At 40.5% G+C, this 576,716-nt stretch overlaps 10 protein-coding genes and 1 long non-coding RNA gene across 15 annotated transcripts; 4 read left to right on the top strand and 7 right to left on the bottom strand.

Moving 5' to 3' along the window:
- Window positions 1–555: 555 nt before the first annotated feature.
- EEF1AKMT1 (EEF1A lysine methyltransferase 1) lies at window positions 556–23,188 on the bottom strand. Of its 3 annotated transcripts, XM_054272297.1 has the most exons (9): window positions 23,154–23,188; window positions 19,025–19,174; window positions 18,052–18,134; window positions 17,119–17,399; window positions 15,658–15,947; window positions 7,508–7,638; window positions 6,832–6,942; window positions 4,131–4,224; window positions 556–605 (listed from the first exon to the last, which is right to left on the bottom strand). In XM_054272297.1, exons 2-5 carry the CDS (start codon window positions 19,169–19,171, stop codon window positions 15,811–15,813), a joined length of 648 nt encoding a protein of 215 aa, XP_054128272.1. In that variant the 5' UTR covers window positions 19,172–19,174; window positions 23,154–23,188; the 3' UTR covers window positions 556–605; window positions 4,131–4,224; window positions 6,832–6,942; window positions 7,508–7,638; window positions 15,658–15,810. The 3 variants fall into 3 exon arrangements, with proteins under 3 accessions (XP_054128272.1, XP_054128271.1, XP_054128273.1); XM_054272296.1 differs by lacking the exon at window positions 556–605 and having other exon boundaries at window positions 2,691–4,224; XM_054272298.1 differs by lacking the exons at window positions 556–605; window positions 4,131–4,224; window positions 6,832–6,942; window positions 7,508–7,638 and adding an exon at window positions 13,415–13,791.
- IL17D (interleukin 17D) lies at window positions 1,181–11,954 on the top strand. Its single transcript, XM_054272299.1, has 3 exons — window positions 1,181–1,195; window positions 1,290–1,597; window positions 9,308–11,954. The coding sequence occupies exons 1-3, from the start codon at window positions 1,181–1,183 to the stop codon at window positions 9,621–9,623; spliced, it is 639 nt and encodes a 212-aa protein (XP_054128274.1). The 3' UTR covers window positions 9,624–11,954.
- Window positions 23,189–27,592: 4,404 nt separating the features above from the next.
- On the bottom strand, window positions 27,593–106,087 carry XPO4 (exportin 4). Its single transcript, XM_054272287.1, has 23 exons — window positions 106,007–106,087; window positions 85,080–85,185; window positions 81,482–81,623; window positions 81,093–81,231; window positions 69,231–69,347; window positions 68,295–68,448; window positions 60,166–60,278; window positions 57,597–57,754; window positions 57,163–57,337; window positions 53,549–53,725; window positions 51,552–51,694; window positions 51,292–51,437; window positions 49,790–49,967; window positions 48,276–48,435; window positions 46,534–46,703; window positions 45,410–45,584; window positions 44,035–44,328; window positions 42,955–43,135; window positions 41,407–41,525; window positions 40,374–40,504; window positions 39,490–39,607; window positions 38,164–38,256; window positions 27,593–35,178 (listed from the first exon to the last, which is right to left on the bottom strand). The coding sequence occupies exons 1-23, from the start codon at window positions 106,085–106,087 to the stop codon at window positions 34,981–34,983; spliced, it is 3,468 nt and encodes a 1,155-aa protein (XP_054128262.1). The 3' UTR covers window positions 27,593–34,980.
- Window positions 106,088–129,370: 23,283 nt separating this feature from the next.
- LATS2 (large tumor suppressor kinase 2) lies at window positions 129,371–176,963 on the bottom strand. Its single transcript, XM_054272288.1, has 8 exons — window positions 176,928–176,963; window positions 172,214–172,787; window positions 140,476–140,608; window positions 137,051–138,588; window positions 133,777–134,359; window positions 132,984–133,166; window positions 131,710–131,816; window positions 129,371–131,008 (listed from the first exon to the last, which is right to left on the bottom strand). Exons 2-8 carry the CDS (start codon window positions 172,550–172,552, stop codon window positions 130,514–130,516), a joined length of 3,378 nt encoding a protein of 1,125 aa, XP_054128263.1. The 5' UTR covers window positions 172,553–172,787; window positions 176,928–176,963; the 3' UTR covers window positions 129,371–130,513.
- Window positions 176,964–204,119: 27,156 nt separating this feature from the next.
- SAP18 (Sin3A associated protein 18) lies at window positions 204,120–207,202 on the top strand. Its single transcript, XM_054272300.1, has 4 exons — window positions 204,120–204,233; window positions 204,451–204,560; window positions 205,965–206,087; window positions 206,730–207,202. Exons 1-4 carry the CDS (start codon window positions 204,120–204,122, stop codon window positions 206,884–206,886), a joined length of 504 nt encoding a protein of 167 aa, XP_054128275.1. The 3' UTR covers window positions 206,887–207,202.
- A 7,078-nt stretch (window positions 207,203–214,280) lies between these two features.
- SKA3 (spindle and kinetochore associated complex subunit 3) lies at window positions 214,281–224,692 on the bottom strand. Its single transcript, XM_054272293.1, has 9 exons — window positions 224,590–224,692; window positions 222,937–223,001; window positions 221,891–222,056; window positions 219,591–220,014; window positions 217,840–217,943; window positions 216,935–217,119; window positions 216,520–216,732; window positions 216,264–216,382; window positions 214,281–215,453 (listed from the first exon to the last, which is right to left on the bottom strand). The coding sequence occupies exons 1-9, from the start codon at window positions 224,690–224,692 to the stop codon at window positions 215,420–215,422; spliced, it is 1,413 nt and encodes a 470-aa protein (XP_054128268.1). The 3' UTR covers window positions 214,281–215,419.
- Window positions 224,693–224,888: 196 nt separating this feature from the next.
- MRPL57 (mitochondrial ribosomal protein L57) lies at window positions 224,889–226,415 on the top strand. Of its 2 annotated transcripts, none has more exons than XM_054272301.1 (2): window positions 224,889–224,939; window positions 225,948–226,415. In XM_054272301.1, exon 2 carries the CDS (start codon window positions 225,953–225,955, stop codon window positions 226,262–226,264), a length of 312 nt encoding a protein of 103 aa, XP_054128276.1. In that variant the 5' UTR covers window positions 224,889–224,939; window positions 225,948–225,952; the 3' UTR covers window positions 226,265–226,415. The 2 variants fall into 2 exon arrangements, with proteins under 2 accessions (XP_054128276.1, XP_054128277.1); XM_054272302.1 differs by lacking the exon at window positions 224,889–224,939 and adding an exon at window positions 224,953–225,118.
- Window positions 226,416–226,519: 104 nt separating this feature from the next.
- Window positions 226,520–276,324, bottom strand: ZDHHC20 (zinc finger DHHC-type palmitoyltransferase 20). Of its 2 annotated transcripts, XM_054272294.1 has the most exons (13): window positions 276,179–276,324; window positions 258,485–258,511; window positions 253,521–253,615; window positions 249,398–249,518; window positions 247,964–248,033; window positions 246,814–246,846; window positions 245,913–246,033; window positions 239,526–239,658; window positions 237,795–237,921; window positions 236,462–236,551; window positions 235,279–235,379; window positions 234,808–234,885; window positions 226,520–232,653 (listed from the first exon to the last, which is right to left on the bottom strand). In XM_054272294.1, the coding sequence occupies exons 1-12, from the start codon at window positions 276,294–276,296 to the stop codon at window positions 234,848–234,850; spliced, it is 1,074 nt and encodes a 357-aa protein (XP_054128269.1). In that variant the 5' UTR covers window positions 276,297–276,324; the 3' UTR covers window positions 226,520–232,653; window positions 234,808–234,847. The 2 variants fall into 2 exon arrangements, with proteins under 2 accessions (XP_054128269.1, XP_054128270.1); XM_054272295.1 differs by lacking the exon at window positions 234,808–234,885.
- A 14,336-nt stretch (window positions 276,325–290,660) lies between these two features.
- MICU2 (mitochondrial calcium uptake 2) lies at window positions 290,661–422,627 on the bottom strand. Its single transcript, XM_054271808.1, has 12 exons — window positions 422,424–422,627; window positions 351,076–351,223; window positions 326,421–326,452; window positions 326,241–326,316; window positions 321,582–321,629; window positions 317,578–317,660; window positions 311,483–311,545; window positions 302,811–302,908; window positions 294,992–295,163; window positions 294,599–294,707; window positions 291,290–291,447; window positions 290,661–291,006 (listed from the first exon to the last, which is right to left on the bottom strand). The coding sequence occupies exons 1-12, from the start codon at window positions 422,625–422,627 to the stop codon at window positions 290,902–290,904; spliced, it is 1,296 nt and encodes a 431-aa protein (XP_054127783.1). The 3' UTR covers window positions 290,661–290,901.
- Window positions 422,628–444,386: 21,759 nt separating this feature from the next.
- LOC128934379 (uncharacterized) lies at window positions 444,387–446,238 on the bottom strand. The gene is made up of 2 exons (XR_008482850.1): window positions 446,153–446,238; window positions 444,387–444,779 (listed from the first exon to the last, which is right to left on the bottom strand). It is a non-coding gene; the product is annotated as an uncharacterized LOC128934379 (long non-coding RNA).
- Window positions 446,239–446,392: 154 nt separating this feature from the next.
- FGF9 (fibroblast growth factor 9) lies at window positions 446,393–473,897 on the top strand. The gene is made up of 3 exons (XM_054271711.1): window positions 446,393–447,695; window positions 454,135–454,238; window positions 472,826–473,897. Exons 1-3 carry the CDS (start codon window positions 447,419–447,421, stop codon window positions 473,069–473,071), a joined length of 627 nt encoding a protein of 208 aa, XP_054127686.1. The 5' UTR covers window positions 446,393–447,418; the 3' UTR covers window positions 473,072–473,897.
- The last annotated feature ends 102,819 nt before the right edge of the window (window positions 473,898–576,716 follow it).

Below are 576,716 nucleotides of genomic sequence, written 5' to 3' on the forward strand. Positions count from 1 at the left end.
TTTCAAATCCAGCCTGTTTGGTGAAGTTGATGTCTTGTATTTCTGTGGTACCAAGTTGGTTTTTCTCAGTCTTTGTATGATTTATGATCCCATTTTCCCTTACTCCTAACCAGTATTTTCATATTTAACTATCCTTATCCTAATGCCTCAATAGATGTGCAGGGCTTAATCAGAGAACACAAAATATTTGATTCAAGTGATGAATTCTGTTTCTGAAAGTCTGTTTTTAATGCACACCATTTCAGTGGACCACATCTTTTAGGAACCAGAATACTATTTATATCCTTATTTTTGTGGGTTGTGAGACCCACAGAGACCATTATTATAATGTATAATGTGTTTTTAAAAGTACAGAATAGGTGGAGAAGCCATTGGAGGTGAGACTCACCTCAACCTCCTTTAGGTAGGTACGATGCAAATTTCACTTCTTCTGAAGGGGCTTCTCTTGCAGCCAGCAGAGTGCCCCTGCCCTGCGTGTCTGCCCCAGGCTGTCTCGGCAGGAGGAACGGGAGGATCAGCCCCAGCCTTCATGCTGGACATCAACACCTCGGTGCCTGCTGGAGAAACGCCACAGCTGGGATGGAGAAAGGTGACAGAGGTGCTACCTGGAGTCGGGCAAGTCGGAAATCATAAACTCGTACGAGGGACAGTGCCAACTGCCCTAAAGTGACTGGGAGAGTCCGGGCTAGAGCAGTCCCTTCCCCAGCTGTAAATCCCCACATTTTTTCACATCTACCTTGACACTTTGGCTCCGACAGGGCCAAATCCCCCTGGCTCTGCCTCAGTCTCGAGCCCTGGCCCAGAGAGTGCCACTGGCGCTGGGGACATCGCGGCTCCTGCCCGTGCCGCCGGTGCGGTGGGAGGGAGAGCGGGGCTCCCGGCGGCAGCCCCGGTGGCTCGGTGGGGTGGCGGCGGCGGGCCCGGGGCCCGGATCCGTCCGTGCCCGCGGGGTGTCCCCGGGGCCGCGCTGGGATGCGGGACCGGCCCGCGCCCGGCGCCGAGCGCTCGCCGCCGCCGTGAGCGCCGCGGAACATGTTCCTGGCAGGCGAGACCAGGGGAGATGCAGTGAGGCGCGGGGCACTTTTCCAACAGCTCCTCCGCCGGGAGAGCCAGTGGCACGGCGCGGCGCCGCAGCCCGCCGCTCTCCCCGGCTCCCTGGAGGAGAGGCAGCCCGGGCGCCATGCAGCGAGGCAGGGTAAGGGGCTGCGGGCCGGGGGCTGCGGGCGGTGGCGGGCGGGCGGGCGCGGTCCCCGCTGTCCCCATCCCCGCTGACGGCGGCGTCCTTGCAGGTGCGGGCGCCGGCGGCGCTGCTGGCGCTGCTCTGCGCGGCGCTGCTCCCGCTCCGCCCGGAGGCCGCCAGGGCGCCCAAGCAGCGGCCGGCGCGGGCGCGGAGCTGCGGCGAGCGGCCCGAGGAGCTGCTGGAGCAGCTGTACGGGCGGCTGGCGGCGGGCATGCTCAGCGCCTTCCACCACACCCTGCAGCCCGAGCCGCCCGGCCGCCAGCACAACGCCAGCTGCCCCGCGGGGACACGGCCGCCCGCCGACAAGAGGGTCCGGCTCCCCGTGAACCTGCGCAGCGCATCGCCCTGGGCATACAGGTGACTCCGGGCGCCGGGGGAAGGGAGGTCCGGCCGCCTCGGGGGCCCGGGGGCTGAAGGGAGCCGGGGCGGGGTCCCCGCGCGGGACCGGGAGCGCACGGCTCCGCCGGCTTTGCCGGGGCGGCTCGGGAGGAGAGGGGCGGCCGCGGCTCCGGGCAGCAGCCGGGAAAGGCGCTGAAACACACGTCGAAGTAGGCGATAGAAGGTAATTATGTAAAAACAGCTTGTGTGAGGGCACAAGCTATGTCTAATGGGCAAAAAGAGAAATGAATGAGGTGGAGCAAGCCGTGAGATGGAGATCACACCCACATCCACACCCACCCGGGAGCACTGACCACCCTCAAAAAGTCACTTGGGCAAATTGTCACACGTGACAATCAATCAGTGGACCCTCAGCAAAGGACCACCACCACCAAAGAAACACCTCTTGACTGTGCAGCAACCACAAAGGGGCTCAAATGCTTTCCCAAAAATGTGACTACAGACACTGCTGTTTCAAAAATACTTCAGGATACAGTCTGTGTTCCAGTCACCCACCAACAGAGCCATATCCTCACCCACCAAACAGTCCCAAGGGCTCCATGTCCCCTTTGCTGTAGGACCATAGGCAAGGTTTGAGTACAGCAGTATTCTACACCTGTGCTTTCAACCTGTGCTTTGCAAACCTCCTTTCTCTCAGGTGGAAACAGGGACTGGCAGACTATTTTTAGGGGGCATAAAAACAATGAAGTAAAGTTAATTTGTTGTGAGGCAGGTTAATACACAAAACAAGGGCCTGCACTTCTATTGGAAGTCTGGAAAAGCTTGGAAACCACTGACCTAGTACACTAAACCCAGTGTGTGATCACATTCTCAGAAGACTATGAAGTCTTCTGGTGGTTTGAATAAGACTGAGTTCTGTTTACAGCTTTCTGTAAAGGACTGCAGACAACAGGGAGCTAAAACCTGCAAATTTAAAAGGAACTGACTTTCTTGCTACTTTTTATACATTATCCCTGGTATACACTTTGATGCAGTTCCTGTGTATTCAGCAAACAGTTATCTCCTTGTTGGGCTCTCCAATAAATATTTATTTTATGGCACGGGTTTTGCTTGCTTTTAGTGTAAGAAGTAATCCTACTGAGAGAAAGATGGTTTATTTGCTCAGTAAGCCTTTCATAAGCAAAGTATTTCTAGCAATACATTTTCTCTAAGAAAACTGAGGATTTTTAAGCTACCTAAGAGTGCACAAAGCGAGCAAAACACCTACCATTGGGCTCAGGTATTTTTTACAGTGGTTTTGCAAAATACTAGTGCTATCAGAAAATTCTTCCTCTGGTTTGAAAACAGTGCCTTTGTCCTTATGTCTCGTTGGGCAGGTATTTATTTTCAGTTGGAGCTCTGTATAGGCTTACTTTTTAACAGAGAAGCAGCTGCTTTTTGGGGCTTGGCTTGCAAAAGTAAATCCATTGTACTTTTCATCCAAGTGTTTTCAGACAGACCACTAACCATTCACATACAAGTAACTTGATGACATCTCCAAGCTAGGAATTTTAAAAGATAGCTGGGAAGAAGTATTACACCATTAAAAGCAAAATCTAAAATCCTATTCAGAGGGAAAAATGTTTCTCTAGGGTAAAGAAGCTGAGCACTCTGTCTAATTAACAGATCTCATTTACAGCTTTATTTTTGTGACTGCATTTTTACTGTATCATTGGCATGCAATGAGACAGCAACAGATACCTCAGGATGTGTAATTAAAGTGTAAAATATAAGACTGCTAAAGTGCATTAGCTATTACCACCTGCTATCTCATAGATTTTGAAGCTAGATACGAATATTTGTTTTGTTCTGTGGTCTTCAGCTGGATACCCTGTAAGCTCCTTAATCCTATTAGAGTTACTCCATATATTTGAGAGGGACACACAGCTCTCCATTAAAGACTGCAAGTAATGTTCCATTTGGCTTTGTCAATGGTTAACCAATTTCATTTATATAATCCCATCAATTTCTTCTCCATGGCTGGAGTGTTAATCTGAAGAGCTGCACACAGCTCTCTTCCTTACAGCACTTTCTCGACAAGCTTACTTGCATTTAATTCTTTTCCCTCATAAATTGCTCCCCTTCACAGATTCATTGCTGTCTCCTGAACTGCCTTCTGAATCACCAAAGTTGTTCTAGTGGTGAGTGCTCATAAATAAATCCACTGTAGGCAGACCCCTCTTGTATGCCCTGATAGGAAACTGCTCAAAGGCTGAATTTGACTACTTGAAATTTGCATCAAGGTGGCTGCCCCATTCCAGTGTCTCACACACATCCTGCTCTTTTCTGCACCTAAAGACTTACAGTGCAGTTCATTCCTGCTCTGTCCATAAAGGCTCTTTTTTCTTTTTGACATGCATTTTAATGCCTGAGATACCTCATGCTGTTTCTCTGTCTTCACTGGCGTTGCAGCATTTCCCATTGTTACCATCTGCAGATTTCATTAACATACTGTTTATACTGCCTATTCCAGGTCATTAATAATAAAGATATTAAGTCTGGCTCTACTTACCTTCTCCTGAATATCTCCCCAGGCACCTGCTCCCAGCTGTTTAATGCTGCTGCTTGTAATTCTTCTGTTCACATGACTGTTCAGTCCAAGTCAACTGGAATTTTTTCATATCAGCATTTATGAGAAAGAATCAAATATATTACTTAGAGAACTGTGTATAATGTTGACTCTACTGCATCATCTGTATCCCAAGCCTGTCATTCTGTTTAAGTGTGGAAGAATTAGGTTCGACTGGGTCAAAGCTCAGATAATCCTTGTGTGGCTTCTTTGCTTATCTTTGTTCTGTGCTTACTGTTTATTTTCCTTTACTTGGTCTTTTAATTTGGTTACACAAAAATCAAGACTTGCATCACTTTTGGCTTGCTGCAAACCAGAGATGCAGGAGTTGTACATGGACTGCACCTCAAATCCATCTGGCCCCTGACCCTGATGCTAGCAGGGTATACCAACAGGTAGTATTTAAGGCAAAAGTTATGGAGAAAATACTTGTTCATGTGTCTGATACTGAAATTCCATCCTGGTGGCCACAGGAGATCAGTATATAACTCAGGCACAGAGTTGAATCACGTGAATCACTCTTTGCTCTGCAGAGCTATAAAGAGACAGCAGAGTTCCCTGAAGTCAGTTGAGCACGCTGGATTTGCTCAGCAGTTCAGGAAGCTGGGCTACAAATTACCCAGCTTTTTAAAAAAGTAGAGCTACAGCAGGAGTTCTGCCCTGAAATCATCTGGCTGACTGTGTGCCAGATTGTGACATCTATCCAGGGGTTGCTTGTCCATTTAGCAGTATTACATGGACAGTCAATGAAATCCAGGGAGCCCGCTCGTACAAGGAGATCCCGGCATCGGCCACCTGGCTACTGCTGTGGGTCAGAGCTGCTTGACAACAATTAATGGAAGGGGTGGGCCTGCAGACCCTGCTGACAGCACAGGATGCTGCCCTTGTTCACATTTACAGAAGCCACAATCACGGTGAATCATTAGCAGGGCAAGCACAGCTCCACAGACGCACAGAAAAGTTGCTCATGGACAAGAGCCATTACAAAAAGGATTAATTTTAAATGTCTGCCTAAACTTTTGTGGGGGTCTGATCATAAAGCTCAGAGCAAACCTTGAAAAATCTGATCCTGCTGAAGTCAGCAGCACTTTTACAGGTAGTGCTAATTTGTGATTCCATTCATGGTGCTGCAGAGCACAGATGATATTCATTAACCAGCTGTATATATAAGCTCTATTTTTATTTTCTGATGTCTTAAGGCTACAATAACAATCATAACTAATTTGCAAACACACTTCTACGTGAGTTTAGCAAAATTTCTCTATGTGTATTCAAGAAGTCATCCATGTTTCTGAATTTCCAAATTCTGTGGCTTTTGTTTCTGCCTTTGGGGCCTAATCCTGCATCTACTAATGGTTAATTTACAAAGATTTAACTTTTATTGCCAGTGTTGCTCTGATGATGTTAGCCAAGTTAGCCAGTCCCTCTTCCAAACATTGCACAGCTTGTTTTTTTCTGTTTTGCAAAAATCAGTTTCAGTTTATAAGCATCCTTGGTTTAGTGCTCATTTACATAAATTCTTAATACAAGTAATACAGGCAAGTCATTTTTCACTGGTAAAAGCCAAGCTTGTCTGCAGTGTGTTTGAACAAAGTCATACAGGAGGGCTTCCCTTCAAATAATACTCCAGTCATTTTCTAGAAGTTTACCCAAGGCATTTTCCAGGATTTAACATTACCATATGGCACGGTGTGCCGGTCCCAAAGATGCAGCCAAGGGAAAGAATACAAGGGGATGCAGAGCTGCCATTCTTTTTGAGCTGAGCACATTTGTACAAGTCTTCAGAAAATCAGTTAGCATTGGGCTATTTCTACAGTAGTAATACCTATGTTGCTGCCTGAATATAAAATAAAGCATTACATGAACAAAAGAACACCTGCTATAGGGAAATAAATGTCTTGGCAAGGGGGGAAAAAAGCTGTTAGCTCTTAATCCTCTAAGTATTTCAGAGTGTGAAGGAAGGGGATGATGATCTGCTTATTGGACTTTTGATAACATCCAGCTGTTAGCCCAGTGCTAACAGTGATTTTTTGAAGAGTCGGCTCCTTGCCCCAGCACAGCATCTCACCCTGTGGAATCAGAAGCTTGGAAATTACGAAGTGACAATATTATTAAAAATACTACATGTAAAAGTAGCAGTACAGGAGAAGGCAGATTAAGTCTCTGCAAGAGTTTTACTTCTGACAGCAAGTCTTCTCTTGAGTTTCCAGGCTTAGTACATAAATGGCAGGAAGTTTGTTTTTCACTGGGAGCTCTCAAAGCGCTCGTAGGGTCAGAAGGAAAAGCAGCCGAGTCACACTTCATTAGCAGCTCCAGCTCAGCACAAACCTGCTGCTTGTTCCAGCAGATGGAACAGAGCAGCCCAGCACAGCTCCCTGCTCCTGTCACTTGGGAACAGCAGTGCTGGCAGGGCAGACTCAGCCTTCAGTGGTGACCTGAGTTCACAGGACACAGGCAATCCTCATCAAAGTGTCTGTGCTGGCTGGTTTGCAGCAGTGCCACAGCAAGTGACACAAGGCTGCAGGGGACGCTTCAGTACCAGGGGAAAGTTGCACTTCTCTGGGTCCCCACCACTCTTCCCAGCTCCATCCATCTCTTGGATGTAAAGAAAGACATAGCAGGAACTTGGAGCATGCAGTTTTACCTGATTAATTAATCCAATAGAAAATGTTTGCCCTCTTCCAGGAGATGTTAAAACATGACTTGAGGAGGTTGGTGTTTCTTAGTGGCTCTGACCCAAGCAGGTCTGGGTTGCCTAGAAAGACACAAATGAGGCTTTATTTATATGGCTTTTCTGCACAGGTTTGAGCTGAAGATGCAGAACCTTGTACATGGCTCCAAATTTTAGTGACATTTGAGTTCAGGTATTAATTTCAGGAGACATTACTTACAGGCTTCAGCCTTGAAGTTCTGGTCTGGATGCAAAACCACATCTATATTTTAAATTCATCATTAAGTTTGGATTCTCTCTGATTTGTTCCAGTCCTCACATGATGTATTAACATCGAACTTAGTAATGTAAGAGATTTTTTCCCTTGGAAAGTAGAAAATCATGCCACAACCACACCATCTTTCAAAAAACCCACCCCATTAATACGTGACTTTTTCCACATGGGAATCAGGAGGAGAAAGGTGGTTGTAGGCCATGATTCCAGTGACAGTGTTCTCCTGCTGTCAGTGAAACCTCCTGTGTTTGCATGCAGAAGCATGTTCATGCTTTCAGAAACATCATAAACCAGGTGCTAGAGATAATACAGTAGAGGAAATACCAATAACTTGACACATGGTGTGTTTAACAATCCACCACTGAAATTACTCACACTTGAGTTTGAAATGGGAATGTATCACAGTAGAAAGGCCTGTGTTCCCCTGCTCCCCTTTCTTCCCTTCTGCTGGCTACCAGACGTTTTATTTCACACTGGTGTGAGATCCTGTAACATGAAGGTATTTCCTGGGAAAATAAGCAAGTATAAATGGGAAAGAGAAGCACTGCAAAAAATATCTGCAACATCATAGATGTCATAGGTGTCTGGCTATTAGGGAACTGGTCAGATTTTTTTTTTTTTTGGTGACAAAAACAAAATCTTAAAATTGTGTGTGTGTATATATAAATTAAAAAAAAAAATCTATTTTCCTTGATGACAGGATAATAAAGTTTGTGTTTGGCAAAAGCTGTGATTCCAGATTTCCTTTAACCAGATAAACTGGCAATACTTCTGAAAAGGGCAGCTCCCTCTGTCCCTGCCTAAGCTGCCTGTTCACTCTGGCTTGTTGGTGAGAGCTCTGTGTACATTTGTGGCAGGACAGCTGACAGACCAAACCCCAGGTTCTGATGGAGTTACTCCTCAGCTGAATGAGTTCCTTGATCAATCCTGTGACCAGAAAAACACCAGTGTCAACCCAGGGGTGGGTGTGAGAGGGAGAGCCAGGCTGCCTGTTCTCACAAAGACAGATTTTGTTGACTAGCAATGACTGCAGTCACAGCCTGAGGCAGACCTAGGGTTCTGCCTCTTCCAAACCTGAAACCTTTTCTCATCTCAGAGACAGCCTGAAGAGATAAAAGGTGAACACTTTGATACCTGAGGAAGTGCTGCCAACCCTGGGAAACACAATTTAGAAATTGCTTTAAATCTATTAAGATTTAAGATCACTTTAAGATCTATTAAGAGATACCACCTGGAGAACTGCATCCAGCTCTGGGATCACACACAAGAAGGACGTGGACCTGTGAGAATGAGTCCACAGAAGGCCATGAAAACACTCCAAGGGATGGAGAACCTCTCCTATAAAGACAGGCTGAATCTTCCAGTATCTAAAAGAGCCCTGCAAGAGAACTGGAGAAGGACTCTTCACAAGGGCATGGAGTGACAGGACAAGGAATAATGGCATTAAATTGGAAGACAGCAGGTTTAGATCAGATACTGGGAAGAATTAAGAAGTGAGGGTGGTGAGACACTGCCCAGAGAAGCTGTGGGTGCCTCATCCCAGGAAGTTTATCTCAGTGTGGGCATGAAAATGTTGCTCTTCTGTGGTTAGAGGAAGATACAGTAGGCATGAACTAGAAAAGCAATACAGAATTCTGCTTTCAAGGGGAACGCACATTTATGACCCCAAATATACTAGGGAGAAAAACCTATTGCAGAAATAATAGTGCAATTCAATTTTATTTAAATTACTAAATTTTAAAACATCATGTCATGGCTTTAACAATAATAATGTTAACGAGGATTTGTACCAGTTTTTGAGGAACTCAAGGCAGATAAAAAGTTTAGAAATGCCCAAGTGTCCTTTTTAATGCTCTGTTTACCCATTTGGTCCAAAATGCAAAACTCATTCTGTTTAAACCCTTCAATTTCACAGTTCAGAAAGCCAGACACTTCCATGTGCACTGTAGGACCTAATCAGGTCTGTAACCTGTTCATGATTTTTTCTTTACATACACCTTACAAATTAGAAGCCAGACAGCAACAGCTACAGCTATTTTTCCTGGCGAAGACAAAAACCCCACGATATAATCATTATAATGCTATAATAATTATAATAACGTGTAAGACGATATAATTCCAGATGAATATATATGTTGTAGAGGTACTAATGAATCTTTATCTGCTTCCCTCTAGGATCTCCTATGATCCCACGAGATACCCCAAGTACATTCCCGAAGCCTACTGCCTGTGCAAAGGCTGCCTGATGGGGCTCTTTGGCGAGGAGAGCCTGCAGTTCCGCAGCACGCCGGTGTTCATGCCCGCCGTCATCCTGCGCCGCACGCCCGCCTGCGCCGGCGGCCGCTACGTCTACACCGAGGATTACATCACCATCCCCGTGGGCTGCACCTGCGTCCCCGAGCAGGAAAAGGAGGCAGAGAGCCTCAATTCCAGCATCGATAAGCAAGAAGTGAAGTTGCTGGTGGGCCAGAACAAGCCCTCATCGGAATGAAGAATGGATTAAAAGTCATGTTTCAGTACTGGCCTCGCATCATCACCTCACCACCTCAGGAAGCTGCACGGCAGCAGCAAACACGCTCACTCACCCTCTTTTCTGCTTAGTTATTTCGGACATAAGATGGAAAGTCCAGTCACTCAGATCATTAGAGATGGCAATTAATTCTATTTCTTTAGCTCATGTAAACTTGTTTAGTTCATTATTGCAAACTCCAAGTAGCTTTTTTTTCCCTTAGAGAAGAACAGAATTTTATCTTTGCTTATTCACAGCAAATGTTAGAAGATGATGTAACTGTAAGACATGGTGGCTATTACTATAGCAGGCTACTGGTTGTAGATATTTTTGAGGAATCCCTTATATTCTTTTAAGTACACTTGTATAAAAATCACACAGCTGCCCTACATGTGACAAATCAGCAGTTAAAAGGATAATTTCTCCAGCTGGGAGAGCCTCCCTTTATACTGCATAAGCTCCAAGCTTTGCCTCTGAGCTGTTACCTCTTTGGCTAATTTATACACTACAGCAAGGAAACCTTTGCTGAGTTGGAGTCATTCATGAAGCAATATTCTATGTGCTTGCTATTTTTAAACTTGCCAAATTGCTAAGGGTACAAAGGTGTTGAGAAAAAATATGCTAGAATACTGTAAAAATGCAGCAGATTTTCTTTATGTGGACTATGTCTAATTACAAAGAAAATATCAATTAGGAAAAACACAGTTTGTGTCCCAAGAATTCTGTATTTGACTTCATCCATCACTGACTGCTTAACTTCCTTGTGATAAAACTGTGTTCCATGCAGCTGCAAGGCCAAAACCTTTCTCATTTTAGGAGAGGAGATTCCCCATTAAAAAGTAAGTACCAAGGATCAGCTTTGCCTCAGGTGTGCTGCAGGTGAGTAAGCAGGCTAGGTCTTAACTTCCAGATCCTACAAGAGGTCATTGAGTTGAGTCCCAGCCAATCCAAAGTTGTTAAATCCAACTGATTTTTACAATTACTCTTACTCATTTCTCCTTATGCTACATGTAACAGATGATCACCACCTGCAAAAGCTGACCAGGCAGCCTTCCATCTGTGCAGCCTACTGCTGATGGAACTTGATGGCAGGCTCTCACCAGAAACCCTGCATACACAAAAACTTGCATTGCCAGAATAAGAGACTGAAGTTGACTCAGCCTAATGAATGAGAATCAGGAATGACCAGGCATGCCTTGCACAAATGTAATTCCTCAGAGGGCCACACTCACCAAAACAGATAAACCTCTGAATGCACAGCAGAGAATCTCTTTTACAGATGAAGGATCATGACTGCAATATCTTTACAGAATGAACATCATATGCAGCAATGTGTCTGCTACATCATGAATCTTGAAATTTGCCTTAATTCATAGCAGAGAAAGCCCCTACACTACATAAACACACTCTTCTTTGGAGTGTTGTTGGATGAAGAATGGAAAGACTATGAGCTAATCACAATTAACAAGTTGAAGACAAAATGAAAGTCATAGGACAACTCCATCATTATTGATTGGGCTCTGTCTGACTCAGTCTAGAGATATAACAGTATTTTTATAGCGCAATCTGTGAAACCTCTTACGAAGCCTAAAATAACTTTAAGAACTCCAGAAACAAATAAAGATTCCCATCAGAATGCCAGATTGAAGGTTCTAGCTGTGTTTTTTGTGCAGATGCTTTTCCTCAGTTTTCCTCGTCTTTAGATCTGTGTTTCCTCCAATTGTGATGCTTCTATCTCAAGGGGATTGTCAAAGGGATTCTGAGTTCAGAGATGCTCATAAAATGTTTATACTACTCAGAGAACAGCTAATTGCCTGGCTGCTGCCAGCAATTATAGGTAGTTACCTTTTCCCCAGAGAATGAAAATACTTGCAGCAGTTACAACCTCTTTTCCTTCCTTCTAATGTGGGGGAACTTCTCACCCTCTGAGCAGAGGGAAATGGTAATCAGAGGGGCTCAAAAGGGAGGCTGACCCACAAAACTGTAGAAACACTACTCTAGGTGATGTCTCAGTAGCCTGATCCCTTCCAGCTTCACCATTAGATTGTGAGGTTTTCTCCATATGAACACTTAAGGCAGCGTGAAGTTGAACCTTCAGACTCCACGGCATAGAAAGCAAAGTCTTCACCCTAACAGGCAATAAAATGACCCCAAACAACAGCAAAATGTCCAGCCATGCAGCACTTAATATTTAGTAGATACCCAGAGGGGCTACCAGCTAAGTCTGGCCAAACACTGCCCTCCAGCAGAACTCATTTTCTGCACTTTTGTTATACAAATTTGTCTGCAACAAATTAGTTATTAGAGAACATGGATATATATTTGCATTATGTGGAGAAAAAAAAAATCTCTTTTTTTTTATTGCAACTCTCTTGTCCTCCAGACATAAATTATGGAGTCATTTTGAGGTTTTCAAGTAACTAGAGCATGTTCGGGGAATTCCTGAGAGGTGCAAGCTAAAATCAGGTAAATGGAACATAATCCGTTTCTCCACTCCAGAAAAGTAGATGCTTTAGCTTATAGACAGCTTCAGAAAGTGGATGATTGAAGGTACTTGAGAACTGCAAAACCTCCATGGATCAATAGAGGGCTTGTGTTGGTGACCTCCTTCTCATCACACTGCAGCAAGAGCAGCAAGCTTCCATGGTTCAGGCATCTTTATGCTATTCTGTTCAGAAGCACATTTTCCCTTCTTAATCCTCCGTTTTCTGTGTGACAGACTTTTTAGCTGAGCCAATTTGCTTCCTGCTTCAGCTTTCCAGTTAGGTGTTTCTTAAAAGCTGTTTATGTTTCAGCATAAGCAACTGTTTGATATTTTGTTAGTGAGCAACTGTTTGTTAATACTTAACATCAAGAGCTATTAGCTACACAAACACTTGCTGGCCTTCAAAATATCCTTCTACATATCCTTTCTCTCCACATTACTCATGTGGGAAAGGTTGAGTGTTAAATGTAGTTTGCATTTGTTTGGAATTGTTTTTTTTTAATAAGGTCATCACATCATGGATTTATATCAGTTTCATTTCAAATGTGGTGTGCCATTTTCCAGCTTCCAGCCCTCTGGTTACAGCTGCCACAGCCTTGCCTTTAATTTGCATGGGGGAGGGAGTGTTCATTGGAGTTGCTTCAAGGCTTCACAAACTGTTGACAGAAGGAAGACATGAAATGCCTCACTGAACCAACTCCAGGCCAAATAAATGCAAACAATTCAAAGCTAGAACTATCTGGCAGCTGCAGCTGATTTGAGAAATTTTTTTGTTGTGCCAGGAAAATCTTTTCCTTCAACAAGGTTGTCCCTGGAATACATTAGGAGCCACAAAACACAGAACAATATCCTTGGTAATGAGATTATTTTCTTGTCTGTAGTATCGCTTAAGGTAGTTTGGAAAATTCCTATCATTCAGGAAGGCTGAGGAAAGCCTGAGATGCTAGTTTGGGTTTACTTGCCAGTCATCACCTGAAGGTGTCTGTCTGAACGGGTGAAGATCTACAGCTACACATAAACATGGAATTGCGTGGGGGAACATGAACATGAAAGCAGCAGGAAAAAAAGGGAAAAAGGCTGTGATGTGCTCAGGAAGTATAAACACCCATTAATCCTGCTGGCATGAGGGAACAGCCATAACTGCCTGGGCTAGGGTAGTTAAAGAGGCTGTAGCACATAAGACTGTGCAGTCATAAATGCCACTGGAAAAGGAGCACGGTGCTGACACTTCACCACAGTCTGTTCCAACAGGAAATCCATCCATGAGACACCCCCAGTAGTCAGTCACTACTTGACACTGACATTTTTATTCACAATCCTGTTACAGAAGAAAAGAGGGTTTTGCTGTCACGTACTATTTCTTAAAGTTACCATACCGGCACAAAACACAAATTCACTATGGATTTTTGTGACTTGTACCCTTCTCAGAAACAGCTACTTCCTTGGAATCAAGTAAGAAAAAAATAGTTTACCTCCCACCACTGATGAAGGCTGTAAATGCCACTAGTCAAGCTCTGCTTGGGCAGCTGCCTGCAGTCCCCAGGCTTTTAAGAGGGAGGCTGGTGGACAACGGGCTGCTCTGTTGAGTGCATCTGCACAGATTTCCACGCACCCTCAGTTCCGTAACCGTGCATCTTCACAGTGCCCCTTTTCAAGCAGTCTGACCTACATGTGAGAAGCAGCAGTGATTTTCTTGGAAGTGAACTTCTTGGTACCACTGAATGGTGCACTTTTATCTTTTTAAGAAATATCTCTGATGAAGTTAGTGAAGCTGACTTTTAACTCTGCTACGGAGAGCCCAATAATACACATTTACCAAAATGAAGCAAATAAAACAGCAAAATATGTGAGGTTTCAATTTGAACAGCACATTCTAATTTAGGGTGGCAGGGGAACAGTATAATTCCTTCTGGCAATCATACCAGTCCCACTTGAAGCCTCTATGCAGTTAAAAACAAAGTTTCATGAGTTACTTCATTATCTCCATCTGCTGGGTGTGCAAGACACTGAGGTAATGAACCAGTTTAAAGTACAGGTTAGTGCCAAGAGCTATGCAGTTACCACTCTGGTTTGCTTTATTTTCAAACTGGCCACATGGAAGTGATGATGTAGCCTCCCAGAAAACAACTAAACCCAGGTGTATTTCACCTGTGGACAGCCATTTTCAGGGGAATTCTGGCTCAGCAGCAAGGATGGCATCTGCTTTGAAAGGCAAGGCTGTATGGGCCCTGGCTCACACAGCAGAAAGGAGAGGCCCGTGCCTGTTCTCCCTGCGAGCATTTCCCTCCTGCACTTCCCCTGTTCTAACAACACCTGTGCCCAGCCTGACAGAAACCAAGGCATGTGCAAGAGGGAGAAAAGTGTTACCATGGAGCCCAGGAACACTGCATGCAGGGAAGAAGCAGCAGGTATAAAATGTGAGGAGGGAAAAGCCTTAGGAAGCAAACAGATCTCTTGGAAAATGGGGAGGAGAACTAGAGTGGATTGGGTGGGTGTTTAGGAACCACTTTTGTGTTCAGCTCAGACAACATCATTCTCTGAGCACTGAGAGAGGATTAGAATCCATCTACATTATTCCTGCTCAGCTGTTTACTCCACCAGATGGGAAATTCTGCATCCAAACAGCAGAAACATGAGTATTATCACTGCCTTATAAAAAGTCTCATCTCACAAGCTTAATTAGGCTTATTCCCACCACAAATAAATTTAGTACTTGATTTTATATGATTTGTCTTGTAGATGCAGCATTTCTGTTAACTTTTATATGGTATGACATACAAAGACAAGTGCTTGTGTTTTGTAGAGTGTTTTTAGAGATTATAAAAGTGTTGAGTGCTTTGAAATTTATGAACTAATCTCCACCCAAAAATACTTCAGTAGTGTAGTCAAAAGGCTAGTCAAAAGTGGCTTCAAAATTCCCAGTTATCAAAAATATCTACTTATGCAAAGCAAAGCCTTTCCAATGTATTACCTATTTTGACTGAAATACAAACCAAACCTTGAATATAAAATCTAACATTTTTCCATTTGAAACAGTGGGAGTTTATCAATATATTATTCCTCAGTGGCCTTGTAAGATTCAATGAATTTTAAGATGCTTCTATTCTACCGCTCTGCTGCTGTCTGTGGAACAGGAGAAAAAGATAAAATCAGGCAACTGGGGAAAAAAATCGTAACCATTCTTGTAACTTGACATACCTGCACATCCTCTTTAGTTTGATACTGAAATTATTAAAAGCAGGCATTATATTTAATCAGAGCCATTATGATTCAAGATTTAAAGGACATGTGTAGGTCACACTACTACAGAAGTATCACATTCTTTGGCAATGACGGTTCTGATGCCTGCAAGGCAAACACCTATGTGTTGTTATAAGCTAAATTCACTTCAAAGAGGTCACTGACGTGTTCTCATATAGTAAAAGCTACCAGTTAAAATTAAAGTCTAACAAAGAAGTTCCCATTATCCAGCACCTGCATTGCTTGGTCTGCATTTACCTAGTACAAAACACAGTAACTGCAAATGCTTACTCATTTAAAAGAGAGAGGCTATCATACTGTGTTGATTCCAGCTATGCCAGAGAACAGTACTCAGAGCTGACTATGTCAGCCCTCAGAAATGGGCATAACTGACAGCAAACAGAAAGAAGCTTGACTGACAAAGCTGTAGATTTGTAGATGATCTTAGGAGAATGAGTCCAGTCCAGAAGCATAGTTCACATAGCATCGAAATTCATTGGCTAAATTTCGTGAGTGTTTTGGAATAAACTTGCACATCTTCACACCAAGATGCTTTGCTGCCTGTTCCTCCATGACTGCACCTGCAGCAAAAATAATTGGTATTCAATAAGAAAAAACAGTAACAGAATGTTTGAACTTTTTTGATAGCTCCTCCCAAATGCATACTGAGACAGCCTGGTGTTTTTTAAGGAAGGCAGGCTTAAAGCAACTACACTCTCAGCCTTCCTTAACAACAGAATCTGTTGGGAAACTTAAAGTAAATCTAGAAGAATGGAAGACATCCCAAAGAAATGAATGTCCAAGAAATTTAATACAAATAAGTAGAAGGTATCAGTGCCATTTTTACAGAAACCAAACTTGAACTCAGTCTTCTTGCTACATTCCAAGGAAGTGAAATGGTAGGGAGCCGTGGGAAATGCAAACAGATTACATCTACTCTTTCACTTATATAAACCATGAAGTGACATTTGCAGCTACACACTGAGAAATCACTGCTTTGAGCAGTAAACTGAAGGACCACCTATCCATTCTAGGGAAAAACATCTGAGAACCACCCTTGTGTGTGACTGCCATGTGCACTTAAACCAAGGAGCAGGCTTTCTATGGCCACATTATTTTAATTTTCTTTCTTTTGCCTGCTTGGTTGCCTTCCCTCAAATTGTACATACAGAGGGGTTTTGACCTTTGCTTTTTGGAAAGGTTTCCTGGATGTCTTCAGATAACAATACAGTTTAAGAAAAGCCATGACTTGGGCAGACACACATCACTTCTCAAACAGCAAGTGCACCTTCCTAAAGAAGGACCCACAAGTACAGATATCTAGTTAGCTGGTTTCTGCCTTTATCACTGCTTTTTAATTCCTCCTGCTGTATTTCAGTGCCTAAGACATAAACAGTAAGTTGCACCTATGTTTGCCATTCCCAGACTTCAATCACTGCAATTATAGAGAGTGGCCCTTCTACAAGAAAAATTATATTTCTGGAATTTTCCTGGATGATCTTATAATTCTTCAAAAATTTAGTAAAATTCATAATGCTATAGGAAAAAAGTACTGACTTGAACTATTGAAACCCACTTCTGTTTAAAATAAAGGTTGAACTCAAGTACTCAAATAAAAGGCTTAGAACACATATTCCTCCTTAAATTGATGATAATTCAGCATTATTGAGTTACATTTGTCTCATGTAAGTTTGTCATTAGAAAGAGAGAAAAAAGCTACTTAAGGGGACCTAATATTTTTATTAGTTATACCTGTGCAAAGCAGAATCTTTCCTTTTGTCAGGTATTTGATGGTCTCTGCAGTCTTTTGAAGACATTCCTCAGACAGATAGGGTGGATCTGCTATTACGATGTCAAAACTGTGTGGCAGGAGATTTTCAGGTAAGTCCAAAGGGTGGTTGTAATCATAGAAGATAAACTCTTCTCCATACACAGAAAACCTTCTGTCATACTCCAGTATACACACAGAAAAATCCTCACCATCCTGTTCTTTCAGTTTCTGGTACACACTCGGTGCACTAACACATGCTATCCTGAAAAAACACACAATAACTTAAAATTGTAATTTTAACAGGCAAACAACAGCAACAAAACTCTACAGTCTTCTCAGCAGTCTTCAGAGAGGCTTTGGGAAAACATTTTAAACATTAGTACCTAAAATATAAAGTATTGTTCCTCCATTCTAACAATTAATTATCATAGTAACAAAGTTTTAATCATGAAAGTCATTACCTGTTCAACCCCATGCTACATAAAGATCTTAAGCTAAACTACAGAGAAAGTCTTGTTTCAGAAAAGCAAGGAAGTACACTCAAAAATGAAAAATTACTGTTTATAGAAGTAGGAAGAAAACCAAGTTTTTTCCATCTGTTCTACAGAAACATAATATAAAAACTAATTATAAGTCAATAGTGTGCTCTGAAGCACTTTGTATTTCTCAAAAAATTACAAAGATTCATAGTAAACTTTCACAAGGCACAGTCTACAACATTCAATGAAATGACAAGAGAAAGATCAGTATAAACTATTAACTAAATAACATCAAAGCAGTTCTGCAGTATCTCAGCTGAACAAAACTGAAGTACAATGAGTAATGAACTAAACTGCATGCTCTTGTCAACATAGCAGAAACAAAATATTTGCAGAGGAGACATGTTAAATCTTCAACACAATCATTAAACCTACCTGCCACCTTTTCCAGCTGCCAGAACTGCTTCCTTGGCCAGGCATGATGCAGTTTCATCACTGTACCAAAACTGGCTCAGTTGCTGAGGAAGATAATGCACAATTATAAACAACATCAAATCTTCTGGCTGTGCTAGGCAGAGTTATATGTGGTGAGTCATAACTCAAGAAATCCACAATCCACAGCAACTTCTCAGTTCACAACCTGTAAAGCTGGAAAGGTGGCTGTTTTCCTGACAGTCTTCCTACTTCTGTCATTTAGTGATATGCAGCAGGTACCTTACACTCTCTGTTTCCAAAACATGAACTGCAGTATCAGGAAAACCAAGAAATCCAAACCACTGACCGGGTATTTCAAAGCCAATGTGCAGATGCACATTATTTATGTGCTCTGAAATTGAGTTCCTTCAGCAGACGAGCAAAAAGGCCCTTGAAAAGTGACAGCATGGGAAGAAAGAAAAGGATAAGAAAACTAAATCAGAATGATCAGAAAAAGGAAGACCAAAAAAGCCCAACCCAGAGACAAATCAGAAATCAGTCTGTCACAAATAAAAAGAAGCAGCAAAACAGCCATCCATAAAAATAAAGAAATAAAACACACACACAAAAAAAAGTGAAAGGAAAGATCACTTGGTCTTGTTACACTACGTTTGTCTCAGACTCAGGGAAGAGTCTTTACTACTGTCACGTGCCAGGCTGGAGTTAAAATTTCCAGAAGGGACAGATGCTTCTGTTAGCAGCTTTATTCCCTCTCCATGTACTTTCAGTTTGTACCCCCCATGCACATGTGGAGCAAACAACTACATCCAGATTTAATACTAAAGCAAATCTCCCTACAGTGTTGCCATCCATGAATAGCAACATCTTGAGTGTTCCCCTCTTTAATTTCATTTCATTATCCAGCCACAAAAGAAACTTGGTCAGGGCTACTCCTCTCTCTGTGCTTCACTCACTGAAATTTATAGTTTCTTACCCAGTCTTCTTCTATTGAGCCAATGGAATATTGATTAAACCCTTGGGAGGTCTTCATGCCCTCTCTCTGCTGCTGTTCCAAATAGAACTCCTGGAGGGCAGCCAATGTATGGGATGAAAGCTGGGGAATGTCATCATCATCGTCCATTTTCTTAGATGTCAACAAGAAAAAAGAAATTAATTGAATTAACCCATTTCAATTGTGAATGTTTTTACAAACAGCATAATCTTATGAGGTTAAACAACTTCCAACAAGAATGCAGCTAATTAGGAAAACTAAAGAAAACTTATTCCTTCTACTTAAGCGCTCTTAAATCAGTGAGAGGCCAATTGGAAATAACAAGTCTCCACAGAGAATTCAGGAAGAGCAGCAACACTGTTCCCTTTCTATACAACATGGATTTGGCTTATGTTCTTACAGGGAAGTTGACATTAGAGCTTTTGGTTTCCTGTGGATCTGGAAAATCCTATAGAAATTATTCCCTTCCTTCCTAGAAATAATGATAGCTATTGGTCATTCCTTCCCATGTTCAAAAGCCACATAATTTTGACTCCAAATGAAGTAAACTAGCACTCTAGCTCAGCATGACCTGTTTTTAACCTCCATGCCATAAAAAGATTCGTCTAAATGTCACAAACCTACAAGGTGAAAAAAAGAAAAAAAAAAAGAAAACAAAAAGGCAGCCAAGAAGCTCCAAGACACGGTATGTACCAAGGGAGAAGTACAGCCATCTCAGAAAGCTCCCGGAGCGGGTTCTGCCAGGCAGCATCCCCGAGCCCTCTGTCCCAGGCAGCACAGCCGCCTCTCCCCGGGAACGGCGCCACCGCGGGGAACGGAGGTGCCGGAAAGGACCCAGCACGTGAAAAGAACTGGGGAAAACGGAGAAAGATCTCATCTCAATAAACCTTTTCCCTGCATCCAGCCTAAGGATCAGCACACGAGCAACGCCTTTAACAGAGCCTGGAGATGCAGGCAGGGATACGCCTGCATTATGCAGAAGTCACCGAGAACTCACCTGAACAGTGAGTGAACATTTTATGCGATTTCAAGGGGAGCTGCTCACGGCTCTTCTCCTCATTCCCTGAATGACAAGCAGAGCTCCAGAACTGGCAGTCTCCTCCCCTTCCACCCTTCCTTCTGCTCTAACAGAGCTTTCAAGATGAAGTTTCCTCAAAACAGCTTCCTCCTGCTTGCTGGAAAAATGGTACCTTACCCTGGCACTGGGAGATAACTCTGCCATTCCTCTGACACAGTACACACCTAAGGAAAGCACTTATCTGCAAAACCTGCCTTTTCCAGAGAATCATTTATTGGCTTGCTGGATTCTCAGGCCAGGCTGGCCAAACAGGGAACTGCTCACAGCCCAAAGATCCCCCTATGGCATCAGCCTCACACAAGAGAATTCTGGACTCAAGCTACTTAGTAAAACCAAATTTTTTTCCCCCTAGTTCTTCATTAAACAAAACAGACTTAAGACTTTTAGACTTTAAGACTTAACAGGCTTTAAGACTATTTACATTATTAAATTATGTATTATTTAAAGTATTTATTACAGAAATGACGGTAGGTATGTCCAGACAGATAACACAGTTTCTAGCCACAATGCTCTAACAATACACAACATTATGACCCATTTTAGGTCCTATACCACAATTTATTTTTGTTAGGACATCATAGAAATTTATAATCACTCCTTAACTCACAACAGTTTTTTAATTAACTGAATGATACATACAGTAATTTGGTCTGCTATTACCCCCTAAGCAAGAACACAACCATACTTTAAGAAACTGAAACAGGTTGAAAGCTTCATTTTTTAAATCAAAAGTTGAAATTTTTTGATTTTCTGTTCAGTGAGCCCATACTGGCATTTGCAAAGACTAAATCCATGCCCATGAATCGAAACCCTCACAGATGAAGTTGCTGCTGAAGAATTTGCCATTGTTTCAGAACATAAAAAGGCATACTGCCATAGACATCTTTTATCTATTAATAATTTTTAGTTGATTTTTTTAAACTCCTCCTTTTGGTTTGTAAATTAAAAGCCTTAGGAACCAAGAAGAAGTAATTAACCGTGAGGTGTTGCAAGGAGAGTAACTCAGAACATATGGTAGAAATATTACATACAGCTATTATAAATGCCTCCAAAATTCAATATATTTTTCTGAATGTATATACTGACTTGGGTTATTAGCATGAAGACATTCTCATGCTTAAGAACTACATCAGAAAACCCCTCAAGTGAGTTTATGTGTACAAGACTTGGAAATTCCTTCAAGGGAGACAATTCTACTGTTTGACATCCCTTCATTATCTCTTCCATTAAGTTCACTGCTCTCAAGCCCAGAAGCAACCGTGAAAGTTCCATGGGAGGATGGGAAGAAGCACAGAGGCCCAGAGTGCCTCTGGCACTTAGGGAATCTTTACACTCTTAATTCCCAAGGCCCCTGAGGCTCCAGCTGAGCAATCCCTGCTTGCCCCAGGCCCTGGGTCCCTCCACACGCAGACCACGCTCTGTCCTCACAGAGATGCTCTCTGGAAGCCACGCAGGGGGAAATCAGATGTCCAAGAACAGCTCAAGAACACTGCATCAGGTTTGGAAAATAAGACTCATGGTGAAGTTAAAGGTCCCCTGAAGGAAAACACCAGAAAAGGAGGTAAGCTCCCTCAGATAGAGTGGAACAGGAACAGACAGGGTAAAATGGGAAATTCGTGTTCATAGGGTAAAATGGCAAATGTGAATGCTACTGGTCCCTAAAGGGCCAGATCTACCCACAAAACAGGAAAAATGAGAGATGAATTACAGCCTGTGGCCTGCAGTGCAGCAGGTGGGATGAAGGGGGTGGAGATCCCTGCAGACTCCTTAGTCCCTTCCCCTGTGCACAGCTCAGTCTCTCTCTTACTAGCTGATGCACTGTTCAGGCAAATGTCATCACTACAGAGTGAAAGCTCTCCAAAGAAAACAAAAATTAAATTAAGAGAGATAAGAGCAGCACAGGAGACTTCAAGGCCTTGTCCACACAAAAATGTTGTATGTATTTAACAATAGTTTCTGGTGGTCATGTATGAAAGCCTATTTTTATACAGCCAAATTCTGAAACAGAGAAGAAAAATACTCAAAAGAAGCAGTATGGAAAAATTAACAGTCTTTGGTCCTCAGTACATTCATTTCACCTGCAGTTATGACCACATGGAGGTGATAAGAAAACATTAGGAAAGACTGCTAAAAAGCTATGGAATAGAAATACATCTGGAAAGCCATGCTGTTCATCGCTGGGAAGGAGGAAGAAGAGGACAGTGTTAGATCTTTTACCAAGAATATAAAAAGCACATGTGCAACTTCAGAAAAGATCTTATTCTAAGAGTAACCTTGATCAAAAGACAGAGAGCATGAAATGGAGTTAAATCTAGTTGTCTGTGTTTTTTCCAAGCTGCCCAAGTCAGTCTTTGAGACAAGCAGTTCATCATGCACGGTGTTTGCAGCACACACCGAGAAATGCTGGCCAGTGGTGTGCAACCCTAATGAAAATCACCTGGCAGGGGCTGCAATCACCTGCCTGGAGGTAGAGAAGTCCTGATCTGATACACTGGAAAGCAACTAAATGTCTGGACGTGTGCCCTGATACCTCAAAAGCCAGAATTTCACAATGTGTCAGTCACACAGAAACTTCATAGAAGAGAAGCTCTCAGAAGATTATCAAATACGCAGAAAATACAACGGATTAACAATGCAAAGTCAGGAGGCCTGATGGCTACTTCAAGCAAAAGGAAATGATGATGCGTCCTACGGAGGACAGGCTCGGGATCACCAGTCCCTCCTACACGTGGCTGAGGGGACATGGACGGTTCCCGGAAAAGGCCCTTTCCAGCTGTCCCCTCCCCCGTGGATCGCTTCGAGGGCACTCTGCGGCCACACAGAATCCCCGTGGGGGGCAGGGGGTGACCCCAGCCAGCCCATCTGCGCCCCGGCTGCCATCGCCCGCAGGGTGCAGCGGGGTCAGGCGGTGAGGGGGCGGTGTTGGGTGGGTGAGGGGGCTCCGCGCCGCCCCCCTCACGGCGGTCCCGGGCGGGCACGCGCGGGGCCTCCCGGCCACGCTCCCGCCCCGCGCGCGGCCCTCGCGCCACTCACCGCCCGCCGGCTCCCTCCGCGCGCGCGCAGCTCGCCCCAGGCCCCGCCCCCCGCGCGTGCCGCGCCGGCCGGGGACCGCGCGCCCCCTGCTGGACACGCCGGGCTTGGCGGAGCTCCCGGGCCCGCCCCCTCCGGCCCCTGCCCCGAGCGCGCCGGGGAATGGCGTCTGTGCCGGGGTGTGGGACGGGAGAGGCACGGGACAGAGCTGGGGGCCCAGACAGCCTCCGGCACCGGCCTGGCAGACCCGGAGAGCATCCCTCGAGTCAGACGGCAAGTGTTCAGGAGCCGCCAGTTCTGCCCTGCACCGCAGCCCAGCGCCCCAAACTGGTTTTCTACAGCTGTGTCTCCTGTCAAGGCTTTCCATTTCTATTCAGCATTGGCAGGCTGGAACGAGCTCCCTTTCTTGCATACAAACGGAAGTCGAGCCGATTCATAGATGCTTTCAAAACACACTGAGTTTTAAAATACCTTCCTTGTTTAACTTCATAAAATTATAGAAGGGTTTGTGTTGCAAGGGACTTTAAAGACCATCTAGTTTCAACCCCATTGCCATGGGCAGGAACACCTTCCACTGTCCCAGGTTGCTTCAAGCCCCATCCAGCCTGGCTTTGAACTCTTCCAGGGATGATCCACAGCTTCTCTGGGCAACCTGTTCCAGTGCCTCACCACTGTCACAGGAAAGAATTTCTTTCTAATATCTCATCTAAACATACTTCCTATCAGTTTGAAGTCATTCCCCCTTGTCCTGTCACTGTACACCCATGTAAAAAGTTTCTCTCAATCGTTTTTGGTAGGCTCCCTAGAGGTACTGAAAGACCACAGTTAGGTCACTCCAAATCCTTCTCTTTTCCAGGCTGAACAATCCCAATTCTCTTAACCTTCCCTCATGTGAGAGGTAGTCCCTGCCTCTAATCCCTGGTGTCCCTCCCTGGGACTTGCTCCGATGGGGCAATGTCCTCGTGCTGGGGACCCCAGAGCTGGAAGCAGTATTTCAGGTGGGGTCTCACTAAAGCAGAGGGGGAAAATTTAATCCACTATATCTTTCCCTTTGGTCATAAAAACTTCCCATTTTCCTGCTTCTCATGTGTAGGCACAACATGCTTATCTGGCATGTCTCATGATCTCACTGCCCCAAGACAAAAAGCTCACCCATTTTTCTCATTTCTTTATAAAGCTCGATGTTTGTAAAAGTCATGTGCATAGTGTTGTCTCTGTCACTCAATGACTCTCCTAGAATCCAACCCATAGGATGTTGCCCATCAGATTATTTAACCCAACAGCAGACTCTCCTCATGTTCTCCAGAGCCAGAATATCAGCAGTGAGCTGAGTAAGAAACTGCTGTTTTACCTACAGCCTGCTCAGTCTTCATCTGCCACAACATTTCACTGTGGCTGAACAGAAAGTCATGGGCTCAGCACTGGGCATTAATGAACAGAGCAGAACTACTGCTTTGGAAGACAGAAATACTAAATTAATGATAAAGTATTTTGCAGCACAGTTTACATAAGCAGCAGAGAATCAAATTTTCTTGTCACCACAGGATGTGGGAATTGGCCAATTTTTCCTTCAGATCCCCATATTTTTAACCTCCCAAACCTTGTGGGAACAAGGTTTTTCATGACAGTAGAGAACTGTGGGCATTTTCATCACTGAGCATTCAGTGCATTACCCACTTTGTCTTTGAAAGTTCTTGCCAAAAAGAGTCTTCATCCTAGCACAGGAGACTGTCTCATACGGTGGATATCCATATCTATTCATGCTACCAGCACTGCTGTAATTTAAAACAAACAAACCAACCCCTTTTCCCTGCATTGTGGAAAGTGACAAGTCTTGATATTGATACCTGTGTAGCATTACTGAGAGCAGCAAGAAATTGGTTTAGGTACTACAGTGAAGTAACACTTCAGTAATTGTCCTATTTCATGCATGTTTGTAAGGTATTTTACATGAAAAACATTCTGCACAGGGCTGATAATGAAAGTGGAAATGAGACAGGGATGACACACACTCTCAGTCCAGATTTCCCAGAGCAGCAGACTGCCCCTTGGCAAGCAATCCCTCCTCACCAGAAAGGTTAGACAGATCACATAAGGGCACATGGCTGTCTGGGGGCTTGGGGGTGGGCTGACAGGGTGACATTATTTAGGTTATGATATCAGATACTACTTGGCAGCAAGCACAGCCCTTGCTTGAATCCTGTTACAAGACAGTTCTAGAAGCAAAGCCCCAAAGGAGCTCAAGTGACCCTGTAGGAAGGAATAAAAACAGGTTATCTCTGGCTGCAATTTGGGATGTGAGGACAAATGAAACATAGACACAGGAATACCTGTAAAGTGCGTCTTGAAAGAAATTTCTTATTAATAACTGGGTTTTATTGCCCCCTAATATTTTTTGCAGATAGGTATTTCCAGTTAGGCTATCTCCCCTGTCCTTTCACTGACAGACCCATGTCACACAGCAGTGATACTGGTGTCCTTGAGACAAACCTGATGACATAGATCACTGCCTCTTCACTAATGCATTTGCTAGATCAGAAACAGTGTTTAAAAACAAAGTTCTAGCCTGGAAAGCAATAGCAACTTGTTACTCACAAGGCACTTCTGTTTTGGGGTTTGAGTTTTTATTTTTACTCTGTTGCATTTTTTCTCTACTAATGAAATTCCAGTTTTGTTCTCACTGTAGCACCACCCGCAGTCATATGAAAAAGTATAATCAGGTTTAATTAATATGAAAATAGATTATTAAATTCTACTTGTAGAATCTTTCCTGTTGCCATTAAGCCTAAAAAAACTTCTATTAACTTATTTACAAAAAAGCCCAAAAACCCCCACAAAAAAAACCCCTCAACATATTTAGGGCTGGCAAACCAACTGCACACTAATTTGGAAGGCAGCGAATGCTTTACAACCATACAAGGATAATTTCTAGTTATTAAAGATAATGGAAAACAGCAAAGTGAAAATATTCTACTTAGAAAACAACCTGCAACACCCCCTCTTTCTAAGCAAAGCTTGCTGCACATTTACTTTCACTCCCAAGCTGTTCCCCCTACAGATGGAGAAACAAATGTGTGTGGGGCCCCATGGGGTACCTGTGTGGGCCAGGTGCACCACAGCTTCCCAAGACCCTGTGGCACAATGGAAGGACAGACTGCCACTCAGCCTCTTCAAAGCTTGCAGTCACTCTATGAATTCAAGTACAGAAGTAAGCTTTAATATTTAAGTAGTTCATGGAGTCCCAACTCTTTCTCTATGGAGACAGAAATCTTAGAAACATGACAGTGATACAGGATCCCTGTGACTTCTTTCTATTTTGCCAGGCTTTGTGCATTCCTTGGAAGTAATTCAGGATCCACAGAGGGCCACAGCTTTCAGACAGAAAAATGCTCTACATAAGTGACCACTAGTCACTTAATACCACCTAGTGGTATTGGCATTTCAAACAGACTTTACAAGTATTTGAAAAAAGAAAACCCACCCAACCCTTCAACAGAATTACCAGTAACTATACTTCTGTACATTTTCACATCCCCACATATTTTACCAAGGCTTCTGATTTACACAGTTCTCTCTAAAAATGTCCTGAGATGCATCATAACATCCAACCATCATGGCATTGTTTGGCCCCGAAGCCTTGTCATGGTTGTTTTTGCTTTCCCCCCGCAAAGATGTAATCACTCTGCCATGACAAGAAGCAGGAAGGAAAATATATAAAATATATTTAGCAAAACCAGTAAAATTAAAGTGGAACAGAAAATGCAGTCAAGTAGCAAACATGTACAGCAGCAGCTTTTACAGTTTTCCCCTACACATACCTCTGCACTTATTTCACACACGCTCTTTAAGGAGAAGGAAGAAAATAGAAATCAGATAGTGTTACGAAAGAAAACATTTCTTTTCCTGAACGGTAAATGGGGTTTATTACTGCTTTCTGCTTTTGAAACTCCAATTCAGACTATATATATACCTCTAAGAAAAATAAGAGAAGGACACCCTTTTCTCTGTCCCTAAAGCAAAATTACACTGTCCTCCTTTTACAGACTATACTGGTATCTTAAATAGTTACACTCGCAGGATTTAGACATTATCTGGCCATCTTAAGAGATGCAGGTAACAAACATTTTAACCAAGATACAAAACAGGTATCCAATTTTTCCAGCTTTCCTGAGGCTGAGTGAATTGTTTAAATACATGTGCGCTTATCAAAATCCATGTTTACAGTACATTTTAACAGTAGTTTGTTAAGAAATCATGAAAGTGCATAACAGCCTAAAAGCAGGCAAAAAGTACTTCAGAAGAACAGTCTTTCCTTAAAGTGGCAGAAGAATATAAGCCTTCCCCAAAGTAGTGTTGATCTTGTGAGGACATCAGTGATCTTCCTAGAGATTCCACAGTGTGGTGGTGGGCTTTTGGCTTTGGGGTTTGTTTTTTTTTGTGAGTTACAACAATCATTTCAATGAACAAAAGACCACTAGTAGTATTGGTGCAGTTCCAAAACCAAAGCAAATGTCCTGACAGCTTATTAAACCAAGTTACCAGTGAAGCTTTCAAATCAATACTTGTGTGGGAGTCTAGCAATGACTTTCATTCAGGGAACACCGAACACAGAGATAGGAAGCAGTTTGAATATGCCACAAACCTAAACGCAGCATCCAAAACAGTAACTTAAAGCAAATCAAACATATTTGTCTTTACAACCATTAACAGTAGGCCAGACAGAGAGAGGAAGAAAAAGGGAAGTACATCACACCCACAGCTTCGCTTTACTCTAACTTGTAAAGGCAACAGCGTGTCAGGAAAATCAAATCCGATACCATCTAATAGATGTTAAAGTGAAAACAGCTGTTCCACAAGATTCAAATATAGGCAGCAGAAAAACTAGTAATGAATTATGTATCCGTCACAGTGGGTAGCTTCTTTGTTCTCTTTGGATATATAGATTTGTCTGGAATGTTTTCCAAAATAAAGAGGAATTTATTATTTATTTAACAAAACTTACAAGGATAGTATCACATTTCATTTCAGAATTCCAAAACAGTACTCTTTCCCCCAACAAATTTGTTGATAAAATGTCAGGCTTTTACTAATCCCTTTCAAGATGTCATGTTAAACATTATGTAATTACACTTTCAGATTGATCTGTTTTTCTTTCTCTGGATAAGATTGCAAAGTTATCACTTTCTTCTCGTTCTGCTTCCCTCTTCTAGTTCATGCACAACCTGCTCCTTGGTTGGCTGTCCAGGCAAATTCCACTCGGAGGGTTGTGCTTTTCTACTTCTCTGCTTGTAAGACATGGCAAATCACTGAATGAAGAAATCCACCACCAACTCCATCACTCACAACTGAAGCCAATGTAAGTTTCAAAAAGGCAAAATTGATGGGGTTTGTGTATACTTAGACAAACAAGTGTGAATAAAGGCCTTGTACCCAAATCATTCAAGTTTATTCCAGAACTCATATTTAAGGTAAAGCAGAATTGTTCCATTTTCTACATGAAAGACTCTTGGATACGCTGCTGTTAGTCTTACCAATTGCATTCAGGAATTTCCTCAAAATTATCTTAAATTTCTGTCCCTCTCCAAAATATTCACTGAACGAAACCATGCTAATATAAACATGTAACTGCATAATCTTACTTTTGAAACCAGTAAAATTCTAGTGATACATACAGCCAAGATATATAGCAAGCTGTCACTACCACAGTTGTTGCGTAGTTTTACTTTCAGGATTTGTGAAGCTTTTTTTTTTCCTTATCTAAATGATGTGAGTGCATGGAAGTAAGAGGGAGACACTAGAAAATAGCTGTAGTTTATTTAAATGTAATTGCACTATAGCACATTAGGAACTGCTGCCTGTAAGTGAACTTTTCTGATATCCATGAAGTAACATGCTGTTGTTAGATGCTCCTTACATAGGAACAGATCAGGAGCTTGGAGAACATTTCTGTGCCAGATACCATCATAAAAACTGTTTATATGAAATACACACACATACAAATTAAAGACTCAGAAATCAGTATTCCTTTTGAGTAGACAAATGCTACCAATAATAGTGACCAGAAAAGTCACTCTTAAAACTTCTTTTGGAAGATGGGGGAAAAGATTAATCTGATTATATATTCACAGTTATTTCTGGTAATTGCAGTCCAGTGTGAGATACTGCTGTGGCACCCCTAATCACACTTTCTGTTGATGGACAAACTCATGCCATAAGTGCTGATGTAAATTAAAGTTACTCCACCAACTTTTAACCTAATTACTGTGCATTCACTGTAGCCAAAGAGCAAAAGGTGTGGCCTAAGGTTTCATAACATTGCAATTTATGTTTCTACCGTAAGAAAATGCTTTTTCAGGGATTCAACACAGGTGAGATTTTAGAAAAATATTAAACAAGAATACACACAAATCACACGTGGCCAAAACAAAATAAAAAAGTCTTTAGTGGAAAACAATTTTATCCTCTTCCTGCTTATGGATCTTAATACACAAAGTGATCATTGCAAAATTGAAAATTTAGTCATGATAAGGCTTGATTACACAGCCATTTCCCAGGTCTTATTGCAATAAAACATGAAATACTTCTATGCAACTTCATATCTTCAACTGTACAGATAAAACAATACTTGAAATCAACTAGCACTTCAATCCCTGTGTTTTTAATATATAAGCTCAACACAGCATTGAATGACACATTTAAAATATTTACACACTTGACCAACAGCAGTACTAGCATTTATTGCCTTAAAACTGTATGTTCACTGCATGGAGGTTTCTTATTTTGCATAAAGAAAACAAATAATATAGGGTTGGTTTTTTTTTTCCTAATTGAAAATTCCAGAATGGTTTAATGGGGATTGAAATGTGTGGTGAATACTATTAGAGAGGTTTTTATCAATTTCAAGTGTCAAGCTGTAACAGATTGGAAAATTACATGGGTAGTAGTATCTTCCTCTGAGGTTGGAAGGGGCTTCCAAATCTGCTTAACAGCAGCTTAAAAGGACAGGAAAAGCAGGGTAGGGAATGGGAAGAAATGAAAAATCAGAATCAATTTTAATTCACTGAAGAGAAGGGAAAGCCAGAGGTATCTTACTTTTCAGTTTCTAGGGCCCCAAGAAATCTCATACTGAAAAAAGGGCTCTATAAGATAGCTGAGAATTTGAGGCTCTAGAGCAAAACACACTTCATGATTTGTTTCATGATCAGTACTAGAAAACATTAATCTAATTTACTGAAAACAGAGCACAAGCTACTCAAATGCAAATTTATGAGGGGCAGGGGAACAGGGGTGGCTCTTTAAATTTTAATTGTTATCATTAGGCTTTGGTTATACTTAGTGACTGGAACAGACATGGAAGAAACCTGTGGTATTTGTTCCTTGCAGAAAAATGTAAAGAAAACCAAAAGTAAACCAAACAAAACCCTACCACCACAAGCAGCACTTGTCACAAGCACAGGCACCAAAGCCTGAATAACCAGTAACTGTCCTCTCTCTATGAAGATCAGAACTGAGGCACACTGGTGGGGAATCTCACCTTATATAAGAAGAAGGCGCTATTTAAATTGGCTGTAATTGAAATAATGACAATTTTACAGCAAGCATTACTGTACTGCAGTAGATCAGTCCTGGGAATACTGCACCACTGCTGCCTCTACTGGGCTTTACCATTGTGAAAATCTTCTGTTTTCATTACAGTAAATCTTACACCTCACAAAACTAAAATTAAAGTATATAATATTTACATAGCATCTCAGATCCTCAAAGCATTTTATAGGCATAAGCTAATCCTCACAACATCCCTGTGAGGTAGGTAGGTGTTAATGCTATTTTAACAATAACACGGTTCTAGTGACTTGCCAACGGCCACAGAGGATCCTGTGAATAAACATTACAAAATTAGAGGAGCCTGGCTCCTACTCCTGCGCTTATATTCATCAAGCTACTTCCATAAAAAAACCCACCCCTTCTTATGTAATCACTTAACCAAACCTGAAATTACTTGAAGTGTTTTACAAGCAAAATGCTGCAAATTTGTACTTTTTAATAGTTTTACAGACCACAAATTAGAATTTGCCTTCCCTTTTAAAGAACTAGATTTTAAATGGACAACTGACTGCTTTGAACAAGCTTATTTTCTACAACTACATGGCTTAGACATAAAGGGATTTGCCCAGGTAAACACTGGGGCTTTAGTGAGCTCTTCTCACTATGAAAGCGATGACTCCAATTCAAACCCCTCTCTTTCAACTAGTAGGATTTGGACATGCTGAGAAAACAAGTTTCTCATTCCTGAGAAAAAAGATGAGCCCTTTACCATTAAATGGTGAAACACAAACCTCTGGGCAAAAAGTAGCAGATTCTGGTGGTAATTCAGTGAAGCTAATTAAGGCATAAATGCACATCAAAGTGGAAGTTTCATGCATCCAGTCCCCTTCTCCTGTCACTGTGTATCTGTGCTTTTAACAAGGTCTTCAATTTTATGATTGAACTCGATGCTTGTCAGTGTTCAAGACTACAGGTTGAACAAAATTATTATGCCAGCATTAGAACTAACTATTACAGTGGGGAAGGAGCTGGCAAAACAGAAAAGAAGCCAGTCTCAGAATGAAAACACTGGTCCAATAATCTGTTTCAGCAAGGAAAGTCTAGACAAATATATTTGTTACAATTGTATCATGCAGCATTTATAACTTGGTTTGAATTGCCTTTTTTCTTCCTTCAAAAAACAGGTGCATTTTTAGAACTATTATTCACTCTCCACAGTGAATGGAAAATTAATGCAATGATGCTATGGAACTTCCAGAACACTTTTGTCGAGTCATCTCTCAGTGTTCACTACAAACAGTCTGAGTCTTTCCTGTGGACCTCAATGTGCTTTCACACCCTGATTTACAACAACTGGATGTGTAGATGATCACAGAAAATTCTTTTTTTCTAATTTTTTTTGGTACAGAAAGGATACAGTAGTCAAATAGCTTTGATAGAAGCAGTCACCAGGAAGAGTATGAATGAACAGGACTTATTTCCAGAAACCTTTGCAACCATTTCACGGATGTCACTAAGTAGAGACATCTTAGCATTAAAAAGAAAAGGAAACATAAAATGGCATGGAAAGATCTCTGTTAAATATATGAGAATGAAAGGAAAATTAAAAAACAGGCAAGTGTAACATAAAGCAGGAAATTACAAAAAACCCCCAAACGCTTACTAGGACAGTTTTCCTTTAACATATATTATTTTTAAACAAGGGCAAAGGACATTTTTAAACCACCTTTAAAACTAGTCTTTGAAAGTGGGTGTTCATACTTTAGCTAAAGTCTTGATACTCAGAAATGCTGTGTGTTTCTGCTTGTTACAACACAATGGGCCTGAAAAGAAAAATAATGCATATGCACATTACTTTGCCCAGAATACAAACTCAATTTGTGCTCCCGTTCATCACAATATGCAAGAGATTCCAACCCTTTAAAGTTAATAAATATTTTTAAATAGTGAGCCAGTTTTAGGATTAATAAAACAATAGCGACAGAGCTAGTTATAAAAGAAAGGATGACTGAGTGTATCAGTTACTCAGTCAGACCCAAAACATGGAATATTTGCTATGATCTCTTTGAAGACTTCAGTCTAGATACCTGACATCAGGCACCTCATAACAAACCAGCAGCTCCTACTGCTGCTGATGTTCCCAGGCTTCAGCGCCCTTCATCTGAAAAAAATGAGGTTTCAGAACTTCTGCCCCATCCAACGTACTAACTCAGAAGAACCCCAAAAGAAGTTTCAAAAATAGCAAACCCGAATTTAAAAATAAAAACTCAGCCATCACAACAGTTTGAAACAGAATGATCTGCCAGGATCATTGTACTTTGTGCAAGTGCACAGTCAAGAAATCTTTTAAAGAAAAGCACTAGAGTTTAAAGAAAAAATTGAGAGCAATTCTCCTGTTCTAAAATGCTTTGCAAGTTATCTTAGAAATAAAATACTATCTGGGAAGGTACACTATTATCTAAGAAGTTTTATGGTCACTTTGTAATGTGTAAATCTTTCCTTGCCCAGTTTTCACATAAATTAAAAGTATAATAAAGAGATGGTATTTTTGGCCTTGTGGATCCATGCTTGAGACACTTACGGATTTAACTTACTAAAAAACCCCACCACCCCCCAAAAAAACTCCCACAGAAAACGAAAAAACAAAACACTGCCAAAAAACAAAACAAAACAAAAAAATATCAATCAAACAAACAAAAAATCCAACAAACCTTAGATCACTTATAGCACAGTATTAGAGGTTTGTGCCTGTTGTGAGATTCTGGCTATTGTGACTAATTTTGAGATGAATAGATGAATAGCTGAAGGATGGCACAGAATTGCAAACACAAAGCTATATGTAGCCATATAAAAGTGTATACCAGACTTTTTATATAAACTGTAAAAACACATGGGAAATACTTAACAGCATAATCTAGCAGAGATCTTAAACAGAAGGGCCCACGTCTGCCTCTGTGTATTTCCACAAAAATAATTTTACTAGACATGCAGCATTTGTGTTTGCTTCAGTTTCCTCTGGCTCATGACAAGAGACAAACCAGGCCTTGCTTTCATATTCATGTGCTGCTCTCCCTTGTTGGCTCTATATAATCAGGGCACTATATTCTGCTATGATAAAAGCTAAAGTGCTGATATAAAAACTAAGCAAGAGCAGAGCAGCTGGGAGAGCTCTGCAGAAGTGGGACTAGAATCAGCAAAAACCAAAAATCTCCTACAGCAGAGACCTCCCAATTACCCTTGCCCACTGGAGTCAAATAGACATGCTTGAGCAAAAGGGTTTGATGCTCCTGTGCTAGCATAATTGTTTTAGCTAATGCCCAACTTTACAAAGTTTGCCAGTAATTCACGCCTTTTGGGTTGTTATTGCTTCAGCAAACAGTTCAGTGTAGAAACACATTGCAGTTGCGTGCAACCCAGGTGAGAATCAAGACAGATACTGAAAGTAAAACTACACATGAACCTTGCATTAGACACTCATTCCAAAACAACACATCAACATGAAGGGCTGCAACAGGTACACAGCAGCTCAGTGCCAACATCCTAAACCAACTCTCAAGAGTCAAATCTTGCCTTAAAGTTCTTACCTAAAGTATATGAGCTTCTTTTTTTTTCTTTTAAATTAAGGCAATGAAATGGCTACAGTTCCTAAAGTTCATTTTCAGGGAACAAAAATATACATCTTTTTTTTTTTTCTCTGAACTTTAGGCAGCAGAACATAATGTAAAAACCTGCATTGCATTAAACCTGCAATGTCAGGTTGATGTAGAAAAACAGAACTAAACACAAGTTAAAATACCATTTGGTTTTTCTTCCTCATTGGAACACAAACTCAAACTTTAAGAGAGGAAAAATAAAGCTTAAAATCAGCTAAACTGTTAACAGCTTTATATGTATCTGCTTCACACTCTAACATGATTTTGGGTAGAAAAGAAATCTGTATGTTTACATGACCACTCATATTTTAAACCAGTGCAGGGGGAAAGGCACTGCATTTATTTCATTGTGCCCATATCTGTTTGCACATAAATGGAAAAAAACTCAATTCAGACTTTCTGTTCATTCTCTTCCACACCCAAGTATGACAGATTGCAGCTAACACATAATAGCAGAAGCTGATTCAAAGTTGACCTCTCCTATTCCGTGGTGTTATGTTCAAACTTCCAGGCTCTCTAGAATCTGAGATGGCTGCAAAGAACCCAGAGACAGGTACAAGATTTAGTCAGCATTCAGCATTTCTCAGTGCATTTTGCAGAAAGGGTCTAAATTAGGCATAGAGTTTTGTTGTTTATTTTACACAGAGAAGTCCACCAACATTTGCCATAAATTCTTCTAAACTCTTTAAGAAGGCCATCTTCTGCTTACGGTCCAGTGTAGGAGGAGTGCTGCTTGCAGTAAGCTTGTTGAAGGCATCTGCTAACCGCTGGTAAATTACTGGATCTTGTTGAGTTGATAGCAATGTTTCAACTAACTCTGAATATTCAGCCTGTTAAACAAACATTAAAAAAAAAAAGAGAAAGATACAATATATACAACTTCTCCCATCAGAATATGATCCAGAATAAAGGCTGGGACAGAAAACTATCAGTACCTCTTCACCTGTCCTCACAGCCTTTCACCTACCTCTAAACCAGATAAAATCCTTCAACCAGGATGAGTATTTTCTAAGGCTAAAGAAGTCTTCAAAGCAAGGCACAATGCTTTGCAGTGCAGAGTAAGATGAGAATTTTAAGGCAAATAGCCTTCTGGCTCTTCCTTAGCATAGGCTTATTCCTGCAGACTGGACTGTTTTTTCTTGATGCCTCTCCCACATTCCATGCCAACCATCTCCTCCCACAGGTTCTCCATTTTCTAGGGTTCCTTCCCTGGGACAGAGAGCTTAGATTCCTTTCCAAGAGTATCCTACTTATTCTCATGCTTATTTAGAGAGAAAAAAAAAAAAAGAAACACCTGAAGCAAGTCCAAAGGGACTGAGCTCTGGGAGCGCATGTGAAGGACACAGGAGTCAGAACAGCAGTTCCCTCCATTCTACCCATGAAGGGTTGGGTCAGGGTAGACACAATGAGAATTTATCACCTGTGGGTGGCATCACAGGGTCCTTTTCTTTTGCACGTTCACGAGTCCCTCTTTGAGGGATAAGGGCTGCTAACAAGAGCAAGGATCCATAGGACAAAAGCGGCTTAGCAATGTCTTTGCCAAAGGCTTGCCAAGCTGGCAGGAAGGGCTTTAAGGGGCTTGTTGAGGGATGGTGGTAACAACTTGCAGATGAGTAAAGAAACAGAGACTGAGAACATTAAGAACACAAATGTGATGGGTTTAAAAGTGCTCCTCAAAGGATGAAACAGGCTGAAAGGAGACCAACCTGAAATGCCTGTGTAGAAGTGTGTTCAACTTTGGAAACAGAAGGAGCTAGAGCTTCACATGCAGGCTCAGATCTGCAACATTACTGCAGGCACTGATATGTGGTGGGACAGGTGGCATGACTGGAGTGTTCCAAGGGACAGGCTTCCCAAGGAAGAGCTTGTTAGAGCTCTTCAGGGCAGAAGATGACAGAAGATTGACACTTCTGTGCACAGGCAGCTCAAATGAAAAATGGTTTTTCTACAGAGTGGGCAGCAATCTAGTTGAGTGCTTAGGAATCATGATCAGAGGAGAAGCAGTAAAGAGGACATCTTTTGGGGTGAGATCTCATTACAAATCCCCAGAACAGGGCTTTTAGTCATCTTAAAGCAACTTGAGGAAGTTTCCAGATCAGACTTACAAGAGATTATCTCCCTGACATTTGCTCACATACCAGATGGGCTACCCAGGGGTGTGACTTTGCATCTGCTATTCACAGCTAGTATGAGCTGGTCATGGATGTGGTAATTAATGCCAGCCTTTCAGTTATCATTAAATAGTGGAGTTAAAGATTCCCAGGAAAGCGAGGAAAGAGGGCAGCCAAGCACAGGACCTGGATGTCACCTGGATGTCATGAGACCAGATGTCACCTTCTTCAAGACTGGTAGGTGGGATCCTGTGGGAGTGAGCTCTGAAGACAAAAGGAACTCAGGAGAGCTGACAGGTCCTAAGGACAACCTCTTCCATCACAAGAACGGATACAGAGGAAAACAATAACACCACTGATTCAGCTAAGCAGGGACTTAATGACTGAACTCCAGCACAAGGGCAACACATGCAGGAAATAGAAGCAGGTTGAGCTAGAAAGGAGGACAGCAGAAACACTGTCCAGACAAGAACAATGACAGAAAAATAAAGATCAGCTAAAGCTGAATTTAGCAAAGGACAGCAAAGACAACAAAAGCAGCTTCTACCAGTACTTTAAGAGTAAAAGAAGGAAAAGGGAAAATATGCATTCTATTGCTGAATGGAATAGATGATTTAATGATAGTAGTCAAGAGGTAAGGCTGAAATAATCAATGCTTTCTTTTGCCTTGGTCTTCACTGACAGGTTTTACCAGAACTTTGTGAGAGACAGAGTCCAAGAAGGAGACGAACTGTGCATAGCAAAGAGGATCAACCCAGAGATCTCTTGAGAAATCTTGGTGCATGCAAGCTCATAAGACCTGACAATCTGTCCAACGGATCAGAAAGCTGGCTCATGTCATTTATTACTGGCTGCTGTCTATCATCTTCAAATTATTACGAAAATCATGAAGCAAGTACTCCTGGAAGTTATTTCTGGGCACGTGAAAGTCAAAAGATCCAAGGGAGTGGCCTGAGGTTGCGTCAGGGGAAGTTTATGTTGGGTATTAGGAAAAGGTTCCTCACCCAGAGGGTGTTTGGGCACTGGAACAGGCTCCCCAGGGAGTGGTCACAGCACCAGCCTGACAGAGTTCAAGAAGTGTTTGGACAATGCACTCAGGCACATGGTGTGATTCTTTGAGACGGTCCTGTGCAGGGCGAGGAGTTGGACTCGATGATCCTCATGGGTCCCTTCCAACTCAGCATATTCTGTGGTTCTGAGAACATCTACTGTGGATTTACCCAGGTAAATCATGCTTTACCAACCTGTCTTAGACAAAATGACTTACATCTATGGCTAAGACAAGTGCAGTAGATACCTAAGGTAAGAAGGTCTTCAGCAGCTGTGTACTGCACCCTTGCAACCAAGGTAGGATTTTATTGTCTTACTGGGTGAGAGCTCTCATCTGGACCTTGTCCTGTTAAATATTTTAGTCAGTGACCTGGAGGAGGAGGGGAAATACACTCTTCTCAGGTCTGGGGATGAAACGGGCAAGTGTAGCCAAGGGCAGGACTGACATTTAAAGACACTCAGCTGGAGCAGTGAGCTGACAGAGAATCGTGAAACTCAGCAAGGACAAATGCAAAGACCTGCAGCCAAAATAGGCTGACCTCCTGAGGATGCCCCCTTTCAACCCAAATGACTCCGTGATTTATCAGGTGCACAAGTAATAACCACTCTCCTTTAATAAATGACTTCTTTTCAGGGTGTGTCTGAATACCATACCTGGTGCAAACACACTAATGTGTAGAATGCTTCACCTGCTGCAGTTGTCATTTCTGTATTGTGCTTCTGAAGTACCAGCATATCAAAAACCATCTGAAATCAAAAAACAGAAGCAGTTGTGTAAGTGTAAACTTAACTTTCCACTTTATCAACATTTGTTGCTGAAGCTCATCTTCACTTCTGATAATAACAATGAACATTTATTACAAACATCCAAGGTTGTTGTTTGCTTTGTTGTCCCCATTTTTTATTTTTGGATTTAGGTACCAGAACTTTAGAAGCCCAGTCTCAGTTTAACAGCATAAATTCACATCTCAAACCAATGGAACCTGTTGTTGATTTATATATCAACTGTTCTTCAGAGAAACATGATATCACTTGTATTTTTCTCCAAAAGCTTCAGGTATACCAGAAAAAATAATGAAAAAAGCCTTTGCTCTTCCAGAATAAAATACAGAACTTTTCCTCAAGTTTTGGAGACTCCTATAGCTCACAGAAAGTCAAACAGGGAAGAGATTAGTAAAGAGGATTATTATAATTTTAAGTGGAAACTCAGTAATAAGGAATGAAACTATGTTAACTTAGAAGATACATAAAGACAAAATTATACTAATTTTTCATTCTCTCAGCTTGTCTGATGAAAGCATTTAATGAGAATCCTCAGAAATCCCAGTCAGTTTGGTAAGAAAAGATGTCTTAAGTAAAACTGAAACCTATTCAAAATCAGAAGACAAGCACACAGATTTCACAATTACTTTGCTGCCACTTAGTAAGAACCCAGTTGCTACCAGGTCACTCCAAAATTCATTAAAGTGGATGGTCCTAAAAGTAAAGTACTGAACGTGACACTGAATTAAGAAAATGCATAATTCATTAGATACACTGAATAACGGACAGCATTTCCTTTCTAGTTCCCAGCTATGCTCTTTTTCATGCCTCTTCTTTTAGTACTCTACCCAGCCTCCAGTTCACAGAATTCTGGAAGCCTTCTGTTCACAGCTTCACCAGGAACTGCTAAAACTGTCAATCTCAAGTGCAGAGCATGGATATAAAAATTCCATTCTGAGAGACTCAGGTCTTTTGTTTACTGGCAATAATAGATTCGTTCCCTCTACACCTCCATCCTCTTTTGTCTAGACTCTAGTCTGGAACCTTCAGTTCTTTATGCCCTCTTTCTTCTTAAACTGACACTTTTTTTTTTTCTAGGTAACAGGCTGTTTCTTACTATATGTATTATCCTGATTAATCTGGATATGATCACTGTTTGGCCTCTGGATGCTACTTTTATGCAAAAAACCAAAGTAACAAGAAACATAGATGCCTTACCTTAAGAAAGTGCCTTGTTGCTAGAAAAAGAGTTGAATCGGTTTCTTGTGATTTTGCACACTGTTCTGCTAACGGTGTTACAGCCTCCAGACAGAGCTGGCAAACCTCTGAGCTCATTCTGATAATTGATGTTAAAGAATTGAAGTCAAATTTCAATTAAATGGTGGTCAAACTACCCAGTTGTGACACTAGAAAGTATCTGAAATGCTTGTATGTTTCAAGGCTTCTTTTCACTACAAAGCTGCTAACTAAAAAAAATCAAATTAAAAAAATGCTAGGAAAAGGAGGGGGAAAGGATTCCAACTTCATTACTTTTTTTATTAGCTACATGCCCTAAGGTAACATAACCCTCTCTGACATAACATTTTCAGAAAGAGTCCCTTATGGTCAAGCTCATCTGTTTCTGACACGTGCCACAGATTAGTGAAAATGGTACTCCCATTATGAGAGGGAGAGCCCATTGGCACCCTGACAGGAAATGCTCTGGAGCCAGCCCAGTAGAACAACAGCAATGTTTTATATTACCAGCTGAGAGACTAATTCAGGAATGGCTTTGGGATACCAGCTGAAGGCTTATGAAGTTACACACTCTGAAATGAAGTAATGGAGGAGGCAGGAATGGCTGCCAGAAAAAACTTACATGCTAAGCTACTTAAAGGCTGCGCCCAAGCACCACAAGTCAGAGGCAATTCAGCTAATGCTGGAATCTCAGTGGACACTACAGTGAAACTCTCCATCCCCAGAGAGCAGAGTCAATTACTGATATATAATTATACACGCAGATATTGATAGGAAAAAGAAAAAAACAAGATATATTTAACAGGTCCTTATAAAAGCAACTTAGATTTTTTTTAAAAAACATTCCCAAGAGCTATAAAGGATACGATGACATCCCTAACTCCAGTGAGTACATTAGGCTCTTAAAGAGGTCCTCTGGAAGTTGTGGAATCTTCTCAGGGAATATCTCACATATGAAAGTGATTAATTTATAATATTGATTACACAGAGATGGAAACTGTCAAAAGAAAAGCATGGTATTTTTAGATTCAATCACGTAACTATTTTGGCATAATTTTCAACTGTACAAAGAGACAAGACTGATGATGTGCACTGAAGAAAAGAATTTCAGCAGGAAACTCGAGTCATTAGAATGGCTACAACTTTATATAAATACAAACACTGTGGCACAATAAAAGACGATTCCTAAAGATAAACAGTAGATAGTGGCAGTCTGGTACCTGCTCTACACAAATTAGAGGAGTTTTATTTTGGACACAGACAAATCTAATCCTGTGGGGTAAAAGCCTCGTGAACATTTGGAGCACAATTGAGGGGCTCCCAGGGTAGATCCCTCACTTTGGTCTGATCTAAAATGGATGTGGATCTTGTGCTCAGCAGGAGCTACTGGATGAGAAAGCATGTGGAGAGGGGACAGCTGAGACACCCTCCTGAAGTGTTGCCCTGCTTCCAAGTAAAACATGAACACAGTGCAGCAATGAAATGCTGCAGTCCCGTTGTTTCATATTTTACTGTTCTACTGGCAAGCTGCTCATGCCTATGATCGACAGCCATCTCTATTGTGGAAATTTATAGTTACTTTTAACCCCTATCACTATTTATGCTTCTTGTCACATTTCTGACACTATTAAAGAAAGGACTCCATAAGCCACATTTCAGGTTTGGCTGTTGATCTGCACAGACTTGCTTTTAGAAGTAAAGTTTTGTTTAGAACCTTCAAATATACATTTTCTCAGCTTACAGTATTTGTTTTCAAAGAGTATTTAGAACTACGGAACAGTTATTTACATTTATGAAGTCTAGAAAGCTCAGGTGGAATGCATAGAGGAACAAATTCTGGGGAATTCATTACTATAAAGCTTTCATATTCTAGCAGCTCTGTGTAAAAAATATACTTACTTTCAGCAGATCTTGTGACATTAGAGGCAGAACTAGATTAACCCCATATAAGACAACATCTGCTGCTGATACAGATCTATTTGTAACTTGCCCAGGCTCATGTCCTCTAAATACTTCATCTACAGAAAAGAAAAAAATATTTTGTATAAAAGGAAGATTAAACATATTGAAGGAACAGTCCCATTTCTTTATAATACAGGCATTTTTAAAAATAGGACTAGTCCCCTCTCTCCAAACAAAATTGTGAGGCACTGTATTAAAATAGAAACTTAGTGAGTGGAGGCTGTCACATCACTCTATATTTATATTCATTAGGACTAAGCGTTTCATAATCACTTGTACTGGATGGCATGCTAAACCAGAACACTTCAGATACTGAGGGCTCCCTTCCATTACAGAATATTGCATTGGTTTCTAGTGGTAGCTGTTTCATGCCTGCACACATAAACACAGACTGAGTAAAATATTATTGCATTTTTATACCTTTTATATATATTATATATTTACATATGCTTTAATATATTTTATGAACAGAAGGACAAAAAAAATGGGAGAGCTAACAGAGAAAGTTCCACAGTTAGGATGTTATCAACTTTTCTCCAGTTACAGGTTAAGGCTTACATTTCCCATCAACTGGCAATGACCTTACTTTTATAATTCCTGCATTGAGTCAGCAGCAGTATGTAGAAAATTCTCAACAGATTTGATCTCTGGGCATTGCATTTAGGTTTTTTTCACATTACTTTGTTTCATGGTAAGTGTTTTCCACACAAGTAACATCCAGATTTCCAAGCAAATACTTTACAAAGCACTGGGTTGTCCGTTCAATGGACAAAGTCTAAATCTGCTTCTGTACTCATGTTGTGCATGCATGATGAAAAAAAATGATGTACTGCATTTCTGAGTACAAGATTCTCTCTTTCAATATATACCTCAGAAAAGCAATGAATATCAAAACATGCTTGGTATCAAACTGAATCTGCCTTGTTATCTGCGCAAAGTGTATAGAACATGGTGAGATATGAACCATGCAAATGTAATTTGCAAGAACTGCAATTTTAAATGAAAGTAACGGGTTGGAATACAAGAAGGAACCCTTAAGTACACCCACAAACCATAAGGTATGTTCTGTGAAAGAGGAATACAGAAGACCCTCAATGATGGAATTTTAATGACTCAACATTTCACAAAAGTTGAATCCTGTACTAAGAAGACCACTCATCTGCTCTCTTGAGCTACTTTACTACTCCAACTTCTCTATACACTTTTTGTTATAAAACTGCTGGAACAACATATTCAGACTTGCAACATTCAGATTTCAAGCTGTTCCATATATCTATAATTTATTTTATGACAGCAATAATAATTTCAGATGTTAGAATATAGTGAAAAGTCCTTTTTTGCTACTTAAAATAGCAATTTCCATATCCTGACCTAGTCAAGCCTAAACTTCAGCTTTTACTTTACATGGACTGAACACAAACCCCAGAATGCTTCTTACAGTTTACAAAACAACATGTGGTTCATCAATTACCAATTCCTTAATACCTGTATCACTGAAATCTATGAATTCCTTTGATAGAAGATTGGTGAGAAGCTCCATAATAAGAAGGAGATCCTGATACTGGTCTTCTTCTGCTGTAACATCTATCCGTTGTCGACCTAGATTATTCTTGGAATATACCTGGAGCAGAGTTAGGCAGGCCTCATACAAGTTCATGGCTTTGGCCTATAAAACAATGTTACATAATAAGAAAACTTCCACATGCTAAAAGCTAAACATCTTGTTTTAAGATGGCATTACTTGGTAGACAATGCTTCACGATTTTCATTTCAGTGAATGATCACTTTTGTACCAATTGTACACAAAATCATCAAGGAAACAGCCACCTTAGACAATAAGAACACTTACAGCTATATATTGATGTGATACTGATTGAAAAAGCAAAAGATTAATTTTCTGAATTCCTCAGTTTTAACAAAAATCCAGACAAGACTGGTTTGGGACAGACTGACATATCTCACTAATCTCACAAACTAGATTACCAACAAAATCCCCTGGAACACACTTTAAAATATAGAAATTTAGAGCCACAAACAGTGTACTGTTTGTGTATACCCAGTTTGGAATGGGCAGGAACTCTTCCAAATTTGAAAACAAAATTAGCCAACAGTGCTAAGTGCAAGATGCAAGTGCAATGCACAAACTCACAATTTTAACTGTTAACTTCTTGGGATCTATTAATGCCTTGCCTAGGACTAAAGCAGTGTCTCTGTGGTAGGTAATTACCACATAGAATACTGCTGCAATTCTCCTGGACTAGACTTCAGAGAAGTTTGATATTGTTATAAAAAAGTACACAACATAGTCTGTCTTCTTCTGCCACCCATGCATAGAGTTAGACCAGTGATGAACTGTGGTTAAATTTACCAGTCTAAATGTCCTGCTTTTAATCTTTGCAAGTGTATGTTTTAAAACAAGGGAATCCTTTAGCAGATATGTCTATATAGTCTTTCTCTCTATAAAAATCACTACATTTTATTTTGTTTAAGGACTAGCACTGTATACACATTTACAAACATGCACACACACTCTGCCCCCCTCCTTCCCCTCCTGGCTGAATTTACCTCTCCAAGATAGCAAATTTGTTTATGTGCAACTTCAACAAAGACTTCTATTATGAGATTAACAGTCTCTGGTGTGTTTTTGTACACTTCCATTAATCCAATGCAATTATTAAGGAAGTCCATTAGGAAATTGAAGAGAATTGCTACGTTATCAATCTGGGTGGCCTCAGCAATGCCACAGAGTGCTTCTAATGTAGCAGTGATTTCCTGCTTCACTTCCTCCTCCTGGCAGATCTGCTGAAAGTTTTCCTGGTTTATCACATTCAAGAATCGCTGCTGAAGTGGCTGAAGAACCTTGAAATTTTCCAGAAAAGTCACATTAGGATAAACATACTATTATATGAGATATGAGGTTTAAATCACTTAGCAAACTGATTCTTGTACTGCCATGCCAAAAGCAATCACTTCCAGTTTCCAATGGCTCAGTTATGTCATTATCTGTCACATTAATGCAAGCAGAAGTGGTAGTGAGCAGTGCCTCTCACTGTCCATCATGACCTGCAGGCAGGTGTCAAAATGAGCACCTCCATGAATATTTTAGCTAATTTTGTAGTGTTTAAACAAATGACAATTACTTTCTCTGGCTCAAAGCATTTTATTCCCTTCAAATTCAGCATGAGGGGAAAAAATTGTTACAGCTTATTAATGAAACCATTAAGATTAATGCTCACAGTTATCTTTGCCACATTAAGATTCTCAATAGCAAAATCACTTTTGTCATCATCTGTATTTTCAATTTAGAAACTTGCACAAAAATAGTTGACTTTTTTTCCCCATTACTTCCACTGCATTGCAGTTTTACCTTAAATCTCTAATTTTGGGATCTGCCAATAAAAGCATGTTTTTATCAGAAGGTCAATGCTTCACAAAGTCAAATGGTGCTTCCTGATGCCATTTCAGCTACTTTCTAGCATCAGCCTTTCTGGTATTAACTATCTGAGCTTTAATGGTGCCAGGGCACAAAGAGCTGGTCAAGACTCTTCATTATGTTCCACATCAGCTTTTTATTTACTGTCATTATCATTAAGTGAGAACAGAATAAATCATAATACCATGAAATTAAAATGAAAGGAAGAAATGTCCCAGTGCAAGGGAAATTTTTAATCCTCCATATTAGTCTTTTTCAAACATCTTGCTCTACTGTCTGTCTCACAAATACTTCAATTAATTATTAGTGGTTTCTTTTTGGGTTGAGATATTTTAGATACAATTTAGATACAAGAGATACAAGTATTGACCATCAAACAGAGAATAATTTAAAAAATCTTCAGTATTAAATATCAAAATATGTTATACAAATTGATTTTGTGTCACTATAAAATTCCCTAAACTAACTGGCTTATATGGAGGCAACAGAAGTATCAAAATAGCTTACCTCTGTCCAGTATTGTTGCTTTGTTTCTGTATCCATATGAGCAAAACCTCCTAGAACTAAAGCTTTCATTAGTGTTCTCTGCACAGAACTAGACAAATAGTGAAGAGGAGGGCTTCGCCTTGCAAACTGTTTAGCTAAATTCCACCAGTTTTCACACTGAATAACTAAGTTTGCCCTAAAAGAGGGGAAAAAAAATTCATTAAAGACTTCACAAAATTGTATTAACAGAGCACATCAGGTTTCTAGCAGTTGCCAGAATTTTTTGTTGCTATATTTTTTTAATTCCTTTATTCTGAGGTTAAATTGCCTTGTGATTTTCATCTTACTTATGCCTCAGCTCTCAAATTTCTAAAATACATACTCTGAAAATAAATCAATCCATACAGGAGAAAAGCAGGAAAGTTCTTTAGTTTTACACACATACACACACAAGAGTTAATGGACATATTGCACAGATTAAAAGCTTAGTCTCATTACTTCATAATAAAATAAGCAATTTATTTCAAAACTAGCTCCTGTGGGGTTTAATTTTTTTAAAAAGAAAAATCCTCAAGCATTTTAAATCCTCATATTGGAACAGTCTTTCAGTAGACCGTGAATGTATGATTGCATGTATAATTGCATGTCAATTGACATAAATAAAGCATTCAACAACTTCCTGCTTCACAGTTTGCAATATCAAAGAAAACTTATTGAAATTTGGCTGAATCTACAAAATCCTGTATTTAAAAAAAAAATTTAGATTTACAAACACATTTCATACTGGCTTAGCCAGTATCTGAACTCCTAATCAAAAAAAATTAACAGCAACATAAAAATCCTTGCAATAAGAGTGGAGACCAGGAGAGTTTTCCTTTCTCACTGTTTAACAGTGAGACACAAAAGTAGGGAAGGAGAGTGCACTTCTAAACAGTAATAAAGATTAGGTGATGTTTTGTCAAATACAGGTCTCACTCCTCAGCTTGTCAGACAAGTTTGTGGTGGTTTTTTTGCAGTTATAGTATGTTACTAAAGTAATTTACAAAGGCATGAATATGAAGTGCCCTATATCTGGATTACTGTGGCCAAAAAACTTTAAAGGAAGCAAAAGAAACTTTTTGACTTCCAGAGGTATAGCAACTTACCGCTCTCTCCTTTCCACTAATGTTACTAGCAGTTGTACAGTATCATTTGCAAGGTCCTGCTCTGAACTCCACACTGCCAGGTTACTGATCACTTTTTCTAAAAGGTAACCCACAATCCACTGGGAACCCTCTGTATCAGCACCAAATGCTGTACTAAATGGCAGACTTATCTATAAGAAAAGCATTAAAATGAGTGAGTTTTACAGAAGCCAGAACCCAAAAGTGTATGGCAATCATTGTAAGCAAATTCTTTTCAGGCTGTCACTTCTTTCCTCCTTAAATTACACAAATGTTACATAGACAAAGGCAAAGAATATCTGTAAGAGAAAAATCTTTGCCAAATTTATCTTGTGATTTTAAGCACAACAGCTAAAACAAAGAAAAGTTTCAACGTCCTTACAAAAAAGGCTTGAGTACATCTAGCTTTTAAGGCCAGTGAAAGTTCAAAAGCTTTAATAATTATAAGATCCCAAAATCACCTCCCAAAAGTGTTTCCATGAATTCAAGACATAATTCCTCAAAATTCAGTGGTAAAAATTACTACTAATTCTTGATCTATACAGAAACTTGTAAAAATTAATTTTCACTTCAATTTATCTGCATCTGCTTTCTGCAGATGGTTCCTTCGATCTATACATCTTTTAGGAAACATGTCACACTCTGGTCCTGGCACATTAAAATATGCTTCCTTGAAATTGCCTGTTCTCCTACCTTCAAAGAAAGTTTCTCAAGAGTGAAATCCAAAGACTTTGTAGTAATTGTGCAGGAGCTTCCTGTTAGCACACCACTAACACTTCTACCTTTAAGAACTCATATACATGGCTGAGCATAAGCTTTAAATAGTAGTTTCAATCACTTTCACATGTCAACACAAACTAAATGTGTGCATTTCCTAGGCACTCTGTTTTGTTTCTTCACATTGTTTTTTACATGGATCTTGCCCAACCGGTACCTTTATGAATTCTTAGCTGTGCTATATGTATGAGCTGAATATTACAACTCCAAATATTTACAAGTCTGTGTGATACCTATTACTGTTAAGGAGAGGCCCCCTGAAGCGTTAGTATTCTTAGTTGCTTCAATAGTGGAAATAAAGGGGAGGAGGAGAAGACTTCTCAAAAATTAGAGCCAACAGGACCTCCTCAGGATGGGGGGCCTCTGTGAGCTAGCTGGATTACAGTTAGTTCAATAAGCAAAATCAGGATCAAGTTCTAATCATGATTAGTGCTGTCCAAGCACAGTAAGAAGTTGCCCTTTACAAAGAACACACTGTTGAAATCATGATATATACAATGAGAATGAGGAGAGAAAGTTGCATGACATTAGCTAATGTATACTACCTTGTCACAGTGTTAAATATCTAACTCAGAATCACGATCACGAGCAATCACTGTATTAGAGATGAAATGTAAAATCTGATGGACAGTCACGATTTATAACATCACTGCAGTGAGTTTCACTCACTGTGCAGCCCAGGAGTACTATGTTATTCTGATATGACAATGGCTACCAAAAAAAATCACATTTACAGCAAAATGTGCAAGAGTCCCACAAAAAGCTAAATTTCTAATTAGCAAATGAAAGAAAACATCAAATTTCAAACAATTTCCAAAATAAATCACAACCCATATAACAATAAAAATAATTTAAAATTTCACTTTTAAATAGCTATGCTGACATCTATATTCACAGGATATTATTGCTAATACTCACAAATAAATTCATAAAAGTTATATCCTTACCTGATCATACAACTTTTCATCTACTAGGAGGTAAGTTTTTGCCCAGCGCTTGAGGAACCATACAATATCTTTGCCCATCTGGGGGCTCAGGAGGTGTGTGAGATTTGCCCTTATTGCTCTAGATTCTACTTCTGACACTCTTAAAATAGCAGATAACAACCTGCAGATTTAAAATACAATGCACAGAGTGGTTTTTGGAGAAGCAATGCAACTACCAAAACCACTTTCATTTTTCACAAAATATGACAGAAGGATCAGGATAATACAAAGCACTTCAACTCTCATCAAGTAAAAAGCATACAAATTTATTGGTTTTGAAATGCACAGTGAGAGAGAGAGAGCGTGCGCAAGAGAGAGAGAGACTAGAGCAAATATCCTCCAAAAAGTTCCTTGCACTATGAAGTTTAATAAAGGGTTCTAATTGTGCAGTGTTTGTAGGGTGACACATACTAAAAAACAAATACAGAAATGACCAGTTATTTTTCTCTTGTTCATTACTGCTGGGAAATAGTCTGAAGTTGTAAAATCATGAGGTGATTGCATTAATACAAGCAGTCCATAAAACTACATTAAACTCTAGCTCTTGTAGTATGTCAATTCAATGTTGTAAGAATGTGTTGGTGCATAAGAAATTTAGGAGCTGACAGCAGACTATTTCTTGAAGACATTTCAGAGTTATTCATAAAGGGCTTCAAATCTCTCCTTATTTTGATCTGGTTTTATTCCCACCACTGAGACACTGCATCAAGAAATCCTGTTTGGTGGTCACTTCTTGAAATGGCCAATAGTAAAAGTGAGCAGTGTTCAACCTTCTAAACACTAGGCACATACATCATTGCTAATGAAGGTCCACTTTTTCTACCTTCTTCCCAGAAGAAAACATTTAATGAAGGCAACAACTAATCTTAGGTGAAGACTCCTCCATGTCAATTTAAGAGTGGAATGCAATCTTCTGAAGTGTGAGGATCCAAATTGAGGAGTCCTTTGTGAGCATCAGCCTTCTTGCAAAAGGAGAAGGGAAATCTCTCCTGCTTCTTTTATAGGCTGACAGTGATGTCTGTACATAACTGACAACAATTCCTCCTGCTCTGAGGATCAATTTTGCTGCTACTGCCAAGCTTGGGCAGTAACTCATATTCAAAGCAGAGAAGCTCACTGATGTTCTGGAAAGCATTTGCTTAAGCTGTGTATGTGCTGAAGAATTTTAGAATATATATTATGTAAAGATTTTGATCTGCCAACTTTTTTTTACTTCAGTAATTTTAGGGATTTTCTGTAAAAAAAATAGATCAAAGATGGGTTTTCAGTAGAAATACAAAAATCCATTTCTGTAAATTCCCAAGACTTTGGCTTATGATGCTTGTAAGGACTATTAGGTCAATCTTTCCTTTTTCAATGTTCAGTGTTTACATATTGCTTACTTTTCAAATTCACAGAAGTCCACTAAACATTCTAGGGGTTTTTTCCTCTGAAAAAGCATTTAACACAATTAATAGTACAAGATGCATCCTTACCTAATTACAGAATCAGTTCTGTTGTACCCTGGGATGGAAGAGGCCTTTTCTCCTGGAGATCCCAGAATCTGAAGTGTTGTATTGATGTCAACCTCAGCTGAATGTTTAATGGAATATTCCATCACTTCTGGAGGTATTAGCGGAGTCTCTCCCTGAGTATCATTAGCCAAGAGGTAGCCTTACATTAAAAAAGAAAGAGTGATCACAACTTTCTACCCTAGGTTAACTTATGGCTTTCTGATTAAAGAATCCATAGGCTTAACTTCAGACATCACACCACAATCAAATGTTTGTACAGACCCTGACTAACACTGCTTAAATGCATACAAGTTAATTAGAATCCTTAAAGCCATTCAGTAGGAAAAAACCTCCAGTGACAAGAAACCAAGACTGGAAAAAGAAACCACCAATTTAAAAACCAATAAAAAAGAGAAGTTTTGCTTCATGTAAAAGCACTACAGTCAATTCATCTACTTGGGGGAGGGACAAAACAACATTTTGTTGTCTCTTTTTTTTCTTCCTCTGCTACGTGGTAAAAAAAAGTCTTGTTTTACAGCTTCTGTGCTGAGTCCATATGATTTGGGACTTCTGTTTTGCTAACATCTCAAATCTGTGAGAGTCTTTCAGACTTCAAGTACCTGTGCTGTAATACAGTTTTCCTTGCCTAGCAACTTCAGATCAGTTGAAGCATGGGTTTTCATACAATACTCTGGTATCTAGATAATATTAATTCCAGCTTTAATTGCAGTTTTCAATATCTGATCTCAAAACCATCTGTGAGCTACAAACTCAATTATTATAAACAAATATTATAAATAAATATTATAAAATTTTTATAAACAAAAATATTATAAACACATTCATGTCAACATCTGAGAGCAACTGAAACACCAGATCTTAAAAAACGTCCCACAAATATTTCATACATTATACACTTCTCCAAGCAAAGTACAGATTTAGTTGTTACTGTATTTGCAAACTTAAGTAAAATTTCATCATCTAAAAATCAAACCCAAAAAGGCTCTAAATTCAAGAGGCTCTAAATTCCCTGAAACTTAACAAAATAGCGGGTCATGGATCATCAACACTGAGAAAGTCTGGAACTTACATGATTCTCTGTCACCATTACCCTGACCTTATGTTGGCTCCCTTATAAAGTCACGTGCTCCCAGCCACTGATACCACGAGCAGACTAATTTCTTGAATAAGTTGACAGATAACACAACTCAAACATCTATAACAAAATTAGTTGCAGAAATTTCCAACAGACATTGATGGAACCTTTACATGAGGTAATCATTAGAGATAATATTCCTATTATTCAAGGCAGATGATAGTAAAACAAGGACTTTGCAAGTCCTGTATACAAGACGAAATCATTGTAAGGGATAAAATGTATAGTCAATGGAGAGTAGTTGATACACAGGGATTTTTTTTTCCCTGGGGTGTTCCAGCTGCAATAAAACTACCAGAATAAGTACTATTTAAAGCTGTTCACTAACCTGTGACTAAAATAAGCCAATGAATATCCTCATACAGGTCATCAAGCACTTTATTGTCAATTGAACCTGATGCTGGTGAGGCAAGTAACTGCTGCTGATGTCTTTGCAACTGTCCATGGAGCCTTGTCACTCGGTCTTCTAACAAACTGTGGACAAAAAACAAAGTAGCTTTACTGTTTTTAAACAGTTTTGGCAAACTAGGCTTTTCCTATATGACTGCTTTATTGATTTGCATTCATGACTATTTTTTTTGTACTTACCTTGTGAGAAGAGGTATGCAGTGCTCTGCAGCAATCCTCCCCAGCATGCCTACACTGGCCAACTGGTCACAGAACTGGTCTCTGTCATCTTCCTGCAGCTCACTTATTTCTTCTTCTTCCCGAGAGGCCACACCATTGGCAGTCTTTGGTTATTTCAACAAAATTAGAAGCAACCGGTTAAAGTCATACTTGTTAAATTCATTATCGCCATGATTTTTTGCATTATTTTGGCTCTTTCTTACAAGACAATTTGCACTTATGAACAACAGATTTATACTAAATTAGATGCAGTGGAGTTAAAAAGAGTCAACACGGGTTCATATTGTTTTTAAATTAGCGTTTCACAAACTCATTACCAAAATGCCACATTCAGTTAATTTGCTAACATTAAATAGTTTTGAGTTGCCTGAGATCTTACATAAATCACATAATAGGCAGTATTTTTCATGATTAAATTAATGTTAGCCCTTTCATTAAAGTTTTCCCCTAACCTACTGTTTGACAGGAAATAGTAGTTTAAAAAGCACCACTAAATTTTTAAAAAAGTACATTAAAAGTAAATGCTATAAACTCAGAAAACAGCATACTAATTATCTTGATGATCTCAGTTTTATTTCTTGCTGATGCAGGAGCTGCACTATTCAATTTCTCAAAGCTTATCTTGGTTGCATTATAAAACTATTTAAATTATAATCAGATCTTATTCCTTGAAGAGATGAACCATGATATGCAGAAAACAATTATAAATATTAAAAGTGTTTCTTTCTAATCTATTAATCATAAAATTTATGCAAGTAACTAAGTAAAATACAGGAGGCGGAGAAAGCCATCAGTCGGCTTTGTTTCTATAGAGGCCCTGGAAAACTGAATCCACTCCTTATGCAAAGTGCTTTTAATTCATCTTTTCTTTATGTAACCCAGCAAATCATTCTCTTTTGGCAACTTCAAAGCTGCAGCTGTTTATTGAAGGGTGAGCCTCTGCTCTCAAAGCAGACACTGAAAGTTCCTGTTGCTGCTTTGATATAGAACAAGAAGCATTCTAAAATGCCAGCTGTGGCTTTTAAAGGTTACTCATGGGATAAATGACTTATCTCACAGAATGACATGAATCAACCTGTGTACACAAGTTATGTCAAGACCGCCTGATATGAATTCAAAGCTCTCTTGTGAAATATTTCTCTCAGTTTTGGCACTGTTATTACCATCTGTTACATATTGAGATAGCAGAATTATGTTTTACATAGTGTTTTTCAGAATGAGGTACCTCTGAGATCTTTGCACAGCTTCAAATTAAAGAGAGATTTTATACAGTTATTGAATTGAATCTGTGCAATAACTAATTCATCCAACATTCACATCCAACTCTCGGTATAGGAATCTATTTTAGTAAGATCCAGATTCCTGGCAAATGGACAAATCATCTTTCTTTTTCAATGGTTCAAGAGATACTTGTTATACTTGTAAATTTTCTCTAGACAGTCAACTGTTCAAAAACTCAACTGGAAATTTATTTTATCCAAAAAGAACACATATTCCATGTTTCTTCCACTTTGAGTGCAGTCAGTCTACATTTTTTTCAGATATTTATGCATGTCAGTTATATTTTGAAGATAGTGCATGGGAGGCAACAATCATAAAAAAGGCCCCCAATTTCACTGAGAATTTTAACTAAAATTCTAATTCAGAAGGAAGGTCAAAAATTAAGTCACTGTATCCATGGAAAGAACAAGATACACATTGATCTGAGTTACAGGTTTACTTTTCTTCCTTTTTTTTAAAGTGATTTCCAACTTTACATTACTTTAGCTTCCCTCCAGAATGAGAGAAATGAACGGGGAAATCACAACTGAGTAACAAGTTCAGTATTTTTTTTCATTTCTGAAATCATAAATGGCAATTCTATACTAGCTGCCTTGAGCTACAGAATATACAGACACTAAAAGACACAGGCCAGTTACTGTATGTTATCATCCAAAACTACTACCGTGAAGGCTTACCAAATTCCTTGTGCCATCAGGAGCAGCTAGATGGCACTGAATGTAGGAATTAAAGACTTGAACAGCATGTTGGGTAAAGAAACCTTTATGGAAATGCTTGTCATCTTGGACCAAAGTAAGCCAAGATTCCAGTAACTTATCATATGCCTCCATATATACCATGTCATCTTTGTCAAGCTGCAAGAGATGAAGAATAAACAAATAAAAAATCTTATTACTAAATAGCTAAACCTATAGAAACATACCTAGATTTATCATTATTTTACAGATGTTCTTCTACTGTTGAAACAAACAAAAAAAAAATCTAAGGATAGCTAAGAAAATATCAAAATGAACTGAAGCAAAGCATCAAAAAGGTCACTGCAGCTTTCATGACTGCTAGGCTTTAAAAACCTGTGTTTAGCTATTTCTCTTCATCTGATGTTGCATATATATTTATAGGTATTGCACTATCTATGAAATAAAGAGAGAGGAAAAACAATGATTCCAGGGAAAATCACTGCAAGATTATAAGTGTTCAAGAAACCTTATTGCAGGTTTGATGATGAATCCCAACTTCTCATTCTATGAACAAACCAAAACCCAATGAATTAGAACAGAATAAGCCTGCAGCTTTAATTACTCAGCGCATTTCAACAGATACTTCTTCTTTTTAATTATTCATGTGCTTCTACACAGCACATAAGTTGCCAAAGGAAATAACTTCTCTCAAAACCAAAGTCCAGAGCTGCAGGCAAATGAAAGAATCCAAAAAGCATTGGCCAAAGTGGCCATTTCTTTTAAAAAGTATTTTTAATTTAACTTTCAACTTTTTGTTTTGATGCAAAATTGAATGTTTGTAAACACACCCAACTTCAAAAAACTTCAGTGTGACTGTACAGATAAACATCCTACTAAGATGTTGTCTTCTCAAGTTTCATCCAACAGGATGGCTCATGGATGTTACCCTGAGATAGCGATGGTTAGTACAATGGATATTAAGGCCTTAATTATGCTCCAGACACAAGAATTCCTGACTTCCAGTGAAGATACAAACATGGCTGGATGAACAGGCAAGGAAAAGAAAACACTGGCTGGATGACTGATTAAGAGGAAAAACTGATAGCACATTGGAAGCATTCCAAGATAGCTTCACAGCATCCTTTTGTAACTGCAAAGTTGTCATATTTGCAGAAGTTAAAATATGGGACATACTGACGCAATTGTGAAAATAAAACCTGAAGACGACAAGGAGAGAGGCAAAATTCAACGCTAATTTAAGTCATAAATTTAGGAAAGATACCCCAACATACCTTTTGAAAACTCAGCTAAAGACACAAAAATTTATTGATAGTCATTTAGTCCTGAAGAATTGTGACATGTATGTAATATATTTACATCTATAACTTACATAAATGACTTTTAATATTTTTTAATAATTGAGAGTATTAACAATTAAACAGACATGTTTTTATGAAGAACAAAATACCATTAAATATAGCTAATTCATTTATTTGAAAAGGTAATAAAGAAGTTATCGCCATGAAGAAAAGTTATTTCTACACTTAGAGATATTCTCATAAGAAATCTAGGACTAATAAGTGCATCCATAAAATAAATGCCCAAACAGTAGAAAGATTTTATCCACATTGAACCAATCTGGATCTGAAGAAACCTTACTAAAACATCCCAATTCTTATTTCAGATTAGCTACTGCAGGGCTACTAAAGATGTCATACAGGCAAAGTGCCATGCTGTAGACTGGGAGCTGAATCATTCTGATGGATCAAAACTCAGATCTTCAAGAGAAGCAAGACAAACCCAGTAAATGTAAAGCAAAGATGCTTAATTCCTCTTAATTTCCTATCTGTGAAATAAAAAGAAATTTGTTACTTCTTCCTTCCTAGTTTGCTGACCCTTTAAGTAGAAACACCTTAAAAGTTTGTTCAGCAACAACAAGCTGCAAAGAGCTGGAAGTACAGCAGAGGGGAGCAAATTCAGAATGATCTCTGCTACCACATGATATTTGAAAAAGTATAATGAAACAAGAACAGTACATTAATATTGATTTTGAGAAAAACAAGCCTTTGATGACATTTTTATTGGACTTTTTATCCAACATCCTGTTCATACTCTTCACTAACAGCACATGAGCTCACGGAAAGCATCACTGCATGCATTCTGAAAGAAACTTGGGGAACACATTAGCCATGGCCAGGACATTCCTAAGCCAAAAGATTGTTTTCAGGGATGCAAAGTAGTACTTCAATAGGGACAGCACATGGTATTATTGCACCAGACAGTGGTACAATCTAGTGTAAGCTGTTGCTGAGAGATTGTTTTAAATGGCATCTTGTTGAGCACTATTTTCATTAAACATGATTGTATATTCCATTTCTCAAGTAACAAGGTGCTAACTGAAGAAACAACATCCCTTTAGTTCCTTTGAATTTAAAGGATAGCTGTCTATGGTTTTGATGGATCTTATAAAGGCTTCAGGAGCATTTCTAAATGTACTGGTGAACACTGGAATGAGTATTCAATATTCTACTAGAAAATCTCAAAAGCACACAAATTTTGACCAGTGAAGTTTGCAAAGGAGCTTTATTTTAGATTTTAAATTTAAACACTGATTTTCTGATTAAGAAATGAAAAAATGAAAAGTTTAAGTGAGCACTGGGCCAAATATAATGAATTTTAACTTTGCAGCAAAGACACGATCTAATGCTCTGCAATGAATGCTAATTAATACACCTGCACTCTCTGGTAAAGAACCACATCCATCAACTTTGTAACCAAATACTTCTATAACTATTTTCAAACTCATTCTGTCGCTACACCAAACTGTCAAAACAAAGAAAATCATCCTTTCTCATGATAGTGGGGAAATCTTTTAGTATCTTGATAGTCTCATTTTAAATCTATAGCCACTGCACATAAATATAGTTGAAGTGCAAGATTATTTACTTTAATTCTTACGTTATTTTCCTTAAACTATGTGGCCTTGGTAGTTTTTATTTTTAATGCAACTTTTAGGAGCAGAACACTTGGGTGATTCCAACTGCTCTTTAATGTTGCAACCAAAGTTTCAAAGAAAAAAATCCTTTTAATTCCTGTGCTAGATTTGTATGCACAAACACCATTTGAATTGTGTCAGCAATGAAGGTATGATCTCAACAGCTTAAGATGTTTGATGTTAACAACAGATCTTAACGGCTACACTCACTTAAATCAAACTCCTTACTCAGAACTCTAGGCAGCACTTAAGTTTCAGTCTGTCCATATGTTCATGTAGTCATTTTAAACTTTCAGAACTGCAGCTTGTTTGTTATCTAAAACAGCAAGTCAGCAATACTTTCAGACTTTAATATTTTAAATTAATCCATTCACTTAAAAAAATAAGATGCACTTTAAATCAAAATGAAGTTGGAAAGATGCATACAGTGTGTATTTATGTTCATTACATTGTGTGAAATAAAAAGAAAATCCTCTTGTATGTGATTGCAGAAATATCTAGGACAAAACCACTGAATTGACAACAGTTATTAACAAAATAGCCAAATTCTCATGTCACTTATGCTTATCACAAATAGAAGTGAAAAAGGCTACCCACTTTTTTGAGAGCAGCTACTTACCACTTCTTCCAAGGCAGCACTTCTTCCAAAAGAACAGGTGAGGTGTGCGAGGCAGTTAACAAATGAAGAGAAAAGTTCATTTGGAATGGCCGTTAAAATATTGCGAGGAAATACAGTTATCAGATTGCTGATAATACTGGAAATTCCCACTGCTTCAGAGTCTTCTATTTCAATTCTATAGATAGAAATAGCAGTTTTTTGCCATTAAGAAAATTATAAAAGGGAATTGGTTTTGTTGATACATTTTCAATAAATCTATTTCATAATAAGCACCACCTACTTTAATCTGCCCTTTCTCAATTTAAGCAATCCAACAGTAAGCACAAATTACATCCAGAAATAAGCAAGCCATACCACTTCTCCACACAGATATGCTACAGTCCAAACTAAAGATTAAAAGATGACATCTAAATTTAGAGAGCAGGCATACATACCCATTGATAGTATTCAGTAATCCCTCAATGAAGTGTGCCAGGTAATCAACTTGAGAACCTTCATCGGGAAAGACTGGCCCGTGCAAAGACGCCAGCTGTGCCAGGCACTGTAATGAATCTTGGGCCATATCTGTATCTTCTCTGATTTTTCGATGTACCTTTCAGGAAGTGAGGTAGTTAATAATACATGAAAACAGGGTGTTCTTACAACAGTCACATGGCTCTCAATCCAAAAGAGCACACACCAAAAAAAGCTTACTATAACTTCCACTCAGTCTGAAATACAAGAGTTTCTGCAACTCCCTAAACCATGGCAAACGTCAAGATCGTGACTTTGCTCACACAATCTCTAGCACTGAAACTAACATTTAGTTAAGGCTCACCTACATGTTGAAAATTGAACTGTCTATTGAATGTTATGTCTTAAAGAGTGAAACAGATGCCAGCCAGTCAGACATGCTGCTCCTTCTAAAAACAGCAATAATGACAGTCATCTCTATTATGCTAACTATGCCTAGGCTATAGAGTCTTGCTAAAGTTAGTCAACAAGTTCAATCAAGATTATATAGATGCTTCTTTAGCAGAAGTAAACACTGAAGACATGTACAAAAATGAATGCATCACTTCCTTGGCAACACCCTTATATTATACAAGGTCAACAGTAATCTTCCTGCATTTGTGCAAACTGTTATGTCATTATTTCTACTGTTGAGACTTTCTAGATTTGAATCTTAACTACTTCAGTAAACATATTCTCATATACTTATTTTAATCAGTCAAGTAGGGATTTAAAGAATTTTTTTAGCCTCATGCCTATTTTTTCACAGAAGGCATTGAATAAATAAACAAAAGAATATGAAGTAGCTTTTTCACACAAAAGTGAAATTTAAATTATTTCAGCAATATTATTTCAAAAAGTACAGTTAAAACACTAAGCACTTTTCTGTGGTGTTATATTTGCAAGTTCACCCAACTGATAACTAGTTGGATTAGCTGCACAGTTAATCCCTGAAAGATCAAACTAGCAGGAGAAATAAACCCTGCAACAGAAATATCCCTCCTAATATATGCCCCACACGAGGCTGAGATTAGAAATGAAGGCTCTCGCTCTAACAGAGCAATCCTGCCAACTTTTGCAAGGTTATTAAAATTTCTCAGATCGGATAAATGAATAAAAATTACTACAATTTACTTACATTACCTCAAACACCAAACTACTATTGCAAGCCTCAACCACTGCAAATCAGGAATCTAAAACCAGAACTGACAGCATACTGCCCTGGCTAGCATTCATTCAAAAATAATAAAATACAGGCAAGCCTTTGTTACTATTAAGCAAAATGCAAATGTATTAAAGCAAATCTGCATATTATCTTTTTTTTTTTTTAATCACAAATAAGTAATTGCAAACCAATCAAGGAAACATATGCAACTCTGACAACTTCATACTATTAAACATAGAAGAAGGGTTAACATGCAAGCCAAAAAGTTATTTGCATGTGGAGGTTCACAGCTGACAGTAGCAACTGTCTGGATAGTCTAGACAGCTGTTCAGATTGTGTGTAGCTGCTGAGAGTTCTGCCAGTGATTTTTTTTCACCTTTTCAAAACTGCTGGATAAACTTGTCATAACAAAAAAATAAAATAAAAATTAAGGTTTATCGAAAATTCTATCAAGTAAGGACGTGTATCCAAACACATACTGTCAAGCAGAACTGGAGACTTACATTTACATTGTCTTATAACAACTTTGCCCAAGTTTTGAGCACATTTCTCTGCTTTGCAAAAGTGAAAAAAAAGCCTGAGAATGCTGAATTCTCAGATCCCAAGAGACGTAACCTAAGTCAAATTGCATAGCAAATGAATTTATAAGCCAATATATATTGCTGCTGCAGTAAGTCTTAGCTGAGCGATGATTACAAACTTCTCCCAACAATTGTAAAAACAAAACAACACAATTCTATCCCTTTTTAACATTGTGGGGCTTTTACATTACAGAAATTGAGTACTACATTCCCCTTTCCCAACACCACCTCTTCCTTATTCCTTCTAACTTCCTCTACTTCAACCTTTGTGGATTTCCGTCGTGCTGAGGAAAGAGATGCAGAATTCTGTATGCTTAAAGTAGCTAGAAAACTGCAATCACATTACTTCTTTTTAGCCGTTCTGTTGAGCAAATGCTTTAACATCAGCAACCACACACTGCCCGTTTGATATTTTCTGAGAGCCGTTACACCTTATCTGAAACATTCACTACTCTACTAGTGCTCATCGTGCTTGCTTTTGTCTAATGAGTACATGTCCAGAAGAATTAAAGGTATAAAAGTTGAGATGACTTTAAACTTTTTTCTAGTGGTAGTGGTCACCAATTTAAAGCAATTAATAGGCAAAATACAAATTCAGTACCCTAGGAAAAAGACAATACTTCTGTCTGCTTAGATAAGCAAGCTGAAGTGAACAGAATCAATCCTACCTGATGCAAAAGGAAGAGTCCGACAACACAGTTTTAGAACAGGAAGGAGCTGCTTTCCCTGTGGTCTGGACTATGAAAGTTGAAGAAAGAAACTTACTGTAAAGAAAAGCTCCATAACTCTGCTGTCCAGGAGGGTCTCGCGCCAGGATTCTGTTGGCTTTAGCATCACATTTTGTGAGGATTCAAACATAGCTATATAATGTCTGCCCAGTTATCTGGTGTCAAGGTCAACAATAACATTCCTACTTGGCTTTAAAAAAATCCTAGATACAACAGGATCCATTCAGAAAGAATGTAATGGAAACAAACTTTAAGCCTCTTCACATACACAGCATAATTCATGCATGAGGCCAAGGAATAAAAGGTATTAAGTACTGAAAAAAAGAATGCTCCAGGAATGTTAGATAACAGTTTGATCATAATTATGAGACATACCATAGCGATACGATCACTTTGATAACCAGGGTGTCTAATGTGACACTGCGAGAAGGGAAAAAAGCAACCGCAATTAACAGGTGTTAAAATTTATGCAAAATAGGAAATCATTTTCTAAAAAATTTTCCTGGCAGCTTTTAAAAAGGTCTTACCATAGCTAAAGATAGCTCATTGAAATCTATATCCTATTTTTCTAAATAGCCAGATATGTTAGCCCTGCATGAATCTACATTTTCTAATCACACTGAGAAGAACAAAAGCACAAGTCAGCACAAGGCATTGTCGTATTCAACACGTTTGTAAGAGACGCTCATGAAAAATGTGCACGCTGTAAAGACACCATTTTGCTGCACTCATTTAAGCTCTCACCATGTATTTTGGCATAACTTAATTTACAAAATTCTGCCAATATTCTAGTACAGAAAAAACAGAGACATGAGAAAAAACATTTAAACAAACAGGTTCAATTATTTGTCAGTCTGATCACACAACTGTTTTAATTAAAAATTTTTGGAAGTACTTCTCTTTTTGACACCATCCATTTCAAGCAGTAAAACTGCTTTAACTTAGCAACTACTAATGTTTTATTTGTCTTTCTTAAACCCTACATTATCCTCTTTGATCCCTTTCTAACCCAACCGTCAGAGTAAGTAACAGCATGTTCAGCTGTACATAATTTACTTACTGGTGATGAACAGCATTACCTTTTGTAGTGTAAGTAATCCAGTACTACAAAATGTGTATAAGAAACTATTTCTATGTCTGGAATGAAATAAAATTTACAAAGGTATCATTAAAAACAGAATACCCTTTAAGCTTTGATGTGTTTTGTTTAAGGGAAAGAATATTTAAAGCAAGTAAGTAGTTTAATATGAAAAATTGTGTCACAAAGCAGGATGCACAATTTCAGTTTATTTATACTTGTCTTCTGAGTTCTGCCACAAAACAAAATTCCTAACAACACTGTGCAAAACTACATTCCAAATAAAGGGACTTTTCCCACAGTACAGTACCAACTGGACCTTCACCAGGGGTATGTGTCCAGGACTGCTGTCAGCACATTATACTGCATTAAGAACAATCAGGGGTTTTCACATTAGTGCAAAATAAAAGCAGATTCACAATTTTCAAGATTATCAGTGTGTGTTGAACTAACCAGATCTGCATTACTTCAGATGGGGAAAAACTAAGTGCCACAGAATTTTCTACTTTACTTCTATCTGAAACACTGATGTAGTTTAATTGATCAAATATGCTTTGGTTCTACCCATTAAAAAGAAAAAATTATATGTGCATGAAATTATCACATGCAAGCATCCTCTATCAGGAGTAATATTCTAAATTAAAACTAATTTTATCTGGCAAATAAGGCTGTGACTTTTTTCCTTTACATTTAGAATGTCTAAGTCAAAATGGTATTTTGAAATTGCTTACTGACAAGAATGTCCTTTTTTAATTTCAAAACTAATTTAGAAAAAAAACAGTATGAGGTTTTATGTGCTTCTTGGAGGAACATGAAAACCATGAAAAAAACCCCCAACAAATGTGTAGTTTTCCTCTCACTCACTAGCCTCTGTCTCAAGAAGGGACTGATAGGTGAAGATGAATATTAAAATATTTCATATCCTAAGGTAGTCATGAGGGATTATAATATTTTACTTCAGTGCTTCAACAAATTCCAGTATCTGATAATGAATCCCACAATCTTTTTCCCGAGAGAGGCAAGGCTTGTTCTTCCACAAAATAGCATGTTGGAACTCAAAAAACAAAGCTGAGATTTCTTCTACTAGAGCTCCATTTGTAAGTAAGTTTGTGCACAGAATTGAAACATCTCAGAAATGGAGGGAAAACTCCTGGAGTGCTAAGGTCTGAATATCTTTCTTAAAAGTAATTTTAATCACTTTACTTTTGTTGTTTGAAATATTTCTGGACTTTGTGCCAGTCATAGACTTGCATTTTAAAAATAAAAAACTGCATTGGAGAGGTACCTGCCCTCCAGTGTTATGTTAAATACTGATTTTATCTGAATTTATCTGAATTTTTAAGACCTTCTCTGGGTCTCTAGCTAGTGAGCCAAGCACATGGGATGAGTCTAAGGAGCAACTGCCTAAAACTGCTGCAGAGGCTTGCTGCCCCCTATGGAGAAATCCTTCACAGACCTTCCCATACCTTACACTCTCCACAAATACATCCAGCAACCAGGACAAGGAGCATATGCTTAAATATTAAACACAAGTATTCTAAACAGTCACGAGGATGAAACAATACTTTGTGTTGGAGACACTGGACTCAGATTGCAGGAACAGGAGTAGGAAGTGCAGGAACACCCAAGCTAATTTTAAACCTGGCTGATCCCAGAGCCATGCCAGTTCCAAGGCTCATGACCACCCATGTGGATTCTGCAGTTCTTGGTACATTCTGCTGCAGCTTATGATATGCAAGCTGATCACTTCCATAATACCTGGCACATAAAGCACCCATGCACATGTGGCTGCCACACAGATGTGGCTCAGGAGTCACACCTTTCCACTACACATCAGCTGCCATCACTGCAAAATCGGAAACTTATAAACCACTGGGGCAAGAAAACAGAATATCAGCTCCCCTTCCCCAAAAGGGTCATTCCTGGTCTCTTCCCCTCTTCTGATACTAATGTTGTTAAGATGTTCTATATTGTGAACTGATTACAGAATTCATTCAGGAAAAAGGAAATGATGAAAGACTGTTAAAAAGTTCAACATCTATATATACGTTTAGTGCAATTATGACAGAATTCAGGGGATCTTCCAATCTTCTTGGGTTTGCACAATGTTGTCTTAAAAAGTTGCTAGAAAGGACTGACAAGAAAATACAGTGTCCTAGAAATCATTTCTAACCATCAGGGATTTCAAAGCCAGGTCAGTTTGCACCTAGCAGTGGTAGGTGATATAAGTAAAATGCAGCTCTCTTAAATATAGCTGATTCAGTTACATTGAATTTTGTTCTATATCCCAATACATAGACAGGATAGTGCCCTATGCTTCATTTTTTCAGGTAAGAACAGACTGCTGCAGTAAATTCAGGATAATTCCAGGCTGCTAACAAACACAACGCCTATGGAAAGCAGCCATGGTGCTGAAGAAATCAATGTTGTCACTCCTTGGTACAGGTAGAATCATTGCTGCAGCTGTGCAACAAATCAAACCTGGGGCCAAAACCTGCTAACAAAACCCGACCACATTTATAGCCAGGTGGTTCCCTGCTCAGCATCATGTTCATGGGAGGTGATAAGGCAGGATGCTTTTCCAGCAGCAATGCCAACTTGAACCATTCCTCAAAATCAACCTTGAGTTTTCTGTGTCGTTTTCATGCGCTTCCATAATGCATAACAGATGCTACCGATCTGGGTTGGACTGAGCTCAAATCTTGGAAGTCTGCAGAACTATATGGTTCACAGAACCTCCCAGACAGGTGTCTCATTCTGGCTTGAAGTTTAAAAGACATTTTCAGAACAGAGATATTAACTGTGTGGCCAATGAACACAAAAATGTTCCGATCAGAACAAAAGCTTCAGTCAGTTCATACAACTGCCATGGCACCGACAATTCCAATGGAACGGCAATGATGGGTATTAGTAGAGTGCAAACCACTAAGTCTACATAACCTGCATTTTAAATCCCCTATACTACAATCACTTGAACATTTGCCAGCTTGCCTCCAAGCAAGTACAGGCACTAAATCCAAAACAAGAACTAAAGCTCAAGTATCTCTTTATTCATGTACTGTAATCCATACATTGAAGAATAAGGGATAAGTACTTTTATGACAGCTCCTAAAGACAGATTAGGAGATGGGAGACAGCTGCACACAATTCTTATCTTCTGTTCAAGAACTTTTACATTTGAGGACATTCAGCCAAAGTCCATTAGAATATGGCTGCCAGGAACAGAAAAATCCCAAAGTCAACAAGAGACATATCTCTGGAAATAAAATGATAGAAATTATAACTACATCCTGACTTCACAGGATGTGTATGCCCATGCCAAGGTGTATAAAAGTCCAACAACACTCAGCTTCTCAAATGGAGACTTTGGGTACTCACAATGTACTAAAAGTCACATTCCTGAAGGCACTTTTGTAAAGGAGAGGGTGGTACTTTTCAGTACTGATCATCTGTCCTTCCTTAATTAGTTGAAACATTAATTTAAGAAAAGATGCCATTAAAACTAGTTCCATACAAGTAAATAATATTTAACAATACTGTAGCAGTACTGAAAAAAGAAACTGTGCAGAAGCCAACATGCCACAAGATACTATCTCTGAAGCCTCCACAAACACCAGGTAAACTAATATCTCAAGGTGGCAGATAAAAATAACAATAGATGATTGCTGGAAAATGAAATAGGAGAAACTGGACATGACTGAAGGGAGGCCTCCTAGGTCACTGTGCCTTGTCCTTCCTACTGCAGGCACTACATCCCAAGATTATTTAAAAATACTGAGTTCCAACTTGAAATTAGGTAGAGTTTCTTCCTTTGTTGCTCTAATGAGGGGGTATTCCAGAATATCTTTCATGGTAGCAACAGACAATGCAGACTCACCACAACTTTTCTTACAATTGGTGGCAACACTGTCCAAAACTGCATTTAACAATGCAACATTTATAAAGTTGTCCTATAACAGGACAGAATTCTTGAGAAGTGGTATGTTTTGATTCAATTCTAACAACCTGGGGATTTGAATAACGTGCCACTTCGCAAGAGCCACCTTACAGTTGATGCACATTTATGCTATTTCCCTTTTTTGAAGATACAATAATCTTGCTAAATATTACATAAACATACCGCAGATTTCTGTGATGCTGCAGGAAATGCTGAGAATCAATACTATCTTGCCAGGGGAAATACCAACTAAAGGAAAAAAGATATACCTGAGAATACAATGGATCATTTTACTCCATGCTTCAGGTATTAAATTTATACCCATTGTTTCAGCATATGTACTGTCAAGATTTGGAAAGAGGACACCAAAAGGACTCTAACCAATCAATCAACACAGCAATTCTTACATTCTTATGTAATGTGCTATCTATTTAGAAACTACAGCTAAGTTTCACTGTCCATGAGCTAACAATCAACAGTTAAAGAGGTCATCTTAAGGAAAACAGATTTATGCCACAATACAATCAACATGGCACTGTAAATCCCAAGAGTTACTGAATCTTTGGCAGCTAATACCAATTTTTCTAATAGATGACTGAGGATGTTCCAACTTCTGTGAACACAGGTTGATATATTTAAAAATAAAGAAGACCCAAGCTGGTGCTGTAATTCTTTCAGCAAAATGAAGCAACCAATAGTAGAAAACAAAAAGATGGTATCAGTGGATCAGAAATTACAAAAATATTTGAAATTGATCCATTAAGAGCATTTAGATCCATCCGATATCCAGAAATGGCCAGAACTTGTTTAAGAGCTGTAGTACCTAAAGTAAGCCAAATAGCAGAAAATATTATTAATCTTAGCAGTAGTATTGCTTGCTTTGGTATTTCTAGTAACATTTATTTACTAGCACTTAAATCACTTGATATTATATAGATGTATAAAGGAAAGCTGGAATTCCAAGGCTCCACATTTTGCATGCGTCCATCTCTACCTGGCTCCACTAAGGTGCAAACATTAGCCAAGGACAAAGGAGCTCATGAAGAACTACAGCCTTCACTTTTGAACGATACCAAGATCCCAGACACACCAAGGGGTTAGAAGTGATTAAGAACAACAGTGCAGAGAAGGAGCCAGGGGTGATGGTTGATGAAAAACTCAACATGGGCCGACAATGTGCTCAGACAACTGCATCCTGCGCTGCATCAAAAGGTTGAAGGAGGAGATTTCTCCCTATATTCTTTTCCTGTGATACCCCACCTGGAGTACTGACTTCAGTTCTGGTGTCCCCAGCATAGGAAGGACTCAATGGAATTGATGGAGTATGTGCAGAGGAGGCCACGCAGTTGACAGGAGACTGGAGCACCTGCCCTCTGAAGACAGGCTGAGAAAGCTGGGGCTGTTGAGCCTGCAGAAGAGAAGGTTGTGTGGAGATCTTGGAGCAACCTTCCAGTGTCTGAAGGGAGCCTACAGGGAAGGTGGAGAGGGATTCCTTCTCAGGAACCGCAGTGACAGGACAAGGAGTAATAGGCATAGACTGAGAGAAAATTCAGGTTAGATATTAGGAAGAAATTCCTTCCTGTGAGGATGATGAGGCACTGGAACAGGTTGCCCAGAGAAGCTGTGGATACCCCAGCCCTGGAAGTGTTCAAGGCCAAGTTGGATGGTGCTCTGAGCAGCCTGGTCTAGTGGAAGGTGTCCCTGCCCATGGCAGTGGGGTAGGAAATGGATAATATTTAAGATCCCTTCCAACCCTTTATCGTTCTATGATTCTGTGTTTAGGACTGCATCAGAAGTTTGTGCAGAGCCAGACTTAAATACAGAGGGAACCACCACTGCACAATACAAGAGCATTTCCTTTCTATTTGAAATCCCAAATCCACTTCCAAAGACTTTTATAAGGTGCAATAATTTGACTACAGCCTCCATTTTATAGGCACACTGGCTAAATTCCTCTCTGAACCCCTGCCAAATCACTTCAGGGATGAATAGAAATGGGATATTTACTTTTAATCCATGGAACCTTTCTTAAAGCCAATATAACTGGCATTCTGCTTTACAGATGTGAACCAAGGAATATCCAGTTTCCAATAAATTTACTTTTGCTGCCTGCTGCATAATGAACAGACTAAAAGAAAGCAAAAATCCACAGGTATCACCTTCTGACTGCCACACCAGGAAAGCAAATAAAATCCTTCACAGTGGATTTGAGGGCAACATCAAGATTCCTGTGGCATGTATAACTTGGTAGCAATTTCAGAAGTTTTAAGAAAAAAAGTTTATAAACCAGCTTAAAAGTTTGCTGAGCTTCTTAAAGGTAGTCTGGCTACTAAAACAGGTGCTATAATGATTTACTACACATGCTGTCTAAAACCTCTACTGAATAAAGAGTGTGATTGAGTATTTCTACAATATTTGTCTTGCTCATTTTTTTGGACTGAGCATTTTTATATATTTTTTCTTCTCTCCTTCACTAAGAGCCTTTCTTATTCCCATTCCCTCCTCTACTTTCCAACTCCACCTTTCTCTAGACCAATGAACAGCAGATACCACAAAAATATCTAAATGGAAGGAATGGCACCTGTGTAAAATGAAGTTGACATTTCTTTCCTCAGCTACCAAATACTTTTTTCAGGCTGAAGATATTCCATCTTCTAGTATATGCCATGTTCTTTTATGGGGAGTTGGTTCTCCTGCATGAACATGCATATTCCTGCATGATGGGGCACTTGCCTGTCCCTACCTCTTCTCTAAGGGGAAAAAGTAGGACAGATCAGATCTCTGCACAAAAATTGAACTGGGCTTAGACTCTTCACCATATGGTTCTACACTGAAGCAGCATATTGTACATTTCCTGTTCCCTGCACCAACCAGACAGACCATAAACCTGTAAAAGGTGGGTGCTCTGTGCGTTTTCTCTTCTATGCAAAATACTTTTGGACTTTAATGAAGACCAACAGCAGCTTCTGTAGGTAAGCATCTCTTAGCGAGCATGGTGGAGACAAAAAGCACTAACAGAAGAAAACATAAATCAATGGCTAAACACAAAGCTTCTAAGTTCAATGCTTTACTCTCCTTGCAAAGACTTTACTCCTCACCCAAGATGTGACCCAAGTCAAGGGAAACAAAGGGCCTGACGTGAAAAGGATATAATTTGGAGGAAGGAAGTTCCAGCTTAAGACCTGATTGGCTAGTGCAAGATAACGCTGAAACACTGAAGACATCTGAGCATTGAGGTTTTCACGTCTGCTGAATTCCTGAAGTACCTCTATTGTAAGCATGAAGATCTGTCGCAGATCATCCTCCTACAGTCAGGACGAACACAATACATTCAGTATCTCAGTCATTAATGAAATATTGATCAACAAGAAATAGTTTTCCAGAGAGAATAAAAATTTCCAGTTTCACCCTGTTTTCATTAAAATATAGGAAATAGTCTGAAATTGCCAGTGAGAATCCCCCCTTTCATCAAAATTAATTGATTATATTTGCAAAAACTATGAAAAAAATCCTCACATAAATACTGGCCGCTAAAAGATAAAAAACCAATATGTTTTTAATAAGTGGTGGAGAAAAGAGTTGGTCTTTGGCATGAAAAAAAGTTGGTAAGTTGTTCCACAACAGTCAGTTTAAAGCAATGCCTTCACATAAACATTTCTGACTGGCCAAACAATACATCTGAGACAACCAGACTACACCATCTGCAATAATATTTTTAAATACATACATAGCTCTCCTTGGCTTTAAACCAAAGCTATATTTAAGACTATCATTGTTCCACAGAGTATTCGTTTTGTTTGCAATTGGTAGCCAAGGAATTAAAGAGCCCAACGGCATAAAGATCTGTAGCTCTACATTCATAAAATGGGCACAAAGGGGTTGCACCTTTTTGATACAAATTTTTAAAAAATACATTACCAATTTTCCTGAAGCAGCCAGTATCTGGATTATTTGCAGTATTTTCCCTATTAAATGCTCTTAGGGACACAGTGTACCTGACTGCACTTGGCACAACAAAGTATTTTTGCTTCCACATGTTTAAATTTTAGAAAGAGAGGTATCATATATCAATACAGAACTAGTTTACCTGAAATATACGTTTACAGTTACCATGGAACTCCATGCTTAGTCCAATGTTGCTGGTTTTACTTGAACTTGAGAACTCGCTCAACAACGCCGTTAGAATGGAACAGGCCAAAGTTTGCTATAAAAAAGACAAGGGGGAATAACATAACTAAAAGATGTCCAGTAATGTAATAGCACCTATAGTGTCCTTCATTTTTCTATTAGCATTTTAATACAACTACTACTTCAGTTCCTTCTAACACAAACTAGAACAAGTCAAACTTTCAGGAAAATAGATCCTTGGATGAACCATTTCTGGAATCATCAGGGCTCCATCCTTAAAAAAGAAATTTGAGTATTTGAGCAATATAAAAGCTGGCATCTGTGTGATTGTCATTACAAATGAAATCAACTTATTGCAAACGATTTCCCAGCCTTGCCAATTACTTTGTCTTCCTGTGCACAGACCTTTACAGGTATTAGTTCCAGGGAAGATTCACTGTCCACTTATTTCTATTGATGCAAGAGTTCAGGTCCCTCGGAAGTTTGTTTCAGCCCTTCTTTGCACTTGCTACACTTACCATGTTGGTATTTGATCATGATTAACTTTATAGCACCAAAAGTGATACAAGTTTGTCAGAAACAACTGCAATAACAATGTCTACCACGTCTTTTCCCTCTCTCCCCCTAAAAAAAAAAAATAGGAGAGGAATTCACAGAAAGCACTGATACTTGAAAGGTCTTGGATACCTCCCTCCAAAGCACCACATTGACATGCCTCAGAAAAAACCCTTAAAACTACTCTATTAAAATTATGTCTCTGAAGTGATACAAAAATTGGTGAGAAAAAGGCATGTTAATTTTAGAGAGACAGATTCATGAAGACTAAAAGTTTTAAGTATCTTTTTCATACTCAAAATTTAATATAAGGTAAATGAAATGTTCATCTAAAACATTTACTTAAAAGCCAACTTTCTGTATGAAACACATGGCTCCAGTTTTTGTTGCTGTTTCCTGAAATATATAAAAAAAGCTTTTTTTCCTGATGCCAAAGTCCAAAAACCATCATCACCAGTTTTAATATCTTTTAACTGATCCTTACACACAAAGGGGATCAAGTACTGCACACTGGAGATGCAAGTAGTACTTCAGACTTGTGCCTACACTGTTGTAACAAGCACAATAGAAAGTGTATACTGCTGAAATGAAAAGACTTTTTGTTAAGGAGATGTTCTTTACAAAAAGCTCCAAAATTACTGGCTATCCTCCCAGACTGTTTGGAGCCAAGGTGCCAGGGATGGACAGAGAGATAGGAATTGTTAAAGGGTCATGCATGCCAGCAAGTGTCCAGGGGTTAAACAGAAATATGCACACTACCTCTGAACACCCGAAAGATTAAAGTGGAGATGATACTATTTATGCAAGCTCATACAACAGCTGAGACCAGTGCCATCCACCCACCAACTGCAACATCTTTGTTCAGAAATGCCTCTGAAGTCAGTACCTTGACCCCCCCAGACAACTAGTTATCTTAGTCAGTAAACACTAAATTAACATTCTTACTTGCTAAATAAGTTCCAGACAGAGCAAACATTGTGGCTTTGTGATAATACACAGGTTTTCTCTTCCACTATGGAAGAGCATATTGTGCATATTGCTTATGCACAATAAAGCTGCATAAGCACAGCAGACCAGCATATTGCTGATAATTTGCTAAATAAAAGCATTCCTATTTTAAAGAAATTATTTTTTTCAAGTGGACTATTTCTCATTTACAGTCAGCTCTGCCAAACAACACATATCACAAAAAGCATTTAGCCAATGAAAACCAGCACCATGATTTAAACTACTCCAGTGAAAGTGCAACTTTATCATTTACATACTAGAAGTATTTCTAATTACCTCAAATATTTCACAATTCAAATTTCAAATTTCTGTGCAAGGTATTCACACAAATAATTTTTTTAGTTAAAGGAAATACAGATCTGATCTAATATTAAAAAAAAGGCAGTCTAGACTAGTATAGAGTATTAAATCCAACATTAAAAGTTCCATATGAAAAGAATTATGCTGTTAAAAAAAAAAGAACTACTAAGAAAAACCCCACAAGTCTGACTTTAGAAGAATGCTTCAGATCAGAATACATGTTTTTAAAGAAATAATGCAAAGTTTTCTCACATGACTCTCTAAATAGCTTAAAATACAAATTTTTATTTGATGCTTAAATTACTGACTCACATTTTTCAGCTCAAAGCAGCCATGACATAAGGACATCACTAGCTGCAATTACAAATCTGTACACTTTGATGCTCTGCAACATACCCTGATTACCAAGTGGCATCAGCAGTTCCAACAGTACAACGACCAGGCAAAAACTAAACTGCTTCTGCTTTAGCATGCTAATGCCCTGACACCAAGCCACCATCCAGACCACCACAGGACAAGCAGGGCAGCAATGCAGACTACCCATCATTTGCAGTTGGTTGCCAATTACTGGAAAATCAATCAGCAAGTTCAAACAGTCAGGAACAACAGGAAAAAAGTTTGCTCCCACTGTGATTACAAATACTTAATATTAGCTGAAATAGCACCTTCCCCTTTCTCCAGTTTGTTAATATGTATATAATAACTTATCCTTTCTCCTTGCAGAGTAATGTGCTAGTGCATGGTAAAAGTGTGTTACGGATTTTTATTTTGGTGTGCTTTTCTCCTGATTTCAAGGAAAAAATTAAAAGAAAGGTTAAATTTCATCACTGATGGCAAAGACATCTTTTTGAAAGTGTAAAGAGCAATGGGTACAGGTAGGCTGGCTGAATCTGCTAAGCAGCTTGAGCAGTGGCCTATCCCCCGATTTCAATGAGAGCAAGTTCAGATAGTTCTGGGACATCAGAACCTGCTCTGAGCATGACAGAAGGAAAATGATGTTACTAGATTTACAGACCTTATTCTATCCAGCAGGCTAGCTCACAGCAAATACCAGGGCACACTGCACCCCTCTGCTTTACTCCCTCCTACTGAATTCCCTCAACTTCCTTAACTTGGTATTTCAATATGGGGCAAATCCTTGGTATTTCAATGGGGCAAATCCTGCCCCATTCCCTCACTATCCCTGGGGCCTCATGTGCAATATTTGCACATCCATCCGCTTCTGTTGCCATCTGCACCTGCATCTGCCATCTGCACCTGCATCTGCCATCTACACCCTTGTCAAGTATTTGCACAAAGCTTTGCAAAACCACCACTGCTTCCCAAAACTGCCATAAGGCTACAGGAATTTATACAGACTATTGTCCACAGCAGTAGGATGGCCATTTTCATGAGTATTAACAAATTATTAGCTTAAAAGAATACTTGCCCGGCCAGCTATTAAACTTTCCTGAATACACAATAATATTTCAGAAACTCTGGAATAAGGCTCAAGTAAATTTTACTAGAAATAAAATTTTATTTTCATAAAGTAATTTTACTGAAGGTTAACTACTAATATTTTGAATTTCATTTTTTTAATATACAGATACATTTGGAGTGAAGACACTAAGTACCTCAACATAAATATTATCAGAAGAAAGATTTCAAAAATCTGAAAACCAACAATTTCAGAGAAACCAATGCTGGTGTGCTATTAAAACTAAAACTATTAGAACTAAAATTTCTTCTTCTTACACATAAGAAAATTGAATTCACCTAACACAAAATTCTAGGGTGGAGGGTTCTGGGGGCTTTTGTGTTTTGTTTTTGGGTTTTTTTGTTTGGTTGTTTTTTTGGTTTTTGGGTTTTTTTGTTTTTTTGGTTTTTTTTTTCTTCTGTTTTTTGGGGGTTTTTTTTGTTGATGGTTTTGGTGTGGTTTTGGCTGGTTGGTTTGTTCATTTGTTTTCTGGTGGGGATTTGTTGGTACTTGTTTAAAGTTTTTTTTTTCAGGTTTTTGCCACACCACAGAAGAGATTAACAATGCAAGTTAGTAATACCACACTGTAATAAGTAGAAAATGCACGTGACTCTGGGCATCATATTAAAAGCCAGATCTGAATGTCTATTGTGCAGCAATGCCATTAACTTCATACCAGTAAGAGTACACCTCTGAACCTAGTTTGACTCACTCCCTAGCAATTTCACTAGTTCTGCCACAAGTACATACCCAAACAATAAGCCCATCTAACAAAATAAAATCCTTCTCTTGCTGAGAGAGAGAGCATTGCCTCTGAGAATAGCTTGGCACTCACCCCAGTTAGCTTTATTACCAGGAATAAACTTTATGAAAGATCGCTATACATAAAACAGACTCTCAGCTGCTCAAACAGAAGATCAATGGGACTTGTGATAAGAGATTAACTTGGCAATCAGACACCCAGTAGTAACATCGTTTTAGTGGTTTTCTTTTCAACTGACTTTAATAAAACACAGACATTACAGAAAGACCATATGTCATTTTAACAATAAACAGCATTTATATATCATTCGTAAAACTCAGATGCAAAAGGTAAATTACAACTTATTCCTCCAAACGGAATGTCCCCTATAAAAGAAGCTAAAGCCATAATGTTTAAAGGGATTTCACACTTGTGCCTGGGCTGCCCATGGAATAAATGAAGTGCTTAATTTGAGGGTAGTTAGGTTACAGAGCATCTGAAAGGAAGAAGAGTTCAAATACAGCCTAGGAAAAAATGGACATGTGGTACATCAGCTCTGCAGCAATAAAGCCAACAGACAAAGCAGAATGAACTCTAATACCAAAACAGTTTCCTTGTTTTGAATTCAGAGCAGAGATACAGTTAGGTTGTCAAGAGATTTGATTAAAGAATTCATTTTACTACAAAATCTATGCTATCATGCAGTGCCTTCTGCAAGTATAATTTACACCTGAAGAAAAAGCAGTAAGCATATTTAAAAGAAGGAAGACTTTGCCTGAATAGAGCAAATCAAAACATCTACCCTTTACATTATATCACTGCCAGCCTGAATATGCATTTAGAGGACTTTTTGTCTCCACGTGTATAAAGTAAACTCTGTTACTGAAACCAAAGGGAAGCCATGTGAAGATTTAATAGCATTCCTAAACTATTTAAATTTAACTTGCACAAGAGCAGGAAGAATCAAAGAATAAATGTATCAGAAGCAGAATTTGCTGTGTTGCTCTTAGGTGACAGAATTCTGTAGTGAGAATGTAACAAAAGCAATTTTACTAACTAAGTTGTTTAAAGCATGGCTTTCCTTATAAAGGCAATAACAGTCGTCTTCTCTAGCTTCCTTGAATAAGCACAGCTGTTTTTGCTAACATTTTCAGAGTATCTAAATCTCCAGAACATAAGGTGCAACTCCAAATTGGAAGGTTAAAATGATGGCCAGAGGGCCAAAAGAAATACCTTTAAGTACATAGAATAACTGGAGCCACTCCAACTTTTCAACTTGGGAGTATTTCAAGATGGGTGGGGGACCCAAGAGCTGAAGTAGTGGTTCCCAACCAAAAAAACCAAAACCTATTTTGAAGAAATATAAGCAAGCACCAGGACCCACTGATTTTTATCTGTTCCTTCCCAAATGAGACAACTGGTGGAAAAAAACTATAGAGCAGGGATATGCTGATAGGAATAGGACCCACAGCTGCAGCTCTGTGCTGTCAGCAGTAAGGGACTGGTTGGGCAGTGCCCTCCTTTCCTCTCATTCCCTTTCTGGCATTGTGCAAAGACAGATGAGCAGCACCAGGTTAGCACATCAGAGTTACAGCAGAACACTAAGCAAGACCTTGCTTTCCCTTCCTTGGGGGGAACCAGCCAAACCAAAGGAAACCCCCAGGGTGAGCTGAGAAAGAAAAAGCCAATTCCCCTGTGAATCACCATGGGCCAGAGGAAGATGATCTTGTGGCATGTGAAGCATGCAGACTTTGGACAAAGAAAGAAGGGAAGCAGCAGCCTCTACTAATAATGGAAGAGGTCCAGGCAGAGTTTGCTGGAGCACAGGGTGCAAAACATGCTTTTCTTTGTTTCTCTGGAGACAGGCAAAGTTGCAAAGCAGAAAACAGGAGGAGGAAAAAAATAAAAAGTAATCTCATAAAAGAAGTTGAAGGCCTGAAAACCATTTATAAAGGTAACATATCCTTCTCCAGGTTCTTGTCTGAATGCCACCAGTTGGATCTTCACCCCTACCACAGCTGCGCGAACAAATACAGGACTTTCAATTAAACTCAAAATAATGAATAGTTAGACTAGCCATGCAGCTCACCATCAGCAGCACCCAGCTTGAATATACACCATCCCAACAAGTGCTCTTTGGTGGATAGGTGTCCTCCCTCCCCCCACTTTTCCCAGTACTCATTCCTGGTCTTTCTTGCCTGGCTCTGCCTGCCATACTGCCAGCTATGTCAAATGAGCTGCATTACATGGCTGTGTTCCACAGCAGATCTGCCCCAAAAAAAAAAAAAAAAAAAAAAAAAAGAGGCTGTGAGGGAGAAGAGGCTGTTTCTAAGCAGACTAACACAAAGATCCAGTATGTTACTGAACACATTTATTCTGAATGTACCTTTCAGAGGAAGAATGACTAAACACCAAGCAGCTACGGTCAACAAATGTCTTAAAGAGACTTTTCCCCTCAAGCCTGCTTACCTGTGTGACACCACTGTAATTAAAAAAATACATGGTATAACACATGGAAAGGCTTAATTTCTTCCTTCCCAGTGAGTGTGTGATATCACAGGTGAGGGACTCCACAAGTACAAAGCTCATGAGATGAAAAAATTGAGGAAAGAAAGGGTTTGGGATGCCATACATAGAACAGGGGATGTACATCTCACCACTTGGAACACATCTCCTCACTTCCCAGCCCTGTCATTGGAACTGTGGCTCTAGTGTAAATGTAACTGGGGAGTTATCAATTTCTAGTAGTTATTAGGCAGCTAAGCTGGAGACTTGCATCTCTGGTAAAGCCAGCTCCCTTTCAACAGTAAAATCTGAAAACTGCAAAAGCATCCTGATTAATTCAACTACTAAAAAGCCACTTACGTTTTAAAGTTCTCTTACATTTCTATCACTGAGTTTTAGCCTCACATGTGGAGTAGTTTCTAGATCCTTTAAATTCCCAAACCAATCTTTAACACACTAACTTAGGCCTTTATCTAACTTATCAGCTTAAATATCCTGGTTCACCCTCTACTTTTTTAGACTCAACATGTCTCAAAGGCAATGAGGTACACAGAACAAGGTAACAATTTTATTAGACTAGAAGACACAACTTGGGGTGGATAATACATATGTTTTTGTCAAAATGTGAAAGTCAGGAGAGCCTCTCCAACTCCTACCCTACCACATGAAGCAGTAACAGCTAGACAGGCCTCCAGAACTATAATTCTGGAATTTAAAGAGTAGAAACAAGAATTGCAAATGCTAAATAAATATAACTAGTTATCCAGGCAGCCATTATAATGGACAGATTAACCTCAATGAAGATGAATGCCTAGAGTTTTGCTTATTAGTATTTCACACCGCTCACATGAAATCCATTCACAGCACATCCCTCAGAAGCTTTAGGTAATCTGAAGCTGCTGGATCTTCTCTCTAGCCCAATTAGGAACATCGAGAAACAGAACAACAGATTTACAAATGTTGCAAGAAAAGGGACTGTTAGGATTCCAGAGCTTTTCCACTGAGTCTTGACAAGTCTTCTTCCATGTACAAAAAAATACGTAGGCTTCAGATATAGAACTTTATATTAAAATACATTCAAAAAACCAGCTTCTGTTGCTTCCCAGTCCCATGTCAAGTCTATAGCAGCTGGATCCCCCTGCATCTGCCTACACATATACTGGAAGAAATCAAGGTGTGATCCATATCTTGGTCTGGTTTTAAACAAAATCTGATTGTGTTCACATGCAGACCAGATCTTCCTCCTGGGAGTCAGTCACTTAGCTGCCAGGATTCCTGTCCTTCTGGCAGGGACGAAGGACAAATGAAATCCTTCAGCTATGCAAAAGCAGAATATTTTAACACAAGAAAAGGCCAAGAAATTGAAGGCATTTATAGTTGAGAACTTGGCCTACGCAGTTCTCCAAAATCTTGAAATTAGTGATAGAAAACATGTATTTAGAATTGTAAGACTGGCTCATGATACTGTGTCTGCTGCCAGAAACTTTGTCCCCCAGAGAAATGAAGATTTTGAAAAGAGATCCTGAAATTGCTGTTAGAGGGAGATTACAGATCATCCTTCGTTCTCCATCTCCAGAGGGATGGCTTGTATTCATAATACAGGAAGAATCAGAAAAAACAAAACCAAGAACTCTAAAGCTAATCTTTGTGCTCCTAGAGGATTACTACCTAAACTCAGTTACAAATAAATAGGCAGCCAGACTAAAAGTTTGCTTTCCCTTCTCATACAAAGGTTTCTTCAGTGAGATTCATAAAGCAGCAAATGGCAGAGAAGCAGCAGCAGAAGCCAACACTGCAGTTCTAAACCTGGCTCTAACCATGCATCCTTCCCATCCCCAAAGTGTTAACTCTCCTTAGTGTCCTGTAATTTCCTTAACATGTACACTGTGTTCCACTATTATAAGATTACTCAATACTAAAGCAATTTTATTACTCTCATCACAATTCCTCTCCTTACCTTCCAATCTCCTCCTTATTTTTTCATTCTCAACAGTCTTGCTTATATGTCAGTTTGCCACTACATACCTTCATGTCCTAGCCTCAAAACACATCCATCTCTGAAGATCTTTTTAACTAGTAGTTAAAAAGTTGAGGTACTAAGCACATCAAATCCTGCAAAAGGACACAAGCAACAGACGCTACCATCTACATTCACTGCCCTCCTTATTACCCCAACTATCAAGACTTGATCCTGACAAGATATTACTCAAAAGTCCCAAAGATTTCATGGAGCAGGACTGGCTGATGATCACAAAGTTAGTACAGAAGTCTGACAGAAATTGGGTGAAGGGCTGCAGGGAATGGAAAAGATTCAGCAGCTACATTATTCTTGTAAGGTAAAGATGGATCAAGAAGCTTCACAGCCAATAGGGAAGAAAAGGCAAGCAAGAAGCAGACAAGAGAATGCTTTGCTTTTTAAAAATAGACTTTCTCTCAACTACAAACTGCTGTAGAAAGACATCACCTCAAAACACTCTGAGTTGGAAGAGACCCACCCACAAGGATCAAGTCCAACTCTTAAGTGAATGGCCCATATGGGGATCCAACCCACAACCTTGCTGTAATTAGTATCATGCTCTAACCAATTATCAGCAGCTAAGAGCTGCTGATTGCTCTTGTTTGAGAGCTTTAAAGTTTTTAAATACAAAGTGACCTGCTGCTGACTTCATGTGTAGTGAACCTCAGGCAGGACGATGCAAATGGGTAAGCAGAAGGTCAGAACAGACGGCTGAGAAGGATACAGAAAGGACAAAAAGACTGGAAAAAGAATTAGGAGTCACAAAGGTATGATAGACTTCTGCAACTTGAGTGTACAAGGAGGCAAGAGTGCATATCACACCATGGGAAAGATGTCAAAAAAATTGAATGATTCCTTCCACAGAGAAGCAGAGAGGACTGGAAAACATCAGCTGACCTCTTTGAATACCTACATCCTAGCCTCTTCCGTGATTTGAATGGAGGCCTGTATTTAGAAGTAACTAATATAAATGAATCTCCAGAAGCACCTGTGACAGTGCATGGCACTGTCCTGACAGCAAATCTCAAATCTTGAAAGCACCACTCCTTTCAGGATGTGGCTTCACACCATACCCTGAGCACCCTTAGCTGAGACTCCCCACAGCAGCAAGGCAACTGCACCACTGGGGTCCCACACGGCCCCTCAGGCATGGCTGAATGCTACAGGGACACTAGTAAAGAAACAAAACCACCCAACCATATTTGAAAAGATAACTAAAATAATAAAAAATTCATTGTATGAGTTATTTCATACAACCTTTCAAAGTTGTTACATATTTATACAAGAGGCATGTCTTGACTCCCTTCAGAAAGCAGTTTTAGCAGGTAGCATGCTGAAACACCATTTTATTACTGCTTATTATTGCACATGTCAGTCCTGGGTGCCAGTACCAGTCTCTTCTGCAGCTAAGTCTCAGAAGATTACAACAACATTTTCATGAATGAGAACTGGCTTATAATATAAACTGTCACACATACATGGGAGCTTGTGCTTATAACCAGTTTGCCAAAGACTACCAACCATACACTGTGCCATACAGAAAAGACATTTCAGCAGCATCTCATCTTTTATTTTTTGCTAGTAAGTCTTACTAGCACACTCGAATAGAAAACATTATATATCCTAGACATTTGCAATACCATTCTTAAAACTTGAGCACAAATATTTTGCAAAAACTGTGGAGAAATTCATACTCATGAAGAGGGGGAAGTAAAAGGAAAATTAAATAAAGGGAAATGAAAAACTGAGTTCAATTTGGCAGTGAGCTGAACTTGGAGAAGAGTGCCCCAGGCAGAGCTCCTCTGCAACGTGCTCTGCTCTGCAGCATGCCCAGGACAATATGCTTGGAGCAGGCAGTCTTAGCCTGCTGTAAGCTGTGGTCAGCGCAGTGTGTCTGTGGACAGTGCATGCACAAAATACAACTGCACAAGCTGGACTGTGCATTCCTTACTTCAAAGTCCACGTTTCTATTTATGTCACTTTTGTAGCTTTATGCAAAGATTCTACAAACTACATAAGCATAAAGTGTCATGCATAAAACTTGAAAACCTCAGCTGTAACTACATTGTAATAACCAGGCTATGTTTCCTGGAAAAAAGCACTAACTCAGTTCTTCTTAACAAATCCCCTTTTCTATCTGAATTATGCAGAATCAAAAGGCTAAAATGGTTTCCTTAAGGTAAATAACTGTGAAATTAAGTTTTACAAGACTAAATGAAATTTCCATACCCTGGAGTGATATTACTTGTTGCTCAGAGGTGACACACTATTTTTAGGACCATGACACGAGCTGGATTACTTCTAGTGCACTTTGATTGAATTTTCAGAGTTAAACATTTGCCACTCCCATCTATCTAGTACAACTGCTGCTCTAAATGCTCAGCAGTGTCATGAGCCAGTTCTCTCAAGGTTTTTTTTTGAGAAAAGCTTCAGTTAAAGTTTCAGCATGGAATCTATATACTCTTTGATTTTCATCTGGTAGGAGAAAAAATCACCTCTCTTTAAGCTCTAGTTACATGCCTCTATTATGACCTATTCTAAACTTATCCCCTGGCATAGCAAACGGAATTTCACCAAATGCACAGATAGATATTGGACACCTTGTTTCCACTTTGAGCTCAGTATCGAAGGTAACACTTACCCCTAGTAGTATGACATTAAATCAAGAATAAGTTTTGTATTTCCATTCCATGTTTTACTTCCTCACACCCCTTTCTCTCCACCTACTGTCTCCCAAAGAGCAGCAGAGGCCTATGCCTCCTGCTCGCAGTCCATTTCGACAGCTGAGCCGCAGCAAAGTGCAGCACTGCACAGATGGAAGGGGAACAGAGTGTGCAAAGAACCTCCCAGCTAATGGAAGAATCTGTTTTAGATCTTGCTATGAAATTAAGGAAAACCAGTGGAAAAAAGAAAACAAACAAATAATTTCTTAAAAACACACCAAAAAAAAAATCAAAACAAACCACCAACCCACAACTATGGCACTTAAAGCAGCTATTCAGAAAAACATTCCCTAAAAATATGGTCTCCTTGTATACCAAAGTATGTATACACATACTACCCTTTGTCCCAAAGCATTAAAAAAAATCTCCAATTTGGTAAATTATTGGATAGCTACCAACTTAATGACTAATTGTATAAGCAAAGTATAAAATATTTTATAGCCACTAAGTATATAATGTAAGCTGCTGATAGAGACTGCTTAACTTCTGAAGAAAAAAAAGTAAGTACTTACCACAGTGGGGTTACCACTGCTGATCAGCTGGCTGACTTCATGAAAAATGCTTTTGCAGTCGATTGATTTGTCTAATGATCCCCGTTTCACTATCACCGCTACCGCTAATAAAATCTGCTCCCGAACATACTTTTGGAGGCTGTAAACAACATTGCACATATATAATTGCAAGTCATTCTGGACATCAATGCTCAATAAAATTTTAAACACATTTCTCTTTCAAATATCTTGTGTGAATTCCTACGGGAAAGCTGACAGAAGTTAACTGCTAAGACTAGAAGACAAATTATTCTTAAAATGATCTTGCACTGCTACTGAGGGAAACAAAAATGATAACCCAGATTTTATGCAGAATCCTAGATGTTCAGAGGTGTGTTTTCCATACTTACTTAGGCCTTTGTAAGACATAGGTTAGAAGGAATGTTCGCAGTGACTCAATGCTAGCCTTTTCCAAGAGAATCCATTCTCTTACAACTGCTTCCATTATCGCTGTGGCAGCTTGAAAAAGGACATAGTCCACTTTACTAGTTTCTGTGGGAAAAAACAAACACAACTTGAGTATCAGAAGACATGTATTCAGCTTGACTGTGTTTCCAACAAAAAAAAAATGGAACTTACTATCATTTATTATTAAATAGAATATTGTTGCTATGAAAACGGAGAAGGAATATACAACTCAAAAGGGGGAGAAATAATCAATAACCCAATTATCAAATTGTCTGGTATTATTCAAGTTAATGACCTAGGAGAAAAGTTGTCTGTGCTAGAAGGCTGGTTTAAAGAACAGGAATAAGAATGCTAACACAATTGGGGAATAAAATAAACAAGATAACAGATTTAGTTCAAATAGTCTAATTAATAAAAGTGATTAATCTTACAGGCATGTCAAAGTGGGAAATGTCTGTGTCTGCCTTTGAAACAAATAGTATATAAAAGTACATGCATTTCATAGGTAATAAAAAGAAGCAAATTCACTTACACTTAAAAGTAACATTTCCAAGCAAAAATTTTACACCATCCATGGTGTATTTAAAGTGTTCTACATCATGTTCAAGTTTCCAGATTTATTTTGAGTTAACCAGAATGTAATTTCTGACCACAGTGTCAGGAAATCCATTTGCCATTATTATCTAAATATGGGATTACTATATATACAGATGCACTAATGAAAGTATAGAAGTATATTACAGAGAAAGGTTAACAGTTTGGGTGATTACAAAATACAATTTAAAGAGAAATGTCAGAATATTAATAAAATTTCTATGATGCTAGAAAGCTACAGAGACATTTTTGTTGTTGTTCCTTAGCTTTTAAAATTTTTAACTTGGAAATAGCAGGTAATATCTCAGAAGCCAGTTTCAAAACATTCTGAGCTCTGCAGAAAGAATTTTTAGAAAGGGTGCAGCTACTGAGTGGCAAAAGCATAAAATATGAAATAAAATTCCCAAACAAGAAGCGGAGTTTGAGCTATAGTGGTTGACCTGCCAGGACTAGAAAAACTATGTTTGAAAAAACCTCAATCATGAGATGAAGGGCTTTAAAATACTACAAAACAAACTCTCCTGTCCCAATTACATGCACACAAGTTTATAATATAATTTCCTTTATATACAAGTTCTATATCAAAGATAGCAACTAATATGCTAAAATATTTTAAAGTAATTTAATCAGGCTCCAAATCTAAACCCACAGAGGTAAACAGGCTTAAATAAAAATAAACCATGTTTAAATCTACTTAGCTTAATTTGGAAAACTAAGTAACCACTTAAATAAAAGATTAATGTGTATGTCTAACACATATAAAAACAAATTGAATTAATCCTGCATGGGAATTTTAATTCTGGCACTTGTTACTTCGGGCCTTTTCTAGTTGTACAAAGCTCAAACACACACACAAAGAGAGAGACTGTAATTAAAAAGGACGGCATTTCCCCTTTGCCTGAGTCCCGCAGCCGCACAACTGCGATCGCTGCCGCGCAGAGCTGCAGCCCCTGGTGTGAGCCTGTCACCAGCCAGGGCAGCACCATCCTCCACTGAACTTACTGAAGAAAGGAAGGACAAGCAGTGCCTTGTGCTTCCTGGCTTCAACCCCAGGTTTCTAAAGAACAACATCGTAATGGCTGTTCTCTTTTCCCATATGCTCACCTTCTCCATTATTCTCCCTGTGTCATTCCCACACCCTTCTTTCCATAAATGATATGATCCTTCTTATCTCTCTCTGCCTCCATTCCAGTTCCTGTCTTGACCATTTTTTTCCTGTTTCTTTTTAAAACCATCTGCTTGGTCCTCTGGTTCCAGCCCATCCTTCCTGCACACATCCCTTCAGTACACTTCAAGTCTTTTATTTTTCATCATGAACAGCTTGTTTTCCTTCCTGGTTCCTGATTTCACAATCCCTGCCTCTTCTTCCTCAACTCCCAAATCTTAACTATCTGTTCTTTCTGTCCATACTGTACAGATGCTTACTGAGGAAGCACAAAGTTTTGAAAAATCCTTAAGTTCCAGGTCTCAGCATCACAACTGCTTAGATTTCCATGAAAAACCTGCCCCATGTGGAAACATGCTGGATTTTCAATGGTGGCAGCATATGAACAGCTGAAGGATGTAATATAGCTAAACATCCAGAAAGTATTATAATCAGCATCATATTCCCTTCAACCAGCCACATTTAAGATGCCATGAGATTTCATTATTTATTTCTGATTGATGATGAATACATCCTTAGATCCAAATGGTCTGCCAACAAATTTACTTAAGGATGTTTTTACCCACCTTAGTTTCTCTAAAAATCAAGTGAAAACAAGAAGCATCAATTTTGCTTACCCATCAAGCAAAAAGTGTGATTGCAGCTTTCCAAACCAGATGGAGTACTTCCATAATATACTAAACCCAGAAGAATCTCATTTTTAGAGAAATATTTTGGTGTGGGGTGGGTGTAGGAAAGGAAGCACACCCTGATCTACATATCACAGTGTAACATAGCAGTAGGTCTGCAATACTGACATCATAATATTCCTGAATTCTAAGTCTCTAATTCAGTAAATTTATAAATAACTGTTAAAAAAATACTGCAGAATTAATTAAGTATGAAAAGAATATTTTCAACATAATTATAATATTTCTCTGTTCATTCTGGCAAATTCTTTAAAAGAAAGTTGCTTTTTGTGGTTTTGGCATGTGCTTTTTCATGCAAACTTTGAGGTTTCCCTCGTCAGGTCTCAGAGTCAGTTTTCATTGAAATTTCCCCTCACCTGTCCCCAGCACTCACATCAATACTACAGTGCTGAGCAGCAATCTTACATCTTTACTGCCCCTGTAATTTTCAGATCCAGCTGCCTTTGTAGAGTCTCTGTAGCACCTGTAAAAATATTTCTCTTTTATAAATAGCTACCCAATAACATTTAGAGCATTTTAGAGCACTAAAATCAGAGAAATTTCTGATGAAGGGTGGTATCTGCCTCTTTCCTTTCTCCACAGGTATAATCACACAAAATTTCAAATCAATACTGTCTTGCTTGTACCAGGTGAACAGATACTTTTCTAGCTTTTTCCTCCTTTCCTCCAGCTGGGCTGTCAACAGCAACTAAGCTGTTCAACTAGAAATAAACTCTCACTTCAGCACTAATGCAAAATCTGGTAGAAGTGCATAAAATTGCATCGTTGGCTGATTTAATGGTAAGCAAGCACAAAGTCAAGCAACCACACTACTGGCAGCTGCACAAACTGCACAGATTAGACAGTATTACAATAATCATGTTGCAGAGGAAATCTATTAAATCAGTTTAGGAACTTAGCTACATTAAGTTACGCCTTACAGCTTTAAAACTCACAGAAATAAAAAAAAGGATAGTAAGAGGCTTCACCCTCCATCAAAAAGTCCCAGTCATTAAAATCAAAACTGATGTTCAGAGCCCCAGCTACAAAAGAACAGCACAGTTCCAGTTATAAAAGAATGTACACACCTAAAATTCATTTATTGAAACTTACCCAGAATATGTTTGCAAACAGCAAATGGTGATTTTGATTTTCTAAATGATAGGAATATGTGTTCAGCATGTTGGCGTTGCTCATTGTTGACCATGGAAGGTGGTGCCTGAAAGAAAAAAAAAGTTATTCAAGCACTGATCAAAAATATACTAAAAGCAATGTCATATGAATGTCATGAATGTCAAACACATAAATGTTTGCCTTGTTAAATACCAAAACCCAGTATCTCTTGGCGAAACTGCTTGCTTTCAGGCATTACCTCTTCTTATCTAGCACTCTGCATTACATTGCATGCACATAGGTGTGAATATCGAGGTATCAGGCAGAGTGAATAATTTAAGTACAGTTTCCTAACAATGTTTCTGAAGAAAGTTAGAAGTCAGCTCTAAATTCAAACCAAATCTTTTTCTACTCAGACCAAAAATACCACTGCACATCACTAAATGCTGCCAAGCACACTCACAGTCCTGGAAGCAAAGCATTATTTTTTCTTTAGCTCTACAATTGTTTTAAAATATGTAGTTGTACAATAAATCCTGGGTTTTAAAAATTACTACAGATACATTCTAAAATAAAGTATATGCCAGGTACATACTACCCTCTAGTGTTCAATATTAAAATTGACATCCTGAGGACTGGTGTGATTGATGAGACAAGTTGGGAATGGCTATGGTGGTTCCTCAGCTTACATCCATCCCTACATACACCCATCCTATTACATCCTGGGCACCTTGGCTGCTCAGGTAACACCTGCTGCTCTCCTGTTAAAAGCCAGCTCCAGGGAGGTTTCTACCCAAAGATCAGCTCGAGGTAAAGCATGAAACCACGCAATAACCTGGACTCCTGTGAGGTGCCTACAGAGCACAGAGGAGCTGCCTGCACTGCAGCCTCACCTCACTGCACAACCCCAACACCCCACACTGCCCTACAAGGCAAAAACAGCCATGCAGAAAGTATCAGCAGCTCACAGCACCACACTGCTCTCCACTTCTGCCACTAATATTCTCTGACTTCGGCTTTTTGGGATTTATCTGAACTGCACAGGCTGCAAATACAAGATATAACAAGCTTAGCATGAGATACTCTAATGCAGGGCATTGATATCACAAACAGGGTAAGCAAAACTGATGCCAACCTTTAAGAAAGGAACATGCACATGTGTAGGAAGATCACATCCTAACTGCAGAGCAGGATCAAGGTAACAGCATAGGTTACTGAACTTCAGTTGAACTTCCAAACTCCACATTCCAGCCCTGTCCCCAGCAGTTTGAGAAGATCATGTGTGCCACCTATCTTTCAGTCAAGGTTTATATTCACTGCTTTGGGAATAAAAGCATCAAGACCAATGCTTTTAACATAAGTGAAATATTTTCCAGTAAATAAACCACAAGAAATCTGATTGAACAGGTATTTCTGTGAAGTAACCTCAACTCTCCTGCATGCAGCAGGAGCTGTTCCTAATGGGAAAAGCTGTTTGTGTTTCCTGCAGTGTGAAGGACCATCCTCCTCTGCATGGATTCTAGCTACATTCACTGCAACAGAACCAGCTGTACAGAATGCCAGAAGAATATTTGTAGCAGGTCATCAAACATGCAGGAATGACCCACACAGCAACAGCTTGATATACACTTCAGTCAGAGCTGTGGCAAATAAATCAAACCAACTGAAAATAAAAAGGTAGTTCTCACTTTTTTCCCTCCACTGTATGGGCAAGCATTTGTGAAAATGCACAGAGAACCAGACTGGGGAAGTGATTACCAAAAATCATCCCAGATTTTTTCACCTGGATCAGTTCCCCAGCCTGGTTCACCATAAAAACAAAAAAGCCTAAACCAGCACAGTATGGGACATATTGGGTGGTGACAGCTTGCTTTTTTCCAGCACCAGTTATCATTTTAGGTGCATTTAATCTACAGCCTCTTTTGCTGTGCAGTGCCTGGAAGTAGTTTTAAGTCTCAAGGAACACACAACTCTGCCCAATGTATTTCATGAGAACTAAGAATCAAATTTTTTAGACAAGTGACTTATTTTCATAACATTCTGGTACCAAAAGGAGAGGTCCTCCTACTCCTTTCTTGGTCCCGCCTGCACGGTCTTGTTACCTCTTTCCATGATACTTTCTATCAACGAGTCCACAAAAGAAAAAGAGATAGAGGGGAAATCCAGGGGCAAGGGGAATGAACATTTTGTTACTCTAATAAGCATCAAAAAGCCAGACAAGTGCCAGAGCCAGTGCAATGATGGGGAGAAAAGGAGTGGAGTGACATTTCCCTCTCAACACTACTGACCTTGCAGTTCACAGCTCTGCAGTCTCTTGAAGCCTCACTAATTATAGCCATGTTAGAAAGAATCCTTTGGGTGTGATGAAGTATAACATTTTGCAAGCCCAAGGTCATTAATAGTCACATCCTTAAAGCAAGAAGACCAAATCAGGGCTACCTGATCCAAACTCATTTTGCATTAACACATTATATTTAAGTTTGCCATACAGAGATCCTATCTATTTTCACTGTCAGGGATATCAGCTGCAAATTATGGCACCACTAAAAAAACAACCAAGGAAGTTTTATGGGAAATACTTCCTTTATGTTTATAATAACTAGAAAGTAGATTTCTTGTTTTATGTTATTTCAGGTCTTCTACTTCTCTGAAGTCCAGTTACAGAGGACATTTGACACCTTGGAACGGCATACAGCACATCATATTCCTACATTAATTTTTAAAATTACAATAACTTCATAATACATTGCAAACTTCAACTCTCAAAACAGTCCAGAGCGGACAAGTGCAACAGTAAAGGTTTGAACTGTACTGCAAAGCCACCAGAGGGAGCTTAAAGATCACAGTCAACTGCCTTCACTGCATTCAGACAATATTTATCTGTACAATGAAAGTAAGTCCAGTTAGTTTTTGCTTTAAAGAAAAGGCCAGCATATACATATTCTGTGCAAATTTAACATTGTAAGAATACTGGCTCACTGAGCCCAAGAGCCCTGTACCCTGGTGCCCAGCACCTCCTTGGCACAATAGGGTTAGAAACATACCCTCATATCCATCATGTTTGGAAAGTCCCCTAGAGCATGCCCATTCACTGGGTTCTTTCTAATTGTCTCCTTCAAACTCTTCTCTACTATCCAACTTACAAGGAATTAAATAAAACACAGTAAGGTAATGAGCAGGTTCTTTTGGCATGCTGAAACCATTTGCAGCTATATCACTTTCCTTTCTATACTGTCTGACATTACTTCTAACCATCCATGCTCTTTTGTCCTGCAAGCTACCTATAAAAGCTTCTTCTGGACAATGATCATCCTTCTGATTTTAGCATAACAAGCTACTGCCCCATAAGAAGAGGGTTCCTATGTGACACAGCATTATAAATAAAATTACAACCTTTCAACTACCAAAGCTGGATGGATACAGAAAATGACCAGAAGCAGCAATGCCCAGAAAAAGGATCCAGCAGGACTACTGTTTCAAATGGCAGCTATCCACTCAAAGGAAAGGGAAACTGAAAAAAGAGAAGATTAGAAACAGTGTAGCAGACTTGCACTAACACTTGCAAGACCGCTAACCTTAGCTGAAAGCCTGGACAACTCCTAAGAAAGAAATGTAACTGCAGAAGATGGGAGATCAACTACCAGGGAAAGTACACACTCTACTAGGAAACATCTGTTGATGTACATGAGGGAGGAATAAGGGCTTTGGGATTTTCTTTTATTTTCAATAGGAGTAGTTAGATGTATACAGATGTATTCAGAAACACCTGCTTTATACAAGCATTTCCTACCTCAGCAACACATGTTTTTAAAATACAGTGTAATTATGACTTACTTGCCAGGATGGAAAGTGCCAAGAAGTTAAAGTAATAGATACAAAAAAAAAAAAAAAAAATAACAAAGGAAGTAAACATGTTGCAAATACAAGATATCCATTAGGACTAAAGCTGAAGTCACTCCGTATTTGCCACTAACTGGTTGAAGCAGTAACACCACATCCACATTAGAAGGCAGCTTTTTTAGCTCCTTCCTCTTATCTGAAAACACCTTTTCCTTTAAAAAAAAAAATAAATGCATCAAATTCCACCCTCCCAAGTGATTCTGTTCAGGCAGTTTCATGTAAATCATCACAGATATACAAAATACAACTTTTTTTGATCATATATTAGAAGTTACATTATTTTCTTAGTGGTTTTAGATTACAGAATAGAATTGCAGAATCACATAATGGTTGGAAGGGACCTTTAAAGGCCATCTAGTCCAACCCCCTACCAGGGGCAGAGACACTTTCACCTTCCACCCAACCAAGGTACTCAGCCCTATCCAATTTGGCCTTCAACATTTCCAAGGATGGGGCATCCACAACTTCTCTGGGCAACAATTGCCAGTGCTTCACCACCCACACTGCAAAAAAATTGTATCTTCTTACAAGGCCAATACAAAAAAGACTGAATTGGCTTCTGACTATGAATCTCGACCTCTTCAATACCTTCAACACCTTGTTGAAGGCGATTGTTTAGTAGTTTCTTCTAATATCAATGTGGGTTCCAAAGAATATTTTACTTATTGCTTACCTAAGACACTGATAGTATCTTAGAAGTAACAACTTCTACCATTCAAGTGACAACATTATTCTGAAAATCAATAACGGAGTAGTTTTTTATTTAAATATTAGTTACCAGCTTGCACTGGTACTTCTGCATCAAAATTTTACTAAGAAAAATCCTGGCCACAATCAAATATAAACATAACTAAGGATGGGATGAGCAGCATTCATTCCTTGCAGGAAAAAAAAACCCAACTTGCTAAGTCAAAATTTGATTTTTCCACTTTTGCTGTGGCAAAACAGCACTGAATACAACCAAAGTCAGCATCTTCCTACAATTACACTGGGGGAAATCTGCAAATTAGCATGTCACAAAGAACACTCACGCACTCCTCCAGACTTCACTGCTTGGGAGAACACAGAGAGAGTACACTGGAGTGTTTTAAGCTGACACCCACAGTATTCCCACCTACCAAAAAGGTCCCCTATGAACAGCACAGCCTAAACACTAGGAGGATTATGGAAAGGCAAACATCCCTACTAAGAGAACTTTCTTGGTTTAAAAAAAAAATAAAAATCAAATTGCTTGTACCTGCTAGCACGAAAGCCAAGTAGGAGCCCCTCTTGCCAAAGGCAATGTTTATGTCTGCAAGTGAAGTACATTACAAACTTGACAAGAGTAGAAACAAAAATCTGATACTTTTACTGAAGTGTGACTTCATAAAATTCACCACAAACTCTTCAAACTGAGCTTCCAAATATGTAGGGGAATTATGACTTTCTTGCAGTCAAAAGGTACAATAAAACTGTTCCCAAACTCTGGTCTGTGGGCCACCCTTGGCTTATGAAAACCCAGTTCAATACACTCTTGTTCTTCAGAATGGTGTCTAGACTCTGTGCTGCAGAGAGCCTGGGAAACCCAGGGGGAAGAGATCTGGTTCTCTGTCAGTATACAAGGATAAGCAAAAGCCACCACAGATGGCAATGGCACTGCTGGGTCTGGACTTTGCTGACAGCCACCATCAGGCAAGACATGCTCAGAAAAGCAGGAATAAAGGAAGCCCAGATGGTTTGCCAACATGTCTCAGCAGGCAGGGAAGCCAAGTAATAGTGAGGCATATGCAAAGGAGAAAGATCATGAGTGAACTTGAGAACCATGTGCAGGGCAACACCATGTGATGGTGATAACATAGCTGAGGAGTACAGGCAACAAATAGAAGGAAAAAAGGAAAAAAAGGGAGAAAACAACACGGGGCAAGGAATAATTTTTAACTAGCACACATACTGCATTTAGGACAGCTAAATATATTACTCCACCCATGTAAGCAATTGTTACAGTTGCAACATAACTAAATAATCAAAGGTCATTCAATTTAAAATTAATGTACTTCTCTACCAAGATGACCAAAACCCACTAAAACCAGACTTCTATATCTTAATTAACAAAAATACCTTGAAATAATTACTCCCCAAAATAGTTCTGCTGTACAACCAATTTATACAAAAGAATCAGATTCAGAATAAGGAGATTTATAAGTTTAACCAAAGTCATATCAAGCAACATGCCCCAAGACTGAATTACCCTGACTTCTATGAAGTCAAGCCATAACAAGTTTCCACTCCAGTTTTAGCAGTAACACTTTTCAAGTGTTTCACATAAGCTTCTTTCCCTACAATATATCACAGCACACTCAAAAACTGTCACTTATCTTATGAAAGTAGCTAATTGAAGAGATTAAATGTAGAGGTCAGGCACAGAGAACTGGACAATTAGCCACACTTCGTTCTTAGATATTCACCCTACTTCTCTAGCAGACACCGATACCTAATGATGCAAGGTGTCTTGTTCTCTCATGAAGCAGATGCCACAAGCCAACAATTCAGGCTAGATGAAGATGCTCAGCTCTGCAATTGCTTTGCAAGTAGATCAGACGTTCCAGCTTTGGGCACAAGGCCAGAAGGAATTTAAGACAACTGATAACAACAACAGCTTCTGCTGTCCCAGTTTGGATCAGTCACGACATGACTGCCTAGCTTTGAGTAATAATTACTACAAAAAACTCAGCTGGCACAAAAAACATGTCCAACTACGTTCCAATGACTTCCTTTACACTTATTATTTTGAATAATCATTTAAATTACAGCAGTGACTCAGTCTCCAATTCAAAAGATACTCAAGATTATTTGTGAAGATTGGTAAGAAAGATGCAATAAATAACTTCCAACCAGAACTGCACTAGAGACAACATGGTGAAGATTTAAGACTTTCTGAACAAAAACTTCCTTTGATAAAAAAGTCTTCTCCAAAAGTAATTATTACTTGAATTATTTAAACCCCAGAGTGCCCAGTATTTTTCAGTATATATTTGGAACAAATGTGTGACTGCTGGAGGAATTGCCTCCTACACACCTACTCACTCACATCTTGCTTTCATGCAGAAATTTAACAATAGGGAAAAAAGACTTATTTTTTCCTCATCAACTTTTGCTTTATATTTTGAAGCTGAGATATGTTATTAAGTCTTTTGCAAGTAAATCAGAAGACAAATTGCAGTTTGTAATGAGCTATTCTCAGTTTAGTAATGTTCTTGTATAAGATACTATATATATATACACACATATATATACATATATATATATACATACACACATTAATGGACTAAAGAGCCAAGTAAATCATTACCATCAATAACAAAACATTTTCTGAGATAAGACTTCTCTCCAAGGCAAGCAACAAACACTACTGAGGCTTTGCTTTTCAATTAACAATTTCATCTACAAATATAGACTATTACAGGCTCTCCACTGAAACTACCCTTCATTTATGTGCACAACACAGCTAAATCTGAGAAATATCCCATCATGGATATTTAGCCTACAGTAGTCTGGCTGTTGACAGTGAGAAGATGAATACTGACATGAGGCTACAGTTCAGACCCTTAAATTATGCCTTAATATAAAAAATTAAATGTTATTTATTTTCTAATCTCTACATTCACTGTTCTAACATTTCAAAGCACAAATGAGGTCTGACGTGCAGTTCTGTTTGGCAAAATAACTTTTCTAAAACATCTGACTGACTGATGGCAATGGGAAAATCCACATGGTCCCTTGCAGCCAGTAAGATCCAACAAAGCAACAAGAATTCAATCCATGTATGCCAGAGAAAGTTCAAGCAAGACAGAAAATGTGACTCACTATGTAAGAGGACAAAGGTAAGAAAAACACCCTAACTACACAGAAGAGTTACAGAAAATCTCCATGTTCCAAACCCAAACCTTTTAAAAGCATTTAATGTTAACAAATAAAATCAATCCGCTTTGACTTCAGTAAAAATGGCACATCACAACTGTACTAGCACAGGAAAAATGTGTTACTAAAGGGTACAAAAAGTCAAAGTGCCCTTACAACAACTGTATTCAAACCTCAAGTCCTGCTCTCCTGTTTCCTCACGTTTCCTTTCATTCATTAATTTCAAAATCTTCCTATTGAGAGAGGGGAGATTCAGCAGAAAATAACCCCCCATGCATTCTAGCTACTCCTCAGGTATCACAGGGCTGGTGGTGGCTGGCCTTAAATTCTGAATGATACCAAATTTGGCAACCTGACCATCTCCTGGAGCTGGGAGGACCATGGCCTCCTTATCCTGAAGCAAGAAAGAGAAGAGTTGGCAGAAATGAACCAAATTTCTCCCTCAGCTCCCACCAACTGCAGCTGCTTCTCTCTTTCCCCACAAGGAGGCATGGAAGACACACGGGTAATAGGTGGAAAGGAGGCCCAGCACCAACACACAACATTATCCTCACTGCAGGGTGGACTATCCCCTGGCAGGACCTGGTTCTCCAGCAAGAGACAGGATCCTAGCCTATCCACAGCCTCTAAAATCCTAATTGCAACTCGATCATATGATTCAAGTGGCTCACCTCTGTATTGCTCATTTCTGTGCCTATAAGACAGCACAGACACCACTTTAAAAATGTGCCAGGATAGTACACAGTGAATTTCAATAGAAAGATTGAAGTAAAGAAAGAACCATTGTGATCACTCTTCTACTAGACAGGAGATCATAATAACGCTGGTAATGGCAATACTCGTTTTCCAAAGTTCATAACTTGAGATGTACACAATATACCCATTTATCAGGCTCACTACACATCAAATACAGTCAGCATCTGCTCTCCCTCAGCAAAAGAAACTTTCATACTGTGTGTGAAGAAGTGTCTTATACTATCCTTTTTTTTCCTATTGTCCAATTTCAAATTATACTTTCTGAAAGAACAGCTATAACCATCCATTGCTGTAAGGGCGGCATTACTTTTACTTGCATGTAGCCTTCTACAGTGAGCATGTGCAGCGGAGTGAGACATCACAGGGGTAACCTCCATGCACCTCAGACCCCAAAACACAAGGCAAAAGCCATCATTACATAAAATATTTAAACTGAGATAGTCATAAATTTTGATTTCTGAGCGTTTTAGGCTTTGACTCCTATCAAAAGGGCATTTCCTCCCACCAAGCTAATAAAGAAAGGCAGGCACACAAGGCAGCCAGTTTTCCTGCCAAAATTCAGAGTTCAGCACTTCCTCCGCCATCAATCTTGTTAAAATGTCAAAACCATTTTGTCCTATCATAGTTATTTAGTAAGAGTTGATTAAAAGCAAGATAAGGAAGTTTCTAAATTTTTTCTATATTTGATGTGGAAAACTCCTTTGGTTTACTGTACTTTCAAAATGGCATGGCCTAAAACCCCTGCCTTTATTAATGGCTTTTAACTGTTAAGGCACTAATGAAAACTTACACACACAAGTCAAACACACACAAAGTACAATATTTGAATCATGTAAGAAAACAGAATAAGATACAGACAGATACAAGGTACAGACAAGAAATCAAGGTATAGCAAAAAAGAGGAGCAGAATAGAGGCCAGAGGAGGAAGTTCATAACCTGCATTAGGTGGAAGATAAAGTCAAGAGAATTTGTGAAATTGAAATTAATTTTGTGAAAAGAATAACATCTTTCGCTCAAACCCAGGAAAAATTATGAACTTTCACTGAACACACCTCGAGAAAGGTTCTTCCCACGTTTGCCCATACTGGGAAACAGCGAAAATCCATCTAGAATGTTACATACTTGAGACAGTAAGATGTTTTCTACTTTTACCTTGTTTTCCCACTTTGTTCCACTCTTGCAAATACAGCCTGAATCATGATACTGAAGTTACACACGTCTGTATTCATCCTTTGATATACAGAAGCAGACACATGACACATATTTTGAGAAAACTTCTTCTAAACATGAGTGTTCTATGATAAAGTTGGGGTTTTTTTAATCCCTACAGAAATGTTTTGGGATTTCATTTAGAAGATGCAATTTTAGGACTCCCTTATAGTGAGTGCCTGAGCTCACACTAAGAAACCTGCACAAATTAGCCAAGTCTCAAGTTCTGAACAGTCAAACGGCTCCACACATTCAGGCTCCACTGAAAAAATGATCATGAAGAAATGTGGTCATAATCATATATTTTATTCTCAGCCCTCTTAGAGGGAATATTACTGTAAAATGAACAGAAGACTAGCTCCAGAAACAATATTGTTATTTCTCTTGATATTAGAATTTAATATTTATATATTCCCCACTAAACAATTCATTATTCTGAAGCTACCCAACATCTGTTCCTAATCCCACTTAAAGCAACTTCACAAAATAAAGGGTTTGCAGCTTACTCTCCCTAATTCTCTCAGGAAGAAGCACATTTGTTTTTGTGCTTGGGCTTTGGTGCTTGCTGTTGACAGGTGAGGAAAGCACTATTCATATTCTTGTCACCAGAAAGGAGTGTGCCTGTTTTGCAAGCTTATTTGCACATTTCCTCAATAACAATGCAAGATGTAGTCATCTGGGAAGCTACCAAGACCATGGTTGAAAGAGAAGTCAAATAGCAGCAACATTATTGGCAAAATAAACAGTAGATGCCAGTGGCCCAAGAGATGAAAAAGCTAAACTAAATGTGAACAGTTAAGATCTTGATGAAAAACAAAACAAAAACAAAATTATGATGTAGAAAAAACGCAAAGCTCTTTTTGCACCTAAGATGAGTGAAGGTTAATGTAATAGTTTTCAGCCACGGCTTCAACGACACCCAACTCACCTTTAAGGCACCTAGAATCAAACCAGCAGCTAGCTGCACAGCGGGAACACATTCCTTCCCCCCCACAGGGCTGCAGTGCTGTGCAACAGAGACACAGGCTAGAGATGCTGTGGAGATTCCTCATGAAATCTACCAGTGACACATGTGTAAAATGTGGCTTTCGATGAGGGGTGTCACATAAGAGGAAACCAACTGAGCTGCAAGGTGAAACCCAGAGCAGGCAGGCGGGGTCTGCCAGCACCAACAGCACCTGTGTGAAGTCATGGCAAGATGAGTGAGCGACATGAGTAAGGGACCGTGTGAATGCCAGGACGTCCAATACAAGACCAAGGTGTGGCAGATCAGTTTTGGGGAAGTTCACAACAAAACCTTGAAGAGCACCTATTTGCAGAACCAAACAAAATAATCAAAAGGAGAAGAACCTTTGCTGGTTGCCCAAGGCAGAGAAGTGACACATGTAGATGATGACACTAGTGAGAGGATGACACTTAACCTCACATCACCAGCTTGAACACCTTCCAGCCATCCCCAGACAGGCAGTGCACAGAGATAGGACTCCTCTTGTGCTGCCACAACACACAGGTGGCAGTTCTGCTGTAACTCATCAATGAGCCAGCATGGTTTGTGCTTGTACAATTGTTTCTGCTGCTTATTAGCTCTGACACTGTTTGCACACCATCACTAATGCCACAATTAATGCCAGTTGGAACACTGCTTCACAGTAATAAAGGATGGTACAACTGAGTGTTGGTTGTCATCCAACTGCACCACTGTTCCTCATGCAGACCAATGCTTTAGTCCCAGAGCCACAGGCACAAGTCAATGCACCAGCCTCTGGAGTACACACAGCTACTGCATTTGCACACTCTGTGTTAATGATGCTGCAACATATTTTTTGAATTCTGCACACTGCCCCTGCCCTCCTTCACACACTTTTGGAGTAAAAACCTATGCAGCCAGGATATTTACTTGTGATGTCAAAGAGTAAAATTCAAGGTCCTTCCAAAGCAGCCTGAAGAAGAGATAGAACATGCCTCAGTCACGTCCTTGTGTCTTAAAAACTATCAAATTATGCTTTTCCAAAAAACTTGAAATACAAAAAGTTGAGGAACATACCACTCACTCCAATGCAATACCACGTGGCTTTTCTGCAGCTCTTCAAATGAGCAGATTTCAAAATACACTTGTGAAGGATGCTGGTTTTATTATTTTCCATCATTACAACAGGATTCCAGTCTAAGTTGACAGTAACAAAGAGGGGCTGCCTCTCCAGAACTCCAAGGCTGTGGTGCTTGGAGATCTTCCATTCCTTGCAGCCATGTTAACTCCTCTCCACTCGCAGACACACATTATTACCCTGTTATAGCTTTGGCAACTGGCAAGTCCTTCTGACAGTCAGTCCAGCTCACTAACCCAGCAGATAATCAATCCAGCAAAAAGACAAGTAATGTTTTTTCTCTGCCACTCAGTGTTAGGCTGGTTTAAGCTCCTGTGAAAATATAGCCTATGTCACACTTAGAAGTTTGAAGAAGCAGATGTTCTTCACCTTCGCCAAGCTTTTGAAATCCCAGAGCTTGCCACCATAAACTGTAAAATTCCATGGCAAGACACCTTTCTGCACTTTGCTGATTTCACAGCCACAGATTAATTATACAAAGCCTTCAAGAGGCCCTGGCATAAGGCATATTTCCAACACTACCACAGCTGTGCCTCTAGCATTTTGCACAGCTGCACATAAAACAGCTGGCCTGAATGACAACAGAGTGAAATTCAAAATTTCAGCACAAATCATGATATACCTTTAGCCTTTCTTCGTATTCACTTTTGTAGTTCTATAAATTTTGAATTTGGTAGGCACCACTGAACCAACTTATCTGACTTACAAAGTAACAAAAGCAAAACCCATTATTCACTTGCTCCTACATTAACTTAAATAACTTTTAAATGTATTTTCTACTAAAAAATAAAATCAGTTTTGATTTGAAAAGAAAGAGAATTATATATGCTGCTTCCTAAGTGGTTTAACAACATAATTTGACCAAACTTCTTCAAGGAGCATAGGCAAGCTTTCTCATCTCAGTCAAGATAGTAGAATTGTCTCTAATGCAACACAGTGAAAATTACTTTTAATTAAAAGACACTTTTCTCTCTGAATTCACTACCCAATCTAGCTCACTGCACAACCACTCAGGTGGGTGTACTATTATCCTACGTTTTGGCAGAGCCAAAGACAGCACTGTACAGCAGCCACTCATTATGTCTCTGAAGTAGGAAAGTTTGGGGTTTTCCTTTTTTTGGAAAATGGGAAAGGGGAAGAAGAGGGACTATTTAAAGTATATCCTCTTGTCAGTTTTCCTTCATTCCCTAAAATCCCTATTTTAACAACTACTCCCTGTTCAACAAGATGTTTGGGACTTCCAAGTCCAAAGGACCAATGTCTCCTACAGCTCAGATCTGACACTTCTCCTTGTATGCCACATCTCCCAGCACATATGTGGGTTTATGCCGCTCATACACCCCACTACACATCAAAATTGCAGAGATCTTATGTACACCTAATTCAGACAGACTTTTTAGAGTCAAAACACTGTCAGAAACTGATGAAAAGGAGTATTTTACTTATCTGCTTGTGACAGGATCAGCTCAACTTAATAATCAGGAGGATTTCTGCCCCCTCTCCATAGGGAAAGCTGTTAATTAACTAATGAACACAGATTAGCATAACAACGATAAGACTCTTAGGAAGCAGGTTAAAGGGAAAACAGCAGTAGGTAGTGCCTGAAGAAGAATAATCCAGATGGAGTTATGGACTAATGAAGCTCCCCAGCAGATGAATGTAGACGCAAGCACACAGTATTTACATTGATTACTCAGAACAAAACATAGAAATAGGCCAATGCAATGGTGACATGTCAAATGGGTGTGAAACATATTGATTCAAAAAGACTGTGAAACAGTCAGGGGAAATAAACTCTAAGCACGCATAATCCCATTTCACTAGATTTTAATTTCATCAAACACAATGTTTACTTTTCAAAGATATCAGAATTTCTATCAGTTCTCACTTCTCTAATCTCAACTCTTCACTTCAGTACAGATAAGCTCCATGCACATTTGGTCTTGGCTCCCAGTTAAGAGTTTCACTAGCACGATGCACACGGCATGCGCATTTATCTCCCAGGCTGTAATCTCAACTGTGTGCCTGTAAAATGCACCAACCATACCAGCTCTTAAGCAAAAGAAGAAAAAGATATACATATATATGATGGACTCTTAAGTTATTTAGTACTGTTCCGAAAAATTATCTGAACAACTTGGGTATGGTTCTCTGAAAACATCACCTTGCTGCTCTGAAGCAATTAAGAAAAGTACAATGTTAAGTACTATTGGGGAAGGAATACAGAAAAACATCAAAAATTTACAACCATCTAAAATCCTCAAGTACCTACATCACAGAATTCTGGTCAGTTCATTCAAAAACAGTTTCATAAATCTAAAAAAAAACAGAGGGATGATCTGATGTATGGGGGAACATCTCATATGACAAAATGACAAGACCCTTCAGTTTAGCTAAGAGATGACTGGAGGATGAAATAAGATAGAGAATTATACAAAATCACAATGGATACTGTAGAAGAAAAATAAGAACATGCTATAGTTATTTCCCATAATTTCAGAATGAATAAAATTATGAACCAACAGGCTTCACTCAAAGAACTATATTGTTTTTTTCTAAAAATATTTGTAAATCTCATTACACTCAGAAAAGCATGTAATATATATGCATAAAGACTAAATAATATATATAAAAACTAGAAGGAAAGAAAAGGCATTCCAAAAGCAACTGGACCCATTTGTGGGCAAAAAACAATGACAACACCTCAAACTTTTGAAATTGCTAATTCAAATAATGTAAAGTGTCCACTAGTAAAAGAATCATCTTTACCTTTCAGACCTCTCTAAATCAGCAGCTACAGGCACCCACCAGAAAAAAACCCCATCTGAGCAGAAATTTTCCCAATTCTAGCCATAATATAGCACACATCCTGCTTGTTTCATGGGTGACAGCTTGGAGGACTTTCCAAATCTTCTCAGCATTGGAATGATTCATTTGTCTGACTTCTTACAACAGGCAACCTGCCATAACAAAAGCAGAGCTACTCCATCTCTCCCTTTCACCCTTACTATGAGCCATGCTTCAGTCTGAAAAATTGCCTCACAATGAAGACATATTGCAACAAGAAACTGAACATCCTTGTGGAATAAGGATTGTCATGGCCTTTGTGGAGAACAGGCTAGCTGGTTATGTCAAGATGTGAGATAATGGAGAATTGATGAGGCTGATTGAGCAAAACCACAAGCTGGGCCACTTGCTCATCTTGTGCCTGGGCTTGAGCAAGGCTTAGCAACTGAATGTTGCCTGGGCTGAAGCAGAGGCCCCAGAGCCCAGTGTTGTCTCAGCAAAGTGCTGAAGAACCTACATCTCTGTGCCAGCCCTCAGCCTCCTTCACTGTGCACAACAAGCCTTGGTTTAGATCTGTTCCTCTGAGGAGACAATGATGGGAATACAGACCTGGTGAAGGTCAGAGGGCCACCAGTGCTGCCTCAGCCCTGTGGAGGAGCACACTGACGTACCACACTTCTGTGCTGTCTTTTCCAGCCACAAGATAGTTAGCTCAGTTTTATGAAGGTAACCAAAGACCCTCATTCACCCCTTGTTTATATATTAAAAGCCACACCTACCAATAAGAAAATAAGAAAACAGATATTCCCCCACCCTACATCTATGATGGCAGCAACAGGCAGCCAATGATTTTTAACTGTAGGCATTCATCCATTTGTCCAAGAAGTATAAAACCAATATTTGAAATCCTTCATTATGGAAGGACAAGAATACAACCCCATTCTACAGACAAGTCAATGGGTTTGCTCCTTGCCCCAAGGCAGGCACAACTCTGTGGTAAGATTTTTTTCTCTAACTGCCTTGGAGGTCACCTGGGAAGACCTGTGCACAGAGCTATGCACTTGTATTTTGTAGGCCTAGTGCAGTTATCAGCAATCTAACAAAAACTTATAATCTGCTGCTTCAAAAAACAGCCTGATCATGATTCTGCAACTACAAAAGTTCTTATTCAAAGTGACCGGACTTTAGTGCCTAAGTGGTTATAAATGAGAAATTACGCCTGTCTGTACCCAGCCCCTCTGATCTCTGAGGACTAGCTAGAAGGCAAGCGGGTTTATTTCCTGACAATTTCATACACTTACCACAACAGGTCTGGTCTCCACAAAAGGTAGGTCAAAAAGAGGCAACCATATAAACTGCCAAGCTTGATGGTATAAACAATCTGATCCTACTAACATGCTCCCTTATGCTCTTACTCTGTAAGCTTATTAGAACATCTGAAAGTGAAGTTTCTAGGACCACTGTCAGACCACCCAACTTTAGCCTGAAATCTGCCCTAGAATACCAGGATAAATCACAAACTAAGTGGTACCCTGAGAAGGTGGTGATGTGAGAATCCACATCACCCCACATACACACCCAACACCCACCCTTTGAAACAGACCACAGTCAAAACAGAACATTTACAAACTTTTAAAGAATGGAATTCTTCTGCAAAATCACAGAATCACAAGGCTGGAAGAGACCTTCAAGATCATTGAGTCCAATCCATGCCCTAACACCTCAACTAAACCATGGCACCCAGTGCCACATCCAGTCTTTTCATAAAACACATCCAGGGATGATGACTCCACCACGCTCCCAGGCAGACAATTCCAGTACTTGATCACTCTTTCTGTAAAGATATTTTACCTAATATCCAACCTATATTTCCCTTGGTGCAGCTTAAGACTGTGTCCTCTCATTCTGTCAGTTGCTGCCTTTACCCAAATGTTCTTTGAGCTTTCCAAGAGCCACACCACACAGAATAGCCTAACAAAAACCTCTGAACCTACTTCGCTCAACCCCCTGCCCAAAAAGAACTAATTTTAAAGTTAGATTGGGTTGTTCAGGGACTTGTTCAGTCAAGTATTAAATATCTCCAAAGATAGGAGATCCTACAGCCTCCCTACACAGCCTGCTCCACTGCCTTCACTAATCAAACTTAATGTGATTTTTTTTTGTCTTCTCTCCAGCTGGAATGTTCCCTTCTGAAACTTGTAACCTCTTCTCCTTTCAGTGTTCAGCTCTAAGTGAAGTCTGGCATTTCTAATATCAGGAGAGTCAGAGTTAGCAAGTAAATTGTACAGTGGAGGTATATTGCACACTTGAGCCAACCTGACAACTCACCACTAGCAGGGGCAGACCAGCTCTGTACGTGTCCAACAATCTAATTTCAGTGCCCCTGTGCTAGCTCTGCAACCTAAATGGCTGCACAGATAGCCAATACATCTTGCTAACCTGACAGAAATCCATTCCCTTGTTTAATTCCTATGTCATCTCAGCAATATTAATATCTTCTGCACAGGGTCACAAGGGAGAAAGCAGAGCTGCAGGTAAGAACACAGCACCTCTTTTTGGAGGGAGGTGGGGTGAACAAATAATAACCTGTGAATTTACATTTAGGTGTCAGAGAATATCATATGCTAGAAAATTTCAACCTGCTTTAATAAACTCTCAGCAATAACTAAGTGGTGTTAGGCATGTTTCCTACTTCATTCTCTCACGTCTGGGATGAAATTTACATTTCTTTCCTTAATAATACAACCTATGCCTTCTCTAATTGATGAAGGCAGCTATTAAAAAAGTGCTTAACTAGTACTAATTATATTTGTCATTAATTATCACCTAAGCTAAACAGAACATAAAAGATAGGAGATACAGGATCAGGGGACACCATGCCAGTAGGAAACAGAGGAGGAGCAAATTAAATCAGGTCATACAGATGTTGGTGTATGGTCTTTACCAAGCCAAAGTCACACAGGCCAAACATGGACACCAGCCTGTGGCACTGAGAAACTTCACAGCAAAGCATTCATGGGGATCTTACTTCAGGTGAACACCATGCAACTTTACTAGAAAGTTAATTTTTATATCTCAAATACTTTTATACATATTACAGCACCAGCCTGCCAAATCATATTTGGCAGCTAACGACAAGATAAGTTTCATCTTTTAATAAAAATTTGTCAATTTAAATTGACAAATTCCAATCCTTTCTCAAATTAAGCCTTTTGAATGTGAGCTACCTAGAATCTGTTGAAAGGCATTAGTGGTAACAAGGGAAAAGCATTTACATGAAGCTGTAGAAGAGCTTGGTGAGAGAGAAGATTGAACATTTCCAGGTTTTAAACATGGCACGCCATGGTTTGTAAAGTCCATAAAGATCAGCAATTTAGGAGATCAGGACATGGGTGTTCTTTATCTGATATCTAAAAAGTAATTTTTCAAAGGTAAACTCAATTAACCCAGAGCAATGAAAAAAAAATTATGAAAATACTTCTCAAAGATTTAGAGAGCTCACAGTAATCCATGCTTATCCTCAAGGAAAGTTAATTAAACACATTCAGGTCTTTTTATTAGCATGCCATTATTTTCCTCAAAGCTTAGTACTTCTATTTGAAATCAAGGCAAGCATCAAGTAAACCACCACCACTCCCTGCTCTGTATTTTGAAATGCTGAAAATCCTTTGATGCATCCCTAGCCATCCATATTTTGCAAGGATTGCCACTGTCTCAGCTGCAACAGACTGTAACACGAAAACCTTGCTGAATCCCCCACAGCTCCCTGCCCAGTTAAAACCTTCTGCCATCTACTGTCAGACCATTCACAGCTCTGCCCTTTCCCACTGCTTCAGGTAAGGCTCCACTGCAAGGCGGCTGACTCATGACCTCCAACAGTAGCAGCAGGTTCATCACCCTTCACAAGTCCTCAGATTTTTACATAAACACCTTTCTAAGTGATCCCAGCAGGTTGCTTGATCAGTTCACCCCTCCTATCTACCACACAGAGATAACTTCCCATCCTCATCCCTAAGAGGACCTTTACCAAACAGTGCAGCCCCCTGGCTAAATGAAATTCAGATCATCACTGTCCAGGTGCAGTCCTGAAACACAATCAGGCCCTTCTTTTTGCACAGACAGAACAGGAGCAGAGCTCATAACTCTTTCAGTCCCTGGGGTCTTATGTACACCTTTGTGAAGCACCTGCTGAGCTGCACTCCTCTCCTGCATCCCTCCTAAGATTCAGTGATTTCTGAGAAGGAACACAGGGCAATAACCCTAAACAGTTCTCACAGCTCTTCCACGGCCAACCCTGTTTAAAGCCTGGTTCTGAGTCCTCACCCTCACAGAGAGCACTAGTGAATATCTCTGTTTCATGCAGCTTCCTCGGTAAGAGCCATCTAACTAGTTCTTCTCAGGTTAGTGTTGTCTATGAAACTTCCAAAATCAGCTGTGGAAAAGAAATAAAAGAAGAAAAAGCTAAATATCACAAGTCAGGTTTCATACAGTCAGAGGCTGTAGGGAGAAAGGATCCTTGTTGAATTTCTACCCGACATCCATGCGCTTGCAGACCCAAGATATATTTTTACCAGCAAGTTCAGCAACTATTCTTCAACAGAATCACAAACATTTCCATAAGAGGCTTGCACCTTTTCACTGTATTAAAGTTTTTATTTAATTCAACTCCACAGTAAGCTGCTTTTCCCTCTCTGTGCTAGCCGGCTATGCTAGAGAAACAATGCCCACAAGAAGTTACCTTTAGTCTTCAAGCACAGATGCAAGACTTTGGAGATGCCACTGCACATGCCAGTGGTTTGATACTGAAAATACTTAACCATCAGCTTGGTTCCACACCCCTGTTCTGTTACACAGTAATACTTTCTACCAATTTTCCTTTCCAAGTCAAACTCTCCTAGTAATTACTGCATTTGTGTTATTTGTAAAACAGAGATACACAGACCTTACCAGAACATCTAACAATCCACACAGACATGTTTTGTAGAGCATGCACAAACTAAAATCAGCTCAAAGCTTGAAGCACATCACTAGTGGCATACTTTGTGAAGTATTCTTCTAAAAGGACTAGTGCTTGCTGCCAAGCTACTTATCTTTACTGTCCTGCTTGGAAACAGTCAGTGTTTTTACTTGCAAGGAGTAATACACATGACTAAAGATTATCACCTCTCACTTTACAGTCGGGCTATTTCAGTGAGACCTTAAAACACAATCGTTCAGGCTCTGGCCATTGGTTACTTATTGATACCAGAAAAAAATTGCTGGTATTTATTTGGTTCTTTTGAAATCCCATTAATAGCCACACCTTACAAACTTTATTATTGTCAGAACCACTTTTTGGTAAGATAAATTCTGTAGGGAAAGCTAGAAGATGTACTAGAAGATCTGCAATAAAGACCTGTAAACTATACCAGCCAACACAGAACTTTTCATTCAAACAAGTCTTTTACAAGCAGAAACCTAGGATGCTTTAGCACCAGTGGTCACTATCAGTACCCAGCTCCATCACATTTCTGATCTTTGCCATATTGGCTTTCTTTTCCACGCAGTTATGAAAACAAGATAACACGCAGACATCAGGGACAGTTAATTGATTATCAAACAGATCAAGTGCGAAGCACGACTAATGCCTTTGCTTCAACGCGGCAGCACCGTGAGCCTCTGGCTCCTGGGTGCCCCTCCACTTAAAGGAAAACTCTGGAACCGGATCGCGCCACTCCCGAGGCCGCTTCCACGCTGCCCAGGGTGCCTCGCTGTCCCCGCTGGGCAGGGGACGGGCGCGTCCTCCCGCCGCTCCTCCGCCGCCGCGGGAGTGCCCCGGGCCCCGGCCCCGGGAGAGGGCAGGGAGAGTTGCTCACTGGCAACTTGGGCGAGGGTCAGGGCGGGGGACGGTGGCGTGCGTGGGCTGGGGACGGGCAGCCGGCCGGCGGGGCGGGCAGCACGGGCAGCCGGCACAGCCTGCCCGGGGCGACGGGAGCGGGCGGCACATGGAGGAGCGGCGCGGCGTGCGCGGCGGGGCCGGCCCCGGCTGCGGAGCCACAGGGACGAGCCGGAGCGGCGGCGGAGGGACAGGAAGGGAGGGAGGGAGCCCGCTCGAAAGGGGAGAAGGACGGGGCGGCGGAGGCGGCGCGCCCCGGCGGGCTGCGCCCCGAGCTCCGCGCCCGAGGGGCGAGGGCAGCGGGAACGGAGGCGGGGAGGGGAGAGGGGTCCGGCGTGGGCGCGCCCTCAGGGGCGAGGCGGCGCTCCGGGCGCGGCCGTACCGCCGCCCGCCTCACCATGAGCACTTTGGCCGCGTTCTCCAGCTGGGCGATCACCTCGGGGGCGCCCCCCGCCGCCGCGGCCGCCGCCGCCATCATGGTCTCTCTTCAATGACGCGCCATGCGCTGCATTCTGGGGCGAGGCGGCCGCGCGGCCAATCCCGGCCCGGCCCGGCCCCGCCGCGGAAGCGAAGCGGCAGCGCCGCCGCAGCACCGCCAGCGCCGGGCGGGGACTGCGCCCGCCCCGCGCGCCTCCCTCCGCCCGCCCGGCTCCGCCCGTCAGGCCCCGCCCCGCCCGGCCCGGCCCGGCCCGGCCCGGCCCGGCCCGCAGAACGCGGCGGGACCTCCCGAGCCGCGGGGCGGGGCCGCCGCTCCCCGCCGGGCCCAGGTCGCCGCACCTGCCCGGCCCGCAGTTTGTTAGGGGTGGAAGGAACCGCTGGAGATCACCCGGTTACACCCCATGCCAAGAAGGCAGGGTCAGCTGGAGCAGGTTGCGCAGGAAGGCGTCCGGGTGGATTTGGAGTGTCTCCAGAAAGGGAGGCTCCACAGCCATCCTGGGCAGCCGGTTCCAGTGTTCTGCCACTCTCCGTGGAAAGAAGTCCTTCCTCGTATTGAGGTGGAACTCTTTGTGGTCAAGTGTGGCCATTGCTCCTCGTCCTGTCGCTGGGCACCACTGAAGAGAGCCTGGCACCATCCCCTTGGCACTCTCCCTGCCATGCACTTCTTGTGCTTCCCAAGGAGCTCAGGTGCCAGCGCGGCCGCAGGCGCTGGTTGCTGGCAGTCTCTTGTGCATTACAGTGCATGCAGATCTGTGGTGGGATGCGAAGCTGAGTTTGTAAAATATAGTTTACAAAGTGGTGGGGAGGGGAGAGAGCGGTCAGCATCTTTGCAAATGAACTGGTTTACAGCAGACAAAACAAACCAAAACAAAAAAAAATTTAAAACACAACAACAACAACAAAAAAAACCCCAACAATGTTTAAAACTGTTCTAAAATGCACTTTTTTCCACATAAATCCACCTAGAGCTCCCTTCATGTTATTGGCTGTGAGTCACCAGACAGTGTCAGCTCTAAAAGATGTGCTGAACAGAACACTGTTGCACAGCCACAGGAGCAAAAGGACTCTCAGATTATTCCTTCAGTTACATTTCATTTTGGTTAAAGAGTTGGCCTTTTAAACAAGTCTGATGGTTTCTACTTCAGTTTGCACACTGGAGCAGACTTGGAGCTTTGATACCTTCGGATGAAGCCAAAATGGAAGATCTGCAATTGCCAGGGAGTGTTCAGTGCATAGGTCCAGGCCAGAGCACGTCCCTCACAGCGCAGAGCACTGAGCACCATCAGCTGTGTGTTCCCTGAACCCGCTGCACCACTCTGCTCCTAGCAGAGCCAGGTGCTTCCAGCCACAGTTCTCTCAGCCTTGGGGAGGCATTCGCTGACCTCAAATGCTGAATTTATGCAAGGTTTGGAATTTATCAGCTAACTGAGCCGGCTGATAGCAGTGTTGAGTGCTTGTGGACTGTTCACATAATCCGAGTGCCAATGGACAATGTTTCCATGCAGATGATACAATGTAATAGCCAAAGTGGAAGAAAGAGTTGAGGAAATGAATGACAACAAGAAATCCATCTTTCCTGTTCCAAAGAAAAATGCAAGGATTTTTCTCCTAAGAAACGACAGCTTTCAATGCTGAAGAGGGCATGGCCATGCTTATTACTAAACAAGTTTAAAAGTAGCAATAGAACCATGTAAATTACTGATTTTGGGGCTTACCTAGGAAGTAGATGTAGATCATGCATTTCAGGATAACATTAATCTTCAAAGCTGAAGAATGTGGGGAGATCAGCAGGGCTGCACTGAAAGAAGGGCTCAACAAACAGAAAACTGAACAACAGTCAGACATGGAGCAGTTCAAAGGTAGTGAGAGTGTGACAAGACACTTAAGTCCTGGAGTGTGTTTACTGGACAAACATTGCAATGTACCATGAGTCTCACTCTAAAGAACAGAAACCAGAGCTAAAGTCTTAGAAGAATAGAATACTCTGAAAGGTATTTAAATACCTTAGAATACCCTGAAAGGTATTTAAAAAACCCCTATTTTGTAGAATTCTCTGTTCAGTAAAGGACTACTTCAGTAGAGTACTTCTGTACTTGTAACTTGTAATCAAAATGAGATTCTTCGACAGCTGTTTCAGCATGCTCAAAGGTCCTTCATTCTCCTGTGGCCTTGTGTGTTTAGCAGCACACTTGAATAGCCATGAAAGCAATAGAAATAGAACAGTTTTCTTCAGGTTGGGAGGACTCAAGAGGATTCTACATACACCTTCTGTTTCTTCAGCCTTCTGATCAAGTTGCTTAGGACTTTGTTTAGCGAGGTCTTGAAAACCTCAGAGAATGGAGAGTGAATAACTCTCAGGGCAACCTTGTCAATGCTTGATTGGTGTCAGAGTGACCTCTTTCCCCCCTTAAATCAGAATGTCCTCATGTGTCTGTTACTTCTCACCTTGCTGCTGTGCACCACAGTAGAGACTGTTTATGCATTTTCTTGACAATCTCAGGTACTGGAAGGAAACTCTTGGGTTCCCTTTCAAGCTTTCTGACTGAATGCAATGCTCTCAGCCTTTCCTCACAGATGCTCCCACCCCCACGCCAACTTGACTGCCCTCAGCTGTACTCACTGCAATTTGTCAACTTCTTTCTCATAGTGCTGGCCCCAGAGTGCAATGTGGTTTTTCAGACATGATATAACAAGTGCTGAGTAAAAAGGACTGGTAGTTCTTTTGATCTATTGGCTGCATGCCTGTAAAAACAACCTAAAGTGCCTCTGTAGAGGTAGCCTTACTCACCACTGTGGTGTTCTGCTCACTTACGTTTAGCTGGGTTCCTGTCAGGCCAAGGGAAGTGCGTGGCTGGGCCTTAACTGCCTTGACATCCTCACCTGGGATTTCAGCATGTGCAGGGCTGTAGGTTTGCCTGTGCCAAGCCCAGTTCCTCTCATCATGGCTCTCATCAGTTGTCCTTCTTCAATATGCAATATATAGCCTTGTCTCCAACTCTTTCTGCTGCATGGAGTTTTACTCTTACTCTGCCTTCTACTCTTTCTGGCTTCACTTTCTATCTGGACTCTGGAAATGACTCATTATCTTGCCTTGTCTTGGACTCTCAAGAAGACCTGTCACCACTCCAGTCCTATCCAAATCCTTTGGAACTGCACCCTGATTGATGAGAGCAGAGCCCTGCTGTCCTGTGGTCAACCTCGGCTTATTCATCCTCATGGAGAGGCCTGCTTATGCTGTCCTTGTCACAGTCCACCAGGACCTCCAGATTCCTTCTTTGGTCAGACTTCAGTCTATACTGCTGTGGTTGTTATTCCATTTTAGGTAAGGTGTGACACCACAGGATCCATCTGCCAGTCTGTGAATACGCATAGTGGTTTGATGAATCTGTACCTATCCCTTCTGCCCTGAAGTTTGCCTATTTGGGCACACTTTAGCATGTTCATTAAATCCACTCCTCTTTCACAAGTGGTATAATTTGTGCAGACAAAACCATGCATTTTACCATATGATCATCAGATATATCTCGTCTTCATTTTGAGTGGGAGGATGGAGTGGAGTAATCCTCAGTAAAAATAACATGTTCAAGTAGTCACATTTTCTCTCAGCTATATTACAATCTTAATGTTCTCTTGGCTAGTCTTAGAAAAGCTGATTGTTCATTTATCTTGTCAGAGTGAATGCTGAAGCTATTTCTGCTGTTGGCTAAAAAAGATGCATCACATTGTTCCTTCAAGCTTTCCTCTTTTGTGGTGCTAATCCTCTTAAAATAGTTCAAACTTTTGAAGTCATTGCCAGAAAGACTGTTGTTGGTAGTGGAGCCCGGGCTTCCTGCTCTAGCAGTCCTTTTCTACCTTGTTTTCTCCCACAGCTGAAACCAGCCACAAAGTGCCGATTTGGGCTAAAGACTAAAACATTAAGGAAAATGAATCAACAGTTGGTTGTTCAAACCAGTCATGAATTTGGGTTTGTTTTGAATGTGTTAATCAGTCCTATGCACACATACAATAAAACTAGCAAAGATCTGCTGTAGTCAGAGCATCTGACAAAGTCTAGTGCAAGGGAATAGAAGTGGCTGAGCAGTGAGTTACATGAGGTAAGGAAATCACCGTCAGTAGGGAAATGGATGACTAGTACAAAAGCACAATGACAATTGCAAGCATGCAAGTGGCAAGCTTGGTGTGGAATTAATCTTTCATCATTGGTTAGGTAGAAGCTTTAGAAACCATCCTCTCTATCTTGTCTATCCTGTCTATCAGGACATGCATCTTGATTTATTTTCTGTGATTGATTTCCTTAGATGTTCCTAAGGTTGATTTCCAGCAGTGTTCAAGAGATCTCTGCCTACATAGCCTGCACTTGTTTTTTTCTCAGTAGACCTCCTTTCTCTGGCTGGAACATGCAATTTGCTCCCTTTCCAGGCTCATTTTTCCTAACCTTGACTGCATGGGTTTCTGCAACAATTCCTGCAATAAATTCTGTACATAAATTGCAAATAGGTTCCGCAATGAATTCCTGCAATACTTCCTGACTTATCACTGTTTTTTCATCAGCACCTAGAATAAGTCTGTTCAGAGTAGCGGTTCCAGTACTCACTATTCCACTTGTGGTAGTCTGTGATGCTCATCACCAATGACACAGAAGGTCTCTCACCAGACACTTCAAAACAATTCAGATTAAGCTCTTCAGACAACCTGGCTAGACTTCCATACAAATGGCCTCAGTCAAGTTACCTGGACACAGTAAGTCACAATTCCCCTCTGGAGGAAAAGCTTCTACCAAAATTACTGTAAGCAAGTTTGATAGCACTGCCCAGTGCTGTTGGTCACTCGCTCTCAGTTTATTTCTTACAACACAACAGAAAGCAGTGCTGCAAAGCTGGATTCAAGTAATTAATTTCAAGTCCTCAGTTTTGTTAAGAATGGCATTTGACAAGGAGTGCAATGTGTCATACACGAGTTTAACAGGGAAGAGGCAAAATATTGGGTCTTTACATGAGCAACCTCCATGTTGTAAAATTGGGTCTTACTGGAAGCAAGATTCAAACCAATTATTAACCACATTACACAGAAAAAGATACATGGGCTAAGAATGAGGTTATAGAGAATTGGTGTGCAGTGTAGCTGTGTGTGTGCAGAGCTTGTGACACTGTCAGAGCAGTGAAGAGTCACCATGGCCAGGAGCAGCCACTGCACATGCCAAGCATCAGTTGAGTACCACAGCAACAGCCTGCAGAGGGGAGAATGTCAGACACAGAAATTACTGAGCCACACTCAATATGTCAAACTAATATTCTGCCCAAGAATTGAGGCACACACCTCGCACTTGAATTGGCTTTTCACAAGCAAGACCTTGCATTGCAATAGATTGACACTGGATGGCAAAATGTCAGTAGAGTTAAAAAATGTAAGCTAGGTGGGCAGTTCTACTACATACAGACTTCTGGCATCTCGTGATACTCATTCCTGTATTTGAAGCTGCAACAGTAAGAGCTTAAGCATTGTTTAAAGCAAGTGAGTGCATTAATTGTTTTACAGGAAACCTGCTGTATTTTGGTTTGTATCTATTTACATTCTGTTTCCTCCTGACTCCACTTGTCTGGCAACCACTGTGTTGGGGTTGGCACTGCAGTGTGAGAAGGGGGGAGCTCAACAGAACAGGCACTAAGTTTAGCTATTTTGACCTTTGGAGTTAAATTTAGGATTTATGACTGGTTGATCAGAATATGTTGCTTATGATTCACACTTGGAAGTTTATCAGTGATAGCTTGCACTAAGTATTTGGAAAATATGTGTGCTTTCCTCACACAGCCTCTGTGCTGCCACTGCCATGGACTTGTGGAGTATTTGGGAACACTTTCCTAGTACACTAGATGGTAGGATGATAACTTAAGCTAGTCTGTTTCAACTTGGCTGTAGCAAACACTTAAAAGTCTTCATGCAGCAGGTATCTATGTTGAAGGACAAAAATGCCAGCTCAGATTGACAGCTGACTGCCTCTTTCATCTCAAGGCTGTTGTTAAGGCAAACTTACCAACCCAAAAGGGATCAATGTAGCACCAGTGTATTTTAGGCTACTGTCTCTAGACACTTGTTTCATGTAAGTGTCATTCACTTAAGATTGAGTCATTTTTGATTAGCATAGGCTAGAGTACTGATGCTTTAGTCTCTCCTCTGAAATTGTTCTGTTTTGACCCTGCTCTAAAGATGCCTGCTTCCTACTCCTATTAGTTTATTCCTCAGGTCATCTGCTTAAGAGGGGACTTATCCTTCCTTTCAATAACTTACACGTCACAGTCAAATTGTCACTGATCCTGCATAAAAAGCAAGCACCTAGGTGGAACTCCTCAGCAATACCCTTAGGTAAGACTTACCACCTTAGTACTAAGGGATTCATGGGCCCAATTTGGATGTGTGACTCTCCCTTGTATGTTGTATAGGTACAAAACAGTGGGGTCTGGAGAAGCTGACAGGTGAAATAAAATATCTGTGGTAGTTTACAGAAGGTGCCAATGAAGCTGTTATAGCTTAACTCACACACGTGCACACCCACAGGCTTGTTTTACTTGTGCTTGGAAATGCTGCCATACTACTCTGGAGGTTTCCCTTAAGGAGGTCTGACACAAACTTTTGCTCAAAAATGTTCCTCCTGAAAGCAGAAATATCATAAAGTACTCACAAGTTGGTTCACCATCTAGCCATTTCCTATTTTGAAGGCAATCCATGGAAAGCAAGCTAACTGCTCAGCTGACCAATCCTCTGTACAGCCACCGTAAGTGTGTGCCATGTAATGAAACAATTGCAGTAGAGAAAGCAAGGTCCAGTAGTTAGCTGCACCCAGGCTATCTGAAGGTGGCTACCTTCTGAAGTTGCTGCAGAAATACGCAGCAGGACTCTCTTTAATTTTGTTCCATATACAGAAGAGGCATGTTGTAGAAATACCTGCTGACAAATTCTCCAGTAGCTGAGGGTCCATGGGCAGAATGATCATTGCATAGAGCCATTTTACTGCTCAGTTTGGGTCTGTAGTTTGCACCAGATCCCTGAAAAACTTTTCCTATGAATGAGGAGATTTTTCATCTTTGGCAGCTCCAAAATAAACTTGGATTTTCAAAGAATTTCTTTCTTCCCTTGAATTGTATGGATGGAACATGGCAGTGTACCTTAGATGGAGATTCCTGGATGACAAGTTTGTATGAGCTGTGGCCATCACTCTTACCTGCCAAGTTTGCTCTGGGGATAACAAATGGCACCCTGGTTTTGAATCCCTGAAAATCTTGCCTGGATTTTTCACATCCCTGCTGCCTCCTGCAACACATCACAGCACTGCACTGTTAGAAATGAACTCTGCTTGTTAGCCCCACATGGATTTGACTGTTTTATTGAAAAAATTAATATTCATTTTCATGGCGTGTTGAGACATTAGAAAGATCCTTTAGTAAGCCAAATTATACCCAGATAGTCCAAAACATTTGGTAGCCTTATCAGAGACTAGTATTAGATTAGTATCCATTAGTAGTGGATAGCTGATATGACCAGAACTATGACAGCCTAAAAAAGTCAAACAGGAAAAAAAATGTTGTCTATGTGGCCTATGCATTTCAGCATAGAGTTATTCTACAAACAAGAATAATCATGGCCAGCCCCTTAACCCTCCAGCACTGCAGCTGATTTAGGAGATGGATTCACATAATGGCTGGGGTTGAAAACGAGTACTTTAAGCAGTATTAATCATGAAGATTTTATGAGCCAATGCACTGTCAGAATGTGCTTCAACTCCTTGAAGCCATCACAGCTTTCGTGTGTCACAACTTCCATGTTCTTTCCCACTTAGCAGAGTATTAAAGGAATGCATAGCAAAAATGATTTAAACCATGATTTCATTATCAGTTGTCCATGTGTAATGTTGTCAATGAAGTTACATTCACATGATTATGCAGATAAATTCAGGTGAAGTTGCATTTGTTTCTTCAGATAAAGGTTTTGATTTATTTGACCACACAGCAGTTTTATTTTGTAATTACATTTACATCGGCCAGAAAAGCAAATACATAATAATCTGGTTATCCATAAAGAAATTGAAATATTACATTATGATATAAAGTATTACATCTCATAGATAAGCAGCCTTGACTTGTCAAAGGCATATTTGTAATAAACAGATGAAATTTCCTGGAAACACAACTTCCCAAACTAGGTCTGTTAAAATTGCCACTGCTTGCAAATATTTTGGTGAATAAAGGAAAACATAATAGTGAATTGATTAAATAATCTTTTTTTTTTAATGAGCTCCTGGTCTCATAGGTGCAAAACCTTGAGACCTATTCCAGGTATAATTCCCATGGAAGCCTGTGCACAGGGCAAGATTAGAAGTGAAAGCTGATGCCCTGTAATCAATGTGTGATCTGCTCCAAAAGAAAAACAGTAATGTGGAGACTGATGACTCTTGACAGGCCAGACTATACTAACAGATTTTCCTGCAGTGACTGAGCTACTTTCAATAGGATTACACTGACATTTTTCAGCAAGAGTAACACTTCTGGCAGTTCCCACCCTGCCCAGCCTGCCACTGTCATTCCATTCCCTGCCCTTCCTTGTGCTCCTCCCCTGTGCTGGCATGACTGTCCGTGTCACCATGAGTTGAAGTGGCTCAGAAAATCAATCCAGTTAAAATTAGCAGCCAGTGTTTCACTGGGTTGTTTTTTGGCCTAAGTTCTCTGCTCTCAGTGTGCTGACCAGTGTCTCACTTATGCCAGCACAACCAAGGGGACATGGCAGGAAATCCACCAGGCAGCATTTGGATCCTGCCATTGCTTCACTTCCATTGCCTCCAGCACTGTTCTGGCACAAGCATTTGTGAGGCTGCACACTGACCCTTGCTGGGCAGCTTTCCTAACAAAACCCAAAAAACAAACCAAAGTAATCCCTCCAGGTTTACTTTCAGCAAGATTAATTCCCTACTCTTGAAGGTCCTGTGGTCACAAAAACCTCTATCCCAGGAAGAGAATGACATAGGGCTGAAAAGTCAATGGAAAGAGTGAGCACGTATTCAGATAGTGCAGTTCCTGAATGCCACATCACAGCTTTGGGAGCCCAGCAGTCTTATAAGTAGCCTAGTCTGCCCCCCAAATAATGCCCATTGAGGAAAGAACAATAACAATCTCATAATAGAGATAGATTTTGTATCTTATGTATTTTAAAACTTGCCTTCCTAAATACCATGGGTTTGACAGAATCACTCTTACTCCTCATGGGTTGAATTGGGTTGGCCTGGAGATTTGGGGGGGATTGGTAGCACACTTCATTATGAATTCACTATATGAAAAAATTCCAGCTTAAAACCAGCTTAAACTAAAAAAACCTAACAAAACTTAATGAATGAACAACCAATGTCAGGTTTAAATATTGAGAGTAATTCTCCTCTGCAATCAAAAACAGTAGGCAAGGGTCCTGCCTTGGTAAATGGAAGGTGGCAATCCTAATTTATAATCAGTATCTACACATGATTTCTATATGCTGTGATAGTTTACCTTAAAACTTAAAATTTCAAAAACAATTTGATAATGTATTGATAATTTGCCATAAGGAAAATATTCCCAATTAGGAGTTTAACTGCAGAAGACAAGATCATTTGTTGCTTTACTCATCTTCAGAAGTAGAAGTTCTCCCCGTGCAAGTCACCTGCTTCACATTATTCTTAGCTGAAGTGTCTGCCAGCACATTTTTCAGTAATTTTACATAATGTGTCACTTGAAAGTGAGCATCAGAGTAAACAGTCTTGCCTAAATGACTAGAGCACCTGAGATAAACAGTTCTGTTAGCCTCAAGGAGAATAGTATTGATGATTTACTCAGAGGATGGTTTTCCTCAAATTCTAATTGTCCAACGGGCCAGGGGGACTGTGTTTTCAGGGTGTCACAGTAAAATGCAGAGAAACAAGACAATTCTAAGGCTTAGAAGTGACATTTTGTGTGCAGAAATACTGACTAAAAATTGCCCTTTACCTTGTCTTGGAGAAAATGGTGTCATCCAAATGAACTTTTGGTACAGATAAAGGAGGGAGAAATGCCACACGTATAACAAGATCATGCTGAGTTAGATCTGGTCAGTTCATGTTGGCATTCAAAGGACTTTTGCATTGAACAAAATGCTGAAGGAAGTTTCTGTTGGGATGTTGGGACAGTAAGTGTGGCAGGAGTCAGATTAAAACTGTGTTTACTCTTTCTATGGCTGCTGTTTTGAATCTCTCCATTCTTTAAAGCTGTTAGTACAGAATTTGTTTTATTTGCTACCATCAGTATAACTTACTGTCAGCAACTGCATTTAAAAACATCCCCTCCAGAATAATCTAAGTAAAATATGCATTAGTGCTCATGTGTTGGAAAATGGGAAGAAACACAACACAACAGGCAATAGCAGGTCCGTGGGATCCAGCAAAGGGACATGACAACAGTTCAAGCAATACAATGTCCCCTGACCTGCTCCTTTGCTAGCTGTAGTTATGACATCAGGATGTGTCTGAAAAATAAAACAAAGAATGGAAGAAGAAAAGCAAGGGCATTGTTTTGGACTGGCTGAACTCTGAAGCGGAAGGCCAAGGTGATTAAGGCAAATAAACGATGGGACTGTGTTTATTAGGCAGGAAATGGTTATGACTAAATTGTCAGGAAATGCGCTGGAGGCTGATGTACCAACTCCAACACAGCTGGATGTATCAGTCATATTTTCTCAGTGTTGTTGAAATAATGGAATAATCATGGCATCTGCATTAACTTTGGGAGTAAGCAATTTCATTTCTTTTCAGCCACTCTTGCAACTGCATCCACCTTCATTTAGAAGGGGTGAACCTGGTTTCTCTGTTGGAAATGTTTTGGTGAAGATGGTGCTCATGAAACAGGACTGGCCACCTCTGTCACAGAGGGTGTTTGGAGAGATGGCAGCTGCAATGTGTCACATTGTGAAATGGCAAGAGCAAGCAGGAGAGGCATGAGGAACACCCAAGAGACCTCTTCAACATCTGTCACTGCTGGAGGCAGCTTCTTAAGAAATGCCACAACACTCTTTGGAGGGAAGTGGGGTCCCAGAGGCACCCACTTTCTCTCTATTTCATTTTTGGCAAAATGCTCCCTTCTGTGCTGGCAGCAGCCATGTAGCTTCCCAGCTGATCAACATCATCCTCGACTGGAGGACTCTTCTGGAAACCACAGCACCATTCAGCCTCCATGACCTGTTTAAGTCAGGACTGTATCCAGGCACTGCTAGTAAACTTTTCCATGGACAACCTGAGGCTGCCTAAGAGAATACCAGCTGCCTATGCTTGGATCCCATCCCTCCATTCCTCATATCTTCTTTCCAAGTACGACATTATTGCACCTATTCCAGGGGTGCTGTATATTTGCAGTGGAGGCAGAAGAGCTGGTCTAACACAACTAGAGGCAAAAGAAAGATTGTCTTCTCTGTCCAACTTGAGCAGTGGTCCTCTGCACACTCCTCCTCACCTGATGCAGTTCTCCCTGTCATCAATCTCTTCTTTTACATAAGCACAGATGGAAAAGTTGTTGGATGAGGACAATGACCTCTAAACTGAGATCCAGATTGGAAAAGAGCAGGGTAGGTCTGACCCACCAAGCAATAGTCCCCAGAGTAACACAGTGATTCATCCAGTTTCTCTGGCATGAAAGATGACCTTTCTGGGGGCTTTTTTTCTAATATACTGGAACTACTCTTCAAATATTTTGCTGTCACTTGTTATTTGAAGCAGTGTTGACATTATAGCCAACTCAATGAATAGATACTTTTTTGAAAACTGAGTATTAAAAATTACATAGGTAAGTGCCCCTTGTTAGACACTAATATTAATTAGGCCTGCAGTGAGAACAATATACACATAATACATAATGTAGTTAAAATTCAAGGTTTCATTAGTGTAAAGCAAGATGTTAAAGCGAAATAAGAACTCTTTTTATTGGGTTTCATATTTGGAAAATTTCAGAAGATCAGAAGTTTGTTGCTGGCTACAGCATGGTGTAACTTCATTGTAAGCTCCTTGTGAGGTGACAGCTATTTTGGCTCTGCATCAAAGAACACTGAATGTGTGCACATGTCTGCACTTGGGCCAAAAAATGCAGCAATGGAGCATCTCCATTACATTTTCCAAAGTTTGGAGGTCTGGCAGCACCCTGTTCCCTTCCTCGACTTGCTGTACAGCAGCCTGCTGTGCTCTGCTTCGGCATCAGGATGATGCCCTGACTGTGGCAGCCTGTGTTTAGCAGATTTCTTAGTCTTGTTTTAGCATATCTGTGGGGTTGTCATAACTATGGCATTTATTTTAAAGAGCATTATTGGACACCATTTTTAAAACTCCCAGGCCATTAAATTTAAAATGAGAGAAGTTTCAAAAATCTACCTCAAAGAGAAAAAATCTGTTTTTCTTTGCAGCCCAGCTCACCTTCTGACTGGGGTCAGACTGTTGCTCATCCCTGTTGTCAAGCCCTTGCCCAATATGTGCCTACTGGAAAATGTCATCTTCACTTTTGGGTCTCTAAAATACCATCAGTATTGCAGAAAGATTGGGGGTGGCTCAAGTTATTTCTTTTAACCTAAGGGCATCTCCTGATGGACTGTTTTAAAATGACAACATGAGTGCATTACCACAAGATGGCCTTTACAAACCAAAGCTTTGGCTTCCATTTCCTACAGCATCTGGGGATTATTATTATCACTGCATTTTACTCCACAAAATGGTTTTCCAATGTGGCAAGCCTGTGGGTTGTGATTACCCTTGGGCTCCACACTAAACAATGAGTTCTCCTCTCTGCCCAGTGCATGAGGGCGTAGACACCATGAACATAAATTTTTGCACAGCTAACTTGGTTGTAGTTATGTGAACAATTATATGTGAAAATTATGTGAAATAATATCTAAAGGGATCACATTGAGAATGAGATTTCAACACAGAATCAGCAGGTCCCTCCAAGGTGGTGTCTGAGGCATTCTGTGAGAAGACAGTCCAGCAGCAGGGATGAGCTCCATGCAGGACATTCATGCTGAGAGATTAAATTAAATTTCCAGAACATTTTTCCTGTCCTTGGCTGCTGGAGTGGGAACATTTAGATCAGCAGTTATTAAGGTTAGCACTTAATCTAGTGAGTTCATGGGGTGCTCTCAGCTCTCATTAGCATCAGCAGATGCTGAGGACATCCAGACCTCAGCCTTAAAAATCACCAAGAGTAGATCAACAAAGGGGACATTGGTGCCTGAACTTGTGGTGTCACCTCAAAGTACACAGCCAGGTCACATAAATAATTCTTATTAGAAGCTTATAATAAATGCAACCCTTTGTTGAGAGAACCACCAGAGACAACCAGATTTGGCAATTTTGGCCTAGAGAAAAAACCCAACACCTATGTCGCCCATTTGGCACCTGTGACCAGAGCTCTGCATCTGTTTGGGGGCAAGAGACACTCAAATTTCAACTTTCTCACCTGTGAACACACAGGAGGCTGCTTTTGCTTGAGTGTAGGCAGTGGCCTCATGGCTGGAGGTAGGAAAGGGCTCAGGGTCTTGGACCTTGCAACCCCTGGAGCCAAAAGTTTCTCTTACCTCTCTTGTGACAGTCCAATTCATCGGAGCACTGGCTGTCATATAGTGGAAGCTCTCTTGATTTCACATGTTAAAGATGTTTTATTTTGTAAAAATAGCAAGATCAAGCTAGAGAGGGACCAACTGTCTCCAGTTAACAAGGCAGTCCTTTAAAAGATGAATTTATGTATGCACTTACAAAAAAAATCTCTTGCAGAAAACTCACATAAAATTATACAAGTTATACAGCAGCATCTACCTTCAGATATGGAATAAAGAAACTGAAAAATCCTGTACTGCACTGGAGTACCTCAATGAGACACAATTAGCCACCCTTTTCCTTAGAGATACCAGAACATGTTTAACAAAATAGTCTGTCCTGGTCAGGTAAGCATCCCTTGTCTACAGTGAGAATCTTGTTTTGTGCTAGCCTGGCATCAGCTTGAAGAAGGATTCTCAGCAACCTGTAAGGAGTGGAGGAAAGTTTGGTGTTTAAGCATCTTCACACCATTGAATTCAGAGACTCCATGGGATTTGGACTTGGGATGGGGGTCACAGTTTGTGACAGCTGTGCAGCAACCAGAGAGTTGCCAGGGCTATCTAAAAGAAAGAGAGGCAACTAAGAAATCAAAGGCTTGTAAATACTTTTTTGGAATTGTGTTTCAGCTTCTTCCACAGATTTGATATGTGATACACCCATTTTTCAAGCCACTGCTTGAGAGTCTGTTAGGGAGAGGGAAGGGAAGATAATCCTAGTGACAAGCCTTTGCAACCCCTCTGCTTAGCCTCAGTGCTACAAGTGAAGCCAAAAGCAAGGGCAGGCTGCAGAGACCACAGAACAATGCGTTCTCTGAACCTGCATCTTCCTTGTTTCACTTTCTGTCCATTGAAAGGAAGAGTGGCAGAGGAAGGAAAGTGTGCCACCCAGGCACAGGCATTTTCCCCCAAAATCTCCCCTGATTCCAGACTGGTCACATCTTGCTTCTTCTCACTGATCAGCTATAGCTGCCTGTGCAGGGATTTAAAGGGAAATGTTTCACCTTTGACTCATATCCCAGGATTTAAAAATAATCTAGAAGCTGATTTGCAAAGGCACAGGTGTTCTTTAATGTCTTTGCCCTGAGCTTCAAACATCCTTTCCTGCCTCTACATTTCTCCTGCTTTGGTCTCGGGACATTTACTTGTATCTTCTCTGACAGATTCTGGTTATTCCCCTTGTGACCACTTAACTGCTGTTAGTCACTTTAAAAATAAATACAGACACTAGGGGAAAGAATCTTAATAGAAGCACAATATGTTCATGTGCATATAAGTACCTATTAACTCTGGGCTTCCCAGCACAAGAGCAAACCATCTGAAAATCAGGCTGCAGAGACTGGATAAATCTACACTATTCTCCCTGGTATTCTGCAAGCAATTAAAACTCATTTAAAACTCAGCCTGCAATCTGAGTTTGTGATCCACAGTGTCCTGCAGCACAGAGTGGTTCAGTGCCCACAGGAACTGTAGAAGAAGAACAGAGGGACAAAGAAACCACCACTAATTGCATAAATCCTTCATAGGCAAAGTCACTGTTGATTGTAAAGTACAAACAGCACGTGGAATTTGGGTATTCAAGGATATTATGCAGTGTACAGAACCATTTCACCCCTGTGCTCCCGACGCAGAGTTAATTCCGTGTCTGTCGGTGGTAGAGCATCCCGGCAGAGACCAGCAGTAATTATCCTACCCAAAAGAGGGCAGCAGTTAAACTTCTACGGCGCAGTTCCTGTTATTTTCAAAAATGGTTTTTAGAAATGACAAATGTTGTTTCAAGTAGCTCAATGACTGGGAATTGTGCCAGACCCTGACAGTAGAAGCTGTTATTTTATTGATATTTCTCAAAAGGAAGTCAAGTCTGATTATCCATGTTGACACTCAGAAAATGCAAAGTAACATTTAAATTCATAATAAAGGGATGAGGATGCTTTCTGTAAGAGTGAGGATGTTAATCATTTAATTTAAGTCAGTCATTGAGCTGCAAAGTGAATTTCAATGTATCAGAAAAGAGCAGACGGAACCAGAGGTCTGCAATCTGTTTCAGAAAGTTTCCTTTCTGCCCCTTGAGCTCCAGCTGCTGTCACTGGGGTTGTTCAGTTGATGTCTGTGCCACACCATGACTTGTCCTTCCCACAAAGTGACTCCTAAGTCCACTCATCAGTGCTGTTTTCTTCTTTTTGCTACCTACAGCAATGCTTTGTGGTTCAAGCTTTTCCCTACTGCTACTCAGCTGCTAGAAAAGAGTTTTTCTTCCAGATAAACTGCTTTTCATCTTATTGATTGGTTCTTTTTTTTTCTTTTTTTTTCTGTTGTTGAGGCTTCCACCTTCTGGCCAGGGGAGCCTTCAGAAGCTCCTTGCCATCCTTGGCCCAGAACCCCAGAGATCCGAGGCTGGAAGGGGTCCTGCATATCCAGCCTCCTGTGCTGAACTCAGAGCAGGCAGCATAAGGTCACTTCAAGGTGTCTTACAGGAACCAAAGCAGGAATGTGCTGGAAGCAATTTACTCTGCTTTGGCAAAACCATGAATTAAATCCACTGATTCTTGAGCAAGCTGTTATAAAACACTCCAAGCTATTGCCACACTGAGCAATTAGAATTTTTGCAGCTTGCCACCAGGCTTCTCACCCTGTGAAGGAGATCTTGAAGTGGGCTGAATGCAAACACAAGAGTAAAGCACTGCAGAGAGAGGCACTGCTGTCAGGGTTGCTCAGCAGGCTGCCTCCAGTCACCTCCAACCTGCTTGAGGTTCTTCATTTTGCTTTGACTTTGAGTTACAGGCTTCAAGGTTGTGACTATATTAACTACCAAGGTCAAGTGCAAGGCTGTTAGGAATATGGAATTGGCTTTGGCTAGGGAGCTACATAAGGCAGGGGTTGGTCTTGATTGCTATGTGGAATTTGAGTTCTTTGAGTCAAAGAACACCAGGAGGCCCCTCCATCAAACAGCAGCAGTTTATGGGGACATGAAATATGGAGGCACCCCAGAATATTTTTCCTTGTGGGCATCACATGCCACTCTTAACCTGGTACCTGTGAGGCAGCAGATGTGCCATGCTTAGCTGTGACAGTAAAGACATAGGCTTGGCTATCACCCTGGTGACTCCATGTCCCCCAGATGTGTCCTTCTGTAGCAGCAAGATGACAAATCTCCTAGGCCATGACAATCCACGCTGCTTTGCTACTCCCTGGCCCTGTGTCAGGCTGTCCCAACTAGTGGGGACAGAAAAACATCCCTAGGGGATGGGACACTAGTCCACTAGTGCCACTAGGATGGGCACAAACATTTGGGTACCACTTGGCTTTAGGAGTGAAGCACTGCTGTGCTTCTGCCACTGCAGGTGTAAGAATTCCTGCCCTCGCACCACGCTCGCCCCTGTTCATCTGCTCTGGCCCTGAAACCTGCCAGCCCTAAAATGCTTTCACATCAATACCTCTTGTCATCTACACTATTCTTTACCTTCCACTGGGAAAGCTGCCAAGCACATCTGGGCTATGGTTCCTTTTGAAAATAGCACAAACAAGACATTCCTGCATTGCTGCAAACATGGAGCCACTTGGGACACCAATTCCAGCCACCACTGTTCCCCTGACTCAGCCACAGTAGAAAAGAATACTTCCAAATCAGCAAACCATAGCATTTCAACAAACTAAAGGAAACTGCACAGCAGTGTCAGTGCCTCAGCTACAGGCTGGGGTAAATAACCTTGGCTTGTTCTCCTCTGGCACTTCACAGAGCGATGCTTCCCAGCGATTGGCTTGGCCACGGGATGGGCTGTGTAGAGCAGGGCCAGCAGCTTGGCCAGCCCCCACTCAGGCTGTGGTGCTGCTCTCTGTGCTCCTGGTCTGTCCCCAGCATGGGACACCCTGCACTGATGGCACTGCAGGTACTGGCTCCCACCACCACATCCTCAGAACTCTTCCTGCTGTGATTCCCATCCCTAGCCCTGGCTGGAATATGGATTAAACTTCAGAAGAGGGCAAGAAGATTGATAACATCAGAGCTCCATGCGGGATGAGCCTGTCAGTTAAGTTCATTTTAATTTCAGATATTAGTTGGATTTGTTTGACCTCCTTTGTTATTTTTAGAGCTAGTTTAAGTTGGCAGGTCCTGCTATGTGGGAAATTGAATGTTAAAACAATCCTTCAGGCCTAAATTGGAATGCACAGTTGGAAATTTCCAAGAAATTGTATTTCCAAAATCTGTTCTGGAAACTTCAAAATGACATAGTCCCAGTAGTTCATTTTAATGTTTGCAATTCTGAATATAGTGTGTTAAATACAAAATATAAGCCCTTTGCCTTTTTACTACATTTTTTGGCTTGATTTCTTTGGAAACAAAATATTTTTACCATGTTTTTGATATATGATTGTAAATGCGCTGGTAAGTTCTGCCAAAATATTTCCATTTTGTCAAACCAATATTTTCCTATGTGAAGTATTTTCTTTGGGGGAAGAAAACCCACTATGGATTTGAATTCACCTCCTTCTGCCCAGGGATTTGGTCTCCAGCATCACAAATAGAGTTCCCTGAGGGGAACAGCCTGTCCCCAGCCAATCCCTGGGAATGGAAAGACAACTTCCTTCTGGGAGATACTTTTATTTAGATAATTCTTCCAGAATTAAGCATTCTGGGGGGCAGAGCACTGACATGTGTCAGTGTGACAGTCCCTCTGCACAGCAGGGACAAGGCACACATTGACAAGATGGATACAGAGAAGGCATTATTGCTCCTCTTGGTGACATGCCATGGGTGTCCCACCACATTTGCAGCAGATCATCATCATCATCATTCCTATCAGTGCTCTGCCATTTATCTAGCACTTCTGCCTGTGAAAAGGTGCCTGATCTGTGGCAGTCACCTCATTCACCTATGGCTGTGCAGGTGCACATTTTCTGAAATGGGCTCCTTTGAGGTGAGAGTTGTGTTCTGGCTGTGCACAGCTCTGCTCAGTGGTGGGCAAAGGCTGGGGAACAGCGAGGGTGATCTGTGCCCCAACACCTCAACAGCTGCAGAATCCTCCATGCAGCCCTTTAGCCATGCCTTCTTTCAGGACCTTTTGGCTGGCACTGTCTGACCACGCCTTCCTGTAGCTGCGGTACAACACTCCATGGTGACATGAGGCTTCTGTGCAGGGCCACGATGCCAAGAAACACCACAGAACCCCCAGAGCCAGGCTCCCAAGGGCTTGGAGACCAGCACATGTGGTTGGTGACAGCCATCTTCCATTCCACTCAGCCTCAGGCCCTTGTGTTGGGGGGGGATGTGTCACCTCTGGAGGCTTTTCCTGGACAAAAGTCTGGCTGGCCAGTCCCAGTGCGGGCTGCAGCCCACGGTGAGTCAGAGGTTGGACTGCAGATCTCCAAAGTCTCTGCCAACTGTGGCATTTCTGTGCTTCTATTATCTATTCACTCCTGGTCCCAACCAAAGCAGATCCAGCTGTAAAGCCAGCCTTGATACCCACTGCTCTTCCTGCCAGTCCCTGGTCAGTTTGGCTACCTGCAGTCTCCCTGGTTTCCACCCAAATGAGTTCCTCCTATAAAAAACCCCTTCCTTTTGTTGAGTTCTGTCATGACATCAGCGTAAACCACACTCTACACAGGTGCTTTTGAAGCTGAATTTTGAGTTTTCTTACCTGTTAGATTTCATGCCTAGAAAACCACACCAAAAAACCTCTTACCCATCCTTCAATGTTGAGGCAAAGCCAAACATATAAATAGCTGGAGAACATACCTGTGAAGTATTGGACAACTGAGCTTTTCATAAGAAGGTGCCAATGCACACTTTTGTCCTTGTGCCAAGGTCCCAGTAGCAAAGTTAGACACATAAAAGGTAAATGTGTGTTCCCTCCTTTCCTTTTTACTGGTTGCACTATTGAGCACGATCAGGTCTCTTTTTAGTGAAATTAACTGCTTTGAAATTGGCATCAGATCAGTAAAAGCCACAGGCAGTTGCTGAGCTGAGCTTACTGCTGCTATTAAGGCCAAAAGTGACCAATGCCATGGAAAGCAGCTGTCAAGAAGACAGAGTAATTCATCAGAGCATGAGGCCACCACGAGAGCCTGAGGAGAGGCTGCCCTCAGGAGCAGTGATTTCACTTGCAGACTTTGCATTACTAAAGCTATATTGCATTACTTTAGTGGGATAACTGTTCCATGTTACCGGGTGACCTGCAGATCCTTCTCCTTTCTAGTTCAGTTTCCCCTCTGGCCACAGAAAGCTATCAGGGCTCCCTTTGGAAAGGAGTATGATTGTGCAGCCAACTGTTGCCCTGAAGAAAGAAAGGAAAAAACCTCAGCCATAGCTGCCCAGCAGCATAAAAGCAGGACGAAAAAAAGCACTATAACTTAGAACAAGCATATTTCTGGGACAGTTGATGTGGCCTTCACAGGAACAGCCAGTTTAGGGGAAAAGCTTTCCATCTGTGGCTACACTTTGTGGCACTTGGCTGGGCAAACCAGCAGCCTCGGGGTGAGCTGTGGCTGTGCTTTGCTCCAAAGCAGCCCAGGGACAGAGGTGGTGTGGGAGCAGGGCAGCAGTGCAATGTACCCTTCCCTGTAGAGCAGCATCCAAAGCTGCAGGCCTGGCTCCCTGAGGACTCTCTCCTGTCCAGCAGGACCCCCTGGAAAGGCTGCTGTGTGCTCCCAACAAGGGCCAGACCAACAGGAGGTGCCAAGAATGTTCTGCCCAGCACGTGCACCCACACAGGGTAACCACTGCATGCTGCAGCAAGGCTGGACCATCTTTAAAATCCTTTTCCTGGCTGCCACTCACGGCCTAAGAGGATCAGCTATCTCCCTTGGCCCACCTGTACCTCTTGCACATTCAATTTCCCCATTCCTTACAACGGCTAAGTACCTGGGGCTTTCTTGGGGGATGGGGATGAGATGGGCTGTGCCTTTATCTTTTGACCCCCACTGAAGTTTGAGAAACACTTAAGACCACTCAAGGTCTGCTTAATGAAGCCCCATTTTCTTCACACATTTAAAAAATAATAGGTGCTGTCACAGGTATTTTTCATCTCACAGCACTAAAGTTAAGGCACTTCTGAAACCATGAGAGCTGCAAGTCAGCCCATCCATCAGTCTGTTCAAATTTCTGTTGTCCATGTCACCAGGCTCCAGTTTCTTCTGCAAGGCCTGGAGCTACTGCTGCATTTGCAGAAGGTGACCCCAGCTTTATGGATCAGATCCTCAGTTGTTTTGGTAAGATGGAACCCAGGACTCCGTTTTTACAAAAAGCTGTCCACTGTTCATTCACTGCTCAGAACAGAAACACGGAGTAGGCACAGTTTCCATGTTCTTAGCTGCAGCAGATTGCTCTGCCAGGAAAAACATTTTTACACTTTTTTTGGGGTGTGTGTGTGTGAATGGTTGCTATTTCTACATTATCTATTCTTAAGATTATTTCCTGTAGGAAAGATTTATTATTTTTAATTCCAATAGTAAATTTAGTAACAGTTGCCATTTCTGCATTTTGGGATAGGACCAAATTATATGTTCTAAATTCCTCTTCTCCTTGCAGTTTCTCTAGGAAATCTTTTAAGGCAGTTATTTCATACCTCAAAAATTACAGGGAAAAGAATTTTCTTGTGCTCGTGAGACCAATTTTCCATCCAGTTCCAGGCTATCGCCTGCTTCCTGCATAGCCTCATTCTTCCATTTCCATTTAAAAGTCAAATGCTTCTCTCCCTCATTTAGCTTTCATGTTGCTCAAGCTAGGCAACTGGTTTTAACTTCCACTGCCAGTTCTTTTGCATCCAACTAGGAATAATTTGCTTCTCAAGAATCTGCTGCTCAGCAAAACTGGCCCTGCTGAAGAGTACCGGTATGAAAGGTTTGTAGACACTCCTTTCTGTTACTGGCAGCCCTGCTATATAAATTTTTCTGGTTTTTTTGTTTGCTTTGTTTTTTGTTTTTTTTTTTTTTTGAGGAAGGGGTATTTTAATACCAACCCTGAATTTTTATAATTTCTGAAAAGAAGATCCTTGATTTTGCAGGAAGTTCAGCAGAAACAAGAGTTAGAGCCAGCCTCAGAAAGTGGCACAAGGTTTACTTGTCCAAATTTTATAAAAATGACTCCCAAGTTGCTGTTTACCTCTGAAATGTCTGCAAAGGATGAGAGGCTTCCACAGACAGTGCCTGATAAACTTGAAAGATTGGTTTTTCAAATTAGTTCCATAGGTGAAAGGGGAGTTGGCTTCTGTTCCCTGCAGCATAGATTGTAAATCAGTAATGGTGGAAGCACCTGTTTCCTTCTGGGCTGGCTTCTCTTGTTTTGCTTAGTTGCAGATATTCTGTATGTGCAGGTGAATTATTTACATTTTAGAAATGAATCAGAGGCAACAGCCAGAGGGGGCAAGCCAGGGTTGTGGCTGCCCTGGCAGCACCACCACTGCACAGGAAGTGACTGTGTTCAGTTTTATCTATTTCATTCCATATCTATTCCACTGACCTGCTCACTCCAAATCAAGTTCTATCTGGAATCCTGCTCCTTATTCTTAAGGGCCGTTGAGGACAGAAGAAATAGCCTGAAGGTACCCTGAGATTCCACATCAAATGCTGCAGGAGAGATAAGATTTGGATCTTACATTTGTAGCTCAACCCCATCAATAACATTACTGAAAGAAATTCACTAAAACTGCTCCCTTAAAGGAGGACTGAGTAACACATAAACACATTGTAGATTTTGATTCAGGTTTTTAATAAATTCTGCCAGTAGAAGCTTTCAAAGGCAATGATATATCAATAAATAACAGTTAAATTGAGTTCCTGAGAAAGAACCTACCACATGAAAGAATGTCAGATAGATGTAAATAACAAAAAAATGGCATTACTATATAAAAAAGCAGTAATACTGAATCTTACATAAACTGTCACAACACAAGCACTGCATACCTCAGAACATTCCTTTCATACAAATGTAAACAAATACACAATCATTTTTGTTTAGTTTAGGCTGATGAATTCATATGTTGTTGCTTAGATATCTAAACAATGGATAGGATAGGATATGCTAAAACATTAAGGAATAACATGTGGAATAATATACGGAAAAAATAATGAAGTTCCAGATTTAAAAATAAAATAAAGCAAAAACACATTAAAGGAGTGTTTTCATCAAATGTTATTAGGTCAATCACTTTAAATAGGACCGTTACACTAATCTGAATTATGGATTTTTGTGTGTGTTTACTTATTTAGTTATATATAATATATATGCAAATATGTATGGCTTAATTATCTTTAGTATTCTGATATCATCTTGAATAATTCTTACTTATACATACAAGAAAAATGCATATTTTAACATAGTTAAAAACTGATATTTCAAAGTATGCCTATAATTTGACAGAAATGAAGGCCTATTGTGCTCCATCACAGCAACATTTTAACTCTAGACAACGGGACAGAATGACCTACCAAATATGCCAACATTTTCCAATGTCAGTGCCTAAAACACTAGATGTTAAATGGATACACATGTGGGGTCTGATGTCTGGAAAGCCACATACCTCCAGGTTCCATAGGTGTCTGTGGAGCTGCAGGCACCCAGCCTCAGCCTCGCTGCACATGGGACCTCGGCGCGTTATGGGAGCCCTGCGCCGGGAGGTCCTCCAGTCTGGATGCTGCGCTGCCTCTGCCAGCTGGGGCCACGGCCTCTGTGCTGCTCCCTGCCTGAGCCACGGCCTCTGTGCTGCTCCCTGCTTGAGCCATGGCCACTGTGCTGCTCCCTGCTTGAGCCAGCCCCATCCAGGCTCTCCCCACAAATCTGCTCCGTTGTAATGTTCTGGCTGCTGATCCACGTTGGGAAATGCGTGTGCCCGTGACATGTGCTTGCTAAAACCATCTATTACATCAGACCACAACATCACTACTCAGGTATAACCTTTGCAATCTGTTTTACAAAATTAATATTGGATACAATCATAAGAGGAAGCCATCCACACAATACATTATCAACACACGGTTTAAAATGGTCTAATTTTAGACCCTTAGAAAAATGAATCCACAGGACCTGCCTGTGAATGGCAAGAAAAGGCCATTTCAAATAGAAAACCACTGCTCATGCAACATTCTTCACACACTAGACAATGAAATCACACCCAAGTTGCCACTTGCTCACACTTTCTATTACACTCCAATAAGCAGAAGGAAATAAAGCAGCTTTAAGGTTATGTCACAATTTTGAAATGTGGAAAATACATATAATAAACAAAAATCACGGTGTGAATACAATGGCATCAGTAAATTTAGAAAATTAGAGAGCAGTTTTCTTTTTTTCATTTTTCTTCTTCTTTTTTTTTCTTTCTTACATTATTGCACAGACCTTTCATCACATGTTCTTCAGCTTTATGCATCTTCCTAAATGTGAAGTAAGTGCTATGGATAAAATAAAAATGTAGAAAAGAAGAACAGCAGCATGATTTGTCAAAGTTAATCCCTATAATTTAGTAGGAAAAAAACCCTGCTATAAACAAAATATAAGTGCTCTTTACTCATTTAAAAAACAATGCTGACAGTTGCAGAAGTCTGTAAGTGTTAATCTGAGTAAGGGGGATGCTGACCTCAAATAAAATAGGCCAGAAATGACAGACTGCTGGCCTTGCAGATTTTGGTGAAGACCAGGATTTCAAGTGTAATTATCAACAAAGTTATTTACAGTAGAACTGACCTGAACTTTCAAGAGTGCCATCTTTAGGACCTGGCCCTGCAAGCTTCTTTTACTCCCCAGGATGTCTCCAGCCTCAGCTGAAGGTACACAAGTGCTGCAGGATCAGCTCCTAAAGGATCAGTTAAAGGCCCTATTGGATTTGAGATTAGTCTTATCTAGAGTACTCTATACAATAATTTACACATATACAGGCTGACAAGCTCCAGTCTGATCTACCACACCTTGGTCTTCTACATCAGACTTCTCAGACTGGCAAACTTCCATTCCAGAAGGTTTGGGATACCTGAACGGATACCCGTTGTCATCAAAGAATCTTCGGAAAGTAAACTCATAAAAAGCATGTTCTGTGTGTTTGTTGTTGGAAGAGGCTAGCGGATCCCAGGTCCTGGTGCTGTCACCACTAGCATCACTCCAAGGACTTTCTTCTTCAACTGGATCAAAATTTGAAGTGTCCATTGGATGGCTGATCTTTGGAACATAGGGAGCTGGCTGCCTACGGATATCGGTAGAGAAGTCCATAGAGTGAAAGAAAGAATGGGCTTTAATATCATCTGCTCCATTTCTTCCAAGCCTGTCCTCAGCAGCACAGCAGAGCTTTGTGATCAGATCAGTTGCCTCAGGACTCAGCTTGATCTGTGAGGGAATGTGCAGCGTGCTTTCCCAATTTATCACCTGCAGGTAACAAAGGTATTAAGGAACTTCTGATCTGGAAACAGAACTCTTCCAATGGCCAACATGAACTGTACAGGAGTGCACACCTAACGAGTCATCTCACAGTCTGCACAGTTCACAGCTTCAAGATTGCATTTCCTGTTAGTAATTACTCTAATGAACCAGAAAAACATTGTTGGCTAGCAGACAAAAAGAACAATACCATTTGTTAAAAAGGCAAATTCCTTCCTGAATATTCCAATAGTCAGATTTGAGAACATAATCAGTTTACACAAAGGAATTACTTCTCTTTGTCTCCAAAATATAAACTAGGAAAAGTGGTCACAAGACAGATCCTCTCTAAATAAGACCTATCATTGCTCAATTGTGAAACACTTGTATTGCCAACTGCAATTGTCACTGGCATATCAGGTACTAATAGGCACCCTAAGGAATTAAACGGATGAACTTATGCTTGAGAAATCACAATTCTGCTAAGAAGACTCATAAAACTAATATCTATCTCTGCAGCTGGACAAGTCAGTTCTAGTTGATATTCAGTGTCTTCATTTACTGGCAAAAGATGTGTGCTTGCACAGAACTATTTAAAATCAGGCTTTTTTAACCATTACTCCTTTCCCTAGCAAAAGAAAGGGGAGTAGGTCTGGAAAGGGAAGGGTTAAAATTTTGCTACCATAAACTGGAACTTTGCTTCAACTTACCTTCAGCTGGGTTTCTGTGGGTGTAGGAGCCAGGAAAGGAGGCTGTCCCACTAACATCTCAAAAAGGATGACACCAACACTCCACCAGTCACAGAGCTGAGTGTATCCTGAAAGGCAAGTCAAAAGGTTGATCTCCACTAGCTAAGGGGAATGTGTATAGACCTGCTTGCAATTAAGTATTAAAACATACAGCACAAACTTCTGCCTTTTCTCAGACAAAAGGTTTGTGACTTCTGCTTGCTGACCTACATTACTGCTGTTTACTTCTAGTAAAGATCTAATCCTACTGTCCATGAACCCTTCTGAATAAATTCTCAACAAAAGTGAGTCTTGACACTGTCATTAAAAAGAAAGAAGGAGGGTTTTTTTGTGCCCAATCCCACAGCAGCACAAACTGAACCTCAAATAACAAAAATGTTCAGCAACTGATGTCCACCTTAGGTTCAGTGGAGATGACTCCACAACTTTGAAAAGCTGCTGAAAGACACAGACTGGCTCTACAGACAGAAGAAAGCCACAGACAACTCTCTGAGCAAGCTACAAGCAAAGGAACAACTTTAATCACTTAAGTGCTGTGACAAGACCAATAAGCTGTATGCTTAAGATCTGGAAAAAAAAAAAATTACACTGACTTCAATGAAATTTGTGTAATCAAATGATGTAGGTTCCAATGCAAAACGTCTGTTAGAGAAGATCAGGCTTAGGATCTAGTTTGCAGACAACTCTGAACACCTAATCTCTTTGTTACAGTGACCATGTCAGTCCTGCAGGGATAGTCACCAAGTACTGTCCAAATTCCTCAAGCTAACATTTTGAATGTAGGGTGTCCAGAGTAAATTGTGGAAAACTTCCTGTTGGGTTCCACAGGCTCTGGCTGGGAATATGGAGGACATATTTCCACAAGTTTACGTAATCCACGCTGAAGTGGCCCATCTGAATCAGTGATCCAGAATGTCAGCTGGTTACTCACTGGTCTGTGTAAACTTGATAGGGGTCAGAGTTGTACTCCATGAGTACAGATAATTTGCTTTATACTTGAAAAATATCACTGTTAAAATTATCCAACACGTTTATAAGAAGCCTCACTCAAAGGCCTCAGAGTGTGGACACACAAAGTATGGCCACCCCTAGTGTGGTGATGCTATACACTGGAGCATCAGGAGTTCTCCTTAATCTAACTGTTTGTGGCCTTCAGAATGGTAATCTTCCAAAGCAGCAAGCTTATTCAAGGAAAAAAAATTAGCAAAACAGGACAAAAATACAGGTTTACCTACCTTTACGAAGCAGGACTTCAGGAGCAATGTAATTAGGGGTTCCAACTAATGAGTGGGCCAGACATCTCTGGTGCTGCTTCTTAGCTCTTTGTTCCAACGTCTTCAGCCTATCTCCACATCGACAGTTGGACACATCATCCCAAAGATCACTGGGCTCCATGCTGTCTTGTCTGATGTGGCTCCCTTTCATATGGGAGAGAAAGTTCACATTTGTGATCATAAAACTTGACACACAAAGAGAGTTTTTACTCAGATCCAGAGCCATTTTCTACTCTCATTGAAGAATGGCATTTGAACTTTAAACATTAAAGCCCTCCCATTCTGAATTGGTTTTCCATACAAAATGTCCAAAATATCTCTGTCTCAACACAAGGAAGTATAGTTCCATATGGAGGACACAGAACTATGGAGTATACTTAAGTTAGCTACACCAATTGTTTATATCCTCTTTGCCAACAGACACCAGAACTCAACAGCACATACAGGAGACATATGGACTACTCCAAATCTGTGATTAAATTATTTCCCCAGCAAAAGAGACCCTCCCAACAAGTATAAACTGAAAAATTACTGCTTCTGCAGTGGGCAGCCACATTACTGACAGGGTTTTGAACAGTATTGGAAACAAAAGAACTGGAAACAAGCTAATTGAGTGAGTCAGAGAGAGACAGACACATTATATTGCCATTGACTGTTTGTCTAGTTTCCTGATCTGGTGTTCCTGCCAACAAGTAGGTGCTTGTTTCAAAACAAATAACACAATAGCGTCCTAGAAAAAGGGTAAAAATATTACCTTTCTGATAGTATTTTGAATTGTGAGTCCACCTGAATCCAGTACACAGTCCAAAGTCAGTCAGTTTGATATGCCCATCGAGGTCTATCAGAATGTTGTCAGGCTTGATGTCTCGATGAATAAATCCCATTTTGTGCACACTCTCTATGGCCAAAGTGAGCTCTGCAATATAAAATCTAGCCAGACGCTCTGGGAAGACCTCCATCCGAATCAGCAGGCTCATCATATCCCCACCAGGGATGTAGTCCATCACAAAGTACAAATTGTCTTTATCTTGGAAGGAGTAATAGAGTTTAACCACCCACTCATTGTCTGCCTCAGCAAGTATGTCCCTCTCTGCTTTGACATGAGCCACCTGATTCCGGTTCAGCACGTCCTTCTTCCGCAGAGTCTTCATGGCATACAGGGCATGGGTGTCCACTTTGCAGGCCAGGCACACCTCTCCAAATGCACCAATACCCAGAGTCTTGATTTTCACAAACATAGATTTGTCCATTTTGGCCCTTTTGAGTCTGTTGTAGTTGGACTCCTTCTGGTAGAGAATTTTCCTCATTTGTTCCTGTTCTGCTTCACAGAGGCCTGCCTTTACAAAGGAAAACAAACCACAAGAGCTATACTGTTATATTCATAGCAAGAGAAAAACAAATGAGCATTCCCAAAACACATTTCTCAGAAAAAATAACCCAGAACCAGAAAAGATATATCTGTGAGGGATATACTCTCTTGTCTGTCAAGGTATTTCTGAAAACTCACTGTGCCCAAAGTTGTTGCCTGAATTTCCAATATCTGAGATTGGTATGCCTGTCTCTTTTGGCTGAACAAGAAGGCATAGGGCAAAATTGTCAGAGAGGGGAATACAACATAACAAACCTGACCTTGGGATATGGTTTACACCTTTCAAATGTGCACTTTGCCACTGCACTCCACCATATGTATGTGCACTTAAGCCCAGCTTAATTTAAACCTTAAATTAAAACTTAAACCTATGTGCAGCAGTTCACTTTGTTCATGGTTTCCCCACGGCAACTCACATTAGCAGTTCCTACCTTGGGTGCTGTTTGTTTGGTTTTGTGTTGTAATTAAAAAGCTGCTTTTGACCTACACATTCCCAAGTGCCTTGGAACCTCCTTCAGAAATTTTGTTTCTTCCTGTGCCATAAACATCCTCCACTCTCAAGGTTTTAGATCTCCTGAGCATCTGTTCTATAAACTTCTCTTTTTCCCCTCCCAAAATAGGTACCTAAAATCCTCAGCTCTGGTCTCCCCTCAGCCACTGCAGCCCAGACCCTGGTGCTATTTCCCTCCTAAATGTATCATTTTCCCTCTGCACCCAAGCTGTAGAACAGCTGGCCTGTCCACCTCCCGTCTCCAGAGAGCCTCCCAGTAACTGCAAATAACATTTCACATCGCTGTAGGGAGAAACCTCCTGGAAAAGAAAGAAGCAGGTGGATCCAAGCAGATTTCCCCCACCTTTCAAGACAGAGCCTGCAGAGCACCAACTCTGCCAACTTCAGTGTCTAGCCCTCTGCTGAGAACCACTGGTGGCCTCCACCAGCAGAAACCCCAGGCTCCTTTGACAACTCACTCTTGCAGCATGCTCTTTTCTTTCTGCACACCCCAGACCCAAAATCCTGAATTAATTGGCATCAACTGAACTGCTTCTGAGAGAAAGATCAGTGCCTGGTGAGAAGGGGCCATTGGGAGGGTGAAGGAGCTGAAGCTCACTGATTAGCAGGCTAGAAACCCAAGCATACACCCACAGGGCTGCTGCTTAGGCTGATTTAATTTCACATCCGTAGTCTAGGTATTTAAAGATGAATGTGGGCAGCCAGACTATGCAATGAGATCCTCACAGTATAAATTAAATCTCTATGGATAAAGGATGGGGTAAGTCTACAGAAACTAGCAGAACAGGTAGGATGAAGTTTCAGACTGAAGGAAAAAGCCAAATCAAAACAAGAAATACTGTTTTTGAAATGAAAGATAACTACATCAATCCATAATAGAGGAAACATTTACTTTTTAGGGTAAAATAATGAGTGTGCTCTGTTCTTGCTAATTCTAGAATAATGCAATATTAAGATAGCAAAAATCTCCTGCATGTGTATTTTCAGTCAGTGATAAGGTTTCTAGGGAAAGGAGTTGTTTTTGTTTACACCTGAATTACCTCTGAGTGAAGGAAAGCTGAAGAGTTAGAAGAGAAGAACTAGTACAATTAGATCCTGTTATACCTCTCTAGAAATCATTCCCTATCTCAGTCTCAGGAAAATACTCAAGCAACACAATATAACCTGTACTTGCAGTGAGGACAAGCTATTAACTGTCAGTAAAATGCCAATGTTTCAAGAGATTTTCCAAGAATATTCTCTTAATTCTAACCTCAGTAAACAAACTCCTGAGTTTTCTGGTGCAATGTGAGCATCGAATCAATTGTCTCTGGAAACTGACTGTGCTAGGGAAGATTGGGTAGTTAATTATTACCCATTATGTGTTAATGACAGCTTTTCTTAGAGCTTATCCTTTAATGCAAAAGTAGACTAATCATATTCCAGTCATGCCTAGGAAGAAAAAACCCCTCTTCCTCTTTCAGAAGTAAAAATTAAAAACACAACTGCCAGACCAATCATCAGAGCTTGGCAGCTTTGTTTTAAGCAGCACTATCAGAGAGTCAGCTTAGATTTGAGAGCTGCAGTTAGGCATGAAAGAAGTTCTATCACCCAAAATGCATCTCCCTGAGACCTGCCTCTAGAATGAGTTCTGGCAATGGTCCCAAAATCAGTTCAAGTCAGTCCAATATGGTTACCTGCATGACATTATCACTTATATGTGTTCAACAGACAACTTCCAGTCAAGTAGTACACAGTCATCTGAAAATATGGCACAGCGACTGCCAAGCTGAACCATGGCTTTGGTGAATGGGCAGCAATCATGGAACAGCGAGGAGGAACTTGAGCAAAGAGTTTTGCAAGAGCTGCCAAAGCACTGCCAGAATTATCTCAGCCTCAAGCCAGCATTTGAAGTTCTTACCTATAATATGGGGTTTTTTTGCCTCATTTTACTTTTCTGGTATGAACAAATATCATTTCACATCTCAAGTTTTTCAAACAGCGTCCCAGACCTGCATCCACACTTTTAAGGGGATACAGTCTGGTATAGGGAGGTGTCTGATACCTACTACTTCAGCGGATTCTGCCTTTACAATTTTTTTTACAAATTAAAAATAGCAAGAATCAATTTGACCCTACTAGATTTTACAATAACAAAACAAGAATTACTTTTGCCATTTCTTGCTCCAATTGTAACCTTCTGTTAATTTTCTGCTGGTAGGTCTTTATGACATTCTCTACATGTTGCTCCATGTAGAACTTGAAGGCAAAAGGTGAGTAGCTCTTTATCCGGGATTCTCGCTTTTCCTCATCTTTGCCATTTTTTCGCACAGGCACCGGAGACGTCTGAATCTGCTTTTTATCTTTGCTTGGTTTTTCAGCTTTAGTGCTCTTGCTGCTTTTGTCATTTCTCTCACTGCTCTCTTCAGCCTTGTTGCCTGTTGAAGTGGGGACCACACGCAGAGTCTGCTCCACGCCCGTGCACAGGCAGTTGATATCAAACTGCTCAGAGGTGCCAGGAAGGAACAAATGCTTGGGATAGGGCGGAGGTGGACAGCGCAGCTCCTGGTTACCGTAATCCACGTCGAGCTGGTAGGCATTAGCTGCTCCAGGCGGCGGCACGTGCTGCTCCATGATCTCCAGGCCATCCACAGCCGGTGCCTGTGCCGGCAGCCACGCAGGGTGGGACGGTCCCACCGCAGTCTGAGGCTCTGGTCTCATCACGCGCATGCTCTTCACTGGCTGCAGGATATGAGCTGACGTGACTGCCGTGATTGTGTTTGGAGACGTGATGGAAGGATCGGGTTTTCCTGGAGGAACCTGTCTCATAGACACTGTCACTTGCGGCTGTTGCTGGTGGTTGTTGAAGGAGTTTGTTCTGCTTGGCACTGCGGCATCAGGTCTGAAGGATACATGTTGCCGTGGAGATGTTTCTATTCCTGGGTTTTGTACAGAATCTCTGCGTGATGGTGTTGCTGCCTGCCACTGCTGAACTTGAGGATTATTCATGTCATAGAGGTCCATGTTTAGGCTATTTCTAGATGGAGTCAATAGATTTTGTGGTGGACTGTCTGAAAAATCATTAGCAAAGGCTGGACCTCTGGATATCACATGCATTTGATGAGAAGAAGGACTTGTCTGCTTGTGGTGAGAATGTGAGATATACAGGCTTGCTGGTGCCTGCTGAAATGCATGACCAGTGTTGTTCTGAACAACTGCCCCTTTATTTGGGAGATTGGCATATCCCCCCTCCTGCTGCATCTTGTTTTGGAAGGATGGACTCCGCTGAACACCATATCCCATAGGTTCCCCCTGCACCATCATGTGCTGCCTGGTGTAATGCTGGCTGTTGCAGCCATGGGATGCCTGCAGCTGCAGGGCCTGACTGCTGTGATTAGCCACTGGATAATTAATCACAGAAGACTCCATATTTGCAGGGTATGCTTTCTGCTGATGGCTTGTTGGTGTGCTGTGAGTGCCTACTCCAGAGGGTCGCTGTACAGGAGCAGTCATAGCTGAAGACTGAGAAGTAGAGATTAAATAGTCCATGTATGGCCTGGGAACCTCAGCAAGCATATTTGCACCTTCTGCTCCAAAGCCTGACCCTTCATAGGCTGCATTACTGATCTGATGGTAGGACGGAAAAGATTCATTTGATCCTTCAAAGCTTGGCCTGCGGGTTACATTATTTGGCACAATACCCTTTCCTTTATAAAAAGAATACAGAAGAACGTTAGGAAACAATTCAGGTGAACCAATTACTTTGTATTACTCATAAATCTATACATACATACACACACACATATATACACTGCTCAGGGAGTATGTGTTTAAAAACACCTTTCAAAACCCAAATTAAACACTCTGAACATTTAAAGTTATAGGTGCCAAGTATACCTACTGATAACGGTGCCAGATCACAATAATGCTCATGCCAGGAATCATCAAGGAGTCCTATCAAATCATGAAAATAGAAACACAAATTCCCTAACTATGAACTCATCAGACTACTCTACAGCCTGTTTCTTAAAGCTGGACCAGTATTAGCAGTCATTGCTCTCAGACAGGAGGAAGCTACAGAGCAGAGTGTTAAATACAACAACAGGAGACAAAAAGCTCCTGGAAGGACTTTCTATACAACTTAAAGTCAATATTGCTATAAACTACTAGGCCATCACAGAGTCCATCTTCTGCACAGTGAGCCACCTGCTCACACTGGTTTTCTGTTTACATCTCTCTCTTCCATCATTCTCAAAAATCCCTCTTTCCTTCTCCTTCATTTAAACAAAGGCATCATACAGTTTGTCCTGTATTCCTTCCAATGTGTTGGACACTGAGTACCCCTTCACATTACTCATCTTCCATCTGTTGGGAAGGAAAATCTTTCAGGGTGTCAACATATTAATCTTAGCTTGAAGAATGTGCAGAGACAAGACAGCAGCATTCCTACAATGGAAGTGTTAACAGCACTTTTCATCAGTTCTTTGATCTGAGGACAAATTGCAGGTGTATAAAGCACTGGCTGTGCTAAAAAGACAAGGGAAGACTCTGTGCTGCTGTTATGTTTTTGTTCCCCTTCTGCTTCTTTAGCTCTCACAAATTACAGGACTTGGCCCATTTATGCCTAGACCATTTCCTTTTAAAATCCTGACTTAAGAATAGCCATACTGACATACTAACAGGCTTGAACAGTGCATTACAATTATATACAGCCAGCAGTACAGCACACCCCAGCTGAGCACAGCTGCTGACTCCTCACCTTGACACACAAGCCCTGCTGCCACAGGGGCACAGGGACGCATAGGGACGTGCAGAGTAGTAAGAGAGGTTTCTGCACTCTCTCTGCACAGTGTGTGTGCACCACACTAAATGATACCCTCATAAAGAATGAAATGTTTTGAAATGGAATCAGGCTGAACAAATAACCAGAGATCTTTGAAGTGAAATCTATAATTGGCAGCTCTTTCTCCTGTGATAACACAAGGCCAGCGTTACTGAGGCTGTTCTTACAACAGCACCCCTGACAGCTCACCTGCTGGGACACAGTGAGGTGCACTGAATGAGGCTGTAGCAATCCTAAGCATCTTAAGAAGTGGCTACCCTGGCTTGGAAGTGGGAGGCAGCTAGTAAAACCCATTTGTCATCTCTGTCAGCAGGATTCATCCTGAGCCTTAGGGGCAAGTTGACTTTGCTTTCCCTTATCAGAGGCCACAAAGCAATGTAGCAGCAATAACTGTCCTTCTTTGGGACGCATATCTCAGCTGCGCAAATAATCTTGATGTCAAGAGAGATATAATGTCCACCTCCTAGATTTGCACAGCAGTAAGTCTGTTCTGGTCCAATAGGGGAATATTTGGACTTGAACAACAGATTTCTGTTTGAGAAGGTGGACTATGAAAGTGTACACAGAAAACTCTTTGGAAGCAGGTGAGCTGTACTGAGGTTCCAGCCCAGCTGGCCTTGCAAGCTGGCACTGTGTCCTGACTGCTGTGGAACACTGCTGTCCAACACTTCTCCCCAGCAGTGATCCTACTTTAAAAACTAGCTTATTGCAAGAAAGAAGAACACAATTAAAAAAAAAAAATCATGCTTACCTGGTGAGGTTTGCTTAATTACACGTACTATCTGTTCATTTCTGGGATCCAAGTAGCTCATCTTACTGATGTACTCCAGGGCTGCCTCAATACTTCTGCTCCCTGTCTGCTTCAGTGCCCGGACAGCCATCTCCTGCAAAGCACACAAGAATTGAATCACGTTGTGACAAAACCCAAGCACTGCAAGCTGAAGAGCAGTAAGTGTTCTTACATTAATAGGAGCATTTTAAACATCAGATCACAGCTGCCTGAAGCCAAATGGACTCGTATTTTCAAACCATTTACATGCCTTACACAACTCAAAAATCATAAGAAGAAAGTAACAAAACATACAACCTACCCAGATTCTAGCAATTAAAGAAGCACCAAATTAAAATGTGTATTTCAAGAGCCCTTAAAACAATCTTTGAATAAGGTATGGAAAAGCCAGCATAATTTCACACTGGACGAAATGTAATGTAATGTAATGTAATGTAATGTAATGTAATGAAAATTTAGCTGTTAGTATTTGAGAGCATGTCTCTTAGTCACACCTGAACACAGTAAAAACTTTATCCTTTCACAAATACCACAAAGAAGCTAATTAGGCAGGGGTTGATTTCTGCTCACTAGAGTCCACAGGGAAGAAAAATTGCTGTTTTCAGTACAGCTGGGACATCATCCACTATTTGTTTGGGAAATGACTGGGCATCCCAAACTGAAAGCTACACTGTCAGTCTTTTTAGCTGTATTTTATTAACAACTATGGTTAGCAGTAGTTGCTGCTGCTAAAACTACTGTAGTTGTTAGCAGCAACAACTACTGCTACTTGTTGATAGCAGTACTTGTTGCTACAGCTCCTAGCAGTTTGTTTGTACTTGTACTTGTAGCTCGGTTATATTAAACACCTTTCAATGACTCAAGCACCATGTGGTTGCAAAGCAAAATTCACAAATCCTCATGAGGCTCCATGGTGTTTTCTGAAATGAAGGAGAAATTGAAATCCAGAGCTTTAATGTCGAATTTCACTCACAGAACTTCACCCATCAAAAAGCTGGATACCTACTCAAAAGTAGTTGCTGAGCATCTTTCTATAATCACCTCCAAAGGGCAAATCATAAAATAGGTATAAGAGGAGATAAACCCTAGTGACTTAGTTACATGATTAGAGAACTAACTTGAACTAAACTTCCAGCTCCTAGATGGCTGATCCCGAAAGAAATGAATGCTACCACCAAGGATTTGCCTGCAAATGTCAGTATCCTATTCTCTTGCCACTTTATTACTATTTTTAGGGGAATTCTGTCATGACAACCTGCCCAGCGAGTGCTGAATCAGAGGGAGGTCGTGCCTCCCTGGCTCGGCTGCCCGGTTGCAGATGTGGAGCCGGGTTGGCACTGGAGCACGGCTCTCCCAAGGGTCACTTCTGGGCTCTGGCTGGCAGTCGGGAACTCCAGCTGGAGCAAAGGGCAGCTTTGCTACTCTGTACACTCAAATACCCACTAATTGTTTACTCAGCAAGGGAGGCCCATCTCAGATGACACCAATTCACACTTAGCACAGAGCCACATGCTGGCACTCGGCATCTTGTTTTGTTTTACTCAGACCCCTCCTACTGCCCCCAAAATGGCAGCAGTTCCTTCATTAGTCAGAGGTTCTGCTTGCGGAATAGCTATAGCAAGCTGAATGTTTTTCATACAATTTATGACTCATAATTCATAGAAAGGCAATAGTTGGTTTCACATTTCCTATAGCTGAAATACTTCACTGGCATCAACATATTACTAAGGACAATTTTAAATCATGAGAAAAATATTATGTATGAAGGAAAGAATTTCCCATAATGTTTTCTCCTCTTTCTTTTTTTCTTCTTGTGGATACATTTCTAAAGTATTAGCAAATGCACATCTTAGTGCTCACCATTCTCATCATCCAGGGACACTGGGCTTTACAGCCCTGTTCCACATGGCTGCTAACATCCTCTGTCCCATTTACAGCAGCTGGATCTAGCCTTAGGTCACAAGTCTAAGTTTCCTAAATTAAATGTTCTCTATAAGCACATTTGGGCTGGTTTGGATGTTGGGTAACAATTGTATTAATGATTAATAAAACAGCCCACATGGTCCATTTCTCCCTCTCTGATCTGTGCTGGCTGTATATAATTCAAAGGGGCTAAAATAGGAGAAATGTTATAATCTCTGAAAGCATACTGTAACTTTCTCCTCTTTTGCCATTATCTGTGTCTGAAAAGCAAAAGTAAAAACAACACTGGTCTTCCTGAAACTGCATGTTCTACCTTCAGCACAGTTTTAGGGGACTCACATTTAAACTTCAGCAGGAATAATGTGATGGAACAGGCACAACACATTCCACTGAGCACAGCTGGATAACCTAAGAAGGCAGCAAGAGCTTGGGACCAGCAGGTGTGTCAGTGGCAATCTCACCCTTGCAAGGCCCCAGTGCAACAGCAGCCCTGTGCTCCAGCTCCCCACTTTCACTAGGTCAGCTCCCACCCTCCAAAGGGTTTCCTCCTGACACACCCTGTTTGCTCAGCATTTACATTACTGCTCAAGAAAATATAAGTAGGGAAAACATGAAGTAAGGAAAGGTAACAAAAGGAAAAATGTTTTCCTCAGAGGCAAATCACAGATAATCACATTTCTCCACCCAGGAGATAAATCCTTCTAGGGTGATACTCAAGGAGAGTGGAGGACAACAAGCAGCTGGCATTTGTCCTCTTCTGCATCATTCTTCCTATTGCCACTGTCCATGCCCACAGCTCTCTTCTCTCTGGCAATCACCTGAAAAGAGCTCCATTACCCCAGCACCTTTTCCTTAGAGACAGAAGACATGCTGATGTGTGGCTGAGGATCACAGAGAGTGTGCTCTGCCTGAGGTGGCTGCTGGCTCCTGAGGCACGGGGCCCTTCTCCTTTCTATGTGCAACACAGGGATGAGCTCTGAGAGCAAGGGAGCATGGCTGGCATGAGGCAGCAAAGGGCTGGCCTCCAGGAGCCTGCTGAAGGGGAACTTGGCTCCCTGCTGGCAGCTGGGGCTGGGGTCTGGGCTGCATTTGCCAGAAATCAATATAAGGACTGTTTTGAAGTTGAGGAAGAAGGGCAGAAGATGGATTAAACAATTATACTCGTTGGAAAGCAGAGGCTTAAGTGAGATGGAGAGTGTTTGTGAGAAGCAGCAGAATGGCTCTAAAAGGGGGGAAATCAATGCCAAAATCTTGCAAATCAATACATAGACAGTGGAAGGGCTGAGGAAATGAGGACAGACACTGGGCGAGGATAAAAGCGCCCAGTTAGAGTGACACAGATGGAGCTGTCTTGATTTTATACCACTGGAAGGTAAGTACACTTCAGAAAGAGAAGGGAAAAAAAGGAACCAGGAACGAGCCAGGGGGAAAAAAGCACTTGGAGCTTCAGCCAACTCCAAAACACTCAAGTAGGCACAGGATCAAATCCAGCTTCCACTGAGGTCAACAAAGATTTCCATTAACTGCAAGGTACACTGCATCGGGCCCTCTGCTTCAGATTGTTTCCCTTTCACGAGGCCAAGTGCTGTTAGCCCAGCATGGGTTGAGAAACTTGGCTGCTGGCTGGGCTCTGCTGCCCCACAGCAGCTGCCAGGCCCACGGAGAAACACCAGCCCCTGGCAGTGTGCACAGAAACCACGAGAGAACAGAGTGCTCCCAGCCCCAGCCCATTCTCTATTCCCTTTGGAGGATTCAAACTTCTCTCCATGCAGGGCTTTTATGCACCTTTTTGCTTCCAGACATCACTAACTATGGATGAAAAAATCAACCAGAAAAAGTAAAGGTGAAGAGCTACAGGGGGAAAAATGCGCATTTACAGTTAACTCTACCAAAGCTGTAATTAATTGAACAGCTGCAATATTAAAATGAGGTTTCAGTGGTCAGCTATGGTTCTGGACAGATCTAGTGGAAAACCAAAGTCAGGCCATGAACCACAAAAGAGACTGAGGAAATTGCAGTATCCCAAATTTGTGGACTCAAATAAAAAAAGAGGAGGGTGGAGTTTCCCAGCTTATTCCTACAGTGGGCTACCTAAACCTGACTGCTGCATGGTCCACATGCTCTCTGTTATTTCCCCAGTCTTACACTGGTAGATGGCAGCCTTCCAACAGATTTCAAGATTTTGCTAGAAGGGAGGCCACCTTTGAGCTCAGATGCTCAATAGGAGAAATCCTTGTTTGATGGTAAACAGATATTTGGATTTGTGCACATAAAGACTTCATCTCACTCTGTGCTCTGCAGGCAGTGTGAAAGGCTTTCCCCATTTTACCCTCCTGCCTGGCTGCACTCCACCAGCATTGGCAGAGGTTTGCGTTCTTGCTGTACTACAGGGTTGTCCAGCAACATTTTTCATTCAGAAAGCTCCTCGTTGCCAAGATGTATTTATCATCCAAGTGAAGATTGCACAAGAGGTTACAATAAGTGAGACTTTTTCCCAAGAACATTGTGTCTGAAGGAGACAATAGGTCCTCCAAAATTTGGCAAGGGTAATTAATTGCTAGCAACAACAAAAATTAATTACTTGCTTTCCATTCACCAAGAAGGATGGCAGACAGATGCAGGAAACAGATACAGGTTCCCTGCAAAATGAAAAAAAATAAAGCTCATGCCAAAAGAGATGATCCAGCATTGATTACAAGCCTTTCTGCGATAGCCCCCCATTGCAGGATTTTTCATTCATGATTTTAAACATGCAAAACCCAAGCAGTTCAGGAAACAATGTGTACAATGTACTCTATCAGAACTGCTGCAGCCCCACAGAACAGAGAAACATATTTTGCAATATCCTGTCTCTATAATTATTCTCTAGTTGGACACTTCATCCAATTTTGTACTCGACTTTTGTTTTGCCTGTTTTCAGGTTGCTAACATCAGGGGCTAAATTTTGCACATAAATTCCCATGCCTACCATAACCTTGATTAAAATATTCTAGCTACATAATTAAGATATTATCCTGAGTGTCATTAGTACTTTTCAGTTTTAGTGCATCAGAAAAGCAGGAGGAAATTAGCAGAGGCAGAAACCTACTGAGTGCTGCAGCACTGCTTAGTCCATTCTGAAACGATGTGATCCATTCAGAAACTAATGGATATCTGCCCCACGATTAGTTAGGGCTGTTTTCTGCCCCAGCTGCTCCTGTTACAAACTCCTCCAAGCTATCCTGCTTAGGCAATGATAAACCTCCCTCCCAGCCTAAATTATGCAGGGTCACTTTACTGCCTCCGATTTTAGTTTTGATTGTCTTTTCACAGCAGTTCTGCTGTTACCTACAAAGTGAGCCCCCTTCGTCCTAAGGGATTTTCACAGCTTGGCCTCCAGGGCTGAATTTCTTTTCTTCTGTTAAATGGGAATTTCGTTCCCTTTACTGGTGTAGTAGCCCATCTCTGTATCAAGAAAGATCAGACAGGGACATGATTTTGATAAGAGGTGGACACACCATTCTTGATGACATGCCAACAGTGGTGGAAAAGTCATCCTTGTGGTAAAGTCACTTGGGGCTTTAATCCTGGCTTTTAGCCCTTACAGCATTTCTACCTTTTGTGCTCCTGAATTATTTTTAATTCTGCTAGCACTTCAGCTCTGAAGGTCATCCATTCTTTTGGCTGGATGTTTTAGCTCTGCTTTGCACTGACTATGCATTCCCACCTCACACTGTCAGAGTGCTTCCTTCCTTCTTTTTTTTCTCCTCATACCAGGCTTACCAGGGGTTAAAGTATGCAGAAGAGACACACTGTAGTACATAAAACTAGGCAGACAGAAAAAGATATAGACACCTCACAAAATGTAAGATTCACTAAATTAAATCACATCAACACAGGAAAAAAATACATGACTGTGAATTAGGAAAGGGAAATTGCAGATAAGGAACAACTTTAACCAGATGTTTTTTATACACATTTTCAAGGGATATTTGCAGAACTAACAAAGGGAGTGTGTGCAAAAGACACAGGGAGGATTTTATAAATGATACAGGGCTCTGGTAAAGGTCCTATCAGAAGAAAAACAAATAAAAATAAATCTAATGTGACAGTCATTGCTATGCCACTGCTCATTCTGTTTGCCTTCCAACACTTTCAGTCTTTATTTAGCCAGTCACCTACAGAAGACTGGTATATTTACTACTCTGTTTGTACAGCACCCAGTACAATGGGGTCCTGTTAATGTGTTTATACAATATACAGCAGGATAACTTACTATTAAAATAAGGTAATTAAATCCAGGCCAAAACTTGCAACTTGGAGTACTAGGCAAAAAGATGATGGAGGGTGGAAGTGTCAGTTCTGCTGGGTTGGGTCCCAGCACAGAAACCCTTGTATCATGATCACCACAAACCAACTCTAAAATTAATTGCCTTAATCCTCAAAGCCACAGAATATGACACATCCCACAGAATCACTACAGTTGCAAAAGACTTCCACTCAGTCCAACTTTTGACCAAACATCACCACATCAACTAGACCCAGGGATGGTGACTCCACCACCTCCCTGGGCAGTCCACTCCAATGCTTAATCACCTTTTCTGTGAATAAATTCTTCCTGATGTCCAAATATATTCCTTCCATAGCTCTATTTGCTATTGCTATGGAAAGAATCAGACAAAATAAAACAACAGTAACTAGATCATCTGGTTCCTTTTTTTCATTTACAAAACCTTTCTTTTGGGGATTAATGTGTTTCTAATACAATTTAGGATTTAAAACAACTCTGGATGGTTAAAAATCAAACAAATGAACCAGACAAGCGATACTAATATTTGAAATCTATCACTTTAGTTTTTGTATTTTATTAGTCCTAGAGTGAATAGAAAGTTCTCCCACAAGTATCACAGAAAAGATGTTTTTACTGTTTTTTCTCAGCTGCTTCTCCTTAAGTTGATGACTAACCAAAACTATTTATGTTCTTCCAAGACAAGACAAAAGTGCTGTATAGATTTAGCAGCAGGATAACAGCTACCATAACACCTTCACCATCTTATGAAGGATAAAAGAGAAAAAAAACCAGAGCTGAGAACAGCAACTGGAAATATGACATAACTTCTCGTCAGATGTCTCAAAAGATACTAGTTATATCAAAATACTTTTTAACAGTATGCAACTTATACTTACTAGCAGCATAGAACTACTAATTTTATTTTTTTTCCTGGTATTGGTTTGTTCTTTTAACTAAGTCTGTATATTCCACTCCCCCACCACAGCTCATTACAAGACACACTGTGTTTGGCCATGGGCATTTCACAGGGGACACCTCCCATTTTATACTACAGTCCTTGTGCTCCACGAGTTGTTCAAATACAACTCTTCCCCTGAAAAGGAGAGATATGAACTTCAGGCCATAAGCCAATCCACAGTCCCAAAGTTAAGACATTTGGAAATAAACCAAGCACGGCTGCTCAACATATTTCCAAACAAATGCCTGTAAAATGAACAAAGTATTTATAACAAGGCATCTCCAGACAAAGAGTGCATATGTAAACACTTCAAGAAGCTCTGATGAACAATTCAAGAGGTGCAATCTGTTTAAAGAGTAAACACACATGCACTGCTATGTCCATTTTCAAATCCAACCAGAAAATTTCATCAAACAACTCCTGTTGATGCCCCAGAGAGTCTGTGTATGTACTGACACACATACAGGTATTACATAATGTCTGCACATCTGTATAGATTATTTCCTTTTAAATAATCTAATTTCAAGTGAGCTCCCTAAAAGCAATATGTAAAAATAAAGAAGACTCTTATTTGTGTCACCAGTCTGATAAAACAAGTAATTCAATTATATTTGCATATACACTTATTGGACCATTTCTGGAAGCACAACAGGCACTCTGGAGAAGATTTGGAAAGGGGGAGGCTGAAGAAAGCTGGAAGAGGTCCTGCTCCAGGCAACAAAGCTGCACTCTGCACAAAGCTCAAGTGCCATGAAAGAACAAACAGGCAAGGAAAGAGAGACCACAACATTAGGAACAATAATAAAGTGAGTGAAAATAACTAAGAGCCACCATGAATACCATGAATACCACTTTTCTTTTCTTCCTTTCTTTCAAGTAGTCTGGAAAGGAAAACCAGACCTGAGCTGCTCTCTTCCAGCCAGGACACAGGCATGAGAGGAAGAGGAGCAGGGTGCAGAGAGCTTGATCACAGAGGCAACTTAATAGATAGACCTGAGGAGCACTGACAAATAACCTGTTCTCCCTGTCCACACCAGCCTTGAAAAAAGCACATTTGTGTCTGAAAAGCTGATGGCACAAGCCCTCTTTTCCCAAATATTTGGTGAAAGGAGGGATATTGTAAACTTAAAACAAGATCTGTGGTGATTTGCTGCCTACCTCAAAGGCTGTAATGCCCCTTTCTGAAGGCACCTGCTTGCTCCCCCAGCTTTTCAAAGAGCACACACTCCTGATTTAACAATCATATTTGGCTAACAGTAATAGGCAATATTAGTAGTTCCCTGAGTACAGAAAATTCCCCTTCTGGAAAACACACTGCTTCAGATCTCACATCAGCAGAGAGTTGTAAGGAGCGAGCACACAGCATTCCATTTTGAACACATGTAGTACTTGAGAACTATCTATATTCCAAAATTCACAGGGATCAGGTTTACATTAATGATAGAATAAAGGTGGGGGGAAAAAAAGTGTATTTGTACATCTGCTGTGCTTGAATTATCCCCTAAATGCACCAAATCCTTTCTACCGTGATGGCACCCTGAAGCCTTCTGCATTGGGCTGAGCTCTACACAGATGCAAGAGAACAATCCTATTTTGAAATGGATTTCTAATTTAAAACAGAGCAAACAATTGCATATAGAGCCATAACTGTTCCTCATTACTCTTTAAGTATGCTCATTGGAGAGCTATTTAAACTATTTAGAGTTCAGATCTAAGCAAATGACCCATGTCAGTCCATCAACAGACAGAAAGTTGGACAAATCTCTCCCAACCCTTCCTTAGCACTGGAGCAGGAGCACTATTATGTGCTAATTCACAAACCTTACAGTGAGAGAAATCATGTTCTAAGCAGCATTTACAAATTACTGCACTGGCAGGTTTACATTACAGAGCAGCATGGAGGAGCTTTGCTTACTTCATGCGTGAGTGAATGCACATGCACGCACGTGCAGCTGTGTACATAACTCCTTTCCAAAGATCCTACTTCCCTGAAACCCTCTCAGTTTGGGTACAAAACAGGGAACTTCCCACCCTCTGGACACAGTCTGGTAGCAGTTTCAGCCTGGGCTCCAGTTGACTTCTGTCTGGCAGCCACTGTAGAGACCTGTAATCCATCACTCAGTGTTTCAGCCACATGCCTTGCATTAACCAGTGTGGCTTAAAAGCTTCTCCTGATCCCACAAGGCAAGGCACAGCACTATTCATCCACACCTTTAGTATTGCAAAGGTAAGGTACATTCTACAACAGCTTTAAAACCCTGAGGAAAAGGAAACAGAGGGCAATTAGTAAACAAGTTCAGGTGTAAGCTCATGAATTGTCTCAAACCAAGCACCACTATAGTCTCCTGTAATGTTCACTGAAACCCCCTTCCAGGTTCCTGTTCACATTTTTTAGTAACTTACGGGTGTGATTGCACTCATCATCCCCTTTTCATACCAAGCCAAGCACTGGGCAAACTCTGAGATTTACAACTAACTCAAAGAACAAGAGTCATCTACCTGGTATTCCAAAGCAAATCCTTTCTACATGGCACAGAAGTCCAAGCCAGTGGAGAGTATTTTACCAAGCCTCTCAATTTGAATTTGCATTACTAAAATGTTGAATGCCACACCTCTCATCTCCCTGTTTTCTACTTTCTTTATCCAGCAGTAAAGCAGTTGAGCTGGTGTAAAGAGAAGCAAACAACCATTACAGCAGCAGCGCTGAGCAGCAGAGTTTGCCAAAAGCTAATAGCAGACAACATCAGGTGTTACAGCCTTTATAACTAGGAGGAAGGTATGCACGGGGCAAGAATCTTCAAATTCTTGGTTCAAAAACCCCACCACCATTTGGTTTGAAACTTTCCTCTGGATTGGCATGATTTACATCCAGAAAGCAACAATGAATCCAGAAACTCAATTTAAAGAGAGAATTTCGCTTGAAAAGACAAGACCAGTAACACACACAGGAAGTATTTTATCAACACTTCTTCATAAAGCACATTGAAGTAATTAGCAGAGCAGGAAAGGTGCTGTGCATGTCACCAATGCAATCAGAAAGTTTTCCTACCCAAGAGAATGAGTAGACTTCAGCCAGACTATTTCCTCCACTTTGGCCCTTGTCTGACTAAGCCCAACGAAACATGCAAATTCAGCCAAGAGTGCTGATATTAATACCAAAGTAAGTACTAATTTGAGGGTATTAATAACACTGCAGCACCCAGCAAAGAATCTATACAAGTTACTGGAGAAAAAAATCATAGCAAGCTGCCTTCAAGAGTTTATTGATTGCACTGGAATCTCACTAAGTCTCAACACACATAGAACATAGCAAAGAGCCTTGCTCAGAAGGCATCTTCAAAGTTGAGGTAGAATTGAGCCCAGCCTTGAGAGAAAGGTGCAGCACACACCAGAACAACACAGTTGTTTCCAGAAGGGTGCTCCAGGACAGCTTCACTGCCAGTCCTGTGCCAGGATCCTCATGTATGAAATCTGGCCATGAATAAGAAATGAACCTCCTACTCTGCACTCTGGGAGTCCAAATGAGGGTCCCAACACTCAAGGTGTGCAATCTTAAAAGATAAAAACCAAAACCCCACCTATTCCTGACGCAATGCATTTTAAATTACTAAATACATTAAGATAGCAAATTCCTGCAAAAGCAACACCTTGCTGTGCAAAAGCCAGCTGTTATTTAAGTCTACTCTTGGAATTGGGGTCTTTCATGTTCTTTCTCTCAAGCGGGATATTTTGTGGTTTTTTTTTTTTTTTTTGTATTTACTTTTGGATATTTTGTGCAATTACACTTATTAGCAACCAGAGCATATTTGCTGCAAGATCAGCAGGCAATCCATGCCCTCCTCTAGACCTCCTTTTCACATCCTGAGCTGCGAGAATGGTGGCACGACCCCTTCCTGCTAGCACACGCATCTCCCCCTCTTTTCTTCTCTTCTTTTTTTTTCTCTTTTTGTCAGAGACAGCAGTTTCTTACTCTGTCAGGGTGAGTAAATCAAGCTGGATAGAATAGCAATTCAATGAAGGTTTCATGATGAGCTTATTCCTCTTCATTAGCAGCAAGTGATGTGTTTGCTAATTTTATTGCTCACGCATTAGCAAAAACACGTTTGGCTGGCATTACATTTACAATATGCTATTTGTGTATTAAAGCATTTCTTTTCAGTGGCCACAGACACCAAGATGAGGGCTTCCTATTGCTTTTCTCTATACTAAAAAGATACATATATATTGAGTTATGTAGAAAACAGGATTTTCACAGATATTCACAGACTTTACAAATTATTTTTAGACACATTGGATATGAGGAACTTGTAAACAGGATATTTAGACTCAGCAAGATGAGTGAGGAAGTTTGCTGTCCAGGAATAAAGCCGCAAAGCATACAAAAGAATTGTGTCAAAGACTGGAAATTGTTTTTGTGCTGCCAGAGACAGTTGTTACCCACAAAGTTACATAGTGCTACAAATTTGCAATGTATCAGTACTTTTATGGCATTTCTCCATATTCAACTCTACATGTTGAATTTTGTACCTCTTCCTGTTAACAGTGCCTCTGCCATTTTTAATGAGTGCTACCTACTTAAGGCATTACAAATTTTCTTTTACTTCAAAAGACTTTAACACTTAAAGAGTGATATTCCTCTACCTGCTTTTTCTTGTAGGTGGTTTGTTCAGTTTTAAACCATTAGAACTTTGAAGCATTGTTTTAAAGCCTCCAAGGCAAGGAAAATTCAAGTGAAGGCAGCAAACTTAAACTGTCCGTTAATATTCAAGGTCAAGGACTAACAATTTTTCAAACAAGGTTCCAGAGTACTTTTGATATGGCCTTTAAAAGTTTATGAGAGTTTGGCTCCCCTACTTTTTCTTTGGGGAACACTTTAAAAGAACTTATAAAACCTCCAGGATATCTGGCTGGAATGCATTACCAGTGAACTGTTCTCTCCTTTGAGGATTTGTACCACAATGGGACCCCAACAGACAGCAAACAGTAATGCAGAGTCTAAAATAAAGAATATATCTGAGAAACACAGCTCTGCTGTGAGACAAATGAAGGCTACTTTCTCTCTCAGCCTCCCAGTGCAACACAGCACACCTCATGTGACTGAAGCAACATCTGTGTTTTATCTTGAGATAGGATTCCTCATATTTTTCTGTAGAGACACTTACACACACACAGAACCCAAGTGCTGTCCAAGGCAACTTGCCCTGTATTTATTGTTCAGAATAGGAAGAGGGAAAACTTGTACATAAAATACTATTTTTAAAATTTTTCTTGGCATTTAGAATTTCATGTGTTAATTGTAATGCTATCTTTCTTTTTTTTCCCCCCAAATTCTCATTCAAAAACATAAAAAGGCATTCGTTCAGTTTTTAACATTTTAAAATCAATATGCTCAATCCAGTAATGCAATATACACTACAGCACTAGGGATCTCATTAGACATTTTCCAGAAGTCTCCATGCAGCTCTTGACTAAGTTTCATTTACTCTATAAAATACATATATATAACTACAGCTCCAAAAGTAAGAACTGTTAAACAGCACTGACTGGCATTTAATGATTTTCAAGGCTACAAAAATATCTCTTTGTACTAAACGCCTCATACGACTCAAAGTTACCATAGCTTTCTGCAGTTGCAAGACAAAACTCTCAAATCTACCAATGCTAGAGGCAAAAAAAGAAAAAAAGAAAGAAAAAAAACCCCTCAGTCAGATAAAATATCTTAAGGTCCGGCTTTTTACATGTAAAGCAGCCGCAGCAAAATTATTCACATTCTTAGCACATAGCTGACCAGGACAAGATTCCACAGAGAGGTAAACAATTCCCCCAAGAGAGCAGCTGCATCTTCTTCAGACTGGGAGCTACAGGAGGGGGAGGGAGAAATGCCCACTGAGGTCCCCAAAAGTGGTGAGAAACACGAAGAAAAGACTACTTCTGCTGGGTGATAATGCTTCACTCCACTGCTCCTTTACTGAGCTTCATGAGAACAGAGAAGTGTTGAAATAAGTAAACAAATAAATAAATAAATAAATGAAAAATAAATTGAAGCCATTTAGTAACACAGGCTTTAATTAGTGTCCTAGAAGAACACTGTAAGCAGGAATCCAAGTTCAGTTCAACACAGAGGAGTAGGGGATAAATATTAGATAGTGTTGAACAGAATGGAAAGGAACTGAAACAGCTAAGTCATCCAGCTTTGCTTTTATTGTGCAATTATTTTCAAAAGTACACATGACAGTATAAAACTACTTCTTTCTAGGTATCCACATTATCTCTGAAATTGTCCTTTTTAAAATTGTTTCTTTTTCTTTAACAGTATCTTTACTCACTTCACCTCACTGTTACTTCTGATGGCTACCAGCCAAGTGGCACACTTCAATAGTCAAGACACAGTCCTGAAGAAGCATCTTTCTCACCCTGCTCCATTTACATGCAAAAGCTGTGAGATGTATTTTGGCTTGTTGTAAGCAAAGAAATCCTCTGGGAAGATTTTCCTCAATGCCATCCCCTTTCTCAGAAACCTGCCATGAGCCATCAATGAGCCATCTACAGCAATGTAGAAAACAACCACATCACTACATTTAGCATTCAAAACTTACTATTCACATACCTGTTCCAGCTGCAAGTGTGTTGGCAGAAAACTATTTCTGTCTTGTCCCTGGCTGCCTTTCACTTCTCCCTGTGCCCAACTATCCCCTGCTTCCCTCTTGCCTGACCACACTTGCCACCAGAGCCAGCTGGGTTAGCACAGACCGGTGATCCAGCTGTTGAAGCATTTTGCCCCACGACAGCTAGGGTTAACTCCAGCAGCAGCTCAGCTGGGGCAGTAAGACCTCACCAGAAGAGCAGAGGAGGAGTAAGATAACACCGCATGGAGCAGATGGGCCTCCCTGGAGCACAGCTGGAAGGAGGAGAGCATGTGAGTGCAAGGCTGAGCTTTCTCTCGGCATTTCCCCTGATGGTGGCTGACAGCCAAGGCAGCTGCCACCACTCTCTACTTCTCTGCTGCTTTCTGTGCCTCCCCCTGTCATATCCCTCAATTGTGCTCATGCCCCTCCCATCATCCCCAAAAACTTATTTTTAACCTGGATCACTTCTCTGATCTGTCACTGCTCAGCTCCACAAACACTGTGCTGGCACAGCTCGCAAGAAGGAACTGGGGAGAAGCAAGAGGGAACATGGGTGGCTCTGGCAGCAACAACAAAAGCTGCTCTCCTGGAAACCCAGCCCAGGAGTCTCCTCTACTTCCTTCACACCAGCCTACAAACTTCCCAGGTGAAAGGAATATGCTTGTGATAGCTCAGATCATAAGGTTTGTTTTGGTTTTTTTTTTCTTTTTGCCTGTGTGCTGCGTTAAGTGCTGTATTTTGTATGTTGGTATCATACTAAGTTTAACAAGCTAATCCCTCCCTTACTTGTGCAGTTATCACCTAATATTTCAAGGCAAAACTAGGACATTTTTCAAAAATACATTTGATCATTTAAAAAGATATAGCCAAGGGGAAACAGTCTTACATGACAGGCTATAAATCAACATGTTAGACGAGTAATTTTAAACCACAGAAGAAGGAAAAAAAATCTCACTGTATCAAGCCAATAAAAACCTTCTAACTCTCCACAATATATTGGACCTATTCCACAACAACTATATTTCTTATGAAAATACAGTATTTTGAACTCTAGAGAAGTCTGAACCTCATTAAACTGAAACAAAGGAGAGAGAGGAAAACAGAGCAGAGGACATGATTCTACTCACCTTCAAAACTGAAGTCTGAGGAGGGAGTTTGAGAAGGTTCAAACAGATATATTCTCTTGAATAAGTCACTTAGTGTTGACACATTTGCTTAGTAGTTCCCAGTGATGCTGGCAGGGGATCACTATTCCTCACCTCTCTCCTTCAAGCCTTTACTCAAACTTCTAGGAGACTCTTATTTTCCAATGCTTTCAACCTATATAATTTGATAGGAGAACTGCCAATTGTTTTTCATGCTTCATTACTACTATTAAGTTCAATACTTGGCCCAGTATCATTTTGATAAATGTTCACCAATGACACAAAGCTGGGAGGAGTGGCCAACACCCCAGAGGTCTGTGCAGTCCTTCAGAAGGACTTTGACAGGTTGGAGTGAAGGGCAGAGAGGAACTGTCTGGAATTCAACAAAGGCAAATGCAGAGTTCTACACCTGGGGAGGAATAACCCCAGGCACCAGCACAGGCTGGGGGTGACCTGCTGGAAAGCAGCTCTGTGGAGAAGGACCTGGGGGTCCTGGTGGACACCAAGCTGTCCATGAGCCAGCAGTGTCCTCGTGGCCAAGAGGGCCAGTGGGATCCTGGGATGAAGAGCAGTGCCAGCAGGCAGAGGGAGGAGATCCTGCTCCTCTACTCTGTCCTGGTGAGGCACATCGGGAATGCTGTGTCCAGGTCTGGGCTCCTCAGTACAAGAAAGACACAGAGCTCCCAGACGGGGACCAGCAGAGGGTTACAAAGATGATTACGGTGGTGAAGCATCTCTCCTGAGTACAGGCTGAGGGAGCTGGGCGGTTCGGCCTCAACAAGAGGAAACAGAGGGGACCTCAACAATGTATATAAATGTATAAAGGGAGGGTGTCAAGAGGTTGGATCCAGGCTCTTCTCAGTGGTGCCAAGAAATAGGACAACAGGCAACAGGCAGAAACTGATGCACAGAAGTTCCACTTGAACATGAGGAGGAAGTACTTCACTGTGCGGGTGACTGAGCACTGGAACAGATTGCCCAGAGAGGCTGTGGAGCCTCCCTCGCTGGAGATATTCAAGGACCACCTGGACACAATCCTGTGCCACGTGCTCTAGGATGGCCCTGCTTGAGCAGGGAAGTTGAACCGGATGACCCACTGTGGTCCCATCCAATGTGACCCATTCAGCAGTTCTGTCAAATTCTTATCATCATCATTGTTATTATTAGAGCCCATACTCAGCTGCACAAATACTATTTAAAGGCAGCAGTGTTTCTTCTAAGATCTTTAAGGGTGCAAAACATTAAGAAAACAAAAAGAGACAAGCGATCACTTTCCTTCCTTGAGGAAACATATTCTTAAACTTGAGGTCTACAGCAAAACCACAATGAGCAATATTCTTTTTGAGTATTTCAGCAGCAGAATGAAAACTGGCCCATGCTTCAATGGGATAACGAGCACAACACTACACGGCATGGGAGGGAGAATTAGTAAGGCAGAGTTTTGGAAACTAAGACTCAACAATGTGCAGTAGTGCACAGGTGAATGTTTTGATTTCTGCATGAAGTAAAAATAATTCAGTTTCTCCGCACCTGTTTGACAAAGCTGCCAAAGGTAAGGACGTACGCCTGGTTAGGCAATCAAATTTCAACTTTCTAAACTTGCCCTCAGAGAACTGGGTGGAGACAGTCCTCCTACTGATTGCTAATCTGCAAGCATGTTGCCAAGTACTGTTAAATATGTCCCTGCATCAGACCACACTGTAGGTTCATGGGAAGATCTGTGTTTGTATTCTTCAAACATGCCAAGCACAAAACAAAGCTAAGCCTCCATGGTGATGATACATGGAGATGGTCCCCTGTATTTTGATGATCAGGTTCACTCTACACTGAGAGGTCATCTTAGGGTAGTTTCTACAGTTCCAGAGAAATGGTCTTTCCACAATTCCACTTGGGCTTCCAGCTGTGTGCACACTGCCTTGGACAGTGCTGTGAGATGCAGAATCACAGATGCAGTTGCTCCTGAACAGCAGTGTTCAAGCAGTGCTTCCAAGGCCACCATCTGCTTCCTGTAACAGGCATTGTAACTGTGTATTCCTCTTCTCCAAGACATCCATCAGCATTTAAAATTCTTGGCATTATGGTTAATTACTTTTAATCAAGCTCTGCAGTGTCTGCCACCACCTTCAGAGACTAACCAGAGGCCAATGACAGGCAGGCTCAGAAGTATGTGCATACATATATATATACACACACACATATATACAAAACTATGTGTGAAAACCTGAATTCAGGCATGTTTTTCCACAAATGAAATGTGTAGGATTTATGTTTCAGAACATGCAATAGCTGAGATTTTTGGAACTATCCAAAGTACTGCCTTGCAAAAGAAAACAGTAATACAGCCATAGTAGTTCCATATGTAGCCCATTACTTGAGTGACTATAATGAGTCTTATATAATATTTTTAATAGTCGGTTTTTAGCTTGCAGCTTTTCTCTGCAAAAGTTTAGAGCCAGGAAACTAGAGCAGAAGTACCCTAAACATCTGACAGCCGAAATTTTAAATAGGATCTATGTGCTAAAAGCCAAATGAGCTTTCAGTGAGTATTACAATGCTCCCATCTAAGCAATCTCTCCGCCAAGGGACTTTGCATTCTTTCCAACCTGAAGTGTATGGACTGGGCCATCCCATCAGCTGACTACTCATTTACTCCTGCCCTGAACATCAAGCCTTTTTTTCAGTCCAACCTCAAGGTGTCCTCTTGTAGAAAGTTAAATAAGAAGACAGTAAGAACGACAGAGATCTCTATGCGAACAATAAAAGCACTGAACATCATTATCCTTTCATCTTTTCTGCATTGCAGCCTTCTCACATTTCTACCCTAGAAAAATCAATCCAGCTTGTAATGTCTTCTGGGTAGAGACCTCATTTTTTACAGCAATGTTGCACCAAACAGCTTTACTCCAATGTCAGGGTGAAATGGCTTTTTATTTGATTATCACTGCAATGCAAATGTGAAATCCAAAGCGAATAGCAAAACTCTTGTTAGCCATTTACACTGGTAATACCATCCATACCACACTGAGGTTTTACCAGTTTCTAACATGCAGGTCATAAACCAAAGATCTTGTTCTGCTATGAAAGGTATGATCATTTTTTTTTGTAATGTCATTATAAATGCTTGGTAAATTCTGTGAACACTGATAGCATAATTAAGAGAGGAAAGAAGGAAAATACCAGGTAAGCTACAAATTACAAGAATATCGTGGCTGGTTATTACAACTGGTTATTCAGTCGTGCATGTAATCTGAAATCCAAGTTACCAATATTAAAGAGATTTGAACATACCTCATTTAAGGCCAAAATCTGTGCCAAACCCTAAGTCTAAGTAAATGGACTTAGCATGTGTGTGTACTGGTGAAACAGGAGGACTCTTTTATTGCTCAAAATAGGCAGCAAAACTCTGGCCCGATGAAATCACTAGGAATTTTACAGCTGATTCCAGTGAGGGCAGAAATTCAGCTCAAGAATCTTCATATTCTAGCATAGTGGGGCTGGGGGTACGATCCCAGTCTACATGCATAGTGGATCTGAAATCCCAAACACATTCCTCTTCTTTCACATTTCTTTCACAAAACTTCCTCATCTCACTGCATTCTGCACAGGGGTGCTCAGAAAACAGACAGGTTCTGAGCAGATTGTGCAGGCAAAAAGTCACTTTTTGTCTTCTGACCCAAGCAACCAACGTGGACCCCCTGTTGTTGCAGGCAGGGTCTGAGGAAGGAGGACACTGTTACTCAGTAGCTGATGAAACTAAAAGGCCTTCCCCACCCCCCTGCAGCACTTCCTGCAATGCTCCATACACTAAAAGTCATATAACACTGCAAGCTGGATCACAGCTCAGTGCATTCCACTGCACTTTGTCACGCTTCCCTGACCGATACTACGCCAAAAATTACTAGCTTTAACAGTTCTCTGGTGAATAAAAGAGCTTTTGCAACTCTGAAACAGAACTGAGTTTTTAATTCATGTTAAATCTGCTTTTCTGTTCTGAAGGAACATTTTTAACGCTGCCTGTAAATCCCCTTCTGTGCTCTTTTTACTTCTGTAGTGACTTTTGTGAAGCTAAAGGAAAAATTCAAGCTGACTAATTTTAAAAGCCTTAAAAGGATTTCTAGAATACGCCTGAAGGAAGTAAAAATATGACCTAGCAAAAGACAAAGATGAAAAAGATCCACATCACATTCATATAAATTTAGAAATACATGGCCATAAGATTCACAAGAAAGCTACCATAGACAACAAAGTCCAAAGTACAGCTGACAGCTGAGCACAATCTTGGAACAATACAGGACTGCTCCTGCAAACATCTACTCAGATACTCTTGCAATATAGAACTATGCCCTAAGAAACTTTCCTTTGTAATCTTTTATGCAAAACTCATGCCTACAGTTACCAAAACAACCTGATTGTGAGAAAACTGTAAAACAAACACGAGCACTTAACAGAATAAAATGCTCATTATGGCAATGCTTGACTCCTCTCCAAAATACCAGCATGATGCATGTGTACCCAAAAAAGGGATCCTGCCTCCCTCCAAGCCAGTTAACTTTGCTCAGCAGACCAAGAACTGTTGTCTGCTCCAGCCCATTTTTGGAACAGTGGGTTTCACTATCCAACCCCATCTCCAGGCTGACCTGGAAACATGCCTGCCCTGATTTCTCCTTGCATATGGAAACAATAAAGCTATTTTTACATGAAAAGCAAATCCTTTATTTTCTTAAAAACAAGAACAACCTTTGCAACAAGCACAGAAGCCAGGCGTTTCAAGTACAGGAGGGTGTTACCTGAAAGTACAAAAAGCAATTAAGCCCTGTGGAACAGAGCATGTGGGCAGAATGAGGGGTTAAGCACGACTTTGGACAGCAAGCAAACAAGAAACTGAAAAGAGGGTGGGAGGGAGGAATGCAAGGTAACCTGGAGCTCTTCAATTCAGTAAACTGAGAAGGTGGGGAAAGCACCTCTGCAGTGACCCCCACTAGAGCCAGGAGCAGGCACACACTGGGGGAACTCTGGTGGGAACCCCACACTGCTCCCCCTGATGCGCAGGGAGCAGCTCAGGCTCAGGCTGCTGCTTCTCCCACCCTGCAGAGTGGAAGAGAAGGGCTTTCCCAACACCTGAGCATGATCCTTTCAAGCCAGATATGCCAGTTAAAACAACCAGTTTACTATTAATGGTTGAGCTCAGCACCACCACCTTTGAGACCCAACTGCCATTGCCCCTCAAGTAAATGTCAAATATCATCTCTGCTCACACACCCAGTTCCTGCTTTTTAGCAGGAGCTTCATCCTTGTTATGCTTCCCATTGGCCCTCAGCATTGTCAGATAACACTCTCCTGTCAGAGTTTAAACTTCAACAGCAATACTTCCTCCCTCTATCCATTAGCTGCCATGATTTGTGAGTCAAAAAAAAAAAAAAAAAAAAAGAAAAGAAAAAAAGCCTCTTCTCAGACTGGGAAATCACAAAACTACTATGTGAATGTGGCAAAACAAACTAGCTCTCTGTTTAGGGGCAGGAGTTTCCCCAAATTCATAGGCTCAACAGTTTCTGTGCAAGGAGGGCTCCACTAGTTTGACTCGTGGCTTTGTCTGAAGCCAGGCAATGGTCCTGCTTCTCTAAGTTCATGGGAGAGAGGAAGAGAAGGAAGTTAATGCATGGCAGAAACTAAAACAACTGGCCTGCTCCAGCTAGATGGAGATGCTGTGCTGGTGCTACAGCTGTTGCTGTTTGCTGTGTAGGGCAGGGTGAAGACTGAGTTCATACTCCACTACACAGTGGTGAGCTTGGGAGCACAAACCCTCTGACCCAAAGCAAGAAATAGTTATTTGAAAAGAACCAAAAAATCCTGCTAGGCATGTAGCACTGCTATTTGCTCAGAATAGTGCTCCTGGAGGTGCTGAACACGTAGCAGAACACTCTGACCCTGCCAGGAATCTGGGAGAAGGCAGCTCTGCCTGCAAAGCAGAGCTGTGTCCCAGACTCTCCCTCCTGAGCAGTGGTGCTCCAGGCTCAGGGGACAGCAGATTCTCCCTGGCAGCAAATCTGAGCACCCATTTCTGCCTGAGTGAGGAGCAGGGCCTGCAACAGCAAGTTCTCAACCTCCACCAGTTTCTAACACTTTGAAATCACTGAGAAGTTCCTGCAAAAATCTGTTGCAAATGATTTTACAGTATTACAAAGTAATACTGAAAAAATACTTTTTCTAGTTACTTTCATGTGGTTAAGAGCCCTGAAGGTTCACTTCTCAGCAAACAGAGAGATGAGGGGCGGGGGGAGGCACACCAACGCAAATGAAAATTCTTGCGGTTTGCTTTCAAATTTGTTGGCACTTCCCAGTAAGGTCCTCTTGTAGCATGGGCAGCTGGCTTGCCACGTGTCCTGGCTGACACTGAGACTTTTGCCCACTTGTAGACTCCTAGGCTCCAGGTCTTCAATTTGCACTGCTGAACGATGCACCAGTAGCTTCTCTCCACTATTTGCACAATTGCAACACCACACATTTCACAGCTTTGTCATAAAACACCTTCCAGAAAGCACTCAATGGACATAGTGCTTGCATTAAAGACCATAATAAAAAGATTTTCTAAACAGAAGGGCGGGCCAACATGCAAGAAATGATCACAGGAAGGAGATGGAAGTGAGTTTCCAGCATAGCAACTGCTGAAGAAACATTCCACCCTGCTCCAGCACGCAGCCAGCAGGTTGCTACCGATGTCTGGGCAGCACAGATCACATGGGCAATCAGGGGATCATCTAAAATACAGAGATCATCTGAAATAGAATCAAACTGTGCTGCACAACCAGAAAAAACAGGCTCCACCAAGGTGTAATGCATATTGTTTGGAGCACTCATTTGGAGCCAAGACAAAACCAGCCCAATATGGAGAGAATTTATCTTGATTCAAAGATCTCTGTCTTTTGACCACAACTTTTTATATTTTTAATTGATACAACCAGATTTTTTTTTTAATGGGGATACCCCACACAAATTAATATTTCAAAGATTCCAATTACATTGATTGAATGGGATTTTATGCATCTTTATCAGGCTGACATCTGGCAGGATGATGGAATGAACACAGCAACTGTGGCAATGCTGGAAGAAAAGCATGAATGGGACAGGTGGCTGGTTTAAGCATAGCCTATGAATCCCTGCCACTGAATGGAAGAAAAGACGCAGAAATGAAAACACACAGGGTGTGCTGGCAAAGTCACATTACAGTTGCATCTATAATTCTTTAACATGTCACACCAATTTTTTTATATTTAAGACTGAAGTCTATAAAAGAGTTATTCCTTAGTAGTTTGCAATTATGAAAAAAAAAAATAAACTCATTTAGGGTATTCAGAGGCACACAGAGAAAGGCCCATAGGAGGTGTTGGATATTAGTCATTCAAACCAATGGAGCAGAAAAAGCAGTGCAATAGGACAACAGGTAAAGAAAGGAAGGTATAGACTTGAAGAGGCTGGAAGATAAGAACTGATACAGGGGGAGAACAAAACAAAACAAACAGGGAGGGAATGAAGCTGCAGATCAGCAACAGTGATCTCTAAGTTTCAGCTGACATTTGTTTTGAAATAACCCCCATCCAACAGATTCAAATAGTGGATAAAATCCAAACGTAGCCATACAAAGACTTTTACAGGAGTAATTTTACATTGCTAGCTCTCCTTCTAAAGTCAGTCTCTTTAAAGGGCAGAAACTTAACCATATTATCACCCAGTAGCAGCAGCCTTCTTTCTAACATTTTATGCATGTAAGGTGCCAGACCTTTGCAGGCTTTGGATTAAATGAGTAATTTACAAACCTTGTGTTAGAGTAATGAAGGATACAGAAAAGGAGGATAATGAAGGGTATAGAAAACAGTTGCAAAATGTTTGGTCATTCAAGCAGTATACATTTAAATCCCACCATTTTCCCAATTCCCACTGTGTTTGTATTTCTCTAAGTGCATAACTGACTGTGTGTGTCACAGTAAGTTTCACACATACACTGATAACAGTTAAAGACAAAGCAATGGCACAGGACAGAGTTATTTCCACAGACTGTCCTTGCCATGGCCATTACCTGATTCACAAAGTTACAGGTACATAGTGTTCTTCAGCTTCAGCCTTCTGAAAATTAACTGACCTAGAAATAATTTTTTTAAAGTATTTTCATATCCTCTCTCATTCTTTTTATCCTTCACCTCCCTAAGGAAATATTTTTAATTACTTGGATTCACTCAAAATGAAGAGCACAAGTTTCTCATCAGGAAAAATCCATCTCTTACACTGCAGGGAAGCAGAACATAGCCTCAAACATTAGAATATTGTTTCCTTAGACTGAAAAAGAAATCCTCAATGCAGTACCAAATCCTGTGGATTAAGTTCTTCACAAACAGCTGGCACTGTGCAGATACTGCAGTCTATATCCCAACACATATATGCACACATGCACTGCTTGTACGAAACCAAATTTCTGTGTGTCCATTTGTAACCCAGAAGTTCCTTGTGAACTGCCAGTGACTGCCCAGATGGCAGGACAAGTCCATTAGGAACAAACCAGTTTTGCTGTGCTGCAGCCATAGCTGGGAGACTCCACCCAGATCAGAACTGACAGAACCACCTCCACAGAAGCTGCCCAGTAACATAAAATCAAAAATATTCCTATCAGCAGCAGTATTTTGGGTGACATGCAGCAGATGTGTAGAGCAGGCAGACAGCAAGAGTTTGACTGACTGACTTTCACCAGGCTTTTATTAAAGCATCTTCTGGAGATGGGAAACTGGGATCCCTCTCAAGCCTGGACAACATGAGACTGCTACTGCTAGGATGAGACCACAGACCACAATGCCACAGCAACTTCAGCCTCTAATTTGGTAATCAGAAGCATTGGTAAATTTAATTTTTTCCCCCCAAAAAATTGGGAATGATAAAAACTTAGAAATAAGGGCCAGCATTTCCCACTCTAAGCCTCAGCTCCAAGCAACATAAAAACGTCAGATCTAATCTACACTCACAATTAGGTTATGAACATAAGCAGAAGGAATGAAAGAAGTTAGATGTATTTCACATGCTATACACATAACCTACCTAAGTTTAAAGCCCAAGTTAACACAAACATTTGTAGCTTTAAGTAAAAAATGATCATGTGTCTGTTCCTGCTTGATTTTACTAGTGCAAATGGCATTTATTCCAGCAGTACTTGACTGTGGAACATCTACTCTATAGCTAGAGTAGCTATAGCCACAGGCAGCTGTAATACACTCAGAATTCTTGCCAAGGTCAAAGAAAGGAAAACCTGGGTCTAACCAGCTGTTTCTTAAGAGTGATTCAAGGCAATGGTGGGGAATTAATGGACATATCCACTACATGAAAAAAACAGCAGCTGGCACCACCAAGTAAAAAGATTTGAAGGGCTCTTTCACATCTCTCTTCACCTACTTCAGACAGCACTGCATACAAGCATTTGCAAGTCAGAGACAGGCAGCACCCAAGAAGCAAAGAGTGCAAGTACTGAAGCCTGATTTATGGAAGATTAGGGGGACACATGGAAACACACATGGCACATGGACATTCTATAGGAGTTGACAACACAAGCAGCTGCCAAGCAGAATTTGAATGCTGGGCCCATGGGAGCACCAACAAGCTGTGGTCTGCTTGAGATGGGGCTACAGCAAGAAAAAACTGAGGAAAAACAAATGTAGTTGTATGTTATTTTATGTCTATTTGCCCATGCTTTAGGAAAAAGAAAATCATTTTTTAAGAAAATCACTCCACAGAAGTATGGCACACACTTGAGTATCACGTGAAAGGACTTTTTATTTTCATTGTACTGATATTTAATTAACAGCTTTAACATAAGATTTTAATAAGTTTGGTAACTACTAAAAAACATTGGTATGTTGAATTGAGTTCTAAATGCACACCTTGACCTACCCCTAAAGACAACAGCATGCAAAAGTCTTGTATCAAGTCCTTCCGCTGAATCTCTAAGTTTAAAAGTGCCATTCAATTTCTTTAAGAAAGAAAAGAACCGCCACAGACCAGCAAAAACCACCCCACATTCCCCTTCCAATGCAGAGATGCTATTTTTCAGTCTCAGTATAAAATATAAAATCACATTGGTTCCTATCAGATACTAAAGCTGAAAGAGCAGCAGAGATTTAGGCTGAGAACAACATGAAAAATGCAAAAGGAACTGTTACACCCTACTACTATTGTGATATCAGCTTCCTGTTAGAATAATAATGGCAATCTTCACCTTTGGTCACAAGGGCTTTTTATTCAGAGACTGAAGTAAATGCTTATGCAGATTTTTTAGTGACTGTGAAGAAGTCATTTCCTTTCTCACACAAAAAAAAAAAAAATTAAAATCCATAGCTCAAAATTCTACTGGCAATTAAATTTTAATAAATACAGTTTAAGTATCCAGTGCAAGTTAATCCAGTACCCTGTTATAGCAAGATACAATTTTATATTTTTACATTAACTCCCAAGCTTCTAGAATGTTTATCTCATATGAGGAATAGGAAAGTTTAAGATAACTCAAGATTCACATTTATCTACAGCTGAAGTCTAGCATCTGATTCCTGTCATTTCAAACACAATCCTACTACCACGATGTAATTTATTCTACAGTTTGATAAAGAAGAAAAAAGACTAACAAGAATTAAGGGCAGAGTTTAAAATATTCTTCTTGAGTGCAATATAACTGCCCAGCTGCCAAATCTTGTCATGCAAAGGAGAACACACCATCATTTACAACTGTTAATAAATATTTCCACCACCACAAAAACTCAAGGGAAAATACTTTTCTCCCTTCTGCAGGACAAGCATATTCCAAGCCATGCTCATACAGAACAACACCAAGAGCACCTTCTCAAATACATTGTGGGAGCTGTGTCCTGACACAGAGAATCTAAGTATGCTCACTAAGGCAGTACCATCAAGAAGTGACAGAAACATTGGAAGATTGGAGACAAGAGAAAGGGCTTAGGAGAGAAAGGTGTCAGAAGCTATCAGCTGAAGAGCAATCTCCACCTCCTGCTTTCAGCCCCTGGAAAGCTATGACTCACTTTTTTTCTGAAGAACTCAAATGACTTAGGTTGCTAACCTCAGGCATATTAGTGGGGAAACACATTCCGTTACATGCTTTGATGGAAGAACACTGCATTACACTGGAAATCTCTCAGAAAGACTGAAAAAGGGAGGTTAGAAAGAAAAAAGTGTAGGAAAAGGTTATGAAACAAGCCCTTAATACACCTAGTAAAGAGAAGGCAGAGTGAACAACTTACTTTGAAATGGTGGATGCAAACGGAACACCCAAGAGACTGCTGGCCTGAATTATCAGATCTATTTCAGTTGCTATAATAAAACCCTTCTCCTGCATTCAGCAGTGAGTGCCCTCATTTGAACATCCCTTTTTTCCTCCCTGTAACATAAAATACTTCTACAAGCAGCACAGCTTGTAATGACTTGCACCACATTAGCTCAGCTGGTGAGAGCATGGTGCTAACAACACCAAAGGCACAGGTTAGATCCCTGTATGGGCTACTCACTTAAGGGCTGGACTTGATGATCCCTGTGGATTCCTTCCAATCCAAAAATATTCTGTGATCCTCACCTTTAAAGTATGTCCCACAGAATAACCCAGGCAATCTTGTAACAGCTCAGTCATTTTTCATTAACCAAACAATCTGGACTGAAAACATCCAGAAGATGACTAAGATGTTCATCCTTGAGGTTTTTGGTAAATAGCTGGGCAGGCAAAACTCCTAACACAGGTAAAGTTTACTCAAGCAAACACAAAGTTTTGTTACAGGACAGGCCAGTGTTATGAAATTAGTTCTCTTACTTGCTATTACAATTTTTGCTGTCCTTCATCTTGAAGGCAAGCTGTCTCTTTAGACATGTCCTCTTAACAAATACATCACAACAGATATTTTACTACAGCAAAGCTTCAGCAAGTCTGTTATCAAAACAAAACTCTACACTGTATCTGCTTCCTGTCATCACTCCAACATTATGGTGAAAAGTCCTAGTGCTCAGTAACACACTTCTTGATGGCACATGGATCATAGGTGGACAAGCATGACCTATACAGAACAGGAAGAACAGAATACTAGTTTTACATGCTAAATGCAAAAAAAAAAAAAAAGGACCTTTTGCCGAAACTCTATTTGGCAGAACAGAATTTCCCTCGCTTAAAGAACTGCAAATATTTGTTCAAATTGAGAGAAATACTTTATCCCCCATTTTCAAAACCTGAAACCAATCAGCATTCCCAAATCAGGGTAGAATCTCTGCCAAACGGGTTCAATAAAAAGAAGGCAAGCCATGATGAAGAGACTGAAAGAATCCTGGAATGCAACGAGGAATTTAAGGAAAAAAAAAAAAAAGAAAGCAACCAAAACCCCCACCCCACTTCTACAAACTGAATCTCATTAATTCAGCATAACACTGATGACAAAGTAGTCAATTTGATATTCTTACACACATTATTACACCATTCCATTTTATTGAAAGACACTACAATTAGTGGAAAGATCTTGCCCTTCAAAATACTCTGATATTGGCACGAGGAGGGCACATGTTTTACTCCAAATATTTATAAAAGCCTCTGGAGAAAATGAAGCATAAGAACTTCCCCACTTCACATATTCATAGCTGTACAGCAGATAGCATGTTACTGGCAGTATGTAGCCTGTAAAAAATCCTAAAACGTGATTTTTTCTTAAAAATAGCTGCCCAAACAAACCATGTCTAGAAATCTTCGCCCAGAAAAGGCACCCTTTGCTCAAAGGAAAGTTTGCTTGAGGGGAAGAAAAAAAAAGCCCACAAAAGTGACAAGTGTGTAACATTCCACAGTTCATCTAGAACTGCTGCAGCCCACTCTAAATTACAATGTCAGTGGCTGTTTATGCTCTAAGGAAGTACAGTAAGTACAGTACAGCCCATTCAGGTTGTTGGAATGCCACTGATCATACACTCAATTGCATCTATTCATTAGAAACACTCAGTCCACAACAGCAGCTGCTTTTACCACCACACCCCAAACACCACCCAGTTGCCCCAGGTTTACCAGCCCACAGGGCAGATACCCCACACTCTTGTCCCCCTACAGTGACTGCAAGTTATCCTTCCAAGCCCAAGGACTTCTATTTACTAAAGAATGGCATATTAGGTGTGCTTTTGGTTTCAAGCTTTTACAAAGGAAAAGGTCTGGTCTTTTACAGTCATGCTCTGTGAGTTTCAAAACTATTTAGGCTGCACTAATTATTTTTGATTGAAACTCACTAAGTAATTACTGTTGAAAAGATGACTTAAACAAACAACAGACAAGTTGCTCCATTTGTTTCAGAAAAACAATGACTAATTATGTGTGTTATTTTGGTTTCTATCTCCTAAAAACAAGAAATTATGTAATCGTGGCTTCTTTCAGGTGAACAGTGAAGTCCCCATTAGGTTTAGGGGATGAGATTTCACTATAAAACCAAAAACTACACAATGGCTGAAAAATAGAAATCTTTCTGGAAGAAAACAGGTCAACAAAAACACTGGCAACTTCCTAACCAATTAAAAAAAAAAGTCTGTTTTCCTATGTAACACCTATGCTGACTGCAACCGAAAGACATGAGAATTTGATATTTACTTCATGAATTACACTGCATTTCATATACTTGTTAAGTCCATCAAGTGGTTTATAATGAACCTCCTGGCTGTGTGGGACTTCACAGAACAAGAGTAAAGTAATAAAATGTTATGTTTCATTTTTATTTAATAAAACTAATTTCTATTTAATCTTAAAACTTAAGAGTCACTTTAGGCAGAACAGGGAGGTACAAACCCCAGTAAGCAACATCTCTAGTAGGATGTAAAATGGTCATTTTTAAAATCTATCCATGCTACAGATATGTGGAGCTAGTAAGAGCATTAAATAGAAGTAACCTTTTTCTAGCCTCTAAAATTATTTTCCTTTTTAATTGTCACTACTTCTCTTCACCCTTCCAAAAGCCAAAATTGTGACTTAATAAACAGACTGAAGAAGAATCCTGATCCTTGCATGGTGTTCACCACATTTCCCACAAGGTTAGTGTTAATATTCAGTGCTCCATCCAGGACACCAAAAATCATCAGCTCAAACCCAGCTGGAAAATGGAGTTCCAATCAGATCAGAGTGTTATAGCCCTCTACTCCTTCTTCACAGCCTCCTAGAATGCTCATGAACAGAGCTTATGACAAACTGCCAGACACTTCAGGATGCTTGCAGCACCTGTACAGCTGATTTGTGTACCATGAAGCAGGATCAGGAGGAGTAAAATGTTGTATTCTGCAGGCTTGCTCTAGTGGAAGGCTCAAGTAGAACATTAGCTGTTCATGGACTGAAATCCTTAACCTCAAAACAGCTTCTCATGGCTTTTGAAAGGGGAAGGTTGGTTGTGGGCTTCAATGCCCATTTACCAACCTCACACAAGCACTGGGTTCAGAGGTAAATAAAAACATCCCCAAAGAAACTGAAGCTGCCTTCACTTCTCTGGTAAATCAGAGATCTGTGGCTGCCCACAGGACTACAGAAGATGTCCATGTGGCAGGCATTCAAAGGCTGTGATTCACAAGCAGGGACAGAGCAGCTTGGGATCACTGATTTAAAACACATCATGATACGAAAGAGTTCAGCGTCTGATTCAGAACAGCTCAGGCACCAGGGGGAAGAGAAGAATCTAGAGGCAGCAATCAGGTCTGTCACCCTACACTATGCCATCTCCAAGGTCAGATAACATTCACATCATCTCAAGAAGCTCCACTCATTCATACCCTCCAGGACAGTGAATCTTTATGTGGTCTGGACTCACCCCAGGAAACTCAGCACTTTTATTCACAGGATTCCAGTCTTGAAACCTTTATTTGGACCTTACCCAAATGTGACCCTGGTTAAGCATAGACCTGAGTGCCAAACACACCTAAAGAATAGGCCCAATAATGCCATTGCCAGGCAACAAGTCATAGCTAGGGAGAAACAACAAATGGGAGGATGGAAGAATCATGGTCAATGAGGAGGGGCAAAAAAAAGCCCAACCAAAAATGTGAGCAAAATTTAAGGAGCAAAAATCTCCACATCAGAGTCAGAACTGAGTTCAATGCTCTAGAAGCAGCAATACCATTGTATGAACATTGAAGTCAAAATAGCTGAATATATAAAAAAAATTACACACATACTTCATTACACTGCTTTGAATACCAAGACATTTTAACAGGTGTTCAGGTATTTCTGGTTTATACATTGGCTTAACATTTCTGTGCTGTAGTGTGCTCAAAGTACTTTCCAAGATTTCAGCCCAACAAGCCAAGTTCTATGTGTGAACGATTTGTCCCTGTAACCTACCAAATGTGCATTTCCAATCCAGAATCCAGCTGTGCTCATTTAACCTCGGCTCATATGAACAGGGAGTGTTCCCATCCTAAACAGCTAGGGAAATTTAGAGGCTAGAGTTCTAAAAAACACTGTTTTCGTGATGTACTAGAGATCAGAGAAAATCTTTAGTTCCTCCAGTTAAATAATTCAGTACAGAATCTTGGTACACTGGACTAGGAAGTGTTTAGTTCTTCTGCAGCACTTCTTATTAGATATGCAATCTACTCTAGCTCTGATTATCTTGTGTAACATAAACTCTTTGGCATAGAAACAGCACTAATTAATATTTATATGGCTCCAGGGAAATGCATACTCTTATACTGTTTATAATAATGCTTGATGTTAGTTTTGTTATACAGAATCAGAGTATAGTCTAGGAGAGTAAACAGACTCACATTCTGCCATTAGTGAATGGGGGCTAAGTTTTGAAATCAAGGAGATGCTGCTGAATGCACTTTGGTTTTAAATCTCTCCAATTTGTATCAAGGACTATAAATGGAAATGTTTCAGCTTGTCAATAACTTCTATTCAATCATACAGGGGAAAAAGTGCTCCTACAACACTCAGAATCTGAACCCAAACCAGCATTTTTTCTCTAAAAAGCCAAATTTTGAACTACTCCTGGACAGGGGTGAAAGTTGACACCGACAATGGAAGCGCAAGCAAGATGAATGCAGCTCAACACAAAAAGAATGTGTTCAATGCGAAAAGTCTTTGAATTAAGAATATATTCTAGCATCAATCCCAGGATGACAAAAATAAAAAGCATCTCTACACCAAGTCTTTGATCTGAGCAGGGCTACCACCTCCTAATAGAAGCAGAGAAAGCAAAGAAAAGGTGTGGACAGAATCACTGCAGTCAGCTGAACATCTATCCAAGCCCTCCTGCTTCTGGCCAGCAGCAAGTGAGAGTCTTCAAATACCAGATATTGTGTCTATAATTTCTTACAGTTTTTTCTGACAGTGAGCTGGGCTTAGATGTGCTAGACAAAATTGCACCCTATTACTCACAACTAAGGCTTCTTACTAAGCATTGCAGGGAAAATGAAGAAACAAAAAAGAAAAAAGAAGAAAAGAAAGCTAATAAAAAAGACAAGCTACCTTTTTCAGTCTCATTTATCAACTGGGGAAACCATAGAATAATCATAGAAGAATCCTAGAGGTGACCATGACTGTCTTTAACATAAACAAACCCCACACTAGTCACATCTGTCCCCAGTAAGTCCATCTATTCTGTTGCTCATAGAGAAATATGACTGCCAGAAGAATCAGTGCATTTCCATGATTTTGACAGCCACCATCAAAATCCTTTCTTCAGCCCAGAGTATGAACTTGTTTTGACAGCAGTGCCAATCCTCCCTCCCAGTTCACACGTACCTGATCACAACCTGCATTCACCAGCTCCTGGAGCATCTGCCTGTTGACTTCCACGGCTGCTGAGGTGCTGGACTCATTAGCAAAGGGCAGCAGGGAATATCTGATTTCTCGCAGAGCTTTCTGATATGGTCCAAACTTGGGCGTTTGTCTCATCTGCTGCTGCCTTGCAGCATCCTTCCCTATTAAAATCTTAGGGTCCAGAGAAGTTTCACTGCCTGCTCCAATAGGCAGTCCCTGACCTGAAGATTTGGATGGCTGCTTTAAACCTTCTCGAATCTCTTGCAACCTTTGTCTGCTGTTTCCAGAATACGTCGTAGCAGGAAAAGTCTTTGGCCTCATTGTTGATCCAGTTTTCTCTGAGCATAAATACAGCTTTATTCTTTGTTTCTTTTAAATTATTTCAAAAAGTGTCACTTGATGGTATCAATTTCTTGTAAACATAATCCTTCACAAAGAAGAAAAGGCAAAACTCTCTCAAGAGATTTCTGCCAATGTTTTACTTCTGCTCACAATCTTCACATTTCCTATGGAAAATGATAATCTGTGGAATCATCATTTTGCAGACTGACAGTGACTGAAAAAAAAAACCCAGAAAGTACATTCAGTTAAGAAGATATTGTAAATGCCTCTGAAGGGACAGCATGACAATTAATCAAGTGAAAATGAATCAGTTGAACCTCTTAAGCTGTCACAGTTGGATACCCTTTAATGATTTTCACTTTATCTGTTTTCAGCAGTATTCTAGAACATTTTCTCAACATTAATAAATAACTCATTTTTCTTGTAAGTCTAATCTTCAAAATAAATTAAAATAAAACTCCTAAAAACCAAGGCTTAAAAAAATTATTTAAGAATTTTACAGTACCTAATTGTGACAAGTTTCCTATCCAATTGCATAACTGAATTCTGGACAAGCCTATCCTATTTCATAAATAGGGAAGAGTACGCTTATGAAATGTTTTTCCCCCACTTAAGATTTTGTTTGTTTTACACTAGCTGAGCACAGTTTCAGAAGTTTATGAAAAAGATTTATAATGGAAATATTGATGACTCTAACCATAGCAACTTCTAGTATTTTAATAACAAGGCAAATAACAGAAAGACAAGATATTTTGCCTTTCCACGTGAATAACTTAGCAAAGTCCGAAGGTAGCAGTGCTCACCAGAACTGCAAGGAAGAGGGGAGGAAAACAAAGAAGAGAGGAAAGGGTATATTGATATTTCATTAGCTGTGCCTTATAGGAAAGAAAGGGAAAAGATGGGTAAATGGAGCTACACAGTAAGAGCAGAAGATGAAGAACCAGATCATGCAGCATCCCAACACAGAAAAAGAAGACTTTGAGACAGCTTTATGTTCTCTGCTGCACGTCAGCTCTTCTGCAGAGAACACCTATGCAGCACAGCTGAGCAACTGTAAAACTTGTGATCTCCATGCAGCAGAGGTTACAACAAGAACCCTGCCTTAAGTAAATCTTTAAGCATCACCATAACACAATCATGGAATAATGGTGCATTTGGAACAGGATTAAAAGACAGCCTCATCAGAAATGCAACCTTGCTATTGATGCTGGTTATGCAAGTTGGCTTCTGCTGCTGCCGTTTGCACTTGCAAAGTGACTCCTGAATGGTGCTCCAGCCACCTTGCTGGTGAGGGAAGAATTCCATTCAGTTGTTTCCAAATTGCAAATACAGAGGATGGTAACACACTGTATGTTTCTTCCAGTACCCAGAAGTCAATTGGATTTTTTTTAAAAGTGCTTCACTTTTGATCCTAGGACATTTATCACTGAAAAGGATTTCTCAGGGAAGTACTGTTCTTTATTTTCCTATGCTCATACTAAAAATTCTTTTTGTTGTGATAGCTGTAGCACTTCCCAAAACCCAACCATTTCCATGCATTACCATCACTTCTCACTGCCAAGCAAACAGCTTACTGCTGTGAAGCCCAACAGAATCAGGACACATACACCTCTGAAGCCCACCATGACTTCCTCATCAGGACAGAGTCCACTTCGAGCTTTCCTCTACCAAGGTCTCAAATGCAACACTGCAGTCAGACCCCAGACTCTTCTATGATGGTTCCCCAGACTGAAATGCAGGAGCACAGATTAATCGCTTGAGATTAACCCAAGTCAACCTTTTTCTGTTAGGATTTAAATGCTCCATTAACTAAAAAACACCCATAATGTGTTTGAGGTCTTGAGCTCCTCCATTCTCCACTCTCTCCATGAACACCCTGCAAAGCTAACTCACAGAGAAGTGACAGCAACATTTGCCAATTGTTTTAAGGGAAGTGCTAAAGCTGTTCACCCAGATATTTATGTTCCCACAAACCAGCTATTGGTCAGTAACAGTTCAAGCTTTCATTGTCTCAAGTGAAGACAAAAGCAACTGCAGGATCTCAAAAAGAAATTTTTTTCTACTTGGACAGAATATAGCAAAAGATAACACACAGGCTTGGTAAAAAATAAAACACAATAGTATTGCAGCTTTCTTTGGATTACATCATAACTAGCTAGTGTTTAGAAGATACAGAGCAATTAATTGGTTGATAATTTTCTTTCTTTTCCTGACAGCAGCAGGCACCATATGGCTTGGTTTAGGCATCTGGGTTGTTCTTCCTTTTCAGTCCCTGTGCCAGTCCTCAGGCCTGGGACATGCTGGGAGAGCTTGCAAGCCCCCCACCTTTTTGCAGCAAAAGACTGCTTTCCCACTTACACACATGCTTCACATAAAGAACTTCTGTGACCTTTAGCCTCAGCTCGAGTCTAATGATGCTGGGTCAAGCCAGCTGGCAACTTCCTCAGCTTACATTTACAACACTGCTTAAAGCAGAAACCATCCATACTGTCGTTCAGGCAGTATGGATGAGAGCAGCAACAGCACTAAGTATTGGAGCTAACTGCAAACCTGTTTCATATTTTGCAGGGGTTTTTTTTAAACTAAATATGTAAGATAAGCAAAAAAAAAAAAGGAACATTAAATATTACAGATGATTTACAAGGAAAGACAAGCTGCTGGCTTTTTTCATATCTTCCTGTGATTTGCATTTTTCAGAAAAAAAACCCCATAAAGTGGTTGTATGCTTTAAAAGGTATGTAATGTGTCTCATTCTTTCTAAGCATTTCTAACTGTACATCTGGATTTGGATAATTTCAAATCCTTCTAATCTGCACCCTGCCTGTAGCATGGATGTAACGACAGCCTTCCTGCCATCAGAAGAAATTATTTTTGAGTTGTTAGCCATTCTGACTGAACAGTCCTAAGGTCTTTTCCAAAATGTTACATGTTCTGTACTAATTAGAAGCTTGTCCATTATCCTTCAAGATAATGGACACTTCAAGCAGGTGCAACATTAATTACATCAAGTTAAACAATTTTTGAGTAACTGATTCTTTTGTTTCATTTGAGAAATACCAATAGCTACTCTGTCAGCAACCAAACAATTGATCAATGACACACTGAAATTATATGTTGATGTCTGTTTTCCCAGCAGCAACATCTCTTCACTCTCCTGTTTCTTCATTCACCAACAGGCTGCAGTGACTCTGTGAAGCTGGGACACAGGCAAGAAACTAAAGCTCACCCAAGCTGGTGAGATGTTTCCCTGCAACTGTGCAGGCACTGGAGTGAGCTGAACTTGAAATTGCTGCAGTGTAGGAAGGAGTAAAGTTTTAAGAAACTGCTACAACTTCCTTGCCTCTCTCAATTTACAAGTATGTCTTTGAGGGCTTTTTTAGAACACCAATTCAAGGAAGCGGGGACTGTTCAGCTCTTATTGGAGGTCTACAATAAATGGCGGGGGAAGTGTTTCAGGAATTTCATTATTATACAAACCGTGTTTCTCTTTATAAGTGGGCACATCGTGGAAGTGAAGAAAAGTGGAAAGGGAATTTTCCCTAAAACGATTCCACTTCTCCTGCTAACAGTACTATCCAAAAGTGACTCTGTGCCCGTGTCCCACTGCCAGCCACAAGCAGCGGCCCAACGCAGGGTTCTGGGGAACAGCTCACCTTCCTTCAGCAGCCCGGCAGTGCCTGACCGCAAAGCCCGGACACTCCAAACGAGCCCTTTCTGCGTCATTTGGGCGAGTGCCTTTCCCGAGGAAAGGGCTATTTCAACACGCACTCCGCTCACGAGGCAGCGGAGAGGGTGGCGAGCTGCTGGTTTTTGGCAGTGACCTTCAGCTGACTGGGAACCGCGGGCCCCGCCGCAGCCACACGGGACCCCGCGGGCCCTGCCTGCCCCCGGCCGCTGCCCGGGGCCCTCGCTCCCTGCGGCACCGAGCCCGCGGGGTCTGCCCCGCCGGATCGCCCCCACCCCGTGCCGCCGGGAGCCCCTTCTCCCCCCACTCCTTTCGTGGGCAGAAAGCTCCCAAAATAAACTCCGGCCATTTATTAGCAGCTCCGGCCAGCTGGGGCAGAGGCCTCGGGCAGGCGGACCCCCACCCCGCTCCGCCGGAGCTGCGCTGCGCTGTCACACGAGTGTCCGGAAAATGTCGGAGGGTGCGGGCAGGGCGCCCGGGCGGCCCCCACGGGGGGACTCGCACACGGGACGCTCGCTCTGCCTTCGAGAACCGACCCGGCTCCGCTCGCCCGCACCCCTCGATTCCCCACAGGACTTTCCCTTCCGCGCAGAGCAGTTTTGGGGGATGGGGAGCGCTCCCACCCGGAGCTGAGGGGGAGCCCGCGCCGCCCGCACCCGCTCCGCTCACCTCCCCGGGGTGCCCGGCGCCGCCGCTCGCCCTCCGCGGGTCGGCACGGCGCGGCTCAGCAGCGGCGGCGGCCGCGGCGGCGCGGGCCGCTCTCCATCTTCCCCCTTGGCCGTCCCGGGCGCCGAGTGCGGGGCGCAGTCGGGACATTCGCTACATTGTTGGCATTCCATTCGCGCCACGTGACCCCGCGGCGCCCGCGTCATTCCACTCCCCTCCCGGCGCATTCCAGCGGGGGGAGGGGCTTCCAGGGCGGGAAGGGCCGGGAAGGGCTGGCGCGCCCTCAGGGACCGGGTTGGCGGGGGCCGCTGCCCCCCGCCCGCCGGCCCTCTCGGGGCGCCCGTCCGTCGTGTACAGGCAGGAGTGACACTTCTTCCCCTCACAAAACACACTCAGCGTCACAGCAACTCCTCGCTGGGTCCTGGCGGGAGAGGGTGGCACTGCCTCCACTTGTTGAGGCGAAATGAGCCGGGATACAACCATGGAATAGCTTGGGTAGGAAGGGACCTTAAAAGGCCATCAAGTTTCAACCCCCTGTCCATGGAGGGCACCTTCCACTAACCCAGGTTGCTTAGAGCCCCATCCAACCTAGCCTCGGACACTTCCAGGGATGAGGCATCCACAGCTTCCCTGGGAAGGATAGGTGGGTTGGAAGTGCTCTTCCCCATGCACCAAACTCACTTAGATTGAAAGGTCTGTGCTGATAACCATTATTCCTACCAGTTTCCATGCTGGACTAACCAGGCACACAAAGTTGCAGCATTTCCAATGCCTACTTGGGGTTTTCTTTTAATTCCTAGTTTGCTTTGGGTGTTTTTTTTTTCTTTTTGTTTGTTTGTTTGTTTGTTTTGAGGGGGAGTTACTTGTTTTTTCATGTTGTTTCATAATGGTGAGGAGACGAGGGAGCTATGAGGTATCAGAGGACAGACAGGGAATTCACATCTGGAACGAAAATGCAGAACCAAGCTGCAAAGAATATTTGGATGCAAAGTTCATATTTGACCTTATTATGGATGGCAGTACCTGGAACCAGATTCATAGACTCACTAAGACTGGAAAAGATCTCTGAGATCATCGAGTCCAACCATTAACCCAGCACCGACCGCAAAATCACATCCCCAAATGCCACATCCATGTACCTTTTGAACACTTCCAGGAGTAGTGACCACTTCCCTGGACAGCCTATTCCAATGCCCAACCACCCTTTCAGAGAATATCTTTTTCCTAAGATGCAATCTAAACCTCCCCTGGCACTACTTGAGGGCATTTCCACTTGTCCTGCTGCTTGTTACCTGGGAGAAGAGACAGACCCCCAGCTCACTGAACCTCATTTCATGTAATATTACAAAGTGATAATGTCCACCTATGAACCTGTTTTTCATGAAAGCAGGAATAATATAATTTTAGATATCTCTGTGATTTTTAATAAAGACAATTGACAATGAGAATAATGAAATAATCCCCCTGCTCCCAAATACAGTAATGTTCAGATCTGGGAGGCTGGCTCTGACCCCTCAGCGTGACAGATACGCATGCTAGTCATAACCAGGGGGTATTCATACAGAGTAAAAACCATAAGAAAACAAAACTTTTTTATATATAGGCATATATCTTTAGATCATTAACATGGAAGAAGCCTGCAGTCCTGAAATTCTTCAAAATTCTTAAAATCCTGTTGCACAGCTGAGAGGTGCTCATTGTAGGGTTGCTGTGTTTGGCAGGGAAAACGTCAGTCTTGCAAACTGTTAAGACACATTTAATCATGCGACGAGCCCCAGTGTCTTCCACTGGACTGCAAGCACGTACAAAGAGGAGTCTGTGCATAACTGTCTTTCCAGGATGGGAGCTATATTTACAGCCTTTTCCAAGCCAGGGAGACTATTTTTGTAAGTAATATACTCATGGGCAGTCCTATCTCAGGACATTTCTCTGAGCTTGTTTATTGGAATTTTTTTTCAATGTCTTCCATGCAAAACTGTCAATAGTGCCTATGCATGAATAATGCTTCTAAAAAATAGTGCTTATAAAAGTGCTGGTTTGGGAAGATAATAGAATGCTGCATTTCATGAGAAAAATGCAGCCTGGTGCATAGAAATTGTTTAGCATCTCATCTGAAGGTATTCAGTTACTGTATATAAATTGCTGTCAGAATTTCAATAGTGCCATTGACTGGAATATATTGTCAGGCAGGGTCGGGGGGGAAAGACTAAGCCTCTCACTCTGGAAAGCTAAAGATAAAGAAATCCATTAGGTTCAGACCAGATTCCAGTGTTGGCAGAATATAGCAGGAAAATGTGGGTCATTTGCAATCTTCAAATACCTGCAAAACTGAAGTAAATTTTAAATGATATGACAGATGCAGTACGGCTTCATTTTCTGAATTACTGCTGTGCTTATCCGATGAAGCATAGCAACGCGATTGCCCAAACCAGACATTGCTCAATGGTTTGAGACCTTTTCCCAACAAAGTTCAGGCTGGTTTAAAGGAACAGCATCAAGATAAAAATTGCTTACTCTGTGCTATAATACTCTTTTGTAAGATTTGCTTGTTAACTGCTTTCTTAAATCTAAGTAAAACAGATCTTTTAATTTACTTTTCTCCTTTGGAATTGTTTGTTTTCCTATTGCATTTGGATCCATCTGGGAATGAGACTCAGCTGCACTATTTTGCTTCCTGGTTCCAGCCAGCTGTGCTTTCTGAATTTCATGTATCTGCACAGAGCTCCTGGGATAGAATTCTCACCTGAGAACAGCAAGTACAGGTGAGATGGGTTGCATCCGTCCTCTAGAAAGTGCCCACATTCAGCTACTGCACCACAGATGTAGATACTCTGTAGACTGTTTCTGCTTTTACCCTTTTAGAAACCCAAACTAATGGAAATCATGTTCCTCAGAAATATGAGGGAAATTGAAGTCAGCTAGGTTGATACAACAACTTGGTTAAAACATTATTTGATCTTTGCAGGTTTTTGGAGATCACCGTGAGAGTAATCTCTTTGGAAATTACTGTCAAGTCTTTCTTCCCAGCCATCTTCTCCCCAGTAAGGCATCTCCAGAAGGAAAGATGCTCCATAAAAAGAAAAATACTGTCTGGGCTGTGCTGAGCAGCAAGTCTGTTCCCAGACTAGACTATGAGATACTAATCGACCATGAGTAAGGGTTATTGTATTTATTCATGGCTCTGCTTCAGGGAGTGATGCTGCTGGGTCTGTGGTGATTACAGCACTCACCTGCTGACTTGCCTGAGCAGCTATCTTGCTGTGTGGGCAAGTGGGAAGGACCACAGATCCACTATTTCACATTCTTTCTCCTTCCACCCACCTGCAACAACGAGGGAGGTGGGAGCTCCATGCCGCTCCATCCTGACATCTGATGCTGTGTGTTGCCTCATCCCCTCCTTGTACTCTTGTTTCACTGTTTGCTGGGCCACAGTGTCTCTTTCTAAACTATTGTATTTGGAACCAATTAGCAAATCATAGTGCTAAAAATACTCCTAACAACCAAGTAATTAGGATGTGGGTGGATGAACTTTTTCTTTACACAGTACAAATTGCCAATAAAAGCTTGAACCCGTTCAGAGAACTTGATAATATTCCTAAAGCAGGAATATTATCAATAATACCTAGTTCTCTGCTAGTTTTTTTCAAAAAGAGGGACACACACATGTGAAATAATAGTGAACACGTGAACACGTGTGTATGAGCATACATACACAAGGAATTTGCTGACAATGGCATCCTGTTTAGAACAACAGTGACATGTTTAGAACAAACCAGTGTGATGTAACATGAATCATGAGCAAGGAAAAAGGACTTTACAATGTCACTGAAATTTTCATGTTTCAACACATTGATTTTCTTTGCAGAATGATACTGGAGAATCATTATTCTCAAATCACCAATGTAAAAACAGTTTGAAACAGCAGTTCTGGGTTCTTCCAGCACAGTACAGACAATACAGCCTATATGTGAATATAATATACATGTTTAACCCTGATGCAAAATTGCATTTCTGGTGGTCAAAATTAGGCTCAGTGCTTCAATAATTGAGTAGGTTAAAAAAATAAACTATAACCAAATTCTAAGTATGGTTTAGGTATGCTTTTTTTCCCCCCTTAAGAGTATGCCTACTCGATGTATCACAGCACTCTTTTGGAGTGGCAAAGATGCAGTGAATGTGAGACCGGTACTTCAGAAATTAATTTTATTTCAGCACAAAGTAGTGAAATTGGACAAATCTAACTGTGAAACTGTCTCAGCTTGCACACAGACTGGTTAACTGGGTAAGGCATTCAGGATGCTCAGACTGCCTTTACAGCACTCACAGGTTCAAAAGGTTCAAAACTCTGAATTTCACAAGGACCCACGTTCCTATGTACTCTGCTCCCAGCCCCAGACTTTGTATCAATTATTGACTGCAGCTGGAGCCCAGCAGAGCCCAAGAGGAATGTCGGGACTTTGTGTGGAATTTCACCAGTGTGAGCCAGTTGTGCTCTCCATTTGGAACTGAATTGCCGAGCAGTTGCACCCTCCATTTGGAATTGAATTGCTGAAGTGTTCAAGTCTCTGCAATCAACTTGATGGCATCACTTTATTCAGATGCAGTGCAGATTGCTTTTGAACAACACTGCCACCCAATTCAGAAATTTTGTAAGCTTTTAGGCTGTGCCCTTCTGATCCTGGAGAAAAAGAGAAGGGTAATGCAGGACATGTGAAGCCCTGGTAACAGGTCTGGGCATCCAGCAACCATCAGTCTAGCCTGCAATTATCTTTTCATCGAAGGCCTGGCACAGCAGCATCTCCCAGCATAACAATACCCCCACCACAGCTTTGTCCTTCCTGCCACATGCTCTGAATGATTCACACTCTGGACAGAAGGAAAAGGTGTGGGAGGAACACATGCGTATTCAAAGCCCTTGGCTTGCTGCAGAAAATGAGGGACTGCTGAGGAAAAGGGTAGTTTCCCAAAATGTCTGTGTGGGGGGAAAAAAAATAAAGGAGTTGTGGGGAACCCTTATCCTGAGGGAACAAATGAGGCACTTTTGAATTTCCAGAGCAACTGGTACAGAGGTAAGGATTTGGGACTAGGATACTCCTAACAGAGCACAGCATGCAAAGGCAGCACCAGAGCACATGGGGAGGAATGAGCCTGTGGAATGCCCCATGCCCCATGCCCAAACACATACACACACCCACCAATGAAAGGGCATTTTGCAGCTGTAAGGAACTATCCAAAGCTTCAGAAGGTTGATACACCACTGAAATGTTTCATGTTGATCTGAGTGAGGGGGTGGTAGCCAGGTCCGTAGAGCCACAGAGAACATAGATCAGCTTTTTTTCCACTCCTTGTCCCTTTTGGGACTGACAGCAAGCTGTTTCACTTCTCCACCTGAACTTCTCTGCCTGTAAGGAGAGAAGGGTAATTCCCATATTTTGGAAAGGCTAAGAAATCTCTGGATAAATAGCTCTTTCTGTGACCGATCAGTATGTTAAATTGATGTCTCAAAGCCCAGCATCAGAATTCAGCATTAATGTAAAGGAAAGCTGTGTTCATTTCTCCGATCATTTGCTGTATCTGTTTAGAAGGCCTGATGTTAAAGCCCTGTGCAGCTCTATCCATGAGTAACTCACACACAGGGAAAGATCCAAGTCTTGTTTAAAGATCTGATCCCATTAGATTAGACCCTGGAATTAGATAGAAATTACTCATGTGACAGACTGCAATTTACTCATATGAAGCCAAAAATAGCATTTAACAAAACTTTACTGAAAATGGTATTTTCAGTTACTTGCTTGCAATTAATGCCTGATCACTAAAGCTAAGTGTCACCAAAAGCACCTTCTAGGAAGGCACCTTCTCCACACCTCAGCAGAGAAATCTGATGGATAATTGTCAAGGAGACAAAAAGTAGTAGTCACAGCAGGGAATGCACACAGCTCACATTCTCAGGGTTAGTTAGGAACCCATGTCCATTTGCTTACAAACCAGACTGAGTCATAGGCATTTAACCACAATTAATCCTAACCCTTCCCAGAGCAAAAAACCAAAACCATCTCAGCAGGCCTTAAGGTGTACAATTCTTAGAAACTTATCAAGATCCTTCTTGTCCTAAGAAAGAACAAATAGGTATGGCTAGAGAGAATAAATACGTTAACAAGGGAGTTCAGCAGTGAGGGCTGGCAGTCCAGTGCCCTTGGAAGATAACACTAGATGGATTATAACCATCTCACCTTACCAACATAGAAATGGTTCTCCCAGCTAAAGGCTTGAATGGAGTCACAAGTTAGCACATTTAATAGGCTGCCTTATCAAAAACCTTACAAGGAAAAGTGGTACTTCAGAAAAGGACAAGGAAGTGCCAGATTAGATATCAGTTGAACATACTTTGGGTTCCCAGCATAATGTGTGGTTTGGACTACACGTGGGTCTCAGAGGAAACCATTCCTCTTGAGATGTTGCTGGATCTGACAGAGTCAGAGGAAAAGGAGGGAAATATAACTGGAAGATTATAAAAAAAAATAGTGGCCATGGTAATGAGCCTTGGATCAGATCTTTGAACAAGCCTTGGATCTTTCCCTGTAAGCCTTGTTATTATGACTAAGTCAGCTCTAAAGGGAAAAAATAACAGCAGTGAATTTCAACTGATTAAATGCTGAGAGAAACTGGACATGGATCAGGGTAAAGGAAGTAATGGAATAGAAAAAGCGGCAGTGGCATATGTTAAGAAGCACTATTAATGTGCATTCAAAGACAATTAAAATAATAGTACAGATGGGTAAGGAAGTACATGGATAAGAAAGACACACTTCAGAAGAAGAGAATTAGACAGATTACAGACTGATATCTGCAACATAATGCATAAGAAAATGCACAAGCAAAAAGGAGTGAGTTGATATAAAACATGGAAGTCGAACTGTAAGAGACTGAACTATGTGCACTCAAATAATCCAGAAACACTGAATAAGACTTCTGTGGAAACAGAGGTAGAGGTAGACGCCAGCTATAGAAGTAGAAAAAACTTATTTCTAACTATTTTTAATAAGTCTGCTTTTGCATCAAAGAGTGAGAGAAGTAGGTGATAGAAGTAACCATAAATTTAAAAAAAAAACAGAATTAAGATGCTGATGCAAGGTAATCACATGTGTGGAACATCTACTTAGCGAGAACACCACAGAGAGGCACAGGGAAAATATCAAATTATCTTGCTATATGGGATGGTGCACCAGAAGGCTGCAATTGCTACCAAAAAACCCCAAACCCATAATAATGAACCACCTCTTCAGAGCAGAGATTACATCTCTGCAGATAAGATGGACAGACGAGTTGAAGAGAGAAGCAAGGCTAGGCTGCATGAACATCCACTAGGAACACTACAATTCAGTGGCAAAGCCAGGAACAGAATCCTCATCTGCCAAACAACAGTCACCAACTAGATCATATTGTCACTAAAAAAGAAACAAAATTTCAAAAGGATGCAAAATACAAAGAGTCAGAGGGGATGCCCAATTTCTCTGTTGCAGGCTATTGCCCAGGTAAAAAGCTCTGAGGCAAACCTGTAAGGCTTAGGTCTTGCCCTAGGTACTCTGCAGAAATTCAGATCCTCGCTGCTTAGCGTCTCTTTGACACAGTAATTTTCCAGTAGTGCTGTAAGCCTCTTGCTTCATCTCATTTTCCTAAGTAAACTGGCATTTCACAGTGACTGTGCCAATGGAGCTGGCCTTCCCTTGGCATACCTGCCACATCTGCATGGCAGCGTGGAGCTGCCCAGGGGTTGCTGCTGGCTCATGGCTTCTCCTGGGCTTGCAGAACTCTCCTGTTCAAGGTCTGCCCTCAGCAGGGCAGGCTCTCAGCGCTCCTGCTGAGCCCAGCACTGAGCCACCACGTTTCTTGTGCTGTAAGAGAGGGCCTGAGAGCTGAGCAGTTGTGTGATGCAGTTGTGAGGGGCAGGGCTCCTGTGGAAGCCTTCACTGTTTGGATTGCCTGCAGGAAGGAAGTGGGATAACATACAACTTGGCAAGGCATCTCATAGCAGTACAAGAAGCTCCAGTCAACAAACCTCACATATTTTCTTGAGGGAGAAATAATGACACTGAGTAGGGGAAAAACTACAGTCACACCTCTGTGTACTCTGGAAGTCAAAATCCTGTGTGCTTTGCACTTGTTTACACAGCTTTATCAGCAAAGAAGGATACCAGAAAACCAAGAGAAGTATTTGCTATTGTCTGTGAGGTGAGAGACTTGCACGAATAAAATAACTTGGCCTGACCCGTTTGTATAATCACAAGCAGGATGGAAAGATAGGGATTAAGTATCACATGGCCTTGACAATAGAAACATGAAATTGCACATTGAGACTTGTCATCCACATGTGCCATACATCCATATAAAAGAGAAAGTTTTATTGAAATTGGGTTCAGGATTACAGTCTCTAAAAAGTTGTTGAGGAAAATTCTGAGCAGACCCCTGTGTAGGTCTATTGGGTTTGCTTGGCAAGGCTTCGGTACTGGGGGACTACAGGGATGGCTTGTCTGAGAAGCTTCCAGAAGCTGCCCCAATGTCTGACACAGCCAATGCCAGCCGACTCCAAGATGGACCTGTCCACTGCTGGCTACGGCTGAGCCCATCAGGGTTATTGATAATGCCTCTGGGATAGCAGACTTAAAATGGGGTGGAAAAAAGCTGCACAGCAGCAGCCAGAAAGTGAGAAAACATGAGAGCAACCACACTGCAGGCATGCAGTTCAGTGATGGAGGGGCAGGAGGTGCTCCAGGCACTGGAGATGACATTCCCCTGCAGCCTCGGTGCAGGCCTTGGGGAGGCAGCTGTGCCCCCGGAGATTCTGAGAGGAGCAGAAATCTATCTGCAGCCATGGAAGAGCCCAGATTACAACAGGGGGAATGCATGAAGGAGGCTGTGACCCCATGGGAAGCCCATGCTGGAGCAGGCTCCTGGCAGGACTGGTGAATCTGTGGAGAGGAGCTCATGCTGGAGTGGGTTTGCTGACAGGACTTGTGACACCATGGGGGACCCATGTTGGAGAACTCAGTGCTAAGAACTGCAGCCTGTGGGAAGGACTGACGTTGAAGAAGTTCATGGAGAATTGTCTCCTGTGGGAGGGACCCCACACTGGAGCAGGGGAGCAGTGTGACAAGCCTCCTCCTGAGGAGGAAGAAGCAGCAGAGACACATGTGGTGAACTGACTGCAGCCCCCATTGCCTGTCCCCCTGCACCACTGTGGGGGAGGAGGTAGAGAATTCAGGAGTGGATTCAGGAAGGGAGGGGTGACAGAAAGGTGTTTTAAGAATTAGTTTTTATTTCTTATTATACTACTCTGATTTGATTGATAATAAATTAATTTTCCCCAAGTTGAGTCTGTTTTGCCCAAGACTAACTGGTGAGTCCTTTGCCTCCCTGTCATTAACTCAACCCATGAGCTTTTTGTTTTATTTTCTTTCCCCTGTCCAGCTGAGAATGGCAGCAACAAAAGCAGCTTTGGTGGGCACCAGGCATCCAGTCAGAGTCAATCCACCACAGCAGGAGACTGAAAAATCCTTGGCTCTCCATCATGCTTTGCTAGAGTATCATCACAGAATAATATACATGGAAACAGCATAGAAACTGAAAGAGTTTCCCCTGCAAAACCCTTCACCACGTGTTCCTGTTTGATGACTATCATTATCACCGCGTGTCTCCTAGTCTTCCACACAGTCTTTCAACCCACATCTATTCTGAATTAACTTCCCACACCAGCCTCTGCTTTTAGCTCACTTCAGGAATACAAAGTTCCATGTCTAAAAAGCATCACAGCAGTCCTAAACATGCTTTCAACTTTCTAGCTACTTTCTTTCAGTCTCTGCTCTACCTTACGTTTACATACTCTGCTAGAGCTCATAAAAACTCCAGGATGAAAGAAGGAAGGCTCTGAATGTTCGGGGGTAGTAAACTGTAAGTTGGATAATATGTGATTTGCAAATAATTAAAATACAGATTTTGGTTATAATGAATCTGTAACTTAAATGAGTAAAGTTTTCTTTAAGTTTTGGAATGTGATAAACACGTGAATAAGAATATTACTATACTGTAAATCAAAGTGAATAGAAACACAAAAGTCACAACCAATTGTTTTAAAGCAGCATCTTATGACAGCATGCAAAACAACTCAAGTGGTCCTTGCTTTTCTATCCCCATGATTACAAATCATAGGTCTGGGTTGCAAGGGACCTTAAAGATCATCTAGTTCCAACCCCCCGCCATTGAGACAGGGACACCTTCCACTAGACCAGGTTGCTCCAAGTCTCATCCAGCCTGACCTTTAACACTTCCAGGGATGGAGCATTCGCAGCTTCTCTGAAAAATCTGTGGCAGTGTCTCACCATTCACAGGGAAGAATTTCTTCCTTATATCTAATCTAAACTTGCCCTCTGCCAGTTTAAAACCACTCCCCATTGTCCTGTCACTACATGCCTTCATAAAAAATCTCTCCAGCTCTCATATGGCCCCCTTCAGGTACTGGAAGCCTGCTCTAAGGTCTCTCCAGAGCATTCTCCAGGCTGAACAATCCCAACTTTCATAAGCTGTCTTCATAGGAGAGGTGCTACAGCACTCTGATCATCTTCTTCATGATCCTCTAATGGACCCACTCCATTGTTACACTGGGGACTCCAGAGCTGGATGCAGCACTGCAGGTGGAGTCTCACAACAGCAGAAGAGGGGGACAGAATCCTGTCCCTCCCACTGCTGCCCACACTGCTTTGGATGCAGCCCAGGATGCAGTTGGCTTTCTGGGATATGAGAGCACACTGCCAAAACACGCCCAGGAGTGCTGCTTGTCAACCAGCACCCCTAAATCCTTCTGCTCAGTGCTGCCCTTAATCCATCCTCCATGCAGCCTGTATTTGTGCTTGGGATTGCTCTGATGCAGGTGCAGGGCAAGTGCAGGTACACTTGGCCTTTTTGAGCTCCACGCAGTTCACATGGGCCCACCTCTCAAGCCTGTCAAGGTTTCTCTGCATAACATCCCTTCCCTCCAGCTTGTCAATCACACTACACAACTTGACGTCCCTGGCAAACTTGCTGAGGGTGCACTCTATGCCACATCACTGACAAAGCTGTTAAACAGCACCAGTCACCAATCCCTGAGGAATGCCACTTCTCATTTGTCTCCCCTTGGACATTAAGCTGTTGACCACAACTCTTTGAGTGTGACCATCCAGCCAATTCCCAACCTATTAAGTGGTCCACCCATCAAATCCGTGTCTCCGCATTTTAGAAATGAGGATGTCACATGGGACAATGTCAAACGTCTTGCACAAGTCCAGGTGGATTATATCTGTTGCTCTTCCTTTATCCACTACTATTGTAACCCTGTTGTAGAAGGCCATCAAATTTGTCAGGGTTGATTTGCCCTTAGTGAAGCCATGTTAGCTGCCACCATTCACCTCATTTTCCATGTGCCTTAGCATAGTTCCCAGGAGGATCTGCTCTGTGATCTTGCTGGGCACAGAGATAAGATTATCATGCCTGTAGTTTCCTGGGTCTTCCTTTTTTCCCTTTTTAAAAGTCTTCTCTGTGCTCTGGCTGTTTTTTGCTTCAAGTAGTGCACTTAATGCACAGTTTTCCACCATGCTCCCTTTATCCTAACAAGAGCAGTCTAATTGCTCTTCTGTCTATTTCCACTTCTCAAAGATTCACATATAAGTCCAGATACTCAAATGCTCTCTGCAGTGCCAAGCCCTTGGTGCATAGGGAGCAAGAGGGCAGGCTCTGGCTATGACATGAATTTCAATGCACACCAGGTCTGTTTAGCCATCCTCCGTGTACACAGTGATATGGGTGTACAAATTTGGAGATTACTTTTTAAACCTTGTGCAATGTTGTGAAATGCAAGCAAAGACTGTGTTTGTATGCAACAAGTGTTTTCTTGGCCACTTGGAATTTCAGTTACTGCTCCTCATGACCATTTGAAACATCAGGCTGAACCCTCATCTTGACAAATGAGAGAAGGTGTGTGCCCAGAGTGGGTGACACAAAATGTGTAGGTGGAGATTTTTTGTCTGGTGGCCCCTGAAACACTGCTGATTGTTCCATGTTCCTCCCCTGAATGATCGCACTTGATCATTTCTGCCTGCACCTTTCTAGAGGGTAAATGATCTTCTATTCTGTTCATGACTATTCAGTTGTAGATCCCTGTGACTTTTAAAATTTCTTCTCCGGAAGCTCTTGCTACTATTACATATTAATTATTGTTTTTGTTTTTGTTTGATATAAAAGTATCAGTTCTCTCAAATCTGATTTCTGTAATTCCTCTATTTTTTTCTGGGTTCAGGGAGGGTTTTTTAAAAATTTTCTTTCCTTTTCACATTACTGGTCTCTCATGAAAGGCCTAATCTGAAGCATTTCATTTCTGTCTCAGTACTTCTTCTTGAAGTGGTCCTTGCTTTTCTATCACCATGACTACAGTTCTTTATGCTCTGGCCATTACCTGCTTTAGCTACTGAAATTCACTGACAGCTTCTCTTTCAGGTTTTTGTACTCCCTTGAGCTTAACCAAAAATTTGTTAATCTACCTTCTCGTCCCCTACACTTGAAGGATCCCATCTCACTTCTTATCCTTGTTATTGGCTCCCTTCCTCCTCACTCTCCAAAGGTTTTCCTTTGTCCCTGTTCCCTCTCTTGCTTCCTGAGTGCCTTCTGATATTATCCTCTCTCAGTACCTCTTGTCTTCTCCCAGCCTCTGTTTCATAGGCTGCCTTCATTTTGGAAACTGAGTGAGCTGAAGTAATGCCAGTTTTACAGGGAGAACTCATGCACAGAACCCTTGACCCCTCCTCGCCTATGAGGTCCATGGCAGATTAGGAAAGAAACCACTCAGTGTTTCTGAGTCACATCCACATTCAGCTCAGGAGTTCCCTTCTCCAATTAGACCTGCTGCCCTGGTGATTCCTCATCTCTGCAGGATCCCTTTTTTCCTGGAGACAATTGCCTTGTGTTTTTTCTTGATCAAATTCAGAGTTTGACTCTGAATTCTTTGGGAACTACTTCAATGGTTTTTGCACTTGCAAAGCAAGTTCAAAATGTTTTTGTACTTGCAAAGCAGTTCACCTTTATAGTGCCACATAAATGTTTTCCCCATCCTAATTATAGTAGCCAGTGGCTCAGACATGCTGTACTGTACTTGGGGAGGAAGCAGAGAGAATTCTGTGCATTGCACAGAGGAAATTGACAGACTGTTTGCTCGCTAATTGAATGAAACATTTCACTGACTTCAGCTTGAGCAATATAAAACTGTCTTGAATAGCCTAAATGTGCCTCTGTTAAAATTTCAGATAAGATCTCCTGCCAGAACTGTGATGCTGCCTTGGTAACAGTGATGGCCAGGGTAAAGTGTTGGCTCCGAAGCATGGGAACAGAAAGCATGACCCTATCTATTTCCTCATCTTCTGGAATTTAAGGGACAAATATTCTTAGAAAACTCTTCATCTTTTAAAGGATGAAAAATCTTCATTATTTTTCTGGATTTATTGTTGTAACAGGTTCAGAGAGCCTTGGTCCTCCTTCCACTATATTAGCACAGCACTGACTGGAGGAATGGCTGCTCCTGTCTTGAACTGGGAGAGCTCCCATGGGACCACAGTGTGTTAATCCCATGTAGCACCCGACTGTCTCTTTGACTGTCTTTTTCTCAGAAATACGCAATTTGGTTAAGTATGGATCAGCCTTGGTCCACATAATTTTGTAGCCAGTCTCAGCAGAACCAGAGCCAATGGGTGAATATCAAGTACATTTATTCAGGTGGTACTTTAATAATTTACAATAAAGCTGAAAAGTGTCAAAATGATTTGTACTGACATCAGGTCTTTGGTCACTGCCGGTCTGTTCAGCTGCCCAGAGAGGCTGCAAAGCCTCCATAAATGGGGATTTGCAAAATCTGACTGGACATTGTCCTGAGAAATCTGCTCTAGGTGATACTGCTTGAGTAGAGGTTTGCACTAGGTCACATCAAGGAGTCCCTTCCAACCCCAGGTATTCTGTTACTCAGTGAGCTAAGCTCTTCCAGTTTTGTATCACCTACAGTCCATATGTTCCTTTCAGGCAGCAAAGAGAACTCCTGCACAGGATGCAAAGCCCTTTGTCTGAAATCAGACAGAGGGTGGGGGAGGAGGACCCCTGTTCATCCTGTAAAGAAAGCCTAGATGGAGAATTGTTCTTTCCCTAACCTTATTCTCCTTATTCACGTATTTTGTGAGTAACACCCGGGAACCCAGAGAACAAGAGGCTGAATTTATTCATAGTCTGAGCATTATGAAAGCACCCTCTGAGGCAGTTTCCTCTCGTGCTGCCACACCATTGAAGGCAGCCCTGACCTTCGGGGACCACCCTCTTCAGGAATGGAGGGTTATTCAGCCTGCATCCTGTTTAAGAACCACACACCCCTCCTGAGTACCGGCTCACCGCTGGAGCACGGGCCTCGCCATCTGTTTCAGTGTTCCCACTGTGGAGCAGCACTCCTGAAGTCACCAGCTGTGAGAGTGTGACCCACTCCTCCTGGTGCTAGGTCAGAACTGAGCTCCCTCTGGGTGTACACAGCTATAGCAAGACTGATCCCACAAACCAGGTAGAGGTGTCAGCAACTTGGATGGCATCAGCAGGAAAACACACCCTTGGGATATAGCCTTGCATACCATTTAACCTTAGCTGAATACATGTAGGAAACTGATCTGGCTCCCTCAATTCTTATTCAAGATAATCCCTTTGAAGTCCTTGTATTATGCAGGCAGGGCCAGCTTGGCATTTTTGCCAAGTCGGTGAAACATTTTGACATCAACTGCTTTCCTCTTCCCCAAAACAACAACTGGCTCTTGTTCTACTTATTTTAATCCTGAAAAAACACTTCATTGCATTTCCGTCTTGCTCTGCATTACTATGAGGGAACACCATTGCTGCCACAGTTTCTCTCGTGCATGAATACACAGACTCACTGCATTCAAATCTCCCTTTTCTCAGTGTCCAGCCCCAAGTTTCTGCACTGAGTGTCACACTAGGAATGTGTGAGGCTGGAGAAGGAGAGAGCAGGCTGCAGAGCAGAGAACAGACTGTGCTTGCCATTCTTCATGCTGCAGAGAGTCAAACTAGTATTTCTTATGGGAAATAAGGCAGTGAGGTATCTAGTTTAGGCTGATTTCACTATGGCAGATACTTTTCTAGTCTTAAAAACTCCAGTGCGAAGATTCCTCACATTTCTTTTTGGAAGCTTGGTCCAGTGTTTCTTGATGTGTTGGAGGCTCTGACTTGGGGCCACCCTCTGTCCAGATTTGCTAGATATTTTCTTTTGCTAGATATTTTCTTTTTCTGCCCATAAAATTTGCCTGCGCAGATGTTTGAGGATTGTCTGTACTGCAGCTTGGATAGGAAGGCTACACATGTGGAAAACCTGAACATATCCCCAGGACCTGTGGTGACCTATTGTACAATCAGTGTACAGGAAACCAGACCAGGAAGCACTGATCTTATTCTATGAATGGGATGTGGTTGCTTGGTGAATACACAGTACATTCAGTGTCCCAAAAGTGTGGGATTCACTACATATAAGCAACATATCTGATTACAGAACCAGAGAGCAGTACTGGATTCAGTGCCTCGGCACTGCAGAGCATGACAGAAACATACTGAGCAGCACACTGAAACTGGGACCCTAAAGACACACAGCAACAATTATGTGATGCTGAGGTTATTAGACACCAACACTTCTGCAGTATCTTGGGCCCTGCTTTGAGTTGCAGCTATCCTTTGTGGCCTGGCCCAGCCCTCCTAGGCCTCCACCTTCTCATTCTTCCCCAATTATTTACTTCCACCCATATTAGGTTCAGTAAGTACCAAATATATTTTGGGAGGAGACGCTGAACAGAAGCACAGGAGCCCTGTGCTGGCTGCAGGACATGACACAGTCACATTTACCCTGATCATCCAGAGGTGCACTGCAGGTGAGGAGTGGCAGGGCACTGGTGTGAAGAGCAGGGGGAAATCAAATACTGGGCAGCAGTACTTCCTTCTTGTATTCCACCACTCCTCACTGTCATGCTTTTATACTGACACAGCTGTTTGCATGACCACAGGATGATCTAGAAAAAGGGGAATTCCACACTAAATAATGTTTTGGGTTTTACTTGGGTTGTTTTTACTTCAGCCAACAGCAATTGTGCTGGTCTCATTGAAGCTGCCAATTGACTGTCTCTGAGCAGAGGAGTGCAGCAGGCCAAAAGTCCCTTAGATCAGCGGTGTACAGAAGATCACAAATGAGGGGGCACAGTAGCAGTGCCTGTCCAGCTTCTTCATTCCCCCTCTGCCATGTCCCCTTACTCTTGTCATCTCCTCCACTGATACTTGGGTGTATTGTGCAGTGCCACAGGAGGCTGCTTGGCAAACCAGCCCAGGCAACCAATCCAGCTGCAAAAGAATCCATTAGAATAGAACTAAACCAGACCATTTTCAGTGCCACCCTTTCCTCAGTGGGGTCCACTGCACAGGTGGAGAGGAGCAATGAAGGGATGGCTTGGTTCACCCTGTGCTCCTGCCTAAGAAGTCCTTCTATGACCCTCAGCCTTTGCTGTGTGAAACAATAGCCCAAACATAGGCACTTTCCTTGCATCTAAACTAACTGTATTCTCATATTTTGTTTCTCAGCACAATCTTCCATTCTGAAGGGATTTTTCATGAAATTTCATGAAAATTCACATTGTTTTGTTAGCAAATAAACTCATGTTTGACACAACATCCACCATGTCTGCCAGATTGGCAGGGGTTTTCTTTCTCTGCTCTGGCTCTTTTCCTCCTTGTTTTATTTCTCCCTTCCAGTACTCTCTTAATTTAGACTGGACCCTCTTGTAACAGCAAGTCAGTGACTTGCTTTGGGCAAAACAATTTGTACACTAGATTTATTGTCTTCCTGCTTGGATGTCCATCTTGTAATGTCTTCCACATCCAAACCCATCCAAGTTTCTTTCTCTCTTTTTTCCTCTGGACTTTGAGCTTAGTGTTTTGAAGGAAGTTGATCAAACTGAGCATTCTTGTGAATTTAAGCTTGGTTGCCAAGAATGTAAATGATTCATCCCCCTGTAAGGAAAAGTGCTGGCAATAAAACATTCTCCATTCCCCCTTTTTACATGCAAAATACTGTTACTGCTCAAAACAGCAGATCTTTTTACTTAGAACAAAGTGTTACCCTATTAATTGAACAACAACTAGAATTCTTAAAATATCTTTAAGCTCTATTCTTAGAAGGAAATATTGCCAGCAGAGGCCTTGAAAGTGATGAGATATAAATTACAAGCACTAGTAAAGCACAACAAAACAGTACTTTGCCTCATATCCTTCGTATTGTTATCTTACCCAAATTCCAGCAGTTTTTCCTTTATGTTTTGTGTTGTGGATATTTTAAGAACCCTTCAGGGAAATACAAGATAATTTCAGGGGAGAAATGTGTTATTTCCTTGCATGAGGACAGTGCAGGAGCTGAAACAGCTATGCAGTGAGAGGAGTTTAACATCCCAGCTTGTTCCCAGTGGTGGTGCTGGTGTGGCTGGACAGGAGCACACCTTGGCTCAAACTCCCCAGGGACCTGCCATAGCCACATTCCCTGTGCAGGGACACCCTGCCTGTGCCATGCCTTTCTCATTCCTCTTCTGCTACAGCACTACAGCAAGTGAAGATTTTCACATGTTCATCAAATATTGAGTCTGATGCTCTGCACACTCCTCCCCCAGAAGACAGAGGGCTTTGTTTACAATCTGGCATTAAAAGAAAAGGTGGTTTGGGATTACATATGCATTGGTACAGTCAGGAAAGCAGGATTCATTTTTTCTGAAAGTCTTTTAAAAGCTATAACATTAGCAAAAGACACCATTGCTATTTGTCATAGTTTTGGCTTTGCTCCTGGCTGGGCCAGGAAATGGTGTGCACAAAGTATAATTCCCATGTTTCAGCAATGCCCCTGCAGACTTGCTCCAACAGTGACACACAGGTAGGGCAAATAACAGTTGCACCTGATATTTTTCAATCTTGCCAAGGACCAACTGCTTTCAACTACCTTTCCCCACCTATTATCTCTGCCAGCTAGCCAGTGATGAAGCCACTCACAGTCCTGGTGGCTAGAATAATGGGATTGCTGTCCCAGCAAGAAGCCAAGACTCATTCAGGCAGTCTGAAGAAACTGTAAACTCCCCTGCAGTTCAGTTGTCAGAATGTGTACAGAGCTAATGGAGCTGTATAGCTCACAGCCCACAAGAGAGCAGGAGGAGGATGAACTTTGGAGCTCCCAGGAGCAGGTGCACAGCCCATTCTTATTTGCCTTCCATCACTAACACCACCAAAAATTACCAGCTTAAGACAAGAGGCTCAAAGAATGTGGGATGAAAAAGCATTCACCAATATCCAGGCATCCCTGAATGCAAATGCAGTAGGAACTTCTCCACGACTGACCAAAAACGTTATCTGCCATCTAAACATAAAAACTTGTAATGCCTTTCCTAGCCAAGTAATTTGCATCAGCTGGCCAGAGCTCAAAGAACAGCTACAGCTATGTTAGCACAAATACAGAAACCTTCCCACTTCGTTTGCAGCCCGAGGTGGACAGATGCTCATGAATCTCTCATTCTGACTGGTCTTCATGGATTCTAATCAGAAACCAATTAATAACTTTGACAGTGTATTTATTACCTTATCTTTGGCCATGGCTAAAATTCTTTCTGAATCTCATTCATGTGACTGTTTGAAGCATGTTTGAGCAGCAGCTCCATATTTTTTTGGGTGAAGCCAGACCCAAGTCTGAGAGACTCAGACAGACTGCTGAACTTCATTTTAAGATCTAGCCCATACAGCAGAACCTGCATGCAATAATTTAGCAATAACTGTGCCCTGTGTTCTTAATATTTCACTTTGAAATTTTCAAACCTGCGTGCTTAGCAATTGCTCACCTCTAACAGGCAGAGGAATTTATCCATGTCTCTGGGAACAGAATAAGTGTACTTTTCATATTCAAGAGTTTCAATTCCTTTCATATAATGGGGCTTTCTTTTTCCAATATTTGTGGTTTTTGAATTTGAAAATTCTGAGATCTCTTTTTAAAGGTAATTCTGAGTTATTATCACTCTTTATCTTTAAGAACTCTGAACACCTGCATTAAATTGGTGTATCAGCTGGTAATTATTATGCCTTTACATTCCTTAAGCCCAAATAAAATAAAATCTTGCCTCACATTGCAGATATCTAATCTAAGGGGTGTAAAAATGCCATTTCTCCTGCTCTTCTATGCCCTGAAGTTTTATAGAAATTATTCTGAATTATCCTTAGATTTGTAACAGGCATAACAAAACATAAAGCTAACTGTAAAGAAGTGTTGACCCAAGATTTTTTGCCTATCCACATCTTTTGAAATAGTTTATATCCTCCCCCTTTCTTAATTTGCAAGAATTTTCCCTTTAGCAAGTCTGTGAGGCACTTATTTTTTTGAGAGCTGTGCCTTCTCACACAACTTGTGAACACAAACAAAGAGTGCTGCTCACAGCAATCTGAAATGTCACAGTCTGTCATGCTGTCACATAACTTGTCACATTGTACAGCTCGTCATTTGAAAGCACCAGGTTATGGACAGATGTCATCTTCTGACTCCAAGTGAACCATGGCAAGAAGGATGCCTTTTATCACCATCCCCTCTGGCCCACTGATGTGCCAGCACAGCTGCTTGTGTGAACCCTTCCTCACCCAATCCAGGCAAGAGCAGCAGGATTTTTGTACACTCTTTACAAAAATCTCTTAGCCTTTGCTAAGCTGTTTCATTGCAACAACTCTATGGGGAGCTCTTCATGACCAGCTCTGCCAAGAGAACTGATAGGGAAGGATCAGCAAGAAATGTAAAAGCACCGATTTCTTCTGCCAGTACCCTGGGCACTGTGTGCACTTCTTCCCATGCCCTTACAATCACTCATCTACAACTCCAGCTTCATTGCTCTGCAGCAAAACTTCCCACATTTGTAATTTCCCCAGTACCTACTGCCATGTGAAAAATGGCATATAATACAGCTGATAACTATTGTTATGAGAGATTATTCTTTCTTGGCCTAAGGAATAGGCATGCACAAATTTTCTAGGAACTTTTGAAGCAATTCTGCCTTGCATTGTGCCTACAGCGCATTCTGTTTTACTGGCACTATTCTGCCACTACCTTTAGGATTATTTCAGTGTTTCCACTAAGCACTGTGTCTCTGAGGAGCTTATGGTAACCAGGCTATCAGAATTCATTCTGGACTCAATCATCACATATTGTAAACTCCCAGTGATGGACATTCCTTTCTTTTAAAAATATTGTTAGAGTTAATTGATATTGCATAGCATTCAGTAAAGAATTTGGTTTTATATTGAATTATTCAAAATGTTGTGGATAATTTATTGCAGCCAGAACATTTTCGTCATAAGTGGCCATTCAGAAAAAGCAAAATAAATGAAAAAGAGAAAGAGAATTGTGTTTTCTGACCTTCTCCTTGAGCCACAAAAGGTATTTCTGCAGGGCAGCTGAGCTGTCTCAGGTTGCTGAGGCTTTGCTTTGTGCTTGACAAGGCCGGCCACATGGAACTACTTATTTTGGAGAAGGGTTTTGCTTGACTCTTTATGACAATGTTTCTGGAGCCAGGACACACGTAATGGCTTGCACAACATCATCCTTTCTTAGGAAGGATACCCACTGCTCTCATAAACCTTCCGTGGGGCTCTGTGAGCCCCAGGAGGAAGCCAGAATAAACATGCCTCCCACTGGGGCTGCCCAGAGAGGACTAACTTGTCAGCAGTTCCCTCATCATTGCAGAATCAGTGCAAAATGCCACAGACACAGGAGGTTTTTTCTGTTAGGATCCATCATACTGGGGTAGAAAACAGGGAGGGAAATACCTGTTCTCAGCGTGCAGGACACATCTTTATCCATTTACTGTTTTCAGCAGAACAGTGTGTGCCACAGACTGGAAACTTCTAAGAGTCTATGGCAAGATGAAGAGAAGTGTAGCCAGGGAGCTGCATATAAATGATGTGTATGTTTGTACACTCAGTTGGAGTTTTGCTCTTCAGGAAAAAAAAGCTTAAGTACTTTAATATGACTCTTCCATGGGAAGGGGAAATAACAAATATTTGGGGGAAGATACTGAAATAACCATCAACCTAATCTATTAACACTTACTCATGGAAATGTTCCCACCAAACCATGAACAGGAATGTGTCTATTTGATGGAGACACTCACCCCCTTCTCAGACTTTTGTGTTGTGTTCAAGGATAGGATCACATTAATCCAGGAAGCAGACAAGGAAGGGATTTGTCTGCACAGGAAATGTGGAAGACAATATTAAGAACATCTCTTCCAGCTGCTGATGTTGTGAGGGAATGCACTGGCTTTGCCATGCAGCCCCAGTGTCCCCAGGGAAAGTCGATTCACTCAGAGGGCAGCAGCAGCATCTGCAACTGGGAAAGCACCAGCAATGAAAGTGACCTTCACACTGGCTTGGTTTCTCACCACTGCTTCCAATAGTGGAGCTGACCCAGTGAAGGCAAACCAGGGAGCACAGGCAGGGACCCACACTGCTGACCTAACTATCTGCGCTGAATTACAGGCTGACCAACTTCCAGTGTTGTAGTCCTCTCCATAAAACACATCTCATACACAATTTTAAAAATTTCCACTGATTGAAATGACAACCCATTTGTTCCTCCCTCACAGTGTATGAACGTTTCTGTACTGAGGTAATTTCAGACAAACAGTAGGGGGGAAATCAGGAATCTATGGTAGAGTATTACCCAAGTTATGAAAGCAGTTTATTACTCTATTGTGTGTCTGAAATTTCTGGAATATTGTAGCAGATGTATTTTATAGAGAAATGACAACACGTTTTAATGAAATCCAGGTTTAGATTCTGGCAACATTTCTTCCTTCATTTTATATTTTGTAACCAAGTCTACAACTCCACCAGGAAAAATCAATAGAATATTTAGCACACCTCACCATCTCACCTTAACGGGTATTTGTATAGAGAAGAAAATACCTCTATGTGACAGACCAAGAGCTACTTTTTCTTTACTTGAAACTGAAGTCTGTTTTCCTCTGCTGACAACTACAAGCTCCAGTTTGTTCTGATCTGCCCCAGGTGAAATTCAAGCAGTCATTACAATTTTTTGCTGGATCTCTTTTGCATAAGCTGTACTCTCCAGCTGATTTAGATTGTGAGCAGTTTTGCACTGGATCAGCCTGAAGTGCTGTGGCTTTCCAGCTCCCTCCTCACTGCTCAGTGGATGCAGGCAGGGTCACATCCTGCATCCTCCATCACTGCCCATTGTGGGGAGCAGCACCCTAAGGAAAACAAGATAGATCACCACTACTCCCAGCTCCTGTGCTCAGGCCTGTGGCAGAGCTCAGGAGCTGTGTGGACATCCTTCTAAATCCCTCACATGCCCAGGTGCCCAATATTAGTCTCAGCTGACTGCAGATAAATTGCAGAGTTTTTTGGGTTTTTTTTTTTTAATACTACTGTTCAATCCACTGTATTTGCTTTATGAGAATATTTCTAACAGGACTAAGCGTTTCTCACAAATTTTATTTCTTTCTCATGCGGATGCTGCAGGTTTCTGACAAACTGCTGTTGGTATCTAAAATGAACAGAAGTAACAGAAATATGAGTGGTAATGCTTATCTGCCTAATACATTATTCCTTGAATATTTTTTTCTGAAACTGAAAAAAAACCATCCTGAGAATACTCTTTTAGGAAACACCTGATGTGGAATAGCAGAATGGCAGAATTCTAACATTTGGCAACATCACAAACCACTTCCAGCTTTAATGAAGGTCTGACACTGGCGGGTATGAGGCAGCGTGTTTACAAGGCACGGCAGCGGCTCTGCCTCACACACACCGCCTGTGTGCCTGGAGCGAGCACAAACCTGCACAGCCTGACTGCTGCTGCTGTCACTTTAGCAGTGAAACCATTCTGCAATGTTGTAGAACAGTAAATCACCTTCAAAGCATTTTTATTAGCTTTTGGTCCTTCTGATGACTTTGCAGGAAAAAAAAAGAAGAGAAAAACATACATGTACTTTATATACAAATAGAGATTCCTCCCAGGTAGCTAAATCTTGATGCTCCTGAATCAGGGTGCTGCCTCGGGGTCTCTGTAGTCTTTATGCATCCAGTGCCAGAGTTCTTTTCTACATCACAGCCCCACCAGTCTGTCCTGCACTGACTCACTCACTTGCTGCCTCACAGGCAGGTTGAAGAGGACCACAGAAGTCCAAGAGTTACAGTGCATTTTGTGAGCCCAAACCATCTAAATTCAACATAGGGAACATAAACTGAAGTTTATATGAAAACAGTGTAACACTAGTGCTGCTAGAAGCACTAGGCTTCTTGAAATTCACACCAACTTTGGTACAAAACACAGGAAATTAAAACATTGTAGTGAAATCTACTGCACACGGAGCATTCTGAACATAAAAACACACACATGATATCACCATGAGACAAAATGTAGGAAATACCATTGATTGCATTTGCAAAGAAGTTGTGCTTGTGCTCTTCATCCACCAGTTAAAGCTGGTTTGCAGTAGAAGCTCCATCAAATTTGAGACTTTGCTCTCTCAATTGATTGTTAAAATGTTTGAAAGTTGGTTGTGCTGTTGCCAGAATAGGGTAGTTGAACTTTCCACAATCAAGATAAAGACCAAGTCCTCTATCAAACAGGTTTTATGGGATACACATACAACTAAGAAAAATTAAGGGGCTGTATGTAGTCCTCGTTAGAAAGAACTCAGAAACACAGCCAATAAGCCAGAAGTCCTGGGAGCCTTGGGAACCTGGAAGCAGTATGCTGCTGAGGCTAACTCAGCTTCGTTGAACTCAGATTTTATACACTCATGGCTCTGAAAAGTGTGGAGTTCTTTATTCTGGTCATGCTATAATTCTTCTAGTGTCTGGGAGGTTTGCCTCCGTGGCTTATATCCCAGGCTCAGCTACACCATTACTTCCTGTACCTTCCCAAGGACATTTGTTATTTGCTACAATCCTTCCATTCTGCCTAGAAAGTTTTAAGCTACCCCGTATCAACTGCTCCTTTAGTTTTTCCCTTTCAGTCACAAGTTACAGTAAATGTTTTGTAGGCCAGTGAGCTCCTTGACCCACAGTGCTCCTCTCTAAGAGGCTGTAGCAGCTTTGCCCAGTCCCATGTGCTAGTGGCACCAAGTCCCTGTCTCATTCATGCCTGTCTCAGATGCCTCAACAAACAACTCACAGTTTGCTATTTAAATAACCACTTCCTTAAGAACATGTGTTAACAATCCATGAAGGGGTGTTTCATGCTTCCAAACCACTCGTCTCCTGTTCTACAGGCATTCACAGCTGGAAAAGTTCTAGTCATATTTTGGGTCTTTTCACAACAAAGGCTGGAGACTTGCTCCTGTGCACAGTCTTACCCTGCCTCACTACCTCGGCGAGGATCTTTCATTTTCCTTACATTGTACCCTATATATATATTATATATATATATATATATATATATATATACACACACGTGTTTGCATGTACAGACATTTTGTGCATAGCACACAGTGTCCCTGAAGAAGCAGAGGAGACCTCTTGCCCCCCAAAACCTAAGGATAAATGAAGGGAGGGTGAAGCAATCAACCATCCTGCTACCTCTGAAGGGACATGCCCTACTCCAGTCCCATTCTCTCCCTCTGCCTCCCAGCTGCTCCTGGACATGTACTTCCACTTGCCTTGCACCAGGTCTAGCAATCGTGGAATCAGTTTAGAAGGCATCAAGTGAAATTAACTGACAGAGAACCAGCCCACACTAGAAAGTTTTCTCTTAAATTGGGGAACTTAGCTTGGATTTGGAAGATCTAGTGAGTCATGCCTGGCAGAAGGGAGGGAAAAACCTATCATGTGACTAAGGACAAGCAGCGGGAGCGAAATCACCCTCCTCTGGCAAAAGCAAGCAAAGGACCAACTCCAGTACCTCTGAGACCTGTGGGACCCCATTTGTGATGTTATGCCTTGTTTAACCACACAGCCCCATCCTGAGGAAAACCCACACCCTGCAGCCACATCACTGCATTATCATTTCCAAATAATTTTCAACTTTTGCTTCCAAACACGTGACACAAGAATCTAAGATTTTAGACTTAAAATAAAATGTAAAAAGCATAATAAATTAATGCTTTAATTTACTTAAAACTTAGGCCCACCAGTGTCATTTTCCACACAAATAATGTACTCCAAAAGTTCTAGCAGAAGGAACTACTCAAATTTGTGCTTTATTTGTTACAGCTGTTCTCTTACAATACTTGACATAAATTCCTTTGTTTCAGAAATGGTAGTTCACACACTGAGCCCAAAGTGCGTATTATCATGGCAGAGATAATTAATTTTAGCAGAGTAATAGACTGAATTGTTGCCTGGGAAATCAAATTCCACAAATGGTGGTAAGGCTGACTCATTGCCTATGGTAACAAAATGATATGCTGTAACTTAATGTAGATTAAAAACTGTACAACACTATCCAGACTACTACAAAAGGAAGTTAATAAAAATTGAGGGTGAACTGTAGAAGGTTGCTGGCTCTCTTATCTTGTATTTCATGAGTCATAAATCAACATTTTAAACCAAGTACTGTTGATTATATTAGAGTGAAATGCAAGAGCTTTTTTTTTTGTAGTATGGACTCATAACCCTTTTTCTTCTTTTGATATACACATAAACATAATATGTGAAGATATTTTTATATTATTTATCTCCCTTTATATTTTTATAATATTTTTCTCCCCTAAATATTTTTTTCAATAAATAATATCATTGAAACGTGTTTGGAAGAGTGAAATCAAACCCCATCACCCTTAGAGCACAGGTACTTCAACACTTACAACACCTTAACAAGGGTGTTGTCAGAGCAAACCTCAGCTTCCTGGAAGGATTTGGAGCTGTGCACCCCATTTCCAGCATTCCCAGTGCTCCCAGTGACTCCACTCAGGGCTGAGCCTCAGTTTGTGGCTCCTCCCTAAAGGATGCTTTTTGTATCCTTAGAATACTTCCTTCTGGTGCTGGATTTACATACGGGACAGCAGCCCAAACGCACCCCGAGCCTCCTGACATTGCACGACGGGGACCCTGAGACACAGCTCCGGTGGCGCACGGGCCGTGCTCTGCCGCAAGCACCGACAGAGAGCTGTGGGAGGAGCTCAGGCACACCGCAGTAATACAGCATCACACACGGCTGAACGGGGTGCTTAAGGGATGGAAGCATGTGTGCTATAAGGACAGGCTGAGGAAGCTGGGACTGTTCACAGAGACGGCTCACTGTGCGGGAATACCTGGCGGGTGGGAACACACAGCCAGGCTTCTCAGCGATGTCCCGCCACAGAACCAGAGGCAAAGGGCACAAACTGACATAAGAAGTGGGTTTTTTTTCTCTTCTTTTTAACTGCAAAGGCGACTGAGCACTGAGCAGGTTGCCCAGCGATCTCCATCCTTGGGCATACTCAGAACCCACGCAGCCCCTGTTGATCCTGCTTTGAGCCGGGCTTTGGAGCGAGCAGCCTCTCCCAGAGCTCCCTTCCAGCCTCAGCAAATCTTTGAGTCCCTCATATGTGATTATTTTGCACCTGCAAGCACGCTTCTGCTTAATTTTACAGAGAAACTTTGTTTTACTCTCAAAATGAGAAATAAATTCAGAGGAAACAATCCAAGTGCAAATCCTGTGAAAACAACTGAGCCCCTCTGCACCTACCGCTATAAGTAACAAGCAACTCTAGACATTTTTAAAAAGCTATCACAAAACCACATATTTTGTATTCTTTTATAGATATTATATATTCCTGCTTGTTTTGTAAGACACAAACCACAGACTCAATTTTAATCTAATGGAAGATTTCACTTGTGGGGAAAAAAAAACCCCGTAAGCGGGAAGCGTATGCATTTGACCTTTCCCTGAATGTAATATTGAGGGAAGCTAGATTCTAAATCGATTTCCCGCTAGTTTATTTCACCCTGCCGCTACTTCCAGCGGCGGACTGCGCTCTTTATCCCTATGGGAGACCCGCGGCTCCCTGAGGGCAGGGCGGTGCCTCACGCCCGGGGGAGGAGCCCCGCCGGGGCCGCCCCCGCCCCTGCTCTCGCGAGATGGGCGGTGCGCGGCGCGACATCCGGGAGCGGAGCGGCAAGATGGCGGTGGAGTCGCGGGTGACGCAGGAGGAGATCAAGAAGGAGCCGGAGAAGCCAATCGACCGCGAGAAGGTGCCCGGAGTGCGGGTTGCTGGTGCCGCGCCGCTTCACCGGCCGCTCCAGCGCGGACAGCGGGGGTGGGGGGAGTGGCGAGCGTCTAGTGACGGCGTGAGGCCTCCGCGGGTGGGGGGGGGGAGGGCGTGGCAAACGGCTCCTGATCCTGATCCCCTCCCCTGCGGCTCCTCGCTCCCATCCCCACGCTCATTCTCGCTCCCGCCTCGCCCCGCAGACGTGCCCGCTGCTGCTGCGCGTCTTCACCACCAACAATGGGCGTCACCACCGCATGGACGAGTTCTCCCGCGGCAACGTGCCCTCCAGCGAGCTGCAGATCTACACCTGGTGAGTGACGGCGCCTCTGCGCCTGGCCGTGCCGCGGGGCCTCGCCTGGGCCCCCGGCGCCTGAGGGAGTTGTGCCGGCTCCGGTCGGAAAACTCCGGGGAGTTTTGGCCGCCGCCGGTGTGGAGCGGCTCTGGCTGTGCCCTGGCTGCTGAGAGGGGGCATCTTCCGAAGCTCAGCTTTGTGCAGCGGTGAGCGCTCAGCCGCCGAGACTTAGTGCGGCTCAAGTGCCCAATTACTGCTGCATGTAATCCGTGGCTTGTGCTGTGGCGATGGTCATCGCAACACAGCTACTCGATGCAGAGGTTCTCCTGTAATGCGTATATATTGTTCCAACCGTCCCGTTTATCCAGTAGAAGCAGCTGTCGCAGAAGGCTTGAAATGTTGTGTGAATGGTTTGTTGGTTTAACTCAGACCCTTCTGAGAGTGGAGTAATGAGTTTTCTTTTTGCGTGGTAAGGTAGCAGTGCTTTAACAGAGAGCCGCTCTTTATCACTGTCAGGTTTATTTTGGAGAACTGCCTTAGTCTCCATTGCAAACATGTTAGGTTTTGTTTGTAATATTTTGAAGAATGCCTTTGAAAAGGAATTATGCTGCTTTTTAAACCCTTCATGATGTTTGCCAGAGTTTTAACTCATACGTTGCGTAGTTGAATAAATCCAGTTTTGTGGCTACCAAAGCATACAGTTCTAAATTACTTCTAAGTGGGATTTATGGACTCTGTCCAGGCTGTTGGTGGTGTCTGAGTTGTTTCCCATCTGCAGAAGTCAGAATGGGCATTGTGTGTCAACACACTGCTCCTTGGTTGCCTGAAGCTCAGAGCGAGTGCACAGTCTGTATAATTGGAGACTCTTCTCCTGCACTGACTGAGTACTTTTGTTCTTGAAATTCTAGACATGAGCTTTAGCCCTGCTCTGGTTGAAGGCTGGGTAAAGGAGTGCTGCCTGCTAGGGCAGAAACGGAAAGCTATTTTATTTTTCTGCTTTTCTTACATTTCCTCTAATAGTTAGTAACGTTACTTTAATACAGATGTCAGCTTAGGTGAGGAAACTCTTAACACTGTGGCTTGTATGAATGTATTTAAAAATAAAAAGGCTCCTGCTGTTTAAATGGTAACTCTTCAGAGAGACCTGGAGATGCAGATGTTGAAATGTATACAGAGATGAAGAGATTAATTCTGAATATCACAGAGAATCAGACATGTTTGCACTAGAGCATGTTGCCTCCAGTGTGCTGTAAGTGGTGAATTCTCCCAGGTGTTACAGTCAGTAACTGTGGACATAGGAAATGCCAAGGCAAAGAAACATATGGGTAGGTTGTAGCAATATATTGATTCTATGTTAAATATTTTGGGAAGCTTTTTTTCTGTTTCTTTGAGAGTATGAAACGCTGTGGTTTTTTTGTTTAGGATGGATGCAACTCTGAAGGAGCTGACCAGCTTGGTGAAAGAAGTTTACCCAGAAGCACGGAAGAAGGGCACACATTTCAACTTTGCAATTGTTTTTACAGATCTCAAGAGGCCTGGCTATAGGTAAATGGCATTTCTTCTCTGAGTTAATAGAATACTTTGGACACCAGAACAGTAAATTATCCTTCATTAACACTGATTTAAAGTTCAGAACCTGCATACCAAACTTCTGAAGCTCTTTATGATGACTGCTACAATCTCTAAATTGTGCTTGGTGACCATCCCTGTTAATGTGTTCCCGAGACTATGAGCCTGTGTGCTTGAAGGCTTTGGTTTGTATTGGCAGCTGGAACATGGCCCTCCAACTTGAGATAATGCTTTGTTCCTGGTAGGCACCTGAGTTACAGCAGTGATCTTGTAGCCGGTGTTTCTCTTCCAGAATGGCATGAGCTAATCTTTGTCAGCAGCCAGTGGATGTACCCTGCTTTGGAATCTGGTGGGGTATTGTGCATTGTCTGTATGGCAGGGGGTAAGGGGTTCTCACTAGTATTTAACATAAGAGGGTAGAAGGCTCCCCTGTGCTGTCAGACAGAGCAGTTGGTGCACCCAGGATTGCAGAACACCCCAGTGTTCTGAGTACACAGCCACGTTTGTGCAGTGCAGGGAATGGCATGGGAAGGGAGTTATGAGCAGTGCAGTTCCTGTTTGGACATCTGGAGAGATTGGCCCCTGATAACTAACTTGCCTTTCCTCTGCCACTCACAGGGTGAAGGAGATCGGCAGCACCATGTCGGGCAGGAAGGGCACAGATGATTCCATGACATTGCAGTCTCAGAAATTCCAGATAGGAGACTACTTGGATATAGCAATTACTCCTCCGAATCGTGCACCACCCCCATCAAGCCGCATGAGACCTTACTAGAGTCTTGCTTCTCTTTGTATGATTATGTGTTCTGTTTACTCCTACTTGCTGTTCTAAAGCAGGCTTATTTTTTTGCTTTTATTGCTAAGCACCTGAAGACATAGCTGAGCATTGTAGAAGAAATTTAACTTTTAAACTTTTAGTTTGTTTAGAAGAAACCCCTTCAGCAGTGCCATCATCCTATCCCTGATTGTTATAGTTTGAGTAGTAAATTAGTGTGTCCAGTGTTCTAAAGAATTCCATGAAATATGACCAGGAGGATTACAGGTGTTCTGAAGTTCTGTCTTGTTTGGAATAAAAATTGATGTTAATCCTTTGACTGTTTAGTGGTGTATCAATGCTCAAGGCTGCTCTGTGTTAGATGTTACTAATGGTGCTGGGGGGTGTTGAGCAGTGTAGAATCTGAAAATAGAGGAAGGGGTTGCTCAGGTCTTAGTTGTCCATGAGGCAGCTGGAAGATTGGTGTGTGGTGTTGCCTGGTGCCTTAAAAAGCAGGATGAAGAAGGGGTGACCTGTGTCTCAGCAAAGTGGTGTTCGGTGTTTGACTCCCTCTGTCACTGCAGGGGGAGAGGCTGAGATGTGCAGGTGCCTCTCGTCTTCCAGCAGGGTCCAGCTGTCCTTGGCTGACTGGGAGCATCCAGCTGGTCTGGGCAGGACCACGTGCTTGGTTTTTGCACCTTGAGCCCCTGTGTGCTAAGAGCAAGGCAAGGGCAGGAGTAGAAGCAGTAACTCATTAGAATCTCCACCTTCCTTGCCTAAGGCCTGAGCAGAGGCTAGGACTGCAGTAAATGTTCCTGTCTGGTGAGGACAAGGTGTGCTTTGTGTCATGAACTGGGATCTGTATAGCTTTGTTTTTTTCCCTCCCATGAGTCCCTTGGTTCAGTATAGCCTGAGGGAGTTCTGCCCTTGGCTTAACCCTCTTCTGTCCCCCTTCTCTGCGTTCTGTTAGGGAGCTGCAATTTCACCCTTCGTGAATGTCTCTCATTGGCAGAGTCGCCTACGTCTGAGTTACTTCTCCCCTAAGACTGTAAAGTGCTCCCCACCTTTTTTTAAAGAGAGCTCAAGAAAAGACACTTATAAATGCTGCTTATTAAGGACTGAGCCTGGAAGTGGCAGTGGAGCTGATTTATTGTTGCCAGAGTTGGCATGGGCGGGATGGTTTTTTTTGTGGTGCAGTCACCTGTGGTGTGAGGCAGTGGTGCCCTAAATACTGATGGTGTGAGAAACCCTTGTGTTGGAACAGCTCAGGGACTTGTGTTAGCAGGGACAAGCTTGCTCACATTTGGGACACTTGACAGACCTGGACACAGAAAAGCAAAGGCCACTGCTAAGTGGCTCAGGGGCTAAGACTGCCCCAGGGCATCATTTGTCCTGCAAAATGCATGCGGTGAGTAACCAGCATATAATTACAGAATTGCAAAGCTCCCACCAAAGGGAAGGACAGACCTGCCATTAGAGGTACACAGGAATATGGGCATTTCCTCAGTTTTGTGTCCTGGGTTTTGCTTTAATTGCATTTAAGGATAATTCTTAAATGTAGTCACTATAAAAGGCAACAGCAGCAACGGAGCCTGTGTCTGTGACTCAGCTGCTCTGGGAAGCGACTTGACTTTGCTGCTGGAATGGGAGACATGGCCAGGGAATGCTGGTTCCTGCCCAGCTGGCAGAGAAAAAGAACATCTACTGGCTTTCTATGTGGTGGCCCATGAAGGAAAATCACCAGGAAATGCAAGTGCAGAACTGCCTTCAGTAGCAAATACTTCATTCAGCTTGTTTGGTTGAGGAGTTTACCTTTCCTTGACTGCCATGAATGTATAAATGTCAGCTGATCTCTTCCCCAGCTGTTTCAGGATAAACATCTCTTGGATCTCTTGCTCACAAAACACAGAAAGGTAATGTGGAGGTGCAGAGTTTATTCTTATGGGAAAAGACACTTGAGAGAAGAATGTTGTTCAGGTTAGGGGCTTCCTATATCAATATATATCAGCTGGCAATCCAAGCTGAGGGCAGCAGCTGTGTATGCAGACAGCACCAGTGTACAACCATCCAGATGTGGCAAGAGATGAAAGGGAAGTGAAAGCTGTCACCAGCTGAGCTCCTTGTGCACAGGAGGGCATTCAGTCCCAGTAACTGGTTGAGTTTGTCTCTGAATGTTGCTATAAAAGCTGAGGAATGATATCAGTCCCTAAAGAGAGCAAAATATGTAGAGCAGTGTGGTTTGGGGAAATTGAAACATGGTCATCATCAGTGAACAGTCCGTAGGCTCAGGAAGTGGTGTAGACAGCACTGTATCCAAATTTGTCAATCCAGAGGATTTGCTTTGCAGGCAGTAATTTGATGAGGAATTTTTGCCCCTCATGAAGGCAGCTGGATAAGGTGCTCTCCTTTTTTTTTTTTTTTCTTGGATCCTAAAGGCCTGAGACATAGCTTATATATCTGCACTCCTCCAAAGCCTTTTGTTTCCCAGCTGAGTAAGGCAAAGAACTAGGACGACAGATCTCCAGAAAAGGTTTCCTGACTTTGACACTTCTCAGAGGTAATCCCTTCCCTGCCCAGCAGCCCAGACAGCTCTTGCCTCCTGCCCATGCCCTGCCAGGAATACCACACCTACCCCCACCTCCTTTGCATTGTAGAAGAAGTTTAACTTTTAAACATTAACTTTTATTTTGTTTAGAAGAAACCCCTTCTCCCTGTCCTTTCTCAGAGGGCCGTTTTACTTTCCCTCTAACCAGGGACAAACATCCAGATCATTCCTGCAGGTCTCCAGCCTGTGCTCCCTGGCCTCTGGCTGCAGCTGCAAGCCTGGTGAGCTGTGCTCCCTGGCAGGGCCAGAAGCATTCCACATCCTGCCTGTGGGGTGCAGCACAGTCATATAGACCCAGCTACAGAACCAGGGTAACTTCCCTTAATTTCTTTTTTACCCTCGGTACCACCTACTGAAGGCTGCTCTGCTCCCAGAGATGGGACTTCTTCCTCCTCCTGTGTCCCTTCTGGTGTGTCTTTCCTGCCTCTAGGTTTGGCTTGTCATGAAGGACTCTCTGCTGTGCTTCCCCAAACAAACTTGGCTCTTAGTTCTAATTTTCCCACCTCGTTTTGTGCACCTAAACCAATGCTTTTTTTCAATCTAATAAACAGAAAAGAAGGTATATCAAAAATACTTTTTTTTTCTCACCAAAAATCCCCACACCATCAACCTTGTCACACTTTACATAAATATTGATGCAACTGTTGATCATTAGCCAGGCTTTCAGTTATCATGGGGAGGAAAAAAGATTCTTTTCCACATGCTCAGGCCTTAATTAAGTTTTCACAGACACCTTCTGATTTCATCAACCCTCCAGTGCAAGCACCTACAAGTGTGTATACACACATATGTACGTGGGTCCACAAACAGGGACTACAGCATCAGAAAGCCAGCTCCTTTCCTGTAGCAGCAGCACAAGCCTGATGTAAGTTCTACAACACTTTTGGGAGAGGTCCTGGTGTGGAGGTTAATTCCCTTCTTAATTTAAAGAGTGAGGACATCTCACACATTTTTTTAATAACCTGGGCAGCACCAGACATAGTCCTCCCTCTGTGTTTGCTATCTGACTGGAGCAGTTGTGGAGAATTAAATTTTACTGTACAGCTCTGGTCAAAAGCAGAAACACTGGGATGCAGCAGGAACATACTAAGCATTATCAGCCAGTTCTCACTTTTGCAATGGAAGACAGGAAAAATGAGGAGGTCTCTGAAATCCTGTTGTGTCAGAGCAGGTAAATGATGACAGCTAGGGTAGTATTCAAAGAAAAGCACTATAAGTAACGCAACAGATAAGGTTCTACCTGCCTAAACCAAAACAATTCAATTATCTGCTGTTGTCTAAGCCCTTGTGTCTGGACTTGGTGCAACTCAGATGGGTTAAAAACAAGAGTTATCAGTTCCCCTTGAGGAATATGCCTTGCAAAACAGCCATATGGTGTTGTGCACCTGGCCACAAACACCTGTCGGTGGTGAGGAGTGCCTGGCTGGCACACTGGGGCAAGGCGTTAACTGCCTAAGGGCTGGCTTCAGAGGGCCTGGGGTGTTTGGGACCCTCTGTGGAGTATTTCCAGTCTCACAATTATGGAGGAACAGCCTTAGGCAACCTTACCAAAGCAGCCGGACAGACAGGATTCACCCAGCCAGGGAAGGAGGACATCCTGGCTCCCACGCCTGTCCTTTCCCTTCTCATGCCTCAACAACCATCAATGCCTTTGCAGGCAGGCAGTGATTTGGGTCAATGCACAGTCTCTGAACAATTTAATCCTGGAAAACAGTAATTAGTTCCTGGTGGTTGGGCAAGCAGGAATGGATTTCCCTGCAGTCACAACTGCTGTGATGCAACCAACAGCCTATGGTGTGGGACCTGCAGCTGGGGGAGGAAAGGTGGGAACATGCAGAAGGCTCTTGATTGGTTTACAATAATTTCAGAAGCAATCATTAGAGAATGTAACCCCAGGGCTTTAAGCCAAGAATACAATATTCTAAAAATTATGGAAGCATCTGAACACCTTCCTGCTGAGTATTCTGCAAACTATGCTTTCCTTGGCCCCTCCTCAGGATAAATGCCTGTGTGACAGAGCATCTTATTCCACAGACCTTTTCCCATGCAGACACATTTGTGCTACTTTTTTTTAAAACTCTTCAACTTGATTTAGGCAAGACAGGTTCAAAGAAATTCCTGGATCTGGTCAGCTCCTGCTATGATGTCAACTGCCCCTTTGTAAAAGTAGGTATTAGTGTAAGAGAAGCATAAGGTTTTACATTTAAGTTGATATAGGCAGCATGAGCCAATGTCTTCCTGGCAGAAAATTGTGCTCCAGTGAACTAACACACATGTGATTCCATAGTGTGGCCACTGGATATTGTCTTTGCTCCTTATAAACATCACACTATCTGTATTATTGTCCCATGGGGAACAACAAGGTACTCCCAAAACAGAAGGTAGATCCAACACCAGCTACAGCTGTTGATGGAGCACATGCAACCACCATGGGTGCTGGAACATTTGAATAGTGACAAGTGAGAACAAAGCAAATGTGACATTTTACAGGAAATTTAAAGAAGCCAGGGTACGTTAAAAAAACAAGGAAGCCTGGACTCCAGTTATTGTTCCAGTGGTTAATAAAATCTTCAATAAAAGCACAATGGGAATCCCTGGAAGTAATCCTTGTCAATTATCCCTTTGACAACCATCTGGGAAGTTTCAGTTCACGGAGAGACCTACAATTGTGTTCAACCTCAGGCAAAGTATTTCCCAGATAAGAAAGCACTGACCGCCTTATTAAGGGGCTCCTGGGCAGAACATGTTGAGATGCTCCTTTCACAACAAATGGGATTAGAGGGAGAAGCTTCTGTTAGCTGACACATTTGATATACTTTAAAAAAAGAAAAAGAAAAAATATTAAGAACTAGAGCAAATGAAGGAAAAGGCTATGATTTTTTTTGTTACCTCTCAGATGTTTTTGAATACTGAAGAGCAATTTTGTGCTGGGTTCAATCTTTTCTGAGAGCAGGCACTGCTAGATGTGATCTCCCTTCTCACCCTTCCCTTACATCTAATCCAGCACTCACATGGGCAAAAGGCAAAAGCTGAGCTTGAGATTACTGCTGGGAAGGACAAACAAGATGAGAAGACAAAAATAATTAGCCTTTCTGTGTCTTGGCAAATGAAGAAATCTATTGTAAAACCATACAACCCTTAAATTCTGTGCAAGGGAATGGTGAAACAGCCTCTAGTGGAAGCAGCCCCCAGTTAAACTAAATAAAGCACAACACAAAACTGTACTCTGGCACCTTTGCTTGTTTCAGGTGATGACTGGTTGGGTCTGTGGGAGATGGGTCTCTCACAGACCCACTCTGTTTGCTACTTACATAGCTACTGTTTATCCAACCTTACAGGCCAATGCTGTTAAAGAGATTCACCCCACAACAAACAAACTTGCAAAATTTATTTTGCGTCATTCCCACTTTGACAGGTTGTTAACTTCACAGTGCAGCTGGATGAGCCTAAGAGGAATTTTACCCTCCTCCAGCCCCATGGCTGCATCCTTGGCTGTTCCAGTATATCAGACAGCCACACACCCACCTGTCCCACCCTCCATGCTACAGCAGGATTGCATCCAGGTGGGTTTTCACTGTTTCCACAGAAGGAGACTCCACTGCCTGTCTAAGCAGCCTGTTGCAGTGCTTACACTTTCACTGCTGTCATTTCCCATTACTCAAACTACTGTTTAGGACATCCTGAAACCTAAAAGAGTTTCAAAGGTGAAGTACAAAAAACTTAGATAAAATCATGGCAGCAAAAAAAAAAAAAACTATCTCAGAGCCATGCTTTGCCTATAAAAAAAGAATACAAATACAACCAACAATATTACTTGTATTGGAGTAATACTGAAGGCAAGAAATACAAAATTGATGCATACAACTTCATTTCTTGATTCCAAAAAGTCTCATCCGTGTATCATGTCACAACAGCTTGAGTAGACCAGAAGACTAAGATTTCAATTGTTATATTGAAGATAATTATTAATTAATAATGTGTAGCAGAAAATTTAATAGGCAAGCAAAATTATGCAAGTGCCTTGCAGTGAGAAACCCAGCACTGCAAGGTACAGCTCCACACTTCCCTAACGGAGGAAAGCACAGTGGAGTGCTGAGTTGTTCTCAAGTTTGGGGAAAAGACTTCTCTAAGCCCTTTTGTGAATTTCATTAGTTGAAGGCAGGGGGAATACAGCAAGGCCTGTAGTAGTGCTGCTTGTTCCATTTCAAATTAAAAGGCTATCTGGCTTGCTGCAGGGCAAGAAAGAGACTGCAGGCTGTGAAATCCCTCCTGTTTAGTGCTGGTAAGTCTGTCTGGTTGAAACCCACTTGCTCTGCAGCAAGAATACTTTGTACCTTTCCAAGGCCATGAAATTCCAGGACCAGCATTCACCCCACTGGTTTTTAATCTGTGAAAAAGCTGGAAGCAGGTGTGGCCTTCACTCTTGGAGGAGGATGGGTAGAACAAATAAGTGTTCTTACAGCAGACACCAAGCATTTGAGACAGATTTATTTAGTATCCAAAAGTGTTAATTAAGCTCAGAGACCGACACATTAATATATACAAAATTTTAAACAGAAACTAGCATTTTCAAAGACAGGGTGCTCAGGTCAGAACTAGTAGAAAATCACTGTCTCCCATTAATTTGATGTACACTTATCCTGGAAAATAACTGTAATAGCAAGGAAAAGGCACCTTTACTTGTTAAGTTTTAACCAGGACAAGTCTAAACAAATGAAGAAATACTTGTGGGCTTCTCTAGATGTTTGCATATCTTGAAGACTTAAAAAAAATGTGGAGCTGAGTTCAAAAAACATGCACTTATCCCATCTCCTGTGATAGTCTCTCCCTTCTCACGTGTTGCATGTTTGCCCTCACATAAATGACAGAATTTCAGTCATCAAATGGAAGACAAATCGTAAAAACAGTCCTGGAGTCACTTAGAGGAACAGCTGACACTGGAAACAGCAAACTGGCTCCAAATAAGGATATGGAGCTGGGTTTTCTGGTGGAAAACTATAAAAGTGCTGGTAGAAAAAAAATCGTAATTCCTATGACTACCAAAAGAGTTCCAAACAGCTCTGAGAACTTCAGCTTGGTCAGCTACTACAGGGTTAGATGTGCACATTTAGAAACGACACCAGCACTGAAGAGAATACACATGGCAGCAGCAGGAGAGGAAGCAATCACCTACAGGCCTGCCACCAAATTCTTCCAAGCAGCTGAAGATACACATAACCAGTAACAATTGCACATTTCAAAGGACTCACAGTAGAACCGGAGTCACCTTCCAGAGCTACAAAGAAACCAGATGCATAGCACCTGATACTATGTTGATGCATAAAGGAAGAAGCTGCATGGGAAATGCCTGTCTGCCAGAGAGGTAACAGTCTGGTGCAGGGATGTGTCAGATGCATCTTAGCACTGCAGAAAGGACTAAAAGCACAGAACTGCTTTAAACAGTAAAGCAGGAATTACTCTTCCAATACAAAACAAATTTACTTGTTTCTGTTGAAGATATCAAATACTGTTGGAGCACCAGACTTCAGCCCTGAAAGGATGCAGAGTCACTGGAACAGTGATATCCAGAGATATCCACTTTTGAAAGCAATATACTGGACTTTCCTTTTATTGCAGTCTAACTGCACTCTCTACAGCCTACTGCAAATGCAATCCTACACAACAAACAACTGAAGCACCACCTTGTACATGGATTTCCATTCCTCTTTGAAGTGCAATATATTTACAACCCCTCATTTTGCCAATAATGTCAATAGAGTATTAAGCACAAGCTGTTAGTTCAAACAAGTACATCCACATCATGGATAAAGAATTGTTCTCCATTAAAAAAGCCTGTTCTCGGTATGGCTCTTTCTTCCCACCAGTGTTTCCTTTTGCTTTTTGAACTTGTTATGATTTGGTGATAAGATCCATGAATGTGAAAGTTTCAACATGGTCTTCAGTTTCATTTCAGATGTTTGTCTTGAAAACTCCACAATATCCTCTAAAAATATACCCAGACATGTTCATGAGCTTATTTAAATCATATTTTGAATTAGCAGAACACAGAAATATTGAAAATGTGTCTTTTTTGTCTTGACAACAAAAAATGAAGGGTCATCTAAAGTGAGATGACTCAGATTGATTCCAACTCCCAAGTATAGTAAGATATCAACTTCTATCAGTGTCACTCTGGGTTGTTGTTCCTTACATGTTCCTTGTACCTCCTATTTAAATAATCTTTACAGACCCTAAGTTTATCAGATAATCAACAAGCATTATATTACACTGAATCAGGAATATGTATGCTTTGATAAAGTTGTGATAAAAACTTCCTTATATTCAAACTGATGGTGTTCTTTATAAAACTATAACTCAGTTCTTCTAAGATTACTCATACGTATTGTAGCTTTTCATTTCAAGTATTTTGCCTTTACCAAAACAAGTTTGAAATCAATTCTCACTTAGATACTTTTCACCAAATTCTTTTGTTGTATTGCCTAAGTTTACCCAGAAAGAACTCACTGGTGTTTTCGTTGCCACAAAGCAAAGTATTCCTACAGATAAACCTACAGTAAAAATCTGCCTTTTTTTTTTTATTTGGGAGGATCCAAACACACCACCAGCTATAATATTTGTTCTTTACAAACGGGCAGTTATATACCATGCCAAACCCAGTTATTTAGTCAGAGAAACAAGAGCTGTTTTGATAGTTGAATAGCAAGCAACTATGAGTATTTCTAAGTGCATTAGTGCCTCTTTGTACCTCCTACAAATTAAATTACTTAACCAAATTTGTGAAGTGTAATCATACCTGTTCTCTTTGTTGCTGTAATCAGTGGAACCACTTTCATATCTTGTACTATTTCCTGCCTTGGTCTCCATTTCCTTGGCTTTAGAAGAGTCTGCCTTATGATTATATTGGAAAAGCATCTATAGGAAACATTAAACAGGAATAAAAAGGATTACCTAAGAACTCAAACCAGATGGATTATAGATAGAACTAGGCTCTTTTAATTCTAGTATTTTGATATTAAAATTTGTTAGGGAAAAAAAGCGTATTAGCTAACCTTTAGAACATCATCTGGTATCCTTGTTATTTCTGGAGGTGGAGGAGTTCTGAGTAAATGGTCATAGTGTTCCAGTTTGGGAGGGGAAGGGTCCCCAGTATGTTTAAGATACTCATGAGAGCTTGCAGCAAAAGGAATTCTTTCTTCTTTGTATGGTACATCTTTTGCTTCATTCTTTGTCACTGACTCAAGCTTTGCCCCTGGTGTTACCTGCTGCGGCAAAAGAAGTATTAAACACCTTCAGTTAATTTACTTATGTTAGGTAAAGTATTTAGTAAATGTTCTTACATAATTACTATTAGAAAGAACTTTAATAGTGTAATAAGAAAAAATAGTATTGGAAAAGAACCCCAAACTGACATTTTAAAATCTGCTTATGGCCAAGTGTGTGAAAATGTACATAACTGCTATTTACTACCTTAGCTTCTGCTTTTAGCCATCTTGTTTGAAAATCTGGACTCTGTGGTGTTGCTGCATGACTGGAAAGAGGCAGTTCCTTGGTCTCTGGTGACCTTGATAATACTGTATTATTTGTTTTGGAAGAGTCCTTCACATCAGGAGTACAGAACACAAATATCATAGGAGAAGCCATCCAGTCAGCTGCTGCCATCAAGGGTGAGTGAAATAAAATTAAAAATATGTATGTACACACACACACATATATATATAACTACTACCAGTTCCAGTTTCATTTTCTAAAACATGTGTATCCTTTTAGTTGATATTTTGCTTGATCCATCCAAATTACAGTATTCCTTAAAGGCAGGTAATGCAAAGTAGTCATTCTAGTCCCACTACAGAATATAACTGAAGAAGCCCAACTTAAATCAGCATTGCTTTACCTTCTCATTTACCCAATTGTCACCATGTTGTTCTCAAGATTTTTAAAATAACCTATTTCTCCTCTCAAAGAAGTTTTAGCATTAATTTTGACAGTCTTAAATTACTGTCTTGCTAGCCCATTTCTTTCCTGTCTTTAAACAGATCCAATAGGTATTCTCAGGAAAAAAAAGCTAAGTTGGCAAAATAGTATTTTTATTTCAAACATGGATAAGCTGCAGTTACAAAATTATTAATTCCTCTGTATAATTCTAATTGGATAGGAGTACAAGAATGAGAAACAATTTGTAGGAAGTAAGAAACTTTCCCATAGAAGCCACCAACATTTTTGGGACATTATTACTCATAAAATGACCTGCCTTGAATTAAACATATTTAACCAGAAAAACAATTAAAGTTAATCAATGTGTTTACAATACACTTGCACATGCATTCTGTAAAAATGCATATGTATATTAATTTAACAGATTTTTTACTTACCATTCTCTGCTCTCTTACTTGATTTTGATGCAGGAGTAACCATGATTTCCTTGATGGTCATTTCTGGCAAATTCCCTCCATTATCATCTCCTCTTTTAACAAACCTGAAAACCAAATCCCCAATTAGCTCTCAAGTATGAAGAAGTCACAATTAAAGGAATATTGCCAACCTAATCACTTTTCTAGTATTAATTTATGAATAAGCAAGTAAAAAAAAAGTTTTCTCAAATATGAATTGTTTATATAGATTTTTCCAGGTGTGATTCTACTGCAATTTGTGGTATGCAAATGTTCAGTCCAGCCACAAATGATCAAATATACTGAGGTTTCAGTCCAAGGCATAAAGAAAAAACCAAACCTAAACCAGATGTCCAGGGTACAACAGATGCCACAGATGATCAATTCTGTGTTAGGGGTTTTATTGTGAATCGCCTGATGACTATGAAATTATATAGAACAAGAGGAAATCTTTTCTGCTTTTAAACTAATAAGGGTCTTGTGAGCAGGAAAAGATTTTAAATTGAATTTTTAAGTATAAATAAAATTGTTTATCTTAATCAAATACTATACAGCTTTCAAGTAATTTTAGTAATTACATAACTATTTAGAAGGAGAGATCCCAAAATTATTTTAAAATAAAATTTGGTGATTTCAAAGTGTCAAGCTATTTAATATCGATTCCATAACACTGGAAATTTTTAAAATTATTTTTTCGTATCCAAGATTTTCTAGTGAAAAAATGGCATATACAGTTAAGAGAATACTAGGCAAAAAGTGGAAACTTACCTAACCTACATACAAATCTGTGTCTTTAAAGAAAGTTATTTAAAATGTTTAAAAAGTAATCTTAACTATCATAACCAGATTTAGATCTTCTCTACAAAATGTCTAAGCTGCAAAACAACCCCACAACCCCTATAAATAGTATAGGCTGTATATTTTACTTAGATGAACACATCTCAAACTTTGGGTTAAATAAAAAAGTAACTTTTCAAGTCAGTTTTGTCTTTGAAGTCATAGAGGTAGTTGAAATAATATAATTTTTAGTTTTTACAAGGAGTAGAACCAGTAGAATTTTTAAAGTGGTTTTCGTGCATATGATCCTTGTTTTCAAAACAATTTCTCCAAATATCAAATATTTAGGTAAATTTAAAATGGAACATATTGCTACAACTAACTATAATAACATGACCTATTAACTATGTTCATGACCTAACTGCTGCAATTATTTTCCTTTATAATCAGAACAGTAAAAATCTAGAGAAGTCTTTTCAACAGAAGACTGGAGCAAAAGGAACAAACTGTAAGGTGGGGCTTATGTTAGAGACAATACAGCGCTTCTAAAAATTTACTGAATGCTTTACAAACTGTTTTCTGTTTATATTAATAAAGCTTCTGCAACCTTTACAGTGGCTGTGTAGTATCTATGGCAGAAAGCCCAGGCTCAAACCTTTGGTTAAGGAAAACAGATCACATTGTATTTTTCTCTTTGTAAATGCATTGTGTGTGGAAGATTCTTATGGTGCAGTCAAGGCAAGGAGCACAGCAGATGTATTTCATGTCAGCATCTGGCACTGCAATGGGTACGTGAAAAGATGTATAGGGAGTTAAATGACACAGGACCCAGCAGCTGAGAGATAACAATCACCCACCTCAAGACAAAAGAAGGGCAATAGGAACAAGAAATTAGTACAGCAAGAAGAAAATACAGAAGATTCAGTAGAGAAATAATCTGAATTCCAGCAACTTACTTTTTGATAGCCTGAGAAGTTTTCCGAATAAGCGACATGGTATAATCTTCATTCATACACACGGTATGTTCACTAATGCCAAAGTGCTCGAGCTTCGGTGTCACGCACTCGTAGTCATCCATCTTCAGCTTACATTTGGGTGTTCTGGGCCAAGCCCGAGGCGTTGGCACTCTCAGTGGAGTGTCACTCTTGGCCTTTAGCTGGCGTGCACTGGAGCTGTGCCGTGCCCTCAGGGCGCCCCAGGGCCGGGAGAAGGCGTACTGCGAGAGCCCGTAATCGGAGAGCTGCGGGCTGCGCAGCGGGTCTGCGGGCAGCGCCGCCTCCTCTGCAGGAGCACAGAGCTGAGGCACAGCATTTGCTTTTTCTTCATCAGATTTATTCTGGGCACACATTGCCGATTCACTCTTAGCTTCATCCTCCTCTTCTTTTTAAGGGAAGAAATGAAAAAAAAATTGTGTCAGAAATTGTGACACTTCCTCAGTATTCATTTTTTTTTACTTAAAATAGATTTCTTCTTTCACTTTAAAGTACTGAACCTGAAGCCACACTCATATGGCTAAGCTATATTTATAAGTCACACATTTACTGAGTTTCACTCTATTGGTAAATATTATTTCTAGAGAAAATGAAATTCAAAGCTTTTTGCCTAAGTGTATTTTTCTCCCTGCATGGAGATGAAAAGGTTTTTGGGGAAAGAGCAAAGGCTGCATACAGTACTAAAATGCTCAGAAATTCTTCAGAAAAACAGTGTTGAGGAAAGGTTATGAAGCAGTAACTAAAAAGTTGTGAAAGGGGACAGCTTTTTCAGTAACAATAGTTCACTGCAGAAATATGTAAACGCGTAATTTGTACATTTTTGAAGTTAGATAAAGCAAAACACCCCAAAATGTTTGTGAATTTCTGCATGATGTAGTAAGTAAAGGACAATGAATATGGTGAAGGGTCTGGAGCACAAGTGCTGTGAGGGGCAGCTGAGGGAGCTGGGGGTGTTCAGCCTGGAGAGAAGGAGGCTCAGGGGGACCTCATCACTCTCTGCAGCTGCCTGACAGGAGGGTGCAGCCAGGTGGGGATTGGTCTCTTCTGCCAGGCAACAAGTGATGGGACCAGAAGACACAGTCTTAAGCTGCACCAGGAAGATTCAGGTTGGATGTTAGCAAGAATTTTTTCACAGAAAGGGTAATTAGACATTGGAATGACTTCCCAGGGAGGTGGTGGAGTCACTGTCCCTGGAGGTGTTTAAGGAAGGACTGGACATGGCACTCAGTGCCGTGGTCTGCTTGACTTGGTGGTGTTCAGCCACAGGTTGAACTTGGTGATTCAGAGGTCTTTTCCAACTTAATTGATTCTGTGAAGTGGGCAGGGGGAGGGAGGCTATTTAAAGTAATATACCTTCTGGTGTGCAGTGGTATTGTCTCTTCAGATACACTTAGCTTAAAAATACAACTTAAAAATATAATTTAACCTGTAGGTCTGTTTGGAGACTTCTTTAAAGGCAAAGAGTATAGGAAGAAAGGTACTATAAAAAAAATCAGAGCTTTCTGCCCTCTCTGTGTAAAACAGCTATAGGAGCTTCACTTGGACATCAATATGGTTCACAACCATAATTTTGTTTTGTGTAATGACTGGATAATGCTCAGAGCAAGTTAAGACTATGTCAAAAGCTTTTCTTTCCTGACTGGGCCCTTGGTACCAAAAGGGGTATGAGCAGTATTGACAAGTGTAGTACTTTAACTCATTGGGCACATCTGGATTTTTCAGACAGTTCTATGTGCATTTTCTGTCTGGATTAAGGACCTCCTTCCCCTCCAATGATCAAGGTGCTACTGCTTGTCACATGCCACCTAATTCCTGAGCATTCTTGTCCCATTTGTGCTGTGAAACAGGCACTTTAAGATTTTCTCTAGGGTGACTTAAGTAATGAAACCATCACATGTGAATACAAACCAACTGAGGTGCATCTACAATAGTTCCTCATGCATGAGAAGCTGAAGCAGAAGTCTCTGGGTTATCAAAACATGCTTGCTAACGTGTTTTCTGAATATAATTATTACTGAAAAAACCCCAAAATCCAACATACACTAACCTAAAGGCATGCCAGAAAATCTAATCCCAAGTGTTTGTGTTTTGGTTTATTCTCACAGCACCAGTCACAACAAAATCTACCATCTGGCTATTATTATAAAGCAAATAACATGGGTGTACTTGATCTCCTAATTAATAGAAGTATACACATAGCTAAAGAGAAACATTTTATAAAAATGATACTTTTCTTCACATACTGTATTGACAAGAAACATTACCTGTAGAGTCTTTGACATGTGGTTTGTAGCCATATTTCTGGAACAGCTCTCTTATTTTTCCAAGATCTGCTGCATTTCTTTGCATCAAGATTTCACTTGCCTTCATAAATTCATGAACTGCTTTTTTTTCAGAGCAGATCTTACCAAGACTGGCACTAATATCTTCCTTTGGGGACAGAGAAGGAAACAAAGAAATACTGGTTTTCAAATCATCACATGGTAGTGTACACATGAAGCATTTTGGGAGTAAGTATTCAACTGCAATTCAGATGAAGATAAGCAGTGAATTCAGGTCTTTTCTATACCTGAAAACCATCAGGTATATATACCTACAGAACACCAGGAATACACAGAGCCCAAGTGTATGGAATCTTATAAAAGTAACTGTGATGACAGTTCACAGTGTGATAACTGCTTACTGGTAACCTTGCCAAGGAATTATATGCTTCTACTCCAGAAAAATATGAGGTAACAGCAATTAGTCTGGACTCTTACTCCATATATACAAACAATAAGTGCAGAGCAGAAGGTAAATCTTACTTTTAGATCACTCAATTATTTCTATATTGCTCATTTCTATAACCCATTTTTTCGGCTTCTGTATAAGAAATAGACAACATTATTCACAAGTTTAACTGAATGGCTGAAGGTACTGAAACTTCTGTGAAGATTGATTTTATTCTAAAGGCTGGTCATGGAAAACAAGCAAGCTTCTCTTTTGTTGGGAGCTGTTCTTCCTGGATCATTCTCCTCATACCTTGGCACTGCTCCAACTTCCTTGTAACCTTTGTTCCCTGCTTACCTGAGTGACAGCAGTGACTGCAAACTGAGAAACATTGCTAAACCTTCTTCGGGTCACCCACAAGTTTTTGGGCATTACCCCGATATCCATGGCCATTAAAAGGACTTAGATGTAAGTGAGTAAAAATAAGGGTTATAAGTACTGACTAACAAAGTTGAATTGTGGCTTAATGACCAAAACAGAACCATAAGTTTATGGAACATGCACACACATGTAATTTCTCAAGAAGGAAGCAAGTTGTTACCTTCTGAGTCTTGATTTCTCCACTGAGGTCATGCAGGACTGTGAGCGGAGATTCATCTTCATAGTCTTTGAGATGAATGTTCACATAAAAGAGTTTAGAAAATAAAAGAGGTGTCTTAGTGTTTTAGCATGAAAGTAACATTCTACAAGGCAATTTCCTGCACTAGCAGATGAGCTGTCAATGTGCACTCACTGGCACTGAGCTGTGAATGGCCATGAGCTGTCAGTGTGCTCCCACAGCCCAGAGAGCCAAACGTGTCCTGGGCTGCATCCAGTGTGGGCAGCAGGGCCAGGGAGGGGATTCTGCCCCTCTGCTCTGCTCAGAGCCACCTGCAGGGCTGCATCAGCTCTGGGGCACCAGCACAGGGAGGACAGGGACCTGCTGGAGTTGGTACAGAGGAGGGACACCAGGATGATCAGAGGGATGGATCTCTCAGCCTTCCCTCTCCTGCAAGGAAAGGGCGAGAGAATTGGGATTGTTCAGCCTGAAAGAGAGACTTCTTCAGGATGAACTAATTGCAGCCTTACAGTACCTGAAGGGAGCTCACAACAAAGAGGACTTTTTTTACAAAGGCATGTAGTGACAGGACAAGGGGGAATGGATTCAAACTAAGAGAGAGAAGATTCAGATTAGATATTAGGAGAAGTTCTTTGCTGTGAGAATGCTGAGGCTCTGGAACAGGTTGCCCAGAGAAGCTGTGGAGGCCCCATCTCTGGAAGTGTCGATGCTCAGGCTGGATGGGGCTCTGAGCAACTTGGTCTAGTGGAAGGTGTCCCTGCCCATGGCAGGGGGCTGGAATGAGGTGATCTTTAAGGTTCATCCCAACTCAAACCATTCTGTGTTTCTATAATTTTAGAGATGTTGGACTCATAACCTAGAGAGAGTCAATACAGACAAAACTAAAGAGAACTAGTTCCTGTCAGGCACTTCACACAGCAAAAAACGGCACTTTGTACAGCGTGTTAAACTCCACAGAGAAACTGCCCAGGCTTTCACCTTAATGTTGCAGCTAATACTGTATGTAACAGATACTGATAAAGCAAGTGGGTCCCCGGGCTGTCAAGAATTACTTGTATTAAAATTTTATCCCTAAAGAGGTTAGATGAAATCGGAAAAAAAGTGATATAGAGACCAGTGAAAAACAAATCTCAGCAGAAAATTGAATTCCTCCATTGTATTTACACGTGGGCAGATGCACTGCTCACTTACACAACGCAATTTTTTTTTATTGAAAGCAAGGCTAATGCAAGTAGTGTAAAGGAGGGCACCCGCTACGTGACAAGACATAACACAGAGATAAACACAATTAGAAGCCTGAACTATCTGTCCAGAGAGAGAACACGCCCCGCAAAAGTCTTCCTATATCGATCCACGAAAAGAAGTAGAATCAAGAACATGACTCTCATTTCATCCCATTCCTCCTGGTTTTCTCCGTGATAAAAAAACGCAGCCACACACCCACAAAGGAGCTCAGCGAGACAACGAGACGAGGAGGAGCCCAAACAATTCCCAGCCGAGCAATTCCCAGGCTGACCTCCGGGCCCACGGCCGGCGCTCCCAGAGGAGCACGGGGGCAGTGGCAGGCGGGAGCGCGAATCCCGCAAGGAGGAGCGGCTGGGAACCCCTCAGGCCCAGCGTGCGGGCTGCTCTTACCGGCGTCCTCCCGGCGCATGGCCCGCTCCAGCTGCTCCACCTCCTTCTCCACCGTGACGGCCAGCTCCCGCAGCTTGTCGAAGAAGCCCCCGATCACATCCATGGCTGCGGGCGGGGGAAGCGGAGCGCGGGGGAAGCGGGAGCGGGGCGGCCCCGAGCGAAGCCGAACCCAACCGGGCCGGTCAGGGCCACGCGCGCCGCTGAGGGGCTTCAAACTGCCGCCAACGCGAGCCCCATTGGCTCCGCTGGGCCCCGCCCGCCGCCGCCGCCTCTCGCGAGAGCCGCTCCCCGCCCGCCCGCCCGCCGCCATCTTGGCTCCTCCGCGGGGCCGCCGCTGCCGGATCTTCCCGGTGAGTAAGGCCGGGAGGGGAGCTGGGGACTGGGGCAGCCGTGCCCGCGCTGATCCCCGCGGCTTCGCTTCAAATCGGGCCAGAGAGTGGGACTCCGGCATACAGCTGCACCGTGGGAACGGGGTGGGTTGGCTTCTGTTAGCGGCAGCGCTGGTTTGTGCCGTGCTAGAGGTGCGTGGGTGACTGACTTGGTCACGGCTGACAGGGTTCGTGGAGGGTTTGGAGAGCTCTGAGGTACATGGTGTGGTTCCTGGGGATGTCGGGGGCAGGGCCGGTTGGACTCGATCATCCTTGTGGGTCCCTTCCAACTCCGCGTGTTCTGTGATTCCATAAAGCTGATGAAATCCCGTGTGGCGTGAAACGTGGGCATTAGCGGGTGTGGGACTAATGAGCAGCTTAACAAAGCGTTTGTGTAAAGTTTGAACGTCATTCGGCCTTTCCTGCCCCTTGCACCCTGCGTGCTGTGGCAGGGTCTGTCGGTGCTTTCCGCTTACGACACTTGGTCTAATTCAGGATACAGATTTCCCTCGGTCAGGATCCGAGACTAGGTCATTACATACTAATAAGCTTATGGAGAGACTGTAGTCCAAAACCTCATGCTGAGTAAAGGCCTGATTTGGATCGAGAAGACAGAGCTGGAAATACTGTTTTGACAACTATTTGAAGAAGGCATGAGCGAAGTGAATCTTTCACTCTTGAGTATCTGTGACTGGATTTTTCTTAAATAATGTATGGAGGGTATGCTTTAATTGCAGTGTAAAAATAACTGAATAAATTCTTAAGTTACATAGATTTTAATTTCCCTTTTCTGCTTCTGAAGTTTCCAGTCTATCTGGCCTTGTGCTGCCTGCTGTGTGTGATGGTTACCAGGCTCTGAGCCTGAACCTTCAAACCAGCCAGCTAAAAGGCAGTGGAGTGAGTGCAGAGCTTTTAATCTTCCTTGTCAAAGTTGTATTTTTCTCCATAAGGTAATAAGTGTTTATTTTATATTTCTGTTTATGTTTTAAGGCAAAATGTTTTTAACAACAGTGTTACTGCGGAAGAGAATTCCTGGAAAACAATGGATTGGGAAGTACAGGCGACCAAGACAGGTTACCATTTCCATGAAGCAAGCAATGATCCGAAGGTTGGAAATTGAAGCAGAGAATGAATATTGGCTCAGCCAGCCTTACCTGACACAGGAACAGGAATACAAACACAACACGGAAGAGAGACGTGCCAAGTGGGAAGCTTTCAAAAGCCTGAAACAAGCCAAGTTTCCTGAGCACAGATACATCAGCGATCATTTAAACCACTTAAATGTGACAAAGAAGTGGACATGTTGAGTAACACAGCATATTTATATTTGGCACATGTTGTGCACTGCCCTGGCATCTGCTCTCATACCTGTTATGGTATTTCACTGTAATTAGCATGGGTCACAAATAAGATGTTGCTGTGGTGTACAAATACTACATTAAAAGTATTCCTCTGGAACAGCCTATGTTTTATTATTATTGCTTTGTTGGAGAAGTTCTTTGCATGCCTCTGTACCATCTGCCCACCCTCTGGTCTTCAGGGCTTAAATAGCAAGTTACCAGGTGCAGTGGTGGCGATTTACAGATAACCTAGTTTAGCTCCAGTTATCTATAACCTAGCTAGCTTCAGTGATTGCCTTCTGAAAGCCTGGAGAACACTCCTGCTGTGTTGAGAGGGTGCTGCTGGTACTGGCCACGTGGCTTGGGCTGGTCACTCTCCCTTCCTCAGGGATTGTTCTGTGTACACCAGGTACTTGAGACACGACTGTAACACTTGCCATCAGGTATGCAAGGACCAAGGGGAACTAGAACTGCAGAGACAAGGGGATGAGGCTGGAATTCATGGAATGTTATAAAATGTTCCATTTTTAAAAAAACTTTCTGGAAAGAATTGTTGATCTTAACTGCCAGTGTCATTGTCATGTCAGTGTCAGCTTGGCTGTTACAGCTCTCTTACACAGATTGTTCCTGATCTAAAAGGAACATGGCTGATTCCTGTTTGAGCAGTTGACTTCTAAGTCAGGCTTAGAAGTGGAGGAATAAGATTTAGCCACAAGTCAGGCTTTTTATTTCCCCACAAGACCCAGTGACCTGGAAGATGTGTCAGGAGTGAGTGTAATCTTAGGTTTGTTGCAGCTGGAGTGTAAAAACCAGAGCGATGGTGCAGTGTTGCCCTGGTAGGCAGTTTTTCTCAGTGATCTAATAACACAGATGCTACAGCTGAGCACTTTTCAGATTCTTTCACATACTTTTATTAAGTTGATGTTGCATTCACTGATGAATTCAAGTGCCAAGTCCATTCATATAACTTTGGAAAAGAGGCTTAAAATGGTACTTTTTTATTAAACATTAATTATACTTCAGAGAAGTATGAACAGGTCTGAACACTGATGTACAAAATCTTGAATGCACTTCCATTGGTTATAAATGGCTTAAGAGAACTTTATGGAAAAGTATACATATGGGGAAATTGCAAATACAATTAAAACATGAAGGAACTTCCAGGCAAAGCAATGTGATTTTGTATTTATTCATTTATAAAAGCCCGTTTCAAAAAGTTACTTCAAGTATTAAACTATAAATGGCAGCGTTTTCTCTGTGCATAGGATGAGTCCTATCTGTAACATACAAAAAAATACAATAAGTGCATCATTGTTACAGGTATCTTTTACACATCCCAAACTTAAATGCAGCTCATTCCAAGTTTAGGCAGCGCAATTAAAAATAACTTTGTGGAAGCAGAATAGCTGAGACATTGTGATTAGTGCAAATGTTGATGACCCTTGCTGACAAATACAAAAAGAATGCAGAGATAAGAGGGATGTTTCATTCATCTAAGTTAAAAATGGAACAGACTTAACAGGAGGAATGCTGCCTCTCTCTGGGATAACTTCATGATTGTAAATCATCATTCAGGAAGATTTAAGTTTCCCACAATAAAGCTGATAACAGGATAAGGGACAGGAGGAATCCCAGAGGACCATGCTAAGCGTCTTTAAGATGTCAGCTAAGCAGTGTAAACGGAAGGGAATCAGCATGTCACTCTCAATGCTTTGGTGACAAAGTAATCCAAATTCTTCATCTCTGACACATCTGCTTGACTGCTGAGCATGAGCTCTCTGTTTCTGAGGACAGGGTGTAGGAAGAAAGATGGGGAAAGCTCCCAAAACCAAAGCAAGTGATCCTGTAAACATTATCAGACTTCACTACCTCATGGAAACAAATTCAAGTAATGGCTTCAGAAAACAAATGGCCAAACACCGGTTTTAATCCGCATTAAAACAAACTACTTGTAGCTTCATGATATTTCACAAGTTACATAATTAAGAAAAATGTGTATAAAAAGCTCTATATACAAAATAAATTGATAGAAATGAGTGTAACAAATGTGTTCAGTACTAAATCCCTTCACGTGCAGCTGCTCTCTTTGGTGCCACTTAGGGATAGAAGAGCCTCTGAAGCTGCACACATTGCTGTTTTTTAGGTACTGTGAAAAGACATGTTTGTGAGCTAAAAGTAACTGCTCTTTGGAACCTCTCTAAATGCACACCCAAATCCCCCAGTCAGACACAATTTTAGAGGGTGTCCTTGGAGAACATACACCAGAAACTCAAAGCTGTTGTGGTTTTGTCGTTATTTAACTTTTAAATAAAAATCTGGTCAGTTGGTGCTCCAGATCCAGGCAGATTTGGTCAATCTGTGTTGGAGCCAGCACATCTTGGTAAATCTGCCAGACATTAATACTGCTGCAAACACTGCAGTTTTCCTCCTCTTGGGGCTCTGCTTAGCTACAACTGGACCATACTCCAGTCAGATCATGAAGTCTTTGTGTGCATCCTCAGTGGTATTGAAATTCGTCCCAACCCAAAAAAATGATTTATAATTAATAAAGAAGAACCACACAAGACCAAAGGAAAGAAACAGTACCTGAAAACTGTGAGTATTCAGCACTCTGGAGAACAGGACCAGTGTGTAAGAACAGCATACCAAGAGTAGCTTGGTACTTGCAAATTCCACACTCAAGAGGCAGCTTTAACAAAAATATTACCATGATTTCCACTTAAATCACTAAAAATAGAAGTACCCAAGCTTCCTCTAAAGTAACACTCAGATTATTTAAAATGGAGGTTTTTAATCACATCTGACTTATATCAATACAGTCTCAATACTGTAGGAAGTCAATTAATGTCAAATCAATTAATACTCCTCTTCCTGCCTTCCTCCCATAATACGCCTTTGGTAGGCACAGCAATGATGTGTGTGTTGCACACTCTGTGAGTAAATAACAGTCAGAAAAAAACAGTATTGTGTAGTTTTAAGTAATTTCTATTTGTGGATTTTCCTGCCTCATATTCAAAGGGACAGGTTTTTTCGAGACATTTCAGAAAAATGAAATCCTCCCCTGCATCAGGCTTCTGTTTTCACACTGTGAATTTAAAGCCATTTAAAAAATTTTTTTGAGTGTATGTAGATTTTTTTCAAAGAGAAAAGCAGAAAGAAACAAGCAAGCAGTTTCTAATCACAGCCAATATCAACTACCCTACAATAACTACTACATATTGCTTGTAGTAGTCATTACTTTACTGGATCTAAAAGCTTAAGGGCTGCATTTCTAATGGCAACTTAGGTATTTTCAAGACTCCCTGATACAGAGTAGGCTAAAGCACAAAACCAGCGTTTACAATACAGCCCAACACCCTAAACAGTTGTTTTCTCAGGATCCATCCCCCTTCTGATCTCCTGACCATGAGCCAAAAGTACCCCCTTCCTGCAGCCCCTGCCTCTGCTAGCAGGGACACACATATGGCTGCTTGCAGCCCAGCAGCCAAAGAACCACCCTGCTCCCTCATGGACTTCTGGCACGGCACAGCCCAGCCTAGGGAGCACTCAGCACAGAATCCAAAGGCAGAGGATGTCATCCTGGCTGCCTTAGCCATGATACCTCCCCCAAAGGCCAGGCCTGCCAGGAAAACCTAACCCCTCCATCCCACTGGCTGGCATGCCCTTAGGGTTCAGCAGTACAACTCCCTTAGAGAACTTAATTCCTTTAAATCAGTCTGGGGTTTCTCTTAGTCCCCAGTTCCCCAGGCAAAAAAACCCAAAAGGAGTTGGGGGTGGTGAATGCAGGAGAATCATCTTTCAATCATTTGACTACATTTTGTATTTGTGAGAGTGACTTTCAGTAATACCTGCTTTTATACCAACAGTAACTCTGGCCTCAGGATTATCCTAAACCCACTGCTCTCCTCTTCTTACCTCAAATATGAGGAAAAATCTGGGACAAAATATTCCTGTGATCTGCATAAATACTTAGAATTGTCAGTTCTTCATGAAAAGCCACAAAAATGTCCAGATACACAAAGAAGTGGTTTCAGAAGAGCAGCACTTGCTAGAAAATGCACATGGAGATAGCACAGTTTGTTTACTTGCAGTTTTTCCTGTAGATTCACTATCCTGACTAAAGAAATCAAACAAGTTCTCCTGATGTTGGCCTACAGGATACATACATTCATGGCAGGGGCATATGAAGCACTTTGGGGAGCAGGTGGGGGCAGCAAAGACCATATTGCCGAGTTCAGTGATACTTAGGATTCTGACATACATTTTGCTTATACTTCTGCTAGATGATGCCTGTGCATGGATGTATTATTTCCGCTATAATACATGGATGCAGTAAAAGCCAGATGAAATCCCAGGCCCTCCATGACAGTTCCACCAGTGTTTGGGGCTGCAAATTTTGGTGTTCAGAACAAGCCATTTGAAGATGCAGTCTTCCTTCTCTGTTATCTTCCCCAAGAAATTTTGCTGGTGCGATACTGCTGAGAGCTTATGTTAACATGGGCACTTCTCACTTAACATTTGAGAAGAAAAAGCAAAACCTTTCAGATCAATGTGTAGCAAATGCTTTTGTAAGTTTTGGAATTAGCAAATGCAAAATTTCTTGTACAAAGTTTGAAGAAACATTCTGCAACTTTTATAAAACATGCAACTTTGGACCATTGTTTCTGTCTCAAGAATATCCAACAGTGAAATCATAAGTTCTCAAAGAGTTCTTGTTCCAGAAGATTAATATTTAAGAAAAATTTATTATATCCAAAGACAAAAAATACTTATTTTAAACCTTACAGTATACTAGATACCTTAGTATTTCCATCATAAACATATTTAACTCAAGTAGCAATCAGTCTGGGAGACAAACCAAACAGGTTTTCTTTTGGACTAGATCATCAATTTGACTACTACCTTCAGTCTGTATCAAAAGGGCTCATGTCTCTTTGTAATCAGCAGCAGCTGAACATCAGAAATCTTACAGACAGAAAAATAATATTTGCCACTTTTTCCAGGTGCAAAATTCCAATACCACTGAAAGATGAGTTAGCCGTCTTCTCTGTAGAGAAGTGAGGAAAAAAAGCCCCCATGTTGTTTGCTGTAGGTCTTGAGCCAAGAATGGGATGGACTTGATTCCTCACACAGGAAACACATTTTGCCTTTTGTAAGCAGGTACATTGCTGCACAAAGCCATCAGTCTTTAGCAATTTCAGCATCACTTAAACTGGACTTGAAAGTGGGAGACTAAAGGATGCAATTTTTCAGTGTGCTAACACATATCTATGATCTAACACTAATCTTAAGTACCTGATATTTGTATTTCAGAACCAATAAAACCTTGGGCCTTTATTAAAAAGATAAAACAAAAGTATAAAACAGTATTTATAAACCATCAAGAGTCCCATGGAAAAAGCAGTACTCTGCTGGTTCTGTCTCTAGAAACACACAACTGCAATATGATTTTTCTCAGGGGTACTTGACCGTTTTGTTGCTGCCTTACACAGAACACAGCAAACAGTAACAGAAAATGTAAGAACTGTTAATTCCTTTTTGGACTGTCTTTTCCTTGTATGCTGACTGACAATTGCTGGAAAGTAATAATCCATCTTTTTTTCAACTAAAACCCAAGTTTTCTTCTTTGAGCTCTGTCCTTGGTATAGTTAAATAAATCAAGTTAAAATTATGAGGAAGCTCAATCTTATAGCAAAAAAGCAACACCCAAGTTAAAGGCTTTTATGTTGTTGGCATTGCCTAGCTCCAAAGCACAGCTAGTAGAAGGAAACCTCAGTCCCAAAAGACTTGGAGAGCTGTGATCATGGGGTAGACTGGTTAATAGGAAGAGAGGAGAAGACATCATCCAGTCCCTTCCCCAACATCTGGCATCTGAACTATGTATACTCCCACTTCAGACTTGCTGACCATGCTCTAGTCTGATTTTCTTTTTCTTCCTTTTCCTTTTTTCTTTCCTTCTGTACTCTGGAGACCTGCTATGGAAGTGACTTCTGCAGTGCCTAAGGTATGAAGTTTGCCCGTGAGGAGGTAAGAGTCTCTGCAATCTACCCCCACCACTGCAGCATAAAAGAAATGCATAGTTCCCACTCTGGACCTTGTGCATCCAAGCAGGGCACTTCTGGATCTGGCCCTTTGGTAGCAGTATATAATTCAGTGTTGCATAAATGCACATTAAGAATCTTAAGGCATCTGTCTTAACTTCCCTGCTCTGCAATAGTGCTTACAAGAATCCATTGTACTGTGCAGAAACTTGAATTTCTTGTCTCTTCCTAAAATGTTCATGTTCCATTTTTTCCTGCTCAACTTCTTCCAAACAAAATTAAGTAATATTCAAGCTCAAAATGGGTTGCAGAAACCTAGTGAAACAAAAAAAGGTAATTAATAGAATTATCCAATTAGCTTTGAACAAACAAATCATAGTGCATTACACAAATGCACCTGGGTAATATGATTTACAGACTTCTGATTAAGGCAAGTAGTTAAAGCAATTGTAGCTCAGAAATAGCCTTCTGGGAGGGTGTGAGTTTTTATTTCATACTTCTTATGTTTGGGAAGTTTATCAGTGCTAAGAACATAAATCCATCACCACTGATCTGCATCTAAAGTATTCTGGATCCCTGACTGGCAATTCAATTTTTGAATTAAACTGATAGATGTGAGGACACAAATGGTATTTGCCTAGGTGAAGCTGGGGGACTGGCCTTCTTCTGCAAATCAAGCTCTGTACACCAGAATCAGCCATGACTTTGCTTCTCCTGTGTGTTATGGGCCCAAAATTCCAAAATACAACTATTGCCTTGTTACAGGGATTTATGGAAGTGCATTGAACAGATCCTGGATCTCACAGCTACTGTGTAGTTGCTTAGAAATGCAGGACTGGAATGAACCATCTTGGCCTAAACTGTGATCAAATCCCACTGAACTCAGAATGGTTCAAACATTGTGTTACTGAGTTAATTTAAGGTAACACATACCCAAATGCTTTTGCATTGGGTGCAATTATGCACTGTTATTTATACAATTTTTAAAACTAGTGTAGTTTGGGCAAATATAACACAAAGTACAAATTCTTCCTTTATTAATCTGGCCTCATTTTAGGAAGAGAGGGAGGATAGAAAAGAAATTAATCTCAAACTATTACCAATTAATTGTCTAGCTTAAAACAGTCACCTATGCTCCCTCTCTAGGTCAGTGGAAAGAAAGATTAGGACCTTTCTGTAATACCCTATCAAAGGCTGCTGGGATGAGCTGCTCTCAGAAACTTCTATTCTGCTCCATGAAGAACAGAAAAGCCTTCGTGACCTATTTAGATCAGATTAGGTTTTATATAGCTGGAGGCTGAAAGGAACCCCTTGCTTGGGATATTCTTTAGCACATTTATATAACATTAGGAAAAGTTGGAAAGGGGAAACTTACCATTGGTGAGTTCTCATGGTTGAGTAGGTTTTTCAGAAGTTGCGACTAACTAGTCTAATCTTGGTTTTGTATGAGTTTACACTGAGCACTCTGACCAACATGAGGCCAAGCATCACACCATCACCCACAAAGGCCTTGTAGAAAGATTTTTTTTTTCCTTAAAAAAAAACCAACTCCCTCCCAAAACTATAATTTTAGGTCAGAAGGCTCCTTAAAAAAATAAAAGGAAAGGAAACAATAGTAATCCTAAAATTACTGAGCTTACCAAATTCAAATGTAGTGTTTTATTTCTGATAAAAATGTGAATTACTTGCAAAAACATCACCTCCACCACAAAAACCACAACAACCAAAAGAAAAAAAAAAAAAGAGGCAATAATGACTCAGCTATAGCTTTTACAGCTGTTAGTTGACCAAATAAGATTTGTTTGTCTTCCAGACAGAAAAACTTAATGGTAACTTATAAGCTCACCACAGTAGAAAGCCAACATAAATGAAGTCTAATTTAGTCATTGGAAATACACCAAAAGAACTTTCATATATGCACCAGAAGGTGCTGTATTTCCTATATGCAAAGCGCACACAGGGCACTTTAATGCAAGAAACATTCCAGAAGATCACTGTCAATTCCAAATGTGACAGAGCAGTCTGTATGCAGAGACCTGTATTCACTTACTGATCTTCCTTCCTCAGGCACATGCAGCTTCCTAAAGAGCAGAACATGGCCCACCAATATATGACTAAGAAAAAGACATTTAAGGAGCTCTTCCTCAAGACAGCGTTTCATCTCAGAATTGCATTTAGCGTCAGATTCTTTTCCTTGGTCAGGTAACAAATCCAGCACTACCCACTTTAATCTGAATTACAGGATTAGTCTGACTCATCCCAGGCCTAGCCAACCCATGTTTCCTGCATTACAGCATTACTGCCATTCTTGTCTTCTCAACAGCCACTCTGAATTTTGTTTATACTTTGTTATTACCCATCCGACATCAGAGGACTCTTCTGCATTCCGTGACTAGTTGATTTTTGATTTTGAGATGTCAACTTTATTCATACATGTACAGAAATAGCAATCAATTATGTTAGTCTTACCTGTTTCTCATTGAGATGGTTGGTTAGTAATTAGCTGAGATCAACTTTCCAATGAAACTATAATATGCTTTTTTGCACCTAGAATGTGAGAGAATCTCAATTATGTGTTTTTGCAGATCTGCATAACAAATAGCAAAGATTTCAAACCAGAAAGCACATTGACCATGTTGTGCCTACTTTTACAAAAATATTTTCCTCCCCCTTACCAAACATAAAAGATCCTAAATCTCAGAACTGAAGTGCAAAAGTGGAATTATTTATCCATATACCATCCACTACCATAACAGAAATAATTTTGGAGCAGAACATGAGATGCAAGTTAGCCTTAATTCTAAACATCCTGACTCTATTCCATGGAACACATTTTCTTCTATATCACTCCAGCCAATTCCTAAGGACTTTCTAGGTGTCAAAAATTAAAAAAAAAAAAAAAAAAAAAAAGGAAAAGTGAACCACAAACAAAACCACTACCTGATTTCACATTTTCCTCTTCAGGGCCAGTTTCCACCCACTGACAATCACCAGATAGCAACCGATTTTGTGATTCACTGAGTGGTCGAGTGGTGACAGAGCTGAAAAGTAAGCAAAGTCAACAGGAATTCTGTAATACCAGTAGCAGCATCAGACATTCCTAGAATAGTGAAGTTATTTAAAAGCAAAGTGAATAACAAAAAATCCTACAGTGCCAACTGGAAATGGCTGCCTGCCCCCAGCCCTAATTCCTCTGCAGGCTTGTTCCAGTCATCAGTCTAAAATAAACCCCTACCTGACACAGACCACTCACTTCTAATGGAAAAAACCCACAGACTGAGACACAAGAAATGACACCCTGACAATAACACTGCCACATAGCTAAAAAGAAAAACTATGCAGTTCCATCTGGAAGAGCAGCCAAATGCTATTTTATCCCATGCAAATGCCAGGCCCTTCTTCTGAACAATCTTCTGAATGTAAAAGGATACTTTGCTGTTTGCACAAGGGTCCTGTTCTTGTGTAAATTCCACGGGTTATGTTGCACTGGAAGTAACTTCTCTGTATTGCCTTTGAATCCTCTAATGCCTGGTAACTCAGGTTACTGCTGTTGGCAACAACCTTCAGCTTACAAATTCATTAAACTATGCAGAAGACTTCTGAGGTGGCAAATGTAAACAGAAACTGCATACAGAGACTCTTGTCACTTTGAAAATACATTGAAGATACAAAACATGCAAATTTGAGAAGGATAAAAAGTAATGAGCTAAAAATCCCGGCATGAGAGATCTACTTCTCTTGCAAAACGTCTCAGCATTACTTGCTTAAGCATGCTTGAGGAGATGAAATACAAATAATACCTTGTCTTTCAGAAAAAAAAACCCAAACCAAGCAAGTAAACATTTTTTTTTCCAATGGACAATTATTCAGTCTTCCCAAGGACTTTTTTGATTGTTGCTAAGAGCCAGTAAGCTCTCTTACTTTCTTTATTACTTCTTCCTTAGAGTCTTATGTTACAACAAACCAAGACATAGTCAAGTTTTCAGTCTTAATCTTCGCTGAAGACTTACAAACTTACTCTGAAGTGACAAGAAGCATAAAGAATTCAAAAACTAACTTTGAAACTTTTTTCTCTAGATAAGTATGAAACAGTACAAAATCAGTATTTAAGTGCTATAGCTACCTTTTGGCAGGTTCATTTTGGCTTGAGACTGCAAGTTGTTCTGGATCCATAATCACCAAACGAGTTGGGAAAGTACATCCATCTCCCAAACTAAATGAGAAACAAAGACTCAAATCACTGTTGGTAGCTGACTTAAGTGAACTGAACAAGGACCAAAGGAAGAGGCAAAGGCTACAGGGTCAAATCAATTAGCTGAGCACAGTGCTGAACTCCAGACTTTAGCAAGGCAGTTCTACCACTAAATTAGAAGATCAGTTAATTAAATCTTGGAGCTCAATTGATTCCCACTCTATCACTGAGTATGGATTGCTGTGCACAAGCACAAGTGTGTGGATTTCAGAAACACAGATGTATTTCAGTAGACTGTAGCCCTACTCTTCCCCCAAACCAGCATGCACACATGGCAAGACTCTCTGATATTTACAACCTCAGAAGCTGTATAATAAATAACATTCTGGTGGCCATGCTTTCCCTTTCACTCATAATTTTGAAATTAGCTAAGCCTTCTTTTAAAGTTTATCAGGATAAAATGGGGTAGCAAAACACATCGAGCCATCTACCGTGGAGCTTACGTCTTTAAATCGGTAGTTGAGCAAACAGCTGAGTCAACTTAAGCTGCTGGTATAGCATAACCTCTGCAGTTTGATACCAAGACCTCAGCTTCACAAACAGGTTCAGTAACATTTTTATCTGATACACAGACCCCCAAGAGCAGTGTTGAAACACAGTTCCTACTCCATTCTGCGGAAATCTGGTAGTGGTTGGAGTGTACAGCACATCAGCCTTGCTTCATAAGGCTTGTCTGCAACTCCCTAATGCTGGCTCAGCTGACATTTTAATTCCAGCATTTTTAATCATATCAGATTTTTCCACTCCTGTTTCTTATTTACATGCAATTTCTTAGATGGCTTTTGAATCCTAAAGTGTCATCTACAGCAAAAGGAAAGCTGTCAAGCTTTTCCAGGGCCAAGAGAGGGTGTTTTTAAGCTGATGTTGTTAGGATGCAGCTGTTTGAGCTCCTCTGAGTTGCTGATTTCTGCTCTATAATCACTGAGACTACCATCAAAAGGTGTACAATTTTTGCAATATGCTTCTCAAAGCTTTTCAAACTTCTGCATTTAAAAGGCTCTTGTCAACAAGCTCTGTCTTTGAATGAAAATCCTGTGTGGAGTTTGATCGTTTTCTCTTGCACATTTTCCCTGCACCAGTATTTATTGTACTGGATATACAAGTTGGCTTTTCAGCTGTGCTTTATTTTTTAGTAGAAAAGGAATCACGGTGGAAGTCATGGAATCAATTAATTCCCTAATTCATTACTGTTCAGACTGAATACCTGGTAAAGATAGGAAGTAACCAATACTTCTTTTCATCTCCAAAAACCTCCCTTAGATTTTTGCTGCATCCAAGAGAAAAGCCATTTTTATCAGGACCATTTCGAAATGTGGGTGCACGGAATGTTTCTGTAAAATAAAAACATGCAATTCTTTAAACCACTAAGGAGTCAGGGAGCATGAAGAAACAAACCCAAACTTCTCTGCTGTGGAGCCAGTTTTGGGCAAGGTGAGGTGTTCTTGATGTATATGTTATGGGGGGGGGGGAATTTAAAAAATCTCAAGTAATCAGAGGGAAAAAAATATCACAGAGTTGGTGAAAAATGAGAAAATCAGGTAAGGAGGACAGTAGGACAGTCACCTTGTCAACTTTCTCTCTTTACATTTAACAAAGTCTGAGATAAAGCTAAGTACCATCAGCATGCCAAAGATACCCACATACATCCCTTATTCCTTGGTGACTTGCTCTCTCTTCAGCCTTCTTTGAGCAGACAACTTTCTCTTTTAGGAGTAATTTACCATAAGCACTGCTGGACCTAAGCCCATACAAAAGAGGTTTTTCCACATCTGCCAAATTAGGAAGCTGAATTAACAGCATCCCGTGCTATCAGTGGAAGATGAAATCTATTACATTAGAAACAGACACACCATGAACTATAGCAAGCCACCACCATTTTTGTACTCAGTCCAGTTATGCCCTTGACCAAGAACTGAGAGGAATCATTGCTCCCCCTCCATACCAATATCTTGTCTTTTAAGATCATGATACAGAAAGCAGATAAAGAACTGTGTGGCCAATTATGACCACTGACTTTTGGGTAAGGAATATGTTGAAGTTTTCTTCAAAGCTAAAAAGAAACTGTGAATATTCCTTACCTGTAGATATGTCAAAGAAAAATAATTCAAATAACACTCCTATCAACCAATCAAGAAATTCTAATGAAAAAATTCTAGTCAAAAATTATTTTACTTTTAATCAACTCACTTATTTTTGAGGTTAGAAATTTAAATTCCAATGAAAGATATAAGATTTTGACTTACTCAGTTGTAGAAATACTCATCAGTCTCTGTCCCCCCACACACTGCAAAAACCACTCTCAAGTGTTTCCTAGCAAGAACTTCAAATACTTTAATTAAATGCACATAGCTTGTTTGTGCTGATCAATGCATGATCAATTTAAAATGTTTAGGCATAAAAATATGGGAATCTCTTATTATCTAGGAAATGTGCATCAGTGTTTTCACTTTTATCACACTCTTACAAGCCACTTCCTAATAATAATGTTGGTTTTTTTTGACAGGATTTAAGAATATTTGTTTGCATCTAGTTCAAAATGTAGTACATGTTCATGTACAGCAGAGCCTCTGACTTGGTAGGGGATACCCAGCTACTCTAAGTATCAGAGCAACAGAGTGATGAGTAGCAATTGGGTTACATCACACTTTAAATTCACAACAAAAATGCATGGTGCCACAGAGGTCTCAAAAATACAAACAAAAGAAATGAACAGTCATCATGAATCTGAATGCTTGGCTCCAGCAGAGGATCCCCCACAGGCTTCACCTTCCCTTTTGTTTCACCTTTAATTACTTCCACTAAATATGCTTTTTATTGCACAATATTGAAAAAAATCAATATGAATATATGTGATGACATATCACGTAGGCCCCACATTCTCATTGAATTGTCATTTTTCTGGACCAGGAAAAGTTTCATATCCCAATGGACTGACCTATAGTTGATCTGTTTTTGCCAACTAGCCAGCAGTGGTAGCTGAAGAGTGACAGAATGCTGATGAAGAACATGGCTGCCACAAAGAAAAGGAACAGTACGTGGAACTTTGCATGGGTATCTGGCAATTCATTCTGGGGAGAAAGAGAGAAAGAGATTAATATGTTAACACTTCCCAGCAACTAAGGCACTATTGTTGCTGAACATTTCCTGCCACACCCAGACTGCTATAGGTCTTTCACCTCAGTTTTCACCAAGAAAGAAAAGCAGCAGCTTTTCCTTTCACGTCATGTTAAACTGGAAAAGGACAGCATTTAAATCTCATGGGTACCCCTTCCCCCAGTTTAGTACTGTGAGTGCACTTGTTCATCCATGCTTTTCAAATGCATAGTAGGGGGCAAGGCAAAACATTTTCTATACCAGAAAATCTTAACTGTGCAGCCACAGACAAAGAGACATGGGGAAAATATGTCCAAAGCCACCTCCTCTGAAGGGGAAAAAAGTGCAATTCCTGCCACAAGGTAGTAATAATATGTATCTAATTCCCAGCTGGTATAATGAACATAAAAGGTAAATGGCTGTCATGAACAAGTCCTAAACAAGACATGGGATAGATCTTCAATTTTTGATCACCTCTAATGTTTAAGCAACAACAAGCATGTACCTAGCAAAACAAATTTGCCACGTCTGACCAGGTAGAAGTGAATCACCAGAAATCTATGTGGAAAACAACAATTTCAGTATAACCACCATAAAGAAAACAATTCCCACCCATATGAGATTGTCAATTCCACCCCAAACTATTTTCAGACTTTCAAAAGGCCAATGGGATTTGTAATAATACTATTCCAGCTCCATATCCTCAAAATCACAGCACTTTCAAGCAGCTGACCTTTAACAACATTATGAAAGCAGAGAGGCTATTTTTACTCAGCTATTTACTTAGCATTACTGCCACTACTTTTTTCCATTAGTGCATTCAGTACACCCATTTATCTACGGCTGACTTTCTTTTTTAAGCTAAAGCACATTTCAATTAAGATCAAGTGCACACAGGTATATCCATTTCCCTGTACATGGCTTATATATTTACAGACAACAGATTACTAGTCTCCTTCCTTCTGTGATGATGTGAATACCTGCCATGAATGACTGGACTAGAAAAATTGTAGTAGGAACCACATTTAAACATTGACAGCAATATTGTATTTTACCTTTGGACAATTCTCTGCAGCTTTCCTGCGGCAAAGCTTTGCGCAAAGAAAGACAATTTATTAAACACTAGTATTATGTTAAGACAGGGTGTTTGAAAACAGCACAGGCTTTGCTAAGAACAAAATGGTCGGTGTGCAAATGTGCTCTTGGATGTGCCAATTTCCAAAGCACATCAGCAGCTTTAGCCCCTGTTCTCCAAGAAAATGAAGAAGTATGCAAGAGCCCACTACTAACTTCCAAGGCATGAAATCTTCTACTGAAGCATAGATGTACTGGAATTCAGATTGTGACTGGATCACTTTCAAGTGGTTGCTCAGCTTGGTCAGCATGACTACACCAATTTCCTTCTTTGCTAGTTGTTTCCATCACAAATAAGAGTTATGTGAATATTCTGTATGATGAAACCATTCACAAAGGTGTGAAAAGCTCAGAATACTCCTGAGGTATCAAGTAATGGTTTATTAATTAAAAATCTTTCTTACTTCAGAATATATCCATTACCATTAGACATAGTTTCAGCCAAAACCATAAAAAATAAATTGCCATTCTTTGCACAATTTTCTTCATTTAAAAGAGATCAGATAACAAATCAGTACAGTTTTTCTTCTTCCTAATTTTCTTCAATACAGAGCAGTTTGTAGGATGTATCTTTAGTATAACACCTGAAATTGAACCAGTGCTTGAGAAAACAAAGGAAGAAACAGGAAAGCTGGGTTCAAATTAGCTTTTAAATTCTAAACTTTATACCTAAAGAGTGGTATCTTGGCTAAGATGCCAACACTTAACTGATCTGTTGTAGGTAAGATGTATGGCTTTTAAATTCCATTAATATGTGCAAAAAGCTTAGGGAGAGCCCAAGCATCTACATTAGAGTCAGGCAGATATACACAGCATTTTCCAAAGTGCTGGCTGCCATCAGATAATTCTACAGTAAGCAAATGACAGCAGAGTGCAGCTCTCTAAACTGCCATTTAAGTTCAGCTTCCTTTTTACTGGCCATTTTGTTACTTATTTACTGACAATTCGTGCAACAGTCCTCTTCCACCTGCAGTGATCCACTGAAATACAGCCTAGCAAAATACTCCAGTTGCTGCCTATTCCTAAGCTTCAAGTTGAAGCAAGAGTAACTCTTTCTACCTCAGAGCACACTGCAGTGTTCCCCAGCTGCCCAACTGATTTTTGTAACTTGAATTCCTATGACTCTTTAAAAATTACATATTTAAACAAAATAATTCTCTACAAGGAATTCTCAGGAGCTTATTCTGATGCTAAAAGAGCAGCAGCAGCTTAGTCTTCGTGTGTTCTGTGGGTCAGAAAATCTAGGTTTATTTCACTTGCATCTTCCTAAACCAGCAGCTCTAAAACCTGGAGGATTTTTTGAATTATGCACGAATAATCTGCATGATCCCCAGGGAGCATTTACCTCTTCTGACTACCCAGCTTCAGCCACTGGTTGTAACTTCCTGAATGAGAGTTGCAGAACTGAAGCATCTTTCAAAAAAGGCCAATTCTTTACTGGAGAGAAGCATGCAGACTTTGAGTGTGTATAACAAGCTTATTCACAGTGGTGTTCCAGCAGCAGTCCACATGCCCCCCTCATGTGAAAAGAGAGTGAAACTTCAGACATTGGTTATTTAAGATCGTTAGGCTCAGCAGCAGCACAGGAGCAGGTGAGAGCTGCAGAGTTTACAAAAGGAAGCAATTTGCACAACACAGTCTGAACTATTTAGCACACAATAGGCTGAAGCCAGTCACTATTCAAGAGTCCGCTACAAACTCTTTCACAAAGTCATTTGATTGGTATCAGGTCATAAGACCCCTCAAACAAAAAAGTGCTGTCTGAGCTTGATTTGTTCCTCATTTTTCAGTAGATGGGTCTAGCTTAATCTTTGAAAAAAACATCTGGTCTACATCCTTAGTATAGGCAGAAGGAATGAGTTCTAACTAATGATGTGGAACCACTCCTTTTTTTTAACCCCCCTATTATTAATACAACCAAAGTTTTGCAGAATCATGTGCTATCCACCCAGGACATGTATCGCATCCTTTATTTAGCTATACTCAGGATTGAAAATTAATCTGGAGGACAGTGAAAGACACTGCAAATGACTGGAAAACATAATGGTTTCAAGGAGGTGGCAGTGCAGCAAGAATAGGAGTAGACACAAATATAAGCTGGGAAGCACCACCATGCACTGTGTAAACAAGGCATCAAGCACTGGGCGTCCAGCCAGTGCTGGTGTTTGTGTCAAAGACATTTGGTTAAACTGGCATTTTATCTTTAACAACCTCTGAGGTAGAAATAAAAATGTCATGAATATAGAAAAAGCAGTTATGAGTATAAATAAAGAAATCAGTAACATTCCCTTATCTACAAAACAGATTTTAACATCAGCATCAGGGTGCAAGCCTGTGGTAAACATTTCCAGCCAGCGTAGTTGTTCCAGTATTGTATGCACAGAATCAAGACCTTTCTTCAGCACTTCTGCACAGAGCATGAAATGTGCTGTGTAAAAGTCTTGCACGTGCAAGTGAGAAATACAAAGGTTTTCTTCCAAAGAAGAATTTGGTAGGTGTGCATGTCTCACAATGTTCCAAGTATCTGCGTAGGAGCAGCATGTCTCTATGCAAGTATTATCAACAGTGCAAAACAATGGATTGCTACATTTGTGTACTTAGCACATACACCTCCACAACCTCATAACAACTTCTTCCCCCAGGCTACATTCCCCAAGAACAGCCCATACTTTTTCCAACACTGGATGTATCCAGCACTTTGTTGCACAGTTTCTGAAAAACATCTGTGAGGAAGCAAAAAATAAGCACTGCCTTCTGAAGGTAAATTGTAACATTTCCTGTAGTCAAGCTTTGGGAGGAAACAACAACCTTGATTTGCTCAGTTTTAGAGCATGGTGCTAATAACACCAAGCTTGTGGGTTTTTAATTCCCATATGGGCAGTTTACTGAAGAGTTGGATTCGATGATCCTTGAGGGTCCCTTCCAATTCAAAATATTCACTGGTTCTGTGCATCTAGACAGCCTTGACAGAAAATGTCCAAACAGCAATCTGTCTGATGCTGTAGCAGACAAAGCTGAGGATTAGCAATATACTGAAGCAATCTACAGACAGCATGTGTCAGCAGCATTCTGCTTTGGTTTGCATACAGATGTACAGAGAACCTTCCAAGAGAGCACTTGCCTAAAAGCTTATGTACAAGAGACATACAAAAATTTGCAATGATTATGGAGCTGCCACCTCTTTCTGGAAATATACTTTAATAAGTCAGTTATAAGCTCAGAAGTGTCTTAGCTTTGTGAAGTGGGTGACTTAATATGAGTAGTGAGTCAGAGACCTATTCTGCTGATAAGATCAGGGCATTGCCAGATTCAGTACAGGAAGTATCCGGAATTGAAAGCAAGTACACAATTATATTGTCTATTGTTACATTTCAGAAGTACTCCATTCTTGCAGGAAACATTTTTAACAACTGAATCAATAATAAAAAAAATCATCCCTCTTAAGTTTACTTCCTCTGCTTGAGAGTCCACTTCACCATTGTGTCCGATGAGCTTTGGAAGAGTCCTGCTGCAAATGTTGATATTAAATATTTGTTCATTGTAGGCAGTTGTCCTATGGCCTTTTTTGTTGCACTAACAACTATAAAGTAATGTAGCAAAGCAAATTCTTTTCTCTTTTCTTTGCTCTAGCACTGACTGGTAAATATGTGAGACCACATCTACAGCTTCCTTAGAAATTGCATACAAAGCACTGGAAAGCAGCCAGGCAGATGTTTGGAAATGGCACATTCACAGATTGAAAATTTAACTATTTTACGGCCAAGCAAGACTGAACAGCGGAATCAGACCATTTAATTTGAAATATCTTTTAAGACCCAGCTATGACTGCTAAACACATTTATGGCTTTCATCTCACAGTACTGACAGCTCATTTCCCACATGGCTCATTGCTCTCCAGTGACAGGCTGCTATACAGAAGTCACAGGTTAAGAGGAACACAGTACTTTGGCATATCAGACCCACAAGTTTAGATGAACACAAACTTCTTTGCACAGTTTATCTTAACTAATGCCAACTGTCTCAAAGTACAGCTATTTTGAATACATGATCAAGCCTCTCTTACCCTGACATGGCAGCAACCTTTTGTTCCAATAAAGCAAATATCAGTATCTACCGCTGCAGATAATTCCTACTTTTTCCCAGTTACTCTGACAGCAGCCAGCATTTAAGAAATATGTGGTATTATTTACCCAAAGATGTGATTGAGACCCTTCCACTTGCGGTAACTTTTCGCATGCTCATTAATGGAAATGGATTAAGGGAATTATGCCACTAACACTTCAGCCTAGAGACAGGAAGGCACACTACAAGTTTTTCTAGATGAAAGGGAACAACTACAGAAGGCACTGTGTTCAGCCTGGATGTGACTGGAACAAAACTGATAGGTGCAATATAACACTGACATACAAGGATGGTTGCCTTCACATAAATGTTATTAAACATACTAAGATGGATGTATGTGTATTACCCATTTGACAACCCATAACAGTTGCAAGGAAGATGTATAGCATTAATACTGTACATATCCCAGCATTCTACTCATACCAGACCATAAAAGCCACTAAAATGAAGTTCAAACATGCCTATGTAGGGACTCCAAAACAAAGCTCAGATAGTTCCCAACAAATTAATCTGCCTTAGTTGGCAGCAGATTATCCATAGATAAGTCTGGGAAGATACAAAATTGTTATTTATATTTCATATTTGTCAGTATTTATTATATACACACATATATATAGATATAATCATACATATACATAATTGTTTGATAGGGTCTGTTCCTTCTTTACCTACATAGCTGTATCTCATAGTCTCATAAAAACCTGAGCTGTGCCACTCAATTTTGATGGAGCAGAGAAATTGCAGTGTCCTCATCAAAAGTCCTTCACCCAGTTACTCATCCCGGGCAGCGTAATACATTTACTTCATCAAAATTCATAAGGTTCTCCTGCTTCAGTCACTTTGATTGATGCCATTAATGATAGCGAACCACAGAACAGAGTAAATGGTGAGTGACAACATGCTGATGCAGCCTTCAATAACACATGCAGGATTAAACAAATGAACAAAAACCAAAAAAAGCCTTAGAACTTACTGTCCAAAACTTTATGAAGTACTGCAAGACTGTAGCAGCAACAAACAAACAGTACAGTAAGGAATACATTAAAAACAGGAGGAAGAATTTGTAGTTAGAAAATCCCACACAATTATTCACCCTAGAAGGAGGGGAAAGAGAAAAAAGTTACTAAGGTATACAAAAATTAAAACAAACAAAAAACCCACAATACATTGCAGAGCAAAATGTGTATGATGTCAGTGGTATGTCCAAAACACTCCAGCACCAGTGTTTCAGAATCAATTTAAGCCACTATTTTGAAGGAAATTTCTCAGGCTGAATGATCTGGGCCTCTCACATCAATTTTGCCCCCCGTGATTCTGTAGGACAGGACATGAGCTGGCAAAGCATTACAATACAGACAGTCCATACAGGAAGCAATTCCCAGTACAAACTAACTGCAGGGCACCACAGAAAGTAACAGGAACCTCACCATCAACTTCAGTGCATCTGCTGGGTTACAAAACCACCTCTAAGTCAACTACTGGTAGCAATGCTCTTCACAGTGATAGCAGATAATATTTTTACTGACTACCAGCGAACACAAACTGCAGAAGAGTCTGAGTGCGTCATACACATCACCTAAAATCCAGAAATTACTCTCCCATTGCAGTGGTATCTCCTCTCCTGCTGACACCAACAGAGTAAACAAAAGAAAAAAATGGATTTTCTCACAGGTCTCGTTAATGTCAAGGTTTCTCTATATGAGGAGAAACTGCATGATTTGGACTACTGGGATTACAACTTTAACACTGCATCACACATTTATTCCCATATATTAAAGAACTTCTGTGGAAATCAAGGTTTACTCCAGAAGTTCATTTTTGAAGCAGCATCTAATTAATCATTCTAATACTGATTTTTAAAAAAATAAACTTACCATGGACAGTGGTGGTCCATTTTTAATACACATCTGAAAGAGAAAATTTCCAGCAAGTTAAGACAAAAAATAAGTTTTCTTTCCAAGACACGTAACTTTAGCTTCTACAGTTTTGGGTGTTGTCTTTTATTGATTGATTTTTTTCAAGTATTTTGCCCTACTGTATCTTTTTCAAGCCCTTCTCAAGCATACAAATTCTCTATATTAGAGCAGCTGTTCTTTTACCCAAAAGAACTGATTGAAATTCAGAAGAGTTATGAGGAGAGTTTCTTAAATTAGCATGAGGAGTATTACTGAGCAACACCATGCAGCAGTTCATTAAGCCACACCAGTTTTATGTGTGTGCAGAAAAAACAAATCCAAAGGGTCTGTCAGGGTTGTGTGGATAAGGTGTGTTAGCCTGGCATTCACTTCAACTAAGTCTACCTTAGGGTTATTTTTTCCACCATTTTGTTTGCTGCTTGTCTTTTTTTTTTTTTTTTTAAGTTAATGGAGGAAAAGATCAGCACAAAGGGCAATTTGAATAGTTCACAAGCCACTTTAATCCAATTTTAAAGTAAACACAGTTACTGGACATTTCAGACACAGAGACATTCATTGTATTTGCTAACAAATTTGATTTTAGCCAAAAGATGTGTATTAGGTTCTTCAGTTAACGAGATTTCCTCAAGCTCAGCCTACTGAAGTCTCATGCATAGCCTCAGCCTTCAGTGCCTGTGCAGACTCCTCAGATGATTCACAATGAAAACAGGGGATAGCAATGATGTTTTTGAAATGTTAAAGGCATGTGACTCTACTGCCAATTTTTGAGATAAACATTTTTAGCAGAACACATCTGTTTCAAAGCTACAGAAACAAGATACAATGAAACAGTTGAATAATAAGCTTCAGCTGGTGCTAGTATCTCAGACCTACCTTTCTTTACTTCCAATCCATATGATTTTTTATTTGTTAATTAATCTATTTTTTAATATAAGCTTTGTTTTACAAAGCTACAAGCAGTTTTCCTAAAAAGTTCTGCCACTTTAGACAATAGGGCTGTACCATAATATTGCACCAACAGAAGGAACTGACCCACTGAAGACATGAACACACTAAAGAGATGATTGCAGGAAAGAGAAAATCTGTAATTCCAGATTCAGACACTTACACGTCACAGGCAGAACAGTGGTGGCAGCGGTCAGGTTTGATCAGCTGGCATCGATCACAGTATCTGATTGCTGTATTTAAGTGCAAGGGTCAGGTCAGTAGAATTCATCTCATTTTATGAAAGCTTTCCCCCTTAACATGAACTGAATCTTAAAAGAGCTTCCTGCCCTCCCCTGCCACACATGTTCTCGCAGAATGTCACACACCTTATCTCATATCATATGCAGTTTTGATTTTTTAAGGAATGTAACATATTAAAGTATTCAAAAGTACCTCTTACTACTCTACTGATTCCATTTTCATTTACTCTTTGACTCCCAAGTCTTCCTGTCCTTCATCCTTTGGCACTGATCCCCTTTTCACCTCTGCACAGGGTACTAAGGCATCTCATTGTGAAACTACATTCTTTCAGCAAGTCAGCCTTCTGCACTGGCTTTCACCATCCACTTCACCAAACAATGATCTAGGAGAGTGTTCAGTAAGTCAGTTCTATCTCATCTTTCCTGGATATCTTTAAACAGACCTTCAGGTTTTTCTCAATGGAAATAAGACACCAGCACAGGCAGTTTGAAAGCAGGAGGAAAGCCAACGTGTACAGCTAAACAGAACTGATAAGAGCTAGCAACAGCTTCCCAGACCACTCCAGGAACTTAAGACTGGGACTCTCTTATATGGAGGCCTGTATTTAAAAGAGCCAGGTGTCCTTAGACTTTCTTTGGAAAAGTCACAGTAAACTTCAGCAATGGTTATTCTGAGAAGTTTATATTTTTGGAAACTCTACAGGGTTGTTAGTTTCAAGAAAGAGAAAAAGATAAATGCCCATATAAAAGCTACAGATTTTTAAAGAACGTACATATACATAAGACAGCACTTTCACAGCTCATTCATCTATAAATTGGAATAAAATGCCTACATATATTAAAAGCAAATCCAGAAACAGTTCATAGCTAGATTTGTACTGAATTGCAGATGAGAATGAAACAATACTTATTTGTTTTTAAATTGCAAAAGCCTGTTAAGATCTTAAGTATATTTCTCCTCACACTGAATCAAAACAGCTCAAAAAGAAAAAGAAAAAATTTAAGTGAGGATAAAAGTGATTATAAAATTGAACAACACATTTGATTTTCCCTTTTTCAAGCTATCTTAGCTATATTTGTTTGCTGTGTTTATTTTTAATTGCCACAGCTGGAGATAACTGCTATCATCTCTCTTCCTGCTAGAAGATATTTTTCTTCTTTAATTTCAAGTAATGGCTTTATGTTGAGAACCCCAGAAAAAGGCCTGCTCTTTCTCTCAGAGGGATTAAACACTAGGACAAACAAAGAACAAAACATCATGGCTTTTGCAATATGTGCTTAATAAATTATTGATTCAATGGCAACAAATGAATAAACAGCAACTTGAAGAGCATAGAATTATCTTTATATCTCACCTCTCGATGCTGTTGTCGTATAGATAGGCAAGTCTTTGGCAGCTCTTCTTAAAATCTCCTGCTGGATTTCTGGTCTCGTTTCTTTTTCATATTGTTCTTTATCAAGTTTTGTCAAGCAGAACTAAGAAGGATGTAGAAAATGGATAGGATGGGAAAGATTAACTATTTCTTTGTTTTCCAGGAAAAGACCCTTTGGATGTTCCCATCCACTGACCCAAAAGCACCATGTAAACAAAAAAAAGAATGCTGCAGGAATTACAGGGGATCTTTAGAACTCCTAAGTTTCTGGATGTATTCTGGATGTATTTAATTTCTGGATGTATTTTCAAGAAAATAATCTTTATCTCTGTTCCATTATCTATAGTATTTTCTCTCCAACACAAGGGAACACAGAGACTCAGAGTGAGTTTTAAGGTACAAGCCTTCCTTTAATTCATGGTAAGCATAATTTAAGCAAACTGTGAACAAGAGGAAGGTGCAACAGTCCTTTGCTGCTACAAGGCACTGAAGTTCTCTTACCCCACTTCCTCTCTAACATACAGAGGGGTACAAACCAGATGGAGGGAAAAAAAGGCAGGCAGGGGGTGTGGTGAGCTTCACAGCCCCACACAGAAGCTGGAAGAGTTTAACTGGATTTTTAACTCAGGAGTAGTCAACACTAGTCTCAAAATTCTTAAGTTGTAGTGAAAGCACCTTAAGCAAAGCCTGTACAGTTTGGGAGTGTCCTACAATTCTGAGTAAAGCCTAGCAAGCATTCCTGTTGAAACATCACTGAAATGTAAGCCTTTACCAGAAAATCCTGGAGAGTTTTTACTCATCTGTGAAACACTTAGTTTGGTATCCGCTGAAACAGTATTTCCCAGTAAGCCCCACAAAACCCAGCGTGCTGACGAGGCTCTGTGCAGTGGGGGCTGAAATGACGATTTTCTTTGGTATTTTTCTGTTCCAAAGCACTTCTAAACTCTGAGCTTCCTGCATGGACTACAAGAGCTCTCTTTATGAGCACACATAGACAAAGCATTCATGGTAGAGAGTGGAAAATGCTATGTGTGCAGCTGGAACAAAAACTGGCTTAGTGTGGTTTAGTATGATCGTATTTTCCTACCAAAAACATGTGCATGATTAGTTCACATGGATTCTCCTCTCATCCTGTACTTTTTCCTCTTTTGGATTACAGTCAGCTGGCAAGCAACAATGAAGACTCCACTTACAGCAAGGAGGAAGCAGTAAGACATTGCTGCAATTTCTCTGTGCTATTTCCTAACACAGAATGCAAGCAAGATGCCTCACAGCTCACAGAATCTAGTTAAGCCTCCTGTCACATGTAGCACCATCCCAGTTATTGCGCCTACACACCCTTCGAGGGTGAAACATGAAACATGTCTAAATAATACCCTTTTAAATAACCAGACACTAGAACTAATCTATGTAAAGGGTGAAATTAAAGTTTAACATTTCAGCCATCACTAAGAGTTTGACCTAATTATTTAAATTTAACCACTCAGATCGATATTTATTCAAGCATGAAAACTGGAGACGCTCACATCAAAAGTTTAAGGCAGATGTGAAGCATCATTCCAGCAAACAGTAGTGCAATACACCTTAGGCGACCCAGGTATCCATGACCTGCAATCAAGCAGAGGTTGCAGGAAAAATGAGCACCCCCTCTAGATGACATTTCAAGGCAAACCATTAGTGCATAGAAAAGGAAAACAATAAAAATATTTAAAGCTTTTTAAATTTGTCCATGTAACATCATTGTATTACTCTAAAAATCCTGGATAGGATTTTGGTTTTCCAAAAAGCTGCATTTCTCTTCTAATTTCAGAACTTAATAGGGCTAAGAGACCACAGTCTCTCAGGACAATAGCAGGATATGTTCAAAGGCATCCAAAGTTGTCTGTTACCACACAGCAAACAGAATTCCCAATGAGGTTCCAGCAGTTCTTATTGAAAACAGAAAGAATCCCTTTGTTTCCTTCCTCTTTCTGGATCTTGTATAATGCTGATTGTTCTTTCTTAGGACAAATGCACAGGGATTACACTAAGACAACAGCAGCTGCAGAATCTTTTTTTTAGTTCAATAGTAAGATCACAGGATGCTATTTGTTTTGCAAGAATAGCCAATTTGAATGATTAAAACTATATACATTTACACTCTCACACAATGGAGACATACTGAAGTCATGGTTGTTTTTAAGTATAAACAGCATAAATTACTCACTAGTACATGAACAGAAGGGATTTGCCCAGAAACAGAAAAGGTGGTGCTGGGCTTTAAATTCGGTTGATTTTTTGCTTTTTAAAATTTTTTTGAGTGTGGTTTTCTGTTGTTCTGGTGGGATAGGTTTTTTGAGGTTTTTTTGTCCTTTTTCATTTAAACCTAGCTGTAGAAGAAAATTTTATTAAATCTGATCTCTCTCCACAGTAAATATACAAAAAATTCATTACGTGCCATATGCCCAAGCCATTCCTTTTGCTTGCTGAATACAAAAAGCCTGCTACATCATCACTGTAACTACAGGAAAAGTATTGTCAGAATAAGTTTGCTATTAATGAAGAATTCAAGAAGACGGTAAAAGTTACTAGGCATTAGCATTAAAAGGAGCTCTAGTTCATATAGCTTTATAAAACCTTATAGAATAACATCATTTCAACTACGTTCTAACTAGTTAACCTGCTTAACTCAACCATTTTCCTGCAAAACCACTGCAGAAAAAGCAAAACCAAATTACCCTGAAGACAAGCCCCTTTGAATTTTTAGGTTTACCAATTCATAGACTCATGTAGGTTGGAAAACATCTAAGGTCATCAAGCCCAGCCTTAAACCTAGCACTGCCAAGTCCACCACTAAACCACATCCCCAAATGCCACATCTATAAATGTTTTAAAACCTCCAGGGATGGGGATACAACCACTCCTCTGGGCAGCCTGTTCCAGTGATTGTGACAACAAGTGAAGAAATTCTTCCTAATATCTGATCTAGACCTCCCCGGTGCAATTTGAGTCCATTTCCTCTTGTCCTGTCACTTGTTACCTGGGAGAAGAGGCTGACCCCACCTGGCTACACTCTCCTTTCAGATAGTTACAGACAGCAGGAAGGTCCCCCCAAGCCTCATTTTCTCCAGGCTGAACACCCCCAGCTCCCTCAGCTGCTCCTCACAGGATTTGTACTCCAGACCAACAGCTTGTGCTCCATCTTCAACAGCTGCATTTAGACTTTCTGCTTAGCTAAACAGCAGAATAGTGTTTAGCTTTTACACTTCATATTCTACAGCTTTAACACACAGATCTCTAAGCTATAATTAAGCACTACAGAGCAGTGTTGCTTTTTCTTCAAAACATGGGAATAACTTGTCTCAAGAATGTTTAAGGTTGACAGTAGCACTGAATGTCAGTCTTGCTGAAAACAGAATAAAAATTCAACCTCCACAGAGCAACCAACACCTCAAACAGTTTAGACAGTTTAAAAGCTTTGTAAAAACAAGGAAGAGAAGTGCAATATTTTAAATTCAGTGCCTGTATTTAATCCTTACATACACACACATTAGAGAAAATGGAAAACAAGGTAATCCATCTCAGGCTTATTGGAATTAATACAGTTCTTTTTCAAAACAAAACTTCATCATGCATTCTTTCACTATTATATAAAGCTTCTTTATGTAGTCACATCTCAGTGCTCCTAAACCTTAACCCATTGACTAATAAGTGGGTTCAGTCCTCCAGGTCATAAGTATACATTGCATTGTTACCCTTTCTTATTCAAACAACAGTTAAAACTGCCTAAAAAGGAAACATAAAAATGTTGTCACTGTACTTCATTTATCATTTTTAAAAATTCCAAGTTTCAAGCAAGTCACTTCATAGCATAGCACTGTACAAGACTGCCAAACTTGTGATGATTTAAACACACATTTTGTATAAGGAAATGTCATTACACAAAACATATGGTATTTTAAGATTAACTTGATCATTTTCATTCATGATACACTGTCATGCTGTTCTATTTTAGACAATGAGAAGGCAAAGGTGAATCATGCAGTACTGCAAACAAATTTCATCACTGAAAACAGTTCAGCTATTTATAAAAAAGGCATTGACATTTTCATAACATTATACTTACCTCATTAGAGGGGGTTGCAGGAGATGTGAAAATTGTCTTCCCATAGGACCATACAAACATGACAAATGACAGATGAAAAACTACAAGGTAGACAACTGCAATAAAATACAAATCAGAATTTGGTGAATATAGCTGAAAAGAACAACAAAAAAAAACCAACCCTGATCTTTGAGGAGGGCTAAGCAACTACACTTAGCACTCTAGAACTGCTCACTTAAAAATTAGATGAACACCTATCCTCCCTCCCCAAATGTTATAGCTGCTCTTCCTCAAGGAAATAATGTTTTTATTATAGATTACAAAGTGACCTTGAATGCTTCCAGGGATGGAGCATCCACAACTTCTCTGGGCAACCTTTGCTGCTGCCACAATAAAGAACTTCTTTCTAATACCTAATTTATACCTGCCCTCTTTCAGTTTGAAATCATTCTCCCCTTGTCCTATTATTCCGTGTCCCTGTTACAAGTCTCTCCCCAGGACTCCTGTAGTCCCCCCTGCAGGTACTGGAAGGTGCTATTAGGTCTCCCTGGAGACTTCTCCAGGATATTAAGCCCCAGCTCCCTTAGGCTGTCTTCAGCTGGACAGATGCTTCATTCCTCTGATCATCTTTGTAGCCTCCTCTGTACCAACTCCAGCAGGTCCCTGTCCTCCCTGTGCTGGTGCCCCAGAGCTGATGCAGCCCTGCAGGTGGGCTCTGAGCAGAGCAGAGGGGCAGAATCCCCTCCCTGGCCCTGCTGCCCACTCTGCTTTGGATGCAGCCCAGGACACCACTGGCTTTCAGGGCTGTGAGCTCATGCTGCTGAGCCATGTAGGGCTTCTCATCAACTAACACCTCCATGTCTTTCTCCCCAGATTGGATTGCTTCTCAATCTAGTCTCTGCCCAGCCTGTACTTGTGCTTGGGATTGTCCTGACTCATGTGCAGGACCTTGCTGAACTTTCCAAAGTAGATTTTGAAGGAGAAAACAAATCGACAAAACCCACCCCCCCAAAAACCAACCAAACAAAATTCACCACCAAAAATAAGGGCCCCACAAAACAAAACCACATCCTTCCCCCAAACAAAAAACCAACAAAAAAACCCCCAAACCCCAGAACTGAACACAGCCTCACAGCCTCACTTCTGGCATGTAAGTGACTAACCTTTCTGGATAAAGATGATGCAGTAATTCTGTTCTAGATTATCAGAAAGTAATTGATTGTTTACTGACCTACGTAATTCCATTTAATTTCTACTTCTAACAGAAACAGCACAGTACTGTGCCATTACAGAAGGCACTGGTCATGAATGACAGTTAAAATCCCCAAACAGGGTTTGGAGAGTACTGCACTCGAGTCATGCCAGATGTGAGTTAAAGATTTTCTTGCTATCTTTCAAATCATCTGAGAAATACAAACTGGAAAAGTCCTATTACACACAGTGGCAATAAAATGCAGCCGGGTTTAGGAGGCAGCTCAATAAATTTTCTAATGAGTATGCATGATATCACTGTCTTAAAGACCAGAAATGCAGACCTTATGACCCAGGAAGCTCCTTCCAATCTTGTTTCCTCTAATGGTTTCTTTTATCACTTGTCAAGATGAAACAGATCAGTTGTGCCAGAACAGCAAGTCTTAGAGAAGTCATATTAAATATTTATATTATCTTCAGTTGCAATCAAAGTAGGAAATTTGACCTACTTTTCTGTACAGATAGAGTCCTTTAAGAAGGTGTATGATATACTTGATGGATAGCAAAAAAGGCTCAAAACTTTGGGAACCTCCAACAGCTCAGAAAATGTTTGTGCACAGTGACAGAAGACATGGCTTTAATTTATGAAGCCATTTAATTTAAAGAAAATCTTTCAGGATTTTCACTGTTTATTGCAATGAAAACAAACAAATTGCATTTGAGATTTTGTTAGAGAATTATTCTTTTTACCTTTGCCTCTGATTCCTCCAACCTCAGAGGCAGACTTGACAAATTTTCAGCTGTGGAGCTGATTGAAAATGCCAGAAACAAAACCCTTTTCTAAAGCCATCCTAAATCAGTCACTTGATAGGAAAGGACTTGTGTATTACTGTAGTAGGCACTGCATTATTAGAAGTTGTCTGTTATGAAAAACATACTCTACATTCAAACACTATGTGATTAAGCAACTAAAGAATGAGCAAATGGTTTGGAAGAGAGGAAAAAAAATACATAAAACTGGAGTGGAATCAGTGGCACAAATCAGAACTTTGGTGGAGAAGAGAGCAAGAGAAATTGAATAGAAGGAAAGAGGAAATGAGATACAGGGAAGGGCAAGGCACAGCAAAACTAACTTACATAGTAAACAGTTCTCTCTGTCCATAAAAATCACACCAGAATTCAGATTCTTTTGAAGGATTATTTTTAGTGCACACACAATGAGTCAAACAGCAGAACCTCAAAGCTTTGTCACAGGCTGTAAATGTCCCTAAAACCCACAGAATAACAGGGACCACAGCTGGCTGTGTCAAGGGTACAGATCTGTGCCAGAGCTACCAGTATTTATTAGATAGAGGCAGCTATTAAAGTGCTCTTCGTGTCACTGAGCTCTTGCAATCTGTCACCATCATTAAAAGCCAAGGGCTACTAGTCAGTAGCCAGTGATGGGCACCACCCAGGGAAAGACCCTGCAGTTGGCAGTGCAGAGTGGCTTAACTCTAAATAAATTCTTGCTTCTTTTCCTACTCCCATGCTGCCTTTCCTACTGTGATTACACATAAATGTCCTGTCAATGCTCCCCAGGAAATGAGAGGGAGGGAAGATGCCATTTTTAACAGCTTTACTTTAGCAGTCCATCTACCCACCACTTCGGGTATCAGCAGCTCTCTACAGACTACTCCCTGAAGCATCTTGCATCTGTTTCCAGAACAAATGTAAACTGGGTTTATTCCTAGTCAGCTCATTTTCTTGTAATTACAAGCTAGATGGAAAATATAAAAAAAAACCCCAACCCCAGTATCTGCCAGTTTATCCAGACTCAGAGTTACAAGGAACTGGCTAGACTAAGGCAACCCAGGATTCTCGGTGCCATGCTGTGACCTAGTGAAGTCAGTTCTCTTTAAAGGCACTGATGCATACTATGCCAAATTTATGGCCTCAAGAAGACAATGTCTTAAGACATGCTCTCAGAATCCTCTTAAAATATGCTAAGCTCTCCTAAGATTTGCCCTTAACATTCTTTTCTGAATCATTCTTAATACTACTTTCAAGACAGGGTCAGATGGCAGAGAGGCAATAATATATAACAGTGGTAGATTACATTGTTAACAGAGATTCAGAGTTGACTTTATTCCTCTGTCCTAATGGATATAAAACTAGACAAGAATATAAAATTACAAAGCAAAAATGAGCCTTAACAAGTTGAAGGAATCACCACTAATTAAATCAAAAGTTGCCATTATATTCAAATCCTTTTACTGCAGTATGTATTACACTGAAATACGGAGCAAAATACATTTGCTAAGATGCACATTATTGATTCACATAGCAATGTTTCTGGTATTTTGTTCTTTCAACTCCTCTGATGGTGATTCCTGGTTATCATGAGCTGGCTTATAAGAACTTTAGAAAACTAAAGCCACCTTTCTTCTCAAATCAAAGAAGACTTCACATGTCATTTTCAAATCAACTTTCATGGTTGATAAATTCATGCATACAGGATGCCTATGACATGATTCAGAATGGGAGGTGCAAGCAGCATGCAGGTGACAGCTGTTAAGAGCCTAACAGGTTCCAGTGATAGTATCACTCTCATTAATTAATCTTGCATTTTCCTTCTCTGGTAGGTTTAGAAGAACCTGATCCAGTTAGATAGGTGCTGCATTTGCGATAGTGATCTGACTATGCAACACAAACATTGCTCTGCCAGACTTCCTTAACTGATACATGAATCTTGCCTTTCAGGAAGCAATTGGAAAGGAAAATTTATTCATCTACAGGTCAACAGCAAGTACAGCAGCACCTTGCAGAATTTTGTGAAGTCAAGGTAAAGCCCAGCTGTAAAATGGGATGAAAAAATCCAGTGTAACACAAGCTCACAACTTGAACGGCTTACAGTTTATTTTGAAGATTTTCCTATTCTTTCAGCTCTTCATTAGAAATTAAACAACAAATTCCATCAAGATTCCTTCTTTTTACAGTGTTCTGGTAAACATTCACCAGGAAGAAAACTGATAGATTAGCTTCTAGTTTTGTGCTCTTTTGCAAAATTTTTAAGAGATGAGATTTTACCAGTCTGAAACAGCCCTCTGTGGATTGTTGAAGTGCAAATCTGTGCTTAATCTACCACTCATGTTTCCCTATAAACCGTAATGAACTCCCAAATATCCCAGCAACAATATACTAGAATTTTTTTTGTTAGTTTTTATCTCTGTCACTGTGTACTACTACCCACTGTGGCATGTACTTGCTAAAGCCAATATGAAGATTAAAATTTCTCAAAACAAGGCCTCAAACACTTGACCTGGAAATTTAAAATTATAATGTGTAGCCACTTTTGAAATGGTTGTGTTTTGCACAATTCTAACTACTCCTTAAGAATGGAGTTCTGAAGAATTTGGTAAGCTGTTTGGAAAATATTAAGCAGTACAACAAAAATTCACCCTCTTCCAGAAGTCTCCCAGGTCACAGGCCTAAATAGAAAATGGAATTGTGTATGTGCTGCAGTTCCTTCTCTCTTCTCCTTTTTCTGTTCTTAGTAGGTACCCATTTAAAAATAAATGCAAACTTAAATCATAGTTGCATTACTTGCATTAGTCACAGATCTTGTCATCATCCCAAGTTTGTGGTATTAGAAACAAAACAGACTCAACTGTACAATATTTACCTTGTTTCTTAGCACTAATCTACTCACCACACAGAGCTCACACATAAAGGAGTACATTTAAACTCTATGTTCCTTAGGATTTGCATGCAAAGCAGCTATTCACATCTTCATAAAAACTTTAAAAAATTACCTTTTTCAACAGTTGAAGAAATGGTAACTGGAAGAGAAAAAAAAAAGTTAGGTAAATTTGTATATAATGAAATAATTGGCTACAAGTGAGATATACAAAGTTGCTGACTTGTTCCAAAGCATACTTTAGGTGTCAGGAGAGTTTCCCCACCCAACACCGGGGTAAAACAGGAGTCAATATTCCTCCTGCCAGCCTTGATGCTTGGCGAGTTACTGGAAGAGCTGAAGGGATGCAGTTCCCTGGGCTAATGAAGCGAGCACACTCCACAGACAATAATTAGTCAGAATTTATGCCCATTCCCCTTCCTATATGCACCTAACTCATTTTTCTGAGTCAACAGCTAGGCCAACAGGTGTACCACTGGAAAGCAGAAAACAAAATTAAAAGTTCTTACTTTTCCTGTGAAACTGTTACTCTCAACTTTCTTCCTTAAGTTTTCCTCCCCCCCCCACTTCTCTCTTCCTGTCACATACTATTTTTTGCCTTTTTTCCCCCCTGACCTGAATTCTTCATACATAGTTAAAATCTCTCCACCTCCTCATCTCCTTTTACGCCAACAGCAAATTCCATTGTTCAAATCTACCTTGTACACTGCCTGACTAGTACATCTTCCTGCCCTCAGGCTTCTCCAAAACCTTCACACTCAGTTTATCGGTTCAGGGATGATGCTGAACAGAGAGCTGCTGGACTTGTTGGTTGCTGTGTTCATATCACTCCCCTTGCTGGATTTCTTCCTTGGACACTGAATTACTGAAATTCACTTAGGAAAGGATCCTTCCTGACTCCATCTTAAAGCTTCTGGTCACCAGTATGAGCAAAATCCTAACAGGGCACACTGTGCCTCCTGCAGTTTAGCTCACTACATATTTCTTCCCCTCTCCCAGCTCTGACATTTCTACTGTCATTAACTTGTGCAACAATTCAAAAAAGCTTTTTCCAGATGCACACTAGACTGTTACATCTGCAGGGCTTGAGTATGCATTGCAGACTTCTTTCTGAAGGGCAGCTTTGTTACAGAGGTGGCATTTGTCACTTCTGAAGGGCAGCTTGTTACAGAGGTGGCATTTGTCACTTAGCTGTAGATACCTACAGGGAAAGGGTCTATGACTGCATTATGCACCTGTGCCTCTTTTCATGGCCAGCAAGAGGCATAATGACATGATACCTCAGTGTATAGATGATCCCTTTTTGTTCAAGCATGTTTTTGGGTTTTTTCCTTCTTTCTTGCCCGCATACCTTTCCATTGAATATCCACCCTCTGTACACAGAAGCCTCTGCAAAGTTAATGGAAAAGGTTCTGATTCCTTCCATCTAAAGGAGGAAGAAATTACCATTTGGGATAGAAAAATGCTGCCTTCAAACTCAAGGAGGTCAATCCTAAAGAACAGCTTCATTTCACATTAGTTATGCATACTTGCACAGCCTGCTCCCATGTTTCTGCCTGAAACTCCACTGCATGCTTCAGAAGCCAAATAATTTTTAAAGCAAATCCTGTGAGTGTTTTTGCTTAAAATTTTACCAATGTGTTATTGCTCCAGTTAAAATGTTTTCAACAATGCAAGGAGAAGATAAAAGTTATTTTAAAAGTCAGAGGTAAAATAAGCTTGCAAAGTATGTTTGTTTAACTTAAAAAAATACTAAAATTACTTTAGATTTAGCTTTATCCTTGGCTCCTCACATCTTAAGTAAACACCTTTGCACACATTCATTCATAAACATCTAATTCCTTGGACAAGAAATATAAAAAGTTCTTAATTATCCTCTGTTGGGGGTGGGAGAACATAGTTATCTATAAAACTTCAGGATATCTGGATATAATTGTCATTAAAGTACTCCTTAATTTGTAGCCTAATTTCTGCTCTCAGCATGAAACAAAGCTGTGAGCCAAATCTGATGTTTGAAGACTCAAAATAATGAACAGGTTTTGCATGCAAAACCAAGGAAAAAAACAAGATAGTATTTTATCACGTGGGACTTCATCAAAAAGATCCCTAAATAACCTTCAAAAAATTAATTAAGCTTCACAGCACCAGGGAGATAATTTCTCTTTCATACATAGGTCCCTTAGGTTAGAATGCAGTTATTAGACTGTGTAGAACAATTTTCATTTGAGAAACTCCTGCAGTTTGAGGTAAAAGCCAACATGGAAATGCTTGTGATTTTCATCCTGCCTTAATATCCTCCAATGAAATAAAACATGTCCTGTTCTCTTCTGTCTCAGAGGCTCATGCAAGTTAATGTTACTGTTTCAATCCTTTTCACAGTTCTAATGTCCATTAGCAAGTAGATTTAATGAACAGCAACTCTACTAGTCCAAATCCACTCAGCAGATGGCACATGAACAGCTTTAGGATCTTTATACTACAAAGCAAAGCCTTTCTTCACATAAGTTAACAGTCAATCTTTATGTAAAAAAGACTTTTAAGTATTTGTTAGGCCAGCCATCTAACAAGAAGCTCTGTACCATGGTGAAATCAATTCTTGCTTTTGAGCTCTACATCAGGGGAAAACACCTCACAGAACATGACATTGCCATTGTGGGCCCCATCCCTGGCCTGTAGTTACAAGTTTGCTCCCTATCACTTTTCTCCTTTGCTGCTTGTGATGTTTAGATGGCTGCCAGCTTCTGCTAAATTAGTGCCACTTTCACTTCAAACGTTTTTGAAATACGGTTTCTTGTTAGGGACATGGGATGGGGGAAAAATCCCAAGGCAGCACTGCCTTTTCACTTACTGATTTTTTCAAAAACAAAATAAATACTGCTTATGATTTATATGTTAACCTCAGGTTGCAACAGCACTATACACTAGATAGATGCATCAGCCAAAGTTAGTGCCTTAAGCACTGCAATCAACACAAACTGCCCATGATTCACAAACATAAGTGGTGTAAAACAGCTGCTCTTTTGAAGATTTTGAAATATATTGCCATATCAGTCTATTGCTCAGCTATAAAAGGAAAAATATTCTTTGGGTTTGCTTCTTAGCATTAAGTTCCTGGTTTTGTGAGAAGACTTATGAAGTTGTAGAAAGATATTGCCAGGGAAGGATGAAACGTGACCAGACAGTGAAAGCTGCAGTTTACTTCAATGCAAAGAGCTCAGAAGCAGGCACTTGAACACTCAGGCAAATGGAGTTTTCCCTATGGCCTCAGAATTTCAAAGGATTCAACCTCTCAGTGCTACAGCACCAGGGGAGTTGAACAAATTGGACAAATCTTGTCTGTCTGACTGCAGCACAGAGCTTTATCTTGGCTATCTCAGGGTTTCCAAAATCCTTCTAAGGAAGGAGTGCAGCAAACCTCCTTGTAAAGAGAGGTAGACAGGCCTACACTGAATTTCATGCTGCTGCAGCTTGCTCAAAAATGTACAGGTGCAACACGTTGTCAGCTGGTCCATTGAGCACCTTACACACTGGACTTCCCAACATTTTGGGGTCCCTCCAGGATGAAGCACACAATTTGAAGTATGCGGAATCCCTTTCTATAGAATACTACCTCTAAAATACACCATACAGCCTATATTAGGCTGAATTCAAATGTACTTTATAACTCTGTCCACTAAGGGGACAAGCACAAATTGCACATTTGACTTTCACAGAGGAAAAAGTTGTCTTAGTTTTGATTTAGACACCTAGCATCACCCCTGGCAACAAAGATACTCTTTCCTTTATGACCCCAGTGGTTGGTGACACTTTCCTAGATACTCTTCCTCACATTGTTGTCTGTTATCTTTCATCTCACCTAAGTCACAAGAATGAAAGAGGCAGGAGCCTACAGCTTTATCACAGGAAACAATCCTGCAGACACAGGGACATCATTAGCTGTGTAACAAATGAAACTGGGGGAAAATGTCACTTGTTGGAAGCATTCCTCTTGGAGTGTGAAGTGATAGAAATGTCAACTTCAGAAAGCTTTGGAGCACTTTTTAAGCTGCTTCAAGGAAACCTCTCAGAATATCTCATCTCTAAAGGAAAAGTGTTAGGGAGCTGGTTTGCTTTTAGTTTCAGGCTTATTTTCAGGGTTGCTATGACGTGTTCATGCATCTTCCAACTTACTGCGTAATAGGAAAAAACCAAATCTCTCTATTCTGAGGCAAAGAGGTGCCATGTACTCCCAAGACCTTGCAAGAGGCATGCTAAAAGACATTTGTCTTCAAGCTTGGAATAAACTCTCCCCTCCCCAGTCACATTTTCCTACTCCCCTAAAAGGCATGTTCCAACCATAGCTAGATAAGTTTCTTGCAGAGGAAGAAAATCAACTCCAGCCAATATAGAAGTATAGCAAAGGACAAGAACTGATCTTGTTACTGAAGTGCTATGCTTATTTCCACATCCACGCCCACGACAGCTCTGAGCAGGAGTCACACTTCGGTTATTCCAGCCATTCCACAAATTTCAAAGTAACATTCACATTTTGGCTGGCATTCCTTAAGGGTGGGAAGAAGTAGAGATAAAAGTGCAATTGCATCCCTTCACTAGTTGCACAGCCTTAGCTTTTCTCAGCTTTTCATGAAAAGAGGTACAAACAAATAACTAAACATACCTATACTTACCCATGCACATTTATACACACAGACTCATATATTTCCAGAAGTTACCAGTACTGAAATTCAACAGAAACCCCTGCAGGCACTGCCCTGTCTGCAAAGGCAAGCACCACTGACATCATCTCATTGTTTAATTTGTTCAGAAAATGGCATTTTATTGAAAGTGTAACTTGGATTTATGGTTACATAATTTCCATTTGCAAAAGCAGACCCTAATCAGTTACAAGAAGCTGACAGAAACACTATTTACTGATACAAGCAGGACAATGAGTAAATTTCCATAAGCAAATACTCATTTGGCTTCTGTTACAGGGCAGCAACAGAACATGAAGACCTTAGCACTTCTCCACTGTTCTCTAAAAGCCTTAATTCTGTGACCTTCCCACACTGAGATATTTCTTATTTCCCAGCTGGCAGACACACACTAGGTGCTCTCCTCCCTTAACAGCCCAGAGTTGTTTTAGAAAAATGATTCAAGATGACTAAGTTGACAGCATCATGTAGCCAAAAGCCAAAGCAGGAAGATGTTGCCAGGTTCCTGCTAAAAGGCTATGGGGGTCCAGGAATCACACATTTAACTGTCACCATGAATGCTCTTTGCAGAATTTTGAGCCATATAAGCTTAGCATTGTATTATCTTCATACTGTACTAGACTGATGTATTTCAACTTCAGATATCCAGGAATAGGACACAATAGGTTTCTCCACTCCCAGCATACTGCCAGGGGATTCAGAAACATTTTATAGAATGGTGCTGCGGGAGATGTGGCTCCTTTGTGCTGAGCCAGCACCAAGAGTCACATTGCCACACCATGTGCCTCAGCAGCAGCACTGCCTGGGGCTGGTCTGCAGCACGGCTGCACCATCAGCCACGTCTGACACGATGCTTGTCTCAGAGGTGTGACCTGTGGTGGACAACTCTTGCTGCAAGGGTGTATAGTTACCCCTCTTAACCATCTACCCACTCCCCTGTGGCAGACAGAGAAAAAGTGAGAGCTCACACCTGAGCCACCAATGAAGTCGGTAGCTAGCACACCACAAGTCTGTGTGATCACAAACAGCAGGGGTGCAGGGTGAAGGGGGAATGGCAGCGAGGGACCTCTCACTGTCCTGGGTCACACACAGCCATGAGAGGGGAAAGAAATGCTGTCAGGGCCACCGATGCCTTAAAGCATGAGCCAGAGCCCAAACTCCTCACACTTCCTGTGCTCAGCAGGAGCACTTGAGATACTTACTGCCTTGTGACTTCAAATGATCACAAGATGATGCCTTCAAAGGCACTGCAGGTACTGAGTATGTGTGAGAATCTGGGGTGGGAGGAAATAGGAGGAAGAAAATGCAGAAAATGCAGGCAGGGAAGAAATACTGGCTCAAAGGGGGATGCTCTGTTTTACAACCACATTTCCTACACTCGTGATTGCCATGCCCATCAGTACAGGATTCACAGAAGCATTATCACAGGGACAGGCAAAATGAATTCATATTTCAAACAAGGCAGTTCAACTTGCACTGCAGAATGTTTCTGTTACTTGTTACCAGCTATCATTATGATTTGTTTTATGGTTTAAACAATATGAACATGATTCTTTCACTAGAACAAGTAATTGAGAGCAGCTGGAGGCTGGCTGCCCAGAAAATGCTCTCTTATCACAATAATAAAGCAACTTTTTATTTAACCAAGGTCTTTTCAGCCTCAATACAGAGTACATGCATAAATACAACCAGTCTACAGCAGAAATTAGCATAAGCAATGCAAGATACTTCTTGGGTACTGAGTTACATTGAGCAATGAATTTAGCTATGACAACTGGGAAGATTTCTGCCACGTATTGTGGGAACAGTAAATTCCATGCTACCACTTACATAGTTCAAAAACATAGCTACAAAGGCAGCTGACTTCTGGAACCCACAAAATCCTACAGATGGCTCCTTACCGCTGCATCTACAAAATATTCTTGAAAGTTATACCAAAGGTCTCCTAATGGTCTTCTCAACAAGGGCGCCTGCACTTCTCAAATGATTTCAAACCCAAGAGTTACACTTGGTCAGCATGCAGAAGAAAGTGTGGCCAGGTCTTAACCTCAGTCCCACACTTGCATAGGGGGGACTATGCACCAACTACTGTGTATTAAGAGAGGTATCAGCCCAAATTACTAAAGGATTTTTCTAAATATGAAGTTAGCACTCAGCTGCAGCAATGCACCTGGTCTGCTGGCCCTGAAAAGCCCCATTCCCCAAGAAGCACTACTCACTTTCAATTTACCATAATTGCTCAAAACCCCCTAATGTGACTTGATTTTCTTGGGCTATTTAATTACTCTTGACGCTGCTCATTCTATTTGCATTTTGATGGGTTTAAAACCCTGGAATTACTTCTACACACTTTCTTCAGCTGGTTACTCATATTACTGGACTTCATTCAATTTTTTACCAAAAATTCTGCTTTATCATAACAGTAACAGCTTTATTGCTCAGCAGCATGGAAGTGCTGTGCATAAATTGCTTCCAATATTGTCTTTAAGCTATCAGACAGAGCCAAAAGAAAGCCTGGTTTCTTCTCAAAAGACAAAGAGAGCTCTTACTTGCATCAGTCAGTGAGCTGTGCTCTCTCTGGCACATCAGCGAACAGGAAAAAGCAGAATTGACAAAAAGGCAGGGAAACTCAGAAGCATCTGAATGGAGCTAGCTAATGTCCACACCACTAATTAATTACATTTGCATTTGAAGGAAAGGTATTTATCCTCGGGCTGGCCAGATCAAGCTCAGAGTAACACTACACTCAAGCATCTACACATGTGAAAATGCTTGTTGTGTTAGGAATAACTCCAGTAGTTCTGTAGCTGACACTACTAGGATAATTGCAAGAGATAGCAGTGACAAACAGGATAATCAGCTGGTGTTGGCAAACACGGTGCTGTACAGAGCTGTCTTACACACCCTGCACAAGATCAGGTGCTCTGCAGATAATACCAGAAACTGTCAGTAGATATAAAGTAAAAACCAAAGCAAGCAAAAATCCCCTCCAACCAACATATATTTTCATAACAGTACTTTTCAAGTCATTAACAATCTGCCAACTCTTTTTGATGAAAACAACACCAATATGCAGTTTGTGACTGTCAGTCAATACCTGCCTTGAATAAAGGTCACTTAAAGCTGACAGCCTTATGGCTGAGGACATTACTAGTAAATCCATTTACTTCTACACCAGACAGATGAAAATAAGCAAGTCTTCATTTATCTATTCCACACAGCTGGCAGGAGAGCAGAGGTGTCAGCTCATGGAGAACAAAAATTCCAGACACAGCTGCTGTGACCTGCAGACCTGAACCCTCACCCAGCAGTGAGAATGGTCAGCAGCCAAGAGGAACCTGCTTTGCTAATCAGGCTTCTTTTTCATGTTTGGCTTCAGACTCTTCTAAAATCAGTTTCCTTGCTTACCCACTGGCCCAGCTTGCAACAAGTGTTTCCTGAAATGTGAGGATAAAATCTCCTTGCAAAACTCTGTGGATAAAGATCTCCTTGTAAATCTCCTTACAAAGCATTAGGCACTCTGTTTGCTGAGAGGAGGATTTTGCTGTCACCAAGTTCACTGAGTAATGGAAGAAATCAAACTGCCCATCAAGCTGACCTCCCCTCATGCATTGTGTCACTGGATTCCCTAAGTGAAGTTTCAAGTTTGCAATGCTGGTCAGGTTTGACTGGTATTTGCCACCTGAGCTTAAATATGGACCTGCCTATGTTAAGAGTTTCAGCCAACAGTGCACTGACAACAGAGCAGCCAGTAATGTAATCTACATGGATTCCCATCAAGATATTAATAAGCCAAGCTCCTGGATTCAGCCCTTTAAGGAACTTTGTACTGAAAAACATGTCATGTAAAAACAAGTATATTAGTTGTGGGAGAGTACTGATGGGGAACTCCTGTCTTCAACAAACTGGACTTGTAAATATTAATAAATATTAAGCACTTTCAAAATTATAAAACTATTTATGAAATAAACAAAGGTTTAAAGATGTCTCATGGTGATTTAGGGAATCTGTTCATATATGGGTTATCAAGTTGATTGGTAGCAAATGCTGGCATCTTTTGATGCTGGAGGCTTTGCTGATTGTTCTTGTTGTAAAACAAAATGTTATACATTAAACCTTACTTAGACTGAGACATCCTGAGACAAAGCTTGACAAGCTAAATCTACACCCTCTAGCTGCTTTGCAAAAAGGAAGAAATGATGGCAACTCCCTAGAAACATAAAAAAAGATCCAGGTGCTGCAGAGGGAAAAATCCACTAGTAATAAAAGGATAGAAAGTTTTGGATAGAGGACAAGGTCAGAAGGACACCATTTTGATGCAGGTCTCATTTAAGTACCAGATTACTTAGGAATATGAAAAAGTGAAAGCACAAAGACTGTATGAGCCACTGCAAAGGGATTTTTGGATACTCCAGAAGATCTAGACTGAATCTTTGATAGTAGTCCAGAGCTAACAGAGAGGCAAGCATACAAAAGAGCACAGCCTAACATCCACGATCTCTCATTCAGTAACTATTGCTTCCAGCAAATAAATAAACCAAAAAAATCCTCTGAGTTCACCTGCCTGCTGACAGTTCACCACATATTCTTGAAAAGCATAAAGTCAGGACTCCAAGAACGTTAACTGAAATACTGTAAATCCTAATGCAATATGAGCCAAGGGGAGAACAGTTCTGCCTACTGCTCCTCAGAGATGCATTAGGGCTCCCAGGGAAAAGCACTGGAGGTAACAGCAGGGCTGGCATGCTGCCTAACAAGAAACAAGCAGGGCTTGAGGCATGCATGGCTCCTACTGAGAGAATTAACTTCTGTCACCTTCCTAGGCTATCACCCGCCATAGCAACACAGTTGCAAGCACATCTTTGCTTGCAGGTGAAGTACTGGAGTGGGGCACTCTGGTGGGAACCAATGTTTGTGATGTCCAAGAAATGACTGCTGCTTGCAGCACAAAAGTCAGCAACCCCAGTGAGTTGTAGGAAGTTAGAGCAGGAGAGTGGTTGCTTCTGAAGACCAACAACTAGGTGTGATTGGCCCAGACCCTTAAACCTGTTGTCATCACTTGGGATGGGGGCAGGGTGTGCATCTGCTTGACTGAAGCCTCCAGAGAGGCGCGCAGCAAGAGGAGAGCACTGTCACTGTCACAAATCCTGAGGCATGGAAGCACAGCTCCTGAGGCCCTGCATGTACCTGAAAGCTCTCCCAGATCATTGCTTCTGCTCACAAAGAGATTCCCACTTCCACTCTTAACTTGGCAATAGGATTCTACAAGTGTGGGAAGTAGTGAGAAACATAGGATATTTACAGCTTTCAGGATGTTAACAGAAAATAGCCACACAAAAGAGAAAAACATAACTGAATCTAGTGGTCAATGGTCTTCAGGCTTTCCACTGTCAAAATTTATGATTTGTCTAAATTATTAATTATTACAGAAGTTCAAGCCTACTCTCTGCACTGCTTGCTGCTTTAGCTTTATCTCAGTAGGTATCTACCATGGAACACAGCCATAGTATCACTGTATGCAATTACAAAGCTGAAGTCGAACTTTTAAAAAATACAATTATTTAAACTCCCCAACATGAAATTTAAGAAGCAGCAGATTAAATAGATAAAATATACACACACAAAACATCCCCACAGAAATCCTATGCATAGATTGCATCCTGTTTCAGATACTGTAAAAAAGTCATATGAGTGTTGGTCACATAGGATTTTGCAAAACGGAACAGAAACCACATTGCTCCAAGAGCTCTGCTCCAAGTTTTGGTCTCCTTTGCAATGTTCAGGGTAAATCTGCAGGTCACAAACCAACAGATGTAAAATCCTTCAATCAATCACAAAGCAATGTACACTTCCTTTCTCTCTTTTTTAAAATCCAAACTTGACAAAGCTAAAAGGAATGACTACTTGTCATGAAGAATGATATAGTAACAGGTTCTCTGCATTCACACCCATGACAAGGCAGTAGATGAGGCACTTAAGTTTTAAGTCCACCACACACAACTGCAAACCAGCTTATAAAATAACTATGTGTTTAGGTCTCCTCAAACAAATAATGTCTGTTTCTTTCAAGGTTATTTAAATTTAATCTAAACTTTGTTTCATTCTCTCTGCACTGGCAGCTTGCCTAATCCTAGATGAATTTCTTCAAGCTCTAAATTTTTTTTGTCACAAAGAGGTTTAAAAAATGCAAAAAAAACCCACAAAACAAACCCCAAACAGCTATCACTGCACCTAGCACTTCACAAGAGATGCATAAAAATTTCCCACACTGGAGACAAACACACATGGAGATGCACAAGTGAAATATCACAAACAAAGGATTGCTGCTTTGAAACCCTCTCTCTGTACACCACCATATGATTGAAATGGTTCCATGTTGCACATTTAAGATAATGCTGCATCATGTACAGCATCAGAGAGACTGCTGCAGGAACTGCAAAGGCAAAGCATGCTGCTCTTGTGATCTGCTTGTCTTTGACAATCTCACAAGAGAATTTTAAGAGTCAGAAGAAAAGATGAAGAAGGAATGGATGAGCCATTTGGTTGTTTGAGAAAAAAGGAAAAGCAGAGGCATGAAATGCTGCAGAGGGGGAACTTGACTTCTAGCAAAGATAAGGGAAGATGGTTAAAGATTAGGTATTCCACTGAAGATTGTGGGGAGGAAGGAAAGCAGAAGAGTGGGAAAAATCTGGCTTTTTTGTTTCTTGATGCGGGAGAGAAGGAGTTAAGCACATCCCACAGAAAACAGTTTAGTGACAGCAGAAGGAGGAATATTGGGGAAGTGGCTAAAAGAACAAATCCCATTATCTCTTTTATAACTGAATCACACCTTGGTGGAGATTCAGCTTACACAAAAAAAAAAGTGGTCTGTGCTTACTTTCCAAATGTTTCTGTTACATTTTATACATTCTAATGAGAAAAAACTGTATACTCATCCTATTACATGTAGATTATGCACCAGCTGGAAGAAGTTAATGACTGAGATCAAAACTCCATAAAAGCTGTTTCAGGAACCTACAGTTTGTAACACTTGTAAGAAAAGTACATGTTAAACCAGCATAAAATCTTACAGTTGTAAGAAACTGTTTAACAAAGTGATGCACTGAATGGGTGAAAAATCAGTGGCATGAACCCTCAGCATTAACAGGCACAATTTTAGGCAGACAATTAGAATCTATCTTACTCCCATTTTCCACCACAGTCTCAAGTTCCAAGAGTAAAAGCAGGTCCAGTGCCATCCAAGCATTTCAACTATCGCAGGTATACGAGAACTCAGCTCTGAAACCCATCTTTAAACCCTGTAAATTCTTTGATTATGAAAAGCATATGAAATTAACTCATAAAAATATGAGTCAGTAGAGAACAAAGTTTTAATTATTGAAATTTCAACAGACAGAAGAACCTGAAGTTCACTGTATGGAGAGGGTCAATGACCTCAAAGTAATGTCTGCTGAAAATATATGCTTGAAATTCTGGTCCTTTTATCCACAGCGTCTTGCAGGAAAACAGAGACTCCCAAGTGACGAAGGAACATAAAAGTCCTGATTAAAAATGAAAGTGACATTTAGATCACTGTTCTAACTCTAGAGGCATACAGAAATCTCCTACTGCTGTTACCAGAGAGAAAACTGAGAGAAGTTATTTTCCATAATATTAAATGCTCAGGGTATCCAAGTCCTTTCAAAGCAAGAAGCAAAGCTTTATAGTCCACATCTAGAAGGCAATCAGGAAGCACTGCAGCAGTGAGTGACCATGGCTACAAGAAAGGAAAACAGGAAGAGCTCCTGCTTTAGCTCACACACTTGCTCAGCTCCTTGCTTTCCCTAAGCCCCTTCTCTACCCTACTCCAAACCCATCCTGCCCACGGAGCAGTTTCAGACAATGCTGAGGCTCGCAGTAGGTCTCACACAAAGCATGCACCACTAAGTTTCATCAAAGCTGTTGGACAGCAGAGGAGACAAGCCCAAACTCCCTGCTGGCAGAGCTGCTCTGAGCCCAGCTGCTCATTTTCTGCCTAGTCCCCTGAGCAAGCTGGGCAGCACCGAACTGGTCACTGCACCACACTGCTTGCTGACCAGATAGTAATTAGAGATCAAGGAAAGATGCCAGCTGCTGCAGAGCTGTCAGGAATGGTTTAGCAGATGCAGGGGCTGGGGCGGGCACTGCAGATAGAGGGCTGGGAGGGAGAAGAGGGATGGAGTCCTTCTGATGGCAGAACAAAGAGCAGATACAAGATAACTCTTCAAGAAACCAGGCTGTTGCACTTGGAACAATTTTTTCATTAGAGGACTGCCAAGCGAGCAGATTGCATTTTAATGTAAAAGGCACATGTCCACCTGTCCCTATAAACTAGTATGACCAATACAGTGCAAGGCACCATAGAAGATAATCTTCCTCCTCGGCTGAGCATTTAGTTTTCCAATAATCTGTATCCAGTCTGACCACCTCAACAGGAATTCTAATTATAATAACAGAAAAGGTTCTCATTTAAGATGATAATATGCATGCTTATGCTGAGAGATTACAACAAAATTAAGTGTATGCAGAGTGGTTCAATTTCTGTATTTTCAAATTCATGAGAGGCACGTAAACATAGTTAACTAACCAATGATCTAACCTGTTTAATTTGCTTTCCTTTTCTTGACAGGTGACCCTCTTTTCCTACGGGAATGCCTTTTACATGCTTAACATGCAAACGTTGTACCCCAGTGCTGATACTTCAGCTTTTCTGTAGGTTGAAATCAGAACTGCTGTTGGTATCACCTTGCCATTGCCTGAGAGATATGGCATTAGCATTTTCAGTAGAGATTTCTTTCAGAGGAGGCAGATGGAATTACCTTCTCTCTGTTTATGCAACAGACTCTTCAGATGGGGAGTGTTACAAGGGATCACCATGTGCTTCTCATAAGGGCCGTGCTTTGGGGAAATCAGAGCTGGCTCCCTACTGACAAGAGACATTGCAGTCTCCTGGAACGGCAAGGAGTATAATTTGTACTACTAACACGAAGTTATGCATTCTAAAGTACAAACTTCTTTGTTTGCCAGGATTTCAGACACCCTAGACATTACACTGTATCAAAAAAAGCAAACCTTCTGCAACTAGATGTGATGAAAAGAATACACAACTAGTTTCTCCCATAGCTTTCAAAATCAGAGTTTTCCATACTTTGCAGACCCTGAGGCATGAAAACACTCATTCATTCACAAGCCTACTAAACATGTAAAAAAGTCATTATCCTGAAAACTCCTGGCTCAAGAGAAGAGTCAGGACTGTGATTTTCAGAAAATGCAGTCCTCAGTATAGAAGTAAAAAGCTAACCTGATCAGGATTTTTTGCCGTTTTGTTTCTTTTTAGTAACTCCAGTCATAACACTTTAGTTAGGGGCTGCAGACAACTCAAAGTTAACAAACTCCTCTTTTTCTCAGTGCAAGACTGCACTGCCAAAGTCTGGAAGTGTTTTTTAGCAGAAGGGCTGCCTGTAAGAAATGAGCTGACTTCACGCACCAACTACACGTGGCAAAACAGTGTCTTGTGACCACCCTCAAACCAATCTGCACTACAGCCCACCACCTACAAAAACGTTTGGGATAGATAATAAGATCCAAGCCAGTCATAAATGAAAGCAAACCACGAGAGAAGCATTTCACTCTTTCTGAGCATCTGAGGGATGTGGTAAGCAAACACAATTGGTCCAATTCAGCAGCAGCATAATATAGCCATTGTTTACCAAAGCAATGATGTTAAAAGCAAAACATGTTTTGATAAGATGCAGGAACACATGAAATGGTTTCAAACTAACAAAAAGCTATTTTACAACATCCTTTAAGCACTGCTAGGTGTGTTTTCTTGCAAACAGAGCTCTGGGCAAGTTACGTGTGAAAAGAAGAAATAATCTAGTTAGAAAGTGTTCAGTCAGCGTTTTCTACTTCAAAACATTTTAAAAAGCCCTCTGAGACCTGTCTTCAGTCTTTTGTAGTTCCTTCAGTTACACATATGCACTGGATTTTTACACTATGCTGACATTCCCTCAACTTACACACATTTGGCTGTTTTCACCTTTCCAATTAGCTTAACAGCTAATTTACTTGATGGATCACAACTACACAGCAATAGTGGTCAAAACAGGCCCGTGTTCAACATCTTCAGAGAGACAGAATGATACTGGCAGTTCCCATGGGAGGAAAACAATAGACAAGCTCATGAGCCTCCTTTCATCTTATCCACACCAGTCCTCCTTGGTGTTCACAGCCAGTGTGTAAGTAATATAATTTAGGGTTACAGAAGAGGCATAATCCAGTAAATACATACTAGGAGTGAGTTATAGAGAAGCCTGAGTCCATCAGACACCACATTGAGCAATATGTGAGCACCCCATCAGAGGAGGGTGGGGCAAGCAGCACAGAGAAGCAAAACTGAAAGGAAAAGGGTGAGGTGACGAAAGCAGCAGCCCCAACTTCACCATCTTCTCCTTTAGGATGCTACACTAAGCCTGGCTTCCCACTTGATCTATTAACTGAATATATGTTCAACCTTTAATAAATGACCAAGGACTACAAGGAAAAAAAAACAAACAACCAAACCAGGAAGAAGTAATAATTGGGAAAATACAGGATTTCCCTCTTCCTGTTTCCTTGTTACTATCACATCTGAATAGCTACTGATTTTTTTTTAGAATAAACTTTGAAAAAACACTGATGGCTGTGGGGTTTCAATTTCTCTTTTACCCAGTATTTACTTGAAATTTTCTATTATGTCTCCTCATTTCTAAAGCTTCCCTTCCTCCATCTCTCTTTCCCTTAGCAGGCACAGATCAGCCTCTCACCAAAGCCATATCCCTGCTTCTGCACCGGCAAAGGCCAGCGTTGCCTCATGCATCAGCTGTGTGCTGGAGGCACATCCTTGCTCTTCCTCTAGCACACAGTGCTGTCCTTCCCAAAACAAACAGAACATAGGGAACACCAGCAGAAAGAAAAACTACCTGCCAAGACAAACAGAAAACCTTGTATTTTGCTCTAAATCCTCTCAATCCTGGTTTGAACTCAACCGCAGAGTAAAACCACGCAAAGGAAAAAATCCACAATGCCAAAAGGACCCAAACACAAAATCTCCTTCCTCTCACTTGGTGAGATGACTTTTTCTCAGGAGTGTAAACAAAATTCAACAGAGATTAAAAATAAACAACAAAAACCAAAACCCTCCAAACTCTCAACAGAAAAAAACTCACAAGACAAATAAAATCCTTGGTCATCGGCCATGATTTAGACAAGTAACAACTGAAAAATTCAGTGGCAGCAACAGAAGTCAGTAAATATTTTGCTCATTAAATGACACTTTTTCTTAAAAGCCTATATGCACAGACATTAATAGAGTGATTTGTGAGCAAAAAGTGCCAGTCTTTTAGAAACCAGAAGACTTAGAGACACAGAAGCTCTTGCTTCAACAGGAGCCAATCTTCTCAACAATTTTCACACAAGTGAAACCTTAATGAACTCAGAAGAGCTCTTTTCAGCTTCTCTATGTTCATGATAGACAAATCATTCACAGCACCTAGTCCTGACCCATTCTGTGATCAAGACACAAAGCTGGGACTCAGAGCTTGAGGCTCTGTTCCCAATTCAAGCAGAGACCACCTGTTCGACCCTAGGCAAGCCTCTTAATCCCTGAGTTTTTGTTCTTTGTTTAAAAATAGCCCTAATCTGCCTTTTGTCATACTAATCAGACTGTAGTGGGTACAGAAAACTTGTAAAATGTGAGTCTATAACCTCCCACAGCCCCTTTCAGGACTACTGTTACAGCTACCCATGCTCACACCTCCAGTAGACTGACTCAAATTTGTTTTCAAATGTTTATACTTTTAAGCATGATTTCCGAGAAAACCTATTTATTCACATAGACAACTGCACAATAGTTATTTGGCAAATTTGGATAGTTGCAAATATGTCAGTGTATCTCATATCAACATTTCACTTAGTACCCCAACAAGCACTATTTTACAACTATGTCTCTACTATTGGAAGTTCAAATAACATTTGTGACAGTGGTCCATGCTCCAGTCTAGATCTCCAAATACAAAAGGCTGAGAAACAACATCAGCATACAGAAAAGTTATCCAAAATACTAAGTCATCACAGAAAAAACCAAAGTGATTATTGTTAATGGAAGGCTGTATAGACCAGTTTACCCAGATACAAAGTACATGCAAACATTTTTTTTCCTAGCTAGGGATATCAAAGCATGTAGTTTACACAAATAAGAAGTAGTACCAGGACCTACAGACACTAGACAGACCTATATGTAGCCTAAAATAGTTCTTAGTACTTTCGAGGTTCTTTCTCATTTCAGCTTCCTTACTTAAACACGCCAAACGCTCAATAACCCGTTCCTTAGTTTTCCTATGCTGCTTCCAAGTTTCAGCAATCCTGATGAATACTGCACACCACAGTTCCCCTCCATTTACCCTGCCCAGGGAAAGCCAACATCCTCCCGAACGGAACTTTCCTCCTGAAGACAGCAAAGGGTAAATATCGCCCTGATCGACATCGGCTGCAAGTCAGATTTATATAAAGACGAGCCCTTGTCCAGAAAGCCTGGATACGGCCTGACAAAACCCCCTAAGACCTAAATCCTTTCCCCAGCCCGCTTAAGTTGGATGTTTCCAGCCTCATAATGCTTCACCGGCACCGGGCTTCTGAATGAAAAGGAGGGAGGGGAACCCCCTATACACCCTTAAGGAGTTATTTGATACATCAGACGGATGAACAACAGTAAAATAGAGGGGAAACTCCTCACGAGGAGACACGAGGGGCTGAGCTCTCGAGAAGTCCCTGTCCCCAGACTGAGCACCCTGGGCCTCCTCCTCTCCCCGGAACCTCCACAGGCGGCCCCGGGCCGGGACCCCGCCACCAGGAGGCACCTGAGGGCGGGAGGACAACAGGTAAAGCCGGCTCAGAGGGAGCGCCCGAGGCAGGGTTTCCTTCCGCCGCCCGAGCGAAAGCCTGAGGCGGGCGCAGGGACAAGCGAGCCCGCCGGAGCGCAGGGGAGGAGGCGGCCGGCGGAGGGTCCTGCCCGCCCGGCCGGCAGCTCCCGGCGCCCGCGACCCTCCCGGTCCACTCACACACACACAGCTCCACCACGTAGGCGTAGTAGGACCAGGCCACGACCAGGGCGATGAAGGCCACGGGCACCCAGGCCAGCACCTTCTGGCAGCACTTGAGGACGTGGGACGGCGCCATCTTCCCTGCCGGGCACCGCGGCAGCGCCGGCGCTGCGACGGGCGGGCGGCGGCTGCAGCTCCGGCCGCCGCTGCGGAGCCGGCCCCGGGCGGGCCCTGGGCGGGCCGCAGTGGGCGGGACAGGGGCGGCCCCAGCGCCCGCCACCGCCCCCTTCTCGGGGCGCCGGAACGCCTCTGGATCGCAGAACGGTAAGGGACGGAAGGGACCTCTGGAGATGATCCGGTCCAACCTCCCTTGCCAAAGCACGGTCATCTAGAGCAGGTGACACAGGAACGCGTCCAGGTGAGTTTGGAATCTCTCCAGAGAGGAAGGCTCTATGACCTGCCAGGGTAGCTCTGCCCATCCTCCAAGGAAAGTTCTTCCTCATGTTGAGGTGCAACTTGTGTTTTAGTTTATGGCTATTGCTCCTCGTCCTGTCACTGGGCACCACTGAAAAGAGCCCGGCACCATCCCCTTGCCACCTGCCTTGGTGATGCATTTATATGCATTGACGAGATTTCCACCCAGCCTTCTCCTCTCTAGACTAAACAGGCCCAGCTCCTGGAGTCTCTCCTCATAAGAGAGATGCTCCAGATCCTTGATTATCCTTAGAGGGTCCTCAACTGGACCCTCTCCAGTAACAACTTGTACTGAGGAGCCCAGAAGGGGACACAGCGCTCCAGATGTGGCCTCAACGGGGCTGAGTCGTGGGGAGGATCCCCTCTTTCGCCCTGCTGGCCATATTCTTCCCGATGCATCCATCGCCATTGCACCTCGGGGGACCCTCCGCCTCTCTCTGTTCGCACGGGCGAGATCCTCCTCCAACCATAAAACCTGCTCTTAAGCCTCCAACTTTTCCCCTTTTCCTGTCCTGGCCGGACTGTCGGTGTCGGGCAGGAAGGCGGTGGGACAGCTCCGGGCCGTGCTGCTGCCTGCCCCTGCTCGCCGAGCACTGACACCGCTCACCAGCCTGTTGGGTGCCGCAAAGGGAACTTTAAAATGACTTACTGCGCTTTGTTTCACCGGCTGTTCCTGAGCGGCGCCGAGCGCCTGACAGCTGCGGCCACACCGCGGCCTCGGCCGGGCACCGCCGCCGGCGCTGCCTTGCGGGGCTCGGCCTCCGGAGCGCCGGAAATCTTTAGCCTTACTCTGGCATTGCTGTGGGTGGGATGCCGAGGTCGGAACGGCCCGCGCCATGGTAAAATTCCCATCTCCCCGCCGAGCCAGAGGGTGCTCGCGCCAGGAGCGCGTCCCTGGCCCCTGGCGGCTCCCGCGGCGCTCCGGCGCCATCTGGCGGCAGCAAGAGGGGCCTCCCGAGCCGAGGGAAACGGAGCAGACAGCGTCCATAGGGAACTGACAGCATCCATAGGGAACAACCAGCATCCCATCCACAGGGTACAGACAGTATTCCATCCCTAGGGAACAGCCAGCATCCATAGGGAACTGACAGCATCCACAGGGAACAGACGGCATCTTAACAGCTGACAATGAGGGAACATGCTGGCCAAATACCCAAGACACGGCCTCTGTATGTGTGGCAATGTGTGTGTGTGTGTGTGTTCAGCTGGGTATCAGAGCAGAGGAATGAAGCAGCGACCTGTGGCCCTGCTGTACAGAGCAGGGACATGTGCCCAGGGATCAGGGAAAGATTATCAGTCTGGGATCTGAACTTTGGGTACGGGCATGCTTGTGCACACTGTGTAGAGGAGATGATCAGGATGGTGGGGAAGGGGATTGTAAGACTGCATGCAGTAATGCAAGGGCTGCAAAAGAAAGGGACTGCAGGAGAGGGAGAGAGCTGGGGTAAGAATTTGGTGCGGCCCATTCCTAACAGAGAGATGTACAGCAAGGGAAGAGTGACTGGTTACATGGACAGCATCTTGGTTGTGACATCTAGTCACTCTGACAAGAAGTACTGACAAGGATGGAGCAGTCTGGATTTAAGGTGAACTAGGACAGTTTCGATCTGATGTGCTGGTTAGCACATCAGGGATATAGCTAAAGTATTCCAGTTCCTCTAACCTTCATTAATTGTAGCACTTGGGGACATGCTTGAGTAGTGAAGATGGCAGTGCTGGGTTAGCAATTTGATTTTATGAACTTAGAGGTCTTTTCCTATTGAAGTGAAGGGGAGAGCGACCATCCTGGTAATGCATCGAAGTCCGACTTTATTGATCAATCAATCACCTTAAATAACAGTGCTAACGAACGCCATGAATATTCTGTAATCCAATGTCATGATAGGCTAACAGAGAAATTTCTAACCACTCCCTTTGTTTTAGAATACCTACAATTGTTTATTAAAGACAGAAACCAAAACAGAAACCAGAAACTAAAACAGAAACTAGTGTTCCCAAAACCTCTACATCTGTTCTCAGGATAACAGGCCTTCCCAAGGACGGTGTTCTGCTTGCCATGGGAAGACAAGCTGAGAACTTTATTGTTTATAGAATGATGCCTGAGAGAGTCTAATTGTTTATACAAGTCAGAAGGCTGAGAACTGTTAGAAACGGCCTTACTTTTCCCTTATACTTTTCTCTCAATTTTATGTCTCATGGCCTTTTCTTTAAGTCATTCTCCGACATTTCCCCCGTTTTTTCTTTTTAAGAAAGGAGGTTAGTTTGCAGGTTTTTTCTATTATCTTACTATTTTTTGAATGCAACAAGGTAAGATAATGGTGAAGTTTTTCCTCATAGAAACTCTCGTGGAGGAGGCATTACCAGATGTCAAGAGAAGTGCAGACCCCGCTCTGCCAGGGCTCAGCTGCACCAAAGGCCTGAGGATAAACAGGACACTTAGTGTCAGAAATGTGATCTTGTGGAGAAGGATCAGAACCTGTGCTCAGAGGTGGAAAAATGATGACTTGCTTAAATAACAAGATCCACCCTGCGCCTGGGCTGGTATTCCATTCCAGGCTCTATCCCCACAAACCAAAAATATCCCTGTGGGTAATTTCCTAGGTGTCATAATAGTAGAGCCTTTACACTGGTTATAAAGCTGTTTAGACACTATTTCCAGACTTAGAGATGAATCCAGAGCAGCCCATGTCTGTTTATGTTGACTCATCCTTTGGAAATTTAGAGTAATCACAGCTGAACTGCAATTATCTAATGCTTGATTGGGATCTGTTCTTATAGGGCCTACAACAGAATGTTGTGTTAAAGGCACCAGTTTTCTACACCTTATTGAGGCTATATATGATGTACTTTGATCTTTAACCTTTTTCAAAATACACTGTACCTCCCATCGATAATAAGCTAAGATTTTTGCTCATGAGATTTATAAAGGTCTGAAGATGAAGCAGTGTTTAGCCTTGTCTAATTCCGTAGTGCCTGCTCCCAATTATGTTCCCAGATGTGCCTATAATTACAGGTGTGGCACCATAAATGAAAAAGTAACAACTGATCACAACTCCCACAAAACAGTGCAACCCAAGCAGCACAATTTAGGCTGTGATATTCAAAACAGTCCTCTTTTGCCAGTCCTCGTATATGTAAAGATGATAATGATTCAATAATGTCAATCAGTTCTCTGGTCGTCCGGCAACGGCTGTTAAGGCCTTATCAGGCATTGCACAACAGGTGGTAATTGGACTAAGAAAAGAAAGCTGTTAACTGTTTTCATTCATGCGAACCTGGAGAGAAGGTGAAAAAGCCTGAAAATGATTCTTTCTGTCCTTGAAGTTATCACATCCACCTTTTTTCATGAGCTTCCCAGAAATGTTCAAAGTCAGTTTTCAGTTTGTAATCCTTTAGTCATTTGGCTCAAATGGCATCAACTGGGTGATTCTCAGTCCTTTGTTAATTTGGAGTGGTTTAAAAGTAGTATGCATTTAAAGCACTTAAAATATTTAACTTAACAGACTTATTTGCAAATCATGTAAAATCACTTAAATCTAATTCAAACTTAACAGAATCTAACTTAACTTACTTAATAATACTTAGCAAAAATTAATTTTCTTCAAATCCCACACAACTCAAACCTATATATAATTTAAACTTAAAAGACCTCGAACCCAACCGAAAACAAGCTCAACAAACTTAACCTTAACATTTAATGGCACTTAATTGATAACCCAACTTAAACTACTTAATAACAGATAAAACTTACCATAGAAATAATATATGGCATTCACTATAACTCACTCACGGGCCCGATTCCAAAGCACTCAACCAAAACAACCTTTCTCACGTCTTTGCTGCAGCATTTATACCAAAAACACACTCACAACATCTCACTCATACAATCAATCCAACACATCTCAACATTTTTAAACTTTTCAAAGCACAGCTTTAAAGTCTAATGTTCCACCGGCCCAGCCATCCGGGCTTCTGATGTTCAAAGTCTCTGGTAATACAGGTGTTTCCAAGACAGCATAACCAATGCCGAGCCAAATCGGCCTTTACGCTGATTTCTGCTTTACAGTCTGTGCTGGGGAGAACAAAAGATCTTTACCAACTTAGGTGAAAAACATCCTGACAGCAATAGTCCTTGGTGTTGTTTGTTTAGTTTCACTAGTCTTTTAATTGCAATAGGAATCTTTTCTTTTGTTGACAAGAGTCACAGTTATTACGGCTGTTAGATCTTAAACTGTAGCTTTTGCCGGCTACGGGGCAGAGGGAGAAACGCTCCCGCTCGAAAAAGCACTCTGAAGTCGGAATCCGCTAAGGAGTGTGTAACTAGCCCTGAAAATGGATGGCGCTGGACACTCATCAGAGCCCAGAAAAGATGTTGGTCGATCTAAACAGCAGGACGAAAACTATCAATGCACAGCATGATTGCTCCTCCATCACCTGCTCTCTGATGTCCAGTCACTGTTCCCAAGCAGCAACTGGCCGCCCGTGGACATCTGGCCCCCAGTTCACACATGAGGGCGATGCGGCTCCGGTCGCTCCCCCCGCGGCGCTCTTTGTTCACTTCCGGCGCGGCGCGGCTTGGTTTCTGCGGCGGCGGCTCCGCTCTCGGGGCGGCGCGGCTCGGCTCCTGCGGCGGCGGCTTCTTCGGTGCTTGGCATTCCCGGCGCAAGCGGCCCGTGCCTTCGCAGCATTTCGTGCGGCCCTCTTTATTTGATGTTGCAAACGCAGCGGACGTTTGAAGAGGTGCAAAAGCGGCTAACACCTGACTCTGAGAGGACCTTGCCTGTTCTTGCAAACCTATTCCTATCTGTTTAAGTGCATCTACCACAAAAGCCTGCTGGCCAGTAGGAATGAGCGCCATCCTCTCTAATGCTTCCTCGATAGTCCAATTTGCACCTAAGGTGTTAAGTATATTTCTAGTAGCAGAGTTACAGTTTTGAATACAACACTGTTTAAGGAGAGCCTCGCGCATAAATTCTGCTACTCCGGCTCTCTCAATTGCAGCCGCAGCTCTATCAACAAAAGCGCCAAAGGTCTCATCTTTGCCTTGCTTAATTCCCATATACACTGGTACCCCTCCTGGTTCCTTTACCTTATCTATCGCGAGTCTGACTAACCGCATTGCCTCCCGGCACTTTTCTTGACCTATTAAAACTTGTGCATCAGTACGAAGAAAAGGTCCCAGCCCCATAAGCTCATTAATAGTGATACCATGCAAGGGATCCCCCGGCTGTCTTTGAACTGCCACACACTCATTAGCTAAAGCTTGCCAGTGGGCGTTAAACAGCAATTGTTGATGTTGAGTAAAAATTAATTTAACTATCCCACGACAATCATTAACAAGAAGGATACTGGTGTCAAAAATATAATCGAGCATTTGCTTAGCTGGTTCACTCTTAAAGCCAAACTGACTAACAGTAGCTCGCAACTGAGATAACAGCTTCCAGTCAAGAGCGCTAATTGTGGCTTGAAAACCTCCTCCAGGCTGGGGGTTAAAGACAACCGGACAAGCCAATTCTCGAGCCGAACTTATCAGCTCTTGATCTCCCTTGTCAATTGCATCTTTGGCCAAGGCAGCCCACGCGTCCCGTCTTTCCCTCGCAATCGCCGCCGCCAAGCCGATTTCCGACCCAGGGACCGGCTGATCGCTTATCGGGAACGGAGAACACGTATCTGGCCCCAGCTGCTGAGACGCAGCAGGTACGGGAGAGTCAGAGGTGCTCTGTGTAGCCTGCGGCAAAGCAGACAACAAGGCACCCCGCGGAGCTTGGCTCGTTAGGGGGGGCTGCGCGGCGGGCAGCGAGGCGGACTGCGCCTGGCTCATAGTGTGACTCATAGCCTGGCTTTCCGAGGGAGGCGGTGAAGCAGGTAATAAAACTGTCCGCGTCGCGGGACCAAGAGGAATTCCCGCGTTCTTATCAAATTCCCTATCTTGATCGCATTCTTTGTTACGATCGTAAGCGGCAGTAGCCTGGTGAGCAGCCCTTTTTTCAGCTTGAATCCGCAACAGTTCGGTGTTAACGACCCGCCATAATTTACCCCACTTCTTAGCAGTTTTATCATCATCTAACGTAGCCTGCCACAATAAATCATCAAATTTACGCCACTCAGACAATTCGTGAACTGTGTGAGGATTTATAAAGATCCCCCTTTCTAGGCCATACGCTAAAAGGCCTGGTAATTCTTTCTGTAAATCTAGTCCCTTAATTTGCCGTTTTTGCAAAAGGGTAATAAAAAGTTCATATGCGGCTTGCCTTTCCATACCTATGTGCGCACGTTGCAGCTCTTCAAATCAAGGTCGCGGCCGCATGTCTCGGACGAGCCTATCTGTATAGTCGCTCGCAGCGCGGCGCGGGCCGGCGGGTTACCCTCCGCTTTGTCCTCCGCGCTTCTTCGCCGTTCCGGCTGCAGTTTCGATCTTACGGAACCCGAACCTGTCTTCACTTCGCGTGGCGTTCGCTTCCCCGTGGTGTTCGCTATCACGGTCGGAGGTCACCATATATTGAAGTGAAGGGGAGAGCGACCATCCTGGTAATGCATCGAAGTCCGACTTTATTGATCAATCAATCACCTTAAATAACAGTGCTAACGAACGCCATGAATATTCTGTAATCCAATGTCATGATAGGCTAACAGAGAAATTTCTAACCACTCCCTTTGTTTTAGAATACCTACAATTGTTTATTAAAGACAGAAACCAAAACAGAAACCAGAAACTAAAACAGAAACTAGTGTTCCCAAAACCTCTACATCTGTTCTCAGGATAACAGGCCTTCCCAAGGACGGTGTTCTGCTTGCCATGGGAAGACAAGCTGAGAACTTTATTGTTTATAGAATGATGCCTGAGAGAGTCTAATTGTTTATACAAGTCAGAAGGCTGAGAACTGTTAGAAACGGCCTTACTTTTCCCTTATACTTTTCTCTCAATTTTATGTCTCATGGCCTTTTCTTTAAGTCATTCTCCGACATTTTCCAACCCTAATGATTCCATGATTCTGTTTCTTAAGAGTATCAAAACATGCCACAATTGCTGGCATGTGCTTTACCTCAAGATCTCATGGGACTGTTAACACTTGGCCTCAAGACAATGGGAAAGCATTTAAATTCTTGGTGTCAAAATAGTATTTGTTAATAATGCTTTTAGAAGGACCTGAGTTTGATACTTCTATGCACTTTTAATAATTTAATTGCTGGGTTAGTTTCTTAGTAGTGTATTCAGTGAAGAAACATTGTACTTCCAAGCCTTCAGGAATTTAAGAAGGGACCTGGACCTGGGAAGCAAAGTTACAAACAAATTTTACCAATAATGTCCTGCATGTTACTGTGGCTGTAACTGACTCCTGCTGTTACTGTGCATTGACCATCCTCTTGGCTGTGCTTCCACCAACTTTTCTTACAAAATCCCATTCACAATAAACACAATTCCTAACATGAAGACTAAGGACTACAGCCATGAATAAAAACGTTTAGCCAGCAAATAGTTCACTATGCTAGGGAAGACATGAGGGGATCCAACATGATCCTCCCTATCCCAGTCTTCCCTGCTGACACAAAACTGCAGTTTCACCCACAGAGGTATCAGTGGAGCCATGTGTGCTGACACTCCCCCCTTTTAGCAGGTCCATACTGAGCTGCAGGAACAGCCACATGTGGTTCGGATGCAGTCTGACGCTGACAAAGCTGGAAGCTGTGACACAGCCAGTGTTTCAGTTCTGGGTCAGACAGATGCCTTGGGCAGGATGGAAGGCCAGTGGCTGCAGTATAAACCTTGGACAGGACAAACTCTATCAGCTACAATCCAGCAGCATTTCCTTGCAGCATTTCCAGAATGACAGGAACTGAAGCGAGACTGAATTAAACAAGGGCAACACCAAGGTTGTGAGGTGGCAGAGAGGGATTATTTATCCCCAGACAGTGCCCCCCACTGAGGAGTTTTGCTGCACAAGAAGCCCCTTGGCACAGCTGGCAGGAACTATCATCTTCCACTCCTGAAAGCCACCTGGGAAGTCTCTACAAGGACCTCTTGAGAAGAAATCAGCTCCTTGAATAGAAGTCATGCAGGATGGAAGGAAGCTCTGCTAGGAATTGCTGAACTTGTTTGGCTTCAAATGGCTGCAGTGCAGCTTATGCAAACTTTGCTGCCTCATTTGTGGGGAGGGACAAGAAATGACACGTGGAGCAGATTCTGGGAAGGTGTAGAGCAACTCAGAATGTCATGTTGTGGGAATAGCTGCTCACCATACTCTCACTGGATCCCATGACTGTCAAATATTGAAAAACAAAAGGCATCTCCTGTCCATTTTCACAGCACACCTCCACTTCTGGCTGCCCACCTGCTTTAGTCACATTGAAAAATGTGTAAGAGAAGTGAAACATTTCCCTTTGCAGCCTCAGCACCAGTTAGGGTCTGCTGCAGTCCTCCAGATGTTTGTTGGTCCCAGAGCAAGGCCCTGCAAACATTCTTGTTACTCAGAACTTCTCTCTTTACTATTTAGAGGTTATAATCTCCAACAATTTCATTTCCTTTTTGCTTCTGTATTTTTTTCCTCTCAAAGTAGCTCATCTTAAACTCCAGGAGCATGCAATCCCAAGGCAGAAGAAACCAAACTTCTTAGATGAAGACTGATGAAAAATCATAATTTATCTCATTTATTCCTTGTAATATGAGACAAATCAAAGTTTTGGAGGCTTTGAATTCCTGATTTACACTTAAACACAACAGAGATTATGTAAATTGTTTGCTCTTCACATTCTAGTACAGATCATGTAATCTTGTGCACACCAACTACCAGGGATTACTATCCCTTTTTTGGACTGAATCAAATTTATAAATTGTAAGGACGCATTTTTGGTCAAACAGCATTTTAAAAAACCTACTTTCAGCCATATTTATTCAGTTCTTGCTTACCTAGCATCCTTTTGTTCAATGATATTCATGTTTGCTTAATTTTTAATTTATTCTAATAGCTCTTCTGTTTCTTCTTTTGACTTCAGGACTTATAATTTAGTCTTCTTTTCTAAAGATTAGTGGCAAAGCATTGTATTTTGGTATCCTTTCTTTTCAACAGCAAATGTCATCTTCCACCCTGTGACTCATTTGGCATTGCTCTACGAATTACCTTCTGTGCATTATTTAAGTGATGTACACCACTTTTTCAGTAATGTCTGCTCATTCCAACAGAATCAGTTTCAAAGTAGATTAAACCACAGTAAGAGGCCACATAATTTAAATCAAAAAATCTGTATCCTGAAAAAAGAAGAAAATTTTAAAACACTTTATTGGAAAGTCTTAAATGAAAACAATTGGTTTTCTTTGGGGTGGTTTAGAGCCAGTTGCTCCATGGGCTGACATTAAAGCTGAGAAATTTTCCCTAGAGCAGTGGACTTGAGGCACAGTGTTGTGGTAGAATTCCTCTGTAGAACATCCTTTCTCCAGGAAAGTGCTTGTGGCATTCACAAAGTACAGGCTTAGTCCAGAGAGGCTCATCTTCTGTGCTCCCTTTGCAGTCCATGGAGAAAGGCCAGGCCCTCCAAGGCTGTTTCAAAGCAGTGAGCTTGCATCTGAAATCCCATGAGAAAAACTCTCACACATTCCTCTGGATTACCTATGGAATATTCCTCCTTCTATCTTTTCAAACCTGTGTGTCTGAAATCTGGCCAACACAAACCCAGTCATGAACAGTGTTCTGCAAGGTGTTGTGTCCATTCTCCCACAGCCTGGTGCCTTCCCATGTTACTTCCACCACTCACTCAGCCTGGAAAGGCAGGCCAGCCTTCTGCCAGAGGCAGAAGTGAATAACAGATTCATTTAAAACAGACTTCCAAGATCACCAAGTCCAGCCATAAATCCAGCACTGCCATGTCTACCACCACTAAACCATGTCCCCAGGTGCCACATCTACACATCTTTTCAACACCTCCAGGGATGGTGACACAACTGCCTCCATGGACAGCTTATCCCCAGTGCTTGACAACCCTTTATCTGAAGTTTTTTTCCCCTAGCATTCAATCTAAACTCACAATGGGCACACAGGTGAGGAAAACCATGGTCTTTTACTCCTCAGGGCATGAGATGCTGTGGCAGAGCCCCTGCAGGTGTGAGCAGTGCTGAGCAGGTTCCCTGCAATGTTGGCGTGCAGGAACAGCAGCCCAGGACAGCAAGCAGAGCTCTGCACTAGGGCACTCCAATTAATGAACTGGAAACATCATTAACTAAGCCAACATCAGCCTAATGGGAAATCTGTCTCCACATATGCTGTATGATTTTTTTTATTATTGAGCCAGCTAGGAACTGTTTAATAAACAAAGCCAACGGGAAACATTCAAATAAATGAGTGAAGAGACACACACTTGTTTGCTGATTAATTTAGTGCATGCTCAAGTCTCTCAGGTTTTCTGTTCTGCAAAGGGCTTTCAGCTTCTTGTTGGATGATATCTCCAGCTTCTGCAGCAGGAGCTTCTGTGGCCAGCTGGGCACTAGAAGAGTGTGTCTACATCTGCCATCTTGATGCTTCCCTTGTGACCAACTGCATTACAGGAGCTGTTTCTTGGGGCAACTTGGATCTCACTAATAATGACCACAACATCATTTGGGCACGTATTTTCTGTTTAGAATGACTGAAGGCTTTTTTCTGCATTGGAGTAGTTTCCTGAACCAGCTGTGATTGTTTTACAGGAAAAAATAAAGCTGAAGGTATGAGGCATGCTTGCCCTTTTTCTGGGAGAACTCCAGCATGAGAAGAAAACTCATTTTAAATTTTGATGTACACTTATTGATCCATTTCTATGTTTTAGTCCAAGTATGGTCATTATACCTGAAATTTATACTTCCTCTAAGCAACGTGATTGTTCCCATTCTTGCCCTTAACTGGGCAGTGATCCTTTTTATGTCATATGCATTGAACATGTGAAGTGCCATGAAACTACAGTCCATGGCCTGGTTGTTTGTCTGCTATGCAGAACATGTACTCCTCATTGTTGCCTGTTTTGATAAAACCTGCCAGCTTGGTTTGAACCCAAAGGGACTTCTGCTTTTAGAAAGAGGCTTGTACAAACTGAGACACCAGAATTAATTTCTAGAAACAATCAATGAGTTTCGATTACTTCTAGTATATCACACTGCATTTTTGCCTTTGCTTCATTTGGAAATGAAAAATAAATGGCTATTAGACATTATCTTAAAGTAAACAAACAAAGAAATGCAAGAAGTGCTATGGGGATACAACAACTAAAATTCTGTAAAGCAGTTACACACTGTAGGTGACTGCACTTGCTTTTGTGTATCCTTTTGATATGTTATATCAATTTTTGATACTTTTGCAATGTGCAATGTGTTCATTTTTATTCTATGCAAAATTCAGATGCAATGTAGATGAAAAAATTGATTTTATTTAGCTTTTCTATACATTCCTGTTCAGAGGAAGAGTTCTTTATGTTAAAACAAATCACAATTGATATATTTAGACTGGTAGCTGGCATAAGCCTTAACTAAATTGTGTTAAGTAATGCTCACAGCAAGCTGCAAATATCATACAGTGACTAAAAGGAACTAAAGCATCAAACACTTAAACTATAATGAATTTCTTAAAAAACAGGGTGTATCTAAATACATAAATATCTCTTTTAATCTAAGATATTAAAAATGAGAAATTACTTTAAGACTGTTTTACAAACCGTTTTAGTTGACAAATAACAATAAACTTACAAATTAAATGCAGAGTCTGATTCTTCAAGTCTGGTGGACAAGTTATCCCTGGCCTTTAAAGGAGTTCCTTCCTGGCTGCACTTTCAGGATTACTTCTGAAAATTATTCATAAGTCTGTTTTAATTTCCAATCAATCTTTTTTTTCTTTTTACTATAGACACAAAACAAAATTCATATCAAACCCAAGCATATCCCTTTGCTTTTCCTCTGAACTTGAAATTAAAGCTTTTGCTAGAAAATAAAACTTGAAATCCCTGAAAGCAGATACTGCTGATTGCACAAACCCAGATAGAAATGAGCACTGAGGAATTAAACTTCTAGATACACTAAAGCTAAATGAGTTGATTTTTCCAAAAGAAAACCAAACAGCTTGTAATAAGGAAGTAATTAGTAAACAGAAGAAACCACAAAAGCAATAAAAAACATCATAAACCTATTAACTTCACACAGAATAAAATGCTAGGGAATAATTTCCACTCCAAAGTAAAAATGATATGCCAAAATATTAACAGCAACAAATAAAAGGCAGCCTTGCATTAAAGCCAGAGCTGGCACAAAGCACACTGGGTGAACACATACACACTTGTGTGCCAGGGCAGCTCTTCCTCAATAGCGTCATTTTTTGGCTAATTCGGGAAGTGCAGCTGGCTGTGGTACTGTGGTGCCAGTCCCACTGCCCCACCTTTGCTCCCACCATGAGAAGCAACAAACAATTTCCAAATACACAAAGAAAACCAGCACCTGCTATCCTGCTGCCCACATAGCACTGCATGAGCTCAGTTTGAGGCATTTACTTCATTTGGATTTTTTCCTGGGGAAAAAGAGATCCTTGATGGTCACTGGTGCATGATCTTCCAGATAGTCTCAGGACATCCCCACAGGCATGATCTTGTTCTGGGTGCATGTGCATGACAGCACTACCAGCATTTTCTCTTTAACACTTTAGATTAAAGCTCCAAGCTGAGGCCACGAGGGAGGAGTTGCTTTGCTGGTCTCTCACTGTGTTCCCTAGGAGCCACTGTGCCGAGGCTCAGGCAGGAGGGCTTGTCCTCAGCACAAACATGACAGCTACTGACACATCAAACGCATTCTCAGTAATCTCAGTATTTCTTAGGAGGGACCTTTAGCGTTTCCTGATGCATTCTCTCCTGTCCCTGCACCAAGTGAGAGCTGCCCTGATGTCTTACCTATCATGGAAATTGCCCCTCTTCTTACAAACCCCAAAGAAACGACAACCAAGCACCACACGTTGAGCTTTGAAGCAAACACAGCTGATGTAATGCAACAAACGGATGGATAGTTCCTCACTGAGTGGTTTCTTTGTTATTTTTTTGAGACATTTCCCTAGTCCATGTTTTGAGTCTATTAACTCTATTACCACAAACCTATCCTGAAAGGCTAAGCTTTCACTCCAGCCAAGACAAGTCAGACAATTGAGAGTGGGAAAGAGGACAGGCTTTACAGATAAGTCTATCTCCTATATATATGGCCAACTAGGAAGAGTGATCTGGACTTGGCTTTTGGCTCCTGGGATTGTAAGAAAAACAAAACATGTAACATGCACATCAGTGTACATAGAGGTGCACCTTATCTTATTGCAAAAAAATGTTCATCTGTAATTTCTAAGTGTTAGTCTTGATTTGTTCCTCTTTTTAGTGTTCAAGATCTTAGGTCTAACTTTGCATTTGGAGTGATATTTGTATTTGGTTTTTTATTGGACATACCTCAACAATGGCTTATTATAACCTTGATTTCCTGAGATACTTCAGGTTTTCCTGTCACAACTTTTAGTGAGATAAAACAACTATTTGTTACACATTCATCTTCTGCAATATAACTAACGCGAAATAGTAATGAGTCAAATTGTAGCTACCACTGTGTTTGATAGAATGAGGATTTTTTTCTTCCCATTTATACTATGTGGAAGAGGTCTGAGACACTCAATACACACTCATTGATCAATGTACAACTTTTAAACCCTGCATCAAGCCCATCAGTCCTATATTTTTCCAGTTTAATAATAACACCATGAGGGCAGACAAACCAGACATCTACACAGGAACTGGTGGAATCAAGCATCAGGAACCAGCACATGAGCCGATCCCCATAACAAGGTGTGAATTTTCCTTTTTGATTTAGGATAACTTGGTTTAAAATGTGTTGTGCAAGTGATTTTGCCTTGTGGACCTCTGCCCTTGCTGGAGAAGGAGAGCTGCTGTGTGGGTGGCTGAGATGATGTTCACTCCTTCAACAGGAGATGATACTGCTGTGATGTTCGTGCCTGGGGCCATGATTCAATCCTGTGCATCCTGTATCCTACAGAGCAGTAAACAACACTATTCCCCAGAACAAGAGTACTTTGGTATGGAGGCCAAAAGCGACACCAGTTCTGTAAACCAAACTGATTGCACTGTAATGATTATAAAATAATTGCATTGGAGTCTGGGTTAACTAAACTTTAACTATAGCTAAAAAAAAGGAGCATTTTTGATTTAGTTATTATGTAAACAGGACAGACAAACTCCCCTAATGAAAAACCACTTAAGCAAAAGAAAAATGGACTGCTTTAAAAAGGACTTTTCCCAGTTTGCTTCCAAAGTTCTTTGACTTCTTTAATGCTTTCTTTTTTCACACACTTCCAGAAACCTTGAATGCCTTGCTGCTGTGGTACCTGTTAATAAAGTTAAAGTGTGTTTAGCATTTACACAAAAAAGACTCCTATTCCCAGACTGTGTAAATACAATATATAATGTGCTGCTGCTTCCATAGTTCACATGTGTAATAACAAATTCTTAGTGGCAGCACTCATCCCAGATTCATCCCAGTAAGGACTACTCAGTTTAAAAGATATATATTTTTCTATTCATTAACTCTACCTGTGTTTCTACAAGCATTTACAAGAGAGTTGTAGAAATCATCTGTGATATTTACAAACAATTATGTCAGCGTGTTACCCTCAAGCCTCGATGAATTCGGTTCCTCAGGACTCCAAGAAACTCGCTGTGGCTGAGGCAGTCATCTCCATCTAGATCAAAAATCTTGAAGATGGTATCCAAAACATTATCTGACAGATCCTGTCCTGTTGCCACCTTCACTGCTCTCTTGAACTCAGCTAATAAAGACAAAATATTACATCACAAGTGACTGAACTTGCAAAGAAAACAGAAAGCTTATAAACAGCAGGATTCTGTCCAATTTACAATGGCTTGTGGGCATCCTAACTGGAGAATTTGGGATGTGTAAACTAGTAAACTACTAGGAGGACTCAGTTCATGTGTTCTTCTGTCACTGTCATATTTCCTGAAAAATCCCTTCGCCAGGATTTCTCCTGGGAAGTTGAGAAGCCTCAGAGAAAAAGGAAAATAATATAATCTCATTGCTTCTCCCTGTTTTGCTGCTTTGGAATGTGGTTGGAGAGTGTTTATACAACAGGTAGTTGTTTGATTGGTTTCATGTGAATTGTTTTGACTTAATGACCAACCACTGTCCAGCTGTGTTGGGACTCTGAGGAGTCAGTCATGAGTTTTTAATTAGTTAAGCCTTCTGTCTGTATTGTTAATTTTAATTGTTAAGCCTTCTGTCTGTATCCTTTCTCTATTCTTTAGTATAGTTTTAGTATAGCATTCTTTAATATAGTAACATAAAATAATAAATTAGCCTTCTAAGAACATAGAGTTAGATTCTCAATTCCTCCTTCACCCTGGGGATCCAGAAAATACCACATGCTTCTTCTTTTGTAACACTATTCATTTTATCATAAGCTTTAGCAAGGCACTGCTTCTCAAGCAACAGTACAAGTGATAATTTTTGCTAGAAATAGATGAAAATTTACATACTTTTGGCTCTTTCCTGTTCATACAAATGGTATTTGCCTCACTATCCTCTCATTAGAAACCTTACCATTTTATATCAAGCCAGCTTCATGACAATTCATTCTACATGAAAACTCTTCTTCTCAGAGAACTGCAGGTTATATGCTCCACCTCAACTAACAATCTCCTCAGCAACTCTGCAGAAACACAGACCATCAAATGGTCAATGCACTGCTTCCAGTACATGGCTTTATATATCTGCAGTTCTGGTTTTGAGAGAAGCTGGCTAGCTCATCTTAAATGATGTTGAGTTACTGAGGATTTGTGGCAGAAAAAACTGCCATACCTCTCTGGAGGTGTACTTTCATCTTCAGCTCTTTTTCCTTCTCTCTTTACACCACCACGTGCAGTATAGAAACACCCACTAGCCCCTCTTTTTGTCCTGTGGTGCACAGAATTTGGAGTTTTGGCTCAAGAGAGATGAGGAAGTGTGTGGGGCTGCCACAAAACAGCAGCTCGTAAGAGTGGAAGGATTACTGTTTATTGTAGCAAGCACAGTCACAACACATGAATTGGATGCATTTTTGAAGGCATCATGGAAGTGTGAATTTCAAAAAGGAACTGGAAGTTAATGAAGTGTAGCAGTATTGTAGACTATTACAGAAAGTCGTCCAATGAAGTCATAAATGCAATATTAACGTGGTTCTGCTCTCATAAACAAGTGCTGTTTATAAATAGTGTTATAAATATGATTATTTCTGAAGCTTACTAGAGGGAACAGCATTCCTGACATAGCTCTCATCTTCGTCTCTTTCAACAATTCCTGTATAAATGTAGTTGATTATTTCACAGTTGGTTTAAATATAATTAAGTTAAAAATCCTTCTGTATAAGGATATATCACAACTTGAAAAAGACATAAAACATGGGATGTTTATAGTAGTCTTAATTTTGTCTTTGGAAAGATGTTAACTGTTTCATCTTTTGAAGCTGAATTTAAATCCAGACATGGCACTATCATTTCTTTGAATGTAACATCAATAAAAGCAGATCTTCTACAACAGTGGGGCATAACAATTTTCAAGCAAAGAAGGCCCACCTTATCAGAGAGAAAAGATGAGTTGTGAATTAGAAGAAAAAGAAATCTAGAATAAAAGGAACGACTAAAAGAATGTCTAATATTTAGATAAATGTTCATATGTGTGTGAATACCCATGATAATGTCCACATCATCATGCAAACACCAGGAGAAAGAACTCAGCCAGATTCAGGAGAGAATTAGACATACAGGCATGTAACATCTGTGAGTTACCTCAGCAGCTGGCTGATTTTGATTACAGTGGGGGTCAGCACAAAAACAGACTAATGTAATGAAAGTCACAAGTTGCAAATCCCCCAGTTTTCTTTGGTTCAAACCCCATCCAAACATATATCTTTCAAGAATATGTATTTCTCTTTCCATCTTGTCACATTTTTCATCTTTTTTCACATGAGCCCATCAAATATTAATTTCAATGAATGTTAATATCTCTTTAAATTTCCTTAGGAACTTTTTAATAATGTTGCTATTTTGAAATAACTTATGAGACTTGTCCTTCAAGAGTAACAACTAACTACAACCTCAGGATTAAAACAAAAAGCATTTGTATGTCCATAAAACTTTTGATTCATTGCTCCTCTTTCTCCTATATGGGAAGGAAGCAACTCCCCTCCTTGAAATCTTTATTTTAAACCCCACTTTATGACATTGTTTCTTTTTAATAGACATAACTGCATAACGCAATCTCCTCAGCACAAGGAGAACATGGAGTGAGTCCAGAGGAGGGCCACAAAAATTATGTAGTAATTTTTGGGATGGAGCACCTCTTCAGTGAAGAAAGGCCAAGAGAGTTGGGGTTGTTCAGCCTGGAGAAGAGATACCTTAGGGCAGATTTTATTGTGGACTTTGACTATATCAAGGGAGCTTATAAGAGAGTTTTTACCAATGCCTGTAGTGACAGGAAATGCAAAATGCTTTCAAAGTGAAAAAGGGTAGATTTAGACTGGACATAAGGAAGAAACTTACAAAGTTGTGGCTGTCTCATCACTGAAAATGTACAAGGTCTGTTTGGGTGGAGATTTGAGCAACCTAATCCAGTGACAGAGTTCCCTGCCTATGGCAGAAGGTTTGGAAAAATGACCTTTAAAGGTCCCTTCCAACCCAAACTATTTTATGATTTATTAGTCTGCTGTCATTAATCCACATATGACAGCACATTAGAACTTTGAAATGAAAACATTTTGGAAACTTTATATTATTATTTTTTAATGAAATAGAACTAAGTCCAAATACGAGCAGTATAATATTTTTGGATTTCACTGTGGTACTTTGGGATAATAATTTACATTATTTCGTAATTAAAATAATTTTTTTCCTTTAAAAAAACGCACATGAAAGATGTACAGCACTTACCCCGCTTAACAGGACGATTGGCTACAGTAAACATCTGCATGGCGATGGAAAAGTCTTCCAGATTATTTGTAAACTTGCAGAAAGTCTTGAATTCTTCCAAACTGATGTTCTAGAGTATCAAAGAATTCAGATTATATATAATGAATATACATTCAAATCCCTATTATTCTATGTCATTAAATCTCGTGGGGCTTAGTGTTTAGATGTGACTGCCCACTCATTATTGATATTTGTATTTCTCAGCTGGACAATTATCATTGCTCTTACCTGTATACAATTCAAGGGCTGCAATACTTCATTTGGCAACTGGTTATCTCATTAGATACCCACATTCAAATGAAAACCTGTGCACAGAAAGGAGGAAGGAAAACAAAGTATACTTTGGGTACCAACCTCTCCTGCTTCGATTCTGTCTTTCACATTCTGCCAGTAAATTTCATTGTTTTCCTCATCAGTGAAGTACAGCAACCATGCCGCAAAGTCTTCTTTTCTCATGACGTTCAAACCCTTTGAAAACTTGATGAATTCCATTTCTTGGACTTCTGTTTGAAGATTTTCCATGAATCTAAGTGTAAACAGATATTATCCACCACTTGATACTTCCATCCCCGTATCACCACTGCTACCTTAGCTACCAAGTGCCACAGACACCAGCTCTGAGCCAGAGACACTGTCGACATTGCTGCTTAAAACAAATAAACCCCACAGGTTTAATTCCCCCCACTCTCGCGGATGTTTCCAAGGCTGCATTCCCACAAGGACACCAGCAGGACGCGCTCTCGGCCTGCACAGGCGGATGCTGCCAGCAGAACTTAGGGATGCATTGGACATCTCGGTTTTACTCGCGTTTAAAAATGCGCAGATAAGGAGATCAAAAAATGGGTAAGGCAGCAGCATAATGAATGAATGAATGAATGAACGAAAAAGGACTGGGGAACTGAAGGTCTGACACATGATTTATGAGGTTTCATATTAAAAAGAGAGGAATGACAAGATTGCACAGCGCCTAAAAAGATGAGGCAGTAATAATCACAAAGTGAAAGAGGAAACTTGAATTCATTGCTGTAGGAGAAGATGACTGAAAGTATCAAAGATTATAACTACATACAGAGGTTTGGTGAATCAGTTCTGTGGTCACTAGAGGATAGATCAGAGAGGATTACAATTGACTTGTACAGAGTTAAGAAGAGCACAGAAAATGTTGCAGGGCTTTGGGAAGGTAAGAGCTGTCTGAAAAAGGAAAGAGTCAACATCAAAGGATTTAGGAGGCACCCATTCTTTTGGGAAAGAAAGAAAAAAGTATTACAAAAAGCAAATAATAACCTGAAGGTACAGAGCTGTAATTTTGAGTTGTAGCTTCAAGTTTTTTCAGTTTGGTCTATATGGCTAGTATTAATTTTGTAAAAGTTAACACAGACAATACAGTGTGATCCATTCGATATTTTCCACTTCAGAAATGGGGCAATCCACAAACAAGAGGTGATTTTAAAATAAAGGCTAAATCCAGTGGTGCTTGCCAGAATCCCCTCCACATTGCTAAAGAACCCTTCTTTATTGAGTTGCAGAAATTATTGACAAGAGGGAATGAAATACTCCTATATTAGGACAAAGCAATTAATTGGAGAAGAGGACAGCTAAGGGTCTGCATAGCCAATATCAGCAGAGGTTCATTTGCTCATCAGTGTTTGCCTGGCCTCACTGGGTTTGAATTCTTTCCCTTGAAATTACAGCATTTGAGTCCACATAGCTATCTTTAGCTCTTTAATGAGATCACTTGGACAATTAGTAGCTTGAAGCTCTGTGAAGTCTATAAGGGGTTAGCTAAAGACTGCTCTTGAAGCATAAGCTCTCTCTTGTATTTTCCCCTCTAACAGGTAGAGCTGCACATGCAAATAAAGGACCAACAAATGCTTCACAGCTCAGGACATGCAGGTAAATGAAAGCCTGATAATGAGGTGAATTTAAGTTTCAGGCTGGGGCTGAGTTAGGGTAATACGGAGGAGGGGTACAAAATGCTGTCACATTTCGTATGTGCCTTTTTCTGGTCTAGTAAAGGGGATTCTTCAGTATAGCCAAACACTAAGATTTTCCTCCACAGTCCACCTTAAGGACTGACACACTTTCAATTCCCCCAGCTCTCTCTCTCAGAAATGGATGAAAGACCAAAGGACCAGGTAGTGCAACCAGTGTGACTGGGCAGCCCTTTGTCTTGCAGAGTGGCAAGAGCTGCCCTGCTCAGCTTGCAAAGCACTGTCTGTTTTCAGGCCCAGCTCCTGTCTTTGCAACTCACAAGGAGACTGCTGCCTCTGGCCAGCATCACAGCCAGCATGTGCCAGGGAGATCAGCCCTGGCACAAGCAGCCCTGCCGCACCCACGGCCCCCAACAGTTTCCCCAGGTCTTGGGCAGGGAGGTCAAGGTGCAGAGGGAGAGAACAGCATGGATCTGGCATGTAGATCAGGCATGGAGCCAGCCCAGCAGAGACTGAGTAGGGCCACTTGGCTGCATTTTGAGAGTGGCCATCACAGGCAAGGAGGAGATGCTATTTGGGATGTGTGGTTTGCTGTGGGCTGGAAGGCACGGCCAAGACCGTGCAGAACAATTTCTTTGACTGTAGTTTCTAACTCATGTAACGTCTGGTCCGGAGGAGGAGAAGTTGCTGAAAATGAGGTCACTCACAGAAATATGCCTAAAATTTGGATGCAGAGAAATGAGACAACATGTGTTTTATTTTCTTGGATTTTTATCTATGAAAGGACATATTTTGCAACAGACTTAAGGTCTTGAGAATTGAGCTATTTATCTTGGGGAGAAAGCTCTCAGTCATTTGCTTTACTGGTTGCTAGCCATAGGCAACGACACAGAAACAGATTCTTCCATCTTTTCTGAATATTGTACTTCCTTAAGCAGACAAGCCATGGTGATCTGCCTTCTAGTCATACCCAATAAGGCAGATCAATCATTCCAACATGATGAGGAAGGAGCCCACCAAGCTGCACACATCAGCCTGCTGAAAGGGGCGGCAAAGCCAGAGCAGACAGTGAAGGGTTTGGCTGCAGCATTTTCAGTGTGTTCTTGCTTCTGCACCCTCTTCTAATTGAAGTTCATTTCAACTTGTAGGCTTGCTCCTGGCAAGCCAGAGTGGGAAGATTTCCTGCCATATCAAATCCTACTTGGAGCAGTAGCTGAAATGTGCAATTTAAAATTTATGTGATAGTTTCCCATATAACAAAAATTAAAATACTGTGAATCATCGCATCAGCATTCTAGGTCACTCTTATTCCCAGATGTGAGAGTTAAAAATCCTAATGAGGTTTTTTTAAAAGTAAAAGTTATTAAAAGTTATTAAAAATAACTTTCTGGTTAGGAAGTAAAACTTGATACATAAATGTCAAGACACCACTAGGGATACTTGCTTTTGTATCTTCTGGATCACAGTGCAATGTGTTTCAGCTGTGAAGTCCTCAAAATGTATCCAGATACTAGGAAAAACAAGCACAGGAATAAAATTCCTGCTCTCTCAAAGTCAGTGGGATCTTGGCTGGGGACTTGGTAGGGAGTCAGAATTCAAGTACAGGAAAAGGATTCTGATTGTAGATATGTTCTACAATTAAAAAATTATTACACTGGGAATACTCTTAAGCTATAGTAGGTTGAAAAAGAAAGAAAGCTCTAAGTTTCCAAGTAACAAAAAGGAAAGGTAAACCATAAATTTATAAGACGGGAAAAGGCCAGGAATAGAGAGCACTTTCTTTAAGACAGCCCACTTTATCCACACTCTCTAAAACACCCACGTTGAAGGCCAGTGGCCAAATTTGTTATCGTGATACAACAGCATCCAGAAACCTTATCAGGATTTATCCCTCATTTTGAAATGGGCTCTAGTATAGAAAGAGGGAGTCTCCCAAGGCTTTTGGCAACTCAGCTTTAATAGTGCTAACCCACCACAAATAGTAGTGAAAATGTAATAAAAGAGGGGAGATCTCAGGAATGCAGCTATCCCCCCCTCCAAGTGGAGAATTCTTCATGGCACACAAAGAAGGAGATTGAAACACTAAAGGAAATATTGGGGAAAGTTTTTTTCCACCTGACCAGTTCCTGTCACACGGATTTATAGGAAGGAATCTAACAACAAAAATAGTGGTGGATATACCAACACAGCATTTGCACCGTGCTTTGGTTCCTCTTTGGACACCAAAATCTTTTTGAAGAATTGATAACCCTCTCTGTACCAGAATACTGTGGCAAACCAGCTGCAGCTTGCCTTTTTGCAATCTGACTTTCAAACCAGAATACAGAAAATCTAATAAAGGTAACCTTTAGAAAACATTTAGATCTATGCTTGTAAATTCAGGCTTGCAAGAATTAAGACAGTTAATCAATATCACAATTTTCAGAATTGCAAGCAAAACCCTGTTTGATTTACTGTCCTTAGCATTTCCAAACCAAAAAACTCACTTTCATTTTTAAGTGTTCTATAGAAACTAACCACACTACTCTTTTGCTAAGCTCACACGAAAGGAAGAAAAATATTTTTCTCAAGCTCTTTACTAAATATTTGGGAAATATTCAGATTGAGTTATGGCAGGAATATCATGAAGCCAGATTTTGTTGCTGTTCTTCCTTTCCTCACTGCCTGATCTTGGCTATAACTGATGTAATCTCTATGTATTATGACTCTCAATGCACACATATAGATAAAAGTGTAGGAACAGAGACAAGCAATCATATTCTATTTCTGCAAAGCAATTCCAAATCCCCAGATGAAAATCACTGAAAATATATAAGCTGTCATCACAGCAAAAGCACAGCATGCTGGCTGATGATGACACCTGAAAGAGATCCTGCATCCATGCACTGGCACACACACCACAGCCTCCCCAAAAATGTCAGCACTAGCAGTGGGGTCCAGCCTGGATCATTTTGGCTTCTTAAATGAAAGGTTCCAAATAAAATGTATCAAGCAATTCAAAATACTGAAGGAAAGAAACGGGACAAGTAGGTAAAAGGCATGATCTCTGTATGGTTATACAATTTGTCCCCTTCAATCTAAACAGAAATTAAAAAAAGAACCATAATTAAAGAATATTTCTGGTAAAAAAATTCTATTAATTGATGAAACAAGAAGCAAGAAATCAGGTAAGAGAATGACATAAACTGGATTGAAACATTAACTTTCCTCATACTATTAAAAGAGGCCCATTGTTTAACCATACTGGGAAGTACATTTTTTGTAAGACATCCCAGAAAAAATACAACAATCAGAGAGTTTTTTTAATATCCTTTCCATACTGTCTGCACTTTTTTTTTTCCTTCAAGGAGAATGTAAGAGATTTAAGCTTGCTTGGGGACAGATTACAGAAAAAATCACAGCAGTCAAACTGTTTAGGGAGTGAAATACTGTCTCCTCTTTTATTTGGGATTAGACATACTTAAACAAGATCAGTAAGGGACTTTTTTCAGGGGAAAACAACCCCCAGTGTCTGTCAGGAAGAAATATTTCCTATAGCTAGAAAAGTAAATAGTTTTCTACTCTAGAATAAAAGACAGCACATTTGATGTAGTTGGAAATAAAAGCACAAGTTAGATTTTTTTTAAAGAAAAGACTAAAATTATTTCTATATTAAAAACCAGGAGAAATCCATACTAAGGAATAAAAAAGTCTTGAATTCTGGGGACGTTCTCTAAGAAAGGACCTGGTATTAGAAGATGACATTATCGTTGAGGTGTAAAACTGAGTGGTGTCATTTGAAACAGAAACTTGTTCAGATCTTCTGAGAAGAAAGACAGCTTCCTGTATTAAATCTACCCTCTTTGTTACATGATTTTAGGCTTACTGCATATTCTTCTATATTTCCCTAAAAAAGATTACAGGAGAATACTCTTCTAGATGTACTTGACTAAGAGGCCACATCTTTAGTAGTAATATACACAAACATACTCCAGAAATTTATATTTCCTAACATTTGCTAGAGAAACATTTGGTTTTGAAATTGTAAATTCTAATTAATAATTACTATAATGTCCTTATATTAAGGACAATACACTAATAAGAACTCATCTAGCAGTCTGGAGCTGAACATGCGTTCCCTGAGTCCTACCTTAAGAAGCCTGAAGATCTCTGAAAGAACTTTTACATTTGATAAAAACACTGCCTGAGGATTGTCTGTGTGTGTATCAATACCTGGGATTGCACAAGAAGCAAGCACCAGCTGGAGACAGATTCATATCTGACCATATTCCCTCCCTATTCTCAGTGTGCCTCCTGTGTTCAGGGCAGTAGGAAAAGAGGCACAAGAACTGGTTTACATCAGCCTCACACTGCTCCAAGAGATGTAGAGAGTTTCCATTTTCTTTGTGCCATCTGAATGCAAAGAAAGGAGAACAGTTTGGCGAATTAATTGCCCTGGTATATTGACTGTGGCTGTCTGACATCTTTAAAATGTTTGGACTGTGGGCTAAAAGGCTTGGATAATGCTGGTGTGCATGTAGATACAGATGGTTGCACACTTACAAAAGGATTTTTTAATGCCAGACAAACTGAAAAGAGGGAGCATGAGGAAAATATAAGTAGGTAATGAGATAAGAACAGTGGTCTCAGCTTTCAGAATTCCCATATAAGTACAGTGAAATTTCACAATGAAAGCATTACTGTTTTTTGGGCTGAATTATTTTTATATTTTTAGTGGGTTTTCCCTTTTTTTTTTCTTTTGGTTGGTTTGGGTTTTTTTTGTTTTTTTTTAGTTTTAAGGACTCTGAAGCACAGCAAGATCTGTGCATTTAACTAATGTGACGAGTTTTAGTGTGTCCTAATCAAACATAATCACCTCTATTTTCTACTAGGTACTACACTGATCAATGGAAAAGCTTTCTAGGCAAGAACTTGGAAAATGATAAAAGCATTTACCATCATTATTTTTGCTTTTGAGAATGATCTATGTCTCTACAGCTCATCAGTCATCTCTTGTAAAAACAATGTGGCACTTTGATCAAACAGCCAACAATAGCTTCCCGCAGAAGGTAAAGTGTTATGAGAGGCCATCAGATAGAAATCACATTTTCTCTGAACAATAGGAACCCAGAAATGATGTGCTTGATTTACTTGCAAATAAAATCATGTGAAAGGTGATATCCTCGCAGAGGTTAAGAAGACAGCGATCCTTTTATTCACCTTTCTGCGTGTTAAACAAACTGCAGCGTGACGTGGCAGCTGAGATGGAGTGTCTACGCAGTGATAAAGAGGCACATTCCAGCCCCACGAAACATAACTGCCACTGTTGAAAAATTACCTGCATTAAACCTTACACTTATCCCACAAATTTTAAGAGCAAGATGTGGGAGTTTGATTTTGATTACAGGCCTCTATCTGTGTGGCAGGCAAAGGTCTTTAACCCATGTGTTCTGAATGTACAAGGTACATAGTTTCATCAATGTCATGCCTCATTGGGTCAATGTAGGATTTTATCTAAAACCTGAGGCTTTTCAGTTTACACTGTATATGCAAACACAACCTTTTACTGGTGCTCTCTGCCTTTTGTTTCATTGAGAGGATCTATGGTATTTATAGAAAAGGGAGCTGGAGACATCTTAGACTTATTTTACTCACTTAGATTCCTATTGAGCTGAGGTCTTCAAAAGGGAAAGGCTGTTTATTTGAAGACTGGTATGTACCAGAGCCACTGGAGCCAAACACTTTTTAGTCTACTGATTGCAAAAACATTCATTTTTAAGAGGGCTGCCACACATTCTCCACTTCTGAATGCAAACTGAAGCAAAACACATTATTCTACTTTATTTTTGCAGTCTGTCAATGACTGATTATTTTTGTAAAAAGGTAATACTGATAGATAATCTTCTCTTGATGCCATGCTACAGTATGTGTGTCAAGACTCAAACAGGTATCTGCACAGTCTCATTGCAAAAGTAGTCCAAATGGTAAAGGAAAAGGCACTGGGAAAGTTTCAACAGAAGCTGGAATTTGAAGCAAGTGGAGAAGTTGCCTGTAGCTTACTATGACAGCTGTAATAGGAAAGGAAGTATTTCAACTCAGAAAATGTTTTTTAGTTGATTGGAAGTAACTTTTTCTGTGACTTGGTTGTTGCTTAATTTTCTGATTGACTCAGTGTGATGTCAGATAAATGCCTGAGTTGGGGTAAAGCACAGGGGTAAGGAACAGGACTAGCTCCTGCTATGCTTGCCTAGCTGAAAAAATACCTGAAAAACTCGGAAAAGCGAAGTTTTTCCTTTCCTTGTTTTCCAAAGAAATGTACCAGCAACACAGTATTAACACCACAGCTGTCCAGTTCTGTTTCCTATAAAACAAAAAAACCTATATGATTGTTATGCTTTGCATGATCATTAATATTCACCATTAATCTAAAAATATTTATTTGAACTAGAATTTTCCTAAAGATACTTGAAATTTAATTATTGTTCCCAAAGCTATCAGACAGGATCTCAGAGCTGAAAAACTCTTCCACATTAACTGCTAACAGTGTGTTATAAGTTCTGCTTCTAAATACTCTATATGAAAGATAAGAACAATTTCCAACCACCATCAGTGCATTTTATTATAATATTTTATTATTTTTATTATTAAAATGGAGAAGGTTGCAAGTTAAATATTTAAGAGACTTTATTCTTAGGTGAATAGAAGGCTTAAATAAAGTCAGTATCTGTAAGGAAGTTTTTAGTTAGGTATTTCTAACATCTTACAGCCATTTAAAAACATTCATGATAGTCTAATGAATGAAGCTAGGAAAACCAACACTGATAATGCTCTATTATATTATGGTCTTACAAGGCTACTGGGAAATTTTCAGGGTTAGTGACTTTTCTTAAATATTTTTAAAATCTGAAGAAGAAATTTCTGCACAGAAGGGATACACACTATTCCAATTCAAGCTTTAACAAGCCTAAACCACACATAATGCTGGATTTCTGCTCTATGCTTCTTTCAGCAACAGCATACTGGCATTTCTTTGAACACAACAAAACACTATGCAACATGAAGAGAGAATTTTTTTTAAGTCTGAAGGGATTTCAGCATACTATTCTTATGACATCTAAATAGCCTCTGTGTCTTTTATCTGGTTGAAGAGGTAAGATGAAAGACAAGAGTCTATTCATAAGATTTAATACTAATGGTTATTTAGCTTTCAGCATCATCAATAACAAGTCCCATTAGTCCCCCATGTTCCATGCTTACTGCATACATGACATAGTTATTTTATAGTTAAAGCAGAAACGTTCCTCATTTCTACTACAAGCCACAGTTCACCAAATGCCAGTGATATGAGTTATGTATTAGTGAACCTAGAAAAAAAACACTTTCCAAGTCATATGCAAACTGCACTTACTGAACTTTTATCATTTAATTGCAGGCAAAGAATATTTAAATACCCACAAGATCCATCCTTCTGAAGTTTAAACACTTCAGATTACTGTGAAGACTGATGCATAAACATTGGTATATGCTTTTTTGAAAGCCAAAAGTCAAACATTCATGTATGCTTATTTGAAATTCAAACCCAAACTATTTATATCAGAATACAAAGTTTTTTAAAGACAGAGAGAAGAATCCACATATCCCTCACTGTAGCTAGATTGTAATCTGCTTTTTGTGGGTTTTGCTTACACGTTTAAAGGACACTTGAAAAATGCAAGGAATAAATTTGCTAATGTAATTTTAAAAACTGAACTCATGATTACACTAATTAATGCTTCTAATTTAATTACTCCATATTATAATAAGTGCTGTATGAAAACAAACTGAAAAGTGAGGTTTAAAATAACCTTTTCAAAACTAAGTCTGTGACAGTGAAAGTTTTTTTCTTCTATTAACATTCTTCTAGTTACAAGCTAGAAGAAGGCAGGCAAACAATACCTACCTCATCTTATCTAAGATGACAAAGCCTATCCCAGGATTTATAACAAATATGCACCTACTTGCTGGCTACCTTCTTTATCAGTTGAAATTCCACAGAGAAACTGGCAGATGTCCAAACACTATGTTAGTGAGAGTTAAATATATTTTAGAACTACAAAACAGTACATTTCTTTAAAGCACAGAATGCAATAGGAGACCACAGAGACTACACCTTAAGGGTGAAATTAAAAAAAAAATTGTTTTTCCTAGAGTTAATGCTATTAAATTAAAGTACATGTTAGTACATAATTCCTTTTTGTCCACAGAATCATTAGGAGCTTTTGCTGCTGATCTGTATAAATTAGTACCGACAAGACAAATCCTTGTTAGAAGATAATGAGAATTCTATTAATATTTCCAACACCTTGCCCTCGTGAGCTTGGTACACTTGGAATGTGTCTCTTGGCAATAAGAATGAAATGGTAATCCAATCCCAGGCTGTAAAGCAGACCAGACTGGTAGATTTGAGTCACTATCTAAACTGAAAGTTTGCATTCTGGTCTATCTGGCTACTTCAGGGCCTGGGACGGTGCACCACAGAACCATTTTGATCTGTACATTTTACACAGAGTGGAAAGAGGATCCCAGTGGTCTGAGCTTCATCTTGATACAAGCACAGGGTGGGGCAGAGACATGTACCACAAGTGGGGAACTCAGACATGTTCCAGAATCCCAAAGACCACACAATCTGATGCCACACAAGTCTATGAACTAATGAACATGTGTGTACATATTACAAACATAGGCTAATTTTCCTAGAGTAATGTTAACACCTCCTACACTTTCAAAAGTATCATGAACTGCTGAATTATGCAATTATTCCTTTTTAAGCAAGATCAGATAACACAAGTTATTTCCTTATTACATTACATAGGCTGTTAACATAAGAGGCCTGATGCTGCAAACACTGAGTCATGAGCAAAGACCTACCTAATCCTGTAGCTCCCCACTGAGCTTTTGACATTTAGGACCTGATACTGCAGCAAGTACCAACAAGTGTCACTGAGAAGAAACTTATTGCACAGTGAGATGGGATTTTCAGAATAATGTACCTAACTGACTTCCAAAACTCATCTGAAATGTTAATAGACTTACTGTCTCTAAATTCTTACCACCTTTCCTTGCAGAATTTTGCCTGAGGCACGACTGGAGAGCATTCATCACGATTAAAATCTGCAATTCCTGTTTCATGTTCTCTTGGTGGTTCCTGAGATGGTATTTGCTGTGCAATATCTTACTTCACTAGAAATTGTAAAAATAATATGTATTTTGGATCAAATGTTTTTTTTAGTTAAGACAGAAGGAGAGTGAGTAGATGGAAGAACGGGCAAAGAAGTGAGGTTGGGCAAGGAGGACAATACCTTAGTTTCTCTCTGCTAGTGATGTTCCAAATATTTCCAAAGGTAAGACTAAATATTTGCAAATTTTTCTGAGTCCACTGCTCTGCAATCCTCTTTGTTTTTAAGCTGCTAGTTCAGTCAACTCACCATGCCAGGCTGCTATCCCAGCCTAGCTTCACACACCGCTAAAGAGAATTCGAGCTTTCTGTCATTTTGAGAGTCTCCCAGATGCTGGAATATATCCTAGGACTCAGTTCTGGTAAGAAGGTTTAAAAGATGTGTCCATTATGAAACTAATCCTAACAGTTACAGTCAGTCAAAAGAACTGTAAGCAGGCCAGCTAGTGGGACCAGGAGATACAGATCTCCAAAAGCAGTTCTTTTTAGCAAAGCCCAGACAGTCTCTAGTGGGCCCCAGAATAAAAGTGTGTTCTTTGTGATAAATCAATTTTCATCCTAATGTAAATCCATACTGAAGTTTTTAATGTTTTGCAATGCACGTTCTTACTAGGTAGGATTCAAGAATACCTCAGGTCTGATGCAGAAGGGCTGAAATGTGCACAGATGACTCTACAGAGGATATAGCAGACAATATTTCAGAAGTCTCACAGAACATCTTCTAAAGAATAAACAGCATCCAATAACACCCATAACTCCTATTAGTGGGAGGATCAGCTCTTTTGTTAATGACAACTAATGTCATGGAATCACTCTGCTGTACACTTAGGCCTTTTGTAATGAAGAACATGTAAATTCATGGACATCCTCAGGTTTCAGTGCATCACCCACAGCTCTGCATCAAGTCACATAAGGAGGTACAAAATAAAAATGGTTTCCAGCTGGTGGGGCTAAAACTAATCTAGGAGGAGATGCTGCAGGAAAAACTTTAAGCCCCAAATAGAAACAGGTTGAACCATGCCTTGTTCCAAGAGGGTTGGCTGTGCCAAGAGTTGGGGAATGGCACTGCTGCACTGTAAAGCCCGAGGCTGCCTGACCCATGCCCTGCTGGCAGACTGGGAAAGCAGCTCCTGCCCACACTGGAGACAGCTCCTCACAGGAAGCCAGGCCCTGCCCCTCTGTTGTGGCACACTTAAAAAATGTAACTGCACCAAAACAAGAGATTCCATGACAAGGACTCCCTTCAGGAGGTGTGATGTGCAATGAAGCCCACTCTTTTGGGGGCAGAACTGGCCTCGAAGGCCGAGCACATCCATCCTCAGCACACACAAACCCTCTTGCCCTCAGTGCTGAAAATGGCTCCTGTGGCCTGTCACCAGCTCCCCAGCCAGCCCCTGCTCAAATATGGTTCCTTCTCTCTTGAGGTTACAATGTCATCAGATCATATGTAAAAAGAAAATAATTTCCTTGTCCATGAGGTAGAAAATGACCCAGCACTTTTTCAATAATCTAACATTTTGGTATCAGACAGTTTGGTTCTGTAGGGGGTTTACCTGTCTGGAGAACTTTCTTTAAAGCACATCATGCTGCTTCTTGGTTTGAAGTATCTAAAAGCTTTTCAACAGAATTCAATGTTAAATTGCTGACACAAAACATACATATTTATGTTGGAAAAGATAGGTCAAGAAAAAATGTGCATTCCATCCAAACTGAGAGGTTACAAGATTAATGACTGACTCTTTGGGGAGGGATATTAATTTTAGTCTTGGACTAGATTCTTGTAAAAATCTGATGTGTTGCACCCCTTTCATAGAGTACTGCTGCACTAAAAGAGCACAGCCCCCAGCCACCACCTTCCTTCAGTTTTAAGCAGTCTTTAGTTATAGTGAGCTATGCAGACTTAGAAGCACTGAGTAGAAAACTTTAAACCAGGTAGAGATTCTAGGGAGCAGGTGGGCAAGTTATGATGACTTGCACAGTTCCTGTGGTTGAGGAGATGCATCACAATTCTGCAGTGTCTGAAGGTCCAAGTGTAAAACCTTGCCTTGACCAGGTAAACAGAGAGAAATGTGTGAATTACTATTGTAATTTACTTCTTTTAGAACCACAGGAAAGAAAAAAAGAGAGAAGTAGACAGTCTAAAATAACTTATACTCAAATAATATGAAATTGTTCATGTGTGAGTCTAAAAGTACACTGCATATAGTCAGACAATTTCAGTTCATAAGTTTTCTGTTTAAAAGAGATGAGTAGCTCTGTCCCTAACTATTAGTTAAATATTAAAAAAAAATCCCCAATCATACTTTTCACACTTTGTATGAAAATATATTCACTAGGGATTCCAGAAGCATATCTTTAATAATTTGGAAATGAGATAATTCACGTATTTCACAACACTCATTTCATTTCAAGAACAAATACAGAACACTGTGTTGTCATTCCTTTTCTAACAGTAGCTAAAAGTAATTTATAAGTTTACCCATTACATAAAGCATATTAAATGAGAGGTATTGAAAGTACTTGGTAACTCATTAATCTAAACTGAAAGGCCTGAGAGCAAAGTCCCTGATCTAGACAGCTGGTCTGTCCAGTAGCTATTTGCCACCATCAGCATTGTTTTCACAGCCAGGACACTAAAGCACCTTACACTGTTCGAGTATCCTTTAAAGGAACTCACAGCAGGAACATAAGCAACAGGAGCTGCTCACCAGGCAACACCTTTTCAAAAGAAACAAAATCTTCTAGATCATGCACTTTCCTACTGTAATCTACATCACTTCCAGGCAAGGAGTTTGGCTCTCCTCTTCCATGAACCATGGTCATGGGTTCAGCTGGATGTTCCATATGAAGATCAGTTCTGTCAGGAAGCCAGACGGAGAATTTCCTCTGGCCTATGGGGAGCGTGTTTGAGCTGAGGCAGTCACTGCTTTTTGTTGACTTCTGTACCATTTTCTCCAGTCTGATTAGAAAAACCAGACTCCAGTGTTTTAAGTCTGCCTGCAGCTCTCCTTCACTGTGTGCACCTCTGCTACAAGACTGCCAGACTGCCTGCTCTGCAAAATCCAGCATGGAACTTCCCAAAAGATGGAGCCAGTTAAGGCTGGGCAGATTTTTTTTTTGCTTTTCTTCCAGCATCAATTATAATATTGGAATAAGAAAAGTCCTCAATTGAAATACATGTATCTGGATAAACAATTCCACAGTAATCCCATTCAAGGGCCAATACTGGTGGTGAAAATTTGAATTTTAGATGTGTAAGTCAAAGCGTCTGTAAAAAGGCAGAGATAGAAGCACCCTGGGAGAACAGCAAACTGATTTTTCTTTTCCTTATATAGTAACTTGATGAGTATTAAATGGTATCACCAGAAAGTAAATAAATGACTGGGACTTTTGTCTACACAGGGAACACACCTGCATATACCTGCTGCTTAAACAAAGCTGCAGACTACCATTTAAACTGTATTTTCCTAGGTTGGTGACATTTGCCATCTGGTATCAGAGACTGGGTTTACTTTGACAAAAACAGCAAACTCATATGCAAATTGAGAAAAAGTTGTGGAAATAAAGAACCATTCCAAACACCAAAATTCTGCTGCAATATCTCAACTTGCAAAAAACATAGTAAACTATGTCAACCATAGTCAACCATATTTTTATGCTTTGTCTATTTTTCTTAAGGTAATACTATGATTTACCATAATTATAAAACATAAAGGGTAAAAATATATCCAATGACTACACTGTATAGTCAGATTCACTGCTTACAATGATAATCAATTTCTTTGGTGAGAAACTGAAACAGGAAGAAAATAAAAATTAAGAGAAATGTGATAATTTGGATTTTGCCACTAGAAATATAGAGACTACAATGATTTCAAGTTAGCTGTATTCCCCTAAGCTATTTAATTCTTTCATACTAGAATTCCATTTATAATCTTCTATGAAACTGTATTGAATAGCATTTTCTGGCTACAGTAACTTCAGAGTTTTCTCAATGGAAAACTCTGAAACAAACTTTGAAGCAAGACAAAAACAAAGTAGAGACATTCCAGCTCAGGTATTTAATTAGCTCACAATAAGCTTATGTGTTTATAACTAATCTGTCCAACTGTATCAAAGTTTCTCTGGAAATTTTATACTATAGCTGTGCATTCATGCAGAATAAAGATCTTTTTTCTTTCACTGTCATGGCATTTTCTTTCACTGTCATGGCATTAAGGAGCAGACAACCCCATTAATCCTAGCTATTTTAATCTGGTGATTGATGACAAGATTCAAGAAATGAAATGGCTGTTTGTCAATCAAACAACTCTTAACTCAACTTTGAATATACACTGAGGGAGGAAAACTTTTGTGAATAAGAAGACTTTTGTGAATCAGTTTATACCTAATAAATTTTAAGGGTGTCAGCAATAGCCACTTCCACTTTTTCCTCAGGCATGCGAAAAAATAAAGAACATGAGTAACTCTTTGTAGAAACTGCTGATGCATGATTTACAAAGCAGACGTCTGTACAAATTCCTTATTGAATGCTTCCAATGTGAGCAGCCACTGCCTCATGCCCAGTGCAAACCGAAAGTTTACAGCTGACAGCAAGTTGCTGATGTAAGCAGCATCTTTTAGTAATAGATGGAAACAATCCAGCTGTATTCTTCCCTTCTTTAGAATCACAGAGTCATTTAGACTGGAGAAGATCTCTAGATTATTGGGTCCAACCATTAAGCCAGTACTGTCAAGTCCATCACTAAACCTGTCTCTATGCACCACATACACATGTGTTTTGAACTCTTTCAGGGATGGTGATTCCACCATTTCCCCAGGCAGCCTGCTCCAGTGCTTGACCAATGTCAGTGAAAATTTTTTTCTAATATCCAATCTAAGTGTCCCCTGGTGCAACTTGATGCCATTTTTGCTTGTTCCATCAGTTGTTAAATGGTTCATCAGCTTCTTCTGTGGTGTTTTAGTATACTCAGGATTCCCCTCTCTGTTTTCAGTCTCACTCAACGTCACCCAGCACTCTGTGCTGACCACAGAGACAAGATTACACTCTACTTGAGAAGAAGGGTGGTTGCAGGTGGGTGGATTCAGGGGAAAACAAAAGAAAGCAGGAACTTACCTGTCTCTTTCATTGATGAGATCTATTTACTATTTGCTAGTGGATTGCAAAACAGTGAAACTTCTTTTCCAGCGGGACGATCATACTCTAGGATTGTTTCTTCTAGTCTGCATCTACACTGCCTCTTTCTGGAAGTGGACTTAACTAAAATAATCCTTGCCTTTGTCACCTCAATGACAATAATCACATTTCAAACCAACTCAGAATGAGCTGATATCGCTGCAACAGCAGCATTTAGGTAAGCTTAAGCTATAGATTTCCATTTGGAAAGCCTTCTATTCTCGTATGGCAATATGGAGCTCTTCCTGAGATTTTCATAAATACAAGAGAGTTGCTTTAAAGGAGAGGCTCACAGAAACCAACCAAGTGAATACACAGTCATAAAACACACTGATTCCACCCACTTCATCAGAAGCCTCAGAAATTACAAACATTTTTCTTCCCCATTTGTCAACTGTTAGAGAGCAGTTGACAAATCATGCCCTTTCATTTAATTAAAGCACTAATACTTAGGCTTATATACTTATCTAAAAACTGAAAAAATAACAAAGTTCATGGGAAACACTACAATGTTTTTGTAAGGAAAATGTATCTCTATTTCATACCCGAAGTACAGTTTCATCTCCAGCTGCTTTCAAGTCATCTTCCTTCCCAATGATTCTCTGTAGCTGTATTTGTTGAAACATGAGAAAAGAACAGGAAAATTACAATCTTGATCTTATAAGAGCCTACTTTTTCTGAACCGTGATTTAATTGCACCTTTTCTTAATTATACATTTCTGCAAGGTTCTCTAGTCATGACAAAATATTTGCATACTTGACAATATTTTGCTATTCAGACACACTTTTCCCTAGGAATGTCTTATCTACTGTGATTAATATAACCAAACATTAATCTATCTCTTGCAGCCCAGTGCTTACTCTATTTTTAGAGGAGATTTTCCAGCACCAGAAGCTTAGTTTTCACTTCAGAAGATTTTGAAAGTCTGGGGTATAGCATCAAGTATCATTCCAGAAATAAAAATTATCCTGATTTTCATGCTGTGGTTCTAGATAGTTTTACATAGTTCTGTTACAAACGTGATCTTCTGGACATGAAAAACATACCTGTTCAAATGAGGTACTATACAACTAACAATAAAGAATAATTTTATTAAATAAGAAAACATTTTTTCAGAACTGGCATTATGCAGAATGTGGTTTGAGATTTCCCCTCCACCCTTGGAAAAAATTAATCTTGACTGTATTAGCTAAGAAGATTTTTAGAATTACTGAAATGACTCACATTTCAAAACATAACTTCCACTGTCCCAAATAAAGTTTTAAGGTAATATAAGCTGTGCATTAATTTTCAGTACCTCAAGTATATCAGAGCTGCAAGGTTTCTTTGACTGTATTTCAGCTTCAGAGATGAACACTGCCACAAGAATGAGTGATTTAATATAGCACAAAGTACACCTACCTTTCAGATGTTTGCATGAATCCTCAAAAGGACAGCAGAAATGAAAGAACAAGGGACTTAATACATTTCAGGTAGAGATATGGAATTACACCGATCACTCTGGATTTGGAGACTTTAAACGATGTTTTTAAAGCTCAAGAATTTCAAAACTGCTGGTTTGCTTCTCAGGCATTTCTGACTGATTCCTCAACCTGCTCATTAAAACCTGGGAAAAGTTCATTACCAAATTTCCACAGTAATTATTCTGGGGAGTTTTTAGATTTCTCCTTTGTTGTTAGTTTTGTTTTTGTTGTGTTTCTTTTTTTTTCTTTTTTGTTCTTCAGAGAAGCAGTATGGGCTTGTAAACAATAAGAAAAACATGCTATCAATTTGTGTTGCCAAAAGTCATCCCTTGACCTTCAAATTTTGAGTAATTAACCTGTTCTGGGTTTATTTGGGGTTTTTTTTATCCTCAATTTTTTAGTTTCTTAGGATGCTTACTTTCTATTATTAGTTTTAAACTGCACGTCTTGATAGCATTTACCAAAATAAATGCTATAAAATAAGGCAATTAAATGCCATTTGTTCCTCCAAATTATCCTAATTTTTGATCATTTACAAAACAAATGACTACTACAGTAAAAGCATTGTAAATTTCTTCATAGCGTAATAGCATTATACAGCTGTGGGTAAAACCACAACTTCTTGTCCATATTCTCACTGAGAAATTATGTTTTTTTTTAACCTGAAAAATCAATCACTTGATCACACATAAGGAATACAACTGCAAAACCTTTCCAAACAGGAGTAAAGTTGTATTTTTCTCTTTTAGATTTTATTTCTAAAGGACTCTTAAAAAAATCTGCAGAGTAGATTGCAGTAGCAGAGGCTACTGAAGAGCACAGACACAGCATAATTATTTTCACACATATTCTGAAAGGTTTCACTTATTGTTTTCTTATACAGTATGTAAATTCTTAGAGTGCTTGAAACTATTTCCAGAAGTCTGTTGATTTTTTTTCAGCATAGTGCAGCAACTACTCACAGAGGGAGAAGAATTCTGCCCTCAAGAAATGGACTCCTCCATGTAATATTTATTTGTATTTAATATTTATATCTGCTCACCACTCACTATAATAATGTCTGATTCAAAGATAATGAGACCTATTATGCACAAGTAAAGCCTCTACTAAAGACAGAAGTAATCTGTTCTGAACAGCCTTTCTGGCAAAAAGACTACATCAGTCTTAAAAAAAAAAAAAGAAAGAAAGAAAAAAAGTTGGTTTTGCATCTTCCAGTTGCTTGAGAGAGATCAGTGCTTGTGGATGCTCTGTGCCACAGCTGCTGAGTGTTGGGTGCTGGCTCATTCAGCCCTAGATGAAGCTCTACAAGTATTTTGTGGTATCTGCTCTCCAGCAGGTGTGTGTAAGATGGTCTGTTCAGGAAGTCTAATACAGCTCTTGCATGTGCCATCAGAGCTACTCTGCCTTTATTCCCAATAGTTTTGAACTGTCATTAATTTTACTTAGACATCTTTAATCACGACAGATTTAGAGAGTCAGGGAAATTCCTTACTTGCTGGGGATTTTGGGAACTTTGGTAGCCTTATTCTTGGTGGGAGGTCTCAGATTAATGCGCATGGGTTATGATGTGTCTGGAAATCCCCCTCACCAAGTCTCAAGTGAATGTCTTGGAAGTGCAGAGTTCATGGAAGTCTCTTGCTGTCCTCACAGAGATGCAGATAACATGGCTCTGAGAAATGATTCTGCTCTCTGGCAGGGGCTGATTAAAGGGTGGCAACTAACATCTGTGAACATGCCATTTCTACCTTGTCTTCTTCACCCTGGAGTTGCAGGGCAAAGCAACAAAACTCTCTTGGGCCTAATACTGAAACGTCTCTTGTACTGTGAGTGTTTACCACTGAAATGTGGACAAAGCAGAATTACACTGGCTTCAACACAAAGAAATAGGAGGAGAGAGAACAAGAGTATCTCTGTGAAGGGAGAGACTTTTACTGGAAATTAGGGAAATGTGCACTGAAATGGAAAGGCTACAGAGGACAAGATAAACTCCCTTGTTAAAAACATTCAATCGCATTCAAGGACTCCTTTTCCAAATATCCATTTTTGTCAGCAGAGAACACTGGGAAATTCTGCACCTCGCACTCCTGAAGTGCCTGATCCATACAGGTTTGAACAGCCTATATCCCACCATATAATGCAGGCACTGAGGGCTGGGGTTGGAGTTTCTGCTTGTCACTCATTTCCCCTTTCTGAATGACCTGCTTGACACATCTTGTGCCTGTTCATCCAGGAACATGGGAGAATTGAGATATACACAATTCAAAGAATGATGGACATTTTGCAGACCAAAAGGGAAGTTCTTACCTCGAAGACTCTACAGTCTAGATCAGCAGTCAGACTCTACAGTCAGACATCACAGACATACATAGATGTCTAAACAGTAGAGAATGGTGGGAAATGGGGAACACAAGAGGCGACAAAGCAAGAGAAAATCAGCAATGAAATTTCTTTTCCCACTGTGCACTGCCTACAGACACTGCCTCCTGCTTACTGCTTATTCACTATTCTTTTCCACTGCATTTTCCTTATTTCCTGATGTTATTGTCAAATATAGTGTGGAAATCACTACAGACTAGTTCAGATGTATTTTGCTAGGATGAAAACTGGGACAAGACAAACGACAGATTTGCCACACATTTACTGGTTTATTAGCTATCTAGAAACTTTCTATGATGCATACAGAACTGAAGTATAGAGATTAACACATACACACTTATTTCCACATTCTTACATTCCAAAAATTTTATTTTTAAACCTAATCTATACAGTGTTGCTTGAAAATAGCCTCCTCTGTAAATATTATGAAAACAGTCATGAGAGAAAACTCATCCTCTAACTTGCATCCTATGGGACTTCTTTGAATTTAATGATTCTTCAGTGTTGACAGAGTGATTTATATGGGTGTCCTTTTACCACTCTATATTATTTTATCAATACAGCCCAAAAAGGAAATGCAAAGTAACAATCTAACTAGAATAATTTACATATAACTTGATTGCCTCTACAGAAATCAAATTATTTTTAATGATTTATAGAATGTTTTCACCTCTACATTTGATCACTCTCTGTTGTTTACACTGGCTGATTCAATTAGAATTACCTGAAATGGGTAATGATATTAAATACATAACATATTGCACATCTCCCCAAAAGAGCAGTGTAAGAATCTCCTTATTTGCTTAACTCACAGTACTTTTTAAAAGAAAGTACTGCTAATGTGACATTTTGGTGCAGAGGCACTACAAGCTGAACATGTTCACTAGTGTTCATGGAGTTTTTTTTGCTTGTAACATACTGTTTTGCAGCTGAATAATACAGCCATAACAGACTTATTTTGGTAATTGGGGAACTGCTAATCTGATAACAATTCACTATGATTGTGCCTGGTTTAGTAAGTTAAAAATACAGGCTTTACTAGAATTTGATTTCTTTTTAATCAGCAAAATAATTAACACAAACAGAATAAATTCTTCAAAATTAAAAGATCTTGTGTAGCAACAAATGGGTGTAGGGCTGCGCTACTTTTGGAGGGGGTAGAGTTAATTTCCTTCACAGTGGCTGGTGTGGGAGAGTGTTTTAGATTTGTGCTGAGCAGGCGGCTGATAACACAGAGATGTTTTTGTTGTTGCTGAGCAGGGCTCACACAGAGCCAGGGCCTTTTCTGCTTTTGCACTGCCATGCTGGGGAGGGGCTGGGGGTGCTTGGGAAGCTGGGAGGGGACACAGCCAGGACAGGTGACCCCAAGTGACCAAAGGACATTCCAGACCATCTGACATCATGCTCAGTGCTTAAAGCAGGGTAAAGGAGGAAGAGGGGGACATTTGCAGTGATGGCTTTTGTCTTCCCAAGTCGCCATTACACGTGGCGGGTCCCTGCTCTCCAGGGGATGGCTGAACACTGCCTGCCCATGGGAAGCAGTGAATTCCTTGTTCTGCTTTGCTTGTGTGCATGGCTTTGGCTTTGCCTATTAAAATGTCTTTATCTCAGTCCCTGATTCTCTCCCTGATTCAGCTGGTGGGGGAAAGAACAAGCAGCTGCCTGGGGCTTGGCTGCTGGCTGGGGTTACACCACGCCAAAGGTATCTGCAGGTTCAGTTAGGGGCTTCTGGGAACACTGTCTTGGAAAATTACCTAATTTGAAGTATTATCTTCAAATAGTACTACTAAGTCTAGAAGTATTTTTGCAACATTTTAGAATAAAGTATGACTCATCAATTGTAACCTTGCTAAGAGACAATTCACTGAAATAAAGGTGATAAGTGCAAAACACGTGAACAGCTATTCTATTATTAATTCAGAGTTTAAGGCTATGAAATTCACCTAAATAAATTTTTGCTAATTTCTCTATCAACAGGTCCATCTTTAAAAGTTTTAGATTTTAAGGTTCTCTAGAGATGTGAGTTCATGTTCAACTTTAACATCACTCTAGTGACTGAAAATATTTTGAATTGTAGTAGCCATGTCACCTTCTTATAAAATCGTCTCTCCACTTACCTCCAATACAAATTAAAGATCTGAAATAAATTGAGGGATTCTATTAAAAATTATGATTGTTAATTCTGCATTCAACTTTTGACAAGAGGTACTTAGTTAGTCTCCTGTTAAATACTTAAAAGTAGAAAAAGCTACATAATTAAAGTTGAAAAAGCTATATAATTAAAGCCTATTCTTCTTCCTAACTTCAGAGCAAGATTTTCTTAGTTTTTAAAGTATCTACCTTTCTCCCCATAGTTTAGATATAATATGGGAAAAAACCTGCTGTTTCTTTTCAAAGTGTGAATTGATAAAAATCTTTCTGCAACAGCAAGCAAAATTAATAAAGACCAAAAGAGGATGGGGAATTAAAGACATTATTCAACATATTAAGAAAACAAAAGACTCCTCCAGATGATTATTTAAATTAGCTCATGAGATTAAGGGATATACACTAATTCCTACCTTTCCAGTAGCAGATATTTACTTACAATTCTATGGTAACATTTATACAAGTGGATTCAATTATGATAAGTACTTCTATCAAAATACCTCAGTATGTGCTCCTTTCATATAAAACATTTTATTAAGCATGTGATGATAGACTGGACTGAAAAATAGGCTTGATGATTTTAATGAATCTTCATTGAGCAAATATAACCCATGGATCTATTTAAAATTAAAACCTATGTAAATACACCTACCTTAAAGAATTCTTTCTTTTCAACTTGTTCATTGCCATCTGCATCCAACATTTTAAAGGCAATCTGAAGTCCAGTCTGGGGTTCTGCAACAAATTGCAAAAGAACTTTATTGAAAATATCACACACTTACACTAGAACTCAAATACCAAATGTAAAATGAGCATTGACTCCGGTTCAGTTCTCCATTGCTATGTACACACATGGTATTTCCAGTGAACCATACACACCTCTTCCAGTACAAGCAAACTGTTTAAACACTTTTTTACCATCATTTCAAGGGATAATTAATGCAATGGCAAATTAAGAAATGCCAGCACTGCCTAAGTACAAGCCATGAAAGTCCATCTGAACCCAACAAAAACACTGTATCTCTTACTGGCCAGGTCTTAAGATGTTTCCAAAGAATGTCTCTAAAATCCCATGTCACTTATGCAGTCTAGCTTTGCCTTTTTTATAAGAGCTCCTTTTCAGGTGAGAAGAGTGGAAAACTCCTTCTGGCCATTTTTGACAAAAGCATGTTTTGTGTGACTCCCATCAAGATGATTTTTTTTAGGAATTCTACACAATTTTACCCTGCACTTCCAACCCTGAGTGCATGTTTATTTTCAACACAAAAATGTAATGAGTTCTGAATCTTGAGGACTCTATAAAAGCATGGTGTGTTTCGAGCTCCTCTCCACAATTTCCTGATCTTAATTTGCTTACAGGATGTGGCCTTCAGCATTGGCAAGCCCACACAGGAGCAGCATGCTGCTGAATTTTAGCTACAGTTCACTGTGGTAGCAACCCCTTATCCCAGTAATCTCTGGAGGAGGTGAATCAATGCCACAACCCAGTCATGTCAGGCATGGACTTATTGTCTCTGGAATATACTGATGCTTCCAAGAACAATGCTGGACTCATGAGGGCAGCAAAGTCGTATCTCTAAAAAACTCCAATGCCTTCAGAATTTGGCTTCTTGAAATATATTCTTCTAGTTGCATTCTGTAAAGTTTTAAATCTTGCTTTTTTAAAAGAGACTTTTTCTGCAAAGGGAACAAGTTAAAGAGATATCCCATTCCTTTCACGTCATGATAAGATGGTTAAAGAAAGTATTATTTTTATATTTTAGAAATAACTACATCTTCAGCAGTCAACTAATACTCTGTGTGAAGCAATCTTGTGATGCAGGGGTATTTTATAAATACCACTGCAATCTGCACAGCAGTGCTTGCCCCAGCAACTGGGTTGATTTAATACTCAAAACTGGCTTCCTTTCCATGGAAATGCCACATGCTAAATTTGTGTTACTAGTATAAAAGCAAGAAAAGGCTATCCAATAATATATTTAGAGAATAAAAGTAATTGATGTATTTAATACCAATTCATACCATCTGTGTTCCAATTTTCAGATAAGAGAGCTGTTAGTGAAAATATAGACCTAAAGCTGCTTATACTGTTTAGAGATGACATACTTATCTGATATGATGTAACCCCAAAGGTATGTGTTTGTAAAATAAGCATAGTTCAAAGACTACCACAGATATATTTGTATTTAATTAGAATCAGGCAAAATTCCAAAATCTGAACAGAAGTGCTTCATCCTGGCTGTGAGTCCAGGTTAGACCTAGGTGCTTCCTCTCCTAATATTCCTGCATTGACCAAGCTGTCAACTTGTGTGACTGGGTAATTGAAACAAAGCTCTAAGTAAAGGTGACAACTTCAGTTCCTGGGCTTCTTCACCAGGCAGGGCTCCATTAACTACTGCTAGAAATGAAATTTAATACAGCACTGGAGGAAAAAAGGCAGTGAAAACAAAAAACGCATAGAAAAGAGAAAAGAAGGTCATGGGGGAAAAAATAAAGCCTTTGTCTGTCACAGAATTACATTTTCCAGTTCAGTGTTTTTACAGACTCTGATTTTGTATGACAGGCAGCATGGTCTTGTCAGCAGCATGGAACCAGGAGTCTGATGACTCTTTCTCCATTTCCCTATTGCTCAGTTGGTGACTTGGAAGTAATTTAAATATTGATGCCTGCTTTAAGAAATCTCACATTAATACTCACTAGTGAGAGAGACAGGTTGTGTAACTCGGGGCTAACTGGCAGGAGATACTTGTTAGGCAAAGATAGAAGCACTAACACTTGTTGACATTTGCTTTCAAACTGATCAGTATGATAACCCTCTGTGTAGTCAAAGCAGCAACATTACCACTGCATTTTCATCCTGCATTAAAAGGTGCCTATGTTTTTGCAGTTTAATACATTCCCATATAAATTCAGTGAAAAACAATGTTATTTGATTTTCTGGAGAAGTGGAACAACTTTCTCTGATACTGCTTCAATTTTCTAATTGTTTCAGCCAATAACTGAGCATGAATTCACTTTCAGCCGCCATAAATTTCTAAAGAAATAGAATCTTTGGCACCTATTCCTGCAACTTTAAGGTACTCTTCTGAAGTAATAATTTGGCTGTTGTGGTTGTCCTTTTTTAATATAAATTCATATTTTATGAGTTGCAATAAATATTTTAAAATCGGTATCCTACCTGGGCTGAACTCCTGTCTCTGATTTTAAAAGCCACCTGAACACATGGTATAACTCATTCTCAAGCAGTGTGTAGCACGGGACAGTCATCACTGCTGAAGCAGTGCATTTGTATGTTAAAGCTTAATGCATATCTATATATATATATATATAATTTAATACTGTGTACTAGTCAAGGTTTCCAAAGAGATTATCCACCTTTCATACTGTGCAACAGGAATTAATGCAGTTCTCCTGAGGAACGAGATGAGCTGCAGAAGAGCCACTTGAATTGTGCAAAGGTGCATAATAATGACAGGCTGGACATACTCTCTCCACCCTGTGGAGACCAACATTACTTGTTCATACTACACCATGAGAGGGTGGATTTCCAGAGCAAGGAAAATTTGTCAATTTATTTAAGGCCAAGCCATGGACCTTGCAGCCATAGAAGTGATGAGGGTCACACGATAGAGATGCCTCTACAGTTGGTCAGAAAAGAAGTGACTGCTTCCTTCTCTCCTTTCCCCATGCACTGATACAATAAATCTATTATGCCTGGCTTTGTCCCTTGCTGAAAAAGTTAAGACTTGTATAAGTCAGTCAAACAAGACTGCATGTGGACTATTCTGTGGACTGTTCCATGGACATGCATATGGACTTCACTACTGCTCTCGGGGTCTTGCCATGTAATGCTCATTGGCACATCTCAAATCTCGATATTTTTAAGCATCACCTACACAGCAGAACAAAACAGGGGGTGGCAAGTATGGCACAGAGTAAGTACCAGACAATCCCAGGTCACTTCCATGCACAAAATCAAAAAATGCCTGTTGCTTGTAGATAAAGCAAGTAAGAAACAAAAGTTGTTTTAAAAAAAAGTGCCTGAGAGATAAAGGAAGCAAGCAAAGGAGGGGGGCTGAAATACATATAATACTTGGAAGAAATAAAGCCAAAAGGAACAGAGGATAAAGGGACTTTAAAGTCAGACAAAAAGACACTGAAGAATTCTGCTGTTTATGTATTGCATCCATTGCAAATCTGAACACAATAAAAACAGGCAACGACCTCTGAGACACTACAGCAGTTTTTCACACCCCTGCATGAGCTATATTGCAAATGCCTCATTGTCCAAAATGATTAAAACTACTATACAGAAGGAAAATTATTCATCTTCCCATCCAGTTCTTCTTCCCCTTATTATGTCCTTCTGAAATCAAAATCTCCCCCCTCTCAAAGGATTTCAAAAGACTTTTCTGATCCCATAGTGCAGGAAGTGCCACGATTTTTGAAGTATTGTTATGGGCCAGTGACGACACTGATGTCCATTTATATTAATGCACTGTCACCCTATTTACAACAGGTTTTTTTTGTTTTACTATAATGTAGAAATTTAGGAGTTAAAAAATATCAGAAGAAAAGTTCCTGGTAAACTGTTAGTAGCTGAGTATTTGTACCTATATATTTTAATATATATATATTTTTATATATAATACTTACTTGTAAGAATTGTCAGCAAAAACAGATACTCTGCATAAGAAATCAACCCTGGAAAAAAAGTTTAAAAATTATTTGTGGAAAACCCCAAAAACTTACAGCAAAATTTGAGAGATTAAATCTTAAAAATATAAAAAATGTAGTTTGACATTTTATTAAATACCTGTATTAAAGTAAGCCAAGTTACTACTTAATAAAATTTTCACTTCTGTTTTTAGTACTCTGAAGTAAAATTCCCTAACCCCAGACTCATCAATGTTCATGTCTAACCAAGAAAGTAAGGTTTATTTGGAATTAACAAAAGGCCTACACTAAATCTTTGGATTCTCACTGAAAACATTCAATGTTTATATAAAAGGCAAATAAATTAAATGTGCTTTGTCACATTTAGTACCTGGGAGGAGAACTACTCTAACATTAGCCTGAAGGATCAAAGTCCTCCATCCTTTGGCAGGCTCGCAAAAGGCGGAGAATAGCTTCCCTCTAATTCTCAAGGGAACATGGCAACACACAAAGCTGCCAAACTGCTAGATTGTGCTGATAGTACTGCTGGGCCCTGTGCCAAGAGGAGGCTTCTTATTTTTTTTTTTAAATAGGAACATGTCCTTTCTACAAGGTGAAAGTATTTTCCCCTCTTTTGAAGGAAAATTCCAGTGTTTTCTTTTGAAATACCGCCTTAAGTGAAAAGCCTGAACAAACACAAAGATGTGATAGCGTCAAAATAGAGTGTGCAAGCTAAAGATAGAGAGTGCAGAATGAGGGTGGCTAAATAACAGAATCTGAACCATCTGCCCTGCAATAATGTTTGGGGAAAAAATGTAAAGGGCTTTTTTATAAATCACTTTTCAAAATAACTGAGCTACTTTTAACTTGTGAGCTAAACATTGTATAATGCTGAAGCTGCTTAAAATAATGAAGTTCAAACATGCCTATCTGTGCAAAGATAAACTATTTTTGTAATTTATATTTAGTTAATTGATAGATAAGGAACCCACTTAAGTTTCAGTGATAAACAATTAGCTTCTGATAAACTACTAGGCAGAAGCAACAGCATTTGTATTTGACCTCAGATAGTGACTTAACACTTCTAAGTACCAGAGCTCAGAAATATTAAATTGCTAAATGCAAGAGTCTGAAAATATAAGAACAAATCTTAGCTAAAGGGAGGTCTAATTCTGATCCTGTTGCCAACACACTCTGGTTCCGTATCTCAGCTTTCCTCTCCATCAAAATAGGACTATTTACCCTATCATCCTACATGAATGGTGTAAATCAGCACAGTACTACAATCATACAATACATAGTGGAAATAAAAAATACTTTGATCTCAAAGACATAGTCTTGCTTATAAGTTTTAGCATTTCTGTCATTGCAAGAATGCAAATTGCTATCTTAATTGCTGTAAAACTTGGGAGTTGTATTCTTAAATGAAGCATCTAGGTTTTCTACAGGTTTGAAATCAAATAAACAGAGAAAGCACTCCTGTCCCAATTTTTTTAGCTTATATGCCTAAGACAAGATTAAAAAAGGAAAAAGGGGTAGAAACAAATAGGTGGCGAAAAGAATCAAGCAAATAATGTGATAAGTAGTGATCAAGATTCCTAATTTTGCTTTGTGTGGGACACAGCAAAAGAATGTTTAAAGGAAGAATTTTAAGGAAGACAAGGAGGTAACTTCTCAGGTCTGTACAGAAAACACCTCCCGGTCAAGGACTGCAGTGGTGTCAGCACAAAGACCCCTGACTGAAAATGTAACCACCAAGCAATAAAGGATGGCATTACTGGGCAGGGAGAAGCGGGACTCTGCTCCTCTGCACGGGAGAGTCTAAGGAAAACCTGGAAGCTGAAGACAAGTGATTTATGCTAGGTAAAACAGAACAAGGAGAGCCCAGTGTGGGGATGCAAAATAAGAGATGAGACACTCAAAGAAGTTGTGGGAAAAAAATGTGTTTATCAAAACTTTTGAAAGGATATTAACATGGCAGATTATGGTTGTAAAAGTCTGAGAAAAAATAAAGTTGTAATAATTGAGATACAAAATACTGAGCCCCTGGAGAGTTTTAGCTTTATAGCTAAACAGGGATCATTATACCTTATAAAATTTTGCAGAAAGAATCTGCAAAATTTTTACAGAGATGGCAAGATGTGAAGAAAAGATCAGTTTGAAGACGACACCCTGCTGATTGGCTCAGGGGAAAAGCATCTGAATTAAAGAGGGCTGGAAAGTAAAACTTTGCAAGAAATGGCAGGAGTTTTCATCATCTTACTGTAATCTAACTGAAAAGTTGCTACAGTGAAATTGGTAAAAATGTAAATATAATAAAAAGGTGTAGAAATATTCTGGGTTATTCTTTAAAATCTGACTTAATGCTCTAAGGAAAATTCATAGTCTGCCTGATATTTTCTGGAAGACTGATTGAACTGAAATAATTTATCATAAGATTTTTTTAATTTGTGGACTAATTTCCATTAAAAAGTTACTTCAATTTTATTGTCCTGCATGCAGTGAGTGGGCAACTTACCTCATTCATAAAGTAAATGAAATATTTTGGTAATTTTCTTTTTTATTCTACAGTAATCATTACAAAGGTACTCAAATTAAAAGACGTAAAGCAGCAAATTTTAAAAACTCAAAATAACCCACTGAAAATTAAATTCATATCCAAGCAAAATTTAAAAGAGAAAAGCTTTACACACTGTTGAATGACTCAGCATACTTGCAGCCAAGAATGTGAAGTTTGCATTGGCAAAATACTGTCATTTTCTAAAGCTAAAGGAACCTTCCCTAACCCTCCCTAGAAATATCTGTCCTCAAACTTACTAACAAATGCTGACAGTACAATATTCTTATTGCTGAATAAATCATAAGTATACCTACAAAATATGACACAGATTTTAAAACTGCCCACTAGAAGGCAGAATCCCCTAGCACTACATTTTACAAACCAGACTGATGGCAGTTTTCTGTCTCCTTGACATTTAAATAACAATTTGAAGGTAGTTAAAATAACCTAAGCTAAACAGTTGGACAGGGGTAGATTAATTATTCTGGTAGTTGTAAAAGCATAAATATTTTTATTTTTAAACTGTGATAATAATGCATCTCAAAGCAAAAGCATCAAAGTCACTAAACAGGCATCATGACCAAAAATTGTAAAAACCCTTGAGTGTTGTGGGGACCTATGGATGACTGCACTGAATATTTTTGCCTCATCTCAAACTCCTACCTGGCCTTTGAAGGACTGAGATTCAAACACACAGTGCTAAGCTAGGGCAGATCTTTGCCAGAATGCAGGAGACACCAACTCTGAGTGTATCACTGAGCCCACTTTGTGCCAAGCACTGAGCTGGGAGAGGTGCAATAGGAGGAGGCTGCATTGATTTGCTGTTTTCAGTTTCTCTTTGTGGATTCCAGGTTTTCCCAGGCAGCATGCTCTGGGGATTTGCAGTGTCCATAACTAGAAAAAGAAAGGCCCTAAAAAGCAGGTAAAGAGAGAGAATATCCAAAAATTCAAGACTGAGAATACTTTAAGCTAAATCCTAGGAAAGCATGTGATGATTGGAAAAGGCAGGGAATGACTTTACAAAATCCAGCCTCTCCTGGGATAGGAAAAAATTGTAATTTGTTCAGAGATGTTTCAGGGCTTTTGCAGTATGCTTTCAGGGGCAGACTGACAAGCAAGGCACCCAGCTAGAGACCTTTGGAGGTCTGCACAAGGATGTAAGAAATGAAATGCAGGCAAAAGAGGCTGTGAGACTGAAGGGTAGGTGAAATGCTGCAGGCTGAGACTGAGGGCTGCTCTCTTGGCACGAGCTTCCAGCCCTGTCTGAGGATCTGCTGTGCATGGAGAGAGCATGGCTCATGCTGGCCAAGGAACTGCAGCAGTGCAACAGCAGCTTTATTTTCCAGAAACATCCACAGGATAAGAGATTCAGGCTGAACTGTATGATACAGAAATTTTGTGAATAGGCGCTGTCGGTCTTTCTCATTAGTTTGGGAATTTTGGTCTTTTGTTACTGTGAAATGGTTAATTGCTCATCTATTTGGTTTTCTTGATCCTCTTGTTTGTTTTCTCTCTTCAATTAATTTATGTTAATGAGATGTTTATTTGGTGTTCTTTAATCCCCTGTTGTTACACTAACAATATCCCCACTCTTAGTTTTCTCTTTATGTAGTTCAGTATGAAGTGGAAATGCTGGGTGAAAAGAAAACAAAGCACATCAACACTGTGAAGGGTCACAGAGCTCCCAAAGAGGGAGAAATAAGCTCAACTGCTCTTGAAATCAGGGATACCAACTTAATGTAAGTAGGTACAAGTTTTATTCGTAGTTTCCATGCATTTAAGTTATATAGAGGAACAGTCAGGTTACTAACAAAAAGTCTTAAAAGTCCATTTTGTGTTCAAGTCATCCCTTTAACCCTTTCCTCTTCCAAGTAGGCTTTTCAGTTTCTTTCATGTCTCCTCCTGCACCTAAGAAGGCTTTCAACTCCCAGCCTCTTTACTCTGTCTTGTATAACTGAGAGATTTGCCAAGGAGGCAGCTACTGGCTAGATGAGAATGAAATAAAATCCATGAAAACCTCTTTAAAAATACATTCAACACATACCATATAATGAGATAAAAAGCAAGATTTATTTTTCATTATCAAACGTGCTCATTACCTTTATCACCAAGCTCTCTAAAAAAGGTTGGTCCTGGTTTAGCTTTGGCAACATACAGCAGTGCAGCATCTACCTCCTTTAAAGACACAAACAAGAAAATATAAAGCCAGTTTTGAAAGAGAGTTAATCACTTCAGTAACAGAAAGTTCTTTTGAAGAAGGAAAGGAACATTTTGCTTACCTTTTTTGTCAGTTTCTTGGCTGAGGCTTTGCCTATAATAAAAAAAAAATCATCATCATTCAATAACAAACTGACTTTGAACTTTGATCAGGTTCTGTGGCATTTCTTCAGATTTTTATGGGAAAATACTAAGTAATATGAAACAGAATATTTCGCAACAGACAGTTTGTTTCTAATTCCCATAATGATCATGAAAGGACAAGATTTAAAAATAATATGAGCAGTCTGTTCAAATGTTATCTCGGCCTAGATTAAAGCACAGCCCACTTTCATATTGATGACCAACTTACTAGTATGACTTCGCATACTGTGAGCCACAAATGTCACACAGATTCCAAAGCAAGACTACACAGCAAGACACAGCTGTAGTATTTACAGAGGGATTTCCATGCACACTAGAGTCCTCTAAGTGAAGGCTGAGTATGTGAAAGCTAAGAAAAACTAAAAAAAATTTAAAATGTTGATGCTTCTATTGAGCAGAAGTAAATGGAACAATTCTGCTTTCTGAAAGAGCATCAGACAAAAATCATGCAAACTGCTAAGTGTTTCTTAGCAGGTTCAAGTGTACACACTCAAACAGGGGAGCCACAGGCAGTATAGGTTATGCTCCTGTGCAAATCACACGTTTGAGGAGCTGCAATGTATCTGTAGGTATGTATATAGCTGCAGTATCAAGAGTGGAACATTCCAGCTGGTTAGACAGGGATCACAGAAACTCTATGGTCAGGGACCAGCAGGAGCTGTGCACGTCCCTTCTCAGTCTATCTCATCAGCATTTCTCATACAATTCTCCAAACCCTGTTGTCCTTCACTCTTACCTCTCTCACCCCATCAGGCTCTTCCTTCATCACCTTTTCCTCTGGATTCCCGCCAGCCATTCCCTCCTATCTATTCACACTGAGTAAGCACAAACTGAGCCACTTGGATGTGCTCTGTGGACTGGTGCCCCTGTGTGCAGCAGCCTGCTTTGCTCCACACTGTCTCCAAGGCTACTTTGCTGCTTCACAGGCATTTTGCATCCAAAGGGTCACCAGTGCAGCACCACTATCTGGAAATGGGCATGATGGAGGCAGCCTGGTGGGCAGCTGTCAACAAACATCGACCAAGCATTTTCACAGGCCCATAATTTGGCCAGATGAAGGTGCTTTGTCAGTAAAATAGTGAATTTCCACAGCGCTAGCAAATGGTACGCCCAGCTGCAAGGGGTCTCCACTGGCAACTTTTGGCTTGGAACATCTCAACCAGCAATAGCTCATTTTTCAGCACAGGCAAACCAGTACCCTGGCCTCTGCTCCCTCAATTAGCAGTAACAGTTTTGCCGATAAATTCCTCTCCTCACATCCCCTCCCCCAAATCAGCCTAAGGCAGACACCTGGCACATAACATTTCAACACAAATGTTTAAGTTTGACAAAAGTTATAAGCAACTAAAATTAGGGTTTTAATACTGGAGTGTTGAGTGACCCCAGCAACAGGTGCTGCCAGTACCACCTGTTACTGTGGATGAATACATTTTTGTGCAATGCCTATACATACATTTACACCCATAGACACACACATCTATAAAGCTTCATAGGTAGAGCTTACCTTTTAAGTAAAACAATGCATGAAATCCTCTACTTTGCTTCATTTGAGACAAAAGAAGTCAGACTAATAACATACTGGGAAAAGCAGCAACAATAGCTACATCCAGTAAGGCTGAGTCTTGAGCAGCGTGATACAACACCACAGTTACATCTAACACTGCTGCAAAGCATTTTCATGAATGGCTGTTAAGCAAATTAAGTGATTTAGATCTCAGCTTTGAAATGTCACTGCTTCTGTACAGCACATTTCAATGTGAAACTGAACTGAAACTGTTTTTTTGGCCGTGTCAGACCCACCTAGAGACCAGCCTTATGGAAGGAATGAATCAGGCAGTAGGTCTGCAAAAAAAGAGTATTTGAAAGAAAGGGAAAACCACCCTGCAATGTTTTTCACTCTACATGCTCCTTGTACTTGATGTCTGCACTCAAGCCAGCCATATACCCTTATCTGGTTAACAGCAGCCCCATTCCTTTGATTCTCCTGGTGATCCCAAGAACATGGCATCTGGATCAGCACCTGCTACCACAGCAGTGTACTGGAGAGCAGCCTTTTGCCAGCATCCAGGAGGATGATGAAGAGAGACAAGCTGAACTTTGTGAGCTGGAAAAGCAAAGGCATGGATAAGTGACGCAAGGTAAGGAGAAAGCACTGGGAGCTACAGCTGAGACAACAGCCAGCCAAGTTTGTGAGGCTGTACACTTGCTTGAGTGTTTTTGTGTTTCTCTTTGTGCTGCATTCAGCACAACAACGCTGAAACTCCTCATCTACACGGTTTTGGGGAACAACATATCCTCACTGAGAATTATCAGATCTTGATAAAAATTACAAAAGGGAAGGGAAGTCTGTTGTAGATGTACAGACTCTTCACCAGGCAGCACTTACAACTACAACTGCCTAGAGCTCACAGAAATGGCTGTGGCAGCATTCAACATCTGCCCTCCCGCATCCAGCCACAGGCACCCTCCAGAGGACATTTAAGATGCTGACATGTTGACTGACCTCTTTCAGAGGCGAAAAGACAGTAACAGCAATGATACAGAGATGCTCATGCTACCCTCACATGGGGGAAAGGACTGCTAGAGCAAAAGAAGTCTTTGCTGAGTGGCAGAAGAGGGAGAGAAGAGTCCCAAACACCCCAGGATGTGGTGAGAGGCAGCACCAGCTGGGTCAGAATTGGTCCTTGCAGCAACTGGATGAGAGGCAGCTGCTACAGTAAGACAGGAAAAAAGGCAGGAGGGAAAGGGACAGATTGAGAGAGAAACAAAGAGATTTCTACTTTTCAAAGCAGTAAACACAGTAAAGTAATAAATATGGACTCCTTTAATGGTGCTCTTCTCACGTGGGCAGATGTCAGCAAGCATATGTACTGGAGGGTGGGAATCTTTTGGAAAAAACACCCTGACACTAGGGACAGTAGTGTTATCTTTCATACTGGGATTTGTGTAAGATATTAGAATACAATCTTACAATAATATAATAAATTAAACTGTAGAATGAGTTTCCTCCAATAATTATTTTAATGTTTTCTAAGAATTACATCCAGTTATATTTCATTGGTACTGTCACCGTATAAAATAATGTGTGAAGACTCAAATCTCTGTTTTCACCAGGACACATACATCTTGAATGCTAATTTAGCTCTTGGTGCTTATTTTCTCAATTTATTTACTTCTTAGCAGTGAGAACCCTTTAAATACCAAAAAGGAAAGCTCTATTAATATAAAATGTACAGCCCTCTGACGAATCAGGTTTTTTAAGACCTTGTCTAAAATAATTAGGAGAATGTTAACTTTGCTCTGCAGAAGATGCACTACAAAGGCTTGAACAATTTTCTTACCCAGCTTGTACACTGAAGAAAATAAGTGCCTCTTTCTTCCTATGAATTAAATATTGGTGCTGTGATTCCTCACACATGACTACAAATACATCAGGATCTTAGTTTCTCTCTGAGGACTACAGGCAATAGATGCAATTATTAGGGAATATTTAATCTAAAAAGTAAAAGATCTGCATGATTTAATTTTCTTTAGTTTTATTATTTTACTTTGATAGATTCTTACTAATTGGAAAATTAATGACATAGTACAAAACTTGTTTGTAGCAGTTAGAGTCTTACTTTGATATGAAAGAAAAGAAACTTGGAATTTTTATTGTTTTGAACTTGATTAAATGAGAACTTTTTTTTCCCTACAGACCTGCCACAACTATGCTGGAATGCTGGTTTAAAGGACAGTGAGTATTTTCAAGGGTCTCTACATATTTTACAGATGCAATCATCTAATTTTCACCACCTACAGCATATCCATTAAACAATGAGGTACAGAGGCTCTTTTCATGGACAAAAAGGCATTTTAACTTTTTCAGTTGTATGAATACTGAGTCTGCTTATAAACACACCAATTCTGTGCTGTTAGCCAAGAAAGTTACTTGACAACTGTAATTAAGAAAACACTGCCAAGAGCAGCTCCATCAGTCTTCATTTGCCCTCGGCAAACCTGGGTATTTTGTCACTTACATTTCTTACAACAGAAGTGTTTTCATCATTTGTGGGTTTTTTTCACTAAGATGTAGAACGGACCCGACATCAGTGTCAGGATTACTGTTGGGAAAGGGCTGAACTGAACAAGGCTGGACTTGCACACACACAGTAACACCGTTTTACACCTGTAGAGTTAAGGACCGGCTTAGATCTGACAAAAGATGTTTAGATTCAAAGAATGAGCAAAATCACAAATATCAACAACTCTAACAACAATAATCAAAGGACAAAGTAAAAGTAGTTACTACTACTTGCAAGAAAACATGATTTTATATGTCTGCAACATTGCCTTATTATTGTAATATGGAAATTTAATTTAAATTTTGAATCAATCTTTCTCCACAGCCTGAAATTCAAATGTGAACAGTATAAAATAGGTATCCTTTCCTAGAAGAACAAACTCCTGTCCTCTTCATCAGTAAAGTCACTAAGAAGGTTTGACCCGAATCTCTTTTTAGCTCTATTTCAAACAGACAAAATTACAAAAATAAAAGAAAAATTGACCTTCCAGCTTTTTAATTTTGGATGGCATTCATTACTATCTTTGCTGAATATTGACCTTGCAGGTTCAAGGTCATACTGAGGAGCTATAAAACCATTTGTTTTTTTATGAAAAATTAGGATGAGAATAGCATTAAGTATATTCACAATTGAAACAAACTCTCATTCTCCAAAATGATAAGTGAAACAAACCTTTTAAATGTGATGGGTTTTCAGCACAGTCCTAATTTGAGGATCAGGGCATTTTAAAAACCACACCCACTGTATGCAGCTCATGCTGTGGCCTTTACAGCAGAGCCCACCCTGCAGCCTTGCCTGCCATGGGAATGAGGATTTGCATTTTTTCCTTTTAACTGGCTGCCAGCTTTCACGCAAGCTGAACTCTGAGAATCCTGCACCAGAGAGCTGGGTTAGATAAGAGTTGTATATGTTGATTTCCTTGGGGAAATGATGTTAAAATTTCTGTTTAAATTAGCCTGAAATAGAAGATCTTTGACATTCAATAGCTTGTATTTCATTCTCAGCTCTCTTAGATAATTTTAATGATACTGGACAAGTATGTTATATTAACAAAGTGTGCCTTTTTAACCTACCTTATTTTTGTTCTCATTCTTTAAAGCTCTTCTGTACATTTATAAAGTACTTACTGCTAATGAAACCAATAAAGGAGAAAAATTCAAGCTAGTAATTATTTCTTTATGGCCTCCTTTTGAAATACTGGTGATATTGAAGATAAATGAAAGAGAGCAAAAAAAATTAGGCTTTTTGAGAGCATGACAAACCAAGTGGTCAGATTGCTATACTAGCTCCTGGCAAACCAATATCTGAATAATAAATGAGCATGCAATTTAAATGAATTAAGAATCTACTTCAGCTAGAAAGCTTTTACTGAACTACTGCATTGCTCCATTGAAAGATAATTGATAAAAGTAATTTAAATCACATGAATTAGTAAATTGAACCACCTGAATTGAATTCAAGTATGCCCACTGGAAAAGGCAATTTGCAATAATAGAAGCTTCTGCTATGCTTTACAAAACAAGCTTTGCATCTGTCCTTCTCTACTTAAAGCAACTGTTCCTCTGAGGAAACAAGAAATACCAAGCGCTGGGATGGGGCCAGCACTGGCAAATCTCCATTTCAGAAGAGCACTTGCATCAGAGCAAGTCAATACCAGGAGGTTTCTCAGTGAGTCAGGCAGCCCGGGGTAAAAAGGGTGGGATGCTGATGCACGGAGGAAACATCAAAGGATGACACAGTCTTTTAGGAAACTGAAACAGACAAAAGAATTAAGATAAGCAAGTTTTCAAAACCTCTTAAAGAGACCATGGCACCAAGTCACCAGGAGTTCCAAAATAACCAAAGGCACCAGGGTAAAAGCAGATGCTGTGGTGCCTACCACAGTGCTTGCAAACAGCTCAGTCCTCACTGGAACTGTAGCAGGAGTCTGTGGGAATGGCAGGGAGAGCAGGGGAACGTGTTCTCCTTAGATTTTATCCAGGTAAAATGACAAGCTCCCAGATCCACTCTCTTTCTAAGAACGTATCCGAGCTGCAGACAAGGAAAAGATGAGAATGTGTTCAAACTTCCAAGCTTACCACAAGACTTGTACTGCAAGGACATACAGGATACAGAAAGTCACCTCTCCCAAACAACTGGAGCAGTCTCACAGGCCTGTAAGGGCAGCTCTGCAGAGGGAGCACGTGAAGCAAGCTAAGACTGCATGTGAAACACACAAGCAGCAAGAAGCCAAGCAGAGAGCACAACTGCAGCTGAGCATTTCCCCAGCAGGAGAGGCTGCCAGTCCTCTGGGCAGGCAGAGCTCAGCACTGGGGGGAGCATCTGGAAAAAAAAAAGTGTCATGTGAAATGCAAGTTCTCAAACTCCCAAATAAGCACCTCATGCTTGGTTCCTCTGGCTTCATTTAGGTGTCTAAAAATTAGGTGCCTAAATCTGAGTTAGTGATCTCTGTGGTGCTTTGCTGTAACTATGATGGTGTGAGGACATACCCAGAAAAAGATTTATAATTAACTCTGAAATCTGCTGCTCCTATTTCAGATGTGAGGAAGAGCTCATATGCCCAAAAGCTTGTCTAATTTTTCCAACTTAGAGCAACTGGTCTAATAAAAGATATTATCTCTTTCTGCAAACTTCTCCTGACTAATGACCTTAGGCTGCCTTTACAGTCAAGGGAGAGAAACAGAGAAAGGACTATTTATTCCAGGTTGAGACAGGTGTCCAATGCAGGTCTTGCACTTACCAGTTTCCTTTTAATAAAGAAATGCTACAATTACTTCCTCTGACCGGACATTCAGCTTTTATATATGTGAGTTGGCCAAGTGAGTGCTTCTACATGCAACCAGATAACTCACACTGTGACTGCTTTCTGTATTTGTTACATCTGTAATCTGTTTTTTCCAACCTCCTATCTAGCAGCCTGATGTTAGCAGTGCTAAGGGCATGTATTCTGTTTTAATAAAAACTTAATCAGATGCAAGGACAAAGTTTACTACAGTTTAAGAGATGGAATGGCTGCACAATTGCAGCAATAAAGTCTTATAAAGGACAACTAAGATTACCTGGAAGGAGCTGTACCCATAATATATATTTCTGAGACCAGAAGGGTAGAGAACAATTTCTGCAACTTACAGAGAACACTATGCAGTTCAGACTTTTGGGATTGATGGCATTTCCAGACTCTGAACAAAACCATAGTCCTTCCCACAAAGAGCAGGCAAGCAGAACCACAATCCCCAAAAATTCCTGTTACAATGTTTAAGACTGTAATCAGTGTTATCTAGCAAAGCGAACAGCATAAGCTAGACTATGCCTTCCAGAAGATTCAATTAAGAAACTTTGATCCAACTCTGAAATAAAGAAGGTTTAATTTGTGAATCATCACTCTCCTTAAGTCATCATCTCCTATTGTTAACAACACCTAGATTTTAAATACTACAGTGTCAGAGCACATTCTAGATTAGGATACTAACGTCAGATGAAGATAAACTATTATGACAGCCTCCTAGCACTAGAGGTGTAGTTCTGTTTCTCTCCTAGGGAGCATTGGAAGTCATGATCCCTGGCCTAAGGGTTCTGCAATCTACTTTATGGCTAGAGAAGATTATGATAGAAGAACAAATAAAGAGAGGTAAGGACACCAGCAGTGAAAGGACACAGTTAAAAATCTGACTGCATACACAACTTGATCAAATTGCATCTTAATTATAAGCAGAAATTTGGATTCAGAATGAAAATGTGGGCAAATCATCCCAAAATGAAAATGAAGGAATAAAAGGTCAACATCCTAACAAAGCCAGAAACTGATTCTTATCTCACTATGCAAAACTTGATTTAAGCTTATGTGCTCAATATAAAGGCCCCATTACCACACTAGCAACTACTCCTTTTGTTTCATTCAGCCACTTCCTTTACCATATGTATTCTGAAGATCTTCCCTGTCATGACAAACTGTTACTTTTCACATGCATCTTACGAAGTGCAAACCCCCCCCTCCATAACCAGTTAAAGACTAAGCACAAGAATATTAAAGATTCCTTATTACAAATTGGGTTCTCTCGCTGGAAAACATAACTGAGGTGCCACGTGGAGAATTCATCCATTGTGTGAGAATGTACCATTAGGATAAAGCTACCTTACTAACCCTGGAATAAGAAAAAAGAGGGCATGTCAGAGAGGACCATCTTTTCCACTTTTTTGCTCTGATGCAATTTATCCTCTAAGCACAAACAGCAAGTCATTTCAAACTATGTCAAATTATATGAAGTAACTGTAGGGTTTATTAGTCTTTGATATGTACTGAATACTCCAACATAAAAGAATTACAGATAACAATGCCAGAAATAACCACATGGGTCAACCACTTTGTCCTATTGCTCCCAATGGACTTTGGCTCAGGCATTATCTCAGTTTAGGTGCACAAAAATACATGTTCACACATCTGAAAGATGGTATAAATACTAAAATTAGTTTGGAAAATGGCCTCAAGTTGCACAAGGGGAGGTTTAGACTGGAAACATTTTTTTACTGAAAGGGTTGTCAAGCATTGGAAGAGGCTGGCCAGGGAAGTTGTGGAGGCACCATACCTGGAGGTACTTAAAAGACATGTGAATGTGTTCTTAGGGACATGGTTTAGTGGTGGACTACATAGAGTTAGGTTAGTCATTGGATTTGACGATTTTAAAAATCCTTTTAACGTTAATAATTCTATGATTCCATGATTTGGCTTCAAAATACAATGGAATCACTAAGGTTGGTAAAGACCTCTAGGATCATTGAGTCTGGCTGTTAATGCAGCACTGCCAGGTCTGCCAGTAAACTGTGTCCCCAAGTGCCACATCCACAAGTCTTCCGGTCGCTTTCAGGGATGGTGATTTTACTGCTTTTCTGGGCAGCCTGTTACAATGTCTGACCACCCACTGGCTGAAGAATTTTTCCCTAGAACCCAGCCTAAACCTTCCTTGGTGCAATCTGAGGCCTTTTCCTCTCATCCTGTCACTTTTTACCTGGGAGAACAGGCCGACCCCCACCTGGCTGCACCCTCCTGTCAGGCAGCTGCAGAGAGTGATGAGGGCCCCCTGAGCCTCCTTCTCTCCAGGCTGAACACCCCCAGCTCCCTCAGCTGCCCCTCACAGCACTTGTGCTCCAGACCCTTCCCCAGCCCCGTTGCCCTTCCCTGGACACGCTCCAGCCCCTCAATGTCTCTCTGGCACTGAGGGGCCCAGAACTGAGCACAGGATTGGAGCTGTGGCCTCAGCAGTGCTGGGTACAGGGGGACGGTCCCTGCCCTGCTCCTGCTGGCCACACCTGGCTGATCCAGGCCAGGATGCCATCGGCCTTCTGGGCCACCTGGGCACACTCTGGATCATGTTCAGCTGCTGCTGACCATCATCCCCAGATCCTTTTCCACCAGGCAGCTTCCCAGACAGCTTTCCCCAGCCTGCAGCACTGCCTGGGGTTGTTGTGACCCCAGTGCAGAACCTGGCACTTGGCCTTGCTGAACATCATACAATTGGCCCTGGCCCTATGGACCAGCCTGTCCAGATCCCTCTGCAGAGCCTTCCTGCCCTCCAGCAAATCAATATTCCCACCCAACTTGGTGTCATCAGCAAACTGACTGAGAGTGCACTTGATCCCCTCAGCCAGATTATCCATAAAGATATTAAACAGGGCTGGCCCAAATACTGATCCCTGGGGAACACCACGTTGTGCCCAGTCCCCAGCTGCATGTAACTCCATTCAGCACCACTCTCTGGGCTTGGCCATCCAGACAGTTTTTTACCCAGTGAATAGTGCACCCACTCAAGCCGTAAGCAGCCAGCTTCTCCAGGAGAATGCTGAGGGAAACAGTGTCAGAGGCTTTTCCAAAGTCTAAGTAGACAACACCCATAGCCTTTCCCTCAGCCACTGGTGAAATGAATTCATCTCCTTTGTTTGTGAAATAGTTAGCTTCTTAAACTTATTCTTCCAAATAGAAACTTTAGGATATTGTAGATATTGCTTACTCCTAGTGGAACAGAAAGAAAAAAAAATCTAATTATTTACTAATGAAGTAATTTTAAATTTTAAAAGTAAAACTAGAAATATTAAGTGAAAAAGTTTTATTTATTAATGGCATCAGCATGAAAAATGTGCTGGCTACTGTAATTCTCTTCAGATAAAGGACATTTATTGTGCTTGTGTCCAAGCAGTAAATAGCTGACATATCAGTGCATCTAGGCACTTCAAATTACTGCAGTGGGTAAGCAACCAGGAGCATTGACATTTCACATAAATTGCATGGGTTCTCAAGAGTACTGTAAATATAAATAGTACTTAGGTCCAGTTTATGTAGAAGCTTACTTTTTTTTACTGGTTTTCCTGTTTCACCCTATCACATATCAAAATTATTTACACCATCATTAATACTTCCTCTTTTGTTATGTTTTGTATTTTTTTAAAAAGATTTATTTCTACAACAGCAACATGCAGTAAAAGGTCTTAGAAATATTGCAAAAAATACTCAAAGGGGTGACAGCTGATTAGAAAAGTATAATGAAATTTTCCTAGAAATATCAGTTTGGGAAACTGTCATTCATCATATTATAGCAGTCCCTAGTCAGACCTTTAGAAGAAAAAAAAACAGAGAAAGAGGTGGCTGATGTTTTTCTATACTGCTGTTGCAAAATCTGGAACTCTCAACAGCAGGATGTCTGATTCTATTGCTGCACTATTCTAATGATGGTGGTAATCATAATTCATTCTCCTAGTGCCTTGTCCTTCCATCAAATCTTTAGATATTGAGGTCTTCAGGGCTGCCTTATATCCCCCACAGAGCAAACACATCCTTTTGAACATCTTATTGTTCTTATTTCCTTCCCACTGGTAACACTCTAGGAAATTTATCTAGGCAGCACCTTTCTGGTGACTGTGAAAGATGGTCTCAGGAGTTTCTGAGAAGCTTGTGGGAAAACCCATGAAGTGGGGTTCCCCCATGTTTAAGGGAAATTCCCTCACTCACAGAATAGCTGAAGTTGGAAGGGAGCTCTGGAGGTTATTGCAGTAACTACAATGTCCTTATCTTCTCACAATGACAAGAGGAAAAAGCTCAAAGCAAGGTCAGTCAGGATCTGTTGCCCAAGACCATGTTCAATTTGGTCTAGTATATGTCTGCAGACATTTGTTTCTAGAAGGGTTATGAACAAAAGACATCTCTCTAATTTAATACAGTCACCTAACCAATCCTTCCAAAAAGAAAATATCCATTTATGTGCTTTTGTAACACACACTAACATCAAAAACATGCAAGAGTTGGTAGGTTTCATAGGCAGATTTTGGGTTTTTCCCCCTTGCTTATACTAAGGGCAACAACATTCTCATGCAGTGAAGGCTGTAGCCTGGCTTCCATTCTCACTGACAACCTACAATACAGTATTTTTGCCTTATTAGTTGAGGCATGAGAGTAGTAAGCACTGGATTTAACAGTGAATTGGGGCATTTTACTGAAAGGAAACAATTCTATATTGGTAATTTCATTAATGTGAAATGTGTGTTTAAGCTTAAGGGCCAGGACATTTAGTCTTACTGTCCAGAGCACAATAAACACCTAAAATTCAAACCCTTATTATGCTTCTCTTCCAGAACAAAAGCCCCATTCATGAAAATACAATTTACAGTGACTAGCTGTCCGAGGGCATTGCTTTTGAGTTCAGAGAACAATTACTTTGTAAATTATAACCAATACAGATTCTATTTAGGAATGAAAGGATTAAGTGAACACCCACTGGATGGTGTGCAATTACTGTATGGGGTGACTGTGCTAGTTACACCTCCTATTCACCTTTGCAGCAGACTTTTCTTGAAGAAACAACAAATACATTTGTATTAGAGGACAAAAAGGGGATGAAATAATTCTCTTAACTGAAAATTTGGAAAGGCTTTAGTAAATTAATTACCATCTGTGTTAAATGTCAGTAAGAGGAATTTCTAAAAGATATGACAAATATAAGCAAAAGAAACCACACAAGGTTGCTTTGGGTTCCACTTGCTACTAGTCAACAGTTTTACACCAAAAACCTTGTCTTTTTGCAATTGATGATATTATCTGTTTGTCCTCCACCTTCCCAAATTCTGCTGACATCATCCATTGAAAGATAAGGGCTCATAAACACTCACCAAAGAAACACATCCATTTTGCAATTAGTTTTATTAAAAGGATGAACTGAATTATTGGATGCCTACTCTAGCAGAACCTAATGCATCCCTTTCTTTTTCAACAGAAGCTGAATAATTGCAACTAATCCCCATTAATGTTAGTGAACCTGCTTAAGGAAGGAGAAGGGAAAAAAGAAAGAAAATAACAAAACTGCTATTTTAAGGGAAGAGACTTTTGGCATAGGTGCAGTATTGTAGCACTTCAGATGTTTTAGACTCCTGGGAATGACAAGGATGATAATGGTAAAGGGAATTGCTATTCAGAGCTGAATTAAGATAATACTGTCATTGCAGAATTTCCAGAAGGAACCTTTTCCTTTATAAGGCTCTGAAGTGCAACCTTACATGAAAATTTTAGGAAGGCCATTGTAGTGCAGATGACATCCCAGTGATGACATTACTTTTTCCAACTGCCATTGTGGAAAGGTAAGGACATTCTAATAACCATGTTCAGGAATTTTCATACAGAAGACACTGTCTACTGCTTTGAGCATTTACTGATCCTGCACAGACCTACTTCACTATTTCCACAGCTCACCAGGTTCAAGCATTATTGCAATCTCTACTTTTTCTCTCCTTCTTTCTTCTCTCGTTTAATTGGAGTTCCTTTCAGTGGCTGACTTGCTCTCCTTCAGTTGATGGTCCACATCATTCTCACCTTTATCTTTAAATTAGCCTGGAGTTTCTTTCCACTTCTAAGATTAGCTCATTCTGTTATTAGCACACAGAAAATCTCCAAGCAAACCAGTAACAGCCCCTGCTGAGTCTGACTTGTTTATACACCATTAACATCTGCCACATAGCAATTAACAGATGTTTGGAAAGCTTTCCTACAGCGGGGCTCCAAGGGTATGTAAATGATAACAGAATGCTTCTGGTTTTTAAGCTATGGAAGGTTTAACCTATTTTTGCCATGCAAAAAGCTCAGTGAAGAGATTCTGTTAGGTTTTTTAAGTTTCTCAGAACAGCAGAGTGAAGACTGTTACATAAAACTAATTTTATTGCCTTTATCCAGTAGACATCGTGGTAATGGAAAGAGGAGCAGGATCATGAAAAGTCTGAGAACTCCCCTGAGACTGGAAAGAGCTAAAGTTAAAGAGAAATCATAGAAGAGCTTAAAAACAGGTGTTAATAATACCTTATTACACTGGTCAAAACAGTTTGGTAAATGTGCAACTCAGAAAAAAAATAATACTGCTAATAGTATGTTTAAAATGATTGACATGATGTTCATCAGCCTTCTATAGCAGTAGAAACAAAAAGTCTTGTGCATCAACTAGAGTACCTCCTCTACACTAAAGAATGAACTTTGCAGACTGAATTTAGAGAAGAAAAGATTATCCACCACTTGACCCTTTGACTTCAAACTCCTCACACAATAAAGAAAAAATCTTTCAGAAAGAAAAAAAAAATCTAGACAAAGAAGATCACGAGTTTCTTTCAAAAAACAAGTTGTTATTTTCTAGAACTGTCTTATTTCCTCAGGGAAAAAAAAAATGTTTCTCTCCCTGAATTCAAATAATCTGATGAAGCAAACCTCTGAAACACATTTGGCTTTTCTCTAGTTTTTATTTTACAGTCAGATTTTCTGAAGAACTCTGACCATATTAAGCACCAGAGGAAACATTGTAATACGTCAAGACAGAAATAGAACAGAAATATTTATTCAGTACATATAATTAAGAAGGCAAATCCAAATGCAGAGTACACTTTACATCAAAATTCCCACTACTGTCTCATTTAACTTTCAGCAGCTTTCAGTATACTGGGCTTCTGTTTCCACCACTTCCAATTATCTTTGTGTTGTCTCTTTCCTCTGACAATACTAATTTCTTCTCCAAGAGCAATTTTGGACTGAAAAAAAGAACAATTTTTTCCTTTCCCTGAGCAGAAGTCTACCTTACCTGGGGGCATCAAGCCCTTGACTGTACATGACCTCCTAAGAGGCTGTTCTTTGCCAGACCTCTCTTTTTCTGTTTTAATCACTATGCAATGATTATGCCAAAAATTTCCTCACCTAAGGATGCAGAAAATAATTTGCTCTATCCCAGTATCCTCAGCTTGGCAGACACATGGAGGTACAAATGAGGACCAGAGCACCTTTGGTGCTGGAAGCTGTTCTGCACGTAGTGACTGTGAGTACAGCACAGGCTGCATGCATTTCAGCATTTTGCTAAAGTGAGCATTGCTTTGAACCATTTTTCTCCTCAACTAAAGCTGCAGTCTGACATTCAGAAATTTCAGCAACAGCCTTAATTTAAGAAGTTCCTGACTTTCATCCTCAGACCACAGTGATTGATAGCAGATTGCGCTGTGAGCCAGGGAGCGATGCTGGCTTTACACAGATAAATCAGACTCAGAAAAGCATGGAATAAAGATGCTACAAGAAGCTGTGGAATGGATGGTCTCACAGAGACAAAGAAGATAAAAATAAACTCAGGTTTGCTAATCTAACAAGACCAGGGCTGAATGGTAGCTTAATTATCCATAATGTATCACAGAGCTCAGGTTCAAAAGAAGAAAATTCACTATTTTAGGAAATGGGAAATGTGAGCATAAGAGCAAGAGGGTTTATACAGACAGTGACTACTTTTAGAGTAGGGATATCAGCAGAGTTTTTAAGCAATAGAGATATTGTGTCACTGTTTTCCAAATATAAGCAGTGGTTAAAAATGATGTTAAATTGAGGATGAAAAAAAATGTATGAGGTCTATATTTTAAGTTTGTTTTATTTTAAACTGCTGAAATAGGATCTGACTTACAGAACATATATGATAAAAAAACTCATATATGATAAATAAATATCTTCCTATTTTGAAACACTTAGCTATGAAATGTTAAAGACAAGTACTAAGTCATGAAGTATTTCACTAATAGAGGATGCAAATCCATAAAAATACATTATGAGATATTAGATGTTAACTTAGGTTAGCAGCGGCAATAAAGATGGTTGCTCTTACAATGGTTTGACTAAGCAGATATCCTTTCTCCTCTTTACAGAAATAGTGGACACAAAGAATAGCAACTGTCCTCTTGAAATGAACATTTATTTTAGCAGCAAAGGAGAGAGATTGAAACAACAAATGAATCAAATTTTAAATGGGCTTTTTATAATTCTCACAGTTGGTACAAATAAAAAGCAAACAATGGACAGTTTTCTTCTAGTGAAAGTGTAGAGTAATTTATGTTGCCCAGTGTACTTTTAAAATGACCATACTGGTTTAAAAGACCCTCTCACTTTTTCAGCAGTACAGACTGCCTTTACCACCATACAGCTGGCAAAAAATGTTTCTCCTTAGCCAATTTAAGGAAAGCCAGAGAAGTAGATGAAACTTTTGAGCATTAGATTTTATAGTTTTTCCCAAGAAACTGATAGTGAAGCAGAAGGAAGCTCTCACATTCTAAGTCACCAACAAATCCACAGAAAAGAAATAAATGCTATTTTCAGGGTGTGAGTGACACACAAACACAAGTACACCTCTTCCCCAGAAGAAACAAAAATGGAAAAAAAACCCCAACATTTGGAGAGGAGCAGAAAAGGAGAAAAGTCCTCTGTGTACTGCAACTGGCACTATTCCCTAGTGGGATACGTGACTGACTATGAGCTTGCCAACACCAATGCAGCAGTAAAATTTCACTGTCTCAGTAGTTCCAGAAGTATTGGCACAAAGGACATGCATTCAAGACTTGAAAAGAAGGCTGGCGCCTGGGAAAACGAGCTGCATCATTCTGAAGACTTCAAACATCAGTCCTGAAAGACAACTGGAATAAACTGAAAAACATCAAAAGGTAGCTGTCTTGGCCATGTCTTCTATTTAAATTCCATGCAAGGAGCCCATTTCAGAATTTTTATTAAGTTAAGTATGATTGCAGCTCTTGGTAAACAAAGTTGCTGGACACTGGCATTTTATGTATACTAATCAGCTGAAAAAAACAGCTAGAAAAACCAAGAATTGCCAGGTAGGATGGATTTGTACCTATCAGCAATGCTGAACTACTTATTGTCTGGTAAGAAGCAAGGCAGGATTTGTTAGAAAATGTAGTATTTTTCGTTAGCTGCGTCTGTAAAATCCTTTCACTTTCAGGCTTTTCCAGGTCTGAGAGGAAAGATATTTAAAAAAAGATGCAGCCAGCAGAATGATCAGGTGCTTGCCAGCAGTATGGATATGGATGATGGTGTGAGGACCTGAGCTCTCTGAGGGACTGGACAACACTGGATGACTGATTTGATTACTAAGAATTGTCTCTTGTCTGCATTCTCCTCTGCAGTAACAAAGCTGGTGACCCAAGGGAGGCACTGCCATACAAGCAGGTGGCTCGAACAAGAGGAACCTGTGTGTTTTACACATGGAAAAACGTCTTTGAACTCAGTATTTGCTTTTGTTTCACAGCAGATGAGGAAGGCTACTGAGCACAATCAGTGCTATAACCCATTGCAGGTGCAAGGCTGGGGAGTGAAAAACAGAGCATAACCTGGCCAGTTTCTCACTTAGGGAATCAGTGCCAGTGTTTTCCAAACAGGGAGCAATGGAACTTCTCAACAGTGCCCCTGGAGACGCCAGCTGTTTGGCAAGTAAGGACAGCTCCTCTCACCTACCAAAGCAGGCTGAACACCTTGCCTGCTGCTACTGCCTAGAAGCAAAGTGATTGATACTCTGTGGTTCTACCCTAGGCATTTTTAAAAAACTCATAACGTAACATTTTTTATGAGAACAAGCAGGAGAAAAATAATAGTCTGTATCAAGGTTAGTCAAAAAAGAATAAATCATATGACTAATTCAATAAGAATTCAGCACTGGCTAAGGAAAAGCACAGAACCATCACTACCAAAAGAGTTACAAACAACTGAAAATATGAGGCTAGAATGCATGCTAGATTTTGGCAGGAGTCTGACCTGCACTCCTGGCACCTGCTATCATCCGTCAGTGGTCTGCAGATCCTCATCAGTTCTTAAATAACTGAATGCAAGCCAAGGAATTTTAAAACCAGACTGGACTTCTTAGGTATAAACCAATACCTGTCTGTGTTGAGGACATAGGTTGCAAGAAATTAAAATACACTTAAGAGTGAAAAAATTCATTGAAACTGTTTTCACACTACATCTGTTAAGACTTAATTGTCAGTTAAGCAGGATGTTTCAGAACTGATTAAGTTCCACTGAATTATTAAAAAAAATACTGAAGTAATCTGTCAAAAAGTATTTGGAACCTGTGGGAGAACAAATCCCAAAGATATTTTCTGTGGTATGTTGACAGTATGTTATAAAAGTAGTTGAAACAGTCTGTAGTGTTCAAAAAAAATAAAAAAAAAATCTTTAAAGATAGGAAAAATATTCAGAGACCAAGAATGATTGTATGAGCTCTTGAAATGTGCCCATATGTATAAAAAAAGTGACTTCTCTGTTAAGTATTTCAAATATCACATTAGCATGTCACAAAACTGGAATACTTGACTAGAGCAGAAACTGTTGCAAGACTTCTGAAATTCTAAGGCAGATGATGTTTATACAACAAGCAGACTCCTGTTATTAATAACCAGATCTTTCCATTACTTGCACTACAAGCATTCTGTACGAGCACAATATACTTTCATTCGTTTCAGGGAATCTGTTTTCCATTCAGATGCCATTAAATAACCGATAACTTTCACACTTTAAATAACTAAATCCTTCAAGATGTGCATTGAGACCACTTGCCTCTTGCTCACAACTCTGCTGAAGCCTGATCGCTTTTATTATTGCTACTATTTTTGTGCTGAGTTTTGTACTGAGTTTTTATAAATTGCTTTCATTCATTGAGAAGCTGTAATTTATCTTCTCATTGAACTGTTTTTCTGAAAGGTAAATAGCTATTAATGTATTTTCAAATCATCTTGCCCAAGTTTTTACCTAAACAGTAAGCATTGCAGTCAATTGAGGTAAGAACTCTCAATCGACATCTCTCTTCAGCCAGTCATCAATGCCACAAAGGGAAAAGTAGGAATCAATCATAACAGAGACATGAGTTCAATGCAACCTTACTGTTGTCTCACACAGACATACCTGCAAACATACAAATGTAATTAATACAATGCCAGTATAAATTTAAGGGGCAAAAATATATTTTCCTATTTAACTGTACAAGGAATGTATCTCCGGTACCTTCAACATGGTTGAAGGTAGGAAAATAGAACTGAAGGGAAAAAAACCCCATATTTTCCCTCTGAAATTATATGCTAAAACATGTTCCTTTTTAAGTGATTTTGCTCCATGGTTCCCTTTTATCCTGCTCTCCCATCTGACCATGCACACTTCCTTGCTGCTGCAGCCATAGGGCTACAGTGCTGGAAGCCAGCACTCACCAAATGCCTCTGCTCTCAGCACTGCTCCCCTTCAGCTGTTTTCTGGACTCTCAATCAAATACACTTTTCTGAAATATGGGAGCAAACAAATAAGTTGGTACAGATGCCAATGGTTAATACACCAAAAAAGAAGCCTGGCCAGTAGAGCAGATTTGAATGCTGCAGGAGGGAACACTGCATTTCTCCTCAAGAACACCATCTTTGATTCTGTTGTGTAGTGCCTTCTGGTGCAACTATCATGAAAGTGGATTAGTGTTTATTTTGAGTTCACAACAAAACATATAGGCATAATAGCCACAAATACACATTATCAAGATCATAGGAATTTCTGCCATATTTCTAAACAAATAACTATTTATCATGAAATTAGTTTTTAGATAAACATACAGCCTATGTATATTAGTTATCAGAATTAACATCTAATTGATGAGGACAAAAGAAAAAGCAAAATACTCCCTTATTTAGTTTAATTAATTACCAACAACTGGCTGAGGCACAACATTAGATCTAAAACAATTTAGTATTTTATGCACAACACCTATTTTAATATTCTACTTGGGCACTTAAGGGAAAGTGAAAGTAAGTTACTTTGAAGACTTTGACTGGGTGGTGGTAGGATTTCCTAAAGCTTTTTGAGTGATGAAGAACCCACAGTGTGGGAGACATTTTCAGCAATCAATGTTTATCTTTGCTTTTTTGTTCAGTTCCTTAATAGGAAGAGTATTTTCCTTTACTCACAACTCCACTTTAAGCAATGATGAATATGAAGCTTTGGCTAGAAATGGCCGATTTTGTTTCATTTTCTAAAGTTCGAAAGAGATTAATCTAATGACCTTAAACCATCACGTTTTTTCTTTGCATTTATCTTCACTTTAGCTTCCATCTACCACTGGGCAAGGGGTCATCTTTGTCATGTGTACTCAGCTTGCAGAGTTCTTTACTGTGTTTGGGGGATTTGAGCAACAATGACATATCTGTACTAAAAAACCACTAAATGTAGAGATAGAAAACAAATTTTTGTTAACACATTAGAAATTGGAGAAAATTGAATTCAGCTCCCAGCTGTTTCAATGGCTCCCCATGCAACACTTCGATCCCCACTTCCCATATAAAGCTTCTCCATTTATACAAGCTTCAATCTTATTCTTTGACTCTGAACCCCAGATTTTAGATCTGACACTGATGCGTGACTCACATCAGTCTCATTAGCTATCGCCTATGAAATTCAGGTCAAAATGAAGACACTGAAGTACAGGCATCTGAACCCCTGCCAAAGGCAAAAAACTCAAGACCCAAAAATAAAAAGACTGACTCAGCTCATTCCAAAGTGCTCATCTACTGCCTGGTCCCTCTTGGCCCTCCTAACACCACTGACTGCACCAGCACTGACCTCAACTAAGGACAATGGAGAACTCAATTTTTCAGGTACCACAGCCTTGCACTGTGTCCTTTCCTCAGATTCCCTCACAGCCATGACCACGCTGATGCTGTGACAGGAAGCCACACATCATATCAAGGCTGCAAACACAAAACAACTTTGCACCAACTGTGCCCCCACAGAAAGCTTAACCAACTTGAACAACTTCTCCAAGGGAACTTAGAACACACTTATCCTCACTGACAGACAGGACTTTGCCATGGAAATACTGCCTCTGGTACCCTGGTACTGTGGAACACAGGAAGATCATCTCTTTTACTGCAGCTGAATGAATGAAGATGCTACAACACATTAAATCTGGACTGAGCAGAGAAAGAAGGATCAAGATCTTTATTTAGCAAGTGTCAATTGTTATCAGACAAGGTAACCTGAAGGTTTGTCTTCTGCCTGGAAGAGGAATAATCTTCTCCAGAAAAAAATGAACATAAGCACAGTTCAGATTCAATGCATTGCAACATCTTCATTTCCTGAAGGACTCTTACAGTCCTTTTCAAAGACCAATACATATTTTCTTGTATGTTCTGCAACAGCACATCAACGGTGGTATTTCCATGGAGCTCTAACACAGCATTAGTTGTCTAATCTGGAATATGAGCCTAAGTATGCACAACTGTCTAAGATACAAATTTTACATGAAGGGTCTCTCGAAAATGCTCCGGCACTGCAGTGAAAATTCAGTGTAAATCAGCAGAATTTTATCCTCCCCGTACCTGTGATGTTAAATGCCAGAATTCGGATGCAACGCAGCAAGTTTATATTATTTGTATTAGATATTACTAGACATTGTGAAGTATTTTTACATCACAGTAAGAACAGTAACAGGGAACACGTTTTCACTAAACTATTGTTGCGTCAGGTATGAATGCATCGGGTACATGAACATCCCACAGATTACCCAGAAGAATTTGGCTTGTTTTGCAATGGTTTGCCACACATCCCTGAGGTAACAGTTTTAACACAAGATTACATGGCATATAGCCATGAATCCAAAATCCCCAATGGTGCATTCAGAATGCACTGAACTAACTGGTAGAAAAAATGCTGCCATATTAGTTTTGCACTGGCACAAATGCTGCACCACACTACCACACCTCATTTACTGTTTGTCACTGTTTATAAAGAGGTGGCTGCTTCCTTTCATAAAATAACTAACAGTAATAGAACAAGGCACATGTTTACAGAGTAACTTGATGTTAGAAGCACTGCCTCTAAAAGCAAGCAAATTTTTTTTGGACGGTGTCTTTATTTTTTTATAGAGCTCTTTGCTTTGTCAATATGCATAACAAAAAGTCTGTCAGGAGACTTTGCATTTGTTATCAGCTCATCCTCCTCACATGGCAGTACTGTAAATATTTTTCTTCATTTTCACCCTCCCAGTAAATAACTTTGAAGGTGTGATTTAATTAACAGGAATGCAAACATTTCACAACTTTTGCCTATTTTAAAGAAAATGAGCAATAGAGAAACCCATGCACCAGGAAATAAATGACCAGAGGTAGTGAGCTAAGGTCTACCAGGCAGGGTTCAAGATCACTTATGCTGGATGACAGCTGATATATTTGCTGTACAATTCATCCATTTTCTTATCTGGTAAAGTGTTCCACAATAAATTATAATTTATTGACTCTTTTGCAACCTTTTCAAAGGCCACACCTAAGATTTTTGCTTCAGCAATAAATTCCACCCAACTGTGTACAGGAATTCACTTGACAATCTGCACATAGCTGAAATATTTTGGTATTTTTTAATGCTAGCACCAACAATTCTTCTGGTTTACACAACACCACATTTACTTTCTACTAAATTTGACTATATTTAAAAAATAAAAGGAAATTTCAAAGTAATTCTCCAGTGACAACCACCCATGAGCAAAAAAACCTCAGGCTGGCTGGCCAGCCAATGTCTCCTATTCTCAATTCAGATGTGTTTTTCATCCCTCCTGTTGCTTGCCTTTTTCCCTTGTGGGAGTGTTTATCTCTGAAGAGGGACAGATCAACCTCAGCAGTATTTAATGATGTACATAACTAAACTGCTCATGAGGCTGGCCATATGTTTCTGCATATTGTCTGTAAAAAGTACAGCAGAAACAAAACTTTAGAACGGCCCTATGTCTTCCATATTACCATAAACAGCTTTCAATTGGAAAACTCCTAGCAAATATTTATGAAGATGAATGGTTACTGCCAGGGTGCTTCAGATTTTGCTGGAAGGTTTGGATTTTTTTACTTATTAGCAATTAATAAAAAATAGGTAGAGAATAACCAAATCATTAAAGCTTGAAGTTCAGCGTTGTAAGACTCACCATATGCATGCGGGATCACATGTTAAAATTGCATCTAAGTATGCAGTAAGTGAAGAGCTTTCTAGGATAAGTGTTGTCATACCTTTCTCCTTTCTAAAGGCACTGTTCAGGGGGAAAGAGAATTACTTTATTATATAAGCAGAAAGCTTCCAAAATAACTGCTGCTTTGCGATTAAGTTCACTATCTTGACCTACTCTGAATATATCATGACAGACACTTGAAACAGGTCTGTTTATTTTCCTCATATGAAATTCTTTGAAACACAATTAATAAAACCACTTCCTTTAAAATACTTCAAGTGCCATATTTCTCTGCTATCAAAGTCTGTGTCTGTTTGCAGTCACATAAAAATGTAAATTTCCAAGCAAGAGAAATCAAGAGAATTGCTTTCCACTGTGTTTATGCTACTGGCCAAAAACCCATACCAAGGGCAGTTAAAAAAATATTTAGGAACATTAGATTCAAGCGTCAACATTTTTCTATCAAGCATCTATGATGACTGCTGCAAGCCTGACCTCAATTTGAAATGCTAAATATGCATTAGAGCAAAGGTTTTTTTCTTGTCATTATTTATTCGCTTCTGTTTAGTGCTATTTCCTACTCATATTAGCAAAGCAACTGAAATTAACTTGGCTGCATTACAAATAAATATCACCCCATACCACTTCATTAAAAATCTGCATGTGTACTGTTATACTTGGAGTAACCAATTAATATGGATGAATGGCTAGTACTGAAAAACATTTATCTCTCTAACCTTGTCTTCAGACACAACTGTCTGAAAACCACACCTTAAAAAGTAACATTTTCTGTACACACTGTCTTTCAGGCTGGAAAACTCAAAATAAGTTCCCTTTCATGTTTTTAACTTAATGATTTAAGTTTTGAGGGGGAACGAAGTCTAACACCCATACAATTAAAACACAGCATTTTTAAAAATCTCCATGACTCTCAAGGTCATAAAGTTCTTCTAAGGATTTATATTCAGCTTTGTGTAATATTAGAAGCTTTGTGTCAGCAGTGAATTCATGTATCCTTATCACCTACAGATTTTTGGCAGATACTGGAAAACTTCTTTTATTACCAATAATTCTATCTAATAATAATTGTCCTATTTGACTACTTGCAGCTCTTTTAAACTGCTTTCTGCCCTAGATTTTCGACAGGCTTCAATCAAAGTGCTTTCTGGTCTCTTTCTTTCTCCCTGTCTCTCAAACCCTCTCACAGGGCCTTGAATTCCTTTCAGGATTTCCAGTTCAATACTACCAAGTCACTAGAGCATTTGCTGGGAGGGGGGCAGAGCATCCCAGGCTTTGAATGGCTTTTGCTGGACAACATGTTCTCCTGGTCAGCATGTGCAGATTGCAGCAAACAACTACTAAAGCTGGGATTTCTCCCTCTTTCCCTCAGCAGGTGAACTAACAGAGTATTTGTCCTCTAAGTGACAATCCTCTCTGGAAACTGGAAAACTTAACTTTTCAAAAGAAAAAAAAATTGGGAAAACTATAAAACCCAATTTTTTGAGGAAAAAAAGCATATATCATTAAAAACATAATGGTATAATGGAAATAACAGAAGAAGATACAAAGATGAAAGAACCTTAAGGAATGGGAGAGAATTAATGAAACCAGAAAATCTGCAGAAAAGGAAAACAACCCATGCACTTTTTATTTGTGTGTTGTTCCTATCTTCTCCTCAGAAAGTACACTTTTAAAAGTTCTTCTTGAAAAGACACTTGTGATTTTGATTTGTTCTTAACTAGGTTATGTAAAAATCAAAGAAGATTTAAAACCAAAAATGTAGAACTGAACTCTGGGCTCTATTATTCTCATTTAACTCATTCCCATCACTGCCTCCTCTAAGAAAAAAGGTCACAGAATTACTTGCTGGTGAAGTGGATAGAAGATAACAGGACCAGGAATGGTATGAACACTATTATAATACATTCATTCTATTTTCTGTGGCATGTAAGCAATTGAGGAACTACATACTGATCAGTCATGTAAATTATGCAGAGATGTCATCAGCAAGTCAGCAGATTTCTAAATCATCAGCCTCACTTCACTTGTGTAAAGGGTGGCGGTGTCTGTGAGAATCCATATGGGCAACATTGAAAAATTGGCTTCTGCTGATTTATGTAACATAAAGGATCTTATCCCAGTGATTTGCAAATGACATCTCTAAGGGGACCAGCAAGATTCTTCTCCTTCACAAATACAATGACAAGAAAACAACTTACGTTCAACTTGATCGAACATTACTGAGAACAAGAAATCTCTTGGTGTCATGTAATATTCTCCTTCATATTCCAACGATGCAAAATGCATGAAGCGGTGCTTTCGAAGACACAGCCTTTCATCCACATCTGCATGAATGACATCTTCCTTCTGAAAAAGAGAAAAAGTCCACTGCATTTGTAGACCAAAGATGTAATTAGAAAAAACCTTATACCCAATCTTAACCAACCTCAGTATTTTGTGGGTAGCCACAACAAAAAGCTACCAGCAGTAAAAGCTTTTATGGCACAGTCTTAAAGAATGACATGCTTACATGATAGTCAAAGTACTTTTTGGCTTCACTGAGAGCACGTGAACCAAATTAATGGCTCAATGTCACCTAAGGCTGATCCTGCTTTCCACTCCCCTGCTCTCAGCCATGTCTCCTGCACCTCCTTGTTTGCCAGCTGTGCTACTTGGGCTCTTGCTGAGCCAAATACAGCTTGAAAACTCAACAAAAACCTAAACCCACCAAACAGTAAATAGATTTTGCCAGGTTAGTGGCTGGCTCAGCAAAGGCTGAAATGTGCTGAGTATCCATGCAAATGAGCTATTCCTGAAGTTAAGTTTTGAACTACGAAGCAACTCCTAAGATGGGAGAATAATGATATTCTAGTTTAAATATAGGCCTGTCTTTCAGAGAAGTCAAAAAATGGGAAAAGCAATGAAAACACCAACAAAAGAGTCAGAGATTATACCACCAAAACCAAAGATTCAACTAGTCAAGCAAACAAAAAATCTCCAACTAGACCTGCTCCTCATTAATATTGAGACACTCAGGATGAAAACCACAAGAGTTGGCAATACTCTGATGAGTAGCACCAGCACTTACTGGCAGCAAAAGAGGACATGGACCCAGTGAAACAGAGGTATTTATACTTCAGGATTTCAGAGATGGTAAGTGATAACAGGAAAATGAGAAACTCTAAGATTCAGAACACACACGGTGTGTATTTGAACATTAATCATGAACAATTACTGTCACATATTATATATTATTGTATTTCCAAACAGAAGGCTTCAACTTGCCATTTAATCCCATGCCTTGCAGCTCTGTGTTAGCATTAAGGACTTGTTAAAGTATTTCACTGAATGACAGGCAACAAGCACCTGTTACAGTCAATCTGAGTTTTCCCTTGTAGCATGTTTGCCTCAAACCTCAGGTTTCAATGCAGGGTGGGATCCCTTCAACCAACAACAAGAAAAAACCAATACTCATAATAATTTAGATTTAAAACAGTCATATTCTGATATGTAAGGAAAATATGGGCTAACTCTAAGTATCTGAAGCCAAGACTTGCTTTGGTTTAGAGAGAACTGCTTTAAGCTTTTTACAGTATAGAGCTCTATCATGGCCTACAATCCAAGCGCACTGCTGCTGTTCAGACCTGCATGTTCTGGAAAATACTGCTTAAAAACAAATCAAATGTAGCAACAAATGTAGCTTTATTCTTTTTAAAACTTTAGGGGACAAGTGACTCCATAATTGCTTAGTTAACAAGACTCAACAAATCTCAAATGAGTATTTCACGGTTGCTGGGTATTAACATGCTGCATTCTTATTAAAATCACATCCTTCTCACAGTAACGAAAGCAATTTTTCCCCAATGGCAAATTTTTAAAAAAAGTTCAAAATGGTTTCACAGTTGTCCTTTAACCAAAATTATGTAATGAAAAGCAATCTTTCTGCATAAATACAAAAAAAATACTTTAGACAAGAAGTAAAAAGCAAATTCTAATGTTCAAACCAACTGGATTTTCAAGTTTCATAAGTCTTGCAGTATTTATCTGAATTCTGTCTAAAGCTAAATTTGTTACTGATAACAGAACACTGAATTTCAGAAGTCAACAATTTTAACTGAAATCCATAGGTACCAGTTTTGGTCACCACCATATAAGAAAGGTATTAAGCTGTTAAGAGAGTGTCCAAAGGAGGGCAACAAAGATGGAGAAGGGCCTTGAGGAAAAGTCGTAGGTGGAGAGGCTTAGGTCCCTTGGTCTGTTCAGCCTGGAGAAGAGAAGACTGAGGGGAAATCTCATTGCAGTCTGCAGCTTCTTTGTGAGGGGAAGAGGAGGGGCAGGCACTGATCTCTTCTCTGTGGTGACCAGCGACAGGACCTGAGGGAATGGCCTGAAGCTGTGTCAGGGGAGGTTCAGGTTGGGTATTAGGAGAAGGTTCCTCACCCAGAGGGTGGTTGGGCACTGGAAGAGGCTCCCCAGGGAAGAGGTCACAGCACCAGCCTGGCAGAGTTCCAGGATCATTTGGACAGTGTGCTCAGGCCCATGGTGTGACTCTTGGGGTGTTCTGTGGAGTGCTAGGACTTGGACTTGAAGATCCTAATGGATCCCTTCAAACTCAGCTTGTTCTGTGATTCTGTGTTCACATGTTCACATATTAACTCTGAAGGGTGCCTTGTATTTGGAAAGGAACCTATTCCCATCAGAATTACAATAATGTGATTGTGGACTCATCAAACCCTTTTCTTTTTGTGAAACTGGCATTCCTGATTTGTAAAACAGCCGTGGCTAACTTCTTATGAACATCAGCTTCAAAACTAGCACAAATGAGAACGAAACAGGACGGAATAAATCAGCTGTGCCATCTCCTACTTTTTTTTCTAAGCTTTTGCAAAATTCCTGACATCCTGTCACTATTAAGGAAATTTGTCATCTGCAAAGAACACCCTTCAGGACATGAGCATGAGCTCAGCTAGAGCAGCTACCACCTCATTTAAAAGCTCATTCACCATTAATTTCTTCACCAATACATATCTCTCCAAGTCTTCAATAAGCAGGGATGCCAGACCCACCAAAGACAGCTGGTAAAGGATAGAAATACATGGGAAGAAGTAGGAAGCTCCTGTTTTTTGAAAAAAAAAAAAAAACAACCAAAAAGCCAACTTATAAGCATAACTCCTATTTGTTCTTAGAAGAGATAAATGTTTGAATAACTATTCTAATCATTATTCCAAGTGCCTAACCAAAGATTAAATAAAAATTATGTTTTGAAGAAAAGGCTGATTCAATCACTTAAAATTAAGATTGATCTTCTTTTGAAGTACTGATCTAATGAGTGCAGAGGGAAGCAAGCTCTTTCTTCACAATTCAGTATCCTTCCCACTTCAATTAAATCCTGACTAATTTCTAAGTAGTTTTTCCTGAGTCATCCAATGAGTCCTTCAGATAAAAAAGATTTGACACTCTTGACATTTTAAAAAATACTGTGAAAGCTCATTTTGCTCATAAAAATGCATGTATTGGACAAAAAGCAGAGTTTTACCACAAAATGAGTTTCAAGTAAAGACAGGTATACTGTAAAAAATAATTATGTAAGAAATAATTATGTATTTAAGGCTGAACCTCAGATATTAAGGTATCTGTAATCTAACACCTAAGCAGTTTCCAACAGTGCAAGCTCAAGGCAAGCTGGATACAAAAATTTAAATTTCTGAGGCACAATGGGTGAGAAGAATCTATTACTACTACTACAAGATTCTTGTAAGCATAGTTTAAAATAACTCTGGGGTTGACTTGGGCTTTTTTCTGCCTCTAACAGTGCCATACAGGAGAAATCCAACCACAAAGAGCTCCGTGGCTTTAGCGGTAGGGCTTGGGCTGAAATTCCACGCTCAGCTTGTTGTTCTGTGTGTGGGTCCAGCTGGGCCTTCAAACACTGGGTGTTCCCATGTGCTCCACAGTAGCCCCACAACCAAGATAATTGAGAATGAAATTTTAGCTTTAACTTGGAATTTATATGCCTCTGTGGTCTTATGTCAAGCCTCCAGTGCCAATTTCAGAATGTGCATGATAAAGCTATGATAGCTGATGGTAAATTAGAATTGAATGACATGAAAAGGGCTCCAGGAGGATGCTGTGCAGGTGACATGGCAATGGATCAGTAGCTGACCAGCCACTGGCATCTACAAGCATTACCAAAGACTGTGGTTTCCTTCCCAGCTTCCTGCACAGAGAAATGCCTAAGAACAACAACATTACTTCAAACAATTAATTTTCATGTTGACATAATTAATCTATTTATCAGTCAGTCTCCTAAACTTAAGATGCTATTAAAGAATTCATGGTGTTCATGGCGTTCACTCTTTGGCTTGTGGTTTTGTGATTTGTTTTTGTTTTTTATTTTTTTAAAATAAATTAAATATCAATGAAGGGTTACATAAATAAAACTTTGATAACCCTTACCTGTGTTTTTAGTGACACTGCTGATCACTGTGATATGATTTTTGGTAACACTAATTCTGTATCTATTAAAAATCTAAGTCATTCTTAAGTACAAACTCAAATACATGCTGCTGATTATTCAAGAGAAAATATTTTAAAATATCATATGCACTTATCTCCCCCTTCAATTTAAAATTATGCCTTCCCCTCTAATTAATTTTACTTTTTGTCCCTTTGCACAGCATTTGGTGTTTTAATGCACCTGTGCCTTTCAAGTTTTCTATCTTAATATTTTCTGCTTATAAGATAGAATACACTTTCCAGTTAATTTTTTCCAATATAATTTTTTTTTCTTTACTCCTTTCCATACAATCTACTTATTTTGTCTCTTTGTATCCTTTCATTGTCTTTCTTTCTTCTATTACCTACATAGCTTCCTTTCTTTTTCCTTCGGAAAAAAATGAAATTAAGATGCCATTTTTTCTCCCTCATCTGAAAAGAGGACCAATATTTTTTTCTTCCTCTAATCTGAAAGAATTAACTTGTTACACTCATTTTACCTGCTACAAGAATAACTAAACCAATGTGGGCACGTAATTAACATCCAGTTGGAGCCAGCCGGATCTCTGGGAGCCTCAGGTTTGGAGCCATTAATTCACACCAGATCTACAGAAGGATTTAGCAACTCTGTATCAAATTTCTGTAGGACCGATGAAAACGTTGCAGTTAACTAGTGTCATTATTGTATCTCCATTTCAATCCAATCCATTCTGCAATGACTAAAATAACAAAAAATGTAACTCGACTTCCAACTCTGCTGCACATGTTAACATACCCAACACGCATGCTGAATGCACAGAGGAATAATGCTCAGAGCTGAATGTTTCAGTTTCATATGATGCAATAATTGACAGATGAAAAAGAGTTTTGACAAGAAATCCATTTGACAGAAATATGTGACTTACAAAAAGCTCAAAATCATAATATTTAAGAAAGCTTGTAAAAGTATGTGCAAAAGTAGTTGGTACTTTTACTATAAAGGAAGCGAGCCATGTCTTGATCAAATGCACCAGTTACCAAAACCAACACCAAGTTAAAGAAATAAGATCAGAACCAAAATGTTCTGATGATGTGAATTGATCTGTATTGCTCTTTTAAACATTATGTTTTCTGAGCTTGCAAATCAAACTTAGCTTGGACACGAAGTAAACGTGTGGGGAGGGCTCAGGAGGAAAGCACAGAACTCATACAGAGAATATATTTCTCTGGAAATCAATTCCAAATTCCAAGTATTTGAGTGACTGAAACTGAACAAGCAACTACCTTTCTAAAAGCTCTAACAGTCATGAAATCCCTAAATATGAAAAGGGCAAGAGATTAAAAATATCTTCTCAGGAGCCACTTCTGAGACAGAGAACAGACTGCTAAAGTAAGGACAAGCAAAGAATGAGAATGCAAAAGTCTAATGTCTGGCTGCTCTTAATGGCTGTATATAAACACTTGAAAATTAGAAGAAGCCCTTTCTTTGCACTAACAGGTGCCACTCCCCTCCTTTCTTTCAAATAGCTGCTCAGTCAGTTCTGCTGTGCTGGTACTAATTAGTGACGGTTATGTTTGAAGCAGCAGCTGAGGAGTTTATTTGCATCTAAACCCCTGCCATTTCTGGTTTTAATTTTTCTCTCCCTCCCCTTGTATTTCACTGAGTTCAGACTAAATTGTGCACACAGAGCAACTGTTATGAGCACCCATATCAAATGGAGAATTAACTCAAACATGAGGATAATAGAGAAAACAGTCTCAGTTTATGAGGGTTTTTAATTTCAGCATTTAATTCTAGAATTTCTACCTTACCAGAGCTCATTTTTAAACATAAGCTTAAAACAAAGTAGGAAACTAGCACATTTCCCCTAACAGAATATAAGAAAGGCAGATAAGGTACCCAAGCTCTAACAAGCTGGGGAACCAGTTAATTAATTTAACAAACCATACATTTTCACCTCTACTTGCAAGTTATCACACCAGCCTCCTTACACATTCCCCTACTGAGGCTGACACACCTCTCACACACACTGGGGCAGAAGTACTAAATACATACAGAGTGGCAGGGGGACCACACTGATGCCTCAAAGACAACACATCCAGAAACGTGTCCATACAACTCTCTGGGAGAGCTCATTACATTGTATTTGACAGTCAGTAGACTTGGGTGAAAAATGTGTCACATCTTCTCACTGATCTTTCTCAGTCAATCACTTCACATTAAAGAGCAGTTAAAATGTGAAGACACAAATACATTTATCTTTAAAAGTAAGAGGAGTTAGGTATTTTTGAAATAAAATGTGTGGATGTGTTAACAATACACACTGTGTACTGTTTGAAAGATACTATGTGTGGTGCTTTATTGTGTGCCTTTAAAATCATAAAATCATAGAACAGATTGAGTGGGAAGGGACTTTATAATCATCTAGTTCCAATCCTCAGCCATGGGCAGAAACACCTCCCACCAGACCAGGTTGCTCTAAGCCTCATCCAGCCCACCCATGAACATTTCCAGGGAAGGAGCATCCACAGCTTCTCTGGACAACCTGTGCTGCCGCTTCACCACCCTCACAGCAAAGAATTGCCTCTTAATATCTAATCTAAATCTGCGCTCTCTCATCTTAGAACCATCACCCCTTGTCACATGTCCTTGTAAAAAGTCCCTCTCCAGCTGCTTCACAGGAGGAGTGCTCCAGCACTTCGACCATCTTTGTATCCCTCCATTGGAGTGACTCCAGCAGGTCCATGTCCTTCTTACATTGGAGGCCCTAGAGATGGATGCAACTCTTCACATGGAGTCTCATGAGAGTGAAGGGGCAGAAATCCTTGACCTGATGATCAAGCTTGTTTTGAAATGCCATAATATCTTTATTTTATCTCCTCCTTCTCAATTCAAATGATGTATGGAGTGTCTCTCCGCACACCTTCTCAGAAGGAGCTGGGAAAGCCTCTAAGCCATCTGATTTTGCTTACCCTGAGCTTGCAGATCTTTGGGATTTTCAAGCTGATAGGACTTTACCTCTTAAGTGCACTTTTGCTGCAGAAGGAAACCATATGCCCTTTCAAATAACTGCCTCCTTTGACTGGGTAACTCAGACAGAGGCTGTACTTCATCTGTTCTGAACTACATCAAGAGATAATCCATTTATTACATGAGATTCAGTTTTAACTGCACACCCTTGAGAATGGGACTATATATGCCTGAGTCTGAGAAGTGCAACTTCAAACTGTTGGAAGTTTTGCAGTCCAACTCATGCCAGCTGCATGGTGCCATATATTTACCCGATGATTTACAGCTTTAAAAGGTTTTTACTGTCATAGTGCTTGGTCCTGCAACTGCACAGACAGGGAAAAAACGTTAACTGCTTTAATAGTAGGTGGTTGAATGCTAGACAACTTTTGTTCTGAACATGACAAATTCTGGACTCAGTGCCCATATGGAAGAATTTAAAGGAGTAAATATTTAATGCTGGATGTAGGGACCTAGGTAGAAGAACCTAAGGGAAGGCATGTTTAAAACCTAGACTGGGAGAAGATAACAAAAAGAGAAGGCAACTTTCCAATAGGTAAACAAAACAGTACAGACGAAACTCTGAGAATAAAGGAGCTAGATTTGATGCAGCAGACAGTCAAGTTACACAGTAAAAAGCAAAGTGGTTACATTTTCAAGTGGGTTTTTTTTTTGTAATTAAACAAACGTATTGCATTAGCATGTAATGGTTGTGAATATTTAAATATATCCACATTCATGTATGAATAAAAGGGACTAGAAACAAGATGGCTATTCTAATCTGTGTAATGGCTGAGCAAGAAGTGGTAAATACAATGGAATGGGAACTAAGATAGTAGGAAGTTTAGAGATAATTTGAGATAAAAAAAGAACAGAAATACACCAGAATTTGTCTCACAAGCTTTTTAAAACTCCAGACTGCCTCTGTCAATGGTTACATACACTTTCAAGAGTTCTGTATGCCCTAGGTTTGCAACAATGTGCCAAAAATATTCCCTCAAAGTCTCTCCACCACCATGATATTTTACACACAAAGTATGTGCTTCAAGGGAAACACGGTGAAAGAAACTGCCTCTCTCTCATCAGAGAACACTGTCACTTGAGTGTTTTTGAAACACATTTCAGAATATCCATCTTTTTTTTAAAAGTAGTTTAAGCACTACTCTTAACATGTTTGCACATCCAAAATGTTTTAAACAGTGGCTGATAGCACAGTGCCTCCAACAAGAGTAGATATAGAAGAGCCTTGGATTGCTGTATCACTCCCTAAAACACGTTGTGTGCCACTATAATCACACAAATACCTTTAATTTTTAACCTAGGTACTTCGTACTTGCTCTGCCAGGGACTTTTCACCATGACACTGAGACAGCATTACCAGAAATACACCCGGTGCTGCAGTTGCCAACCAGGCTACCATGGTGCTGATCAAAACCAACCCTGCAGCAGCAGAACCTATGGATTTAAAACCACTTCTCTACCAAAGACAAGCTCCCCCCAAGTGGAAATACCCTGTGACTTCATCTTCCTGGACTAAGAGCTATGTTTCTGTATAGAAGAGTAAACAACTCAAACCAAACCAAACAGAAGATGTACATAAGGCCTAAAAACACTTATACGACACTATCGAAGAATGAAAAAAAAATTAGAATCTTAAATATCCAACTATAATACATGCTATCTGCCATCAGTTTCTGTAAATGAGTGCTTCTATTTAGCCAATCTGCAAAGACTTTAAAAGAAACTTATAGCTATTATGAATTTATCAAAATTTCAGTGTTTCCCTTTTGGAAGAGTCTGAAAACTCAGTTTAAAAATGTCATGATTCTTGGAAGAAAGTTCTGCTGGCTCAACTGAGACAGAAACCTTTAGTTTATTCTTCATGTAAAGCATGAGCTACAGGGTTGTGCTTTAAGGCTCTTGTTTTAATCCACACGTGTATTTAACAGTGTTACAAGTCACTGTACATTATACCATTAAGCAAGCCAGTTGTACACACTCTTAGGATGGCTTACTACAGAAAAACCACATAAAACTCAGTAAATACTGGTAAAGGAATTACAAGTTTTACAGTTCGTGGTTTTTTTTTTAATAAAAAACAAGTAAAAAACACCCAGCCCTCCAGTAAAATTAAAACACAACAGAAGAGGCCATTGTAATGACACAAGCATTTTTTATAAATATTCTGAAATTTAGGAAAAAAAAATCACTGTCAAAAATGAAGAAGATCCCAAATAGCAGGCAATACTCAAAACATACAAGTCTTGAAGAAAAAATATCTAAAAATCCTAGATGTGGCAGATTGCTGGAAAGACAGGAAAATTGTGTTCAGAAAGTGTCAGAATCCCCTTCTGCGATAATGTGAACATTACAGAGCTAACCACATTACTCCTTCCCCCAGAAGCTTGAAAACTCTCTGGAAGTGTGTGAAGGGAAAGTTAAGTTTTCTAAGCTTTTCTCCAGACCTTTTTAAAAAAAAAATCTTTCAAGATAAAGACACACACAAATTCAAGGGGAAAAAACCCCGAAACAAAAGAAGGACAGATCTATACACTCCAGGTTCTTCTGCATAAAGAACAAAATGGAAAACAAAAGGAATCCCTACCTGAAAGTCACAATATACTTTTTACTCTTGAAGAATTCTATCAGATTTTACCCCCATGATTAGCTATGCTATACCAAGACATTTTCTCAGTTCTCAGAGAGTCTGGTACTTAAAAAGGTGCTGTAACTGAAGGGGAGTTAACTGATTAGGTTGCCATAGAAAAGACTACCACCACCAAACCTCCTAAAGCATTCAACAGCAGCTGGGAAGTGTGAAATTCCTCAGTTTATTTCAGTGAACTAACACTGTTAGATAAAACTTCCAGAGTAGCAAATTAATCAGAGAATAACAACTTGTAAAGAAAAGAAAATAGAATATCTTTAAAGCTTTTCTTTCTGTCTTTTTTCCTCCTTTATTTATTAAACATTTAGTCACACAAGTGAAAAATGGTTAACAAGTTAAGCTCTTTAGAAGAGTGGTCAGAGCTATGCTCAGAGGATTTAGCAGGTCCCAGGAGGTACCAAAACAAATATCCATATGTCCTGTAAGATTAATACAACAATAACAACAAAGTCATTGCAACCACAAGAAATGTTTATACTGTAATTAAGTTGTAAAATTATATTTATTTCTCCATAAAGCTGCTGACTTCCCTTCTAAACAAATGATTTGTTTTCTGTAGGAGTCACTGACCTTGTGACAATGTCATGTGTAAAACCTGAATGTCTTAAAATTCACTATATTTTCCAATGGCTTAGGCATATTTTTCATAGACTTGCTTATTTTTTTAAACTTTCTACCTATGCAGAATTTTTCTTCTACAGCATTTCCACTTGATACAGAAATTACATATGGAAAGTCTGGATGAAAAGAGACAGCTAAAGCAATTCCACTGCACCACTTTTTCAGAAAAACAGAACCCACAGTGAAAGCTTTATCTAAAACAAGTAATAAAATAATAAAATAATTAATTTACTAATGAAATATTTTCACCAACATTAGTTTGTAAAAAATTCACAATAAATTCAAAATATTTGAAAAAATAACTCTGAAATTTAGAATTTCCCCCATTCAAAAGAACATATTTACTTTGATCTAAGTATACATAATTTAATCAAAAAATTTGTGTAATAGTTGAAGTTTTCAATAGATTGCAAAATGCATAACACACAAAACTGGCAAGGATAATCTTCAAAATTCTAGCACATTGCTGTGTAGATCAGAATATTTAAAATCAGCTTTTGACAGCCCCTAATATAATATCCACAGAGAGCTCAACAGATGAGATATAGTTAAGGGCACCAGCAGAGGGTAACAGAAGTTTGAATTCATTAAATAAATGAAATTTACACATTATATTTGCAAAGAGGTCTTACTACGTTTAAACTGGACATCAAGGAGATGATTGTTCAGAATACTTGATTTACATCAGAGAAATTCAAAAGGTCACTTTTCCATTTAGAATTATCAAGAGTTATCCTAAAAGTCAAATTCAGCATCAGACTCTGTGAATAGACTAACACTGACAAATATTTATTTTAATTGGAGCTATTAGAGAGTGTAAAACCAGTGTATTCCTGATAACAGCAGAGTTGTATTGACCCTTCATTTTTTACCAGTGTTTATAAATTCCATTCTCTAATTTTGTACTTTTCTTCTATAATGAAAGTTCAAGTATGTTTTTTCAATCCTCCCTTCAAAGTCCATCACTGCTGCACCCTCAGTGAGACTGCAAGGTCACAACTAGCACCAAAATTTTCTTCTCTGCAGCATCTGAATCTAGGAAAACCCCATATCTAGTGGGTCATCCACTTCTCTGTGCTACATTCCTCTGTACCAGAGATAAAGTTGTTTTCAGCCATCCTGGCTGCACCTTAAACAGCTTTTGCAGAGGTTGTAGTACCATTTAAACAGGTCAGCAAGCATGTGCTGATTTTCTTTTTCAAGACCTCCGTATCAGTTAGCAGTGTTGCTTCATTTATCAAATCTGCCATACTCTTGGAAGCAGACTGTGCTATAGCACAAACCTTACATTTCTTTGGGAGGTCCAAAACTCTATCTGATGTAATTCTCTCTTCTCTTCTTCAAAATTTTTAAGATTATCTCAAACTTCTCTCGTGAAATAGTTTTGACTGTGACATTTAATTCAAGAAGGATGACATTATGTAAAACCCAGACTGAGCCAAATAAATGCTTTGTTCAAACTCTTTTTCTCTCGTCAAAAAATGACTTCTCAGACATCCTAAGACCTCAGCTATGTGCACATTTTTTCAAGAGAGACTGTCCATTTGTAAATGTTTACAACACTAACTAAAAGTAATGCATGTTAGTCTTCTCCTGCTCTGCTGGAGAAGGTTCACTAGCCACCAGAATAATTTAAGGTCTGAAAGCACAAATGGATGACTTGATTTCTAGCTGATACTAATCACCAAGCACAGACCACAGGTTCATTCTGGGGGCAACACTGAAGGCAGTGGAGAGATGAGCAAAAACCAGTTACAGGGTGGTTCTCACTGTGCTTAGGAAAAAACCTTGCTCATTTTGAAAGACATTGAAAGAGAAATGCATATTTTTTAGGTCTCCACTGCATCTAGGGCATGGGCTCTGTCAAGCTCAAACTCTGCTTGCCATCATGTCCAATGAGACACGCAGCCTTTGGGGAGCCCCTGCAGTGAAAAACGGGGCCCCAGGGCACCCCTTACTGCCAAGAGACATATTCATTTAAAGCAATTACACTGATACCCTGCTCCTAAGTGCAGAAAAAGTGCTTTAGCATCCCTTTGCCCAAGGCTCCACAGCCCTGACTTGGCAGTCAATTTTGTGACCTGTTAGCAGATCTATAGATTTCAAAAGCACTTCTATTCAGAAAAGCAAGTAAATGCACACATACACTGCTCATGTTCAGAACTGAACTCGTGCACGTGTCTAGTCCTATCTTGAAAGTATTTGGAAAACATTTAAGGTTGAATTAGGTCACAAATGATCTCAGAAGTCAGGAGGAATGACTGTGCTGGGTCAGACCAAAGGTCCACCTCATCCAACATGATTTCTCTTTCCTTATGGTGTGTGGCTGCAAGGTCAGAGCAACTCAGTGAGTTGGACATAGTACTAAAAATCCAACGGCAGCGTGTATGCATCAATTCAAGCATTGGGCAGAAGCAAATGCTTAGGAAGGAATAAAAATATTCTCTCAGTATTAATTTATTTTGAGCTCAGGGACATCCTGAGCTGGATGTGGTTTCTTTCTATGTATTTAACAACTCTTGGCTATGTAAGTGCCCTTGGCATTTACCCAACATCTCCTTGAGTCCACGCAAACTTCTAGCGCTTTAATGACTTTTGGCATGGAGTTTCACACATCTATTGCCTATTCTGAATAACTGCACAATGCATAATAGACCCTGGGAATATTAAGGTCATGTCAAATTGTATGCTAGTTTTGTGACTGAAGCAAACTTAAATATAATTGATTATTTCTCTCTCTAGTATAGATGTTTAGCACACTTCAGTCTCACAGTAGAAGTGAAAAAAATATCCTAAGTACAGTTTCCATATCAGTTCATAAACTGCATTAAATAATAAGATGATATCACCACAATCTTTTTCATTAATGACTTTTCCAGGGATATAAAACTTTACTTCTAGGAGCAAATGCTATTCTTTATTTCACTAACCAGCCCTTCAAAAATTCTTTTACAGGCCACCTCTTAAGTCTTTTCTTATCCATTTTAATAAACATTACTTAATAGCTCTGCACACTGCCAAAATCCATTATCTTAAGCTGTAAATTGATAGCTGGAAAAAAATGCTTTAACTTCAGGCTGAATATAAGCATTGTGCTTGCTATATATTTTGTTTTCTGCAAAACTGCAGCTGCACATTTCAAATTAAACTATACATGGTTTTACTCAAAACTGATCTAGTTTCTCACACTTCACTGATCTCATCAATCCAGCTAGAACAGTTTTATTATTGCCAAACTGTTTTTAAGGTAACATCTGAAGCTCTTCAGATCTAGGTCTAACAATTATGCATGTCACTCTTTAGATCCTGGAAACAATATGAACTGATGTTATCAAAAGTGGGTCAAAAGCAATATGGTTGAAAATCAGATTCTCTTTAATTAGTAAAGATAAACATTTTATAATACATCTTTGGGATATATTTTTTTTCCAGAATTCAAACACTAATTGGGAGGGGTGTTAATAACAGAATACATTTCTGGTGTCTAAACTGCAGAGATTTCACTGACTTCAGAAAGATCAGGTTCTTCAGTGAGGTGACTTTGATGATGGAAACAAAAAGGGAAGTAAAACTGAAAGTAACAGATATGTCAAGAAGCCATGATCTATGAGGGAAAACTAAAGAGAGATGCAGATATCAAGGCTGATACTCAATTTTGAAGTCCTTCAAGTTCTGCTTCTGAATACTGTCAGGAGCCACCTAAATTAATGAGAGGCTATTTTCCAACTTGCACTAAATTGCACTAAATTGCCACTCAGAGTTCACAGCAGAAGCAGTACTGCCACTCACACTGGTTTAATTTGCTGTCTACAAAGCTCCCAGGCTTCATAACTCCCCTTGGAAGCTCCTCCACTCCCTTGGTAATGTATATGTAATGTACATGGAATTTGGGTGCCTGCCTCAGAGGCAGTCTGTTGCAGCCTCATGACTATCTACCTAAAAAGTAAAATCATGACTGGTCTCTGTTGCATGCCTCCTCAGAAGTCCTGAGAGAGACATGGCCTCAGCACATTAAATCCAAAGTTTACAGAAGAACTGTCCTCACTGTTGCAACTATGTGACAACAGAGAAGAGGCAGCAGGGACTAAGTAACTCCAAAATTTTCAAAGCAGGTATCAAAATGGAAATGGCTTCCTGGAGAAGTTAGCAATTTACACCAAATTTGATAAATTGCTTTCTCAAACTTCAGTCCAGTGACCCACTGCATTTGGTTTAGATTCAAAGATGCAGACAGCTAATTTTCTCCACAGAACTGAAGTCCACAGAGTTCTCTGTCATTTAATCACATGCTGTCTTACTGCTCCTTCAGCAGCTAGCCAGACATTATAGCTAAGCATCCCCCTCAGCCAAGTGCTGAATCATGAAAAAGAGAGACTTTTATTACTTAAAATCATTTAATTACTTTAGCAAATTTTTCATCTTAAGTATAATTTTGCCACTTACACAAACTGTAAATGCCATGGAAGAACCAGGACTGACAAAACAGCAAATCTCTAAAATATTTCCAAACTTGTGGCAAACTCTGAATGTGCATCATTATCTTGACATGACACTGCAGAAGCACTAGATTGGCAGCCTTATATCCTAGCTGCAGGTCTCTGAAATTCAGAAAAGTGCTAGCAGAATGAACACATTATTATTCCTAATACACAACATGAAGAATCTGGGTGCTCCCCAATGTACTTTAAACTAGCCTTAGCAGACAAAAAAAGCATAATTCATAGATAAAAACCATGTGCCCTCCTCACTACAAGTTGTAGTAAGTCTGAAAACTATGATCATTCAAGTTGCAAACCTTTGAGAGGGGTGGAAAGGGAAACAGCTTTATCTGCCTGCCTTCAAATTTAAAAGCCTCAATCAAAAATTTATCTCATTTGTCATTTCCATTAATTCTTTTTATGAAGTCTATAGAATTTATGTATATTTTGTATTCCAACAGACTTTCTGAAATAATAATATACTCCAGATCCTTACCACTTTTATATGCAGTTCTATTTCCTCATATTTAAGATTACTTCCAATTTTCAGTCTTGGACAAAGAGAAGGATATATATCTGTTTTCCTAGATCATCTTCCCTAATCTTTACATAACACAAAATATTTATCTCTGTTACTGCTTTTTCACTCTTTCCCAGACATTATATTTCTTGTGTGGCACGCTGACCAGTACTCTACACAGTATTCCAGATGGAGCCTAACACTCCTGTAACCGTATCGCCTCTTATTTTGTATTTTATCCCTCTGATACAACCTAGTTACTTTCTTGCAGCTGTGCATAAGCCCCATGGTTTCAATGATTTTTCCACAATAACCTTCAAATCCTTTTCCTAGTCAGTGTGCTGAATGATTGTTCCATTGCAGCACACACTGCGTTTCCTTTGGTTTCTTGCTCCCAGACTAATTATTTTACATTTTTCCACAGTGAACCACGTTTGCCAGCTGCTGGCCCAGTCACCTAAACAGTTCTAAATCCTTTTATATCTGATTGTATCGTTCCTAATTCACTGCTCTGAATTTTACTACAAGAAGGGTGATGGGGAGGATAAATCTCTGCACACAAATATACATTAGTTATATGAGGGCCATATGCATGTGATCAGTATAATTAATCATATGGTTTTGCAATCTATCAGGCAGCTTTGCCCACCTTACTTGCATTTTTCCAATAATCCATCTCTGCTGGGACTACTTGGATCACTCCACACTTCTGAGCAGCTTCATACAGCTGCCATAAAAAACTCCTGCCACAAAACCCCCTTTTACTTTCCCAAATGTAATCCTGCCACTTCAAATCACACTTACCTGAAGTTCAATATACAACCTTGAATAACCAGCAATATTCTGTCTAGGATCTGGGACAGGTTGATGGCTTCTTTCTGTGAGCCCTTGAAGATGGAGTTGGGAACCAGGTTCACCAAATATGCACAAACTCTACCTATCTAAGCATGCAGCCAACAGATGTTTCCAGATTCTATTTGCAAGAAAACTACCAGAGCTTCATATAATAGCACTATGTTTTGCAAGACAATTTTTAGTAATTTTTCAAATATTGTAATTTTCCTTTCTAATTATTGATGCAACATTAAAGGAGTCTCTGCTCATCTCATGCCAACAGCAAATCAAGGACATAGACCACTCAGTGTGCATACGAGGAGAGGGTAGATAAATCATGTAAGGTGCTACCACTCATACAGCCTAGTCTTTAGGCACAGAAGTTGCTCCTTCTTTAAAGGAAGTCCTAAACTGCCACTTCCTTGTGAATTTTTAAACTCTGAAAGCATGATGCAGTTTTCACTGCAAGAAGTATTCCCACTTCCAAGCTTTAGGAGTTACAACTCATAATTTAAATGACACCCTACCACCTTCTACCTCAATGGGCAAGTTACTGAACTCATCTAGTAGCTGGAAGCCTCCAGCATCATTATATAATCATGCTTTTCTTTCCTTGTAAAAGAACAAAGCATTTGCTCCTCTTCAGGCTATCAAGTCAGAAAACATTTTAGGACTGGCTATTCTCTGTGCTGGCAGCTCAGAGAATGCTTTAACAGAACTTGCAGGTTTCCATGATTTCTTCCACCCCATCCTTATTCTCTGCCTTTAATTTCTCTTTCATAAAACAGTATCACTGTTGAGACTATCAAAGACACATTTTACAGAACCACAGATTGTATGTTTGTGATGCCATTCCTGTGGCATTACAAGAAAATTACTTGTCAAACCCCAAACCTGATGTAAACTTGGACTGATTTGCTGACAAAACCAGTGTGGGACATGAATTAGCTTTGAAGACTGCATGCAATGGAGAATCAGCTTTTGGCAACATGCTAGTTCTACCTACACTACAGAAATGCTGCAGAATAATCACCAACTCCCAAATTAAATGTGCTCTGCTTTTTATTTATAACAATACGAAATGGCAGGCTGTGCTTAAACAGACCAAAATAAAATGACTTTCAGGTTTTAGTTGAATTATTACTTCTAGCTTCTGCCAGAAATCCATCAAGGCTACAGAATCTTACTCTAATGCTTGTCAATTTGTCTGATATTTGATGAAGCAGTTTTCTGCTACATTTTTATTAATTTCAGGTAGATTTTGGTTAGTTGTTTTTTCAGTTTTTTTTTTTAAACACGGGAAAACATGAACCAACACTTCAATGTTTTATTAGAAACCACTAAGTATAAGTTATCTTCAAACAGAAGTTGTTCAACCAATGAACAGAGCTGTTCATTGACTCACTGACTTCCCCTTTACACTCTGTTTACAAACTGCAAAGACCATTTCCTATGGCAGGGGCACTGAAGTGTGTCATTTGTGCCACTTTTTAAAGTACTTAGGGTATTAAATAAAGTTCAAGAATTTCCCAAAAGGAGTTAAAAGCCATACTGAGGCAAAAGTCACACTAGTGAAAGATAAATAAAAATTCATTTCTCAGAAGATGAAGCACAAGGAAAGGAGATGGAGTCACTAACTTCTGGCCACTGCAGCATACAAGAAGAAATGAGTTTATCTGCTATTAGCTTAAATTTCTCTTTGCATGTCAAACAACAGTTAAGCAAGGTCACCTCAGACGACAGACAAGTCATTAGCTCAAAGCCCACGGAGTATTGCTCACCACTCACTGTCTATGTGCTTGTGACAAACTCCCAGATCCAGAATAAAAAGTAAGAACTCAGTTACCCCTGACTCCTCCTGACTGCAATAGAGAATGATGGGTATCTCACTCCTCATAGTATTTGGACATCTGAAATTTGATTTCTCCTCTGAGAAATCTATGTCTGCCTTAACTCCTTCCCAGCCAAGTTTTGTAAGAAATGAGGCACAGCACAGCAGTTGGCAATAATAGTAATACATAAGCTATAGCTCACATTAACAACTCCAACTGCCTGGGAAAGGCAGACAATCTTTGTGGATTAAAATGAAAATAGCAAGCACAATCACCTTCTTGTCATAAACCAGGAAAAAGAATAGACAACAGCTAATACCCAAACCACAGCAACCACAGCAGTTGTAGCTCTGCAGACAGAGAAGAAAATGGGAATGCCTATTCCAACTTACTCCTGCATTAAAAACTAGTTTTGTTACTCTTTATGGAAATGTGAGAATACATCCTAGAAGCACTACTCAGTTTTAGATATGTTTGGTCAAAACCCAAAGGAATTGTATCAAGAACTAATATTGCTCTCTACCTTTCTAATCCCACAGTTGTAAGAAACACCAGAAACTCCTGCATTAACTCCTACTTTCACTATCCAGAGAAAAACATTTTTGATGTTTCTGAATTTTTATTTTTACGTATTTTTAAGGACATATACATGGTATATTTTCTAAAAGTCTAAATATATAAACCCCATATATTGACCACTATGGTTATTTTGGTTAAAATTAAATAGTAGATCATTCTTTCTTTTGTAAATCAAATGCTTGATCATAAATATAACCTATGTCTCTGACTAGAAGGCTGCCTTCATTTGCATTATTTGACACAATTATTCTGGAACTCAGCATAAATACAACTCTATAATGACAATCAGATGTGACTCCAAGCAATGTGCTGGATGACTCAATGTTCCATTTTTGACTGCACTGCTAGAAGAGTGAGCATGACCCATCACACCACTGCAAAAACACACCTCAGCAGAACACACAGATGATGATTGTCCTTCCAAACACAGAGATGTCAGTGGACTAACACAACTGCAGCCTGCTATTGCCCCCAAAAGCACTGCACCCTGCAGGAGAATCCAGGCACACTGCAAGACACTGGGTTGCACCAGCCCACAGTCATTTTGTAGTTAGGAGCAAAGGAGCTGTGCAGACTTCAAGCTCCATGTATGACTGACTTAGGGGATTTTTTTTTTGCTGTTGGGCAAGAGCACTGCAATGATACCTGCAAATGCAGTGACAATATTTTGCTATTATACCTATGTCAATATAAAAAAAAATGCACTTACAGGTTATTTGGTAAGGGAATTTGGAAGTGCTTTAAACAGGATGCTGTTGAAAGCAAAAAACCTGCTTTGAAACACCTCGCTTGCCAAAAGAGCAAGGTAGCTTCTACCAAGCCCCTAAAAGTAGACCCAACTTCATCAGACCATTGAAGCACATATTAGGATGTACCATAATCATTACTGTAAATAGCAAATTTTAACTTTTAGCTCACCTAAGACAATGACAATGCATCTTCAAATTTCAGAACCTGACAGAAAGCATGCCTTCCTCCAAGGTCCCAAGAGACAAAGCTAAGATGGATATGCTTATCGTCTTTAAATTTCTTTCTGTAGCCAGAAATTGGTGAAAACTGAACAGGAACTCCTTCTGTATCTAGCATAATACATTGCCAGCACATCTCTGTCTTAAAAACTTCCACACAGTACAGAAAACTTCACACAGAACCAAATGAGAACAGTTATAGTAGATCATGGAGGTGGTGAGGGAAGGGGGGAGAGGAGATATCTCCATATATCTCCATTCCACCTTCTGAAGCATTTTTAGCAAAAAGAGAAAAAGAAGAAAAATTAAACAGTGGATAGCAATAGAAAAATTAGAAACATTAACTAATAGGAGTGGAAAGGACCTCTAAGACCTTTGCTTATCTTTTTCATGAGCTACTAGGTGCATCTGAAGAAAACATGGACAAGTGGGGGAGTTTACATGTGTTCAAAGCACAATTATCTTGTCTGATCAAGCCTAGGGCTCCGGGGACTTCATAACGAAAAACCATTGGAGTCATTATTGGACTTGCACTCTCCCTGGTTCCTTTGATCAGTAAGCACATACTTATCAGCCACACTTACATGCTCAGCATTCAGCACTTCATTTAAATGACTACAAGAAACCAACCATTCTTGGAGGTACATGCTTTCAGAAAATCTAGAAAAATGGAAGATAAGCACAGCACTGCTTATGTTTATATTTGGACACTTTCTTCACAGTCATACAAGACTCAAATGAATTGCACAAAGTTTCTGCATTACCTGTGGAAAAAATGCTGACTCTTCAGCTGAAAAGACAGAGATGGTGTTACACCACATCTTTTGCAATAAATTACTACAAAAAATGCAATAAACATTTCACTATTTGAAGACATTAACAAGCCATGACACGGTAGCTTTTAAACTTCATTTAAAAGAACCTTATCTGGAGGAATAAACAATACTTTACAAACTCTAACAGTACTGGAACTGGAAAATAAATCCCAGATAACCCTCACAAGAGGTGATGTAAGAAGTGACTAGGGTAAAGGAAACCTGCTGAGGAAGAAAGAAAGATCAGCTACCAGAAGTGGTATCAGGACATTTTCAGAAAGAGATTGCTACAAGACTCTTGGCCTCAACACACAGCTTACACCAATGCTAGGGAGTGAGATGTTTTAACACAGAACAATAAGCTGTATATTCTCAATTTGTTGGCATCAAGGTAGACCATTTAAGTGTTGAATTAATTCAATTACCATAATACTGAAGGGCCCAACCTGACACACGTAGACCATTTGAAGTGTGTTGCCAAAGCTTTTTTCACACTGGCAGCTACAACCCACCAACAGTCAGGGTAAGTCCAGGTGTGTGAGCTTGTAGTTCTGAATTTGAAGTGTAGGATGTTGATGGGATGGAGTAATAAGCCCCTCCTGCAGATGTCCACAGAGCAGTGCAAAGACAGAGATGACTCCTAAATCCACTAGTACCTGTGCTTTCATTGACATGAATTTTGGGAACCCTTCATGTAGTGAAGTATCTACTTTACAGGATGCTGGCAGGTTTAATATTTTCATGCAGCAAAAAGGAAAGCAAACATTTCTCATACATTGCAACAAAGAATTTCACTCTGTGATAGGAAAAGTAACAGCAGACTTGTTTGTGAGAGATACAACCTCAGGAATGAGTGCTGAGAATGTGAAAACCAATTTTTTTGAGTTTTACCACTAGTAGTTTGAGAACAGACACAAAATAAGTCAGACACTGAAGAGATCCTGCTACAATCCCAGTTATATATTACATTTATTGAAGAACAGTTACTTTATTAAATTGTTATACAACCAAAGAAAACCCCATAAATTTTATGCTAGCAAAGAGTTAAATCTTCAAGTACAATCTGACAATGCAGTAACAATGCAGGAAGTGTCAAATAAGCAAGCACAATCTGGAAGTAAATTTGAAGCTAATCCCTTCCCTGAGCATCTGTTAGCTAGAGGAGCCGTGATCCTGCCTCAAAAGGTGGTCCACCCTGGAATGCCAAGGAGATCAAAGTCCCTTTTGTCCCAATTACACCTGATGGCTATCATGATGCTATACTGTGTGCAAGCAAAACTTCAAAGCAGTCTTAAGGGCTTTTACTATTCCCCTCACACTCCCAAATAAATTTAACAAAATTCATTGTGTTAGCTAGTTTTGATTACCTCTGGACTTCTCTGAGAATACAAATGGAACAGCTTCATGTAACACCTTATCTGCACAAACCTTTACAATGCCCAGACTGCACTATGCTGATTTTTTTCTCTATCCATCTCCCTGCTTAGGAACTATCCTGTCATCTGACTTCTTGAAGTAGGGTTTCCCTGTGATGCTGTCTAAAGCTTTAGCACAACTTTCCTATTAGAGAAAGGGAGACATTATCTGTGTAGTATTTTGAAATATCAGAATCCAACACAAGTTGCCATTTTTTTAAACACAGCACATACAGCCAAAGTGCCTCACTGTTCCTTTTTAGTTGCAAACATTCAAGCTAAGAGAAAGTCAATAGCTATTTTCTGATTGGCCAAGTGAACAAGCTGAAACATAAAGATTTGAACTTCTACTTAATACTTGATTTTATTTTTTTAACATGAAAACAAGAATGTATTCAATTTCATCACAATAATCTTCTAGGTATGTTCAAACTGCAACAGGTGCTTTATTTACAAGTAGAAAATAGGTTGAGAGAGAAGAAAATTTAGGAGGGAGGAGATTAAATCCTGGAAAAATAGCAGGATGAGAAGAAAAAAGTGCATGCTAAACACAACAGCATGAAAAAAATCCCTTAATTAGCACTAGAAAAGCATATTGCATGGATTTTACAAATATAATTAGATGAACTTAGATAATATGACATCGGACTGAAATGATATTCAGTAAAACAATTTACTTATCTTCCATTTATCACAAAGTCATTTGGAAAATATTTTTTGAACATAGAAATGTTGTTTCTGTTGCTAAAAAGATTCAAGATTTGTGGCTTCCTTGTGAAGCATTGCTCCATTCAACTTCAAGAGGAAGCTCAAGCTGACCCCAGGCAAGGTTGGTTCAGGGCTGCTTGTCCTGAATGATCTGAAATTTCCAGTAGTTCCAAGTGGCGAGTAATTTAGATTAATTATGGAAAAGGTGCTGTACCTTTTTTTTAAACTGCTATAAAAGCAGGAATGTACTGTCTTTGGATACTAAAAGCAGACTCCTTTACTCAAGAGAAAAGAAAACAATGTTATAAATATCTACTATATTGAATATATAATATTTTATGTCTTATATGTTAAATATAATGAAAAATGAAAATCCATTATTTTCCAGATTAATTGAGCTTTCGTTACTAGCAGTTATATAAAAGTCAGATGTTTTACCAGCTTCTGAGGGCCCAGTTACCAACCATTAAGTACTATCTAAATGACTGTATAGTTTGGCTAATTAAAATTTGAGCCATTTAACAAAACTCTTACCAAATCAGCATAATATTCTCCCTGAAGAATACAGGAAGCTAAACATGGGTGAAGAACATTACCTATTTTTCAAACACACTACAAAAGGAAAATTGATAGGCAGATGAAGATCTAGCTTGGAAAGTTAAAAAAAAAAAAATTAAAAGTCAGACCTATGTGCCTGATAGACACCACTGTGCTCCAAGCAATTAATATCCTTTCCTCTCTTCCTGGCAAATAATTTTCTACCTGGGAATTGTTAGCACTGTTTTCACACACTACCATTACTTAAAAGAACAATGTGAACATTATGCTTTAGCAGGATAAAAACTTAACCAAACTACAAAACCCGACAATTAACCAACTGTATATGTGATATATTCTTTGGTAAAGCAGAGAAAAATATTTTGCTGGTCATCAACAGTAAAGTGAATTTCCACACAGATCAATCACTTCACATCTTCAAAACTGAAAGTTGGCTTTCTGAATGTCTGATAGAAGGTATTTAATTTAAATATTAAGTGTAAACTTAGCTCTTGAAAAAGAGAATATGTCAACGTTAATGATACAGTACAATTCAAGAAATTTAAATTCTCTAAGAATTGGGACAAAATACACCTCACTACAGCAGAAGCTATTTTGTAATTTGACATTTCAGAACAGCAGCCTGTAAAAAGTGGATGGAAACTTTCTACAAACACAGCATGTCATTTAAAATGAACCAAAATGGGACACCGATTAAAGTCTACATCCAGAAGTAGATTTGTGATTTAGCTCATCTCAGCAGGAGTCATCTAAAGACCAGAAGGCAATTGTGCAAGCCCACACAACTTGTTCTCAAAAGACAAATTTCGGGCAAAAGCCACAGATCGGTCTTTATAACTCACTCAAATTGCTAATGGGATATTACAGCTTTCCTTATTTTCAGCAACCTAAAGCAACACAGTTACTTGAGTTACATGGCAAATTAGAAGCATAAAGATCCCTCAGCTAACAGTAATTTTTTAATACATCAAAGCACATTTTTAACCATAGACACTTCAATTCTGCACAGAGGGAATGAAGCTGCAGGTGACAGATCACCTACCTCCCTTTCCTCAAGGCACTCTTCTTCAGTGCAGACATCAGCTAGAGAACAAATTGAAACCACAACATTTGTTTTTGGGACTATGAAGGTGTGCAAGACTTCTTTCTGTGGCTAAGACAAGGAGAACTGATTTCAATCTACAACATAAAATATCTAAAATGTATGGTAAAAAAGCCTTTTACTTATACTAACATTTATGTCTGTACCATGTTTTATTTTAAAATAAAATTGTGTCAGTGAAGTCCTTTTATCCTTCTGTCATTAAGAGTTAAAACTTTTGGGCTGGTGCCTTGCATACATTTCAAGTATGTTATGACTACCGTGCTATTTGACTACACAGGGATTATATGGGAATTATTAGAGGAAGTTTGATCTTTAAAGAAAATGCACATACTCAATCACCTTTGTAGAACTGATTTTCAAGGTTCATGTGGATTTCTTTTCTTTAGACAATTTTCAACGTATTGATCGTGAGAGATTCACAGTAATGATCTGGCATAACTAACTTTAATAAATTTTACATTTCAGCTTACAGTTACAATTACACTAGAAAATAGTCTTCTTTTTTTGTTTATGGTGGAAGAGCAAATGCAACACACTATTTAAAGTACTATTCATCATGATTTTACAGTATGTCGATGGTTTACTTTCTGCTACCGGGTTGCAAAAATTAGTGGAAGGGAAATGAACACTATTTATTTATTTCACCTTTAAGATAATGTTCAGCTAATTGTCATCTGTAACCAAAAAAATTAGACAATAATTTAAAAAAAAAGGAAAAGTGCATTTAAATTTGCCAATAACAAAGCTCTTAAAAAACAATGTCTTGTATATTCCAGCCCAATTTATAGGAATTGGATTATCGTAATTTTTTTTTTGCAGCCATTGGTCACTTACTCCCTCCACTGCACCAACATAGTGTAAGAGTGATGGGATTATGTAAAAGGAACCCTTGGCCCCAGCTAGAGATTAAGTAGTCAGGTCACACTCTTTCTATCCTGCCACCTTGAAAAATATTTCAAAGCCATTGTAAATCCATGCTAGGGTTTTAAATACAGAGAGTTTTCAAAAGCCATCTGCAAAAGAAACCATGCTAGAAATAAGACAGCTAGCCATTTTTAAAAATTCTGTGATTAATAATCTTTAGCCACTCACAAAAGGTTTCAGATATACTCAACTCTATCAGCTATTTACAAAATTATTTTAACAAAAAAATCAGTACTTAATCTAAAACTATAAGCAAAAATCCAATACGACAGATGAAAAAAGTAAAATACCAGTAAACAGTGCTCACAAAATCATTAAAACACCAATAAATAGTTATTGGCATATGATAATACAGTGCTCTCACAAACTAACATACTTCAGCAAAACAGTTTAGGGAGGCAAACTTTTCTTTGTAATGGAGAGGTTCAAACATTATGGTTCAAACATTCAGGATGTGTTAAGAGTTGCTCACAAGGACCTTGCCAATACACAGCCAAGTGGTTGTAACCATCTCCTTCAGAAATCCCTGAAGAGCATTGTAAATAAAATGATCTGAAAGTCCATACAACACTGCCTGTCTTAGCTACCTTACTCAATTAGTTGACAGTACAAGTATTGCTAACAGTGACTTCATGAAATAACTTTGAGGGTTCATGACAAAACAAAGCTCAGTGAAGATCACTCCACTCAGAAATATTTTCATGTCCTTGCTGTTCCCCTTGCTGCTTCTTGGACTGCTGCTGTGCACACAGACAGACATATGGCTGTTTCAGAAACATCAGTGATAAAGAGGCAGTTTCAAACTGAAACTGTCAAAACACAGTGTGTCAGCCTGGTCCAGCAAATACATTTACTTGTAAAATGCAGCATGCTGCAAATAAGCATGACTTCTACTCCTGCCTCTGAGGGGAGTGTCTCTTCTGGGAGACCAAAAGTCATCTGCAGTCACTCTAGTTTTGACAAGTGAAGGCTACACCACAAAAGGTTGTCCAAAATACCTCTTTCGCCATGCACATAATACGCAATGGCTCACCACTGCCACAGGGTGTCACAAGTTTAATAAAGTTTAACAGAATTCAAAATGTTGCAAGGGAGGATGCAGGGAGAGTCCAATTACAGCTTAACAGAGGCTATTACTTTGGTTAACAGCATCAGCAGCTGGGAAATTTGTTATAAATTTTAATGATCAACAGCAGCTACAAGCAGGTCTGGGGGAAGTGAAATGACTACACTTCACAACAGCTATCCACTTGAACCAGTTACTTCTAAATAAAATATCCTAAATGTCTTGCTCCTAACTCAACTTTTGTGCCTATTTAGTCTGGAAATTGTTACCATGCAAAATAATAGGAAATCCTTCTTCAGAGTAACCACAATTTCTTACTTTCAGAGGTCAAAAATAAATGAATAAGTCATGTATTCATTTAACTATTAATACTTTTGAAGCTATGTACTTCTGCAAAGTGATCATAATTGGGTTTGATGCCGCTCCTTTCTTGGAACAGATACTTTTCATTTGGTAACATGGAAGCAAGAGAATATCAGGGGGAGGAATGTGGGAGGACAAGGAGGAGATGAAATGTGCTCAGATGGGTGAATTTTAATTTGGAAGAAAACACCCCACACACCCAGTTTGGGATTTTCATATATATGTGTGTGCACACAAACACAAACACACACGCACACTCTACTCCGTGTGTACTGCATTTTATGTATGTACATACACACAAACACACAGCAGGAACTTTCAATACAGGGTATCATTTTATCACTTTAATATTTAAAGCAATAGTACAATTACTTATCAAATTATTATAGTTTTTCAAGTTTCTTGTGAGTGTGCTCCCAACTCCATGGCAACCCTTCACCCCATTTTCCAAAGCAATTCAGCAGGACTGTTGGTTTACACAGAGCTTCACCAACTAATCTAATGCTTGTGTGCAATCATAGCTCCCTAAATCTTAGAAAAGTAAATGTCAAAGAGGCTGCAAATGCATTTTAAATTCGTCTATTTTCAGTCATTAACTTATTTTGTACTTAGCTTTGTAAACATTGATGTTTGATGATGACATTTCAGTTGAGAAGTCTTGAGGGCAGCAGTTTATAGGAATACCACACACTTTGCCAGGATCCCATTTCTGCTTTTTAATACTGCAAAGGCAGCCTATTGCTACAGAATGTGAAGAGAACACAAGAACTTAAACACCTTTGACCCTGCATCTCCAACCTAACAGAATCACAATACAGGTACTCGGTAGATCATGGCAGATCAAAACATTTAAACACATGTAAAACTTGTTTAAGTCTCTTTCCATTTGACAAAACACTTAAGTCTGCTCAGCCCTACAGACACACTTATGCTCACTTTAACCAGAATTTAAGCGGACAGGGATTAAGCACAATTTGAAGATCTCTTTTTCATAAAAGTTTTTTAGCATGCTTTCTTAGCTGAGTTGTTTCATCACATTTGAAAACAAAGTATAAAAATGATGTGCTGTATATGCATACAGCTTGGTCTCTCTCAATGACACAGCACAGAAGAAATTCCTAGGCCATTTCTGCATTTTTCCCATATTCTGAATTCCAAAGTTAGGTCAGGAAGCATGGCTTCCTGATTTGGCTTTCTGCTTTTTTATATTTGATCTTCAAAGTGGCTGTAGAAGTTAAATTTTGTCCCACCTGCCATTTTCTGCTAGCTAGCCTCTGCTAATTTTTCTCTTCTGTAAACCAGGTGATGCTAGTATAATTCAGAAAATTCAGATGAAGTCAGTGGATTTATCCTGGTTATAGATCATGGAACATATTTAATTTTTATTAATGTATAAAAAAATTACAAGCCTGGCTGATTTTGAAGTAGTGCTCTGAGACTACTAAGCATCAATCTTAGCTCCAACATACACATTTGGACAAGCAGCAATGTTTTCATTTTTAAATATATATACACATACACCTAGGTACAGAAAACAGAAAAATAGTCCTAATATTCTTAAAAATTGAACACGTGGTAAACTGATGGAGGATTTTTAAATAAATACTGTAAGCCACTATCTGATTCAAGAAAATGGCTTTTACTTACATATTCTGCAATTACATTAATGAATTACCATTCTGAATTATAAACCTGTTTCTCATTAATGTCAAAAATATGTAAGTAAGAATTTCAAGATTTTTCATAGCTGCAAGACATAGTTTTTTGTCACTCTATGACAGCTTTCTGCTGATGAAGCAGCTATTTTACTCTGTGAAGTTAAAACGAAATGCTCTTCCTTTGGTGCAGTTTTGAACAAGCCAATGATGTGATCACACTTGTGTCACTAAGCTTTTCCTATAAAATACATGATGGGAGTTGGTTTTTTTTTGTTTGTGGTTTTTTTGTTTGTTTTTTTTTGTGTGGTTTCTTGTTGTTGTTGTTGTTGGTTGGTTGGTTGGTTGGGTTTTTGTTTGTTTTTTCTTGGGTTTTTTTTGTAGTTTGAAACAGATTTAGGAAAAGTATTGCACATTCCTGGAACAAGAAAACATTTGCTACCATGCAGTAAAACACTTCTCTCCTTCACTGTCCTAAGACTAAGAAAAGTAACATAATGAAAAACTCCCTGAATGCCCAGAAATGTACCAAAGCTATGTGTAACACAGACAGACTCCACATCTCTAATGTCAGAAATGCCAGATCACTGTCTTTTTGTTTTAGTTTTCCAGGGGGGTTGAAAAATCCTGACAGGAAAACGCTGTAACAAAAGATGTTTGCAGCATGGCCAGAAGGGAATACATTCCCTCCCCCCTAACAATAAATAATGTCTTCCTCCAAATCATAACCTTAATCCAAATATTGGACTGACAGCTTCCACAAAGAAGTAAGAATAGATATAAAATAATGACTTTTTAATCTCCCAAGGAAGCACAACACAACTGAAGAAAGCCAAAAACAGAAAGTCAGGCCATCAAGGTGGTGATTGTTCACATTTACAGTGATCTTTCCCCAGATTCTCTAAAGACCATAAACTAATGGAACATTAGCAATTGTTGTAGTGTGATGTAGTATTATTCCAATAAGCAATGGCCTATTAGAAATATCTGAGTGAGAAAGGATCTAGTGACTTGCAAAGACCAATGTAAACATATCATTTAGGGAAATTTTTTTTACTTCTTTCATATTTACACTTCCTAGAAAGAGCTTATCTTCTATGTTTCTAATTTTTCCTCAACTTAAGGGCTGTAATTTTTCATGCCCTTTTTTGAAAAGCTTCCATAATTTGAACCACCTAAAGGCAGACATCAGAAGGCATATATTGGACTTTTATTCCTTCCTTCACTGAGAACTGCCACTTTTCCATGATGAGGAGAATGCAATTACATTATTATTATTATTATTATTATTATTATTATTATTATTATTATTATTTTCTAATCAGCATTATGGTATCTAAAACTTTTAATAATCAAGCTGATACAGGAATGCTCACAGAAAGGAAATAAACAGCACATGAGAAACAGTAATATGATCATAAGTTCTACTTCAAATCAGAAGAAAAGCTTTGGCATTCACTTAAAGGGAAAGCATAATAAATCAAAAAGCCCTCTTACTCCATCAGTTCATCTAAACAAAATATGTGAAATTAAGAATGTGTATTAACTGTTCTTTTCAATTCAACATTTACTTCAAAATGGAACAACATCCATGAAACGGCACAAACAATACAATAACTGTTTACATGATATTTGTAAAAGAGCAAGCCAAGGTATTAAGTCTTTTATGACAGCAAAGACTTAATGAAGTTCCTTTTAAGAACTATTTTTAAAAATAAAATAAAAGTATAAATAAGAAAACCCTCAAAAATAAATCACTGAAGAGATTTCAGCTTCCCACCCCAAAACACTCTTGCTGTTGAGTCAGACAGCTTTTACAGGGAGGATACAGACCTTCCCTTTGAGGAAAAAAGGAAAGAATGCCAATAATTAGCCACCCAGGAGGCAACTGTTTCACAATATTTTTGTTACTGCATGGATTCCATTGTGATAGGATTTGTGAAGACTTACAAGCAGCCTTGGAATATAGCTTCTAATTCAGCAATTCTGGCTTGCTATAAGTAACCCTCATTTGTTTGTCAGAAATCATCAAGGTTGTTATGTTTTGCTTGATGCTTTCAAAGGGCACAGAAAAGCTAGGATTTTATTTGTGGTACAGTCTGAGAATTTGAGTTAAAACCAGTAATTATATAATGCTGTGCCGGCTTCCATTTAATGAGGCAAATTTGTTATTGTTTTAAAAAGCAGAATGGAATACTTACACCTGATTTAAAACTTGCAGATACAAGTAACTGAGTAAAATTAGAATTGTGAAAGCTGATTTTTAAAAGACCTAAATATGTAAGTCCAGATGTAAAAAAGTCATAAGAATTTGCCAGGATTCTATCCAAAGATGCTATCAAATGTAAATAAGAGAATTACAGAAGAGTTGAAATGACAGAGATGAATATTGTGGTTTCTTTCTGGAACAATGAAAACTTCTTCTCATAACCAAAACAAGTAAAAGATGCTCTGAAAAGACTATTATCAGTATATTTTTACAGTATCTAGAATCACAGTCTGAAAACAAAACACTGACATCAAAGCATGAGAAAGCCAATTTAGAGCCTACTGGAAAAGTCACAGAGCAATTTTCATACCAAAGTTTATGCTTCTAGAACAGAACAGGATTTTAATTTAAACAAAGAAAACCTAACCCTTTTCTTAATGATCTCAACAGGAAAGGCAGGGACAGAGCAGGTGAGACAACCACACCAATCCGTCCATAATTAGTTAGGTGTTTCTCCATGGCATGCATATTACTGAGACAATGCACAACAGCCATGGGAAGTTTCCTGTCTTTTTTCTCAGCAGGTTCCAGCGTGAAAGTGCCAACAATACATTGTACATATATTTAACTTGTTAAATTTTGCTGGATTATCCATTTAGTACTCTAACACTTCACCATATGAATGTTCTGAAATAAATCACATTGTGGTTTTGCACAATTTCATTTAAAATCTTTAATTGAATTTAAAAAATTTAAAACCGTGACACATTTTAGAAGAAAATTTCACATAACCTGAAATTCTCCATTGTATATTATAGTTAGTTTCAACTTATGCATTTATCTGCTCCAGAACAAGTATTTTGACTTTTTAAAAATCAGTACACTCAAGAGAAACCAAACGATATATCAACTGTAAAACTTCATGCCTAGAACTCTACGAGGATCAAATGAATCCTAATTCAAATCAACTTTTATTGCACTTTCTCTACTATTCATCTGCATCTGTAATGCAAATACACATGTATCATTACAGAAAATACAGTAAAAAGAAAAAGCACAAAATTTGAATTAGTACACATTTAATTTTACTCATCAAATCCACAGCTATCTGAAGCAATAGAAATGGATTACTACTAACTCACAATTGGTAAGTAAGCCATATTTCAGCTCCTGCTAGTCCCTTAAGTACACGCTTTCTGTTCTCAGCCTTAAAACAATTAAGGCTTCCCTGGCAAAGAATAATTTCATTCCTTCCACTGGTCCAGGGACTGCAGCAGTCTTCATCCAACTGATATGATATAATAAGCTGGTCTGACTTAGAGCAATCATTATCTTTTGGAAGGAACTGATTTACTACAACTGTAGCCACTGGCCTAACCATACTCTCAGAGTTAGAACAGAAGTCATTATTTGAAGCAAAAGTGCTTTAGAGAACACAAATATTCTGTCATTTCCAGATGAAAACATCCCCATCTCAAATAAAGATGTTATTACACTTTAAACAAACACAGGGCTTTGACATCCATCAAATTAATGACTCAAAAAACCACACTAACAAAAAGAGGCAAAGAAATCCAGAACTAGTATAGGCTCCAAGAGAGAGAGCAAGTTGAAAGAAAATTTCTGCCATCTATAAATCTAACATAACTGCAGTTAAATATTTGAAAAAAAGGTAATTTATTGCACTATTCTAGTTCTAATCTACATACACTTGTTCCAATTACTACAAAAAAAAATTTGTCAACACATCTAGATTAGTGTTACAATTATTAAAAATTAAAATTAAGTCTTTAAGCAAAGTGACTATTCTGCACACAGGAATTCCAACTCTTCCTTCACCTCAAGGCATCTTCCCAGTTATTAACAAGTAGCAGCACCTCAACAGAGTCAGAGGACAATGGAAATAATCAGTTTTAATAGAGAACATTAATATCATACCATATAAACCAATTTAGGAAGAAACCATACAAAAATTTCATGGCTGTCAAACACTTCAGATTTACAGGGCAGCATTTCTTCCAAACACCGAAAATCTTATTAAAGTATACTTCTCAATTTCTACTCCAATCTCTATCAAGAATTAACTATGCTTTAATTTGAAATGGCTCCACTCAAAGCCACGAAACAAGTTCTGGTTTATATACTGGAATTAAAAAGAAATCCCACAAGCTCATTCACCTCAGACTAAAGACTCAGGAAAAAAGAATTTTCAGATTTTTTTCCTACAACATAGTGATTTCAGGGAATTGACAGGCAAATCAAATTCTCTACAGCAAGACTACTTGGAAGACCCAAATAAATTATTAACCATTCCTCCAAAGCACTCGTTGCTGAGTCTGAGCTGAAGAATTGCAGCAGTATGGTGTCTGGCTAGGAAGCCACGCTCTGTGCTTCTGTCCTGCAAATCACATCATCTTGGCAAAAAGGTGGCAGCTGGCACAGCTGGAAGGGTCCTGGCTTTGCTCAGCCCCAGAGGAGGTTCAGGAACTTTGCCTCATATTCCCACCTCTGTTGGGTGGTGAGGGAGATGCTTCAGGCAAAAACTCAACCTGGCTTAGAATGTCAGAGTGAGTGAGAATCTCCATTCTCACAGATCTGGAGCATTGAGAGTCATGAAAGAAGTTTAGAATTAACTGGGTAAGCAAAGGAGGAAAGCAAATAAATATCAGAAACAGAAAGGGAAATACTGAGCTTAAACAAGGGCATAATTTTATGGCTACAGACTGTGGGTTTAAGAAAACATCAATTGTCATCTGGTTAGCAGTGAAATCTGCCAGTGGGACTGAAATGGTGATAATTTTCAGCAAGCACCAGCACTTCAAGAATAGCAGTGATTTTGAGCAGATATCTGGGCCCAAGAAACAGATTAAAATCAGTCTGTCCAGGAGAGCTGAACTCACAATGTTAGCTGGAGAAAAGACAATGCATTGAGCCATCTGGAGCATGGCTCTACCACTTGTGAGAGAAGAACAGGCCACATCTCTTTTCATTCCACTGCAGTTGGAAATGCCACTTAAAAGCTACACATAAAATTCAAAGATGGATCTCAATGGTGTGGAAAGGAGGGAAATTAAAAATCTTTAAGTAACTGATCAGCATGAACCATACTTAGAGAACCCTCCCAGAGATCAGCATTTCCTCACTTCTGAGACTGTAAGAGAAATATTCATTCATGGGTCACTAATAATGTCACATTTACTTGAAAATAAAAACAAGGTAATGATCAGCACATATTCAAGAGAGAGAGTGGTTTTACAGGTAAGGTAGAAAAATGTGCACCTTTGGCATGTATCGAACACACACAGTATGCAAGGTCTTCTAAACTTTTACTGAAGTTTTAAGGCTGCAGCAATCCTGTGGTGCTGGAAAAAATTCGTTTAAAACCTACAGGCATCTACTTTTATAACTACTAAATCACAGGACTGTTATTCAATTTCTATCCTAAGTTCTGCTCTCATCACAGCCCACAGGGGTTTGAAATTCTACTGAATTGCACTTCTTGACAGAAAAGATGAAGTTACTTCAGTAGCATCTTGTTTCTCTACTATGACTTTTCACTTGAATCTTCTGAAGATATTTTAAAGTATTGGCAGCATGGGCAGAACTTGAAACACTCTTTGAGGATTTGCACTTTTAAAATTTTATTTAAATAATATCCCATGTAGGCGTTCAGAAATTTTAGCCAACCTTTTTAGCTTACCAAAATGTGACCTCTGAAATGAAACACTTACATAACTGGTTTTATAACAATGAGATTATTCCTTTAATAGCAGAAGAAACTACAGACTTGCCAAATCCTTTTCCCCAATATAGCTATAGCAGTTCTAGGGGCAGGCATGACATCAGTAGGAAGAAGGGCATATAACAGGTCAGGAGTGACACCGGCGTGGGAGGAGGGAATCCCTCAGCCTTGAATTAGCACAGACCCCCAGAAAGAGAACTTGCAGCCCCTCCAGCCCAAACAGAAAGGAAATGTCTGAATCATCAGAGAGTCCTCCCACAAGGGAGTTTGTCCTTGAGGGCAGAATTAATGAAAAAGACTTCATGAACTGGAAAGACAATTAAAAAAAAAGTGGTAGATTTCTGCACTGCAGGACAAGCAAATATGCCTTCAGAATTCAAAAGGATGCCCACAAGAGGCAGAGGGCCACCTCATGCCACCAGCAAACACTGCCATGGAACCACACTGCAGCATTTACAGAAATCATTTGAGAACTTCTGAATGTCAGACTCAACTTTCAAACTAAAAAGGAGATATGAAAAATGAAAGAAAATATATATTTAGGTCAGGATAAACAGGAATTATACTATTTTTTTTCATTTTGTTTCACTCATCTTTATGTATAAGAGAATGACAAGCTTCATCAGGTGGCTTTGCAGTGCAGGAGCAGCCAATTCTTGCACTGCATTTCATGGACTCCCAACATTAGACATGTAATGCAGCTCAGTGAAAGGTGCTCTGCGAGAGTACTTCACCTCCCATCAAATCAGAGCTGTGAACTTCACATCAGAGATCAAAATTACACGTCACTATCAAACTTTGCAGTAATTTCATAGACATGGAGAATGCAGCAGGTCTAAAAATACAGTAATTATTTCTAAACTGGAAAGTTTAAAACCTGATACCAGTACAGAAATACAGCCTTTAGTAAAATCTGTTGTTCTCTCTCTGAAACAAGACTTTTTCTGTTTCTTTGCAACATAGAAAGTCGAAAGAAGGATTTGTTATAAATTTTCACAGTACGTGGCAGCAACAGATGATTGTAAAAGAGGCTTCAGCACTGAAAATTTGATGTCTCGTGTAGAGACACCATAAAACAGACAGGAATCAATTAAATTAAATTATTTAATTAACAGCAATTTGTTCTACAACAGTTTAAAATATGAATGAGACAACCAGCTGCTAAACAGAACAACTCATTAAATAATTTAACTGGATTCATTATTTTCTACTTTTGATGTCATTTACTTGTATGACACATAAGTCTGTGATTTACAGTCCAGGCAGAAATTAATTTTGTCATCTGCCTCCATTTTTTCTAAAATTATTACTTTGTTTCTAGCTGGAAGTGTTTTATAAACACTCAGCTTATGATTATTTTCAAGTACTAGGAAAGGCAAACTGGCTCCAGTGCTTCCAGAAGGGGATCAGTATGTACAGTGTGATCAAATACTTATTGAAAAAAAATCCCAGGGAGGTTTTAAGTGGGATGTGCCCATACTGCAATTCTATTATACAGGGACAAGAAAACATAAGACAACCTCTCATTCATGCAGGACAAACAGTGCACCAAAAGCACAAATTATGCCTAATTACAGGGTATAACTCTGTCATCTTTCTTTTTATAACCCAGCCATTTACACACTTTGATTTTTACTTCCATTTGGGTTTATTAACATCAAAGCTTTGTCATCACTTATCTGTTTCTACAGACTTTTTTACCTGAGGCAATAAATAAAAACTTCTTTGCATTTCAGCTTTTCGGATGCAAGGAAGGCTTAGTCTACATTGTTCTTATGATGTTTCATGCTTATTAAACTTTTGTATGTTATAAAGTTTATTGCCCTTGGCATACCAATCTTAAATGTACTATAATTAAACTGACTCTCATTGCGCATAAATGCATTAGCACTAACCTATGATAAATTTTATTCTTACTGTTCTCATGTAATTATACCGTCTTGCATAAAAGTGTAACGGACAATTTAGTCTAATGCATTGTTTAGCTTTTTGTCAAACATAAAATGGCAATGAATTTTTAATTAGTATATATGGGTTTTCTTCTCTGTAGAGATTACAGCAAAAAACCCCACACAGATGACCATCCTTGAAGAAAAGGAGAATGTAAAGACTGTCTAAAAGGCTATATGTTTTTGTATGTTTTTAATTTTTTAAACAGCTCTGTTACAAAAAATAGTTTAGACAGTCATGCTGAAAAGATACCTCTCAAATTAAAATCAGAGAAAGATGAGGACAGATGAAAGCTATGATTATACAAACATAAATATATTGTTTAAAACTCATCTGAAGAGAACAACTGCTTGGATTCAAATTCCTGCTCAAGTATTAAAGGGATATTTCAAAATAAATGTCTCTTGAAGCAAATACATTATATTTGAATCAAGAGAAGACTTTATCACTTTCACTGTCCAATATGAATAAGATCTCTAATCTAGAGCAATCTTTTAATGTTATTTTTACTCCTCCCCCGTCTCCCCATTACAATGAAGAAAAGATTTCCTCACTTTTCTTCTCAAAGGAGAATTCAAGTAGGGTGTAGTGTAAATGTAACTGCTGATGTTATCTCACTTCTACTTGTATACTTCTGTTCAGGGCAGTCATTCAATCAGAAACTTCTTGAAAAATACAGGCTAAAGAAACAATATTTAAAAAAAAATTTCCACCTTACTCACATAAGTAGAGAAATCTATAGCTTTGTATCTTTAACCAGCTCTTCAAAGCCTAGCAATGACAAAAATTCAAAGCCTTCTCATAAAATCTACTTAATTATTTTATTAATTGCAATTCCAAAAGATTTCCCTAACATCTCCTTTGAGTTTTTCTTGATAGTTTCAACAGCTGTTACTTATCAAAGGCTACTATCAACAAAAGCAATTATTTCTTTATTTCTTCTGCAACAGTCTTTTACCTATTAGAAAACCACACTCTTTTTTCTCCGCTGTTTTTCCTTCCACAGGCTAAACAAATGAAGCATCCTCTAAGGGATTCCTCCCATCTTCTGATCACCTGTGATGCCTCTGTTCAGCCTCAAGGCGGTTCAAGTTTGCTTTGCAACATCTATTCCCAAGAAGAAAACAGTGTTCAAGCAAAGATTTCAATAAAGGTTTAACTTTGCTTCTTTAATTGGCTGAACTTCTACCCGTACATCCCAGTGACAGGATTATCTCTTGATACAGTATAGTGCTAGCAAATGAAAATTCCTATCAAGTCCTTTTCTGAAGGACTGCTAAGATTTATTCACGGGCGTCATGTCTTCTCATCTTCACTGGATCTCTCCTACTCATGTGCAGATTATTTTTCCAGTTTTGCAAGATCTTTCTGAAATACAGTCTTGTTCTCCAGTCTTTCTCGAGGTTTGTGTCATCTGAAGAGTGATTCCAGCTACCGTTAAGTACATCAGGTAAAAAAACCAAAAGGGAATCAGCCTCCAGGCAGGTCTGTGCAAAACTGCTCAATATACCTTTTCATTTTGAGAGCAATACATTGACAATAATCAACAGAAATACGAATCCAATAAATTTTGCACTTACTGTACACCAATTTCTCCTACATCACATATTTCTGCATTAGTTATAAAAATGTTACAAATGTTACTTGTGTCTTTAAACTTATGGATTTAAATGAAGTAAAAATATATGATAAAAATAGAAACAAAGCTACTGCTTTGTTTCTATTGACAAGTGCAACTGTTTGATCATACCAAAAGAATTAACTAATTTAACATTATTTAGTCTTTGTAAGCCCATGCTAGGAATTGTTCATCTCTTCATTATCTTGCGCATAAATAAAAACTGTTTAACAGATTTTATTTTTTAGAACATCAGTATTAGGATAGCTGAACCCTCCCTCCTCGACTCCTCTCCCCACTTTGACAACTGGTACATTTATCCTTCCCAGTCCTCCAGTATTTAATCCACCCTGAACCAAATTTCAGAGATAAGGCTGCTATAAGATATCTTAGGAGGTGATCTGTTAATGCAAATAGCAAATGTGTGCAGCACTGTCCCCAGATGAGTTAGAGGACATAGTTTTACCCTCCCTTCTCATGTTTCCTATATAGGCACCAACTGGAAAAAAAAAATCTCAAGAAAGGCAACTTGGAAGGCAGAACTTTTCCAAGAAGCAGCCTATTTGCCTCCATACCCTCAAGAAAACCACTGCAAAAACACTGCATTAATTTGAAGTAATCTAAACTTGGTCATCTCCTTGTCTTTTATGATGCATCTCACCTGCATCTGTATTACTAGCAATTTTTTTTTTTCATTTAAGTATCTTCTGGAAATAAAAAAAAACTGGTAAGGTAAATCCAAGGGGATTACAATCACCTGCACCACCTTTCCCACTTCAGTTTCAGCACCAGTAGCCTACAGTTATGTAGCAAGGGCGTTGGGATACACACAATTCTGGTAGGAGCGCATCAATATCTGAACTTGGCTTCCACTTTGAAGGTGTTTACACATATAGAAACTTTCTACCTTTTCTAGTCTGTCTTATTGTACTTTCCTAATCTAAAACTGAGACAAAAAATTTCACTTCAATTTTGAGGTGCTTATTTTTCCTTTATGTTTGGAGTCATAGAATAGCTCAAGTTAGAAGAGATCTTTTAAAGGTCACATCCGAGTCCACCTCCTCTGCTGTGAGCAGGGACATCTTTAACCTCATCAGGTTGCTCAGAGCCTCACCCAACCTGACCTTGATTGGATGTTTCCAGAGATGGGCCATCATCAGGCCTCTCTGGGCAACCTGTTCCAGCGTTTAACCACTCCCATTGTAAATTACTTCTTATACATAAGGTAATTCAAACCTTGTCCCATTTGAAACCATAAGCCCTTGTCCTGTTCCTACAGGCCCTGCTAAAAATGTTTGCTCCCAGTACTCTTATAAGCTTCTAAAAGACTCTATCAGCCTTCCTGGGAAGTTTCTCTTTTTAGTTTTCTGTTGAAACTCCAATTATTTTCTACACTTAATAACTGAGATCCCGTGCTCTTAAATCACTGCATTATTTAATTTTTCAAAGTTTGTGCTTGAATCTGAAACTAAATCAAACCAAAACTCCTATGCATTTTTAAATTTTATTATTGTTTTTCATTCAAATTGATTTTTACATATAAATACCATTATCCAAGCTTCTGCAACATCCTCACTAAAGAAGATTTAGTCTACAAGCATGATATTCCTTTGAAGGCACACATCTACACTGTGAAAAAACATGGCTGCTGCCACACCCAGGAACACAGAAGCTTTGCCACTATTATTAGCATTTGTTTGCTGGTTAATAACTGGGGAAATGATTCCATGATTAGTCCATTTTGGAAGAAGCTGGACGGGGAATGCTCACACAGCTTGGCTGCAGGGTGAGCAGCAGCTCTTCATGATGGTGGAAAACACAATAGAGGTGGCAAACTTAGTACAGGAGAGAAACTGTCCATAAAGTAAATCTCACCTACTTACTGCTTTCTGCCATCTCTTCCTTTACAGATATATTCTCATCTGATTAACTTTTTCCTCCATGGTAAAAATACCAGAGAAAGAAACTTCTATGTCATGAATTCAAACTTTTATCTTCTTCCTTGCTCTTAGTTTATATACTTTACATTGGACCTTCTGTCCCAGAATCCAGGAGCAATTTGTCTCAGGCATTCAGCTGGAATACATCACTGTCATCTTTTTTCAACTGCTTTCCAGTAACTGAAGAGCCCCAAATGTCCATCACTATCACCAATGACTTCCTGATTATGCTGCATCTTGAGCTTCCTTCTCTAAGATGTAGGTCAGAAAGTCACCAGAACATCAACACCTGGCTCTAACCATTGTCCACAACTTGCACTAAGTTGCTTCGTCACTTCAGCAGAAAATTGGCAATGTCATCTGTTGCCACAAAAGGCAACTCAGAGACTTACACAGCACAATGCTTTTCTTTCAGCTTGCATCCACATGTATGATTCTCATTCTGCAAAAATCCTACCCCTTTATGATTTGAAGTTTTAGATCCGTTACCTTCTTCATGTTGCACATTGAAAATTCATTTGCCAGAGCTGACATTTTGATTCAGGGCTTATTATAGGCATTTTGCTAAGTATTATAAATTTAATAGTTCTGTCATTGGGAATTAAACAAGAAAAATCCTAGAGTATGGGTATTGTGTTGCCTTCCCACATGAGCTCATGACACCACAAATACTTCATATTAATTTTGGAACTCATTAAGAAAAAACAAACAAGGCAGTAGATAAGGTTCAAAGATGAGCTATAATAATGATTCAATCTTGTAAAACATATCTAGAGCTGAGAGCAATTCATTTTAGTGCTGTTCTTAGCTAGAAAAATATTAAACTTTCTTTGTTTTGATGTGTATTATCTACAGTCCTAACAAGATTAAACAACAAGAAGATGCAAGTTTCAGATTGGGGAGGGAGCATAAACAACAACAGTGAAGTGGTGAACTGATGATATCTGTAAGAATAGCAATGAAGATGGCTTTCTTAAGCCATACAACAAGCCAGTGAAAAAACAACTAGAGTGTTTAAGATGGAAATATATACCTTGCTCTTTCATGACTTGTAAAAATAATTTAAGACAAGTAGCACTGAAAAAGACTATCACTGCAACTGGTTGAAGTACCAGAATGCCTATAAATCTAAAGGCACACTATCTGCCCAGGGTTGGGAGCCCAAAACACCAAGCTTCATGCACATGAGCCCCCTGCCACACATGCCCACACACAGCTGGAACCACAACAGGCAGCTGTCTTAAGCCATGAACTACCTTACCTGGAAGCATGCCTCTCTCCCTCTCACATACAGTGCACAAGAGATGTTTTTGGTGATAAAAATCACAGTTATCTTATTTATGAGGACTTAAATACAGTCAGACACTCTGTGTCCTTGTGTGTACATGCACAAAAAACCAAACAGCTATCTATTAACAGCTGTACTCAGAGTCCTATTAACTGGAAAATAATGGCACTGGTATAAAGAATTTACGAAGTACACAGTATCAAATATTTTTGTGCATGTTTTTTCTCAATATTATTGAAAATTTAAAATCCTGATCTTCAAAAATATATACCTGCTTTTTAATTATCCTTGAAACAGAGCAGTAAAATTTTATTAGAAATAAAAACTCTACAATAAAGTTCAGAAACTTTAGAGGTCATATCGATACTATGTCTTTATAACATTTGGCAAAACATGATTAGACTTTAAAGTAGGTTCTATATATATCTATATATATATTGCTTTGGCATACATAGACGAATTGCATAATTTTTTTCAAGGAAACCAGCAATTTCTTAGTCTCAGACAATCTGTGTTTCAGAACATTTCAAACTTAGAGCAGTAACGCATCAACAAGCACCATCAAACACACAAATCCACAGAAACCACTAACCTGGGGATCTGCTTATAGAATTTATCTCTGCTGTGTTCTCCACTTCACTGCAGGACCAGGCAACTGTGAGAGACTGGCAAGTTAATGGCTCAGACAACCAACCACCTCCAAAAGCACCAGGGCTTTGCTGACAACACCCAAAGCACCAGCCCAGCTGCAGCAGGGTGCACACCCACCTCTGGAGGCTATATTGTTGGATTTCTATAGATAACATAACACAAAAAGCTACATTTTAAATTTTGCCAAGGACCATATTCTACCTTAATGCTCTAAAGCTTGCAGATAAACATTTGTTGTTGAACCTCCTGGGAATTTTGCTGGTTGTCCCTCACACTGCCCAGAGTAAATCAAACAACCTTCCCCTAAAGCTGCCGAGTGGGCAGGGCCACAAGAACAAAACTCTTGTGATTTCAACTGCTACAAAATTCCTATAACCTTGCATCCTAAACCAGATTTACATGTCATTTTCTCCAAAGATTTATACACTAAAAACAGTAAATGCACAAGAAAAGACATTACTTTTGTATAGTCATTTGTTCTCAACTGATGAGGGTCTGGAAAACAACCACTGGTAGAATGACAGACTAAATGTACTTAAGAAAAAAATATCAAATGAAGACACAAAGATGTTCTACTTCCTTTGATTTCTAACAATGGGAGTGCACCTCCCACTAAACTTATCCACTATAATTTGATTAAACCATTGTCATTGTTGAGGGAGAACTGCTGAAGCACAGAATTAACAACAGCAGTGTCTGCTCCAAAAGCTATAAAGAAAGGCAGTAAATCAGACAATGTTAGAAAGGGAAGACAACTGGAAAAAACATAAGTCATTCAGAACCAAAATATGCCAAAATATGAGAACAGATCTTCATAAATGTTAGGACAGTTTCAGAGGGAAATTAAAGGAGGAAATTAATTCATTAGACATCTAAAGTAATGCAAGTAATAGGAAGAAGTGAACAGTACGATTCTATACAGATTGAAAACTAGTAGAGAAGTGTGTGAACATGAATACACAGTTTTCCCCATAAAAATTTTAAACAGAAGTTCAATATGATAAATAGAATCCACAACTACAACAAAACATTGTATGGTACAAGCAGGATATCAGAAAATGAGAATAAGGTGGGTGACAGTCATGGTTAAAAAATGTGACCAGAGATATAAGTGGCTAACATTTCCCAGGTCATAACACTTACCAGCAATGTTAAAGTTCAGCCAGGTTATTCAACTCAGACAGTTTTGGCAAAAAAATGTGCTCCACAGTAGACAGCAGTAAGGACAAGGGAATTTGAGAAACAATTTTTTTAATGCTCCTACAAGGCAGAGCTAATTGAACATTGTGAAAAAACCCCATTTTTAACAGCTGAAATTCAATGTACATAAGCTGAATGTAAATTAATGAAGAAGGATAGAGGGACATAATGCATAAAACCTGGCAGAAATATGTAAAAATTAGCGAAGGAAAGGAAACGCTAATTGATGTGAAAGAACAAAGAGAAGACGCACTAATCATCACAAATAATACAAATTGCTAAACAATGTATCCAAGGACAGGTAGAAAATGCAATTCTTTTGCTAAAGAATAAAAAGTGATACATTATTTAATTGTACACTCCCAATTAATCAGGATCCCCAAGGCACACAATTCTCAAACTGACTACAGCTACTCAAGCACAGCCAAGCAGACTTCAAGAGCTGACAAAACATCTCCTGGTTACAACAAAACAATCATTCCAAGACATATCTGGTATTGAAGAGTTTCAGGTTTTATTCACGAACAAACTTCAGCATAGCAGCAGCCACAAAACTTTGATATTCAACAAAACAGAGCAAGTAATGGCCTGCCTTTAAATACCACTGACAAAAGAAAAAAAAAAATCCAGTCAAATTAAAGGGAAGAAGAAATTGTACAGGATCATGAACAGCCTTAGAGTGGTAAGTTTGAGCATATTTCCTTCCCTTCACAAGTAATGCCTTGGAAGGTAACTGATAATCAGCAAATGCCAGACCAAGGAATGCCATTCAAAGGGAAAATGAGCAGTGTAAAAAACATCCCTCTGAACGCAGAAGACATGGTTTACAAAATGAAAGAAATTATGCATGGGCTAAAAATAAAAGTACTCTGCAAAAGTACTAATGTTGTGTAGTGAAGTAAGGGCAGGTAAGTTTATACATGAGTCTATAAACACTGACAAATCAGTCCTTTAAGCAGAATAACTGTTTAAAGGCAGGGACATTTTTTCATTAGTATCCTAGTATTCTAGCATACTGGTGACCCTAGCCCCTATGACTGGACTTTTAAATGTAGATGGTTACAAAATGGGAACAAGGGGAAGTCCTAGCAGCAGACTATCACTTTTAACATTAAAGTACAGTCATTTCTTAATAGAGAAAATTGCTCACAAGAACTTACAGAGAAAGACCATTTATTCAACAACATAAATCTATTTTTGACATAAGAACTGGCAGCCATTACTAACTTAAGAACATTATATCTAACAGAGAAAGCTCAAATTCTAAGACACTCTTAAGAACATATAACCTAAAGTGCAGCACAGTTTGATAGACTAAATCACTACACTCACTGCAGAGTGCTCACTGCTGTTCCTTTTCTTAAGGATCCCTCAGAGGCAGTAAGGCACCAAATCCTGGGCCACATATGCTTTCTAAATAGGATTAGAATTTATAACATATCCTTGTTCACCTGACAACACAGGAATGATATTTTTTGCTTCCCTTACAGATGCAGATGCATTAGCAAGGCTTTAGCTTAGCTGAGAAAGCTTACTGTTCAGGTTTGGTTCAGCTGACTTTAACAAAGGACTATGCAAAATGAGCTGTTTTGCAGGTAACTGCAATCTTTCCTGGCTTGGAAATCTCTAGCAAATGTAACAATTAATTGAGGATTTCTGTTGAAATTGCAGCAGAAATTAAGCACAATAGTTATGCTCATACAACCTAGCATATTGCTGATTATGTAAAGCCTAACTTAAACCTATTGCCTGCTTTTGAAAAGGTAACATGTTGGCTATTGCATTTTTGATATTTACAGCTGGATCCAGAATTGGCAACTGCTGCCTGCAGCTTACAGATGGACAAAGGAACTTTTAAACCATATCAAGAAAGTTTTTCAGCACAGCATACAGTACTCCCTACCTCCAATGCAGCTGTTTCTTCATTTGATAAATGCAATTAAAGACAATTTAGACTTTCCCCAAGTTTATCTTCTGCTGAAAGTTTTCAGCAGAACAAAACAGTCATGCTGTGGTGATAAACAAGCTACTGGTTCTGGGCCACCAGCATGCCAGATAAAGCACCACTTCTGCATCTCTTGATTAGTTTACAGCTTTGGGATCACAATGTAGACCAACCTCAAGAAATCTGTAATTTTCTCTATGTTTAAAGAACATATTGTCCTTATCTTGTGAAGGCAATTTGTGTTATTTCTTCCTCTAGGAGAACTTCTGAAGACAGGATGAAGAAATGACTAAGCACATTATGTTCATCCAACCTAGATGGAACAAGTATATTCACAAGCAGGAAGGAATGCTGCATAAGTATCTGCATATTTCTGGAATCACATGTGCTAGATTTCTGGAAGATTTCTGTATTGACAATTTCATTATTTATTACAAATAGGATTCATTATGAAAGGAACATTCTTGCTAAAAAGAAACTTTTAATTTAACTTTATACTTGTTAATTATACACTTGTATTCAACCGCACATAACAGACTTTGATAAAACATTACAGTTCATTTCTAGCTACCTGAAACATAAAAAAGAGACAGCTGTCTCTCTGACACCAAATACTCAAAACCAAAAGAAGATGCTGCAGGCACGATCAGCTGTTAGATGCTGCCATTTTATGCTGCAGGCACTAAAACCTTTTGCGTTCAGTGTTTACTGAAAAGAAAAAAAACAAACAAAATAGCTGAAAGCCAGTAAATCCTGAGTAAAAGACAGCTCCTCCTTAGGCTGTCCAAACTCAAATGGATAGCACACTACAAAACCTGCCATATACACTTTCCCAGTTTCTTTCATCTGAACCTGGATGGCTGTTCTTATGTTTTTGTAAGAAAATAATCACTTTTCAACCATGAAATGAGAAATATGAGGGAGCAGTTAGCAGAGTTAGCAGAGCACAAACTACAAAACCTTGAGCTATGTGAGTCACTTTCTTAAAATTGATTTTAAAAATGTCTTACAGAGAATATCAGGTGATGTACTTTTCTTAAGGCAAGCAAGAATAACAGTGAAATCCATCTTTTTTAATTCCAAGTTCAGTAAATGGCTACAATGGCCACAATCTTGTACAACTAACATCAGAGGTTACGAAAGCTTCCTCAGGAAGCTCAATCATACAGTACTAAATTCCAAATGAAAAAAAAATGTCTGAGGATAACAGAGGAAATAATACTACTTGCACAAGTTAAGACATTGCAGACAACGGCAAGTTTCACTAATAGTCAGAATGAAGTTTCTATATTAAATGAAAGACTAAATATTATGTGATTTTCCACAACAAATAAAGGTAGGGCCTCTGTGTATTTGACGTCTCCAAGCTACTTACTGAGATTTAATGATATTTTCCACCTCTCCAGTTGGGCTTACACTTTTGCAAGTCTGGAAGTGCCTGAAAGGGACTGTTTTCACATATACATATTTTCTTTTAAGATTGTTTTCATGTCTGTATTCATAACCCTCTTTATAAATCTGTTTTGTGAATAGCTGGACCATTAACACTGAAATAATGACTACCTGTGGATTTCATAATCCTAAAGGCTATTATTTTCAATCAAGACAGGTAAGTTGCAAAAACCAAACCCAAAAACCACAGAGCCAGATACAGTCCAACAACACTATTAGACTGTACATCATGAACAACATTCTTACTCAACTTCTGTGGAATGCAAATACCATCTAATTGGAACAGCAAGAGCTCAAAACACTCCTAACTTTCCCCAGTGCCCATTCCTTTTATTTAGAAAATACAGTGTTAAAAGAATGTTAGAATTGCCACGTCAATCAGTTCAAAGTTAAAGAGGCCAAATATTCAACATTAATTCAAGAGCCATGAAATCCTGCTGTGCACCTCCACCAAACTTCTTTTTAAATCCACCTAGATCCTCTTTATTTCAATTCATACCCATTGTCTTATCTCTACCATTCACCACTGTGAAGCATCTGGCTCTGCCTTCTTCATTACCTTCTCCTGGATATTGGAAAGATGCTATTAAGTCCTCTTGAAACTGCTTCTTCTCTAGGTTCAACAAGTGCAGAGACCTCCAACTTTCCTCACTCAGCAAGTGTTTCAGCCCTCAACCACCTTGGTGGCTTTCCACTGAACTCAGACCAGTTTGTCAATACTTTTCTTGTACTTGGGAGTCTAGACTGGAAGTATCTTGGACTACATATGTCTAAGAAATGCCAAGGCCAAATGCCTTTTTCTTCCCTCAATATACTATTATACAACCCAGTTTAGACAGCAAAATTATTCCTTCTGTAAGCTGTCATAAAAATTAGAAACCTCTTTTGATGCAGGAACACACAGTTCACAATGCCACTTACATCCTGAATCAAAGAACCACTCATCATAACTGTAATACACTCACATTAAACCTGTTTGGAATAAAATTTGTTACAAATTTCACCAAAGTAAGCTACATAAAAATGAAGAGGCAGTTTAAAAGAAGTGCCTCAAAGTGTAAATGCTTGCACGTGAGAGGGATCTTCCATCAAAACCACCAATATGGTTAAACATACACCACTTATTAAAAACAAACAAGCAAGAATAACATAAAAAGCCCTGCAAAAACCAGCTTGATTAAAACCAACATTGCAGAATGTTATTTTAGGTAGAAAAGCGTCTTTTTAAAAACAGATGTTGCTCCTTAACAATGAGAACAGGAAGGGGGAGGATATAAACAAACTGGTTAACTAGAAATTGTAAAAAAGGAAAGCAAAGTAAGTTTTAAAACCAACTTTCTAATAATCTTCTCAATTCACATTAAAACCAACTGTTCCAAGAACAAGCACAAAGATAAGAAATAATCAGTAAGGCAAATAAGAAATCGACACATGAAAGGAGAGCCCAAACAAAAACACTACAAAAACTACATTGATCTTTTTTCTCCCTGATTCTCACGATAGAAGAGCAGATGGAATTTGCCACAACAATCTTTCTCCAGAAGGCTAGAAGAGAGACAGCCTTTTATGCAATCTGCATAAATTAATCTAGATAAAACCATTAACAAGTTATCAAGATCAGACAGTATTCACCCATAATTTCCAGACAAAGTAAAATATTAAACAGTTGATCTAATGACTGTGGTGTGAAATTTATTTCCTAAAAGTGCTCTATAAGACTGCAATGATACTCAAACGGCCTACCATTTAAATTAAAAAAGTAGTTTTCTGGAAGCAGCAAGGGAAGTTTGGTATAGGTAAGCCAGGCCTGCACCAAATAAAACAATTTAAACTATAGCAAAACCAGCAAGACAAAGCATATGGATAAATAAATGGGAAAATCCAGCAGCTTTTGTAGTGGGAAGTCATTTCTACGAGTAGAAGCTGAAGAATTGATAAGCAGCTGCGTGTGATTTCAGTATCAGGACATATCTCAATTTTCAAGAAGTTTGGAAAAGCTATCTAACATAAGGTAAGAAACCTCCCAAACAAACTGCGCTAACACAAGACAAAAGAGAAGATCCTAACAGAACTAAATAACTAGTTAAAACAATTGCAAGCAAGAGTGAAAATAAAGCATTTTCCATATGAGAGATTTTGCCAGCAGAGCTCCTAGAGCCAGTGTGAGTGAACATACCTGAGGTCTAGAAAGCCAGTTTAAAAAAAAAGTCAAAAGGCTCAGTAATTATTCAAAATTATTTGGCATGACCAAAAACAAATCCGATCAAAAGGTATAAATGACTGTAGGATAAAATTTCATGTAAGTGAAAAAGAAAGCACATGGAAAAACAAATTACACGTGATCATAAAATAGAATGATAGAATCATTGGCTGGTAAAGACCTCCAAGACCCTCAAGTCCAACCTTCCACCAATTACCACTATGCCCACTAAACCAACCATTTAATGAAGTGCCACTTCTACTTGTTTTTTGAACACTTCCAGGGACAGTGTCTTCACTACTTCCCTGGACAGCCTCTCCAGTGCTTAACCAATCTTTCCATGAAAAAATTTGTCCTAATATAAAACCTGAACTTCTCTTGGTGCAACTTGAGGCCATTTCCCCTTGTTCTATCTATCATTTGTTATGTGGAAGAAGACCTCCAAGAACAACAAAACTGTAGAATGTTTCTTTTCAAGTTACTGACAAGAAAGTTTAACACACAACAGGGGACTGTTAAGCAGGACTATTTTCTAATGTAAATAACCTGAAAAAAGTAATTTGAATACCGATATTTAATAAAGATATACAAGGAAAAATTACAATTCTAATGAAAACAACATCAGCAGGCAGCCAAGTAACTACAGGAAATTAGGTGTATTTGCACACTTCAGCTCAAAGTGAAGACTTTCACACTTTCTACTGCAGATATATTAATACATCTGAAAAACAGTTTTTGCAGCTGGTAGTCGATATCTTTATTGCTACACAGCAAGGTACCAGTCTCTTGCAAAGGCAGACTTCTGGTAAATAGCTGTCAGCAAGTCCATGCGTGACTGAAGTCAAATTACAAATAGTAAAGGAACGGGTTTTTGAACTTAATGCCAGCAGAATATCCTGTATCTAATCCATGAAAGAATTACAGACCTTAAGTCTGCTATTATTTTACTATCCATACCACTTACCTTTCAGTCTGCTCCACAGCTTTATTTAAACTTACTAATCCATGATACTTACCATTGGTACCTTACCACTAACAGTTTCTACATTTATACAAGAGGAAATATTTATATTTTTAATTATCTATGTATAGTATTACATATGCAAAATTTATAAATACCTAACAATGTTGCTAGTAAAATTAAATATGCCTTTAAGTAACAAGCAATTTGGTTAAGTCCCCTGAAATCTCCACATTTAACTTTAACATTTACTTATCAAATGCAGGTCTTTCTTGTCACTAAGAAAAGATTTGAATGAGGAGAACTGCTTCCTAAGAGAAAAACAAAGAAAAGCCACTACATTAAAAAAAAAACCACATTAGAAGAAATCCAACTGACGCAACACTCAAACACTAACACTATCCTCCACTTGAATTCCAGAACACGAGTACAACTGTAATTTTCTATGCTCATCATAAGAAAAATCTTGCCCAAGATCTTTGTTCCCCAAGCACACACAACACAATATGACAGATCAATGCTTCTGCTTGTTTTCTGGAATGACATGCCACACCAATTTTGGCCATCTTTCTGACAGACCAGTTAAAAGCACTGCAATTTTACTCACAGTTAAAATAAAAGCACCTATATGTTAATCTTTTATTTAAATTACCTAAGTTACTAACTGCTTAAGAAAACAATCTACACAGTTATTGAAAGGTACTGAAAGAGCCATGTGCTACAATGAAAACTCATCTTTTCATAAATGAATTATCACAAAGAAAATAGTTTCTTGTCTTCTAACACAGTAAGAGCACATATATTTATTACAAATCGCTTCACAAATTCCAGTTAAATTCACTGATTGTTGCTAGGAGAGTGAAGCAGAAGAAATGATTGTATAAACAACATAGATCTGAGAATTTTTAAATACACACAAGCATGGTAAGAACCACTACACTTTGATGCATAACTTTAGAGGTGATGTCAGGAAAATCTGCAATTGTTAGTGCATTCATGTGAAATACTACGAAACAGAATTTGACAGTCTGGTCTAAAAAGTGAATCAATTACTAAGATGAAAATCCAGATCAAGAAGAACCAAAACTGCTGTGTTAATCCTTCTTGGGCATCACATTACTCACAAATTCCACATTCTGTATATTTAAATATGGATTTAGAGTAAAGAATGATCACAGGCAGAAGATCTGACACAGAAGATTAATGATAAGTAAGGAAGACTATGTGAATGGTCTGTGAATGGCCCAGCATAACACAGGATTAGCATGTCAGAGAACAGTATCTTCTCTCACAACTGCTACATGCCATCACATCACATAACAATGCTAATAAAATGTTAGTCATCACCAAGCCTTATCCTTTTTAAGATGCAGGCATCAAGTACGGACACATACGTGGATGCAGTAATTCAAGAAAAGCAAGAAGTTTTATTTTATTCCTAAAGTAAAAACACACATGATATAGTAAAAACTCACCCTTTTTTTAGAAGCAAGACAATATTTAAAAGATTAAAAAAAAAACCAACCCCTGTAATTTAATACATTTATACACAGAAACTAAAAATATTCTACATATGAAGCAACTTCAAATGATCGATACATCTTTAGGGCTGGGAAAGAGGGGTCCCAAACAAACACTCAAGATCCTGCCATACCCAACATTATTCACACCTCATCACCAAAGCACCTCATTCAGACAGGCAACACAGAAGTCACTTCTCTGGTGAAACACCAGCTTGTGACAGCTCCTAGCACACAATGTTGGCCATCACTGGGTCATAGTTTTGCTTCCTCTCTGATTAGAAAGTATAGAAAGGAAGGTAATTAGCTGGGCTGAGCAATAACCAGAGCAATTTACTGATAAAACACAGATTCTATGGTTTCTACCTGGGCTTTAGGTAATATAGTAATTTTGATTACACTCTGTATGTATCTGAAACTACTATTTAAATAAAGCATTGCCTAGTTCTTTCACTGTAGTGTTGCTGTCTGACATCTCTTAACTTCATAGGTCACACATCAATTTAGCAACCACATATTAAATTAATTTTTCTTCAAGTAACCTTCAATCAAGTTTTTCTAAGCTATTATTTTTTCCACTTCAAAGATCAGAAGCTTTGGGATGCCACTCCCACATCAGCTAGCAATGTCCATTTCTAATAATGATTTGGAAGACCTGAAGGGAACTTCCTAAAAACAATTATGAATTTAGGAGGAATACCAAACAAGAAGTTTGGTACAATGAGCATTCTTATAACATGTGCTGTGCTTCTAGTTTTTCTCAGATATTGATGTTATCAACCTAGTTCCCTGGAACATCAATGAAGTGTGCCAGGAGGCAATCATGAAATATGTTGTGTCTCAGTTAAAGAGCTTTTTTCCACACTTGAGGAACTGGTTTTGGCACAAAACTGAACTCAAAAGCCCATATCTCTCCCCTTCCTCTTCTCTCCACCAGTACACGCTGTAAAGTATTTACTTCTTATAAAACCAAGCAAATCTAATAAAAATAAAATGAAATTTCAGATGTTTTAAAATAAGCAATACCAAATGACATTTTTTGAGGTCTAGTGTGTCTGCTTAGTTAATCCAGGATTGATTTCAATTAAGAGGCAAGTCTAATGGAGCCTACAAAGACATTACAGCATTTTTTTCCTTATCCTGTTCATAAAATAAAATCAAATTAGCATTTTAATCAGAGAAAACCTTTAAAGAAGCCTTTAACAGTTGATACTAGGGAATGCAATTTCCAGTCCTTGAAATTTTACTCATTATTCTAAACCTGTTAATTACCCCATAGCTAATGTTACATCTAAATATTAATTCCTTGAAAGAAAATGCCTTCAAGCTAGTCAGTAAAGCTTCTACTGAGGGAAGTCCAAGTTATCTTTAAACTCAGCAGTTTGAAAGCCCTAATGAATTACAGAAGGCAACTAAAGAGAATGTATGTAATTACTTACAGTATTAAAAAATAACATTCCAAATTATATTTTGTGTGTCTTTTCATTACTTACATTTAATATTTTGCACCTATCTGCTAAGACACATGTGCTCACTATTCATTGTAACATAAAAGAAGTTTGCAGTTTAGGGATCTGTATATTTTACTATGAATCATAAATCACATGATGCTACATTCTGGTTGGTACATTATTATCTGTACAAATTAAATGGAAGAATTTTTAAAAAGTTGATTGCTTTACTTAGTTGTGTATGGATGCCTTGAAGAATATATTTTGGCTCTTTAAGCTACACTACTTACTGCAGAAAGAAAATTATTCCATTGTCTCTCATTTTTCACAGATATTTTTAGTTTTAAAACAGGATATAGATCTCCATTCTTCCTCAAACAGATGCTTGTGTAATTCAAAATGCAACAAGAGAGACTGGAATTTCAAAATGGGAATCAGGTGGCTGAGATTACTCTTTAGAAAGAAGAGGTAGATGACATAAAAGCAAACTGAAGAAAGAAGCAGAAAATTCTTACCTGGGAAGACTTAATCCCAGAATAAGCTCAGTTGGAAGGGACCCTCAAGACTCATCATCTCCAGCTCCTGGCCCTGCACAGCACCATCCCCAGGAGTCACACCATGTGCCTGAGAGGGTTGTCAGTGGGTCAGAAGTACCAGTGGGCCAGTTTCCCATGCTACTCTACACAAGAGCATCAACATAAGATGTGGATATTTATTTTCTTATCTTTATTTTAATAGGATTTTGAATGAACAGATAACAGAGTTGAGAAAGAGATGATAAGCTATTTCTCAGCGTTACAATTTTTTTGTTTTAATGTAAACACTACTGCCTTCGGTTCAGCTCCATAATAATTTCTCTTTAGACACCCAACACACTAAATGCTTGGGAAAGCTCAGTAAAATTTACTTTAAAAGGACAGCTACACAGCTTAGACAAAGCAGGTCAATCACAATTTTAAGAAATGCTTCTTTTTAGAATCAGAGAAATTTGCCAAAAATGAAACACAGCTCTGCTGTTGGCACAACAGACTATCTATCTAAGGCCTATTTGATACCATTCCACACTACTATTGCTCAACTACATCTAGTTGTTCTTAAAGACTCTTTTGTCTTCTCAAGTGCTTATGGCTCCCTATATTTAACACAGATGATCTTAATGCCAGTTCTAAATGTGTGAAACATGAACAGGGTTGGACAAGGGCTCTAACCAAGAAACACAGTGCTCTAGAGTAGTGCTCTTCAAATATTCTATCTAAAAGAAGTCTCTCCAGTGTGAGGATGAGGAGCTATAAAGATCACCAGGGTATAAGCTGGCAGCAGCTGTGAGTGACTATTTAGGTCCCACGCATAAATAGCTTCGTTCAGAACCACAGAGAATGTTAAATGACAGCATCAAATTAAACACAAGTTTTTTGAACCTTGGCTTCTTTTTAAGAAAGGCTGGGGAGTGGAGGAGGACAGACAGCAGTGTACCATGCTCCCAGGGCTAGAGAAGGAAAGTGCCGTCCCTTCCTTTATACTTTCCACTGTCCAGTATTTCTAGTTCTTTGCATCCACAATTATAAACAATATTATGTAGCACTCAAAGTAGGAAGATTTTCTAAGAAGGCAGGAGAGGTGAAAGGCAGATCAGTTTAATTTAAGAAGCTTAACTTATTAGAGTGCATCTTTGAATAAGGATTAATTGCTATGAACACATAAGAAAAACAAGTTATTTTTAAAATAGATTTTGGTCACTAAGCTTTTAAAAAGTGAATATAAATACTCATGCTAGAAATGCAGGTCATTTTATATTTTCAAGGCATGGCACCTCAACAAAGTGTAGGCCACACTTACCTTTGGCATAATGATATATTTCAATAAGCCAGCTTGACACAAAATATTTATCTGAAAGGGCTTGTTACAAAAGAACTTTCCAATAACAATGAAAAGTAATCACAGCTGCTAGCATGAAAAGTTGAAATTAAAACAAATAACATTATACATATTTCTATTTTGTAAGATGCTTTCATAATATACCTTTTTTATAAAGAAGTTGCACACAATCATACATACTAAGTCTATACTTTCAGCCTCTCTCTGGTCATTCCATAAAACAAATGGCCAAATAATCCCCATGTCAGACAACCTTGGAGGAATTAACTTCACAAAACTGTGTATGCTTGTCATAGGAGATCTGAGCACAGGAAGGAGACAGAGGCCAACTCTGCAAACATTTCTGAGTGTCTTTAAAGTTTACACTTTAGGAGACATCACACAAAGTTTTTTGGCTAATTCATCTTGCTTTTAACTGGCCAAGAGAATGGGGAAAGGTGGAAAACTAGGTTGGTGGAGAAAATGGGAATGATAAGTCTCAAAGATTGGAGCATGCAAACTCCCATTCTGGACACTTTTGGGGTGTGAGTTTTACTGTGGTGCTTCATTACTTGTTAAAATATACAGGTGCCTTGCATGGATGGATAATGCCTTTTTCCTCCTGTTCTTCCTCTTTGTGTTGAGAAAAATGCATCACACATGTATGATGTAAAGTAAATTGGTAATGTGACAGAAAGGTTAAAAGATAATCCCACCATCACTTAATTTTACAACTAACCCCAATAGCACTTATAAAACATTGATTGAAAAGCCATCTTCTTAAGAGGACTTGCTTACAACCAGAAACTGAGACCAGAGACAACATCCAACACCCCATTCAGAGTAACAGCAACATGAAAAATGGTGCCTGCACACAGGAGATTCCAATGGGGCTCTCCAGCCATGTCCAAGCGTTCGGAAGACAAGCAGTGCCCTGAACTCAAGAAGTGACTACAACAAGCTGCACTGGTACTGGAATTACCTCCACTGAGTGCCTGGCCCCTGGCAGAGCGGGCCATGGGGAAGATGGATTACACAGAGGGCTCAGCACACTCAGGGATTGCTCTTGAAGCCCCGGAATGCGCCTCAGCAGAATGCCGGTGTCCAGAACCACTGGCTGGAATCCACGCAGATCCATTACCTTCCCTTTATACAACAGCTTACCACATGCCTCTCTGACACCAGAGATATGCCTTTCCTCCTCCTCTTTATTTTTACTTCAGTATCTTTAACACAACTGAGATGCATACTTTAGGCTATACCACTAAGGAGGATTTTAAGCCCATTTAGCACTTGGTAAATTATTGTGCTATTTTCCCGATGCTAATCTAATACTGTTTTAAAAATAGCAAATTAAACTAACAATACAGTTCACACAGATGCTTACATGAGTTACACTGGGTTATCTGTACTTTGAATATCAAATTATCTGCATAAGAATCCTCTAAATGCCCCTGAAAACAATTCTTTTTGACTGAAAAATAGTTATTTTGACTGTCTCAGGAAAAAAATAGTCCTTCCCAAGAAGTTCTTAGTAAACAGGGGATAGAGACAAGATAATGATACATTTCCTTTCAAAACTGATTTGCTTTTTCTTGTTGTGGGTATTGCTGTACCCAGTTGTACCCAAATCTGGTTGAGAAATAGTGTACCTTTGAAATTCCACATCTCTCTTTTACTATGGCCCCCAAAGAATCATATTTCTATCCCAGAATAACACCACCGCAAGAACCTAAACATTTTTACTTGGGGAAAAGATAGACAACTCTCCAGAAAGTGTATTTTTTGAGGTTTTTTTAAATAAATCAGCACACACAATAAGTTGCTTGATAACACGTTTATCTGATCTGAAAAATGCAGACTGAATTTTGTGTTTTGCTGTATCTAGATCATGAATTTGAGACTAAATAGCTAATATCACAACTTTCAGACTCTCCTTATTCTGAAAAATTACTTCTCCTCTCGATTCCTGTTGTATGCAGTAGAAATCTTCCTAATATTGTCAAAACAACTATATTCCTACTTTGCAGACTACAACCACCTGTTTTGTTTTTCAATGGGAAAAAAAATGAATTGCCCATTCTGCAGCAAACTTACTACTACAGAAGAGTCTGAGGCTTCCTGTACAGAAATGCAGATGCCCAAGACTTACTAGCACAGTTTTCATTATGCTGAGGTGCAGCCTTGCTGCTTTTAACAAGGCCACTAAAACTGCACGCCAAGCCTGGCATTATGAACACAGTTGTTCACTCCTATGCTAACAAGGAGAAGAATTAGGAAAAAAACTAATTGCAACACTACACTCCCACACCACCACAAAAAAAACCCCAAAAAACAAGGGGGAGCTTTTATTCTGAGAGCAAAATCTCAATTCATAGATTCAGGTATCATATGTTTTGCTGCAGTACAGGAGAAGCCCCTCATTAACAATTATTTCAACATACAAGACACTACAAAACCAACTGACATAAAGACAATCTAACTTTATATATCTAAACTATTTCCATGTAAAAAAATTCCCTCTCACGTTTTTTTTTCAAACTTAAGATCTTCTCAAGCTGCTTCTGCACAGGAAGCGATCCTCTCTCCCTTTCTCTCTGAAGGTCTCAAGGCCTCAGCAAATCAAGAAAATAAGTCACATGGAGCAAACCCATACTATTAGGAAAGGAGCAGGATATTCAATGGATAGCCAGCTAGGAATTCTACAGGATTACAGCAGTTGTCAATTTTTACAGACTTTCTTCCATTACTACAGACTTGTTTTTCACATTTAAGAAGTGCACCTTGACACTTCAGTGAAGTTTCTCCCCTTGTGATGTAACAAATGCCACCAAAGAACTCATCAAGGCTCTTCCTACACTTGACTCTAAAGTCTAAACACTGACATAAAGTGTATTTATACACCCAGACTTCCATTTAGTTTCATCATGAATACCAGAAAGCTTTTGATATCAATGGAGTGTTAAAGGGCATCATTAAAGCAGCCCTGAGGAGAAGGACTTGAGATATGGCTGATGAAAAACTAAACATGAGCTGTCAATGTGCATCCCAAGAAGCCAACTGCACCCAAAGCAGCGTGGCCAGAAGGATAAGGAAGGGGAGTCTGCCCCTCTGCTCTGCTCAGACCAGCACAGTTCTGGTGTCCCCAGCATAGGAAGGACTCCATGGAATTGATGGAGTAAGTGCAGAGGAGGCCACGCAGTTGACAGGAGACTGGAGCACCTGCCCTCTGAAGACAGGCTGAGAAAGCTGGGGCTGTTGAGCCTGCAGAAGAGAAGGTTGTGTGGAGATCTTGGAGCAACCTTCCAGTGTCTGAAGGGAGCCTACAGGGAAGGTGGAGAGGGATTCCTTCTCAGGAACTGCAGTGACAGGACAAGGAGTAATGGGCACAGACTGAGAGTAAATTTAGGCTGGATATAAGGAAGAAATTCTTTACTGTGAGGGTGGTGAGATACTGGAACTGCTTGCTCAGAGAAGCTGTGGATGCTCCATCCCTGGCAGTGTTCAAGGCCAGGCTGGATAATAAGACCTTGAGCATGGATACCTATTTTATGAATAACAAAATTATTTATGCTATTTTATGCATTTATTGCATAAAATAATATTTTTTGAGACACCTGGAACAACACAGGGTGCTTTCCTCAGTGCCTTATCAGTTCCAAAAACACAGTAGAGAAGCCCCTAGAGAAAAAAAGATCCACTTTCTCATTCCCTGCTTCCTCTACTATAAAAGAATAAATAGGAATATTGTGGGACCAATATTACAAAGGAATAAAAGAAAATTTTGCAGAACAACTGAACTGCTTTCATGAACTGCCTACAGGAGAAGTTTCAAACAGCAAAATATCTCAATATAAAGTATTCAACTGATGCATAGGCATGCTATGCATTGTGTTGCTGTGTTACCTTCAAATTCTTATGAAAACTATTAATGGTCTCTGCTCTTTGCAAATTATGGTCTGAAGGACCAACACCCTATCCACAATAAAAAGTGCATCATTTATTGTCTCATGGCTATGTCAACATAACCTGATCCCCATCAGAAACTCATCATCTGTCTATTCAAAGTTTACCAACAGAAAACACATGTTCCACTGCTTGGTGTGGTGATCAAAAGCTTGTGCAATCTTCCCCATTACAGAAGTTGCTCAAATAAAGAATGCTGGATCCAACTTTGTTTTGCCAAACACTCACAGGGACACTCAATGGGTCAGAAACATCCCATGAGCAGGCAGTGATTAAACTTACAATCTCCAGCTCTGACACAGCAGGATAACAGCTTGGTTGTGACCTCCAGAATGGCAGGGAACACTGTATGCATGAAGTTTTACACACTTTGAAGATCTGCAAGCAACTTCTAAATCCACTTATAGTGGTCTAGTCAGATCAGCTGGACATTTCCAATGGCCAGAACCAGATGTATGTAACATGAATTCATCGAGGTGATATCCAGCCACACATACACACACACACTCCTGAACCCTATGGAAGGGTCTCATTCCATCCTATTAATACCACATCCAGAGTTTAATCCCCATGCAGCCTGGGCCAGAGCCAGTGTGTCTGCTTTCCATTACACATCACCTTCTAACTCTGCATTCAAAGCCGAGCCCAGAACAGCCCAGTCTTGCTTCCTGCTGGCAGAGCAGCCTCTCACATGGAGTCTGCTGCTCCTGGAAGTCATGGAGGGAGAGTGACCTAACCCACAGGCTACAGGGGATGAAGAAGGAATAAAGATGTGTATTACTCCCATGACTACAGTCTCACAAATCCTACCCACAAAGGACTCAGCCATGTGATGACACCCAGGGTAATCACTCCTTGTTTGCTGTCAATACCAGAACCCTTTGATACTGGAAGTGGTACCTCCTACCACTGCCAGAGAGAATAAGTGTACACTGCAAGGAAAAATCCATCTGTACTGGAACACCATTAAAAAATCCATCTGTACTGGAACACCTTTAAAAGTCTTACACCAAGGAATCTGACTACGATTCCATGGTTTCTGACAATGCAACTTGATTGCATTGCTGTCATTTCAAGAAGCAGTCCTGTCAAGGGTCACAGCACTGCACATTATAAAGTGAGGCACCCATGAAAAACATTCAGTAAACAAACAGTGCATTATCAGGGCAAGTGCATTATTTTTAATAGGACTGTTAATGTAAATAATACAGTATTTACTGCTACATGATGTCTGCTTAATTAACACATCCAACACTTCTGGTGCACCTAAATATTTAGATTTTTCTTTATTTTTTTTTCACTTTTGAGGCTGAAGAGAAACACCAACACAAATCTTAAAATTAAAGAATAACAATGCAACACCATTTGGTAATATGACACTGCCAGTTTTCCAAATTTAACAGCAGTTGGGAAAAAAGTATGTCAGCAATTTCCCAATGTAGTTTTCTGAAGACTGAGTAAGAACATTATATACAATTGGTAAATTCAGAAAAAATACTGTGTTATAGGCAAAGTCATTTTATACCCTTTACACTATCATTCATGATGGTTCTTCAGCCAAATTAAAATCTAAAGTTTTAATGGATTTTTTTTTTTAAATCCAGAAACAGAAGACTTTCTTTAGTTTTTGCCATTTTTGTTGTCCACATTGAGTCCTCTCCATAGGTCACAGCCTAAATGCAGCTACTTATGACTTTTTAGATCTTTAGTACTCTTATTCAAGAAATTTCCTAGCAAGAGCTCAAAAAGACAAGCACAAATTTCTTTACAGAAGCACTAACTACAGCTCTATGTGAAAAAATTAACAATTGGGTTTTTTCCCAGAAGGAGAAACACTGTAACAGTAACACACACATACAGTAACAACCAAGCTATAAAAACAAACTCCAGCTCTGATATAATACAGAAGCTGATTTAATTGGAATGGCAAACTACAATACACATTTTAACTGTGTATGTCAAAATAGAGCATGTTTCACTATTATAAATTAATCCCAACATATTTTAAGATTTTGTTGAGAAGTTTCCATATAGGAATGTCTGGCTACATCCAGTTCAAATAAAGAGTTCACAGAGCTCAAAAAATTCTCACTTAAGTAAAGAAAAAATAGCAGCATGCGCTGCAGATAGTCTGGTGGAGAGTTAGAAGAAGATAATGGCAGACAAAACAAGTCAAAGTGCAGAAAAAGCATCCACACATTGCAATGTCTGTATTCTAACCTACAAGTTCTCTCCTCTTTACTCTTCTCTCTCCCCCAAGGAGAGAGGGAATGAGAGGCTCTGAGATGTGTAGCTGCCACATGGGGTTAAACCACAACCAGAAAAAGTAGAAAAGCTTTGCTTAAGTGGAGATGGATCTCATGAAGAGCATCTAAGAACCACAGCAGCAAGCCTGAGTGAGCTCAAGAAGTGTTTGGACCGTGCTTTCAGGTGCATGGAGTGACTCTTGGGGATGGCCCTGTGCAGGCCCAGGAGTTGGATTTGATGATCCTTCAGAGTCCCTTTCAAGTGACTTATTCTGTGATTCTGTACGATGAACAACTAAGTCAAGCATCAGTTCTCCTCATTTGTTCTGTATTGAACAGTACAGATTTAATATCAATGCTCTGGATAAATTAATGTATTGGATAAAATCATCAAAATTGATCTGGGAAATGCTGGTTTAAATTGATGCATGTTGTGTATTGTGCTTTTCATCTTTTGGAGATTACAATGCTTATTCCTGCTGTTTCCCATCTTCAGCAGAAGCCTGTAATTGTTTGCTTATTCCCAAAGACAGCAGTGTCAGCACTGTATTCCCTGATGCCTAAGACCATCAAGTGTATTTTTCAGTAAAAAAGGTGCCAGATGTTTTATCCATCAGCTTTACCACATTTCCAAGTAAGTACTTTAACCCGAGGGAAAGTCATTAGAGTGTAATGAGCAAGGGAAAACATTTCACTGTGACAATTACAGGCTACTTAGGCCACTGTCTCTATGCATTTAAACAATATAAAGCTATAAAGTAAAGAGCACTTTCTTAGTCTCCATTCCAAGTATAATTTTGATTTTGCATTGCCATTAAAAACACCAAATTACTAGACAAGTCCACAGTTGCTTCAAAAACAAGCCTAGAGAGGACTGGTACAGAAGCTGTACTATATTTCCAAACCAATTATTCTGTCAGCTACACTATTAAGGTTTGTTATCTTCTAATTTTCAAAGTTTTATAAAAGGAGAAGCAGATTGTCACATAATGTGGTCAATACGTAACCATTAAGACTTTACTGAAAAATAAAGTTCATTTTGGCAAATTTGTGAGACCATAAAATATAATTACCAAGTCCATTTCACCACAGTGAGCAATACAACATGACAGAACTTTGTGCTTTTCTCCTTGGCAAGATCTCACATCATCAAGCCCATGCAGTCAAGTTCAAAGCCCAGCCTGATCTGGCAGCACACAGACCTCTGCCTCCTACAGGGCCATCAGAAGAAGCTTTTGGTAAAACTTCAGGCAGATTTTGTCCTTTAAATGCATAAATCCTAACATTTCTCCATTAGCACATTCTTGTGTTTATTTTTTATTATTGTAGTCACACAGTCTGTGTTTTAAGTATATTTTATACATATGCATACCCTTACTAATATATATAAAGTTACATTACATATAGATACATACATAGCTTTATACTCAGCTCAGTATATATTGTTTTATTACTACAGCATTATTTCTTAATAGATCATTGTAATGGCAGTATTGACATTAAAAGGCATTATCAAAGAAAATGCCTACTTAAAAAAAAAAGATTTTAAAGTCTTTGGAAACACCAATTTTCTTAATTTCATGTAACTTTTCTATTTGTGCTAGAGTTTGTGCAGTTTTTGGAGAGAGATGAAGGAGTTTCTCTGATGATTTGGCAAAGAAGCAGGGAAAGTATCAGTACCTATAATATTTATTAGCTACATCTGCTGTAAGTGCTTTTCATAGACTACATGAGTGCAAGACAGACATTCTTAAAACTTCCCCCACCCTGAAGGGGACACAAACCTTGAGGAACTACTTGAAATGACGTTTGGTGTTTGAAGCTGACGAGACTCCCTTCTCCTGTCTTCCAGCTGTTTGTGTAATAAAAAGCTCAGTGAGTAGCAGCAAGGAGCCATAGCCTACTACACTGAGCATTTCACATACATTCTGAATGAGCATTTCACATACATTTATCTTGGATGATTATTTAAACTAGATTCTGAGTTATTTGTTCTTTCTGGCTAGATTATGTTTCCAAAATGCTGAGCTACTTGCCAGGAATAACCATATTCAGTCAGCCACAATGTTACCCAAAAGTCTACAAGTAAGTGCAATACAGAGCTCTCATGCTAACCCAGCAAATGCATTTGGAAAACAGTACAAAACAGCAGCAATGGCAAAACAGTTGCTATTGCTTGCACAGAACAGAGCAAGTCTTACTAAAAAAAAAAAAAAAAAAAAAAAGAAAAGAAAAAAAAGGTAATTATCAATAAGCTCAAAGTTTCTAGCAAGAAAAAAAAAAAAGGCAAACAGAGCTTCCATCTAAGAACCAAATAAAAAAGAAACTTTGTCGTATCAATGTTGAAACCATCTACTGTATTTACTGAAGAAAAAGTCTCTTTATTTACTCTGTCACCAGTAAATAAATGCTAGTTTCTTCCTGAAATTCTTTGTTAAAAACCAAGATATTATTTTGTGCAATTCTTTCTAATAAATCTATTTTTTTGTTTTTAGGCAAGCTATTTTCTTATCTGTTTATGTTTGTCCATTAACATAAACAGCCAAAAATTCTCAAGCACTAACCTTTTACTACATTAGCTAAGAGCACAAAACCATGCAGCTTAACTCACCCCATCTGTCCACATGTATCAAAGTGCCTAGAAGGAATGTTAGTTAGATTTTATTTAATCACTAAAGTCACATTGCAAGAGTGAATTCAAGGAAAAGGTGACAGATCAGATGAAAGACAGTTAAAATTTAACCTTGACCTCTAAGATTACATTTTACATCATGTTGCTTTAGTATCAATGAAGACACCTGCAAAAAGAATCTCTGTGCACAAAGAGAAGGGAATAAATGTAAATATTTTCAAAGCCAAAAACTTAAGTATATATATATTTCACATTAAAAAAACTGAAAAGGATACCGTATCTTTAAAGTTGTAAAACAAATGCACATACATAAGTAATATTTAAGGGTATAATTAATTATAACATCATGGTCCTAGAGATTCCACACTCTCTATACCACATTCTATTTTAGTCACATAACATGACAATGTTATGTCACTAATGCTGAGAATGATGTTTGTGATATATTTAATATCCCAGTTATTGATTTAGACTACTTGATGGACACCTGATACATACAGTATTTCCATAACACAGTGAAGTACAGAATAAAACAAGAGGTAGCTAAGGTTACCCTCATTGGCTGCACAAAGGAACAGTTTCAGAAATCCTGAAGCATATTTAAGGAAAATAAAAAAGATTGGGATAGGCTGAGCTAGCAATCTAATTGCATATTTATCAATGCTGAAAAAGGTTTTGAGCACACACTATTTTCAGAATATTTTGAGACTAGTATCCAAAACTCATTCATTGAAGATGAATTTGGAGGCAAGAATGTTACAAGCCATTTAAACTCAGAACCAAAACACTTTAGTACTTCATCTACATCAAGATGCACAGTAGAGAGAAAAAAAAATAATAGGAATATATTCGCATTAAATACCTGAGTTAGAAGGCAGATGCATAAATTATGTTAAACTGCCTCTTTCATAGCCATAGACTACAGGTATCTGAATAATTTAATAAAAAAATGACTACCCATTTCCTGTTCAGGAACAGGCAGTATAGAATGCATTTACCTACTGAGTGCCTTGTCATGATCTATGACAACCTTTTCTTTATTAATATTTATTGAGATAGTAAATATAGCAGCAAAGATACAGTGGAAAATAAACCATAAGGCTGGCAGAGGGATGGATGCTACCACATGCCAGCAAGAGCACTGCCTGCAGCTCGCCACAGCTGAATAAGGAGCCTCTCCAGTGCTGGCCAGGCACTGCTGGAAAGGAACACCGGGGGTTCAGAACACCTTGAATCCAACTGGAGCCTCCTCCACAGGCTGCAAGTCTTGCACAACCTTCATCAGGATGATTTAAAGGCACCATCTTGTAGATGGTTCAAGGACACAACCTGCAGATGCAGTAAGAAAACCTTTCCAACCATGCTATATTTGCTTATATGCTATTTTACCTCTCCACAGTGGCAGAAATCTGAGGCTGTGCAGGGAACCACTGCCTGGCTGTGTGCTGCCACTCAGAACAGCGTAACACAGCAAGGACAACAATAACCAGCAGAAGGTAAGACACAGGAAGACAGAAGGACAACATTTTGAGGAAGCTGTCCCTTCCTTTAAGGAAGTTGTAAAGCAGGAGATTTAAAAACCCAAATAAATAAACAAATATTCTTTGCTTAAAGATGCTCCAACCCACAGAAGTAATGGTAATTTTCATTATTTCTACAAGGCATTGTTTTACTACATAGATTTGAAGAATTACTAATGTAACCATGTGGTCAGGTTCACACAAACTGAATTCCACTGTGAGGCTTCTCTGAGGCCTGCAAGCCATCACTGAGCAGCTTGCTTGATGTGGATTACAAACACTGGCATTAAGTTTCAAAAGCATGTTAAAATTATGATGCAGACTCATTTTACACAGGCTTAATTTTACTTAGTGAGCACCCCAGTAATCATCTGTGTGCATCTGCATTCCCCATTAAATTCTAATAGAATAAAGACTTTATGAAGATAAACATTTCAAAATATTACTTAGGAGAAAAGAACCTGTCCTGGGATTTTTGTTCCAACAGAAGCAGGCAATCTTTTTTTTCATGACAAAGTAAACACAAGAATCTTCTTGCACGTTTCTCAGATTAGACTGTACATATCCCTTCTGGTTTTATTTTAGAACCACATTCCCCTCTCCAGGCGATTCTATACATCATTACAAATCCTTACGCAATTTTATCCCAGATTCTATATTTATCAAGACACCTCATCTTAACAGCAATATTCTCTCCCCAGCATGAACCAGGCAAAGATACCCTCACAAAAACTCCCATTCTAACACGATACATCGTATCTCACAATTCAAAGCACTGACGTGTCACTTTGTCATTATTAATGTATAAGAAATATGCTCTTTTTTTCTATTTGGTGAATGAATTCAAACATCACATGTATATTTTTAGCTGGCAAAAAATCCTTCATATGCACTTATTATGCACAGCTTCCTAAATAACACTATGTATTACAAAACAAAACAAAACAAAAAACCAATCAACCTAAAAATCTTAAATATAGCGAGTGCGAAAGTGTGGCCTACAAGCAGTGCAAGCATAACTTAAGTCACAAAGTGATCCTGGTTACTAAGGATGTGTGAAAAACCAATTAAAATCCCAGAGCTAAGCACTTCTTCCTTCCACTGCTCTGTAGAAAATAATTCAGATGATTTAAACAAAATGCTGTTTTGACCTGCATGCAACTGCTTACAATTGTTTTGGAAGCACATGTAGTTTATATGTTTTTGCCAGAAGTTACCAATCAAGCAGATATACACCAGACAGGTAACATGCTTATAGCATTTTGAAAATTTTCTATTGATCTGAGTTGGAAATTTTACCTGAGAAGAAAACCATGGATAAAATACTGGAATTTGCATGAACCAACCATGTGTCAGCACTCAATCTCTTTGGAGACACAGCACACATCTCAAACTGTCACCAAAAAACACAGGTAGGACTACAAAACTTTTTAAATTTTTTTTTAACAACTTCCAAGTCTGGGAGTCCAGAGATTTCTACTAAGCCCCTGATAAAGTTATATTTAATATATGCACTCTCCCTAGATTATCCTATGAGCTGTGGAGCTGGGTTCTGCACAGCCCTAGGTTTGTTTATATACTATTTTACCTTTCCACAGTGGCAGAACCAAGGGAGTGTCCCCTGAAAGAGCTAGTATTTGGAGAATCTTTTACAGTATTCTGATTTCTTTAAAAGGTGTAAGGCAACAGCTCCAAAATAAATTTTCATGCTGGGTACACATATAGACCTGGTAAACAAATCTAAGCTCTAGTTTTAATCACTCAAAGTTTTCTACCCTCAGTTGCTCAGAATAACAGTTTTCATATCGTGACATAGAAGTTGTCACTCCCATGTGTGTGACATGGGAGTCACCACTCCCATGTAGCATGTGGGTAGTGCGACATACAAAGTTACCACTCCCATCTTTGCTTCTCCTAAGAATCATTGACACTCAAAAAATTACAAAACATTCAATGCAGTTTAAACTGAGAAAATAAAATTATTGCAGTCCAAAATACAATTGCTTCAACAAATGCATTTCAAATAAAATTAGATTTTCGGACACTTCAAATATTTTACAAATTATCACAAATTGTTTGTTAACTGCTATAAGCACTATCTTAATATTTTCAGTATGATCAAAAACAATATAAGTATTTAAGACCTCCAAGAGACAAATTGAGTCTCCTCTGATCTGGAATAACTGAAAAAGATTGCTGATGCAAGACAGCAGTAGCAGAAAAAGTAAGATAAACAGAATCAATTAGACTATGACCATGTAATAGAAAGTATTAACAGGAACAGACCCAAAAAATTTCTGTTAGTTATGATTTCCACTTCACTTAAATATTTCATACAGCTTAACTGAGGTACTAGCTAATGCTCCCTAAAAACCAGAGAGCTGAAACATGGTAATGTTTATCAGCAGGCAAGACTGTGCACACATAAAGCTTCGCATATGTGCTAGTAACAATTCTAGCTAGTGTCATTTAAAAAACAGTGACTTAGACTCAGTGCCAATTGTGACACGCTGCAGGGATCACAACTTTGCAAGGGCAAATCAAATTTTATTCTTTCTGAAGCTAGTGACCTAAACATGGCCATAAAAAACTCAGCAGGGGCAGGATATACTGCCTCTGGCAGCCTGCTGCTTCTCAGAATTTTCTTATCATTTGCAGTTTGTGTGTGTCCAAGATCAAGCCTGCAGCCCATTCGAAGGTTCCAAATTTAGCTGGAGTGGGCCATGTTAGTATTGCAACCTGCATGCCCTGAGAGAAAAAGGGCACAAGAGACAATACTCCAAGTCTGATCATGGTTACAAACCACATACCATTGTGCCATTCCACTACTAAAAAAGAAAAACAGCCTGTATAATATCAATGGAGTGTGCAGAGCAGTGTGAATGTTTTTGACCTGGCTGTGTTGGTTAGGATACTAGAAGGAACACTTTCAGTGAATTCAACATAAATCTCCGTTCTGAGGTACACTGGTAGAACAAAAGCCATTTCCCCCACCCTTATTTTTTTCTCCTCTTAATACAAGCCAATTAGCTAATTTTATTAAAAAATTTAAATTGATCTAGTTTTTTTCTAACAAAGGCTATTTTCTGGTTTGGGTATTGTCACTGTAGCTTCACAGGTAAATATCAAGTGTAGATGGAACCGACACCTGTTACTTATAAAGAAAAAGTTTCAAAAATACTGTGCTCATTTTACTATAATAATCTTTGTAGAGTTTTACAATCAACACTACGGACTTACTCCAACATATTATTAGTTATATGTTTGTAAACAGTAGGTCAGCAAATGAAGATAGAGAATGAAAACAACTTCATAAATCATGAAAGATTAAGATTATCTGAGGTATATTACATTAAATATAGAACATTTTATTACTGGAATGTTAACCACTTAATGTACATTGTAAGAAAAAGTGTTAGTGAAAATATTGACAAAAAACCTGGGCCAAAATTAAAAAAAAAAGCCCTGAACTGAAAAATCATTGTCAGAATAAACAATTCTACTAAAATACAGTAACCAGAGACACATCACTACAAAATAAAACAAAAACTATCCATACAACTCACAAAAGAAAAACAGATTATCTGACCCTGAAAGACCTTTGATTCTGCAAAGACTTATACAGCATTATGCTGTGTTAGGCTGGATTTCACTTAATTTGAGCAGAAGTCAGAAGTGCCCCTAACCAATATGAGCAGGATTAAACCCATTCCAGCAGGAAGAAAGGACAGGAATTAAAAATAGATTTGAGAAACTAGGTGCCAAAGGTATCAGTCTTTGATTTTAGGATATTCAAAAGCTTTAGAAGAAAGAAATAAAAAAAAAAAAGAGTAAGTACTAAATATACAGAAGATTACCTTTGGCATGCTGTTTGCCAGCTTCACTAGAAATTGTATGTCTGAAATTTCCTGGAATAAGGAAAAACTGAAAAACGTCCGACTACCTTGACAGAGATTAGTTTCAGTAAGAAAAACAGAAAATCCAAATAGAGTTATCAACTTCAACTACTCAACCTAAACAGACAGGAAGTATTTCCAATGAAGTCTTTGTGCAAAGAAGTTACTAATGGTAACTTAGGACAAGAATGAAAATTACTCAGTGGCTCAAATTATGCTTACACCAGAGTCACACACAGACATGAAATTGGTCTTAACAACAGAACTTTTTAAACATAATGTAATGCTGCTGAAAAGCATAAAATCTTATTATTTTGGTTCTTTACAGCATGGACACACCTTGTCACTTTGTCAGCTTTATTTTGTCAAATATTTTAAATAATTATGACCAATTTTGCAGCAATTAAACAGACAAGACTATATTACCAAGGAAAATTGGGAAGCACTGTACCATAATCCCACTGCATTCCCAAGAACAACCAGTAAGCCTTGCTGATGATACAGAATTATAAACATTTCCACTACATATTCCTTTATAACAAAGATAATGAAAATAACACTGTTTAATTTCAAATACTTGCCTTAACCTGTAATATTTCACACACCATGCTGCCAACATTCCCACTACATAGCATACTACAACAGGAACAAACAGTTCAATACTGTTCGTCAGCACAAGCTCAAGCAAGGCTGGTTAAGATTAGTTACAATGAGAAGGAATACTAACAGAAAATAAGGTTATCCACTATGAGAATGTGTAAAGAATTTTCATATCTCATGATTCCACAATCTCTGACTTGAGAAAAAGATGGCTTCAAAACATGTAATAAAGGTGACTGCTTGTTTCAACACTGTTTCACTTTGGGCCATTTTCTATCAATCAGAAGTCACAAGTAGCATCTAAACTGCTTAAAAGACTTGCAGTGTGGCTCTAACACTGTTGCTCATAGCTTTCACAATCCACTTGCAGCATTATGCTCTGCATGGTAATTTCTTAGATAGTTTTAAAAAGCTCAGTACACCACCTGCAGCAATATGGAGTACAACATATATGGAGAATTAGCTTCTCCAACAGTCATTTTATGGGAAAACTCAAAAGTTCAAATTGAACAAACATTTGAAGAGTCCAGTAATTTACTATCTCCAAACTAGTTGAGTAAGTCCTAGACTTTTGGACTGCCTCTTGAGAATCATTAAAAGTGTACTCATACGACTGTCCATGCATTACATGGAAGCTATTCCACGAGAACACATCAGCACCAGACTGAGACCTCTTCACTCAACACCCTTTAAAAGTGATTACTTCCCACATTTAACACTTTTTATATATACTTACATACACATCTTCTTCAGCAAGAGTTCCATGTATTAATGAGATTGGTCTCAAAGACAGGACTTTTAAAAAATAATGCAATGCTGCTTAAAACCCTCACATAATTAAAAGTAAGAACAACAAGGAGACACATTCTCAGTAGCACATCTGTTGAGTAATGGATGCTTTCCTTGCTAGGAGATGGATATAGAACATTAAAGTTTTAACATGTGCTGTCCAAAGTTTTAACTTGTCCTGGTCCAAGGACCAGGACTACTATATAATCTATTTAGAAAAATGCTTATCTAATAAAATTTGAGTTTTCTAAGAAGATGTAGTTTACGTATTTTCCACAATGAGGGATAAAATATTAAAAAAAGAATTTAAAAAGTAATTATTTGTTCTTGACTCAGAAATAAATGTTTTCAAGAATAAAGGCTGCTATTTATCTGCTTGTAGTTCAGCCTGTTTAATCACTGTTAAGAGATAAGACATCAAAGCATACAAAGTGTTCAATACTTCCAAAAATTCTCAGATATAAGTAGATGAATGGCACTGCAAGCATGGACTGACCTCTTCACCCATCACACCTAAACCCTCCGGCCTACAAAGCATTTACATCTTCCAGTTTGAAATAACAAACCAACTCTAATTGACAGTAACTTCTTATCTGGAGGAAGAAGAGGAAAAAGCTCACTGCCTCCATGAAAAGGAGAAAGTTGCGAAATAGTGTACAAAGATTATTTTATAAATAATAATGATCTGTCATGAACACCCTTCTGAGTGTCCTGATGCTCCAAGGCAAATCACATTTTAGCATCCAGGGCACACATTTTGGACATAATAAGAGGAAATAAGTCTGTGTAATGCATTTCAGACAAAGTACGAACTACAAAAGTACTACTTCCGTGAAATAGCTATACGTATTTTTTTCAAGAGACAAAGCCGTGCATGACTGTCTAACAGCACCCGACATGCAGACCGGGCATCGTGGAAGTTTCCCCTGAAAGTTACCAGCAAAAGGCGGAGCTCGCTACAGGCCGTGTGTCTGTGCAAAGCACACAGGTCCATCGTTCAGCACGAGCACGGCTGTCAAGGGGCGAGGGGAAAGGCTCCGTGCTAAGGCAAAAGGCAAACCCTGCCTTCTCCGGCTGCGGACACCGGCGGAGTCCCCGCCGCTGAGGCGAGGCAGCTCCGCGTTAAATGACCCGCTGTGATGCCAAGGGGGCCGGGACGCGCATTACCTGCCGCACCACCGGGGCCAGGAGGGTTCCCGCAGCCCAGTCCCGCCTCACGACGGGGTCTGACCACCGCGGACCCCGACCCGTCCGCGGGCCGCCGACAGCCGCCCCCGCGCCCCGGCCCCCGGCGCGCCCGCCCAGTCCTGCCCGCCGCCCGGAGCGGGGATGCTGCTGCCTTACCTGAGCCAGCACCGCCGGGAACACGCGCGGCCGCCCTCTGTAACACGCCGCCAGGCAGCCTCCCCCGACCAGAGCAGCGGCGGCGGCGGCGGCCCCCCATGCGGACGGGCGGCGCTGGCTGCGCGGGGGCCGCATCCCGGCGAGCCGCCCCCGCAGCGGGGCTCGGGCGGCCGCCGCCACCGCCGCTCTCCACGCCGCCGACATCTTCCCGGAAAGCGCCGCCGCGGCCGCGCCGCGCATGCGCAGTGCCGGGCCCGAGGCCGCGGGGCGGGGGCAGCTCCGGCCCGGTCCCTCCGGGATCGCGCCGGCCGCGCTCCGCCGGCGGGAGCGGCGCCACCCGCACTACCGGAGGGCACGGAGTTGGCAGAGAGGTAACCTGAAAGGAGGGTGTAGCCAGGCGGGCGTTGGCTCTTCTCCCAGGCAACAAACGACAGCACGAGAGGACATAGTCTCAAGCTGCGCCAGAAGAGGTTTAGATTGGGCATTAGGAGGAATTTCTTCACAGCAAGGGTAGTTAGATATTGGAATGGGCTGCCCAGGGACCTGGTGGTGGTGTTTAAGGAAAGACTAGACGTGGCACTCCGTGTCATGGGCCTGTTGACATGGCAGTGTTGGGCCACAGGTTGTATGATCCCAGAAGCCTTTTCCAGCCTAACTGGTGCCCTGTTTCTGTAACGCAGGCGGAATGCGCCCGGTGCCTCCGTCCCGGGCCGGGGAGCTCCCAGGTGAGGGCAGGCGGCAGGGCCCCTTCCAGGCGGGTTCCCGGTGGGGAGGGAGGGAAGGCGGGCAGGGCAGGGACCAGGTGTTGGGCTGTGCCAGGGGAGGGGGGCAGGGAAGGCCTGGCCTGTGCGGTAGGGAGTGAAAAGTGGCGACGCTCGCAGCGCTCCTGCGGCCCCAGGGGTGCCCTGGCCACCCCCTTGTGCTCTGTCAGTGCTCAGCTTCGCCTCGTTCCTGGTGTGACTCGTCTCCCAGAGCAGATTCCCACTGCTGAGAGCAGGAGGAGCAATAGATCACAAGCCGGACTCTAGGTACTGCGGGAATCCCGGGGTTCTGAGCGAGGCAGGTTAGGTGAGCTTCCACAAGCAGGGCTGACCCGGTGCTCATGATTTCCGAGGCGTTAATGGCCCCTGTGGATGTTTTGCTCAGTGTGTGATCCAGATCAGAAACAACAAAAGCATGAGCAAGTTTGCCATATCCTTCTCAAGGGCAGAGTAGAGTTTCTCGTGAAACACAGATGACAGAAAATGACTTTGTGGAAATTGTCATGGCAGAGATGTTAGCTGAGAAGCATTACAGAATGACTTGGTTGGCAGTAATGCTTGTGCCAAAAGACTACTACTCACCACGAATGCTTTAACTACTTTTTTTTTCCTCACTGCCATAGTTTTAACAAAGCTCTCTAGTTCTTGGTTGGTTACATTCAAACATTAGTTAGTTGATCACATTCAAAAATTGGGCCATCTGAAAATTAATGATAAGGTCATATGAAGTAAAGCAGAGAGTAAGTTAAATGTCATTTGTATGTCGGCAGTACCGATATCCTTGTTATGAGAGTAGTTCACCTAGTGACTCCTTGTGAATGCTGCATGCAATTTGCTATTTGGTCTTTGGTTGAGGGCCTTCAGAAGGTACTCAGTCTGTTTTAGCAAATTGTATCTTCCACTTTTTTCTGATATGACAGCCAATGCTGTGTTGTCAACATTACAAATGTTCTGGTATGGGCTCTGTAACATGGAAATGCTTTTTTGCCCTCTATCCACTGACAAAAGGGGGTCATCCATCACTGCCATCAAAGTAATTTTAGTTCACTCTCCTTCCCTGACCTGAATTCAGAGTCATGAATTCAGTTTCACAGAGCATCGTTTCAGTCATTTAACTAATGGCATTTCAGAATTTATCCCATTTTCTTTTAGCATGTGTTGTTCACTGAGTGTCATTCTGTGAAGTGTTTGAGACGTCTTCAAGAATCTCAGGACTCAAGTCCTTAGCAGGATACAAATCCTTCAAAAACACCTTCTCTGGGGAACACAAATGACTGCTCATTGCAAAATCACCCAGGATGAATGGTTTCCATCTCTTCATGCTAATGTACATTGCAAAAGCTTTTTCCTGTTCCTAGAGACCTAGAAACTAACTCATATGGGAAAAGCCTTTTTAATCCCAATATAAAACATAGGAGCAAAATCTGTCAATTGTTAAACACACTGGAAAATCCCACTTCTTCTGTAAAACTTGTAGGAAATGCCCATTGCCTATTTCTGTTTCCCTCTAGACAAAATATTTCCCATCCTAATCTTACAGTTTGACACATAGTATTTTTACAAACACCTTGAAAGGACTTTACTTTCTGTGTAAGCCAATAGTGAGCACTTCATGAGTGCTGGCAACATCTTAGAAGCATCTTGTAAAGGATGGCTGAGAGATTTGATTTCTGAATGTCAGATCCCTTGATGTTGAATACACAACCACAGCACAGGCAAGGAGGTATAATTCATTGTTCTGACAGGCATTTTCAGTTTTTCTTCAAGTAAAAACAAATAAGTAGGTCATTTGTCTTTCCTCAGATGGCATTCCTGCCTGGAACAGATGCAGCTGCAGTGTGAATGGAGAGCTGTCCTCATGTGGCTGAGAGCACGCAATGCTGATGGGCGAGTTCAGTGTCCTCAGCCACCCCTTGTCTCCTGCAGTGAATTCACCTCGTGGGCCCAGGCTCCCAGAATACGGAGCTGCCACTCGTGCTGCTCACAGCTGTGCTGCTGCAGTTGTGAGTGCTGTGAGAACACATGCCTTAAACAGCTAGAGAGCTCCTGGTGAGTCACACAGAGTTCCTGTTGCACCCCATGCAGTATCACTGCAGGGTGGTTTATGACAGAAAGCAAAGATCTCTGTGGTCTGATGCTGACAGTCTGGTAAATATAATAAAGGTTTCACCAGACAAAATGAGTTATGTGGTGACAAATGTCATCAGCTACTGCATGCTGCAGCACCAAAGTGTTACCTCCCTTTGCTGTCCTGCTCAGTTTGCTCTTCCATGCTCTTATAAGCAGAAATCATTACATTTAGCAAGATGTCCTACCTGCTTTTTTATAAAATGCTTTCTGTGTGGTGACATCACACTTTTTACAAGAGGTGTTTGCATTCCTGAAAATTTGAAAAAGCAAATGAAAATACTAATAAAATGTTTTCTGAAATGTTTAAAATGTAATTTTTCTTTAAGATTCAATGTCCCACTGAATAGTTACGTAACAATGCTTAAATGCAGTCTTTTCTTAGTCTTTCATTAGGCACAATGAATATAATGTAAAGTCACATCAAAAGACAAAAAACATACCACCATGAAACAAAACCCTTGTGAGTCCTGTCATTCTTAGGAAATCATGTTTGGCAGAAACTTATTCCTTTTAAGTTTTGTTACAAAGTTAAAAAAAAAAAAGCCAAGTAAACATACATCTCCTCATGCCTGAAGGTCCACTTCCACATCTCAGTGTCTTTTAAGAGTGTTAGGCCAAGTTCCAAGAGGGATTCACTCTCTACTAGAACTCCAATCCCCTCAAGAGCATTAGGCTTAGTGCCAGCATTCATTTACTCTTGGAACAGCTTAAATTAACTCCTGTTACATTCTGTCTAAACCCTTTCTTACAGGGTAAGAGTTGAGAGCTGGATTCAGTCGGTTAGTCTGAAGGCCACCCATCATGCTTGCCTGTCTTCCTGGACTTAAAATGCTGCATAAACTGGATTGGGGAAGGCACTGATCAGCTGTGTCTAAGTTGAGGGAGGAAGCTGGCAAGCCATCTTTTGTATACATGTCCCCATCTCACAAGAAATAGCGTGGGGGTTGGTCTGACTTATTTAACATAAGTACATATGACAGTAAGCTCCAACCAAATGTGAGATTTTAGTAGGCTGTACAGTGTGCTAACAGTATTTTGATACTTTCCTGGCAGAGCTGAACAGACAAGCTAATCAAAGGACAACAAATATCACTGCTTGGTTTTATAAGTCAAGAACTGGATTGTAAGATTATATTTTGCCCAATGTCAGACAGAAGATTGAAATGGAAGGTCTCACAAAGCCAGACCTTCTTTAGCCCAGTCAAACTTTCATGGTCTCTGAAGAATATCACTTCTGTTTTACTTTAGCAAACATGAGAACAGTCTGTTTGCCTGTGAGTACAAGGCAAACACTCTGAAGCAGGTAAGGATGTAAGCACAGGGAAGACAAGTTTTCTGAAAAGTGATAACACAAAATGTTCTTAGCACACTTAGAAAAGTACAGGGTGATTGACAGAACTCGACAGTCATTAAAGTTGGCCAGGTGATACCTTGGTCTCTATCCAGAGGCTCAAAAGTCCTGTACCCAGGTCTTCATGGTGAAGGCTAGAAGTTGAGTTCAGGGATTTCCAAAGCTGCCTTGTACGACTGTTATTCATAAAATAGTTAGAACCTTTCAAGGTCATCTAGTCCACCTCCCTCCAATGAGCAGAAACATCTTCAGCTAGGTCAGGTTCCTCAGAGCCCTGTGCAGCCTTGACCATTTTCATAATTTCTATCTCACCCTCCTCCACAAGAAAGAAAGAAAACAAACCAAACAACAGATAGAGGAGAGATTACTTTCAAGGAATCTGAATTACCTTCCTCCAATGAAGAATCTTTTAAGCTGTTAGTTTACAAAAAGTCCAGTTGTTTTGTATGCTTTGGAGATGGTGGAAATGGAACTAATTACTAGACAGTCAACATTCATCCACTAGTAGATCTGAAAATAAATATGAGCACTTTGTGGCTAGATAACACTATTCAGCTCATAAATAAGAGTTCACAGCAATCTTTGCAGTTAGGAGCTACACTATAAATATAGCTTATCTCCAAATATTTTCAACTTGCTAAAGTTACTTGAAAGCTTATCATGATAGAGTCCATTTAAAAGGAAAAGAATTAAAATTTATCTAAGATAAGTGTCCCCAAATACCTCTCATAGCATTCATTTATACTGACCTTTCTAACACACTGTCTTCTCACACTTTTTGTATGTAGTTAGCTGAAAAACTTTGCTGGTATATGTAACACAAGTTCCATCAAACTTTAGAATTACTTTTTTTAAGTGAAGTTGAAAATCAGAGAAAAAGAGTTGAAAGCAAAATTCTTACTTAAAAAAATTAATTTGAGAATGGAAGATAACAGTAATGGAATTGGAAAGATTTTAAAATGCAGTTTCTAAGTTGGCAGTGACCTTTTTGTGACAAATATTTGATTTATTAAAGAAATGTTACACAGACAATGTGAATACAAAAGGCAGATCAAAAGTTATTCTCTTTTGTGAAGGAATATTCATTTTTTAAATTTGGAAAGTTTATTTGCTATTACTTTCCAAGTAAGGCTATAGGTCTCAGTTCTGTGACAAATTTCATATATTATACCTAATTTTAAGCATTTTGAAAAATTCTGTGGTCTGAAGTAAAACTACTTTGACTGCCTAAAATTAACTGTATACATAAATATTTGAAGAGTGGAGGCTTTCTTGCTATTAGATGAGAACTGTAGTTCAACTGCTGTTTTATCTTTTAATGATAAGATCCCATTGCAGTTTTGCAACAATAATAGAGGTCCCTTGAAAACATTTTAAGTAATGGAATTACATGATGTGTTTTAGCGCTTGTATTTTCCTCATGTTTTCACCTGAATAAGTTATTCTTCATTTTTCTTCCCTTGCAAACATTCTTCTGCAGTGCTGCTAGCACTGATTAAAAAGAAGAGACCTATGTCTAAGTGGGATCCTGTCATTTTGACCTTTAACCTGTACTTTTGTGTACAAACAAATATATGCACATTTATGTATATATTTTGCCTAAAATATATTTATCATAGGATTTCCTGAAATCATATTACCAGTGCTTCTTATGTAAATACAGAATTGTGTTGCTGGGACCTTGCTATATTTCAGGGGGTGTTTCTTCTCTTTTCTTTCATTCTCTGAAATCAGTGTGAGCATTGCAATCAATTTTAATTATACCAGTATTTCACCCTGAATTTTATAAGAAGAGTTGGCAGCAATAACTATAGTTAAGATTGCCTAAGACTTTCTGCTGTATAGATTCTGTACTTAAAAAGAGAGAGGGATAGAAATTGTGCATAAGAGTACAATAAAACATGTCCAGATTAGTGAAGTTAATTTTATCTGTGTTACCTGAAAAACCAGAAGGATTTATTAGGGACTCTTGACTTTATATTTTTAAATGCAATGTGACTGAGACTGATATAATTTAAAATAACTATTATTATGTAGTTCAAAAAATACTATAAAGATGGCAAGGCATTACTTCACAGTATTACCAAAGAAACAATTATAGAATTATCAGTATTGTAACCTGTAAAATATTTTTAAAATATGTGTTTTCTGGAAATGTTGAAGTAGAAGCAGCATCATATATTTATTTCTTGTTTCTTTTCCCAGACCACAGTCTAGAGTAACTATTAATAACATGTTGTTCTGCTACTGTGATTTATTAAAGTTACCTTAATTATCACATCCTTAATACTACTGAAGATGGTGAAGTGTATATAATTATTTCTGTGAAAAAGAAAGAAATAATAAAACTCTAAATTACTGTTTTCTGTAATGTATCCCATTATTTCAAACAGTGTTTACTTCTTTTGCTCACAATACTATTTATGAGCTGTGATTGCACCTATTTTTGTATAAGCACCTATTTTTATATAAGCAGGGGGAAGGCATGATTATTTTCCATGTATGTGTTTAGTTGTTTAATATTATCTAACCTAATAGAAGGAGTGTGTGGTAGACACACAGCTTCACTATAGAAGATTCTGCAATCCTTTCTTCAAAATTTGGAAGTCCTAATATGAAGTTCATTGTAGTCAGCAGAATCTTTTTCCATAGGTGTCTGCATTTGGCACTTGCAGAGCTGAAAACCAGCTTTACTATTTGTGTGAATATTGTGGGCAGTCTTGATATATTTGCTGGTGAGGGATCCTCAGTCTGTAGCTGCACCAAAGCTGCTGTTGGATCCTCTCAGAAAAGCACAGTAATAATGGCACTAATAAAAATCCCTGGCAAAGCTATGGATAAAGCTGACAGTCCCCTTTTGGCAGTAGTCAGGCAGGAGCTGTTTTGCTGAGTACAGCCAGAGAGGTTTTCCAAGCCATTACATAACCTTTTTCTAGAGAAGTGAAAGGTCTTGAGGGAGCTTGAAGGAGTTGATATTCTGGAATATCTGAATTGCATGTGTCCAAGAAGGCATAAGCTATGCCAAGAGCAAAAAGTTGACATACACAGACTGTCTCATGTTCACAAGGCTTAGGGAATCTCCTGCTCCCATGGCATTTATATTGTTTATGGGTCTCATGTTTCTGCTGCATAGGTGTAGACTCTCTGTGGCTGGTCTATAATGGAGAGATTTAGTTGGAGTAGTCCAGAGGATCCACAGCAAATCAGCCATAACCCAGTTTCTGAGGAACAGAAGAGACTGGCAGGACTAAAGCATGCACAAGAAGGTTTTTGTCAAAGGGCAGAGGTGTGTTAGATGTGGATAAGTTTCATCCCACTAAAAAGAAATGTCTACATACGGGTGTCTGTATCTGGATTTATCACCTTATGCTCTTGTTAATGGGGTAAGTAATCATCTTTGGCATAAGTTGTCTTATCCCAAGATAATTGTTCAAGTGGCTCAGTTGAATCTCTAGCAAAGAAATACCTGTATCAGTCTCTCTGACTGTAAGGGGAACAGAGATTATTTTTGTGCAGCTGTAAATGTCTATACTTTAAACTGCTTTTCTTTACTGTGTCTAGTTGCTGCAGAGATTTTTGGAAAGGAACTCTTGCAGATCTGGATATCAAACTTGCTGGGCACAAATGCTGTCAGAGTTGGCAACAAATGAGATAGTCAGACAGAGTTTGATTATGGGGTGCCACCCTGATGACAGATGAAAGCAGGGATGTGTTACTTCAAGATGTAACTGAGGGAAGAATGTTGCATGGGAGAAGTTGTGATATCCTCATTCCCTCTCTGTGTACTAACTTGTTACTAGGCTTGTGAACATCTGTATTTGGGAGCACTGGAATTTTTGTCTTTTTTGTGTCTTGACTTACGTGAAAAATATATATATCCTCTGTCAGTTCAAGAATTACTGCTGTCATTTGCTGCAGAGAGAGTTGGAGGGAGCTCACAATGGTAGATTATCCAGTGTTCCAGAGGATGCTTGCCTACCTCCCTGTGTTAGTTGAAGGCATTTAGGAGTGCTCAGCATGCCATGCTAGATTGCCCCTGAGTTGAGGTGGGTGGGGTTCTGTTAGAAGGGAGGCAGTGACTGATGACAGCAAGTTATTTATTGTTCTTCACAGCAGCAAGAGAAAGTGCCATGTTCACTCAGAGGACCTTAGGTCAGTCAGGAGCCTCCCAGTCCATTAGCCCTGAGAAGCTCCAGGAAGCTGACACCTGTGAAGCACCAGAAGAGTCTGTGGGAAACATGCTGGAAAGCAGGAACTATCCGTGGTGTGACCTTACTCCAAATCTACCCATAACAGTGGTCTGTCAGTGCTGGTAACATCTCAGCACCCAGAGAGCCCTCTGCTCTTGTCAGACCTGGATGATGGATGAAGTGGAAGACAAGTTTGAGGAATAAGTATTGCATTATTATAGTGAACAAATAGTAGGCAGCTGTTTTTGTTGCAGGTTAAGTAGGATCTAAATTACTTAACACCCATGGAATCTCTTTTTTCTTCTTCTCCTTTTAGTGTGCTCTCCTCCTCAATCTCTTTTTATGTAATCTGTTTTATTATATGTTATACTGGTAAATTCAGCAGCTAGGTTTACTTGCTGATTGCCAGTAACTCAACTGCCACTGGTAGTTGGGATGGTACCAGAATCCCTGCAGGGAGAGCAATAGGGGACTCTGCTGCTCTGAAAGGTCAGGGTACCTTATCAAGACCTAGGTATTGCAGCATCTGTGTAGGGTCACTAGAGGTTGATTATCTTATTTTTTGTGCCATGGAACACATTAGGCTGGAATGATTTGTCTAAAATCTTAAAACAAGATAGTGACAGAGCTGGAAATAATCCCCAGAGGCAGGTGCTATTTGTAACATATTTTCTGCAAATATTACTTTATTTGGACAGGTTTTGGTCCAAATTTTGCAAATTTTAAAAAATAAAATAAAATTTTTGCCTTACCAAACTTTTGGCATCCACATTTTATTTTAAATGCAAGGATGTCTGTCAGTCTGATGCTACTACTCATCGCTTTCTTATATCTACTAATTTGTTGTAACTTACATTCTGAAGAAATGGGACAGACTATGGTTCAATAAAAGCAAGTAACAAGAAGATGGAAGAAAAAATGTCTAAAGCATGGTGGAAACCATTACCATTGACTTTATGCCTCATTTAGTGCCCCTCATTCTAATTCCTTTATATATAATGATGTAAGTTTAAAATCCCTTATATTCCCAAACTGAGACAATCTGTAAGATTTTAAGATGCTTGAAGAAACTGGCAAAACTATTCCAGACTTCAGTCCAGAACGTATCTTTTGTACTTCTACTTACACTTGATAGCCTAAAACTTAATCTGCCTTATTCATCATCTTCATCCCCTACCCTTAGAAACAGCTTAGCCAGAACAAATAGTGAATGTTCTACAGAAATGGGTTTAGACATTAAAGTCATCTGTCCTGGCTTTTCCTGTGCATCCTGGAGTTACAGTACTGATACTATACAAAACACAACTCTGTTGTCATAGATGTAATAAATAATACTGTGTGTTAGGCTCATGGGTACAAAGTGAGAGTTTATACTGTCGTCTAGCAAATCAGACAATGCTAAAATGCTTACTCACAAAAGATGTTTTGTCTCGTTTCTCCATACCTGATCTTACTTCAGCAGTTATGAAAGAAAAAATTATTGCTGTGGTTTTACACAAAAAGAGAAATTCTGCAAGAGCAAATTTAATGGAATTTCAACCACTTTGTAGTCCTTAGAATCTGCTACGTTTTCCTCACCACTCAAATGATTTTAAATTATAAGTAGTTTTGCAAAGCTATTAGCATTATTTTCTCAGCTCACCCAAAGTTTTTGCAAGACTTATTATCTATGATGAATCACATCTTTTATTCATATAGTTATAAATGCATTAGAGCTGACAGGTATAATTTGCTGCTTTTTCTCCTTTAGATTCAGCATGGTTTCTGAAAATAAGCTAATTTAATAACTAGGGAATCTAAGTTATAATCAAATTTATTATATTTACCAGACTTGAATTTCAGATAGGATAACATTAAAAATGTGCTTGTATAGGAAAGAACAGAATTGCTGGTGGGCATTGAATTAGCAGCCTGAAAAAGATTTTAAAATGTTGTGATCAGAGGTGTTATGATGATGAGAGGAGGAAGAGGAGTTGTATTTATCTGTAGCTTTTACATGTTGCAAACTGGAATGAAGGTTAGAACCCCAGGCTGTCTTCTTTTTAGATTTGGCAGTGACTTAGAGTGTGCCTTTATAACATAGCCCTGCAACTCTGCCTACAAATCTCTAAATTTCTGTTAGAAAGAACATGCTGTTCATGTGCTTATATGAGCACTTGCCACTGTACATGGCATACCAGATGTAATCCCGTGAATTCTGCATCCACCACATTTCTGCTGAATTCTGGATGAGATTTGTGCATGGAAGGCTTCTGGATCAAGGTTTCATGTCAGGAAGTGCTGAGTGTAAGGCCTGTTCAGAACCAATCCAACAGAAACACAAAAAGTTAGGTCTTTTCTTGTAGCTCATGTTAGTCTCCTCTGAGTCTTGGTCCCCCAGTCCTCTTAACCAAGTCTGTGGCACAGATTGTGTTTTATTTATTGATATATGTTGACAGCCTCTTATTTTGGGGCTCTATTAGTTGCATTTGTATTGTGGAGATTTCTAATTCCCTAAGGTGCTGCCTTTTGTCTTTGTGTACACAATTTAAACTGAAGCAGAGTTTTAGTTTTTTCCAAGGACTTCTACAGACTTCTAGATATTTAAGATCTGAAATTATGTTTCTTTATGGTTTGTCATCTGTTAAAGACTGCTGGCTGTACTAAAACCGGCAAAAGAGTTAAACAAGGACAAAAAAGAAGTGTTCCAGAGAACCAATATATTGTACCTCTCCTGGAGGTACATTGCCACTTAGAAATCACTGGGAATAATGGTCATACAAATACAAAGAAAGACAATTTTAAAAAAATGACTGAAATTTTGCTTAATATTGAAAAGCTTAATTAAGGAAGAGCTTGAGGTTTCAGCATTTCTAGTGACCACTTTGTGCAAAGGGGATTTTCTCTGTGTGGATGTGGTACACCATTGGCAGAGCACAGTGAGTCAGCTGTTCATCTGGCTCTGCTGTAGTTCTAACCCTCCACAGCTGAGGATGCTCAAGTCACAAGTGGGAGGAGGAGAATATTAACCCCTGGCTAATTCAGAAGATGTCTGTGCTATGATGCAGAGCCCGTGGTGCTGAAGGTAGTTTTGACCAAGAGGTCATGGCACAGGGGCCATAGCTGGTATGAACATACAAGGTCTTGCTCTAGAATTCCATATTCTTTTGGTCTCTGTTTTACAGACATAGTTCTTTGAGGAGTCTCATAGTTTGAAGATGACAAATTTAGTAAAAAAAGTTGAAGAGGATCTTATTGCTACAGGAGAAGAACTAAATGAACTTTTAGTAGAAAGGTAGGAACATGATGAAATGTCATAATACCCACTGCAAAGTCTCTGGGTATTATTCTTAAGAGCAAAATGCTAGAATTTTGTGCTGAGTGATTCAGAGCTTGAGGACACAGCACATGAGTAAGTATTTCTTGCCTTAGTCATCAAACAGCCACATTAAAGCATGACTAAGAAGAAAGGCAGGGCAGCAGTGAAATGTGGAGATGATGAGATAGCTCCATACTGATAGCAGAACTGGAGATGAGATCAAAGATGATTGAATTGAATTGATTGCACCTTGCTCAAAAAGTAAAGAAGTAGGGAAGAGTAAGAACCTTCAATAATTAGAAGCAATCAGAGGGAGAAAACAAACCCCAGAAGACAAGACGTAAAAACAGCTCACATGACACAGTAATCTCATAGTTTATGCTGTCAGCAAAAAGAGATTGGATGAGTTTCTGCAGACTCAACAGTACTTGCCATGCAGAGGCAGTCAGTACTATTGAAATGCTGAAACTGATGGGAACCAGCTAGGCTGTCGTGACTGGGAACAGACGTCCTCCAAAGAGCATGAGACAGCATTCTGCAGCGTGAGAAATCCTTGCCTGTCAGTCTAAACTGCTGGTTTGTTTGGAGGACTGGGACCTCTATCTTTCATGAAATAGGAATTTTGCCTTTTTCTTCATTAGTGTCTGTAGGTACCCAGTCTGGTTCTCAGTGAAGATGGAACAATCTTTTTTTTTTTGTAAATGCAGCCTAATCTATATTAATTTTCAGCAGTTATATGAATTCTAAATATCAGCATTAGGAGGAGCAAGGGTGCTCAAGAAACAGTACAATGTTGGGAGCTTTTCCTCTCCAGCTCAGTGTGAATTAATGTTTTGTAATGTTCTAGGCATAACTCACCTCGAGTTGAGCTGTTTTTATTCCCCCGTGGAGAAACTGCTTAAGTTCATGCAGTTCTATACCATCAAGCAGTTGAAACTTGAACCACTTGTGTGAATCTTGCCTCAGGAGGTTTGAGGTTGCTGCTGAATATTTTTGGCCTGTGGACAGAGGTAGGATTTGCATTAGCAGTGTCTCAAAGGTGGCTGAAGTCTTGAGGGTCAAAGCAGCCACAGTTAGCCCTAAGTCCCTGAACACTCAATAGCTGTGAGTTGTATGCCTGTGCTGCCCACCTAAGAAGTGTAGGGGAAGAGTCAGGCTGCTCTGTGTTTAATGGGAAAAGGAATAAAGACTGTGATCTCCTTTCTTAAATGCTGTTTAAAGATGTAAAAATTATCTAATTTTATCTTCTACTCAGGAATAGCTTATCTAAGGACTACTCTTGAAAGGAATTGCTGGGAAGGCCAGTTACAGGCAGAATTTAGTATTGAGCTTTGTCTCATGGTGTATATCTCATGCTGTCATATTGCCTGCACCAGCTTTTCTTAGTTTGCTTAAGAATCATGTGAAGGTACCATGAATTAAAAAGTGCTATGCTTATTGGCCTTCTTGGCAGCTCATGTCTGTTCTCCATAATGTGGTAGGATTTCCCAATGTGTTAGTATTTCCCAAATACTCTAGAGCAAAGATCATAGCTGTATATCCATGAAACAGGAAATCTTTAGTGATGTCTGTGTATCCTATGAAATAGGAAACCTGTAGTGGTTAGTGTGAGTTGACATAATTTTCAGAAGGGCTGAGGAGGTATGAAGTGGTATAGAGTAAATTTTCATATGAAAAAAGTGCCACATATTAATGGAAGTGTGATCTCACTGCAAAAAGATAAGGCCAGGAATTTTGAACAGTGGGAGCTTATCCTCAGGCACTGAAATCCTTATCCTTACTTAGGATATAAGTAATTAAATAGTTAAAGACATTGAGGAGTCGCAACAACCTCATGCAACCCTATAGACTTGGGGCAGAGTGCCTGGGAAGCTGCCTGGTGGAAAAGGACCTGGGGGTGCTGGCAAACAGCAGCTGAACATGATCCAGAGTGTGCCCAGGTGGCCCAGAAGGCCGATGGCATCCTGGCCTGGATCAGCCAGGTGTGGCCAGCAGGAGCAGGGCAGTGACCATCCCCCTGTACCCAGCACTGCTGAGGCCACAGCTCCAATCCTGTGCTCAGTTCGGGGCCCCTCAGTGCCAGAGAGACATTGAGGGGCTGGAGCGTGTCCAGGGAAGGGCAATGGAGCTGGGGAAGGGTCTGGAGCACAAGTGCTGTGAGGAAAAGCTGGGGTTTTTTCACCTGGAGGAAAGGAGGCTCAGGGGCAACCTTATCCCTCTCCACAACTGCCTGAAAGGAGGCTGGGCTGTAGCCAGGTGGGGGTTGGTCTCTCCTCCCAGGTAATGAGTGATAGGGTGGAAGAGAATGGCCTCAAGTTGTTCCAGAGTAGGTTTAGACTGGATATTAGAAAAAAATTTCTTCTTGGAAAGAGTTATCAATCATTGGAACAGGCTGCCCCAGGAAATTGTGGAGTCACCATCCCTGGAGGTATTTAAGTCATTGTATATGTGGCTCTTACGGACATGGGTTAGTGGCAGCAGACAGTGCTGGGCTAATGGTTGGATTCAATGATCTTAGGGTTCTTTTCCAATCTAAACAATTCTATGATTCAATGAAGAGATCTTAATGAACCTAATTTTCTCCAAGTATTTCCTGCAGTTCACTTACTGAGCACTCATGTAAGGCATCTTCAGAGGTTTTGAATGTAATGAGCCAAAAAGAGACACCAATGAACAGTTCTGAGAATCTTAGCCTTTCAGTCTTAATTTGGGCTCTAATTTTTGAATTTTTGCTCTTATAAATGCATAATTTAAAGTTATTTCAGTAATGGAAGTTTTTTGATTCTCTATTCTAAGAGAGACCCACTTGTAAAACATCCTTATTAAAAGGCTGACTTTTTTAAAAGCGTGTTTCCAGTATAGTTCTTTTTTGAGTGTGACATTTGCGTGTGTTATGAATGAGTGTTTGTGATCACTTAAAAAGTTGCTTAAAAATTACTTAAAAGGCTTACAGATTTGCTTTTACCTTTCAGAAATGTTAAGAAATGAGCTTCATTCTCACTGTTCATGGACAACTCTAATGCCTCAACTTTTGAATAGCATTGAAGTAAAGTTTCAAAGTGAATTTGAAGTGTTTCATAGACTCTGCACTATATAGACTTTGCTTAAACCCAAGGAAAATTGAAAATATAATAATAATAATAAACCCCCAATATTTCCTCTTGTCTGAATACTGTGCAAAGATGCTTTAAATGACTAGACAAAAATTATGAAAGCAGCATATGACCTAAATTATAAATAAAATATGAGGACTACTGGACCAAAATCTGCATGCAGGAAAAATAGAGTGACAATCAAATTTACAGAGAGGACTATTCAAGTACATTTACTGAGCCCTCAGTCCTCGCACTTTTACAGTTGAGAGTCACGTATTTTGAGCACCTGGACTGCAAACAGCCTTTCCAGAAATTCACTGCGCGACTCTGCAAATGTTTAAGCAGTTCTTGGATCTTTGACTCATCTCCCTGTTCTTGGTATACCTGGATTTTGCTTTCATCTGTCCATCTATGATGACTTCCACAGCTTCCTAATTATGTAAGCTGTGACTGAGAATGACCCACAAATTCTGAGTGTTTGCAGTGATGAACTAGAAAAGGATTTTTTACCCGAGGGAATAAAATACTCAAATTTGCTTGTTTTGCATTTGTATAAATTGTTAACACTCCAGCAATAGAGTGGTGCTGTGGTAGCTTACCTAAGGGGGGAGTTTGCTCCTTTTTTTTTTGAAGAGAGGGGTTTGCAGTGTCATCACTATCACTCCACTGGAAGACACAACCAGAGCACATCAGTCTAGAGAAGGGAGCAAGCTTATAAGCTTGTATCAGAGCTCTCCTTAGCAGCCCTCAGCAGGGTAGCAGAACCAGGTTCCCACATGCAGAGCTGGAACACTCAGATGATGGCAAGAACACAAGGTACGAATTTTCAAAAAAAGTTCAAGCAAATTCCTTCTGCTTGTTCATATCAAGATTTATACAAATAGCATAACATGAGGCTTGGCAAGATAATTTTCCTTCAGTTTTGCCATGTGTTTCTTCACAAGCCTGTGCCCCATTAAAAAAAGCAGGATACTTAATACTAGATGTCTGCCTGATGTCTCACATTTGCATGCTTAGTTCTGTTGGCTGCAGTGCTACTGCAGTAACAGCAAGGTAGTCACAGCCAATTTGTTCGTATCTGCAGAAGTGAGTTCTCAATGCTTAGTTGTGCGATAAAGTCAGTCCCTGAGAATCTCTGACAGTAATTGCCATTCTCCTCCTCAAACCTAGAGCAATATTTAAAGCAGAGGAACCTCCTGAACAGTTCATTTCCCCATTCCCTGTCAGTGATTTCACTGCAATGCCTAGAAAAAGCAAAGTAGTTCAGGCGGCACCTATTTCTGGCATGAAATCCTAGTTGTGGATTCCCAGTGCTGATGTGTTTTTCAGATCCTCTGATGAATTTCTAAGCTCTCTTGGAATAACAGCTTCTGGGAGGGGACTAAAATTCCTATGGTGGATTTCAGGTTTGCAAACTGTGATGAAATCTAAACAACAGGGTGGGAAACCTGTTTTTTGTCAAGAGCAGCCATGAAAGCAGAGAAGCAAATTCTTGTTAGTAGAGAGCTTTTCATCTCCTTGGAATTTTTTTCTGAGAAAAGTAGGGTAGGATGTGGAAGTCAGTATGAATTTTGAGGAGTGGGGGCAAAGGAATGAAGACTCTTTTCTGTTCTGCTCCTCCGCAGGGAGGAGATATTCCAGCTATGGATAAAGATACAGCCTGGTACTCAGAAGTCTTTTGGTGACCTTCATAAAAGCAGTGCCTTGACATCCAGAGAGAGGCAGGGAGAGTCACATTGAGGGCTGTGTAGTAGCTCAAGAACCTCTGTTGGTTTCTTTATCCTTCTCTGGTAAGCCTGAATTCACTTATTTTAAACCTAGAAGGTGCAGCTATTACCATTAACTCCCTGTGTAACAGCAAACATGGCTTGTAGCTTTTCATGGCAAAGATGTGGAGTAGAAAAACTCCTTATCTGAAATACCTTAGATACACATCACAGACATTTCCAATTCTTCACCAGCAAATAGGACACTATATAAAATATTTTTGTAGCTCACAACAGCATATGAAAAGATCACGCCAATGGCACTTTGTGCAGTGTGGTCCCTTCTCTTCCCCCTTCACCTTTTGCCCAGTTTTTTTATAAACTTAGGTTGGGCAAACAGAAATGGCTTAAACAGAAGATGGCAGTCCTCTGTGGGGAATGGCTTAGGAATCTTGCAGCTCGGCTCCCCACAGCTACTGACTTCTCCAGAGCTTCTCCCCCTTTCCTCCCCGTACAAGAGGGAAGGGTCTCCAGTCTTGCTGTCAAAGCAGTAAGTTCAGGAGAAACAAGCCAGATTCCAGTCAGAGATACTTTTGTCTTGGTCAACCAAAAGGAAAGCATTAGTATAATATCCAGGGTAGTTATTTAAAGCAAATTGTTATATTCCGTTCCTTCACATTACTGAATCAGAGTGCAGTTACATACTGTTGAGTTATTGGTGAAATAGCAACAGAATGATTAAGAAAATCACCATGCAAAATATGCAAAACCATGCAAAATATGTTAGTTATCAACAAAGTAATTGGATAGCATTTAAGCAAATGAAACGGACACAGGCATGCAAAGGATTATAATAACTGCAGCTGAGAGTGGAGGTTTCCGAGTGATGCATTCCAAGTGACCCAACTAAATTTACTACCAGCAAAGAGAGGACTTTCTCATCACTGCCCTACCTCAAGGAGTCATGACAGGGGATGGTGACCCCAGAGGTATCAGTGATTCCCTAAAAAAGGGAAATTATAAGCAAGAGTAGGAAAGCTTTAGAGAGGAAGAAAACAAATTCTGTTAGATGGCTAACAAGGTATATTTCATGAAAAGGATAACTTTTAAGCCTATTGTGGTTCAGTGGTTACAACAGTCAGAGTAAAAATGCAATATTTAATACTGAAAATAATTTTTAAATTGAGGAGGGAGAAAAAGTATAAAATTTATCTGCAAAATGGGGAAAGTGATAAAGTCAAACTGAAGTCTACAGGAAGAAAGTCATTGCCAGTTTTTTAAAAGATGTGAGTTTTCTAAAACGTTTGTAAAGCAAGCATTCCTACTGATAATGTGTGAACTTCTGTTAGATGGAGATAGTATGCTTAAAATAATGTAGGAAAGGACTAAGTTTTTATTGATTTGGAACCAGGAAGGAAAAAGATGATGGAGATGGCAATACTGAAATATTTTCTAAACCATTAGCAGAAAAGGAGAGTTCTTAGTAAACACATGCAACTTAAAGAGCTGAAATTATGGTGTGTCAGAACACCCCACATGAGTGCAGATGTCCTCCCTTTCCCAAACACGGCCTCCAGCATCACTTCCACCCCACTCAGCTGTGGGCTGATGCAGAGCTGCCTCCAGGTCTCTGCGTGCCCAGCACTCCTTTGTCCGCAGTGACTGCTCCCTTCTTCAGCAGCAGCGGGCACACGATGCTTGCCCAGCAGCTGGGGTGCACGGCCCCGTGCTCCGCTTTGGCTCCTCATCCGTAGCTGTGGTCGCAGCTACGGGGTCATGGTCAGCCACCAAACCGGCTGAAGGAATCGCAAAGACGAATGGTGTCCCTGACTGCCCCATTATGATCTTGTTCGTCAGCTCTTCATGCTGCTGGCCTGGGCCGTGGCGCCGGGTCGCTCTCCCCGCAGTTGGCTGAGCGGTGCTGGCATCCTGGACAGGCGCTCTGCTCGGAGCGCTGCTCCCGCCGCGCTGCCCTGCCCGGCTGCCCGGCTCCCGCAGCACAGCCCGGCCCCAGGGCACGGCCCTGGCCCCGGCCCCGGCCCTGGCGGGGCTGTCCCGGGCGGGAGTCGGGCTCCGGCAGAGCGGGCCGCGGGCTCCGGCCTGGCACGGCAGCGCCGGCCGGGGGCACGGCGGGGCCGCCCCGCTGGCTTTGCCCGCTAGAGGGCAAGAGAGCCCCGCAGAAGCGCGGCTGCCCCTGCCCGCAGCCCCCGGCCCGCCGCGCCCGGGCCCCCCTGCCCCGGCGGGGTCAGCGGCGCGGCCCGTGGGGAGCAGCCCCGGGCGGCCGCTGCAGGCCTGGGCTCGGGGCCGGTCGGCACGAAATGTCCTGGGTGCCGGGGAGGGAGAGGTAATCCCTTCCGTCGGGAAAGCTCTCAAGGCCTTTGGCCGTTCCAGAAAGCGGGCACAGAGCCATCCTGGAGCTGGCACGGACCTAATTCGTGGGGGGACGGCACACCGGGCTGCTGCCGCGCCTGCCGCAGCGCACACGGAGCGGTAAGTGGGGCACGAACCAGCTCCTGCCGAGCTGGGCAGGTGCCGAGAGGCGCCTTCTCCCTGCCCGGCAAGGGGGCAAGGACCTGGCTGCTGTCTGCAGCTCCAGTCTAGCGCTGGTAAGTAGCATCCAGCTGATGGTCAAGCCATGTGCCTTGGTTGGTGTACAAAGGCCGCCTCATCTGTCAGGCAGTGAACCATCTACAGGAGAAGAATATCAGCCAAAGGAAGAGCCTCCGGGATGCCGTGCAGCCTGCTAGCAAACCCTACCGAGACTGCTGCTACAAGTGAGCACTGACAGTATGGGAGCATGAAGAGGGCAGAAACCTCTGATGAGGCACTTGTTTGGGCAGGGAAGGTGCACCAAGCAAAGCACTGGCCATGGCAAAGAAGTTCTCATAATGAGCAGTTCTGCGAGCCTTGCCACACAAATTGCTTGCCATGTGGAGGCTTCTGTGGTCACCTGCACACATGGCAACCCTGATTTCCTCCCTTTTTCTCCTTTCAGTGGCACTTTGGCTCTTGAGCTGGAGGGACTTGCAACACAGTAGACAATCAATTCATTACTAAAATAAGCAGATATGAGCTATGTACAAATAAACACACCACAGAAATTGCAAACATATTTGGCAGCTTTCACACTTACATCACCCTGTCTACCTTCAAGTATCACCAACAGGGATGTGCATTCAAAAAGACTGTGTTGACACATGTGTCAATGCACTTGACTTTATCCTAATAACTCCTTCCCTAAGATGATCACAAAGATCATATTCTGCCAGTATTTATGTGATTCACTGATTCCTGTACACTGCAAAATGCCATAACACCATGAAAAGTCCATGTCAGATATCCCACTGTTGCTGTGTATCACATGGTGACACCGACACTGGTGTTTTCTTGGAATTTTCCATCTAAACTGCATGTTTTACACTACTCTAGTGTGAAATTTTGATGAACTGGCCTTTTCCTGCTTAATTCTGGAATTTTTATAGGAATCTTTTTGGTCATAAATACTGCTATTTTTTCTACAGTCTCTAAAGTGAGAAAGCAAATACATTCCTCCAATTTAAATTTTCTGGAATTGTAGACATTTCTTTCATTAATCCAGTTAACCTGAATCATATGGCTTTTTGTTTTGTTTTGTTTTCACAAATGTTTTCTTTATTTCCAGTCAATCTAATGTTTGATAATCATGACTTTCAGTTATTTTTCATTGCTGAGATCACATGAGTTTTCTTTGGAGTGTTAATTTCTGTGGCTGTATTAATAGTTTAGTGCCCTCACCAGCCATTCTGGGGAAATGCTCAATGACATGTATGAGGCAGCAGGTGGGATCCATGCAGTCCTAGCTAGACCTCTGTCATGTAGAAGTCTACATCTAATATAGGCTCCCTCCATACACGAGGAAGAATTAAGCATCTTTAACATATGAGTCATGTCATCCTAAAGTAGATGCCTAGAATAGGTCAGATGATTTGTGCCCTAAAATTGCTCCTATTTCTCTGTGTTAAAGAACAAGCCATTTATAGCTTGATGTTTCAATTCTGTCAGCCTCAAGTGAGATGAGATTAATTAATAGTCTTATATCCAGGTTTGTGTCATGCTTCAAAATACTCTAAAAATTCTTATTTGTCAAGAAAGCTGAAAATAGCATTACTTTTTATATTATTCTCAATTTATACATATAAAAAAGCTTTTAAAAGTTTTCTGCCTCAAGACATTTTAGTAAAAATGGCAAATGCCATGTGTTTCATGGGAAAGTCATAACACCTCTCTTTTTAATAACTGAGTCTTTCAGTTCTCTGTCTGCAAGGATGGAAAATAAATGAGTTAGATACATTAAAGGTCCAGAATAAGAACCTGCTCTTGGTGAAATTATACAATACAGGAGGAGTTTAAAAAAAAAACAACAACAAGAAAAAACTCTTTTGGCAGGCTGAATTATTTTTATATGACACTCAAAAAATGATATGTGAAATGATCTTTTTAAACTAAACTAGGTGGCAGAGTACAGGTGAAATAGTTTTCTTTTAAAAGTGCCATAATGTCTAAAACCTGACAGAGGTGTCACATTAGTGTGGTACATGTGAGAAGAACGTGTGCCAGGAACTCCTCAAGAAATGCAGGATCCTTCTGACCAGTTCTGCTCTCAGGAGTTAAAATCCTGCATAAAGCTGATGAGTAAGCTCTTGATGACTCACTGTGGCAGATGCAGTCTTTAATTCCAGGAGGGTATAAGGGAAGTGGGTGTGAATCTCGAGTAGAGGGGAGCTAGGGATGTTCCTGCCTCAGTGTCTTGGGGATAAAAGTGTAGGTTTTTAATACAGCCCCAGCTATCAGCAATGCCAAACTTCTGTAAGGGGTAAGTTTGACATTACACATCACACATAGATTTTATGTGAAGCAAGGTTGGAATACCACCTACTCACAGATGGGTATAATTTTGGGGATGTCCTGCATAATTCATATGTGGCTTTGATACTTATGAGTAATTCAGACATCAAAGCCTCAACTTAGATAACACTTCTATAACACTAAACTTCCTATAGCAAATAACCTGTAGGCTTTCATTTAAGTCCTTTAACAATAAAAAAAAAAAAGGCAACTATTCCAATACTTTCTTCTTTACCTTAAGATATTTTTCATAAGGTAAGCTGGTGTGAAGTACAACATAGAAAATACTGAAGCCTGAAGTAAAGAAAAAAATCCATATTATACTCTTCACTGGGACTAGAAATGTGAATTTAAAGCACTAGAAAGGAGATGGGAACCTCTTTCCTGAGAGCACACCAGATACCAGGCCCTTATGGTCACTCGGCAATATTCCCCTCTGCTTTGCCAGTGGCACAAACCTTCACTTTTCTGCAGTGCAATTTTTTAACAAGCAATTTTATGTTCTCTTCCAGGTTAGCCATTATGCATGGAAAAAATCTCCCCATTAATAACCGTAAAGCTCCTTTATTGTTCTCCTTCAAATCTCCTTAAAACTTCCTTCTGACACCAAACACTTGTCACCGGCTGGGCCTGTTGCTTTTTATTCTCAAGGCTGTTTTTCCCTTATCCTTCCCCCATGGGTTTGTACTATACACCTGTTGTCTTTCATCATGGGTTAAGATCATAAGCTCTTTGGGCATAGACCATCTCTCTTATTACATGTGTCTACAGTATCCGACACAATGGAGCTGTGAGCCCCGAATGGGGCCTCTGGGTACTGCCATGATCCACTTGATAAAGAATGATGATTTTTGACATGGTGAGTTCTGCAGTTTTTCCCAAGTCATTCTGCAGTTGTTCACGCTGATATAACCAGTGTGTGAGAGCAGTGTCCTTAAATCCTAAAAAAAAAAAGAAAAAAGGATGAATGCTTTGGAACTATTTGCTAGAGAGCAAGGGTTTTTCTGTTTTGGTGTTGGGGTTTTTTTTTTCTGTTCCTGCATATTGAAATGCATGGGCTGACATGCAGCAACTCTTTTTTTTGTAGGTTTGTACAGAACTAGAGTGATGTGACCCTGCTCTGAAGCTTCTGCATCCTGTCCTTCAAATTGCAATAAAGACTGTTAGAGTCAAATAAAAGGGGGGGTGGCTCCTGCACCACTGGCGTGAGTCAGTTCCCTAAAGGTCCGTGTGGATTCAGGACACAGCTTTTCCCTGCTGCAGTTTCCCCGCTAGACATGGAAACTAGTCTCTCTCCCTCCTCTTGTGTTTAGTCACATTGGCAAGCAGAGGGATGCAGGAAAGCTGCACCAGTCAGAGCTGGACTGCTGCCTTTTGTGGTGGGGAAGGCAAGGAGAGCCACCCCCTCTACCGCATGCCCATCGAGGAGGAGGACATGCAGAGTCGATTATTTTTAATTAACCCCCTGGCAAAATTCTCCTTCTCTAGAGTTCTCTTTCAAGGCTCCACCAATGACCTTCCTGGACCCCTCTACCTCAGCGGTGCACATCATCATTCACACCATGCAATCTCTTCCCCCAGCCCCCAAGATATTATATTTCTCCTCCTTTTCTCCCTGCCTCTCTCTCTCTCCCCCCACCATTCCCAAATGAGCCTGTCTTTAGGTTTTGTGCTCAATTCAAGGGTTTGCCAGAGTGTCCTCTCCCCTGTGCAAGGCTCCGCATCGTGCCCAGTCCTTGAGCTCTGCTCAAGAACGCTTTTGCAAATGCAGGAGACCTTCTGGCCCTTTGCTGATTCACACAGCTCTTTTCGAAGGGCAAAACCACAATAACACCAATTCTGGGCATCGTAAGAAGAAACAGAAACCCTCTCTCCACTTGCCGAGTCTCTCCCGACAGTTTTAAATAACTTCATTTTGGGGGGCGGGGGAGGGGTTGGGGGCAAGGAGAACACATATTTCGCACTGCACCCCTATCTCCCCCCGTACCACCTCCTACTCGCTTCTCCCTTCTCTCCAGCGCGCTCTTACACACTGGGGCCGAGCTAGGAGCCACGGGTGGCCCGCGGGGCGTCCCGGGCGGCGGCGGGGCCCCGGCGCTCCCCGCACCGCCAGCGGCATCCCCGAAGCTGCCCCCGGCAGCGCAGGGGCAGAGCGGGAGGGCTGCGCACTGCCGGGGCGGGGGGCCAGAGCGGAGAAGGCAAAAACTGCGGCGTGGGCAATACCGACCCGCACCACCCGCCCCAGCTCCCCGAGTTCCCGCGGCCCGCCGGAGCTGAGTTTGAAGCCCGCTTGGGACAGCGGCAGCCCGGTTACCTGCGGCAGAGCGGGCCGGGGCCGGGCTGCGGAGCGGTGCGGGGCGGGCTCGCCTCCGCCTCCCCTGCGGCGGGGCCGGGCCCCGGGCCGAGCTGGGGCTGGGCGGGCAGGGCGCTGCCCGCCCCGCTCCCCCCGCCAATGTCAGCGGGGACTCGGGCTATGCGGGCATCTCCCGAGGAGCCCGCTTCCCGCAGCGGGCGGGCGCGGTATATTTAGCATCGCGTCGCTTTATTCCTCCCCCAAAGTTTCGCCCACTTATTTATTTATTTGCCGGCGAGCGCCGCGCTGCCGCAGAGCAGCAAGAGCCGCTCCGCGCTGTGCCGAGCGCTGGAAGCGGCTCGGTATTGCAGCAGGTAGGGCTGAGCGCTAGGACCTCGGAGAATCCTTCCAGCAGCAATCAGGACTACCTTAAACCCAGCCCAATGCCTCTTCCTGCGCCACTCTGCGTGCTGGATGGAGATCCACAGTCAAGAGCTGCAGCTCAGTGCTGGAGTACAACATTTCACAGGGAGCCCTGCAGAAGCAACACCTGTTTCGAGCCAGCCAAGAAAGACACAAGCACTTGTATGTTGCTGCTTTGCTTGTGGATCGTCAATAATCCTAAACCAGTGGACATCTGCTGAGCCTCCTGAGAATTCTGGATAATAGATTTGGACGTCAAAAGTTTTTTTTTCCTTTTTCTTTTTTCCATTTTTTTTTTGGATTTATCTCAGCCAACAACGTGAGATTTCCCCCCTCCCCCTTTGCAGGATTCATGCTGATGTATGCAGTCTGTTATAGAGTAAAAACAGCGCATGCCTTTCTGGAGTCAGAATCCATAAATCCTGACGTAGCCTGTGCATCTTAAAAAAAAAAATCCCTATAACGCCTAGGTATTTAAGTTGCTATGGTCATTCTTATCTTAAACCAAATGGAGAAACTACGGATTTTTTTCTTTATTACAGTTGGATGGGCTGAAGACCGTATTGCTTGCTAAGAGCTGGGGATATATGCATTTATATAGATATACACATCTATATGTTTATAAATATGTCAGTGTGTGAGTATAAAGTGGTGGTTTCTTAGACTAACTGGTTTGACCTTGAACCTGTACCAGTCAAAACAGAATATTACTTTTATTTATGCATTTAATGGATTGAAGAAAGAACATTTTCTCTGTAACTGCGCTAGGGAGGGGAGAGGAGTGGAATATACCTAATCTTATATCTCCTGGGTTTGGCACCATCATTATTGTTTATTCTCATTCTCTAAAAGCAGAATCTTCTGATGGCTCCCTTAGGTGAAGTTGGGAACTATTTCGGTGTGCAGGATGCAGTACCCTTTGGGAATGTGCCCGTTTTGCCGGTGGATAGTCCGGTTTTGTTAAGTGACCACCTGGGTCAGTCTGAGGCAGGTGGGCTACCCAGGGGGCCTGCGGTCACGGACTTGGACCATTTAAAGGGGATCCTCAGGCGGAGGCAGCTATACTGCAGGACTGGATTTCATTTAGAAATCTTCCCCAATGGTACTATCCAGGGAACCAGGCAAGACCACAGCAGATTTGGTAGGTATTTTCCTTAACCCTTTAGCGGTCATGTGATGAAATAATGGGGCAGAACTGCGGGCGGGGGGACGGTGGGGGGTGCGAGGCGGGTGGGAAGGGGGGTTTGTGTTGATGGCTGATCCGCCGAGGGGAAAAATGAATGTGTCCGGGGGTGCAGATGCACACGAGCGGCACCGCCGCGGCGGAGCAGGAGCCCTCGCCGGGTGCTCGGTAGCGATGTTTGTGTAGCCCCAAGTTCTGCTTAAGAGCAGACGCGTACTGGGAGGTGGTGGTGGCGGTGGTGGAATTTTTGCTCGGGACGTTTCTGCTGAATGATTTGATTTCGCGAGTTTAAAGGGTTTTTAATCATTAACCACCACAATTTAAAATTCACCGAGTTTCCTGGAGGGAGTGGCTCTCGTCCTATACGCAAATTGACGAGGGCTTTTCTTTCGTTTTCTCTGCCGATTACCTGCCCTAGTAACTGGCCGAATTGCACAGCCTGTCTGGTTCGCTGCTCGGCGAGGATTTAGCGGCAGCGCACCCGCAGCCGACCCGCAGCCAGGCTCTCCGCCCGGCAGAGCCCGCACCCGCAGCCGTGCGGCAGTGCCGGTGACAGGCGCCCCGGGAAAGAGGGAGCGCAGGTGGGGTCCGGAGCCAGCCGGGAATCCTGCGCCAAAACCTGCCTTTCCCGAGCTGTGCGGCGTGTCACGGCAAATTTGAAAAGAGCACTCCCTGGGTTTGCTTTCCAGGGGACACTGTTTGTGACTCTGCAGCGAGGGCTGCTGGCCCCGGCCGCTCCGGAGAGCCTGTGCACACACACACGCACACATGCACATGTACACGCGAGTCCAGTGGGCCTGGAGCTTTTCGGCTGCCAGGGAGTCTGTTAAAGGCCCGGCAGACTGAATGTATGAAAGTGACTAAAACAGCCTGGCTGAGCTGATACTTTAGGGTTTTTTTTAAGGAGGGATGCGGAAAATATGCCAGGTTAGCTCGCCACGCTCCCAGCTGTTGGAAGGAGTTAACTTGTGAGTGAACCAACCTGACAACACTTAAATTCGGTCATAAAAACAAAGTCCTGTGTTGATTTTTTTTTTCCCTCTTTGTATTTTAGTGCCAGATGTTGGACGATATCTAAGCTGCACTTTATTGCTTTGTGAAGCTATTTAGATAATGCCGGTGTTGTAGGAGATGATCTCCAAAGGGCTCATAAGGGAAGCGGAGAGGGAGGGACGGGGGAGGAGAGGACTGAGGCTCTCGCATGGTCGCAGGTTCATCCTCCATCCCCCTCCATCCGCTGCTCCCTGACACTCTCACGCTGCTTACAGGCTCTTCCTCCCTCCCACGCCGCCCGCCCGCGGTCTCCGGGGCTGGGTGCGGGGTGGGGGCAGCCTCGCGGCTCTCCCGGGGGCGCAACATCCACGCTTCCTGGCGAGAAAAAGTGCGGAAAGTGTTCCAGGCAGACGCGTAGTGAGGGGAGCGGGGCGGGGGGCGGGGGTGTGTTGCAGCCAGGCGTTTTCCTTGGCACGGGCAGGCGCCGCGCGTGGCTGCCGCAGGTTCCCCGTGCCCGCTGCGCTGCGGCTCGGGCCGGCGGGCTCGGGGCGGCGCGGAGCGGGGCCGCAGCAGGTGTAGGGCGCTGCGCGCACCGGCAGCCGCGGCGGCGGGGGGCTGGCCGCCCGCGGGGCCCCGCCGCCCCCGGAGAAGGGCCGCCAGCTGCTCCCTTCGCAAGGCGGCCGTGACCACATTATTCGTGGCGTCTATTTTTAAAAATGGCTTTCCAGCCGCAGTTGTAGGAAGCTGACAATTCCGAGGGGCAGTTCTTCCACCCCTTGCAGCGCCTTGGCTTTAAATAGATTTTTTTTTTTTGTCCTTGTCCGTTTGATCTCTCTCTTCCCCCCACCGGGACGCGCCTCGGTGGTAACTCTTTTCTCCATGCAGCGCGCCGGTGATGCCCCTGCTCGCTCCGGGGTTGGGAAGACCGGGCACGGCAAACCCGTGGGATGCCTAGGGGCTCCCGGCTTCTTTGCGGGAAGGTACTTTTGTATCGGTGCCGTGACATTGCTGTTGTGTTTGCCGGAAGGTCACAGAATACCTGGTGCTATTTGAGTTTGGGTGATTTTGAAATCTTCTGATGATCCTGGGGAGGTCCGCATCCCATCTCGGGAGCTGCCCTGGGGAGAGCGGGCTCACATGGTCTCCTGCGAGCGTGTGCGGGAAACCTGCGTGCGCGTGTGTGGATGCGGGGGTGCGCGTCAGAAGGAAGTTTTTCTCCAGGAATAAGGAGGACAAAGAGAAAACCCCGGGGGCTGCGCGTAAACTCCTCTCTGGGCTCTGCCCTGTGGGAATCCCCCTCCCCGCACACACCTCTGGAGAGACATCAGATAAGAGTAATTCTTTTGTGATGCTATGTTGGATGTGTGCCTATTGCGTACAATGAACCGAGCCATATTGTGTGTCTATACTCGCCCGGTTCTGGGAGCCCTGGCATTTCGCAATTCCTCAAGCAAGATGTCCATCTCTAAAAGAAAAGCTCCCCGGGAGAACCCGGCTGGGTCCCCCCCGTAATGTGATCTCAGGTGATCAAAGCCTTATCTCTCCCGGGTCACAAAAGAAATTTTTTTGATGCAGTCTCCTTTAGTGTAGGGCATTGGCTAGACAGTAGAGTCATTGTAAATTCAGGAACTCTTTAACAGCGGAGAGGCGTGTCTCTGTGCGTCAGCACAAGTACTGCATGCACAGCACTAAAAAAATAGGAGCATGCAGGAAAAGGAAAAAAAAAAAAGCTTGTCAGCAGGTGACCTCCGCTCCCCGGGACCTGCTGCTACAAGGAACCGCTGCGTTCATCATCTGCGGGAGCCGCGCAGCCGCCCGCCCTCCGCCTGCCCGGCCCGCCCTGCCTGCTCGGGCGCTGGGCTGGCGGGGCGGGCTCAGCGCCGGGCGGGCGCGGGGGCGGCTCCGGCCGGGGGTCCCTGCGCTGCCGCCCCTCCGTGCGGGGCGCGGTGGGCGGGCCTGCCCCCAGCGCTGTCTCCGGGGAGAGCCAGCAGGCCGGGGCGGGGCGGAGCGGGGGGAAGGTGATGCGTGCGGGGAAGGCGCTGGCTCCCGCCACCGGGAATCGTGGGCCAGGTTTTAGGCGGAGGGAAAGGCGCCGAGCAGGCCCGACAGTCTCCTCCGCTATTGAGCGTTGCGGAGGGGAGGGGATGGGGGGGCGGGCAGGGGCGCTGTGAGAGCCTGAAACTGAAGCAGGGCCTTGCTGCCTGGGGGTGCCGTGTCTGTCTGCGCTCCCGTCTTTTAATTGGCATCATGTGGGGGAGCGGGCGGGGTGGTGACAGCTGCGACAGGCGGGACGCATCCCGGCGGAGCGCTCAGCCCCGCGCAGCCCCTCTCCGCAGCCGCGGCCGGAGGGCGGGAGGCCGAGAGGGGGGCGCCGGGGGCAGGGTGAGCTCCTTCCCTCGCCCCATCTCCGCGCTGACCTCCCGGCGGCTTCTGAGACACGAGGGGCTCCCCTCCCCTCGCCCCGCTGCCCGGGGAGAGAACAGGCCGGAGGGTCCCCCAGCGCTCCCCCTGCGCTCCCCTTCCCCTGGAAGCCGTACAAAGAGGGGGCTGGCAGAGATATTTGCTCACTGTCTTCGTTGTCATAGATGGTCTGCTGCACTGCTAAGGGAAAGCTGAACTGCTCCACTCCATTGATACAAAGAAAACCAGAGACAAAAGTGGGCAAAGGGCAAACCATCAACAACATAAAACTGTGTGGTTACAGAGGTGTTCATTGCCTAAAAGCTAAGGAAAATGCTTCTGTAGGCCTGCTTTTAACTATAGCTAAGACAGATGCAAATTAAAATTTTGCTTTAGTGACCAACACACCTCCTCTCACCTGTGAGTGTATCAGGAGAGCAGGACCAGCATTTATGTCAGGCTACTGCCCTGCACCATCCAGCATGGTCTGAGCTGGATCATGTAGAAGAAAGTGTGTGAAGGGCTGATGTGGGCATGTAGGAAATAAATGACTTCCCTGAAACTTTCATCCTGTCCTTGTGAAGGAGTGGATCTTTGAGCATTTTCCTTAATAAAACCACTTCAATACAGTGAGAAGAAATTCAGCACCCCACATGCTGACGTATTTCCTCTCTACTTCTCTTCCTTTCCACATTTTTTAGCTATAAATAGGGCCCTAGCTTTCAAAGTTTGGAGTTGTCCTGATTTTCATTTGATACAGCCTCATTTTGAAGAGGATTGTCTATTTTAATATCTAGTTCAGGCCCTAAGTACTATCTGTATATTATAGACACTATACAGTGAAAATATGCACAGAACTGTGGGACAAATGCAATCCTTGAGCTGACAAGACTTCTGTAAGACTGGATGCTTGGCCCCAGATAATCTCTTGAAGGACTTAATATGGCACATAAAACTTGCTGTGAGTAGGCTTTTGAGTATTTCAAATGAAGAAGTCTCTATTCTGATCTCAAATATGTGCATGCTCCTTGCCAAGTACCTTAAATTAATTTTCTGCACTTACGATAGGATGTGACAGTGCCTTTTTTGTTCTTTTGGTGCAGAAAGCAGCGTGCATTCAAATATTTGAAATGATGACAGCAATTAAAGACTACATTTGGACTGATATGAAAAATGCCAGACTCACTAACTTAGCTATAGTAGTGTCTAATACACACTTAATGTAAGATTTAAACTCAGTTAAAATTGCTTGGTAACATGTATCAAGTAATATGATATTTTGGTAAAAGCTTTAGAGAAAAAGCCTTAGTAAGAAATCCGAAAGTATTGCATGTCCAGATATAATGGGAATTTTAAAATTGTTTCAATGGATCAATTGTATCTAAGACACTACATATACCAGACAAAAGGTGTGCTGCCACTTTATAGTACTTAAATAATTACATAGTGACAAAATATTTCCCCCAGTATTTTTTATTTGTGCATATGTAGAGAATAATTTAAAATGACCAGGCCTTAAAAAAGGTTATCAAAACAATAATACTGTGGTGTTTGTAGTGCTGAATAATATATAAGGTAATGATCAATACTCCCTTACAGGGAATACTTTTCATCTTTACATTAGCTTGGCCATAAATTTTCCCTATTGGCTTCAACTTGTGCTATGTTCAATCTCTGCAATTCATGCCTGCTATTGATTAGTGCACAACTATTTTGTAAGAGATGCCAAATTAATTGTTAAAAAAAGCCACAAAAGTGCCTTTTTATTGGCCATGTGAGGCTCAATACACACTATACTGTTATTTCATTATTTCATATACATATAATTTCCAATAAGCTTTAAAAATAGTTATGCAGTGAACTTAGACATGAATATTCACATAATGTATTGAAAATGCTAGTCTGTGCAGGACACACCTTATTTTGTGACTCAGAAAGTAGTGACTCCAGCATGCTTCTGAATGTTGCTGGATAACTTCCTGTGAGACCATTACAGTCTTAGATGAGCACTCCCAAAGAGGAAGAAATTTCCATTTTTTAACACAGGATTACTAGGCTTGTGCCAGATTTCACCAGTAGCATCCTCACTGAAGAGGTAAGCAATTTTCAGGGAAGGCTGAAAATCCCCAAACAGGCGGGCCAAACATTTTCAGGCCAAACAGGCCAGAAAATCCCCAAACCCTCAGAACCTGATGAGCCAATACTTGATACAGATACTTGTACTGTGCACACGGGTGCTGAACCTTGGAGCTTTGCAAAAGCAGTGCTTCTCTGCAAAGTATTCTTGTTTCTAAGTGAACAAATGTCAGTGTAAGGTTGCTGTTATTTGCATGGGAAAACTTAATCATGTACACACTGTTACACTTAGGTGTAGGATGTTTTAATGTCTGAATTTTAGATGAGTAAATGATAACACACCAGAGAGAATGGTTACTATCTAAACAGAAATGCATGACACTGGACTATACTAAGGATTTTCATTTCTCAAGCCTCTGGAAGATCATACTGTGAGTAAATCTTTCCCTGTATTTCTGATTCATTGATGTCTGAAAGGAGATCTTTTGGTTCCATGTGTAACATTGCTTTATTTCACAATTCCAATTAAAATGCATATTTTTTCAGAATTTATTTTGCAAGACAAGTTTCATAGGTTCCTCATTCCTGCTAATTTTGGCAATCTAAAACCTTTTTTTTTTCTCTGAATATATTATCTGTTGTGCAAATCAGAATAACTGAGCTTAAGATACGTGTTTAGGAATGATGAGAAAGATTGGGGCAATCTCTAAATTTGATACATTAATGCTGTCTGTAGTGCATCATTCAAAGATCCAAAGTGCTTGAAGTATTGCATATTAATTTTGTCCTCATCTTCCAAACAACTCAGAAAATGGGAAAAAAGCCTTGAAAATAGCTGCTTGACCCTCAGGGATAAGTCATATCTGGGGAAAAAAATCTTTCAATAGGAACAATTCGTACATTGTTTGTTTTTTCCTTCATTTCATAGGTATACTGGAATTTATCAGTATAGCAGTGGGCTTGGTCAGCATCCGAGGAGTCGACAGTGGACTTTACCTTGGAATGAATGAGAAAGGAGAACTGTATGGCTCGGTGAGTTCCTGCTAGCCTTGGGCAGTTTTAATCCTTACATTCTGTGGGGGAAACACTGGCCAGGTCCTACAAGCTCCCATTGCACTATGTGTGTGTGCTGTATGAGCACTCTTTCTGCTCTGAATATCTTGCAGTCTAATTCAAAACAAGACCCCGTGGGTGACATAATGAATGTGGGAGAGGGAAAAGGTGACAAAATCAGGAATGAGTAATAATGCAGATGAATGGCAATTTAGATACAAACAATAGAGACTGATGGCCAGAGCTGGTCACTGAAGACTAAAGGATGTACTCTAAGATTTTTAAATGTCTCCTGTCAGTGGAAATCGAAATCCAGACAAAGCAGATTCCTTTTGTGTGTAGGCAGAGAGCTTTCTAGGAATTGACAAAATAAGGTAGAGGGGGAGGAAAAGGGTGGCATATGTGGATGAGAGAATGAGAAACAAGAGTATGACAGAAGTTATAAAAAGTGTAGGAATGAGGGCAAGAGGCTTGGTGATCTTGTCCTGAAAGTTTCGTTGGTGCTCCCTGAGGGATGGCAGCAGGAGTGAGTAACGGTAGTGAGGGAGGAGTAAAACTTGGTATTTCAGATGTGGGAGTTTGCCAGCCTACCTGCAGCTGATGGGTGACTGTTCTTGGCAGCATGGGCTGTCTTCCAGCAGAGCAGAGAGAGAGAGAGTGTGTGTGTATGTGTGTGTGTGCATGTGTTGGTATGACGTGGCTCTTACCTGGGACTATTGGAGGCAGCTGATGTACAACCGGCTTCATACCCTGGATACATCGTGGGCAGGTTCATCTGGAATTTGGCAGATAATTCCCCAGATGGTAGAAGGCAAGCTCTTCTAGCAGTAAAATATCAACCTCCAAAGCTTACAAGCGGTTGTGTTTGAGGAAAAGGGTGGCAGGATTGAAGGGTAAGTGAATATCTGAGGCAAAAGTGAATATCTGAAACGAAGTGAAGCTGTGTATTCACAGAAGTTCATTAGAAGCAGAGGAGAAGGGTACAATGATCCATTGTAATGTAGTGTAAATGTTGAAGAGAAGCACTCAAAAAGAAGTTAAAGTGATAGAGAAGGGCTTTGAATGTAATTGAAGACACCTGTGTCACAGGGGAGTAGCAGTAACAGGGAGAAGGGTGGGGATGGCAGTGAGAGTAGGAGAAAACATGAGATGATGTCTGTGAGTGGGCAGGTGAAAACAGAAGGGATAAGAAGGGATAAGAGGGGAGTCCAACTTCCATGTACGTTATCCATGTAGAAGTGTGAGCAAGTGAAACTAGGAAAGTCCAGCAGCAGTGTTTCCGTAAGGGTGTCCAGGTTCACTGATCTCTTTCTAGCAAAATTTTGTGTGAGAGAGATGAGGAGGATTATCTTCTCAACAAAGAACAGGCTAGGTGAGGAAGCCGGGAGATGCAGATAATGACAGTGTATGTGGGAGGCAGAAAAAGAGGTGGTAAAATGAGGGGCAAGGCTGGGATGGAGGATGAGTGGACATGGGAGAAGGGGAGATGCAGAGGTGGTGAGAGCCAGTGAGCGGGAAAGGCCAAAGAAACTGAATTTAGCATAAATGTCAATATGGAGCAGGTAAAGTTTGGAAGGATGGAGAGGGAGTGAGAAAAGGAATTGATGCAATGACAGATGTAAACCAGTTGCCTGTGAGGAGCAAGTTGTCATAAGTCATAGTCCTTGTGCAGCTGATGAATGTGATAAAGAACTAGCAAAGTACATGAGTACATCAGGTTCAGTTAGGCAGCAAAAAGGCAGAACAACAACAGTAATATGAATCAGTAATGTTGATAGTCATCAGTGAGAGTAATTGTTTCAACATATAAACATAGTGAATCAGTTACTCTGCATTTCAGATATTCTGTGACAGGAAATGTGGTTATTGATAGGACTTAAATGCATAGACTTGGGAAAGCAAACATTACATAACTTTCCTGTGCAATTTATGTTTTGTATTTGCAATATGTTTGGCTGTCAGAGTGAATTAGTCAAGACAATCTTTGCTGAAGAAATATACACAAGAAATTCTTTGCAAATTAGTAAGCTCACTGCATTTATAAAATAGTTGTTCCATGAACAGCAGTTCTAAAGGAGCCTACTTTCCTAAGGAGCTGTGTCTCACAGTACAAGGCATGGGTCTCTCTGACATTCTGTCCCTGCAGTAGCATAAATTCCCTAGCCTTTTGTGTTTCCTGTATGGAGAAAGGGACAGTGTTAGCTGTCCATGCTCACCAGACTGTCAGTTTGCAGGGATTACATAGCTCACCACTCCCAAGTGGGATGTGCAAATTATTTCTCTTCTTTACTCTGGCTCTGATTAGTTGCAAAACTGATAGGAACTTAATTTTCTTGAAGACCTTTGCCTCCTAATTGAAACTGGTTGACAAGCTAAGGAGAGACAAGCAGGCAAATGGATGTATAGTATAATTGGATAACCTCTTTTTCCTAAGAAATGGTGCTAAAAATATGAAGCCATTCATAATGGAGAACTGGCAATGTCTGAGGCTAGAATGCAAAGTTCAGGTTAAAATCTGATGGATGATAGGGCTTATTGTCAGCCTCCAGAGATGGGACATACTAAAGAGTGATGGTAATTGAATTACATTACTTCCAATGAAATATAACCTCTAATGGCTACTCAGTGCGATGATGCTTTAAAGCCTTGTCAACACTAGCAATCCCAGTGCCTATATTTCAGCAACTGTCAGCTCTCTTAGAAACACTGAGATAAGCAGACCTCAGAGCAGATTTTAGTGTAGAATTGGCTGGACATTTTTAAGTGACAGTATTTTGCTTTTGGTTTTGGTAAAAAAATGCAATCAATTGAAAGTGAAGTTCTCTGATGGGAATGAATTTGCTGCTTGAACCAGAAGCAGGTCACAATCCAGTACAGAATTATCTCTCTGGCAAAGTAGAAGATCAGATTAAAAGAAATTATTTTTGAGACTGATGTGTGGTAGACTGTGAAAAAGTTAAATCAGTTTTTCACCTGCATTAAGCAGACCAATCTCTCCATCTGAACTGCTCTGTAGCACCAGTAAGTTGTCCTTGTGCTGCTGTGCTGTGAGGTGTATCCCTCTGTCTTGGTTTATTCCCTAGGGGCTGTGAGCAGCATCAGCTTTGTCACCTAGCAGGTACATTTAAGACACTGGCTGTGTTTCCTAAGATAGGAAACCCACACACAACTGAGCAGCAGCCTAAGAAATGCTTGGTCTTGCTCTGCATCAGCACTGGGGATCTAAGTAGGTGCTTAGATTCACAGCTTGTGAGGCATTCAGTACTCGACACTATTGGAATACATGCCCTGTGTCTGACACTATCACATTTATATTCTAATTACTGCATAAAAAATACATTAGGAATGAACCAAATCAGTGACCTAAAAGACCTCTATCCTTCTATATTTGTATTTGAAACATTTGACACAGGAAGTTTTTTTCCCAGCATAATTGTAGTGCCACTGGAGATGGGACATATGGCCAAGCACAGCAGCCTGGATGGGTGATTGCTGCCAGTTTTTATAAAAGACAACAGAAGAGGCAGTTTCAGCATATCTTGATCCAGTCACATCCCTCTTGGCCTTCTCAAAGTTCTGCTTTCCTCATAGATTAGCTGCTTGACAAGCTCTTCCCACCTCCCCACTCTCACAGGGGTCAGTTCCTGCTGCATTTTCTGGTCAGAAGAGCACAGTGTCTCTCATGCTGCTTTCAGGCAGATGTGTAACATAACGTGGCTGTTCTCAAATTCCTCCTCACGCCATGGATTTAGCCAGGGGAAGCTGAAAATACATGCACATGGTGCTGCAGGGGAACCATTGGTAGCTACCTAACAATGACTCTGAGCCTGGTTGGTGACAGCAGCTTTCCCTCCTGCCTCATCTGTCCCTGCTTTCCCTTTACCTTGCCTTTCCCTGGCAGCCTGCAGCTATGACTCATCATGTTTCACAGCAGCTGCTGTGCTTGCCACTGGAAAGGAGGAAAATGCAAACTACAGATAGGACCCAAAGGGGGTTAAGACAAGACATGAAGACCTTTCCTTTCCCAAGTGCCAAACAGCTTTTACCAACATGTCTGGCAAGGACGTTAGCAAATGTGTGTGAGCTGTGTTCCTCAGGGCCATGCCACAGAGGGAGGGAGGTCTTTCTGATCAGTCCCACAACCTTCATGCTTTTGTAGGCTTTCCCTATTGTCATGCTGCCCTTGGGAATATTAGCAGCTATTGTAACTATTACAGTAACAAAACATTGTGAATCACTCTCTAATTTTCTTCCAGCTTGTGTAATAGTAACTGTGTTAATCATTTAAATGGTTTGCTGTATTTCCATCCTTTATACAGCAGTATTTAGAGGTGCTCCCATCACTCTGGCAAGGGACATTGCTGACTTTATGTCATGCAAGTCATTATATGGTCAAATACTAATTTGAAAACCTAGCAAAAATGAATATTCCCACTGTAGGCTGTCCTCTGAGGGAGTTCTGTGCTACCTCAAGCATAGACCAAGCAGGAACATGGGACACCCTTGCCTCAGCTGCCCTGGCTGTCCTGGGCTTTTCTGCAGCAGAGAGCTGTGCTGCATCTGAGTGCTGCCATGCCTACCTCGCTGATCTCTCACAGACATGCACCTGCCCCATTCCTCTCCTCAGACTGAATATAAGTAAATTTTTTTTTGGTGGTGGGTGTAGTGAGGCACAGGAACAGGTTGCCAAGAGACACTGTAGATGCCCCATTGCTGAAAACATTCAAAGTCAGGTTGGACCAGGCTCTGAGCAACCTGATGTATTTGAAGATGTGCATTGCAGGGGGGTTAGACTAAGTGAGATTTAAAAGTCCTTTTCAACCCAAACCATTCTGTGAAATGCTGGTGCCTCCACTGCTCCTTGTGCCCTTGGCAGGTGGCAAAAGACAGCTCAGGTTGGTGCTCAGGAGGAATTTTGGTAGCTGCAAGATCTGGAGCACCTACCAGGAAAGCTGTGCAGGTGGGGAGAGGAAGGCCGGAGTGGAGATGGAGGAGTTGTTGAGGAAGGGGGGAAGAGTGCTTGGAAGGAGAGCTCAGGGCAGCATACAGAGCTTCATTTACTCACAGAGCAGCTGAAGAGCTCAGATCAGGAGCCAGGGAGGGAAGCTCCACACCTCTGGGCTGCAGACTTACAGGGTGTGTGCTGCAAGGTGAGATGTAGGAACGCTTTTAACAGGGTCATAAATTGCTGTCCTTCAAAAAGTGAACTGAAAGCTTGATCTGGGAGACTAAACTAGCCTTTTGCTCCTGAAACACTGGGGAGAGGGTGGAGGAGGAGGAGAGAGAGAGAGAGTACTGTCCTTGAAGAAACATGTTTTCCCAGTAAGTGTACAGGGAGGGACGATATGCCTCTTTATTGTCCCAGCAGGGCTGCACCTGCAGAGTTTTATGCTTTTGTTTGGGTCCCCACAGTCCTGGAAGGGCTGTGAAGCTACAAAGACTAGTGAACAGAATTTTTTCTGATAAAAAAAAGCACAATTTGTCATAGTTTACTGAAAATTGCTTGGTGTAGGCAAGGATTTCTTTGGCTGCATTCTAAAAATATCTTTTATGTTCCTGTGCAAATAAAGGAAGGGAATTGTTCAGCCTTCAAATGGTAGGTCAAGGTGCACGGAAACAATACGAAGAAAAAAGCAGGTTGAAAGTGCATGTTGGTAACAGCATTTGGGCCAGGTATATAATTACTACAGGTGTTTAAGAACTGGATAAATAAATAAATTAGCCTCCAGTATCATCACACTTTCCTTTTAAATACCTCTGATCTAAAATGATTCCATATGTTTCAGGTTGATTTTTTATAAAATAATAATCTGAATTATCTGTTCTCAGTGTCCAGGTACCACAGTTGGCATGAGCCTGGAAACAGAACAGTCTCAGTGCACAATTTTTGGAAGGAGAATTAAAAGCAATTTCCTTGAGTGAAGGCAGAGACTTCTAGGCTGAGAGTGGTCAAATCCCAGGAGGGATAATGGCTGTGGCACCTGGTTTAATGCCCTTCTGCTTGTGTTAGTGTTATTATTTACAATAATAAAGTGGCTTCTGGTAAATAGTATAAATGGAGAGACAGAGGGTGATTCCTGTGGCAGCTGGCTTGTAAGGAGTGGTCAGGCTTTCTGCACAAGCAGCTTGGCTCAGGAAAACCTGGCACTGCCATGATCAAAAACCTGGTGGTGTCTTTTACTGACGACAGTGACTCGTGTCTCCCGGGGTAAATCTGCTTTCAGCAGGAGACTGCAAGAAGCAGGCCTGTAGTTAATTTGATGGGCAAACTCTGAAGAGGCCCAGTTCAACAAGGTGATTATGCCTCTGAATGTTAAGGAAATCTGAAACTTTATCAGACATGCAGAAATCTTGTGGAAGTGGTATCCCAGCAAGGGTGAAACTGCATGTGAGGATTTGATGATTGTGAGAGCTTGGCAGAGGGTCTGCAGAGAATGGGAGAAGAATGGCTTGCAGAAAAAAATGTGTCTTAGAGATGTAGAAGCATGGGCATGAAATGGAAATTGATGCAGTAAAGCTGATTTGGGCCCTGAAATGTGTACTTAACTTTTTATAAGGTGAAAAGTTTTTAAGCTATATGCCTGGAAAGGGAACAGAAGTCTTTACCAACATGATGTATTCAGGAGGGAGTGTAAATGCAATACAGTTTGAATGTGGATGCTAACTGGGCTAGCCCTGTTTCTGACAAAATCCTTTGGGTGGTAAGGTGTCTGGGGAGCTCCCTGCTGTGGGATGAACAAAGGCAGTAGGGGCAGCCAATACTGCTACTGAAAGAAGTGGCTATTTTCCCTCCAACCATCCATCCCCTCCCTTTTGCTGGCACAAGTGTTTCTTTGCTGCCTGGGGAATTGAAGCACGAAACTGGAAAACAAATCTGGCCAAGCAAAAGGGCTTCAGCCACAGTGGTTCCCTTCCAGGTCACTGGAAGGTGCAGCACAAAGGTGGGAGCAAACCCTGGGTGAGAGAGTGTTTGCTTCCCTCTGAGGCAATTTCCAGCCTCGAGTGTGTGGGTACCTGGGGCTGTGTGGTTTGTGTTTGGCTGCAGGGCTATCAGTCTGGCTTGGGATGCCCTTGGGACATCAGGAACATCCTTTTAAATGGAAGAGTAGAGGAAGTACATGCATGATGAGTTTACTGAAGCAGGATAAATAGTTTCAGGCAAGCATGGTATTTTATTTTTGGTAGGAATATCTTTTTCTAGAAATGGAAAATAGTGATAATCTTCAGGGCTGTGTTAGGTATGACCTACAAAACAGAATGTTACAGTGGGTAGAATGAGTGTTATTAGAAGACTTGCATGATAGATGGTGAAAACTCTGAAGAGAAGACAGCAATGGGGAGTGCTGAAAGGTTTTAGACTGGAGTGAAGCTATTAGTGGAGTTTTTATGGATTGGTCCCTGGACTGATTCTGATTTTATTCCCTGGTTTTATTAGAGACATTAAACATCTTGTCATAAAAAGGTAGTGGTGTGTTATTGAAATTTTTGCAAAGCTGGGAAGTATTTTCAGCAGAGGAGGCAACCTCACAGATGGTCTTTGTGCCTAAAATATTTATGTACGAGGAGAGCTCTATCAGTGCCACTCCATACAACACTAGGAGAATCCAGTCTAAATACAAAATGCAGTTTGTCACTGTGTTAAAGAAGATGAATTGAAACCAAAACAGGTACAGAAAGGGCATGCTGGGATGATCAGAGGAATGAAAAGACTATCAAATGATAGACTCCAAAGATATTGACTGACTTAGCCTGAGCATGAAAACTCAGAGGGTATGCTCTTGCTCTCTGTAAGTACTTTGAGATGTAACACTAGGGAGGAAAAATAGGTCCTTGAAATAGAGTACAAGAATGGATTGGTTTGGATGGGTCACAAGAAAGCTTAGGCTGCATAATGAGGAAGACTCAGGCTGTGAGGAAATGGGTTTTTGAGCTGTCCAGAGGGATTTTTGCAGGGAGGTGTAGATGAGACATAAATGCTTTCTCTGCACTGTACAGTAAGAAGCAGCTTTGTGACTGTGGAAATTTCCTGGGTGGAGGGTATAGATCTGAGAAAAGTCCATATACTTGAGTTACCTCATCTACTTCACCCTTGCAGATAACCAGTCTTAGAATTTGGATGGGCAGTTTTGCTGAAAGCTGGGTACTGTTAAATGGTGTTCCCCACAAGCACCAGCATGGGGAATGAGGCAGGAACTGCAACCTGCTCAGCAAGGTATAAAGGAATCTATAGAATAAAAAGGTCTTTTGAGATGTGGTCACTGGTTTAGGAAAAAATGATAGGTCAGTACACTTGACACAGGTGATATGGGAGAAAGCTTTGTGAGAAACTGCAACTTTTGTGGTTGTTTTTGAACTATGGCTTCAGTCTTTTTTAAATCAGAACTTCATAGATGTGAATACTGTCACAAAAGAGGGCCACTTACTAGTAGTGTTCTGTGAGATAGATACTACACTTTTCCTCAAGTCTATGGTCTTCCTCAGAGGACTAAATTTCAAATGCTCACTAGGTCTGAAGATAATTTTTTCTGGGACAAAACTCTCAGTGATCTCCCTGCCTTGGTCTGCAATTCTATGTTGATCTTAGATTCTCACTACATGCCTGGGACAGGACAGTAGAGTAACTTCTATATAAATTACGTGTGTGTGTGTGTGTGTGTGTGTGTGTATGTGTGTGTATACATACATACATACATACATACATACATACATATACATATGTTTATGTGTTTATATGTATATATATAAAATCTAAGCTTTGGTAAAGTAAGATTCTACTCAAACCTTAGTTTAATGATTTGCTTTTCCGTAGCTAAAGATGTCTGAAATTTTGTGTTCTCATGAAAACAGGAGGCTAGAGGTGCTGCTTCAGGAGGCAGCCAATGTGACCTTGCAGGAAGCCTCTTCTAGAAAGGGCAGTTCTGATTCCCTGCTAGTGCTGCATGCTTCTGCTTTCTTCCATGCTCCAACTCTGGCACTCATCTGACCTGTCAGGAGATCAGTTGAGGGATATAAAGCCACAGGAGAATGTTCAGCTTCCTGAACTGGCTTGCTGCCTGTTTGGGCAAGCACTGGGGCTCAGTGGGAAAATCAGGTGCAGTGTGGGATGGTTGATGGGTTGAGCACCATGCTTTCAACAGCAGGGAGTTGTTAAAGTGGCATAACTGCATCACAAACCCAAATCATACCCAGCAAGCAAGAGTGGGACATCTTCAGATTCTTTTATTTGCAGTTGTGTAGTTCCCTGTCACTGCAGCCCTGAGCCTTTCTGGAGCTGGCTGTGCAATGATACAGGGGTGTGAAAAGGTTCAGTGCCTTTGGTTGATCTGAGAATACTGTGTTGAAGTGACATGCTACAAGCATCATCAGCAGTGACACCCTGAGATGTGCTTGGGGATTATTCACTGCATCAGATAAAGATCTGATGTGCTCTGTTTCTGATTCAGGAGCCAGTGCAATGTGAATATGGTACTCTCTCCCACTTTGCCATTCATAATACCATTCATAATTTCAAAGAGAGAGTAGGAAAAGTCTGCCCTTTGGGGATTTCATTAGGGATTTTGACTAGGTTGAGATTTGTTTTGCAGTTTGAATGTGCTTAGGCTGATTTGGTGATGTGCAGCAATGTGGTTCATTTGTGTCACATTCAAGAAGCTTGAGAAATAAAGCTTGTTATAGTGCAAATCCATATTTTCCCCTTCTATAAGGACCTCTTGTTTCTTTTTCATTCCTTTTATACTGGCAGATATCTGATTTGAGGATAAGATTTTATATTTGTGTTCCACAGGCTGCTGCTGAGGTAAAACTTGTGTTCTAGTGTGGATGCTGCATACTTTTGAGGTCTGGCCCAGGCTGTGCATCTTTAATCTGCTCAACTTTGCTCTTCAAATTTAACACAATTATAGACGCAATTTTGACTCAAAAGAAATTTTGACTTGATTCTATTATGGTTGAAATACCATTGCCTTCAATGGAATCAGGATTGGACCTGCTCCTGTAAAACCACCAATTAGTTTTATGGTTGTGTCAGCAGATCCCGATCAAGATAAGAGCTGTATTGTATTCATCATTTTAAAAACCTAAATCTAGACAGGGTTCCTGCCTATGAGAGTCTGCAATCTAGAGGCAATCTTTTAACATATAATCTTACTTTTTCATGACGAGGGAGATTTTGTCCCATTGATGCCTTTGTTAAGACATCATATAGTGTATAATCTGAACTCAGAATAGGAAAGTTATTGGAGAAGACTTCAGCGAAATCTTTTTATTTATTATAGAATATACAAATGTTGTAAAGTTTAAAAAAAATAGCAGGATTTTTTCCCTTTTTTACTTTAAAAATCTGATTTCTTTGGAAGATCCATGTTTGCAGGTACCTGGAAGACCAACAACCTGGTCTTTGAGCTCTTCAGTCACTAGTTCTGTTGAAGTTGTTACTATAATATATCTTTTGGGTTTTTACAGACAGAATGACAACTTCTTTCATCAAAGCTGAAATTAAGTGCATGACTGAAGTTTTACCCATTGAAAGACAGGCCCACTGGTGTGCATGTGAAGAGTAGGGGTCTCACGAAGGAGCAGAGCCTCCAGTGTTTCCCAAAGGCTGGGTCAGCTTTATTACTGACAACAGAAGTCATGGCATAGCAGCACCAAAGATGTATGGATTTTCTGGGAAATATTGAGGAAATACCCATTATTCTACTCAGAAAGCAAGATACTAAAATTGTGTGACTAAATCCAAGACTTTGGCAGGATTGCCATTGGGAAAAGGAAGAGGGGAAGTGTCCAAAAAGTCACCCCTGGAGAGACTGTTTATGAGAAGTGTTTGCCAAGGGAGGGGGCACTGCTGTTGGAAAAGGGAAGTGTGACATCTTTGACTATTTGAAATGCTGGCCTTCCTTCCTGTCCAAACAAGGTGGGAAATCAAAAGGCCTCATTTTTAAACAATTTAAACTGAATACGCAATTGAGCCCTGCTAGGTAAAGATCACAGTGTGCCAGTCCTTTGTTTTAGTGCCCACCAAAGCACATAGTTTTTAAAATTTCTCTGTGAAGCTTGTTGGTTTTCAAACCCCAGTGGCTAGGTGGCATTTCAGTGAGGATCTTTCCAAAACGTGATAGCTTGTGATGTTTGATGATACCCATCCAGAATAACAATGTGATCAGTAATGTCCTTGTCCTCTGAGCTAGTATGTAGCTGGTAGCTTTAAAATTAATAATAATAAAATTAATAGCAAAATACAGAGACAGGCTTTTGTTCATCAGTCCTTGACCAGATCATCTTGCTGAAAGAATAAAACATGAATTACTTTTATAATGTACATTTATATCACTACATATGTATAACAATTATTTGGTCCCCGTGGCAAAGTGTTTCATGAAGGGTCCTGAGCATTGTGCTCTTTTTATGATGCCACCTGGTAGCTGAGAGATGAGGTGCTTCTTTAGTGGTGGATAAATCCCTTTTGTGAGGTACTCACTGAATGTAGAGGCTCATGCAGAATAAATATTTTTTATCCCTCTCTTTACAATGTTTTCTGCATGTGAGTTTACTCACTTAAACAACACTTTCTGCTGAATGAGGTCTGTCTGTTTTTTAAAGCTGTGTTCTGTGCTTAGAGAACCACAGAACAAGGCAAAAAATACTGACAAAACACTTTGTTCCATCTTAGTTGGATTTAAGGAAAGCATGTTTTATTTACAAATCTCTGTCTGGGTAAAACCTTAACTAGTATTCAGGCTAAAGACTGTGTGTAGCTGTAGGGTGGTAGCCCCGCTTTGACATACAGGTTGTCTTTTGATAGAAGAGAATTTGTGGAGTGGGGAGCTGGGGAAGGTCAAGTTACAGCTTTCAGTAAATCTGAGCGTGCCTGAAATGGTTCTTTTAATGTCTTAAAATATTTGTTGCCTTTTTATCATTGCAAGGCTGATCCATGTTCCATTTAAGCTGACGGGAACCCTTCTCCCATCTTCTTTAAAAATTGGCTCTGGCCCCTGTATCAGATTGCTGAATACCACCTTGCTTTCTGATTCTTGGAAGGACTCAGCCAAGCGTTATGAATTAGATGCTTAGATAACATTGATGACTGCAGTTCTTTATTGTGCCAAGGGAATCAAAAATAAAATAAGGGTTAGAAGTGTGACTAGTAAATGACACAGTGTGGGCCCAGACCTGCTGGTGTGGAAGGGAGGGGAACACACCTGCTTGTTTTTTTGTTTTCTAAGAGTGGGCTTTGTCCTGGTCCTGTTCTGTTGCGCTGTGGAGAAGGAAGCTCGTCAGCTTCCAGAGAAAAGACACTGTGACAGCTTATGTAGCCTGAGATCTGCCCCTGGAGTTTTGTCAAGACTTTCAACAGCGTCATGAGCAGATCTTGGGTGTTTAGGTGAAAATGAGTTTTCATTTCATGCGCTTGGCTGAGCAGATATAAACCCAGACTTTGTGAACTTAGGCATGGCTGTTGATGGGCTGCCTATCCTCAGGCACAGTGGGGCTGCTCGTCCCATAATGATTTCATGTCCAGGGAGGGCACACTTAAGGCTTGACAGATGCTGCAAACTTGAAATCTCAAAGGAGAGGGTATCAGTAAAACCAAGACCTGAGGAGTTGGCAGTGGCAAAAATGGATGGAGGCCTAATTGGCATCTCTTCCTCCTGCAGCTCACGTCAGAAGAGCTCTGTAAACAGCCCTGGGGTAGCACAGTGCTCTGTGCCTGCCTGGTCTCTCCAGAGAAGGTTCTTGATAGTGTGGAGAGCAAGGGAGCAGGAGAAGAGTGGCAATGGGACAAAGGGCTGAAGCACTGAAATCCCTCCTGCACTGACAGTGTCCTGGGATTTTACTGTTGGTACTGGAGTCTGGTTACCTTGCTCAGGAAGTGCTGCTTTTCTGTTGTCTGCATCAGGGCCTGGAAGTACCACAGGTCTACATCTGTGTAGGTGTTGTGGCTTTTGGCAATCATGATCCCAAGAGGTTCAAGTTCTGCTGGATCTTGGGATCTTTACAAGCTTTTTGTATGAAAGATGCTAATCTTTAAGCACCATAATTACTTCTGCATGGCAGCAGCAGTGAACAGACACACTTGATTTTTATTTTGTAAGTGGGGATTGATGTATAATAAAAACTTTATACAAATTAACTAAGAGGTTTAGGGGAAGCAAGTAAGATGGATACTGGATGTACTCTGTGAGAGTACAAGGTGACCTCAGGTAGGGAGAATGCAGTTGCCTCACTGTGTTATTGCCAGCTTGCCTGATTTCCCTCATCATATTTAATGTGCCATGGAATATGAAATGTATATCATTGGCAGCATTGGTGCCTGACCGCTTGTCTCTCCTCTGGCCCTGAAGGCTTTCCTGCTAAAAAAGAAAAAGGCTTTCCTGTCTAAAAGGCTTTTGGAGAGCTACTGACACAAACACAAAAAGCCAGTCAGCTAGTCCTCTTGGCAGACTAATTTTTCCCCATTTTTTTCATGTTTTGTCAAATTATCAAACAAAGCATTCTGAAAAGAGACTACTTGGAGAAACTCATCAAAGAAAGCTCTGTGACACTTACCAAGTCAGACACACAGTGTGCAGGGCTTGACTCACACTGTGGTCTAATTTGGAAAAGAAAGTGGTGCTGCTTGGACATTGGTATTTGGCTTCTCATTGTGGCTGGAGGTGGTTCACCCAGCCAGAAACGAACAGGCTTAGCATGAGAGTACAGAAAATGCCACAGCAAATGCTAAGCTAGACCTTTATTTATGACAGCTCTGGATGAGTGTTAATTATTAGCTGAACATAGTGTGTTCTAGAGGCTGTTTGCATTACAGCATGGGAAGGGCCAATGGCATGTAAAATGTGTGTGTTGGTAGGCAGAGCAGCAAAGCAAACTGCTTCAGAGGAGAACAGGGTTTTTCTTTGTTTCCCTTCACTACACATGCAGTTTTCAGTAATGCCATGTAGCCATAATGAGGGATTTGCATGAAATTACTCAGGAGATTATACATATAAACATGACTTTTATTAAGACAGGGTGGATTAACAAGGTGTTAGTGTGCAGCAGGTATATAGGAAGTGTTGACTACATCAGATGTATTTCTTGTTAATAGTTGTTTGAACTTCTGGATTAGGTGTTTTCTTGTCTCTGCTGAATCAGTGTAGCAGTTTGCAAAAGGGAAAACTACACATGGCATAGAACAAGAGTAGTTTGCTTGGCATGAAAGGTACTTGCTGTGATTTTAGGAATGATGGTCTGAAGAGGCTTTCTTTTGTCAGATAACAAAATAAATTGAAGTTTTAGCTCCATAGGGTTTTTTAAAAGAAAGAAAGAAAGAAAGAGTATTGATGTGTTCTATACAGGACCCTGTACTGTTCTTTCAAGTAGCAAGCAGCACAAATGTCTTACATTCTTTAGAGTCATGAAACCATTCTCTGAGCAGTGTACATGTGTTTTACGTGTTTCTACTTATTTGCAATTAACTATTTCACATGGATAGCTATTTTAAAACAAGCTAGCAGAACTTTCATTTTGATGCCTGCAAACATGCACTTTATTACTTTAGAATCTTTTAATCAATCTGCCTGGAAATAGGATAGCATAATTATTTTCTTTCCTTGTTAGGTGGTGGAGAATGTAAAAAGGGAAAGGGGTCCTGAGCTTGCTAACACTGACCAGCCATTAGCAGTTTTCTGAATTAAATATTTCTTGGGGTTTTGTCTTTGTAATATGTGCATCTTTGTACAATGTGATTATTTGCACATTCTGAGTTAAGCAACAGGTTAAAAAACCAAACAGGTGAAGCATGGAAATGTAGCAAAATGAAAATCAATCACTTTGTAGTTGAATACTCTATGAACAGCTCTCACAGAAAACATGTGGAATGTGGTGCAACATCTGATTTATATAATTTTGAGGTCACCTCCTTATTTGGCCCTGAATTAAATGATTTGAGCAAGGCAGGCAGCCTCCCCTTTCACAGGAATGCAGGTTACTTTCCATAGCTGTTCCAGTTGAGTATGTTTGGTATTTGTGTCAGCTTTCGACAAAGATGTCCAGCAACTTTAAGTATGGTGCAAGGAAATATTTGCACTGGAAAATTGATAGAGAAGTCAGTTGCTGGAATAAAGGTATGCAAAAATTGCTGCATTGTAGGGCTAAATCTTGCTCTTCAAATGTGCATAGAGTCATAGCCAGAAGGAGAAATGTGATCAGGAAACACCATATCCTTTCCATACTGGGAGAGTTGGTTTTCAGCAAGACTTTCCCTTCCTAAGATGGTGAGACAAGAGGGTGATGTTGGCAGGATGGACCAGCCTCACCTCTGTGTTATGCTCATTTCTGGCTGGAATAAAGACATGCATACTTAAAATGTGAGCCTAAGGTATTAATGTTATGTAGGGCTGTGATGGTACATGGTTTAGAGGTGGGCTCATCAGGGTTAGGTTAATGGTTAGACTCCGGGATCTTAAAGGTCCTTTCCAGAGCAAAGGATTCTGTGATTCTGCATAAATGACTATTCTGGTGGATGTTGATTTCTGTCTCTCTTGGTACTGGATGAGACATCATTGTAAGACTCTCCTAGGGCATGGGAAGAAGGATATTATGGGATTTCAGTGTGCCACATTACTTACAGGATCTGATCCAAAGTTGTCAACACTGATTTACTCCAATGGCGTCTGACCACAACCAGAATTTCAAAGTCTCCTAGAAGGAAAAGGCTTGACTGTATAAAGAAATGTTTTAATTTCTTTTAAAGGGTAATTGTTAATGTCCCTACCTATCTGATCCCACATTCTGGTTGCTCTGTTATTTTCGTGTCGAAGTATTTGCCTCATGTTTGTGCATGAATTTCTGAGAATTTTGAAGGACAAAAGAGATGTAGCTGTCTTGTAAGTGAATAGAAAGTTAAAATAGGATAAGCTTGTAAAATGAAGATTGAATTTGTGAGCTTGAAATCCATTTAACTCATCCAGAGTGCAGTGCAGTGCAAACCTCCTGATTCAGGGTCTGCTAGTTACGTGTACCACAGCACTGTCATGATCCATCAAACGGGCCAGATAAAGAGAGGCTATTTTAAAATTTCTCCTTCAGGGCATGGGGAAGTAGTTCTTGCAAAGATAGAAATTTATGATAATGCTAAAAAAAACTGCAGATGAAGTGAATAATTAATGAATTCACGACAGGACTGAAATATCTTCCTAAAATGCTGCTATTTTTAGCAGGGAGTTCTTCTGCAGTGCTTGTCATGTGATCCTATTGCCTTCTGAGAGCAGGAAAACAATTTGAATTAGTTTCTCTTTCCCCACGGACTTATATAAGTCCAGTATATAATACCCCTTAGCATCTGCATCTGCCTTAGGACAAACAGAGATGATTTTAAACCTCATGCAAAATAAAACACTAATGAAATCTATACTTAAAGATAATCCTCTCTGCAGCAGATTACCTTTTGTGATAGTTTGTACTTTTGAGGCTGTGCAAGGGGAATACTGCAATGGGTGTAACTGGCAGCTGCTGCTGGTCTGGTGATGCTCAATGCAGCTGCGGTTTCAAGCTGGCAAAGGACATAGAGGCAATTATCAATAGGAGGTTGCAGGGTATGGCCCACAGATAAGGGTTTAATGTGAACAGATTTGTGCTTCTTTTGCCTATAACCATTGTAGACTATTGCTCTGTTTGAAGTAAAAAAATAGAACTAAAAAAATAAATTGAACTAAAAAAAATGAAACTAAAAATGTCAAAGTCAGGAATGACTCTAAAAAAAAGTTGTCACATCCACAAAGGCATATGGTCACTGCCACAGTGAATTTTCAGGTGTTGAACATGTGAAACCGGGTCCTGTCTGGGATTTCTACTTTCTGAGTGGTAATGAGGTATCCATTAAATGGGAAGTCAGGAGCAGCTTACTTGCTGCCTTTCTTGCCTACTGGAGTTGCCACAAATTTAATTTAGAAGAACCCTCCAAATCCCAACCCTTCAGGTGTTTGGGAGGGCCCGAGGAGGACTCTGTCTTTGCAGCTTAACACCCAGTTTGTACAGGAGCAGAGGGGTGTTGCCTTCCTTTCCCCATTTGCATGGGCTTGTTTCCCCCACAAGGTATACTTCCTGGGTGGCTTCTGTAAGGTGTCTAGGGCTCCTTGGGCCTCTCTTGTCCCCAGCCCAAGTGGGCTGCCCTGGGAGCAGAGTGCTTGCCACACACAGCAGCAGTGAAACATCTGGGCCAAAGCACATTGGCTTGGGAAAGGGCTATGAGCTGAATCTGAAGCAGCAGAGATGGCCCCAAAGGCACCTGCAGCTTCAGGAAAGGTTTGATGGTGGTAAACCTTGGGAAGCTCCTTGGTGAAGTCATGGAAGCTGGTTTTTAGGGGTGCTTGAGCTGTGGCTCCTTAGTTGTGTGCAGGCACAAGTTTATGGCCTAGATGCCATACATTGCTGCATCTGGGCCTTGGTCTCTGTTTTCCCATCTCCACGCTCCAGTCTAAAAGAACTGTTTTAAGATTTAATATCTGTAAAACACATGCATTGTATGGAACCTTGTAATAATTAGAAATTGATCCTCAGCTGGAAGCTGGGTGTGGTTGATGTGAGTGCTATTGAAATGAGAACTTGTTGCAAAAAATTCGTTGAATTATCACTATTTTTTTCTTGTGCCTGGTGAAAAGACTATTTTCAGGCTTATTTTTCCCAGCTTTCCATCAGCTCTCCCATGCTCACCACCTTTTTTTCCCAGTAATTTGTGTGAGTCCTTCCTAAAATGAGTCTGGTTATCAGGTGGCTGTGTTTTAAGCACTCTATTAAGCAAAATTTTAAAAAGCAAATTTAAGTAATCTTAAGGATGTGGAAGGCAACACACAGACTGAAGAAGTGGGTCAACTGGGAGGAGTGGGATTCTGTGGTGGCAGGGGGATCTGATGAATGGTTGATATCCTCAGTGGGTCCTGTCCTCAGTAGGATGGGACACAAGGACAACCCTGACAATGCAAACCTGGAGGGCTTTTCCTTGCCTGCTTCATCTCAGCACACAGGGTTCATGTTCCTGCTTGAAGCTTTGTTGGATTGTGGCTTCATGATACAAACAATAAATCTAATGAAGGCTAGCAAATTGCATGTCTTTAAATTAATGAAATGCACCAAGTTCTCCATGCATTGAAACAACATAGAGATTTTAAGACTGTAAATTTTATTACAGCCCTGCAAACTGGTTCTAATTTATTTTATTTATATCTGTTTGTTTGAATGCCTGCACTCACCATTGAAACAATTTGTTACAGGAGTCCAGTAAGGTCTTGTGAGCTGCTTGGGAGCTCTCAGAAATGAAAACTATCTGTTTTCATCTTTGTTGTTACGGTATTGATTTGGGCAGTGAGGCTTTGAGAGTCATTTTTGCTTCACATAGAATTATCCACCCTTCTGACTGCCTCCTGAAACACCCAGTAATACAGATCTTTATATCTAAAACTGGGAGAATTGAAATAGTTTATTCTGCAATTTATTGAGGAGATACCAGTTTCAAGCCATTAAAATAGTGATTCTTTTACAAGTAGCTTATTTTAGTGGCTGTCTCCTTACTGCTCTTTCTTTTCTTTCCACAGGAAAAATTAACCCAGGAGTGTGTATTCAGAGAGCAATTTGAAGAAAACTGGTATAACACATATTCATCAAATCTATATAAACATGTGGACACTGGAAGACGATACTACGTTGCGTTAAATAAAGATGGGACTCCAAGAGAAGGGACTAGGACTAAACGGCATCAAAAATTTACACATTTTTTACCTAGACCGGTGGACCCTGAGAAAGTACCAGAACTATATAAGGATATTTTAAGCCAAAGTTGACAAAGACAATTCCTTCACTTGAGCCCTTAAAAAGTAACCACTATAAAGGTTTCATGCGGTGGGTTCTTATTGATTAGCTGTGTCATCACATCAGCTCCACTGTTGCCAAACTTTGTCGCATGCATAATGTATGATGGAGGCTTGGATGGAACATGCTGATTTTGTTCTGCACTTAAAGGTTTGTCCTCCTGGAGGAGAGCCTATGCCCACTCGCTTGATTTAGTACGAGAGGGAGCGTGAGAGAGTGAGTGCGAGAGAGAGAGGAAGGGAGAGGATGAATGGGAGTGAGAGCGCGAGAGAGAAGAGCCGAGGGGAGGAGGAGGGTGAGGAGGAGGAGGAAGGCCTGATGCATGCTGGGGAATAGACACGCTTTTAAATTTTTGATCAGTTGTACTTCGTCATATATCAGCATAGCTGCCATACTTCGATTCATCAGGATTTTTGGCTGGTGGCCTGCTCAAGTGTACGCTGCATTTACAAAGGCATGGAGGGTGCAGTCTTACTTAAACAAGAGACTTTTCAGTTAATTGCTCTCTGGGTCTCACCCCACTGAGTTTAAAGCAAAGACCTCTTAGTAAAAAAAATAAAAATAAAAAGTTAAATTTATTTATAGAAATTCCAAAGGCAACATTTTATTTATTTTATATATTTATTTATTATATAGAGTTTATTTTTAATGAAATATGTACAGGCCAGATAGGCATTTTGGAAGCTTTAGGCTCTGTAAGCATTGAAATGGCAAAGGCCACTATGAACCTGTGGTAAATTCATGCAAGTAAATATAAAGGTGCATGGATAAAAAAAAAAGCCAACAATAAAAAGGTAATAACAATAATAAATTCTAGTGACCCTCATGTACTAAAGGCGACAATCTCTTTTGTGCCCGTATTATTGTACAAGTGTGCACACCACTCATGACACTGAGTCCTCACTCTTCTGACTGCTTGTTTCATAGCTTACCCCAGAGGATTAAAGAGAAAACTGGGTCTTCAACTTTTTTTTATGTGTGTGTAATATTTCCTCTCTGATAAAGTGACTTCTTACATCATTGTAAATTTCACAGCTGTGGAAAATATAGAGGTTGGAATATATTCTACTTGTTAAAACCTATTGCAGATTATACCAAAGCTAAATGATAAATATGCTATTTTTTTTCCTAAAGAGAATGACAGAAACAACATAAGTAATACCAACAACAATTATACTAATTTTAAGATTCCACAAAGAACACATAGATATTTCAGAGGGCAAGAACCAGGTTAACAGGATCACTCTTGTAAACATGTTTATTTGTGCACTTGACTATCTACTATGAAATTATACAAGTTCCATAGGGGTCATTGTAATACCTTTTATGGAAAACTGCTTTCAGTGTGAACTGTCATAATACATGATATTAGCACCCTTCCTAAAGTAAAACTTGCAAAATGAAACTAATAAATCTCTATCAATAATGACTATGAGGGGGACAGTATTAGACTTATTTTTATTGTTTTTCCTAAAGTATGTTCAAATATTCATGAACCCTAAGCGAGGAGACAGTATATAATATTTAAGGGTATGTAGCATTTTAAGATAAGCGCACGAAGATTGATTAGCAGTTACTATTTGGAAATTAACCCTCAGGAAGAGGCATTTTCCCCCCTAATACTCTGAAGAAAAGGGGGAAAAAAAAAGAGATGAAAACCATGTTAGGATCCATATGACAAATGCATTTTGTAGTTGTTTTATCCCTTAGGATTTCAACCCAGTGCCATTAAGTTGAGTGTAGCCTTCACCATTGGATATGTTGGGAGCAGGGCTGGTCCTGACACCTTGGCTGTCTGCGTACGCACGGGGGTTCCTTTGGAGGAGTGATGTAAAAGGTTGAAGCCTACTTGTAATTAAGAAATTTTTGCTCTACAGCACCCTTGTCCATCTGATTTATATGGTTTGAAACTTATTTCTGTTCTGTAATGACCTCTGGGTCGGTGTGCTGAACAAACATTCCCTGTCGGTGCTGAAGCAGGTAGGAGGAGCCATGTCTCAACCGGCGATATCAGTGATCTCAAACACAACACGGCGTTTTGTTGTGATTGTTCATGGATGATAAAGAGACATAAATTACATTAGTTGATTTGTAGGGTACTTGTCTAGGGACTGTTATTGCCTGGGAATTTACAGCCTTCAGCTGCAGCCCACACGTTTGTGTCCCAGCCTTTGGGGCTCGGATGGTTTGGCTGCAGTGGGTCGGTCGGGTGCCAGATCGTTCGTGTGGGCCATGCAGAGATTGTAGGAGAAGAAAAGGTGCTCCTGGGCAGGACCAGGGCTCACTGCTCTGTGGTAAATGCATTAAGCCCACCACGAGGAAGGGAGGTTGCAACTCTCTACTGTTTCAGTAAATCTGACACGCACCAGGAAATTATTTACAAAGGTTAAAATGACTCTGAGTCTAGGCCGCAATATTAGGCCACAGTTAAAGTCTTAATGTTAAATTGACTTGGATTTTTTTAGTCATAGGCTAATCATTACTACTAGTTAACATGTTTAATTTATTTTTTTTTGTATTTTTCTACAGAAAGGATTAAACTCGAGAAAAATGTTATGAGTTTATGGCAGTCCTTCTAAATAAACTGTAACCGATTTACTCGAATAACCCGTAATGGTGTGTAAATACTGACTTTATGTAAATATAGAAACATGTAATTTAACTTAGGCATTACTGCAAGACTGGAAGGCCCAGGAGCTGGCAGTTTGCCACTCCCTGCAGGTTCACTGGGTCAAATTTGGCCTGTTTTGGGTAGTGAACAACTGATTCTGTTCAGTCCCTTGTGTAAAATGAGCTATTTCTGTTTGGTTTTGGGTGGGGGATGGGCAAAGCCATTGTCACCTGGGTGCTGCTCAGCTCCTTTGCCAGGAAGGTGTGAAGGGGCACGGACACCCTCCTGCTCCTTATGTGATCCTGCTAAATCAGGGCTGCAGAGAGCTGACACGGCAAAGCAGGGAGGCTTGCAGTGCCTCTCCTCCTGTGCTGTGGGCAAACAGAAGTCTTCACCTTCTAGTGCTGCCCATCTGGCACCTTTCTCGAGCTCTAAAATTGACTTGAAGAAAAATCTGAGGGAAAAAGAAAAGAACGATTGGTGTTATTTTTACTTGGTATTCTGTAATGGTGTGTAAATACGTACAGAATTCTGTAATTTGTATAAATATATTGCTATAGAATTTTGAAAATTGGTATTATTTGCTTGATGTCCCTTCAGAGCATTTTCTTATAACTGTGCACATGTGTAATAATGGGAGGGCAAAGAGATGTCCTTGCTTATTCCTAGAAAGAGTGTGAGAATATTCCTGGAAAACATAAAACGTCAGTATTTTCTATGCCTTTTTGCTAATTTGGAAAAAAGCAGGGAGATGTCTTTTTGGCAAGAATTGTATTAGCATTTCACCTGAAGCAGATCTGTCTGGGCAATCAGTATGGCCCAAAAGATGATGGAGATCCAGACCAGTGTTATAATATAGGCTGGTGTGGAGCTGCATTTGGTAATGTGTAAGGCAGCCCTCCCAAACGCAGGTGGGGTGAATGAAACCTGGCAGAGCTGGGCAGTGCAGAGTGGAAAGACAAAAATCCTAGGAAAATTGCCTTAAGTTTCTACCAATCAGTGCAGGACTCAAACTGCTTGCCAACTGGATAGGAAAAAAAAAAGTGTCTTTCAAAAATGACAGGGTATAAGATATAGAGGCTGGAGATGAGACTCTGGCCTAAAAAATCAAACTCTTCTGTTGTCACCTTGAAAATAAGATAAATGTGAGTTTAATAAATAAGCAAATAGGAGGGAGTTGAAAAGATGCTTCTGAGGCAGTTTCTTTGTACACAGAATATTGCAAGAGGTAAGAGAAGATGCTTCTGCAGCATGCCTTTCTCAGTCCCTAGCTTATGCTCTGCTCTGCCTTTTGTACCCAGTAAAAAGGTATCTCTAAGGTTCAGCTCTGTTACTCATGACTATAGGAGTAGAAATGGATGGGCTGTGAGCCATGCTGAATACCTTTTTGTATGAACTCCTACTCCCACCTAGTAATTCTCACAAGGTCCCCATGAGGTACACGAGCAAACCTCAAGATGTGACCAGGCTCCTTAAAACTGCAATTTGCTTTGTAGAAATGGAGTGGTTCCAGATTCTTTGGAATTTTGATGAAAATCTTGGAAACTCTGACCTCTACTCATTTAGCTGTGTATGTGCAGGCAGCTGTATTTGTAGGTAAACTGGGGAAAGAAGTAGACAACCATGTAATCCTCAATATTTTATTCCACATGGCCCATTGTTTACTGATCTGAGAATAAAACCAGAAGGCTTCTGCTTTCCAGAATTTTATCTCTGTTCTTAAACTGTTAGAGCTCTCCATGGATTGTTCACAAGTCAGTTCTGTCCTGCCTTTTTGTTATCTTTCACCTTTCCATAACACTACAAGGTGGCTTTCCCAACCGGCCCCCAAGTAAGTTCCAGTAGTAAAAACTCATCTCCTCTTGTCAAGAAGCTGGAACAGCTTGCCCTAGAGTTTGTTGCTGAACTCTTTGACATTGAAGTATGCAGGTCATGGATAATTGGCACCTTAAATCTAGGTCTCAAAAGACAATTAGTGATTAGAAACAAAAAATTGCGAAGGTGTCTGGCCAGGTCAGAAGCCAGAAGTTTGAAAGCAGAAAATATTTAATGGTGTTCTGGAAATTTTAAGTGAGAATAATAACCAAGTTCCACCTGCAAAGTAATTTATAAAACTTTTTGCTTTTTCCCCCTCATGGTTTTCTACCTTTAATATCTTGTGTGTGTGGTTTTTTCTACCCAATGATAGTGAAAATGATTATTTTATTTTTTCATTCATGATTTCCAAAGTCCAGCTGCCTTTGTATAATTTTTCAGAGTTATTCTGGTCTGAACCCTAGGGCAGGAAAATTGCCATGTGATTCTGGGTTAGGATAGAGGATCACCTGCCTTGCAAAGATGCTGCTCTTGTGCTCAGAGTAGCTGTTAACAGTCCATAGGATGACCTTTTCTTACCATATCTATTACATCGAGGGCAACAACATTAATTGTACTTTAATACTTTTTATGTTGTTGTTATCATGGGAGAAATCTTTCCAAATGATCCTCAAGTCATGCCAGCTTTATTAAACTGCATCTGTTGCCTGAACAACCTCTCACAAATATCCTGTCACAGAGAGCTGTGTATAAAATAATTTTTAGCTCTCTATTTTTTAGTGATGCAAAAGGGATTTCACTTCATAGCAAAAAACCCAAAACCCCAAAAATCCCACCCCCAAAAACTAAAAAAACCCTACCAAAAGACAACAACAGCAAAAAACCTCAAAAAACCCCCACAAGCCCAAAAACCTGACCTCCTTTTCCTTTAGGTTAGGGGAAATTATGTGCATCACTCACAACTAGCAACTACATAGCCAAAAGAATTCTGGAATTAGACTGAACTGTCAAAATGTTTCTCACATTTCTGTTTTTTTGAGAAATCACAGGCAGTCAAATTATGCTGATATGCAAAATATGCCCTGTAGATATTTTTTTCCATGTCCAGAGGGTCTGGATTTATGTATATCTTACAGTTGGAGGCAGTCAGTCTAGGTGAAAAGAGCATTTCTGTAATGTTGGAACTCATTTGTTTTATTGACAAGCTCTCCCTGCCCCCGCAGAGAGTAGCTTTAGTTAAAATTATTATTGTTATTTCTACCCTTGTTGAGAGAGTAGATGTAAACATTGAAAGTGTCTTGAAATACTCCCTCACAGCTGTGCTCTTGAATGCATACTTCTTTCTTTTGTATTTCTTATGTAGCACGATTTCTATTGCTTTTTAGAAATCTTTATGCTTGTTATGAATGTCCACACACAGAAGTAGTTGCAGTCACATTATCTGTCTCTGGCTTCTTCGGTTAAGCATATTTTCTAAATCTCTAATGTTTTGGCTGGCAAGGCTGTAACTTCTCAGGCAGGACTCTCATTTTTCCTTTTCTCTTCTTTCTGCTACCATCCATGTTTTTTATTCTTGGACTGTAGTTAATTTCACAAACCTTCACAAAGAACTTGCATGGTAGGTCCATCTTATCTACATTCCTAGGAAGCAGAAGACTTGCTGGTAAACAGTTCTCTGTGCATTTTCGTCTTTGATATGTTGTGTGGTTTGGCTCCAGAAGAAATCAGTGCTCACATCTTCCCATTGAGGATGGTTTGGGTCTTCATCATACTGTGTTCCTAGTGTGACCATTAGAAGGGTGTTCAATATATAACGTCAGTTTATTTGGATATGGTGTATCCATTCCATTTCTCCTTTCACTAAGTGTTCTGTGCAAGCCTTGGTTTATTATCCATTAAGATAATTTAACACCTAAACTACATTGTAGACATCACCTTATTAACTTGAAATCTCTTGATCAGCCACGTTGAATTACTCATGTTGGCAACTCATTGAATTATAAGGACTTGAAATGTGTGTTAAAGAGGCACAATTTGGTTGTCAATCCCTTTTGTTGTAAGACCTGAACTGTTCTCTGAAGAATGAAAGTCAGGTTCACGTCCCCAGTTCCATTAGGGATATTTTCCTCACTGGCTCCCATCCACTCCACTGTCCTTTGGAGGAAAGCAGACCTTTTGGCCTCTTCAATGTGCATGGGAATCACTCCCAAATAACCTGCTGTATTATGTGCTCTCCTGTATTAGCTCTCCTCCTTCTAATAAAACCCACACCTTTCCAATATTTTTAAGGTGTTTCTTCCTATCACCTCAACCTTCCTAATATAATTTTGTGGTATTTGAGTATTTAGGCTGATGCTATCTATGAAACCTGTATTTTGTAGTTGTGATTGAGTCCAGTGTAATCTCATTACCAATCAAGTCAGTCTTTATCCAGTAAAAAAACTTCGAAGAAACAGTGGAAGAAAAGAAAACTGCATGTTACCCCTTACCTCTAGTGGGTTTGAAGGAGGCAAATGTCAACTTGCTCATGCTCTGATCCCTCTCAACAGATTTCCATACTCTTTACTGTCTTTCTGGGATTCTGTAATATCCCATTACTTTCCAATTGATATTACCTGTCATCTTAGCAAAAGCTTTTGTCAATGTTTGTGAAGTTGATGTACAGTGAACTCCACAAATGCCCTGCTAAGGGGACGGTGTTACACGCTGCCACAGTCACTGACATTTCCTGCTGCTTGAGATCAGCCTACTCTCTTCCAAGTGGAATGTCCCTGCTTGTTCCAGCCTCTGTAACAATGTGCCTGCCAGGCTTCTTGGTGTAGAAAGGAAGCTGCTGTCTTTTGGTTTATTGTACTGCACAAGCAGTTCCCTCAGCAAGAGACTACCTTCCTCATTCCAGGACCACATGAAGGAGTTCATGCTTGACTTCAGTAGAATTTGCACCTCTTATCTTTCCCACCTCAGCCCATATTCCATGCACCTAATTAATGTTTCTACTTTTATGGCCTTATTATCTATCTGAAAAATGCACTGTTGGTGTATGCCTGAAGGCTGCTCTGAGTAGACTGGTGTTTTCCTTCTGTACTCTCTGTGAGTTGTTACACACACACAGGTACTCTGCTAGAAGCATTTCATAGCCTTCTTTCTCTTTAGAACAAACAGGCCTGCTTGATTAGATTAGGTGGGATCCCAGGAGTATCCCCACTCTTCTGTAGCAGCAAAGTGGAAAACAAGCAAAGTTCTGATCTCAGCTGTCAATGACAGTCTTTGCTGTACAAATTTGGTGACTGTGACATCTTAAACCCTCCCCCCAAAACTAGATGATCAACAGGCTTGACAGTACATGTGAACCTATTCCTCTCTTATATTACTTAAATAAACAATTAAAAATTAGCCAAGATACTCCTGAGTTGAAATTTTGAAGTGAAAGCTGTGTTACTTGCAGCCATATTTTCAGTTGTGATAGTAGGTAAGTGTTCCACGGCTCATGAAGTAGTGTGCAGCTGAGCATCCATTTCTTTCTTAATGGAAAATGTGATTTGTTCACAGAGGTGTAGTCTTGGAGACCATATTCAGCTGTTACACGGGTATGCCAGGCCTGTGATGCACAGCAGAAGTGCTTACCTCCCTCCCCACCTGCTGCAGATGCCTCTCAAACCTCCCCCCGGCTGCTGCCCGCCCAGCTCCAGGGTTAACTTCCATCAAGGCAAAGTGCTCGCTCAGACAGGCTGAGGAACTTGTCTGCACTGCAGGGAAAGTCTCTCTGAAACAGGGAAGCCATGTCCCTGTGGAGAGGAGGGAGAAGGCAGCAAAGAGACCTGTCAAAAACAGGGCTCATCTAAGCAGGGGGACAAGGAAGTTCCTGGGTTTGCCAGGAGGAAATTAGCACAGTCTGAAATGTAATAGAACAGAAACACAAATGTTTCTGTTTCTTCTCCCTGCTTTGCCTGTGTGCTACTCCTTTTCCCCCAAGCACACTTTCTCCACTTTCCAGCTAACTGATATTTCTTAGCAGCTTTAGAAGACCATGTGTTGCACACCTCTAATGAGCAATCCATCTCAAGGGTCAGCTCCATAATGTAAGTGGTGCTAAAAGGACTCAGACCAGAGAAAAGGGTCTGTTTTGGGGCTGGGAAACTCCTTCTCCATATACTGAGGACTGAACAGCCTCACTGGTGACATGAGTGGGTGCTGCAGAGCCTGGTCTGCCAAGGTATGTGCTGGGTTGTGGTGCTCACAGCCAAGGTGTCTGCTGAGCAAGGGCCGTGTCTGGCACCAGGAGATGTCTGTGCTCCTTCTTTGCAAAATTCTCAGTTGACCACAGACAGCTACTTAAGATGCAGGCAATTTGTTCCTAACTGATCTTTGTATAAGTGAGTTTAAGGCTAAGCCCCAGCTTAGAGGAAATCAATATCTGCATGATCAGTAAAACTGACGCAGGCTTAATGGTGAGAGGAGGTAGGATAGCCTTGAAGTTTTCCTCTCTTCCACAGTTCTCCTTGTCACAGGCATGAAACAATAATTTTTTAGAGGTGTTCCTCTAAGGAAGGTGTTCCTCCTTGCTAAGGTCATGCTTTTTCACTGCTTTGTCTCCAATAGCCAGTTAGGATGTATTACTTTGCTATTGCCTTCTGTAGCAATAAATATGATGAAAACAACATTGTGAACACCACAAAGAAAATAACAAGAAAATAAGATATGTTTACTTCTAGATTGGCCTGAACCAAAAGTCAAACATCTCAAGTAGGATGACTTGGTAACCTTGGGATTTTTCCACCACTGCTGTTGCTGGGACCTGCTGTTTGTCTCTGTGGGCAGCAGCAGGCAGGATGCTCACTGCCTCATGGGGGAATCTCCCTGCCCTTGAATCACCCCTCCTGAGATTTTGGGGGTAAGGCCTGGTTCAGGAGGGGTGTGGTGGCCCACTGATTCAGAGGAGCAAGGAAAGACCAGCCCTCCCAGCCTCCATGCACTCAAACAGTGGCACTGGTGAGCAGGACCAAATTCATTCCAGTGCTGGCATCAGTCCTTGACCTCTCTCTCACAGAAAAAGCTCCCTGAATTTCAGAATTAACATCTGACTTTAAAAGGAGGTTTTCTTCTAGAGGTATTATTTGATCAAGACAAATGGGAAAATTTATCTTACTGTTATTTTTTCAGGCAAGCTATCAGGCAAGTCCACAGATCAAGGAGTTTTTTCCTCTTTTCTTTGTATTTTATACTTCCAAGTAAAAACCAAAGGCAATTGCCCACTTTTTCCCTCCTTGAGGAGGTTATTGGTTCTGGGAAGACATGGATGGGAGTGCGTTACGGAGCAATTTAGGAAACTAAGCTGCACAAAATTTATCATTGCAAGAGGACTAGAACAGTAGTAGATGAGCCAATACTTGAATTCATGTTTTAATTTTTGGACACAAAAACCCCACCTCTTTCGCTTCTGAAGTCTCTAAATAATTGGAAAAATTACTTCAACAACAACCAATGAAGTGAACAGCTTTAGTGAGCGGAAGCAGAATGGTGGTGGCTCTGTCACTTGGACCCTCCCACTTCAGCTCACTAAGCAGCTGTTTATTTACACAGTCTTGAAATTCCATTGGCTTCCCCTTGATTTATTTTCTGCTCCTATTTTGACTCAGGTATCATCATCCCTGTCCTTTAGGCAGCAGTAGGAACTTCTTAAGCTCTTGCAGGTCATTTGTTGTGAATCTAAACCTTCTCAGTTTCATGCTTCCCTCTTGAACTGTGTGTGATGCAAAACTGGGCACAGCATTTCCCATTTTTTACACATTGCCGACTTGCCCCATCTCCCTTATAAAAAACAAGGGGAGTTCCAATGAGCAAAGTTCCTTTCATGCCATGAGATGCAATTATTAAACCCTCATCCTCTTCCTTGTCCCTGCTTTAAAGTATTAGAGCATTGTGTCCAATTATTTAAGCACATCCAAAGGAAGAGAAGATCTGCGAGAAGTGCTTGGTTGACAGGACTAAATCTCTGCATTTGCTGCAGAGTGTGTTGCAGCAGAATGTGTTGCAGCAGAGTGTGTTGGCTCCTTCAGAAGAAAGTGACCTTCAGAAACAAAATCCTCTCTCTGAAAGCAAAAACCCATTTAGTATGCTAATTATTCTGCAGGCAGCAGGCTTGGTTTTAATTTATGTTCATGACAACACATATTTGAGAAGAAGTAATTGAAAAAGGGTGCATACTTACTGTGGAAACTGGACCAGGGAAATTTTAGGGGAAATATTCCTATTTTGTTTCTCAGGCCTTGGCTTTACTGGAGCTTCTGAGCTGCCAGTGTTTGGACTGACCTATGTGAATTGCATGTCTAAAAATCAAAGTACAGAGAAATAGGCCAAAATATAATTTCTCTTTATGTGACCTTTACTGCTTTAGTTCTACAGAAACTTGCTCACTTCACTTTGCAGGCAGTGGGGAGGCAGCAGCTGTGAGCCCGGGCCCATGGCACCAAGGTGGGCAGTGCTGCAGCCCAACAAGGTGATCAAGGCTGCTGCTCTCAGAGTCAGAGGCAGAGCCAATAGCTTCAGCAGTGACAATGCAGTTCCTGAGGTGCCCTGGGGCATCTCAGGAACACTGGAAAGGGTTCTGAGGGCTTGGAGATAGGCTTTAGTTCAGCTTCTGCTTAGGGCACCCTTTGCTTGCCTTTATTTTAGCCACCAAAAAATACCTACCTAGGCTGATGATTTGATCCCAAAAGTCAAACACTACAACAGCTGCCGGGCATAACACTGTGTCTTGTCTAATGTGCCAGCTTTGATTTTCTTTGCTGCTGCAGTGAATAAGCAAAAGCAGAGCTCCTAACTCCAGGAACGATGAGCAGCATGAATCAGGATTCAGCTAAGCAAATTCCCTGTGGCTAAGGTAGTTGCCATTCTGTAAACTCTCTTCTTCTGCTGGGACAGAAAAGAAGGCAAGTTAAGGAAACTGTGCAGCTCTGCTGCTGTAGATACCGTGTTCTTTCAGCATTTGTTACCTTTCCTGAAGAGATGTTTCTTTTCTCTGTTTCCTGGTGTCCTCATTAAGACAGAGAGAGAAAGATACACAATGGGCAGCTCTGCTCCTGACCAGGCACAGCTTACCTGGGCAAGCTCAGACTCTGTTTAGTTTTTCTGGTTAGGTATGGTTGGGACTGCCATAATTGTCTGTCTCAGACAGCAGTGACCACCCCAGCAGGCTTTAGCAAATAAAATACCACAAATACATTCTGAAAAATGTGAACATAATACCCATGAAGGACTATTAATGTGTACAGAAACTATGCAGGCTGCAAATAGACCTTCATCCTGACCTTCAACATTCCTCTTAGTTTAGTCCTAAAGGGGATGGCCAATTATGGTTTTATGATATAGATTACAGGTGAGCACCTGGTGCTGTTTGTGCCAATCAGAGTTTTCTTCTTGGCTTCAGCAAGGTCTGAGTTTCTCTTCTTTTGTATCTAAAGAGAGGGAAGCAATACAAGTTACTCTACAAGCTAGTTTAATTATAAATATACACAAAGGTCGTTATTTCAAAGTGATGTGTATTTTTTTAACTTGACACACTACATCCAAAACCACCGACTGCAGATGTAAAAGAGCTCCAATGAAATACTTCAAAGGACGTTGTGTAACAACTAGGATTTCTTCTCATTGGATTTTTAAAATAGTTTAAACCCTCTGAAATGAAAAAACACCATCTCAGAGGCATAGGAGTCCTCACTTGCTGTCAGTGGAAGAACAATAGTAATCAAAATCTTCAGTGAGAAAACTTCAGCTAAGCTAGACAGTTCAAGAGGAAAGTCCTGTCCGAAAAATATATTTTCGATACGTAAAATTTAGACAATATTTAAGTTAGGCATTTTCAGCAGGACAAGACTTGGCTCATGGAAGGTCATGCACACAAGTTTTGTTTTTCATATCTTTTTCTTCCGTGAGGGAATTACAAGATGGGGAAACCCAAAAGGGGATTTTGGAAGTTCCTGCAAGCCACAAGGAGGTCTAAAGGACTGAGTCACACAATGTTGAATTGCTTTGTTATTCTTGTTATGGCAGACCAGAAAGACCAAATTTGTGAGTATTGTCTGATGTGACATTACTTTAAAACTGAAGGAAACAGGTGGTGGCATTTCCTCCTCACACACTGAACAGGTAGAGGAAATGGTGGTAAAGGTACAGGCGGAAATATTCTGAATGAGGCTGCAGTATATCTGATGTGTCCTACTATGATGTGATTTCAGTTGCAAAAATGGGAGTGCAGGGAGCTGATACTTGCATGTCTGTAGTGTGAGTTACACTAAGTGCTCCAAACAGTTCATTCCTGCCAGCTCCATATGGAGTCTGGTTTCTCACATTTTCCATTTGACAGTATCTTCTTATTGTTCATATGGATACTAAAGGTATCTTTATAGATACTAAAGGTGTTTTCTTCACAGGATCTTTAGGTTTTACCCCTGTTCACCTACAGCCTCCAGCTAGATGGACAAAAAGATGGACATCTGGGGACATCCCCATATGAACAATCTTGCACCCAGGATGTGAGCTATGCTAATAACACTGAGCTATCCCCTAGGGGAAGAGCAGCACTCCTGCTCTCCTGAATCTGTTCACCACAAACTTGTTTGACCTTTCCAGTGCAAATGAGTGTCTGTCCCCAAAGCACCAGTAAGGCTTATGCTTTCAGGAGAAGTGGCTGCAGGTCACTGTTTCTAAGAACACCACACTTGCAAATTCCTAGAACATTTCTGCTCTGTGTAAGTAAGCTGGGAACATTGTTTTGCTAGACAGAGTATGCCAATGACCACCCGGTGCCCATTTACTCAAGTCCTCTGGAATGTGAAAAGATTTGCAGCACGGGGCTGAGCACTTCTGTTTGTTAACTTAGTGGAAACCACTTGGCATAGGAACATGTTCGAATCATGATGCAGGCTTTTGAAATTCCTACTGGCAGAGGATCCAGCTGAAAGGAACTGTGAAACCAAACTTGGTTTTTTCAGGTTAGTTCACTGGAAAAGATTCTGGAAAGTCAGTGCTGCAGGTTTTCCATTTCTGCTCTGACAGAACTGATCCTGAAATTACCTGCCTTGATGTACTAAAATATTTCTAGCCCAGAAAGGGGTCATGAAATGCCAAGACACAAAATACAGGAGATACCTAATTAATCAAAGTAACTTCTCAACATATTTGCCATGTTACATTGTATTAAATGCCAACGATTCCCTGGAATTTAGAGGTGAATATTCAGAAAACTGCTATGTTTCCTCTCCCTCCAAACCAATGTGGTGTCACTGAGACCCTGCTGCTGGCAGAACCTGTCTGTGCAAATGGTCATTGAAGCGCAGGCATGCTCAGAGCTTTCATGTTTAGCTTCCTTCATGTTCATGGTAAGCTGTGTTTTTGGGTTCAGCTGGCATAGGGACACAAAACAGGACAATTAGGAACCTTTGTAATTACAGTTTAGTGAACTGACAATTTTTATAAGGTTAAACTTCAGCAGCAAGTGAAATCTACTTTCATGTATTACCTTCATTTGTTAAGGACATACACTTAAAAGTAGTACTACTCTCAGCTCACTTCATGCTCTCAGCTCCAATTCCCAGTTTAATCCAAAGTTAGCTGCCACAGCAGATACTGGAGCTGATGATTGATCATGATGCTTCTAGTGCTCAGAGTTTCAGGGTGTAGCTTTCAAAATTTATAAATACCTGAAGGATGAGAAAGTATGATAATGCTGGAGCAGCATGAGGGTAAAATCTATCAGAACTGCTGGCTAAAGAAAATACATTTCATTTCTTTAGGGAAAAGAATTTGATTTTGTATTAACATAAAACTGAGATCTTCAGAGTTTCCCAAGATTTGAGTTTTTGCTTTAAAATTCAAGTAGTAGTGCATGAAATTCTGTAAACTGCTAGGTAATCAAGAGAATTTTATGCGTGAGCTTAGGTATTATGAATCATAGTCTGTGTGAAAGCTTTTTTTTAATAAAATGTAGCTACAAAGAACAGCTACAAATGGATTTTTTAAAAAAACTAGATCTAAAAATAACTTCATGGAAAAGTGAATTGATTTTGTTGTAATTTAAAAAGGAAAGGGAAGTCCAGTGCAGCAACGGTGAGCTGGTGATGCTGGCCAATTGAGAAACTAAAGAGTACAGAACTAGGAGTAAGAAAAATATCTGCTCCTTCCTTTTTCTTGCTGTCTAACTCTTTGCCTTCATTAGACATGGAACAAAATAAGAAACCTGTGAATCTGCAGGGTGTCCTGTACCAAACATTGGTTAAGACTGAAGAAGGCTCTCTGCAGTGCTGAATGAATGGAGTGGGATGATAAGGGTAAGAAAAGATGAACATTTTCTATCTTCTCTCCAGAAATGGGTTTCAGGAAAAATTTTGGGAGAGCCTTTGTGGCCAAGCATATCAGAAACTATTGCATTGGCTTGCATACATTTTTAAAGAAGTGTTTGTAAGCAGCTGCATAAAGGAACAGAGCAACAAATTGTCTTGACAAGGCAAGGGGTAGGAGTCTCTTGGCCACTGGTGGTGGCCACTCACAGCTGTGAGCTTAGACAACCCCTGCAGACAACAGTGGCTCAGCTGAGCAACCTCTGTGCTGCTGCTGCTGCTCTTCTTTGGACATGTTTTGCCCTCTCTCCCCAGCACTCTTTCATAAATAATTACAGAGAGGTAGCTAAGTTGAGTGTGTGCTTCTGCAGGCTCAGCTCAGTATGGTGTTATACATCATTGTCTTCTTGCTTATGTGCTGAACTGTCAGTGCAAGCAGTAGGTTGTTTTTATATTTAGAAAGTAAGGTATTAGCTGAGTGGCAGTTTGTCTGGCACGTGGTTTGCTATCTTTCTTTGTCCAGCTTTGTGCAATTTAATTTTAGGAGGCAGCATTTTCCACCTTCAAAAGAACATCTTGGCAACGTTTTTTTCAATTCCCATTTGTTAGAGGTTATTATTGAAGAAAAGGTTCCTGCTCATTGTGCACAGCTTGCCTAGTACAAGCTTCTTTCATTGCCTTAAAAATGTCAGATTCACTCCAGGGGAGCTGACACAGCATCCAGTGTGTTGGGCTGTACCCAGCCATGGTAATGCTGTCCCCTTTGCCATCAGTACTGGGGTGCTGAGAGCTTCACCACAGATCCAGTAAAGACAGAGAGGTGAGCAGTAAAATAGAGAGAATATTTTTAAAATTGGTAACCTGGCAGGTACCCCATTGCTCCTGGTGGATATAATTCAAGCTTAATGTGAGATTGAAGTAGGTTTTGCTTTACAGATTTTCAAAACACTGGGGGCTTTAAAGAAGCTTGAAATCCCAGTTGGACTGGTGGGAAGGGGCCTTCCAGGGAGCCTGTGTGGGAAAATCTGTATGGTGGTAGCTGCCTGTATGGGACAAGGAATGGAAACTGGAGGGGAGTTAGTGGGGAAGGGATCAGAGTCTGTGGGTGAGTGGGGAAGCCTTTAAAGGAATGGAGCTAAGACACACTTTGGGGGGGTCTCACTTTAGGGGGCCTTGGGGGATTGGATAATCACTGGGTCAGTGAGCAAAGAAACCATCTCCTGAGGTTTGAATCCTGCTGTGTTCAGGGCAGAAGGACCTTATGTAAAGTCTCTAAATAAATAGGACTGCAGCAAAAAATAAAAGAAATTTGTGTTTGCGTCATTTTCTTCCCAATGGAGAGAACATGTAGGACACTGAAATTTGGTTACTTACTCAAGTTGCAAAAAGTGTGGGTATTAAGGAACAGTGGAGGGAAAGGGGATATTCATAGACAGCAAATTATTTAGAAATGTGGTGTGAAGCAGAAATAATTGGTGAAACTGCAGAAGAGGAAGGGGGATTTTTTTCCAGTAACTGTTAACCATAAAGAAGCACTGAAAATTATTCCTATCTTTGGTACACAGAAGAGGATTGAGACCAAGCTAGGTACAGAAAAGATTTCAGTGAGGCAATTTTCAAGTTGGAGATATAATTATTGGAAGACATTTGTAAGTTTTAAACAAGACATGGTGTCCAGCCTTGAATCACAACATGTCCATTTCCAAAATGAAATATGTGGCCTGCCACAGTGAGACCTGAGCTGTTGCCATCACCGGGTACAATGGAGATTTTGGAAATAACTTTCTCAGATTTGTGTGGATGCAGGTCCTGAGGATGGACACCTCAGAACAGCTGTACCCACTGGTCTGGGCATTGTGGAGAAGGCAGCAGTGGGATCTGCACTCTGCCGGACCGGGATGGGTTTCCTCGTGTAGCAGCCCAGCACAGCAGAGCTGCAGTGCAGCATGGAGGAGAAGCCTGCACCACTCAGGGGGAGGCAAACACAGGGAATAATGCAACTGTGAGTAAACTGCCTGGCTGACACTCAAGATGCCTGGCACCTGTCTCCTTTTTGCCCTGAGTGGGGCACTTTTGCCCACAGTGTGGGGAGTCAAAATACTGTCCTCCTAATGTGCTGAATGTGCTGAGTGTGCCGTGGGGGATGAGATGCTGCAAGCCAGGCTGGGCTGCTAGAGCTTCCCAGAAAGGTGGTAGCTGACAGCAGGCAGCACTGCCAAATGTTTTTTCTCAGCCTTTAATAAAACTGTGAGATTCCTTTTACAGCTGTGCAGTCCTGGAGAAGCTGGAGGCTTGCATGGATTTACACGATGGCAGAGTTTGTCCCTGGGTGTATAGGAGGGGGAAACTGTTAGCATTCTTGTACAAAGAATATGACCAGAGACAGCTGGCAACCTATTTCTGGTACTCACCACTTCAGTTTCTCAGATGACATCTGAGAGCACCTACCAGCATTTAATTCTCATTAGTACATTCTCAACAATTTTTGTAGTTTGCATGATGTGTGAATTCTGAGCCCCTTTTCCTTTGCTATGCATTAAGGGAAAAAAATTGTCATGGGAGGCACACATCCAACTGTTTTCTCCAGCCTTGTGATTCCCTCTGCTATGTGCTTTGCTTTGAATGCTCCATCACTGCTTTTAATGGAGAATGTAAGATTACTCCACCCTCCCCTTCCTTTGTTTCTCTACTCTAAACATAAAGAAGTGAGGAATGAGCCAAAAATGTCACAATATACAAAGAATTCATGTCAGCAGTCAATAAACTAAAAAATCTTGAATGCTGTGACTTAAAGTAGTATAATAAGCGATGTCTGGAGTTTACCAATATAAGATCCAGGGTCAAAAATAGGAGGGAGGTGGCTCTTGTTGTCTGCTTCAGGCTATGTTGGGCTTTAAACTGAGGTACAGTTCAGCCTGCTTCAGGCAGGTTGCTTGAGGTGAGGCAGAGACAATTTCTGGAGGACAGCCTTGCTCTGGAGAAAAGGATGGAGTCAGCAGTCCCTGCCAGATTTCTGAGGATAAGGAGGGGAGGAGAGACTGGGCTAATGGAAGGCAGCTCGTCCTAGTGATGAAAGGTCATGTAATCATCCAGGGGAGGAAGAGATGGAAAGTCCCCCAGATCGAGGGGGAGGATAATAGTCAGGTGGGTGGTGAACAACTGTGATATCTAAAAAGGGACTGAGTGTGCAACTGGTGCATGAAGCCTACCTGGCTTTCAAACACTTTTATTCTCCTGCTTTTGCTGTTCTTCGTGAGAACTATGTTTTCTCTGCTTCTGCTTATTTCACTTTATGCTTTTCCTTAAAGTCAGATTTAATATTTGGAAAGAGAGAGGAGGAATTGATTTTGATTCAAATGTGGGCTTGTGAGCAAAAGAGAACTTCTAGAAATATGTTAAATCCTCAGATCTAGACAGATATTTCAATTTTTTCAGCAGTTTCTTATACTGAGACTGCCTTGAGGCTCGAGTCCTCACATCTTGGGAACAAGTAGGACAGTATCAAACGTTCATTTCACCTTGAAGAGGGACCCCTGGTAGCATGACCCTTCATAAGATAAAGATAATGTGTTTCTATCAAACAGTACACTGAGTTTTTTCTTAGAGTTTGGTGAATATTTTTGGTCTCTGACTAAAAGAAGAAAGGAAATGAGCTTTTTCTTAAGGCATAGAAGCAGTAGGGGAATGGTTGGTACAAAAATGGATTAAAAAATAAAAAAGGCACACATGACAAGAAGAAAAGCAAGCTGCCCTTATGTCTATCAACTTTTCCTCCTGCTTCCATCCTCCAAGGTCAAGCATCACTGCAGCAGAGACATGGCCTGCGCTGCAGGAGTAGAAGATGGTTTTGAACATTTTTGAGCAAGAATGTGCCCTTTGCAGCAGCTTCAGGTGTCCTGGATCTGCCCAGCTTTGCCACCAGCAAATCTGCCAGCACCAAATGGGTCTGGTAGCTGAGGACTTGGGAGTTGTGTGCAGGGATCCCTCCCCACTGGACAGTTGCTGCCTGGAGTAGGTGCATGTGTCTCTTCTGGCATCCATTACGTAGATGTCAGGCTGCTGACTCAGCATCCTGTCTCATATGCTCTCCTCACCTGCTCCTGGATTCTTCCCTGTTTGGGGGAAATTCCTGGGCTCAAAAACAGCACTGCAAAACTATTTACACCGAGACTAAAATGGTGCTAGCTTCCTCTTGGAAGTCCTGTGTTTGGGTCTTCCTGGCATGGCTGTGGGATGAGTGATGTGAGGCATGTTGGGATGGCCAGGCAGGATGTGGGCAGCAGCAAGGGGACCAAGGCAGAACGTTGGAAGCTGCTGCTGATGGAGCAGCAGGACTGTGGCACCACTTGGTGCTGGCAGGAGCCAGAGAGCACCAGAGCTTCATTCTGGGCTACACACTGTGGTGGGTTTTGGTCAGAGCTTCCTACAGAGCAGGATAACAACTTCTGTTTCTGGTCACTGCAAGGGTGGTGAGTGGCTTGGGAAACAGCTACAATGGGGGCCAGGACAAAGCCTCAGAGACATTCCAGGAGTAGCCTTGGAATGTATTGCTACATGACACCCGAGGCAGCCCCCTTGGAGGGCTCTGTGCACAGCTGGACACTCTGCAGAGGCTCACTCCCCACCCCACTGAGCCTCAGCCCTTTGGCAGTGCCTTTGCTGGGAACCCCTGTGAGTTGCTCAGGGGGGAAAAGTAGGCTCAAATTCCTCCTGCTGGAGAAGGAAACCTGAGGAAAGGCCATACATGGATGTCAGAGTTATTTGCATGACAAGGTTCTGTGATGCATCTCTGATCTGCTTACACCCATGCTGTGTTTAAGATGCAGACTGCAGATGACCTCTGTATGATGTGTATCTTATGCTGGTTTGCATCTAAACACACACAGTTATTTTCACACAATCTCCATGGACATGCAAGCTGAGTTCAGTTTTTGATCAGGATGTGCATTTCCAGCTTCTGAATGAGGGAAGAAGAGCTATGTGCTCTCCCAAACCTTAGGGCCAAGCTTGTGGAGGAGGGTGCAGAAGATGTGCTGCTTGGAGGTTTTGAAGTTATTCTGGAGGAAAATAAAAGCCAGGAAGCGTGCAGTAGGAGTAATCCCAAACCAGGAGGGAGGTGAACTGCCTAACCCCAACAGGTGCTTTCTGTCCAGCTTTTCATGAAGCAGGGTGGCTGTGTGCTTGGAGCAAGAGGAATTAAGACTCTCAGGACAAGTTAGGAAAACAACCACTGGGTTTAATAACCACTGAGCGTGGGACAGGGTACCCCCACCAAAACTCCCTACAGGGCTGTGGCACAGGTGCCAGCCCTTGACAGATGTCTGCTTTGGTGAAGGAACTGGTTGTTCCAATGATGCCTCAGACTTCCTCTACACTCTTGAAAGAGCCCAGAGTCTTTAAACCTGTGCCCTCAGGTGTGCCCCAAAACTGGAACAATACCTCACCCTCCCAGTCCAACAGGGTTAATTTCTTGTGATTAAATTTGTCATCTTTCACACAACAAGTAGAAATCCTGTTTTCAAACAACTCTCAGGCTTGAGTAAAACTAAAATTTGAAAGGAAAAAGGACATAATTAAAATTTTACAAAGATACCAAACAATATTGCAGAACCAAACCAATCCTACCCCTGTCTGAACTCTGTAAACTGCTGCCCTGCCATTCTACCTTCCTTCCTGTGTCCTGCAACCTGCTCCATATCTAATCTCACTATATTGCACAAGGTGTTTTCTAACATCCAAAGTATCTTTTACTGTTCTGAATGCTCTTATCAACATCTTGGTGTAAGCAGTAAGCCTGACTAGGCAAACAAACACTTTTTCACATTAAGTTTCACTTAATAACTGACCGAAAATTCACCGTCTCCAATTAATAAAATGCTGAGCTGGAACCATCTCAGGCTTTTTGAGCACACCTTCTGAATATTTGCATCTGGAAAGTACACAGTGTTTACAAGAACTCATGTTTATTTATCCAAGAACACTTCCACAGAAAAGCTTCTTTATGACTAGCTGTACATTTTCCTTTGCCAGTTTATTGACCTTTTGCAATGCATGACTGTTTGTTTGGTAAAAACGATAGCATTGATCTCAACCTGCCATGTGTAATACATCTTGGTAACTTGCCATTGAAAAAAAAAAAAATTTGGGTGCCAGAAAGGCCCCCATGTCACAGGGAAGAGTGTTTTAATCCAGTGCAGCTCAGTAGTAAGCAAATATCACTATCTGATGACCCCTGCTAAGTGGCTGTAGGAAAATGAGTCCATGCTGGGAGCTCACTTGTTAGCACATCCCCAGTGATCCTGCTAACACTTTCAAGCTCTTTAATAGATTTTGTCCTTGGGCCAATGAGGCCATGCAGCTGGGTGCTCTGCTGCTCAGGTGGCCCTGCTGGTTGGGACTCAGGAAACTTCTGCCTCTTCCCTGGTCAACGGGGCAGCTTTCATTCCCCTCTCTGCCTAGTCTGGCATTTCCTCAGAGCTAAGCATACTTGTCCAAGAGCACTTCCGCAGAAAAGCTCCTTTATGCTTTGCTGCACTCTCCCCTGCCAGCATCCTGATCTTTAGCACTCACCCGCAGGTTCGCCTCAAGAAAGTTCATTTCAGCAGAGCCCTCGCTGGAACTGCACAGAGGCCAGCGGGCACCGGCGTGGGGCTGCTGCTCTCTGCCAGGGACCACTGTGGGCAGAGCTGGGCTTCCACTAAATATACCTGGCTGTGCCAGGTGCTGCTGGTTTTCCAGCGCTCCAAGTACCTGGCTAAGCAAAGCTGAACTGCTCAGAAGTGTGGGAAGGCAGGAAAGACAGAGGAAGGCACGTGGGCAGACTGTAGATGTTGACGGATCCCCCCCTCCTCAAATTGCAGGGACAAAGAGTATTTATTTTAGTTCCTTTTATGAACTGAGGTTACCTCCAAATTTGAGTTAATTAAAGGAGGTTTCATGCAGCATTTTTTTTCCTTACAGAGGAAGCTGTTTACTTGTGCAGGAAGAGATTTGAGATAAAGACCTGAATTTCTATTTCGTTATTCTACAGTTTCATATTAGGGTAGCACAGGAGCAGAAACTGCATCTGGTTTTCTGTGATTCCAAGGGCCCTAAGCCCAAGCTGCAGAGCCATAATCATTGTTCCTCAGTCCAAGGAATAACTGGACCTTGCAGGTTAGAGTGGCTGGGGGAGAAAGGGCTGAAAAGTGGCATTGCAGATATCTGCATGAAGGGCTCACTGTGCTGCTGGTGGCAGCTGCAAGTCCAAGATGGGATGTGAGGATGGGGAATCTGTGCATGAAGGCCCTGAGCACTGGGTTCACAGGGGCAATTAATCATTGGAAGGGCTTTATTTGAAGGCTTTCAATCAAGACTAGAGACCTTAAAACACTACTGTGGTTTCCTTAGGAAGACAGTGCTTTTAACTGAGGAACAATCAGAGCAAATCCTGTGCTGAGCTTTGTGCAGGGACTATAGGTGGATGTCCAGTGCACTATGGCTGGGCTTGCTCTGGCAAGGTCTGGGAGTGCCATGCACTGACCTGAGATAAGACCTGAGCCTAGCTTCACCTCTCCCCCTGGCAGACTCTTGGCCTAGATGAAGGGAAAGGGTGCAAAAAGAGCAGAAGCCACAGAGAGCTCTGGAAAAGCAGTGAGGAGGTAGAGGCATCTTGGGAACCTGGCTAGGCTTTATGCTGAATCTCCTCCCTTTGTGCAGTCAGCACTTAAACCTGAATTGCCAGGGACAGGGCCTTCTGACCAGAGGAGGAACAGCCTTTGGAGATCTACATGAGGACAGAGAGCAGATGTCAATAAGCTACTGCAGGAGCCATAGGATAGATATGTTATCAAGCTACCAGTGGAGAAAGGTAAGAGAATCAGAGTTCTCTGTAGCCTGTTTTCCTCAAAATTTTCCCTATAGCTGATAAAATAATACCTTCATTTTCAGAAGCTCTGAGGTTTGATATCAGTAACTGCATTTCTTCTTTGGTGGGTACCAGAGCAAAACCAGTGAGCCATCAGGTAAGTGCGACTAGCATGTGTGCTCTGTGTCTGCTCTTAACTGCTCAAAATCTAATTTTGGTGAGCCCTGGACTTGAGCCCTCTGAGGATGTGCAGAGCCAGTGATTAGGTGCTCATCCAACAAGGATGATCACAGCAGTCCAGTCTGACTTTTAAACCATTTAAAACCTCCAAAGTGCAAAGCAACCTGGAAAGTTCACTGGGAGTTGATGGCATTCAGCGCCTCCCAGCTCTGGGCTGTCGAAGAGAGATTTTAGTAGCACATTAAGAGAGATGCTGGAATGTGATCAAGACCTAACACAAGGAAGTAGCTTTTAATTAACAAGTTCCACATGCTATGTATGAAAAGTAAGAGCCATTAAAATTTATTAGAATTAAGTTGCACATCAAAACCCCTTTAGTGTTGAGTTTGACTGCTTTAATTTAAAATGAACGTTTCTACACTGAGGTGGCACAAAAGAAAATTTGCTTAAGTTTGATTTTTATACTACTAAAAAGGATTTAACAGCTTAGAATACATGCTTTACTTCACACCATACAACTGGTGAAAATTGGATTAATTATGCAGCTTTCAGCAGTACTACTGGCATAAACCATTAACAATTTAGACTCACAGAGTTTGTTTTGCTTAATTTATTTCCAAAAAATAATTTTTTACTGTAGAATGCTAAACTAGCATGTAAACAAACATTTATATTTACTTGCTGAGTTTCAGCTGGTAAAAACCATAACTAGAACAGTATTAACTGTGTTTGGATTTTGAAATTCTAGATAGTTTCATCAAAAGCAATCCCATTAAACCAGAAATAGGTTGAAGACATAGTTTGGTTTTCTTTTGCTGAAGTTTTTGAGCTAATATGAATTATAGCATTGCTGTAATAAGAACTAGAGGGGTGAAGTCCCACTTAACTGCATCCTCACAGTTCTGTTGTCTCCCAAGTCTCCCTAGCTTTGGCATGTCATTTTACTAGGCAGAAGATACCTTTAAATGTTCTTACAGTGCCATAGTGCTCTCCTGCTTCCTCTGGAGGACTGGCTAGAGAATCAGATGACGGAATGTGCGTCTTTTGAAGTCCTTTTCACAAATTAGATCACAATCTGTGTTTTCATACATTTCTCAACAGTATTTAACTGTTGCATGAAAGCTCATTTTGAATTTGTATTTAAAAATGAAATATCCCAGCATGTAACTGTATGGAAGGAGAAAGGAATAGACAGGTCTGGAGGGGACCTCTAAGGTCACTGACTCTGGTCTCTGCTACTGCAAGTAACCGCATCACAGGGTCCCCTTCAACAGCAATTCAGGTCTTCAGAAAGCCTTCTCCACTATGCAGAGCCTTTGATATTGAGTGCAGGCTAACTGTTTAGCACATGCATTCCTGATTAAAAGGAGAGGGAGAAAAAAATTTAAGTCTGTGCTGATTAAAATTAATGTTTACCGAATAGTGGAAACCATCATTCCACCCACTAAAATGTGATTAATCAGAGCTTGCTCTGTTGCCCAGTACAGCCAAAGACAGGAACTGCTTTGCAGGCTCTTGTGTACAGATCACTAGCCACCATCCCTGGAGAGCAGCTGTGCTGCCCACACACCTGGGGTAGGAGGTTTGGTTCAGCCTCCTGTCTGCTGCTGCTGTAATGCCTGTCCGCCACACTCCCAAGCCGCCACAAGCACCATAAATGTCATCAAACAAGTAAATATTGTCATTTTTTAGGCTGGGATCCTGAAGCTTTTGATTTAGAGTTTTCAAGCTTTTCTCTGTAGTCAGCCGGGCCCCATCTGCTTTTATGAAAGTGATAGCTCAAACTCCACTGTGTAAACTCTTCTCTGTGTGTCAGGAGTAAAAGCTTATCCCAAGAAAGCCAGAGAAGCCTACAGGCTTCTTGATACACCAGGCAGCTTCCTGTGGGCAGGGTGGCTCTTGCATTTGATTTTTCTCACAGTGTTTTGCATCCCCATGTCAGTGTGGACTTCAAGATAAATTCTGCTTGTCTGTCCCTGTTGCCGTGTTGGTGGCCCCTGTGCAAGATACTGCATGGCAGTCACAGGAGGATGCTTTGACTGATGCCTTGTTTGCTGAAAGGAAAGCTGCCTTTCTACAGATCCAGATCTACCTTTAGTGTATGGTCTGACAATCACTTGTTTGAATGCTGAACACTTCATGCTTCCCTAACTCTGGCTCCTCTCCTGGGCACTCTTCCAGAGCCCCACAGCCAGGCTGCTGCAGATGCTGCCTGGCCCCTTGCTGTTTGCATGAGCAGAGGTCTCTGTATTGGTTTAAGGGGTTCACTGAGATCTGAGGTTCCCACCTCCAGCAAAACAAGGTCTTCAGAATTAGTATGAGCTTTGGCAATTTCATTTCCTACTCTAAAAATCACGCTCTAAAGCCTCTTGTGCCCGTGTCTTTCACATCCAGTCAGGCCTATCAGCGCTACCCAGCACATCCCACGCAGCCACCCCTTGGCTCTCCCCACGCTCCCTTCCACTGCTGGTGGTCAGGCCTGCCTCTTTGCCATGCCAGCTGTCTGGATTAATTGCACTCTCTCTCTTTCCACCTCACCAGTTCCCCATCTGTTTTTCTGCTATAGCTTAAATCCCTTTTGATCTGATCCTGAAATACTGACTACTACAGGAGCCTCTGCACACAGGCTGTTCCTGGGAGCAGGTCCCTCCCTCTCTCCCACTCCATGGCTCCAGATGATGTTAGTCTGAGGGGCTTATTGCTGCAATATTGAAATTTTCCTTGTCAAGGTCTGGATCCTGAAAAATTGTGGGAACCATGGTCTTCATCTCCAAGAGCGCAGAGATAGCTGTATGTTTTTGGAAGCCTATTAATTTAGTTGAATTCCAGACTGTACTTAGGGTTTGTCTGGAGAACATCCAGAACATGCAGCACATTGCAGGGTGGAACTTTTCTTTCCTAAACTGTTCTATTGGCTTGGTACAATGCGCAGTATAGCCAAGCACATTGGGAGCACTGGTCCTCTCATTTAATTTAAAAGACATTTTATTTACCCTAGCAGTTATTTAATGCCATTATCTATTTATTCAGTTTAGTTAACTTAATGCACCATGACTTAGACAACATATTTGGACTGGAGACAGAGACCATCACGTTAATTGAAACTGCAACACGGTTCAGTTATTATGTAGTCATGAGAACTTAATTGTGTGATCAGAAACCGTTATTTACTGCTGGTGACTCTTTTGTATCCCAAACACTGGCACTGATTGTAAACCAAAAGGCCAAAAATTATACATAACAACAATCTTCACAGCCTCATCTGTCTTCTGGATCTTGAAAAGTAGTAACACAGAATGCCCTGTTCACCAAACATTTCTCAAGACTGAGGCAGCCTTTTTCACCCATGGGTGAAGTGATTAAGTGGCATATTTGCGACCACTTTGGTTGTGCACTTTCCAAATGTGTACTTCAAAGTGTCTGTGCTTTCTTGGTGCTGTGATAGAAAAAACAGGTACACACAAGATCCCTCTACTCTGACAAACATGAATGCAAGGGACCAGAGTACCTACACTGTAATTACAGGATAAGCAGAGCGATGTTAATGTAAACTGTTACTGAGGAATGTGCGATTGAGTCTCCCTTTTTATGTGCGGGAGCTGAGCAGAGAAAAGGATCAAGGCAAGCTTGCAGGTGAGCCCAGAAATCAGCAAAATAGAAAAGCAGTATCTGTGAATTATCTGAAACACCTAATCCATATAAGAAATTACTGTACCAATCTTTTCTTAATAGGCTGATAAATGGAATGGAGTAGATTACACCAGCAAGGAAACCAGTATGTTTGGTGAAGATTTGAAAATTTATAGAAAAGAGAACAAATGGTAATCATCACTTGATGTAAACCAAAGGAGAAAGCTGAGTTTCAGGGGCTACCATTAAGCCTGCTTTTAAGGTTTGATCTTGCAAAGCACTGAATAGCCTCAGCTCCCACTTCAGTCAAAAGAAGTTGAATGTCTTTTGCAAAAAAGTGGAGTCAGCAGGCTTAGGTGATTTATTGTATTCAAAATACTGAAGGTGATTGTGTGACATCAGAAGAAAGTTTTATAAAGGTCTGGAAGGAAGACCAAATCCTGTTAGAGAAAAATAGCAAGTTGTGCCATTGGAACAATGGGACCCTCAAAAGGACTAGAAGGGAGAGCATGGGTTACCAGACACCTGATTAAATAAGGGTTCACAGGGATATCAGTGTGGGGGCAGGAAAGGGCCAGGTTTGTGGAAGCAGTCCCCAGTGCTTTGTATTATTGCCTGTGCTCCCTGATTGCATCTAGTTTAATGTTTGACTATTACCCCAGACTTAAGCTGGCATAAAGAGAAGGAAAGCAAGAACTGGCAGTGATGTGTCATGAAGGGACCCAGAGGAAAAAGGGTGCTGGGCTTGCTGAGCTGCCTGGAATTCTTCCAGACTTGGCCCTTCTCTGTGCCAGCTTTACCTGTCCTCTGCTTTTCCTTGGGGTCATGAGACAAGGCACAGCTGCCTTTCCCTGAGGTACTGGATCCAGCTGTGTACCCTCTCGCCAAGTTCCCACACTACAGTCCTTACCAGGACTGACATCCAGTCCTAGGAGTAACACCTCAGGCTTGTATGTGCTCTTTTGGCAGCCCTGAGGACAGACAACTTCAGTCCTGCTCAGTGTGAAGGTCTTACTGTGGGTGGAAGGTATACAAGCTCTGCTCAGCTGCTCTTACCATGATGTCTGGCGCAGGCTGATCTTGGCTTTTAAGTAACTTTCCTTCATCCTTCTTTGGCATCAAAAACTACAGCCATTATAAAATTACTCTTTCCCTGTAAGGCACTTTGAGAAAGACTGAAGGGTGACAAGAGACCTTTCCCCTCCCAGCTGTGTTGGACTGGCTGGGTTCGACTGCCCCAGCTGCAGGTGCTTCCTTTCTGCATCCCCCAGTCCCCTCGGCCCAGCCAGACTCTGCTCCTGCAGCTTTTTGGAGGAAAGGACAAAGAAAATGGAAAGTTTACAGAAGGAGCAGTGGGTTCAGCCCAGGAAAGAAAGCAAGGCTGAGATTTCTGCTGCTGTCTGTGGTCACTGAAGAGTCATGCTGGGAATTCTTGGAGCTTTTGATGGTCGGGGGGCAAAGCATCTTTGCTCTCTGATACCCACACAACTCCTCACAGTTCCAACACCCACAACCACACTCCAACACTCCAACAACCACACAGCTCCTCAAGTCTCCCAAGTGTCCAACAGTTTCGAGCTGAGTCCAAGTAAGCTGCACTCAGAAGTTCCAGGTTTGGGATCTGGGAGGCACACAGGCTACTTGGGGGGCACCAGGTTACTCATTGCTAATGAGTTCTGTCTTCTCCAAGATTTATTGACTTGAGCAGAACTCTGGGCTGACCAAATTGTTCTGGAGGGGTCTATGCCACTTGCTGACAGGCCCTGCTTGTGCTTTATGCCCATTCCACCTCCCAGCAGGAGCTGAGCTTGAGTACACATTTAGAAAAGAAGAAGCTTAGGACCAGCAAGTGTTTCTGCATCCAATTTGCAGCTCACAGGTCTTGTTTCAAGAGCTGTATGCTGTACAACTTCAGATCTCTGCAAGAGCCCTTTAGCTACCCTGCCTGCCCTGTGAAAAGAATTACACTATTTTACAGTTGCTGCAGGATGAAATGGCACGGAGAAACTATACACAGAGGAAGAGGCAAGGATATGAACGTGTGCATGTAAGATAGGCAGATATATCTTGGAAGAAAAGAAAATGAGTGCAAAGCAAAGCCATACCTGGAATTCATTGGGCTATCTGCAAAAGTACTTAAGGGGGGCCTCCTTTGGGTTAATTCTTTCATATGTCTCTAGAGAAAATTACAGTCTGGTTATTTTTTCCACATTAATCTTTCTGTAGCAATCACCACCTTCTTCTTCATAATCTTTAGATTAAGGCATGTATTAATTATTTATACATCTCCATCAATGTATGTGGACATTTTACAAAGCAAATAAAATGAGGTCTTGTTCTCAGTAGAGTGTGTGTTTAGCACAGGCAGAGGCAAAATAGGCAAAAAAATCAGGTGAGGAAGCAGCAATGGAGAAGAAACTAAGTCAGGAAATAGTTACAGGAGAGAGTTTTTCAAGAAGAAAAGCAATGGCATTTAGTGGCTGGGGTGGGCTGTTCTGCTGGGAAATGGAGCTTGACCAAGACAGGGGTATTTGGAAGTCAGTGTTGGTGGCAGGGTGTGATTCAGAAGAAGCAAAGTCCTGAGCAATGGCAACAGAGGTCATACTGGGAAATGATTGGGTTGTCCAGGATCTCTGGTGTGACTGAAATAAGAAACATGTTTAAGAAAAAATGTCTGGGTGGGGAGAAAATGAAAAAATTCAGTCCAGTTGGTTTTCAGTGTTCCAAATCTCTCTTTACCTTTTCTATTTATCAACTGAAGGCCACAATGATCTGACCATGGGTCAGCTTAAGACTAATTTCAGGTAGGAAGAAATAACAGCCTCACAGGTGCATGGCTATCCTCCATGTGTCAGTGTTCACAGCTTGTGCTGTGGAAGAAGTCAAGGTTCAGTCTTGACTCCCGGATTGTTGCTGCATTTCCCATAGCTGTACATTGAAGGGTATGGCCTTTGCTCCTGGACTTTGCTTCTACCTCTCTGCTCCTTCCTGGGCTGGTGTTTACCACTGGAGCAGACGTTCAGCAGGAGGAAATAGGCATAGCACATGCAAGTGTCTCATTTCTGCTCATCTCATTTGCATCTGAGTGTAGTTCATGATGCTCACCAAGAGATAAAGGCAGTTCAAAATGCAGCTAATTTGTAGAACCAAGAAGCCACCCCTCCAAACTTCCTTCATAGTTTGAGAACATTGGAGGGTTTTTGCATTGTCTCAGTACAAGCAGCTCCCCTGTCCCCTCTGCTGAAATGAAGCCTACAGCTCCTTCATCCTTGGCTTGTTATGCCCTGAAGCCGTTCAAAACTGCCCAAGTAGAGCTGTCAGAAAATTTGCTGCCACTATGACTGCATCCAGTGGATAGTGGGGGCCTGGGGACATCCACCTCAGGAGGGTCTGCATGCTCCTAGCTAGCACACTCTCTCATGGGAATGGTTGGTTGTGGCTTTTGAGTGCCTGGTCAAGGAGACACTTTCACTACAGTATGAAAACTACCAGAGATTGAATATCTTTGCTGAGAAATGATCTTCTTACCCTGTGAAGCTGTGAGACTTAAAAAAAGTTTGACATATCCTCAAGATATATTGCTGCTTTTCTTGGGAAAAGCACAAAAAAAGAGCTCTACTGGACCTCATAGTTGTCACTGGACTCACTCCTCATGAGGAGGAAAACTCATGCTCTGACTTCTGATCTAGGCTGAGCCAAACCATTTTATTTCCTGCTAACTGGATGCTTTGAATACCAACATGTTGCAAGTGCTCTTTCTCTTTCTCTGTCCCTAGCTTTCATCTAGTCCTTCAGAGCCTGTTCCTGAGTAAACTTTAACCAGAACAGGTACGTTTCTGTGGAAAACAGTGATTTTCTTGAATCACTGTTTCCCAGTAAAGAATTGCTCAGTTGAAAAATTCTCTACCAAACCTGTGGGTAAGTACTTATGAAGACCCACATTTACACACCTGCACCGCTCTCTGGTCCGTCCCTTGTAAGAGAGCACTGCAGGCCCTCTCTCCATGAATTTCTCACATTTACAAGCATATATTTATTTATACCTTGCTAGCTCTTCCTACCAACCCTTGCCCTGCCTGTGCAGTTCCCATGGTGCAAGCGTCCTGTAAAACACTTTGCTGTTGCGTCATGCTCGCACGGCGCTCAAGGTCTGTCTGTGCACACCTGCACACCCTGGCACACCCTTCCTTATAAAAGGGTCTGTTAAATGTGAGGCATGAGATTCAGGGTCTCTTACACAGGTTTATTTGCATCTAAGCAGCTTGCTGAGGTTTCTTAAAAAAAGTTCACAATACTTTTCAAATAATTTTGCACTTAAGACAGTAAGTGTTTTGCCCTAAAGACAACTTTTCCTGCTCATCGTTCTCTGTCTCTTCTCCTTCCTCTCTAAATACAAAATGAAACTGAAACAAATGGCACCAACAAAAATAATAACATGAAAAATCTTTGCTGATTTCCTGGAGTAACACCACACAAACTCTGCATTTCACTGGAATGACCTGGAGGAAGGCTAGGGTGCACTCTAGCCTAATTTGGGTTTTCTTCTGTAGATGTTTTATGAAAAATGACATTATTTTTCACAGGTGAAATCAGCCTCTCTTCCAGCATTTCTCAGGGCCACTTCTCTGCTTGTGTGACACCAGTGCTCCTCTGTTATGCATGAGAAGGCTGCTGCACAAGTGATGGATGAGTCAGCCAAGAAAATAAGAGATGTCCTGACCTCAGTTAACTGCTGTAAATATTTTTCATGATAAAAAAAATTGATTTTTATACATCTCAATGTGAATATGAAGTCAGTCGTCCCATGAACAGGTTTGAATTTAGCAGTTTACAAGGTAAGTTGACTATGCACTTTTGTTTTTAATTATTTGTCTACCCTACAGTTCTTCAACCAAAGATACTTTCCATAGCAGCTTTCTATGTCACATTACTGGTAATATACAGTGACTTAAAGGAACACATACCTATGCACAAATCATGGGGTGTGTGGGCTTGACATTGTTTTAAAGGTCATTGCTATTTACCACCAAACATATTTTCCTGCTTATTTAATAAAGGCAGTTTTGGACAACAACATGTAAAATGTTTCCATGTCATAGTCAACAAACAGCTTTTCTAATTAAAAAGGTGAGGAAGGTTTATATTTGGGGGAGAAGGGAAATAATGGATACAAGACACAGCTGCTGATATTTGGATACTACTTTGTGAGTGTAATATAATACTAACTACTGAGACATAAATCCCGTGCACTCAGCAGTCCGCTAGGCAACTGCTTGCCTCATGTCCATATTTTAATTTTTCTTGGAAGTGTGTGCACACTGGGAGCATGGTCACTTAACAGCTGGATTATGGCACTGGTGTTTTTTGAATTCTTGCAATTTATCGCCTGTTTAACGGCAATTCACATGCTTTCCTGGTGAGCAGTGTCCCATCATTTTGTGACCACTTCTAGTTGTCCCTGTCTGGTTTATGTGTGTGAGAATGGGCCTGGATCCAGTAAAATATTTAAGCATGTGCTTAACTCTGAGTACCTGATAAAGGAGAGGGCTTGGGAAGTACTGACACAAACACTCCTCTAAGTGCCCGTCAGTTCTGTCTGAGAGCGCTTTCACCGGACTGGCTGCAAAGAAGAGAGGGAGAATTGATGCTGTGATAGACAAAGCCTCTCACAAGAAGAACACCAGCAGGAGAAAGAAAGAGCAAAAGAAGCTCAAGCAGGAGGTAGCACACCCCTGGGTCAGCAGTTAGCCGTGCACTGGGAGTGCTGTGCCACAGGCCCTGCCACAATACCCACTATCAATGCTGGTGTCCATACTGCTCACTGCTGGAGACAAGAGCTCCTAAGTGGTCCCTGCCCATTGAAGGAGAAAATGTCTCCTACGCATGTGAGATGCCTCCCAGTGTCAGCAGTGAATCTCATTTATGTGCTCTTCCTTTCTGCGCTGAAGGCATCCTTGGCACTACTGCACAGAGATGTTTCCAAAACCAGGCCTTGAAAATCTCCACTCCCTGTCTTCTTTGGGTCTGCGGCTTCCTTGACCTGCATAACCCACTGCACCTCCATGATCCCATTCTCTGCCCATCTCATCCCCATCCACGTAGCATCTCCTGTATGACACTGCAGCAGGTGCCTCAGCAGAAACCAGGCAGAAGAAATACCACACATTTTCTTTGTGCAGTTTATCATTAAATAATCATTACATTTGTGATTTGATTCATGAGTTGTTATCACTAGTTTTTAGATGCCTGTAGTATTAATTTGTTTCTCCCAGTGTTATTGATGGAGTCTTTTCAATAAAACTGTGAAATGATTTTTCTCTCATTGTAAATGTGTCAGTACTCCCATTTTAAATAAATAATGGTTAGATCCTGGAGAAACCTATTAGAATAAAACAAACATCTATGTCAGGCCTCATCCACTTTTCCTGGTTCAAGAGAAGCTGACTCCATTCACTCAGTTGGGCAATTTAAGCTGATTGGTCATCTTTTCCATTGAAAATGTGTAATTGTGCTGTGTTAAGGACATACAATAAATGTAATCTGGGAAGTTCTTCCCTGTTTGCAGATGTTCAGGGATTTTGTCTCCATTTTATGCAGTTTGAATTAGTATTTGAACTAGCAAGATAAAAATGCTTAAAAAGCAAAGAAAGAGAATACTTTCCGCATGAACATTTTGTATGGTTCTTTTGGTCTTTTAACACAGCAAAACTGGACAATTCATATAAGACATACAAAGAACTGTATATTAAAACAGCAATTATACTTTTGAAGAAATATTGTTTGACAATGATTACACAGATTTTCCTTCCAAACCATTTAATTTAAACCATATTTAATTGCATTTACTATATTCCAGTGATTTAATAGAGTATGACTTTAATTTCAGTATCCATCAAAATATAAAACTTTTAATATAAGAGAACTCCTTCAATCCCACTAAAGAAAAGCAGTGGAGCAAACTCTTTGCCAGGAATACAGATGCTCTCAAAAAAACATCTTTGAAACACTGTTGGAAATTTTGTCCTTAACCACTCTGAGTTACAATAAAGTGAGATGAATTCTATTTTCATAATTGAACTACCAAGGCCCTAAGTAAAGAGAATTTTAGAAGAAGAATTTTAACTATCACTGATTATTTTGTAACTTGGGAATAGTTTCCGAGAAGATTAATACTTTTTGAAAACCTTTCTTTTCTCCTCAGTATTTTGAGGCATTCCGTGACCTGATGCTTCCTTCTACATTTTAAGTGACTTCCATTCCCAGTTGCTGCAATGAGCACGGGTAATGCTGGCCCTGTATAACCAGGATTTATCTCCCCAGTGTACTGCAATGCTATGTAAAGTTTCCCAAGTAGCTCTGTAGAGCTGTGTAAACATATTTGTCATCAGTAAAATAATTGAAAGGTGCTATATAAAACTAACCTCAAGTACATAAGGAACATGTGTGTATTACCAAGGATCACATCACATTATTGCAACCAAATTTCCACACTTGTCTTTGTTGTGGCTGTTTTTCTTCTGCATTTCCCTTGCAATAATCAGCATACCTTCACTCAGAGATTCTTGTATTACATAGATTACCATCTTTTGGGGCAAGAATCTTGCAGTCATTTAAAGCAGCATGCACAAGCATTTGAGGCTATATTCATCATAAATAATGAAATTAGAATGCACAGAATTTCATAAAAGTCAAACTATCTGAAGGTTTTGTCAGGTCAGTGTTTAATTAAAAAAAAGTTCTAATAAAAATTCCACATGTAGGGCAGGAGATGTTAGGTTATGAATAAGAAGATTTGAGATTCTCAGAAGAATAACCATTGAAAAGCACAGTGTGTCAGCAGTGCTTCCTTTTCCAAACTTGTACGAATCATGTAAGGAAAGACACAAATGATTTTCTCATGTTCTAATTCTGATAAAAGTCATTGCTACAGGAGGCTGGGTGAGTTTTCTCCTTTCTCAGGGCTAAGACTGCAACACAAAGCAGTATTTTTTGTGCAGAATCCTTTGGTGCAGCTCTCTTTTTCTGTAGAGTCCTTTGGTGGAGACCAGTCCTGCTGAGGGGGAGGCAATGTCTGATGAATGACTGTGCAGTCCTTTCATTGGAAAGGCTTGGATTTTTTTTGGTGTCATATTGATAAAAAAACCCTCAAAACCCCAAACGCCCCCAGTCAACCAAAAAAAGACCCAAAAATCCAGCCACAAACCCCAAGCAAAAAGTTTTGAATCTGTTCCAAAACTCATGTCCATCCCAAATTTGCTGTGCTGTTTTTGGGACAAAGTCACAAAATGTGCTTTATCTGTTTCCCAGCTAGCACTTTGGGGAGCTATCCCACGCTTGCTGGGGCAGGCTTGGCTTTCTGAACCCCGAGTAACCAGAGCAACTCAGCTGCATGAGAGGTGAAATTCAGGGCTGAGACAGGTTTGGGAGGCACATGTGCAGCAGGTGCATCTTCCCTGCTTCTCCAGCCAGCTGGCTAGCTGCTGACACTCTGAGCTGAGAGGTTGCTCTCAGGCAGTAATGCCAGTGTTGCTGTTGGTGCAGGGCCCAGGACAGGGCCCCTTGTGCCACTGGACTGAGGTCACTCAAAGGGATGGTCACCTGGGTGCAGTCTGATCCCTGCAGGAGGATTAGGACACACTCTGCACAGGCACCTGAGCTCCACCCATATAACTGACACCTGAATCCTGTTTTCACCAACAAACACATAGCTTTAGAGAAAGGTGGGTGGAGAGGGCAAGAAAAGCATGTTCACAAAGTTGTGTAAGCTCACTCTGTGCATGGTGTGATAATTGCAATATCAATTATGCTCCTCAGCTTCCAAGAAACAGCTGACCACAAGGATGAAACTTGTGTGGGAGGAAGAGGGAGCATGCTTGGCAGCTGGCCTCAGACGCAGGAGTCGCTGCCACAGGAGGACAGGTTAGTAACAAACTGGACTTACTTGGAGCACACTGTAATATTTCCCAGTTTCAGCCTCAGTTCCTTCTGTGATAACAACTTTCAGAGGGAAAAAAGGAGGGGACAATGGGGAAATTGGCTCCCGGCTCAACTTTGACGTTTATAATGTACTGAGTTGGAATGAAGATGGGATAAAACTGTTTTCTCCTATGGATCTGGGAGGCTTGTAGTTGTGGCTTGTATTTTCTCTTGTATTAAACTAACATGAGTATGTAGTCCTAGATACCTGTGCTCTCAAAGGATATTGAGATGAGAGCTACAGTAATTCTGGGAAAAGGGAAGATTATTCTGCTTTTCTTTTCTGGACATGTTTTAGTATTATCTGAAAATAATAGTGATATTTAAAAATATTGTAGTTTTCTGGTTCCACAAAGAGGAAACATTAAACTTGGGGTACCTTGGGAAAAATGGTACGTTAAACAGAGTTTTATGGCTGTTTAAAGATGTTTATGAGTTTAAAGACTGATTTTTCTTTTCCTTGGGCCTTTACACGCTGCTGATATAGAAAGAACAGTCATCAGTCATTTTTAGCTGCTGCTTTCATAAGTAGGAACCAATAAAACATTTTAGGTTGGACACATACATGTTATGTTTAGAACAGCCACCCACTATCTACCATATGCTGTCACACTTCACAGAATGAAAAAGACTGAGTTTCCTCACTTGTTTTTAAGGTGTTTTCTCTTCAATACCTTCCTCCATGCACTGAATTTATTTTAAAATTTACAAATGAGAGACACTATTTATTTTTAAAGTAGACTGACATGCAGAAAGTCTGTGTTTCATGGTTATGGTATTGTAATGCTTCCAGCTTTATATTTCCTACTTCATGAAGAAAGTTTGCTGAAATGGACCAAGCTCTACAACTAAATTGAAAATCTAGTACAAACTACCTCATTATAGTGTGTGAATGAGCTACAGAGTACCCAAGTGGCTGGGGCCCAATCCAGCAAACCACTTTGGAAGCATGCAAAGAGTCCTGGGAAAAAAAAAAAAAAAAGGAGAAGCTATTGTGCAAGGCTGCAAATGTTTGCAGAACACATTGTAGGTATTTTTCAAGATTGGGCCAAAATGCTCATGACTTCACAAAACTGATAGTTACTGAAATAATATGAGATTCCTTATGTCATGATCTTATCTACAGGTTATTTTGTAACAGCTAATACTTTCCATAAAGCTAAAATCACACTGAGGTCTATGAAAGAGCAGTAAATGGCCCAAAACTTGGGCTGTGCATAGTTTCTTGTCTGGTGTAGTAGGGAGGGCTGAAATGCCTTTAAATTATGCTCCTAATGCTGCCCATGAGCAAGGGCCCTGCTGGGTCTATCCAGGAGGGCTTTAAATGCCAGCATGGAACCCACAGTGAGGCTGATCCCTGGCTTGGGTGTACTGTGACAGTGCAAAGGTAACTAAAGTTGAAATTGACCCACAGTCCTGGCAAGTGTGGCAGGGCTTCCTGGGTGGCACATGGTGGAGGCCAGACCACACATGTCTTGGTACTAACATGGTCACTGGGAGTTTCATAAACCTTCCTTCCTGCGCCAAAGAGGACAGTTAGCCAAGCATGTTTTTGCTGAATTGCATCAATGTGCAGAATACTTTTGAGAGGAGATGGCTTTTCCCTCTCTCAGATACCTTCTGCATTTCTAATCTGCCTCATTCAAACCTACCTGATAAGCCTGAGGTACCCCCAAGCCTGGCCAGACTCCCTGGTAAGCAGGACAGTTTTCCAATTTTATTATCTGCCGCTGTCTTTTTCTACTCATCTTATGCTCTTGCACTTTTGTCTTTGAGTATTTTCAGACCCTGTGCAGAACAATACAGATTTAACCTGTGTCCTCAGAAAAGGGGTTAAACCACAGACTAGCTTATGGCTGCTTCCTGTTACAGGGACAAGGTGGAGGAGATGATGTGGCTTCAGCTGATGGAGAAAGCAGTCATACCCTGCATATGCAAGTCACTGTGCTTTGAAACAGTACTTACCTCATGGAAAATGTTATTTATTGCTCAGCCTTCCCAAAGGTTGCTGTAATTATAGAACCATTAGGCAGCAGGACCTATGGGGCAGGGTCTTTATCGACCCTGAGGAGAGCTAACACACTCTGAGGTAATCTAAGCAATGCCACCCAGCTTCATCACACTGTCCAGAGAGTCTGTATCATGCTCCCATGCTCACTGAATCAGCTAGATATATAAAGGGAGTAATCTGAAGAGCAATACATGGGCAGTAAATCAGACAGTAGGGAAGAGAGTGCATTGCCTAGTTGTAAAATGGGATTTCTGCGAGGTGGTAGTTTTGGGAGAGCCTTTTAATTGGTAAGGTGTATTGGTGATCAGCTCAGCTCAGAGAGAAGTTCTCACTGGTGCAGTGCTTTCTTTGTGAATGAGTGGTTGGTGTGATGCTTGTGATCTGCCATTCTTCAGGCTCTAGAAATACAACATGATGGCAAAGGACACCATTTACCAGTACAGCATATTTACTTCTCTGATAGTAGTACACCCATAATCATGAAAGACCTTTCCCACATCTATTCTCCAGCTGCTCACCACCTTTGCCTTGCCTAGATCCCTCCCAAAAATGCCTCCTGTTGGCTACCAGAGGGGGTTATAAAACCACTGGCTGCGGAGGGATCGTGCTGGTCACACATCTTAAACTGTGATAATATTTTGGTAATCTTTGGTTTTCCTTCCTTCATCAACTAAATTGTTTATCAATGTCACTAATTGCCTCATGTAAAACTGGGTTAAACACAGTGAGACAAGGAGCAAATAATTTCTGATTCTTTTGTAAAGCTTAGTCCTGACACCTCTTAAAAAACCATAAAATTACCCACCATTCATTTGCAGAGGAAGATTATTACAACTTTCAAAACACTGGTAAAGGATGGAAAGTGAAGGATGAGGTGCTTTCAGCGTTAGCCAACATGGCCCTTCTGGATCTAAAAGTGAATAGAGTTTCCTTTCCTCAGCTCACAGCTGCTGGAACCCATGGGTCCCTTACTAACAGCTGCTTGGAAACCAGCAGAGCCTCAGGATCCAGTGTTTCAAAAGTACCTAATCATGTATTTCCATCTTGCAATCTACCCATTAGTATTTAAAGAAGCCCCTAGCAACACGCTTTAAAGAGCAGCTGTGTCAAACTGTCATGGTGTCAATTCCTTTGCAGAATTCACTCTGTATTCAAGCGGAGCACATCGGTGCTGTATGTGAATTCTAAATCAGCATTAAGCAGTGGCTCTTTCCCAGTGTAACCATCACTCCTTACAGGCCTACTGCAAGGTTTGTATGGTGGTTTTGTTACTGTCACAAACATTTCTGGGAGAAGTGGCACTCAGGAGGTGGCCAGAATGGGGTCTCACCTGTGAATACTTTGGAAATCGCCATTCATTTTGTGGAGTCTGAGGTGAACACTATCCCTGTGAAATCAGAGCAGCAGGCAACTATCACCTGTACAGTTTCTGTTGAGATCACTGTTCTGAAACATTAGAATATTCCTATGTGAAAGCTAAAGAGCCATGCAAAGGGCCTTAGAGCCAACCTTGAGCATTGAACACCTGGCAAATAACTATACAAGCTGTATGCATGTATGTGGAGGCTGGGAATCATATCCTTATCATGTATGTGAGGAAATGGGGAAAAATCTAGGTTGATAAATGAAAATGAGAGAGAACATGAGGAGAAAGATTTATGGAGAATAGATGTTCCAGCTCCAGGCACAATGCATATTTGTTCTAAAGCAACAAATCCATGGAGTAATTAGAAAACGTAAAGCACAGTATAAATGCTAAGGGATATTTGTCCTGATGATTTATACTTGTATAACATTCTCTTCCAATTCAATTTACAGCCATCTAGGTGTACCTATATTTTTGATCTGTTAGTTTTGTAAGAGTAATGTACTCAGTCCCATTAAGGAGAAATGAACCAGATAAAGAAACTCCTGGATGGGAGTGTGGATGGGCAATTCTGCAGCCTTATGCTTTATTCTCACAGGATTTACAGGCAAGTGGGAATATTGAGGGGGAGAAAAAAGTCTGGCATTGTTGCAAGAATAGTTTGGAGCTCATCAGACAATCTATGCATATTTTCACAAATATTTGGAGGGGGGATGGGGCGGGGAGAGAAAAGTACATAATTTAGACCTGCAAAGAGGCATGTTTAACTTGCACTCTACTCTGACCACTTACATGGAACTTTACTCCCCTCCACTCTCTAAACACAGATAATTGCCATGGCAACCACTGTATTTCAAGACTCTTACACATATACTCGCACCTTTCTTAAAGAAACACAGAGCACAACAATGTGGGATCCACATAGTAAATCACTGGGCTGTTTTTTATTTGTTGTTAGCCAGCTGTCAAGATTTAGGGAAGAGCTGAAGACTTTCAAGCCATATCAGTTTCAGGCCAAAACCAGAAGATGTTTAGACAGACACTTTGACATCTTTACTAAAAAATTGGATGTTGTTTGGTAACTCTAGGCAAAGGAATGACTGATGATCTCTCTGGTTGCAGGGTGAGAAGATTCCTGAGCTAGGGAAGGAGATTAAGGGCCTAAAACTGAAAACCAATGAGCCACCCTTAGGATTAGACACTAATTTATCAGAGCAAGGACCTGCCACACTCAAGGAACTCCTTGGTAACACACTGAACTTTCAACATTGCCAGACCTGGAGGGTAAATGTACTGGACGATTGTCATCAGCTCCGTTGCTACTTGCTATTTTCAGGTTTTTATTCCAGCAGCCCTGCAGAAATACAGACCCAGCCTCCTAGGTGCTGTGCAAACACAGGGCAGGAAAACTCCCCTGCCTCCAGAGCTAACCATACAAGCTGCTCAGAAAAGCACCAGCCTGTCACACCTGGGTGTGCAAAGGGCAGGGAGCGGGAGAGGTGCCGGGCTGCGAGGCAGGTGCAGAGCCAGCGTGTCAGCACCAGCCCTGCCCTTGCCCTGTGCTGCCCCTCCCCAAGGCTTTCCTTGTTTTCTTCAAGCGTCTGACGTGGGTCCAGGAAAGTGGCACCTGAGGGAAGGTGCCAGGCCTTTGCCCAGAGGGCAGCATCCAATGTGCAGGCATAAACACCGTTGGTTGTTTTCCCCCAGTTATCACTGATTAGCAAATCAGGAAGTAAGAAAGAAGGATCAGTGTTGTTTTATTTGGGCGCGGAACATGCTTGTTGTTTTATTTTTTTTAGAGTTTTTTTGGTGTGTTTGCAATCTGGACTTCTACCTCAGCTGGTTCTCACGTACTTTATGAAGCATTACTAGATGGCACTATGAAGATGTGAACTTTCAAGGAAGGAAGGTCTGAAATATTTGAAAGAAGCAATATCTAAAACATGCTTCTATGGCTAAAGTGCAATTAAACCCTGAATTCTGAAGTATACCTATAACTCAAAATAGCACCCCTTCTCCCTCCCTTTCAAAAAAATATCTGTCTGGGAGTACAGATATTAATTTGCCTAGATGACACGTTGATTGTGGCTTTTTTGGGGAGATTCTTTCATTCCACCTCTGAAGTACAGTTCATTCCCCTTTGGCCTTTGGTATTTGTAATAAATTTCAGGAGTTTGCTCTGAACTGGAAGCCTTCACAGCAATTTCAGTCTGCTAAACCATTTATATTTAGTTTCCACAGAAAGATGTTTGCACAAAATAATAAAACTTTTCCCCTCCTTCCATGGAGATTGTGATCATATGGGAATCCTGCTGACACAGAACTGTTCCCTTTTTTGCAGTTCTGGAGAACTGTGCTTAATTTAGGCACATCTATAAACATCTAAGAGCTGTTTATGTTAAACTGGAGAAGGAATTAAGGGTCCTTCTTTCAGACATTCCTTGGAATCTGCTCATTCACAGGTGATAGTGTAAAACAGGGTTACCTTGAGCAAAAACCTTGTACCCCATTCTCTGAAAACTGCTAAACTTTTCTATTTCAGCTGCCTCACAGCCTTTCACAAAAGAGAGAAGATGAGAGATAGTTCATTAAAAACCAAAGTACAGAAAATTTGCCTTCTTTATTTACTTATTTGTTTATATATTCTGGAATTTAGACCTCAATTTTTTGTTAGAGAATTTTTCCATGACTGCCATTATTGAAATGATGCCACAGGTGTTTGTTGTAGCATTTGAAGTCAGTTTTGGAAGAAACTACAATCTTTATAGTGTAGTGAAAGTTATCCCTTAAGGGGACACATCATCAGGATATGAATTCTGTTTTTTTCAAAGAAAAGGAAAGCAATATTTGTATTACCTGGTGGGTGTTTACCCTGCTGTGATCCGCTTGGGTGGCTGTACCATAGGACAATGCTAACACAGGGAGGCCGCTGCCTGCTCTTCCTCCACTGCTGACAGGGAGGGGCAATGGTTTGTGATGGAGGTGCTGGTGCTTGCTGTGCTTGGGATGCAGCTTTCCCCAGGGATTTCCAGCTAAGCAGACCCTGCTGGTGGCTGACTGGTTTTGTGCAGCTTTTCAAATCAAGCCTGAATTTTGCTTCCAAAAGATGGTGCTGGAATTTGAAAGCCAGAATAACCACCTAGAGGTTGCTGCTCCCCACCAAATGGTACCAAATTCTTCTGCTTCCCTGCAGTGCTGTTCTGCCCTTCCCCTTCCAGAGGGACAAACTTGGGGATCTCCCTCCTCTATCTCACCACCACTCCCCCACAGACTTACAAGAACTTAATTCGTTTTTGAAACTCTTCCAGGTTTGGCTGAGGTTTGTCAGTGGCTTCAGGGGCTATCAGGGGGGACTGACGCTGCAATCACATATGCTTGATTTTCTAAAAAAAAAAAGAAAATCCAGAATAAATTCCTTGCAGTTTTTTACTTTTGAAGTCAAGCAATATGTCCACTGTCTACCAGTTGTAACTGGTTGGCAGACTTTTTATGGGTCAGCCACTTTAGGGAGGCATATTGACAGATGGGCACCCTCAGATAGAATAGTGAAGCTACCACTGCAAATACATTATTTTCTGGGAATTTTCCATCCTACTGGGGTCTTCAAAAGGGCTCTGCTATATGCCCAGAAAGAAGGCTTTGTCCTTGGTTTTATATATCTCATCTTACATTAGCAAGAAAAACGTGCAGGAAATAAATGATTCTGTCCCACTGCTTTGGCCAAAGAATGGTTCTGTGGTTAGAGCTTGGGAAGGGTGTGGTTGTAAACAAATCTTCTAATTCCCCCTTTAAATCTTTCTGAAAATCATGAGATGTTGAAGGGATACGTGAATCTGATTATCCTTGATGTCACATATTAGATGTCATGTTTAAGAAAGAGACAAAACGTAAGTGGCTGTGCAGATATATAGCATGGAAGTGTAAATGTCTTATTCCTGTTTATGAAACAGTAATGATACGTGTGTTCTACAGGCTGGGATAAAATTCAGAGGCTGAACTTCTTATGATTTAATGCTAGACTAGGTCACAGGGTTGCAAAATAATGCAGAAACATGGAGTATTTGAGAAACATATGTGCAGAAACATAGAGTATTTGAGAAACATACGTGCTGATGCACAATTCATAATAATGGCATAACCTTATATCAAGCAGGACAGTTTTATTTGAAGTTCTGTCATTTACTCTGCAGGGTATTTTCAAAGATTTATGTTTATTGTCATCTACAATATGTCTGTTTAGAGTGTGTTATGCAGTATTTTTCACAACAATTTAGTACTGATACTTAAATTCAGACAGAATCTTAGCCAAGTTGTGTCTGGAGGAGAGACAAAGAAAGATAATGGCAAAACAAAGACAACTTTAGCAAACTGACAAACTCTGTGGTTTGCCAGCCACTGACAAACACGAACAGGCCAGTCTAGGACAATTTTGTACACACAGTGTTTTACTTTGGGAAAGTGCATGCTATAAATATACTGCAAGTACCATGAAGTCATGAAGTTTTCTATAATATGGAATGACTATCTCTAAAGAGACAGTGAAGCATAGATGTGATTAAACAGTGAGTGGATATCTAGCAAGGTTTAAATGTAGCTCCACAGGAATGAATAAAGTCGTTCAATGTAATTCTTTCTTTCTTTTGGCAGTGGTCTTCATCTTAAAGCCCGCTTAGAACTTTTTCACTACATCTGTAAACACTTATGGCTATGATAATACATCTTTTTGTTTTCAGACTTTATCAAGTCAATTTGTATATTTTGTTCCTGGCAAAAAGGGCCAGACTGTGTTCATTAGCTTTTGTTCCTGACCTGGATATACCTCATTCATTTTTCGCACACCTGAGGTGTTCACACCCTTACACTCAAAGGTGAAGAAGAGATGAGAAAAACTTCCAGAAGCCAGAGCTTTACATTTGTATTGGACATAACTATAGGCTGAAATTAATGGCTTTCTAGATTTATTTTCAGCATAGATAGAAGAGTCTTGGATGACTTGCTCATACTAAAATGCTTAATTTTTAGATGCCTAATCTAGGGTGGAGGAAACTTTCCTTGTGGCAATACCTAATAGCCCAATCATGATCTCCCAGGATTTTAGCAATAGCACCAATACTTTCCTAACTGCATTAGAAATGGCCCTTGGTAGGTTTCAGGCTTGCACTTACCTTGGTCACAGTTGCATTATGCTGGCAACAGATCCTGTGGGTAGTTAGCACATTCAGGGTGTGCTCCTCACCTTTTGAATGGATGTGCTCCTAGTTTATTGCATAAATCTGTCTTATAAATCCTTAGGTACAGAGCATGCCATTTGATAGCATTAAATATTATCCTATTTCAATTGCTTCACTCCTTAAGGTCATCTAGTTCTTCCTGTTTGCTTGGATTCTCCTCCCTTATAGGAATGCTTTCCAAATTTCTGTTATCAGAAAATGTCTTTAGCAAGCCAACATTTTTGTGGCAAGGTACTTCCCCACTTGCTCGTTGTCTTTAGTTGGTTCCTGGTGCACCTTACAATTCTTGTATTAATCCCCACTTATAATCTTTGTAAAGATTATGTTTACAAAGAAAGATTGTATCTTGCACATAATTTTTTAAAAATTTAATCTCTCAGAACAAGAGTTGTTTTGAGTCTGGTATTCTAATTTAGGTAACCTTTTATCCCGTCTTCTATTTATCTCCATGTCTTTTATTCATTACTTATTCATATAATGCATTTTGTTTTCAAGTTGTATATGGCTTTGAATTCAAACAATCAGGTTCCAAAGGTGTAGATTGCTTTTCTCTTCACATTAAGAACTAGGCTTTCCATTCTCTTGGACTTTTCGTTGGCATGGGATCCTATGCTGTGTGTTCATTCTTATGTTCCAGCTTTCTCAGCAAAATGAACATAATAATAGAAGACAAAATTTTAGGTTCATTAACACACTCTTAAGCTGGACCAAGGGAAATATAGGTTGGATATTAGGAAAAAGTTTTTTACAGAAAGGGTGATAAAATATTAGAATGGTTTGCCACAGGAGGTGGTGGAGTCACCATCCCTGAATGTGTTTCAAAAAAGACTGGATGTGGCACTCAGTGCCATGGTTTAGTTGAGGTGTTAGAGCTGGACTTGATGATCTGGAAGGTCTCCTCCAGCCTTGTGATTCTGTGATTCTAATGTGCCTGCTCCTAAGTGAATAGCAAGGGGTGTTTTCAGTGCACAAATCCTCGTCCTTTTTAGAGGTCAGCAGTTTGAAGACCACATGCATGTCCATGTTTCATCATGAAGCAGTTCTGCTCTGAAATGAAGACACAATAATCACATAGATCTTGGAGATACATAGGTTATTTAGATTTAGCATCTCTCCAGTCAATGTATAGCCAACTACTTAATTCTCTCTTCTTTGCTATAGAAACAATTTTTTTGACCATTCACTTTCATTCTCTTTGCAAGCTCAAACTCAACTTGTATGTTGACAATCTCCTGTTTCTCTGAGAACTTTTGTGTTTCTGTACCTCCTTTTCCTCTTGCTCCCAGTATCCTTCTAATGTATTTTTCTTGCTGGGATATGATTTCTGGAGAGCCTTCCCCTTGGCTGCTTTATTTACAAATAATCCAAGTGTCTGTTATGACCACACACACATCCTCTTTGGTGTAGTTAGTTTTCAGGAACTCAGTTCCTCAAAATCCTTGTGATGGCTCACGGTCTCCACCAGCAGACAAAGTGTCCCCTCACCGGGGTAGATACCCTGGCTGGAATTTAGCATTTCTGCCATTTGTCACCTCTTTTGCGGGAGTCCCATGCATTCTCCAGTTCCACCCAAATGTGAAGGCTGGTAGGTTGTATGCTCAAGGCCTCACTAGTCCTTTAGGAACAGCACCAATATTCCTTCTGCTTCCTTATTAACAATATACCTGAACAGCCACATCTGCCCATATAACCCTTTGCTCTTGTTGGGCTGATCATCCCTTCCCAGCCATTGCCTGCTCAGAGACACCTCCTCCAAGCAGTGGCCTCATCATGTTTCAGGCTCTTTTTCCTTTTTTATATTACTTCTCTCTGTCTGTGGCTTGGGACCTATCTCAAGTCAGTCTGCCAGCCTTATGCCTGTGCTGCTATCTATCCACACACCAACTTTCCCTGAGGGCATCCTTTAGACACCACCTGAAAGCAGCTGGCACATTTATTAAAAGCTTTATAGGCTCATGAATTGTGGAATTTGTCATTCTTCCCGCCTACTCCATCACACTTGAGCTGTTGACCTGCTTTCAAGCTCCCTTTGTATGAAAACCAGAATTACATCATGATTGCTGCTCTCCAAGCTAATTTCTATGAAAAGCTTTTCTATAGGCCTAAAAAATGATCAGCTGTGGCTGGTGGAATGACTCTGGTGAAATCTTTCCACTGTTCACTTAAGAGGAGTCCTCCATGTGATGGGAATGTTTGTACTTTGGTCTGCACCTGAAAGCCCACGTCACACTGACTTCAGCTTCACAACAGGCTTCTGCTATTCTTTCTTTTTACAATAATAACAGAGCTGCCTTATGGCACACCCTGGTCCCTGTGTGTCCAACTATTAACCCAGAACTGCCAAGTCCACCACTAAGCCCTTCCCCCAAGTGCCGCATCTTTGTGCCTTTGAACATCTGCAGTGATAATGACTCCACAGCTTCCTTGGGCACCCTGTTTCAGTGCTTGAAAGTACTTTCAGTGAAGAAGTTGTTCTTCCTCTCCAATGTAAACCTCTCTCTGATCTGGCAGACAGAAAAAAGGACTAGGTTTCAGATAACATGAGTTCTGGTCCCTGCTCTACCCCAACACCTTTTTTTTGTGTCTTATTTTCCCCATCTGTAAGGAAATGTAAAGTTACCGAATTCCTTGTTAAGCACATTGAGACAGAAATGCTGTGCATCCAGAAGTCTTTGTGATTTTCCTTTGGAATTAAGCTCTAACTACCTTGGTCTGGTGTAGTAGTGCATAAGAGGTGTTACTGTGTCAGAGAGATGAGGGTGCTGCTTCACATGGGAGGATGGCCACCCTACCCAGAAGGAAGAGTTCAATTTCTCACATCCACCTTGCTCTTCACCATCCATTCTTGACTTTCACCTTGTGCTGTCTCTGTCTCCTGTCAGACTCCATATCAGTTCACTAAACCAACACTCCAGGTTGGACTGTGGGAGACAGGGCCAACAGTGGGACAGGAGGTGTGGGGATAAACAACCTCCTTTCAGACATTTTACTACTCTGGCTTCACATTAGGGCATCATGATGAAAACTGAACCTGTTGAATCAGATTCAGTGTCGGTAAAGCTTCATTTTGTGTTCCATGTTTCTATCTCATTACTAGTGTTTTTTAAGCATCAATGGCATGGTGTCTTTCAAAACATGATAACTTCAAGCTGTACTGATATATAGATTATGTTCCAAGGTCTGTAATATAATTTCTCTGAAATTATATTATGGACCTTGGAATATAATCTATATATCAGTTACACAAAGATTTCCTCAAAGCAGTAGTTCCTGTTCATTATAAAGGAATCTGGAAAAGTTTATTTTTATTGCTTTAGATTTTCTGATTTATGGAAGTTTGTTTGTGTTTAGTATTGAAAATCCACATGGTTTTCAGTAGATGTTGGTGTAGTCAGAATGATCATGACATCAGTGTAAAATGAAGGAATCGTGTAAAGGAATAAAATGAGTTCATACTTTATACGTGTGCAGTGTTTCAATTAACATGCATAACACTCAAATACTTAGGAAACAGTTGGAAGAAATGCTCCTTTGTGAACAATCAATATCTGTGTTTTATCTGTGGTATCCTAGCTATTCCTCTGGGCTGTCAAGGCCTCCCACCAAAAAAACCCCCAAGTGAGATAAATGTCAGATGGTAAATAGGTTTTATTAGACCTTGGGTATTTAACATGCAAGAAAAATATTTCAGTATAGTTAAATAAAATAGAACTCTCCCAGGGCTTCTTCACACAAGAACCGGTCATGATGTTGTGAACTGACTCCACTGAAGGATAGAAAAAAGGAGAACCTTGGCTCTGAAAGGCATTCCTTATTTACACAGTTATATCCAACAGCAGCAAAATGAACACAGAAGGATATAGGCTAGGTAAACTACTTTCTGCACTAAAGACATTCTTTTTTTTTTTTAACTACTGTAATTTTTCAATATAAAAGACTTACTCTAAGGTGTAATTTCTTTAAAGTAATGAACATGTATTGAAATTTGTCCTTCATCTTCTAACCAATATCCCATTATGGTCACCAGATCTAAATATAGCTTTTGCCTACAGTCAGGGAACATAGTAATTTTACAGATTTTTATATATTTTCATTCTACTTTTCCAATTTGTTTCACCCTTTTCAGGCTTCTGACACCCACATTGTCAGACATGAAGCTTTGCACACATTTTTTCTGTGAAAATAATAAGTGAGGTAAAATCCAGAAAAGTTAGAGTTCCCATTTAGTAAACTGCACAGATGTCAAATCTTTTTCTGGCATCTATAAGTTCACCATTTTGGGATTTGGAAGCTTAATTTGTATGTGCACATTTATTATTTTATATACAGAATTGTTTTCACCTTTATGCATGGTATACAATTAGGATTTTCATAAATCTGTGAAATTTATGAGGCCAGATTTATACAGCTATATAGCCTCAACATTACTGAGTGTTTGGAAATCTTAGCAGTAAAGTGAATCTTCTAAAAACTTAGCTGATAAGACTTCAAAAAGTTGGAAAGATTTTCAATCTGGTAAAAAAAATTCCAGAAATTTAGTATATCAAGGGTACAAGGTAACTTGTTTAAAGTGAGATCTGTCTGCCTCTGTTATCATTACTGTTTCCTGAGAGACAGTTTATGGAAGGTGGTTTTATGATACATTCCTGAAACACCTCCAGATTTCAAATATGCAATATAAACCACCTTATGAAAACTGCATAACTTGCTCTTGATTTATAAATAGTACCACACCTACTTTGGCTGTACAAAATTTTTAAGTCCTAATGTATTCAGTTAGTAATAAAAATGAAGTTTAACGCAGAAAGATTTGCTAAAAAAACAGATAATGAAGGGACAGGAAACCACCTTCTAGATTAAAGTGTGTTGCCTATTCCTAAGGTAATGGATGGAAGAACTTAGCACGTTAGCAAGAAAAGCTGGAGAAAACCCAAGAAAAATTTCTCTTACCAAGGCGTGTTGTGAACAGTTCCTTTAAAAGCTTGTGCTTAAAAGGTAAAGATATTTGCAGTGTTCATCAGTATCAATGGTTTATTAGCAACAAATGAAATAGTCTCAATAAAGAATGGTCCATTTTGATTCAGGTAACCACAAATATTTTTTGCATATGCAACCTGAATTGTGGAACCCTGGGACTATCTTCCAGTACAGGAGATTTTTCAGTCAGTGGTCAGCAAATATCTTTTGCATGAAAGTCACAAAAAATATCACATAACACTTTCTAGGATAATCCACTAACCCTGTAGTATCTGGAAATCCCCCCAAAATGTCAGTCTAACTAAGATCATAAAGAAAAAAAGACTGCTTTTTCCAAGATTCTGTTTCCTAGACCTATTCTTTTCTGCTTCTGCTCACTTGAACTCACTTTCATATTTGAACTCCTGGTATTTTTTATTCCATGCATGACATACTGGTCTTTTAGTTGATCCACTGAAATGTTAGTATAAAAAATGCCTTGAACATCTTTTTATGAGTCCCAAGATGCTCAGCAAGTTAGAGGCAGTTATGCTGAGACAGCCTCAAGAGATGTAGGTTTGACATGCAGTTCTTGTTTTTTTCCTGCCACGTTAAAAATCCAAGTCTGTAATGCAAATGTGGAATTACCAAGGTGCTGTGTTTCATTGCTTCATTTTCCACCTGTACTTTCATAGAAATCTCACTGGAATCAGATCAGTAAACAAAGACCAAGGGTTTTGAAGTGAGTAAGTCAGAAGGACGATTTTTCCTCTCTTGCAGGTTGTCTGAGCTGCTTTCAGTGCATAAATACTGTTGAACATCTGACCCTACCGCACACTCTGCACACCTTCATTCCTGACACTAGCCTTCTCCACCTTTGAAACAATGGACTTGTTTCTCTGATCTTGTTCAACTCTGCTGAATGTATGGAAATGAGTTTTCTTTAAAAATATAAATGAAAATAGATTCAACTTCAAGTGTCTTCACAGAACTCTATGTATCTTGCTGGGGATGCCTGCATTGCTCTCAGAGTGCTCCAAAATTAGGCTAAAGTCTCAAGTTTCTCTGTAAATATTTGCTTATATTTCTCTCTTTTCTTCATCACTGCAGTACTACTGAGTATAGATTGAAAAGGACCCAAAGATGTCCCTGGCTGAAATGTGATAAAATCAAAGCAAGTCCACCCTGGTTGGCAGATCAAGTATTGCTAAAGGGGACAGATCTCACCTGAGGGTGGCTGTCTAAAAGCTGGAGGTCTGAGCCAAGTCAGTGCTGGAGGATCTGCTTAGAGACAATGGAAAAAGATAGGCACTGCCCAGTTCTTCACATCTAATTTGGGCTGTGGTTCCCTGAGAGGTAGTGAATGTTATTTCAGCTTATTGTTGCTGAAAATGTAAGGTCCCTCCTTCCTCCACCCTCCTCTATCACTTCTGGTCTTCTTGTAGCTGTTTACTTCATGCTGGTTTATCAGGCCCTTCTGTGAACCAAGCACCCTGGTGGAAAGTAAGTCAACTAAAACAAGGGGAGGGGGAATAGTTTGACCGGAGAGGAAGAGTGAAATGCCTTTTTTTTTAGTGAAAATGAGATGCAGCAGGTTGCACCGGGTCAGCTGCCCATGATATTGTTGTCTGAAGCTTCTGCTGGGTTCAAAAATGGGATCATCTCTGGAATCAGAGAGAGTTTTGATGACAGAGAGTCTCAGGATGAATTTTTGAGCATTCAGCTTTGATTAGAAAAAATTATTAGAGGGACTCTTGGCATTTTTTATTACTGTAACTCACATATTTCTAATTAAAAACCTACCTAGTCTGGATAGACACCAGCTCTCTCTGATCTCTCTGATGTTCAGAGCTGTAAACTCAAAAGAGGGAGTGAAGGCTAAACTAGTCCTGTTGTCTTGACCCTCCTCAGCTCCAGGACAAATGTTTTTCAGGCAAAACTCTCCTTTCAGATACCTAGGTTATGTCACCCATTGTCTCAATTTTGTACTTTTATCTTCCTACTCTGTGGGAGCTTGTGCTTGGCTTTGTAATGCTGTTAATGATATATAACTATCTTACCAGTATGACCACTTCCGTGATAAAAGAAGTAAGACATAGAAAAAATCTCCCATTATAACTGTCGGGAGGTGAGATCTCTGAATTTGTGGATGGGAACCATAAAAAGTGTGAAAAAGATGCTGATTCTACAGTAATTTCTTGGAGTAGAATTGTACTTCAATGAATTTTCTTGCATAGTACAGAATTAAAAAAAAAAATCACAGGATTTTAGAGCTCAGGTTTCTAACATGCCTAAGGAGCACAGAGCCTTGTCTAGAAAATATTTTCTGCCTTTTGCATCAGTGGTGAGACGTCAAGGATGCAACTTCTTCTGTCTCATGAGTTATACATGTACACACCAAGAAGTTTTCCATTCTTGGTTTGGTCAGCCTCAGACAGCTAGTCAAAAAAAAGCATTTCTAATTTCTGTGTCTTTGCAATTCCTTTTGTTACACTTATAAATCTGGAAGAGCAGTACCACTTTTAGCACTGGAGCAGCTAACAAGTTGTTTACATATTACCTATTCTGTTACCAGGGAAAAAAGGAAATGAAGGAAAAGGAAAAGAAGGCAAAAAATAAAGATAGGTATAACAGATTTAGAGTAGAACATCCCCTTAAGACTCTTGTTATGTGATAGTAATGAAGCAGGAGATGGAATCCAGTGGTGTTCCCTGCATGCATTAGATGCACAAGCAGGAAAGCTGCAGCTCAAAATGGAAGAACAAATGCTGAGCTGCATAGTTCTTTTAAGAAGCTTGTTTGACAGCTGATATCATCAAGGGTTTATCAGAAGAGTTCGCATGAGCTGTACAGCCTGCTGTACGGTTGTAAGAGCAGAAGTGTGGAAGGGAAGTGAGCTGGTGCCTCATGGCTGCACTCCTCAGGTTTTACCGTGGTGCAGTAGCGCTTCTTTCTATTTTCTTGCTCAATAAGTAGGTTGTTCTGAGCCAGAGTGTGCCCAGGTGGCCCAGAAGGCCGATGGCATCCTGGCCTGGATCAGCCAGGTGTGGCCAGCAGGAGCAGGGCAGTGACCGTCCCCCTGTACCCAGCACTGCTGAGGCCACAGCTCCAATCCTGTGCTCAGTTCTGGGCCCCTCAGTGCCAGAGAGACATTGAGGGGCTGGAGCGTGTCCAGGGAAGGGCAACGGAGCTGGGGAAGGGTCTGGAGCACAAGTGCTGTGAGGGGCAGCTGAGGGAGCTGGGGGTGTTCAGCCTGGATAAGAGAAAGTTCAAGAGGGATTTTGTTGCAGTCTACAAATGCATGAAAGGAGCCTTCAGTGAGGGGGGAGTTGGTCTCTTCTGACATGTCTCAAGTGAAAAGGCAAGAGGAAATGACGTTATGCTGTCCCAGGGAAGATTTGGATTAGAAAATACTAAAAATATATTGTCACTGAAAGACCACTGAAAGAGTGGTTAGGCTTTGGATTGAGTTGCTCAGGGAGGTGGTGAATTTGCCATCTCTGGAAGCGCCCAAGATATGTCTGTATGTGGCACCTGGGGTTAAGTTTCAGGGATGATTATTGTGGTGCTGGGTTAACCACTGGACTAGATAATCTTGAAGATCTCTTCCAACCTTGATGATTCTGTGATACTGTTTTGCCTGTTTTCAGTCTCCAGATGACCTTCAAATCTTTGAAGAATGGGATGAAATTCTTCTGCATAAGTTAATTTGTTTCATGTAATGTAATGGCATGGTAGTCATAGATAAGTTTGACTGAGGAGCTGGTCTGGGTCTGAGCTCTGACTAAAGCCCAAGTTCATCTCCTGCCCATGCTGAGTGGTTGCATGCCTGTGCTCCAATGTGAATTTTAGCCCAGATCAGGGGCCTGCTGATCCTTGCAGGGATCCAAGGCAGGTCTGCTGTGTATAGTCCTGTGTTTTTCAAAAAGTACAGGACTTTCTGATGGGCTGTCCTCATTTCCCATGAGTTAAGAGAATACACTGTAGGTTTGGATTTGAGAAGGGGAAAATAAACCTCCTAAATGAGTAAAAAGTGTTTACCCTCTGAACCAGAAGACATCATGGCGTTGGGATCATCACAGGCAAACTGACTGGAATGGAGAGATGATTGAATCAAAGATTGTAGGTATGACTTGTATTTGTGCATAGGGTACTTAGAAGTCCTGGTACCTTTTTAGAATGACTTAAGGATTAAGGAATGCCTGCATCTTGGCAGCTGATACAGGTAAACCTGAAATTCAGAGGGTCCTCCATGGTGCTGCATTCTTCACTGAAAGAAAAGGTGTGATCTTCCTGGTAGAGTCCAATGCTCTCTGATCAGCTTCCTTTAGATATTCCACACATGGAGGGAATTATGCTTAATAGCAATTTAGTTATTTATATATTACACAGGACTCCTGTTTTAGTAGAATGATAAAAAATGTTCTGAAAATACAATGCTTACGTAAGTCACACTTAACAAGTGATAGCAATTGCTCAGTCACAATTACCAGTGTGATTCCCATCACTGGTCTCTATAATAGGCTCACTGTACTAGCTGTCTTGGGGAAGTTGAACATAAGGAAAAAGTTCTCCATTGAGATGGTGGACAGCCTCTGGAAGAGTTTAAGGAGTGTCTGGATAGTGCTCTTAATCATATGATATTGTGGTGGTTCTGTGAGGAGCAGGGAATTGGGGTTGATGATTTTTATGAATTCCTTCCAATTTGAGATATTCTATGATTATGTGACTCTATGACTTGATGATTTTTATGAATCCCTTCCAACTTGAGATATTCTATGATTATGTGACTCTATGACTCACTGTCATGACTCTGGACTTCCCCAGTTTCTTAGGAAGGCATGAGTGTGTTGAAGCCACTTCAAGCCCACTGTTTTCAAAATTCTTTTGTTAGTTTAGTTTTTATACTCTGCATTGGGCTGACCCCCTTCACAATGGTCTGGATAACTCAGGCAGACATTTACACCACTGGTTGATCCACTCAGCTGCTGATAGGTACTTGTTGAAGATAAAGATCCCCTCTGGTTCCCTTTGTGTTGGGATAAAGTCAGCTGCTTTGTCTTCTCTGAGCTTCAAGGGTGCATTGCCCTTGCCCACCTCCTCTGAGATTTATTCCACTGTAGGGTTTATTGGTCAGACACATCCACTAGCTCTCAAACTTACCCTCAGTTAAAAAAAAAATAGAATCAAACCCCCCACAAATACTGTGTACTGAATCCACTTTTGAACACACCCTGCTGAATTCCTCAGGCTGCCCTCTTGGCCGGAGAATACCTGTCACCAAAGGATAGGCGCAGATGTTGCTCTGCTTTCTTCTTCTCCTCAATGCCATGAAAGCTGCTTTCCTGCTTCCTCCTAGGTGTGGTTCCTGACTTGCATTCTCTCCCAAATGCAGGGTATTTTTTGGGGACAGCTAGGTGGCACAGGCTGGATCCATATCAGAGACCTTACTAGTAGACTGGAAAACTTGAGTTGTGGTGCCCAAGGATGTGCCCCTGGCCTTTTTCAGTTGCTGGTGATGAGGTCCTTACAGCCTCACAAAAGTATTCAGATGCTCTGAGAATCAGCGAAAAATATGTTGCTGAATATCTTCAGACATATCTGACCTTGAGGCACTTATTTCCAGTTGCAACCTGATCTCATGCTGAGATGAGCCCTACATGGAACTTCTTTCCATTATCCTTAAATATTGTTTTTTCACAGAGAGAAGAGCATGAGTGAGTGCCTCAGAGACAAAAAACTCTGTGCTCTAGCAAGTCCAGGTAACCAGGAGTTGGACTGGCACAGGGCACAGCCACAATGTCAGCTAAATGGGATTGCTGCCTGCATAGATTTGGCCTTAACAAATGTTTGAATGAACACAAGAAAATGGGAATTAAATTATAGAAACCATTTAATATCTGTTATATTTTTTGACTTTTAAAAAATAAAAATGTGTTCTTCTACCATTCACAGGTCATCTCATTTTGCATGAAGATTTATCAAATAAAAAACTATACCAAACAACAGATATCTGAAAATGGCATCATGTGGACCATGTTTGTTTAATTACAGACAGAATAATTTTTCTTCTTTATTCCCCATTGTGTGTTATTAATTCTATAAGAATGCTAAATAAAAAGTGAAAGATTTTTGTTTGACAGCATGCTGGATCACCTCTTTCCAGATTAAGCAAAAGGGTGGCAGTTGGGCTAGCTGAAGTTGCTTTGCCTTGGAGTATTTTCTATCATGATTATTTTGTTAGAAATAAAAGTGCAGCATCACAGCATCATTTCCTTTTCACATTACTGTCATATAAAGACAATATGATAGACAAAAAATGTTAATGGAATAATTTTAACACCATCTTTGTGTAATGTAGAAATATGGTGCCTGCCTCTTCACACTCACTTGTAATGGGTATAGGCAAAAGAACAGCTCATATTTTTGGGTTTATGAATAGAAAAAATTAGAGATATTACACATGAGGACATGCCCAGTATTATTTTATAGTCTGGAAGGGGGGTCCCTGTGCCCATATATATTAAAGAGTGCACCTGCCTTCAATAAGCTGACATCAGGATATGCAACCAAACTGCATGCCAAATTTGCCTTGTAAAGGAAATGTAAAAAGAGCAGACTTATGCTCAGAAAAAAAAAAGAAGAAAATAAGTATGTATTATTAAATGAAAAGCAATTTTAGTTGAGATTTGGAGAAGAAAGTATTTGAGTGAGGCCAGTGGAATAATGGAATCAAAACCCCAATAACCAGAATTGTAAAGGACTTTTTAAATTTCTCTTTTTGGAAAATCACAGCAACTGTTTTAAGACAGCTCAGCTTGTCATGGGCTTTTGTGCAGATCCTTCCAGTTTTTCAGCTATGTCTTCTCTGCTTGAGAGACTGACCATGTTTACTTAGACCATGTTTGTGAAGAGGACTGTGCCTACTTAGGCCCTGTTTTTAAGGGCTGCCTTTTGGGGGCTCTGTCTTGCTTCTTTGCAGGGACTAGAGACACAGGGAGTCAGCCCGAGGTCTAGGAATGGCCAACAGGATTGCCATTACAACAGGAACCACATCATCTTGTTCTATAATGATTGATGTGATGATCTACATTACTGCAATTGAGAGGATAATTTGGTCTCACATGAAGATGAAGATGGGATCTTCAAATAAATGAACTAATAATTCTGAATTCTGGCTGAAGAAAGCAGTGGTGGCTGCTCAGCAGACTTTGATGCATCACAGGCCATTTTATTTCTTGCTTGGATACTGTCAGCCACCCTAAGTAGAGTTGCAGGTAGCAAACCAGCAAAGGCCATAATCCTCCCACAAAGAGCAATGCAGGCTGTGCGCAGGAGCTGAGCACAGCCAAAGTGTCCCTGCTATGACTTATCTACCAGAGGTGAAAGGAAAAATCCCCAAGTAGTTGCAAGCTGCAGGGGGTTACATTGATGGCTTAGGATTTTAGCTTTTATATTTTTCAAATGTAAAAGTGTGTAACTCTGAACTCCATATAGAGTGTTAGTTACTGCCTTCACATTTTGGTCAGACAAAACAATTCTTCTAGGCCTGAAACTCAAGGACACTCTACTGCCTTAAGCTAGATGCTGCTTTTAATGACAAATCAAGAGATTACGTATGGTGACTCTGATCTATGGAATTTATGAAGCCACCTCTGCCTCCTGCTGCCACCCCCTTGGTGTAAGTGGGAGGAAGGCTGAGAGTGGGATAATCAGAGTGTGAAGAGCTGTGCTCCAGACTGCCTGGCCCTCCACTTGCACAAGCTCCAGTGGAAAGCAGAGGAATCCTTCAGGACTCTTCAGTTGGTCAGCGGATGTGGACAGTCCATGTCCCACGGCCTTTAAGGCTCACTGAAGAAAGTGGTTTGCTGGAGTAGGTAGTGTGTCTTTGGATTACCTCAGAAGTCTTCCTTCATCCTTTTGTGATTTTACTTACAGACATCTGATTCAGTTTTTGTCTCCTGTTTGCTCTACAGAAGAGTTTAACACTGCTTTTGAAAGCTTTGGTCTTCTGACGTGTCTGATCATTATGCACAGAAAAGGATCTGTGCCTTCCAAAACTCAGGACCCTCAAAATGAGTTCCTGTTACAAGACTATCTGGAGCATATTTTGATACAGATTCTGCTCTTTTGGAAACCTGTGAAATGATTATAAAAAGAGAAGGAAATTGATTCTGAATTTTTCATTAAAGAAAATAGCCTATTAACACTTGGGTGGTTTGAACCTGTGTGGCAGTTCAGTTTGTGGTGCATTTTTGGATGGTTTAAACCTGCTTTTATGTTTAAAGATCCCAGTTTCACCTGGAGAAGTTTTGGAATGACAGATGCCTTGGGTCTGTGAGTTCTCACAGGAGGAGGAGCACTGGGGATCTGCAGGTGGAGGGTCAGGCTGACTCTTCTTAACCAGCCAGGGACCAGCAGGGACTATCAGTGCAAGTGGTGGGCTGGAGGGTGGTGTGGCTCCAAATCTGGAAAGCTGCCCCCCAGGTCCATGGAGTAAGTCTCGGCTTACAGCCTGTGTGCAGAAACGTGATGTGCCTTAACCCTGACTCCCGCTCTCACTGCAGCCTTGGGTAAGGAAGCTGCATGGGCCAAGGGAGGAAATTATTCAAAAGCACTGCCTTTGCTCTGCTGGGGTCAGTGCTCAACCTCTGAGGCTTGCTGTGCCTCATGGCCTCTGCTTCAGCTCCTCTGTCCAAAGAAAGAGATAAATGTACGAACTGTGGTAATTGCTGTAGGAAATGTAATGTTAGAGCAAGTTTCCCATCTCTGCTGAACCCCTCACATGAGTTCTCCTTTGGTTTTAATGCAGTCAAACTTACACCAGTGTGCTTTTATGCTTACATGCTACAGGAACTGAAGAAATATGTACTTTCTTGGGCAGGTGCAGTGCAAGCTCTGTTAAGAACAACTGCACAACACCATGCAGTGGGACATACACAAACTCCTTCCAGTGGAAATTAAAATTGCAGTTAACCTCTGCCATCAGTAGTTCTAGTATGCTAAAGAAGCAGCAGAGTAGCAGGGCAGTGGTATGGTAAGCAAGAGACACAGAATGTTTTAAATGTCAGGCAGAAAGGTTGCAAAGGAATAAAAAATCTGCAAACTGAAAAGAACCTGATTTTTTCCCTCTGTATTGTTTTACTTGCTTGCAAATGGTCTTTTCCATTGTAAAATATGTTTCAGAGAATAGTGGCCAGACTCCAGGATCTAAAACTGATGATATCAGCTCTTCAAAGCTGCTAGATCAGAAACATAAAGGTATACATAAAAGGTTCATTTCAGTGAGAGCTTATTCATTATTTTCAAAGCAAAGGAACTTTTTTCCCCTCCTACAAAAAATTCTATTTCATTAAAATGTTTATACTGTGGTGTGTATATGAGGGGCTGTCCTTTGAACACATTTCTTGTGGCCTACAGCATAGAAGAATTAAACTGCCATTTAATCAGTAGATTAAATGTGGGCAGGACCCCTCTGTAATGTGGTAGATAAGCAGGTGGATGTAAGATAGGAATTAATATCTGTCTGCTATAAGAACAACAAGTAGAGTAATATTTCCCTACAAGAGTTCACTGAAGACTTGAGAAAGACAACAAATGACATAAGCCTTATCCCCTCATTTATCTCTGCCTTCCCCAAATGAATGTTGTTCTTAATGTAGAAGGAACACAATATTTGGTATCTGAAAATCTGAAATAACCTTGCAAATCAGTTATTAGAAGAGAATAAACATTGCCTCTCACCCTCCCAATGTATAGTTTGAACCAATGGAAAATAAGTATGCATGTAATTGCTACATGTGAGTAATTGTAAACAGCAAATTTTAATAGCACTATCACCAGCAATAATGAGTTAATTGTAGTGCCTGGGGATTTCTCTCAGAAGCCTGATAGCAAGTGTGTGAACAAAGAGAAGAAGAGGCAGCTTCACCCCAGAGAACTCATTGCATGTTGGGCAGGCATGGAGATGGTGAGCAAACACAAGCAAGAAGGTAAGAGGGAAACAGGACAGCAGCAAGTGCTGACTGTGGAGCCACCATCCACTCTCATGGCACATCAGACAATCAGACTGCCTTCCTTTGGGAACCTGAGCACCAGACAGCTGCTCCCAAGCCCTGCAGGGCATGCTTTGGATTCCATACATTGTTTTTCAGACTTCTTTTGGAAAGGGTTTAAAAAGTCAGAAAAGACATTACTCTTCCATGAACAAGGGACCCCATAACATTGTCTACATCATATACAGATGTACCAAAGGGAAAAATGCCAAGAAATGGGGCAATTAACAGTCAGGTGAGATCAAATACTCACAGATAAAGCAGAAGATACAAATTCCCTGCAAATAGCTAATGTCAAACCCTGGTACAAAATCCCAGGCAGTGAGGTTGTAGAATATATCAGCAAATCAGTGACTCTATTCCCTTGCTCAAAGTCAGCACTAACTCACATAACGTTTTCATGCAGATACTTCTTCCACAAGTTGAGTAATTCCAGTGATAGTACAATGCAACCTTTCAAAGTCATCTATTGTAGCTATTAATGATCTGTAACATAAGAATTTTTTCAAAATTTCCTGTGTGGAAATTTATGATGTAGTAGCACAAATTCTTCCACTTTTGCGGACACAACTCCAATCACCATCTAACTGAAAGCTCATATTTCCTTCAAAAGTGATTCCCCAAGCTGGATGTAAGCTCAGGCTCCTCTTGGCCTTTCCAATGCCAAAAAGTGTGGGAGAATGACTTCAAATGCCTTAGAGTGGCCCCTTCAGCCAGTATGAAGTTTGGGATTTGGTAGAAATTCAGTGTGGTGACTCGTGCACTGCTTTTAATTTCCTATAACCATCCTTTCCTGTCCTTTTTTATTTTTCTTATGTAATTGGTTATTTCTACCTACCTATAAAGCTTATTTGATCTCATGGTGACATTTGCAATCTGTATCAAGTCTCTGAAAAAATCAGTCTGGACTAGAGATTCATCCCTAATTGAGGTTCTGACTTTTCACAACTTGTTGTTACCACCAGCTAATTCAGATACAAAAGATACATATTGATATATCAATGTATCTCTTTGTTGTCTGTGTATATGTTTATAGCAATGTATGTTTACTCAACCACACAACTAATTCAGGAAGATATATGATAATAGTGGACATCTATTTTTGGCAGTGAACCACCAAAAATTGCTCTGTCTGATTCTGCTTCTGGTTGTGAGCTACAGCATGTACAAAAGTTCTGAACTTACTTATGACAATGTTGGAATAAGCAGTGTAAAATTTTACTAAGGTCAAACTACATGTTTACTAATATTAAGCTATATAATACTACTATTTGTTTTTTCCCATAGTCCTTTCCTCAACTACAAAACAGGTTTGCCACTTCTTGCAGGAAGCTAGATTGGTTGTGCAGAGCTGGAAGTTTCCAAATACACTTGCTGCAACCATGTTCTCTTATTTTGTTTAACTATTTTTTCTTTCTTTGCTGTATTTTAATGAAATTATTTGTTCCATTACTCTAAGGGGACTGAAAAGTTGAACCAGTCTGTTATTTCCCAGGTTCTTTTTTACATCTGTTTGAAGAATAAGCATCCCATTTGTCCTTTTCTAGTCTGCTATGTCACCACAAAAATAACTGATAATGTTTCAGGATTTGTATGTACCAATTTTCCAGGCATGCCTTGGTAAGTTTCACAGGGCTCATTGATTTACAATTTACCTGAATACTTTTTATTCCTTATTTCTTTTTTTTTTTAAATTTTCTTTTTGTAGTTGTACTGGTTGCCATTTTATGACAACAAATATCAACCAGGCATGAAACACTTGGCTCTCCTTGGCATCATCTGTTGAATGTTTTCCTTTTCTCATGAACCATCTCTTCCAAGTTCTTTCTCTCACATGAAGGTACCTATAACGTAATATCCTGTTGTTTTCAAAATTTTCCTCGTTTTCACATTCAAATGTATCAAACACATATTTCTGCAAACCACAAATCTACACATATTTTTATGAGATGTGGTATGTCCATGGATTCCCATCTGCAATTACTATTGCTTCATGTATACCTGTTTCAGATGGTTCCAAGGGGAAATTGCCTTTCTGGCATATCTGAGGTGGCTGCTGAAGCTTTGGTTATGGTGCAACTTGAGGAATGGTGGGCCTTCGGGAACCGTGAGTCCTTTTGCTGTATTTAGACAATCGTTGCCTCATCCTTCTATGTAACGTCTGTCTTGGCTAAAACCACATCCTCTGGTTGTTGCTCACATTACAGCTAAACATGGATTTGGTGCCACTTCACTTTCCTGCCTAGGAATAACTTTTAACGTCTTTCCTTGGAATTTTTTTCTTTCTGCTACTGGATGAACAATGAGCCCAGACTTTTCTCTTTGTGGACTTGCTTTCCCCATCTCTTTTCTGGGTTATCTGTCAGACTGATGAAGCACAGTGTGTGCTCTCTCCCTTGCTGTCTGCGTGCTGCTTTCTGATGAGGAAACTGCTGCAGAGACCAGGAATGGCAGCTCCTCTCACTGGGAGACACCTGACATTTTGAACCTCCTGGCACTTTTGGCCTTGGTCTTTACAAAGACTCATCTGGGTGTCTTGGGTTCTTTCTTGATAACCTAGTTTAGTAACACTATTAGTAATTAAAAATGTTGCTCTGTATGATTGGAGGTTGCCACTTCAGCACATCTCAGTTCGTTATATAAACTTCTGGGAAATTCAAATTCTGTATGTCAGAGAGTCAGCAGGTGAGTTTTGAAATCACATTAATGTCATCTGATATGAGAATCCTTGGCTCTAGAATGAGATTTATGAACTAAATCCAATAGTGTAAAAAGCTTTCCAACTTCTAATACAGTAAGAGAGACCTGGATAACATTTCTTAGCATTTATGTCCTCTGAGTATATAAAACTTAGTGACCACTCCTTAAATAAAAGCAGTTTCACATTTTACACTGTGTTTGGCATGGCATTGGTTTTCTTCTTAATGCATGGAGCACTTTGTGCTAATAGTTGTGCAGTGCAAGCTGTCAACTCTGCTGTGTGGCATCCTGGGCAACGAACTGAGGCAGCAAAATGTTACACAAAGAGGTGCAAGAGAAACAGGGAGGTGGGAAGTGAAGAGTGGGAGAAGAGTTTGTCCTAGAAAATCTATTTTTTTTTCTTTTTAAAGACTTATGTACAATATCCATGTCCACCAGCAGCATGGAAATAGTGAGCAAGCAAGGCAAAGGAGTTCTACTGGGACTGAGGAAATACTGCATTTATAGGGAAAAGAAAGCATAAGATTTTCCAATTTGCCTTTAAAGCAAGAATTTGTCTATAAACTATGAAAGGTACAGCTCACCAGATGTTTTGTAACAATTGGTTATGTATTAAAAAGTAAGCTACTGTTTTAGTCTTAGAAATAAGAAATCAAATGACTTCTGATTGTTTCTGATATGCAACAGCATCAACATATGTTTTCAATGAATAGGAAATAATGGGCTCTGCAGTTTTACAGAAATTGTTACTTTGTTGCAACTTTCAAAGACATTTGTTGCCCTGTTCATGAAATATTTGTATTTCTCCTTATGTCAAAGGCACAGTATTCAGCCTTTGTCCTGCTTTCCCCATTCAACAGGATTTACACGGGCTAAGTGAAAGGGGAATTTGTCCTCTTGTGGCTTTCCTGCTATTTTTTTCACTTGACCCAAAAGCTAAAAAGTAGCATTGAATTAAGCAAATCCTGTGAAAAGTTCTATATAAAGAAAGCACTGCAGACCACCTACAGTGTGACACTTAGTGAGATGAAAGGATATTAACCCAGGAGCGCCTTGTGCTTTCAACAGAAATCTTGTTCCTTGTATTACAAACAAAGATAACTAACATAGTTTAATTACACCCTAATAGTGGTTGAAATGTATATGTCTTTTGGCATAATGCAATTTTTGTTTAGAAAATAAAAAGTATCTGCACATAGCCTACAATTTTGCAGGAATTCTCTCCTGTGGGAAAAATGTTACCAAGGGGCTGTTGTCTTATGCACATTTGCACATACTATTTATGTTAACAAGACTGGGATTTTTTTTTCTCTTTTGAATTGAAATGAGGTTCAAGGGGTAATTTTATTCTTTTCTCCTTTATTTTAAGACTCTCAGTATCACAATGTCATGGCTACTCAGTTCCAATAATATGTTTGTGGCTTCTAGCATTCAAATGCCAATGAATTGCCAGAAAAAGAGCCATTTATATTATTTTTGCTTTTAAATTGTAGAAAAATATACATTAAAGATTAAAAAAAAAATAATCAGGAAATATTCCAGCTAAAGGCAAGAGTGAGGTTAACGGTATCCCTTTAATCTTTGTAGAGTCTCAAACATTTACTTTTACCACAGCATTAGCTCTACATGGATATATTGACATGAAACTGGAATGTATGAAAACCAGTTAAAGAATGTCACACAAATGCAATGAAATATCTCCTGGCAGCTCCTAACTAAAGTTTTTATGCTAAACCTGCTGGGCTGAACTGGGGTGTCTGAAACCAGTTTGTTGAATATTCCACTGTGCTTCCTATGTTTATGTAACAAACAATAGCTGGAGTTTTTTTTTTCCTTCTTATTTTTCCCTGAAGAGAGACTTAGTAAAAGCACTTTTGGCTAGGTAAATATTTACATTTTTGTACCTAAGGGATTTTGCCAGTTGAAATAAATTATAAATCAACAAAAAATTTTCTCTGTGGAAATATTAATTTTCATACAAAGAGTTGAAAAATAATAATTGATCTGCTTTCTTTAAACAGTTTTTAAACATGTTAAAGATGGATTTATCATTGATGGTCCTAATGCCAACACCAGTCACCAGTCTCACAGTAACATTGCACAGTTTTGTTTAATCGCTTGTCACAAACTTTGGACTTTGGAATTGATTTTCTCAGCCAAAGATCCCATTGTGGAAAAATCCTGTAGACTTAAGTAAGTGGTAATCACCTCTACATACTTGTAAAAATAATTCTAGAATGTTGTCATCTTTGCATAATATAAACGCTTAAAAACTATCATACCAGGAATGTTTCCCTATTACTACAGTTTCTGGATTTCAGGTGTTTTAAAGTCTTAAAAGTTATACAAATATGTTTAGGGCTAGGAAGGAATGTTCTCTTTGGCATTTTGCTTCATAGCTACTTAAAGCAAGATTAATTGTACCTGCCTGTGCTGTGTTTGCTGCTGCCTCTCTCCAGGCTGTGGCTGCTGGGTTAGGTACATTTACTCAACCCAGGATTAAAAGGGGTTCCTATGCTTCCAGTAGAAGGTCATCAAATTTCTCTACTATCCCATCATGTGAAATTAATATACTGTAGGGTTTCCCTGAGTTGGGGTTCACAATTTGCTCTCAGGCATCTTGTATATCCAGGTTTACATACTGTACCACATGACACTTCGGGATTTACCAAAGAGCAATGCCTTTTGATGTCTTAGCTTTCAGGAACTACATGCAATGTATTTGAAAGGGGAGGAGAGAGCAACTCAGGACTCTGTAAAAAAACTGGTTAGCAGCAGCATTTTATTTTTTTTTGCATAAATTTGGTTTTGCTGAGCAGTTCATACAATATGCAATATTTTGTTTATAGCCTTTGAAAATTAGCCTACACTTAGTGCAGGCAGACAACCACTTAGATTTTAGACTTTTGATGCCTTATCTTACATAAACACCTTTTTCTTGTGGTTCTTTCAAAAAATTGAATACAAAAGACACTGGGCTATGAATGGTGGAAATCCAGACTCTGGAAAATGGTTGGCAACAGAGCTCACATTATCTCTTGTAAATTGTAGGAGCTTCAAATAAAAATTATTTCTACTTAAGAATAATTTATGAGCTGATTCTGTTTTCCAATTAGTTAGTAATGGCTTGTATTAGCAGGCTATTTAGACATTATTTGCTACCTGACACTAATGTTTCCAGCATTGGGCAGCTGAAAAATGATTATCCATATCAACTGATTCTCTTCTGCAGCCAGACAAGACAACCTCCTGCTGCTGTGCTGGGAGCTGCCAGTGAACTGAAGTAGGAATAGGTGTATTCCCCTACCCTGGACAGAAGGTGCATCTTGTGTCATGTCAGTGTGTCCTTCTTCACTGCAGAAGTCCAAACAGGTAGGAGCTTACACCTCTGTGGGAATTGAGCTGTAGTCTCACAAGAACATTTTTTTCCCCTGAGGACAACAGAAGATTAATTAAGGTTTCACATATAATTTTACTACGTGTTTCAGTAGATTTTTTAGTTTTCCTTTTGCATCAACATGCTAATGTTCACCTTGTGATCTACTGTAGGCTCCAGATATTCTTCTGAGTTGCCTGAACTGCCTTTGCTCATTGGGCTCTCACACTTGAGGGATTTGCTATTGGTCCTTTATAACTCTGTACCTTCTGGAACCTTGCATTCTGTTCTTTTAAGATCTCTTTATCCTATTATTTTTGAATGCTTACCCTTTAACAGGCATGCAGTCTCTGTCAGCTGGAGACCATCTGCAAACTCAAACACACATGGTACTGAGTTGCCCACATCTCTCATGGTAATATCAAAGAGTACCAGACCTTGCTTTAGGATGCCTTTTGACTTTGGTAAAGCAGCACTGAAAACTACCTTCAGAGGGAAGAATTTCCAATAAAGTTTGCAATACTTTCTAATAGGTCACTCTGGCATTTTTCTAGTTTGCTTGTCATCCTCCTCTGAAGCAGCTGCAAAATCTCACCAGTGGCACATGCAAGGGGCAACTGCTTCTTCCCTGCCACCAGCTCTGTCACTCTTTCACAACTTATGGAATACTGGGACTAAACGCAGGTAGCCACACTCTTCCAAAGCTTGGTGTTGACTCTAGCTAATGCATTGGTGGCCTCCAGCAAGAGCTGGGTAATCTTTAATTACTGAAAAGGCCCCTAGATGGGGAAATCGGGAAGGTTGATGTTGAAATCCTTCCAAATTACTAGTTTAAGTTTGTATCTGGCACCATGCTGGTGCTGTGGGCAGCCCACTACACAAACCTGCATGAATGCAGACCATTTGTATTGGTGGCTATAACTAATTTTAGCTTGAAAAAACAAACAGCCTATCTGTGGTTTTATTCAAAAATTGTAGTGGAATTCAATTATGAATGCCTGCTCAGAGCCGTTTCAATCAGAAGTTGCTGTTTTTTAGACATACGAAAATGGAGTTGAACATTGGGTCTGTAAAAGGCAAAACCCCCAGTTTACACTTACTTGAAAGAATAACAAAGCAAAAAATCCCAGGGAGACTAGTGAGGAGATGAAGTTAAAATGAATCTTTAACAGTTTCTAACTGGTGTAATCACTTACTGCAGTTGCATTAGCTTCTTACAGTAATAATCATACTTGTATAATTTCTTTTTTTTGCACTGTGGTGGAACACCGTATTGAAGTGTAAGTGGAGACTTCTACAATTATCTATATCTGTGTGTGCTGAAAACTGCACTTTTGGGCTGAAAATTATCTGCCTGATTTCAGCCTTAAACTTTATTTTTTTTAATTTTTTTTTTTTTTTTTTTTTTTAGTTTCTATGTGATTTATATGTGAATTCTGCTTACAAGGAAGTAAAAAAGAGCCTTTTTCTGCTGTGAAAGGATTGGTCTTGTTTTCAGAATTGTCAAGTAGTCAGAAATACCAGTCAAGTCAACAGGAGCTGCAGGTGCTGAACACTTCAAATCAAGCTATTCCTTTTCTTGTCTTCATGTGTGTAACCAAAGTGACAACATTACAAGCTGGAACTTTCCTTGTAACTTGTCTCTGAGGAGGATTAGTCTGAAGGCTGGTTTTCTGACTGAATGAGATGATTGTGGTGTTGAACAATTGAATTTCACTCCCACATATTTGCTGGCGCTGAGTAGGCTGCAAGGCAAGCCCAGGCCCCTGAGCTGGGGGAGTGTGTGTGTGCATGTGTGTGTGTGTGTGTGTGTGTGTGTGTGTGTGTGTGTGCACCCTCCTCTTCCGAGCACTCAGGGCTGCAGTTTTCCTGAGGAAAGTGTTTTGACCAATGCCTCTTCAAACCTACAGGTCTGGAGTAGCTGCTCTCACTTTATGACCGAACTGCCCATTTCACATCCCCACACCCATTTCCCTACTGTAACACTGAGCTGGGAGAAGGGATCTCCCTGTCTGGTGCTAACAACTGATGGCCCTGGTGCAGCAGTACTTGTGGAGGGACATCAGCCAAACCTGAAGAACCTATTTCAGTGTGCTACTCTGTGTTGTCAACACCGTTATGGCCACCCTCAGCACAAGCAGCTGCCCAGCAATTTGGCACATCACTAAACTCCCACATGGCCCTTGTGTGTGCCCACATCACGGTGTAGCCTTTAGACAGGCCCTTTGGCACATCCTCTTTCTTGCTCACAGCACGATGGTGCCTGCAAGATCTTGCCTTGGCACTGCAGGTAGGAAGGGCTGGCCACTGCACAGATGGATCTGCTGCTGAACAAAACAAGCAGAGGGCAGAAGAGAAAAAAGCAGAGCTTAACTCAAGTGCGGTGGTTCTTGCAGTGTGTGTGTGAGCTGCAGGGCACCCAGATGCTAATGGAAGACCACAGACCACCTTGTGCTCACCCCTTCTCTGTGAACCTCCTGGGCTATCTTGATGTCGTGTCTAGAAACTGGAGCACAGGGAAATTGTGTGATTTATCTGGTGTCACAGAAGATGCCTGTGGCAAATTCAGGATCTGAATCCATCTCTCTTCATCTCAGCTGATTGTATCTCCAAACCTTTCCTCTCCCTTCAGTGTATTTGGTGTTTCCCATGCATCCTCCCACATCATGGGACAAATGCTGTAGAGATACAGTCCCCCAACTGTTGTTTATGTCTGGCTGGCCATTTTAGCCATTTGGTCTGGGAGGGGTTAAAGGAGTCTAGTGATCCTCTTTTTATTACCTCAGTTTATTTGCTTCTGCGCTTGTTCTCACAGGGAAGAAACAAAATGTTTGGAGGTGCAGGGCTATACAGCTAAATCATAACACCAGGCGCTTCAGTGGCATATCTTAAGGAAATGTGTCCCTGAGGTGACATATCTTAAGGAGACATATCTTTTCTGCCTTAAGGAGATGTACCCCCAATAAATGCAACAAACCTATTCCAGCTGCATTTTTCTTAAGTGCTTGCTATTAACTAGCAGCTTCACTGAAATGAGTGAGAATTTTTCATAAAAGCTGAGGGACAGACTGTCTTCTTTACAGTGTGATTCATACCCTGAGTCAGCCTGTGCATCTCCAAATGGCCATGGCTGACCTCCCTCATCATGCACGAGATCAACACAATACCTGACCTCACAAGAGGTGAAGCCAAGTGGAGAAAAGAACAACCAGAAGCTATTTATATCAAATGAGGAAACACTGTGACGCCATATGAGGCAGCTTATATGTAAAGCCTTTCAAGTCTTCCACTCCAGGGTACTTAGATTGATGACTATGAACATGGTAAACACAAAGTGCTATTTTGTGTTCCCAGCCTGAGAAATGACAGCCCTTCTGCGATTATAAAATGTTATTGTCACTAAAAGGACTTCTTGTTTTGCGAGTTAGTTCTTCAAAACAAACACATTAGAGAAATCTTTGGTTTGCTGCGTGGTAGGTGAGTCAATGTTATCATCAAATCTGAATAAACAACTGTTTATTTTTAGATATTTAAAATGCAGCATAATAAAAAAAGTATTTTGCAGACATGTTTTAGTTTATTCTCATTTTGCAATGCAATCACTTTTATTTAATATATCTCTATAATTTCTTATTTTCTGTGTGGCCTAAGATAAAAATCAGAACAAAATTTTAAGAATATTTCCAGAGTCTGGTTACCCTACAAATGTTTGAACAATGGCTTTTGGCTTCTTCAAATTTTGGGTGGTTTCACCAGTTCTTGTTCAGGTAACGCTGTGAATGCACATTTGTGAGTTCCAGTTTGACTTACACAAGTGCAAATAGTTGACAGCTATCACAGTTCAACAACAAGATTTATGAAGAGCAGAGTACAGCTTCAGCCTACAGCTGAAGACTTCTGGATTTTTCCAGCAGGCTTCCAAACTAGGGGTGGCAACTATATAGATGTTTTTATTGCCACCATTCTGCATTCCTCATGTGACTGTCAGGTGCCTTTTTCACCTTCTCAAGGCTGACACAGAGTAATATCATCAACATTTAATCTTACTAATGGGTTAGGTGACTGCAGCATCACCTTCTTCCACACAAAGATAAAAATAGTACTTCCTATCCCTTGGGGGGAAAATGTGTTTTTTCTTGCCGTATTTTGCAATTCCAATGTCTTTTACTGCTTTCTTTTGTTTCAGGAACTGTGAATATGCATTGCCTACTTTCCATCTTCTATTGTAGCAACTGAAGTGTCAAAGCATACTACATGAAGTGGATGAAATTTAACCCTCTTCAAAAAGTGCAAAGGAAGCAGGTTAAAACAGGATCCTAAAATCCATGAGGACTGAGTGAAAGTATTTTAGACAGTGGGAGATTACATATAAAGGAAAGAAAAATAATTGAAAAAATAAATTACAGATATATCCTTAGTTTAGGTTTGTTTTTATAAATATTCATCATCAATTATAACACTAATCAGCATATCTGAGCCCTTCTGCTGGTACAACTTGTCTGTCTGCTGCCGTAATGAAGCAGTGTTTAGAGGTGTTGATTTTTAGTGGCATCTACTTTCATATTGGGTCTTGTGTGATGGCAGGAATAAGTACATACTTATGAGAAAGAAAAGAGAGACTCAGTTTGAAACAGAAAGGGGTTTTATATTGCCTGCTCCATGCTGGAACTAGACAAAACACTCTAAAGAAAAACCAGCTATTGGATTCTATTCTGCCTAATTCAAAACGTGCTTTGTCTTGCATCTGGAAAAGGCAGGCAGTGACAAGGACATTAAACGTGTGGGACTGAAGAATGATGAGGAAACCTTGAAAAGGACCGGCACCAATGTCTCTCTGGACACCAAATTCCAAGAACAGAGCTGAGCAGAATGTACCCAAACCTACCTGAACATGGCATAACCCTCTACCCTAGGAGCTCAACTATGGCTGTTGCTGAGCCTGCTGGTTGTGGCAGCTTTTAGAAACCCACTCCAGAATATAACAAAAAAATAATACAGAGAAGAAAACCCATTTCTTGGAGATTTCAACAAGCCCCTGTTTTACCTTTGTTAATTTCATCTGAAATACCTATACATGACACCTTGATATATTTCCCATATAAACCACTTCTAAAGGTGGAAATTTTTAACTAAGTCATACACAGGATATATTTGATAGATCAGTTTGATACCACAGAAATAGCTGCCTTTAGATGACATTAAGGAGTTGGATTAATTTTTTTACATTTGCATATCTAGTGAGTATAGCCTGATTGTCCTGGGGAAATGCAGCCAGTCCAGCCAAGCCCATGTGCACAGAGCAGCCTCATAGCACACACACTTGCCTTTGTGTATTGGCAATTCAACTTGCTGTTCACAGGACAGGAACATATCTGAACTGTCAATAAAAAACACTTCAGGTGGTAAAATTTCAGAGTCAGATCTAACATAAAAGGTACAAAGCAAATACCATTTCATCTGTGCATCAGCCATGCTGAGATCCATACGAGTAATCCCACAAAATGCTGTATTTCAGGCAGGGCCCTATGCTTAAATGGATGTTCAAGGTTTCATGACAGGAATGCAAACACCCTGCTAAGTCTTAAAGCCAGTGTATTTCTCAGGTGGTAGGACTGCAATTTAAAACCCTTATTTCTTCATTCATGACAACCTTGCTGATCTGCACATGATGGATCATTTTGAGATATGTTCAATGAAATGTATAGGAAGAATGAACTCCTGTGGCTCTTTGAAAAACATGCAGTCAAAAGAGTTGTAGTACAATATTAGTTATCTAATATATACAGTGTGAAGAGTTCATTTCAGGAAACTTTAACAAGCAGGTTATACAGAAGATCGATTGTTTAAAAGTTGCTAAGAGTTTTCATGGTACAGGCAGAAGATACAGTTACAAAATGTAAATAAAGGATACTTAATAATATGGCAAAGGAACTCTGTGAATGAAATTCCTCCTGTGCAGCAGCCCATTCAGGGTTTACGACCACTCCAGTTCCTCCTAAACCCCCAGCAGAGAATTTCAGTCCTTGCGATTTCATCTGGATTTTGCTGACATGCAAAGACGTGTCCTGGATGGAATCTGGAGACCAGAGGAATGAAAAAAGACACTTCAAGTGCACAGAACAGCTTTTAAAAATGCCTTTTTCATCCACTCCCCTTGGCTAGCTTGATTGAATGGTTTAAAATTGCTTATTTTGTTAGCATGCCTAGTTGCTACTGCCTGGCCATGCACGGCTAGTTTTTTGCTGAAAAATTAAGCTTTCTGAACCAGAGAAACCAATGAAAAACCCTCAAATCTTTGCCCTGCTGGGGCCCTTTTCAAGAGTTCACCTATTTGCTTATGTCACTTTTGTTTGTTTTGCAGTAAATTCAGTGCTGGGGTAGTCCCTTTAGCAACTTACTTGTATGTTTTGCTATTATCTGAAGTAGTACTTAGCCAAGGTCTCCTGGGGGAAGGCAAAGCACAGAACATTTTTTAATCTCATTAACAATTTCATAGGTAAAATGATTTTTAAAAGAGCGCCTTGCTTAACTGCAGGAAAAGAATATTTTTTGAACCTTAGCAAGGAATATTATTGATACTTTGCCATGTACTCTGTTGCTAAGAAAAGGAAAGAATTGTAAACGCCTAATTATCCAAGCCCTAGTCTTAACTGACTAACTTGCCCTTAGTTTCTAGGAGACAAAATGAAAAGAAGTAAAAACTGAATAAGGAACTTGAGATTTTATTTACCAGCTTGTCTTACTCTTTCAGTGCTTCTAAATGGAATGAAATAAAATTGCAAAAAAAAAATTTCTCGCTCAGGGGTAGAGATTGCTCCCCATGGCCTGGTATTTTATCACCGGGGCCGGTCAGCAAAGGTTCTGAGCTCACTCTGGCCCAGAGCAGCCAGAGGTATTGCCACCACAGAGGGGGTCTCAGTTCCCTTCTCTCCCTCCTGCTCTCAAAACTGCTGTGCAAGACACTCCCTGGGGGGTGGTGAAACCCCTGAACAGCTTCCTCGAAACCTGCTCATAAACTCAGCCCACACACAGCACAACCAAGCCACTTCCATGGGGTTCTCCACAGTGGCCAGATTTATTTGATCATATGGGTGTCATATAGGCTATTAATAGTCAGGACAAACGAAATACAGGAAAAATAGAGCTTGGGGTATTGCCCTTAATATGAAATTTAGTAAATATTTTGATTCCAGCAATACTTGGGTTCAGGACTCAGACAGTCTTTGCCAAATTACATGTGCTCCTTCTTGTCCTAGCCTTTGGGCTTTTGTTTCTTCTCCCTTTCTCAGGAGTGAATAAACACAGAGAGAACAACCTTCCAGGAAGAAAAAACCTCAAGAAAATAAGTACAACTTGAGATATTATTGTAAGGAAGCAAGGCAATTCCAGGAATATAAAGTCTCTCTTGCCCTTTCTCTAGTGAGATGCCAAAAGCTGTGTCTACATGGCTCGGTGGCTGAGTTCCCTCTCTTGAGAAGAGTCCCAGCATGCCTGGTGGGATGCCTACACACAGGGCCATGGCCAGGCACCCAGGCTGAGCTGGAAGCTTGTAAACAAGAGCTGAAAGGTGGCAAAGATAAAAAACAGATTCACAAACTACTTCTCAGCCACAACTTACTCTGAGATTAATGGGAGTTCATTTCAGGGCAAAGACAAACAAGCTGGCTGAAAAAACAGGAATGTGAGCTTCTCCTGTCCAGGGATGGATGGGTTTCATCTTGACAGATGCCATCTAAAAGTCAGAGGTCTCTCCTGAAATAGTTGTCTTCAACCTCTGCACAAAGAACAGTGAATAGACACTTCCAGAAGGTGGTTAGTCCCATTACATCCTGTCCCATCCAAGATTTGTTACCCTAGAGCAGAGCTCATTTCCCTCTACTGTCTCTGGAGAGGGTCTAGTGACTAGGTCCCTAGCTCACTGTGTCCTCAGTCTTTTTCCACTTGTGCTTCATTGTGGGCAAGTCCAGGGGTGACTGGAAGGTCTGTTATGGCACTGCTGTGGTCCAAGGACTATGGTGAACTGTCCCCTCTACACATGCTATGGTTTGAACATTATGTATACGTTAATCCTGCAGCGAGCTGGTGCTTGGCAGGGACTGAAAAGAGCGTATTCAGTCTACAGCTTTTAAATTGCACCAGAGCTTAGAGTTCATCTGCAAACTTACCGGAATGCTTGTACACAGAAAAAAAATCATCTGACTTCATGCTCACCAGATGTACCTCAGTGGCAGGGCTGATTTTGCAAAAGTAGTTGTAAGGTCCAATTTAAAGATCAGTTTGTTTGGATTGGAAATTGTTTAAGAATAACTTGGCTTTCAAGTCAGTGAGTATTCTGTTTGAGTAGAGATTTTCTAGATATGACTTGCATGAAAACAGGCTCAGCTGACCTTCTCTTTCAAAAATTTGTTTTCTGTAGGCTCCTTTTACTAAAGGTCTGGAGTAAACTCAACACCTCAGATAATAATAATGAAGGTATTAAAGTTACTGTAATGTACATTTTGCATAGAAATAGCCTAAAAAGGGAACATGGATTTACAAATTGCCTCAAGATCACTTCAAGCATGGTTCAGTAGCTTCTGCTGCCACACTGGTCTGTAACACCATGACATCTTCTCAATAATGTAGGTACAACCTGCTCTAGCCAGTGGTCAGGACACCCCAGAAGAAATGGAACTGGAGCAGCTGGAGGCTCTCTGAAGACCACACAAGTCAAGGAGGTGGCATCCATTTACTTTAGCATTAGGTATCAGAAAGCTGCAAGTCTGGTTTAAGCCAGTGGTCTAGCCTGCTCTATAACCAGTGCAAAGATGGAGTCCCTCTGGAGTTGAGCCAGCTTAGTTATTTAGGCTGGGGAGGGATGGACCTTGTCACACGTGCCTGGGCCACATATTTGGATGAGGTGCCTAACCTTTAGATGTCTGACAGAAGTCTTCCCAACAAGATAAAAGAGAACTGATTCTGGGCCAGACACTCGGAGGTTTTACCTGCAAGTAAAAAATGTGAGTGAGTGTAATCACTGACACAAGTGGCCACCAGGATGGCAACAGGGTGCCAAGACAACTTCCAGCTGGGGAAAGCATGGTTTTCTCCTTTGAGCAGACTGTAACTTCTGTACATTACCTGAAGGGTTAAAAGCTTAAATCTTGGCAGAGACAAGGATAGTGGGTTTTTCATGAGGTTTAGGGGCGTGGAAAGGGCAGATTACCCCGTTGTCACCTTTTGCCTACTCCTTTTACCAACTGCTGACATGAAGTGGAATTTTTCTGAAGATGAGGATTAATGTAATGGCTGCTTTTATTCCTCAGTATTTTTTTGGATGAAATTTGATCACTCTTCTCCACATTCCTATTCCTCACCTGCTCTGGGAAGCAAACACAATTATTTGAAAACAAAAGCAGTCCAGGCCAAAAATATCAGACTATATCTCACTTGAACTCTCACCAATATTTCTCTTTTTAAATGCAGTTGATTCATTTACAGTCTGATCACTGTGAAAACCAACTAGCTCGGAATTTCTTTAATACGGGATTTCTAAATACTTTAATTGCTGTATTTATTTCTAGATACGCACTGGCCAAGACAATAAGAATAATATGTAAGATGTCTCTTGTTCTGGACATACAAGGATAGCAAAATTAAAATGTTACAGTACCGCAGTGTCTTGGGGGATTAATATCATGATGTTATTGAGGGCATTGACAGGAATCCTAATCAAGAATGGATAGGCTGACCTAAGGCCTGGATCTCATTTGTCCAGTTCTGGTCAGAGTAAGGTGGTGTCAGTGTCCTCCAACACCTGCACCCAGGTGTCCTTTGGCAGAGTGGCTTGTACAGCTTGGGAAACATTGAGAACTGTTCCTAAAAGATTGTATATTCCTAAAAGATAGTGTATTACAGAAGTCTTTCACAGTTCCTGCACAGGCTCTCATCTAATCTTTTATTTTTATTTCTGTTTGCAGAAGCTCTTTGGCTGTTCTTTTGCTTAAAGATGATTTTGGAAGGTATCAATTTCCTCGAAAATGCCATTAAGGCCTGGAGCTGTAATGTAAACACCAAATAAAGATGAAGGAATGGGTTTTCCTTAATATTTTGGTCAGAGGACCTTCACTCAAGTGGCTAGAATCAGTGGCTTTAACATTTAAGAATAATTGTATTTTGGAAGTATGTTGCTGAGCAAGATCTGAAATGAAGAATCCATATTTTCACAAGCTAGAGAGTTTTACAGTTTTGAGGACTGTAATGTCTTGCTTGCAGTTGTTTCCTTTCCCATCCATTTTATTCAGAAATTCAAAGAAAAAAAAAATCTGTGTGAAGAGCAGATGCAACTCACTTCATTAAATGCTGAAAAGCCTCATAATATCTAAATTAAAACACATGTCTAATTCATTCCCTTTAACTGCATAAATACCCACACATTTTTTAATCACATTAAACATGTATTTTTCTAATGGTTACAATAAAAAATGCAAGAAAAATACTTAGGAACATATGATAATTCAGTGTTATCTGATTTAGCAAGTCAATTAACCAGATCAAGGCCAGATCTTATGCTTCTTTTGCTTGACTCCTGCTGAGTTGAATATGACTTTTGCTATTCAGAGATCAAGTAACCACACTGTTAATTGTACTAGAGGTACACAAAGGGCATTAGAGGGAAACAATCTGACAGGAAAATCAGAGGAGCCATAGGATGGGAACAACTGCCAGCCTTTATACAGGATAACAGCCTGCTATGCAAATGAGAGAGACAGCTAGGAGGAAGTTTCAGTTCTGTCCAAACATTTTATTTTTATTGTGCTGTAATAATGAGCCAGCACAAGGATGACTGTGGTTGAAAACTGAGTTAGAGTGAGGCACTAAGTCAGGCCAAGAATGCACCAAAGTACATCCCTGGAGCCAGTTCACAGCAGCAGCTGCTTGGTGTGCGCTGGAGAACTCCCAGCTTTATCTGCAATTGCAGTTAGGGATCGAAGGATCCTTTTTACCTCACATTTGTATCACTCTGCTTTTACAGCCTGGCAGCAGCATCAGAAACACCTGAACCCTCCATTACATGAGAGCACAAAAAGCAAAACACATTTGGGGTCGAATGGCAGAAGGAATAAAGCCAGGGCTCACATTCAGTGAGGGACTCAGTTTTCTTCCTTCTTTATTGTAGAAAGTCTGCTGTTCTGCAATAAATATGAAGGGAGAGAACCTGGGGTAAGGCAGGAAGAAGAAAAATTAAAAAAAAAGTAAATTCAGTGGGGTTGAGAAAACTGCACATGTAAGAAGGGGTTCTGGAGCTGAAATGTTCCCCTGGGTGCTGATTGCACGCCTACCGTGGAATTGCTTTGATAGCCACATTTACAGCAGGAGAGGAATATCTGAAAGGAGGTGATGGAGGCAGAAGAGGAGGAACTCGTGGTCTTTTGACACTGGGGAGGAGATGCAGCTTCATGGGAGCAGAGATATACAAATATAGTTATTGGCAAAAACCACAGTTTTTATTAAAAGGATCTCTTGTAGCACTCAGACCCATGACTACTCAACTGGGTGATTTTTCCCAGTATAAATATTAATTTTCACCCCTTTTCCTTGTAGCACCTTAGGCGAGCTGGTGTAACCTGTGAAAAAGTTTTTTTTAAAATCTCAGTGTATTGGGTCCTGGCCAGCCTGCTCTCCCACAAGGGAGCTGCTTCACTGGTGTCAGCTGGTGGGTGTGCTGTGGAGCAGAATCCGACCTTTTGACCCCCACGTATTCCAGAAATAATTTGGGAAATGTGGAAGTTTTTCTTAGCCTTCAGCTCTGCGGTGGTTTGTAATCAAAGCCAATACATAGCAGTAACAAAAGGAAGCTGTCACATTGATAACTCTGCAGTGAATGCAAGTGTAAATGCTCTCTATCCACAAACAGCTACTTTTTGGTGCCATTCATCTTCTGAATGCATGCTCGGATTTTACTTTGGCTCTTTTGTAGATGTTTGTTTTTGCAATTTGGACAGGTGAAACCAGCAAGTATGCAATTTGTGTAAACTAAGTGGTCTGTTAAGTGAAAAAAGCTTTAAAGTATACTGGCTCCAGCTCTGATTTCCACTCCAGCAATTCCAGCACAAGGACAGGACATGTGGATGAGTTCTTTATTTTGAAAGCAAGTTCCTTTAGAAGAACAGAGTGATTTTTGAAAGGTGTGGATACATATGAATTATGAGATTTCTAAAAAAGCCCCAAGAATAAAAAAACATCTCAATGACCCAAAACCTCAGAGGCAAAAAAATCCCCCAAACAAGTAACCTGTGAGTGAACTTAAAGGCTGTTATACTACTTTTTTTAAAAGTAAGCTGACAATCTGTGTTTCAAAATGAAGACTGTTCCATGGAAGTGATCTATGGCTGAACTATTTTGCTATGTCTTAGTATTAAAAAACAACCCATCTGAAATTTTTCCCACTAGATATTCTGATGAAAACCAGACTAATGTCATAGGTCCAAAGGAATTAATGGAGATATATCAATTTGTACCTACTCCAGGTTTAACTCTTGATTTGTATTCAAGAGCTTCAGCTCTTAGGAACACAACTAAACACTGATTTTCTCTATAGTGTTACTTAGCAATGGATGCTGTAAAATACCTCTAAGCTGAGAACAAGAACAAAGAACAGGGGAGAACTGAACACAAGAATAAAGGTCTAAATGAACTTGGCATTTATCATTGGGCAACCTCTTGTAACTGAGAGCTGAACTTTGCTTGCTCAGGCATCTCTACAGTTCACGCTGTTGTGGGAAATGAGTTGTGTGGCACCATCAGTGACAGCAGCAATGGCTGTGCTGGGCAGGTCACCACTCAGGAGGAGATGTTTTGTCCTGTGGGTAGCTCATGTTGGTTCTGATGTCTTCTGGATCAAAGGCAGTGATCTCATCTCTAATGCAACAGATAGTGGAGTGGCCTGCATATTTTTGCCCAAGAAAAACAAAAAATTATTTTAAAAGTATGGGTCAAATAAGCTAATATCATCCCACCGGATTTCTAATAAATTCTAGCAATTTTAGAGACAAAAATAACATTAATTGAAGCACTACCAGCAAAAGTAAATCCAGTTCTTCCCAGAAGAGGAAAGACCTACATAGTCTTGGTGATGATATGGACAAAATGGGAAATGGGTAAAATGACAACTGCACAAAAAGAGTAAATTCATCCTGCCACCACCCATCTAATGTGCTGCTTCATACATCCACCCTTACAAGAATATATCTTTAAACCATTTATTTCTCTACCAGTGGGCCATTAAAGTGCCCTGGAAAGAGGTAAGACATCTATTTTGTAATAACTTTTACTTTACCAGCAGGTGAGGCAAATTTTGAAGAGATGAAGCACCAAATTTGATTTAGTTATCTTGACATTATGAACAAGATCTCTATTCAGAGTTTCATACGCTCCTATGTTTTAAAGGTTACTGTGAGACCTCTGTGGAAATAACCTTGGACTGGAAGCTGGATGGGCAGAAGGAAAATAAAGTCCCACTTCACAACAACATTTTCAAAGACCAAAGCAGCACTTTATCTCATGCATCTCTGACCATGTCATGACCATGGACTGGCCTAATAGGAAAAATGCTTCAAATGTTAGTAACTGAAATATGTTAAAAAAATGCAGAAGTAGCCTAATTTCTGTATTGTGCATAAAATACCATGATTAGTTTCAAGAAGATGACCTTGGATCTGGTGTTAATCCAGCAGGAACTTATTTTTGTCTCAAGTATGAAAAGGAAGAAATGATAAAATAGCTGTTCAAGTTAGCTTAATGCTGCCACACTTCCATTTACTAGCAGTTCAATGGTATTATGCTCATCTTTGTACATTCTTAATGTTGGCTGTTGATTTCTTTTGCTTCCTATTTTGTTGAGCTCTTTAAGGTCATCCAGAATCATTCACATGAATCTAAAATATGGCATGATATTTATTTACTGTCAGTAATTTCTTTGCCAAAATAGAAAATGGCTGTAGACTAAAAATAGATCCTTGCATTATTCCCTATGGTCTATTCAAACTCAAGAAGCTGGAGCCATTAATAGAGACAAATTAAAATGCATGTGGTTGATAAAATTTAACACATATAACAGAAGTTGAGAGATGCTCAGAGCCTGTAGTTTTTAATGAGAAAACAAACCAATAAATCATATCAAATGATTCATATAAACATGTAATAAGAGCATCTATTTACTTGTCCAAACCTTGAGAAAAGTAATTTGTTAGTTTGAGCAGTGCAGTCGTTGCTGAGTGCTTTTCTCTGCCTTCAGATTTTGATGTACGAACCAGATTCACTGGAAATTAATTGGATGTTGTAAACTTTTCTTTTGGATTTTGATTTCCTTTGGTCTCCCAGACTGCTTGCAAGGATATTATGATCATTAAATATATGTCTATTTCTTTAGATATTTAAGAGAAATTCAGTTCACCTGGTGCTCCTGGTTGTTGGAAAGGAACTCCTTGCCCTCCAGCCATCAGTTCTCATGTAGTGACTGCCTGCTTTGCCACAGCCAAAGCCTGGTGCAAACCCCACTGCTGAGCACAGGTGTTGCCTGTAACATGCAGATGTAGTAAACATGTCCTCTCTTTCCCATCTGACTTCAGTCCTGATGTACCACTGGAGCTTTGACAGGAATAATGAACTCCTGCTCCACCATAACAACAGACAAGGGAGAAAAACAAAGGTACAGAGCTGCTTTATTTAGGCACATATTTTAGCCAGAACTTTGTGTGCGGTGAAAGAACTGAGGGAAAAATCTCTTTGCTTCATCTGTTAGTGGCAGAGAGAACCACAGCTATAGAGAGAACTTCCTATAAATTCACCACTTCAAAATTACTTAGGGATACTTTGGGAATCACTATAAACAGATATAGAGAAGAAATTGAACAGATTTTAGAAATGAAATAATATTTGTTTAGAAAAGGACACCTGCACTGTAGAAAAGAATGCTGAATATTTCTTAGAGGGTCTTAGGGGCTGTCTTCTCTTTCTCTTCCTTAGGAACCTCTGCTGCTAAAAATTGCCTTTCATTGGTATCAAGTGTTAAGCAACATGTAACACCTCTTTGGTTTTGGCCTCTTGAAGTTACTGCAACCGACTTGATGAATTCCCACAAAGCACTTGCTTCTGCCTGACCATACTGTGTTTTCCACAAGCAGCGGCACACCTGTTGTGGAAGTGGCTGTAGGATGCTATCCATGAAAAGGAATCCCACAACCTGTATGGGACTGAGAGGAAGGGATGGTTTAAGGATGTTGTCACGGTTCATACTGGTGGATGAGGCACAGGACACCAGACTACTAGCAAAGGTGAGCTGAGCATTTGATTTTGTTATTGGGCACACTGTAGATGTGATCTTCAAAGCTGTGGTCTCCTTTACAGTGAAGATGGAGATGCCTTTTCATTACAGACAGAGAAGGCATATATTAATTTCAGAAACTGCAAGTCAGGGATGTTTGCTAGCTGGAATTGTCTCTTAAATCTCTTTGGTGATTGTGGTATTGATGATATTTCATGAAAGATGACTTATATATGTCTTTAAAGTGTCAATTTTATCATGTCCATTAAAATAGAGAGACTTGTATTGCTTGAGGATATGAACAGCAGCTTACCCCCACAGAAGAAATTACTGGGATCCTCTGAATTGTCCTGTTCTGAGGAATACATGAAGGACTGTGTGACAGGAGGAAGTGCATCTGGCTCTGTTGAACTACTCCTACATCTTTTTTTTTTTAAACTTGCCTCTTTTTGTTGGATTTTATTCTTGACAATATCCCTGAAGTATTTATGACCAAAATTCTTTGCACATGATTACTAACTCTTGAAAAGAGTATTTTTCTCAAGAGATCATTAGATGGCTGGCATGGTTGACCACAAAGGAAAGGCAGAAATTTCATTCAGAAATCAAAGAAGAAAGACATGAAAGAGAAAGCTAAAAGGAAAGGGAAAAGGGAGTTTGAATATGCCTTATATAGGCCTATTGAGTTCACATTTTATTTGTACTGGGCAACATGAGGAACACTACTGAACACTGCAGTGAAGCTCCAGGGAGCTTTTTAATTCTTTCCTTGCATCCCAGAATTGATTGTTTTCTGAAAACAGGTACCTCAGGACTCTCTGAGTAGCTTCTAGCTTTTTACCATGTCTTCCTTTGTTTTCACACGGGTGACTCTCTTATTCCCAGACCCAGAAAAGCCAGATGACTCTTGTTCCCTAATGCATGAACCAACAACTAAACTGCTCCAAATTTTAGCCTGCATGAATAGCAGGAGCTGATTCTGTCTCCACGTACTGCTGATTCTGATTCCATGTACTGCTGTGTTCTCATTTACCTGTGTATGAACTGATTTTGCTGGATGAACATGATTTTAAGAAATCCTAAAATTTACAGACTGAAGGAACAAGAGGCTCTGTCCTGGAGTCCCTTTTCTTAGTCTGTGGTTTCACTGCTCAACCTCCCAACTTCTGAACTAACTAATTTCTTCCACAAATGTGTATCAGGCAAGACCTATTGATTGGCCCCAATGCTTTTCTATTTAAAATGAAATATTGACTTTTCACAGTAAAATGATACTTTCTTCCCCCCCTTTCATGCTTAAACCAAAAAGGCATGGATATATTGCATCAAGCTTTTGGAGGCTGGGGTTAGAGAAGGGCAGTCCCTCTTGAGATCTTGTTGTATCATGTTATTTTGAATGAAAGCACAATGAGAATTTGGCCACTGCAGTAAGTCTCCCTGAGCTGGAATGAGAAGAGGCTCCATAATTGCACTTCTGAGTCACTGATGCAGAGGGAGGCTAGAAAGGATGGACTTGATGGCCTGCATGGACTTGTTCTCTTTCTTTACCTGCACTTTGACACCTGCACAAGGTTAAAGAGAAAATCTGTTAAGTGACTCTATCACAACTTGAGATAACCATGCAGTAGCAGTTGCCCTGAAAGGCATTTGTCAGACACTCTCTGAATGTGACTAGGAAAGGCCAGTGCTGTCTCCTTTACATACTGGTGGGGTGTTGAAGAACACTGGGCACTGCTTGCAGGAGATGCAGAGTCAGGTTCTAATCTCATTTGAATCCAAGTAACTCCATTGAGTTTGTGCCGTTTATATTTGATTTACATCACCTGAAGACCTAAGAAGAGGTGTGTGAGGTTGCTTATTTCTATAATATAAATTCAACAAATTCAAACTCATCAGGAACAATCAATGTCTATTGTTAGCTATTCAATTTGCATTGTCAGAAATTTTTGCCTTTTTACTGGAACAGAAACCCCCAAAACCTTTGTATTAGCTGGAAACTGTAACATTAAACCCTGGATCAAATACCCAAGACTTATGTTAGCTCTGCACAAATCTTTATAGTGGTCCCTGGTGAGTTTAACTAAAGTTAGCAAATGCTGAAGTCTATCTAGTGACTCTCTGGGCATTGTACATGACTTCTGCCTGGCAGATGGACTCTATGGAATTGAAGCAGAAGGAGAGTTTAAAAAAGGCAGCTGGGCATTAACTGGGAGGCAGTATGACATGGACTCAGCTGGTCAACAGCAGAGAAGTTTCTAGCCTAAACTTACTGTTTACTTATTTTTTTATCTTTTCCAGATTAAAGCCAGAGTAGAAAATGAGTAAGCCCCCTTAATGATAGGATATATGCAGAACAAATAATGTCTCCCAAACAGTCTTCATGTGCTTCTATTTATAGGGAGCTGAGGACCTAGAAAACCATGGAGTAAATCTGTTTTTCTGAGGGCTCTTGCTGTACTCTACACTACAACCTAATTTGTGCAATAAAAACCAAACATAAGGTGGTACTGTCCTGGCAGAGCAGACTTGCTGTGTCTGCATGTCCTATCTTTTCTGTTGCAGATCTAATGGTCATTTTACTTTCTGATATAAGTTAAGATCACCACTGTTGAGGCTTTCAAGTTATTAACAAGTAGCAAAACACATAAGGAAATTAATTTATGCTTAGTTTATGCATATAACTAAGTTATATGCAAGGAAAATTTTACAAGTAACGCATAAAATATGATGAGAGTAATTTATAAAATTAATAACTGGATTTTGTTGTTTTATGAAGTGGTGATTTGAACTTGTAGGCTAAATTTTGTCCTTAGTTCTCACAGAATTATTTTTTTTCCAATTTAGGCTGGTGTAACTGAGCAGAATTTGCTCAGTATGTTTAAAATAGAGACAGAAATTACTCATAACCAAGGCACTTCTTCACTACTATTCACACTTGTTCCCTTAGCACTGTTGTTGCTGTTGTTTTTTTTCTATGGCAGCAAACAAACAAATTAACATAAATATTATTTGGTAGGTTGTTCTATTTAAAAGTGTTGAGACCATGGAGAGAAAACACATTAATGATGAGAGCTACATGAAGATCCACCTCCTGCAGACTTTGTGTCTCTGTGATTTGAGCAACCACTCTAAATTATTCTCAAGGTTTCCAGACCAATTTTGTTCAACCTTTAGTTAAAGATCACTTCGAGAAGGCAACCAGTTTTATTAATCACTTGGGTGGTCACATAAGCCAGTGTGCTCTCTACACATATGTCTTGTAATAACTCTACAGTGACCATAAAACTGCTGCATATTTTATTATATGGTGACATATAGGCAGGAGAGAAGACGTTATAGCTGTAGGTGAAGAATATTTCTAGTAGCCTGGAGCAGTGAATGAAACTGATACTCGGGATTTAGAAAGAAAACCCCATCACTAGAGACAAAATTACAGTGTGGTGCTGCTTTTTCTTCCCACCAGTGTTTCTGCAGGGAGATCTGCAGTGCAGCCTGCAATTCCAGTCCACAAGGGCACCTATTTTTAGCCGCCAGTGCTTGTTGGTTGCAGCACTTCACATCACACAAGCATGAGGGTCCTGGGGGACTGTGGTGAGGCCCCCCATGATCAGAAAGCTGCATTAAGAGGCTGCCACTCTTGCAGGAAAAAAAATTCTTGTTTGTGAATTTCTGGAGCAAAGATGATCCTCCAGATGCCCCTTTGCCTTTCTGCTGCCCCCAGCGAGGATGGGGACATGGGGGGCATGAAGGGTGGGCACAGGGGTATTGGGCTGTTGTGTTTGTCTGTACCTCACTGCAGCCATGCCTGTCCTGGTGCTGGTACTGCTGCCTAGGGAGCAAATTGTTGGGTGCATTCAGTGCAGCTGGCCCTCGCCTGATGTCAACGAGCGTGTACTGGCTATAGATGGGTGAAGTAAAAACAGCCCCTGCTTTCCTGTTTACGCACTCAGGCTTCCTCTGAGAAGTTCTTGAATAAAAACAGCTGGGCTTGACAAAATAGCCTTTCTATTTATTGCGTTGGGAGCAGGCATAGTGATGGTGGAAAGGGGCTGGGTTGACCTAAATCGCCTGCTGGCGGCTGTGGGTGGGGTGACACCGGGTGGCTCCGCAGAAGGGGGCTGCTCGTGGCCTGGTTGGTGTGCTAGGCCCTGGGTCCAGGGGCAGCCCATGCTTACCACACTCCACCACACTTAGAATCCCTTTTGTGAGAGACCAGGAAAGAGAAAAAGTTCATTTTAGTGGCCTTGTGGCATCCCAGGCTCCTTCCTTCTACCCTGATGAATTCTTTATTCTAGTCCTTCCCAGTTAGGTTGTTAAAACTGGATTTTGGGTGTTTTCCAAGACTAGTAAAGAAGATGTATTTTCAAATATGACTAGAGAAGCATTTCTATAGATAGGAAGATGTTAGATCCTGTGTCTTAGTAGTCTTTGGGGCAGTGGCTGTGACAACTGTCGTTCCTTAGTTCACTGTGAGAAACAGAACCTAAATTATTCTTAGAGACATGGACACAGGATTACTGCAGTTGAAAGGGACCTTGGAGGTCATCCAGGCAAAACTTCTGCTCAAGTCAGGGCTAACAAGGATATGAGGAAATGGAATGAAGCTGTGTCAAGGGAAGTTCACGGTTTGAATATTAGGAAAAGGTTCTTCACACAGAAGGTGGTCAGGCACTGGAACAGGCTCCCTGGGGAAGCAGTCACAGTACCAAGACTATCACAGTACAAAGAGTGCCTGGACAGTTCTCTTATCCAGAAGGTTTACTTTTAGGTATATACTTTTAGGTAGTTCTGAGAGAAAAAGGGGTCTGGACTGATCCTTATGGGTCCCTTCCCCCTTGAGGTATTCTGTGATTCAATGATTCTAACTTACAGCCTGGTCTGACTGCTAGATGTGTTTTAAATACCTCAAAGGATGGAGATGCCCCCAGCATCTCTGAGCCCCTGTCCCAGTTCTGCACTACCCTCTCCAGACCTGGTCAGATTTTACTTTGTTACAGCCTTTGCTGCTGTTTCTTGTCCCTTCCCGTGTTTCCTTTTTAAGTCTCCTCTACAACCTCCCACTATGTAGTTCAAGACCACAATTACACCCCTCCCTAGTCTTCTCCACATTGAAAGACTCATCTTATCAAATATCAGTTGCTCCAGCCCCCACACCTCTGCTGGAGATATTCCTAGCTGGACTAAATCTCTCTCATAAATGGGGTCAGTTAAATTACTCAGTTAATTTGGCTCAGTACTCCAGACAGAGACACCAAAGTACCCAACAGAGTCAGCAACTTCTTCCTTTTGTCTTCTTGTGACCACCTTGCTAATGCAGCCAATGCATGGTTAGTATTTGAAAGATGCACTGATTGTTCATATTTAACTTGTTGTCCAAGACCAGCCCACACTTCCTTGCAGAGCTGCAGTCCTCAGTCTCTTCTCCTGCATCAGGTCAGTGTCAGCTCTGGCACATATCTCTGAGGAACATTGCTCTTCAACGTCATTCCTTCAAAGTGTTGACTGTTGCTCTCTCAGCCTGCCAGCCTGGAAAGTCTTTCACCCATCTTGGAGCCTGCCCAGGATCCGTGTCTGCCCAGGGGGTGGTGCCATGAAGGATATGTCAACAGCCCCGCTGATGTTGAGGCAAATGACATGAACTGCTTTGTTTCTCCACAAAACCAGTCCTCCTATTGTAGAGGGTGGCTGAGTCGGCCAGGCAGTTTGTCATTGGTAAATTTATGCTGGTTTTTCCCAGTCAGCTTCCCCTCCTTCCTAAAAATGACTCCTGTGAGAATTTTTCTGCAATCTTTTCCAGAACCAAGGTAATTCTGACTATTCTGTATTACTCCATCTCCTTGATTTTTGAGGTTATTTTTGACTGCCTGTAATATTCTTCATTTTTGGGAATTATTGATTTTAGTAGTCTGGACTAAGATGTAAATATGAGGCCTAGAACTTGTGGAATCAATCAACTATTCCTTAGAGTTATCCACATCCCCTAAAAAACCAGTGTTTCTAATTTTTAGGTGTTTGGCAAGATACAACTACACATAGAAGACAGATAGATTTCCATTTCTTTATTTACCAGAGACAGGATAGCATCATAGCAGTGGAAAAATTTGAAAATAATAATATAGGTCAAAATTATGAAGAATATATGAAAATCAGAATACAGTTGTAATTCTGTATATCCCAAGTGAGGTGTCTATTAAAACAGTTAAATGTGTTTTCAAGTGTAAGAGTTTGTGCATTGCAGCTCATTTGAAATTAAAGATTTTGAAGTCATTTTGATGGTCTTTAAACTAAAAATGTTTGTCTAATTTTATAAATCAGAGTCTCTCACCAGTTAGACAGCCCAGAACCCCAAACTCTACCATTTGAACAGGAACAATACTTTTGAAAGAACCTAGTAATAGGTCAATGTTAGTATGTATAAGCCAAGCAGCAAAGGGCAAAAAAATACTCATTCATTCACCAGAAGTTAGGTGATCTGTTCAAGGAAACAAGTATTTTGGTATATCTGGATTGAGAAAAACAGGGTAAAAAATGTTCTCCTGCCTCTTCTGTCTTAGGTTAAATTGTGAAAATTTTTTTTCAGTGCTGCCAGTTTTGACAGCTTAATTTCAAATGTGTATGAGGTGGCACTGGACGTGGTGTCCCTACATGATCGGACAGCCATTCAATGAGCCAAAACTAATTGCGCAGTTCAATCAAATCAATTAAGAAGTGAGAAACGTTTCTATACTTAAAAAATTATCCTTTTAAATTTAATCTCATTGCTGGATTTCATTGTTCATTTGCTGCTGTTCCAGGCATAAGCCATTTGGCTTACACACATGTCTGGCCCACATTCCTGCAAGAGATCTGCACTTACTACGATGAGAGAGTCCATCAAAGAAAAAGAGAGAGATGTGAAGAGAAGATTCTTGGAAATTTGATGACTGGAAAAATGATAGTTCTTGCCAAGGATTTTTCTGAGGACTGGAAAAAACAACAGGACTGGGGACCAGCTATCTGTGGGGTAAGGGAACTTTTAGCGTTGACGTCTTCCATTCCTCAGAAAGACACAAATTCCAGCCCATTAATCTCCGGTGGGGTCAGCAAGGTCTCCTGCTGTTCATAGTGCATCGGCAGTCAAAAATATTCTCAAAACATTTCAATAGGATTTGAGAGCTCTATCCAAAACATTTTTTAAACTGTCATCTGACAAATAGTATTTTTAGCACAGCCTGATATTTATTAAAAGCTTAAGAAGCTGAACAAGGTATCATGAGTTAAGAGTTTACAAAAAGCTGAAAATCTTTTTATTAGTAACAACACTGACATTGCTACTAAATCTTACAGGGTATTTATTATTGAAAATGATAATAACTTTATAAATCTAGACAGTGTGTGACAACAGATACTGATTTAAAGAGAAAATTACTTTGAGCTATGGTAAGAAGAGGTTTCTCAAGACCTTGGCCTCCTTGTTTCATGTGTAAAATTCCACCTCTCTGCTGGTAAAGAACAGCCCTTGTCTAACTGTCAAAAAAAGAAAAAAAAAGAGACAGAGGCCTTGCTCAGATGATGGAGACCTACAATGGCATAGATGGATGATTTCTCTTCTATGCCTGAGAGGAGGAACTAAAAGGAACTGCTGGACTCATGTTCAAATGATATGAATTAGGCTCTCTGAAATCGTCTGTAACATGGACTACTGTTGACACTTAGATTGTCAAACTTTCAGAACAGTTTTTAAATTTCTCCCAGTAGTTGCAAGGTTTGGATACTTTCAGTGAGGTTTTCATGCACTCACAGCATTCCTGGTATTTTAGGAGTGGCAGTAGCTTCTGATGAAAGTGTGTCCATTGGCATAACTGGGCCTTGTGAGCCTCAAGCAGCACAGTGTCGTTACCAAGGTGCTCTCTGTCATTAATACCACAGTGCAGGTGACAATTAGTTTTATCCATAGGTTCTGTTAGTTTAGCAAATGTTTATTCACACTGAACCATGTTTTACTGGCAGAGAGCTCCAAATTCAGATGAATCTCAATTTTCTATTATTTTTAGCAAGTTTTGAGTAATTGTTTTCTGAGAACCACAATTATTCCTTTAAAAAATAATATATGTAGGGCTCCAAGAGAACACAAGGTATCCTAAGACAGGAGGACAGAAGGTGCCTGCTAATCTTTTCCTGTAATTTTCTTGATCCTACAGTGCCTTGCACTGCTGAGGAAATGAGACAGTGAGCCAAAACCATCTCCCCAGGGAGTTGCCAAAAAGATGCTTTGTCCCTGAACTGTGAAAATGATTTTTTATCTCTCGCTCCTGTTTAAAAAAATTGTCTTCACAGGCTTGTTGATCCTTCTCTATTTGGTGCAATGATCACAACATGAACAAATCAACATGAACAGTAAGGGGCAGACAATGGTGTGTGATTACTCTTTGCATCATTGCAGAAATGGCATTAGCCTGTCAATTAGCTTGTCTTGCAGGGTTTGGGTGGACTCTGCAGTGCAGAAGGCAGTGATGGCCATCTGAAGACTAATTTGTTTGACACAGAATCACAGATTCACACATGTACAGAATGGTTGACGTTGGGTGGGATCTCTGGAGGTCACCTAGTCTGATTTCCTCTGCTCAGAACAGGGGTCACAGGAGGCTGTCCAGGACTGTGTCCACTTGATTGGGTTTAAAATATTTCCAAGGATGGAGTGTCTATAGCCTTTCTGAGAAACAAGGATGCTGGATGCTGCTGAGAAGAGCCTGGCTCCATCTTCTTCACCTCCCCTCCCATTGATGAGCTCCACCAAGCTTTTTCTTTTCTAAGCTAAATAGTCCCAGCTCTACCATCCTCTCCTTGGATAACAGATGCTCCTGTGCCTTAATCATCTCTGTGGTCCTTCCCTGGAGTCATTCCAATATCTAAGGGACTCTTTTGTGCTGGGAACCCAGGCTTGAATACAACATTCCTGCTGAGTCTCACCCATGCTGAGAGAAGGGGAAGGGTGACCTCCCTCAGATTGCTGACAACATTTTCCTAATGCAAAGCAAGATGCTGGCTTCAAGGACACACTGCTGGCTCATGTTCAGCTTGGTGCCCCCAGGGTGCCTAGATCTTTTTCTACAAAGCTGCTTTCCAGATGGTCAGACCCCACTTGTACTAGGGCCAGGACTTGGGATTTCTCTTTTTTGAACTTCATGAGACTCCTGTTGGTGCATTTTTCCACCCTGCAAGACCCTTCTAAATAGCATCATGTCAAGCTCATCTGGTGCATCAGCCACTCCTCTCAGTTTAGTATTGTCTGAAAACATGAAGTCCATTGTGTCCCATGGTCCAGGTCATAAATGATACTAAACCCTATGGGCATCAGTAGCAACCCCTGAGGTGCCCCATTAGTGACTGGCCTCCATCTGAACTTCATGCCACCGATCACAAATGTTTGAGCACGGCAGTTCAGCCAGTTTTCCACCCATCTCACTATCCACTCATCTAGCCAGTATTCCACTTTGTCAATGAAGATGTTATATAAGACATTGTTGAAACACTTGGTAAAATCAAGATTAAAAATCTTCACTGCTTTCCCCTGATCCACTAAGCCAGACATTTCATCATACAAGGTTGGTCAGACATGTTTTCTCCCTTGTAAATCCATGCTGACTACTTCTAATCACCATTTTGTCCTTCATGTTTGTAAATGGCTTCCAGAAGGATTTGATCCCTCACCTTCCCAGGGACCAAGGTGAGGCTGGATGGGCTATGGAATCAGACCTCCTTGCCCTTCTTGAAGATAGGAGTGATGTGAGCTCTCTTCAGTTGTCAAGATCTTTTGCTGCTTGTCATGATGTTTCAAGGACAACATCATGGATGTTTTGAGATTGACCTTCTAGTGAGATTGGCCAGGTGTAACTGCACGTGTGTGTTTTTCCTATCAAGTCTCATGTTCTTGTTTATATTTGCTAGTCTGATTCTTCTCTACTGTGGATAAGTCTTCCTTGCTCAAGATTGTCCTTCTGGTCTCATGGCCTGGAATTGCTGAAGGCTGCTCTAATTGGTAAAGACCAAGGTGGAGAAATCATCGAGAACATCCAGGTCCTTTGCCGCCAGGTCTCCTGCCCCCTGCAGCAGCAGGACCACATTTTTCCTAGTTTTTCTTTAGCTGCTCATACACCTGTATAAGCCCTTTCAGTCACCATTTATGTCTCTCCTGAAGTTCAACATCTCATTTTCTTTGGCTCCCAAAACCCTGTTCCTGCACATGCAGACAGTGTCTCTGTAATCTTGAGTCACCTGCCACTGCTTCCATCTCGTGTATGCTTATGCACAGTGACAATTCACGTCTCCACCCCTCCCTTCTCCTTCCCTGCTGCTTGGCAGGCAGACAGCTAGGCCACTGCCAGAATTGCTCAAAGATGTAAATGGTTTGGCTGTCGTATGAGGCACTTATCTTTAGGTGACTACGCCACACTGCAGCAGCAGAAGTTGCAGCCAGCAATTGAGTTTCGAGATCTTGACTAAAATGCCTGCAGTTCCCATCAGTGACTAAGCACTGGATTTTGTTTTCATTAGCTCAAAGTCAGAATCTCAATTACTGTGTAAAGTGCTGTGCTCTTTTCCCCTGCTGATAGCTTGATATCCAGATTTAAGCTCCAAACACATTTTCAGAACTTGGCAGGTGTAATGAAGCAGTGGAGACAGCTTTAACTGTGGCAAAGATATCGAACAAAACTGTCATGTGGAGGACAGAAAGCACATGAATATTTCAAAGGCAATACTAATGCTCTTGCTGGTCACTGTCTTTTGATACCTCTTTGTTAAACTTTGAATAGCTGTGATTTTGCTGGAAGTGAAGTCTTGTCTTAATAAAGCAAGAGGAACATATGCTATATTGGCATTGTTCATGTGTTGGGGAGTCTCAGCTTTTCCTTCCATTGGTTTCTTTCAGAAGTTAATTGTCAGAACAGCAGTTGTGACATAATCCCCCTGTTACTGTTCCTCTTGACTCTGTTTTCCTTACTAGCAAGGCCATTTCTATGAGTTTTTCCATAATGCCATGCAACACCTAACCCATTTGACTCCAAAGAAGCAAACATAACATTAGACTGGTTAATACCTTCTATCACATTACTCTGTGAAAAATTGCCATTTAAATGCAGGCTAAGATGCCTCAGACACAAAATGGGTCAACCAAATATGGACAAGTCGGTGTTGAGAAAAGAAACAGAATCACGGAACACAGAATCAGAGAATAATTTGGGTTGGAAGGGACGTTTGAAACTCAACTAGTCCAACTCCCTTGCAATGAGCAGGGAGACCTTTAACTAGATCAGGTATGACAAGTAGGACAGTCAAAGCACAGACTTCATCTTCATGTCTGTATCTCATGACTTGCCTGAGTACTGTGACAACCTCGGTGGCTGTAGGTAGGGAGAGAAGAGGTGACTATCAGGTGTTCCCCGTATTTTTGACCATCCGATTGCTGGAGTGCCTTCTGGGCCAGCAAGACCTGCAGCTCCTGCTGCCACTTCAATTGCTGCCATCTAGTGTCACCTTGTGGGAGGACAAACAGCAAAGGTTCTGTCCTCATTGCGGCGAGATCAGGGAAGATGCTCTTCTTCTGCCTTCAGAATCAAGTCGACTAGCAAGTGTGATTTCAGCCATGGGACAGGCTAGCTTCACACAGCTTTTTTCTCTATTTCACCTGCTAACTCGAGGCTAGAGCAGTTATCCAGGAACCTTGAGCTATAGAGACTCTCTTCTGCCAAAGGGATTTGAACCCACAACATCTACTCCCCATGAAAGTGCCCTCCATAGTGGCATAAGCACTTTCTTCTTCTAACCCATTTCTTGTCCTGCCATATGGAATCACCCACTCGCCATTCTAGGGATGCCACCACAGTGGTTTGGATTTGCTGTCTTGGATGTGCTAGTAATTTGGATCACGATTAAAGGGAGTCTTTTTACTAATTTCCTGAGGCAGACAGGAATTCTGGTGTCCTCTCTCTCCTGCAGTACTCCAAAGCTGGGACAGAATCAATCTACTTCTTGGAGTATTGATAGGGCAATTGATTTGCCCAGTCTGGGTATGGAGTTACCAGCAACATGCAGGAATATATTATAATGAAAGGTTATCTGAAACAACCAGATGAGATTCTGTGTGTTCTGAAGCAGCCTGTTCATTTGATAGTATTTTTTTTTTCCATTAGAATTTGATTTCCTAAAACTTAATTTTTCCTGACCACAGTATCCTAACTGATGAAGAACACCCACTTACAGGGAAAATTTGAAGGGATTTTGCTAATAGATACAGAGGGGTTTTAGAGTAGAGGCATAGGTCCTCAGGCTTTGACTGGACTTTTTTAAGAACAGGGATCCTGTGTGTGCAGTAAATACATCTATATGTGTATTGTCTAGGGTATTAGCAGAACTATTCAAGTGCAAGTAAATATGGGAATGTTATGTTGAAAATCTCAGTTATTTCTAATTGATGAAAATACCCTGGTGTTTATACAAACCTACACAGTGACTCACAATGAAATGAAGTCAGCAAAATACCAGACGTTTTTACATCCAAAACAGAGACAAGTGCCATATGTTCATAAAATACTTTTCTCCTTAGTAAATGTTTATGAAGAAAATGAATGGATAATTTCCAAAAAGAGAGACTTGTGTAATACTATTTTCAGATAACAGAAGTATTTTTCATTTAAGATTTTTCCTTTTCATTTGCTTATTTTCATCGCAAATCAGATAACACAGAGAAGTATCTACTATAGCACTTGTAGATATTACTTTATTGTGGTCTCTGACTACCAGTGCAGAAAAAGTACAGGAAAACATTTTTCCCTACAGACCAGAAACCCCTGATTGTTACTGATTGATGGCCCAGGATCCAGTGCCCATAGTCAGACAGAATTGTACCTAGTAGGTGTTAAGCCTGGAGGAACTTGATGTCAGTGGAAGACACTTTTCACCTCAAAGCTTCGCCTTGGGAGACACCAAGTTCAACAGCAGCTGAGCCCTGTAAGGATATGGTAAGAGTTACTGCTTCTCCCTCAGGTAAAAGCAAATTTTGTTTTAGTCCTGACCTGATACTAAATATTCTTTTATTGAGCTTTCCTGCATTAATCAGAGATACATATTTTGTTCAGTTGCTTATGGATCTTTTAGTAATGAGATACTAAGCTACTGATCAATGTTGAAAGTATCAGCAGATAGACCCAAGCAGATTCTACAGGTAAGTAGCCAGTGTTTGCTTTCTTTTACAATATAAGGACAAGGAATCATTAAATGAAACTAGTAGGGGCAGTTTCAGAGCAAACAAAAGGACAAGGTTTCATTGAGAAAGAGAGTTAAGCTGTGGAATGTAGTGATGAAAAATATCGTGGCTGTTAAAGGTTTACATGGGTTCAAACACAACTGAGCACATGCATTGGAGTAAAAGGTCTATCAAGAGCTGTTAAAAGGACAGACACATTCCCAGCCAAGGATTTTCAAGTCTATGCCTTGTTTTCATACTCTTCCCCTTACATCAGTTCCTGGAGCTGAGCAATAGGCTGGATTGACCTGTGGTGTGAATTCTGTCTATCTATTCTTAGTGCAGCTACATGTTTGAACTTAGTCTTCCTGCCTGTAAAGACTGCAAAAAGCAGCTCTCACATTCAATTCTGAGCAATCCTCAGTAGCCTGTAGTGGATTTCAGGTAGTAGGAGAATTGCAGAATATAAAAGAATATAAAGAATGCTATATAGTATGCAATATGAGTGCATTATGATAGCCATCCTGGGAAATAAAAGAGTGATGACAAGTAGAGTTTTTATTTAATCTATGTGTGAGAAGAATTATTAATTTGACTGAGTTGCAGACTTTCATAATCTGGAATAATACACTGCCTATTTTTTATTTTGCAGAAAGAAAGTCACAGAAAAAACCCACATAGATGTGTGGACTCATCTGGATTTTTGCTAGTGTTGGGAACTAATTTTACCTGATTTCTAGATTCAAGACAGGCTATTGTAGATAACCATACTATTAACACTTTAATTTGCTTTGAGGGTACCCAACCAACCACTAAGCTTATTTGTTTTCTTTGACTTTGCTATATTTTTGACATCTGCAACAGGATGGTTTTCCTGTGTCACTGTTCATTTGGGCCAATATAAAGCATCAGTTATTTTCTAATATTTGAATAATTGTGTGTGAGGGTAAGGTTTACCACTCTTTTCTGTTGTACTGGAGAATTTGATATCCTGTGGCCTGTACACAATATCACGTTTAATATTCAGAACTCCTTGCTTAGATCATAATGGGATAGGAAGTGCCTTATGGGTTGCCCTACACAAATTCTCTGATAATTTATCATGTTCCCAGTGGTAGTTCTGGAAACCACAATCCATGTTTTGTTTGCAAACAGGTTTTTCTTAATCAGATGTGGAGGTAACCAATCTACCTAGAGCTTTGTGTCCAAAACTTAAGGGACCATGTTTACAATCAGTAGATTTTTCAGGTTTTTATTTCTTTCATAAATTTTTAAGCTGAAAGTTGGTTTCTATGTTTGTGAGACACAGGAAAAGAAAATGTTTATCAAGTCCATTTTGTTAGCTAGGGCTGATGATAACGCATTTATAGGCTGGAATTCTCTCTACAATCCAGTAGCTTAATACATTTATATGAATCCGGCATTCAACAATGCTGGCATTGGCATTTCCAGGTGTCAAACTTTATATGCTGATCCCCAGGCTTTACTGGTCAAGACCTAGGTCTGTTTTGGAGTAGTTTTTGAGGCTACTGTGTTAGTTCGTCAAGTGCAGAGATTCCTTAGCTCTTGCAAATTCTCAGAGTTGTTGTGCATCCACCGGGCTGCTGGCAGGACAGCCCTAGCAGGATGCTGGTCCTTATTGCTGGATGAAGCTCTCCATCCCAGTGACTGCTTCAGACTTCCATTCTCTGATGGTCACAATCCTCTTTGCAATCAGCCTGTAGCCTTGTTCAGTGAGCACTGGACTATTTGTACCTTGTTCAGGGAGTAAGGGCTATTCCGGAGTAAGGGCTATTCCCTCTTGATGTTTTTCTTTTGGTCTGTCGTTTTTAATATATTTACATAAATCTTCAATTCATATACTCCCACAATGCAGAGTAGCTCCGTTTTGTAAGTTTTGAATTTCACCTTTCTAACTTATGGACGTTTCATTCAAAATTAATTAAATGGTTTCTGGCATCCTTTTAGCATGTACACCTTTTCAAAGCTTGATTTTAATAAAATCAAATTTTTAATTGTAGTTTTTGCCACTTTTCATGCTGGTAGTTCTGTTGTTATTATCTTGTATCCATACAGTACATATTAACCTGGGACTGTATGTGTGTAGAGACCTATAATCTTTTAATCTTTTGCTGTTCTTGTAGGTTGCTCTGAATGCCAAGCATTATCTTAATTTCCTTTATTTGCCACCATGATTGATTCTACACACACCTTGCTGTTATTGTTGTTATTGTTGTTGTTGTTGGCTCAGTGAGTAAAAGCTGCTGTTTCAGCATGTCACAGCACATGAACCACTCTTCAGCAGGTGTTTCTGCTCAGACTCCTACCCCGTGAAGAACAGAAAGTAGTTCAGGAGTGTTTGCCCTGTGCCGCCAAAAGCAGCCTTCCTTTGTCCTTTGCATGCCCCGTGGCAGGGCTGCTGCTCAGCCCGTGCTGGGCTGGGTATGCTCTATTGCAGAGCCTCAGGAAAGTGGGACCACTCCAAAGCAATTTCCTAAACTATCCACAGACTCATTTGTCTCCTCTCTGGTCAGAGCAGGAAATAATGTCCCACTTCAAAGGCGGCTCCTACCCGGGTTTTGTTTCAATCACAGTGGAAACAGGACAAGCTCGGCTGAGGAAGAAAAAGCCTGTGCCTTTCCTGAGGTTGCACTGCCCACATTTAACATGGGAGAGAGAGCTGTTCAATCCCAAGATAAGCCCATGGTACCCCGGTATGCACCTACAGCTCCTCCTGCTCCATCTGCACCCACCTAAGGCTATTGATGAAGACCACGTCCAGCTCGTTACAGACTGGGCCTACTTACCAGGCCCAAGGGCTGGCCTGCCTCCATCCATTTGTACTGTCTTGGTATACATCAAGCTACTCAGAGTCTTGTGGTAAAAGGAAATGGATCACAAAAGAATACAGAAAAAGAGAAGCTGTTTTCATATGGGTTCTGCAGACTCTGAATTCTCTGTGTGCTACCTGCATAGAAAGGCCACATGCAACTAAAGGGAATATGAGAAAGCAGAACAGTCCCCTGACTTTGTTTCAAATTGGTATCTGCCTTCCTGCCTTTCATTATGGGGATATGTGGTGCTGTGGGTTGGGAAATAAACAGATTTAGCTGGAATAAACAGATCTGCTTCTTCAGTCTCACAGCACAGCAACACTTGAATAAACACAAAACGTCCCTGGGAAGAGCCCTCCCGAAGCTACTGCCAAGTGACAGACGGGTGAGTTGAAAGGTTGCAGTGAGAGAGTCAAACAGAAGGGCACGTTCATTAATGCAGAATACAAGGAGAGAGCAGGGAGAATCAGTCCTTGAGGAGGCAGAAAGAACACTTGATACTTTCTCAGCAATGAAGTACTACCACTGGGAAATATGGTAGCATGCTAACAGGATGGTTTTGGGGGTTTTTTGTTGGTTTTTGTTTTTTTTTCCTAGTTAGAGAAATTTCCCAGAGGCTTGGTCGAGGAGGGAATATTTATAGCTTTGGCAGGTCTGTATATAATTATATAATATTATGATACTGCTACATAATGATACAATATTATTATATAATATTATAATACTTTCCTTGTATGTTGTACTGAGAGGGGAGGAATTTTAAAAGCCTACTACATTACTACATCCTTTCTACATGTCTTGTTCTTGCTGTAGGGATGAGGTAGGAGACACCTCACCCAGGTGTGTCGTACAGCATCAGGTCTTTTTTGTCACAATTGTGGCTAATTACCATCATTAATTAGTAAAGTAATTTTGAGTCAATCTCACACTAGAAGGAAACTGGAGGGAGGGTATGTAAAATTGAAAGTAAGTCTGGTCAATTTCAGAGAGACTGGGGTGAAGCCAGTTCCTGTGTAGCAGGTAGTGTTCTCAAAACAAGTGGGACAACTTTTAAGGCAAGAGCTTGTGAAATAGTATGTGACTTCTTTTCACTTCTACTGCAAATTTTATATACTTCCAATCAGTGCCATACTGCAGTTCTTTGCTCTGAAAAGCAAGATGTCCTTATGTTGCAGGTCCGAGTCTTGCACAGCAGTTACCTGCTTGGCAAAATGAAGGTAACTGTAAGACTTTGTGTGTTTTAGAGATCTTGGACTGCTCCAGGTCCTGGAAAGCCCATTATTTTAAATGTAAGCAAACCCAGATGGCCTGGATATGTCACCAGTCAGCATGGGCTTCGAAGCTACTTGTTTTCTTTCTGAGTTGAGCACTACACATCTTCCTTTCCTTTGCTGTGTACTTCATCCTGTCACTAGCCCCATCCTCTGATCTTCATCTGGGGGCTTCTGAAGAATCAAGAGGATGCAACCATTTTTCTGTTCCCCTGGTGTCTGCTCAGGGTGATATTTCTCTGCTTGATGCTTTGGAGGCTTCTCCATGTTCCAATTTTTTTCTATGTTTTAAATAGGCTGAAGAGGATTTCATCACAAGTTAATAGCTGAATTCCCTGTTGACTCGTACAGGATATACCCACTCTGTCTGGAGAATACAAGGAGAGAAGGCAGAAGCTAGAACTTCCATGGTCAAGAGATGGCTTTAGTCCTGTTCAATTAATCTACACCAGTTTGTATAAATCTGTGAATTTATGACAAAGCTCTGATTTTCTTCTTCTTACTAAATACAGATATTCTACTAGTGTCTTGTAAAAGATATGTGTCTATGAGTTGGAAAACAAGGAAGAAAATTTTGCTCAGAAAGAAGGGAATGAAAAGGACACTCTACTTTTTTAGTAGTTCGTGACCATATCCAGAAAGTTTTCTTTAATCCAAAAGGTGCCCATGATTTCACAATGCATTATGCACCTTTTGCATTACTGAAGGTCATTGTCTAATATGTAATATTGAATAAATGAAGTGGCTTATTGAGACTGAAGATGGATGTGATCTGCAAGCACTAAAGAATCTCAGTATACCTCTGCAGATTTTACTGACCTTGTAGGGATAATTTGGAAATGGTTGGCCACTGTAATATAGTCTTGCCCATGCTGCTGTTTAATATAAGAAAAGATTCATAGCTACAAAATGCTTAGGGAGTTGCACTGAGTCATGTACAGAAGAGAACTCTCAATACAAGATGTCCTAAGCTAAAGTCTTACACAACAGACGTGCAAGTGCAAGGGTGGGTTATGAGGCAAGTATTGTTGCTAGCATGAAAACATGGTATGTTGTAATAGCAGAAACTTCCAAAAAATTTCATCTCCTATCAAAAAGTAATTTTTTATGACGCAAATACTTCTAAATCTTAGACAACATTAATATAGAACTACAGACGTGCGGCCAGGAATTAGACACTGTTCCCTGTGCAAATGGATCAAACCCCACAGTATTAGCATGCAGATGAGGCACAATACTGACTTGAGAGAGAATTCCAGAGGAGTGGTATGAAATCATGCAAACTTCCAGGTCTTTGCTTATGAATCAAATATGAAAAATTTCTCACCAAGTGAAGATAGCCATTATGTTGAAAATTTTAGCAACAATTGGATTGCTTGCCATCACGGAGAGCATATAGAGCTGGAAGATGATATATCATTGTACCCATTTGGGACACTCTACTTAAATACACAATATTTAAACCCTTCAGGGGTTGAGAACACTGAGAAAACTTTAGAGACAAGTAATATGAGGCCTTGAAAACTTGAGAATGTCCAGAAAAGACATCATGTTCTTTAGTAGACATGACAACACCATTAAAAGACACTATGTTCCTTGAAATGTTTGTTTAAAGTGTATTTTAATTTTAAACCCTCCTATCCTAGCAAAGATTTATTTACACATCTGGAATTAGGTATTTAGGCATTTTCTTAAGAAGAATGCAGCTTCTTCTCATCCTCTCTACCAGCCCTGTCATGTTTTCCATCCAGATGTAGGTGAAGAGCTTGGCTTGGACTTCTGAACTTTTTGCCACTGAGCATAGAAAACCACACAACTGCAAAATTCTCTTAGTGTCCTATTACAAAGCACTTATACGTCCATCTTGTCCCAGAACTTCCTCCTTGAAATGCTTCTGTTAAAATACCAGGAGCTTGGTTGCCTTCAAGAAGGACTGGCAATTAAAAGGCCTTATTCCACCCCAAACCCTGGTTCTGTTGTAAAGGCAAATCTTTCTAGCTGAAGAAAATTCCTTTACTTATAGTTAGGGAGCTGACTGCCTCACTCAGATCAAAATACCAAATACTTTTCTGAACTTTCTTCATCTCCTTGTTAGGTACTTGAGTTCTAGGAACAGATTTCATAAAAAGCCTTGGAGTCCAGGGTGAATCAAACTCCAAAATTACTTGATTTCATGCCCTTTGATTCCACTGAGATGGGTTGTGCTGGCAGGGCAGTAACCTTCTGCTTCGAGGCTGTTGGCCACAGAAGCATCCTTCAGAAGAAGGCTGGATTTAACTGCAGAGGGACATGTGGGTATGAGTTTTGATGACAGATTGTACCTCTAAGCACACTAAGCATAACTTTAGGTGTAAACTAAGTCTCCAAGGGATAGTCTTCAAACATGGCAAGAAAACAAATTTAATTTAATTTCTCTTTTTCTTCCAGGACATGCCTTGCTCACAAAGGAATATTAAGAGGAAAGGAATGGCTTGGCAGAGCAACCTCTTCTGCAATGCTTAGATCAAAATTCTGGCATGATATTTGAACAGAAGTCTCTTGTGGTAATATACATGGTATACTGCCTGGCACGCTGCTTCTCTTGGGCAAAATATTCACAAAAAGCAAAGGCCATATTTGTCTGACAACACTTTTGTGAAGTAGCCCATCTTAAGCATACAACCTTGCTAGGACCTGATCAGAAGCCTGCAGAAGTCAGTGATGGGCTTTAGTCCCTTGCAGAGACCTTGCTGCCATGCCCTCTCCATGCTGGAAGGGTGCAGTTCCCTGCTCAGGTGTGCACCTGCTGCATCCTGGCCAGCTGCTCCACACAGAAATCCACTTACTCGTGTTTACTGCCTTGCTGTGGGACAAGCTCTAACAAGCCTTCAACACTAACTGGCTTTTCATGGCCGGAGTTCAAACATACAAAATGAAGCATACCCCATGTATTCAGGCTCTTTCTACTCTTTAATCAACATCTTTCTTTACTCCCCCGTCTAATTTCACCCTTTTTAATTTACTGTGTAAAACAATTACACATTTTTGCTTTCTCTAGTGTTCAGAGATACATTTCATCTAATTACAGCCCCCTGATATCCTACATTTTCTATGTAATTTTTTCAATGACTGTAACCATTCTTTAGCTTGGAGCTTCAGCTGTGACCCTACATGTGGACTATTCCTAATATTAGGGGTCTAGTCTTCTTTACAGTGTGACCACTTTGCTAGTAAAAAGGGGTTTAGAAGAAAGGGAAATTATATCCTGATGAAGGATTGCCAATTCTCACACTATTATTATGAGTCTCACAGTATTTTGCTTGAAGTCTTAACTCCTCAAGGCAGGTGCTTTAGTGAAGGTCTCAGTTTTCTTCCTTTTCCCCCCTTTTCCTTTTTTTTTTTCCTTTAATTTCAGGGGAATATTTCTACCTCCTAAATTTACAAAGATAATCTTTAAAATTTCATCCTGATCTAGCAGGATCAAGAGGCAAAGAAAAACACTTCAGAAAGTTAATTGAAAACCAAAATTTTCTAACCAAGGCTATGAGCTGGTCCCATTTCCAGAATAAAGGACCGATCATATAAAGAGACAGAGTAGTTTACCAAGCTTCTAAAGACAAAAAATTGTTATGAGTTTATTGACTGTTATTAGCACATGTAACTATTTTAATATCCTTTATTTCAGTCCTTCATTAAGTTCTCAGGATGATGACCTTGGCTAGATCTTTGGGTTGATACCATAATAAAAATTACAAGTGGAGCTTGGTAACACCACCTATAATTAAGGTTTCCTAACATTCTGTATTTTAAGATCCTGTTTTTTGTTGCATATAATTTGCCAGATTAACTATTCAGACTGTAATTACTCAGGTGTTTGCCTGGGATAGAGGAAACTTTTTTCTGAGTAAAGTTTTATCTGAAGTTTTTCTCTGCTTCCTAGAACAGGTTGAGGAGAAAATGGTTGTTCCAAACAGTTTGCATGGAAAAAGTTGAAAGGTATCACTGACAATTGCTGGCATTTGCCTGCTTTGCACCAGAGGCCAGGGCTTTGTCAGGAAACAGGCACTGCTTGCAGAGGTGGGCTTTGTGCTACCCTGAGAAACTCTTTTCAGATTTGGCTGGGTTTGGAGCCCCCACAAATTTCAAGGTCCCAGATGTTTGCCCGACCTTTGGTTAAAGACCTCTGCTGCTATTCTGCAGCCTCTGAAAGTGGATTTTCCTAGTACTTAACTCTTATTAGTGAGGTTTAATATCTATCTAGAATCTTCCTTGCTGTAAAGTAAGCTAAATTCTCGTACAACAGTGAATGGACATAGAGAACAACCGATCACTTTTCAGAACATCCTCTTCAGAATAACCTTTAATGTATTGTAAGACTGTTATCATGTCCCTGTTCAGTCTTCTCATTTCTAGACTAAACAACCCCATTCCTTCAACCTTTTCTCATAGTTCCAGTTTTCTAAACCTCTTATCATCCTCATTGCTCCCCCTCTGGCTGCTTTCCAGTATATCTGCATGGGCTTTTTTTTTTGCTGTGCACTGCCCCAAAATGGACACAGCTGCAGTAACATAATGTAGGGTAAGTACTGCTCCTGCATTGCACACAGCATTCCTTCCAATATCACACAGAATTAAATTATCCTTCATTTTTTATCATTTTTTATCAGCATAATTTTAAAAATGCATATTTGATTTGCCCTGCACTGTGACCCTCATCTTGGTGCTGTTGCCTGCTCCTTTACTTCTAGTTTTACTAGTATTTTACTTCGCATTCCTAAGTACAGGGTAATACATTTATCTTCACCAATTTCATTTGGTTAATTTTAGACAATGCCTCCAATTTATCAAGGTCAGTTTCAATTCTAATCCTAGCCCCTTAAAAGCTTTCAGCTCCCTCCAGCTTGACATTGTCTGCAAATTCTACACATTTTCTCTCTTTTCCATTATCCAAATCATTAACAAAAATATCAGATAGACTAAACATTACAGAACCTGGTCGGACCCCACTGGAAATTCCTTCCCAGCAGAATATCAAGTAGTAAAATTACTTTCTACGCACCCTTGGTGGGTGTGTGACCTTGCATATTTACATGCTCCTGTTTTCAGTAGCAGCAAGAGTATTTATTAAAAGCAGAGAGCAGGAGGCAAAATTCCTGGCCCAGGAATCCGCCTGTCTGCTGCTGCTGGGATTGTGCAGTGAAGCCCCCCAGGAAGAGAAGTGGCAGCTCCTGTGGGTGTGTGGGGGGCAGCAAAGGAAGTACAGAAGACCAGGGAGCAGAGACAACCTGTGAGAAGAGGCAGAAAGGCCGGTTTGGAACCATGACACACCTAAGTGCAGATGCTCCAGGGATCAGGACCCAACCATCTGCCCTGGCGAGCACACCTGCTACCTGCCACAGAAGAGAACAGGTTCTCGAGGCTGCTGCTGTTAACTCAGCATCAGGGGTCAGAGGGGTGCTGGAGCTGGAGTCTCGGGCTGCTGTTATGCATTTAAACCTGGGAAGCTGGAGAGGTTGTTGTACAGTAAAACATGCTTAAAAATATATATACACAAATAAATCTGTGAATGTTGCAAAGACAAATATTCAGTACTCGTAAACCACAGAAATGAAGGCTGCTGATGGAGATTTAATTATTCCATTTTTGGGTATGCTTTGCAAAAAATTTATAATATCTTGATTTTCCAGTAGGACTTAAGGCAAATGGTATCAAGGAGCAACTGTTCAAGTAATGCTACTGCTTGTCTTCATAATTCAGTGTGTTTCAACATGCTTTATTTGTCACACAGTAGGGGTTCATGTAACAAAGGCTGACAGCGGATTGCACTTAACTTTGCAAAATTTTTTTAAATATTCTTATCAGGTTAAATATAATTCTGACAAAACCAAGATGATAAGAAAAAAAAAAGGGAATCATCTGG

Source organism: Melozone crissalis, unplaced genomic scaffold (assembly GCF_028551555.1).
Source record: "Melozone crissalis strain CALT ecotype California unplaced genomic scaffold, PUWL_Pcris_2 ptg000013l_1, whole genome shotgun sequence".
Lineage (NCBI taxonomy): Eukaryota > Metazoa > Chordata > Aves > Passeriformes > Passerellidae > Melozone > Melozone crissalis.

What these genes read in the sequence shown, in the direction of transcription:
- FGF9 (XM_054271711.1), top strand. Translation starts at nt 447,419, where the DNA reads ATGGCTCCCTTAGGTGAAGTTGGGAACTATTTCGGTGTGCAGGATGCA. An exon ending in GCAAGACCACAGCAGATTTG is followed by an intron (nt 447,696 to 454,134) that starts GTAGGTATTTTC and finishes TTCATTTCATAG; the next exon opens with GTATACTGGAATTTATCAGT. An exon ending in AAGGAGAACTGTATGGCTCG is followed by an intron (nt 454,239 to 472,825) that starts GTGAGTTCCTGC and finishes TTCTTTCCACAG; the next exon opens with GAAAAATTAACCCAGGAGTG.
- XPO4 (XM_054272287.1), bottom strand. Translation starts at nt 106,087, where the DNA reads ATGATGGCGGCGGCGGCCGCGGCGGCGGGGGGCGCCCCCGAGGTGATC. An exon ending in TATGTCTTACAAAGGCCTAA is followed by an intron (nt 81,232 to 81,481) that starts GTAAGTATGGAA and finishes TGTTGTTTACAG; the next exon opens with CCTCCAAAAGTATGTTCGGG. An exon ending in TTAGTGGAAAGGAGAGAGCG is followed by an intron (nt 45,585 to 46,533) that starts GTAAGTTGCTAT and finishes CCCCTCTTTTAG; the next exon opens with GGCAAACTTAGTTATTCAGT.
- MRPL57 (XM_054272301.1), top strand. Translation starts at nt 225,953, where the DNA reads ATGTTTTTAACAACAGTGTTACTGCGGAAGAGAATTCCTGGAAAACAA.
- EEF1AKMT1 (XM_054272297.1), bottom strand. Translation starts at nt 19,171, where the DNA reads ATGGACGATGATGATGACATTCCCCAGCTTTCATCCCATACATTGGCT. An exon ending in GCAGCTGGAAAAGGTGGCAG is followed by an intron (nt 17,400 to 18,051) that starts GTAGGTTTAATG and finishes GTGTTTTTTCAG; the next exon opens with GATAGCATGTGTTAGTGCAC. An exon ending in AAAGATTCTGCTTTGCACAG is followed by an intron (nt 15,948 to 17,118) that starts GTATAACTAATA and finishes TTTTTGCTGCAG; the next exon opens with GTGCAGTCATGGAGGAACAG.
- ZDHHC20 (XM_054272294.1), bottom strand. Translation starts at nt 276,296, where the DNA reads ATGGCGCCGTCCCACGTCCTCAAGTGCTGCCAGAAGGTGCTGGCCTGG. An exon ending in TACGACAACAGCATCGAGAG is followed by an intron (nt 248,034 to 249,397) that starts GTGAGATATAAA and finishes ACTTAAATACAG; the next exon opens with CAATCAGATACTGTGATCGA. An exon ending in ACTTCATAAAGTTTTGGACA is followed by an intron (nt 239,659 to 245,912) that starts GTAAGTTCTAAG and finishes CTTTCTCCCCAG; the next exon opens with AATGAATTGCCAGATACCCA.
- SKA3 (XM_054272293.1), bottom strand. Translation starts at nt 224,692, where the DNA reads ATGGATGTGATCGGGGGCTTCTTCGACAAGCTGCGGGAGCTGGCCGTC. An exon ending in GAGAAATCAAGACTCAGAAG is followed by an intron (nt 222,057 to 222,936) that starts GTAACAACTTGC and finishes CTGTCCCCAAAG; the next exon opens with GAAGATATTAGTGCCAGTCT. An exon ending in TACCAGATGATGTTCTAAAG is followed by an intron (nt 216,383 to 216,519) that starts GTTAGCTAATAC and finishes TGTTTCCTATAG; the next exon opens with ATGCTTTTCCAATATAATCA.
- SAP18 (XM_054272300.1), top strand. Translation starts at nt 204,120, where the DNA reads ATGGGCGGTGCGCGGCGCGACATCCGGGAGCGGAGCGGCAAGATGGCG. An exon ending in GAGCTGCAGATCTACACCTG is followed by an intron (nt 204,561 to 205,964) that starts GTGAGTGACGGC and finishes TTTTTTGTTTAG; the next exon opens with GATGGATGCAACTCTGAAGG. An exon ending in CTCAAGAGGCCTGGCTATAG is followed by an intron (nt 206,088 to 206,729) that starts GTAAATGGCATT and finishes TGCCACTCACAG; the next exon opens with GGTGAAGGAGATCGGCAGCA.
- MICU2 (XM_054271808.1), bottom strand. Translation starts at nt 422,627, where the DNA reads ATGTCGGCGGCGTGGAGAGCGGCGGTGGCGGCGGCCGCCCGAGCCCCG. An exon ending in TTTGCTGACAATTCTTACAA is followed by an intron (nt 317,661 to 321,581) that starts GTAAGTATTATA and finishes AATTTGTTGCAG; the next exon opens with AACCCCAGACTGGACTTCAG. An exon ending in GAGATGAAACTGTACTTCGG is followed by an intron (nt 302,909 to 311,482) that starts GTATGAAATAGA and finishes TTTGTTTTATAG; the next exon opens with GAAACAGAACTGGACAGCTG.
- IL17D (XM_054272299.1), top strand. An exon ending in GCATCGCCCTGGGCATACAG is followed by an intron (nt 1,598 to 9,307) that starts GTGACTCCGGGC and finishes GCTTCCCTCTAG; the next exon opens with GATCTCCTATGATCCCACGA.
- LATS2 (XM_054272288.1), bottom strand. Translation starts at nt 172,552, where the DNA reads ATGAGGCCAAAGACTTTTCCTGCTACGACGTATTCTGGAAACAGCAGA. An exon ending in TGGAGCAAGAAATGGCAAAA is followed by an intron (nt 134,360 to 137,050) that starts GTAATTCTTGTT and finishes TCCTTTGTAAAG; the next exon opens with GCAGGCCTCTGTGAAGCAGA. An exon ending in TTCAAAATACTATCAGAAAG is followed by an intron (nt 133,167 to 133,776) that starts GTAATATTTTTA and finishes CCCATATGAAAG; the next exon opens with GGAGCCACATCAGACAAGAC.